Genomic DNA, 576,716 nt, shown 5'->3' on the forward strand with positions numbered 1-576,716 from the left:
CGCTGCCCTGTAACAATACCAAGTCTCCTCTAGCTGATCTGTTAATCCGATCACTCATCTGCCAGAGCGCTCACAGCCCCCACTGATGATAGCGTCTAATCCTATTAATTTAATCTGACACAAATAAACTGCAGCAAATGCATGGAAAGGTCCCGACAGCACAAGACTAAACCCAATGACCAGCAATGTCAGTGTGTGCCTAGGTATAGGGCCAACTCTGTGGAAGAATCCCCAACTGTTGACTTATTTTGCTCGTGGGATGATCACGGACCACACAGTTCCACATGACATACACATCTTTCATTACACTGGATGGAGTCCCTTTGAAAGGTGGTGGATCGTTACCCTCAAGGCAACATTAGTATTTGAGATGGTGTTTCCGGCTGCCTGGGTGCTCTCCAAGCCCGCAAGCTCACATCGGCCAGCACAAGCCCGGAAGACCCAACCATACGGTCTTGGTTTCTCCACTCCTTGCCTTTACAGACTGGGCAGCACTTGTCACAAAGGATGGCCAATGACTCACACTGTCATCCCTTCTGGGAAAAAGTATAGATGAACACATTTTACTGCATCTGTTAATGAACAATACACTTACCCTCAGAGTGTTATTTTAACATTACAATATTCCTATTGACATCAAAGGGACCATCCAGCATAGAGGAAAAAACACAGTTCTCTTTATCCAGACCTCCATCGCTAACAATCACTGGCGGCACCCATTCTAGCTATGACAATGGTTGCAGTGACTATAGATAGCTGCACTTCCCCATACAGTACACTGCAATATGAAGAAGCAATGGGGGTATTAGAAACACAAAATATACACATACTACTAGGTGTATTACATACACATAGTGTACACACACTATTGGGTGCCCTAGAAACATAGTACACACACAATACTAGGTGTATTAGAAACACATGGTATACACATTGTATACATATACTACTAGGTGTATTAGAAACTCATAGTATACACATACTACTAGGTGTATTCGAAAAACACAATATACACATACTACTATATGTAAGTAAACACAGTATTCACATACTACTTGTATTACAAACATATTGTATACACATACTACTAGGTATATTAGAAACACATAGTATACTATTAGGTGTATTAGAAACACATGGTATACACATTCTAGGTGTATTAGAAACACAGTATACACACACTACTGGATTTATTAGAAACACAGTATATACATACTACTAGGTGTATTAGAAATACACAGTATAAACATACTACTAGGTGTATTATAAATACACAGCATAAACATACTATTAGGTGTATTAGAAGCACATAGTATATTAGAAATACATAGTATACACATACTACCAGGTGGATTAGAAACACAGTAGTATGAGCAAGATTGTGGTGCTCTAACAATCCAAAACACGTTGCTACCTAAGGTGTTAGGTATGGGCTCCACCAGAGATGGGGACCCACTACAGTCAGATACACAGAAACAGATGGCGTACACACCGAAGTAAGTTACAATAGCTGTTATAGAAGTAGTAAAAAGTTTCTCTTGGGCATTAACTGCGTTCTTCAGAGGTTGTCACGGTTGGAGTACTTGCTATGATGTTAAATATGAGAAAGATGAACATCCTAGAAAAGAGGGCAGCCGACAGGTGTGTGGCCCTTACCGGACTTTGTCAAGGCTGAGGATACTAATTTGGTTATTGTTAAGAGGAAATACCGGTAACATCGTGTCCATATGTGGCAAAGTAAGTAATTTATTTAAAGAGTTTTATGGTTGATTCTGAAATTTGATTTGGCAGAGGTGCGTTGTCGGCACACTCAAATAATGTTGAGACAAAAATGACATGGACTACAAATCAAAGATCCAGTAAGTTAATGTGCTGTAGGTATAGAGCTCGATTACTTCTTACATGCGGTCGTAATAAGCCGCCCTGTATATAGGAATCGCAGCTATCTAGTTGTGCGCCGTCTTGTGTCAAAGGTTCCAACCTGTGGACACGACGTTAGAACATCACATCAACAACTGTAGAACCTTGACAACCCCTGAAGAACAATCAATGCTGTTAATGGACTTCGTTACATGCTACTGTGGTAGCTTACCTTGGTGTGTGCGCCAACCTTTTCTGGAGACCCATTCTAAAATATTCCTTTGTTTGACGAGGTCTGCTTGGGTTTTGAGACCTACTGTGACATCTTTAACATAACGGCCCATTAGCCAATGTATGCTGGCAGCTCTTACTGCTGTAAACATTATAGCCACATTGTCACCTTTGAGACCAAGCTTCTAAGATACCACTTGATGTTTCTTAGTTGCTTTGGCAGCGTTAGTTGCCTATTATTGTGCAAACTGTTAGACTTTGTATCTTTTTGGCGTGTTTCCCCGGAGTTTTTGCTTTCTGCCCTCCCGGTTTTTGCTCTGTTTTTGCTGGTGTAACGTTTCTGCGCGCTTTTCACACTGCTGATCAGTAGTAAAGCACTGGTGCTCCTGTGGTAAATTGTGTTATGATTGGATGGTTGACTTACTTGTCAGTCCCCAGTAAAGGGCACTGCGGGTGCCGGGGCTTGTGAGTCAACTGCTACTCGTGGGCCTGCAGCACGGATTGTGCCACCCACGTACGTAGCCCGGTGTAACAAGGGGGTCCCGACATGCGATACCTCTACGGGCTCGAATGACTGGTGGTCTGCATCTTCCCCTTTAGACCCTCTGTTTTCTCCCCATCAGGAAGATTGGAGAGAAAGCCTGGACGACTGGGAGACGGCGTCTCCACACGAGAGGAACCACGTCCCCTTTAACCCGATTCCGAGTCTGCATGAAGCCCCGCCTTCCAGCAACGTCATGGCACTCTCACTGGACAAATATGCGGAAACCCCAAAGGAGGTGTGGCGTGCAACCAGCGCGAGGAACACGGAGGAGAAGACTACGGAAGAGGTGGCATTTCGGAGGAACGGTCGGCATCGGAGAGGACGAAGACGGGAACCACCGCGGAAGAAGGAGCAACGGAAGGCGAGCCAGGAGGCCAACGACCCGGTGAATCCCCGAGCCACGTACCAAGGGGTGCGTGGCTTCTACAGGTACGGGAGCGGCTGTCAAGAGTGTTGGGAAGGCGGGAGAGCGCACCAGTAGAGTCGCGGCGTTTCGGACCAACATAGCCGTGCGAACCTAAAATTATCGCAACATCCCTTCTCTTCTTCCCCCCCCCCCCTTTTTTGCATTAGGCGCACCCACCACCAATTCTTCACTAAAGTGCATGTTCAGAAAGCACTATTTTGTTTTGGGTGTACTCCTTCACTCCCGGTCGCTTGGGAATCATCCATTATATTGACCAACGACAACTGACCCCTTCCCTGTCTGTCCTTTTCTCCCACTCGCGAGGGAAAGCCCAGAGGATGAGACCAGATCCGAAGACGGTAGAAAACCATATACAGAGACTCCTACCCCTACCTGAGAAGAGGAAAACATCAACTGCCCTTGATAAGAAAAGGACTGTTACACCCCGCGGGAAGTCAAGGAAGACGGACCCCTCTAAAGAACTGTACAAACAAAGGCCCTTGTATAGAAAAAGTAAATACAAGGGAATAAAGCCTTATAACAGCAGACCTGGTCTCCGGTTGTTTACTGCCCCGTCCCGACAACTGGTGTCGGAAGTGGGATCCTTCACATCATCCATCAGTACACCCGTGATGGCGGCCGTCGTCCAACAGCTCATAGTCGGACAAGAGAAACTAGAATGGGCAGTGAGTCAACAATTGACGTTGGCCCAAGCCGACCGAGAGGCATTTAGAGACACGGTTACAGCCCGGATAGACAGCCTACAGAGGGTCGTGCAACCGGCCTCAACACTACAGCCGACAGAAGGGAGGTCCACCCATCCGCATCATTCCGGGGTCTCCTTGCAGAAGTACAACACTGGAGAAGACCCCGACGCCCCCCTCTCTAATTTTGAACGAGTGGCCAGAGCCTGTGGGTGGCCTGAAGAAAAATTGCCTTTTTTTTTTAGCACCGCTCCTGAGCGGAGAAGCGCAGGCCGCATACCAAGTGGCCAATAACACAGGTAACACCACTTATGCCATTGTTAAAGACGTCATACTGGACCATCTGGGACTCGACAGCGAAGCGTATAGAGTACGCTTCAGAAAAGAGAAGGGGAACGTCGGAGAAAACCCTAAAACTTTTTTTTAGACTAAAGATGGCCGCCAAGTGGCTTCGGCCCTCCACTAGTACGAAGGAAAAGATAATGAACCAGATTTATATGGAACAATTTATAGAAGCTCTTCCGTATGGTACCCAAAGATGGCTCAGACAGCACTCTACTCTCTCAGTGGAACAAGCTGTCGACATGGCGACTAATTTCTCACGAGCACAACCAAGACTAACGTCTACGTGAGTGTCTGGGTTAACGATAAACAGTTAAAGGCCCTATTAGATTCGGGGTGTAGGCAGTCTGTGGTACAGAAAGATATAGTTCTACAAGAGCAAATCCTACCCACAGAAAAAGTACAAATTAAATGCGTTCATGGAGACGTTAAAACCTATCCAGTGGCACAGTTGACAGTAAACACCCAAGATCACTCGCCGTGCACAGTAAGGGTGGGGGTGGTAGAGTCGCTTCCTGAAGACCTGATATTAGGGAATTGATAATCCCCATTTTCTATCCCTTTTTCACTCAGAGATTCTAAATCAGCTAGTAGAGAAAAAAACGCCAGTGGCATTTACTATGTCAGAGCCATGGTTTTTGGATGGTAGCTTCAGGTTTTCACAAGCTAATGATCCCACCCTTTTTAATGCATGGGAAACGGCCCACCAGACCCAAGACACTCCAACCCCTGTGTACCCTCGTTTTGTAATCCGTAATGACCTCTTGTACAGAGAAGCAAAAAAAGGCGAACCCCTGCAGTTGTTGGTACCAAAAGACTTTAGGGAGCAGATCTTGTTCTATTCGCACGCCCACCTAGTCGCCGGACATTCAGGGGCAGAGAAAACGACAAAACACCTTCTACGTTTCTTTTATTGGCCAGGTATTTACAAAGAGACCCTACAATATTGCCAGACCTATGAGATCTGTCAGAGGGGGGGGAACACCCAACGACCTCCAAGAGTACCGCTCCAACCGTTACCCGTGATCGGAACCCCGTTCGAACGAGTGGGCATGGACCGGATAGGACCCCTCCCTAAGACCTCGAAGGGTAATACGCATGCCCTGGTCATAGTGGACTACGCCACCAGGTTACCGGAGGCCTTCCCTTTGAAAGCCCCTACCACCAAAAAGATCAGTGAAAAATTGGTCGAGCTATTCAAGGGTAGGGTTTCCAAAGGCCATCTTAACTGACCAAGGCACTCCGTTTACGTCCCGGCTCATGGGAGAGATATGTCAGACGTTAAACCTGGATCATCTTAGAACGTCAGTTTACCATCCACAAACCGACGGATTGGTTGAGCGGTACAACAAGACGCTAAAAGGAACCCTGAAGAAAATGTTGGAAGTGTTAAAAAAAGAATGGGATCAACTCTTGCCCTTAGCCTTGTATGTGATACGGGCATAGGACCAGAGCAGCCTCGGTTGCTCTGCCTTTGAACTCCTGTATGGGAGAATGCCCCGTTCATTACTAGAAATTACACAAGATGCATGGGAAAATGAATCAGACACGGACAGAAGATCCCTTCTAGACTATACATGGCGACTCAAAGCTAAGATGGGAAAACTACGTGACATGGCCCATTGTAATCTGAGGAAAAGCCAAGAACGTCAAAAGAGAAACTACGACAAAGGGAAAACATGGAGAAAATTGGAGATTGGTGACTGGGCCCTGGTCATGTTGCCGACCACTGCGCAGAAGTTTCGAAACAAGTGGTCTGGCCCCTATCCAGTCCGTAGCACCATTGGAAAAACAACCTACAGACTGCAAATGACCCCCAATCGGATCCAGTGCTTTCATATAAATATGTTAAAAAAATGGCTAGGACCCCCACCGAAAGATTCTCAGTTAATCTTGCCCTCCTCATCAGGAAATACGACGTTATCTCAGCTTCCCATTAACGAAGAACTGACAGATGGCATGAAAGAAGACCTTCAACATCTCCTCCGGAAATATGACCATATCTTCTCGGATCTACCAGGTCGAACGACTCTTGCGGAACACCATATAGACACTCAACCGGGAAAACACGTCAAACAGAAGCCCTACAGAATACCAGAAGCTCGACGGGCGGACGTAAAGAGAGAAGTGCAAGATATGCTTCGCCTGGGTGTGAGCAGACCATCCCACAGTAACTGGTCATCGCCGATTGTCATGGTACCCAAGCCCGATGGAAGCACCCGCTTTTGCATGGATTTCCGGGCCCTGAATGCCATCTCAAACTTTGATGCCTACCCGATACCGAGGGTAGATCTAGTTGAGAAGCCGGGAGACGCCAAATTTATCACGACCCTCGACCTTACTAAAGGTTATTGGCAAGTGCCCTTAAAAGAAGAAGACCGTAAGAAAACAGCATTTTCAACTGATGAGGGTCTCTTCGAGTTCAACGTCCTGCCATTCGGCTTACATGGCGCTCCCGCCACATTTCAAAGGCTAATGAACTCCATCTTATTGCCTTTTTCTTCTTTTTGTTCAGCCTATTTGGATGACATTGTCATTTTCAGCCCAACCTGGTCAAGACACCTACAGGAGCTGAATGTCATCCTACAAGCCCTCCAACGTGCGGGACTACATATCAACTAAAAAAAATTGCGGGCGGCCTTCCACACAGTGAAATATCTAGGCTATGTCTTGGGGGACGGGATAATAGCCCCTCAAACGGAGAAAATAAAAGCCATCACCAGCACCCCTTTTCCCACTTCAAAACGAGAGTTGAGATCCTTTCTAGGTTTGATAGGTTATTATCGCCGGTTTATACCCGGATTTTCCGACATTGCATCCCCTCTGACAGACATATTACGAAAAGAGGTCCAAGTCAAACAACTTGTGAACCCATCAAAAGAAATGCAGGAAGCCTTCAGGTCCCTGAAACACCTGATTACCACCAGCCCAATTCTCATTTCCCCTAATTTCCAAAAACAATTTATTCTCACCACAGATGCCTCAAACACAGGGCTGGGGGCGGTGTTGTCCCAGGAGGGAGACGATGGGATGGAACACCCTATTCTCTTCATATGTCGGAAGCTATTCCCCAGGGAGTGTAAATATTCCACAATCGAGAGGGAATGCTTAGCCGTCAAATGGGCGATAGATAAATTGAGGTTTTACTTAGAGGGCCGTCCCTTTCTCCTGTACACTGACCACGCTCCACTACAGTGGATGTATAGAAATAAGACACAAAACCCCAGGGTGCTACGCTGGTTTTTGTCCCTGCAGCCCTTTTCCTTTCAAGTGAGACACAAAAAAGGGAAGGATAATGGGAATGCAGATTATCTCTCTAGATCCCCTTCTCTCCCCGATCGGGAGAGTCCAAGGGGGGAGGAATGTAACAAGGGGGTCCCGACACGCGATACCTCTACGGGCTCGAATGACTGGTGGTCTGCATCTTCCCCTTTAGTCCCTCTGTTTTCTCCCCATCAGGAAGATTGGAGAGAAAGCCTGGACGACTGGGAGACGGCGTCTCCACACGAGAGGAACCACGGCCCCTTTAACCCGATTCAGAGTCTGCATGAAGCCCCGCCTTCCAGCAACGTCATGGCACTCTCACTGGACAAATATCCGGAAACCCCGAAGGAGGTGTGGCGTGCAACCAGCGCGAGGAACACGGAGGAGAAGACTACGGAAGAGGTGGCATTTCGGAGGTCGGAGGAACGGTTGGCATCGGAGAGGACGAAGACGGGAACCACCGCGGAAGAAGGAGCAACGGAAGGCGAGCCAGGAGGCCAATGACCCGGCGAATCCCCGAGCCATGTACCAAGGGGTGCGTGGCTTCTACAGGTACGGGAGCGGCTGTAAAGGGTGTTGGGAAGGCGGGAGAGCGCGCCAGTAGAGTCGCGGCGTTTCGGACCAACATAGCCGTGCGAACCTAAAATTATCGCAACATCGTTGTTCCTTCTCTTCCCCCCCCACCTTTTTTGCATTAGGCGCACACACCACCAATTCTTCACTAAAGTGCATGTTCAGAAAGCACTATTTTGTTTTGGGTGTACTCCTTCACTCCCGGTCCCTTGGGAATCATCCATTATATTGACCAACGACAACTGACCCCTTCCCTGTCTGTCCTTTTCTCCCACTTGCGAGGAAAAGCCCGGAGGACGAGACCAGATCCGAAGACGGTAGAAAACCACATACAGAGACTCCTACCCCTACCCGAGAAGAGGAAAACATCAACTGCCCTTGATAAGAAAAGGACTGTTACACCCCGCGGGAAGTCAAGGAAGACGGACCCCTCTAAAGAACTGTACAAACAAAGGCCCTTGTATGGAAAAAGTAAATACAGGGGAATAAAGCCTTATAACAGCAGACCTGGTCTCTGGTTGTTCACTGCCCCGTCCCGACACCCGGAAAAGATAGAAGTAAGTGAAGTCTGGTATGCCTGAACTCAGCATCTAAAGACGCAGCCTTTAGCGGGGGTGCCCTTTTCATTCTGAGTTCATAAAGGCCACTTTTAGAAAGTGGGTATTATTTTGCCCGGTCATCCCGTGTGCCTCTGCTGGAATGTGGATTGTCTGTCTGGGTTTTGAATGACAGATGGCTAGGAAGCAGGGTGGGTCCCGATAGTCTAGGTAGGTCAGGAAAGGGCTAAATAGACATGGGTTGCGCTGGGGGGGGAAGAGGGAGGAGTTTTCCTTGCACCTCAAAGAGCCTTGTCTGCCTTTGACAAAGCGGTCTCCACCTCCTGCCAGGAATTCACGCCAGAGAAGGCTCAACTGGTTCTGGCCAGACACAGACACCCTCTGCCTGAAAGATCAAAGGATTTTTGTGTACAAATACTGGGGCCCAGACCCCTGAACTTTAGAACTCATCTGGATCAAGAAGACTGCCAAGAAGAAGAGCCAGAGAAGCTGCTGGAAGGAACGACTGCTTGGCTACGTGCTTTGCTGGGCTGACCTGCAGTGGCTGCTTCTGTCTTGGGCAGTGAAAGGCCTGGACTGGACTTTCTGCAACCGTATTGGTGAGACTCTCCAAGGGCTTGAAGTAGAGCTTGCCCCCTGTTCACGAAGTCTTAGGAACATCAATGACTCCAGGTTCTTCGACCCGCAGCACTGGGGACTGTGTGTTACGTACTGCAACCCGAAGAACACCACCTCGATGATGCCTACGACGACCCTGCCGACCCATTTTCCTGAAGGCACCGCAGAGGGCACCGCCACAACGCGACCCTGGTCTCACCGACGATGCCTGCTGATGCCATCACCGAGTCGCTGCTCGCACCGTGACCTGTGGGCACCGCACTCTGCACCGCTGCACTACACGACAACGCCGTGGCCTTCCTGACGCCGTCACTTCCCGCCGAGATCAACGTCGCTGCTTGCATCGTGGTTCGGGCGCTCCGCTCGTAAATCACACAACGCACCGCCCTCATCACACACCACAGCCTTGGCCCGCCGGTGCCATCGACTCCCGCTCGTCAGCCGATGACAGCGATTCAGCAACGATGATGCCGCTGCTTGTACCGTGACCTGCTAGCACCGTGACGAACACCGCCTTCATCTCGCACCGCGACCCTGGTCTCACCGTCTAAGTCATCTGACGCCGCCACCAATCAGCTGCTCGCACCGCGACCTGGGGGCACTGCACGCCGCACCGCTGCCCTTCGCCCCACAGCACCCGACGCCTGTTGCCACCAGCGCTCCTGACCCCATCAGAAAGGAGCTCGGCCTGCAACACGAGTGACTTCAAGGGCCCCATCGCCCTGCATCTCTGAAAGGTACTGTTTGCGGGTCTTCCCGACATCGTAGCTGGCCTGCGACCCCGCGGTCAGCCATAACTGTTTTTGGTATTTGTGTGCTCACAAGGAACCCTTTTTAATCAACGTATTTTTGAACTGTGAACTTTTAAATAGAGTATTGTGGATTTTTATCGTTTTTGGTCTTGTTTTAATTATATCAAAATATTGGATATTTTTCTAAACTGGCGTGGTGTCCTTTTGTAGTGCGTACACTGTATTACTGTGGACTATGTGCAAATGCTTTACACACTGCCTCCAAGATAAGCCTGGCTGCTCGTGCCAAGCTACCAAGGGGGTGAGCAGGGGTTATTTTAGACGTGTAACTCCCTTATCCTGACTAGTGGTGATTTTTTGCCTGGCTTTGGCCCACGTCCTAGCCTACTAAAAATCCAATTTCTAACACAAACCAAACCCTGCCTTCTGATACCAATCTTCCAGCAAGCTCTGTAGATCATTAAATACAAACAGCTTCATCTTCACTGGTGAGTTGAGCTAACCATGGTGCATTCAGGTCCTCGCTAGAGAAGAGAGTACATCCTCTTAGCGGCTTGGCTGATGGTGAAGAATTTCTCCCACCATGGATATTGGTCTGATCTGGTAGTATTTTTTTGCAGCTGCACAGAGAAGGAGGCAATGTGCAATGAAGAATTGGGGTAGAAAATCTTACCAGAATAATGCTGTTTCGTGTACACAAAGCCAACTGGCATTCTTTCCAGCTGCAATTTACAGATGTTGGAAGATGGTGCATCTAAAAGAGGCTCACTTAATGCCACTTGGGAAGGAATTCTCTGACAAATATGGTTCATGGCCATGAAGTGGTCCATATGACCATGTACACGTAGAATAAAAGACATGGTTCTTAGATGAATACTAAGAGGTAAGTAGATCTGAAATATTAGATGTTAACCAAGAGGGCACAGGGCAGGACAATCGGCCTTTGACAAGTCTCCTGTGATTGTTATGGCGAAATGACATCCATTATTCAGCACATTGGTTTCCCGACTGATAAGGCAATGCTTTCTTGTGTCTTTCAAGTATCCCAGGCAGTTTTTTTTGGCAGAGTTATATTGTGCAAACTTGGCCCAAAGGCATCAGAGTGCTTTTTTTTAATGCTTTTAACTAATTGTGCAGTGTTATGGGCATTTTTTAAATTTACTCACTTTAAGTCGCTCTCCTGCCCGGTCCACCGCAACTTGTGTTGATTGTGTGGAGGGAGTTTGTGGCGATTCCATTCCCTGTTTCCCTCGCTTCCGGTGGCACGAACAGTGGGGGCCATTTTGGAAGGGGCGGACTAGTCACTCTGGGCAGTGCTCTCACAGCATAAAAATAGACATATGGCGCCACCGCACAGCGGACGTGCCAACGGCGCCCCAAAGACACGCCAAAGGCAAGACCGTCTGCGCCCATCCGCGCCAGTTCGACGCCAGATGCCAGACATGCTGCCGGTTTTGTGAGGGACAAGGTAATCTATACGCGGGAGGATCTGTGGAAATTTAGGAATTTGGGGGGCGATTGTGGGCCGGTTGAGGGCCCTTTTAGTTGTCGACAATGTGGTTTTCAAGCTACACTTAATCCTCCCTCCTGTCACCACCTTCTCAGATCCAGTAAGCTCACTAGCATATTGAGCCTCAACTGTCGCTCTTTAGCTAAACATCATGCTGACGTCTTTGACCTGCTTGAGGAGGCCTCCCCAGATGTTCTTTTTCTTACTGAGACATGGCTTTCTGATGCCATGACTGCTGAACCTGGCATTGCACTCCAGGTGGGCTATAGCATTCTTTCGCTCAATAGAGCAACTAGAGGTGGGGGTAAAGCGATTATTTTTAAATCATGCTACCCATGCTCTTTTGCTAAACAGACTGTTACCGGTTGTGAGAGCGCCCACTTTGAGCCCGAATTACACTATGTCTGGGCTCCTAGTATATCGGCGCCCAGTGCCTTCCCTAGGTTTCAGGGAAGCCCTTGTAGACATGGTCAGTATATTAGCAGTTAATACCGCCAACTTCACAATTCTGGGGGATTTGAACCTTCATTTAGACAATTTGGAGGACACTGATATGGCAAATTTCGTGGCCGACCTTGCAGCCTGCCAACTGGTGCAACTGGTCTCAGGCCCCACCCGTATTGCAGGGCAACTATTAGACCCAGTTTTTACTAACATACCTCAAATCACAATGCAGGCACTGATTAGGATGGGATGGACGGATCATTTTTTGGTCTCAATGTCCCTACACGGTGTCATTTCTGCTTTGACTCAGGGTCAGTCGACCTCTCTGAAACGGCCGTGGTATAAATTGAACTGGGATCACCTGGATGCTTGCCTCTTGGCTACTCGCCCTAATTTGCCAGAGGACTCTAACGAGGCACACAGGGTATTCTCTCAGTGGATAGAGCATCCACTGGACAGCTTAATGCCTATGAAATGGTCAGTCAATTGTAAAACTAAAACACGTCCACGGTTTAAAAATGAACTCGCCGATATGCGTAAGTGTTGTAAGACTAGAGCGGACATGGAGAAGAGGCTTCAGTCCGACTGCTAAAGTTATCTATGGGGCAGCTATTAAAAGGTATCATAAGGCCTTATATCAGGCACGTGCAGTTTTTATTTCCAACCAAATCTGCAAGAGCACTAATCCCTCTAAGAGCACATTTTCTATACTTGCCAGTTTGCAATCTCAGCAAGTCATGGCCGGGTCGACTATTAAGTCTAATGAACAGTGCGAGGACCTGGCCATCTTTTTTGTCAAAAAGGTGGATGACATCTACAGGTCCTTCCCGATCGCACATAGTAACGTGCCAGTGGCACGCTGCTGTCAACAGGCAAATGGTCTTCATACCTTTCCGCCGATCCCGGTTGATCAACTAGTAGCTCTTTGCAGCAGGATCAAGTCGGGATCCCCCGTTGACCCACTTAAACCTGACCAATTCAAGAAAGTGCTGTCGACAATTTTACCTTCCTTGAGTCAGGTGATAAATGTGTTCCTAAGTACAGCTACTGTGCCCAGGGCCTGGAAACAGGCTAAAGTAATTCCATTACTTAAGAAACCTGCGCTCGACCAAGCCAAACCAGAAAAATATCGCCCTATTTCTTTGCTTCCCTGGGTGGCAAAGATCACAGAGGCTTATGTGAACTCCCTTCTATCGGATTTTCTGACCGCGAATAACATACTGGACCCCTCCCAGAAAGGCTTCAGGCCGGGCCACAGCACGGAGTCAGCTGTTACATAACATCTCTGGTCAGCAATGGATGAGGGTCAAACGGCGCTGATCTTGTTAGATCTAAGCACCGTGTTTGATACTGTGTCTCATGATATACTGCTGAGATGCCTCGCAGAGGTTGGAATTACGGGCTTGGCTCTGGAGTGGCTTGCTTCATTTCTCCATGAGAGGTCATTTACGGTAACTGCCCCCCGTTTGCGTCTGGCAAATATCCAGTGAAACATGGGGTGCCACAGGGCTCCTCCCTCAGTCCCCTGTTATTTAATATCTATGTTCAACCTTTAGCGGCAGTAGCCAGCAGCAGGGGTCTGACCATGGTCTCCTACGCTGACGATACTCAGTTGATGGTGGCACTCTCTAATAACACCGAGCAGGACGCCCTTAAGTTTCAGGGCGACCTTGCGGCAGTGGCCGAGTGGATGAATAGCAACTGCCTCCAACTGAATTCCAACAAGTCAGAGGTACTGTTAGTAGGTAAGGACCATGGTCGGTGGAGTGAGCTCTGGTGGCCAGCCAGCCTAGGTACAACCCCTTCCCCAAAACAGGCAGTAAAAAAACTTAGGGGTTTTGTTGGACTCTTCTTTAAACTATTGAGTCCAAACAAATAAAAAGGGCAGGGACCTGTTTTGGCTCCTTACAGGGGTTTAAACCCTTGCTGGGTTTTTTTGACACATCTACGCGTCAGGTCATCATTCAGGCGACTGTTATGTCGAGACTCGATTATGCCTGTTCCCTCTATCTAGGGTCCAACAAAGCGGAGGTCTTGAGGTTGCAAAGGGCACAGAATGCAGCAGCAAGAACTCTCTTACGTCTGCGCAAATCTTGCTCTGTGTCAAACGCTATCCGTCGTCTTCACTGGCTACCTGTGGCCAGATGCATTGAATTCAAAACCCTATGTATCTCTTTCAAGATTCTGAAACTGGCCACTCCTCCCATCCTGGCCGATCTTCTGCTGCCATACGCCCCTACACTGCTTCTCTGCTCACAGGGTCAGCACCTGGTGGTGGTTCCCTGGACACGCAGAGTTAGGGCCGGTGGCCGCTCTTTTCGTTACAGAGACGCCACTCTCTGGAACTCACTCCCTGGGCAGATCCGTGGCCTTGATATTTGTTTAGCATTCAGAAAGGCCATTAAGTCTTATCTTTTCTCTGCATCTTAGTCCTTGCCTGCTTCTTTTGCTCTCTCAGTCTTTCCTGCAATAGCGCCGGGACGCACCTTCGCTGGGGCAGCCGTCGCGAATTATACGACACGATAACATAACATTACACAGGGTCAGATATTATTCCAGGCGCAGGGAGATTAAGTGTTTTTCCCTGAATTACAGTATATTGAGATGACGTCAGGACTCGAGCTTGATTTCTCCGGTCCAAAGTTGGCAGCTCTACCCATTACCCCACATCTTCTCTTTTGAACTACCTGTACTTGAATCGACTTATAAACCAGCAACAGGTGAAAATGACAAAGGTTCTCCTGGCATATAAAAATGTTAGAACCATGCATACTTACCCAAAAATCCTGTGCATAGAACTTTATTACCCAAATTTAATGTCCCTAAATGCTTAGCCGTTTCTGTACCTCAATTCTGGATACCAATGAGATGGCAGCACTCCTGCCCGCCTCAACTTGTGTGTAGAATGGTCATCTCTCATGTGCCCGACACACAGGTAGCATAGGCGAGTCCTGTGACTGTGGACATGGAATCTTTGTTTTAAGGTTTATATGTTTTATTGAGATTTACACGGTATCAAACATTACCACAGCATCTGCCCTCATTGCCATCTGGGATGACCTTAAGAACATAGTTGACCGAAACGAGGTTGCTGCACTACTTCTCTTGGACCCCCTCAGCTGCCTTTGACACAGTTGTCCGTAACACCCTAAGCCAAAGACTTTACGAAGCCGGCATGAAGGGGACTGGTCTCGACTGGATCACATCCTACCTTCAAAACAGAACTAATGTCATCCATAGCCCCCTCTTTGGTCCATACCGTACTTCAGAAAAGCAGGGGTCCCTCAAGGCTCTGTCATCTCACCCATGCTTTTTAACATCTACATGAAACCATTACTGGCACTGATCAATTAATTGCACCTCACATGCTATAACTATGCAGATGACACAAATACTACTTGAACTGGAATGCCTCAAAGACATGGGAAACTCATGAATTTTCAGTAGTCTTAGAGATCCATTACATATTGTATGCTTCAGAAATGGAAATACTCAGTGTGGCGATTAGAAAAATTATGACCCATAAGCCACCTGGCCTGACGATCTGGAAACACCGCCTAACGTATCAAAGGAAGTAAGAAACCTCAGAATTACCATGGACCCCAAGCTATCAATGAATGCCCAAGTGGACAAACAAGCAAGATCAAGCTTTGTTATGTGGTAAATAATTTAATTACCGGTACTTAATTTGATGCGGAAAATTAATAAGAATAGCTCAGTAAAATAAGAGGCAGAATCCGTGGTATTAGAGATTCGGAACAGGCTTTATTCCTATACAAAGGAACATAATTCGAATTATGGGCCTTCTATTCCATCACCACGAAAGTTCAGGAAGGAAGGAACATATATTATTGACAGATAGGCAGTTTTATAGAAAATACATTACAGTAAAGCAGATGCAAGAGGCGTAACAGCTGATAAAGGTGCATACGTAGCTAATAGAGGGCGTAATTTAATAAACGTCATCATACATGATGTCATGAGTGGGTGGATCCATAAGAGAATCCTGCAATGTCAGCAGAAATAGTTGGCAGAGATGCGCGCGCAGCCGCATGACGTGTGATTGACGTGCAACGAGAGGGTGAAGGGGCTTGACATTTAGCTCTACATGTGGAGACAAAAGTCTGGGGTTATGTCAACCTAATCCCAAATCATATCTAATATCCTATGTTTAAAGAACTGTGTTATCCAAAAAGAGAGGTCTCTTAGGATAGAATCTTATTCTATACTGACTATACTGACTGTTAGTGCGTGTACAAGCGTCTAAGTGTCTACACTAGATGCGAGGGGGTAGGAATATTCCATGGTAACAGGGCTATGAATTATTGGCATGAGGGCAGCAAGGCCTGGCCCTTTGCACGGGAGCTGGAAGAATGTTTACCTAAACTGCTAGACAGGAATGCATCGGATGAGGGGCGGAGCAGAGCAGATAATCTTGAAGGTGAAATACAGTTTTTGGCAGGCAGACAGGCCGAGTCAGTCACCGTTAGCCGCGCAGGGAGTAGGACAAAGTTCATGGATACAGATGCAGGCTCAGACTGGAGCTTTCAGAGGCAGAAGGCAGGAAAAGGCTTGGTGGCAGAATCAGGGCCTACTCGCCTGGACTGTAAAATGGGATAAATGAACCATATAAAGCCGGTGGCCTTTCATACTTAGGAATAGAATATCCGGCCCATTCATGGCGGATCTGAAAGAGGACATGTTGACGGTGGACGCACATGTATTTGCGTCTTCATAACTGGAACTGGAGGGAACATACATGTACTTGTGATTTATACATGAAGCCGTTGGGGTCCAAGATAGGGGACATAACCGACCATAAAAATTCATATTTCCACATTCCCTCCTTGTCCCCTACTGGCCCTTAGGAGATATCAATCTTCATCAATCCATCGATCTGTTCATATAACATCATTTGTTCTTCTTTCTTCTTCCGGGATCTCGAACGAAAACTTGGATGTGGGATACACGAGGTGGCACACAGACCACAAATCGCTGGTCCACATTGTAGACATAAGCAGCAACTGAATAGGATGAGAAAGCCAATACCTAGGAAGGAGAGCATTCTCCATCCCCAGGCTGACAACACGCCCCAGAACCAACCGGACCAAGTCCAGGTGCCTGGACTCTGGTATATCTGGCTTACAATCTTATGAAGGCGGGTTATGGCTTTATATACTGACGGCGAATTTTCTGGTATGAAAATGCAACAACTTGATCCGATGACCCTACAAGCTCCGCCCCTATCGGCCAGGATGACGTCAAGGACAAGACGATTTTGAAGCACAACAATCCGCATAGCAGACTGTTCTTCTGTTAAATTGCCTAAGGCGGAAATAGTTTCGTTCACTACTGCTTCAAGGGTTCTGGTTAATCTACGTATCAGCTTACTATTAGTGACTGTACCTATATAGGGGAAGAAACCTTTATTGAAATCTGTGTATTTTTCCCATGCTGTTTCAGTGTAATCGACTATTGGGAGATCTCTCTGCTGTCTATTGTGTACTAAATGAGTATTTCTATGATAATCAGGAGGAGCTAGGAAAACAGGTGGTAGGAGGAATGCTATGTAACAGGTACCATCCCAATCTGGAGGTAGGCGTATATATGCGGTCTGGCCACATATAAAGTAGGAATGACGAGAAGCTCTAAATGTAGACTTGCCTTGATCACTGAATTTTATCACAGTGGTGCATTTACTATGGCCCATGTGTATGGAGCCATTCTTTTTTATACATAGTTCCCCTTTTACTGGGAATACGGGCATGGCGGACAAGATTGGTGTAGCTTCAGATTCAACGTTCAGGATCATGAGGTTAAGTGTAAAATTACCTAATCCGTATACTTCATTTTCTAGATCAGTTCCTGTTCTTTTAGGAAGTCCCTCCTTGTTAGGGTAGCAGACTTTAAGCAAAACTAAGTTCAGGTTTCCCCATACCCAGTTGTCTTGATAAACTGCGGAATTTGAATCTAGGGAATTGATCAAACTAAACCATGCTCCACAGGAGCCATTGTGTGTGAACGGATAGGGAAAGAGGGGCAAAACTCCCTTATAGTTCTGATAGGGAGGGAGTCGGCCACATATCCAACAATTTGTAGCATTGCTAGTCTGATGGGAATGATGTAACATACTAATAAAAGTGTTATTGCGCAGCGCAAATCTATATGACAACTCATGCGGAGGAAATTCACTAAAAGAATGTTCTGCAGTTATATTATAAGCATGCTTAGGAATAGGGTAATACATGTGCAATAGGATGCTGACAATGATGATCAAAAGACTTAGAAAAAACAAAATTAATAATGTTACTGTACAATGACTACGAAATGATTTACAATACGCTTGCTTCTTGAGCAGCATTTGATTATTTCTTTCTCTATTCCGGTCCAGAGGATACATGTCAGAGACAAATTCAACCGATTCACCTTGGAGAGGACTTAAACAATCAAATTGTCTGACTGACTGGACCTCAATTTTAGTCTATATAGTTCTGAGTTCGATTGCTCAACCAAAGGGAGCTTTGAGTCTGTCTTTGAGGAAATACAGGGTTTAGTCTCTATATTGGATGGTAGTCCATAAAATTTCTTGATATGACTCGAGTGCAACCATCCTTTTCTTCCCTCGTTTTTCACGGCTGTCCTCGTGGTGAGTAGTACAAGTTGAGGCGATTTCCACCTAGGATCCAGCTGAGTCTTCCGGTCAAAATTCCGCACTAACACCAGGTCCCCGGGAACTACGTCATGGGGTTTCACCTCGGTGTTGTCGGGAAAGGCTGCAGCTACCTGTGAACGACAAGATTGTAGTGCAGACATCAAGGAAGCCAGGTAATCTGTCAGCATATTACAGTCAACGTCAGTTATTTTACGAGGTATAGGCGTCCCCCACATATTTGGTGGTCTACCGAAGATCACCTCATACGGGGATAGCCCTGTTCGAGAATGTGCTACCATTCTCATGTAAAAGAGCGCAACTGGTAAAGCTACTATCCAATCGACTCCTTTTTCTCTACATATTTTGGACAATCTAATTTTCAAAGTTTGATTATGGCGTTCTACGAGACCTGCTGCCTCGGGGTGTCGGACACAGTGAAATCTCCATTGATAGCCTAACAAAAGTGAAACGTGTTTCATTAATTCGGATGAGAACGGCTGGCCGTTATCTGAGTAGACAACACGTGGTAAACCGTACCGTGGGAAGAATTCTCAAACTAACTGTTTGGCAGTAGTCGGGGCAGTGTAATCTGAGACCAGGTAGGCTTCTGTCCAACGGGAAAGAGCACAAACAACTACAAGAACATATTTGAATCCTCGACATCGTTCCATCTGGATATAATCCATCTGGAGGACTTCAAAAGGGTGATCAGGAGGCTGAAATCCACCCTGCTCTACGGGGATGCTTTTACCTGGATTAAACTGACAACAGATCATACAGGTACGAACTTTTTGTTTAGCTGCTGCTCGTAAATGTTTGTTGAACCAAATGTGTTGAATGCTGTCTAGCATAGCTTTTTCTCCTAGGTGCGCCGGACTATGTATTGTATTTATGATAACTTGAACCATAGAGTCAGGAAGAAACCATACAGATTTTTCCTTCGTCATCCATCCTTGGTCCGTTTGGATCCCTCCTAATTCAGTCCATTTCTTTATTTCATCTGGTGTAGCATGTGTCTGTATGTCAATTACGTCAAGAGCGGGATCCTTAACCGTCATGCAATGTGTTGGTGTTAGAACTATTGTCTTTGTCATGTCAGACATGTGAGTTTGAGCAGTCTGTTTAGCTGTTCTGTCAGCTAGATCATTGCCTTGGGAAATGATATCAGTAACTTTCGTATGAGCTTTACATTTTATAATTGATATTGCAGTAGGTAGATGTATCGCATCTAATAAGGCATGAATGAGGGGTCCGTGCTGAATGTGGGCACCGTGAGAAGTTAAATAACCTCTCTCTCGCCACAGCACGCCGAAGTCATGTACAACTCCGAATGCATAACGTGAATCAGTGTATATGTTGACTTTCTTATTTGTGGCTTGAATACAGGCTTGTGTCAGAGCGATGAGCTCTGCTGCTTGAGCTGACAAGGTATTTATGCAATATGTTTCAATGACTTCAGTGTCTGTTGTAACTGCATACGCGGCCACTAGCTCTCCTGTACTTGTTCTCATACATGACCCATCTACATACAATGTCAAGTCCGGATCTGACAATGGGACGTCTGTTAAGTCTTGTCTGGGTTTCGTCGTGATAGTAATAACTTCAATACAATCATGTGCTAGTGGGTCTGTTCCGTTTACTGGCAAAAGTGTGGCAGGATTCAATGTACTACAACGTCTGATTTCTATGTGTGGCTGAAACAATGTCAATTCGTAACCGGTAAGTCTTGCTATAGTCAAGTGTTGTGTTTGCGTGCGGTTCAAGAGAACTTCTACTGCGTGTGGTACTTGTACTGTCAATTGATGTCCTAACACTATGGCATCGCTTTGTCTGATTGCTAAAGCTGTTGCTGCCACTGATTTCAGGCACGCAGGAAGAGCCTGAGCTACTGGATCTAATGTACTAGAGAAATAAGCACATGGTTTGTGTGATCCTGCTTGTTCCTGAGTGAGTACTGACAAGGCAGTACCTTCGCGTTCTGTAACGAAGAGTGTAAACTGTTTACTGTAACATGGTGTTGCTAGGACAGGTGCTTGGCATAAAGCTTTCTTTAAGCTTTCAAAGGCGTGTGTATGTTCTTGAGTCCAAGGGAGGACAGTCGATGTGGCTGCCTCCTGTGTTGTCAACTGAATGAGTGGTTTTGCTAGAAATGCATATTGAGGGATCCACTGCCTACAATATGAAGTGAGGCCTATAAAAGCCCGTACCTCCTTTTGTGTCTTGGGTATTGGCATGTTAGCAATTAACTGGATGCGATCTGACGTAAGCTGCCTTCCCTCCTTGGACAGCGAGTGCCCAAGGTAAACAACTCGCTGGACACAGAATTGCAGCTTAGAAGGAGACACCTTGTGCCCCTTGTCAGCCAAAAATTTTAAAACCGTCAGTGACGCTTTTTCACATTCAAGTTCGCTTCGGGCGGTGATCAGCAGATCATCGACATATTGAAGCAAGGCAGTGTTGACTGGCATGTGGATACTGTCAAGTTCTCGTTTCAGTGCTTGGCTATAGATGCTGGGGCTTTCTGTGAATCCTTGAGGTGCGCGTGTGAATTTAAAGCTTCGTCCATTTAAACTAAATCCGAACAAGTATTGGCTTTCCGGATCTATTGGGACGCTGAAAAAGGCATTCTTGAGATCAATTACAGTAAAGAATGTTGCTTCGGAATCAATGGCTGTCAGTAATGAAGAAATGTCTGGGACTACGGGGTATTGTGGTACAATACATTTATTTAATTCGCGCAGATCAATAACCAATCGATATACTGGCGGGGCTTTTGGATCAGTTCGTTTAAGAATCGGAATTATCGGGGAATTACATACATTGGAGTCGGTTTCCACAACCACTCCTTGGGTAATAAGCTCGTCAACGATTTGCAGTAAAGCCACTACAGCATCTGGGGGTAACTTGTATTGTCGCATTCGTGGTAGTACCACTCCTGTCTTTAGTGTGACTCGATATGGTGTAATGTTCATGCAACCAACATCTGTAGGGCCTTGCGCCCATAAATGTGTGGGTAAAGTCTGCAGTCGGTGATCCATGTCTCGGGACACATAGTGCCCTTTGAAATCACGTAAAAACAATCTTACTCCTTCCGGAGAACAACATATTATAGCTCCTAGAGCTTTCAGTGTTTTTATACCTAACAGGTTTTCTGGACATGATTTAGTAAGCAATAAATCTGTAGTTCGTGTCAAGGGACCAATCGTAAGTGGAAGAGGCTGTGATACTTCGTTAATGATAGGTTTTCCTGAAAAACCAAGGGAAATATTCTGTGAGCCTGAGAGGGGTGCCCCTGGTACTTCACTACGTTTTATTGTTGTTCGGCTTGCCCCTGTATCAAGTAAAAATTTTCTATCTTGGCCTAATAGTTCACTGTGTACATAAGGTCCTTCTTGATCAACAGGGACCTCGATAAGGGGTAAACCAACTTCCCTCTCTAGGCTGTTTCATGAGTATCGTTGATAATCAGGGTAGTCATACTGTGCGGTCTGGTACATCTGTCGTGTCGTTGTTGGTGTGGCAGCAATAGGCTGCGGTGGTGGAGCTGGCATAGACTGTTGTGGAGCTGGCATGGACTGTGCATGCTGCGGGGCTCCTTGTTGGTTCTGATCCTGTCTAAGTGGCCGTGGTCTTTCTTTTGTAATACCTATGGCGATATTATGTTTTAAGACTGGACAATCGTGTATATAATGACCTGACTGTTTACAATAGTTGCATGTCCCTTTTACAGACCCTGCTGAATCACTGGACTGTGTCATACCCTTTTTATGACCGTCAGCTGGAACTGTCTGGGAAACTAGCATTTTCATTTTCGTGTCTTTCATGCGTCTTTGTTCATGTTCTTGTTCCTCTCTAATTCTATTGTGATGGTACTGTAGCATTTGTAACATTTGTGACGGAGTGTTACCTTGCCAGGTACTCTCGAATTTCAATACTCTATTCTTAACTTGGGGCAGGGCATTTTCAACTAATTTTGTCACGAACAGATGTGGATACGATTCGCTACTTGCTTTTATTCCACTATTTATACCAAAACATTTTTCGAATCGGGCATAAAAATCACTAGTGTCTTCATCTTGCTTTTGTTTACAGGCTGAGATTGCACCCCAGTCTTCCTTTTTCGTAGTTAATAAACGTGGCAGTACCTGTACTAATAAACCTGGTAGTATTTTGGTCTTTTCCCCAAGCCCTAAACCTGGACCTCGAGCTGTTTCTTCGTTTTCTAATGCTGTCCAATCTATCTTTTGGTCTCCCACCTCCCAATCCTTTTCTTTGAGTTTTTCATAAATGCCCGCAGGCATTAATACCTTTAATATTTTCATAATGTCGGGATAGGTATACTCTCCCATGAGCAACATGTCTTTAATTTCACGGTGGAAACCCGCTGGGTCTTTGTCATGACTGGGTACCACTTTCTTCATTTCTAATAGTTCCAGTTTAGATATGGGTGTGTATACAAACACACGTTTAAACTGATTGTCATCACCTTTTATCGGGTGGACTTCGCGTAAGGGATTCTGTCTATCCATATAATACGTCGTTCTTTCCTTGATGGGCAGTGAGACATGTTCGGGGCATACAAAAAGAATGTACTGCTTTCTGGATTCTAGTATTTCTCTAATTAACTCAGTACCTGAACCTCTCCATTTATTCGTGAGTAATTCAGTCAATATATCAGGTAAGGGACCAGGATCTGAGTGTTGGCTTTTTTTTTTTTTTTTTTTTTTTTTTTTTTGAAAAACCTTTATTGACGTTTCAATCACTTACACGTATGGGCCTACAACCCCCCGGGGCCGGCCGCTAAGCAATCAGAACAATAAAAGCACATGTAAACACAGGCGGCACCTCGGAGAGCAAAGTCTACAATACAGTATAGTCCGGCCAATGAGCCGCTCAGGTAGGACACCAGGAGAGAAAGGGTTTTTCATTTTATAATAAAACAAAACAGTAGGATCAGGTGCCAAACAGTTTCCCAACAGCGATAAGGGGCAAGGATAAGAGACGCAAGCAGCAAGCAGCAATACATTGAATCAATGGCGCAGACACGGGAAAGTACGGATGGGGAGAAATATCAAAGATAGTTGCGCCTACAGGTCCCCGTACCTAAAGCCCAGCGAACCCCCCGGAAACTGTGGCACACATTAAGAGCAAGCGATTCACAATAAGAGAGGTGTACCGCGCTGATCCCAGAAAAACAAGCAAAAAGAAACAGAGAAGAAAAAGGAGGCCATGGAAAAAGAGATAAAGACTAAAGAGTCCCCTCCCCCATCCCCCCACCCTGCACCTCTGCGAATGAGTATGGCCCCACCCCCCAGCAGTGTGCCTGTCGCCCTGGAACTAGACCCGAAATATAGAAGAGACAGGGAAAAAAGGAGTAAGAAAGAGCCCCCCCAGACGGGGGGGCGGAGGGAATGTAATAAACTGGAGGAGGGCCTTCAAAACATACCCCCGGCTTCTCCCTCCCGCACGGTGAAGTCTCCCCACAGCAAACAATTAGCAGCACCAGGTTGATCATATCAAAAAAGGAGGGGGGGAGTGGGGAGCATTATGCACCAACTATGCGAATAACCATGAGAGCACGCAACCATGAGTCCGCCTGTCTACTAGGTGACCACTCCCGAAGGATCAGCCTCAGCCTTGACCGCTCTTTGCGATTCTGCCCATGCCTGCCCCTCGACCCAGCACCATGTCCGATGTCCCAAGGTACAGGAGTGTCCAAAAACAGTCGGGAAGCGACGCACACAGGTGGGGTGGAAGTCTCTGAGCATCAGCACGGACCGCTTCATGGGGGGGCGTCTTTTCCAGTGCCGCCCCAGGATCTGCACTGCACACAAGGTCCAGACAGGCTGAAGCAGTCAAATGAGACACACGTTGCTGGAATCGTCCCTGGGCCGCCGGAGATAGCGCACGGGACAAGGCCACCATCTTCCGCTCAGGTCCAATACCTCCGGAGCAGATCAAGCCCACAGTTAGCCGACCACACGGTAGCATACTGTCCGGAGTGTCCGGCTGTACACTAATCGCGGGGGGGGCCGCAACATCTTCCTCCTGTGTGCAGTGTGGAAAGCCACTGTGTACTTGTGGACCAGCATGCCGCCACTGTCCCAACGCTGATACCACACCATCTAGCTTCCTCCCCAGGACCCCGGCGCCATGAGCCAAGGAGTAATGAAGGGCACCAAGGGCCTCCAGGAGGTCGCCGTACCCCAGAGCAGCTCTCTCCGATCGCTCTGCCACACTCCCGACCGTCACACACCCCCAGTCCCGCTGCGTCCCAGCGGACAGGATGGTAGGCTGCATAGTGACAAAATGGCCGCTGGGAAGGCCCGACTCGTATTGGGGCCAGGACCCCGGGACCAACGCCTCAAGGTCCACGTCGCTGAAGACAGGGATCCTGGGGGAGGAACAGATTCAACCGTTGCGCGGTCACGGGCAATAGTCGTCTCCGCCACGGACCAGCTCCCGCAAAAAGCCGGGAGCAGCCCGCAAGGATCAGGCCGAACCAGGGACGGCGTCCGGGCAGCTCACCGTCAAAGGCAGGGGCAAACACCACAGAGTCCGAGAATTGCACACCCGGGCATGTCCTCGGTCCGCAGCGCTCAGCAGGGGGGGAGCGACCACAGCAAAATGCAGGCCGAAGGGAGCACCACTCCGGCGGACCGACTCCACCCAGTCACCACAGGCCGCTGTTGTTAAACTGCCGCCCGGCCAAGGCGTCCACTCGAGGTCCCGGCTTCGGGACCGCACGGGCCGCAAAGTTCAATCGCTGATTTCTCCGGCGGTACTGCAGTCAGAAACCGCAGGGTCACACGATCGGTTGCCACTTTCGTTTACGAACACGATCTCGTAGCGCAGAATAAGGATCTCATGCAGGATATCCGTGCGGGATGCGGAGGTTCACGGAGCCGGGAATCTACGCTGCCGTCCCGGCCGCCATCTTGGCTCCTCCCCCCTGAGTGTTGGCTTTTATATAATATAAGGAGTTGTTGAATCATGTAGATACCAGCTAAACGCTGTTCATCTGGGGTGAGGTTCAAAAACGTGTGCGCTAGTGTATCATCACTATATTTTCCGGGACTGTCAACCCAGTGAACGGCTGACCTGGCTAATTCTTGTTCGTCCATAGAATCGAGTATATGATAACCCCTTCGTTCTCGGAGTAATTTGTCAGCGGCATGGAACGAATGTTCGGGGGACCTTATATTTATTATAGGGGTTTGGGAATTTCTGTTATTTTCTGGACGTATCGGACGTATCGGATCAGTAAAGCATCTAGTATTATTACAAGATCTTCCTCTACCTACATAGGCCATGGTTTCTAACTGTCCTGTGGGCAGTTCTAATTCTTCCTCCTCCTCGTTTTGTTCAGGCTGGTCTACCGCCAATCTTTCTTCGTGTATTCGTTCTACTTCTTTGCGGATCTTTCGGCACATAGCTACTATACTTAATAGTCTATCATGTCTCCCCTCTGATACATTCCGACTCCATGTGGTAAGAATCCGCATTTCTTCCGGATTTACCCCTGGTCGGTCTTGATTTCTGATCACACAATTTATGAGGAAACGTAACAGTTCCCCCTGTATCTCCACTTTCTGGTACTCCATGGCTCTATTAATACTTTCAGAATCTCGCCCTGACTGGACAAAGTGATATATATTTTCTAAATGTGTAGTCATTCCAGGTAGCCTCCCTAAATATATTGCAGCTCGTCGGATACGTAATGATGCCAGCAGCATTTCATCCTCTTTGCCGGGCACAGGGTCATATCTACAATCTACTAGAAGTTCCTTAAGCATGTCGGGAGTTACTAGTTTGGGCGTACGTTGGTGGGCTAATTCTTGAAAGGAAAGTTTATTTACTCTGGGTGGCGTGGAAAAAATGTTTGTTGTACCTCCTGTAGCACCGCCTGGGGTGCTGGATGGGAAAGGATTCGTTGAACGTGATATAGCAACCATAGGTGTGGGTACAGCTGTAGAACCAGATGTGCTTGCCGGAACTTGTGTCGGAGTTTGTTGTTGCGGAGGTACAGACGGAGGGTCTTGGCGTTGAACCCCCTCGGCAGGCGGTCTATGTGGTGCAGTATTAGCATACTCGGGAGCTGCGTCGTCTAAATAAGAGGAAAGGAAAACATCTTCTGCGGTTCTGGGATGCCCTTTGGGATGTGCTTTTATCGGAAACAATGGAGGTGGCAAGTCTTTGGGTATCTCCAGAGTAGCCTTAGGTAACCCTTCGGCCAGAAGAGGATACATACCATTCATAAGGGCATTTCTTTGTCTGTCTACTTGTTCTGATTTTGCTCGGGTACCTTCTTCAATTAATAGATTTTCTCTGACTTTATTTGAATTCTCCTTACTTTTCTCTTCCTGTCTGAGTGCTTTTTCTGTACGTCTATATGATTCTTTACGCCATAATTCAATGGCATCTTTCTGTGATTGTCTAGCTTTCCTTTTCCATAATTCTTCCTCTACTTTCATGATGCAATCTGCATCCCAGGTCCCAGCTGCGGGCCACCTCTGACTTTCTGGTAATTCCTTGGTGTAGTCTACCCATAAATCAAGAAATAATATGGCGTCTAGGCCATGTTTATGATACATGAAGTACCCTGGAGTGTCCCTAGGAGGAATGGGAACAGCTTCTTCGAGTACCCCTTTTCTAGTTTTGATCTGTCTTAATTTCGAAAAGAGCGGCATATTGAGAACTGATCTGATACCTAATTTTGAACACGTTTAATACAACAAAACACAATAATGAACAGTCATTCACACCACAATATGCAGAACGTATTTAAAACATCTAATATTTAACATAATAATGAACAACAATGATGGCCATTTAGGGATCTAGTCACTAAGCATAATACTCGGCACTAACTAGGTAATTCTGAATTATATACTAGACATACTAGATATACTGCTAAACAGTACAGATACACTGCTGAAACAGTGCAGACCGGATTTGTGTACCCAAACCCGTCTTGACCGGCACAACCTATGTGCACGTCAGAACGCCTCCCCGGCAATGGTACTCACCGGGTAGCTCGGAACGGAAGGCCTCGGAACTGAACTGAACTGGACTTGGACCGGACTGGACTCGACTCGAAACTTCGGAACTTCGGAACCTGGTGGGCCTCTGTATACCTCGGATCTTGCTCTCTCAGCTAGGCTCTGGTCGGGATACTTCGCACTTCTCACCGCCTCGTCTGGGTGTTGATCTCAGCCTCAGTTACCCCCGCTCGGCAGGAGGGAGATACAGGAAATCCTGTGGGTACGCGTTGTTGTCCGTCCAGCTGTGGCAGGAGACCGGGTCTGCAACGCACCTCCGGCGCGTGAGATGAGAAAGTGTCCCTGTTCGGGCGCCATATATGTGGTAAATAATTTAATTACCGGTACTTAATTTGATGCGGAAAATTAATAAGAATAGCTCAGTAAAATAAGAGGCAGAATCCGTGGTATTAGAGATTCGGAACAGGCTTTATTCCTATACAAAGGAACATAATTCGAATTATGTTCCTTTGTATAGGAATAAAGCCTGTTCCGAATCTCTAATACCACGGATTCTGCCTCTTATTTTACTGAGCTATTCTTATTAATTTTCCGCATCAAATTAAGTACCGGTAATTAAATTATTTACCACAGTTACTATAAAAACTGACGCATCTTCCCCCACCTGGGATTTCCACACAAGGTCTAGGCTACTATATCTCTTATTCTATCTAAACTCAATATGCCAATAGCCTCTACCACTCATCATCTTTAACAACTATGAAAAGACTACAATGGATTCAGGACTCTGCTGCCAGACTACTCCTACATGTAAGGCCGCAAGCCCAGATCTCCCTTGCCTTGAAGGTCTCGCATTGGTTACCGGTTGCCAGAAGATCCTCGTTCAAGCTGCTTTGTATCACCCACAAAACGATAAATGAAATGGGACCACTCTTCATCAGGAATAAAATCACCAAATACATTCAACAAAGGAACCTCCGCACTAGACTGGCACCTTGCCTCAACATCCCAACGTACAAGAAAGAAAACACAGGTGGCAAATCCTTTCACTGTTCAAGCAGTCAAACTATGGAACTCCTTACCCCCAAACATAAGATCCACAGTTAACTACCTTATCTTCAGAAGACTACCCAAGAGTTGGCTCTTCCCCACAAAAGCACCATACTTAAATATATATATATAGCATATCCCTGTGAATATAAGCATTTATTTGGAATATATATGTGCACCTACATATGTGTATTGCTTTGTATAAACAAGTATAATAATTAGGTTTATAAATAAATAGATATTCGTTAGTTCTGCTTCACAAATGTACATATTACTCATGGTTATATTATTCTATGTATGTTAAACATGTATATAGGTCACTGCATAAATAAGTTGATCTTTATCATAACTATCTAAAATTGCTTCACTATTGAATACATTTGTTTATAAAAACAAATAAATTAACTTAAAGTACAGCAACACTTGAAAGTCTGAGCTTATTAATTGCAACCTAAATTTACATATATTACATTCCTTATACATATATACTTTCCACGCACTTATGTATGTTTATATTTATTACTTTACTTCTAATTCAGCATCTCCGATGCACTACCCTATACCTCTCTCAATACACCCTCTGCCTCCACTTTGACTCATCCCAAACACCATTCTACTACTCTCCCCGATGCACTACCCTATTTGTCACCCTATACCTCTCTCAATATATCTTCTACCTCCACTCTCCCATTCATCCGAAACTTCATTCTATCACTATGAGCCCTAAAATAACCCTTTCTGGACTCTTCTGTCCTCTACCCCTCCTTGCATTATATCATACCTATATTACTATTCAGATTTCCCAAACAAGCCTTGCTAAACCCTTCCCTCTGACTCTTGCCTCTACCTCCCCTTTATTCCTTCCAAACTTCCTCCTACTGCCATAAGCTCCAAAAAACACTTTCTAGACCCTTCCCTCTTCTATCGCTTCACTATCCTTTTCAATCCAATTAACAGTCTAACATGTCCACCTCTCAAATTAATTTCATATATCCCTATACTAATTTTCCACTAATCCTGTTTGGATTCTGGAGTAGTGTGCTACCTGCCGAAAAGTGCTTCAACACCTCATCTGTGGAAGCAAGCGCTATATAAATGCAAACCCTTCCCTCTTCTATCCCCCACCATCCTTTTTCAATCCAAATGACCTCACATGTCCACCCCTCAAATTAATTTCATATCTCCTCATACTAATTCACCACTAATCCTCTTTTGGTTCTGGAGTAGCATGCTACTCGCCGAAAAAGTGCTTCAATGCCTCGTCAAGGGTAGTAAGCACTATATAAATGCAATTACAACCCCACCACATAACGTTTAGAAAATAAGAATACTTACGGCCCATTATGTAGACTGGTATATAGTGCAGCAACGAAGGACCTTCACTGGTGTCTGTCTTGGGCAAGTTTCTGTACATTGCCAAAGCTGTGGTTAAGGGTCTTCATTTCTGTTTCCACAGATCACCTCCAGGTGTTCTTTGTCCAGCCTCTCTTCTGTTTGCCTTCTGGGGTCCAGTAGAGAGCTATTCTTGTGATGGGGCATTGTTCTCTTTTAATGGTGTGTCCTACCCATCTCCATATTTTTCTCATAATGATGGTGTCAATGCTCTCTCACTTGCATCTGAAGATCAGTTCTTGGTTGAAGAAAGTTCCCGGTCAGAAAATGCGCAAGATTCTTCTCAAGTTACTGGTGTGGAAGGACCACAGTTTGATGATGTTGCTTTTAGTCATTCGCTAACATTCTGATCCAATCAAGAGGATGAATAGAACACTACTCTGGTAAAGCCTCATTTTGGTATTGCTGCTGTACTGATGACCTCCACACATTGTTCAAAACCCTGAAGTCATTTCTGGACTCGTTCAGTCTTCTCGTTATGTCTCTGTCTGCCCATCCATAATGTCTGACAGTACTGTCAAGGTAGTTAAACTCTTCAGTCATGGCTAGGTTTGCTCCATCCACATTGACTGGTGAAGGGCTTGGGATGTTGAGCGTCATTAGATCAGATTTCTTTGTGTTGATCCTCAGGCCCACTTGCTGTGCACAGATGTTGAGGTGAGAAGTTTTTTTACTGCATATGCTGTTGTGTGTAAGAAAGCAAGGCTAGGTCATCCGCATAGTCAAGGTCCTCCAGTGTAGAGAATAAGGTCCATCTGATGCCTCTGGCTTGGTTTTCAATTGTGCGCTGCATTACCCAGCCGATAGGTAGGTTGAAGAGCAAAGATGATATTACACATCACTGCCTCACACAAATCTTGACTTTGAAGCTATACTCACCATCTCCCACCTTGCAGGTAAAATGATCATAGCGGCTCTTGATTAGAAGTGTCTTTTGCGGTATGCCATAGGCTCTCAGTGTACGCCAGAGGCTGTCACAGTGGATACTGTCAAAGGCTGTCTCAAAATCAATGAAGTTGATGTATGGTTGTCACTGCCATTCCGTACACTGCTCGATGATGTTGTGTGGAGTAAGGATCTGATCAACACACCCTCTGCCCTTGCGGAACCCAGACCCAGATGTTTTCCTAACTGCTTGTCCACGGCATCAGAAATGCGATGTATAGTGATTTTTGCAATCATTTTACTCAGGATTGACAGGAAGGTTATTCTACGCCAGTTGTTAAAGCTGGGTAATGCTCCCTTCTTTGGATTCTTGATGATGCATCGGTTCCAGACATCTGGTACAGTTTAGAAAAGAACACCAAGGACCCCTCTAGAACGCCACGTCTGCATTCCAAATCTTTGTGGGCACCCGTTGAGAGAACTACCTGCTTCTACACTAGTGTGTCACTTTGAAAATCCACTAGAAAGGACTCACGCTCTAGTCTATCATGTTTCCGTTTGTATTTGGGATACATGGTGTGTTTACAGTCCCATTTCCAAACTAAAAAATACTTTTTGGGAATTAAATCCCTTTTTTGGGGTGGGGGGGGCAACTATTAATAGCTTTATTATAAGATTTATGAAATTTGTCTACAGATGCATACAAACCATTGCTTTTTTCATTTTATAAATTGTGCTTTTGGCATTGCATGTAAAACATGACTAAGTGCAGGAAAGTCCTTTTAAATATACAGCCATATGTCTTGATGATACCTCGAAGTTACTCTATATGTAAACTGCTGTATTGAGGAAGAGAAAATTGAATGGCAACAACTGGTGGCCTGAACTGGCAAAACTATTCCCCTTAATAAATGGGGGAGAGTCCCTACAAGTGTAAAGCCAAGAATACCACGGGAAAACCTCATTTAGCATAACACCACACCTGAAATTGCTCTGTAGAGCAAACACCCAGGTTAGAGGGCGGGAGCTCAAATGCAAACCTTTTTTTATTTTTGCTATTTTATATAGCATGTGCCAGACCCAGTGGGTGTCAGAGGACTTTGCATAAGAACAAATAAAAAATATTGGTTAGTTTTGTTATAATACGTTAAACTACAACTTCATGCTACAAAACCAGAAGAACCAATTTTGTTGGAGGCCGTTCAGTCAATGGTACAAGAACCCAAGGCAAGCAGATTAATGGTGACAGGCAGGCAGCATGTCTAAATGTCCGCAAGGAGTCATTAAGGGTCCTGTTCAAGGGGTCTATGGGTCTCATGTCGCACATCTGTGTAGTTTTAGGCAGTCTCTTGGCCATACCCGATAGCTGCAAACACATACCACCAGGATACACAACTGAATATTCGGTATTGAAAAGCTACTTGAAAAAGATGGTAGTTTATCAATATTACAGAAATTCTTCTACTTAACTAAATTACTCTGCCCAAATGCTCTATGGGGAAATAATCAGGAAGTTCACAAGGAAGTGTAGGAACAATAACAGCATCTCGATAGAGATCATAATGCAATATAAATGGAAGCAAAATTATTTTAGGATAGTTTAGCATTGTTTAGAGGTTTAGAGGTTTTAGGCTAGAAGTTAGCCGTTTTAGGCTTGATCCAACTTTTGATATAAACTCCCTGGAAAAGGAAAAGATTCCTTCTGACAATACATCATGACAGACTCCACCTCGCACTTTTTTTCCACCATTGGGCTTAGACATGTTTCAATGGCCCCGTTGTTTCTCTGCAACAACTCACCACTCTCTACCGGCTTCTGTGACCACTCAAGGCATGCTGAGATGCTACAGAGAAACATATTTATAACAAGCATTGAAAATGCATTAGGCCTCGCCTTTGATTAAGTTAAAGCCATTTGCTTTGCTAATGGTATTGTGTAGCAAAGCAAATGGCTTTAACTTGATAAAAGGCCAGACCTATTGCATTTTTTTTATGCTTGTTCTTCCTATGAGTTCTGGTACTTGTACTGCTCAGTGTTGAGCACTGTGTGATATGCTGTTTTCAATGATTGCACAGTGCGGACAAGCATCCAGCACTGTGCAATCATCCCCGAACAGGCTACTACACAGTTCGCGTAGTGCTATGCGTAGCTCGTGTATTGCGAAGTGCACTTCGCGTTACTACGCGTAGCGCTACTTCTCAAACTATGCCCAGGGTTAGCAACACAGTCTCTTGATACGAGTCCAGCTCAAAGCACACATTGTTCTGAATCATTAAATGAATGGAGGACAAAGGGAACATCGAAGACGGAAGGGAGGTGAGGTTCCGTGCGAGACGGAACGACACTTTTTGGGTGTTGTCAAATATGAATGAGTTTGGAATCTACGAACCGCAAATGACGAGTTTAGTGGGTGTACGCGTTTTCGCTACGCAACCACGTATGGTTCGTCTCATTTTTGGGTTTGTCCGTCCGAACCCTCTGGTTCCATTTTAGATGCGGCATCCATCTTGTCTCTTGCCCTCAAGTAGCCAGCGAACGGACTTTGTCCGCTCTGTGACCCTGGGACTCCCAAGCTTACACGAAGGACACGTGTTTCTTTGAGGGTGACTTTTATGATAGGGGAAATGACACGGCAAAGGCAGATGGCCCCGCTCGAGGCTCATCTTACCGTGCTAGTCTATTGTTTCAGTCGTGCATGTATTGGGCACGAGGTCTTTGATCCTGTAATCAAGTTCCCGTTATTACTCCCAACACTCTTTTCCAATCTGTCGTGCATCCTTGTTCTTTCTTTGCATCTGTTTCTGTCCCTTCTCCTAATGTGTTTACAGTCAGAATGGAATGTGTTTAACTGTGGGGATGATATGCTTTTACAGTTGGGAACCGGCAATGCTGCTGTAATTATGTTCCGGCCTCCTGAAACATGAACGCGACTCTTTTGAAGTTTATTGTGGGAACTGAGTTGTAACCTTTGTTTGCCATGTTGTGCAATGGCAAAAACGTGTATAAAAGGAGCGATCCACTTTTGCAATTCGAAGCAGTCTCCGAGAACCTACACGTTGTGTACTTCTTGCGATTTCTGTATCCCTGCAGTAAATAAACGCTGATCTTTGACGTCGCTGGAAGTGTCCCGTGTCTCTGTGTTTTGTACGCCAGAACAGGTAACCCACGAAGGTTTCAGGTGTTGTCCCCTGGCACCGCTGGATCTTAGAATAACCCAGTCCTTCAGTTGGCGCCCAACGTGGGGCGACATCAGCGGTACCGGTCCAAAGCCCGACGATCGTGAGGAACTTTGTGTGAAATCTCCGAGGGAAGGTGCACCCCGCTTCATCGATCCAGTTGTCGAAATAAGTGGCCCGAAGTCTTTTCCCGCGAAGATTCCCGCTTCCAGACGGCTGCGACGGACTGATGCCCTGACTGTCGACCTGTTTTGGCGCCTGGCGTAGTCCTTTGTACGGCGAGACGATAGACGGGCCTTCCTGGTGACGCCATTGCTCTTTCAGTTAAGTATTTGTGGGTCGCTCCCAGAGTTACCTTGTTGTTTGCATGGTTCCATTGCATTTGTGGTTCTTAGTTGTTGGTTCTTAGTTGTTGGGTTTTATTTGACGATTGCAATTGCCAAAAACCGAGGGTCTTGCATTTTTTGTGCGAGGACATCATAATTCGATAGCCCTCGAAGTTTGTAAACTCGGTTAGTGTGCACGATGCCTGGCCGTAGTACTTTGTTTGGTTTCCTTAAATGTTGCAGCACGGATTCCCGGCTGGAGGATTCATGTCCGATACCTCCGGTTGGAACTCCAATTTATGAGCTCTATAGTCGCCATGGCGTAGGTCCTATCGTATATAATGAATATTGGGTTTGTTACACTAAAAATGATGGTGTTCTTAGTTGGCCATCACATGGTAGTTTCGAAACTGCCGTCTTAGATAATCTTGAAGCTAAACTGTTTAAAAGGAAGGCTAGGCCGGCCATGTTTGATTCCTTCCAGTTATGGCGCAAAGAGGCCAAGCAGAAAGAAATCAAACAGATTAAGAAAAATAAGAGAGAAGGTGTTATTACGGTGATGCGAAATGCAGAACAGTATCAGCGAGACAAAGATGAGAAGGAGCAGGAAGTCAGTGCTCGACTTCATCACATGGCGGTGGATAAGTGTTATCCGGCGTTACCGTCTAATTCTGACAAGACAGGGGAGGAAGTGATAGAAGATTCGTTATTGTCTTATCTATTGAAATCACCACCTCCCTATGCTCCAGATACCGTGGGTCCTATGATTCTTCCTATTCCTCAACCTGCTGTTCTGGCGGCTGCTGGTCAGCCCGTTGTTCCTCCTGCTCTCTCGAATCCTCTTGTGCCGCAGATTGTTCATCCTCCTTTACCAGTTCTTCCTCCTACTGCTCCTTTGCCAGTCCCTTATCAGCCTATTGTTACCACTACTCCTGTTACCCCGTCCACTACTTCTGTCTCTACTCCCACTGTTGTTGCTCCTGTACCTCCTTCTTCTCCTTCTGTTCGTAGCCGTCTCTTTAACGCTGTTGCTACTCTCTATTCTCCGCTTTTTGGGCCAATACTCGGATCGACTCTTTCTGATGTTGCTCAGAGGCGCAGTCAGATTCCTGATGGTAGGGAACGTGAGTCGTTGGTAAAAATGGCGCGTAAATGGATTCGCCATCCTGTGAAGTACACTTCGCGTATAGTGTTTGAGACATTTTCCCAGTTTAATGCGCCCACACAGCGATTCGTGTTCGAGGAAATGTGTAAATCTTTGAGAGAAGAGTGGGATCATGATGCGGTTGATGATGTACCGCCCGAGGTCTCTGAGCTCCAGAATCAATTTACGACTGGTGTGATTGTAGGTGATAATGTTCGATGTGCTCTAGAGCGTCTGTTATCTTTTCGATGTACAGTGCAACCTCGAGCATTGTTTAAGGACGAGACTGAAGAGTGGATGGCAAAACCTGGTCAGTATCCTATGCAGGAAGTTCCCCCAGTATGGATGCCAGGTGATCCTAATGCTAATCCTGCTATTCCAGCACGTTTTCAGAGAGTTTGGATACACCTTCCTTGGAAGCGATCGGAAGTTTTGCAGGTAAAGCAAACCTTGCCCGACCCCCGTAAAAATCCTGCAGGTTATTATAAGGAGTTGTCCCAACTAGTGGATGCTACCGTTATGAACCTTGCCGATATTGACATGTTTGGCAATATAGTGCCTCAGCCGATTTGGGCGAAAATCCGTCATGAGAATCACGCGGCCGAGTTAGGCGGTGACTGGGCTGCTCTTGCGGCGGCAGACGCCCAGCAAGTTGGTGGGGCTAAACCTGAACAGCTTATTGCGGATTTGCCCCAGAGGATAATTACCCTTATGAAGACACTTATGCCAGCAATACGCGTTAATTGGGACAAGTTGTCTGCGTGCAAACAAAAGAGGGATGAGAGTGTCTCCGATTTCTTTACGAGATTTGAGGAGGCATTTATTGATCATAGTGGTCAGGACATGAGCTCTGAGGGTGGTCAGCGGTTGTTCGTTGATAAATTCGTATCGAATTTGTTGTCTGAACTCAGCAACAAGCTGAACAATTCTGAAAGTTCGTGGGCTGTTTCTACCACTGCTCAGATATTAGCCACAACCCAGTACTACGAAAACAGAGAGAAGGAAGAAAGCGAACGCGCAGACAAGAAAACGAAGGATCTTAAAACTAAGGTCTTATTGCAGCAAGCGTATCCTCCGCGCTCGAATTACAATGACTCGCAACAGCCAAATCGATCGCAATCGCAGTTTTCTAGATCACAGTTGCGTAATGACTCCTCTGCACCTCGCTTTGTGTTAGGGTATAATCAATGCGCGTATTGTCGGGGTGAGGGCCATTTGAAGTTTAATTGTCCAGTTTTACGTGACAGGAACAATGGTGTGTCGGCTCGAGGAGGTCGTAGTGGTCCTCAACAAGCTTCACGTGGTAGAGGTCGCGGTGTTACTCAGAATCAGACCGAGCGTCCTGCCACTTCCTCAGACTCGCAAAATTGTTTCGATCGACGCGATCTCTCGTCTGGTAGATCTGCACAGTATCATGTGGATGACTATTATGTTGAGCATGATGTCGATGCGGATGGTATCTACTAGGACAGCCGTAGACAGAGGAAGGGAGAAGTATCAGTTCCGGTTGATCAGAGAGGGCCTTATGTCGCAGTTGCCACATTGGGCGTAGTCGAGCCTTTTCTGTTGGACACTGGTGCAGCGAAAAGTTCCATCATGCATTCGAAACTCCCTGGCACGCCTTTGTCTGGCTTAACAAATGTTTCCGTTGGATTCTCTGGCGCCCCCGTTAGCAATCCAGTTTCTAGCCCTTTGCCCCTTACAATTGGGTATTCTGAGTTAGAAGCTCCGTTGATTTTGACTACTGGTTGTGGTGAGAATCTTTTGGGCTTGGATTTGTTGAAACGGTTACATGCGACTTTGTATTGCTCTCCCGCGGGAGTGGAGCTTACATTGGGTCAGAGAGTGATCTCCCCTATGTATTTGTCGGTTGATAAGCTCCCACCGGAATTGAGTTCTCTTCCGGCTTCTTTGTGGGCGACAGGTCCCAATGATGTGGACCTGCTGGATATACCCCCTTATGTTGTTCAATTGAAATTCAACGCGCGACTGCCGCGCATACCCCAGTATCGTATCTCTCTTGATGGTGAACGAGCACTATTAGCGATCATTTACGATTTGATCGATAAAGATGTCATTGAGGAAACACGAGGTAACGTGTGGAATAGTCCTGTGTTGCCTATTTTGAAGCGAACTGATCCCTCCAAGCCTCCTGTGTACCGTCTAGTTATTGATTTAAGGGAGGTAAATAAAATTGTTGTTCCACAGTTTCCCGTGGTACCTGACATTACAGCTTTGCTGACTCTGATTCCAGCCTCTGCATCATGGTTCTCGGTAATCGATCTGAAGAATGCGTTCTTTAGCATTCCGATTGCTGAGGAAAGCAGAGATTTATTCGGTTTCTCATTGGGTGGTCATAGCTTCAGGTTTAAACGTGCACCTCAGGGCTACTGTGAAAGTCCATCGATCTACAGCCAAGCTCTTAAGAGTCAACTTGATGCGTTCGTGCTGCCAACTGGTGCGGCCTTGATTCAGTACGTTGACGATCTGTTGGTAGCTGCAGACACTGAACAGATTTGTAAGACTGCTACAGTGTCACTCTTACAGCATCTTTGTGACTTACATCACAAAGTGTCACCTTCTAAACTGCAATATTGTTGTCAAGAAGTAACCTATCTAGGTCACTTATTGTCAAAGGCGGGAAGAAGGTTGACCCCTGAAAGAATTGCAGCAATTGCTCGAATGACTGTGCCAACAACTCAGAGAGATGTGCGTGCCTTTCTAGGCATTACGTCATACTGCAGACAGTGGATTCCAAATTTTTCACTGTTAGCGAAGCCATTGATAGCTCTCACATGCAAGGATGTTTCGACTCCTTTGCCATGGACGGAAGAATGTCAGAAAAGTTTTTCTGAACTGCGTGATGCGTTGTGTTCGGCTCCTGTGTTAGGTACTCCTGATTACAGTAAGCCATTTACATTATATGTCCACGAGAGGGAAGGTTGTGCGTTGAGTGTTTTGACGCAACAATTTGGTGGCAAGCAGCGTCCGTGTGCATATTTTTCCTCGACCTTAGACCCGGTAGCTAGAGCGGTGCCGAGTTGCTTGAGCGGCAGCTGCGGCGTCTATTCGACAATCCGCAGGTCTGGTCATGGATAATATGCTCATTGTGATGGTTCCGCACGCAGTGGACACTCTTCTGAATCGGACAAAAACTCAACATCTGACGAGTGCAAGGTTGTCTGGCTATGAGTTGACCCTTTTGGCAAGTCATATACAGATCAAGCGTTGTAATGTACTGAATCCGGCGACATTGTTGCCGACTAATATGGAATCAGATGATGTACCACCACATGATTGTTATTTACGAACTGAGGAAGAAACAAAGGGTCGTGTGGACCTGAAAAACACTCCATTGACAGATCCCGATGGTACTTTGTATGTTGATGGTTCCTGTTTTAAATTGCCGAATGGCGATGTGACGACCGCGTATGCTGTAGTGACGTTGAGCACGGTTGTGGAAACTGCGAGATTGAGTCAGAATTCAGCGCAAGCGGCAGAGTTGATTGCATTGACAAGAGCATGTGTTTTGTCTAAGGGAAAGCGAGTGAATGTGTTTACCGACAGTCAGTATGCATTTGGCGTTTCGCACAGTTTTGGGCGATTGTGGAGAGAAAGAGGATTTATGACATCGCATGGCACGAAGATCCAACACGGGCAGCTCGTGAATGATCTTTTGGATGCACTTGCACTGCCTAAACAGGTGGCGATCGTTAAATGTAGTGCACATCGGAAAGTGACGGATGATGTTGGTCGTGGTAATGCATTTGCGGATGAGATTGCTAAGGAAACGGCTAAGAATCTTGCAACCCGAATGTATGTGACAGGTTCAGCGAGATGGTCGACGGAAACTGGTATGTGTGAAGACACTGTTGAGAGTGTAAAAGCGATTCAGAACGAGGCCACTGGCGCTGAAAAGACCAAGTGGAAAGAAAGTACGGGAAAGTTGGATATGCATGGATGTTGGGTTGACTTGTCGGAACGTCAGAGGTGGATGTTACCGGATGCGTATGTATTAGCTGTCGTGACGATGGCTCATGGGTTGTCACATATTAGTGCGAAAGGGATATGCAAGTTCTTGTCCCCTGTATGGAAGAATGATGGTATTGCTAAATGTGCTGAGAGAGTGGTTAAGAATTGCATGGTGTGTTTGATGCATAATCCTGGCAAGGGCACCCCCACTCCACCTGGTCATTTTGCTCCCCCTGCCTGTCCCTTTGAGGTTATCCAGCTGGATTTCATCCATATGGAGAGATGCAATAATCTGAAGTATGTTTTAGTTGTGGTTTGTGCGTTCTCCAGATGGATTAAGGCCTATCCTCTTAAGGATAACACTGCCCTGTCCACAGCGAAAGTCCTACTGAAGGAATACTTTCCTCGGTATGGAATGCCACGGATCGTGTGGTCAGATAATGGAAGTGAGTTCGTGGGGAGTGTGATGCAGAGTGTATGTAAGGGCCTTGGAATTCGGCAGAAATTCCATAGCGCTAATCATCCTCAAGCAGCGGGTTTAGTTGAAGGGTACAATGGTACCCTGAAGCTGAAACTTGCAAAGATACAAGCTACGACTGGTCTATCATGGCCTGATGCCTTGCCTCTGGCTCTCCTATCAACCAGAGCGACTGTACACTCTCGAGTAGGGCTTAGCCCATATGAGATTGTGTTCGGCCGCCCTGCGAACATTTGGGGAGTCCCGAGACCTAAGGCCTTTGATAGTCTTGAGTATCCAATGCTAATTGATTATCTTCATGATTTGACCACTAAACTGAGGTTAATTCACCAACAGGTCTTTGAAGCTCTACCGGCGTAGACAGAGGGTCCTGGACATCAGCTCCGGCCAGGCGATTGGGTCGTTACCCGAAATTTTGGTCGAAAACGTAACTTGGAGCCGAGATTCGTGGGACCCTTTCAAGTCTTATTAACAACGAGGACTGCAGTTCGGTTGGAAGGCAGAAAGAACTGGGTACACGCTGGCCACACGAAAAAAGTACCGATCCCCTCACCAACAGATGGTTGGGTGAGAACTGGGATTGCGGCAACGGAAACTGAGACCCCTTTATGTTTTGTGCTGTTTAGTGATGCTCAACTTGTAGGAGACAATTTGTCGCTGCCAGACACATTTGTGGAGTAATCAGTTGTAGAGAACTCAAGGTCTGAATCGTCGTCCACTCCACCGAACACTGTTTCACCAGCTGAACAATTGTTTGTAGAGCAGACTCGACCTGGAAGAAATCGATACTTTCTTCGTCCACGTAGCAAGGACTAATAAAATTTTGTTTTATATTTTCCTTTACTGGTGCTACAGACATTATGAACGATTACATCCTTTCTTTTTGAGTTTTTATGTGCTTTTCATTGCTAAGAGATTTGTATTAAAACTGAACGTTTTAAGAAAACCTATCATCCGGGTTACCGTAGGGCCGTGCGGGTACTCCTTTCTGTTTAGCAGGTTTCTGACACTAGGTCGGTTACTTTTGTCGACTCCTGGGAATTGATAATCGCTACTCAGAACGAAGTGCGTCAAGTACGTCACGGACGGTTTTAGAGGATGGCATTCTCTAAGCTGTTGGAAGTAGAAAGGATGTCGGCGCAAAGATCAAAATTGCATTAGATTGTACGAACAAAATGTTTTCTGTTTCAGGTATTCCTACTGTTTCTGACTGTGTCTATGCTATTTGTGGGCGGAGTGTATTTTGGAATACAGTCGTTATTACCTTCTGTTTCACCTACTCTTTCTCCTAAACTAAGCTCCATTACCACTGTTTCTCCACATTCTTTTCATCCCCTGCCTCAACACGAACAGGTTAGACGTGCGGAATTCATGAATAACTCCTTCGTTCAACTCCTACATCAGCATCAGTTGGTGATGAATACTACCAACTGTTGGGTGTGTGGGTTAATGCCACATACCATGGATAGGGGTATTCCGTATCTGGTTCTTCCTTATAGCTCCCAAGGGTCAGCTCGAGCATTCCAAATTATGTTCCGTAGTGCACTAGATTCCTACCCCAGTCGAGAGCCACGCTCTGCGAACTTTGGTCCTGGTCCGTACCACAAGCCTTTGGCGATAGCGATTGCTGATCTAGATAGAGATGTTTTTGATGCATCGCTTATTCCAGATGAAGAGGTGCAAGCCTATAAGGATCTGAGTGAGGCTGAGTATAGTACGTAAGTGGGTGATAGACAGCTCAAGAGTTCGTCCCCAATATGGATTGTACCCCACCTCGGTAATTTCTGCTTGAAGGGTTTGGGTCGAAATCCGAGAGCACAACTTGGGAACAGTGCTTGTACTGACACGTATGTCCTACCGATGCTCTCTTTCCCTGTTTTTCTGACTGCTAAGGGCACTTATTTCGTATGTTATGAACGTGCATATACATGTTTATCCCGTGATTTCTCGGGTACCTGTTATATTGCGAATCTTTTACCACCGACTTTTACAGTTGCCTCAGACTATCACAAGACTAGAATTGTGAGAGGCGTTATTAGCAAAGAGGACACTGCCGGTCAAGAAGCAGGAGACTTCTTTAAGGGTTTCTTGCCGTTTTGGGGACCTATGGTTAATAGTAGGAACCTAAGACAGTTGACCCGTGTAGTCGAGTCGACTGCTAATATAACTGCGAGTGCTCTTGGTAATTTAACAGCCGAACTTCAGGCGGATAGACTCATGACGTTGCAAAACCGTATGGTTCTAGACGTTGTTCTCGCAGATAGAGGTGGTGTGTGTAAAGTTATCCATTCGAGCTGTTGCATTTTCATTCCTGACAACGCTCCAACTGTTTACCAAGCCATCTCGAAGTTGCACAAGATTTCCGAGTCCATACACGTGGACGAAGGTAATTGGACACTTCTAGGATGGTTTTGGGGCTTGATATCCACTTGGGGTTGGAAAATTCTGATGATCGTAGGGGTTGTTGTAACGTTTCTATTCACGTGTTGTCTTTGTGTACAGTGTGGTCCTGCCTTATGTGGCCTATGTGCTACAACGTGTATAAGACGGCCATCTGTTACCAAGGAAACATTGATGGATAGAATGATGTTCCAGCAACAGCTGAACGATCTGATGAATATCGAAATCGATTCTGATATTGACTAGTGCTTGCCTACATGAGGGCAAAAGGAGCGTCTGAGGTTCCGTGCGAGACGGAACGACACTTTTTGGGTGTTGTCAAATATGGATGAGTTTGGTATCTACGAACCGCAAATGACGAGTTTAGTGGGTGTACGCGTTTTCGCTACGCAACCACGTATGGTTCGTCTCATTTTTGGGTTTGTCCGTCCGAACCCTCGGGTTCCATTTTAGATGCGGCATCCATCTTGTCTCTTGCCCTCAAGTAGCCAGCGAACGGACTTTGTCCGCTCTGTGACCCTGGGACTCCCAAGCTTACACGAAGGACACGTGTTTCTTTGAGGGTGACTTTTATGATAGGGGAAATGACACGGCGAAGGCAGATGGCCCCGCTCGAGGCTCATCTTACCGTGCTAGTCTATTGTTTCAGTCGTGCATGTATTGGGCACGAAGTCTTTGATCCTGTAATCAAGTTCCCGTTATTACTCCCAACACTCTTTTCCAATCTGTCGTGCATCCTTGTTCTTTCTTTGCATCTGTTTCTGTCCCTTCTCCTAATGTGTTTACAGTCAGAATGGAATGTGTTTAACTGTGGGGATGATATGCTTTTACAGTTGGGAACCGGCAATGCTGCTGTAATTATGTTCCGGCCTCCTGAAACATGAACGCGACTCTTTTGAAGTTTATTGTGGGAACTGAGTTGTAACCTTTGTTTGCCATGTTGTGCAATGGCAAAAACGTGTATAAAAGGAGCGATCCACTTTTGCAATTCGAAGCAGTCTCCGAGAACCTACACGTTGTGTACTTCTTGCGATTTCTGTATCCCTGCAGTAAATAAACGCTGATCTTTGACGTCGCTGGAAGTGTCCCGTGTCTCTGTGTTTTGTACGCCAGAACAGGTAACACACGAAGGTCTCAGGTGTTGTCCCCTGGCACCGCTGGGTCTTAGAATAACCCAGTCCTTCAGAGGGAGGGGGTAGAGAGGGTAGAACAGCGAGAGGAGGGGAAGGAAAAACTACAGAGGAGTGGGGAGACAGAGCAGGTGGAGGGAGTGGGGGGGCAACCACAAAGGGAGAGAAGGAAGAGAGAGGAGAAAGGAGGAGAGATGTAGGAATAACAGAGTTGAGGAGTACGTACGTACGTCCGTGCGATGGACGGGAGGGGGGGCACCTAAATTATAGAGGAGAGAGGGGGCGCCACATGAGAGGAGAGTTGTGGAGAGTGAGGACGAGTGTCAGAGAGTTAGACGGGAGTGTAAGAGAGATCCGCAAAGGGAGAGGGAGCTAAAGATGGAGAGGTGGGGGGAGAAGGGTGAGGGATGCACAAGAGGTCCGCCGAGTGAGTGGGAGTGGAAGAGACAGTGTGAAGAGGAGCCAGAGAGTGGCAGGGCGTGAGAGGGAAGACAGAAGAGTGAGACGGACTCGGAGGGATCGAGGGTGCGAGAAAGATGGACCGGGTGGAGTCACAACATGAGAGGGAGGGAGGGAAAGGGAGAAGTGATGAAAGAGAGGAGGTAAACGAGCGTGAGATAGAGAGAAGGGAGAGTAGCGTGTGTGTGGGGAGGGGTGATGGAGGGTCGAGCTTGGCCAGAGGTGGAGGAGGCAAGTACCCCAGTCTCAGGAGTGAGCCAGGCTTCGGCTTAGAGACTCTGCCGATAATGGACCGATGGAGCGAGTGTGGGATGGAGGACCCTGGAGCTTAGAGAAGGGGACACGGTGACAAGGCCATGCAGGGTAGACCCGGGGCCACAGAGGGCGGGAGGAGAAGCCGCTGGCACGTGGAGGTGTCAGTGGGTGTGAGCAGGTGCAGTAGGAAGCCGAGGGGCTGTGTGCCATGCGAGGTGAGCGCGGGGCCAGGCCAGGCCAGGGCCGGACTGGGAACCAAAACCGGCCCTGGCAAAGTGCTCGGCGCCCCCCCCCCACCCCCCATGCTGCAAAATCGGCCCCCACCCGTGCGGCGCACCGTGGCCAGTCCGGCCCTGGGCCAGGCCACGGGAGTAAACAGTCCTGCTGTAAACCAGCCCCGCCTGGCAGAGGCAGCAGGAGCTGCGCCAGAGGGCACACATCGCGTCCACACACCACGTCCACACACACACAGGCAGGCGGCGCACACACCTTACCGCTCGTGCACACCCTCACGTGCTCGCCCACACCCTCACGTGCTCGCCCGGACACTTGCACAAGACGGCGGATCACTCTCTCACACATCCACCTTCACACAGCCCCCTTTCCCAGGAGAAGGATAGTATTCGGGGAAACCTACTATAGAAGCGTCAACCTGTGGGCGCTACAGGGTTCTCTTGGGCACGAAGGAGCTATGCTTCTGCAGCCAATCAATTTCCCACATAAAGAACTGGACACATTAGCTGGCCCGTCATAAGGTCCCAGTCGTGAAGGGTAGCGCTGAACTCTGTAAAATGGCGAGAGCTGCTCGACTTCTTACACCGCACCTCGGCCGCGGACCTCAAAACCAGAGCGGTGTAAAATTCGAATTTAGACTCCGTATTTGTAAATCCGGTATTAGCAAAGCGCTAACTACTCACCCTTGCGGGTCTCAAGGTGCTGGGGGCCGGCGTAGAAATTAAGTAGGCTATTGCTGAGCTACCACCGGAGCCGGGGGTCGACCCGTGAACCCTGTGCTCCGAAGTTAGCTGCCCTGGCCGCTGCACCACTCCTCTCCAAGGGCGTAGAGCGCAAACATCGTGATTATAATAGGGTATGCAGATTTCGCCTTTGCAAAGCATTGCTTCTATGCACAATTTCTAGAGGGAAATGTCCCGTCTGATATTTTTCCTGCTATTTCTACACACACAAAAATTACTGTATGAATCCAATTGTGTGTGGGATTTTCCTTCAGCTACTTTTTTTCTTTTTGGTTTAGTGTTTAGAAAACGTTGCCACTTGTCAGTTCTGTGGGCGCTATATTGGTACATAAAGTGCTTAATTTGAAAGGTATTTAGGCGAACTATGAAGTTGGCGAAGGTGTCAAAATCTCATAAATGTGGTAAATAGCGCGCCCCACTTCTCCAAGTGCTGGTCCTCAGGCATGCATTGCTACTGCCCCTGACTCGCACAGCTGTAGTCTGACCTTGTAAGACAGGATGGTGAACCCACCCCCCATAGTCACTCTCTACCAAGAATCTTTGGGTTTCACTGAGTGAGTATCGTGTGCAAGGATGTAGCATCTACCATTGGTGTATCCTTTGTAGTGGCACCGGGGCCCAGACACCTGAGGGGGGTATTGAACTCTGAATATTGCTGTATTTTACCTGGTAAGTGCCATCAGCAAGAACGCAGGTACCACCGGCGCAGCAGGTGCAGTGGCACCGGGGCCCGGATCCCTGAGGGACCCATTGAACCCTGAATATTACTCTATTATATCTGGTACAGGCCAGCCATCAGGCAAGGGAGACGTGCATGCTTTTCACCTGCCCACTACCTACACATTTTTTTCAACCCAATAGATAGCTTCCTTTAAAATGATCCTACCGTGAATTCTGCTCGCTATCACAAGGAAGCAGGCGGTTCAGATTTTACTCTGAATATCTCAACAGAACGAGTCCATAAAAATGCGTCCATCGAACTGTGTGCTTCCTATTTTAAGGGGTAAATAATTCTAGTTTTCATATTTGTGCACCTCCCATAAAGCTCACATCCTCTACCCGCTGTAAAGCGCTTTGATGTACAACTGATGTGTCCGCGCTGAAATTTCCATTTGTTGTCCATATTTGGCAAGATCTCAAAAATCGTATTTTGTTTGGCAATTGTAACACACTCAAACATCCAATCGTTATGGTCCGCATAATATAAAACCGAAAATCAATTAATTCATCACTCTTTGGCAGTTAATTAAACGAGAGCTCTCAAGTTTCCCAGTTCGCTTCGTGAGTAGCTTATCATGGCCAGGTTTTTGTTTTGCTGGACCGGTAGTTCTGATTTTATAATGAAACACAAATAACTACTATTCCCAGAATGCAAAGAAAAGAAACCTGGACTGAAAGAGCTACTTGGGGATGAATGTGGGAAACCAGAGAGCTCTATTAAACGTCCTCCCCTCCCGCCACCAGGCCCCTCCACGGTTCAGTGAGTTAACTATAATAAGTGCACGCCCAGCTCAGCCCTACCCCAGCCTGCCAAAGCGGGGGAAAACACAACTTAATTAGCCTAAAGAGTTGACGTCCCTCCCCACTACTTTTCGGGCCTTAATGAAGCGCTAATTAGGGCTGTCTAGACATGAAGAGAAAGGCACACAAAGAACAAGTTAAAACAAGGAAAAAACGCACGCCAGTCAGCCACTGTTTATTTTTGCATCGCGCTGTCACTTTAAGCGCAATGCAAAAATAAACATGCAGCCTGCTTGCCTTCGGACATGAAAGGTTTTCTTGTCTTTATGGGGCCATGTGTTTGAAACACATGGCCCCATAAAGATAAGAAAGGCTTTTACCACAGACGTAAAGGAACCAAGCCAGTCCAACTGGGACGGCTCTAAAAGAGAAAAGTGTACGTCACTAGACGCTCTTTTCCAATAGCTGGCCACCGTTTAGCATAAACGGTGACGCCAGCCAATGGAAAAGAGGGGCGGGGCTTAAAGCCCACTAGAGAAATCTCCTCTAACTCATTAGATCTCGCCAGCGAGACTGCGCATGTCTGCGCAGTCTACGCCAGGCGAGACCTAAAGTAAGGAGCAGCACAGAATCTACTGTAGGTATTGGGTATAGATACAGACATTTTAACTCACGATGGATGGTTTAGGAAGAAGGTTTAACAAGGTGCTATTACATCTTTCAATTAACTAATGTGTTTGAAAACAATCAGGCTTCTGATTGGAAGGAAACGATTTAGATTTATTTTCAACACCGGAGTCAAATAATTATGTAAGTTCTCCCTTCTGAAGCGGTTTTCCTGCTCCTTTTTCTTCAATTCCTCCTGTACCTTCTTCACCCCTTATCTCATACGCGTCCAGATCACCCTCAAAGGTGTTGCTCAATCTCTTCAACGTATTTAGTGAATATTTGACGTTTACCATTCAGACACATTATTCTTTTGAATACAGTGGCGACCATGAAAGCATCTAGGTCAACCTCAATATCTTAAACCACTGTCAGTTTTCTGTAGTACCTCCTGGACTTTGGGATCTACAGATCCGTCCCCTACATACCGCTTGTGCAAAATGTTCTTCACTTTGCTCGCATTTTTAATATCTGGAGAATCAACCTTGGACTCTAACAAACTAATCAGCACAGTCTACACCTATGCTGTTTTAGAGTACAAGACAGTAGCAGAGGTCCCAAAACATGTTGCCTGCTCTCCCAGGGTGGCTAGCCTCTACTCCTTGTTAAATTGGTACTACTGAAGCGTCTCCTTTTACCACTGATGTAGCTTGTATGTGCTGTCTGGCATCCAGTGATTCACCTTCTGGCTCACCCTGCCAGAGGGGGGGTTTGAAGATGGCAACTGAGGTGAGGTCCAGGGATGGCCTAATGATATTACCCCAGGGCTGGTGATCGCACTGCTGATAAAGTCTCACAATGTCAACCTTCGCTCAACCACTGAAGAGGGAAATGAAAGGGTCAGACAAGATGTCAGACCCAGCCGGACTCCAAGTTAAGTTTCAGGGCCCACCACCTTCTGCTCTATACTGGTTAATGATGATGCCAGTATTACATATGCTAGCTGAACTAAGCACTCTTCTCCACGCCACCCTCCTAGAGTACGCTTTGGCTGTCCAACCTTGCTGCCCCTGAAAGTGAAAGCCTGAAGCGGAAGTACTTGGCAGTTCAGCTAGCCTGCAGTCGCACCTGGTTCCCATGTTTCCAAGGCCAAGGACAACGATACTGCCCTGAAACCCCAAATGCCCCAGAGAAATGGCCTGATGAGCTTTCAGTATGTGTTCTATTTACAAGTACTTTTATTTCATAAAATGCAAGGTGTGGTAAATGAGTACAATGTGTAAAATGGCGAGGCAGGGCTGCTTTGTCCGCGCAGCCTAAAACGAATACAGTCAAGGAACGGGCAGCTCTCAGAAATAAAAAGGTAACACAGAATGGTTGCATAGGTTATTTATTCACATGATAAATTGACATGGTACACAGTCATTGTACTGTATTCATTGTATATGATATATGATCAATGCTTCAGCCTACTTAGGAGGAGGCCGTCAGTCATCAGGAGTGGTAATGTTGGGATGCGAATCCTCTGCATGTCTTAGAAGACTGCGCTAGCCAGGCCACTGCATTGTTTCTGCCCTAGCCCGTGATTCATCTTAAGTGTGATGGCGGGAGCAAGACCATACCGTAGTAGCACAGGCCTTTATGCATGTATCGCTGAAGGGGAGGCTGTCTATTGGCTCTGCTTGTCTTGAGGTCTATCCAGTCCCCATAACTTAGCAATGGTGCACCTCGCAGGCTGCTGTTCTTTTTGCAGGTTAAATCTAGTGGTCTCCAGTTGATCACTGCCCCCTCTCCGAAGCACCATCACAGTCTCATGTGAACTGTGCCCTCTATTCTCCAACATTCCTGACCCGCACCCTACATCATACACGAGAATTGATGGGTTGGCCCCATAGAGCACTATTCTTTTGACTCTGATTGCTTGTGCCTCTTGACTTCCGGGTAGACCCCCAAATATTATTATTCTTGTGTTGTCCGTCATCTCCTCGGAATAGACCCATTTAACAACCTTCTGTGGAGTGAGCTGTCATCCATGGGTAAACTGTTTTTGATCCTGGATGAAGCTAGCCCTGTTGTCTTACTGACATACCGAGTTGCCATCTTGGTGGATCCTACAAAACCCCCAGGGTGTGGTCTTCTATTACAGACGTGCCTGCTCTACTTCTACGCACCCTCACAGAGTCACTGGCTGTACTTAATAAGAGCTTCGATTTAAATATTGTCTGAGAGCAAATATTGTTTACCAAATATTGTTTACCTAAATAACTTGGGGTCGATTTTCTATTATTTACTCCAATCGAGTGCTATTTTTGTAAAATATATCAAGGACACAATACTGATGTCAAACCCTATTCTAACTACCATATTCTGGTATGAATTCCACCTACGGCTTTGCGGTCTCCGATTGTTCTTGTGTTTAGCCTTATCTATGTCTGGGTAGACGCACAACAAAAGGTGTACTGGTGGTGATTCCGAATGAAACCAGTCGGTCCATCACAGAACCAGTAGCCAGAAATCATAATTTTGGTAAGGTAATTATACTGGGTATGTATAAATGTGACTGTCCGTCAAACATCCTTTTGCTACATGTTGTGCTTCAGCGCAGCTACAAATTCACTGCAGAAACTTGGGAGCACCCCTCTGAGTCTCACCCGCTACACTAAAACTCTTCCCACAAAGAGCACTATATAAACAAGTTCCTACCAACAATGCATAACAAAAGCAGAGTAGGTACTTACGTGCCTATCCGCAAAGTGCTTACGCCTCTCAAGGGGTATGGAAATCTTTCAATAAAGACCAATAGAATACTCACCTGTATCATGCACTCATTGACACAATATGGAGCATTAGCACGTGAGAGGGCACAACATTTATGTTCTACACTCAGCAGCTCTACAGTAGTATATGCAGCTGCATGTACTCAAATACATAAACACACACCACACTTCCAACATAACTTTACTCATAATGACCGAGAGGCAGTTTCTACATCAGCGGTTCTTAACCTTTTGAATCCGGGGAGCCCCACTGAGTAATTTTTCGAAGCCAGGGACCCCCGGCCAAAGCAATTTCTGTAATTTGAACCTCAAAATCACAAAAACAAGTATACACCAAACAAATGCTAAAGTATTTAAAGATTACGTTTCATTCAAAATCAAATATAGAAGAAGGTTTCAACTTTTCAGTTTTGCTTCTTTATTTGTACATACTTTATTGATTTTCTTTTAAAAGTTTAAGGTTTCATTTTGCAACAGTTGTGCACCCCCCCCCCCACCTTCAATCTAAATGGGACCGCTCCCAAGGTAAACGCAGTCTTCTAAAAGGCCCTTCTCTCTCTTGAAGAACCTAGAGCCTTCTCTGATTTACTCTCCTGATACTACTGTGGTCAGTAACGCAAAGGATGAAAAGACATGGGAGAATCGAGAGGTCACGAGGTAGAGAGGGGTGAGATCACAAGATTCTGCTGACATTTGAGTGAAATGTGATGTGAAATGTACCTCTATAACAAGGCAGATTTAAACGAACTTCGTTTCCCACATGTTTATTTCTATCATTTTTCCAAATCAGTTATATTTGCTCTCTTTATTGAAGTTGCAGGTTGTGGAAGACGAACAATATCAATAAAGAAAGATTCCTCCACACAATTATTAAAAGCCATTGTAAAAAATTATTTCAAACTGAGCCTTTGTTGAAGTAGGCACATGTGACCATCAAACTAAACTTCATAAATGAAACACTGCAAATGAGAACAGCTTTCCTCTTACAGCATCTCATCAGTTGATCCAAAGACCTACACTAGACAAAAGGAAACTTACCCATCAAATACTTCTGTGACTTTTCTCCATTGTTAGCACACCTAGACAATAAAAACATTATCTTTAAAATATGCCTGAAGTACATTTGAAGTCTGAGAAAAAGTTCATCTTTACCCAAGTGATTGGAGTTAGAATTATACAGCTGAACAAATCCTATTTTTCACTTTAGAAAGCAGCAAATGGATGAACCCAGTCACTTGCAAAGCTGAGCTATTAGATGAACTGAGCCATAATATGTAAAAGCAGTCAATTTACAATAAAAGTAACAGTAGGTGAGCCGAGCCAACACGTTTCGTGGTTTCTTGCTGCTTCATCAGAACTCCATCTACTCTTTAACTTGTTGATAGTTTCGTTCTATTCTGCAAACAAAGTCTGCTGATTTATAAAATCCCAATTTCTATAACTCCTCTCTATGTGAAATCACAAATTCTTAATCTTCCTCACATGCACATTACCTTCCACAATCTCATGTGAATCTAACCTTCACTTTGTATCACCGTCTTACGACCGCAGACATTGGTTTACAGAATGGAAGGAAACCTTCAACACATTAAGACGACAAGGCCCTGAAGAAGCAGCAAGACGCTTTGAAACTCATTGGCTCAGCTTACCTACTGATATTTTCTTTGTAAATTGACGGGGTCAATATGTTTTGGCTGCATTCACCAACTGATAGCTCAGTTGAGAAAGTGGGTTTATCCATTTGCATTCTAAAGTGAAAAATAGGATGTGTTCAACCGTATAATTCTAACTGAAATCACTTGGGTAATGATGACCTTTTTTCAGACTTTAAATGTACATCAGGCATATTTTAAATGTTTTTTATTGTACGTATAGTCTGAACAAAATACAAGGATTATGTATTTTTTTTATTTGAAGAGTAGTTCTTTTTTCTTTTCTTCTATTACCTTTTTTCTTGCCTTCTCTTTTTCTAGTGAGATCTAAAATATATATATATATCGTTCATCAAGAAAAATAAAGACGCGGCACTCCTCTTAGCTTAGAAGTTGGTATATTTTAAGTCGTGTTCTTTCCTACGCGTTTCGAACCGTAGTTCCTGATCACGGTAGACTGTTACATTGGTCCTACTTTGATTTCTGCTTTTAATACTAGTGCATATTAGTGCTGTTTTTGATGCACTCTGGGTATGGTAGTTTATCCACTTTGAATTTCACTAAACTTTATTAAATTAAATTCAATTGAACTTGCGTTAATTAATAGCATGCCCAGAAAAATATATAATACAATGATTAGGCAGTAAATACTTTTAAATGGCAGCTATCATTTTGTAATGGCAGATTGCACATTTGATTTGTTACCCAAATCTCACAAGTTTAAACAATGGATCGTTATAAAAGAAACAAAGGTGCGATACCAAAGATGGAAGAAAGAGCTGCAAAGCGCATGTCCAAGGCAGAAAATATGTTCCAAAGAGGTGCGACGACCTCTAAAAACGTTGGGGGAGGAGGTAAAGCCACACAACCCCAAGTCAGTACAATCAAACAGCTCTTCACACAATTAGAAAAATTATTGCGCAAGGAAACTTCTCGAAATTGGGAGATAATTACTCTTGAAAAATATGTGGAATGTGGCATGGTACCAAGAGGACTCCGCATATTTACTCTCCCAAATAATCCAGACACCAAACCAGAGATGTTGGAAGAGTGGGGTAAAAACAACATGGACTGCTCCAGAAATATGATGTTTATCATCATAAAATACGCGAAAAAAGATGTTGAAGAGCTACACCAAAAAATAACGGAGATCGAAACTCAAATTTCGGCAACCAATGAAAATGGTGAGATTGTAAAAAAACTACGAACAGACATGGAACATAATTTGGATAAACATGAGGAAGAGGTGTTGGAACGCAAACAACGCAAATTCCGCAGGGATGAGGATGACTATGAATTCGGGACTATTTTTACCTTTGCTAAAAAGTTTGAAATTTACAAACAACAATGGGAAACAAAGAAAACAATCACTGATCCGCTCACTGGCACAATAACAAGTGAATCTGAATCTGACCTGAGTGAAGGCGAACAAAGGTCCATGGAATTACGTAAATGTTCTTTTTTAGAAGAAATGAAGTTACTCTATGAGGAGCAACAAACACCCAAAAACAAGCCAAGAGGTCGGAGCTCAAGGAGAACAAGGGCAAGGGGAAGGGGGTCCTTTCTCTCAAGAGACCAAGAAGGAAAACAAGAAGAAGCAAGCGGAAAAAGCGGGAGATACAATTTGAGGAACCGCACAGTGATAAGAAAATGGAATTTACAAACTTGAAAATTCCGAATCTGGTCATCAACCCCTCTAGATATATCCTAACAACAACTGAAATCAATGTTTTGAATAAGGGTTTATCGTTTTGTCCCAAAATACATCAGGATTTGGTTGAGACAAAAATAGATCTTTATAAATATATAAGAAAGTTAAAACTGAATAAATTCTTTGCAAAACAACCTCACAAAACATCAAATGAATCGAACCAAATCAAAGACACTGAAGACTCTGGAACTTACAAAATTGGGGAAATCCCTCAACTGCGTGTTGCCTATGAACTGGCAAATGAAATAGAGGCATCTGAGAGTACAGATACCCAAATCCTGAATGAGATGGAAATTCGTACGGACAAACGTGTACCAACGAAATTCAAAAAGAAATCAAAATTTTGTCCAGCCCTGCATCCTGGGAACAAAACTGACACATTCTATGATCTAGTTCTGGGAGACTTGGAAACAATGCGTAATGTCCCTAATAAAAATAATCGGGAAAATTTGACCAAAAAAGAACGTTTAGCCATACAAACACTCAAGAATAACAATGCAATTGAAATAAAACCAGTCGATAAAGGCGGAAACATTGTAATATTAGACAAGCAACATTACATAGAAGAAGCAATGCGTCAACTACAAGATAGAAAAAACTACAAATGCTTGGACAAAAAAATCCAATCAACGAATTAAAATCGAACTTGAGCGACAAATTGGATAAATGGCAAGAAAAAGGACTAATAACAGAGGATGAAAAAGCATTCCTAATGGTAGACAATCCAATAATACCAACAGTCTACTTTCTTCCCAAAGTGCACAAGACATTGAACAAACCACCTGGGCGTCCCATTATTTCAAGTTGTGGCAGCCTATATGAGAATGTGTCGGTCTATGTGGATCACTTTCTGGCACCTATTGTTCCAACTTTAAGCTCCTACATAAAAGACACCGGAGATTTCTTGCGCACAATAATGGATACTCAGTGGCAACCTAATTACCTATTGATAACGATCGATGTGGTGTCCTTGTACACCTCAATCGACCATAATAAAGGACTAAACGCTATTCAGTACTTCCTGAAACAGAGACCAATCAGCGAACTAGAGCATTCTGAAATGCTAATAGACATGATAACCATGTGCCTATATAACAACATCTTCCTCTTCAATAAAAAGATGTATATGCAATGCTGTGGTACTGCGATGGGAGTTTCCTTCTCTCCAAACTATGCGAATCTCATGATGGGGTGGTGGGAGAGGAGCATAGCTTGGAGAGAAGAAAACAACCATCACATGATGAACGTAGCCCTTTGGCTACGGTTCATAGATGATTTATTCTTATTATGGAAAGGAACGGAATCAGAATTCCAGATGTTCTTTACAGAACTAAATGAAAATGATGTGGGTTTGAAGTTTACATATACCTTAAGCTCCAAAGAAATCGAATTCCTCGATACAAAGGTCTACATTAAGGACAATTGTATGCACACAACAGTGCATAGGAAAAAGACAGCGACCAACAGTTTATTACACGGTCTAAGCTTTCATCCCCAATCCCTGAAGAAGAGTATACCATATGGAGAACTATTGCGGATGAAGAGAAATTGTTCAGAGGAACAAGAAATGGAGAAGAAACTTCTAGAGACTAAAACACGCTTTCTACAACAGGGATATAGACATATGGATATCAAAAGAGGAGAAACTAGAATGAGACCGAAAACTAGAGCGGAAACATTAATATCAAAGAAACAAATGAATATAGTAAGAGAGCAAAAAATGGATGACAACCAACCTCGTCTCATACTTCCGTACAGTAAAGAAAGCTACAAGATTCAAAATGTACTAGCGAAATATTTGAACGTACTGAAAAAAGACCCAGATATAGGTACCACTATAGGAGATCGTCCACTAGTATCCTATAGAAGAGCACCTAACCTCTCAGATCATCTAGTGAGGAGTCATTTTGAGGCGACAAAAACAGAATCATGGTTACAGTCAAGATCCAAAGGCTTTACAAAATGTATGTCTTGCAAGGCCTGCAAAATTGGCAAAAACTTAAAGAATCTCAAAGATCCAACTGGAAAGACATTTGAAATAAAAGAAACCATAACATGTGACTCAACATTTGTAATCTATATACTTCAATGTTTTTGTGGGAAGCAATATATAGGGAGTACGATATGCCCTTTGAAAAAGTGTATATTGGAACACACACGTGAAATTCAAAATATGGATAACACATATGCAATTGCAAAACACATGTCAACTCACTTTGGAAAAACATGGTTGGATATCAAGTACTCAGGGCTGGCGACAATACCGCCGAATGAACGAGGAGGAAATCGCATACAAAAATTACGAAGATTGGAATCGCGATTGATAATGAAATTCAAAACGAAATATCCCCTGGGTCTAAATGGAGATGAGGAACTTTATGTTCGTCTGTAATAAGAAGAAAACAATGTAGGTGGACAATGAGCAAACTTAAGAACTACATGGATTGAAAAAGAAAGTGATCAACATAGTGAAATAGAAGATGCCTAAAGGACATTATGAAAATAAATCACTCTTTGAAAGCAATGTATCAACATGTACAAACGCACCAACCATAAAATGAGAAAGAACCCAAAATGCTGTGTAAATTATATATACATGTTCGGAAATGTCAGATTAGAGCAGTATACAAAGGGCACTCAGCCGAAATAATGTGATGAGAATTTATCAAACATACTTTTATAACGATCCATTGTTTAAACTTGTTAACATTGGTCATGCGATTTGGTAACAAATCAAATGTGCAATCTGCCATTACAAAATGACAGCTGCCATTTGAAAGTATTTAGTGCCTAATCATTGTATCATATATTTTTCTGAACATGCTATTAATTAACGCAAGTTCAATTGAATTTAATAAAGTTTAGTGAAATTCAAAGTGGATAAACTACCATACCCAGAGTGCATCAAAAACAGCACTAATATGCACTAGTATTAAAAGCAGAAATCAAAGTAGGACCAATGTAACAGTCTACCGTGATCAGGAACTACGGTTCGAAACGCGTAGGAAAGAACACGACTTGAAATAAACCAACTTCTAAGCTAAGAGGAGTGCAGCGTCTTTATTTTTCTTGAAGAACGATTAATTTACGAGACCTCGTCCTGGTCTCAACGCGAGCACCAACTGTAAAAGTGCTCCCACTGTGACAGAACTTTTGAGATAGGAGATATATATATATATATATATATATATATATATACATACACACACACACATGCTAGGCCTAGGGCCTAAGCATCAATTTAACCTTGTTCTAATGAATAGCTCACCTAGACAGACTTTATTCCTCTCACATGGTAACAAGACCATAAGAGCGAAGCAGAAATGTTTACGGATTTCATATCTATGGGCAGTGCATAAAATAGCTTTCTTTCTGGAAAATCAGTAAAAGTCTTTAAAAGGTCACGTGGTTATTCTGATCATCTTCGATTTGAACGCTTGACCCTCCTGCTGCTGCAGTCATTCTGAAACAAGACATTTGAAGAGCTTTTTGTTGGTGAAGAGAAACAGGCCATTCACAAAGTCTGAAAAACACTTGTCAACACACAGGCAGGCTGGTGTAGATGTCACAGATGGAGCTGGTCACCCCGGATTCACTGGAGCTGGCTTGTCCTTCGAAGGTTATTAAGAAGATGATACAACTTCTCACTGAGAGCAACCTGAATGCAAAAAAATAGAACTCATATAAAAACATGACAAACAAGATGGTCCCATCTTAATTATACATGTTTAAAGGACATGTAGGTTTAAGTCTATCATTAAGAGGGCTTTATCAAAATACCACCAATTTAACAAGTGGGGCGATTGTGGAGTGTCCACTTTTGTGGAACATGAGTTTGCAGCAGGGCTTCACGCAGTGCACAGTAAAAAAAATTATTTGAAATTACATGCGCCAGATGTGTTTGGTGTTTCTGTCCTGTTTATATCTTCTAATTGTATTCTAGGGACAACATCAAGGCTCACTACCGTAACTTTGAACATTCTGGTACGGGCCGTCCCTGACAACATGCACGCATGGGATGAATGAAGGAGGCCAAGTGCCCACCTTTTGTATGATAGTGTTTTTATCACAATATATGTGGTTCAGGGACTGACTACTTAAGACAAGGGGCTAGAAATTGGACTTGACGAAAACTGGTGACCATGTGCAGAAAGACTAAGATCAGAAGAATGCAGAACCATTGAAAACCCCTACAGCTCCGATAGTCACCTTCCAATTTCTTGTCTTTTTACAGCAACCACAAATTCAAGTGAATAGGCCAACGTGAAGACAATCCCATCTCATTTTTTTTTTTTTTTTTTTAAAGCTTTATTTAGTTTTGACAAACATAACAATGTGAAAATATCGGCTGTGCAGACAGTTAAGAGCAAGTGCGGAGATACAACATTACATTCCCCCCTCGTATACAAAAAGCAGTTCGGCATCAGGGCAGCGGTCCATAGAAAAACCCCCATCTAGAGCCCACCATTCTCATCAGCCCGTGCCCACTAAAGGGAAAGGACGCAGTCAGGACACACCAATCATGTTCAGCGGACATCACCATCTTCTGCCCAAATCCCCCAATGTAGCCCGCCCCGAGAGAGTGCAGCCCCCCCCAACATCCAACAGGGAGGAATACCAGAACTACCCTACTCCCGTGGGCACTAATCCGGAATTGGCTCGCGGTGGGGAAGAGCTCGGGAGGGTAGCGATATAGGTCTTGTAGGGGCCCCAGATATCTTTGGGACGCGCCACGGTAGGGAGGAGACTGGCGTAGATCTCGCTATTTGTGCTGCAATAAGCCATAGACGTGAGCCATGTCCCGGCCGTGGGGGCCGTTCTACCGCCCCAATGTTTTGCCACCTCCCGCTTGGCGAGTAGCAGGCCCAGGGAGGCAAGCCTGCGGACATTCTTTGGGAAATTTACTGTGTAGCCCAATAAAGCGACCTCCGGAGTGGGAACCAGCGTGAGCCCCAACATAACGCCAAGGATCTCATGTATCTGCGTCCAGTATGATTGCAGTCTGGGGCATGTCCAGGACAGGTGCGCAAAGTCAGCGTGTGGTGCAGCGCATTTCCAGCATGTGTGTGGGCGCGCGGGGTCAATGGCGTGGAGCCTATCAGGGGTCATGTAGCAGCGGCGAAGAAATTTATAATGGAGGAGTTTATGCAGACTATTGAGTGATATCGCGTTAGTGACTTTGCAACAAGCGGTCCATTGGTCATCTGTGATCGGCCTACCCAAATCTGCCTCCCAAGCTGCTCTCAATCGGCCATCCTCACATGGAACTAGCGCTGCACAAGCCTTATAAAGCTTAGAAACCAAATGGGCGCCAGAGTCTTTATCAATGAGGAGCGTTAGGGGCTCGAAGGATGCGGGCTCGAGAGGGAATCCCGCAATGTCTGAACGAGCAGCACAATAAAGCCGGCGCAGGACAAATTTGTCCATGAACGTGGCCTCACCGAAGCGCTCCTCCTCCGAGACAGAAAATATGTGGCCCCCAGGGTAGAGGTCTCCGATCTTAGTAAGATGAAACTTGGTCAAAGTGCGCTGCACCAGTGCCTCCCCCGTGCCAGGCAGCAACCCGGGGTTGGGAAGTGGAAGAGAGGAGGAGTAGAGGAGAGGCTGGGCTAGATAGCGAGTGAGGCGATGCCATGCCCAGATGGTGGTGGACACCGTTTGAATGTCTACTGGGTCCCGGGGAACCCCCTTTGGCAACACAGCCGCCAACCGGCCCGGAAGAACGAAATCCGCCTCGGGACGCAGGAACGGAATACGAGCGTCAGGGTGGTACCAGGCATAGGCGTGCGCACACTGAGCAACCAGATAGTACAAATACAGATCCGGCACTCCGAGGCCGCCCCTATCATGAGGGAGCGTGAGGGTCTTCCAACCGATCCGGGGATGCTTCCCGCCCCATACCAGCCTAATCAGCTGGGATCGCAGCGTGGAGAAGAAGGCCCGGGTGAGAGGGACAGGGATATTATTGAAGAGATATAAAAATCTAGGGAGAACTATCATTTTTATGATTGCAATTCTGGCCGACATGGACAGCGGGAGCCTCAACCATCCCTCCACCTGTGCCTCCAGCCTATCCAAAGCGCGGCCATAGTTGAGGCGGATGAGTTCGTCCGTGTTTAGGTGGATCTGTATGCCCAGGTACCGCACCGAGTCAGAGCACCACTCCAACGGGAACTCGCACTGCCATGGGGAGGTGCTGCTGGTTAAGGGGAAAATTACAGACTTATGCCAGTTAATGCCCAGCCCGGAGTGTGCGCCGTAACGAAGGATCTCCCGTATCAGGGGGGCTAGGTTGACCTGCGGTTCTCTTACATACAATATGGTGTCATCTGCGTAGAGGGAAGCAAGCAAGGGACCCGTCCGGAACTGGAGACCCCTGTGGAGATGGCGCTCCTGGAAATGCCGGATCAAGGGGTCCATGGCCAAAATGAACAGTAGCGGTGAGAGTGGACAGCCCTGCCGCGTACCACGCGTTAGAGCGAAGGGACAAGACAGCGTGCCATTGATACGCAATCGGGCCGTGGGGCGGCTATACAAAAGCCGCGTGGTAGCAAGGAAGCCCTCCGGCATGCCCATACGTTGCATGACGGAAAGGAAGAAAGGCCATTCTAGGGTGTCGAAGGCCTTCTCGGTATCCAGGAGGACCGCCGCTGCAGGCGTGGCCGGATTAATTCTATGCAGCACCGTGAAAAGCGTCCGCAAATTTAAAGACGTAGAGCGGCGCGGGACGAAGCCCGATTGGACGGGCGAAATGATGAATTTCATCAATTGAGAGAGCCTGTTGGCCACTATCTTCGCCAGGATCTTGTAGTCAAAGTTTAAAAGGGAGAGGGGCCGATATGAGCTACACAACGTCGGGTCCTTGTTTGGTTTCGGAAGCAGAACTATTACCGCTTCGCTGAGGGTAGCCGGAAGGGAGCCGCGCTCCAGCGCTTCCGCATACACCTCTATCAGTTGTGGCGCCAGCAGATCAGAAAAGGCCTTATAAAAATCCCCGGAGAAGCCATCGAGGCCGGGGGATGTGGACCCGCGAAGCACCTTAATCGCCCCGCGCACCTCCACCACAGTTATAGGCTCCGCCATGAACTCCTGCATGCCCTTATCCAGGAACACAAGCGCGATCTCCGACAAGTAGGCCGCACGAGAAGTTGGGGATTCCCCCAGCTTGGTCTTGTATAGTTCGGAGAAGTAGGTCAGGAATTCGTCTCTGATCTCGGTGGGTGTTGTGCGGAGTGAACCATCTACGCCCCGCACCTCAACTATTAAGGACTTACCATACGGAGGCCTCAAAGCCTGAGCCAGCGTGCGTCCCGGCCTGTCCCCCTCCCCATATCTACGCGCCGTCTGGTACTTCTCCAGATACAGAATCTCTCTGTCCGCTGCCTCCCGAAAGTCAGTCAGGAGGCAAAGCCGCCTAGCGGACACGTCACTAGCCGGCTCACGCTGCGCCTCAGCATCAATCGACTCTAGCTGTGTCTCCAGTTGCTTAATGGTCGCGCGCAGCGCCTTCAGGACCCCAGCGTGCTTAGCTATGCAAATCCCCCTGATGTAGGCCTTAAACCCCTCCCAGAGCACGGCCTGAGAGTCTACAGATCCCGCATTAAGCGTGAAGTAGTCCTCTATCGCCTCGGAAATCTCGTGGACAAATAAGTCGTCCAGCAGTGCTCTCCCAGGGAATCGCCACTGTCGCTCAAAACCCTCGGGGCGCGGAACATCCAAGCAGAGGGACACAGGGGAGTGGTCTGAGTACGTTCTAGGGAGTGTAAGTAGCCCACGAAACCATGGGGACAGGCCCGGGGACAGCAGCCAATAGTCAATTCTGGTCCAAGTGTTGTGTTGCCCCGAGAAATGTGTGTAGTCAGTGGTGTTCGGGTTGCGCCTGCGCCAAATATCGACAAGGGAGAACTGGTGACAAAGGTCCAAAAGTGCGCGCCGCGCCCTAGGCTTGGAAGGAGCAGCCCCAGACGTGCTATCCAAGCCAGCATCGAGCAATAAGTTAGTCGCCGCCAAGAATGAGGCCCGCTGGTTCAAGCGTCGCAAGTTGGGCAGCCAGCGCATGAAAAAATTCCGGGGAATCAGTGTTAGGGGCGTACACACATACCAGGATGACCGCCTGACCCATTAACACCCCTCGTACTATGCAGTAGCGTCCCTTCGGATCCCCCCGGAACAGCTGGCAGTGAAACGGGACTCTCTTGTGAATCAGCACAGCGGTGCCTCGGGCATAATTGCTAAAATTGGAGAAGTATCTATGGGCGCCCCAGGAAGCGGCAAAGCGCGCAGGAACAGAGGTGTGTAAATGCGTTTCTTGCAGAAAGGCAATGTCAACCCTGTGTCGATTCAGATAGTGCAGTACCTGCTTGCATTTTCGTTGATTGTTCAGGCCTCTGACGTTCCAAGACATGAGAGATAGGCCAAGGGGGGCTTCATGTAAGCCTATGTGTACCGTCGCTGCCATACCACTAACAATGAGAGCAGGAAATCAGAAGCTCCTCCGTGTATCCGCAAAGTTACAATCTGACCAGCCATGTCAAGAATATCAAAACTCCCCATCCCATCCCCCCCACCCGCCACCCAGCCACATCACGCAAACGTGAGGCAAACCCCAACCTGTGGAAAAAAACCAAAGTTCCAAATAACAATGCCAATGATATACAATTAGACAAGAAATAAGCATTTTAAGCCAAAAGTGCTCCCGGCGGTGTCAACCAAAGGGGAATGGCAACGACCCGCCGCCGACCCAGCACCACAGAAAAATCGAGGGCATAACAAAGTGTCTCTAACTTCCCCAGTGCAAACAGTCAGAAAACGCAGTCTAAAGCTGGGATGCGGGCACTGACTCAGCCAGGCCCAGAGCCGGAGAACAGGTCTTGGCTAATCGCAGAACAACTGCGCGGAGGAGAGTGTCCATCCTCATCGCCCCCCAAAGGGCCCCTGCGTGGTTTATATGTTCGGCAGAACTCCTGTACCGCAGTAGGATTGTCAAAAATCCGCGGTCGGCCATCGATGTCAACCCTCAGCCGGGCCGGATACAGCATACCATATTTGAGGCCTAGGTTGCGGAGCGCCGCTTTCGCCCCAACATATTTACGCCTGGCCTCCTGTACCAGGACGGTAAAGTCTGGGTAGAACGAGAGTCTCGAGCCCTGCCAGGTGATCTCGCCCTTCTCCCTGGCCAGCCGCAGGGCCGTGTCCCGGTCTCGGAAGTTCATGATCCGGGCGATCAGATGGCGAGGCGGGAGCCCCGGGTTAGGTCGTCGCCCCAGGGAGCGGTGCACCCTCTCGACCACAAAGCCTGGTTTGAAGGAGTCTCTCCCAAAAATGTCCGACAACAGTTGCTCAACAAAAACATCCAGCCTGCCGGTAGCCGTGGATTCCGGAACCCCAGTGATTCGGACGTTATTGCGCCGACTGCGCGCTTCCAAGTCCTCGTTCTTGATGGCCACGTCCTTTAGAATGCGCTCCAGCCGATCCAGGCGCTTGGTGTCCTGCACTGCGCCATCTTCCACCGCCGATATTCGAGCCTCAGCCTCCACCAAACGCTGATCGTGGGCCTGGATCTTCGCCCCCATCGTTTCTAGCGTTTTGTTCAGGGCATCAAAGCATCCATCTAGGGCCCTGAATCCCGCACGCATCTCTTGCAGCCAGTCAGGGGATGGAGCAACGGCCGCCGGGCCAGAGGACTGGCCCCCAGCAGGGTCCGGCATGTCTGGGCGACGGTCCGCTGGCTGATCGCGGAGCCTTTCAAAGGGCAGAGTCTTTTGCCTGAGGTCCTTCCGTCCCATGCCCCCACACGGCAAGACTGCGAGTCGCGGGCAGGGGGCCACAAGGTGGCTTCAAAGCGCTGCGACGAAGGCCCAGGGGGAGGAACGGCTCCGTCACTTCTTTGGCCCGCAGCGTGGGCGATGTAGCGGTCCCCCGCAGTCTCTGGCCACGCGGCACACCAGACCAAGGCACCAGCACCGGCCGCCCCGCTACAGGGCGATTTCTCCACGCCAAAGACCAGGGAGCGTTGCCTTTGGGGTCAGGGCCCCGGACCAAGCAGAGCGGGCGGCCGGTGGGGCGTCAGCAGATGCTGCCAGGGGACCCAGGGCCGGGGAGCGGGAGACCGGATGGCGCAGGCCGTAAACCCCAGGGGCCGCCGAGCAAGGTCCCAGGGAAGGAGGGCCGAGGCGGCCCGGGCGCTAGGGTCAGCGCGGATCCCCCCCAGCCCACCCCCACCGCCAGCCAGCCGTTCCGTCGCCCCCCCCCAGACCCCCAGACCGAAACAGCCCGGGGATCCCGAGTGGGGCCTGCGAGTGAGGCCGCGACCGCGGCGCCGAGCAACGGCCCAACGCCCGGACCGCACCTGGCCAGCGGCGGCGAAGGGGGCGAAGCAGACCCACACCAGACCGCGCCCCAGCGCTCAGAACCCCCCCCCCCCCGGTTCCCCCCCGGCCACCCGCATCACAACCGGCCGCCGCCGTCGCACCAACCTCCCCGGCCGTCGAGTCAGGCCGCCATCTTGAGCATCAGGTCCGCTCGGCCCTGGCGGTCGTCGGTCGCAGTCGGGGCCAGATCGCCACTCCGGGTCGCCGCAGGGGAGTCAGCGCCGGGTCCGGGCAGCCATCGCCCGCATCAGGAGGTCGGGAAAGACAGGTTTAGCGCTGAGTCGGCTACGGAGCTTCAACACCGCGCGGCCATCTCAGCCCGCGGCTTGGCCACGCCCCCATCCCATCTCATTTCTAATGAACCAATACCAAATCTGCACAGTGCTTTTGAAAGCATTCAAACCGTCATTCCTAGGGTGTCAATGAGGAGCTTGCCTAAGGATGGAGCGTGGCACTAAGGTTGATGTGAGATTGCTTGTGTCCTTTTTTAAGGAGACAAACGGTGACCCCCATTTAGAGGACAGTTACTATTTAAAAAATATTGAAATACTTTATGTTCGTGGTATGTTAGGGTTTTTAGATTATAAATTACTAATGCTGCTGGGGTGGTGGGGGGAGAACACTATGGTACCCTATTCTCTTATTCTCTCTTAATGATTTCCTATTTTTAGCCCTGAGTACTACTTAAGGGGGCCATGAGGGCCTGTGGGACTTTTTTGTGGAGGTAAGACACCAAGCTCGTAGAGGAGCAGACTTAAAAGTGCAGCCTCCTGCAAAACAAGAGAACACATGGACATGTCGGTTTTAACAACCAATTTGCTGCTGCATAGGAGATGAAGAATGACTGGTGATTGGATTGGTGGTATGAACTTCAATCGCACACCAATTCGCATTAGAATTTTTGGTTTTGTACCTTGTGTTTGATTTGTGCACAAAGCAACCTGAAGAACAGGTTACTTACATTTAGTAACAATCATTCAGGTGAATACTTTATATAACTGCAGATTCTCACCTCTTGAATATCCCCAGGCCTCAGAATGTATCTGCAAAACTTGCAATAGCTCTCCTACAACAGTAGGTGGCGCTGGCTCTCTTTTGGCACCAGATGCAATGCAGATGAAAGGACAGTAGAGCCATACAGTGGCACACAGACACCATGATGTCAGTTAATTTTTTCTAAACCTGTACCCTATTATATCCTGTTGATCTATGATAATCCTTCAGAAAAGGGAGAAAAGAGCAATTGGATCTGCAGATAGGCAATGTATGTACCAGAAAGATCATTACTGAAGGGAAGTATATTTTTCATCTGAGGGATACTTATACCTGCAGATTTGTCACCTTTCAAGCAGATACCATAAGAGTATCCACTCCAGGTGGTGGGTATGAAGAAGCAGTCAGACTAGGAAATCGTGCTGTATGGAATGAGTGAATAGACATCACTTCCGAGTCCAACCAATAGTGCTTTGCAAAAGATCAAGGAAAGCCCATTTCACTGCTTGACAATTCTCCGCCATTGTAACTCCCCTGGCCAGAACTGATGTAGAAGTCGTTGCTCTGATGGAATGAGCACAGATTCCCTCGGGTGATTCCTTCTTCGCAAGGTCATAGCAGATTGTAATGCAGAAGACGATCCAACGTGACAAAACCTCTTCTGGACCACCTTTACACTTAATCAGAATACCTATCCTAAGAATAGCTGGTTGCAGATCTAATCACTTTTGTCAGGTGGATGTAATAACAGATCACCCTTCGACTGATGTAACCTCTCCTTGTTGAGATATGGCAGACAGTTCGTTGGAACGAGTTTGTGTGGCTAGTAAGAAATAAAAGAAGGATTGAGACAGCACCTGCAGGTTGTTGATTTATTGCGCTGAAGTAATGGCCACCAGAAACAGTGGTTTCAGAGACGACAGTCACAACTTCCAACTATGCAAAGGTTCATACGGTACCACATCAAAAAGGCTAGGACCAAATTCAGATGCCACTTGGGCATGACAAACGGAATAGGGGAACATGTACGTAAGATCCTTCAAGCATCCTAGAACAATCAGAGATTTAAATCAGGAAGGGAAATGAATGCAGAAAAGACTTAAACATAGCCTTTACCTGTGCCCAATGCACAACACTTCTGGGCCAAATAGAGTGAAAAGTACAACATATCGGACAGGTGTGCCCTTAAAAGGGTCTACATTCTGCACACCAGACCACAAAACAGTCCCACAGTGCAGCATAGACATTTTGTGGATTCAAATAAGCCGACAAGATCACATCCACCACCCCGACAGCAAGTGAAAGATGTCCTTGTTCAAAATCCAGACAATAAAGGGAAGGTTCAGGAGCTTGAGGTGAAATACCGGTCACTCACTCGAACTGTGAAAGGAGGTCCACTCAGAGAGGTTGTGCTGGTAGTGAGTGTGTTGGGCACACAGGAAGAGCCTCGAGAGGTACGCATACCACACTCTCTTTGGCCAGTCCAGGCCGATCAGAATGGCTTGGCATCAGAGAGCCCACTATATGGTTGGCAACCAGCTAGATCCCATGAGCCTACATCTAGGCTTCTAGGCAGTCAAAATGAAACTCTATTCCTCCCTCCTTGTAGATATTTCATATTGCAGTTATGTTGTCTTTCAAGATTTGGATAATCGTTCACGAAGGCAGGCCAAAAAGGTCTTCAATGCCAGACTAATAATATATTAAACGATTAATCGTTCTTTGTTTTGTTTCTTATCAATGATTTTTGGCTGCTTAGGCTTAAAAAGGACATCGTCGTTCTTGATGGCATTGTCCCGATTTAGAGCAGTTTTGGGGGTTTATATCTCACTGTAAACATCTTTGTGTCACTGATCTAGTTTCGTAATTAATATTTTGGAGTGAACTACAGGTTCTTTATGCTCTTGAGAATTCATCAAATCGTACACTATCAATCAACTCCAGAGGAGGACATGAAAATGCATGCAAAATGAAATTTGACAGTTTCTTTCGCATGAATGTGCGCTTCAACTCTGCCATCGAATATTGGTGTCTTGTTCTTAATGAATAAGTTACTTACCTTCGGTAATGCCTTACTGGTAGAGACTATATGCTCACAGATTCCCCAAGCATCAGAGTGGATCCAGAAATGTAGAGCAGTACCCCTATGCGCCGATAGGTGGCACTGATCAGTTCTGCATGGTGTTGTTGGCATCATTCTTACCAAAAGTGATGTGTGCAGTGCCTAAACAGACGCCACCCCAGCACACAGACTTCACTTTCTTTGAACAACTTTCCACGTCAGGAGAGCAGACCCATGAAGAACACGGACTATTGGTGTGGAAAACTACAGCCCTGAAAGGGGAAAACACTGTCCCTAGAAATATGTCCGCAGAGCAGGGAGGATGGGTGGCTCAGTAAGAAATCTGCAGCTAGATAGAGTTTCTACCAGATAAAGCGTTTTTGAAGGTAAGTAGCTTGTTCAGCTGAGAGACTTCTAGCAGCAGACTCCTTACTTTAGAATAGATATCAAAGCAATGCCTCCCTGGATCTGGGTCTGCAAGACAATTTCATACCAAAAGGTCCTGCAGGACCAAACGGGCAGGGTGCCCATCCCGACGGACTTGACTGTCCAGGCAGTAGTAGTTTTTTGTGAATGTGTGCAGCAAAGCCCACGTTGCTGCCTGGCAGATGTTCAGGACCGGGACTCCACGTGCTAATGCGGTGGTCGCAGCCTTGATTCTGGTGGAATGAGCATGAAAGCCCTCAGGTTGTTGCTCCTCGGCCAATGCACAGCAGATCTTAGTACAGAGCAAGATCCATGGGGAGATGGCCCGCTGCTGCACGGCCTTTCCCTTCTTCACACAGACATACCCCATAAAGAGTTGGTTATTCATCCGGAACTCTTGTGTAGTCAAGGTAGAATGACAACTCTCTTTTTGGGTCCAATTGGTGAAGTCGCATCCCTTCCCTAGAGGGATGTGTTGGGAGTTAAAAAGTAGGCAGTGATGGACATGTTTACATGAAAGGGAGTGCTAACTTTCGGTAGAAAGGAAGTTCTAGCTTGTCGAACCACTTTGTCTGGGTAGTTGTTGAGGTATAGAGGCTTGGATGACAAAGCCTGAATCTCACTGACCCTCCGGGTAGATGTTAATATCATCCTGATCCTGATGTACACTCCCTTTGAGCCCTTTAACATCTGTCCTCTCAGTCTCCTTAAGGTCCCACTTAGGCATGATAAAGGGAGAAGGAGGATAAATCGAAAAAGTAATAAATCCACAACCCCACTGAAGATTTTAGAGCAGAACTCAAAAAATTGATCGACAACCCAGTAATCTCTGGCATCTTTACTGATAACGATCGAAAATACTTGATAAAGGAAGTTCCAAAAAGTCCATCCATACATATGCTACCTAAAATTCTTAAGGACTTGTACAGACCACCCATGAGAACTATTGTATCAACACGAGGCTCAATACATGAACCTGTGGGCAAGTATCTCGATAGACATTTACAAGAGCTTGTTCAAAGTATGTCAACATATATTATATAAGACACCACGGATTTCTTGAAAAAAGTTAAGGACGTTCAAATTGACTGGAACAAATAATTATTTTTATGTACCATCGATGCGACAGCCTTGTACACCTCTATTCCCCATGATATTGTATATATTGAAGCCATTGAGTATTTCCTATTACAATCCAACACCAAGCAGGACCTACAAATATTTCTCATGGAATTACTTCAGTTTACCCTATACCAAAGCTACTTCACACACATCAACACATTCTTCTTGCAGCTCACGGGGAATTGCGCAGCCCTCAGCTATGCAAATCTCTTCATGCACAAGTTCGAGTTGGACAATGTTCTAAACAACGAATCATGGAAGGAACATTTGGCCGCATTTTTACGTTACATCGACGACATTTCATCGCATGGCAGGGGTCAAGAATGGACCTCACTACAGCTATTGAGAATTTGAATCAAGTCAATGACTGCATAAAATTCACTTACAACATCAATGAATCTGAAATTAACTTCTTGGATGTCTTCATATACATTAAGGATCATCAGCTTGAGACAACCTTGTATAGAAAGGAAACGGACCGTAATAATCTACTGCATTATAGCAGTTTCCATCAAAACGCACTCAAAGTCCATTTACCTTACTCTCAACTCCTGAGGGTTAAGAGAATCGTGTGGGACTCAGGACAACTACACTCGAACATCACTAACATGATTGAACGTTTCAACCAAAGAGGATATCCTACCGATGTATTGAAGTCTGCCACTGACTGTATTACCGCCGTTTCTCACACACACAACTATTGACCACATCCAACAAGAAAAAAACACATCCAACAGAATGGTAATGATCTCTAGGTTCTCCACAGAAAGCAATAAACTCAAAAAGATCATCCTCAAACACTGGCCAATGTTGCAGATAGAGCCCGACTTCAAAAACGCATTTACAGATCGACCACTGTTTGCATATGAAAGGAGCAAGAATCTCAAAGAATTGCTTAGAACAAGTTGACCACACACCCGTGTGGTAATACACAAAGGCATAATTCCCTGCATGAACTGCAGCAACTGCAATAACGTCAAAGGTAATATTGTCAACCATCCTACAAAAGGTTACAACATCAGAATTTTTTTCAACTGCCACATGTGACTCCAAACACCTAGTTTATATGCTTAAATGCCTGTGCGGGATGGTCTACATAGGAAGAACTGAGAGAAAGATAAAAGCAAGAGTCAACAAACATAAAAATAACATCACAAACAAGAACACGAAATCTGTTGTAGCCACACACTTCACGGAACATCACCACAACATCCGTCAACTGCGTTTCATGGTCTTGGAAATGGTGGAGATCAAAGAAGAAAGATTCAACCGGATATTTCTGATCCAACGAGAAACTTTATGGATAAAGAAGATGAACACCATGATACCCCACAGTCTGAATGACCGTGTTGAATACAGCTGTTACATTTAATGAATGTTTTCTAGTTTTCTTTTCTTAAACTATGAAACTCTTGTCCTTTACTCTCAAGTTCCTACATCTATCATTTTTACCATTCTTGCCCTCCTTATTGTTCACATCCTTGATGGATCCAATCTATTGACACTTTGGTATCTATCTCCCATTATATTTTATACTACTCCTGGTGATTTCCGTTTTACGGTCTTTTTGGTAGCTGTGACACCATACCTGAATGTCTTACTTTATATTTTAGTGTCAATTTTAGTCATCTGAAAATTTGACATCATCTGGAATTTAAATGTTCTACTTTAGGTTTACTGCATTGACTAATTTTAGTCAATTGAACAACACATTGCAGTGGCGTCACTTTACATTTTTTTACATGTTTTTCTACTTATGGTCTTCTCAAGCATCTGGAATCATGTTACTCACTTTACAACTGTCATTCAGTGATCGTTAAATGTTCACTACAGGACACACTCCTGTGCGCCTAACTACACGAGTTCAACGCGGCGTTTCTATTGACATCACACCTGAACGTGTAACTCAATTTCCTTCTTGTATGTTGTTCATTTCATAACTTCCATTTAGTGAATGTTCACCACGGGACACACTTCTATGTGTCTAAACACACCAGTCCAACATAGCGTTTTAGTGATATCACACCTGAGGGCGTTATTGAATTTATTCCTTCTTTTTTCCAACTTTATTGACAACCTCTAGCCATGTGAACAACACATTGTATTATTTGGTGAGGAGAGCGAGAATGCTTGCTATCCTGGCTGGACTGGGATAGGCTAGCGCTTTTGAGGCGTCTATTGTGGCGCCGAGGTACTGTTGTGTGTGAGAGGGTTGCAGATGAGACTAGTGTGGTTTAATTGTGAACCCCATGTCGTGGAGTAATTGGATAGTCGCGTGAGTGTGATAAACGCACTGGTTGTACGAGCTGGCTTTTATGAGCCAGTCGTCAAGGTATGGGAAGACGTGAATGTGTTGTCTTCTTAGATGGGCTGCGGCGAATACCGCTAGGCACTTTGTGAATACCCGTGGTGCTGTTGTGACTCCGAAAGGGAGTACTTTGAATGGATAGTGCTGCCCGTCCACCACAAACCTGAGATATTTTCTTTGAGCTGCGTGAATGGGAATATGGAAATAGGCGTCCTTGAGATCCAAGGTATCCAGGAAGTCGCCCTGTGAAAGTAGAGGGAGGACCTGCTGAAGTGTGACCATGTGGAAATGGTCTGATTGTATGTATAGGTTTAGTGGCCTGAGGTCTAGAATAGGTCGCAGAGAGCCGTCTTCCTTTGGTATAAGAAAATACAGGGAGTAAACTCCCGTGTTTTGTTGATGCAGGGGAACTAGTTCTATTGCACTTTTGTGTAGTAAGGAAATTACCTCTTGTTTCAGGAGTGACAAATGTTCTGTTGACATTGGACGCTGTTTGAGTGGAATGTTGGGGGGGGGGGGGTAGAGGTAAGTTTGAGACAGTAACCTGATTGCACTATGTGTCACACCCACCTGTCTGTGGTGATGTTGGTCCAGACAGGAAGGAACTACTGTAGTCTTCCCCCAACTGGAGTGGAATGGTCCGGGGAAGCGGAGGGAAGTCATTGGGCAGGGGTGGAGGCAGAGCAGGTGTTAGTCTTGCCTCTGCATCCTCCTCTCTGATAACCTCTGGTGAAGGTGGATTGGGTGGGAGCCTTGTAAGAGGTAGATTGGTTATCAGACGAGTAGCCCCTGGAGTTGCCCTTGTAGGATGAGCGACGAAAATAACGTCTGGGAGCTTGCGATTGCAAGGCTCCCATTGATTTGGCTGTCTGTGTCCTTTTTCATCTTTTCAAGGGATGCATCAATATTAGGGCCAAAAAGGTGTTGTTGGTCGAATGGTTGGTTGAGGATAGAGCTTTGCACCTCAGGTTTAAAACCGGAAATGCGTAGCCACGCGTGCCTGCGGAGAAGGACACTAGTGTTTACTGCCCTGGATGCTGTATCTGCCACATTGAGAGCGCACCAGATGGAGGTGTTGGTGATCATTTTACCCTCCTGTATGAGGTCGTTGGCCTTATTTTTGTATTTGTCCGGGAGGTTTTGTAGTAGGGACTCCAACTCATCATAGTGAGCCCTATTATATCTGGCTAACAGGGACTGAGTGTTTGCGATGCGCCAAATGTTAGCTGCCTGTGACGCTGTTCTTTTGCCAGAGGTGTCCAGGAGTTTAGACTCTTTGTCGGGCGGAGCTGCATCACCTGATGCTTGCGAGTTAGCCCTCTTTCAAACATTTGAGACCACCATGGAGTCTAATGGAACAGGGCCCTTAATGTAAGCTGGGTCTGTAGGGGCAGCTTTGTATTTTTCTCAATTCTAGGATTGATGACTCTAGCCCCAACAGGGTCCTTAAATACCTCTGTAGTGTGTTTAATAACCCCTTTGAGCATGGGTAAAGTGGATGTGGAACTTTGGGTGGTGTTAAAAGTGTCCATTAAAAAATCCTCTTCGACCGGTTCTGTATGTAGGTCAACCCCGTGGTACTGGGCAGCTCGGTGTACCAGCTGATTAAAACCCATGGTGCCTTCTGGTGGGGAAGGCCTAGAGGGGTAGATGTCATCTTGTGGGACATTAGGGACATCGGGCGTATTATAGTCATCGCAGGGGTCAGGGGAAGCTGGTGGACTGGGGTCCCCTAGTGGCAGGTTGTCCGCACCGTCCCCTGTGTCATCATATGTGTCGTCATTGTCTACTGGTGTAGGGGAACGAGGTGGTGGGGGAGGTGGAGTAGGAGGTAGAGGAGGTGGAGAAGGGACTCTAAGAGGTGATGTGGCTATGTCCCTCTTTTTAGGTGGTGGAGCTTGTGCAGGCATGTCCAGTGGTCTTTTCCTGGAACTCAGAGTCAATTGACCAGTTTTAGGGTCTTTAGTTAGAGTTTTTTGTTGAGGGACTGGTCGAAAAAGCTCTTCTGAAGAAGGTTGGGTGTTCGGTGTCAACTGTGTCGGTATCAAGGGCTTTTTCGGCGCCGGCTCCGGAGCGGTTTTGGGCTTGGAGCCGTGTGGTTTACCAGTCTCTATGTGCTTCTTCGGTGTTGATGGTTTTTTCGGATCCGAAGAGTGTGAGTCCGAACTTTTGGGGAGTGGCTTCTTCGTAGTCTGAGTGTTTTTTCGGTGCCGGGGAGTCACTGCTTGGTGTCTTCGGTGCAGGGGGCTTTGGGGTGGAACAAGCGGTCGGAACAAAGGATGGGTGCGACTTCTTTTTTGGTGCCGATGATTGGGCTTCGGCGCCGGTGGCAGGCAGACTCGAGCCAGAGTCGCCGGAAGGCTTGGCAGGCTTCCTTGCTGGGCCAGAGGGCGGGGCATGGGAAGCAGTGTGTCGGTGTGCACCTGAGCCCGAAGGTGAAGGTGTTACCGAAGCCTTTGTTGTTGTAGTGAGAAGGTCGGGGTCGACGTCATGACTTACGACCCGTTGAGCCAGAGTCACTTCTTCGACGTCGGAGTCATTGGCTTCGGAGACGCTGATAGACCTTCTTCGACCTGCTCCTCTGGCACATCGACGACCTCTTGGAAGAGGTTGTCGGGGATCGAACTCGACGAGCGAGCCATGGCCCATCGAGCTAGTCGATCCCGGATGGTCTTCTTCGAGCGGAAAGAGGCACAAGCTAGGCAGTCTCTGGCCTCGTGCTCCCGAGAGAGGCAGAGGTTACACACCTCATGGAGATCGGTGTGAGGAAACTTCGACCCACATCGAGGACACTTTTTGAAAGGCGTTCTTTCCATGAGCCAGATGCCAAGGCTCAGGTTGGCCCGAAGGCCTTCTTCGACGACCGGAATCGAAGACTTGTAGAGATGCGGGCCGATTAGGGTTCGCGATCGAGACAATACCGTCGAAAGGGTGAAGGATTGCGTGTCGAAACAGGAATCGGTAAAGGTTCCAAACTGGAGCGCGAGAAACACATCAGAGCCCGATGGCGGAAAAAAACTATCTGAGGATGGAGCCGATGCCCATGCGCACTATGATCCTAAGGAGGAGTCAGCTACCTCGTGACTTCCAAAGACTTTCCAGGACAAAAACAAGTGCAAACATTCAGGCCCAACACCAGATGGCGATCTATGCATAGTGTGTAATCTGCAGCTCATATGCCTCGAACATAACTACCATATCCGTACTCCCTAATTTTTAATCCTATCACAGAGCTCCTGTATTAAAAGTTTCTCCTGTAGGAAAGGGATCCTGAAGATAGTTTTAATCCATCACCATCACCTTACACAGAAAAAAACCAGCTCCGCTGTAATCAGGCAGCGTAGCACACCCGGTATGCACTTGGCATCTTGGGTGGCAACTGGATGATGAAGCATGCCACCAACTAGGTTGGTGGGTGAGGGTTCTTCTAAAAAACCTTCTGGTTTTTTTTGCACAAAAAAACTATTTCTTTTATGCACAAATTATTCCGCATGAGCCCGTTCATCCCTCAAAATTAAACTTCAAAGAGTTGAACCGACCAGTGACTATTTAAGATTTATTTACTCCCACTTGGCCACATCCTAATGGATTGGGAATTCACAAATACAGTTCAAGGCAATTTATGAAAAGTTTCCTCCATTTGAGGTCAGGATTAATTGTAAAGCAAAAGACACAATTGATGGACGGAATGCAAAACAAATCAAAACATTCACACCCAGTCAATAGATCTGGGTTAAATCCATCATTATTTTGCTCACCATGCCACCCAAGTTTAGACCTGGCCGTATGCAAATCAGTCTTCGCCTAAGATGGCAGGGTATGCCCAGACGTGGGTCCCTTGCTCACTTTGCCACTGGATTCATGCTAGCCTGGCTGATGATGGCTGATTAGCCAGAAACCTGTCCCAGGATGCTTGTTTCCGGTCCAGGGAAGACATGGCTTGGCAGTTCGGGATGAACTGTTCCCATGAGGGACAGGATCAGAATGATTTGCATATGGCCAAGTCTGAACTGGGGTGGCGGAGTGACCTAAAGAATGATGATGGATTAAACCCAGATCAGTTGACTGGGGGTGAGTGCTTGCAATGTTCAACACTCCGTCCATCATCCACTTTGGTTTTGAAGGATTCATTGTAAAACACACAAAACACCCTATTCAAGTGCTGGGATAGGGCACTGGTAGACAATTGGTGCTACATAATAAATCTAAGAAAGAAGCATATTTGGACGGGGCAATTAATTAATGAAAAGTCTGGTGTACAATATCTATTTGTTGTCATCTTGGGTGGCCTTGCTGACACGTTTTACCTGTACTGCTTGCAGTAGCAGCAAGGTGGAAGCACTATTTGCAATACAGGAGAACACCACTACTTCTCCAAATTTCTCCAGGAGTGTTATACTACACACCTAATCCTTGCACTTCAACGGGAAACGCCACAATAACATAGATGCAACCTACAAAAGAACTTTGGTTGTTCATTCCCCATCGTAAGGCTGGCTGGTAATCCCTCTCCTGTACCATGATTAGCACCAACAATCTTTGAAGACACCACTTGAAGAGCATTGGGTACCAAAGCTCGCACATACACAGAAGACCATGGAGAGACATGGAGAGAGGGAGGAGCTGCACAATCTGAAGTAAAAAGTATCAAAAGGGATTTTATTTCCACTTTACCGAAGTCTCACCTACCCCTAACTCAAATATAAAGCAAAAGAAACGGGAAGATATGGGATTGCAAAGTACGTAAAGTTGAGTTAATGTATTCTGGGGATGAGCAAGATTTGTCTGTGTTTTCTTGAGGATGTATTTCAGGATCATGGCATGCAGTGTGGAAAGAGTGTTAGTGGACTTTGGTGTTAATTAACCAACAAATATAAAGTTAACATATACCTTATATGGCTTGGGGTTATGCAGCTTCCTGTGTTCAGAGGGAAGCATGTTTAAAGAATGTTGAGCATGAGCTTTAACATCAGAGATACTTGGGAGATGTTGGCATATCTGCAAGAAAGAATAAAAGTATAATTGGGCAGGCATAGAATGTGAGCAAGACAATAGAGGCAAATACCAATTAGTCAACTTACATTTATATACATTTAGGTTTGTTTCACACAATTCTCATTGAGTTTGATTCGCTGTGTATCTGAATATGCACACTGTTACCTTCTTCTGCACTGTACGTTGACTATTTCTGGGCTGCAAGATTCAGATTTCTCGTGCCGACACTTAGCAAGCATTAACAAGTGCAACAGGTTTAGCATTGTCAGGGTGTTATGTTTTTGTGTGATGCGCCTGTGTCTGGCTAAGGAACACCACTGGGCACTTTGGGCGTACCCAATGTGGGAATCAGGAAGTTCATGCTGTAGTGTTACAGTGGCCGTGCTGCAGTTATTGTGGTAGAGGTGTAATGCTAGTTTTGTAAGTTCAGCATTGTGGAGATGTGGTTCTGCAGGAGATGGAGTTCTATGGTGGTAGTTGCCGTGGGCATAGGAGAGCAAAGACTGTAGGGTCGGGAGGCCGGCACCATCAAAAGAGCAATGCTTTTCTTGCATTTTTCAATTTTACAGCAGATACAGACACAGAAATAGCATTGCAAAGGTACTTAGTTTTTCCTTGACAACAGACCTGAAATCTTTTCATGGTCAATATACACATTATAAAGTGGTGGCCAATCATAAAAATCAAATAACAGTGCAACTACTTTGTCTACCTTTCGAGAGTGTGAAAAGGCAGGGCATTCTGCTACCATTTTTTCTGTTCACAGACATTCAAAAATAAATTGTGAAGCTTCTATAAGCTTGATAATCACTGACAAGATAGAGCTTTCTGAAAAAAAATTGGGCTTTTTGTGGAGAAAGAAACTTTGACCTAAAACTGCCATCTCAGTACTGGCCCATGCAATGAAAACAAGCATTGGTATAGCCAATAGGTTTCGCTTTTGGGACCTTATAAGTATTTAAGTATGCAGCACAATATCCTTGGTGAAACAACAACTGTTGCTTGGCTAAACACTTATAAAGTCCCCAAGGCGAGACCTATTGGCAATGCCAATGCTTGTTTAAGTCTGTTTACGTGCACATTAAAAAGGAGTCTGATCTGAAAATCATACTTTTAGCGCGGTTGCACATCATACATTATACAATTCAGGCAAAATTCATAGCTAAGTTAGTTTACTTAGCAAAAGCGACATTGCGTTTTTGCCAGCGATATCTTAGGAAAAAGAAGTGGCAGAACATAATTTAGAAGACATAGGATACCACAAATCTGAAAGGTGGTTGAGGTTTTGAACAAAGATGTTTATGGAGAAGAGACAGTAAAGCACCAACAAAGAAACAAAAATCTAACTACACATGAAATATTTGGATACATGCTACATTTATCAGTAATGTTTGAAGCCCACTAATGTATTTTTTTTTTAAATTGTTTTGTGTAGAGCGGACGGACTGCCCCTTTGTAATGCTTGTGGTAATGTAACAGCAGATTTTGTTGATTATTTTTCCCTTTCTTGAACGATAGTAAAGCAAAGTAGTAGGCAATAAACCATCTTTGGCTGTAGTATTCTGCGAAGATGCGGACAGTGTAAAGCACCGAAGGACCGGAAGCAGAGTAAATAATACAAAGCTAATATGGGGAAGTAATCACCCGGTCGCAAAGAAAAGGAACTAAAAGATGAGTGACGAGCTGTGCCTACCAAAACAGGCGTGTGGCCGCCATATTAAATACTAAAGATAAAGCGTGGAATGCCGTGCAATTAAGAAATAAAGCGCCATTTGACTCCGCAACAAAAAGCAAACTAAAAAATATGTAATTTGACAAAAATAAAGAAAACAAGGACCCGTGCTTGGTGTGCTTTAGTGGCATGCACTTGGACTGCTTGGTTATCTTTTCATGGGCCGAGTAAAGCACCAAAGGACCGGAAGCAGAGTAAATAATACAAAGCTAATATAGGGATGTAATCACCCGGCCGCAAAAAAAAGGAACTAAAACATGAGTGACGAGCTGTGCCTACCAAACCAGACGTGCGGTCGCCATATTTAATACTAAAGAAACTGTGGAATGCCGCGCAATGAAGAAATAAAGCGCCATTTGACTCCGCAACAAAAAGCACACAAAAAAATATGTAATTTGACAAAAATAAAGAAAACAAGCAATGGCCGCGCGGCTGTGAAAGTGACACGGCCGCGCGAAAGTGAAAGAAAAATGAAGCTGACGGGGAGGGAGTGGGAGAAGGGAGGGGGTAGGGGATTCACGCGCGCGCTGTAAGGCTTAATGAGCCATTACAGAAAGCCAGATGGCAGATGTGCACGTCGCGCGTGCTTGTGCGCGTAACAGCAAGCTGGTGGCCGGCAAAAGCCTGTGGGTAGCACTTTTAAAACCCAGCTACTAAATGTCTCGCCAGAGCAGCGCATGCGCTGACTCAGGCGAGACCTAAAAACCTGCAAGGTTATTAGAAGGCCCAAAAAGGGGGAGGAAGGAACCACAAGCAGATATGGTTGCTCTATAAGGAGCTTTGCGGCCCAGATATGGTTTAATCGAGTCAACAGTATCACATGAGGGAGAGTACTATGCTATGGATAGCCCCAGTGTTGATCACCCGTCCTGTGCCATGGAGTCAGCATAGGTTTGTGGTTGCTTCTGGCTGCCATTCAGGCTGTCTCACTGATGAGAAGCAGAAGTCCGTAGACCAGTGGTGTTTCTGCAGCTGTGCTCTTCCCTGTATCGTCACGCTCTGTGTTCGAGTAATGTAAGCCTGGAAGATAAGGGACCTAAGCAGTGTGACCATTTGGCTATGGACAGACTAGTCCTCTAAGGTTATTTGTGTAGTTTCGCTGTTAGGCACAGGGTTGGGAATGAGGGTTGTACAACAACAAGCACGTAGCACAAAAGGGCTAGCTGAATGACACATTGTAATCACAAAACAGTCTGAGTAGTGCTGTCTTAACTCAGGATCTCCACTTGCACACCTGAAATATCAAAGGGCTGAAGAATTTTGCCAAAACAGGGAAGGTTGTAACAAACCTAGATAGGCACAAACTGACTATAAACATGCTTCAGGAAGAACAAGTTTTCTGGTGTGTACTGTAGCTGCAGGTACCTCGCCAGACAAGACTGGATCTGGAAAATGTTCTGCAATAGCTCCTGCGCGCTAGCAGATGGTGACATTACCCTTGGCTTGTAAATGACGACAGCGTGACATATAGGCGCCATGTCTGTGTGCGGACGTCAATTTAGTCAGACACCGAGGGTAACTGACAAATTATATATGCTGAGAGTGTGTGTGACATTTGCAAAAAGAACAATTGATGGACAGAATGCAGAACAATGTCATACATTCACCCCAGTACAGAGATATGGGCCTAAATCCATTGTTTTTTTGCTCACCATGCCATTCCAGTCTGGACCCAGCCATATGGAAATCAGTCTTGATCCTGCTCCCAATGGGAACATTCCAGCCCAAACTGCCAGGCCAGGTCCTCCCTGGACAGGAACTAAGCATCCTAGGACCGGTTTCGTGCTTTTAGCCCTCATCAGCCAGGATAGCTTGACTCCAGTGGGATGGAGAGAACAGGACCCATGTCTGGGCATACACAGCCCACTCGGGGTGACAAATGCAAAAAGAACAATCGATGGACAGAATGCAGAACAATGTCATACATTCACACCAGTACAGAGATCTGGGCCTAAATCCCTTGTTTTTTTGTTCACCATGCCATTCCAGTTTGGACCCAGCCCTATGCAAATCAGTCTTGACCCTGCTCCCAATGGGAACAGTTCAGCCCGAACTGCCAGGCCAGGTCCTCCCTGGACTGGAACCAATCATCCTAGGACCGGTTTCGGGCTTTCAGCCCTCATCAGCCAGGACTTCAGTGGCATGGAGAGCACGGAACGACTGTGTGTGACATAACCTGAAACCTTAATACTTACAAAATGTTCACTGCACAGAATGGTGGGTGGGTGATGAGGAATCTGGATTGTGGAATGTAAGTAAATTCTTGATCTGATGGGTAGGTCTAATCTGATTCTTTAACTTGTGAATCAATACAAAGGCAATGCCACATCAAGGAGGAGGGTCTCTGGAGTGGACTCTGCACCCCAAAGTCCTGTGGGACCAAGTTTACAAAATAAACCTACCTATGCACCAGAGAGTTGATACAGTAGTTGATATTATGGACAAGAGCTCACATGGAGGCTGGCCTGATTTCTAAGACAAGAACAATCTGAGCCAAGGCCGTTGAAAAGGCCTTCATCCTGATGGAATGCATCCAATGGCTTTCAGGATGATCCTTACTGACTAAAACTTAAAGCCTTATGAAGCGGGCAATCCACCACAACACCCTCAGTTTTCCCACCAGTAAACTCAACAAAGACCTGACCCCGCGACTCAGTACTCCTCAGTCCTATCTACGTAGAAACTAAGGGCTACTGTAGTAACTGGGCTATTTTCCATGGTTGGTATTAGTACTATAGAATGTAAGTATGCCACAGGAATGTGTATTTGTACTAGAGCTTGGAATGTACCTCTGTGATTCAGAGATAGACTTGCTTTGCTGCTGCATGCAACCTTTTGTGTATTCTACTTGCTATCTTTAAAGAACAGAACTACGCTCATCCTCCGTGTGGTTCCTAAATGAATTTTGGCGATGAGCTGGCGAGCTTAAGGAGCCCACGTTTCTGATCTTATTGAATTCCACCTTTTCATTGTTTCTTCGTGATCAGTTTCTGGGATACTACGCTACTGCAGCAAACTTCTACCGTTTGCCATTGGATACAGCCGGTGGCATAATTACGTGGATTTAGGCGCTTCAAGAAGTTTGGGACCTTTATTCAAGTAAGCGTGGCACTGCGCTGCTTACCAACGGTTTCTTCTAACGACCTGCACCGGGACATTAAAATCCCACATTCACAGCACGCTTCTTTATTCCACCGTCTCCATGGCGAAACACCACCGCGTGTGCAGCCTTCTCTGCGTGACGCTACACAGCGCTTGACAGCAACAGTAAGTAAGGTCCATGTTGCGTCTCGCTTAGTGAAAAGGTCACCCTATGTCACTGCGTCAAGAGGGCACGCACGGTGGGCATTTTTATTTCCTTTTCGTCAATTTCAGTGAGTTGTAACAGACCTCTGAACTTGTCTCCCCGGCGCTAGTTTTCCGATTCGATGCAGGTTTTCAGTTGTGATTCCCAAGTACATGCAAAGGAATTACAGTACTGCAGTATATTCAGTATAGAATTTTTAAGTTCTACAGTGTTTGCAGCGTTTGGAAGTACTTTCCTTTTCTCTATACTTCACTGGATATTTGGATTTCTTTACTGGCTTTCTGCTGCAAGTGACATTTCTCATAGCACTGTCCGATTTGTTCATCTTCAAGCTACTGTTTTTTTTGTTGAAACATTTTTTATTGTTTTCATAGCAACAACACAGTACAAACCCGCTTCCTCCACGGCCAAAGAATGTTTAGTACACATAAAGTTACCAGCCAACAACCGGGAGAATGAGCTTCCGGCCCATACCGGCCCCCCCCCTCCCTCCCCACCCCATGTCAGTGTGCCTCCTGTCTTTCACCTCGCTCCCGATGTGCCCCTTCCCTGCCATAAATCAGACATGGGTACTCGCCCTCCACTAGAAATCCATGTCTTTCCCGTACACTTAGCCACAGCTTCGTTGCCAGCGATCACTACTACTCCCCTTCTACTCCCCATTCACCACCTCCTCCTGCCCGCCAGATGTGTCCCCCTCTACCCCATTGTCAGCCATCAGCCCCTGAAGTTCCACCACCAGCGCCTCCCACGCCCGGGCCGTCGCCAACGCCTTTTCGTCATCACGCCGAAGAGCTAATTGCAACCGGAGCGCACCCTCAGCCCCCGCCCAACGCACAAAGGCCGCCCTCCATCGCAAGAAGCTAGGCCCCGTCCTGGACTTCCAGTGCATAGTCAGTTCCCTCTTGGCCATTATCAATCCTAAGTCGTAAAACTTGCTAGTGACCTTCGTCCGGCGGGTGTGCGGGAACCAAAGCAGCAAGCAGGCCCCCAGGTCCGGGTCAATAGCTCGGTCCGTCACCTGATTAAGGCAATCCATGACCTCTGCCCAATAATCACCCAGCTGGACGCAGGACCAAAACATGTGACGAAAATCAGCGCCCTCTCTTCCGCACCGCGGGCACTGCGAGTGCGCCCCCCCAAAAAATTGCAATATTTTCACCGGTGTCAAATACGCCCTGTGCAACGTGAAAAATTGCACCAACTGGAACCGGGCATTACGCGTTCCCTTCCAGGCCCGCCGCACCAGTGTGGACCAGGTAGTCTCGGGGATCGGTTTCTCAAGGTCCAACTCCCACTTGCCCCTCAAGGTGGCAAGAGGCGGCAAGCCTTCCATCGCCAGCCTGCGGTATAGGCAAGTAATGGCCTTGGACGTCCCCGCTGCCATCACTACATATTGGCAACCCGCAGCGACCGGCGGCTCCGAGAGCCCCGCATTCCAGTGCCGCTGAAGGCTCGCTACCAGGGCCGCGTGAAGCAAGAAGTCCCCACGTGGGAGCCCATAGGAGTCCTGCAACTCTTGGAACGGCAGCAGCACCCCCTCCCGGAATAAGTCACCCACCATCTGCACACCCAACTCCTCCCAAACAGCCAGCCCAGACCAATCGCCTCCATGCGGGAACGCCGTACACATCCCCAAAGGAATCTCCGGGGCATATGGGCGAGTTATCGCCGCCCTCCTCTGGCATCGGTTCCAACACAGCCGGAGTGTACGCTCTTCCAACGTGAGCAGGTCAAGGTCCAGCCTCTGCTGTAAGACTATGAAGGCTAGCACATGTCGCGGAATCAGCCTGCCCTGTGGGCCCTCCGGGCCCCGGTATTCTCTGGCAACCGCCTGCGTAAGCCACTGGAGTTGGGCCGCCAGATAGTACCACTCGAAGTCCGGGACTGCCAGGCCCCCTTCCGCCCTCGGCCGCCGCAGGGTGGTCAACGCCACCCGCCTTCTCCCGGAGCCCCAAATGAAGCCCGTGGACATCGCCCTAAGCCGTTGGAAGTACGACGCCGGCACCCATATGTAGGGTGCGAAAGTAATAGAGGAGTCGTGGCAACGCCACCATCTTCAACAGCGCCACCCTCCCGGCACACGAAAGCGGGAGTGATCTTCAAGCTACTGTTACCTGTCAGTCATGTGCTCTCCACAAACAAGCACAGCAGTGGGGGATTCCAATGGATCTTCAATGCACATTAATTCCCCAAAGGAATTTTTACCCACACCTGGAGAACCCCTCGTTTCTTGGAATAACTGGAAGGAGTATTTCCTTAATTACATAGCTAACCTTGAAGACCTTAATGGAAATTTTGCGCCAGAAAGAAAAAAAAGGATTCTTATGTATTCTAGAGGTTCTGAAGGTCTGCGTCTCTATAATGAATTACAAAAGCCTAAAAGGGTGGGAGGTGATCTTGATGTATTTGAAGCAGCGATTTTAGATCTTGATTACCATTTTTCTCTCTCTGTTTGTATTGCTGTTACTAGACACTTTCTTTCAGAGAAAACAAGAAAAGCACGAAAATATTGAGGAACATGTTTCGGCTTTAAAGAAGTTAGCTAGCAAATGCACGTTTGCGCAATTACATGATGAATTCATTAGTGACCAGGTGGTTCTGTATACTAAACACAAACCATGCAAGACAGATTATTGGTGGAAGGGGAGGGTGGTCTCAAAGATATTGTTGTCATGGTAAAAAAGGCAGAGTTGTCTGAGCATTGTGCGAAAGCCACTCTCTTCCACGGTAAGAAGGCTACTGACCTGGTGGCACAAATTTCTGTTAGCAAACCTGGGCACAAGCGTTACCGGGATTACAGGGCAGACAAGAAGGGAGAAAATTTCGAACCTGAAAGAAGTGGCAACCTAGTATGTTACAGATGTGGCATGTTCTCACACTCTGCTGACTTTGCAGGACATCTATCAAAATTAGCAAAGTGTCTTGAGTGTGGCATCATTGGGCACTTTGCCATAGTTTGCAAAAGGAAATCAAAAAAGAAATCTTAAGGTAAAGTTGCTTGTGTGCAAGAAGGGGAGGAGGACACATACTCGAGCTCTGGTGAGGAAGAGGTTCAAACCAAATTCATTCAGACGATAAAGGTGGTACTTAATATTTCTGACCACTGTTCTTCTAAACCCTTATGTCACGTTTCCTTAAGCGGCAGCACAATTCAACTTTCAGCAGAATCAGGGTCCCCGTACACGATCATTTCCCAGGGTATATAGGAAAAGCATTTCACAAGTAATATTGCCAATTGGCTAGAACCTAATGATTTTTCACCGGAGAGTTACACTGGTGAAAAAAATCGACCTCTTAGGCTATGGAATTTTGCTGTTCCGTTTCAAGGAAAGACATACCACAGGAAAATGTTACATTTCTAAAGAAAGACTATCAGTATTCGGGTGGAAGGGCCAGAAAGGTTTAAACATTATCCTTGATCCTAACAGTAAAGAACAGGTTCTTATTGAGTGTGATGGAAAGGACACCAAAAAGTGGGTACTACAAGAATTTCCTACAGTTTTTGCAGGCAAAATAGGAAAACTTAAGGGGTTTACTCACCAGATACAATTGAAGCAAGGAGCTGTTCAGAAAGTACATAAAGCACGAAACATTCCTTTCATAGTTAGAGAAGAAGTCAAAGCAGAGTTGGATAAATTATTGAAGGCCAATGTAACTAAACCTGTGGAAGCATCAGAATGGGTTTCTAAATTGGTTGTTGCCCGCAAATCCAATGGAATGGCTCGTTTGTGTGTTGACTTGAGGTATCTTAACCACAACATCTTGGTGGATCAGTTTCCCCTTCCCAGAATCGACGAAAGGCTATCCTTAACGCGGCACGCCAAGTGGTTTTCCACTTTAGATCTATCTGCGGCATACCACCAAGTTGTTCTAGATACAGAGAGTAGACATTTCACTACATTTTGTACACCTTCTGGCTGCTATAAATGAATGCCTTTTCGTTTGGCTTGTTGCTGCAGTGTTTCAAAGGTTGATATCAAAATTGTTTGGTCACATTCCAGAAGTGGTATGCTTTCAGGATGACATTTTAGTAATGGTTAAGGACAAAACCCACCATGATGATATTCTCAGGGAAGTACTTACGATTCTTATGACTAATGGGCTGTCAGCGGAGGGTAGCAAGTGTACATTTGCAGAAAAATCAGTTATTTACCTAGGGCATGACATTTTTGACTGTGGCATCAAACCCAAAAACAAGCTTTTGATGCCATTGTTAATGCCCCTGTACCCAAATCGAAGGATGATCTGAGATCTTTCCTTGGCTTAGAAGAATTTTATTCGAAATTTGTTAATCATTTTTCTCAGGAAACTTATGAGATGCGTCAATTAATGAAGAGTAAAGTTGCTTTTGTGTGGAGTGATGCCTGCCAGAACGCTTTAATGGAAATCAAAAGGACCATTTCTAATGTTCCCACGTTACAAGGCTTTGACCCTTGTGCCGATACCTTTGTCACCACGGATGACAGTGGTACAGGATTGGGTGGTGTGTTATCCCAGTTGTCAGAGAGTGGCAAAGAGGTGGTTGTGGCTTTTGCTTCACGCTCATTGTCTCCAACGGAGAAGTACTCTATTATAGAGCGGGAGACTTTAGGGTGCGTATGGGCCATGGAACATTTCCTGAAGTTCATTTGGGGGAAGAAGTTCGTTCTTCGCACTGACCAGAAACCTTTGACCAAGCTACTTACCACGGAGGGTTTATGTAGAGCTTCTGCCAGGATAGATAGGTTATCCATGAGGCTCCAAGATTTCATGTACGAAGTGCAATATGTTCCTGGCATTAAGAACATAATCGCTGATTTCCTCAGCAGATTGTCATTGCCTTTGACAGAAATTGATCTATATCCCTGGAGTGATTTTTGCGTAGCCAGCATATTTTCTGACATGTGTCGATTGCCAAGAGTTAAATGGAGGGATGAATATGAGAAGGACAAAACCTTACTTAGCAGTAAAGTATAGGATTTCTAATGGATGGTCGAATGAATGCAAGGTTAACCCGGAGCTGAGAGCATTCTGGGAAGTGAGGGACGAATTAAGCCTAGACGATGAATTTGTGTGTAGAGGATAAAAAATTATTCCTCCTACAGGTATGTGTCAAAGAATCATTTGCATTGGACATGAAGAGCACCCTGGTGTTTCCAGGACGAAAAAGAACATTGAGGCACTGTATTGGTGGCCCAGTGTGGATATGGAAATTGAAAGATTCGTACATTCTTGTGTAAGTTGTTAGTGTTCCGATAAGTCGCAAAAGGCACTCAATCCTCCATCTTCTTTAAGCTGTCTTAATTTACCTTGGGAAGAGGTTGCCTTAGATATTATGGGACCCATGCCATGGCAAGATAGCTGCATTAAGTACATTCTGGTTTTGGTAGATTTATTTTCTAGAAGGATTGAAGTGGAAGTTGTCAAGAAGGTTGACACCGATACTGTTGTCAGGTTCCTTGAAAAATGTTTCATTAGGGAAGGTTTCCCCGCATCCATCCTCACAGATAATGGTGTACAGATTAAATCTGATATCATGAAAAAATGTATGGAAATGACTGGCGCTGAAGAAAGATTCTCCGCTTTGTACCATCCTAGAGGTAATTCTGTAGTGGAGAGAGATAACAGAGTTAAGAGATAACAGAGTTAAGGGTGTGTTGCAGTTAGCAAGCAAAGGCAATAAAAATTGGGACAACGAACTGGATAAATGCATTTGGTCTTAGAGTAACAATCCATGATACGGTTGGAGAAAGTCCGTTTGGTCTGATGCAAGGAATATTTCCCTATTGTAAGATTAATCCTGGATGGATGGGTAGAAGCAGGAGGTACAAGTGGGACAGTGATCAGGTGAGGGAGTGTATTGCGAGCTCGCAGAGTAAGAATAAAGCATATTTGGTTGCCAAGCATGGCACCAAAGAAGTTTGTTTGGATGTTGGACAGCTAGTCAGGGTGAAGTGTGGTAAAAAAGTTGGAAAACTGCACTGTCGATTTTCTGAACCTAAAACTGTGACTAAAGTCATGCGGAACACAGTGGTTTTGCATTATGGTAGCGTCCACCACATGAGTCGCATCCACCTTGCACGACATCAGGGCTCTGAATTTGGAAAATAATGTTAAGGTGAAGGGAAGGGGCAGTTACTGGTAGATGGATTTGTTGCCCACTGTTAAGGAAATAGAGGAGTTTGGGAGAGAAAGAGGTCACTTTCTCCGAGACGGTGCCAGGAGACGACTTGGGCGTACCCGAGGTGGTAATGAGCGTGAAGGTGCTACGACGAGGTTTCAACACCTTTGGGTTTTTCTGGTGTACTTAGGGAGGTTGGACTCGCAGAAGGGTACAGCAGATGTGGTAGATGCATCAAGGCTCCTAAAATTCTTGAGGATTTTGTATGTGATTAATTCTGCACTGTTGATATTAGTTTTTGTTCTTTCCTGTATTATCTTTAATTGCATCTTTTGTTAATTTATTTTTCTTTTGGTCTTGTTTCCTTTTATTTTAAGGAAGGGGGATGTGTAGTAACTGGGCTATTTTCAATGATTGGAATTAGTACTATAGAATGTAGAATGTTTGTATGTCATACGAATGTGTATTTGTACTAGAGCTTGAAATGTACCTCTGTGATCCAGAGATAGACTTGCTTTGCTGCTGCATGCACCCTTTTGTGTATTGTACTTGCTATCTTAATAAAAGAACAGAACTACGCTCATCCTCCGTGTGGTTACTATAGTTACCCTTGGGATTTAAGCTGTCTATTTGGGGGCAGGACTGATTATGGTTGTAACGCAATAAAGCAAAGTACTGAAGGGCTATCAATGAGAAAAACACTCTTCACCTTCAAGAGCATAAGGGTACACCTGTTCAAAGGTGCGAAGGGAGCACACACCAGAACAGGAAGGACAAAATTCATACTGAACTGTGGCATAATGAAGAGTTTTGGTAGAAAAATATGTGAAAGACTTTTCACTAAAGGCATCACAATGGGTGACTTCAACAGGGCTCCCCAAGCAAGCAAAGAAAGGCTAAAAGAGCTAATAAGTAGCCTTTAACAGGACCTACAGCAACCCCTTGCTGGGAGAAAGACAAAATAGACAGCTTAGTCTTTACACTGTCATTCTGCCTTTCCTTGCCGCAATTGACAAATTGAGATCAATGGCCAGAATGAATGTATTTGTGAATGGATGGCGAGCAGCCAAAATTACATCCATCAATTCCAACAGAAGATCGAAACTCAGCAGATGATGCTCAATCTCCACACACAGAATTGTAGCTTGTGGAGGTTTGGATACAAGACTCGGATTTGGTGCTGGGACAACAGATTTTTAAGAAGAGGCAATCAAAGCGGAAGACATGCTGAAACTCTTGAGCTCTGTGTATCAGACCTCTATGAATATCAGAATGAGCTGAGCCTGATCCCACCTAACCTTCATCAGGACCCACAGGATCAGTATCAGAGTGATAAAAATGTAATTTGTGAGCCTCACTGATAAGGAGACATGTAGCCTAGGAATACTTGACAAAGAACACCAATGTAGAGGTAGCAAAAAGATTTAGCAGGGGCACACCCCACTGGGGCAAATTGCTTTGTGACAGAAGCGGATGCCAGTAGTGACTGACAAGATGAGGCCCACTGAATTAATTCACTGTACTGTTGAAGTAATCCGCTAGGTGACTGATAGCCATAGAGATCCTGTGAAGTTCAACCACTAACTCAACCTCCTGTGATCCCACTGTGTGCTGCTTGTTGGAGTACCACATGGTGGTTGTGTTGACTGTTACGACTTGGACTGATCGGCCCCATATAAAACCCAGAAGGCGCACAGCTCTGACAAACTCTATTGGTGACCAAAGAACCCTGAACCCTCATCACCCAGATGCCACCTCAAGCCCTGAGTTGACAATGCTAGTTCTAACAGGGGTTGGTAGAATAGTGTTCCGCATGCCGTGTGGACATTTGTCATCCATCACCCCGGATGCTCAGCTACTTGCACTGAAATATAGTAGTTCCAAAGGCACCCCCACACACTGCCACTGAAGGCAGAGATCACACTGAAAAAGACACCAGCATGAGCCCAAAATGTCCCAACACCATCAGCGACAGAACAAGTGCACACCATCAGTAACATAAAAACTGCACATGCCTGAAAACATCTAGGTCATAGCCTGAATGCCCTGGATTTGTTGCGAGGGCGGAAAGATCTTTGCAGCCACTGTGTCAAACAAAGCCCTATAAAGGTAAACCTCTGCACAGGCTGAAGGTGGAATTTTGTCTTGTTGACTGAGAACCCCTTGGTTTAAGGCAACACAACTGTTTGTTGCCCAAGACCAGCACCATTTCAGAAGCTAATTATCAAGCTTAACTGGGAAAATGGACTGCAACCACCAACATGATCTTTGTAAACACTAAAGGGGCTGAGGTTAAGCCCAAAAGGAAGGATAGAGAATCTAAAATTGATTGACACGACAACAGAGCAAAGGACCTGCAGGATGGGCACATGAAAGTACGTGGCTTGTAAGACCAAGGACACCATCCATCTATGAAGCTAGCGGTTGGCAGCGAAAATTCGATAGGGTCTGGGGTTTGTGGCGGAATTATCATGGCCTTACATCACACACCAGTCAAGGCTCCGTTCAGGGGGAATCCACAGGAGAGTTCTAGTCGCATTTAAGTTGCAGCCCCTGTGGGAATCTACTGGGACGCTGCAGGGAAGGTAGTCTTTGCTCTGGCTGTGCTGGGTGGTGTGGGTGCCCACCCCCTTCCCTTTTGGGATTGTTGGGAAGTCGTGGGTGGCAAGGCTGGCTACCCGAGCCTGTAGCCTACTGTTGTTCTCATGCTGTATAGTATCCTTTCATTGCTGTACCCATTCTGTTTATGACTCGTATCGTTACTTATGTGACTGAGAATGTTAATAAAAATACATTTTAAAAACAGAATTAAAAAAGGACACCATCCAGTCTTTAAGGTTCAAGGTCTCCAAAAAAACTTCCTGCATAGGGCCTATATCACGGGGGTGGTTCTTGCGCGTATGGGGGCTAGGGAGGACTCACTATGTATTCGAGGGTGTCACCAGGAGGCCACTTTCTATCACACAATATTGGAATGTCCCGCGATTCGATCGATATGGGAGGGGGCTACAACTAAGCTCCAAACCGCACTGGGGAAAACTCTGACCCTCACGCCTCAGGTGGGCCTACTGAACATATGGGAGGATACAGACCTCACGGAAATAGAGCAGCAGATGGTGATGCTGGGCTTCACCCTGGTCAAGCGGGAAATAGCGCGCCACTGGGGGGCTACAGGGGTGCCATCCATACGGACATGGGTACAGGAATTAGACAGATGTATGGTAGCTGAAAAGGAAGTCTTCATAATTCGGGGATGCCCTAGGAAGTGGGAAAAGAAATGGAAAGCGTGGAATAGGTACAGAGGGTCCCTATGTACATCCCCACTGGCGGATCTGGCAATGCGACGGAAAGAACTTAAGTAAGGGAGTGTTGAACCAAGGAATGTAATTTGTTATAAGTTATTCAGAAAAGTGCTTTATGTTGCTGCTGCTACAAATATAACCCTGTATGTGCAACTGACAAAATCAATAAAATGTTATCCCAAAAAAAAAAAAAGTTTAAGGTCAACAGGGCATGGGCCTGTGCAATCATTTTTTAACTTCTCCTTCCTGAGAACGCATTGGCGAGTCTGAGGTTAAAAATTAGCTTCAGCTCTAATCTTTCTTGGGGACCAGGAAGCATAAAGAACAGTACCCCACACCTCTCTCTTACCTCGGATGCCGCGACTGCACCCTTGACAAGCAATGTCTGAATGTCACCACAAAGAATATCAGCCTGGTCCACTGAGGTTAGGGCAAAATACTAAGGATAATCAAGAATCTCTCCATCTAAAGTACATGTAAGGTCCTCGGATGTTCTTCACCATTAATTCACATGAATGTACGTGACAACTATCTGGATAGAAGATGCATTCGGAGAGTGCTCCACATATATGTCAGGGAACGCATGTGTGAGCAAGCATATATGTACTCGCCTGCTGCATCTTCTTATCCAGATATTTGTCACGCTCATTAATGGTAAAAAACACATGAAGATCTTACATTTACTTCAAGCAGTAGTAGTATCATTACGTTAAAGATGTGATACTGGAATCCATAGCAATAGGAATAGCACAGAGGAAGTAAGTGGGAAATTGATCCAAAGACGAAACATGTTTGTCACTAGAAGTGTGAAGAAGTTGTGAAATGTGTATACAATATTAAGAATGTTGTGAGTAAAGTACACAAAGACTAAAACAAGACGTTAACATTTTTGACTCGCCTGAAGTGCTTGGGGGGAAACTGGTCATGTTTGGAATTTTTCCCGTTAGAGATGTATGGTGGCATTCTTCCCCTTTTGAGGACCCACCTGTTTGAATACTACTGCTGAATACTCTTTTGGTACTAGCTTGTGTGCGCCATACATTACCTATGCAAAAACAACAGTTGATGGACAGCCTGGCTGATTAGCCAGAAACCAGTCCTAGGATGCTTGTTTCCGGTCCAGGGAAGACATGGCTTGGCAGTTCGGGCTGGACTGTTCCCATGAGGCACAGGGTCAGACTGATTTGCATATGGCCATGTCTGAACTGAGGTGGTGGAGTAAGCTAAAGAATGATGATGGATTAAACCCAGATCAGTTGACTGGGGGTGAGTGCTTGCAATGTCCAACACTCCGTCCATCATCCCCTTTGGTTATACATTACCTAGCCACCTCTGTACTTTGCTAATGTTGGGGTAAAAACTGGGAAAACGGTGGGAGGAGCAGTCAAGAATGGGAGCGCGTAATCACACTGAACAATCTCAAGGACCCTCTGGTCCCAACTAATAACATAGCAGCTAGAGAGACATTAGTCAATCCTGCCCCACTATCAGCTCCAGCAGGACCCTCAAGTATTCCCAACATTTTCATAATTGCTGGTGGAACTAGCAAACATTGCAAAGTAGTTCCAGAGAATGAGCTATGGCTCTGCTATCCTTGAAGCGCTGCAATGCCTAAATATGCCTTTTCACCATACTGCTTGGCCCCATCAAATGGTATGTACATTAGAGAAGCTTATGTCCCTGGATAACCAGGTGGCACAAATCCAAGTGTGGTGTCGGATTGCAACTCTGGTGCCAATAGCACGGACCACACTATTCGTAGTGTCAAGGCCAGACCTCAAAATATGCTTCGATGCATCCTTGTGATGCTCTACAGTCTGGTTGAAGGAGTTCCAGAAATCCTGTGGCAAGTAGAGGATCCCACTTGTCACATCCCAGAGACCATGGGTATACAACCAGGAGGCAAACAGCAGTTAATGAATGGAGTGCAAAGCTAGCCTAAAAAGAAAATCCTCTTGCCCATGATGTTGATCTTCTGGGACTCCTTGTTTGGTGGTGCACAGGCAAATGAGTTGAGATTAACAGCTGTAAGGCCTTGAACTATAAGGCTCCTGGGAGATGGATACCCCATCAAAAAGGCCTGACTCCATGATGGAGGTCTGTGTCGCTGAGCAATGTGGCAAATAACTGGTTGGGCTGAGCAAGGTGTGGATCAGACAGACATGAACGAACCAGTCAAGGAATTGTTTAATGGAAGCTAGGTCTTCAGATCTGAAGGCCTAGGCTGCAAGATCTATGTCAAAAGGCTAACTTCAGTCTCCACAGTACACAACTGCAGGTAAAATGGCTCCAAGTACTACCACTGCCAAAGAGTGAATCCTTCTAAGGGTAAATTCACATATTTCTGGTGAGGTGCTTAACAAACTGGCATTCAAAAGGTCAAGATAGAATGCAGAATCAGTATGAGATGGAAGCATGTTCTCCACCTCCCCGCTGTCATCTTCATTATGGAGCACTAACTCCAGTCTGTGGAAATCATCTGAGCCCTCCTGAAATATTGTATTTGAGACAGTGAAACATGGGAGAGAGCCATCCACAACCTGTGGTTGTGCTAAGGTAATCTCACAGCAGGACATGAGGAGCGCTCTAGCTTTAGACCAAAATGGCATGTGTTAAGGTTCATCTGTCCATATGTAACTTGACTCTGGAATATATATATATATTTAGCACACAAGCTAAACTATAAGAGCTGCTATGTTAACAACAGTTTGCAACACTCTACAAAAATGTATTTCTTCTAGGTCTATGAGGAAGTGCTGGTTTGATTGAGCATTGTAGAGAGTGTACCTGGTAACGTGTCATGTGATCAAGGTCCCACGAGGATCGAAACGGGTAATGGCGGCGGTGCTGGGCTCACAATAAAGAAAAGAAGCACTGCAATTTTGGGTTCGCTTCGTCTTTTTCATGATCGGAAGTTAGAGACGAGTCTTCAGAATATATATATATATATATATATATATATATATATGTTTGGTTTTACGTCCAAAATGTCCTCTTTCACATCCAAAATGACGATCATAGACCCAGATTTGGTGCAATTTCGAAGTTTATTGTGTTCCAACGCCCTGCACCACCGCCATGACGCGTTTCGGGCAACTCCGTGCCCTTGATCACATGACGCGCTGGTGGAGTGCTTACCAGAATTTAAAGTGACAGTGCAAAGTTTTTTTCTTTCTTTTTTTGTTACAAGCATAGATATAGAAAACATCCGCAAGTTTATACACAATAGGTGAACATGTTTACAGTTTAAATAAATAATGCTGAATAAAACCAGACGGTAATAGATTAAATGTCATCAACCATCTTATAGTAATAAAAGCAGTATTTACGGTAATAAATATTTAAAACAAAATTACTATGTTTTAAAACTTTTAAAACCACCAATTGTATGATACCTACCACATAATATTAGGGTCTAGTTCATAAATATGTGAAAAAATAGCAAACTGGTAGTGTAAACATTATGTTCATTCCTAATAATATAGACCAAGTGGCCATACTTGCTGATGAATTCCGTATTAAGTTATGCCTGAGAGATAGTGCAACCTAAACAGTGTTAAGTAGACCCCTGTTAATAGTCACAGCCGTGACTTATTAAAGTGCAAAGTGTGTAAAAGATCAGAAAAGAATAAAAAATATATAAACAATGTTTCTCATTGGTGAGGCAGCAGCTAGGTGGATAAATAGATGATATTTAAAATTTCATCTAAAAAAGTATATATCCAAAAGTTTGTTACTTATAAACATGTATAAAAGTCCTCACTAGAGTTCAAGCCTTGGGGTATCTTACTGTCCAGTTCTAAAATATACCGTGTCTCTAATTTCCGGAGCATAGCCTCCCGGTTGCCTCCTCGCTTTTGCGGAGGAATAGTATCTATGACAAAATATTTCAAATTATCCAATTTGCTGTCATGGCGTTCTTTAAAATGTCTGGCAACCGGGTAGGTAACATCAACATTGGTGATTGCTCTTAAGTGCTGGAGTACTCGTTTATGCACCTGCAATTTCGTACTCCCTACATATTGCAAGTTGCATGAGCACTCCAGTACATAGACTGCATATTCTGTTCTGCAGTTGAGACTTTTTGTAATCGGTACTGGATTAGGTTTAAAAGGTGTGATGTAATTTGTTTTGTTGACCCCATATCGACACGCTTTGCATGTATTACAGCGTGTGAAGCCATCCTTTGGGCCTAACCAAGTTTTGGAAACCAGAACTTCCGGACTACTTTTTACCAAGGAGTTGCTCATTGACTGAGCTTTCCTGAAGGTTATACAGGGTGATCGGATAGTCTGGTTGCTCAAAATCGGGTCACTTTTTACTAATGGCCAATTCTTGTTAACAATTTTTCGGATAGCTTTATGTTGTAGGCTATATGTTAAAATCAATCTAGTAGAGGTTTCCTCAGGCGCAATCAGAGGTTTGTTGTGTACTAGGAGAGCAGTAGGTTGATCTAGGTTAGCAGTTTTATTTATTGCAGTATCTAGAGTTTTTTCTGAGTAGCCCCTGTCCAGGAACCTATTTTTACTTTGCAACTGGGCTCTCCTACACTCAACGTCATTGCTACATACCCGGCGAATGCGAAGCATCTCCCCATAGGGGATGCTATTGATCAGATGTACAGGGTGATGGCTGGTAGCATGTAAAATTGTATTTCCCGCGGTTGCTTTCCTATGCAATCTTGTTTCCACCTTATTTTCTACTATGTATACTTCCACATCAAGAAAGCAAATTGTGTTTTTACTCATTTGTGCTGTAAAACCAAGGTTAAAATTGTTACAATTGATGTTCTCCACAAATTTCTGAGCATTGATTTCAGTTCCCTTCCAGATTAAAAAAATGTCATCTATATATCTATACCAACATAAAACCTGGTCTGTTACAATCTCCAAATATTCATTTCTCAGGACCTGTTCCTCCCAGTATCCCATATGAAGGCAAGCATAACTGGGAGAAAAACAGGCCCCCATTGCAACGCCTCTGATTTGATTAAAAATCTGATTGTTGAATAAAAAGAAATTGTTCTCAAGACAGGTTAAAATCATGGTGGATAACATTTTGTTGTGCAAGTGCATGACATCAGATCTTGTGTTCAAATAATATTCGACTGCTCTAATACCATCACGGTGGTTGATGCTAGTATATAGCGTTGTCACATCCATAGTTATTAGTAAATACTCTTCTTTCCATTGAATATCTCTAAGCTTTCTTAAAAAGTCTCCAGTGTCCTGTATGTACGATGGGAGACTCTTTACATGATTCTGCAGAAAGAAATCCACATAACGTGAGGTATTTTCCAATAAGCCGCCACAGGCCGATATAATAAGCCTGCCCGGAGGTTTGGAAATGCACTTGTGAACTTTAGGGATAAAGTAGATAGTTGGAAGCTTCGGGTGGTCATTTTTTAAAAATTTAAATTCATCATTGGAAAGCAAACCAGCAGATTTCCATGCCAACAGTTTTCTGTAAAATTCATTACGTGCTGTGGTTACCATTTGCATGTTGCTTCGTTTGTAGCAGTCCACATTGTTGAGTTGGTTGTATGCTTCTTCCATATACATTTCATGTGGCCACAACACAATGTTGCCCCCCTTGTCAGACTGGCGAATGATGATCTTTTTTTGCTCTTGAAGTTTTTTAATCAGTCTGTAATAATCACTATTTTGTTTGTTATATTTGTTCACTGAATGAGAGATTTTGTAATAGAGAGACTTCAATTCCATTGTTACTTTTTCATTGAACAAATCCAGATTATCTCTCAACATAATGGGGCAAAAAGTCGATTTGGGCTTAAATGGAGTGCATGTGCTTCTACTCATAGTCGAATCATCCAACTGTGGTACTTGTGTGCAAACGTTGCTTTCTGCATGTAGATCCTCCAAATTCCTGAGCAGCATGCTTTCTTGTGTTGATAATTCCTTCGGATCATCTAATGTTGGTATCAGCATTGTAGTTGGAATATCTGTGCTTCTTCCTCGCATTGCATGGTATTTTCGCAATTTCAGTTTGCGTATAAACTTGTACACATCAATTCTTGTGGTAGCATAGTCAAAATTTGTCTGTGGGCTGTAGGATAATCCTAGTGACAGTGTTTTTATCTCCTCTTTATTAAGTTCGATATATATATATATGAAAAATCTTATCATGAAGGCACACCGGAAGCCAAGTACTTTCGAATAACGCAGGGGATGGTGGTAGTAACCGACTTTGAAAGGGCTGCAGCAACGGGCCTCTGAGGAGAAGCTTTGAAACGCGTCAGGCCAGGGACGATATACAAGGATGGAAAGCTGCATGCTTTTGAAATAAAAGAAAGTGGATACTTTACCTGATGTGGAGTGCGGTCTCAAGTCAAGGGAAACCTTTTGGAGAGAATATATATATATATATATATATATATATATATATATATATATCAGCTCATAGAAAAGTTTGGGGACTATATGTCTAGGCGATTTCAATAATAAAATATGAGAGATGCTTCGACAAGCAGAGTGAGGGGAGGGGGGGTGGCATCATGGAGTCAGCCAGGGAATTACTTTGGTTTCAAGGAATACTTAATAGTACAGATATTTGGCGACAATTAATCATGATTCAAGACAGTTTAGATTTCATTTAATAATACCTGCTGCATCTTCATGAACTGAGATTTGTAGACTGGGTGATGCTCATGGGGAAAAATAAAGATGTATTCCCAAAACACTGTTGGACCACTCCCTAGGTTCTCTTGTGGAGGAATGCTTCTCAGACAATTGTAGATCTAGGTCTTATAGACTCATGTTGGAAACTCTGCCCTTGACCAAGGCAAAGTTTTGGAAGCCTTAAAGGGGAATTGTGTTGTGAAAAAGTGGCGTAATTAGTCAATGCATAAGGAAGAATCAGAGCCCAGTACAAACCAATGTGTAAGCGTCCAGTGCTCAGACCACTTTGATAGGAGCTGGAGGAACTTAGGAAGAACCCTCAGTGTGTATGGATCGTCAACAAACCCTATGACGACATGGGAGAAAAACAAAGACCAGGGCAGACCCTTGCATGTCTAGTGAACAATGAACACTGCCCTGGGGAGATCCTTACTTTTCAAGGATTCAATGAGAGGTACTGACATGGGAAGCTGTTATCACTTCAGTCTTAGTCAAACATTATGACGCACTACACACGGCACAACGTATACCATCCTTTGGCCTCACAAGACAATACTTAAATCAAATTGCACAGTCTTGAATAGAAGATGAATGGCACCTCAGACAGTTGGAGAGGCAGGACCTTGTGCCCAGGCGGCTTGACTAGTTATTTTTACAAGGCCTTCAAGAACTTCCTAGCCTCGTAATATGTAGGAGGAGGAACTTGTCAAAGGAAAGAGGACTCCCAGAACGTGAGGCAGAAATAATGCCAAGCAGGCCTGCTACACAGTGCAGGATGTATTGTCCACACTAACTTTGACCCAAACGGCCATGATAAGATACTTCCTAAAACATTAGCACCACTTATGCCTCTTTGGTCCTGAGAGGCCGTGCTGAAGACACTGCACAGCAAGCAGCCTGAAGTAGGGACTTTAGAGTGGCTAATGGAAACCTGCTGTTTTAATAGTACGTAGTTGTATCCATTCTCATGGAGCCCAATGCTGCAGGCAACATCTGTCCCAATGTGCTCCACAAGCAAATACAATTATTCATTTATCACAACAAGTTTCTCTCAACTTTCTTTCACCCATTAATACCACTCTTACAATGAGGTGAAATGGATGGGGAAGGGTGCAGTTGTGTGCTGGAGGTTCTGTCTCTAGAAATGTTTATTCCCCACTGGGCATAAGTGAAGATAGCTGGCAATTTATTCATCAAAATTATTACATTGGGCTCCTGTGAGTCTGATTAGCAACGATAGAGGAAACATGGAAGAAATGCACGAGAAAGGCACGCATTAAATACATTTAAAGAGGAACTACTGGCAAATAGCAAAACACTTGCATATCCTTTCTGGGTACCTTATTCACTGCCTTCCCTTGCGCAATTCATTTACTCCATTAACACAAGAAAAACAAATCACTTAGAAAAAATGTGAAACAGAAAAGGCGCTATTCGAGCACCAAAAAGCAAAAGACATTTGGATTTTCCAGACATGAGCCTTTTGTTTATTGAATACTACTGTATATCAGTGCATATATGCATATGCAAAGTGGTCAACTGCTACAGTAACCATGCCTTTCAGCCATCATTGTTAGTTTGTTCCCTTTAAAAAATGGGAAGGCAAAATATGTGGTTAGCTGACCTGTCCGTCTTTGAAGTACACACGATGCAGAACCTCAGTAGCTCCTGGGGTGACTTTCCTGGTCTCCTTCCACCGTCCCAGAACATGCAATTCCATCTCTTGTCCTACACTTGGAGGAGGCTCGTCTTCCAAAGCCAATAGGTCCAGGAATGGATGCCCTAGAATTACAGTTTTTAACATAACAATGAGATGCAGAACACACACAAGAGAAAGGCAGAGCGTGTAAGCCCATCATCTGCATTTCATAATTGTTCTCATTGTCAGGAGTCAAAATAGATGTCAGAAAAAACAAGTTACTTACCCCTAACAATACGTTTTCAGCCCCATTTACAACAATTGTATTTCTCAAAAAATGACCTTGCAAGATTCCAAAGGCAGGGCCTTTTATTCAGTTGCATATTGCTTAAAATGTCCAAGCTGCACCATTTAGCACTAACTTCTCAAACATTTCTCAGATTGGGAACATCCCTCGACCCTTCCTTCATTTCTCCCCCCACAACCCAAACTCCCCAGACCATATCAAGGAAGGCTAGTTCAATTGCTGCATTGTGAGCCAGACACTTACACCACACTTTTGAAGCTGGCATGCCCATGTAGGGGCTACTAGTACGAGTGTGAGAGATGTTTGCCTGAGTTTCCGAACCAGAAAGGTAAGGAGAGGGAGGGGGGGGGGGAAAGTGTAGGCAAATAAACCAGACCAATTCATCCATAGAGCATTGCCCTTGGATAGTGGGTGTGGGAACTTGGAGGCAAAGTCTGAGGATTTTGCGTTGTCTGTAGTTGTGAACAGATCCATTTGTGGAAACCGCCACTTACGGAAGTAATGGAGGAGGACTTGGGGGTCGAGTTCCCATTCATGGACTTATTGCTGCATCCTGCTGAGGAGGTCAGCAAAGTTGTTGTCTGTCCCCAGAAGGTGTTCTGCTAACAGGTGAATGTAGTGATGCAGAGCCAGACGCCAAAGGGCCTGAGGTCGGTGTGAAAGCTGTAGAGAGTGTGTCCCTCCCTGTATTTGTAAATAGAACATGGTTGTTGTAATGTCCGTCCGGACTAGAACTACCTTGCCAGTGAGGTAGGAAGGATTTCAATGCTAGGTGAACAGCTTGAAGCGCTAGGTAATTGATGTGGAGAGTCTGGTGCTTGGAATCCCAGTGGTCCTGGACTGTGAGATTTTGTAAGTGTGCACCCCATCCTGGGAGTAATGCATCTATTGTCAGAGTGATGTGGGGAACAGGGTCTAGAAAATGCTGCTCTTTTAAGAAGTTGTTGGTGTTCCACCACTGCAGAGATGATGTTTGCGGCTGTTTATCAACACTAGATCCTCTAAGTGACCCTGTGTCTGAGACCACTTATGCAGGACATTACTGAAAAAGACGCAGGTAAAGGATAGCTTTGGGAACTATGGCAAAAGAGGATGCCATCATGCCGATGAACCTCATAGTAGTTCTTACTGTGAGTTGCTGATTGATTTGTAACTTGTACATCAAAGTTTGGATATTTTGAATTCTTGATGGATTGGGATATGCTAATCTTAGGTATGCGTTTAGGATTGCCCCCAGATATGGTTATATCGGATAAGATTGAAGGTGAGATTTTGTGGGAATGATAGTGAATCCCAGTTGGTGAAAAAGGTCTATGGTAGCTTGTGTGTATTGCTGGCATAGACGTTCCAGTCGTCCAGATAAGGAAATACATTGATGTTTTGTCTGCGCAGATGTGCTGCTACTACTGCTAAACACTTGGTGAGTACCTGTGGTGCAGTAGTGATCCCGAAGGGGAGGACTTTGAATTGGTAATGTTTTGCTGCTATTACAACCCTGAGGTATTTGCGATGAGCTGGGTGTACTGGAATATGTAAATAGGTGGTTTGGGGACCTTAGATCTAGAATAGGCCATAGAGATTCGTCCTTCTTGTGGATTAGGCAGTATAGGGAGCATACTCATGATCCTTGATGGTGTTGAGGGACAGGTTTTATAGCTCCTTTGTGCAGAAGAGCTAGAACTTCCTGTATGAGTAGTGTTTGATGTTCGGGTGATAACCTGTAGGTGCAAGGTGGTGTGTTCGATGGTGTGGTAATGAGCTCCAGACAATAGCCATGTTGGATAATGTCCAACAACCACTTTTCGGATGGTATTGATTGCCATGTGGGGAGACATTGTTGTAGACGTCCCCGACAGGTGTTATGTAGTCAAGGAGAAGGTGTGGAAAGTCACTGTTTGTATGTAGGTGTTCCTCTTCTAGAGGTTGTGTAATTCCACCCCATGGAATGAGACAGACCTGTCTAATAACTGCTGTTACGTGGTAGAATCAGGAGGTGAGGGGAGTGCTGGGTATAAATCAGAGTGGGTGTTCTCTGGAAGGTCTACGTCATGTGTCCAAGGGGTCAGCGTGTGGTGGTGTACCAAATGGGTCATCCCCCATATTTTGCCCACTTGTGCCATCACCAGGGGATCCCAGAGCAGCTATGTCATGTGGATCCTCAATAGACTGGTGGAGGTGGTAAATCAGGAGGTGGACATGGTGGTGAGGAGGCGGGGGGGTGAGGGTGTTGGAAGTGGTAGAGGCCTGGTAGCCTTGTCCATCTTCTTTTGTGGGGTAGGCAGGTCCATGGCCTCTTCAAAAGACAATTGTCGTTTAGATGGAGGTGTTGGAGCTGGAAGCCTTGTTAGGATGCATCCAGTTTGTAGTTTTATCAGGATTTGCCGCTGTTTGGCGTCCAATTTCTGCTGACGTTTGTGGAGAACAGGTTTGACTGGACACTCGACGGTCTTTTTGGATGCAGGCTTGGAAGCTTTAGGTTTAGTGTCACTTTTGTGTTGCCGAAGTTCCGCTTGGAGCTGAAGTGGAAGGTCGGCTCGGTACCGAAGGTCGGGTAGGTGCCGAGGGTGTTGATGCCGTAAGCATCAGCTAGTGTTTTGAAGCCGAGCTGGAGGGCGAGGCTTCTGAGCCAGTTTTTCAGTGCCGACAACAGCCATGAGGCACTGGCGGTCCGAATACCTCCTTTTGTAGAGGTGGTGAATGTTTTTATGGTATTCCACCCGAAGCCAAGGGGCATGGGTTACAGTACTCACGGCTCAACCTCAGTGTGGAATCCGTGATTTCGAAGTCCTGTTCATGGTTGGATTACGAACTGTCTACGATGTAGAATGCTTCCTCCTCGGCTACGGAAGCCAGTGGGAATTCTTCTCTGAGGTCTTCATGGCTGGTTACAGACCTGATGGGAGTAGGTCCATGGGTATTCTGCGTGGCAGCGGGGGCAGAAATGGAAAGGCGTACATTTCTATCACCAGGAGGGCCGTTTGTGGAGGACCCGATGAAGAGTAATGTCGAAGGCCCCAAAGGGTGAGGCCCTGGAGGGGCCGCAACAGAAGGTTGCTGAAACAAACGGGCGATTGTTCTTCGATACACAGAATGGAAATGCGATCGAAAAAATACCGGCTCAGGTTAGAGTGGTTTGGGAATTGAAAACCGATCCGTACAATCTCGACCCAGAGTGCAAGCACACATGTCCGAAACCAATGGCGGAAGGAAAACAATCTAACAATGGAGTCGATGCCCATGCACATTATCACAAAAAGGAGAAGTCACTCAGTCTAGTGACTCAAAAGACTTCTTCGAAGAAAAACAACTTGCACACATCCAGATCCAACACTAGATGACAGGAGTATGCAAAGCATGTGTATCTACAGCTACACATACCTCAAATATGAAGTTCCCAAACACTCAGAGGCGAGGATGTTTTTGGGCATGGTTGGCTACTGCTGAGAACGGATTCCATACTTTTCCATGGTGGCAAACCGTTTGATAAGGCTGATGCACACTGATATCAATGATCTGGTGCCAAAGGATGATGAAAGCAAGGAAGCCTTCCAGGAGCACAAAAATGTGTTTCGCAGTGCACTGCTCCATGAATGCCAGACTAGAGGAAAGTGGTCATGCTCAGTTGTCATGAAAGAAATGGGTGTGAGTTGTCTGTACTAACACAAGCCCATGGAGATACCAAGCGTTCCACTGGCTATTTTTCACCTACTCTGGATCTGGTGGCTGCAACACTGGCAGGTTGTCTCAAAGCAGTTGGAGAGTTTAGCCTTAGCATACAGCAAACTGAGGGGATAGTGATGGGCAATCCTTTGATTGTAATGGTGCCGCACTATCAAAATCCTCATGACTTGTACCACAACTCAGCATTTGACAAATAGATGCTTAACCCGCTATGAGAGAATCATCTTTGCCGATGAGAAGTCTTCCATCTGGAGATGTAACACACTAAACCTAGATTCTCTATTACCGACCCCAGAGTGAGATGATGCGGGTGACTTCAACCATGACGGCATAAGTGTAACCGAGTTGTGCACAAAACCAAGGCCATGCATACTGGATGTCCCCCTTTCTAAATCTCACCACACACCTTTTGTTGAAGAGTCGTGTCTGAGGGACTGACACTGTATCTTAAGAGCTGCTTATGACATATTGAATTTGAGGGAGTAGTGGAAGCTTCTTATTTGTGCCATGTAACTTCTGCAGAAGTAGCCAAATTGATAGCCCTTACCAGAGCTTGCTGTACTTCAGAAGGCTCACAAGTTACCATCTATACTGACGTCCAGTAGTGATGTGTGGTTGTGCATGACTTTGGAAGGTTGTGGACGCAGCAGGGATTCCAAACTTCTGATGGCACCCCAATCCAGAATGGGTTGTATGTTTCATATCTGTTACATGCCCTCGAATTGCCCTCGAATTGCCAAAGGAGATAACTGTGGTGAAGTATGCTCACATAAGAGCAACAATGATTTTGTCACCAGAAGAAATCCTTACGCAGATGAAGTCGCTCAATACTGCATTCTTCAGTCCAGCACCTTTAACCTAGATGAGGGAGAAACGGTGACTAATACGTTACTGAATACTGTATGCACATTCAAGGAGTTGAGGGAATTACAACATGCTGCCCCAGATATAGAAACGGCTAAGAGGGGAAAAAACGAGATGTGCAAAGGATGCCAGTGATATTTGGGTGTCAAATGAAGGAAAATCAGTTCTCCTAGATTGCCACCAACCTGAAATTGTGAGACACATGCATGGTCCAACTCAAGTAGGAAGAGACGTTATGGTATCTACTTTCCCTTCTCTTTGATTTAATCCTAGGTTCCGAATGATGGCAGAAGATTAGTGCCTAAGATGTATGGACTGTCAGAAGCAAAATGTGGGCAAGAGAGTTGCAGTGTCCATTAGTCACATCGGAAAATCTGATGGTCTATTCAACCGCCTTCAGATTGACTTCATGGATATGCCACAATGTGATAAGCTGAGGTACATCCTAGTCATCGTGTGCCCATTTTCACGATGGGTCCAGGCTTATGCCACCCAGTAATGAGACAGCTTAACAGTTGCCAAACTATTGTTGCAGGAGTTAATAACGTGATGCGGAATGCCAGTTAATCCTGAATCGGATCAAGGAACCCACTTTAAAAGCAAAGTCATGTTGTTGATATGTACAGCTTTAGGGTTTGCCCAAACGTTTCACTGTAGTTACAGATCAGAGGTATCAGGAACTGTTGAAAGAGAGAAGTACAGACTTGCAGGCTCGACCCTTTCCCTCCTTACCGACGATGCCTAATATAATTTTCGCTGGTAGATTATTGAAAAACTTTAGGACACTCTTTAGGGGTTGAGGCAACTCCTCCTCATAGATAAACCGGTATTATGTTGTGTGCTGTTTTCCTGTTGATTATATTATACGTCCTAAAATACTTGTTCCAGCATCCAAGTGAAAAGGAAACCAACTCCCAATAGTTGCATGTGTTTTTTTTTTATTTTGTACATAGTATTTTCAGACTGTCCTGCATATTTTTCAAACTAAGTTTGTTACATCCGCTTAGCGGCCAGCACATGTTTCAAACCTTACAATGCCTGTATGGCGGAGGTTTCTCAAGGCTGTAAATTCAATACAAAACATTACTTCACCGAATGGCTTTCGTTATGCTTCACATCTCATGTGAGTTAAGTGAGAAATAAGTGCTTATAAGCCTGATTTAGGTAATCTTGGTCAACAGTGGGGGTTAAGGAGGAGTGTGCCCTTAACAAGAAAAATGTAATTAAAATAACATTAAAAAGAATATAATTAGGAAGGAACTGGGTCAAGGTGGTGATAAGGTGGTTGTCCATGCAGTTAGTTAAATGAGAAGGTTACAAAACATACACTGGCATTCAAGAGAAGGTGCTTTTACCTTCGCAGATCAAATTCCCAGACCGTAGTCCTGAAAATATTCTGGTTTTGGTCAAGTCTATATCCTAGGTGAGTCCTGGATAGAATGTTCAATCTGTAAGAAACAATTCGTACAGATGGGGATGCACAGTTAAGCCATCACATTGGTATCCTATACAATTCGTACGTGGCTCCTTGGCGCAGTTAGGGCGTGATTGGAGCTACTTGTAAGGTTCTATATAAGAGAAAAACAATATTAAAAAACAGAAAAGACTGACAAAGCAGGGAGCCTGTAAATGGACAGGATGTGGCTCGATAGAGAGGCGATTCATAGCTAATGACATAATATGGTGTGTAACATTTGGTCGTACTTGGAGGGTTATTAAGGGCCAGTCAGAAACATGTTGATAAGGCGCAGGAGTTCCCCTATGCATTGTATATCTTTTTAAAGTCAACAGAGGCTGTACTTTGCTGTGCAAGTGTCCCCTAATGTTCCAGGTGGGAGATGGCCTTTAAAAGCCATTCACGTCATGGCTTGAAAGCAGTAATAGTGGATTGCACTGTAGAGCGAAATTCGGCCAGACGATAACTCCCTGTTGTATACATACTCTTTGGGTCCATGCAGTGTCAAGAATGTCTAGAGTATAAAGCGACCCATACTATGTCTATTTGTCAAAAGCGCAATAGCACGAGTGCCGGCCAGGCAAATCACCCTGTGGTGCTCATGCCATATAGACCTACACTATGTCAGTCTGTCAAAAACACGTAGGAGGTATACCGAACTACCTCTGTGCATTGTCTCTCTAGTGTGGCATAGGATGGGACAGTACAGTAGCGTACAAGTGCACACATACATTACATTCCACGTACTGAACGGGTTTGCGACATGGGTAAAGGCTAATCATTAACACTGGAGGTTTAGGAGTCAGAGTACTGAGGGAAGTCCTTGGGCTCCACATATGCATTGTAATACAATTTAAACACCCATTAGGGCATCATGTGTAGTGGCAAACAGTTTAGGAATCAAAATACTTAGCAAAGTACTGGGGCCCCAGTCCTACCTTCCTGGTAGGGAGTCGAAGTAACAGCCTGAGCGGTCCATAAAGCAGAACACACCGTTCCTTTTGGCGTGGGTGTCGGTGTTCTGAAAGATCGCCATTTTTTAAAGGGGAATCCAATCTGGGGCAAGCCCTTCCTCACTTTTTAGGTTAGAGGTTTCCAAAGACTTGTTCAGTCAGGCCTGGTGCTCTGCACCATCTTGGAACATGTATTTTGAGATAGAGACTGGATACAAAACTTAGAGTATGCTAGGCTTACAACGAATATGGAGGTTTTGGGAGATTTGGGGATTAAGTTAAGTCTCATTTGTGTACTTCTGATTTTATGTTTGTGTACTAATGTTTATTGCCCTCAATCGGTCTGTACCCGGTCAGTCAAAGGGAATAGGTGGGGAAAGAAAGCAAAAGCAAAATTAGAAAAAGTGTTAAATATGAGCAGGGTTCCCGGTTTCATGACCTTATTGATATTTATCCATATTTATATTGTGTTTTCATGCTAACTTCCAGATTAGAGAGGACTTCTAGGGGTGCCTAAGTCAATCAAGTATGTGACTTCCCCTGTCTTTTCCACAATTGGATAGGTCCCATTCCACTTGTCCTGGAGGGCCCCGGGAGCCACAGGCTCCAATACCCACACCAACAGTCCTGGTTGATACTCAACCAAGGCTGCCATCTGGTCACACCAGTGATTCGCAAGCTCCTGGCTTGCTTTAAGATTCTTGCTGACTTTCTTCAAGTACTCAGCCATGTGTGAGCGTGAACCAAGCACATAGTCCACTATGTCCTATTTGGGTTGCTTGAGAGGCTTCGCCCAATCTTCCCTCACCAGACTCAGAGGTGCCCTTACAGGGTGACCAAACAGAAGTTTAAACGGGCTGAATCCAAACAACTTCTGAGGAACCGCCCTGCATGCAAACAGGAGACATGGCAGTCAGACATCCCATCTTCCTTTGAGTTTGTCTGGGAGTCCCATGATCATGCTCTTAATGTTCTTGTTGAATCTCTCCACCAAGCCATTAGTCTAGGGGTGATGGGGGGGGGGGGGGGGTAGTGAATGTGTACCTCACACCACATTCACCCCACTTAGCTTTGAGGTATCCAGACATGAAATTGGTTCTCCTATCGGAGACCACTTCTTTAGGAAACCCAACCCTGTTGAAGATGCCAAGGAGGGCCTTTGCCACTGCAGGAGCAGTTGCAGTCCTAAGAGGATGGATACACCTAGTAGCATGGTCAACTAATACTAGAATAAACCGGTTTTCAGATGCAGTAGGAGGGTCAAGGGGGCCAACCATGTCGATTCCTACCCTATAAAAGGGAGTCCCCCACAGGTACTGACATTAAAGGATCCTTTAGCGGTGTACCAGTCTTGCCACTGGCCTGACAGGTTGAAGAGGAGTGACAAAACCCCTTCTCAGACATTTTGGGCTAACAGAAATGGGCCACTGAACAGTCCCAAGTCCTTGGCTGACCAAGATGTTCAGCCGGGGGGTGGGAGGGGGGGGGTACGATCTCATGGACTAGATTGAGAATGTATTCTCTGTATGCTTGGGGTACAATCACTCTCCTGGCTTTCCCTTCGCTTGAGGTCCCAGGCCTCCGCATACAGCAATCCATCCTCCTAATAAATCCTGTGAGTGCCATTGGCATCTCCCTCTTCTTGCCTGGCAGCTTGCTGCCTGAGGCTCTCAAGCATTGGGCATGTCCTTTGCTCCTGGCAAAGTTCCTCTCTTGAGGGTCCCCTGCACTGAGAAGCTCTGCCAGGTCAGGCCAGGCTTCCTCATCTGCAGTTCCCTCTTCAGGCATCAGGGTCGCCTCCTGGGAAGAGTTCTCCCCCTGATCCTGTGTGTCTTCAGAAGCTGGGTCTGCAGTCTTCTTGCCTTTCTTCTTGTTCTTAAAGTGCTTGGATGAAGTCTCAGGCTCTAGCTCTTTACCCTGACCCTGATGTGAAGCCTGTGCCCTAGTTGTCACACACCCCCATTCAGGGAGAAAATGCATTTCTGCGCGGGCCCTCCATTCCACCTCTGCACATGCCGAAGTCTCCAAATCATTGCCTAACAGACACTGTACTGGTATGGCAGGTGACACAACCACCACCTTCTGGCCAGTAACTCCTCCCCACTCTAAATTCACCAAAGCACCTAGTCTCATTATCAGCATTGGTAATTTGGTGACTGACACCAGGGATCATTTGCCTGTGGAAACCAGTTTGGTTGCTACCATGGTAATACTGGCACCCGCATTCCTCAGAGCCACTACTTCAGTCCCATTGATTCTTGGCCACTGCCTGTACTTCTCCAAGCTTGGAGGTGAGACTGCCAAGGTTACAATTTCCACCCCTCCCAGGGAAACCAAAGTTGACTCAGTGCATTCTCTGGACCCTCCAGAGCACACATCTACTCCCATCCAAACACTAACAATACCCTTGGATTGTCCCACAGTGGGGGACTTTTTGGTGCATATTGCATCACCCATCTTGTGCCCTGCCTGCTGACAAAGCACATCCCAGCCTTCTTGGATCCCAGTTATTACCCCGATACCCATTTCCTTTGGACCAGGAAGAGTCTCTGGGCCCACCGTCCTTGAAAGTGTTTTGGGGGCCTGAAGAGGACCATCTTTTTACCCTCGTCAGTGCTCACCTCCTTCCCTGTTGGCAAGTTTGAGCAACCTTCTTGGAGTCACCTCCACCTTGGGCCTTCGTCTTGGAAACCCTGGATCTGACCCATTTATATACAATCTTTCCCAGCTTTCTGGGAGAAGATAACTCAAAATCTACCAGATGCTCTTGTAAATTGCCTGTGGAACAATTTGTTAGAATGTGCTTTTTCATCAATAGATTATACAGCCCTTCATATGTTTCCACATCATTGCCTTTAATCCAGCCTTCCAGTGCCTTTACTGAGGAGTCAACAAAATCTACCCAAGTTTTATATTGTCCTTTATGGGTTTCTCTAAATTCGATTATGTAATCCTCTGTAATGAGTCCAAACCCTTCCATGAGGGTGCCTTTCACGTGATGATAGGGCTCAGCTGTCAGGACGTCTATCTCTGCCCTTAACTGGTAGTAATTCCCACAGAAGTGAGCCACAATGGCGACCTACTCTTCTCATGGGGCAGGCCCTCTCAAAATCTGCAAACCATTTTTAAATGACATCTCCATTATTGCAACTGGGGATTATATCCTTTGGAATCTTATGGTCACAAGACTCCTCCCTGAAACTATTATCTTTGTTGCCCCCATCCTTGGGCTCTAGGCCTGGATTAGCCCTTCTTTCTTCTAGGGCTAGTCTCTTCTCAAGTTCGAGCTTTCTCACCTCCAGGGAGATGTGGACAAGCTTGTCCTCAAGGTCTCCTACTACCCTACTTACAGTTCTACTACTAGAATGGCCTCCATCACTAACTGCAGGTGAGGGTGATATTGGGAAGGGCAGGAGATCACGGTTCTCATCCTCTTTCACTACTTGTTGAGCTAAGATCTCATCCTCTGTGTCAGGCTCACCTGATGAAGGTTCTCTGCTTTATCCTGCTCAGCCTCATACTCTTGGAGAGCCTGTACTACATCCTCCTTTCTGGAAGTGACTTTGTAGCCAAAGCCCCTACGTTTGTGCTAAGCTCCAAGAAAAATGTGAAACTTACCTTTTAACCTTCATACTCTTTAAATTGCTATTGCAATAGAAATGTAACAGGGCCCTGGCAATCGAAATTAAAAATTGTTTAAAAAAAAATATGTGGAAAAAACTTTTTGTATCAAAAGTCCATTGAGGATTTCTCACGCACAATAAATATACCTATGTCTAAGTGGTAAAGCGAAAAAACAAGTTCAGGAATCCCACCGCAGAAACACCAATGTTGCAAGGTGACAGTATTAATGTGGCATGGCAGGGGTACCTTACCATGTAGTACTAGCACAATACACAAAGATGGACCACAGGTACTCTCTCAGTACACCTTATCTCAGTACTGATAGAGTGGCAAAGAGTAGACAGGCTACTTAGAGGAACATGTGTTAAGTATTTCACATCACCAGCATGGACGAGAAGTATTTTAAACGACTCAAGAGAAATCTGACACCAATTTATAGAAATAGCACTGATTTTTATATATTTTTAGACACCAAAACGTATAACCGGAGGTATCAATTTTAAAGCATTAAATAAATCATCACTTTGCAATGTGAAAACATTAATGTTGAGGTCACTAGGAAAAACACATATGCAATAGGGTACTTTGAGAGTGAGTTTAAAGGAACCTACTTAGACTTAAAGTCTTGCTAATCCCTAGACCAGTTCACAACAGCTAGGACAATTTTACCTCGCTCCGGTGAGTGGGGTGCAGATAGGTACTTTAGCTGTCAAATGGAGCAGTCAATCAGGCTTGTGGTGTCGGAAATGGTTTCCATAGCAAAAAAGGTACTTGCGGGTGAGTTGAGCAAAACCCGTTGGAACTTCACCAAGGAGCTGGCCCTAGACCAGGACTCTCCAGGCAGATCCGACCTACCTGGCTCAGGTTACTCGGGTGTAGAGGTGCTCTTGGCGATCAGTGGTGCTGAACTGGATCTGCGGCTAGAAGAGCAGGCAGGCATGCCAAGAGAGGGTGAAACAAATGCAAGATCTTTATGATGGAGCCACAGGGGTGGTTGGTTATTTGTGCAGTTGAATCTTCTCTTCAAGTGTCGAATAAAGCAGGTTGTAGTCAAACTGACCACCAATAAGCCTTGGTACCTGCAATCACTCTAGTTGAAGAAATCTTCTTCCAGAGGAACGTTGTCAAAAACTGAGCCTCGCTGAGGATCGGGACTACAGTTCCTAGAACTCGCCTGCCCAAGGACTTTAAGCGGCCATGTCGGATGGCTCGAGGGAACAGGACTTCAAGGTCGTGGACTTAGCAGTTTGTGCCCGTCGAATGTAGGGGTCTAGTTCCTCTAGCCCAAGGGAGTTCCTGTGAAGTCTGGAGTTTGCAGAGGGGTTCACCTTCCTTCTGGAACAGGCCTCTTGGCCTTAGTCGAGCCGAACACCAGCAGATGCAGGGTGGCTGCAACAGGTGCAGAGTTTAGCGTCTCTCTTCGTGGAGTCCTGTCTTGTTGTGGGGACGATTCTCTTGTTATCACATTGAAACTAAGAGTCTGGTGTCTGGGGTGCCCCTTAAATCCTGGATTTAGGGGGTGTTCGTGGGTGTGAGGACTAGTAGCCAATGGGCATCTAGTCCGGCGGCTAATCCGCCCCAGTTGTGAAGACATCCTGTGGGTGTAGGTTACTACAACTAGTCACAATCGGATTTCTAGCCTAAATTCAAGATGGCCAAAACCATCCTCAACTGTATATCTCAGCTGCAACACCCTAGAGGTGTGCTCAGTCTTGTGGAGATAGACACCTCCTGCATAAATAATTTCCCACCTGCCCGGCAAAAACAGTGCCTGGAGCAGGGGGAGGATTTGTCCTTGAGTGGGGGACAAGTTCCTTTGACAAGTGGCGCCAGTGAAGCCTTTGAGGGTCACTGCCACACCGGTCTAATCTCTAGCCATCCCGTGTGGGCGGATGTATCGCCTTCTGCTCACACAGGTCTTTTTCTCTAGCTTCTGGGAGAGGCACACACTCCCCAGCATGAGGTCAGCCTTCTGTCTTGGCAGCAAACCTTTGAAAAAGCCCACCAAGGCACGAGAACACTAGGTTAACTTGGTGGACACGGTCTAAAGTGCCAAAATGAAAAAAATACCACGTTTCCTACCTATATATATTTTTGGTTGGTGGAAATTCTCACCATCTTATCAACGCTCGCTGGGAGTCCTAAAGGAGCCAAGGAACATGCACAACTGTCTACACAGCTGGGGCGAATAAGCATCTATTAAGCAAATAAGCAAAAATTGGAAAAATGTATTACTTTTATGATTTTTATTGTTGATATTTATTTACAAAAATGGTTTATATAATTTATTGTCAAACCAATATCTGTGTGTATGTAACAAAATAACGAAAACAAAAATCAGACACCAAGAGAACCTATGTAACGCCCTCTGATCATACAATCACACATACTCATTCATACAACATTCATTAACACACAATAAAAAAAGCACAAAAAGTCTGACGATCAAGACATACAAAGTATTCGAGAGGGCCTTAAATTGCAATCAATTCTTTTGTTGGCGTAGTAATAATGTAATTTATCTGAATATCAGTTGAAACTTTCACCAATAAATTAGTACATTTCAAACAATTACTGTGTTCAATGGTCCTCTCGTTTTGTCTCCAGAATTTGTGGCGACTTGCGTTTCGGTGATGACCCCAGTATCCTGGTCGCACCTTCCTCAGGGCGCTAAAAGCGTAAAATGGGTCAGAGGGTCTTAGTGGCAACAATCAATGTGTACTGTAATAATCAACATTTTTGACATGTCTGTAAGTCTGTTTCTTGGCTTAGGAGGATAACAAAATAAAAAAAAGCTCAAAGAGCTTACATGAGGGAAGTGAAGGAAAAATTGTGTCATTCATTTGACCTGAAGAAACTGAACATGCAAAATAGCAGATAAACAGTAGACCCTTGTGTGAATATATCCCGGTGAGAAAGCAGTACCTCGATGGACAAACTCAAGAATGAAGATCAAAACAAGCACACCACGCTTGTTATATCGAGAAAATATGTGCCGTGTAGTCAACATGCAGAGAAGTAGATCTATCCAGGAAGAGTAGGAAGAGAGTCACCCCGCAGAACCAAGATAAGATAAAGCGGGGAGCTAATGGTTACCATTATAGGAGTAAATACTTACACCTCTAATAGAAAGAACTTGATCGATCAAGGAGACTGAGACCATAGGATGGGATAAAGATCCCATGGGTGGAAAATGTTCCTGTATATAGGTAATAAAAGATATAAACTCTAGTTATTCTCAAGCGCATATCCATATTGAGTCCTATAAATCTCAAAAAGGGCCAGATTAAAGTACCTTAGCAGCACTGGAAAGGCTGCTCTCAGAAGGTATCTCAGGTGGAGAGAACGGGTGTCACGTCTCTTCGAATTTGAAAGATAGCTGGAGTCTGTCTGTCCTTATGCTTAACGTTACTCAAGATCCTGAGTATCAACTTGACATCATCATAATCAAAAGTGCATTTGAGGAGTCAAACAGAAGCAGCGAGAAGCCATAAACGTTAAAAAAGTTAAAAGTCAGACTGGAGAGCCTCATAATGATAAAGAGGGAACGTTCACATTATATCTGTCCGAACCAGAGTGTAGAGAGGGGTCTGGTCCTGGCCAGTAAAAGACAAAAAATCTGAATATTTTAATTAGTAAACTAAATGTAACAGGAAAATCCTGAAACTATAACAAAGCTAAATATCCTCAGAATGCCGCTGCATTAGCGACAATATATGGACAAAGGTAAGCGTGAACCACGCTTCATAGTACGGTACACACATACCAAGAGGAATATTTAAGGTTGTGTGAGGAGAAAAAACAGTCAGGCACACCGGGATAGTCAGTGATGGATGGCCCTGCATGCCCTCAAGGGGGCAGCGATACAGAGCCCGTACATATGGCTAAAAACACGTGCCCTACATGAAACAAAGCACATGAACGCAGGGGAGGAAGGAGAAAGTAGAAGCTCCTGTTAGGCTAGTAGAGTGGTTAAACCCCGCGAATGGACGTACAGAGAAATCTGTATTTTTCCCCTGATTTCCCTGCCTTTCACGAGTTATCTACAGGGGCCCTCGTTTTTGTTACAGTCTAAAGCGCCACCTAGGTACATGCATGTTACACCTCGACACCATCATGTTGGGGGTTAAAAAGCATATGTTTGACACTAAACTCAAATGAAATCGACCGGACCATCACAGAGCTGAACATATCGGCAATGCCCATATGGCAGCCCATGTTATCTGATGGATCGGATGGACCGTCGGTCACTTGCGGCACATATTCCAACACATATCCTATAATGCACCCTGCCTCCTCTGCTGTAGGAAGCCTGCATTAAGGGGGACTGACATATTATATGCAGTGAGGTGACGCTGTCACACATGGTGTGTGCAGGGTCAAACTCAAACAGGCAAGCTGCCCGTGCAAGGCTGACATGGCAAACATGCCGACTTCAGTTTTCCTTGGGTCACACAGGGTGGCACAATAAGTGCTACGGTCCTTGCGCTCCTTTTACAGTGCTGCCCTGGGTACCACTGGTACCAAATTCTTGGACCTTACAGGGGTGTGGCAATATTTGCCAATTGGATGTACCAATTCCACTTACAGTTTAAGGGCAAGAGCACTGGTGCTGGGCCTGATCAGCAGGACCCAGCACACTTTACAATCAATTACCACAGCATCTAGCAGCAAAAGTGGGGGATGACCATCCAAAAAGGGCACTACAACATTAAGCTACCGCACAATTGGGTAGGTAGTGGCTATGCCGCATTAGACTTCCCCAGGATCTATCATACTAATGAATCAGACTTTCCTCTTGAGAAATATATTAGGCGAAGTAAGCAAAGCTTCAAGTAGATTGTCAGTGATATTTTAGGAGCACTTATACCATCTATAGGAATAGCATTGAATGATGTAAAGATTAGGAAACTGCTTACTTTAGTTGATCGACTTGCGACTAATACGGCTGGCACACTAACAGTGATCAATAAAGATCTATGAGCACTGATTATGCAAAAAATGCCTTGCGTTGGATTTGCTTCTCAGGAGTGAAGGTGGAGTTTGCAAAGTCATTCATGCTCGGGAATGTTGTGCATACATTCCTCGCAAAGATAAGCATCTTGGCAGCTATATTACTAATACCACAAACTAGGTGAACAGGAGGAATCTGTTCCCTGGGAAGGATTAGGATCATTCTATGGATCCACTGGAAAGGGATTTGCCAAGATAGTAGAGTGGCTTTGTAGTGTAGGAGGAGAAAATTTGAATTTGCTACAACCCTTCTCTTGATCACACCGATTGGAAATGCATGTGGGCTCATTTTCCTAATGTTTTGCACAGACATTTCATCACAGAAGGGGATGAATTGTGGGTATAAGAAGCTGTCAGGAAAGACAGAAAGAAAGTGTAATACTGCTTGTTGTCACAGTTGAAGAGATGCAGAGCGAACTTTATGACACCCTGAAGGGTCTAGGAGCGACGAAGCAGAAGAAATTGATTAATGATGTGTTGTAATAAATGTTTTGTGTGATAATTAAATTCATCTGAGGGGGTACTGTGAGTGTCGATTTTCTGTCAATAAAGAGCATTACGAACTGAGCTTATTCTAACATTAGACTGTGTTTACACTGTCCTCCATCTTCCCTCAGCGTCACAATATATCACTTGATGATACCATATGATATATGGTATGATAATCCACCGATTAAACAATGTATCCACACAACTATACAGCCAAGACTGTGAAAATGGTTGCATTGCAATGTAATACTACCCTGAGAGAATCCTCAAATGCATTTTGTAGTAAAATATTCCTTCAGCTTGTTTCCTATTGGTGCAATGTAAAAAAGTGGCTCTGTATATACTGCGCCAAAGTAAGGTTCAGTGTGCACAGAGTCCACAGTCCCCATAGGTTTGGCAGAGGCTAAAGTTAGATATAACCTTACTCTCTAAAGTGATAGCTTGATCGAGCAGTAAGGCAGTATCAGAGGACAGTGTAAAGCATTTGTTGTACACACTCAGTCAGCAAATGGTCTCACACACTCAAGAACTGAACTCTATGCCAATTGTTTTGTATATAAAAAATATATAGTTGTTTTATTTTAGAACCACAAGTAGGTATCAAAATACTTTCTCAGAATGAAATGCTGTAGTTGTATACTTTCAATAAGTAAGGAATATTTGTATGTTTCAAAAATCCACAAAAGGATTTCTGGCAAAAACCAGACAATGTTATCTAATGGAGGAAAATCAAGTTATCGATAAGTACAGTTGTAATTACTTTTCAGGGTCAGTGCTGGGCACCAAGATCCAGCACTGGGATCTCTCCTGATAACAGGTGAGTAATTTCGTTTGTTGATCGGGCGATTTTAAGTGACTACTTTAAAGTTTCAAAACTCGACACTTAGAAGAATTTCCAAGTGAAACCAGTCAATGTTACCCTATGGAGAAAATGTAGGTTATCGGCTTTCAGGTAAGTACTCGACTGGCAGAGTTCAGGTTCTGGGCATAGACTCAGGGGTCTCCCAGGGTCAAGTAGGTACAGTTGGTACACCCTCAGCGGCACAGGGGCAGCCGGGAGCAGAAAGAGTTAGGCCCAATGTTAGCCTATGTCAGGCAGGGGGCCCTTGGTTGGTGGCTGCTAGCAGGCAGGCCACGCGGCTGTGGGAGCTGGGCTCCTGGTCACTTACACAGGGCAAGTGGGGAAGTAAGATAGGATAGATGTTGCACTTCCAGGGGCACTCCGGTGGCTGGGTGCAGGGTGCTTTTGAGCAGTCGGGCACTCAATGTATTTCAATGGAGAAGCTGCAAGATGAACAAAGGCTGCAAGCTCGGGGACGGAGATTCTTCAGGCGTGACCACCACTTCGAGAGGTAATTTGGGAAGCTGTAGATAAGGTAGGCACCCAGGAATTGGGCACAGGGGGCCGCAGGGCGCCAGGTGCAGGGGTGCCTTTTGGCGTTGGGAAATCTTACCCTCTGCTGGTCGCGGTTGGAGGGGTCCCTGGTTCTGAGGCTGCTGGCGTCGTCAGGAGCGTCGAGGAGGGTCCTTGGGTGCTGGATTCTTGGTCACAGTCGCCGGGGGGACGTCCTCGTGGTCTTGGTCCACTCAGGCACAGGCCTGGCTCGGCGGGTGCAGAGTGTGCTGGATTTGCGGTTCCTGGCTGGCACCAGGAGTTGTTGCTTGTTTTTTAGCAGGACCACTGCTCGTGGGAGTCCCAGTCTTGGTAGCTGAGCAAGGCAGTCAGGTCCTCTGGGGTTTTCTAGGTTGCTGACCACTGGAGACGCCGGGGTTTAGCAGGAGCAGGTTTGAGGGTCGACAGGCCTGTAGGGCTGGGGCAAAGTCAGTTGGTGTTGTCCTCTTGTTAGCTTATTTATAGTAATGGGGTAACCCAGTATCCCTCAGAACCTGGGCGGTCATATGCAAAACAAACAATTGGTTCTGTCGGGTGTGTACTATTTCTTAAAACATTAGAGCAATCATAGGTTAATTCACATAAAAGGCAAATTGTCATAAACACACAAAAGAAGGGGGTATTTGAAAAGTTTTATAAATTACGTCATTTATAAATCCCCACATTCAATTAGCAAGGCTGTCACGACAAAAGGTAAACTGTAATTTGTGACAAAGTGACAAGTAGTGCTCAGTGCTGTGGTGAAAGTGCATAATATATACAAGGTGACTTTCGTGGTGTTGATGTTTCTTTAAAAAGGCCAGAACACAAAAGCTATTTGAATAGTTCTGTAGACTGAATAAGTGGGTCTTTATACAGAGTCTTTCAGCTGGTCCAGGGGATATGTCGACGTTTCAACCCAAGGGGGCATTACTGTCTTAGTCAATGCGGGTCTTCATCAGGACAGGGACAATGGGGACATCCTGGGGAATAGTAATGTATATGGTCAGGTGTGTTGAGGTGAAAAAATTGAATTTAATCAAGGCTAGTAAGGTGAAAGACTCACCTAACGGGGCCCAGGGCGATTCAGGGGGCGAGTATGCACGCAGTAGCAAGGATGTAATGCGCTGCAAGAATTCTTCCCGGTGGAGTTTCCTAATTGGGAAAGCAAGCGTTGTTTAAAGCTTAAAATCTTAAAAGGGCTGTGATTTAAATACGCGTTTATTCAGAACCGGGGCATAAGCCGACTCACCCAGTGAAGGGAATCGACTCCCGTCTTCCAAATAGTCTGGGATGGCAAATCGGTGTGGTGAAGGATCACAGGCGATCGTCCTGTCTCCTGTGATCATGAAGATCACTGTGCGATTCTGTGTAAAAGGTTAGGAGGTGGTTAATCACCTTTTGTGAAGATCGCATCCAAAGTCAGCGCCACATTATTATTGTTCCCAGCGCTTACCTGGATGAAACCAGGAAAAATGAATTATTCCGGTCAGCGGGCGCAGGCAAACGTCCCATCTACTCCAGCTCTATCCACGAGTGTGCCGATGGACGTCTGTTTGAAAGTTTGACGGAGCGCGTGTATGTGGCGTGTGTGATAGCGTGCAGGGCTCGTTGCTAGGCAACCTGCTACGTATGTGACGTCCCACCGTCATGCGAGTCAGGGGAGGTAACGCAGTAGCGTCCAAGTCTCGTTGCTAAGAGACCAGCTACGTGTGTGACGCGGCTCCGTGTGAGCTTACGGCTTAACAAAGATATCGAAACAAATTCGAAAACAATTGGTATTGATACTTAGACCAGGTGGTCGAGGCTCATTCAAGTGGGTGTGGCAGAATAAAACTGCGCAAGGTTACAAGCGGCTCTAAGACATATCGGGGAGACCATGTGAGGTATGAAGGATTGATTAGGGGAGGAGGTTCTCTCTCTTGACATGACTAATGCAACCCCAAGTGGGATCAAGATCGAATGAACAGTTACAGCGATCATACTGGAATTGAACAAATCATACATTAATCAAAACCATTTAAAATGAATGTTACAGTTAGAGCGGCCATACTTGAATTGAACCGTTTGGAATAAATGCAAAAAACACAATATCAAAATGAATGTTACACAGATCTTTTAGCATAGTAAGTGTGCTGTATAATATGTTTATTGCAATTGTATTCATAAATGGGATCAGGACATGAATAGCTAGGTGACTCGAGTGGACTTGAGTAACCTGCGGACTCATTCAACATATGTGTAGAGCATTCAGATTGAAGTGAGATTTTAGCTGGGAACGGGACATAAGTGACCCCAAGTTTAGAGTTGTCCCATTTGCCTTGCGGTCTCCTCAATCTCGTTCAACCCGTTATGAACAGAGTTGAGTGAATGAATCCATCTGCATTCTTTGTAGTTTAGGACCCCAGATATTGTTAGCAGCTGCACGGCAGGTCTTCTATCTTCTTGTTCTTCTTTCGGATTCGGGATCTGAGGAAGGAAGGTTCAGGGTACCTCTAAATACTAAATTTCGGGGCGGTTCAGGTCGGTAGAGGTCAGGGACCAATGGGTCCCTTCCCTGGGGTGGGTACACCCCCTATCCTGCCACTCTCCAGTGGGAGGGCGGCAGGAGCCTAATGCTGATTGGGCAGGGCTCCCCATCCTCAAGATGGCGAGAGCCCGGAGTTGTGCTTCACCTCGCCTCCCCTACCTGAGGGGTGGGGTTGGCAGAGGCTGGCACACCTCCTTTGCTCACTTGGGCTTTCCCGCCAGTCTTCCAGCCAGAGTGGGGGTTAGAACCGGTGGGGGCCAGTTGATGAGTACAGCAAGTGGCCTGGAGAAGCTCACAAAGGCGACATGCCTTTGAAGCTTCCCCTGCCCATCCTGGGGGAGGAGACCTAGCACCTCACACAGGATTTGCATTGTTGCAGGCCCAGGAGAGCAGATGGCTCTCTACCCAGGGGTCCAGCAACATGTCTGCTGGGTGGCAGCCTCTCAGGCAGGACGTGGATTGGGGGTTAGGTTCAGGGGGCAACTCTGCAAAGGCAGTGCGTGTGTGTCAGGGTACAGGGCCTCAAAGGGTGGCACAATAAGTGCTGCAGCCCTCAGGACCTTCTCTGGCCACAATGCCCTGGGTACCATTTACCAGGGTCTGACAAGTGGCCAGAGATGCCAATTGGGTTTAGGCTTCATTGCAGTTTTAGGGAAGGAACACAGGCCCTGGGCACCTGATTGGCAGGAGCCCAGGGCACACTCAGTCAAAGTACATCAGCAATTCAGCAAAAAGTGGGGGCATACCATGCAAGAAAGATGGCACGTTCTCGCATGCATTCCCAGGTATGAATGTCTTGGTTTAAAGCTCTATTAAAAAGCAAGAATTTCTGTAACTAGAGAGACCCCCCCTTTTCCCCATCTTAGGGCCCGATTACGATGTGGGGTGGACAGTCAGTCAGAGCCCTCCAGCATGCATTGTAATCGGCTGGTCAGATTCCTATTCGACCTACCCATTTTGATGGGGTCGGTCAGAAGGGAATCCAAATCAGATTTCCAAATTTCTTCTGAGGGGCTTGGAGAGCAAGTCTGCCATTCGGAAAGCCTTCAGTAATTCTACGGCCGGCTCTTTCCAGCCGAGGGATTACGATGGCACATTCCCACTGCCTTTCTGTGCCGGCCTTTCCGACACAGAAAGGCATTGGGAATCTGTCTTTCGGGGCCCCCAGCAGGGCCCTGATGGGTGTAAGGCCACCGAATGGCGGCCTAGGGGGCACCTATGGTAACCCCCCCCTGTTGATCCCTGCACCCCGTGGCAGGCGCCTTGATGCAGGGATGAACTGAACTTCTGCTTTTTGCAATGAAAGCATGCACACCGTTCGGAATACATGCTCCCATTGTAAAGTATATGACTGCGACCGAACAGGGTCCGGTCGCATCTTACTTGCTGGGCTGGAACGGACGACAGGAGGTAGTTCGGTTCCAGTTCCAAAATGGTGTCAGACGGACTCCGGTCGGTCCGACATCATAAGCAGGCCCTTAGAAGGAAAATCTATGCCAGATTTCATTCACAACTGTACGGAGTTCTTTGAATCTATGATTTCTACTCTTGGCTGCTAAATTTACTCATGTACAAATCAAAAAGGAAACCCAAGGGTGTATATGGACCATGGGTATAAGCTATTGTATAGAACACTGGCCCCTTAAAAAAGCAAAATTAATTTTGAATATAATTAATGTTACAAATGTCAGAATCTCAGATTCTTTTTTGTGAAAAATATTTGTTTCGTAATCAAAAAATAGTGGGAAGTACCAAAGGAAAAGGTTTTTATTTTTTTGAAACTCAGGTAATTACTAACATGTGACATAAAAACACAACTATCATTATAAGTCACAATACACAAAATCACGAATCAGCCCCATCGTATTAATATGCAATACAGGGCTTTAAACTAGCTACATTTTGCTTATGGCATCTTTTCTGTAATTAGTCTATTAATTCTTTAGATAAAGCATTGAAACAAGAATCTTGGTCATTCTTATTAGAAGTTTTTAGCTGTATTATATGAGTCCCATCCACTAAACAAAGACTGCTCCAGTCGGGGAGCACCAAAGTCCGTATCAGGACTACACAGCACCCGGTCCAATTTGTTGGTGGACCCAATGAGACAAAATTAAAGATGGGCTAGTTCTTCGACATACGCATCTTCCTTTTCAGTCTCGATTCGAACTGCAAAAGTCTCTGCTGCTCTTTTTACTACCCTGCAATACATAGAGAAGTCCTATGAAAGTGAAAGCCTAAAGGGATCTGTGTCAACCTTTTCTTGAGAGGATACTAATTATAGGTCTTCTCACCTTTTTGTGTCTCATATCCAACTCCTCCGCTGTTCCGGTGTGTATAAATCATTTCTTATTCGTCCAAGTGCATATCTGCCTTAACATGCTGCGGTGTCAACGGGTCTAAAGTGTGCTATCACTGGTCGGCTTCTTTATACCTAGTGGTTTTGGAAACCTGTGTATCCATATGGATTACTCAAAGACCCTTTTCTTTCTGAGTAGTAGTTCAATTTCTGCCTCTATTGTCCTCTTCCTCTCAACAATGATGATGCTGCTGGCCTTTTGTGTCCTTGTAGGATTTTTCATTCAAGGGTGCCATTGTCTTATGGCCCCTTTCGAGCTTGATTGCCTTCTGAAGCACAGCAGATGCCTTTTGGCATAACCTTACTGGTATCTTTCTTTGGGGTGGGAATATGAAACTACTTTGACTGGGTACTTCTTTGGTGTCACGGGCTTAATTTTATGCTGTTCTGTTTTTTCGCTTGACTATTTTGGTTTCGGCATCTTAAGCGGCAACTTGGTAGGTGGCTCAAGATGTTTTATTCCTTTGGAGAACTGCAGGTGTATGGTCTTTTTTATACAAAAAAACTCCAACCGCTGAAATATTTTCTTCATGAAATCCCTCGAGTGTCCACCTGGTGTTATCCCCCGAGTCTCCTCTGCCTCATTGTTGCCATCTTCAGAGAAACCCTCTAGATTGACAAAGATTTCTCTACTCACCACCCGTGAGCAAGTAAAACCTTGTCTCCGTCTATTAAATCTTGGGTTCGAAAAGTGAGTAGGACTTATGGTCCCTTGGCAGACAAAACATATAGAGGAAGTTTGTTTTTAAGGGCGAACTTGCTATGGCAATTGGTGCAGAATTTGAACAGTGTGTTCACACTCTATAATGGTCTTGTGAAACCTTACCTTTATCAACAGTCACTCTGTAACCACACTGAAATTCCCCCCGAAACCTAGATCCAGCATCAAAATCAATGTTCCACAAACTTTCTGGTGTTCCCTTGACTCCTTTCAATGAACCTTAAGTAATTTCCTCATGAGCTCTCAGGGCACCTAAATGGTGGTCATATAATGGGGCATTGTGGGAAATGTTTTGTATCCTAACACTTCCAGACCCAACCTCTAGATGGCCGAATTATTCACATCATGTGAATCAACTTCACACGGTCCTGCAGCTGCTGAAAAAAAACCACACATGCCGAAAGAAACTCCGGAAGGAAAAGCTTCAACTCAGCATTCTCTATAATTTAGGAAGGAGGTCCATTTCAGCAGTTTCCCACCAGCAAATGCAAGATCACACAAGGGTGAGACTTGCAAAGGGCATACAGTGGGGCATGTCAAAGACTTGTGGTGTGGAATTAAGCACATATTTCTCACATTTTATTATTCTATGAATGGAAGAAGATCCAGTTTACATTATTATTGTGCTTTCTGGATTTATTATGCACAGCCCAGAGCATATAATCATTAACAAGTGAGATAGCCCAAATCATTTTCCTTGAATTATGCCACATTTGAAACTATGCTTCAGGTTCCAGCAGGAGAAACAAAGCAACAGAACAAAGCAGGAGAAGTACAATGCCTACATTTGTGTGCAATAGCTATGCATGCGTCTTGCAAATCCAGACCTGGCAAGCAGTTTTCGGTGGAACTAGTTTGACTTGAGAACGAATGGAAATTTGCAGGAGCTACATACTGCATGAAGAGGCATGCAGCGAGCGACTATCTCGAGTCAGAAAAGGTGGGGGCAGAATGCCCCTATAAACTCACCATGGCAGTCATGCAGTCTGTAGACAGTCTTTCTTCCTGGGATTGTCATTTTGTCTTCATCTTCACTCAGTTTCATCCTAGGGCATCCGTTCACCTGCACAAGCTGAAGAAAAGAAGACCAAAATAAATCTTCAACATGAGATATCACACAGCCAAACCCTTATTAGGCCGGGGTGAAAATGTTATTATACTGAAGTAATTTTGATTTACACCTATGAGGCAAAATTACATAATTACGTCAGTTTGCGTAACTATGAGTAATTTGGCACAAAAATCCGACCACACGAGCAGAGAAACAACAAACGTAGTGAGCGTAAGTGGCTGCTGCTGTTGAATTTAGCGCTATTTTTGTAGTACAAAATGTTGAGTTACACTCCTCGCGTAAACTTGCCTTAATTTTGTGAAATTACGCTACAGCAAATTATGCAAATTACGTCCACCCCTAACGCTTATCTGAAAGTTCCTGAATGCTAATCACTCCAACACTCAATTGAACTTATTGTCTGGTGTTGCTAAAACCACCACTCTTCCTTCGCCCCCAACCGTCAAGAACATTTTTAACATAGGTGACATTAATAACATTTTTTGCACCACAGCAGGATAATCTGTTGCTACATAGCACCAAATTTGATGGAGCTGTAAACCCCCTACTCACCTGCAAAGTACAAGCAACAGTTTTAGTGTATGGCTTTGAAGAAACCTGCTTTTCTACAACCACTGCTTCTAAAGAAGCCTATAAAACAGCCTTAGTAACAATGCCTCCTTGCATTGGCTACTGCTGAAACCTGTGTGGAATAAACACATTTTACACAACACAACACACTTTTCACAAGCGCATTATAGAATACGCACCGGTAATAAGGTGGGAAAGATATCCATCATGTTTGGGATGGAGTACCGTTCCACCAAGTCCAAATCAGGCCCTTAGTTTTACTCTGGAAACGCTTCAGGTCGAACTGAGGGGCCCTGAGAGGTTAGAAAGCAGGCATGCTCTAATGGGAATGCTGTGGGCCAGTGAAGTTCAGACAGAATGGCCCGATGAGTCACTATGGATGATGCTGCATTGGGTATTAGTCAAATATAATTATGCATTTCTGTTTTCAGTTTCCATTTGTTGAAAATGCCAGTGGGTTGTTTTTTTCAGTGTTTTCCAATGTTATCAAAAACCGTAAAGACAAGCATAGTCATTAGCTCTCACCTGTTGGCTTTGCCAATGCTTTCTATTCACAATAATGTACAGCATGGCTAAAGTTTAAAGTTCAAAAAGCACAAAGTACAAACAAAAAGTGACCCTAAAGTCTTTGAAGCGGCTGTCTGCATTATTTTGTAGCCAAAATGACAGGTGTGTTTATTTTTTTACAAATCTGAGTGGATCCGTAACTAAAAAGAAAAGAAGACACTAAAAAGTGTTCTTTTCTTTAAAGCGGGTAGAGGGTGAGCCGAGCAACACAAGGAAAGGTGGGGCGAATGGAGAAGCAATAGAGGGGAACAGGGGGGCGCCTAAGCACAGGAGGAGACACGAACGGTGGGAAGTTTGGAGGGGAAACAAAAGACACGGAGAGAAGGCTGAGAGGGACGCATAAGCAATGAGGAAGGGCTGGAGCAAAATAACAGGATTAGGGGGGAAAGCAACACAGAGGGCGTGGGCAGCAATGGGGAGCAGTCTGGCAATAGAGAGCAACACAGAGTGCAGGAGAAGAGACGTAGAGGGCTTGAAAACACATTCGCTCTAATGGAGTGCTGCACACAAAAGAAAAAGTAGCACTTAGAAAACAAGCACTTGGAAGCAGCGATGCCAGCCAATCAAAGAGATTGTAAAGGGACAAGCTAGGACAGGAATAGGAAGCAGGCTATTTTGACGGACTTTGAAACCCAACCAATGGTAAACAATGGGTGGGCTCCAAGCTTGGTGCTTGTGCTTGGTGAGGCTTAATATACCTTGTAACAGACCGCACATGCACGGTTTATGATGCTCAGCCTAATCCGTGGTTGGCAGTGTTTACTATTTTCCGTAAGTGGCGGCCAGTACTATTAGCAGGGAGGGGATGGTCAGGACACAAACTCACACAAACTCGCACTCTGACCAAAGTTATGATTTAATGTGAATGTTGTGGGCCGGTGAAGTTCAGCGACGATGACCTCATGAGTCAGTCTATGGATGATGCTGCATTAGGTATTATTCAAATATATAATTATGCATTCCTGGTTTCAGTTTCTATTTGTTGTTAATGCCAGTGTAGTTTCAGTGTTTTCCAATGTTATGAAAAACTGTAAAAACAAGCATTGGCAACGCATTAGGTCTCACCAAAGGCCAGCTAATGAGGGGAAGGCAGCAGACCCAAGCCTCGGAGGTCCTAGGAGGGTTGGGGCTGCTGACTTCCCTCGTTGGCTATCATCAGATCAGCCAATGACGGAACGCAGCAGTCCCTCACTCGTCACAGAGTGAGATGGTGCCTGTGGGACTGCTGACACCACCCCACTCTGTGATGAGGTGTCATTGATTGACACTCAGCCCCAGGCAATTCAGACCATAGAACCAAAGTGCCCAGGTCCAAGGCAATCAGTGACCCTTGAGGTGCTTTGCCAGGTGTAAGATGTCACACCCACAGGAGCTGTGACTTCTTCAACCCAACAAAGTTCAGCTAAGGCAGCCATGAGCCTGAACATTTAGTGCATGTCTAGCTTCTGGGTGCCTGACCTTAAAATATAGTGTCAGTCAGGCTGGCCTTTGCTGAGCCTGACATACATTCTTTATGGAGGCCAAAAGGTGAGGGGGTTGTGGCCCCTCCGCCCATTAGAATGTGCCAATGCTGTTTTCTGTTCCTACAAAATCACAGGACAGTGTTTTTTCAGGTGCTTATTGAGAAATTTGCTTTTTATTTCCTTCCATCGTTCATTCCTTTTATCAATTATTCCTACATTCTTTAAAGCTACTAACTCCATTCTTTGTACCCATTCCTTGCGTTTGCTCTTTCAAGTACTTTTAATTTTTTTTCTCTCACCTCCCTGCTTGTCTAATCTCCCAGCATTCAAATATCTCTTTTCAGCAGTTCAATCACACAATTCACGTTAAGTATGTGCGGAGATATGTTTGCAACTCGTGAAGATTTGCAGTGGCGGCTCCTCCGCTAAGGGGGAGGAGCATCACCCCACTGCTTTTAAGCAGTGTGACTAAAGGAAAAATAAAATGATAAAAACTGAATGCCATTATCATTTTATTTGTTCAAGCGGATTTGAGACGCGGGTGGGCGGGGCTGCTCTACTCTCCGAGCAGGGGAGAAGTGGTGGGCATACAAGTGCGCATGACGCTTTGGCCGGCCCTCTGGGGCTGGCCAAACAGTCATGTGCACTTTCCATGTTTGCCATCCAAGCTGCATTACAGCCTGGGTGGAGAACATGCCTAGGCCCCCCAGTCCACATCTGAGAGTCGAACCACGGCGCTCAGACCAATCACAATACTGCATTGCACTGCAGCATTGCAATTTGTCAGGGAAGCCTGGGTGTGCTTCCTGGCTCCTCTCCGACGCGGAGGAGGCAGAGCAGAGATGTGGGACGTTGCAATATGATAAGTAGTTTTTATTTTATTTTTACATTCGCCTTACTTACCCCCCCTCCACCCCTCCTGACAGATCCCTGTCGGCCGCGCCGCCGATTTGTTTGTAATAAATAAAATGTGCATTTAACACACCTTCTTGCTCCTCTGCTCTGACATCATACATATTTTGGTGTGCCTATTCCTGCTCCAAATAGTCATTGGGGAGGAATCTGCTAAGGACCTAATATGCATACTGTTAGTGTCTCCGTTGATAGCAAGTTGTGCTGCTGCCTGAAGAAGCATCTCAGATAGTAAAGAAACTTAATGACCTACAGGAAGCCTTAAGTGACCTGCTTGTGCAGTTAACATTGTGAATGAAGTTTATTTTACATTGTTAGGCAGGGACTATAGGAATTAGTGTTTTTATTTTAAAGCCAGCACAAGTATCTCTAGGTATCCATTTTTATCTAGCATGTGGGTTGACTTTTATTCATTTGCGAGCAGTGTGGGGACTGTGGAAAAGGTGTGACAACTTCAGAATGCACTTTATCTTTGTGCATTATGCACGGTTGTAGCACATTTCCCATTTTGGGGTAAAAATTATCACATCTCAATAGGTTTCTTTTAAATGTGGTCACAGTGGTTTGCTTAGGGGATGTTGCAAACTGTGAAGTCTTACTTCTTCACCATAAGTTCCATACGTCATTCTGACATGAAGACTGTAGGAATGAATGCTGAACTAGGTGATCCTTGTGTGGTATCATTAACACACCCTATGCCAGTGCGCAGCCTCAGAAAGGATCTTAGAACCTGTTTTTGCTGAATATATGAAGAAACAGAGCAGTGTTTTCCTAGTCAGGCTTCTAAGCTGCACTGTGTACAGCCCATACACTAACACACGGATTTTCCAAGTTAATTATTGTGCTAAAAATAGTACATTTTCACCAAAACCAAAGCATAGTCTCTTCTGGGCCTGCACAAGCGCACTGAAGGCGTTTGTGATATTCCCCTGATTCTTTTGTTTAAGGGGATGTGGCTCCTACGAGAGGACATATATTCTGGTGGTATCCATTTGAACATTGAACTTTGTTACCACAATCCTGATACATGAGCTTTCAGAAAGCAAAGTCCTCTCTGTTGTCAATGAAAGAGGAAGACATTAAGCAGGTGTCGCTTGCCCTGAATTGAGACAATGCCCAGAGTTAAGCTGCAAACCTGCTGCCCACTACACATAGTTTACAATTAAACTTGGATAAGATGGAGGTGCTTCTTTATGGATCGAATCCGTCTTTCTGGAATTCCTCCTGGTGGCCCTCTAGTTTCGGCCATCTTCTATCGCCGTTCCCCATGGTCAAAAATCTTGTAGTGATCTTTGATTTTAAACTTCGTTTCAAAGATCAAATAAATCCCTTGACCTCATCCTGTTTCCATCCTTTGAAAACAAAACAAAAAAAATTGCCATTTATCCCCATCAATTTTCAAGTTACAGTGCTCTTGAACCAGGATTACTGTAACGCCATCTATTTAGCCGCCCAACAAGGTTCGTTGAAAAAGCTTCAGAGGCTGCAATATGCAGCTGTCCCGCTGTTGAAAAATCTAAAAAAACATGAGTCTGCCAGTCGTGGACTTAAAGAGCTCCACTGGCTGCCAATTAGGAGTAGAATTGGCTTCAAATCGCTATGTGTCGCACATAAAGCCCTTCACTGAACTGGCCCGGAATACTTGAACAGAATAAAATGAGATGCTACTCTTCTAATAGAGGTTTGCGTTCAGCTTCACCTAGGGCTTTGGTACTGCCTAGGATTCATAAAGCTCCTTGGAGCAGTAGAAGCTTTATACATGCCACAGCTATCCTGTGGGATCAACCGCCAGTGAATCTCAGGTCTCAGCCAAACCGGATTAGTTTTAGAAAACAGCCAAAAACCTGGCTCTTCTCCTCCCCTTGCTAATATTTTCCTTCCTGTTCTATCTTTTGCTTTGGTGACTCTTGCAGTTCTGCTGCTAGCGCCAAGGCGCGCTTTGGGCAATCATTGCGCTTTATAAGTTTAATACAATAACATGCAGCTTATATGGTAAGCCGTGCTCCCAAATAGCAGTGAAAATGTGTCTTTGGAGGTCTTGAGACTTTGTGGATGGTCACAAGGCCACATTAGGCGGCTTTCCATAGTCCGAGTGGGTGTGAGCATGAGCATACATCAAAGCAAAGTACTTAGAGGCATGGCAGCTCTTGTACTGCTGGACTCCAGAGGGCGTCAAAGCAGTAAAAGTGAGACTAAATACAGCGTTTTCTGGTTTCTACTGAAAAACAACTATTCTCTTTAAATGTCTTTTCTCTGTTCTATTTATTAGGTAGACAATTTTGTTGTTTAGACCATGTGGAAAAAGAATGCAGGCAGTCTGAAAAAAGACAGTAGGACAGGACTGCCTCCCAACAATGTTCACTTCCGCATCTGTGCATTGTTGATGTGTCTTCCAGGTAAAGTTCTGGCTTCACTGCAAGGGTTTGCCAGACTCCTCGTCCTTCAAGAGAAATATAATCTTTTACTCCCTTCTTAGGACTACTTCACGGACTACTCTTTTAGGCTTGCATCAGTTAGAGATTAGTTTACTGTGGATAATTCACTGTGGAAAAGACCCAGCCACTGAATTTCCTATCCATCAAGTTGTTCTCTCTCATGTATGCAGGGAGGTCACTAGGCCATGGCCTTTAAAGGCTGGTCGGAATTATTCCCTCTCCTCGTATTCTCTTTTTCCAATGCATACCAGTCTTCTCCTCCGGTGACGTGATGCAGGTATCGGCAACATGCCATTGGGTTCACTTCCAGGTTACAGCTGCCTGTAGTGCTTCATCCAGTCATCCGCCCATCTCCCGTTTCTGAATAGCCCTCTGTGCAGGTCCCAGTTGACTGTTCTACATGCCAGCAGCCTCTAGGATTCTCTGCTGCAATTGATAAAGCTGGTAGGGAAGTTGCCTGTATGAAATGGCTCCCACTGGACTGATGCCATAAATCGGACATAAAACTCAAATCCTGTTGTGTGATGTATGAAGCTATGAATTGCATAAAAAAAGTTTCACAACTGAGGTGATCTTTTCACAACAAACTGCACTCACAAGGTTGGAGACTCCTAAAACTTAAGGTACAGCCAGCATTCTCGGTTTACAAACAGGGACTCTTTACCAAAGTTTCCCCAACTTCTCAGACTTTTGCCTATTGAAAACATTGTCAAAGCCAGATCCAGGCATCGAAATGAGTGCAGGTCAGCATGTAAAGTCCAACCACATACTTTAGCTGGTCTGTTCTTTGCCCCTAAGAAGCATGAACCCAACTAGTGCAATGAATTGTCAAAATACGCCCTAGAGGTGTGCAAAATGTCTGGCAATTACTGTGAATACTACCGTCAGTATACTTATCTAGTGAATTTTACTGTTGTGGGCTTTTACCTTAAAATCTGGACTTTCACAGCTCTTTCATGTTTATGCTGAATCAAGAAACAAAAAGATTGTAAACATCCATCCAGTTTCAAAGTTGTAAGGGATATTATTTTAAAGATGACAAGCGAGATAATGGCAGATCTATTTTCAGCGCCAACTAGCACTTGTATTTTTTTAAACATCTTTTTGCGATGAAAAAACGTATGCTTGTGCTCAAACGTAAAAAAGCTGGAGGCTACAAATTTCTGGTAGGCATGAGACCTATGCAAGATTCGCTGGTGTAATCAATACTATGCATACCCCTAATATGTCTCCATTGTAATACACAAAAATCCTATCCTACATGCTCTGTGTATCCATACACCGCAGCCCACAAAAATACTCCGCTGCCTACCTGGCAGGCGTTACACAAATATTTTCCAGAAATTCAATCAATAAAGCAAACATAATCTGTTTGAAAAGGGGAGGTAATAGTTCTTATGCCTGCTGGGGGGAGAGAGCTGAACACAAATTGGTTACAGTAAACAGCTAATAACTTTCTGGATTGCCACTTGTACAAGTGACAAGATAATGGTGGGTGTGTATTTCCAAGACTGCTGTATGTGCATGCCTGCATATTTAAGTGAGTATGTATGTGTATGTGCATGCCTGCATATTTAGTGAGTATGTATGTGCATGCCTGCATATTTAGTGAGTATGTGTGTGTGTGCATGTGGAGGATGGGAAATGTACCCTTGTGCCATGTGCAGTTTCTCAGTAGCCAGTTTAGGAGAGGATTACCTTGTACACACATCCCAGTGAAGGCTGGAGCGGACACGTAACAAGGTTTGTTCCCACGCCAATCACGTCAATTTCATTATCCTGCCAAGGAAGGAAGAAAAATGTTTGGAAACACTATTGCTGAATTTAAGCGAAAAAAACGCACCAAAATGCGACTTGCTGCTTAGAAAGTAAAGTCAACACATGATTACCGGGTTTGCTGAATTCAAAATATCATTCATATCCGTCAATGACTGCCGACACATTGCTAGAAGGAAAGATGGTTTGATATGACACAGATGTCACATGAGTGGGATATCGAACGAGTTATGGGGTTTCACAGCTACAAGGGAGCTGCCTTTCCACCCCTTCAGGTGAAGACGCTGCAGCGCCTAGCTCTGCAAATGAGGGTGCATTTGTAGACTGTGGAGACTGTAGGAGAGCGCATTATTATGTGGTGTGGTTGTGAGACCTCGCCATGTATTATTGTCACAATCCTTCCCGGGCCCGGTTGCGTTTCTTTAATAACGCCCTTAGCTCAGTCCTGGATAGCAGTCAGGTTTAATCAAAGGAACAAGTGTAAAGCATTTAGAAGTACAAGTTGTACCAATACAACAGGGAAGTAAGAAATACAACACAATAAAAATCCAAAAGCAATATATAAAAACTGAGTGGATTTTTACCTTAAACTATACACCAAAATAACAAAAGCATACAGTGGGAAAAGGGAGATATGACTTTTCAAAGGTAAATAAATTATTTTTAAAAGACGCAAGACTCAATAAATCGTAATAGGGCAGTTTTTATCCTCTAGCGAGTGGGCAACTCCTTTTAGCTTGGACGTGCCACAATAGGTTGGATGCCAGTCACAGGGACCACTTAGTAAATTTGGACGGAATGGCCTATAGTCAAGATATATTCAAATGAAATGTGCATCATGCGACAGAACACTGATTATTAAAACTAAGTTAGCCAAAACAAGTGTGACAAACTCATTTCGAGACGTCGAAGCAGTTATCTGTTGCTTTTCAGCAGTATTAGGGTCCTCATTGGCTTTTCCTCTTAACGTGATACCGCCAACAGTGGTCCGGATGCTGGAGATGCTGCAGGGATGCAGTCAGTAGTTTTGGATTCCTGACCCTCCCCGTCCACCGGTATCCAGTGGAGTAAGAGAACATCTCTAGCCTCAGGCCTCTGTCTCCGACGGTGCGAGTCCTGTGCAGGTCCGGACGCCACTAGTCAACTGGGGTACCAGGCCCAGCTGTCTTCAGCGGCTGCTTGCAGGTTAGTGTTTCTTTCTGTTCTGGCACAAGCAGAGCTCTCCTACGGGTGGGCATGGCAGTCACAGTACTCTTTGCAGGTCCCTCAAGTGCAGTAGTGTCTTTGGTGCAGTCTCTCTGTGCTGGGTCCAGGGAGCAGCAGGGAAGTCCTTCAGTCTTCTTTCCAGTCCTGTAGTGATCTGACCACTGTGGGTCTAGAGTGTCACTTTTATGCCATCCTCTCGTTTATGGAAGGGGAAGGCTCACTAGTCAATAGGGCAATCGTTCCCAAGAGGCTACCCTACCCACTTTACATCATTTCCTGGGGGTATGGCCACCACAAAATCCCAGGATACCTCTCCATACCCAACGTGAAGGAGGTGCACGCCTTCTTTCCTTGTGAGGAGCTCTGGACACACCGCTAGTGTGTACCCAGCCTAATGAGCCAGTCCTCATTTGAAACCGTTTTTTGCAACTGATTTCTCTCCTCTGGAGGATATTCCAGCTAGTCTGCCTACACAAAGGAGCAGGCAGGCGAAGGTATGATTGCCATTATAATCACTGGGGCGGTAGCCTCTTTGAAGCTGGGCCATCTGTGGCTACCTCCTGGTAGTCCTCCTGCTGGAGATCGCATCTTTTCTCTTCAGCAATTCTCTTTGTTCCTTGTTCCTGACAGTGCATCACACTTCCAGCAGGGGAGTAGCATGTTGTGTCAGGTGACAACTGTTGCAGATAGGCAGGAAAGGCTACTGAAGGTTTGGGCAACAAAGTGTTGACTTTTTAAAGTCACCTTTTGTTGGAAAATGGCCCTCTCCGAGGGGTCACCCCAAACTTCTTGCCTTCCTTAATGCTACTAGTGGGCCTGCAGCACTAATTGTGCCACCCACACAAGTAGCCTTTCAAACCTGTTTCAGCCTTGCCATTGCAAGGCCTCTGTGTGCAGTTTATTGCCAATTCAACTTCGCTTTTAAAAACCTTTGGCCAAGCCTTAAACTACCCTTTTATTACACATATGTCACCCCTAAGGTAGGGCCTAAGTAGCCCATAAGGCAGGGTGCTCTGTAAGTAAAAGGTCGGACCTGTAATGGTAAGTTTTGCATGTCCTAGTGGTAACAAACACCCAAATTCTTTTTTTTACTACTGTGAGGCCTACTCCTTCCAAAGGCTAGCATTGGCAATTCCTTAATACATTTTTAAGCTGTAAGACCTGATCAGAAAGGATTAGCTGCCTCATGTTTTATATCTTTGGAATGGTAATAATAAATCCCCTTTAATGGTAAAGTTTAATTTAACATTACTATTTTAGAAATGCCACTTTTAGAAAGTGGATCGACACAACAAAAAAGCTGTCAATACTGAAGAATATTCGCCTGTTTCATACCTGACAATCACACGTGACACTCCTAGTGACCGGGAACACTACTCGAGTCGAGGGGTGAACATACGAAAGAGGTCCTTTCCAACACAAACCTTAAAGGATATTTACTTGCGCTGTCTTCAAATGTTACCCTATCTGCTGACTCCGAATAAGTACACATGGTACATGCAAGGAAGCTACATGTAGATATCCCGCACCAAGTCTAGCTTCACTCTGGGCATAGCCTAAATGAAAGGAAAAATCATTCTACATCAAAGTCACAGTGCTGCAGAATCATAAATAGGAAAACCTTAACAGAAAGGTAAATCTGTCCAGAAAGACCATCTCACCACACAAATATTCCAGAGGATTTTAAAACACGCCTGGTTCCCTCGACTCCTAGTACAAAGCAACACCTCACCATTGTCCTCTTAGGGGTTAACAAACACATGTTTCCCTATCCAAAATAAGAGGTGGAGAACAGAGGCTCCTCATCCAAGGGCCACTTTTGAAGCTTCTGCATAGCGTCCTGATATCACACCACAAGAAGCTTTATTAAAAAGGTTTGAATAATGCACATGTATGCTATATAAGAATCAGTCACTGACTTTAAAGAGCACAATTGCCGAAGATGTCCGAGAACTAAATAATTGAAGTTTTGGCGTTTTCAAGGTCTATGGTGGATCCTCCGAAGCGGGGAACACATTTTGAGTTGTTAATCAACACCTCTAGGTTTCTACGCTCAATAAAAGCCTCTCATTTATAGTCCTATAAATGTAAAATGAAAATGCACATCCAAACCTCTTTTGAATCAGGGTCCCACCAAAGGCATTACTGTTCACGGACTGTTAGATAAGCGCCCTTAATGTCACTAACACTCGAGAAGCACAGACCAAAACATAACTTATCGTCTGAACAAGATGCGTGTACAACTTAAAAAGCCAAAGCTTTGTGTCACCAATGGGGACAATGCATGTCTAACTTACCAAAAGGCAACACAGGGGACTTGGGATTTTTGTCTTCTGAGCAACAAAAAATAAAACACCCATATGTGAGCTCATTGTAACTTCTGCAACTATTCTGATTACCAACTAAGCTATTTGTTGTAAGAAATCAGTTTTGAAAATACATCATACTATACACATGCTATAGACAGGATAACCTGTATAAACAAGAAACAGAATATGAGGGGAAATTTATTTTACCCACAAATGTTTGGACATGGGTGAGGAGAGGCGGTGTCACAACCTCACTTTTCAGTTATGTGAATTTAAGGACCAGGATATTCTTTCACAATTCAATACACTGATCATCCATAGAGGCAACTGTCCAATCTTAAAAACATAACCTTTTGAGTTTAGAAAGTACTGAAAATACGGATTAAAAACAAATAATTTTCATATTTTCCAGCAGTGACACTACACACTTGCTATTGAAATTCTGTGGATTTTTCCAGTGCTTTCTGTTTAGGGCAGGGGGTGAGAACATAGAAGATCTAAAATGATGGACAGAAAAGTGGTCACTGAGAAGAACCAAAGATGTTAACAATGTGGGTATGCAGAAACATTCCAAATGTCTTTCCACGTCATATTTGTTTCACCATGAAACCTCCTACCCCTCAGGTATTACCTAGAATAATTTGTGCAGGGAAAACTAGCTAAGTCAAAGGTGAGGCTATACCATAAGGTAAAATTAAATTCTAATTGTATCCCTCTTTCTAACCAGCATAACAAAGAATCAGGAGGTAAAACCAGCTGGGTAAGGAAACCGAAGATATTTCCCTGGTGATTTAACCGCTCATTAATTAACAGTAACTTAGAGTGAACATTTGCTTAGGGAATACTGAAAGCAAATGCTTTTCACATACGTCTCTTAAAATGCAGAGGGAATTGAAGTCTTGTGCGCATTTACCTGCATCAGAGACCTGCGCAGAGCTCTAAATGACATCACGAAAGCAAAGGCGCCTCTGGGATCCCCAGCAGAGGGACACAGGTGGCAGATGATGTTTAATGAGTAGACTACACAAAAGTTGTGCACTTCTTACCTCTTGACTCAGCTGCAACAGGCTTTTTTCACTGACATTGTTGCTGATGGCGATTGACAATTTTTCAAACGCAGGAACGCTAAAGCTGAAAAAAAATACATCTGCGGTTACATACAAGCTAAATGTGTACAGGACAGTCTAGCGTCAAGACACCTTAAAATATGTGTCACGCGACAGAGCACCGAATATTAAAAGTAGTTAGCCGTATTAAGTGCGACAAACTCATTTCGAGGCCTTCAAGAACCTACGCCTAATGCATCAGAATGTATGGGCAGAAGTACAAACACATGATGCTTTCTACCTCACATGCCTCCACTAGAAAGCAATGTGAGTGTCTCGCCTGATCTAGAGGAAGATGTATACTTAAAAAGAATGGGAATGTTGGAGGCATCTTCCCACTTGCTGAACCAGAGTGCACCAATTTTATACAGAGGCAAAGTTGTAACAAGACTTGCATGTAATAAATGAGCAGAGGCACTTTTACTGACAAATCGTTACTGGTGTACATGCGTGAACCAGGACTAGAGCTTTAATGAGGAGTAAGAACCAGACCATTAATGGAATGTCTACCTCCATACGCTCCCCGCGCACCTCATCTTCGAAGCCCAATATCTCGAGTTGGTCCCAAGGGTATGAGCTCCACCAGGGACGAACTAAAAGTACCAAGTACTTGGTTAACTAGTGAATTCAAATTCACAATTATTTGGATCGAATTACACAGTGGAGAATGGGTTTGTGGTGGCAGTTTCAACTTGCATTGACCCTTAAGCTAACAGATTCCAAAAACTGCTTAATCAGATTGGACAGTGGCATTTAAAATAATGCTAGGAACAGGCAGGGTGAATACTAATGAGTGCTCAACAGATGCAAGTTTTTAATGAGACAAATGCACTGCTGTGAAATGGTTTGACCTTATTGGTTAAAGGACAGATTTATTGTAATCAGCCTATTACAAAATATACCGAAAGGAACAAAGCAAGACTCCATGTTTCTTAAAAAAAGTAACCAGGGTGAATACCTCCATATATTAAATAAAACGGTCGGCGAACTTCAAGTTAGGGTGAACATTTGCCTCCGATCACACATCTGCTAAAGAAAACAAGCATTGGCATAGCCAATAGGTCTTGCTTCTGGGACCTTATAAGTATTTAGTTATGCAGCACAATATCCTTGGTGCAACAACATTAACTACTGCATGGCTAAAGACTTATAAGGTCCCAAAGGCGAGACCTATCGGCTATGCCTATGCTTGTTGCTCAAGCTGGCGGTATACCAAATGCATGCACACATGAATGGTTCTAGGCTAGAGTGACCGGATTTTAAAAGCAAAAACCAGCGACATTTCGCAAAAATAGAAGGACTCGATTCAACAGTATCTGAGGGACACAGAATGATAGCGCTCATCAATATAGAAACACAGGCCAAGCACTAAGGAAATACCTAACAGGTCTGTTTTTAAACCCAGTATCATAAATTATTTAACTTGGTTTTTAATAAGAGCTGCTACTGAGTACTACTCCCGATTTCTGACGGTCTAGATTCTTAAATGCTATAACGTAAACATAGCTGTGCGCTTTTGTATGCTTGGTATAATTGCACTTAGCACTTTCTTGGTTGTACTCTTGCTTGAAGTGTTACCTCCAGCATATCTTAGGATTGTATTGACTGATATGTTTGCACTTTATTCCGTATGCGTCTTTTGCACCATGCATTAAGCACTTTATGTATCATGTGATGGGTAAAGTGTATACTTCTTTTTAGAGCTTATTTGTACTTTGTACTTTTATATATGCCCAGAAACGTACTGTTTTTATATTTGTAATCTTGTTTTAACTTGTTTAGTAATTCACCTTGAGTTGGTAGATGATTCCCTGTATTTTTAATTTGTAATTGTAACATATGACTGATCGAATTGTTCACTTTTATGACATTAATTTGTCGAATAAAGTATTTGAAAGAAAAGAGTACTACTCTGCAACACATGAAAACATGCCTCCAATGTTTTCAGTCGACCCTCACTGAAAACCGGGATCTGAGCCAAAATTGCCTAAATCTGCCGGGTCAGCTGGTGGAAAACCGGGACTGTGTCGTCATATCTGGGACGTCTGGTCACCCTATTCTAGGTGCTTCGTACGAAGTAGGTGTGTGTAAGTAGTAATTAATGGCAGACAAAGTTCAATATGAAAAAAAGTTTACGGTGCTGCCACTAGATGGCGAGATTGCTCACTCGTCGGGAATGGAAAAGAGCAAAGACACAGACGTAAAAGAGCGTTTGCTATATATATGTACTTCCTCATCCTCTGCTCCCCTCACCCGTTGGAGGAGTCATCTAACTTTATTTAATGCTGTTCGGCGCATCGTGTGATCCTACAGTGCTGTATTTACCACGTCTTCAAAGTGAAACTTCCTGTCCTAACATCAACAATTCTTGAATACAATATCAAATGCATCTTATGTTCTTAAATACCAATGACCGTGACCGTCAGAAGGCTGGCATCCCGTGGAAAGTGTACTGTAATTAAGATGTCATTAAAAATCAGAACAAGGATTGGCCGCGCGGCCGTGAAGGTGAGGCGGCCGCAAACGTGAAAGTGATCGCGATGCACTTAATGACCCGTGAGGGAGGAAAGAGATGGCGGCTGCGGAATTGCAAGCCTGAGGCTAGCAAAAGCCTGTGGTAGCACTTTCAAAACCCACTTACTAAATGTCTCGCAGCGCATGCGCTGGCTCAGGCGACACCTAAAAATGGATAAGTGGTGGAGGGCACAGCAGCTGTAATTCGCTGCTGGTCCGCTACCGTGTTTAGTTATTATTATTTTTTTTAATTAGCTTGTATATTTTTAAATTTAACATGGGCATCTGTCATCTTCAAATGGGAAAATAAAAACAAAACAGCCACCACGTCATGACGTAGATGCGTGTATAAGTTATGAGCTGGAACTTCTGTAACATTCTGACAGACATATGGGTTGCCTGATGATGCATGCGTGCATATTAATCATTCCAATTTGTTTTGTTGCTGATGCTGCTCTGAATCAGCAAACACGCTTTGCTGATGAGGAACAGTATGGGCAAAAAGCAAAGGCAAAGACAAAAGAGGGAAACAGGAGAGTTTGACATTCGCAATGCTGGTTTTGATAATGTCCACTATGGCATCATCTGTGCCTGGTCCAGTATGTAGGTCATATTTCTATAGCATAAAACTAGCTAAAAGAAAGCTGAGCACTGTCCAAATGGCAATACAGCTGGATATCATTGGCTCCATCGGGTACAGTCTAAATTTTATGCATGCGACACTCCTCAGAGGAGATCATAGTGTGTGTACTCAGCAGGCTCTGAAAGGCAGATCACACACAGCAAATCCTTCAGCAGCCACCTGCCAGGACATGCATGTCTCTTGAGTGACTCCGTGTATCAGGGCCTTAGTCCACTGCTCTCTGCTGACACAGGTACACACGACTGGAGCAGGGCAAGCTTTGTCCACACAACCACATGGCAAAGCAGTTCCTGTCTTATGTGGGCTAGGGAGGTCCACACTCCAAATGGCTCTTCAGTGTATGTTAAAAATCTACACTGCTGCTCCTAGCTGCACTTTTTCTACACCCGATGGCCAACTGCAACCTGAGCCGTTTCCTATTCTGGGCGGGATGGAATCTTTCCCTACTGTCACCCCATGTTGTAAGTGTTCTGCACATGAAGGTGCTGCTGGAAGAAACAAACTACGAACAAACGAAAATACCATTGGCTTTGCAAGTGCTTGCTTATATTGTTCTATCAGTCTACACCTCACACAGTTAATTAATCCTATAATGGCATCATAAGTTCCAGAGTAACTTACTGTTTGGCACAAGCTCGGAAGGTGCTGCGGATCTCCACAGATTGTCTGGCCAGGTTTCCACTATCCAAGCGCACCCCCACTGCCTGGTATCCAAGCTGGTGCAGTGCCAGGGCCACTGCACAGAAGTTGGGGACCCCACTTCTGGAAAGCAAAGTAGTGGGTGTGAGAAAACTCCAAGCAGAATGAGCTCATGCGAGGAATCGGACTTCGCCTTGACACAATGTCTAGACATGCAGGTTTACACAAACACATCTTCAAACAAAACACTGTCATTTGCTAGGACGCGAGACGCAGGCAAGGAGTGGAGAAGCTTAGTTGGTAGGAGTAACATTAAAAAACCGAGAAAACCTGTAAAAGCGATGGGTGAAATACTAATCTAAAATACTAGCACTCACTCTGGACTGCATTCCATTTCATTGCTCACTGCATCACTACACACAGGGGCCCCCTATAAAACAGTCTCAGCGAGCCCCAACAGGGAGTGTTAAGGCAGAACTACTAGGCCCACTGGTCAGGTTTAGGAGCATGTCCAGACATGTCAAGGCCTTATTTATTTATTTATGCATTTTTATATAGTGCGAACTTTACCCAGAGGTGTCAGAGCGCTTTACAGCAGAGCGAAGTAAATTACATAAGGAACGAGTGTAGCTACTCGTGGTGAGAGTTACAGATTAACAAGTTACAGATTCACTCAAGATAACACAAGAAAAAGGGGAGCGATTAGGGTTATACAAGTACAGAATACATATTTATAAAATGGAGACAAAGGGTCGCAGTAGCTCTTGTGAGTGTCATGTAGCAATCAGGGTCAAGACATGGGGTGAGGGGGCATGTGCCTGGTGGGAAGCTGGGCGAGGTGATTAGTGAAGTGTTTGTCCTTTTATTTATTTTAATTGGGATTTAGCAAAGGTGAGTAAATGACAAAAATACAAATATGTTACTACGATTAATACAAATCATACTTAAGTAAAAGGCAGTAAAAAAAAAAAAAAACAGTAATCATGAAGCAAACATTGGCAAAACCAATAGGTCTCACCTATGCTAGAGCTATTGGATTGGCCAGTGTATCCGACATGTATTACACGGGTATGGCTGCTGTTCAGGATGGCTAAAGGTGGCTAAAGGTTAGTGGTGTATAATGGCAAAGAATAGAGGAATAAAGTAGCGTTCTCTATCCCTCTCCTCCTTCTTCGCTCCCCCTCCCTCCTGTCCCCTCCCTCCCTCCCTCCCTGTTTATGATTACCTGCCCCACAACCTCAATTACTGCATCGATCAATCAGACAGGGCTGTAACACTGGGGGTTGTCCTTCTCCCCCTTAACAACTGGCCCGATGATCACTGTAGGCCAAGAGGTAAACGCCCCCACCCGAGCATTCAAGACCAGAGTCAAAACTGGATCCCAGAGATCAATATTATCCACTAAAAAATCCGGGGGGTCCAATCATGTCCAGGGGCCTCGTTACACAATAGCGCACAAATTCCCTGGGAGACTCAGTCTGGTGTGAAAACCACACTAATCCTACTCTTCAAAGCTTCTGCCAGGTCCGCTCCAACTTCATCGGACCCAAGCTTATAGATCTCTTCAAAGTGGTCAATCCATTGCTGCTCTAAAATATGTTGGCAAATTACTGGACCAGTTAACCTCTGCAAAACAAGGCCTGTTTATCACCCTCCAAAAAAGAGACGATCGCTAAGCTCAGAAGCATGGCCTAGTTCCTCCGAAGCGTTTTCCTGCAAAATAGATTTACAATCGGCCAAGGTCTTTTTGTATACCAAAAGGCAACAAGATCCTATCTCTGGGAGCCTGCTTAGAGCCACCTTCAGACAACGGAGTCTCCTTGAACAAACAGGAGCAAACCATTTGGGATCCTGCAGGCCAGCATTTGTCAAAGGAAACAACAATAATGCTAGAGCTTTCTGAGCATTATTCGCATATGCTGACAATACAGCTCTATCTGGGGCATATGGGTCCAAATAGGTGGATATCTCCTGCTCACAACTTGAAAAAAGGGATGCTTTCAATTGCATTGTCTTCACCTGGGACAATCGGAGTCTCCTGCCTTGATCAACAAGACAGCCCCCTTTGACCTCGCCCCTTCGCCACACGGCAAATACTCCATCAATGACTAAGGGGGTTATGATCACTGAAAGGGCCATGGATGATATCAAAGTTAGGAATAAGCAAGAACAAAGGAGCTGACACAAATATGAAATCTATAATAGACATGTAACCTCTGTCTTTAAATGTTGGAAACATGAGTGGATTGGTGAGTTAACTAGCTTCTCCAAAGCAAAAACAAGGTTGCAGCTACCTACAATAGTGTTAAGCTCCAAATCCTCCATAGTGTGAACCATATGAATGCCCCTCGTCCAAGATACAGTTGGGCTAAAACGTGGCTGGCGCTAACAGGCATCAGACAGCTGACTATTAAAATCCCCCACCAGTATCATCATCTCCCTCCTGGTGCCATGCTCCGAAAAGAAATCAACAGCAGCGCATAAACAGAAGAAGCTAGGAAGCCCACCTGACCCAGCCTTTGCATTGTAATTATTAACCAATACCATCGGGGTCAGCCCCTGTAATATGTGCACGTCCCATTCCAGATCCTTTACATGCCCACATAATTCCACCGGAACAAAAGTAGTTAAACACCCACTAGCCCTCGCCGCTACCGAAGGCGTTGCAGGAGAAAAAGAAGTCTTATAGCCTTTTAAAAAGAAGACGTTTTTCTCCTCCCAGGATAACTGGGGGCAGATCTGATAAGACTTGACAAACTGCACCCAGTTAAGGTCACTAAACGAAAGCTTCAGGTCGTTCAAAAATTAGACCAAAATGACCTCCGGGAGAGATGTAGGCTTGGAGGGTAATGGAGGTGAGACAGATAGTCAGTCGCATGACTCAAGGTTACTTAGAAGGGCGAATATATTTGATAAATTCAGGCCTGGGGACATAAATGAGGCTGATGAAAAACGAACCCTGAGAATTTCGCCACTGTCACCCCCGATTGCCCAAAGGACGACAGACCTTCTCACACGGATAGAAAAAACCCAGAGGGAGTGCTTGAATGCTAGTTGGTCTAGAAGCCCTATGTGAACTCAGGGTGCCAGGAACCGTGCAGCAATGGCAGGTTTGTTAAAATCTACCACCACACAATCCCCTGCCCATCCCTTTCTATTTGGGCCCAACCAGCTAACCCTCCGGACTATGTTGATAGTACCAAAAATCTCTATCCCAATGTTAGAATGCAGATTAAGCCAATGTGCCACTTAATTTTTTTAACTCAAAGGAATTAGGTGCAGGTTTGATTCGTGGGAAACATTCCCCAGAACAACCACATATGGAGTAGCTTCTGGGGCAGATTAATTACCACGCCTGCTTTGGAAGGAGGAGGACGGGCTACAATATGGGGGCTGAATACTTTCCTAGATGCTGGTTGACCCTGAAGAACCATAGGAACACCTGTTAAGCTCCTAGTTGGCTTAGGGGCGTGCTATGGAAAAACTGAGTCTTTAGGAGCACACTGGTTCTACGTGATGGAGCTAAATCAGAACGGTTGGTCATAACAGGCAAGGTGTACTGGTCTAGCTGAGGAACCTCAACATTAATCAGGTGGTCCAGGATTTATGAGACTCTAGATTTCATCTGGATACTCTAGATTTCATCTGGGTTGGACTGGACAGGCTAGGGTCTGGTTTAGCTTTGAGGACGGCCTTAAACTCAGACAGGAAGTCATCATTAGAGGGGTTTAGCCACGGGAGACTACATGACAGTGGTTCAGTTTGAGTCCCCACCTAAACTAAAATGCTATTCTGATGAGGATTTGCCACAGGTCTCCTCCGGTTACACCTGGGGCTAACAATAGAGCTTGTGAGCGTATGTTTCTGGTTTTGACCCCCAATGAATGCTGTAAAATACACTATTAGTGTTACAGCAAACAAATGATGGACGGAATGCTGACAATGCAAACATTCTCCCTCAGTCAAAAGATCTGGGTTAAATCAATCGTTCTTTTGCCCACTATGCCACCCCAGTTTTGACCCAGCCATATGCAAATCAGTCTTGACCCTGTGCCCCATGGGAACACTCCAGACCGAACTGCCAGGCCAGGTCCTCCCTAGACCGGAAACAAGCATCCTGGGACTGGTTTCAGGGTAGGTCACCCTTCTTCAGCCAATCTAGCTTGAATCCAGTGGCACAGTGAGCAAGGGCATACCCATCCAACTTAGGGCGAAAAGTGTTACAGCAAACAAATGATGGACAGAATGCCAACAATGCAAACATTCTCCCCCAGTCAAAAGATCTGGGTTAAATCCATCGTTCTGTTGCCCACTACACCACTGGAACGATGGATTTAGGCCCAGATCTCTGTACTGGGGTGAATGTATGACAATCAATCAATCACAGAATTTGTAGAGCGCATTGTAAGATTTCGATTAATATGCCATCTTTAACCTGAACACCAACACACATTGGGATTTATCAGAAGCTTACACTTCTGCCCAGTAATTCATGTGTGTCTCCTTTCATTCCTGCCCCCTATACTTGATCACAGACTGTATTTCAATCCTTCACTATAATTTATCCCATCTTTCGCAGCCTTCAGAACGCCATGGGCTAATGAGCCACCAGGGGCGATACATGTGTTGTGTCAGCTGCTTTTGCATATGTTACCTTGTGGAATACTTCAATAATGATGGATTATTGAAAATTCTCCCTGTAAATAAAAAGCAAAACTGAAAGAACAAGGAAAGGAACTAATTCAGTCTTGTTTGAATGGGAGGACACGCTAAACTCTTTTTTTCATCATAAACTAGTTCAATAGAGCTGGCACTCTCTCGTACATCGTTGGGCCAGTAATTAAAATCTCCAATAAGAATTCTAGCATGGTTAATAACTAGATGGGAGATCATTTCGCCAAGTAACTGGGGGAATGCAGGCATGTGATACGGGGGTCTATAAAATAAGGCGCAAATAAAAGAGGACTGAAGATTCAAATGTCAAAACAAGGCTGTCAACTGAGGGTAAGCCTGTGATCCCTAGTGAGCTAAACTGAACAGCAACTCCTAGCTGCCAAGCGGTTGCATATCAGGTATGATAGCAGCAGAACGTGCATACTGAAATTCTGGAGCTCAGTTGTACAATGTTGAACTACACTTCCCACAAATCACTGTGATGTAATGAAGAGCCAGATGTGCTACTGAGGCAATAGCTGCGACCCCCCAATCACCCGTTAAAAAGGTCTTTAAATCCCACATGTGTGATTTTATAGTGCACTATTTGGAAATCCTAATTTTGGTTGGTGTTACAAGTCCAGTAATGCCACATCAAAAATCAAGAGGCCTCAAGTGTGCACCCATTCACCTGACAGTCACACAAGTAGGTATGGCCAGTGGCAACCGCCGCCTATTTAAGGTGGTGGGGAGGGCGGGCAGGAGGGGTGGGGTTGGGTAATAAAAATAAAAAGATTAACCTGCCACTCCGCTCCCAGCCGCTTCGTTGCTTCTCTTGTTTGGCCCGAATGTGGATGGGCCTCAGGGTACTGGCTCCACACCCAATCCAGATGAATGAGAGCAGCGCCAGGATTGGTCTGAGCAGCCTCGTATGTCACTCCGACAGTGCCTTGGAGTCTGTGGCTTTTCTCCAAACCAGCTGTGTATCACAGCTGGGTTGGAGAAACCCAAGTGCGCATGTCTGTTTGGCCGGCCTGGGGCAGCCGACCAAACAGACATACGCACTTATTAGTGCCATGCCCAGCCCGCTGTATACCTAATGCACAGCTCAGACAGCAATACATAAAATGATAACAACATTGTGCTACTATCATTTTATTTATCATCTGCTGGCTCTGGGCAGTGAGGCAATGTTCCTCCGCCATTACTGAAGAGCCGCCCGTGGCTATGGCTGCAGTCCCACCTTACCTCTTCACACAGTAGGTATCCACCAGCACCAGGAAGTTCAGAGGGAAAGCAACCCCGTAGGACACAAAGGCAGCCAGCTCCCCGCGGTGCACTTGCTCTGGTGAGACTTTGAGCAGCTGGCACACTCGGGCCAGCCAGGTCTCAACCAGGCACATGAAGTCCACAGCAGGCTCCTTGCCACTCGCAGGCTCTAACATCTAGAAGACAGAAAACAGCGAATGTGCGGATTAATTCCAGATGCAGCCCCTCCTCTTTGCTCTGGATGCTCTATGTGAGCTTCTGCAAATATGAGATAAACACCTGTAATTCTGACAGCCAGACAAGAAGACAATTAATATCAAAGCATGGCGAAATGACAACTAAATATGTAATCAGTTAATTTCATCATTAATCTCGCAATGGCCTCAAAATCAAGGTCTTGGTAACAAAGTGCAAGTAGAACTGCAAGTCAGACATTTCAAATAAAAAAACTGAAGATAAGCTTCTCATTGCTGGAACAGTGGCTGACATTTTTCTTCTATACCAGAACACTGGCTAAGACATGAAAATCTGAGTAGGGGCTATAGAAAGTGACCTCACTTCTAGGGAAAGTAAAATGTATTGTACTGGGCATCTTACATCAGGTATCATAACCACTTATCATAACCACATAACTTTACCACCACCTGACAGTCACGTGCACTGTGCCATATGAGAGGGAGATGCAGCGGCACCTTGCTCCACACCTTCCAACGTACGCTTTTATTACTACCATGCTGGAGGAGCTATAGGGGCACAGGGTTGGGGAGATAGTAAGTGCGGGAGTAGTCGTATACTGTACAGATAGGTTGGGTTCACTGCACACCCAATCTTCAGTACATTGCCAGGTAGATGGTGTAGCATCCTCCCCAGCCCAGGAGCATACAAACTAAATAAGCCACACATGGAGCTCTGAAACATGCATCTTTCTTCTTCAACATACTGGACAGGTAGGTGGCGTCGCCTCACTCGTTATATGAGGAGCTGACTAACATCGAGGTAGGTTGGTAGAGTGTGATGAGTGCTGTGTAATGGACTTTCCAGGACGATGCGCTGTCCCCATGTATCCTTCGCATGTCACAACCCTCAAAGGGTCAACAACAAACTGAGTTTCCTTTTTCAGCTTCATTTTTTGCTTGACCAGTACCCAGTCTCCTTTATCAAAGACAGTTTCGCTGTCAGCGCTGATCAGCATATGTTTTCATCTTGGACTTTCGAGGAGCGTTTGTGGCACGAACCTCATCGATATTCATCAATCGGTCCGAGGTTCACTTTGGTGGTTTTGTTGCGATGGCTCTCCCAAATAGCAACGTGGCAGAATTCAACAGCAGTCGAAGTGCATTAACAGATAGTATGGGAACTGTGATACTGCATGCAATGGGGCAGGGGCAGTGACCATGGAGGCGGGCTCAAAGGTGCGGCTAAAAAAACTAAATATTCTGTAAGTTCTTTTGGTCTTTCACCTTCAGGTATCTACATTTAAAATAACTTGCAGCTTAAATGAGAAATATAACAAAAATGTTAAGTTAATTAGTGGGAAATGCACTATCGTACATTATGAAACCTCTATTAATTGTTGCACTGTAGAGGTCTGAGTGTAACCAGAGAGTCACAGAATTAAATCTTGGTTAGTGTAGTGAAGAATAGAGACTAGTGTATGTTTAGTGCTACAAGGTTCCAGCCTGCGACAGAAAGCACTGTGAATATGCAAGTCATTATTTTAAACTTGCATTACACACAATATAAGACAGACTGCAACAAAATGCACGAAACGTTTTAAGATAAAATGGAGATTCCAAAATATAGATATTAGTAATACCCACCCTGAATGTAATGCAATTTTTTTTATATAACTGTCCCTTAAAAGTGTGCACTTCACAGCTCATCAGGTAACTCTTGCAATGCCATTCAAAAAGAAAAAATGTTTAACATCAGCAAGCTTCAAGTGACTCCATCAATTAAAGAAAATACCGGCTCCCAAGCTCCTTTTACATTTGTTGACTGACCAGTTGCACACATTTTCATTTCTTTCAGGCAAGCAGGCACCCTGGCAACAAGGCTGCAGGGGTGTGAAATTTAATAAAATATCTACTTGTCCATGGAGCAAGTTGCTTCATAAATCTACCTGTCCTGTAACAAAATCCACTTGTCCCTTTGGTGCCATGTAGTGCGGCGACATATTATGGCAGCAATCTCATTATATAGGAGCTCTGATATAGGCTCTTTGATTATGCCAGGGCTTATACCATAGTAGTGGTTGAATACTTGCAATCCCCTTTATGTTGCCACGTTTCTGCAGATCATACTGGGGCTGAAGGTAGTGGTAAGCAATAGTTCCAAGGTTAGAATGCCATTTTGATTCTATGCAAACCTATTAACTTCCATGTTTTAAGGGTTTTCAACAACTAACCGTTTCACAAACTGAGAAATGTTGGAAATTTACTCCTGACAATGGCAGACGTGAACCTTCTTCCACAGTTGGGGGAAAAAGTGGTTGGAGGGAAAGTGAACTTGCAAACAGTCTCGAGTACTATTTCTTATTCTTCTTCTGTAAATTCTTGTGACTTCACAAAAGCCGTATGGCTGCACTCAATGCAAGGACATATACCATGGGCGCACTATTGAGACTTTCTTTAATAATTGGGCCCTTAATTTGGTCCAGCGTGAACCATGACCTTTTGAGTTTATTAAAATTCTGTCTCTCTCTCTGTATCCGCTGGCTTCACTGTCAGCGACAGCCTTCTGCTTTTTCACAAGGAGCATATCGGCACCCAAAGTAGTTTTGTTCAGTGCCAGTAACTACTGTGACAGTGTGTGCTTTTTGAGACCAAAAACAATTTTTGTTTTTACCAATGTTTGTTATAATGGTGATGGCCCGGCAGCTTCTACACCAATAAGGTTTTACAAAAACCATGCCAAAACAATTCACACGTTGAGAAACTAAAAATCTGACTACCAATTTCAGGCGTACTGGCTTTGCCAATGCTTGTTAATTTTTGTTTCCCATAATCTTATTGAAACTTGTTACACTGATTTTCCATTATGAATATTTTTGGGCAATACTAGCATGCATCAACACGTTACTAAATGATGCTTCAAAGAAATGGTACCCGACATTTTACAGTAGTTTAGCTGAATGCTTTTTTTCTTGCTTTCCTTTTTTTATAAACATTTTATTTCGGAAGCAAAGGATCATCAATCTTGCTTTCAAGCTTCTGCAAATATTTGCATCAAATCAGAGCATTCTGGGAGCATTATACACAGCCTCATATTGGTAAACTTTGAAAACGTGTATACATTTTTATACTGGAACCACTCTCAGTAGTGCAGTCAGATCTTACAAAATTTCCTTAGAGCGCTCACCCTAATAATAAAGGCTTTCAAGAAATGAACCCTAAATACAAGTTTGAACAGCATTAACATACGGACCAAAATATTACCTTAACTGCAGACCAAGCCCTTCCCTGATCCATAATGTGGTACTGCAAACTGGCAGTCAAAGTGTGTGTGCTGCAGGGGGCTAGGCCTACTTGTCCCAAAGACAAAATACACATGAAAATGTGTTACCCTTGACCCCAAACAATATGTCCTGGGGATCCAGCTATAGGAATTCGCCATCCTATAGGCTGGTTTCTTGTCTAGCTGTCTGCCTGTTATCAGTTTCACAGCACGGGAGACCCTCTAAATGACACTTAAACATTTGAACCGGAATTAACCGTCACGGGGTGGTTGATTTGTCACAAAAAGTACGGGAGCGTTTTTTCATTCATTAAAGAAGTATGGGCACGTTGTGCCCCTCAGATCCTGCCCACTTAGACCTCTGCTCTCAGCAGTTGTGGAGTGAGGAGTTGATCAATAGGCACGAAGGGCTTGACACATGGCTTGGTTGAGATTCCCTCTATCAATGTTTGCTGAATTACCTTCTTGAGGGTTCCCATGAATCGTTAAATACCACCATTGTCTTGGGGCCAGAGAGGTCCACTCTCCTGATGCTTGAAACTGAGGCGAACAAGAAACCTCTTGCATTCTTTGGTAGTGAAAGGTAGGACGTTGTCAGATTTGAGAATAGCAGGGATGCCCCACGCTGCAAATATGTTATCAAGCCGCTCGTTGACTGTCTTGAAATGTCGACCAAAAGAAAACATGAATAGTCATCAATGACTACCATGAGATGTCCATTTCTTAGGGGCCCAAAAAACGTCAACTACAACTCTCCCAGCATGAGCAGGAAGGTCAGACATTGTAACTGTCTATCCCCCAGGATGACGTAGCATCCATTGACAAAGGTGGCACACTTTAAGCTCTTTCTCAACTCATTCATTTAGACAAGGGAATCACACTTGATCTCTTGGAGCTCTTTTGGTGGCTACAGTTCCACAATGTCCTTCATGGGCCAGCTCAATGATTTGCTGACTCAGTCTCACAGGTATGACTATTCTTGAGCCTCTCTGTATGATACCTTCTCAGGTGACTGATAGCTCATCTTGTACATTTTGAAATTTTTGAAATGCATCATCATCTGCAAGGGGTCAAAAACCTTTCTTCCCAGATTGTGTTTTAATGAGGTCTTTGAGGATGAGCATGTCCTTATTTGCACCTGTAGCAGCAATAATCTGTTCAATGGCTAGAGCTGCTGGTGTGCTGGTCCTCACAATGAAATTAATATACTCTTCAGCCGCTTTGGACGTTAAACTGTGGTGATGTAGTTTGTAGGGTTTTTCTCGTTCCCTGGCTAGTGTATATATCACATAGTCCAAAGATAATGAGTAATGCCTGGTAGTCTGTATTGATAGTGAATAGTTTCCCATATAAAATACATGAAAATGTTCTCAGGCTTACACTACAGTCATACTCTCCTTCTCCGGCTGAGTGTAGGTACATTCTATTTCAGACCGGCTTCTATTGGTATAGGCTACAATATTTCTCTGGGCATTCGGATAGACATTGTGTTTAGCAAGGATTGCCCCCTGCCTCACCGGGCTCGCATCTACTTGATCTCAGTATGTAACTTGGAGTCAAAATATGCCATTTCAGTTGCATTTTCAACCCAGCCCCACTACACAGAGCGCAGAGTCAATCCTGCTTTGGCCGGGACAGTCCACACAACATCACAAACATCAAAGGCGCTGCTCGGGGGTACATGTGGGGATTGCTCCATGCCTATCAATGTATCTTCCCCAGCCTCCAGGAGGGGCACCATCCACCCCCACCTTTCTTTCCTGACTCCCCTCCCCCCCCAGCCCCCAATACCGCCCTCCCCCTAATTCCTTAACAACCCCTGATTCCAGGCAAAGGGCTTGTTCCTTCCTGAGCATACCTATGAGGTCGGAACGTTCTCTCCGGCGCACAGTGTTCGTTACAGCAGCCCTCACACACACACATTATCATGATTTTTTGCAATCCACGGGAAGTCAGAGTCAGACTCTGAAGGCTGCTCGGGCGTATAGTTTAATTGTTACATCTCTCTGGGGTTACACGGATTTACCGATCACTGCTTAGCATCTGTTTTTCACACTCCTTTGTGTGTTTATGACACCCTCCTCCTCTTTGTGGCGCTACTGGGTGTAGTCAAGGCGCTCAAGGCTGCAGAGATATTTCTGTCATTCAACTTTTAATTCAGGTTTGCCGAATCTAACTATAATCTGTGTGATTTCATAATTGAGATGGGTGTGGGATTCCAAGGTTAAGCTCCAACATAAAATGCAGCTCTCAAAATCCGCTGCCGGGCGCAGCAGGGGCCCATAATCCATTTAGGACTAAAAACAAACACGTTTCTTTGAAGGAACTTATTCACAGCTGGATTGTGGTCGTGCATACGAAGCAAGAATCTGCCAGTGTCTCCCCACAAACCCCCATTCCTAGAGTTAGACGCGGGTTAGTCAGCACGCACACAGTGTATGAAAACTCCCACCCAACCCATAAGCAGTGCAGTGCAACATCAAACATGAAGCAGTGCCTGGCAGAGGGAACACTTGCTTTCCCAGTGACGTCAGTGCACCATAATGCGACCGCGGCCCTCCTATATTGTAATATGCTTTCTGGTGGTGGTTGCTTCTTTGGAGTTTTATGGTACAGGGAGAGTACTTTGTGATGGAGGGAGGGGTTAGTAGAAACACAAGCATTTGCAATGCAATAGGTCCCGCATTTACACGAGTATGAGCTATTGACATTGGAAATAATGCCTTTTATTTTAAAAATATTCATAAAAGGCATTGTCATTTACAATGCCAACAGCTTAAACTCGTGTTAGCGTAGCTCCAACAAATACAAGACCTATTGCACAAGTACAAAACATTGCCATCTACAATGCCAATAACTCCAACTCCAACAAATACGAGACCTATTGCATTTCCAATGCTTGTTCTATATATGCACCTAATGAAAACGAAGAGAAATCATTTTCAAACTTTTTTTGCATTTGCGTCAGAATTTGTGAAAGGAGACACTTTTAGGAGGTGATAACACTAAACCTGGCCATAGACATTACCACAAACCAGTATGGAGCCGAATCCTCCTCCAAAACCCTCAGACAGGCACATGCAAATAAGAGACGGATTGCACAGATCTTGTACCACTGAAGGAAGCTATACTTTCTTCTCAGCAGTACTCAGGTCCTATTCTAGAATCAATATGTTCTTTATTGATGCAGCCTTGACCCTCTCAATATCAGAGACCCAAATAAGCATAAATATACTCTCAGACCACGCTCCAATAGTAATGAAAATGGATGTTCTCACACCCTCTTCACCCTCAGCAGCAATTGAGCAATTCGGCCTTGGGGGATTAGGTAAACGGACCAGCTTTCCAGGAAATATTAGACAACTATTTACTAAAAAAACTAACAGATGATTTAATATGGGATGCTGCGAATGCAGTTATGCGGGGTGACCTGATTTTGAGATCGGCCAGGCTCATTTGACTTACTGATTTTGAGATCGGCCAGGCTAATTTGACTTACTAAAGAAAGAAGTGTAAATTTCAAACAGGAAATAAAAACAGAGTTCAATCACAAACAGGTTTTCATGTTTTCAAGGCTCTAAATAAGCAAAAGACGTATTTGAAAAAGTCTTAATTACTGTAGCTGCTTGTAAAATGCAGTTTCTAATCCAGAAAATGGTAATAAGGCAGATAGACCGTTGGCATATAAAATTAGGGAAAACCAACTAAAAATAACATACATTCGATCAACATCGGAAACAAACAGCTGGACACAACAGATAAAGTCATACAATTCCTTTTGTGTTCTGAGCTAAATACCTCACAACAAATCTCTGACATGGATACCACATAATATTTAGAGGTATATGTACATTCCCAGATCAGCAGGGGAGATACACAGTTCGTAGCAGAATCCATCTCATAGCAGGGGGTAAAGGCAGCCATATCCTCTATTCCAAAAAATAAAGCCCGGGTCTGGATAGCTTCATAACATCATTTTATGAATTATATCAAGAGCTTCTAGTGATCTCATTAGCAAAAGTGTTTAATTAGTTATTACAAATGGGCAAAATAACAGAGTTAATGTTAGCATAAGTATTGATTCTGTTAAAATTGCAGAGACAAACATCTCCACAGATCCTATTACTAATAGCTTTCGTAAACCTTGATACTTACGAGAATCTTGGTAGCAAGCCTAAATACCAAATACCAATAATGAATCTCCTTCTATCAATTGGTTTTGTGATACACAGACAACTTGGGACAATATAAGATTGGCAGTAGATGAAAAACATTTATCAGAACAATCGCACGCCCAAACCACTCTGTTCACTCTTGATGCCGAAAATAAGTTTGGCAGAGTTGAATGGAATTACATACTAAGCGTGCTTGGTAAGGTAAGACTTGGGCCCAACATGAGAGCATGGATCTTGGCTTCCTACCGGTATCAAAAGGAAAAACTCAAATCAAAGGCAGGTTCTCCACTGCTATAATACTGTCAAGGGGTACTAGACAAGGTTGCTTATTGCCCCACTTATATTTGCATCGATAAGGGAACCACTCATTCAAAAAGAAAATCAAGAATAAATACTTTTGTTTAGGGCAGAAAAGCTACATCTGTTAATCACAAATCAGCTCTTTTTGCAGATGAAGTGCTCTGCTTCATCATTGAATTGCAACAATCACTCTTCCATTTAATTAACAAATTCAACAGGTTATCATCCATTTCCAGTTCTAATATTAACTATAATAAATCAACAGGGTAACTGTGGCAGACCAGTGCAGTCAGGATGGTGAAGATCTTCTAGAGAAAGGTTTTAAATATTCTAAGAAAGCAATAAAAAACTTTGGGTTTTTCTTCCAGCATCTGTGAAACAACTGGGTGTGCATTATATTTCAAGTTCTCACTGTATTGTTCAAGGATCTCTACAGATGGGGGTGTTTAGAAATCTCCTGGATGGGATACATAGCCGGTGTTAAAATGAACTTTATACCACGGCTACTCTAAATGTTCAGACCCTTCCCCTAACACTTCTAGCGCCAGTCATAACCATAATCCAGAACAACTGCTGTCTTTTTTTAATGCCTCGTGCTGCAACTGCTTCGTCTGCTGGTATTGTACTGGAATAACCTTTCCTATAGCGGCACCTATACCTAGTGCCCTCGTTGGACCACATCCTTGCCATACCAGGGATATAGTGACTCACAGTGCCATGCCTCCTCTATAAACGACCTCCTGCGCATCTTAGTGATTCTAGAAGTCTATGTCTCCTGGTGGCCGCTTTCACTGTTCTCTATTGGCCATTCATGACAGGTTCTATTGCCATGACCATGCTCCCTTGCGCCACACCCCACATCTAATGCAGTCAAAGGCAATCGCCTCAGGCATCTATTCTGTTGTCCTGAAGATGACCCCAACATTTGTGTAGAGTGATCGAAACGTCGTCCACTTCTCGCACACGGACATAACTGTATAATTCATATCAGTATATGCTAGGGTGCGCTAATGTATGAACTGGTGGCCTGATTGTTGTAAATTGTTCGGCCACAGTTCTTTGTTTTCCTGAATTTTTGACACAATTATGTTCCCACTTGTACGATTTCTTTTACCGTAAATGATCATGTCCATTAGGACAGAAGAAATAGATCTCATTGTATCTCTATCCTCATATGCTTTGTGTTAAAAGCTCTCTCGTTGGGGACCATTGTTCCTTAAAACAGCCTTTTTTTGATGAGCAAACATCTCGCAAAACAGCTATTTTAACACTAATGAAGCCAACATCAGAAGGGTTCTTGGGGCTACCAAACAGCAAAAAATATATTAAAGAGATACAAATAAAACCAGGTAGAGAATAGACAAAAGGTCCCTACATGAAACCATGGATCCTAATTGAACAAGAAAATATACCTATGTATGCCACATCACTCTCTCTTAGGTTTAGCACCACGCCACCATTCACTAAGTGTCAGAAGTCTTTACTACACCTACACCCTCCTTGGCCATTAAGACAAAATTTCAAGCAAGGGTTCGTCTAATTCGTTCCCTTCCTCCATAAGAAGTTATAGTTTTGAAACCCGATTTTTGACCCTGCCTGACAAATCCCGGATTCAGGTCATGGAATGACAATTTGCTGCCTAGATTGAAAGATCTCTTTAATAAAGGTGTAATCCTAACAGTGAGGTTTGTGTTCAGGAATTCAACTTGGAACCATTGAAAACATTTAGATTAATTTAGCTTCTGAAATAGGCCCAATCAGGGACTCACATAGAAGGGGGGGTATAGACCTAACACTCCAAGATCTTGTTCTCTTAAAGGTCAGTACATAAAATTATCACTAGATGAAAAAATCCCCCTGAGCACACAATCAATCTAATATATTGACCAAATACCCAAAAAAACTCTTGGTCCAAGTCCAGATTCAGTTATTTATTCATTTGCATTTCGTCTCCAACGCAGCCAGGTGGTGTTATCAGAACAAAGCTTGATCACAATCAGCCAACACGTGTTTCGTCGTGCAATATCGTGCACAGTAGACCTCTTCAGGGCCTTAATCCAAGTTGCGTCTGCTTGTATTTTTCGTGAGCATACATACGATTGTATGCCCAGGTCGAGGAACAAATGACGCTTCTAGATCCTCTTGACTTGAACATCTTTACACAATTGTAGGCTTCGAGAAATTCAATTTTCACACATGTAGAAATTTCAATTATATCCTGTATCTATTTTGCTAAAAATTCATGGGTCAGTTCTGCAAATCATGTGGTGAACGTCTGTAGCTAACGAAGTCTAAGCGTGTACAAATGATGAGATAATCACAAGTACGTTACCTCTTCGGAAAACCGTATCTCTCTAATCCCGTGTTCCAGACGGCGTGCACTTCCCAAGCCTACAATTGTGTAAAGATATTCAAGTTGGTTTAAGGGAGCTTGAAATGCTGCTCAATGTTTATCAGGTTAAGTATCACTCCAATGCACAAGTGCATCGCATAGGCTCGTCAGCCCAATTATTTAAACTGCATCTACCATAATTCATCTGGGGTGCGGATACACCCAGCTGTGTGCTCCCCTCCCCCTTTTATTGTTTGGCTCCTACTGGCACAATTGGGCTGAAAAGCCTGTGGGATGCACTTCAGCTCTGTAATGATACTCCCCCAGAGAGTTTCTTTGTGTTTGTGAGGAGGGCACAATTGTTTCTATTTCTATACTTAGCAACCACTTACCAAGAAACCTAGCAAGTCTCTGGGATGGGCCGATACCAGAGATCAATTCCAGATGACATTAAAGCAATGCAGGTGAGTAAGGGTACCTCAGCATTGGGCGGAGTGCTAAACTTGTGGATGCCGTATTGAAAAGCAGTTGTTGCACCTTTTGACCACAGTTGAGGTTGAGAGGAAATGTGGTTCATAAGCGGGTGCCAGAGAGGCGGCGCACAAGATGGCCACACCACTGAGAGGCTTGTGCAACCATAGGCAGCAATCCTGCAAATATCCACCCTCATTCACTTCCCATCAGCCACATTCACAGACCCAAGTGCCGCGGAATGTTTGGGGAGCCTGGCCGGACCTTTCACTCATGGTGGGGAGCTACTCAGGGAGACTTTGTCCTTGGGCCTAAAGGGTCCCTTGATCTTTGCAGCTGAGTCTCTGCCACAAGACTGGTGGTGCGGGAGTGGTCCTGCTGTGAAGAGCAGCAACTGAGGCGGTGGAAATGCAGTGAGGACCGCCTGACACTACTGCGAAGATCCTTGGCTGCTCTGGGCCCGAGTATAGGTGTAAGCTGACATTTTGAGACTTGCCTCCCTGGCCGCCACATTGCTGGAGCAGCGAGTCGGGAAAGCTGGATAGCGCTGGGGGACCGAGAGGAGCATTATGCAGGAGGAGGACCCACGGAGCGGATAGGCAGCCTTCCCATGGGCCCTTAGTCACGACTGGAATGCCCCAGACACTGGTGAGTAATGCGGGCCCTCCTGACCCCCATATGAAATAGTGTGGAGGGAGTGACTGCTTGTAGCCCGCAGATGAATTGGCCCCCTGAGGACTAGGCAGTGGGCCCTTGGCGGTGGAGGCAGACCTTGGCCTCTCTGTACAGTGCGTTGCCCCAGCTGCACAGGTCAACCGGTCTACTAGTGCCCCTTCACAGGACCATTTGGTGAAGGCAAGGAGCAACCCCTGTGGCGCACAGGACGTCTGCTGCCTATTGTTCCTCAGTTTGAGTTTGTTAGCTCTCTGACCTAAGTATACCCCTCTTAGGGCTGCCCAATGGAGCCATTTGCAGAGGTTAAAGAGGGAGTGGAAAGCCCAGGATAACAGCCTTTCTGCGTCTTCATTGAACGCTGTTGATATTAGGCACCCATGGGCAAGTCAGATGGCAGACAGTCTAAAATTCATTTGGACCCCAAAAGGAATTCCCTAGAGGCTGCCGTAGAGAGTGCATGGAGAGCCAGCCATGACCCAGCTACGCAGGAGTCCCACAGAGCCTGATGATATGAAGTCTTTACTACTCAACATGCAGAGCACTTTAGCCTCCATTGAATCTAAGATGGACTCCCTTCGCACTAAAATGGACATCAACCATAAATTGGAAAGCATAACGGAAACTACAGGAGCATATTTCTAAGGTGGAGAATGCCAAAACATCCCACAGTGAAGCTCTCGTAAATATGGAAAATGCGTTGAAAGTAATTGCGACAATGAATGAGGACTTGTAGGCGCCCTCCACACATATTTGATCGATCGTTGAGGTTCCCCGAGTCCACAAACACAGGCAGACTAGAGGAATAGGTGGAGCCAATGCTGAGCTCACTCGTAGGCTCCGATTCATTCAACCCGTATGCTGGTAATAGAGCAGGACATCGCTTGGCTGGACATCTGCCGACAGAGCTATTAATAGCGAGGTATTTAAACTTTTGAGATCAGGATACCGCACTCTGCCTGGCTAGAAAATGTTAGGATCTCACATTTGAAAGTTATGCAATCGCTGTAGTCTCAGATATCACAGCGACAGTGCAGGAAGCCAGAAGTAAGTTTTCTACTAATTAAACCAAAACTCCAACAGGATAATATCTTCAACATCATGCACTATTTGGCGCAACTCCGGATCACTGTCAACGGCAAGCAGAGCATCTTCACCCCAGCTCAGCTGAGACTTCCTATGCCAGTACCGGAAGGATGGGGGGAGGGGATCCCATGAATCATCTAGAACCTCCTTTCCACTAGCTGGCCTGGACTGGCCATGTCAATTGGACCTCGATATTGGCACACACAATACATGACATTCAAATGCAGTATTACTCCTGGCCTGACTCCTCTGACTATCTGCATTTGATGCCTGTTTGAGACTAACTTGTTTCTCGAGGGGGTAGCTGGCGAGGCTGTAGGGCTTTGAGGGATTTCATGATCTATTTGCCTCTCGCAACCTTGACTAATTGAGGAGGACCTCTCCATCTCCATGGACACGCCCCCAAGGTTAACCCTTTGGGTTTGAAATGTCATTCACCAGTTATTGAAATGTTGTATTGGAGGGTAGTTCTCAGACTTTTTCTGTACGGGGGGAGGGGGAGTTTATATCCCTGCCGGGATTGGCCCACCACTGTGTGGGAGGGGTAAATTGAAGGATGTGGGAAACTTAACACTGCATGTTAATGACGTTGCGTGGCTCAGTGAACACGCAGGAACAAGACAGACCAGTATCTCCTACCTGTTCAACAAACCCACTATGCCCTTGCAATTTAATGACCATGGGTGAGATGTCTCCCTGCAGTACAAGTCGACTACCTGCCTCTTACTCCTGCATGACAAGGCATGTGTGTGGCTGAACAACCCCTGCAAGTGCCTGAACAGGCACAAAGTTAGTATTGCACTGCTGCAGCCAACACACTTGGGCCCTAACACCTCTCCCATCCTTTCTGGCAAAATGGGTCACCTTTCGGATTTTCTCATATGCCAGGGGGTGGCCTTGCACATTACACGCAAAGTACCATTTCCATTTGACTCACATGTTGATAATCAGGGTAGATATGAAATTGTCTGTGGCAAGCTTTGCACCACATCCAATTACCATTGTCAGTTGTTATAGGCCTAATACGGACAGCCCTGACTATTTCGAAAAGCTATGTGGTCAGATCATGTCCACAGACCCTGCCTTGCTACTGTGAAGGGGGGGAGCGAAGGTGATTCAATTGTACTTTATGTGAGCGACTGGACAGATCCCATACAGCAGTTAGCTACAGAGAGGGGTCTTCACAGTACCCACAAGGCATCATCAGAGAACATGACCTTACTGACATCTGGTGAATGTGCCACCACAGACCAGGGAAGGAACGTTCTTACGAGTACATGGCGAGTGGTCAATGCTAGATTTTTGGCTGATGCCTGGGGGGGTGAGAGCTAGGGTGAGTCGGGTCCTCATCTGACATGTACTTTTTCAGACCATTCTGCTTTGGTAACCATCAACTGGGGCAAGTCCTACCTTTTTCCACTCACATCAAACATCCCCTCAGTATACCACGGACTTTCCTCTACAATGGGTTGCTGAAGACCTCAAATACTTAGACATACGGATACATCGTAATAGGGATGAGGTCATCCACGCCAATTATGGTGTTACACTACCCAACCTTACAGATCGGATCTCGCTTGTCGTTGGCAGCACGCATATCCATGATGAAGTTGATCTTGTTGCGGTAACTGTTGTATTTATTTCTGAACATCCCACTCACCGAGACGTTTTTCTCTGCCTTGCAATCACAATTGGTCAGACTAGCGTGGGCGGGCAAGCAACCTTACCATCACATGGGACACTATCACATTGCCGTTCGATCGGGGAGGTTTTGAGGTTCCAGATATGCTACTTCATTACCACTACACTCAAGCGCATTATGCAATATACTAGTCCCATCCAATTTCCTTTCTTCCACACTTAGCCATAGAAGAGAATTATATGGCTCTTATACCTCCCAACCTGTTTTACAGGCATCGTCCTGTTGAAAGACACAAAGGGGCAATCTACTGTGGCCTGCAAGAATAAAGCATGGGAGTAAATATGTCGGAAAGTAGGAAAAATGGTCATGTATTCCTTGTGGCTCCCACTTGACTATCATCCCTTATCGCCGGTCAAGCATAAAGCTTTGGTACAGAACCAGTTTAAATCAAAGGGCCTAACACACTAGGGAGATCTGTACAGAGATGGCAGATTTCTCATGCTAACTGAGTACATGGGAGGGGCCACAGGGACGCCCCTTGAGGTATTTACATACAACTGATTGAAAAGCAACTGCAGGGCGTCTCCCCCTGATTTTCAGACAGACCCCCCCCCCACATTCAACACACTATAGATCACAGAGTACAGTACACTTCCAAACATAAATGTTGAGAGTTTATTGAGTAGCGCAGGTGGAGTGACCTGTCACTCAATTGCATGCCAAGCAGTAATGGAAGGCGGAGCTGAGAATAGAGATTGCTAATGAACAGCGGAAGTTTTTTTTACACACAGACGGGTCAGGTGTCCCCCATCAGTAGTCTCCGTATGATACACTACAAGTTTTTACAGAGGGCATGCTATACCCCCCTAGCATGTACAGGTTTGCCCTGAGCCCAGATGAAAGACGTGGGGAGGCAGGTGTGGATTTTCTATACCTGGCATGGTCGTGCAGCGCGATACAGTAAAATTGGATTGAAATATAGGCCATGCTAATTAGTATGATTTAGGAGAATATCCAGCTCTTCCCTATGGTGGCCCTCCTGTGATATGGGAGGGATGTACCGATCTCGTACAGGCGATATGTGGCGCCAGCACGGTTACTGGCTAAGCGGCGGCTGACTTGCTGCTGGGGAAGAGGCAGAGTGTCTAAATTCAAGATATGGCTAAATTACAATATAGTGCAATTAACTATTGACACTATGCTGAATTACTTCCACCCACACCCAGGCCTCGAGATATTTGGCAACCATTGCATACTTAGCTACTTGCCCTTCCATCCGTCACCCACCAGTGAACTAAATGGAACTTTTGGCAGATGACTAAGTGCAATGTGGTGGTGGGTGCGTCCAGCACCTGTGCTGATCTGATGGCCCATCTGGATATCACATGAATCTGCTACCAAGTGAAATATACAATATGTTTATTTGAGGTATCCTGGTAAATATTGCTGGAGCGGAGGAGAAAACAGGACCGCGTTAGCATTGCTGGTTCTCTGTGGTCATGAGCTGATGTACACAGTCTTGTAAAAGATATAAAGATTTTTTTTTAATGTGGTTCATAAAGTATAATGCAGTTCATACTCTCCATTTTAAGCATCATACAACATAATATCTATAATCTACCACAACACTAGAAACACAAATATACTTACCCTTGGATGTACCTCTTCTATGGAGGAAAAGGAAGAGACAAAAGAATGGCCCACGGTCCCAGTCACTGGAATGTCATAAAGCTTTCCAGCGAGTACATTGCTTGTACAATCAAAACCTAAAAAAATGTGGAGCAAAAATCAGAAGAACAAAATGGATTGCCACAATATTCCCTCATTCTTAATCATGCTTTTCTCATTTGTTATACCTTTTCGAAGCAAAACTCAATTTCTGACGAACAGAATGATCAGCAAAATGCAAATATAGTAGCCAATACAAAAATATGCTTCTAAGATTGGAACTTGTCACTTTATGAATACTGCTTTCAGGCTTCAGACCCGTCAAGAAACCCGCCCACCAGCAATGACACTATCACCACCAGGTGGGTGGCATGCAGCTTGAGCTGTGGCCCTGTCTCCAGATGTGACATCACTAGTGTATATTATGTACCAACTGGAACGCTGGTGTGAGTTCTTGATATTCAATCCGAGGCTTATTGAGGCATGTGGAGATGAACCAAGATAGCCATAAATATAGCACATTGTGGAAATCTGAAATAATTTCCGTTAGCATAAACTGAAGCCCTTTTGGTTGTGGCATCCATTTTGTTAGCTATGTAATTCTTCCATCTTCACTGTTGCTTGCCCTTCTATTCTGGTGGAGTCATCAGCTTTAGTTAACTTTGTTTGTACTGAGCCAAAGCAATGTACGTGCTGAGAAAAGGCCTCTAGCGGCTAAAATGCACCTGATTAAAGATATAACTGTCAACTATTTTCTGAGCGCTCTTGCTTTTATGTCTATATCAATCGCATTACCAGATGTGTTGTTGGATGTACTATTATATAAATGCCAATAAAAAAGGTTTGAAGAAAACCAAAAAAAGCTGTCAACTATTTTCTGCTGTTGTAAACAGTTCTGTTCCCCCTCCCACTTGGCTGACTAAGTGATCACCTATCTGCCCATGTTTGTCGGTAACTATTTCTATGTAGGCCTGTACCTTCTATTTGTATCTACATGCTTACTCTGCAACAAAGTGTGTATAAAAGCACCGTGGTCTGTGTATTCAATGTACTACCTCCTGCAACACTTGAGGGTGTTGTATGGACGTGGTCCAACTCATGAGTGATTAATAAACTTATTTGAATTCCAGCTTCAGTGCCAATCTCCATTTTGTTGGTCTACAGACCCGTGGACAAGAGAAGGGTGACCCCTGCATCGGTGTGCTCATTAAAAGGCACATTTCCACAACATGACATATTTAGAGACTTTTTTTGTGGAAAGATTATGGTTTATTTTCCATTCAAAGTAGATGTGGGTTCAAACAGGTGATGCATTTCGGTCAATAAGCCTGTTTTTGAAAATAATGCACCCAGTTATCCCAGCGGGAGTCCCCACCAATGGCTAAGTAACTGCAGTATTTCAATGGGTTTCAGGTGTTTTAACATTAGCTTGCGTCTCATTCCAAAACCGAACTATAACATCACTTTTTGGGGGGATTTTATTGAAAATACAAAATCAGAGACATACAGCCAAGTACAGGAAAGCATCGAGGTCACAGAATAGAATACAGCAAATAAAGCAGACCATTAAACGTTATTCATCAGTTATCAGCAGCTGATGCACCCCTCCACTCCATCGAAGGATCCCAATTCCAAAGGATCAACAAGAAAATATGGTGGGTGCCCCAAATGTGCCCGGGCCGAGAATGTTTCCACACCTTCTAAACTAAGGCACTAGCTTTGTGGGAAGGAGAGAGGGGAGTGAGCGATTTGCAGGAAGATTATGTATCCTCCAAAAATATTGCTACTGAAGCGAAGTAATTTTTTTTCGCATGGTTACATCTTCCCACAGATTCCTCACCTTATGAATAGGTCGCAAAGGAATACCCACCTAAGAATGGACTGACTAGTGCTGGTTTACCTTGGAAATCATGTAACAGTTTGGGTTGCGAGGTACCTGCCACTGCATGCCTGAGATGTGAGGCAGTAGTACTTGTCAAGAAAGATGGAAGTTTGATCAACTGGGCCAGAGACTACCTTGGGTAAAAAAAAAAAAAAAGATGGGCATGTGCGTAGGACCAGCTCATCCAGGTACAAGCATGTGAAAGACATGAACAAGAGAGGCCTACATTGAGCCTGCAAGCAGAAGTAATTAAGTAAGGAACACATCGGGCAACTGTGTATCTGCTGGACTGGACAAACCATCAAGAAAGCTAAAAAAGGCTCAAGTTCCACTGAGAAATAATAAATGGAGTGGGAGGGAATAAAGAAAACTTTCTGGAAACATGCCATGAATTGGACTTAAACAGACAGTTGATTAGGCAGACATGAAAGCAGGCAGTGCGGCTCAACAGCCCTTGATTGCAGCCACCGAGCAAGAGACAAAACAAATCGCAAGATGTAGGAAAGGCAAGATTTAAATGGGGTTAAAAGCCTTTCGACTTGCACTACTGGACAAACTTAGTCCAGCAAACTGTGTACATTAATTAATTTAGTAGCATCCTTCCTGGCCGCCAAAATGACACCATAAGAAACCCCAAGAGAAATACAAAAGGACTCGGTCACAGCTGAATCTCAGTGTGTGCAGTCTCAGGTTGGGGTGGGGAATTAGAGAATTACACCCTCCAGTTGTGTGAGGAGGTTTACTCTCCACAGGATTGGAAGGGGTGGCCAAATGTAGAGTGCAAACAGATCGTGATATAGAAACTCCTCGCTAAGTCTGCAGTGTTCAGAATCAGGAGTGATAGATCATCGCACCTTCAGTAGTAGTCTTGATAGAACCAAAATTGGTAGAAATGCGTATAGCAGTACCTAAGACCAACTGAAACTGAAGGCACCTTCCTAGAACCATTTAGATAGATGTGATTGGCACAAAACTAAGGACGCTTACTGTTCTGGGTCATGGCAAAGAGATCCACAAAGGGTAACTCCAATATGGACAATAAGACTATTTGTCACCTCAGGGTGTTGGTCCCACTCCTGGCCCTCCAGTAAGAGTTATGGAGTGCATCCACCCTCACACTGAGGGAGTCATATAGGTAAGCCACTACTGTGAAGAATCCCAGTCACTGCACCCATTTTCAACAGCGAACAGCTTCCCAACAGGGGTTTTGCAATCTCAAACCTACCTATCTTGCGATATAATGGGCAGTGGGATTTGGGTATTGTCCACCGGGCTGGAAGAGAGAAAGGCTATTTAGAGCAAGATGGACCACCGATAGCGGGAGCATATATCCATGTGTAGGCCCTAGTTGGATATGGACCAAAGGCCTCAAATTGTCAGGTCTCCCCGGTGAGCACCCACCCAGAAAGGAGGCATTGATAACCAAGGTAGCTATGATCCTACGGGAGAATGAATGAGACAACTCTCAGAAGGTTGGAGTGCCGTTAGTGCGGATATCGTGATGCACCAAATGGAAAGTCTGCACCTGGGTAAAGAGACTTCCTTGGTGTTGCAGCACTACTCTGCAAACATCAACAGAGAGCTGTCATCTCCCATCTGGTGTGGCACCAACAGGATGTATGACAGCACTGGAGGGCTCTCATCCATCACCTGGTTCAGCACCAATAGGATGTAAGAGGTCATGAAGCATAAGAGGTTCAATACTACAGGGCATGGGCTCTGAGCTCGAGTCAGACACATCAGAATTATCACCCAAATATCTATAATCCTCTGATGAAAAGTTAAGCCTCGACTGGGATGGTGCCCCGCGTCCACCATTTATTGTTTGGGAACAAGGACACATTTTGGTGTCTATTTTCTTAAGTGGACAAGTAGGGAAAATTCACAGCAGCGCAAGCTCCTCCCGTGCAGCACAAACCCTTTTTGTATAGTTTACAGTATCACAGTATGGATCTGTATGGATCTGTAAAAGAAGTCTGTCTGTTACACAAGGCAATATTCGTATCCATACACTTGAGTTGTTCAAACCTGTATATATGATACATTAATGCAAAGCCTTTATTATTAAGATGAGCACTCTAAGCAAATGCAGTGAGCTATGAGCTCAGATTGCATTACTGACCCAGTGTAAATATATATACACTTTTACTAAATTGGATAATGTGAGAAGCTTATGCTCATGGACATCCTTCTTGCTGCCTGCTGCCAGCAGTGGGGGCCAAAACCCCCAGAACACACTGGTAAGCCCAGGAGGAGGGGCATGGAGACTGACAGCGCTCTTTAGCACATGAAGATCCGCGGGTGCGGGACGCCATATCTTGCTGACTGCTGTGGGGGGCCACAACGCCCAGAACACACCTGTGAATCCAGGAGGAGGGGCTCAGACACTACCACGCCACTCTTTAGCACTTGGAGACCTGTGGGCGTAGGGTGCCTTTCTTGCTGCCTGCTGGTGAGGGAGCCCAACTTCCAGAACACACGTGAGCCCAGGAGGAGGGGTTCCAACGCTACCAACGTGCTTTTTATTAGTGCTTGGAGACCCACAGGACGTGCCCGGGCGAAGAGTGGGCCAGTCTGCTGACCAAGGCTGGGCCTACCCTCTTGATTTTCCAACTGGGGGTCTACAAGGAAACTTTTCTATTTCTGTTAGCAAGTAAACAAGTTCTCTTTTTAGGTCTCGTCTGGTGAAAGCAGCGCATGCGCTGCTCTCGTCCGAGACCTTTTGGAATCGATTCTCCCGTGGGCTCATGCACGCGTCTGCATGGGCAAAGATGGCTGCTCTCGCCATCTGTCCAATGCAGACAGCATGCGCGTGTCCGTGGGACAGTGGACAGTCCCACGCCATTTTGTTGTAGCTCGGGTCTACCCGTCGCACACGCGGCCTTTATACACGGCGTGCTTTCACTTTGAACTGAAGTGAAAGCACGCCGCCATGCGTGCGCCTGCTGCAACCCTGTCATTCACAACAAACAATTAAAAATCTGTGATGCATATAAATAATTTTACATTTACTCCGATTGCTTCTTTCAACGCTAATGTAGCCCTCTGTTTAGCCACGCCTCTTTGTACAGAACATATGACAACACTTTTCCCTCTACCGTGATGTGATGCTGGACATTCTGGATTATTTTTGTGGAGTAGTTGTTCAAATAAAACCCTTTAGTTGATACTCTAATGCGGTTTCTGGTTGTAGAGGTACTACGATGGTAGTTCTCTCCGTGATCTCATCTTAACATACACTTCCACACCGCCATTGAAGTGCGGGCCCGAGCGTCCATCTTGGCTGTATTGATCTGGAGTGGCTATGGCCATGCTAGCAGTGGGATTTCTTTCATTGTTTAGGTCAGTTCTACCGGGAGAGGTTACGCTTCGAGTGTTAGTCTATTTAAATAACATTTCAATTTACAGGGCATACATAATTTATGTATGACATATATTACCCACGTAGGTGCCTTGCATTGAAAAAGGTGGAGTTAATCCTATTTTGTTATGGCTGCACATTAGCATACAACACATGTATGTTAGCAAATTAGTGGAATTTCATGTTTTAGCTTTTGATTGACACATTTGGTATACTTTTTTTTGTCTCCCCTTCCTAAAGACACCTTGCGATTTGCACACAATTTTGTGCACTTTACTAAACATTTTTATTTTTACTGTCTTTTTCACATTGGTGCAGTAAAATTGCAAAGAGAAAATCTTATAACAGAACAATTTTCGGTCCAACTTTCATTTTTCAGAGTTTTGACACTGACGCTGTTTCCATGTATACTGCAATGTCGCCTTTAAAGTGGTAGCATACAAGACGGATACAAAAGATCTCTCCAGTTGGTGCAGTCCGGTCGCTCTACAGAGGAGGTCGGGCGGCCAGCAGCGTGAGCTTCTCTTCACTTACCACTATGAACTAGGGGCGCTTAGAAGCAGGTAAAACTGCCAGCACGTGACAGACCACTGCATTGGGCTGGTACTATACTAAGGTCATTCTAGACAGCTGCCTAGGGAGCCTTTTTCAAGGGTGGCAGATTGTATCTAAAACCATCACATGCACCCGTTTGTTAAAGGATGGGTGTTTGAAATGTCACTTCACCGATAGCGCTAAAATTCCTGCGCCGCTCCACACCTCATTTACTCCTCCTAAGCGCTCTGAGCAGACTTTGTCCCAAACAACTGTGCACCTCACGCCAGCAAGCTGATGTGGGGTGCTAGCACAGGGACAGTGAAGCCCCCCATTCTCTTCCTAGCGCTTGGACGCTTATCAGATGGGCATTGTGCATCCTGCGTGGACTCAATGTAAAGCCAGGGTCCTCCTGGCTGTTTTAGAACACCACTGGAGAGACGTGGCACTGTGGGAGCTCTTTTCTTTTACAGCTGCTGCCCTGGAGCAGTGACACAGATGTCCCTCTGAGACAGAGGCGTGGTTTCATCTTCAGAGCCTGTCTCTCTACTACTCACACTCTACTACTGCAATGCAATAGGTCTCGCATTACTAAACGTTTGAGCTATTGGCGTTGCCAATGATAATTCAATGCCAATAGCTCAAGCTTTTAGTAATGGGACACCTATTGCATTGCAAATGAATCACGGCACACACGCTTGAGAAGCAAAGAGCCTTGAGTGAAAGGAGTGACAGAATGACGAAAAGGCAGCCAACGTGTGATGAGCAGTTTGGAGACTGTAAGATGGGGAGAATGTAAACATAAGATACAAGCATTAAAAATGCAATGGGGCTCACATTTCATTACGTTAAAGCCATTTTGCTTTGCTATACAAAACCATTGCAAAGCAAATGGCTTTAACTTAATCAAAGGCGAGACCTATTGCATTTTCAATGCTTGTTGTATCTATGTTACAACACTCACGCGTCTAACTTAGTTTTGCAATTTACCCTTTGTTTGGATAGCAATCTTTTTGGAGCTGTGTTTTACACCTCAAGCCATGGGGAAAAGAAAGGCCCTGAACCGTAAAACCACAGTGGGCCCCAACAATACAACCATAAACACTTTTCTGGCCTATTTGGTCGGACTCAATTAGGCCTTCAGAGGCAGGATGTAATGCCTTAGCCCAGTTCGAAAAAGTGAATAAATTATATGACACTTTCCAAACGAAAGCCAGAGACACCGTTTTGTTACAACATAGTACTATAATATACCGAGGGACAGACAATCTCTTTCTACAAGACTTGGACAACTTCTATACAAAGTTACTTGGTTGCCTATGCAAATACCGATTAAAGCCTTGAAAAAGTTTAAAGAAACGAAACACGTGTCGGCTGACAGTTCAACGTATGGATTGTCACATCAAGCTGTTTAATCCGGATTATGTTGCTACTGCTTTTTAACTTTGTGAGTTTAGATTTTGTTATATACTTATATTAAATGGATTCAGCAAGAATTATACTCATGTCGTGCTGATATTTGGAGTAATCATTCTAAATAACTTTGTGAATCAATAGAAAACAGAATAAGAGTGCCGAGGTTTATACTTTTGTTTCCACGTCTTCACTGGGTCCAATTGGGCTCCGGTGTTTTGGCACCATAGGCAGTGGGGTGCAGTTATCTTAATCTCGAGGGGCACCAATACTTCTATGTTTATATCTAATGCACAAAGAGAATAGATGTGCTACCAATTGAACCACCATTGTCATTTGTAAATATTAACATAATTCCCCTATTAGGCTAAATGTCTTCAAATACTCTCCTGGTGATAATGAAGCTGTTATTGCAGACTGCATGGAACTCATGCCAAACCACTCAACTCGCTGTGATGAGGTACTTTTTCGTAGACATTTTAATCTTCACTTGGGCAACAGGAATGACACTGGAGTCAATCTCCTTTCTTCATTCCATTCCATTCCAATAATGAGCTAATCCAACACAGAAAATCAGCAACACAGCCTTAGACCTGCCCACTTCAAATGCTCCACTCTACACCCGATTATATCTAAGAGAGACCTGTTCTCAGTAGAAGATGGTCGGACCATCGACTTATTCTTTCTCTCTGCTCCTCTTGTGTTCCATAACCAAGGGCCAACCCAAAAAGGAGATATCATGGTTTTGTGGCAATAGCAATATAGACCTCAATCATTTTAGCAAAACTGCACAGAATTTACTTCCTTCGATCAGTCCCGACACCAACATAAACCACTCAACCTCCCTCTATTTTGACTGTCTCTTGGACCGCCTCAGTGATCTAGTATTAGTAAAGAGAAAAAGAAAAGACCAGAACCACTGGCTACTAGATTCAATAAGAATCTTTACGAGGAAGGAAGTTCAAGAGATTGCTGGTAAATAAATGGAAAGAATCCCACAACACTACCATTCCTGCTTACCTCTGGACATGAAGACCCCTTTACTAGAGAAAAATCTTCAATGTGAGCGATCAATTTTAGATCTCTAATCAACTCAGCCAAAAACCACCCCAATCAACTTTTCAAACTGGTCAGAGCTGCTAACCACCTGCTTTCCCCCAATTCAGGTAACTATGAAGACCCAACCATGAAATTGGAAGAAACTGCACGCTTCTTTGAAACTAAAGTGAAATCTATTGATCGACTGCTGGTGATCTGTCTCAACTACCATCTTAACCTGATCCCGGTCGGCAAGTCTAAGAAAATATGGCAACATTTTGTAAAAAGGAGGATGCGTTACTGAAAATCAGCATGAATTCCAAACCATCCAACCATTTTATGGCCCTTGTAACAGGCAATATTGTCACAAAACGTGCTTCACCCATACTTACGTCTTGCACAAGACTAGTGAATCACTCCCTCTGCCAGGGAGTAATTCTTGGCAGCCTCAAATGTGGTCAAGTCACTAAGCTTCTCAAAAGTCTCCTGTAAACACGAGCGAACTCAGCAACTTTCACCCTCTACCCAACCTCCCATTTTAAAAAAAATAAAAAGTTATCAAAAGCTGTGTAGCAATCCTATATCAATAGCTGTGTGGCAATGCATATCCAAGACAATGAACTTTTAGATGAGTTCCAGTCACGGTTAAAGCAAGGCTGCAGCACAGAAACAGCACTCGACCACATTGACAATGATGTGCTTCACACCTGGGGTAACTCCTGCCTCCTGGCCCTTTTTGACCTACAAGTGGCTTTTGATACAGGAGATCACTGTGTGCTTCTTAACACACTCCACAATTAGACAGGAATTGCTTGTGAACCCTCAAATGGTTCACGTCACACCTCCGGGCAGATCACAGAGGCTAGAAATGGATTCCTGGTTCTCTCCACTGGTTGTCTTAATATATTGGGTTCCTCAGGGATGTATCCTAGTCCTTAGTATTTAACTTATATACCGAACCCCTTGGAGTCACACTAAATAACTCAGGGATCCTCTATCGTTACTATGCTAATGATACTCTATTGTATTGAGAGGTCACCTCTTCAAATCACATTTCCCTCCTGGACAATACTGTAAACACTGTTGAAGGTTAGACTCCTTCCCCCCCACCACCCCCCGGCATTTAAACCACCTTATTGGTGTTTCAAAAAGGATCAAGATATAATCAGCAAATAAGTATCATCATAGAAAAAGTACTAGCGGTACATACAAAGATAATTAAAATAATAACATTGAAAACTTCAATGCATCTAAGACATAATTTCTCCTCATTACCTCTTCCCAATCTCTACATCCAGCTCTGTCCTCGATGGACTCAATCAACATCCTCACCTCCATCCCTGCCGTTGTTGACTTTTCCAAATCCCTACGAGTCACCCTTAGCAAAAGACTCACTCTTCTGTCAGAGGTCAACACCATGGTCAAGTGTGTCTACTCTGGGGAATGTGTCACTTTAACCCAGAACGAGATCTCAAATTTCTGGAACGATCATTAGTGTTGTCAGGAATTTTCTACTACAATCTTCTCCTGACGGTCTTACCGTAATTCATCTCACTCCACGGGAAGTAGTTGTACATGTATCAGCAGCTTTCTTCTCTAGGGCCGAAAGGAATTATCATATGTTACCTGTACTGTTAACACTCTGTTGGCTTCCCACTGAAGCCAGACCTGAAGCCAGAGCTATTTACAAAACGAAGTGCATCACTCGCAATGCCCCTTTAAACGTCCACTCCAACTTACCTAGCTGCCCTGCTGAAGACATCTGTTGGAAGTCGACCGAAACGGAATGCTGTGGTACTGATTCTAGAACCCCTGACCTTTAAAAAGGTATGATTTTGGCTCAATCCTTTTCAAGTGCTGCAACCAGAGTCTGGAACTCCTTACTTGAGGGCTAGCACACCACTACTTCAACGACAACCATTAAATCTGAACTGGAAAGCCCATCTATTAGATATATCAGTGAATTTCTCATCTTCCCACAATCCTCTTGGACCCAGTCTTTGCACTGAGCCCACACCTCATTACAGTTCCATGCTTTCCCTCTCCTCCTGGCCGTTTGCATCCTGTGCTCTATATTTATGTTCAGTGTGATATTGATTCTTATGTAATGTTCTATTTCTTTTGTAAAGCGCTCTAACACCTCTGGGTAATCTCTGAGGAAAGAAAGAAGGAACCCCCTGGCACACCAGCACCCACATTGCCGCATTGTCATATTGTTTTATGATTTACATTGTCAGACTGGCATATGCCCTATCGCTGTTCCCTCGCTAGGGCTCCCAGATCCCCAATTCTGTTCTCTCTCTTCCATAAATTCATCATCCAAGTCCTTTGGCTCTTTTCTTTCAAAGGAAGCGAGGAACTAAAGAAACAACACTCACCCGGCCCGAGCACTCTGGGGTGACGGTCGGGAATAGAGCAGGGGCCAGGATAGTGCGATAGCTCACCACAGTACGGCATGAGGGGAAGTAAAGGGTGGAGGCATATAGTTGTACAGACATATCCATTCCTCCCCCTCCCCCTCCCCCCCCGACCCGCCCTTCCATTTCTGCCCCATATATATATAAATTTGCAGTGTACGATTGTTATTTGTAGAAACTATTTGTCAACCCTGTGGGATTGCACCCCATTTTGTACCTGGGTGGAGGTGAACATGTGAAAGTAACACATCTTAGTGCATGTAAATGCTTACAGTGTTCGAATATTCAAGAAAGAAAGAAAGAAAGAAAGAAAGAAAGAAAGAAAGAAAGAAAGAAAGAAAGAAAGAAAGAAAGAAAGAAAGAAAGAAAGAAAGAAAGAAAGAAAGAAAGAAAGAAAGAAAGAGAGAAAAAAAGAAAGAGAAAAAAAGAAAGAAAGAAAGAGAAAAAAAGAAAGAAAGAAAGAGAAAAAAAGAAAGAAAGAAAGAAAAAGAAAGAAAGAAAGAAAGGAAGAAAGAGAGGCTACATTAAAAAAAAAAACATTTGCACGGTTCTCCATTTTGGCACCAGAATGCAACAAACAGGCTCAAAAATATCCTTGCAGCTAGGGGGAACTGAATGCCTACACTTCAAAACAACAGAGCTGTGGCGGAGTTACAGGGCGATCTGGAGGCAGACGGGTACAGTAAGGGTACCTCTGCGACAGGCGGTACAGTAAGGGTACCCCTGTCCGGCACAGTAAGGGTGCCCGAGCCAAGGTCCAGGAGCCGAAGGGGGTTCTGGGAAGACCGCGACGGCGCCCCGTTAGTCCTTCGGGCGGTTGGGGGGCCTGACCAACCGGGGGTGTGCCACAACACGCTCCGCCCCTGTCAAAAGGGGCGGGAGTAGGAGACAGATCACGTGACCCAGTGGATGATCTGAAAATAAATATGTGCCGCACTGTCGGGCATCGACCCACCGTGCGTGCTGGCTCACCAGGCGGGCGGAGCAGCGAGGGGCTGCTTGCCCTGGATCGCCCGTAAGATAACCCATTTATCGTCATACTTATGTTGTATGAAATAAACCTGCAGCAGTTCTTCACCCACAATGAAAGTGTCAGTGTAATCCTTGGGTGACGTCTGTGCATGCGTGTTGAGTGGAGCGGATGACGGTGTGGTCACTATGCCGCTGCCCGCGTCCCACGCAGTGGGACACAGCAGGGCAGCTTTCTAGTGGCTGCCCGTCGCAGCCTTCCCCCTCCCCCTGTTCCGCCTCGCGAGCGAGGCCGCGCCCAGGGAGGGGATCTCCCAATGAGTGTGCCGGTAGGAGGCGGGCCGATAGGGGGGGCGAGGCTAGCCCCCCCCCCCTATTTAGGCGTCCCTCTCGCCCAGTTCCTCCTCTGCTTCCTGCGCGCCGCTCCTGCCTGGACACGCGTATTCCCACCCTTTCCGCTTACCCTGCGTGGCGGAGACAGCGCGTTATTGGAATGTTTTAATGTTTCTCTTTTGCGTTGCAGGCGGAGTTACAGGGCGATCTGGAGGCAGACGGGTACAGTAAGAGTACCTCTGCGACAGGCGGTACAGTAAGGGTACCCCTGTCCGGCACAGTAAGGGTGCCCGAGCCAAGGTCCAGGAGCCGAAGGGGGTTCTGGAAAGACCGCGACGGCGCCCCGTTAGTCCTTTGGGCGGTTGGGGGGCCTGACCAACCGGGGGTGTGCCACAACACGCTCCACCCCTGTCAAAAGGGGCGGGAGTAGGAGACAGATCACGTGACCCAGTGGATGATCTGAAAATAAATATGTGCCGCACTGTCGGGCATCGACCCACCGTGCGTGCTGGCTCACCAGGCGGGCGGAGCAGCGAGGGGCTGCTTGCCCTGGATCGCCCGTAAGATAACCCATTTATCGTCATACTTATGTTGTATGAAATAAACCTGCAGCAGTTCTTCACCCACAATGAAAGTGTCAGTGTAATCCTTGGGTGACGTCTGTGCATGCGTGTTGAGTGGAGCGGATGACGGCGTGGTCACTAGATGAGCCGGTGGGCAGAGAGCATCCGGAATGCAGTTAGACGAAACTCGAGGAGACGCTGGGGCACAAATCGATTTTTATACAAATAAACGGTAAATGATTTAGCTGCGACAGTCCGGGCTGTGTACCTGGTGGCCGGTCCTTGTATTTAGAAAAACACGACATTTTCGCACCAGTTACAAAGTGAGTGGCAGACTTCTGAAAGTTCCATTCTATAAAAGTTTATAAACTTTCTGATATTTGACAAACTTCCCTGCGTCAGGATGTTTAACCGACTTTCAAATAAGAAGGCAGCTCTTCCGGACGGGCTGCGGATTTAAAGATTTTAATGGCGTGCTTAAAATGCGAATAACACACACCACAGCTAATAATCAAACGCACGTGTGCAAACAGCATCTGACCCCCTCTGCCTGTACGGGATACCCCATTACCGCCTTTGCTATCTTCTAAGGGCACCACCACGCATGCGCAGGGAACCAGCGCCTGTTCCATCCGCTGCCTGAATACTCTTTCTTTTTTATTTTATTTAAAAAAACAAAAACGAACTAGGCGCGTTATTTATGTAACACAATGATTGTATAAATCTGTACCAAGGTACTTGCAGAAAGTATTTTGTACAGTTATATCAGGATTAAGGGATGTATATTTCTGATCTCAAGATGGCAACTATGTCCCCTTTTATGGTATCAGTTGTCTTTGTTTGAATTTTGTGCATTTTAAAAGCTGACAATGATCAGATGTCTTCGTGAGCACTTCCGCTTTCCTATGGTGTACAAAAATAAAAATATTGCACTTTTGAGATACAATTATAAAGCTCAGATTAACCTTAAGAAGCCTGAAGTTGAAAACGCATGTAATTTGCAAGTTTCCGAAGCTCGGGTAACAGCAGCCTTTGTGAATATGCCATATTTAAAAGATATGCGCTGTGACTGACAGAAACATTTCCAGAACCAGATTCCAAGCAGGAAACGAGTGGTGCGCGCGCGCCACTGCGAGCCTTGGCCTATTGGTGTCTATTACGCCCACCAAGCGCGTAATAGACACCAATAGGCCATGGGCGGAGCAATGCGCCCGCCTTTGGCCAATTGCGTGCAGTCTCTTCTAAAAAGACGCGCGCAAAGGCCAATCGCGTAGCACAAAAGCACGCACGAGCGTGTGCGATTCCTAGGTCAGCTTAGATTCCCCGTTTTTCACCTACTAAATGTCTCACACTGCGCGAGCACTGCTATGCAGTGAACCGCTAGGCGCGTGCACCGCTAGGCGCGGGACCTAAAAACAATGTCAGACCCCACCAGACCTGAAATACTACAGTTGGTTTTGCAATTGCTGGCATTATCCAAGATAACGGAGACATTTGTCAACAAACAGCTCTAGAGTTTCTTAGCAAGCCATAACCTGCTGCGTAGGACTCAATCTGGCTTTCAGCCCATATACACCACAGAATCTGCCTGGATATTGGTGACAGGCTGTCCGTCAAGCAATTCTGTGGGGCTGCTGTTACTGGATCTTAGCGCCGTGTTTAATACTGTGTCCCATAACATCCTAATTGAGAGGCGCTGGAACTGTGGTGTGGGCCACAAAGCATTGAGGTGGATCACTTTGTTTCTGCAGGGGCGGACCTTGCAATGGTCACAAAAACCCCATCAATCAGAAGTGTTCCCTGTGAAACAAGGTGTGCAGCAGGGCTCTTCTTTGAGCCAAACTCTACTTAATGCATACATGCGACCCCTGGTGGATATCATCGAGCGCTATGGATTGACCATCATTTCAAATGCAGATGATACGCAGCTCATCATGCTGTCACAGTATTCGGCACACATGGCCTCCACCTTGTGCCTATACCTGGCAGAGGTTGCTAGGTGGATGGACCTATATCTGGTCAACGTCATTGTGGCCTCAGGAGTTGGGATCAGCACCTGTTCTTAAACCGGAGGTTAAAAACCTTGACATTTGGCTTGATAAGCTTTGGATAGTCAAATGAAGCTGAATAAAAAGCAGAGTAAAGTCTTGTGTCTGTCAGTCTCAGCAAAAAAAATAATAATTCCAGGCCTTGAATGTATCAAGATTAGATCACTGCAATGTTCTGTATCTTGGAGTTACTCAGGGAACGGATCAAAAGATTCCAGAGACTGCAAAAATCTGCAGTACGCCTTCTACCGAATCTGCCGAGGCATGCGTCTATTGGGGCCACACTTAGGAAATAACACTGGCTACCAGTTAACCAGAGATCTTCTTTTAAAACGTGTTATTGTCACAAAGCTTTTGCTAAAAAGCGCAGGGATATCTTCAGTCACTCATAAAAACATATATACCTTCCAAGAATCTAAGATTAGCAGGGGAGTATCTGGCGACTGTTTCAAAGGTTACGAAAGTGCACCCGGGCGGGAGCGCTTTCAGCTACTTGGCACCACAGCTGTGGAACGAGTTGCCCTTATCAGTTCGTCAGCTGCAATCGGGAGATCGTTTCAGGAAGAAACTCAAAACTTGTTTTTTTATGGTTCAAATCTTTTATTGCATTTTTATGGAAATAAACAAACTGTGCCTATGTAGACCATGCAGTCTCATGGGTGAACAAACCCTACATATTCTGTCAGTATACATGGGCCATTAGGCAAACTAAACCCCAGCCCCCACCTCCCACCACCCTCCCTCCCTCCCTCTCTCCATTCACCTCTGTTATCGCGTGAGAGTCCGTGTTGCTGGTGTTGTCAGTTACTTTTGCTCCGGGGTTGGAGGAGCAGCTGCCTCTTGTAAATGTAATAGGTGTTAGTATTGGGGTAGGAGAGCTCTCGAAATTCTTGTGATAGCACAGATGAGAATGGTTGGCGCACGGGTTTATACAAGGAAAAGGGACTGTAGATCACGTTACGAGGTTAATTACCCTCTTTGATGCTACTGAAATTGCCTCTAAACCTATGGGGGTAGCCTATTTAGACGCAGAGAAGGCCTTCGACAGGGTGTCATGGAGATTTTTATGGCAGACCCTCAAGGCTTATGGCCTAGGGGATTCAATTGTTAAAGCAATACAGGTCTTGTATGTCAATCCTATAGCAAGATTACGAATTATGGGGGAAGAGATTGCTCCATTTTCAATTGGCAGGGGAACGAGACATGGTTGCCCTGCCTCTCCCCTACTGTTTGCTTTGTACTTAGACCCCTTTCTTAGGCAACTGGAGGCCTCCAGATTAATCATTCCGGTCCGTTTACTAGGCGGGCCACCAAGCTATTAGCCTACGCCGATGATGTGGCTATTATTTCATCTGACCTTGACCGTGCAATGTCCACGGTTGAAAGTATTGCTGAAAACTTCGGGACTCAATCGGGTTTCTTATTGAATAAAGCTAAAACGCAGATTGTGACAAACAGATTTGCTACAGGTATGGATAATAGAACCATAGAAAAAGCGGTTTATTTTGGTATTCTCATTACGACTAAGGTGGATGATATAGTGGATTTAAACATTACCCCTATAATGGGGAAAATTAAGAACGATCTCCAGCGATGGGATAATCTGAAATTGTCAATAGTAGGGAGATGTAATCTCATTAAAATGATGATCCTGCCAAAACTTTTGTATATTTTTCGTGCGATCCCTTTGGAAATTCATAATGTTTCATAATTTTTGATTTAAACAAATAGGGAAGGAGGTAGCTAGGTTTATTTGGTGTTAACAGAGGACCAGGAGAGCGAATGTATTCCTTTCCCTTCCAAGGGATAGAGGAGGATGGGGGCTGCCGCATTTTAAGATATATTATTTAGCGGCTTCACTTCAATATTATTGCCTTCTCTTTGGAGTTATGGAAAAGGATAGGGAGGATCTCTGTCAAGTACCGACAATTTATGAGTTAATAGGCGCTCGGGCTAATGGCTGCCTTTTGAAATTCTATGAAGCAGCTATTTTTAGAAAATGCATTTCAAGGTATTAATTGCAGCCTTTTGCAATTGGGCAGGCATTAGGAAGAAAATAGGGGTAGGTAGATTTAACCGTTATTCTCCCATAATCGGGAACGACCAACTGTCAAGGGCCTTACAACACATGTCTGGAAAGGTGGGGAAAGGGTGGTTTATACAGGATAGGAGATCTCCTAGCAGGGGACCATATAACATCATTTGAAGTAGTTAGGGAAAGGTTTGGTGCTCACCCCCAGAATTTTTTTTAATACTTACAGTTGAGAGATCTTTTGCTTAACACGACCGGTGGTGCGGCAGGGTTTGGACAAGTACCTCTAATGGAATTGCTAACCAGTAATACGAGATCCTCAATTACACAAATATATAGATCCTTGCAGGAAGGAGCGCCAGATGATTTAGAGAAACATAGGCTGAAATGGCAGGAGAGGTTGGGAGTTGAGGATTTCGGTTTTATGAGATCATTAGAGTTATGGAACACAGTACTGTGCTCTGCCAATCTGTGGGCTCAACATTTAAAGACTATACTCAATCTATATATTATACCCGCGAAAATAGATAAATGGGGTGGTACAGAGGGGACTTCTTGTTTCAGATGTGCAACTTTTGGTGTGGATTTAGTACATATTTTTGCCACTTGTCCTTGTATAGAATCTGTAAGTCGTGAAATCTCAAGCTTCTTAAAACAAATCCTTAACAAACAGATTTCTCTGACACCTCAGTTGATGTTATTAGGGGTAAATTATACAGTTGGCATTGAAGAGAAAGAACTCACCTTCATAGCAATGGCAGTCCTCAGGCTCTGTGTCGCCTCAGCCTGGCTTGATTCACAACCTCCAACCTTCCAGCAGTGGAAGGGACGATCCTTACATGTATATAACCTAGAAAAGGCACTATATAAAAGGAGAGGCAGGAAAGGCAGAATCAAAGGGAATAAGAGCTGGGGCCCCCTTTCTTCCTGGATCGCAACTTTTGTATAAACTGAAATCTCTTCCTCGAGTCCATTCTGAGGAAATATTTTGTTGTTATATTAGGTTACTCTCCAGCTTAAGATTTATTGGTTACTGTGCGCAATGTATTATTTGATTGTCTCTTTTTATCAAATGAATTTCCGGCTTTATGTTTGGATTGTATGTATATGTAATCAACTCTGCAAATACACAGCTTTTAGCACAAAATGAAAAATAAAAAATTAAAAAACCCAAAAAGAATGGTTGGCGCATGTCTCTGAAGGCCGGGCCTCTCCCGGCCATCACCAGGGTTATCTTTTCCATACCCTAGATGTGCCATAACCGTTGGAACCAGCCCATGTGTTTAGGAATCTTTGCAGTCCTCCATTAGGCGAGGATGTTTTGCAAAGCCGCTCCTATAGCAAGGCCGATCTGCCGCCCTCTCCTAGATTTCAGGGGGCACATAAGGGGATTAGGCACCCCTAAAAGTGCATATGCTGGGAACCTAGGTATTGGGTACATAGGTGTGTGTACATTTTGTTTACCACTTGAGTCCAGCAGGGCTGCAGTAGCTGGCATCCCCTTAGTAAGTGCACCAGAGTTCCCTGTTCTCTGCATCGCCGCCAACAATCCGCGCAGCGTTGACCTTATGTATCCTCACTGGGGTGTAGTACCAGTATGTGGTTACTTTTGTTAGCGTTTCCATCAGGGCAGTGTTTGTGGCTGTGTGCTTGGCTCTGTGATAGATCCCTTCCCACTCTTTGTCGCTCAACGTCCTCCCCAAGTCCTTCTTCCACCTAACCCGACCCACGTTAGACACGTTTATTTCGCGTGTTCAGTAGGGAGTATAGGTTAGAGATAATTTTTTTATCTCATGACTTTGATAAGAGCCATCTCTCATATTGAGTCAGTAATCTGTGTGCATTGGGTCTGTTTTGTGTTTGTGATGGAGCAGGTAGTGCAAAATGTTGTATACCTCCTATTTTTGCATGAAAATACTAATTATATAATCTATTAACTATAATATTATTAAACGAGTGTTGCATGTATAATAAATCAACATTATTACTACTAAAATATACATGGGATTTGCTAATTGCATGGCTAAATAACTCTTATAACTAAAATCTGTACGCATATTAACAATAGTATATGTGGTAATAGAATACTGCATGATATATGTTGCTTTGTGATGTTGCAACCTTGAGGAGGATCGATAAAGGTGAATATACTGGCTTTAAATGTCGCTATATGCTAGATAAATACAAGCACATAGAGGGATTAGCAAGGGGTTAAAATTAGGATCACCATCTCCATGAATTAATTATTCTTCTGTGTTTGTTTCGCTTAAGTTGGCGTTTGGGCCTAAATCCAACATGGCTGCTGTCGCCACACGCAGATGTGGCCACTGTCTCATGAGGCGCGAAGTGAGCTGCGCATGTGCAAGAGATCTAAAACTCAAAGCGACCTTTACACAAACTGTCCCCGGTCAAGGAGACGAAACGGGACACTCGCCAAGACACGGGAACAATCAATCTTACAGTAAACCGGAACAAGCCGATACTTCGCTAACCAAGGACCTAACCCTTTGAACTGTACTGAAAATCTTGGGATATTGGTCGTATGATCTCAACCAGCCAATCACGACTGCTCTAAAGTTTAAATTTGTATCTTCTATGACTTGTTTTATTATAAAAAGGCTAGTAGAATAGGGAGGGTACAGCGGATGATCTCTTTTTTTCATTCATCATTTTTCCACGTTCGTTGTGACTCCTTTTCTGAAGATCCAGATGCTGTCCGACCGCTTGATGACTGCAAACTTTTACTAAAAATCCACGGGCTATGATATATGCTTGCACGATTTCTGGTCCTTTGATAAATTGGGACTGTAGCGTGCTGAGCAGAGGACTTTGAGCTTTGGCCGGCTTTTCAGACAATTTACGACAAATTTTGATTATGCAGAGCCAATGAATTAGAGGACTTCAAATAGCCAAATTAGGTAAATCTGATGTTCTGCGATTTATTTGAATTGATCTAAAAGCCTAAACTTTGAAGAGACAAATGCAAATAATAATTATTATGAAAATGTAGATAAACAAATATTGATTAAAAAAATATGAGTTTGTGGTTTCATTGAGGGAAATAAGGATTCTGAGTCTTAAATTGTGTTTTAGCTGGTTCTAAATCACCATCAACCAATCCAACTAAAATGGTCCATTGACCAGGTGGGTGGAGTGCCTTGATGTTTGAGACTAGGGATATATAAGCGAAGGATGGTAATGTATATTTTGTAAAATAACTTTTCTCTCCCTATAGGTTATATAAGGTATTTCCCCCCACATGTCCAGCGCTTGAATTACTCATCCCTCCTGTGTGTGCAGACTCGTGAGAGAGACGTATGAGTGTTGGTGTTATGGGCCCCACCAATGATTGTGTGTGAATGAGCTAGTGCGACGTCGGGTCTGCGACGCAGGGAGGGCATCGGTAAATGTTGTTCCCCATTTCTCAGTCTTGCGCTGGATCAGTTTTTCTGGTAGCAGTATGATGGTTTTTATTGTTTTGGTTTGGTGATTATTGCTTGTAAATTGCTTATTGATTATTGATTGTGGATAAGAATTGGTTTATGTATTAACACGATGTTGGGTCGCGTCGAGTTCTGTGTTCTTTGACGGCTTCTGGGATGTAGGAAGTCGGAAGTTTGTAACGGTTCCGTAGTAGAGCAGAGGTAAGCGCTGCTCTCGGGAAAGACGGAATTGTTGTTGCCCTGTAGGTACACGGGGAAAACGTGTAACAACTGGAGTTGCACGACGCATTGTCTGGGTTCGATTCGGTAACATCGTCGTGTGTTGACATTAGGGACATTTTCTGTGTGAGAGAAATGTATGGTAGCGAAGGTCACCTTGACAAATTTTGGTCTTAGGTACCAGGAGTCCAAAAGGCACTCTGATTACGTTTATCACTAGAAAGGTAATAGGTGTTCCCTAAGCTTGCTAGAAGGATAAAGTAGAGGGAAGTGCTACTTTATTAACAAATGTAATAATTCTGTAGTAGGACAGACTGTTCGCTGCTCTCGGGAAAGACAGAATTCTGTGTGAATGTACTACATTTTCCGTATGAAAGTGCATGAATGACATAGCATTCAGGTTAATTGTGAAACTCTGGTTTTATTTCTCAGGAGCAGAGTGTCTCCAACTAGGTGTCTTAATTCTGGAGAAACGGTTAGCTAATGCTTGTTAGAAGGGTAAGGTAGAGGGATGTGCTACTTTATCAACGGAAGTAACGATTCCGTAGTAGGGCAGAGATAAGCGCTGCTCTTGTGAAAGACGGAATTCTTGTAAGAAAGGTCATTAACTATTCTTTTGTTAGCGAAACAGATAATGGTGGCGTTTTTATGTCGTTATTAACAGATTTGTGAGTCAGAAAGAACGTAAGAAAAGTTTGCCGATAAAATTGTAAAGGAGGGTTCAGCAGAAGCAGGACTAGTGAGAAAAGCTGACGTCAGAAAGACCGCGCTGGGATTGGCCAGTCAGTAAGAAACAGACGCTCCTGATTGGTGTGTTAGTGTGAGTAGCGCTGGGATTGGAGAATGACAGACATGACATAGACACTATGGATTGGTGCATTAGTGTGAATCGCGCTACGATTGGTTTAAACAGACTAGTCGTAGGGAAATCTAGCGATACACGGAAGAGAAAATGATGTATTACGATCCACCAGAAAAAGAGAGAAAGTCTTGGTTTGGAAGGATAAAGAGCTTATTTAAAAAAGACAAACCAATTGGGACTAGAGAGGGACAGTTGCTTCTCCCACCAAAATCGCCTGCATCCTATATGGTTGCGAAATACAGATACCATACTTGTATCTGGTTGGATAATTGGGCAAAGTATACAAAAGATGGAGTTTTAGCATTTCCAGAACATGGTTCATTTAATTTAGCGGTTTTGAGAAATTTGAAAGAAAAAATTATGAATCTAGAACCGAGACCTAGACCAACACAGTTTGAGGCATTGACAGAATGGGCAGACGAGATGCATGACAGAACGACAGAGGAGTGGCGGAAGGTACAAATATATGTTTGGTAGGTCATATGAACAGGAGAATCATGATGATAGAATGAGGAGATGGCGAAGCGCAAATATGACTGAGGGTTTGTTTCCTGTAAGAAATGCTGAAGAAATTTGCAATAGAAAATGTATGGAAAAGAGAAATAATATTGAGTCCAGAGGGTATGGTGTGCATGAATCGGAGGATGATGTTCTTGACGACATGTTTTATAAAAATCCACCCCCTTAGCAATCAGATTACACATTATAGACACCAAGTGCCCAAATGAGGGAGAGTCCAGGAAATATAAAATTTGAATTAGTATCACAAGAAACAGAAAGAAATAATCCCTTTAAAGAAATAGAGCAAACACAACATGGTAAAATAGGTAATGAAAATTCAGCTGAACTAGCGAAGACCACTTTAGAATTAACTGAGAAAATTAGGGAATTAACAAAAAACTTGGAAGCCGTAAGCGTTCCAGTAACTATAGGACCTGTAATGCCTATTTTTGATAAACAGAAGGATAGTAAGCATTGTCTGACGATTGCTTATAACAGTAATAAACAAAATGAGAGACTGGAGAAAATTGCCAACGAGAACCCATGGAGACAAACAACAGGTATTCCAGAACAAAGTACGCCTAAAAATTTGACAGTAAATCAAAGTCTAGTGGATAGAATAATAATGACGACAGAATCAGTCCTAGGATCACCAAAGAGATTAGCACAACAAACTATTGAGAAAGATAGTGTAGGGCCTACTTCAGATGAATTAAGTGAATGGCTAAGGAGTTTGCAGCAGAAAGATAAAGAATCCCAATTTATAGATGTGGTCAAGCTGAAGATTGTTTTGGAAGAATTAATAGTAGGGACTATCCCCATGGAAAAGATAAAAGTCTATCAGGATGAAGAATTACTATTTTTAAGTAAAAGTATAACCTGGAGAGCAAGAAATCTACATGAGAGACTAGAAGAAGTGGCAAATGAAATGGATATAGACTTCGAAAAAGTAAAAGCTTTACAAAAACCATACAGAGTAGATTTTTCTGAAAAAGATATTGAAAATCTGAATACCGCAGGGAGAACAACTCAGATCAAAGACAATCATTTTGTTAAGAAAATGGGGAGATATAGATAAATGGAAGAGTAGGTGGTTCCGAAAACGAGATGATGCCTCAGACAAAACGTTTGCAGCTTTCCCCGTAAGAGAAAAAGAAAATGTAGTAACAGAATGTCCCATGAGAAAAATTCCAGGAGGAGGATATGTACATGTCCCTTGGACTAGACAAGATATTTTGTCATTTACCAATGATTTCCCTCGACTACGCGAAAAGCCAGTCGAGTGGTATAGGCAAGTGGATAGGTTTTTAAAGTTATCAAAAGTTTTATGGATTGATTTAAATAGTCTTTTTGACATAATAGTACCAGCAGATTTATGGACAGAGTGTACAATAATGATAGATTGGCCTACACAAGAATACCCTAGAGACCCAAAAACAGGTGCCCCTGATCCAGAAGTGATGAAAAAATATGAATAAGTAATTACCTTTCTGAAAAACAAAGTACCTCCCAAGGAGACTGATTGGGTAAAAATTGACACGACTCATCAGGAAGCTAAGGAATCAGTACGCGCTTATTATGAGAGGTTGATCCTCGCCTTTAAGCGGTTCAGTGGTGATGAAAATTTGAGTGAAAAGGATTTAAGTCACTTTGTATACCGATTTGTGTATGGGTTGCGTCCAGAAATAAGTGAAATGATTAAGCAGCATACAGTAGACTGGCAAAATAAGAAAATAGATGAAGTACTGAGACATGCCAAATATTTTAGTGATGAAATTGAATCCAAACAGCGCAAGTTAAAAGAAAAAGCTATGTGGGCACAGGTAAAGGTGGCAGAAAGACAGGAAGCTCAATTAATTGAACAGGCAAATGGTGCAAGTATGAAATCTAAATTTAATGATGGAAAGGGACAATTTAATATAGAAGAAGCCAAAAAGAAGTGGCCATGTCATAATTGCGGAAGAAGGCGGCCCTGGAAATCAGAGTGTAAATTTCCCCCGAGTGCTAATGGTGATAATGCATCATTGAATTCGCAGGTGCAGAAAGAGGTGAGTTGTCAACCACAGCGACAGCAGCAGGTTGTTGCCCAACAGAATCAGGCGCCAAAACCACCTTTTCCACAGAGCGTAAATCTTCAGAAATACAGTAATGAGACCGGATTCTACAACGAAGAACAGGTAACTAAGCTGCCGCGCGCTAGTGCTGTTTCGCAGTTTTGGCTACAACGCGATGAGTGAGTCAGAAGAAAGCTATTGACGGTGCCGAGGGGAGGAAGAAGAGTGCGTACTTGGCGCAACTCTAGAAGTAGACCAGACAGGCCCTTTTGTTGATGGAAAGGTAAATGATGAAAATATTACTTTCTTAGTAGATACTGGCGCTACTCGTTCAACTGTCAGGTCAGCTGATGTTAAAAACCTTCCTCTCTCGGATGAAACAATCCAAGTAGTTGGGGTATCCAACAGACGGATTAAAACATCTCTCACTGAACCAGTAAAAGTTAACATAGGGAAATTTTCTGAAATGCACCACTTTGTCGTGTGTGATTCAAGCCCTGTAAATTTGTTAGGAAGAGATTTATTGTGCAAAATGAATTGCACCATATTTTGCAGTCCCGATGGTATAGCATTTGAGACCCCTGATGAAGATGTACTATATAAAATGACTATGGCTAATATGGAACCTAAGATTACTGAGGCGTTTGCGGTATTTAATCCTGAAGAACTACCAAAGGAACTGAAAAAGACAGTAAAGGCAGAGATTTGGGATTTCACAGGAGAAGATGTAGGATTACTGAAAAATGTGGATCCTATAAAAGTGACTATAAAAGAAGGAATAAGTTACCCAAATATTCCTCAGTATAAATTGACACCCGAAAAAGTTGAAGGAGTTACTCCTACAATAAAGAAAATGATTAAACATGGTATTTCGAGAGAAATAATGAGTAGTCCATGTAATTCACCAATTATGGGCCTGAAAAAGCCTAATGGAACGTTCAGAATGGTGCAAGATTTGAGAAAAATAAACAAAATAGTTGTGTCATGTTGTCCTATTGTACCAAATCCATCAGTGATTTTGTATCAGATTCAACATGATGCAGAATGGTACACAGGGATTGACCTGTGTCGTGCTTTCTTTTCCATCCCATTGCATCAAGACAGTCAGCAGATTTTTGCGTTCCGGTTTGGCGAATGTATTTTGGCATGGTGCCGAATCCCACAGGGGTATACAGAGAGCCCCTCAATATTTAACCAGATATTGAAAAAGTCCTTAGAGGATCTAGAGATGTCCGAGAGCTCAGTACTAGTCCAATACATTGACGACCTGCTTGTGGTGTCAAAAACACGAGAAGCTTGTGTAGAGGATACCATAGCATTGCTAAATCATCTAGCAGATGAAGGACTTAAAGTATCCCCATCAAAATTACAATTCTGCCAGAAAGAAGTACAATATTTAGGAAATAAAATTGAAAAAGAACTGAGGAAAATAACAGCAGAATGAAGCAAGATAATAAAAGGAATGAGAGCACCAATGACGCAAAGAGAAGTGATAATGTTTCTTGGAATGGTAGGATATTGTCGTCAATGGATAAGTAACTTTTCTCTGATTGCAAAACCTTTGGTACGCCTGACAAGAAGTGATGTAAAAGATCCCATTGAATTGAATAAAGAAGAGTTAACAACCTTTAAACAATGGAGAGATAGTTTGTGTGAGGCACCAGCACTTGGTATGCCCGATTATGAAAAGGAGTTTGAACTATACTGCAGCGAGAGGAATGGATGTGCACTCTCTGTATTAATACAGAAACATGGAAAACTGAGAAGACCAATTGCATATTTTTCAGTTATACTTGACCAAGTAGTTGTAGCGTTACCTGTTTGTCTGAAAGCAGTGGCTGCCACTTGTAAGAGTCTGGAACAGAGTGAAGGAATTGTGATGGGATATCCCTCCTGTGTGTGCAGACTCGTGAGAGAGACATATGAGTGTTGGTGTTATGGGCCCCACCAATGCTTGTGTGTGTGAATAAGCTAGTGTGACGTCGGGTCTGCGACGCAGGGAGGGCATCGGTAAATGTTGTTCCCCATTTCTCAGTCTTGCGCTGGATCAGTTGCAACACCCATAGTCGGAGCTGCAAGTAGCACAGTCTCTCCGTTGTTGGGATCCCATAGTCCGCTTTGACCTGCTCGAATGGTAGCACTCCTTCACCATCAAAGAGATGGCCCAGAGTGCGGCATTCTGAACTACGCCACTGAGTTAATCTGGCCTCCCCACCCCCGGCTCAAACTCTGGGTGAGGCTGTGCCTTGTGTTAGTTTGGTCCCACGCCAACATTGTAGTCCAACATTGTAGTTTGTGTGATCGGAGACAGGTAGCTACTTCGGGGCCTATGTGCTTTCTTGAGAAGGGGACCTTTTGAAGTGAAGTTCCAGCCACTGCCCTGTCCTGGAACAGCCAGTGTTTCTCCGATTCGGTCCGGGTCCATTCCACCAATTATCTTATCTGTGCTGCATAGAAATACAACTTGAGGTCTGGGATCCCCAGACCTCCCTCGCAAGGTGGAAGAAAGCCAATGCTTTTCCTCATCCAGGGTCTCCAGCCCTGCCAGATAAAATGCTGGACCTCTGCCAGCATCTTGTGGATCAAGCCCGGGGGCGGCTGCAGGGAAAGAGTTTGGAATAAGTATAGGATCTTGGGAAGAATCATCATCTTAATCGCTGCCACCCTGCCTAGCCACGAGATCGAGTGAACCCTATCAAAGGCCTTTTCGGCATCTATAGTCACCAGCATGTACTTGCCTTAAGCTCTGGATGCCTTTTCTATTATATGGAGTAGCCTTTTGGTGTTGTTGCTGGTCTGCCTTCGAGGGATGAACCCCGCTTGGTCGGGGTCAACTAGGGCGGGCGGGTGTGTGCTCAACCTGTGCGCAAGTACTCATGTGAATAATTTCAGGTCCACATTTAAAAGTGAGATAGGTCGGAACGAGCTGCAGTGTGTTTTGTCCTTCCTTGGCTTAGGGATAACAATAATTGCGGCCTCTAACATAGAAGGTGGGATCATACCAGGCTCTGCAAATGTGTTAAAAAGCTGCATCAGGAGCAGAGCCACCACCAGACAAAATGTTTTATGAAAAGCGGAGGTAAGCTGTCTGCGCCAGGGGATTTGGCTAAGTTTAATCAGGAAATCGCCGCTAATAGCGCCTCGACTCGCCCCGGTGGGCCAGTCATTGTGTTTGCACTGTTTGAACTTTTTACCTACTAGCGGCCGGCCCAGGTGGTTGTAGGCCCGTGCTTGTACCCTTCTTTCTGCACAATAAAAATTTTCAAAAAAAAATAGCGCCTCGACTCGAATTTTACCATGGATATTCTCGGCTTGCTCTGGAGACAACGTGGCCGACTGCGCATTTAGCAAGTACTGATCGCTTTCTGCGCCATCTAGAGTTTGACCCGGCTATAGGTGTGCATAATAGTCCTTCAACACTGTACTCTCGTCCTGGTCGTGTATCTCTTGTACTCCCTGTCTCTGCCTGGACTCTCGCAGTTTATGTGCAAGCAGTCAGCCACATCTATCCCCCCCACATAAAAAGAGTGCTGGAGCGGAGGGCAGCATAGTCCGCTTGATCCAGATCGATCGCTGTTAGCTGTGATCTCAGCGCCAAAAGTTGGCGCCATACCCTGGGCGCTCCCGTCCTTTGATGGACATGTTGCAGTTATTGTATCTGCTGAGAGAGACTCTCTTTTCTCCTTATGGAGAGCATTATCGGCCGCAGATATCACGATGAATTCACCTCGGATAACCGATTTAAGCGTCTCCCACAGTGTGGCCATGTAGGTTTCTGAGATGTCGTTATGTAGGAGGTAATTCCCCAAGGCCTTATGGATTTCTGTCACCACCTCAGGGCACTGTAGGAGTGTGTCCCTTAGGCGCCACTACCTGGTGAGGCGTTGCATCGGGGGCAACAACAGCGTGACCACTATTGGGGAGTGGTCCGAGAGCATGGCTGTGAGTATTTGTGTCTGTGGCTAGTGTGTGGAGGTCGTTAGTGCCTATGAGATACTCTAGCCTGGCGTATGTTTTGTGCGCAGAAGAGAAAAAGGAGTATTCCCTGGCCTGGGGATGGGCAGTCCTCCAGAAATCGATCAGTCCTATTTCCCTCAGTCTATCCTGACCTTGCACGGACAGAGCACCAAATAGTCCGAATCTTTGCGCTGACCTATCAAGGGTGTTGTCAAAAGCCAAGTTGAGATCCTCCTCCCAACAAAATTTCACGCTCATCTGTGGCCATTATCTCTGATCGCCGAGTGGAGGAATTTCTCTTGGCCTTCGTTTGGTCCATACATTAACCCTATAATCAGCGTGTGACTCCCCAGTGTGAATCTATGTGCAAGGAGCCTTCCTTTGATTTCAGCTTCTTTCTGTACCATTTTACCGCTGAAGGTTCGGGACACCAAGATGGCCACCCCTGCTGACTTGATAGGGCAGGAGGAAAACAGTTGAATGGGGAACACACGAGCCCCAAGTCTATGACAATCTTTGGCTAGTAGGTGGGTTTCCTGCAGAAGGCATTTATCTGCCTCCGTGCTTTCCAGGTATGATAGTATTGCCCTGCGTTTCAATGGGTTATTCAGTCCCCTCATGTTGAGGATGAGAATTTTAAGAGTAGTAGGGAGAGTTACTTAGAATGGACAGTAACGCTGTTGAATTGGTCCCAGGATATGGTTGCGTGTGCAAGACTCTAGCACTGTGTGGGTTAGCGCCCTGGAGTCCCAGATCTAACCCTGAGATCGGAATGGAAGGAGGACCCCCAAAATAATCTTTAAAAACCCCATAACAAAAACAACTGGTTGTATAACAAAAAGGATATACAAAGTCAGTTCTTCGGCCAGTCTTGACTGCCAGGAAGGCAAGATAGGGTCCATATTGTGGCCAATCTGTAGGTGCCTCGCCCCCCCGCCCTCTGCCCGCTCTCAGGTTATCCGAGAGAAATTAGCCAACTCGGCCGGTATTGATTACAGTGCCTCTCGTTGGCCCTATGCGATCTCTGCCCGGTCAGGTCCTCTTGATGACCGTCTGGAGCCCTGCCGTCACCATCTAGGTTGCTGCTCCCTCAGGTTTGGGGGCGCTGTCCCCAGTCTCCGCAGCTCGCTGGCAGCTCCAGGCCCAACAACCAACAAACCTCGGATAGGGAGTGGATCTGTTGGAGCTTGCAATTCCAAAGGAAATGAGCCTGAAATGGTCGCCCCAGGAAAATGCCACGTTTTGGTTGCGGAGATGCATGGTAACCGGTCTGAACTCTCGTCTTTTTTGTAGAGTGAGCGAAGCAAGGTCCTACTACAACGTCGGGGTTTGGTCTCTGAATGTGAGAGGGAGCAATACCCGTGCTTTGCACAGTATCTCCTCTTTAGTTTGGAAACCGTGCACACAGACTAAAATGTCTGCCGGGGGGCCTTGTCGGTACAAGGAGGGCCCACTCTGTGTGCTCTGTCTAGGTTAAGTTCTGTGCCAGGAGGGCTACCGAGCACATGGTTGAAGAGATCCCTCACAAAGCCGAAGAGGTCTTTTTCCCTCTGCCTTGGACGCAATTCCCGGTATCCAGGTGGGACTGCAGGTCTATGTGCTGGTCTTGAAGTCGGAGGATCCCTTGCTGCAGGGACTCTACTTCCATGTCCTGGCCGTCTCCTTTATTCTCCAGGGCTGCAACTCTTTCCTCAAGGGCGTCCATGTCTCTCCTAGTTTCCTTTATCTCTTGCGTGAGGTCTTTTTTTTTTTAAACAGATTTTATTAAATTTTCTATTTTTCAACCCGTCAATCACAACATGTTACAGTCATACACAATGTCGTGATACATTGAGGTCATCGTACGGTGTACATGCATTATCATCAACAATAAGTGTATGGCACAGGAATACAACTATCCCATCCCTCCCTTCCTCCCTCCCCTTACTCGATCTGGCACCGACCATTCCTAGTCTATATGTCAGGGTGTTCCCGCGTCTACTCCCAACTGCATGCAAGCATTCAAAGGGGTATGTATGCGCCCCATAGTGCAGGAGTCACAAACAATGGAATTCTCTAAACGTGGAAACTGGAAAACAGGGGCTAGGTAATACAACAGTTGTTATGTCCGAGCTATCAGCACAGGTGGCGGGGCCAAGGCCCTGAAGGCTTCCAGGATACTGTCCCAGTCTAAAGAGATAACCCTTTTGCGGAATCCCCGAGCCTCCTCCCAACGGATGGTCGCACTCTCCGCTCCACCCCATCTCACTACTTCCCCATGCCAGCCGGAAAGTTGTGGGGGTGTGGTCGATTTCCACCGCATCGTAATGGAGCGTTTAGCCAGAACAAAGACAGGTCTGCAAAGCGAAGATGCACTTTGTGCCTTAGGGCGTCTTATCAGTCCTAAAAGGCATACTGCAGGCGTGTCTGGGACTGGGATCCCAGCCGCAGTTGTGAGCAAGGACAGTACCTCGGACCAATAAGGGGTAAGCACAGGGAACCGCCATAGCATGTGTAGTAAATCAGCACCCTCTAATTTGCATCTCAGACAGCGGTGTTGTGTGGCCGGAAAAATACGTTGTAAGCGGTGCGGGGTAAGATACGCCCTGTGCAAAACCATGTATTGGATGAATTTGACGTTCCGTGGAATTTTCCTGGGGTATGCTAAGTTGCGTGAGGTCTTTCTTGATTGTCTGGAGGTCCTCTCGAAGCGTCATGAAAAGCGACTCAAGAAATGCCCATGACACTGGCTCCTCCGTGGGGCACCAGACTGCATAGGGGGTGTCTCCCCAGGTGCGGGCCTTCCACCGATCCGCCACCAACAGGGCACGTGAGCATTTCTTTGAGAGACCGTTCCTTCTTAACTCGGCCGGTGGACATGTCTATCTCCTGGAGGTGCTATATGGACTGGTCCTGGGTTCTAGGCACCAAATCTCTGGGTTCATCCCTTGGAGCCAGGTCGTTTTTGTCCGTTACCTCAAGTCTTTAAAATCCCTTAGTCTCTGTGCAGGGGTGCTAGGCCTCTCAGGGTCCTTGGTTCTCTTCTTCGGGCATGCCCGCGGCCAGGCTGCCGAGTTGTAGTATGGGCCCCGCCCTAGGGGGCACCACCCTTGGACTCCAGCCAGGTCTGTCTCCCCTCGACTGCGTGGGGTCTCTAGCTGGATGGTGAATGCTGGGGAAGGGTCAGACAGCGAATCCAGACCCCCCCGTCCAATGTCCCTGCTGATTCGAGAGCCCCCCATGACAGGGTTCCCTGAGAACTCCGATGGCCTTGGCCCTTCTCTGGCCTTCAGGGTATCGCTGTTGCTGCGGTCTAGTGATCGCCACTCGAGGTAGGGCCTGTTTTCTTGACCCCTCAGCCAGGGGAGCCCGAGCGGGCCTTCTGAACTATCTGCTGTGGCAGTGTCGTTCACCACGTAAGCCTCACCAGGCCGGGATGCGAAATGGCCCCGTCACTGTTAACTCCCTTCTTTAAAGCTGCACTTGCCTCCTAGCCCCGGTGTGGGGCCCGGTGCGTCTCGCCTGGCTGTCTTCTGCGACTAGAGGAGGACCTACATTTCGAGCCATATGCGTTCCTTCTTGCCGCGCCACCTTGAGCACACCTCCAGGCAACTCTGGCCGTTGGCACCATGGGTCACACTGTGCAACCGTTGGCAGGACGCCCTGCCGTCTCTCTAGCCCCTCAATGCTCCTGACATCAGGGGGGCGCCGGGCAGGGCCTCGCCACTTGATGGCAACAGGGCATGGCCATGGAATGGCTCCAATGCGTAGGGCCGTGGGCAGCCACCAGCATCCGGCCCGAGACCTGCAATCCCTCCACTCGCCAACACCCCAGCCTTGGGCGGGGCCGATCTCCGTCAGCGCTTCTCAGGCCACCATCTTCTCCCGGCCCGGCCATGGTCACTCTGGGTCACTGAATCCAACCTCCGTCGTGGGATCGGGCCGCTCCGTTTGTTCCCAGGGTTGCCTAGATTATTGCTCCCTGACAATCCACGCTCAGAGCGGTACTCAGGATCGTATGGGAAGGTCCTTCGGGCCGGCGGCAGGAAGGAGTGACGGAGCAAAGCGTCCTACCTAGTCGCCATCTTGGCTACGCCCCAAAACTTGTTTTTTTAGATAAGGATGTCTGAGAGTTTGAAAGCATTAGGCAGGGTGCAGAGATCAGCTTACAAGACTGGGACACCTCATTTGCTATGCGCTTTATAAATTGTTCTATTATTATCACCAAGAAAATAGACGTGGCAGAAAGACACCTATCCTTTTGCTGTTCCAACTAATTTTTCTATACCTGCTGACCCTTGTCCTGCTGCACAGGGAGATCATGTGGCTCTATTGGATATTGAGGTCATATTGCCCTCTGATCCCACCCAAGAATCACTAGCCCAGCTATCGCTATATAATTGCACCCTGGCTGTTAAGCTTTGGAGGAAGTCTAAGCACGGTACTTCTGGCCAAGAGCAAATGCAACAATACTTCTGGGCCTTCTATTGCCACGGCAAGGAATTTTCCCTGTGCAGACTCTGCATGGGCCCCTTTTTTCACTAATTTTGCACCTGTCCTTAATAACTGCCTTGCAGCCCTAATTGATAAGCTTGTTAAAATGTTGAAGTCATCAAAATCGCCAGAATCTGCCAACTATATACTAAGCTTCCCTCTTCCGAGGTAACCTCTTTCACCATTCCAGTTTTAGTGCCCACGTCGGTAACCAAGTTCACCACGCCCAGGGACTTACCCGTTCCAGTTAACAATACCACTCAAACATCCTGCAGTAGGCCTTCTGAGAGGCACATACCTCCAGCTCCCTTCGACTGTGACGCCAACGCTCCAGATCGCAACCCTCCACATTCTAGCCCCAACCTTGACTCTTGCTACAAATCTCTTTTACCCGAAATAAGTCTACCTCCTGAAAGTTGTCCTTTTTTTCTTATCTTGGAGAATGTTCCGCAGCTAGTTGATCCTAGTGTGCAGTCGACTGTTCAACTAAAAAAAATAAAGTACGTCATTGGCTTGTAGGCTATTCAAATTTTAATGTCTAGGACTACCACAACATTTTGATGGCTCGTCGAGTGGACCCACTGTAAAGCCATTATTTACTGCGCAATTATAAACTTTAGACATTTGATTCTTGCATGGCATGTCCTCTCTCCGCATATTGACGGTTCACGGCTATGGAGGGAAATGTGTTTGTGTGTGTTACTCCTAGCTTATTTTACAGACACCTGCAGAAGGGTCAGGCTTCCATCCATGTAATGGAGGCACAAATTCTATCTCAGGCAGAAGATCCCAATATCCCATGTAGAAACTGCTTTGTGCCCTTGATGGATCTTAACGACAGACTGACGTCATCAGTATCTAGGGAGCCTGAGCAGTACCTAGAGGCAGCCAGAACCTTCGAGAAATGCTTAATTCGACTGTCTATTCCTCCCTAAGTAGCTAGGGTATTGAGAATCCTGTGTCTGCCAACTTAGCTCTCATCACCACCCTGCCCAGTTCTACCGGGTGAGGCCGCTTAGGTCCTCTGCTGAAACCAACTTGCTGGAATGGGTCCAATCTGATGTTCAAGCTGCATAACGAGGACTGGCTCACTTACGGCTAAAACTTTGACTTTATCTTGCTTCAAGAAACCTGGTGTTAGGACCACATCACCTGGGATGGCTATCAGAGTTTGTATGTCAGCCCGTAGACCCCACAGGGGTAGAGCAAGCGGGCGCCTAATGCTTTGTGTATGCACTACGTGCAATTATACAATCATGCTGGTGTCCATTAAACACATGGGGATACAAATTCTTTGGGTGGTACACCCTAATTAATTCAACTTTTGTAATACTTTTTCACCGTTTAACTACTTTAATGGGGGGGGGGGGGGGATTTCAATGCAAAATTGGGCTTGAATCCAAAGGTGTTTCAGCCATTTCAGATTTAAAAGGAACGTCACACATCTAAGACTTCCAATTGTACAGGAGACAAACTATACAGGTATATAATTTACCTTGGGCTGCATAATGCTATAGAACTACAAGGGGACAATGATTTTCCCACCCCCTCCTTTACTCAGAGAGAGGGGTTCAACCATCGATTACATCCTTGTCTGTCCCCTTATGGGTAGGTTAGCTCACTCAGTTGCTTCTCGGCAAGTGTCTTTATCGATCATAATCCCATTGAGTTTTCCCTTAACCTACCGGGGATTGTCCACCCTCGTATTCTGACTTGAGCAACGGGTGATATCTTGCATGATTGAGGGTTAAGGATCAGGTGGCAGGATCCTGAATTTTCCAAACTCTTCTTTTCAGTGAATGAATCCAACCCATCCCAATTCTTAAATATCTTTTGTCAACAACACAAACTAGAGATGCCATTATTTCAGACTTCCACTCCTAACATCAAAACCAGCCTACTGTGCCCGGTGCCGGTAAGTAATAATTCTGATCCTACCTGATTTAAGAAGGAATGAAGGGTGGCAAATAAGCAGCTACGTGAAGCCATCATATTTGTCCCTAAGGGTAAGAGCCAACCTGGTAGTCAAAGAGGAAATGTGGGACAGATTGGTTGCAGCCACTACAGTTAAGGAAACCAGTGGCATCTGGAAAATCACTAATAGACCCGTAAACACAGAAGCTCTGATGGATGGATTCGGGTCTAACATCACTGTTAAGCCTTGGCTCAACCACTTTAAAGCTACCTATCCTTATTCGGATCGCATGGATCGTAATTATGAAGATCTACCCCGCCTTTCCCACTGGCAATTAGATTTGATGTAACATAGGTGTGTGTTAAGCGACAAGAGCCAGTCCTTAATAAGGATCAAGAGCTGGCTAGCCTCAATCAAGTAATCTCTCCTGTGCAATTTGGGTTTAGAGAAGGGCTTGGCACTGTAGAACAATGCACTAATCTTTCATTTAATTATTAAGTATACAATTGCCAAAGGGGGGTGCGGGGGGGGGAGCAGTTTCTTTCTTTTATGTATTTAAGTAGCACCTTCAACAGAGTCAATCAAAGCAAACTTTGGAAAGTTTTATGAGACTAGAGGCTCGATGAAGAGTTGGTTGTTTTGTTACATGCCTTGCATTGTGCCGTGTGTGCTACTATAAGGTATGGGTCGGAAGGGGACTGCACTAATTGTTTTTTTTTTGTTGTTTTTTTTTTTAACTTACATTAAGATGTGTGCCAGGGTTGTGGTCTGGCACCCATCCTGTTTCTCCTTTACATCAGAGGGTTTAATGAATTTTTGCAAACTTTAGGAAAGGATCTGTCCATGACTAAGTCCACTTCAGTACCAGCTCTGCTTTACACAGACAATGCGGTCTTGATGTCCAGTACCCAAATAGACTGAGGTCTTTCATCAACAGCTTTGTAGCATTTATGGATAATCTTGACCTGGAAACCAATATTTCGAAGACTAAATACACGATATGTGGCTCAAGAGTGGGTAAAAAGGCCACCTTTTGGATTAAGGGCAGGCGCATCTTTCCATATGTAGGCATAAGGTTTGATTCTAAATGCTCTTGGATGCCCTGTGCATCGAATCAATGCCTGTGCTTTAAACAATCTGTTGGGGCCTCGTTTTAGTTCACCAAAAGGGTAGGTAAAAAACTGATACAGCCTCTTTTGGAGGTCTGCTAGCGAAAATATTTGCCTGTGTTAATGTATTGTGCTGGTGTCTGGGATTACCAGAATGTCACCAAAGTGCAAGCTGAGGAAAATCGCTTTAGCTAGCATCTGCTAGGCCTACTCATTGCTTTCTACATGAGGCACTGGGTAGGTCTTATGAATCCGATCTAATTAAAGCTGCACCATTAGTGCGCCGGGTTTCAGTTTACTACCTTCAACAGGGAGATCATTGCAAATCGTTTGAATTGTGAGCAGGGTATTGTCATTCCTCGGCTGAATAATGTGCAGTCTACTTCTAAAGCCATATGATGAAATGGCTTGTTTACATCTCCCCACTTCCTCACTAAAGCAGACATCTTCCAAGTCAAAAAAGCGTTTTCAAGTCATTGTGTATCAATTAGGGAGCAAGAGGAGATGAGGAAACCTCTACTACAAGATTATGCTATTGTCCCAACACCATTAAACCTTGAGCCATATCTAACTTGGGTGTTGAGCCACTGGGAAAGATCACTCTTGGCTAAATTTCTGCTGGGCACTATCAGATCCCTGCTTTGCTTTCCCGTGTCAATACGATAAAGGATCTGTTTTAGTATGCCCCTGCGACGAGACCTCTTCAAACTATAAAACAATTTGTCCTTTTTTGTAATTATTATGAATTTCAAACCAAAATGTTTTTAAAACCAGTACTTACATGATATGGTTTGCACCAAAGTAAGCCTGCCCTGTACTTTTTACATTTGTTACCGAACACTCTGGTCTGTTTTAATCTTGGGAACGTTCTGAAATCAGCACTTTCCAAAAATTATGGATTGCTTGAGCTGTTATTTTAAGTGTATTTTTTTGGGTAATTTATATTTATGCTTGTAATGCTTTATGATTGTTTTTCAATAATCGAATAAAGCTTCTTGGGAGATTGATTCTTGTAGAGTGCTCCTTAATTATAGGCAAATGCATGCAGAAGTCTGAAACCAAGATTGCTGGTTATTTACTTTCAAAATAAAATGTACACAAAAAAATGCAACTTGACAAAATAACTTTTTCCTAAGCTGTTGTGCAACTTTAAATGCCATTTTTCTGAGGTTTCATTTAGTAGAACAAGTATGATAAGTGTCAATACATCAACAAAAGAGTAGTAATGGAGAATCCGTGTAAACCCATTACGGTGAACATTATGGGCAATGTGAAACCAAATTAAGTCACAAAAGTGCACCCAAAAGTTAAAGTCATTGCAATAGTATAGCTCTACAACTTTAAGGATTCACAAGAGTTTTGGAAGTAGGCTGGAAACTACTTAGAAAACTTCTGTGTATTCCATTTTTGCACGACCCCAATATACATGTATGTATCTGCTCATGCGATAATCTGGTGAGCGATTGCAAATTACCCTTGCTTACATCCCTTTTTTGCCATCCTGGAAAAGATTGACCCATGACACTTGTCAAGAGTACATTTCGAACCTTTTCCAGCATGAGAAGAGATTTGATAGAAGCTAGGGAATACTCTAATATAAATGTTGGTAGACTTGCGAATGCTCACAGGCAGAGCTACCACTTACTGCCTTCTTCCAGTCCCTTTATGTAAATTTGCAGAAAGGAGGCAAAATTAGATTACTGTTAGAATCTAAACCCCAATATAATTTTAGACCCGGCATAATCAGAGAGATTATGATGAGAGCTCTGATAAAATAAGAATGGTGCCATAATTTGTTGCATGTCACCAAAAGGGACAAGTGGTGTTTTTTCAACAGAACAAAAACCTGTGTTTGGGTGTGAAGTGAGATGTTTGAACATAGCTGGTAAAGCTCAGTTTGGGGAGAAAAGTTATTGCCCACTCGCGATGTTCCTGGACCCAAGTTAGTGATTCCACTTTCACCAGCCACTCATCCCAGCCAGTCATCCAAGTATCGAAATACTAGGACTCCCAACATCTGCAGTGAAAGGGCCATGCCCACTTGGATGTTGGTAGAAATGTGTGGGCTGAGATCAGTCCAAAACAACCACAAACAAAGTCAACTTTGTGTAGTGCCTGTTAGCGGAAACAATTGGAAAAATAAAGCAGACATCCTGGAGGTCCATGGACACCAACCGATCTTCTGAGTTCAAGTCAACAGGACCTAGCGTAGGGACAACATTCTGAACTTGTTTTGTTAGATGAACTAGTTCAAAAGGAGGATATCCAGGATAGACCCATGGTATACATCTTTCTTAGGGACCAAGAAACAAAGGGACAATAGAAGTGGAGGCACCATTTCTATTGTCTTTTTCCAGCAAGGCTAGGACTTCTGCCTCCATGACTGAATCGTGAGCTGAAGAGAAAGCTAGAAGAAAGGGGAATGGTCTAGTGGGAGTGGAGTACGCAACAGGATGAAGATGGCCATTTCCATCTAGCTCCTTTGATTTCGACCCATTCCCTCTTCCTCCTCCTTTTGCCACTTCTTTGTTGTAGCCCCATAGACATACAAAATCCCTCAAAGAACAGTACAAGGTCAAGAATAATATCTGTCTCTCAGAAGCCATCTTAGGAACCAATCTAGATGGAAATACTGAACAAACTCCTCATTTGAGGGGCTGCAAGACCCTGAGCACAACATGTGCTTCAGGTCCTAGAGCTCCCTGCTGTTTCTGCAGAATCTATGAGAGCAAAGGGGTCATCTGCCTTCTGGGCAACTAGTAGCATGTATAACAAGCATTTGCAATGCAATAGGTATCGCATTTCAGTTTGTGCTATTGGCATTGTAAATGACAATGCCTTTTATTCATTTGTTTTAAAAACCTGCAAGCGGTGCATAAACACGCACTTTGTACGTATATTCCTTGCTTACGAGAAGCAAGGCTGGCAGTAAAAGAGACTGCCAACCTTGCTTCTCATAAGGAAAGACTATAAGTACAAAGTGCTTGTTTACGCACAGCTTGCAGGTTTTCTAACGCATAAATAAAAAGCATAGTCATTTATAATGCCAATAGCTCAAACTCTCGCCAATGCGAGACCTATTGCATTGTAAATGCTTGTTTGCCACTGGGGCTGGTTCTAGAAAAACGTAATATTTCAATTCAGTGGATTTCTTTGGTTCTGCCTGTGATCTCGGATTGGCAGCGAGATATGGCCGAGTGGGCCGTAGCGGAAGAGAAGCATATGCGCAAAACTCGCAGAGTTGATAAAGTAATGGGCAATACGAGTGCCTGGGAGGCGATGCTCAATGACTTATTGGAGCCCTGGGTGCTAGGCCCCCATGAGGAGGAAGGGTTGTGTTGGGGGAGGGGACCCTGGGGTGGAAGCACACAAGAGAGCAATTTACAATGCGGCTACTAGTCTGGTGCTACAATTGACCTTGTCATGTTCTATGTACAAGTTCTGGTCAAGTGGTTCGAGATGCCAGAAAATTGTCATTGTGGTGCTTATGTAATGGCAGTAGAGCGGGGGGGATGATCATTGATGTCATTTTGTATTATTATTGGGTGGACTGATTTTGAAAACATGTTTGCGAATATTATTTAATTAGTAATATATATACCAGAAACAAAACTTCACAGTCCCACTTTTGTGTTACACTTCAACTTATGTTAGGTCTTCAATTTGCAAGCCTTTAGTATATAGCGAATACTCGGACCCTTTAACCATGATGTTCCATGATGTTCACTTTTTTTGGCGCGACGGGTTAGTATTTTCTAAATTCTACTTTATTGTTGTATTTTTGTGTATTTGAAGCATGTCCCAGCTCTCTAAAAGAGGAAAAAAATGCAACGTGGTTACTTTGTGAAACAAAATAAATACAAAGGTTGCAGTTAAGATGGGGTGATCTTCAGAAACATAGCAAGGCTTGGGGGGAAAGGGAGCTTCCCTATTCCACACGACTGTACAAGCAGGCGCCTAGCAGGCTGGATTCTCTCGGAGACACAACGTGCCCGTCACATTTTGCAGGGAAGTGGAGTGGTCCGTTCAGCCAGGCCGCCCTCAGCTGCCTTACACCCAGTAATCCCTCGTGAGCCTGCCTTGCCGCTCCCTCTGCCTTCTCTAGGGCAAACCAGCCGCACTGCACATCTGTTTCTAGAATGACCCATGACTTATTGCCTTCGAACTTTCAACTGTAACATTCATAGTCATTCACGGGTCTTCCTGCGTAAGATTTAGACGTGAACAGGGCAACAGCACTGGCACCAGCCCCGGGGACCACTTTCTTCTGTGCTGGAATACTGCGAGGCACTACTTCATCTAAAAGTAGAAGGGTGGCCGGCAGCACGCGCACCCCAACAGGGAAGAAGGGAACCTGGCTCGGCAGTGTCTGCATGATGTGGGCATGATGACGCCACAGAGCTGCAGTCACTCCCCCGTATATCGTGACATTGCACACACTTGATATTGTGGTATCGACATCGATAAACCAACTTACTACAGACAAGGTAGCGCCTAGTGCGTTTACACCGGTCATAGTACTGTTCGTGAGCGGTGCAAAGGGAGCCGTGGTCCCAAGAAAAGTGCAATAAATCTGCCCAAAGAAAGCGCCTTGTCAGGCGTTAGAGATGGCGACAGCTGGTGGTCCGATACTGCTGCCCGCAGGTTGTCTTGTGACTAAAGATGTCCCGTGTGACATTTTGCATTGCTCTCAGCCCTTACTTCTTCTGCGTTCCCTGAAGTGCTAGTTAGTGCACTTTTTTTCCACCACAATAATTCAGGAACTCTAAATCCGGTCACAAGTTTGTGAAGAGTCATCGTTCCCGCATGACGCAGTTAGGGGCAAGGGCTGAGTCAGTGACAAGATGCCGACCTCATGAGAATCGAATTGTAGAAGTATATCCCAAACAAGCTGCAGCTGAAATCTAGCTGTACACGTGCATGCGCCCGGACAGGCGATGTGCACATCCCCTGTCCGCCTTCGGAAGCTAAATCGACAACAATAGATCTCGCCAAAGCGAGCAGCGCATGCGCTGCGTCGCTAGGCGAGACATAAAAAGGTGACCAGGAAATGTTGAAGTCTGCCAAAATCAATGAACTTGGTTGCTGCAAGTGACTGAGGCTCGCAAACTAGGAGCCTGCTGCACAGAGAGTGGTGGATTGCAATGGGTCTTGGTTCTCGTTAACTAGCAAGTGCAAGTCGCTTACTAAAGCAGACTCTTCTATCTTCCTGATCAGTCTTCTAGGCGGGTCTGGACATAGCTTGCAACACCATGCAGAAGAACCTAAAAGGCAATCACCAACCTCTAATCTATTCTTTCTAGGGCTACAACCACTGGCAACTTGCATATGCTCCCTCAACAGATCCCTTACACCACTGTAGCCCACAACTACACAATCAAAGGAAGGAAAACAATACCCTTACACAGGCCTGCCAACCCAAATGATCTGACTTCATCTGGAATTGGTTGGGTTTTATCTGAAATCTTTTGCAGCTGAGGAGATCTACAAACGAGCTAATTAGGGAGCAATAACCCATTCCCCTCATTCCAATTGCTGCTAGAATATACCTACATGGGACATGATAGGAGATACATATTCTCCCCTAAAACTGCTCATAATAAGAAAGTGAACCTGGACAACCGCATAAAAATAAAATGCTTGCAAGAGTTCTACAACAAGGACTTGGGAAGCCCACACATTGTGGGAATGCTTCACAACGTTAGGTCACAAGACGTTTTTTGGATACCTAAATCCTGGCTGAATGACTTCTCGCAAAATATCACAGACTCCCTGTACCCCTCCAGTACAAAATACTTAATTCCAACAGACAGTCCAAAACAGGTGGTGAGGTCGCCATAATCATGAAAAGAATCCTTCACTGGAGACTTTAACCACATTTGGTGGGACTGCCCAACCATGTGCCCCTTTTGGGAGGAAATCGTAGCTCAGATGAAGAAAATTCTAGGCTGTGCCATCTCTTCTACACCAGAATTCTCTCTCTTAGGCTTGGGCTCTGAATCCCTCAAATACCAATCGTATGCAGATCGCACAATTATGTGGAACTATCTGGGAGCTGCTAAAATCATGCGGGCAGCATTCTGGAAAAAGTAGAGCCACCCCCCTCCCTTACTAGAATTGTGGCACATTAGACTCTTGAACGTACTTTCGATGGAATGGCTAGCAGATGTCACACAGACGCTTACAAGATTTTCTAAAGGATGCAGGGAACATTAATGAATGTTTTTGGCTATGAAGCATCTCTGCAGCGCGTTCGCTGCTTCAAGGGCGGCTGGCAGGTACATACATTCATGGGACCGTTAAATGGGTGGTGGGTGGGTTCGTGCCTGCAGGCAAGGTGAGTGGCTGCGAAGAAAAAAAACTTACTTTGCTTGCTGCATGTCCGAAGTCCCCCTCACTCTGATCCCTCGGCTCCGCTCCTGCTCTAGATAATTCCCTTAGCCAATCCTGGCATCACTCTCATGCTTGTAACCAGCATGAGAGAAGCGCTAGGACTGGATGGAGCGGGCTGGCTGGACGCTCCTTCAGGCCCTAGAAGCCTATGCTTGGTCTCGACCCAGCAGTCTAAAACAGCTGGGTGGGGAGCTGCAAAGTGCACAGTCACTGTGGTCGGCGCAAGAGCCGGCCAAACTGACATGCGTACTTTGGAGCATCCAGCTAGCTCTTCCAGTCCTCTATGCCACCAAACGGCAGCAGAGGAGGACATGTTCCCATTTCTCCAGGCTGGGGGTGGGCTGGCAGAGGGCGATGCCCTCATGCAGGAACAGTCACTACCTTCCTCCCATTTCCTCAACTCTGTTGCTGCTGTGGCACCTCTGGGGAGCCAGGGAATGGTGGAGTGCTCAACAAAGCACTTCTTGGACGACCACCAGGACCGTGGGAGCCCTGCAAGCTTTGTAGGCTGCCAGGAGTGTGGGGAGCTGGGTGCCAGGCCAGATCTCCCAGATTTTGGCTTTTGCTGGTTTTCAGTTGGACTTTGTCTTTGTAGAATCACCCTGTCAAGCCTCGCTGCATTAGGCCCTTGACCTTTAACCAGTATTTTACCACTAGTTCTCTGTCAACCTGGCATATCACATCAGGCACCACGCTCGTTTACAAGAGGAGGCCACAAATGGCATAATAAAAACATGAAGGTTATTCATACATCTGTGGGAGTATAACAGAGGTTCAGACTCCCTTCTAGAGTTATCATTCAGTCTACAACTACAGTCTACTACTTGGATGGTGATAGCGGTAGTAGCGGCAAGATCTCTGGGAAGGAGGCAAGTCTTGCAAAATCTCTACTTTTCTCATTTAAGGAGTCTCGTGCAATTATTGACATAAGGCCTGGGCGGTAAATTTCGTTCCGCTCGCGGAATTTGCGTTATTTTGACATTTTTGCGTTCCGCATGGGCAAGTTGGAGATATATTTCCCCGCGAGCATGCAAAAAAACAAAACTCTTCAGAACCACCTTAAACTATCAGCTACTTCTTCTGCTAACAGTATAGATAAATATCTTGCCTCATCTTCGATAGCTGACTTTATCTCTAATCACTAAAACTCAAGAGCAAAATTATCTGAACCTCTTGCTTCCGTTATAAGAGAGCCTTTTTCTCAAACTGGCCCACCACAGGGAAAAAACCTTGAAGTTAGAGCACAAGTGCATCATGGAGGGTCACAGAATGAACATCACTGAGTTAATTTCTTCATCCCCACTACAACCAACCTTGAAGGATGAAAACCAACGGCAGTTAGCCATCTCAACCACTTGGACAGCTTTGTAGTGGATAAATCCGACATTGATCACTTAGACGCTTTAACTCCGCTTTCCTCAGCTGAACAATTGGAATATATTCCCTTGAATATTCATGCCATGCTCAAACAAAGAACCTCATCGATTCTCTGTCTCGTACAAAAGCCAGCTCTCTCAGCTCTATTAATTTAACGCTCACCACGGCTATACTGGCTTTAAATAGGCAGTCGCATAAACTAGAACTTTAAGTTGATTTATTTGCCACCTGCACCACTCATTTGGACAACAAAATTGATGTTTTGCAATATGACATGAACTACATACAATCTTCTCCCTTTGCCAATTCCTCCCTTTGTACTTGCACCCCAATAATTGATAAATTATGTACCCTGCTGGAAATGTTAAAACAACTCAGACATCCTTAAGTCAAACAATGCTTTAGGAACATCCCTCACAGCAGAACATTCCAACAGGATAGCAGAGGAACAACGCCATCCTCAGATCTAGGCTCTACCCACTTTTCAACCTGCGCGGTGATGTAAAGACAAAAAGGAAAACTGACTCCAGCAATCAGACCTCGATTCAGCAGAGCGGTCTACATAATTTATTGGATAATAACTTAGCTTTGGTATCACGCCCATTAAGAAAAAAAGAAAGTGTAAAAGCCAAGCAAAAAAACTCAAAGGGAGAAAATAATCTTACTTCAGTCAACTTATAGTGAGTCAACAATTTTTGGGTAGCAGGTATACCCACGTTTTGAAATAAAATCTGCTAGAGAAATCACATCGCTTAATATTTCAAATAGATCTCCTTCCTCAGATTCTAACCAGCCAGCCAATACAATTACTGGGGAATCTCAATCATCCGAAAGGCACCATTCACCTCCAAAATCAGAGAATATCATGGAAAATTCATCCATGCAATTAAAGAGTGATACACTGCACTCAGCCATAGCTAGTGAGAAAACAATGTATACAGTAATAATTCCTTAGAGGCTATCTGTAACAAATTTCACAAGCTGCTGAGAAGACCCCTGCAACTAGCTTTGTAATCAATTTTTCTTCAGATCAGATCCCGTAAGGTGGCCTGTATCATCTGATGTTAGCTGGCCTTACTGACAGCTGCTGCCTAACAAAATCAAGGAACAAATAATTTTAAGGTGACAGGAGAAACTTGCAGCTTTCCTTGCACAGACCCCCCTCTACTGAGGCGTCCGCAGCGGGATAGCAACCTAAATAATAGATTAGCCCCGGCCATATGATCTACCATTGTTAACCACTCGGAGAAAGACTCAGCTACCACTCCATTAATCTTCTCATCAGAATATATATCTAGGGGACAAGACAACATCGTTAACCGCAGTGATATGCTCTGCCTCCATCACATCCCAGCATTGAAGGCTTTCACCACTTATGCTATCTTAAGCATTTTATTTGTTCAATGTCCCATGGAACCACAAAAGGAGGCAACACAGTTTGGTTGGGCAAGGGAGAGGGATCTGCCTTGACCCAATCCTGGTTCGATAGCCACCACTGCAATTGTTGTGCAGTGTCCTCCGAGATCTGAACGCAATCGGACAGATTCCCCTGATGCTGTGCCCACTGGAACTTCAGGTCCCACTGCAGAGCCCGCATATGCCATCTGGCATGATAAACTAGCAGGATGCAGGAGGCCATGAGGCCTAGCAACCTCAGGGTCATTCTGACCGAAACACGGGATAGAGGCTGAAAGATCTGAATCATAGCCTGAATATCCCGGACTCCCTGCTCGGGAGGATAGGCCCGAAACTGAGTTGTGTCCAGAACTGCTCCAGTGAAGAGGAGCTTATGAGAGGGAGTCAGGTGTGACTTCGGCACGTTGATGGAGAACCCCAGCGAATGCAGGAGGTCTGCCGTAGTCTGAGGTGGGAGACGACAGCCTGGGACGAGCTCACCTTCAACAGCCAGTCGTCGAGATAAGGGAAGGCTGGAACCCCTGATCTTCGCAGATGAGCTGCGACCACTGCCATCACTTTCGTGAAACACCTGAGGGGCGCTGGTAAGGCCAAAGGGGAGCACGGTAAACTGAAAGCACTCATGGCCTACCGTGAACCACAGGTAACGCCGGAGGGCCGGCAGGACGGCGATGTGAAAGTAAGCATCCTGCAAGTCCAACGCTACCATCCAGTCTCCAGGGTCGAGGGCAGACAGGACCTGAGCGAGCATCAACATTTTGAACTTCTCCTTCCGGAGGAAGCAGCTGACGTTCCTGAGATCCAAGATAGGACACAGGCCTTTGTTCTTCTTGGGCACCAGAATGTAGTGGGATTAGCAATCACGACCTACTTCTGGGACAGTAACACGTTTGATGGCTCTCTTGGCCAGGAGAGCCGAAATTTCCTGTTGAAGAAGGGCCAGATGATCCTCTGACATGCAATGGTACTGAGGTGGCATGGATGAAGGGGTAATCTTGAAGGGGAGGGACTATTTACCAAACCCACCTGTCCGACATGATTGTGCGCAAGTGGGGGAGGTGATGGTGAATCCTGCTGCCCACTGGTGTTTGGTGGCCCTGAAAGGTCGGCCTAGGAGGGTTCAGAGGCTGCTGCAGAAGAGGCTGAGGTGGACTCGCCCGCCCGCTGGCCCCCAGAAGCACGGTGCTGGTTACCACGCCCCTGACTGCGCAGAGGATGAACAGCTTGCGCCGGCCTGTGGCTCTGGGCGGGACATGGTGGGGCACCCCTTCCGTAGCCACGAAAGGTGCAAAAGGCAGACTGTGCAGGGCAGGTGGTGGAGAGGCCCAAAGACCTGGCCTTAGCCCGAGAGTCCTTAAAGCGCTCCAGCACGTTGTCTGCCTTGTCAAATAGGCGACAGCCATCAAAGGGCATATCCATAAGGGTGGATTGGAAATCCCCTGAAAAACTAGTCAACCTCAACCAGGCGTAGCGTCGAAGGGCTACCGGCGTGGCAATCGTCCTGTCTAGTGAGTCGCGGTATCCAGCCCACAGTGGATGATAAACTTTGCTGCATCTCTCCCTTCAGCAACTGCCCGAGAGAGGACGGCCCGGGCCTCCTCGGGGGCATTGAGGCAGGACTTGCGCAACCCTGTCCCACACAGAGTGGGTGTAACGGCCCAACAGACATGTGGTGTTAACCGACCGCAGTCCCAAGCTGCAGGAAGAAAACATCTTTCCAAGATGGTCCAGCTTTTTGGATTCCTCATCAGGTGGAGCCGTAGGGAATGCGCCCTTGGAGGTGGAGGCGTAGACCACCAAGCTCTCAGGGGTGGGTGTTGGGAGAGGAAAGTGGGGTCGCCCAGGGCCGGGCAGTGGCGTCGGGCAATCATCCTATCCACAGGAGCTCCTGTGTTGGGCCTGGACCACGTGCCCAAAAAGATGTCCGTTAGGGCTTCATTAAAACGGCAGCAGGGGCTCCGAAGAGCTCACTGCCGGTTGAATAACCTCTGTCAGGAGTTTAGTCCTGACTGCCACCGTAACACCACTGCGTACGACGCTCCCTCCTCCATAGCCACGGAGGAGACAACATGCCGTGGTCTGGTGAGTTATCCAGACCACTGGCTTCCCCCAGTTCCCCTCTCCAGTCCGGTTCCTAACCTAACTGGTCTGTTAGAGGGTCTCCAGACCCCTCCCAGTCCTCCTCACCCTCCTCTGGCTGACAATCTGGTCTCAAAGAGCCAGGGTAGAACAGGGTCACAAAAGTATCCATCGGCACCGGATCCGGCGTCGCGCCGGTTCCGTGTCTACCTCAAGGTGGAGGCTGGGGTTGACGTCGGCTGCTGACGTGGTGCCGGTGGAATCGGCACCGGGGGAGGCATAACAAGGTCGACCGGCGCAGATCCAGGGGGACCCTGCAGTGCAAAAGGCAGCAGGACCACAGAGATAAATGAAGCTGAAAGGGCTATGTTGCTCATATTGCAATAGAACATTTGAGGAGTGCAGTTGTTACTCTAAGGATGCAATCACCATTGAGGAGGATTTCCATACTGATGTTCCAGTTCGAGGAAACTGAAGCCTTAAATAAATGACAGGTATTCTATTGTCAAATGCATAACTGACAAAGGAAGATGGTCAGCAAAATAGTATACTTAGTTTACAATCCACGCTCAACATCACAGTTTTCCATTAGAATGGAACAATAATTCAAGGTGTTCCTAAGCAGTTGCACTGGTTTTTCTCTCATTTGTTTATGTATTACTTTTCCATAGAAACAAATACTTAAAAAGCAGAGATTCCACCATACAACATTACACTGCAATGTTTTATAATCCTAAGTGCTTCCCTATTTTCAGCAGAAAGGAGGCCGCTCGGCCCTTCCGGTCCCTTAGACAGTCTTTACTGGAGTGTTTCTTTGGCTCTCTAAATCTGCAACTTATATACTCCTATCATTCAACTGAGCTTCTCTCCACTGCTCAAATGCAGGGTCTTTGCAGTCTCCAGTCTGTGTGTTAGAGTGATGTGCCGGGCCAGTTACCTGCAGTTAAAATATCAAAGATTCATAAACACCATAGATATTTTCATGCCCTTTAGACACACTGCTTTAGTTGAAGGGTGTGCATCCTGGTATTTCAAAGCTACATCAATCCGAAACAGCATTCTAACCGTTACAATAGGTATGAGTAACACATTCTATTTTCAACTTCACTCTGACGATGGTCCCTTACTCCTACTACAAGGTATCGACAATCGGTCCTAAAAGGTTTGGAGAAATAGTACCAAAACTTTTTATTACAGCAAAAAACTGATTAAATCCATCTGAATCGTTGCTGTTGCGTATGTAACAGGGAAGGGGCAAATTGCCTTTGCACTATGGCAAAACACAGGAAACTCAGCTCAACAAATTTTTGCTTTTTTATGTAGGAAGAAATGGAGACTATGGGCCCGATTTAAAGTTTGCAAAGGATTACTACTTCACAAATATGATGGATATCCCTTCTGCCTTATTGCAAGTGCCGTGCTCTATAATGCGCTTGCAACAAGTCAGACGGCATATTACCCACGTTTGTGCTGGAGTAACCCATCTGCCATACTGTAAATGAGGCTCAACGTACTTGTGGAAAATAAGACTGAGTTTAAAGCAAAAGCATGCTATTCTGAAATGAAAACCAGAGTCGAAAAATCAGTATGCTCAATTTAGCAAAAAAAAATGTATTCGAAATTTTTTTATTGCAACTTTCCTCAAGTCCTGACTATAATTTGTAAGCAATAACCATTCACCTTGTTGTTCCAAGTATACATCGCATATCGACCGCAAAACTTTCCATATGCAAATTATTTGGAATGAAAAATATATTTTAGGAGACAGCGACAGCCAAACAGTCCTGGAGGCATAGATGACACCAATAGATTGTATTTCAGCTAGACTATTTTCCCACAGATTAAGATTAAACAGCATTTTATTTACTTTGTATATGCAACAGGGTTGCTGCACTACTTCTCTTGGACCTCTCGGCTGCCTTTGACACGGTTGACCACGACACTCTACGAAGCCAGCATAGAGGGGGCTGCTCTAGACTGGATCACATCTTATCTATGCAACAGAACTAATATCATCCATACCCCCCCTTTCTTCGCCAAACTGTACTTCACGAAGGCAGGGGTCCCTCAAGGCTCTATCATCTCACAGATGCTTTTCAACATATACATTAAGTCATTACTGGCACTGATCAATCAATATCATCTCATGTGCTAGAACCAAGCAGATTGCACGCAAATACTCCTTCAACTGGAATGCCCCAAAGACATTAGAAACTCAACAGTTTTCAGTACTCTCAGAGCCGTGGATCAATGGATGACTTGGAACCATCTCAAATTAACTGCTTTCAAAACTGAAATACTCATGTGTGGCGATTGGAAACATTATGACCCACTTGCCGCGTGGCCTGATGATCTGGGAACACTGCCTAAAGTATGGAAGGGGGTAAGAAACCTCAGAATGACCATGGACTACAAGCTATCAATGAATGCCCAAGTGGACAAACTAGCAAGATCAAGCTTTGTTACTATAAAAACTCTGCGACGAATCTTCCCCCATTTGGAATTTCCACACAAGGTCCAGGCTCCCATCTACCTCGTTCTGTCCAAACTCAATTACATCAATAGCCTCTACCACGGATCACCTTTAACGGCCATGAAAAGACTACAATGGATTCAGAATCCGGCTGCCAGCCTTCTCTTACATATAAAACTGCAAGACCACATCTACCCTGCCTTGAAAGCCCTGCATTGGTTACCGGCTGACCGAAGATCCACGTTCAAGCTGCTTTGTATTCCCTACAAATGCAAAAAGAACTATTGATTGACAGAAGGCAGAACAATGTCATACATTCAACCCAGTACAGAGATATGGGCCTAAATCCATAGTTTTTTTGCTCACCATGCCATTCCACTTTAGACCCAGCCATATGCAAATCAGTCTTGACCCTGTGCCCAATGGAAACAGTCCAGCCCAAACTGCCAGGCCAGGTCCTCCCTGGATTGGAAACAAGCAACCTAGGACCGGTTTCGGGGTTTCACGCCTCTTCAGCCAGGAAAGCTTGATTCCAGTGGCATGGAGAGCACGGGACTCATGTCTGAGCATACCCGTTCCACTCGGGGTGACAAATGCAAAAAGAACTACTAATGGACAGAATGCAGAACAATGTCATACATTCAACTCAGTACAGAGATCTGGGCCTAAATCCATCGTTTATTTTGCTCACCATGCCATTCCAGTTTAGACCCAGCCATATGCAAATCAGTCTTGTTTTTGCATTTGTATTCCCTACAAAGGAATACATGAAACAGGACTGCTCTTCATCAGGAATAAAATCACTAAACTCATTCAACAAAAATCTCCGCTCTAGAGTGGCACCTCGCCTCAAAATCCCAACGTACAATAGGTACCATGGGTGGCACATCCCCCCCCCCCCCAACATAAGATCCACGGATAACCACCTTATCTTCAAAAAACTACTCAAGAATTGGCTCTTTCCCCACATAACCACCATACGTAAACAGAAATATACAGCATATCCCTATGTAGATAAGCATTTATTTGTACTATAGATTCGTGTATTGCTTTGTATAAACGTGTAGAATAATTATATTTAATAAAAAATACATATTTATTAATTAGTTCTGCATAAAAAGTATACATATTGATAGTTACATTCTATGTTTTTAACATGTATACTAGGGACTGCATAAATAAGTAAATCTTTTACCATAACCATCTACAATTGATTCACTATTGAATTACAAAATATATATATATATATTTTGTTGTATTTAAAGTACAACAACACTTGAAATCCGGAGTTTATTTAATGCATCTTTAATGTAAATATACTACCTTCCTTTATGCATCTATATATCCTTCCATGTACTTATGGATCTATATATTTATTACTTTTCTTATCATTCAGCATATCCAGTGCACTACCCTATTTCTCACCCTATATCGCTCTCAATATAGCCTTCCCCTCAGACTCATCTCAAACCACTTTCTATGCTTTCCAATGCACTGACCTACTTCTCACCCTATAGCTCTATCAATATTTTCTCTACCTCCACTCTCTCATTCATCCCAAACCCCATACCACTACTATAATCCCCAAAATAACCCTCTACCCCTCCTTGCATCACCTCATACCTTTTACTATTCCGACCCTCCAAAACAAGCCTTTCTAAACCCTTCCCTCTGACTCTCCCCCTCCCATTTACTCATACCAATCGTCCTCCTACTGTTATGCACTCCAAAACAAAACAAAAAACGATTTGTGTATCCTTCGCTTTTCTATCCCTCCACTATCCTTCTCAATGCAAATAACAGACTAACATGTCCATCTCTCAAATTAATTTCATATTTCACTATACTAATTCACCACTAATCCTTTATGGGTTCCGAAGTAGCGTGCTACTCGCCGGAAGAAGCACTAACACATCATCAGGGGTAGCAAGCGCTATATAAATGCAAAGCTTTTTCCCTCTTCTACCCCTCTGCTATCCTTCTCAATCCAAATAACTGACCAACATATCCGCCACTCCAATTACTTTCATATTTCACTATACTAATTTACCACTAATCCTTTATGGGTTCCGGAGCAGCGAGCGAAAAAGTGCTTCGACACCTCATCAGGGGTAGTAAGCACTATATAAATGCAATTACAATACAATACCTGAAGCAGAATCAAGTGCCCATTCTGCTCTTTTTATACAGCCCTTTAATTTTCAGTATCCTGCAACATTATTTCAAAAAGGAAATTATGGGCTAGATGTATCAAGCTAAATTGCGATCGCAAACACTGCAATTCTCAGAATTTCAACGGTTGCGATCGCAAAATCCTAGTGTGCAATGTAGGAAAGAAAAAGCACATTCACAAAATAAGAAAAATCGCAAAAATAGAGTCCAATTATTTTACGATTTATTTTGCGAATATGAACTTACCGAGTCACAAATTGCGACTCGCAATTTGCGATTTCGCAAATAAGGATTTGCAAAGAAAAGTATGAAAAATCGCAATTAGCGAATACCTAGAATTACCACCAACTCAAAGCAAGTGGTAACCAGGTGCACAGCATTTAAACAGTTCCAGAATGCCTCACTATCTTTCACAATGGCAGCCTTGTATGTCATAGCGCGGAGGATGCGGATACAAGTAGCAGCACAGAGAAGGAGGAGGCGACAGGAACGCATATACAGAGTGCGCATTACCCTGTTCCAGCAGACAGATGAAGAAATACATGATAAGTACAGGCTACTCAGCAACTATCCTAGACCTGATAGATGACCTACAACCGATCCTGGAGCATCAGACCCGCAGGACCCAAGCCATTCCAACACATGGGCAGGTCCTGTGTTCACTGCACCTACTTGCATCAGGGAGTTACCAGGGGGTGAAAGCTGTAGCTGGAGGGGTCTCCCAAAGTTGCCTGTCAAGCTTTTTAAATTCTTTCCTGGATGCCATGCTTCAAAGAATGCACCATTACATCAGGTTCCCCATTATGAAACAGGAACTGCAGAAGACTAAAATGGATTTCTATCAGATGGCACAATTCCCACATGGCATTGATGGGACACATGTCGCAATCTGTCCCCCATCAGCTACTGAGTATGTGTATCGAAACAGGAAATCATTTCATTCCATCAACGTCCAGGTCATTTGTAATGCCTCACACATCATTACTGAGATCGTAGCCAAATTTCCAGGAAGTACGAATGACTTACATTTTCAGGCATAGTGGAATCTATACACGTCTCACTGGTGGAGAATTTGGAGAAGGATACCTTCTAGGTAAAAGCATGGCACCCACTCTGATAGACATCTTAGATGTGTTGAAATTGGCCTGTGATTAATGTATGTTTCCTTTCTCATGTAGGTGACAGCGCATATGCAGTGCGTTCATTTATACTCGCCCCATATCTCACCCCAACTACCCCAAATGAGCGGAGATACAATGCTGCCCATAAGTCGACGCGCAATGTGGTGGAGCGGACATTTGGACTGCTGAAGAGTAGGTTCCGCTGCCTCCACAAAAGTGGAGGTGCACTGCAGTACCAAATCAAACATGCTGTAACATCATTGCTACATGTGCCATGCTACACAACCTAACTACCAAAAACTGAATCATATTGGACATCACAGATACTGACTCATAGGATGATGAAGACCCACGGCCACCTCGCAGAGCAGCAGGTGGTGTAGGTGCCGCAGATGGGAGACACAGACGTGATGAGATCATACGCAACTATTTCTAAGTGAGTAATGAGACAAAGCTAATAATGACTTTAGCAGAACTGTGTTTTATTGACCTTAACATCAGGCAATATGTGTGCACACAGCCTCACAATCCTGACCACTGTGCGCCTTGAGTTGCACATCATGGCATATTCACACTCCATGCACATTTACAACCCTTTTACTGGTCTCTCGTGGGTTACCTCACCCATTTGCAAGTCTCTGCCACAGTATTAACTATTTCTTGTGCCCACGTGCAGCACTGCTACGGTCAGTGTTCACACTGCCCTCCCTTGATGAGGGTTCTGCTGCTGTCCCTTGCCTTGCACTCCGCCATCTGGGCTCGGTGGCAGGTGGAGTGATGCTGCTGCAGCTTAAGACCTCCTCACTGTTCCCAGCACCTAGTGCACCTGTAACAGCTATGTTTGCTGTCTGGAGCTGGTCGACAGCATTGGTGACCTGCACCAACCCCCTTGCAACATCCTGGCTGCAGTGAGCCATTTCCACCTGCATGGAGATGGTGCATCTGCTTAGGACAGCTGTGGCATTGCAGAGGCTGTTGACCGCCTTTGTGTACCCATCCATGCGGCTGCATAGGCGTTGCTTTTCACAGCGCCTTGAGCCATGTTCCCTCTATATGGTGGTGCATAGCTGTTGTATTGCCACAAACATGTCCTTCATGCTTTCTGTATTTGCCCTCCGACACTCTGCAACCGTGTTGTCAAGGTCACGTATGCCCTCCTTGATATCCCTCATGTAGTGATTCAGGGACACCAGCTACCGTTGAATTGATTTCATGCTTCTAAATTGCAGCCGCTGCACCTTGACCATGGTCCCCTCAAGGCCAGAGAAGACAGTGGATTCCTCCCCTGCTCAGCAACACGTTGTGGCCTTGCTCTGCGTCTGAGGCTACTGGTGCTACTACACTGCACAGGAGACTGACAAATAGGACGCAGTGCTGGGTCTTTGGGCATGGACACGGGATCTACTGGTGTCTCTTCCACTCCTCCCTCCATCTCCTGTAGTGGTGCCACAGTGTACCTGCTTGGTCTTGGTGCAGGTGTTGTTTCTGTGCCTGTGTGAGACTCTTCCTCCCCTGCATGTTGTTTTTGCTCAGGTGCCTCATCTATCTGGCTGTCTTCTGCCTGTGGCGCAGGTTCGCCTGTGAATACAAGAGAACCATTTACTGTGTGTCCTGATTTCATTTTTCTTCATTAAATGTACATGATTTGGTATTCCCACTAGATGTGCTTAGCTTGTTTATTGACTGGTGTGAGTACACTGCGGATAGGTTTCCCTGTGTCACTGCTTTGCCATCTAATGTTTGGGACTGCATCTCCGATGATGCATTGCTGGGTGTTAAAATGTGGACTGGAGTGGCTATCTAACTGGCTCATTGGGTAATTTTAGATTGTGGAGTTAGGAGGGTGATGGCTCAGGACAAAATTTGCATGCATCTTACCTTGTCTGGTGTGTTCTGTGGCTGAGCTGTCCACATTTCCTGTTACAATTATGCTCTTAGGCTGGAGGGTGGACTCCACCATGTCCTCCAGGGGTGTTGTTGCTGGCTCTGTGGATGGTCCTCCACCTGTTTTTTTGGCGTCCTGAAGCCTTTTTGCAATCTTCTCTTTGGCCCTGGAGCGCAAGTCGTACCAGCGCTTCCTTAGGTCCTCAATAGAGCGCTGTGTGACCCCAATTGCCTTCACTTTGGCTTGTATTTCCAGCCAGATCTTCCTCTTCTCAGATTCTGGGACGCGCAGAGACTTTTTCCCCGAAGAGTTGCTCATGGCTCTTCACCATTTCCTCTAGGAGGACCTCCAACTCCTTTTTGCTAAATTTGTGTTTTCTTTGCTTGCTGCAGGCTCCTTTCCTTTCTCTTGTGTGTCCATTCTGTCAGTTTGTGCCGGTCTAAGCACCCCTGTTCTGCTCCGGATATGATATATGATAAAATTATTTATGCAGCGCACGTACACCAGCGGTTTCTTGGCGCTTAGCAGAGGAGCGTTGACATAAGTAGTGAGAGTTAGTTATAGGCCTGGGAGAATAGCCAAGTCTTAAGAGATTTCCTAAACTGGGGGTAGGAGGGAACCTGGCGCAGTTCGGGGGGGAGAGAGTTCCAGAATTGGGGTGCTAGGGTCGAGAATCTAAGACCGCCGTGGTTTTTTCGTTTGAATGGACAAGGGGTAAATAGGTTCAGGCTAGAAGAGCGTAGTTCGCGAGAGGGGACATAGCGTTGGATTTTGGTGGCAATGAAAGCGGTGCCGTGGAATGATAAGGCTCTGTGGATCAGGCAGCCGAGTTTGAAGTGACAGCGCTGGTTCACTGGGAGCCAATGGAGGTTTTTAAGCAGGGGAGTCACATGGTGGGATTAAGGCTGGCCATAGACCAGCCTAGCGGCTTGATTCTGTATCATTTGTAGACGGTACGATTGGTATGCGGGGATACCTGCATAAAGAGCATTGGCGTAGTCGATGCGCGAGATTACTAACGCCAGCATGACTTGGGTAAGGGCTTCAAAGGATAGGAATCTGCTAATTTTCCGGATTCTTCGCAGGTGGAAGAAGCAGGGGGAGACCACTGAGTTAATCTGGATCTTCATGGTGAGGTCGCTGCTGATAGTTACACTTAGGCTTTTGACAGAGCTGACTGGGGAGGGAGGGCAGCCCAATGACTGGGGCCAGAAGTTCGAGTTCTAAGGATTGGCAGGGGTCCCTGTAAGAACAAGCCCCGGCTTATCGGGGTTGAGCTTTAGCTGGTTTAGGTTCATCCAGTTCCTGATAAAATTCATGGTCGACTGAAAGAGGAGGGAGACGAGTCAATGGTGAAAACAAGTTGGAGATCATCCGCGTAGTTAAAGGTGAGTACTTCTCTGTTCCGAAGATCTAAGATCAGGGGGAAAATATATAGATTAAAAAGAAGAGGGGAGAGGGAGGAGCCCTTGGGAACCCCGCAGGTCAGTCTTTATCTTCGAGGAGAAATTGGCGAGACAACTGCCTGGTAGCGATCTTGGAGGAAGGACGTGATCCATTTTAGCGGTAGCCCCCGGATGCCAGCGCTCTCGACCCGGTCAACCAATAAATTGTGGTCTACGGTGTCGAAAGTTGCCGACAAATCTAGGAGCACTAGTGCCTGTGTAGTATTTTGATCAGCCCTCTTCCTGAGTTCATCGTGGACCGCCAGAATAATGGACTCCATGGAGTGTTCAGGCCTGAAGCCCGCTTGATGTGGATCTAAGTAGTGGAAGAATTCCACAAATGTGCTCAGGCAGTTGGCTACATGAGCCTCCAAAATATTTCCCAGGAAAGGTAGCAGCGATATTGGGCGGAAGTTACTGAGTACAAGAGGGTCAGAGCCTAATTGTTTTAGGATAGGTACGACTTCCGCGGTCTTGAAGAGGTTGGGGACTATGCCCGCGGAGAGGGAGTTGTTGAGGAGAGATAGGGGAGGTTCGGGGAGATGGAAAAAAAACCTCACGTGCGATATGGGGGGGGGGGGGCAACTGTCCGTCGGGGAACCTGAGTGAACCCTTTTGAGGAGGGAGAAAAAGATTTCATGGGTGATAGGTGGAAAAAGATCAAGATGGAGAGGGTTGTGATGAGGGCAACCGGGATCAGGGGGTAGGATAGCTCTGGAAATGCTAGCTTTGATTTTCGTGATTTTGTCAATCAAGTACGTGTTGAGAGAGTCGCAGAGGGATTGAGAGGGGGTGGGTTTGACAGTGACGCAGTCAGGTTTGACGAGTTCGTCCACAATGGAGAAAATGTCTTTAGATTTGGCTCTAAGGATCGTGTTTTTATAGTCTTTGAGGGCTGATGTGAAGAGAGATTTCTTGATAGGGCAGTAGCCTGGTCTCCACTTGCGTTCGGTTTGACGCAGGGTGAGTTTAATTTCCTTGAGGTTGTTAGTAAACCATCGATGGGCGTCATGGGGTCTCTTGTTTTTGAGGTTTCTCAGGGGAGCCAGGCTATCTCTCGCCGAGGCCAGCGAGGCATTAATGTTTGTTGCCAGGGTGTGCGGAGAAATCGAGTGGCCAGAGGGCAGAGAGGTAGAGGGCATGGAGGTGGCTAAAAGGGAGCAGAGTGTGGTGGTGTCTACCCGCCTCCAGTTCCTGGCCATCGACTAATCTTGAGAAGGGGTTTTGGTGACAAGGGAGTTGGGGATCGAAAAAGAAGTAAAGTGGTGGTCGGACCAGGTGCAGGGGGTGATCTGAAGGTCAGAGATCTCAAGATTGGATGACCAGACCTGGTCCAGGATATGACCTTGTGTGGGTGGCTACCTTGATATGCTGGGTGACGTTCATTCCAGTTAACAAGTCAATGAAATCTACCGAGCAGGGGCTCTCACGCTCGTCAAGTGGCCAGTAATTAAAGTCGCAGATGATCTTTACTCTGGCATGGTTTATTGCCAACTCCGCAATGGCATTGCCAAATATTTGTGGAAAATTGGGCATATGAAGGGGAGGGGGGTCTATAGATTAGCGCACAGGTAAGGGAGGTGCCGTTCGAGTCGAGTTTAAAAAGGAGGCTGTCAACAGAAGGGATTTTAGAAATGGATAAGGAGGTAAAGACTGATATAATGGCCGCGACCCCTCCCCCTGCCTTGTTCTCAAGCCTGTTGGCCTGGAGAGCGTAGTAGTTGTTAGGGATTGCGGCGAGGATATCAGGGGTTGATTCAGCTGTTAGCAAGGTTTCCGATAGAAGAAGTATGTCAGGCTTAATGGTGTCTAGTAGATAAAAAACTTCTATATGGTGCTTGACCAGCGAGCGGGTGTTGAGGTACCAGATAGACAGCTTATTCAGGTTTGTGCTGCCGCGGACGGTTAAAGTGTTGGGGGAATGTCTCGTGTAGTAGTGGGAGGCCTGTGGTTAGGGAGTGTGCCAATAGATTTGCAGGTAATGTGCTTATGGCTCAAGATCCCATGTGTGCTCCTGCTCTCAGCCTCTCCCACAGTCTCAGGCACTCTGAAACAGCATGGGCGGGGTCCCTTTCTGCTGTTAATGTCAGACTGCACCTGAATCGCAGATTCGCTAAATTGCGAGTTTTCTTAAATTTGCGAACTCACAAATACCGATTCTGTAATTGCGATCCGGTATTTAGATTTACGTATTTGAAGGAATCACACCAAAAAATAGTGATTATTTTTATTACATTGCGATTTGCGATTCTCAAATGGCGATTTGGTAAAAATCGCTATTTGGAAATCACAAATTTGGTTTTTCAGACATCTGACACTATATCTTCCCATTAATGGCTACTCACTGTCTGGGCATAACAAATAGCCCATGAAGCAGTGCATTACAAATTCAACATATCAAAACCACTGACCATCACTTTGTGTCGAGTCCAAGTAAGTCTTGTAAAGTATCGGAGGCATTCCCCATTTACATTGATTCCCATGCCCCCTCTCCCAGTTTCCATTAACATTAGGTAACCCTTTTTCCATTCCCACCAATGCCATAGAAGTCGTCAGTCTATGTGAGGCAGAGTTGTCTCTCAATTCAGTTCCATCTTTAATTTCTTCCATTCTTCTACAACCACTCCCTTTTGTTTTGCACCATGTTCTGTTTTAAATAACTAGATGTTGCACTTTTCTAGCCATTGGGAATAGGAACGTTTCACATCTATCTAATTCATCTGACGATTACACACCAATTTGTTCAATTTTCTAAATAAGATTTATTCTAACCTTGGATCGAGTTTGGCTGTATTTTAAGCAATGTTAATAAACCAAATTAAAACATTTGATGTTTTTTTTTTTTTTTTTTAAAGAAAACTCTGGCAAGAACTTCAGATACAATGCTAATGTTTCAAGAAATGGATTCTACTTTAACACCCACTGAATTGTTTAATATTAGGTGCTAAGCCCTTTGGGGTAAGACAAGAGCTTACACTATTCATGAAGGAATACACAGGCTAAGGTACACATTGGAATGGAAAAGCGGACACTAACATTAATGCAGGACGGTCTAAGGTTTGATATGCTGTGAGCCCCATTTCTGGGCTATCTAGGTAAGGCGGTCAGGATGTGCACCTGCCCTAGATACTTTCGAGGGCTGAGAACTGTCCAATCGCAACTTGATCGGGCACAACAACAGAGAGGCATAGACAGTTCCTGAACAAGCGATTTGCCACGAAATGGGAGCATGGAACTGAAATGCAATGCAGCAGAGGGAACACTCTTCTCCCGAGGAAAGATTGGGGGCTCAGGGGAACTAAGGAAGTTATTCTTATTGGACATATCGGGGGAAGGGATCTATATATTTTGATACATTTTGTTTTTATTTATACCTATTTCACACTAGCCTCTGTGTTGTAGGATTGGAAAAATGTAATAAAAAATTTCAATTTAGTGCAAGCCGTTTGTTAGAAGTAATGACCTGGCTCTTACTGTTCGGTCGATACAATCTCCTAGGAGCACTCATGAATGATTTTCAATGAATTTGCAGTCGCATGAATGCACGGACCTGTTGGTCGCTGGACTCTGTGTGCGGCAGGCAATAGCACAGTATCCCATCCTCTTTCACTTACAATCAACCTGCGCCAAGTTTCTAAGTCCACTGGGGTTCTGTAATGACCATGCCTATGATGCTCTTGTCTGGACTTGTGGGAGGGGTAGGATTGGGACTGGAACAGGGTGGAGCACAAGAGTGAAGACTTACCCCCTATGTAGGAATATCTTGATGCAGAGATGCCACCGTTGGGCCCTTGTGCACGTCTCAGCCCCAATTCCAGCAGTTTTTTATCAGGGCCAGCCGCAGTGCGCATCCTAGCAGCATTCGTAGCAACAAGACTGGACAGAAAGAAAACAGAAAATAGTGTCTCTAAATTGCAGACTCAGCCATATTTGGAAGAAACCATGAATCAATAGAATGTACGTGCTTATAAGTATATCACATTTTCTGCATGTTGGGGAGGCAGTTTCACACACCTGCTAGTGCTAAGTTTTATTTCAGATGTTTACATATATGCATGATCAAACCTGGATTACTACTTTTTATGCAAAAAAACTCCAGATACAATTTATTTTGATCTTACAGAGGGGAGCTCTGGCTACTGTCACCATCAGAAATGCAGACCTGCAAGTCATAAAATGTACCACAAATTTGAAATTAATAATCCAAGGCAGGAAGAACATTTTATACCAGGAGACTATGTACAGTATGTGGCAAAAAAACAGAAACAAGTAGAAAAAACTCCTCTATTTGCATCAGTTCCTATATTGGCATTATCTATACTCCATTCACCTAAGCTGCAAACAATTTTGTAATTATACTCTGTGAAATGATTGTGCCTAGTTGCTACCTTCAGGCCAAATCTAAGTCATTTTAGGTTGCTTTCACTCTAAAAGGGGGAGGAAGAACGATAGCAATTTAATTTTTCGAAACCAGTATTATTTTTTTAATGATATTAAGAACAAATAGTCTCCCCCCCCTGCAGCTCGCCATACGGCGATACCCTTCATTTGTCCAGCTTGAGTTAAAGTTCACAGATCAGTCATACTTTGTTTTAAAAAATATCTATGCTTCATTATTGTCAGCCCCTCTGTGGTGCACGGTCATTCTCCTACCCGTCAGGTGGGATAATCGGCATCTCGGCTCTTCTGCCCGTCGCTATTCTGACCTTTCTGTCCCCATCATTTGCTATGACTCACCACCACCACACTAGGGGACTCTGGACATTTCCTATACCCACTACAATCCTGATCAACTCATCTATCTTCCTATATCCCCCTCACTTTATTACATGTCCTATTATCCGGTTTGACAAATTTGATGATAAATGCTTTCATTATCCTATGGCCTTTTCTTTTTTCTCCAATGTACTGTTTTGTTCTATGTAAAACTCAAAAATATATGTAAAAAAAAAAAAACCTCACATTAACCAAATTGCCTTACAAACCTGACAAGCTACATAGTGCTGAAAATGGAATGCATTTGCACAAAGGGATAAGAAGCCATTTATAAATAATATTCAAAGTGGCTACTTAATCGATACCTGTGGTGTCCTTGTAGGCATAAATGAGTAGAAGCCAGGCCGAAAGAGTAGACAAGTGGATTTATTGGCACCTCATCCACCAACAGCTCTCCATCAACTCCCACTTACAGAACCCCACGATAGCCCTTCTGATTCCACATTGGAACCCATGTCACATTCTGACCTTCTTAGAACACTGGGCAAATAGCTCCACTGTACATTGCCACACATCTTCCCCCTCAACAACAAAAATAACAAAATTGCAAAAAAAACTACAAAGTAAGAAAACTATCATACAGAATAAGGACAGAGAAACATAAGCTGCCCAGCAACATATTACGAAAATGAACAGTAAAGCATCACAGTAGAAGTAAACATGTGACATATACTATGACCTAACATAGTCCTTCATGTAAACAGGAAGTCTGCGCACCCTTTGACTTCTTTCCCGGATGCCCCTCGAGACCCCATGCAGATTAGAAGCAGAGGACAAGAGATCAGAGGACCCAGAACCAGAGATTAACCTGTTGCTATCCGCCTGACCAACTGAAGCAACAGGATTCACCACTACAACGCGACTCTTGTTCCAAATCCTCCCATCACTTGTTTTTACAGCATTGTTGAATACCTTAATCACAGGTCTTACATTGGTATATTTTGACCAAGGTTGACACCCCACAGGAGCTCTTAACTTGACCATATCCCCAACCTTCACCACCTGAAATTGGGCACCTTTCTTACCATCAACATAACATTTCCTCAAAGACTGCTTCTCTATCTCTCTATCCCTCCACCTCCCTACCTGATTATCAACAAAACCCTTGTTTAACTTCATCCAACCAGGACACAACAAAGTATTGGGTATCCTCCCTTTAAATAGTTCAAAAGGAGATCTCCCGGTAGTAGAATGAGGAGACACTCGGTAAGCCAAAATTCTGTCTTGAAGTGATTCTTTCCAATTCAACCCACTAGCCCTTGCCAACTGAATGCTCTCCTTAAGAGTCTTGTTGACCCTTTCAATTGCACCATTAGCTTCAGGATGATATATGGCACACCTTTTATGTTGAATACCACACCTCACCACAAAATCCTTAAATTCTCTAGAGGTAAATTGTGGTCCGTTGTCTGAAAGAATACTGTTAGGAAAACTCTCTCTCTTAAAAATTTCTTGCAAGAATCTAATGACACACACTGTAGACACATCCCTAACAGCACCTACTTCTATCCACCTGGAGTATAAGTCCAGAACCACAATCAAATATGGAGTATCACATACCCCATGCAAAGGACCAACAATGTCAATCGAAACTTCATCCCAAGGATGATCAGGTAACCTCCTGCACACCATTGGGGTTTGTTTAGTCTTCAAAATCTTGTCACTAGCACAGCATTCAGGACACTCTCGAACCAACCTCTCTATCTCCATATCCATATCCATGCCAGGCCACCAAAACAGTTCCTTGGTCTTGACAATCCCAAGATGACCAATATGGGCAAAATTGAGCAACTTATCCCTAATACCCACCGGCGGAACCAACCTTGTGCCCCTCGAAAGCATGCCGTTCACCACAGAAAGCTCATCAGAAACCAAACTCCACGGTTTCTCCAACCGTTTACCTTCCCCCAACATCACCATAACTCTTGTAATTTCATCATCCTTATTAATCTCTGTATTCCAATCATCCTGGGTAACCGTTCCCTCCGTGATTTCACACACATTGACTACCTCATTATCATCCTCACCATCCTCCTCATTGCTCCTTCTGAGATCAACCAACCTAGAAAGACAGTCCGCAGATCTATTGACCACACCTGGAATGTAGTCAACCTCAAAATTAAATTCTTGTAAAGAAATGATCCATTTCCTTATTCTAGAAGAAATGGAGTCAAGACCTTTCTTAGAAAACACCTCCTTCAAGGGCTTATGGTCCGACAAAACACTGACCTTCACTCCCCACACCAGATTCTTAAACTTCCTTAAGGCCCAAAATATGGCTAGAGACTCCTTCTCTATAACTGAATAACCCCTTTCGGACCCTCTTAGGCACCTCGAAGCACAAGCAATAAAACAATCCACACCATTTTTCTTCTGAAGCAGCAGCGCCCCCAACCCTTTTTCACTCGCATCCGTCATGATGACCGTCGGATCACTAGGCACAAACGCATGAAGGGCTGGCGCTTTACTCAACTCCTTCTTGATCAAGATGAACTCCTCCTCACTCACTTGACCACAAAAACCCCGCATTTTTTACAGTCAATTTCCTCAAACTATGAGTTTTACTTGCATAGTCAGGGATAAATTTACTGTAAAACTCTACCATACCAAGAAAAGAAAGCAATTCTTCCTTGTTGACCGGTACAGAAACATTCAAGATGGATTCCACCAATTCCTTCTTGGGAAAAACCCCATGTCCAGTAATACAATGTCCTAGATAATTTACTTCCTGCAACCCAAATTTACACTTATCGTTTCTAAGAGTAAGCCCCGCTTCCCTTAGTCGTTGCAGGACAACAAAAACCAGACTATCATGCTCTTGTAAGGTGTTCCCAAAAATCAAAAGGTCATCCTGATAGCATTTAACCCCAACTAGACCCCTGAGAATATGCGACATTATTCGTTGAAACACTGAAGCCGCCGACACAAGCCCGAACGGCATTCTACAAAATTTAAAAGTACCCATGGGGGTAACAAAAGCAGTCAGATCCTGAGAGGGGTCATCTAACACAACCTGATGGTATGCTGAGGCCAAATCAAGAGTGGAAAAGTACTTCGCACCAGCCAACGTACCAACCAGCTCATCGATGTTCGGTAAGGGAAACTTATCTACTATGACCTCTTTGTTCAATGCCCTCAAGTCAATGCAAAGACGAATTTCGCCAGTGGCCTTCTTGGCCACAACTATCGGAGCCAACCATTCTGTGGCTTCAACTGGTACAATTATGCCTGCTTTCACCAATTTATCTATCTGTTTCTGAACGCCAGCTTGTTCATTCAACGGAATTCTCCTTACTTTAGCCACAACAGGTACCGCCCCTACTCTTACTTTTATGTGATGTTTATACCCCTTAAGACACCCCAAGGTATCCTTAAATATGTCAGCAAACTGTTCTATAAACCTGAGAGACGTGTCTCCAACTGCTTGTACTTGAACCTGAGGAGAGGCATTGGGGTTTAACCACACCCCCAATAATCGTTGATGAGGCCACCCCATAAGGGAATCACTCTGCTTTGCAACATATATCTTCCCCGCAATCATCTTCCCACAGAGTTCAATGGTGGCCACAAAATATCCAGACATTTTTATAGGTAAACCACCATAGCCCATGGGAGAAAGATCGTTCCTAAAATATTTCACCTTGTTGACAAAATGTTGCATAAAAACATCCTCTCCAATTATTGTCAGGTGAGAACAGGAATCAAACTTAAAAATAAGAGGTACCCCCTCTATATCCACCACATGAGATGGATGATCACTTTTGCTTGCATCAACCTGGAATGTGACCACTTTTACCTCAGGCTGGAGCTTGGCAGTCATACTGTTATCCTTGTTACCTTTACCCTTGCAACGTTTAGCGAAATGTCCTTTCCGACCACACATGTTGCAAATGGCTCTCAGTCCAGGACAATAAGGTGAATTAGCAAAATGCCCAAAACGTCCACATCTAAAACACACAGGTTTTCCCCCAACAGGAGAACTGGTTACGTTACTAGGCATAAATATACTAGTCTCTTTTCCCTTAACCTCCCTCTTTTGTACCTGGCATACCACCTCTTCTACTTTATTTTCAACCACAGCACTTTTATTCTTTTCTTCACTTTTACTCTTTTCACCATTCAACTCATCAACACACTTCCTCATATGCTCAACTTGCTTGGCAATAGTAATCACTTCCTCGAGCGGAGGCTCATCCTTCAACCAGAGTTCTTTCCTGATATCATCATGCGCACATCTCAACACAAACTGGTCCCTAATCCTCTCCTCCACAGCAGGACCAAATTTGCATGAAGATGCAAGCTTCCTCAGAGCCGAAACATACTCTTCCACTGACTCCTCTTTTTTCTGTCCCCTCAGACCAAAATGATACCTTTCCATTATCGTGCTCAGCCTTGGTAGATGACGATCCAATTGTTCAATACATACTTCATATTTATTAAGGTTCCTTTGTTCAGAAGCACTTAAATCAGGTAAATGTTCTAACACCTCTTGACCTTCACCCCCAAGGCAATGCAGCAATAACGAATGTTTGCGTTCGGCACTGAGATTCGTGCCACAAACCCTCGCATAATTCGTAAAAATCTTCTTCCATTTTTGCCATTTAACATTCGGCTCACCTGGACTAGTTAGAAAAAACGGAGGTTGCGTTACATTCTGCATGACGATAGACTCTTTTTAAGTCCTAAACATTACCAAGCTATCAATAATAATCCTAAAATCACAAAAATAAAAAAAAATGAACAAAAATTCGTTTTTTTTCTTTTTCTAAAAAACAAACAAACAAATAACCAGTTCCACCTTTGGTAGCACTAACACCTCCAAAAAAAAGAATGTTAAGGTACTTATGACCAGCTGGCTCGCATGTAAAAACCAAGAGTTGTTAACATTCTTCCCTTATGGAGTACGATCATTGTGCACGTTCCCTCAGATACCAAGAAGAATAGCCACAAAGTTCAGGCCTTTTCCGAACACCGTATTTCCTTCAAAGTGAATGGAGATCTCCCCAACCACTCAAAATGGCCCCCAACGAGGTTCTCATTGGCTGGCTCCAAGCCTCCGTTTGGTGATTCAAGCCTCCATCTGGGAATTTCTGTCACACGCTTCTCATTGGCTGTCTCCAAGCCTCCATTTGATGATTCAAGCCTCCAACTGGGAATTACCGGTACACGCGCCGAAGCCTCGCACTTTCCTTTATGACTTCACTGCACACGCACAGAAGCCTCGCGCCTCCCTTCGTAACTCCTCTGCAAGCACACAGAAGTCACGTGCTCACGGCCTGCGCTCAGAAGTCACACGCTCACGGCCTCGCGCAGCAATCCGTTTCACGGAGCCGTCTCGCGCTCCCGATGCCACCAGCTGTTTTCCTCAAAAAGAAACCTTCCACCACCTGGAAATCCGCAGCGCCTCACTCGGAGCAGTACAACTCACGAAGGCCTCCAGCGCCGCCTCCTCGATACCACAGGGCATGAACATCGGCTCCAAGATCCACGCAGAAACCCTCCAGAGGTTAGTGCCAAGTCGATGTTGAGGTGCCTTTACTCCCGATCGTCGCCAAATAAATGTGGTGTCCTTGTAGGCATAAATGAGTAGAAGCCAGGCCGAAAGAGTAGACAGGTGGATTTATTGGCACCTCATCCACCAACAGCTCTCCATCAACTCCCACTTACAGAACCCCACGATAGCCCTTCTGATTCCACATTGGAACCCATGTCACATTCTGACCTTCTTAGAACACTGGGCAAATAGCTCCACTGTACATTGCCACAATACCCTAGAAAGGGCTTTCGGCCAAGCATGGGTTAGCAAAGCACTATAAATGGAAGTGGCATAATTCTCTCTTAAATGAGGACATCATTATGTGAAACTTGCCTCGTGGATCAACTGCTTTTCTCAGTGCAACACAAGGCATTTCTCGGTCTCCATCTTCACCCTAGAACCTGCCCCACAATCACACAATGCCACGTTTCCAGTCTGTTAGTGTCACAGCCTCCACTAACGCACCTGTGGTCCTGGAACAAGGGTTGATGGGATGAAGGCTTATGAGAGAAGTCACTTCTTTATGACAGGTTACTAAAAGCATGGCATGGCCACACAAAGCAGCCACAAGGACAAAACAAGGAGCGCAATTTCCTCAACATACATAGGGCCAAATGTAGAGCATGATGGATGGACGTTACAAACGTGATGGATATGCTGCCTGTTGCATTACAGGTGCCACTGAATATAATGCACTTGTAATGTGGCAGACGGGACATCCGCTACATTTGTGACAAAGTAAATCATCCACCAGACTCTAAATCAGGTTCACAGTTACAACAGGATGAGAAATAAAATGGTTTATGAAGGGCTGGCAGTCAACATCAGGGTTAAGGTTCAGCGCACAGTTGATGATTAACCATAAAAATAAGTAGCAGTTTGGCATTTGGAACTTGATAACCTAAAATGCATTGCGCTGAATGTTTTTCTAACTACTTGACAGCGGACAATCAACTAAAATGTTGGACTACACTAATGCCTATCTGTATAGGAATTTGGCCATCGTCCATGTTGCACAAGTCCTGGATCTCTGGACTGGTTTCCTTTTCCACAAGAGAATGATTACTCACAAGAGCTGGAATTAATGCAAAATCCTAAGCTTACCCCACACTAGACAGAAGGAGCTGCATTCTTGGAGGATTGTGAGATGAGGAGACCAATACTGTGCACTCCTAAAATCAGAGTCCAGGCTAAACCCTGGACACAGCCCTCATCTCAGGCAAGCTACCCTATCTGCTACATTCTCTCTAGTCTTTCTTTGTTTTGCTGTATTTTTCAGCTTGGTCTCAACAGTTGTGTGCTCTGTAAAGGATGGTCTTTGTTTGCAGCACTGGAACAGCAATGTGTTTCGAAGGCAGCACACACAGGCCGGTGATCATGTTCAAGTTTAGATTTTTAGTGTGCTTGCTAGAGCTTCTAAATCCAGTTGGCATCACTTAAGTAGAAAGCTTCATCTTTGAATTATGTATATTATATATGCCACTGCGAAAAATGTAGGGCAAAACAAATTGTTTTAAACAAAAAACCTGCAGGCAGATCTACAATATCATCACAAGAGCTTTCCAGTAATATCTATCACTGAGTATTTATTTGCTACTAAAGTCAGTTGAATCTGTAATGCTGGAAGCTAGGTCATTCATGTTTCTTAATAAAGGCTGAGCTTTTTTTTACCGTGGCGTACTTTACTCACAAACCCTGTGAGTATTTTTATAGTGGAAATGTAGCGGCACAGAAATGAAGCGCAGTGCAAAGTAGATGATGGGATTATAAAATGAACCAGCTGATACAGATAGCTAAGAGGGAAAAACCAACTGAATACTATGCGCTTACTGTACTCTATAGTTCACGCATTCTGTTAAGGTTTTTAACGGTATTTATTAATCGTTTTGTATGGTGGATTGCAAGAATACTCGAGACACCACACTGAAAAAGGGTTGATTTGTATTTATTTATTAAAAAGTCATGCAAGTGTTAGACATCACTAACAAAAAGGCCTCAAAGAGTGATAGTGAGGAACAAAAAACATAAGGATTAAAACTGGTTCAGACCAGCAAGTCCATATGCCAAGTTCCACCACCGACCAACTGACATCAACCCCATGTGCGTGGAACTACATGCCCATTCAAAGGAGAACATAAGGTTGGTTGGTTGCTGCACAGAGGAGCCACAACAAGGTGTAACAAAATTCCATAGTAAAGTCTGAATGAAAGAAGTGGGTCTTAACTCAACAATGTTGGTCTGTCTCTCCAGCCTGAAGAGTTCAGGAAGGAGGAGCACGGAGCATGAAGAAATCTCACACCAAACATTTTGGAGCTTACTCATAAAGGTGTTTTGGAGTAAGTAAAGCAGTATTCGGGTCGTACTTTTTTTTTTACATACTCTTGGATTCATTTTTTCATTGGGCCCAAAACACCTAAAAAGAGAATAAAATGGGAGTATATAAAAAATACTCTTGTACAATTGGTACAGTTAGAAAGGACGGTGCACTTTTACTAACCAGGATTTGGACATTTAAGGGTGGTTCACAAAGATATAGGAGTATGTACTCTACTACTTATCCTCCTCATTAATGCTTTTGTGAATCGGCCCTATGCATCTGGTTGAGAACATGAACACAAAGTTCAAGGTGGTCTACCTCGATGGATGGTACGGCAGTCAATTACAGCCTTCTACGCAAATGTAAAATGAGCAAACTGCCTCAGCTGAAATATGAGCTAAGTAGGTTCTTGAACTTTTCACCGCAAAGGTGCACAAAACCACACAACAGGTGTCCCTTGTACCGGGAAACTGTTCTCTTACAAGGAAGGATCACCCCTACTGCACCCCCACCTACTTTGTTTCTGGTGACAGAGGTCCCCCAGACAGTCTTGCAACCAGAAACAATAGCTTTCTGTGAGGGTTGAATAAATAAACCAGTGATCAATTTATGCAACCCACCTTCTTGTTATGGCTAGCCTCTCGTTTCTTGTTGTACATGATGGTTCCTGTATTTCTTCTCTGTTTTTCTTTAATTTTCCTGCCCAATGCAGTATGTAATCACAGAGCACTTTGCAGAAGGGGAAAAGTCTGTAGCAGTGTCGCGGCACCAGGAACACCGCTTACCCGCTTGACAGCAGCAGCTGACGCGTTTCGGGCTCCGCCCTTTTTCAAAGGTATGCTCATCACAATTGGCCAGCATAACGAATTCCAGTACATCCCCTTACTTATTTTGCAGGATTACACTCAGGTGAGTTTTATTCCTTCGGCATTCTGGGACTGGAAGTCCTGCATTACACCCATGTGGGCTGCTGGTCACCTAAGTGTAATCCTGCAAAATAAGTGAGGGGATGTACTGGAATTCATTATGCTGGCCATTTGTGATGAGCATACCTTTGAAAAAGGGCGGAGCCCGAAACGCGTCAGGTGAGACAGCAACCACAGATCTTCCCTGACTTTTTAAAAACCCTCCCGTGAGTGCGCCTCAATCGAGGGTACCCTTTTCTTTCACATAATACGGCCAAACCCAGGTCGGGAGGTGCACTGCCGTGAGGTAACGGATCCGCTGCAGTGCGAACTGTGGCACATGGAGCAGGAGGGCAAGCGGAGGAGATTATATGATCGGATGCTGTGTTTTTAAAAACTGTGCTTTAACAACTGACCAGCAGCCCACATGGGTGTAATGCAGGACTTCCAGTCCCAGAATGCCGAAGGAATAAAACTCACCTGAGTGTAATCCTGCAAAATAAGTGAAGGGATGTACTGGAATTCGTTATGCTGGCCAATTGTGATGAGCATACCTTTGAAAAAGGGCGGAGCCCGAAACGCGTCAGGTGACGCAGCAACCACAGATCTTCCCTGACTTTTTAAAAACCCTCCCACGAGTGCGCCTCAATCAAGGGTACCCTTTTCTTTCATATATTATCTACTGGCGGTCGCCAGTAGATAGTTAGGACCGTGTTTCCATAGGAAATCTCAAAATTCTATTTTGAATAACTTTGGCGCCGGTTGACGAATCTTCGCGAAATTTTCAAAACTAATGGGGCGCTCCGCTCAGCTCCTACCCTGAAAGTCTCGGGGGGATTTGTCAAGCGGGGGCCGAGAAAAAAGGGGGGGTCCCAAAACGCGTTTTCCCCATGCATTTTCCCATAGGACCTTTAGTCGAAGGTACAGCCCGAACGGCTGAACAGAATTACTTGAAATTTGGCAGAGAGGTAGTCCTCAGGTCAGGGATGTGCCTTTTGCATATATGGAGTCAAGCTGTTCAGTAGTTCCTGAGAAAATTGCAGTTAAAGCACATAAATATCTATAGCCGCGCACCGTGCGTGCACCGTGCGCACACAGTGCGCGCACCCTAACGTGCGCGAGCGTAATTCTGATTGGTTGTTACATGTCAGTCAACGTTCGAATCGGTCGAAATCAGGAAGTGTCGGCCGCCATTTTGTTTGTTTTCAGTGAGAGAGTGGAAAAGGAAGGTGGCGAACGTGAAAAGGGGGCCGGGTAGAGAGTTCCTGACCCCCTAGCCTTTGTCAGGGGGTCCCTGAAGGACCCCGAAGGCAGAAAAACACATGTAAAAAAAATTTTGGGAAAAATCGCGGGGGTGCGCGCTCCGTGTGCGCACGGTGAAAACCATAAAAAAATATATATATTTTTAATACGTAGTTTATTGAAAAATAAATATATAAAAAAAATAATAATACATACATAACTTAGCATTTAAAAAAAACGTACAAATTCACTGAAAAAACCATAGGTTTCACACACGTTATAGTTAGGAATTAGCATTTAAAATCCTTGCAAATTCACTTAAAAAACCATAGGTTTCACACATGTTATAGTTAGGTGGATATTTCACTCGTAAAAAACCAATGAAATTCCACCGTTATAGTTAGTTCAGATAACTATAACTCGCGCGACCGCCACTCTATCACAAGGATGATGTCATCAGTGATGTCAAGAGTGATGCCACTGACCATGTCATGAGTGGTGTAATATGTGACGTCATGAGCAGGATTGCGGGCGCGCGAGTTATAGTTATCTGAACTAACTATAACGGTGGAATTTGATTGGTTTTTTACGAGTGAAATATCCACCTAACTATAACATGTGTGAAACCTATGTTTTTTTAAGTGAATATATATATATATATATATATATATATATATATATATATATATATATATATATATATTACCTACTGGCGGTCGCCAGTAGGTAGTTATAGTTAGGACCCCTTTTCCATAGGAAAACCTCAACATTCTATTTTGAATAACTTTGGCGCCGGTCGATGAATCCTCGCGAATTTCTCAAAATAGGTGGGGCGCTACGCTCCGCTCCTACCCTGAAAGTCTCGGGGGGATTCGTCAAGCGGGGGCTGAGATAAAAGGGGGGTCCCAAAACGCGTTTTTCCCATGCATTTTTCCATAGGACCTTTAGAACGAGCTACAGCCCGAACAGCTGAACAGAATTACTAGAAATTTGGCAGAGAGGTAGTCCCTAGGTCAAGGAAGTGCCTTTTGTAGGTTTGGTGTAAATCTGTTCAGTAGATTCTGAGAAAATAGCCTTTAAATCAATATATATATCTGAGCCCGCTTACGGTACGCTTACCGTACGCTTACCGTAAGCGTACGGTGGCGTGCGCGAGCGCGATTCTGATTGGCTCTTAGATCTTAGTAAACATTCGAATCGGCCGAAACCAGGAAGCGGCGGCCGCCATTTTGTCTCTCGCACTGAGTGTTGTTTATCAAACAAGATAGCCAAAAACATGTTACGGGGCTGTTTTGACAACTCCCTCCCACATAGTCATGTTGAGGGAGTCCCCAAACATCCCCCAAGAGCAAAAACGGTTTTATTTTTTTTTCGGCAATTTCGCCGAGTACGCTTACCGTACGCTTACCGTAAGCGTACGGTAAAAAAAAAAACACTATCCACACTTACCCCACCCCCTGTGCTTTTGGTGGCCGTAGGCCACCAAATGTACAGGGCTTATTAATAGGTAAAAAAAACTAAATTTTGGCAACATGAAATTATAAAATCGAAATTAAAAAAACACTATCCACATTGACCCCACCCCCTGTGCTTTTGGTGGCCGAAGGCCACCAAATGTACAGGGCTTATTAAAGTTGATAAAAACCGTGCACGGAACGAACTGCGTTAAGTGGGCGCGCACGCCTCGAATGGCGTAAAGTAACTTAAATTCACTGAAAAAACCATAGGTTTCACACACGTTATAGTTAGGAATTAGCATTTAAAAAACCTTGCAAATTCACTGAAAAAACCATAGGTTTCACACATGTTATAGTTAGCGGAAATTTTACTGATAAAAAACCAGTGAAATTGCCCCGTTATAGTTAGTGCTGGCAACTATAACTCACGCGACCGCAATCTTCTGCTGATGACATATGTGTCTTTATGAAAAAAAAATATTTGTAATATATGTATAGCTAAAAATGTATGGAAGAAGACATGGGCAAATAAGTGTCTAAATACAGTATTAGCATCAGCAGAGGATTGCGGTCGCGTGAGTTATAGTTGCCAGCACTAACTATAACGGGGCAATTTCACTGGTTTTTTATCAGTAAAATTTCCGCTAACTATAACATGTGTGAAACCTATGGTTTTTTCAGTGAATATATATATATATATATATATACACACACACACACATATATTGCACAGCGGCGCTCAAAGTGTAGCTATAGTTCAGTCAGAAGAACATTTTTTGTTTCACCAATCACTTTGGAGCACGTATCAGCGCCCACACCCCTAGACCTCTACTATATGTAGTCAAAATACGCAAATCAGACGGCCGCCAGACCAAGCTACAATTCGACGCTTGACGCTCAACGATCCACGCGCACGTCGAACAGCGGCACTGACCAGTCCATTGCCAAGGCCTCTCACTTAGATGAACCCAAAAACACAGTATATATATGAAAACACTACTGATGGCCATGCAGCAAAGCTCAATATTTAGTGAAACAAAAATGGACACTATGTGTAATGCAATGGATTCGCAAAAATTGGAGAAACTAGAAGAAGAATGCCTTAAGGAAGCGGAACATTGACTCTCCAGAGTAGAGGACACTATGTTGACCCGTAGCGACCAACTGCTCAACATGAAGAAAGTTTGAAAACTCATCGTGACAAAAGATTCGGGAGCGAGATCTCACCTAAACATTCTGCGCAAATTGGGAGTGCCAGAATCTATAAACACTGGCAGAATGGAGGACTACATTGAGCAGCACCTTGCCAACCTTTTTGGCGCAGACTCCTTCTCTAAATTACTCATAGTTGAGCACGCTCAACGTGCACCGCTGGCCCGTCTCACACCTGGGGTCCCTGCGAGATCTATAATTTCCAGGCTGCTTGATTATAGAGATCGCGACACCGCCCTGTGCCTGGCAAGAGAAAAGAGAAATCTGCAATTTGATGAAAACGAGGTGACCATCGATCCTGACTTGACCATCGCAGTCCAAGAAGCAAGAAGAAAATTCATACCTGTCAAACAGATATTGAGACAAACCGACATCTCTTACGCGACGCTCTATCCAGCTCGCCTCCGCGTTGCCTTCCAGGGCAAAGAATCTTCACGAGCCCACAACTGCTTGCCAAATTCATGCGCCAATACTATCCGCACCCCCCCCCCCCCACGACAAAACCACCTCTCACATCCTCCAGGCCTGTTTCTCCGACATCAGACTTGGGCTGAACCTGAAATCTCTACAAAGCTACCCTCTTGCAACTGGTCCTTCTTCACAAGCATCAGTCATAGACTGAGGCAGACACTTTTACAGCACTGCCAGTCTCTTTGGCGATGGAACGTAGGCAATGTCTGCCATAGTTCAACCACATCTCTTTATGTACACTTATGACCCAGCTTTAGCTTCTGCTTTTTCCCCCCCTAAATATACCTACTCATAGTGAGCCAGCTGAGATGACACTGGACCCAACTGTCACTCTGGATGGCCTCTGCAGGTTACACCTAGTTGGGACAGTTGCTACTAATTTTCTATAACTTTCTCGGTTTCTTATCTTGCCGACTAGAGCATCTCTATGCACTGTTGACAATTTATCTGCTGTTGCTCTCTCTCTTTTCTCCTAATTCTCTACTCATGCTCTTTTCCCTTAATTCTCTACTCTGCACTGAGTACTGGTGGTATTCCCACTAAAGCGCTGATATGATTTCTGTCATACTTGCAGCTTTTTGTAAGTTTGAAGGGGAGGGAGTAAGTGTGGGTGAAGGGGGGAAAGGGAATCGTTTGAAATGTCTGTTGTCCTCACCAATGCATCATACGGATACCACATTGTTCTTGCCCTGTGCCTCCCTGTACCTCACATCGACACAATGATCAAGTTATTATTATTATTATTATTAATATTTATTAAGCGCACAGCTACTTCCAACGGAAGTGTCCCGGCGCTGGCATCCATCCAGAAAGAAGAGAGAAGGGAAAGGTAGAGCGGCATATACCAGAGTCTTTAGGGTAGTCCAAACAGCCAGGTTTTCAGAGCCTTTCTAAAAGGAAGTTCCGTCTCTAGCTGGCGAAGGTCATTTGGCAAAGAATTCCATAGCAAGGCGGTTTTGGTGGAGAAGGCACGACCACCCATCCTTGCCTTCTTAAAGCGCGGGGTGACCAAAAGATTGCAGCTGTTTGATCTCAAAGTTCTTGCTTGATAATATTTTTGAAGTCTTCGTTTTAAATAAAGAGGGCCTACTCCTCTTGTAGCTTTATGAGCCAGCACAAGTGCTTTGAACTGGACTCTTTTCCTTACAGGGAGCCAGTGCAGGCTGCGCAAATGAGGAGTAATATGATAACGTAGAGGCACATTTCTAATGAGCCTAGCCGCAGAATTTTGGATGCGTTGCAGTCTCCTCATCAAATAGTCAGGGATGCCTAAATACAGACTGTTCGCATAATCAAGTTGAGACGTAATTAGAGCATAGACCACTGACTTCCTACATTCCATAGGAAGGAAGTGAAGAAATCTGCGAAGTGCTTTTAGTCTCCAGAAACATTGAGAGGAAACATGCATAATTTGTGCCTTACTTGTGAGCTGAGCATCGAACCTAAAACCCAAATTCCTTGCTGAGGTTACTGGTATTGGCGGCGGGTTTAGCTCAGCTGGCCACCATAACTCAGAACTAGGAGGAATACATTGATTGAAAAATAGAACCTCCATTTTATCAGTATTTAATTTTAAGCAACTGTCTGTCATCCAAGACGAGATGTTTAGGAGACATTGCCTGAAGTTAGCAAAAGCTGACTCGCTTTGTTCTTTAAACGAAAAGACAAGTTGCGTGTCATCTGCGTATGAGACAACGCGCACACCCCATTTTTCCGCAATTGCCGCCAGCGGAGCAAGATAAACATTGAAGAGTGAGGGGCTGAGTGCCGAACCCTGTGGCACCCCCTGTGACAAAGACTTTGAGCTAGAAACATGAGGGTGTAAAAACACCTGTTGTGACCTATCCTCCAGAAAAGACTGAAACCAGCGCAGCACGTCCCCGTCACTCCTAAATTATGTAGCCTATTCAGGAGGATGTTATGGGAGACCATGTCAAACACGGCAGATAGATCCAGCAGCACCAGCATAGCACAGTTGTCAAGGGTTTCACGAATCGACTCTGCGACCTCTAGGAGAGCTATTTCGGTGCTGTATCCTGCCCTGAAGCCTGACTGGGAGTCATGCAGATGATTGTTAGATTCAAGGAAGTTTGAGAGTTGCCTCTGGACTTCCTTTTCTAAACTTTTTGCAGGGGCAGACAGTAGTGATATAGGTCTGAAATTTTTAAGCTCCGCTGGGTCGGCATCCTCTTTCTTTAGGATAGGCTGAACAAAGGCTTTTTTCCAGTCAGAAGGAAAGATTCCGGTTTCCAGAGACGTATTCCAGAGGAGGTTCAAGGAGCCATTGAGAATAGGCGCTAGGAGTTTAAAAATTCTGACTGGACAGGGGTCAAGAGGAGACCCTGATTTCACTTTCAGCAATTCCTTCAGAGAGGCTTCCTTCTCAAATCGGTGAAAGTTCTTAATAACTCTCCTTAAGATGATCAATAGACCTGATGCTTGGATATCTTCCCCACATGCAACGTATAAATGCCTTACAGGGGATGTCAGAACTCTTGGCAACCAGCTAAAGCATGTATTAGCATATTCGGACCAACAGGACTTCCACATAGCCCTACTACAACAAACTCACTTGACAGAATCTACCGGTGCATCATTTGCTGCCAGATGGGCCTCCCACAGGCAAATTTCCACATACTCTGGTACACTCATTCGCAAAGGTGTGCCCTGTATCCCACAGGGCTCACTGATGATACTAAAGGCCACTATTCACTTATGTGGGGCAGACTGGCTTTGTCTGCTATTATACTAGTAAATTGTTATGGACCCAGTACCTATGACTCCACATTCAAAATTGTCTCTGGGGGGTAATTTCAGATTTAAGCACATCTCTCATTCCATGAGTGGAAGGGGGAGGTGGGAATGTACAAGATATCATGGAAGTTCACGATCTCCAACATGGTTGGAGAACATTTGACCCATCTGATAGAGAGGGCACTTTCTATCCAGGAATACATAACAGTTGCTCGCACTTAGGCTACTGGACTGTCTCCAGGGGGGGTGAGATTATGGATTCACAAAGTCGCTCACCCTGCGCAAACAAATCACTCCCCTATTCTCTCACTATCAGTGTTCTCCTATATGCTCCTTTTCGTGAGGAGTTACGAAAGGAGATTGTTGATTTTTCCTCGAGGAATACGATTAAGTGCCAGTGGTGGGCACTGTCTAGGAGGCATTCAAATTCACAATTTGTGGAATCTGTATTGCTAAAAGTGGGGGGAATGTTGCGCCCACTGCAAGACCAATTGCGTAAAGTGGAGAGCAAACTAAACCGACTTGAGGCTCGACTAGGTGATAGACAATCCAGATTTATCCAAACAAATTAGAAAACCCTTTCGCAGTCTCAGGAGACGGCCGAGATGGAATACCTCTATCAAGGTAAGTAGGCCAAGGCTCGGGCATATGAGGAAGGCGGATGTCCAGGTCACACCCTAGGTCCTAAGACCTGGAAACCACCTTCCACCAATGACATCCTAGAAGTGCCGGGGTGGGGGGGGGGGACGGGCTTCTATATAGGGATACGCCAGAGATGCTAAATACATTCTCCTTATTTCATGGTTCCCTCTATACATCCCGCAGGTCAGAGCCCACTGATGCAGACTACTATCTGGATGACGTAGCTCTGAGTTGGCTGAGTGATGCTTAGCGGAACATCCTTGCGGAGGATCACTGATGGGATTATGGAGGTGATCATGCAATTGCAAGCAGGCAAGGCACCTGGGACCGATGGCCTACTGGAAGATTTTTACAAGACATATGTTGGCTTATTACTACGGATACTAAAATCAGTATATCAGGAGGCAAAGCCTATTGTCTCAAATAGTTTCCTCTACAGAGGAAAAGGGGGGGGGACTGGCAGCTGGACTGGAAGGTCCAGAGCATGTGCTCCTAGGTATAAATCACAATATCACAAAAATAGGGCTTCTGTTCCCACAGAGGAAGAGAAAGAATCTAGATAGGTTGTGTGTGACTAGAGCAAGGGCACGTGGCAGTCAACAAGACTGTCATGCTGCCCCCACACATTCCCAAGGGGATGTCATGCTTCATCATAGGGAGGTGCTCCTTGTCGGGCCGGCACTGTAATGCCTACGGGTCCCCTGAAGGGTCACTTTAGCGGAGATCTTTTGTTGAAAGATGCTGTATGATGAGTGTAAGAAAGGTAGTAAGTGGGGTGGTGTAGTGAGTATGAAAGTGTGAATCAAAACTGATTGAGGAGGTCAAAAATGATTAATTAATAACTGGACCACCCTGTCAGGAATAAAAGCCGTTTCACAGGTGAATGCTACCAATGCAGTTTTGAGGAACCCTGGTGTCGGTGTCCTACAGTTGGGTCAAGAAAAGTACCCTGTAGTTGTAAGTGAGAAGCCTCCTTCAAAAACGAATGGCCTACTCCCCCCATCTATGCCTGAGATTATTATTATTGCTCTGCTTAAGACTGGTAAATCACCTGATAGGTGCGAATCTTATGGGTTGCTTTCTCATTAATTGTGATATTAAAACTTTAGGTAAAATACTTGCTAACCAATTCACTCTTCTCATGCCATTGTTAGTTAAACCGGACCAATCAGGCTTTATACCGGACAGTCCACGTCCCATAATCTGAAATTATTTGCTCTGATGCAAGATATCGATGCAGCCCTATCTATGGTGGTGGCCTTTCTGGATGCCATCAAAGCCTTTGACTCCCATGAGAGGGATTTCTTAATGACCGTACTTTGCCAGATGGGACTCCACCATTCATTTTTGGCATGGGCTGCTCTACTATACTCACAACCAGTAACAGGAGTTAAGATTAATGGCTCGATCTCCTCTTCCCTGTGTATTACCAGGGGCACACAGCGGGGTGCTCGCCGCTGCGTTGTGCTCTTGCAATACAGCCCATGGCAGCCACACCACACCAATGCCATCGGAATTATGCACTCCGCTACCAGTCCAGGCATATTTTAGTCTCACTGTACGCAGACGACATTATCCTATATTTGAGAGATCCGCAGGTCAGCCTTAATGGGAGCCTCCACAAATTTGTCCATTTTGGGGGGCTATCCGGTGTGCAGATCAACTGGCAAAAGTTGCACCTCTTTCCTCTCACATCAGCTACACAATCGTTTACCACAGACTTCCCCTTGTAGTGGTGTCACTCTGAACTTCGATACCTGGGAGTGGTAATATCGTGAGACAAAGCGGAATTATCAAAGGGAATTATGGCACGGTGCTATCTACAATCACTGATCGTTTTACTCTCTGGATTTCACTAGCCCCGTCACTAGCAGGTTGCATTGCAATAATGAAAATGGTTATACCACCCACTTTTTTATATCTATTCCTAAACATACCTCTACCACTAGGGTGCCACTAATTCCAATCACTTAGAACTCAGATGATATGACTAAAGTAGGCAGGCAAGCAACCCCGTATTCAATGGGACACCCTCACGCTGCCATTCCCTGAGGAGGATTCGAGGCACCAGACAGGAGATGCTCAAGCACACTAAACTGTTCACTGGGACAGACCTACTACATTCATTCCACATTTGGCAAAAGAGCAGGGACACAGGATCCACGTTCCCCCATCCTCGTATCTGGGTTGCTTATTGACTTCAACCACATTATCTGACTACACAGTTGCATGCAACTCTAATGCATAGCGTAGACTGGCTCGAAAGCTTGGCAAACCATGTACTTCCTGCTTTTTCCGCTTCCTTATCATCCACTGCTACCTGTCACACATAGCCTACAGATAATTTCTCCAAATATATAGATTTACACATTGGAATGATCTCTATCAAGGGGGCTTTTTTATGTCCTGAGCGGAGTTCTACGATGGAGGATCGCTATCCCCACTAAACATCTTGTACAACATAATGTAAAAGCTGCCACCCAAGACTTCCTCATGAACTTCCTAGTCTAGATACCCTTCATGCCTTACTTAAAGCTGAAAATGTGAGACCCAGTTTCCCTCTTGTATCGTACAGCGAAACTGGAGACCCCTTCACTTGGGGACAGATGCATGCTCAGTGGGAAGCGGATATAGGGACTACACCTACAGACAACCAATGGCACGTTTGCAGTGTTCAGATAGGGAGATTGCCTCTAGTAGAAGACTCCGCATTATACACTATAAATTTCTTCACAGAGTAGATTACACTCCTGCCAGACTTCACCTCCACAGATAGCTCGGGCAGATTTTCTTCGCCTTACATGGACATGTAGTCCCATACAGGCTTACTGGGGGAGGATCTCCACAGTGCTAACTGCCATAATAGGTCAAGATCCGACACACTCCTCTCATGGCCCTTTTGGTACATACAGGGGAGGTGGAAGTAGGATTCAGGAAATAGGTGGCACTGGCCCTCCTCCTGGCGAAGCATAGAATCGCCGGTAGATGGGGACAGGGGACCGCGCCAAAATTCAAGGAATGGTCATCTGACCTAATTTATTGTAATGACCACCTCTTCTTATATGCTGAACTGTTACATCCTCAATCTCGACCTAGAGCCATTTGCGACCTGTTGCATAACTATCTGATGACCCATTCGCAAGATGCTGGCGATTAGGAGAAACTGACAATTTGAGACCTGAATTGATATCCTCGAACAACTTCAATTTCTTTTACCTCAATGTCTGTATATTCATGTATGTACTATTGGTTTGTGTAATGCCAACCTCAGTGGAAATGTCGATGTAGGATGTGCCCACCAATATCTGAAATATGATCTACTCCGTACTTCTCCTATGATGCCAAAAAGTGTGGAAGGTATGTATTACAGATATGTGATGTGATGGTTTTAAACTTATTGCTGTGTACCTACAAAAGGCAGGTCGGTAAAGCTGGGTAAGATGAGAAGTATTCACTTTGCTTACAATGAACTATCCGCACACCGGGTGATGCACTTTGACTTTCATTGTTACTGTTGATTAAAGAAAAATCAATAAAGAAATGTTTTAATAATAAAACAATTCCAGAGCACCAGGCTTCTAGTCTCCTGCCTGTGGGTTGGAAGAGTAGGTTGTTGTTGCTCCCACCTGCAGTCAGTACTGGCAGGAGCAAGGATGCCTGCTCCCACGCAGCATGTGGAGAGCTGGCAGGGGCCGTAGGGGTGTTAGAGCTCCACCAGATCCCCAAACTAAAACTTCATGCCCTGGATGATACAGGTGGGAACAGGGCACCCATTACAAATACAAAGTGGAGAAAAAAACAGTTATTCCCGGTGGCCACCGCATCAAACGGCTGCTGCAGGGCATCCATCAGCTGGGGCCTGGATCACCCCATAAGCAGTTGTGAGGGCTACTTCTAATTTGAATATTCCACTTGTGGTGCTCCAGAGATGGGACCACAAGCACATTCCCTGTTGAAGGGTCCTAAGGGGTCTCTTTCAGCAAGTTGAAAGTAAAAGAAAGATAGATATATATTCACTTAAAAAACCATAGGTTTCACACATGTTATAGTTAGCTGGACATTTCACTCGTAAACAACCAATGAAATTCCCCCGTTATAGTTAGTGCAGGCAACTATAACTCACGCGACCGCAATCCTCTGCTGATGACGTCAGATATTACATCACTGTATTTAGACACTTATTTACCCATGTCTTCTTCCATTAATCTTTAGCTATACATATATTACAAATATTTATTTTTCAGAAAGACACATATGTCATCAGTGATGTAATATCTGACGTCATCAGCAGAGGATTGCGGTCGCGTGAGTTATAGTTGCCTGCACTAACTATAACGGGGGAATTTCATTGGTTTTTTACGAGTGAAATGTCCAGCTAACTATAACATGTGTGAAACCTATGGTTTTTTAAGTGAATTTGCAAGGTTTTTTAAATGCTAATTCGTAACTATAACGTGTGTGAAACCTATGGTTTTTTTAGTGAATTTGTACGTTTTTTTAAATGCTAAGTTATGTATTTATTACATTTTTTTTTTCCAGGTTTTTCAAAAACAATTTATTTATTTATTTTAAATCGCGAGGTGCGCGCACCGTGCGTGCGCTGTGGGCACTCGGTGCGCTTCGCGCACCTAGCACCCACGGTTCGCAGTGCATGCCGTGCTCGCACCTCGCGATTTAAAAAAAAAAAAAAGAAAATTGTTTTTCCTCCATTGGGGGTCCTTCTGTGACCCCCTGACCAAGGCTAGGGGGTCAGGAACTGTCCACTCTGCCCCCTTTTCACGTTCTCCACCTTTGTTTTTCACCCCCTCAGACTGCGAGAGACAAAATGGCGGCCGACACTTCCTGGTTTCGACCGATTCGAATGTTTACCGACATCTAACAACCAATCAGAATTGCGCACGGCAGATATTGATATGCTTTTAAATGCTATTTTCTCAGGAAATACTTAACAGATTTACACCAGACCTGCAAAAGGCACTTCCTTGACCTTATGGCTACCTCTCTGCCAAATTTCACGTAATTCTGTTCAGCCGTTCGGGCTGTAGCTGCGACTAAAGGTCCTATGGAAAAATGCATGGGGAAAACACGTTTTGGGACCCCCCCTTTTTCTCGGCCCCCGCTTGACGAATCACCCCGAGACTTTCAGGGTAGGAGCTGAACGGAGCGCCCCATTTGTTTTGAAAATTTCGCGAGGATTCGTCAACCGGCGCCAAAGTTGTTCAAAATAGAATTTTGAGATTTCCTATGGAAACTAGGTTGTAACTATAACTATCTACTGGCGACCGCCAGTAGATATATATATATATATATATTCATTCACTTAAAAAACCATAGGTTTCACACACATTATAGTTAGGAATTAGCATTTAAAAAACCTTGCAAATTCACTGAAAAAACCATAGGTTTCACACATGTTATAGTTAGCTGGACATTTCACTCGTAAAAAACCATTGAAATTCCCCCGTTATAGTTAGTTCAGCTAAATATAACTCGCGCAACCGCAATCCACTGCTGATGACGTCACATATTACATCACTCATGACATGTCAGTGACATCACTCATGACATCACTCATGACATCTCAAATGACATCACTGATGACATCACTGATGACATCACTGATGACATCACTGATGACATCATCCAGTGAATATGTGTCTTTCTGAAAAATAAATATTTTTTATATATCTATATCTAAAGGTTAATGGAAGAATAAATGGGTAAATTAGTGTCTAAATGGATGTTTTTTTGTAAAATTAATTGTATAACTGACTTATTAACAGTATCTTAGTGAATACAGTGATGTAATATGTGACGTCATCAGCAGTGGATTGCGGTCGCGCGAGTTATATTTAGCTGAACTAACTATAACGGGGGAATTTCAATTTGTTTTTTACGAGTGAAATGTCCAGCTAACTATAACATGTGTGAAACCTATGGTTTTTTCAGTGAATTTGCAAGGTTTTTTAAATGCTAATTCCTAACTATAACGTGTCTGAAACCTATGGTTTTTTAAGTGAATTTTCAAGGTTTTTTAAATGCTAATTTCTAACTATAACGTGTGTGAAACCTATGGTTTTTTTAGTGAATTTGTAAGGTTTTTAAATGCTAATTTATGTATGTATTATTATATTTTTTATACATTTATTTTACAATAAACTACCTATGTATATAGTTATAGACTGACTGTATCCTGTAATATGGAATGGTGCAGCTCTTTTTTTTTTAATTTGGATAAAATTGAACAGCATAGTTAATATCTTCTATAAACTTATAAACAGTTTAAAAAAAATTTTTTTTAAGAGTTTTTCGCGATTTTTTGATAAAAAATAAAAAGTTTTTCACCCTTCGGGGTCCTTCAGGGACCCCCTGACAAAGGCTAGGGGGTCAGGAACGCTCTACCCTGCCCCCTTTTCACGTTCTCCACCTTTCTGTTTCACTGTCACACACAAAATGGCGTCCGACACTTCCTGATTTCGACAGATTGGAATGTTGACTGACATCTAACCACCAATCAGAATTACGCTTGCGGACATTTGGTGCGCGCACCGTGCGCGCATATAGATATTTATGTACTTTTAACTGCAATTTTCTCAGGAACTACTGAACAGATTGACACCATATATACAAAAGGCACATGCCTGACCTGAGGACTACCTCTGCCAAATTTCAAGTAATTCTGTTCAGCCGTTCGGGCTGTACCTTCGACTAAAGGTCCTATGGGAAAATGCATGGGGAAAAACGCGTTTTGGGACCACCCTTTTTTCTCAGCCCCTGCTTGACGAATCACCCCGAGACTTTCAGGGTAGGAGCTGAGCGGAGCGCCCCATTAGTTTTGAAAATTTCACGAAGATAAGTCAACCGGCGCCAAAGTTTTTCAAAATAGAATTTTCAGATTTCCTATGGGAAGAGATAGATAGATAGATAGATAGATAGATAGATAGATAGATAGATAGATTTATAATGTTGTTTTTGTGCCTTAACAAAGGTCATAGGATTGTTAATCAAATATCATCAGGTTAAGACAGAGCCACTGTACAATGGTATCATCCCCTAGCACTTTTAATGTTGTTGCATTGGTCGAATATGGTAAATGTTTGCTTTTATGAATGTGGGGACACCCTTACAAAGCCAGTAGGCTTGCCTCTTGGTAACTACACCCCCTTATAATAGTCTAGTATATGTGGTTGGTCTTAGGGTCAGGGCCAGCTAGGGGTGCGGACTGTTAGGATGCGTCAGAGGTATTTTCAACTGCCTACTTGTACATATTTATAAAGTCATATGTATGATTAAGTAGTATTCCTAATATTCCATTGGGAGGGCGTTTTAAAATCTGCTTATTCCACTTGTGGTTCCTCACAGAAAGTAGGAGTAGCACAAACCTAATGTTTCTGGGGTCTGCCAGGAGTGCAGAAGTCCCCACAGGAATCCCACTAAAGGATTATTATTTTTTTTTAAAGTTTCCTAAAGTGTTCAATTAGTGACCATAAGAGAGTTGCACACAATTTCAAGCACGCCTAAAGTTTGGACATTTGCTCAGAGGCTCGGGAGCATGGGACTGTCTGCTGACAGGTCATTTATCTGTGCTTGCAGCCTCCTGAACGTAAAAGAAAGACCCATACTCATATTTTATTGAAATTGTAACGCTCAATATGTCTTAATGAAGACCAAAGGATTTTTTTTATTTATTATTACCAAGTTAACAATGAGTTCTAATGAAGGTGTTACCATTTGGAACCGTTTTAATGGTATTGAATTGGTCTGTTATGTTTCTGCATTTATGAATGTGGTGACACCCTGCCAAAGCCAGTATACCTGCTGCATGATAGCTACACCCACTATATAATGTCTAGTATATGTGGGGGTATATTATGTCGGAGCTTAGTAAGGGTGTGGACTGTCAGGAGAGTGTCACCATAAGATTTCAACCTGCATACTTTTAAGTATTTGTAAATTAATGTGTAGTCTTTAGTAGGGTGTGCACAGTTAAGGACAGCTTATTTTTATATATTCAGTCTGTAATTTAGAGTGGGTGTATCAAAGGTTATATTAGGGTGTGAGAAGATGCATCAAATTATCACATGGATGATGTCATCAGTGATGTCATTTGAGATGTCATCAGTAACGTCATCAGTGAGGTCACTGACCAGGTCATGAGTGATGCAATATGTGACATCATCAGCAGTGCATTGCGGGGGCGCGAGTTATAGTTAGCTGAACTAACTATAACGGGGGAATTTCTCTGGTTTTGTACGAGTGAAATGTCTAAGTATAACTTTCCCTAAAACCTATGGTTTTTCAGTGAATTTCTAAGGTTTTTTAAATGCTAATTTCTAACTATAATGTGCCTGAAACCTATGGTTTTTCAGTGAATTTCAAAGGTTTTGTAAATGCTAGTTTCTAACTATACCTACAGAGGTAATGCCTACAGAGGTAGGACATGTGAAGAAAGAAGTAACAATGCACAGAAAGAAGCAAAAGAAATGTAGAACGAAGCAACAGAAGTCCATAAAGACGAAGAAAAGTGCATGAAGAATCAAGACATGTGCAGAAAGAACCAGAGGAGTAGAAAGAGGCCTTGTAGCAAAATCATCCTGTGCCCACAACTTTTTCAGACGGGTACTGGTGGTAACTGACTAACTAACCAGGCCTAGAGTCCGTGCCATGCTAAAAGACACTTAGAATACGGTGAAAACACCTACATACACTAGGGAACACTATGCGTTGGGGTACCCCTGTGATTACCATTACCTTCTCTGTAAGGTCCTAGTGCATAATAGGGCAGGGGGATTAAAACTACCTCTAAGTCAGAGGTGCAGAAAAATGCTACTTTAACTAGTAGTCGCGTTTGCAGGGTGGTGGATAAAAGGTGCTGGGCGTCCAACCAACGCTCAGGAATTCCACTGCGTCAGACTTACAGGAGGTACCAGCAGGGATTCTTGTCCCCAAATTCCATAAGGACTAAATTGGACTTAATCCCCCATCCCATAGTCTGCCACGAGGCACGTTTGCAGAGTGGTAGAGAAAGGGGGCCATGACCTCCGAAGACATCTTAGCAGTCCCACTGTGTGAGACTTACTGGAGGTAACAAGAGGGGTAGTTGGCCCCCCCAAGGACATCCTTGGGGGCCAACTTCCCAAACTATTACCTCCAGTCAGTCCCACACAGCAGCATTGGTATGGACTCATACCATGCCACGCCCACTTTGCCCATCACTCTACAAACGTGCTCCCTGGCACGCTCTAGGATGGGGAATGAAGTCCCCTTCACTGCTGGGGGGTCCTTTAGGGGCCAACTAGCCCACCTTTTACCTCCAGTAAGCCCCACGCAGTGGGATTGGTGAGAGGTAGACAAAGGCCATGCCCCCTTTCTCCACCAATCTGCAAACACGCCCCCTGGCGCGTTGTAAATTGGGGGATTACGTCCCCTTGAATCCTGAGGGTCCCTGGGGTCCAACTAGCCCACTAGGTACCACCAGTAAGCGCCACAGAGCTGCATTGCATAGAGGTGTAAAAAGGGGCGTGGCCTGAACAACCTCTCTGCAAATGTATGTGTCTTGTAAAGCGCACTGCTGCCCTGAGGCGTCGTGGCGCTGTAGACCGCTGGGGAACCCGTCCTGGCTATCCCTGTGAGATGGTCCCTCCTGGGTATCTCCAAGGTGAAACCAGGCATCCCCGGCGAATGTGGGGGGCCGTTGTGGAGATGAGGCAAGCTAATGCCCAGAGTTGCCGAGTGTGTTCCTGGTTAGAGTAGGTACCGAGGCGAGAATTATCAAGTCCGTTTTGACCCTGGTCCACGACCCTGCCGCGTCGGGAATTGAACCCTGGTCCCTGGCCGATTCTCTGCTTGCGGATCTGCCGCCTCTAACCAGTGAGCCACACCTCAACGCAGTCCTGTGGCGCTTACTGGAGGTACCTAGTGGGCTAGTTGGCCCTCAGGGGCTCTCAGGATTGAAGGGGAATTAATTCCCCAACTTAAAATGTGCCACAGGGCGTTTTTGCACATATGTCACCTCAGGCCCCGCCCCGCACTTCACCACTGTGCAAACACACCCCGTAGCGCGTTTTAAGTTGGGGGATCAAGTCCCCTTGAATCCTGAGGGTCCCTGGGGTCCAACTAGCCCACCAGATACCTCCAGTAAGCGCCACAGAGCTGCGTTGCAAAGAGGTGTAAAAAGGGGCGTGGCCTGGACCACCTGTGTTGTTGGGAGGAGGCGGGACCTTGGCACGATCGCGTCTTTATTTTATTTTTTATTTTATTTTTTAGAAGGGGGGCTGTGTGGCCCCCCTTTTCCTTTTTTTGGGCCCTAGGGACCCCATCCCCCAGGGCCTGACCCCCTTCTTGGGACATCGTAGGTGTCATTGCTACTCGTCCCGCATCCGTTTTGAACAAAAGGGGGGGAAAGCCTTGACTTTACGTTTCACCAGCTTTTTCTTTTTGTGGGAAAAAGAAACTAAGTGGGTACTGTTGGTGAAAGAGGGAGCTCATTATTTGTAACTTACTGGGTTTATTTGGGTGCACTTCTGTGAAGCTTTGTGCTGGCAAAGTGTAGCATTTTAAAAGAAGAGCTCTGTGCGCTGAAAGCTAATAAGGTCAGGGAGTGAGGAAAAAGGAGAAGAGCCAGTAAGAGAGAATCTGCTCTACCAAAGAACTTTTCTGATCACCAGTTGCAATAAGTACATTGTTATTTGAAAGTTTTCACCACTTCCATTTTTTGATTTTGTTATGTCTTATGTACTAAGGTGAGGTGTAATATACATGCTTATTAGATGGTCTGCTTTGTTACATTAAAACACTATGCGATTGTGCATAATCTTACTGAGTGGACAGTTCAGTAGTGGCTGGACCTTGCCAGAAGAGCAAGGTGGTTGATTAACAAGATTTACCTTTAATGGTTCTTCTTCACCTAGAATTAGAACCCATGTCTTCAGGCTCTAAAGTCAGTAAATTGGTTATTGAACGACAACCTGTCTGGAGGTGTGGCCCTAGAATTTACAGAAATAATACCCAAGATGAGGCCTTACCAATGTTTTACACAGAGTATAGCATTCTCAACCGCAGCAGCTTCCACTCTGCTTTGAAGCATTCCCCTTTCCATCCTACAAGCTGATCAGGCCAGAGAGCCTTAGGTGAGTTACAGGAGTAACTTATTATGCTTTATGAAACTGCTAGTGTGGTGGCGTGGCTAAGATGGTAGAGGAGTGAGGGCTTTTTCCTGTTGCTTTGCTCCCGATAACAATCCTGCTGTCTCATACCCACCTATGCATAGAAAGGAAATAGCCTGCCCAGTAGTCAATGTGCAGAGATCCGGGTGAACAATATAAAAGAAGTCTAGTGCCTCTGAGGAAACCAGAAAAAGCCCACAGAAGGATCAGTCAAAGCAGAGCATCATAGACAAAATGGCAGCCCCATGCTATTAAGTGTGGCCGGCTAATACCCAGGGAGATGGTGGTTAGAACCAAAGCAAGAATAGTCCCTTGCAAGTCAACAAGCGTCGCAGCAGGTAACCACCTGGGTCTGAATCCCTTCTCAGCAGATGCTTTAACTGCATAAAGGTTCAGCCAGGTGGGAGGTTCAAGGCGGCCTTCGTCGCTGCTTCTCTCCCACAACAACCCTGCCACAAAAATTGCCCTCAGAGAGGTAACAAGCATAGCAATTCACCCCACTGGGACTCGCCCCAAATCTGGGCAATTAAGCTAAATCATCCATAATTGAGACACTACAAGCAGCCGCTTGAGGGTGGACATGGCACGGGCCTGAAGCACTCTGGATCCCTAGACAAGACAAGTAAATTCATCCCCTGAGGTAACGAGCATCATTGTGGGTGAAATGCCAGTACCTGCCCAATGTCCAGCCCCTCCCTTCATCCCTGAAGTAGGAATCACTACTATGGAATAAACGACCATTGCAGCATAAAGCATGGTCCTTTCTTGGCTTGTTTCACATCGGATGCCGCCAGTGAGGTGGACTGAGCAGTAGGAAAGGTGTGACCACAACTTAAACCTACGAAGGACTAAAAAAACACAACCATGGATACCCCAATCACAAAACCCTTGTTGGACAGCCCCCAAACATATCCCCAAACTTTTACCTAACAACAACAGGATGGTCTGTGTTTTTGAATTCTTATGTCCACATACAGTTGTCCCAGGGGTGTCCCTTCAACAAACAGAGCCACACACAATAACAAAAGTAGCACCATCCTAAAAGGTATGCTCTACAAATCTATATAGGGAGGTATCACTGTAAATCAAGAAGACCTATTGGCCTTATCAGGGTAATCGCACTTAAAGACCAGAATCACATTATGATGCCTCATTCGATCACTGACTTCAGTAACCATAATCCACTCGCAATCATTATAATACAGCATTGCAACCTTTCATGAAAAGCATAACTGTCAGCAATAACCACACATTTAAGAAAAACATTGCAAAATCATAAAACGTGTCTTTCTTTAACCAAATTTGGTCACAAACATGAAGCCATAGAACCAACCAATAGAGGTCGCTGCACTCGCAGGCTGTAAACAACAAAGGTTTCATCCTAAGGAGTGCTTAAATATGAGGCAGAAAAAAGGGGGGTGCAATGTCTTTGACCCTGTGAACTTGGGGTAAGGATTCAAAGTTCCTCCGGGAAGGGATGGGGGAGCTGCTGCACTCCTGCAGCCCCTCAACCACACTCTTTGCATCGTTAGTGGTACCACACAAAAGCATAAATACTGCTAAGGTAGCCCAAGCTGCTTTGCTGGGCCACTGGGTGTCTTCTTTTTGTTTTGTCATCTTTTTTTCCTTTTTTGTAAGGGGTGCCTAGTCCCACCCAGACACCCTGCCCATCACCTACGTTGGGGCAGCTCGGAGAGCACACCCACAGCTGCCCCTACTGGCTCCCCGCCCAGCCGATATCCTGTACTGCCAATGTGTGAGCCAGCAACATGCTTCTCACCTGCCCACTGCCTGCAACCAGGGTGTCTTCTGGTGGTGGCTGCCCCACTATCCCAGACACAAGCTCATGAAGTGGGCAGAGCGCGACAGACCTCCCCTACTTCCTTCATTGTCGGGGGCCAGAGATTGGGTACTGGGCCCCTTCTCTCGGCAGCACAAAGGCGCTCCAACTCCTCTGCCTGTGTCAGAGGCCTAGAGATGGGATCCCAGGTCTCTTGCTTCTGGGTGTATGTGTGTGGGGGGTGGGGGGTGACAGCATTCCTCTGTTTTTCTCACTTGGTTGGGGCCTGAAGTTGCGGGTCCCGGGCCCCCCCAATGTGTATAAACCAGCCCAGTGGTAGGGATTCCCAGGCCTCGAGAGCTCTGGGAAGGGGACCCCAAACACGCCCACTCTCTAGCTTATACATTTTTACTGAACCTGCTTCGCCTCTAGAGCCCTGGGCCACCCGGCTGGGGGTTGTCAAATGTCAAATTTTGTTTGTGTGATATCTCGGGCCCTGTTGAGGTGTTTTACGCAAATATGGGTTCCTTTTGCTCCTGGTGGTGAGCCATAGCCACCTGAAGCCTTTTCCACAGGCCACCTGGCCTTTAAGGTGGCACACTTTGCAGGGAGCTGGTTCTTCCATGCTCCTTTCACATCAGACCTGAGTGAAGCACTGTTCATTGCTCTCTTTGTGTAGGGAGGCCTTTGTTCCTTCTGTTGGGGAGGAATGTAATTAACTTGGCCCAGCAGAGTGACAAAAGGCCTGGGCTCTGATCCCGAGCAGAGCCAGAGAAATATAAAAATTCTGGATGACCCATAAGGTATACTTATTTCTGCTGGGGATTTGCATATTTGAACTGGGTGCACAATCCTCACCCCAGTTGGATATCTTCTGGACTTTGTAGGCCAAAGGGAAGTAAAACTGCACTTTAAGGCAAATTTCCCCTATGTATATAGTAAAGTGTCACTGCAGACAAAACAGTAACCATACTAACTTTAGCTATGAGTACCCATTAAAAGTAGAAGGCCTATTCCAGGCCAGTATCTAACCCTGCAGAGTCCCCTCTGCGCCATGCAACCTGTGTGCATTTACCAAACAATGTCAGTCTCCCACACGCAGCCCTCAAATGTGAGCACACACAGGTGCACACGTGTAAACAGTCATGTGCCCCTTACCCATGCTACATCATAGCAGTCTTATCTTAAAGGGCTGACACGAGTGGCAAAAACGTGCATTCCATTTACTGTTTGATTACCGTGGGTGAGACCAGTTGTGAGGGGGGAGGGAGGGGAGGGGGGAGGAGAGAGAGAGAGAGAGAGAGAGAAGGATATTTAGGGTGAGGGTCAGCCTGTTTGAACAGACTGATGAGGAGATTTAGGAGAAGTATAGACTGAAGTAGTTTTGGATTAAAATTAAGAGTTTGCATTATCAGCTACAAAATAGTCCAGTTAGGAGCAATGCAGTCCCACCACATGTGCAGATATTGTGCTGTCTACACCTTTTAGTTCTAGCAGGTACCAAGAAGTTGTAGCAGGAGGAGGGGGCACAAAGTACATTTTCTATTTTTTTTCGTAGTTTTGGGAAGGTTGGCAAATTGTACCAATTTGTTTATTTCTCCCAAACACTTCGCAAGATATACAAAGCACAATGCTACTGTTTTATAGGGTAGCACAGTTTCCAAACGTTATTAGTTGCGTCGATGACACATATTGTCATACGTCCGCCCTCTGAAAATGAATTCATTTATAGAAACAAGAAGAGCACCCATTCACTCAATGTTCAAGTAGTGTGTGATGCCTCATGCTTCATAACTGACTTTGCAGCCAGATTCCCAGGCAGCATACATGACCGCTTTACGGTCCGCCACAGTAGAATAAATGTCTGTCTCAGGGTGAATTTGGCGCTGGGCTTTTACTTGGTAAGAGGATTGCAAACTCAATTCATACAATGTTCAATTACATGTTTGTAAAATAATTGAAATGCTTCTCCTTCTCATACTTTAAGAGGACAGTGCATAATCTTTGCACCCTTGGGTACTGGCACCATACTTGAATCCAAGAACCAGAAGTGAAAAGCAGTCCAACAGGGCACATAAAAGAATAAAACATTTAACAGACATTTGAAATACAGAAATCACGTTTTAGATGCCTACATAAGTCTGGTGGAGCACTAGTCTACAGACCAGACACCCGTTGCAAAATCATTGCTACATGTGCTATCCTTCACAACATAGCCATGAGGAAGGGTCTTCACAACATCAACATAGAACCAGGATCGGACTCAGATGACTAACTACCACCATTACAGATTCATCAGGATGGGACACATGCAGCAGAGGTTCGAGCACGACGCACAACGATCAGAAAACTATTTTTGAGATAAGAAGAATGAGCACATCTAAATAATAGCCAACACACATGGTGGTAATGTTTTCCATCACTGAAAACTAACCTTTTATTCAGATTGTAACTAAGTTTTGTAATTGTGTATCATGAACTGTATCCTTATAGGATGTCATTGTTTAAACAAAGCAACAAAGTTTGAGAACACAAACAGAACAATCTCATAAAATACTTCTGAGTGCATACAAAAGTTACTTCTCTCTGGTGTTGGTTGCTATCTCAGGACAAATTGGCAGTGGAGTTGGGCATAGATCTGTGACAGTCGTTGCTTTCGGGTGGTGGTAATTTGTTGGGAACGGGCAGGTTATGTATCTGAAAGTTTTTCCAGAGCTATGGTCATTTGGACCAGATCACGTGCTACATCTTGGCAGCAGTGCCTCATGTCATTTTGGATGTTCGCAGTTCTCTTGGCAAGAGTGGTGGTGGCTACTGCCAATTGATTTTGTAAATGCGTCATAGTGTACCTTGTACAGTTAGTGTATCATCTTGGATTAGTGGGGCTGAGATAATGCGTCATAGTGTACCATGTGCTGCTTTTGCTTGCAGATTTGCACACATTGCTCCTTTTCTATGGCAGAAATCCAATGCTCTTGACCTTTCTGCTATTTCGGCACTGAACGTGACATGCTTTGTAGATACGTATTCACTGTTTTTATCCGTTTGGCTTGCAGGCGCTGTGACAACTGATTTCTCAAGCCCACTGAACAATTGTGACCTGTCCGACATGTCATTAGAGACATCACTGTGAACTGAACGTTGTTGGACTTTGTTGACTTGGTGTCCTGCGCACAGATGAAATTGTGTTCCTGGCTTGTGTTGCTCTTCATCAACTACCTCAAAGTCTGGTTGTGGTGCTACATTTGCTCTCCTAGTAGTTATAGTTTGAATTATGGGAGTAGGAGTCATTAATTTCCACTTGTGTGTCAATAGCTTTATCAGGCTCAATGTTTTTACACCTCCTGGGTATGATCAATGGAAATGTATGTATACAGGTATTGTAAATAAATGGTTGCTAAGTTGCGTAATATAGTTTACAATGCGATTAATGTGTTTTGGACATGAAGATAATCTATTGTTATAAGTAGTTTATACACGGACACATTAAACCTTATTACTTGGTTGTACTACAACCCTCATAATGCATTTCAAATTACAGCAACCATTTAAATTGAGTTTTTGTAGCAATATGTTGTACTCGAAAACCAAAACAATACGTTATGGAAATTTTCTACAAGCAAAAAAAAAAATGTACCTTGGCTGCAGCCCGCAGTATTGTAGGTGTCAATTGCTGACACTCCCACTACACTTTCAGGTTCAGGTTCAATGGAATCAATCTGATTATACTGGAGTGGGAGGAGGATATTTCGAGGGACCACCTTCTGTGTCACGAGTCTCAGCCATCCTGCAGGCCACATTTTCTTTTGGCGCTCACGATCATACACACCTGGACAAATTCAAAGAGATGTTCCGCAGCCATATCAAGGGAGTGGAATGGGGTAAGGTGATGGTGGTGTACCCGTATATCCCACTGGGTTCCCTGGAGAGGATGGGGAAATGGATTATGCAGGCTCTGGAGGGGTGGTTGATAATCAGTGGTGACCTAAACTTGACTATGTAGCCCAAAATAGATACAATCACAACATCCAAATATCAAGGTAGGACAGATAGTAGACTAAGGGACCTTGTGGCTGCCTTGGGATTAAGGAATGTGTGGAGAGACAAATATCCCAATGTTAAATAATATTCCTTTGTGTCCAACAATATTTGGGGCATAACCGATTACATCCTGGTTCCTATCACACAGGGGGGGCAGATACTTCAATAAACATTTTCTAAAGACGGGAATCTCAGATTACTCTCCGTTGTGTATGAGATTGGGCACTGAGACTATGTTGCAGAGATAAGACTGGAGGTTGGACCCCCTGGGACATCAGAGACCGGGACACTAAAATGTACCGGCAAGAGGTGACAGACTTATCTGACTGAAAATGTATGGTCAGTATCCCCAGGTATAACTATCTGGCAAACATATGAAGCAGTCCTATGGGACCAATTAATTTCCAGAATAGTGTGAAACTGCTGGGAAAGCTTAGAGGTAGCTAGAAACTCACCTTGCCAATGGTAGGGGGAGTGCTTGGATAAACACGAAGCACAGCTGGCTCCTCAGATATCGATAGCTAGAGAACGATATCAACAAATACTTAAAGATGTAGCCAGGAGGCTTCACTTGCCTCAGCAACATAATCTGGCCCACAGAGAGGAAGGACAAGATGAGTTAGAACCTCCCCTGGGGACATTGCAGACTCAGCATATGATACCACACAGGTCTTTGTGGCAGACCTGGAGCAAATATACCAACCCAAAAGAAGAAGCGAGGGAGTGGACATTCAGGAGTTTGTAGGTTATAGCCCCAACACCAGTCTGACGTCAGAGGATAGCAATGAGTTGGAACAAAAGTTGGAGGTCAAGAAGTGGAAGAGGCCATAAAAAAACTGAAAGTGGGAAGGACGTCAGGGCCCAACTGATTTCCCTCTGAATTTTTCAAATGCTTGAGTGGGAAATGTAGTAAACCTCTTATGCAACTGTTCATGGACGCCGGAAAGGAGGGATTTCTACTATGAGACTTCAACACAGCCAACATACATAAAATGGGGAAACCGGCAGATGATGGCGCCTCCTACAGGACGATTTCCTTATTCAATGGAGGCCAAAATACTAGCAAATCTATAGGCTACTCGGTTACTCCAGGTCATGGAAAAACGTGTGGCTGAAGACAAGTCAGAATCCATGCCACCCAGGCCCATGCATCAAACTCTGACCTCTCTATAGGGTGCTGAACACGAAGAAGTTGATGCAAGAATCTAAAGTCCTATTATCTCTCTATGCCGAGAAGATATTCGATTCACTCGAGTGGCCCTACCTGATGGAGAGGTTACAGAAAATGGGCTTTGTCCCTGAATCTAGAGGATAGATCTACCTGCTCTGCACCAAAACCCTGGCTAGGCTGAGGGTAAAGGCAGGGTGTCCCGAGAATTTAGGCTGGGAAGGGGCGCCTGTCAGGATGGCCACTGACGCCCCCCATGCTCTCTGCACTCACAGTTGAGCCCCCATTGGATGAGGACAGACACCCATACAAGGTATATGATGGGGTCCTGAGTGGGAGGATGTCATCACCCTATTTGCAGATGGTATACACCTATATTTAGCAGATCGCCTGCACTCTATATCTAGGGCCTTGGAAATTTTGCAGATCTTCAAAAAATATTCAGGTGTAAATATCAACTGGGGACGGTCCGTACCCAGTGCAATGGATCCATGAGGGATTCAAATATATGGGGATGTTTATAACAGGGGATCTGACAGAGTTTATGCACCAAAATCTCAACTGGATTCTTGGCGAATACAAGGCTGATGTAAAATGCTGGTGGGGGCTTCCATTGTCTAGGATAGGTAGGGCCGCATTATACAAAATTATAACGCTGCTAAAGTTTTTATACACATTGCAGAACACACCATATGCAGTTCCTGACAGCTTTTTTCTATCAGTGAATGGTCGAACCACATTGTTACTATGGGATGCTGGGCCCTCACGGACTGCTTTGTCAGTCCAATGAGATGTCTCTACAAAGGAAGGGTAATCCTGCCAGTCTTGAAATTGTACCATTGGGCAGCAGAGTTATTGATGGTGAAACCCAAGAGAGGTGGCAGTGAAAATAGGTTTTTGATTAAGTCAGCTCAAGATACTGCGCTGAGCCTATTACACCCATACAGGTCTCTTTAATGTGGGGAAGATTGAATCAGACAGATGTCTAAGAGGATGTAAACAACAAGGCACACTACTATTTACTCCCTATGGGAATGCCTGAAGTTGCAACATGACTGATCGGAGGTAAAGCAACGCTAAATAATGTCATTGTCCAGAATGGGAACTGACCAAACTTGTGGCTTAAGATTTGAAGGAATGTGGACTGGTGTATGCAGGCTGAGGAAATGGTGTATAGGATGAGAGGGTGACTGATTTGAAACATAGGTGGGGCAACGGTTCCATTCAGGCTGCTTTTGGAACAATGAAACACTATACGTGTACTGTATCGGAGTCGCACACTATTCTTGGAATCGCTGATTCTCCAGAGACTACCAAACCACCCACATCCACTTGGGATGAAAGAGAACCCATAATCCAAAAGCAAGAGAGATGGTCTAAGATACCTTCAAAAGGAACTCACAGACCCTCCTCAGAAGAAATGCTCCATAAAAAGGGAGCTGTAACCAACAGTCCCAAAGGGAAGATGAAACTGTAGGTGCAGAATAATTCCTTTAACTGGAGTGGACCGAGATCCTCCTTAAGAACTGTATTCTTAGTAGACTAAAAACTATGCTCTTCAGCATACCTGGGGGAGATGGTAAACAACGTGAGGGACAGGAGGTTTGTCTTTGCTGACTCCCCAGGAGACTCACCTCATCAAAAGCAAGAGGCCACTTACGATCCGGATGGATCCCTAGGCAGTATTTCTTCTTTGGTCCCAATAAGAAGGGAGTGTGGCTATCCTGTGGCCAACATGTTCAAGGGAGTAGCTGAAAATACATTTGCGGAAATTGCCAGGATGTTCCCAACTCTGCAGCTTTCCCCAAGGATCACAAATTGACCATAGCAATGGCATATGCTCCAATGTAAACCAGGATAAGTTCTCATTAGAGAGGCCCCATCAAAGGCCTAACCTCACCAGATAATAAGTCCTGATCAGGGAGATCTTAACATTATTCTGGACATAACACCGGACAGATTGGTGAAGCACACAGGCCAGACAGGAGTGCTATCTTGCAGCGAGTTGGAATGGTTAAACAACCTAGGATTGATACATATCTGATTTTCCTTAAGTCCCACTTCTAGGGACTACTCTTTTTACTTAGAGTCCGTACTAGCGGCAGTTCCTCTGTTTGGGCGGAGGAACATCGCCACCCCCCTCCCCCACGCTGCAAAAGCAGCAGAGGTGAATAATAAAATGGAAATCAAATGAATTTATTACCATTTTATTTTCTACTGCTGCTCTCAACCCGAGCCAAACGTCCGGGTAAGGCCATCGCTGCTAAGTTGCAGCAGGGAAAGAGTGGTGTCCACTCCTGTTTGAAGTGAGGCTGTCACTTTGGCCAGATGTCTTGTGACAGCCAGCCTGACATGCACACTTTAAACCTCTCAAACTCGAGCTGTCTCAGACAGCTGGGTGGAGAGAAGGCAAGGGTCCCGAGGGCCTAAAGGAGCTTTGAGCCAGCCCACCCCCAAAAACCCTGGCACTTCTCTCATGCGGTTTAACATTATCAGCAGCATAAGATCAGCATCTGGAGTGGTAGAGGGGAGCTGCTGAGGTTCCGACATTCCTCAAGCTGGTACTGCCAAAGAAAACACCAAGGATGCATGGGTACATCATTATTTATATTTTTTTACTTTTTTGACCCACTGACAGGCACTGTGAGAAATTTGCACTGCCTTCAGCCTCAACTTCAGAGCTCTCAATCATGGCCAGTTATAAATAAAACACTGTTAATGCCATGTTTGAGAACTTTGGCATCGAGACTAAAGGCATTTATCACAGTGCCAGTCACTGTGTTAAAACATCCACTTCGCTCCGGTGCCCCTCACTTCCAAATATTACTGCCCGCCACTGGTCCCGACAGCCATATGCCAGGTTAGAAGATTTCTTAAAGACTCCACACATTCTAGCATGAACAGAGCAAGCTAAGATCAGAGTGACAGTCTTGTTTGACCACTCCCCAATCTTTGCAACTCCTAGGAATCCCCAGGGGCACAGCACTACAGCAAGAGCTGAGGATTAAATGACAACCTAACCAGGAATGACCACATCCAAACCGAAATGCAAGGGGGTGATCCGGCGCTTTCTACAAGTAAATGATAAACCGAGGCACATAGCTACTTTATGGGACATTCTTAAGGGAGTGAAATTGGGCACAATTATCGCCAATACCACAAAACGTAGAAAAAAGGGTAAAAAAATAGTAGACTTGAAAGAAAGGTAAGGGACTTGGAAGCGAACCACAAATGAACTGAGGCATACGAGATCAGGCAGCAGCTGTGGCTGGCCTTTTTACTCAAAGCAACAGACATGAAATAGAATACACTTCTCTGTACACGTCTGTATTACTACAAAGGGGGAAACAAGGCGGGTAAATTGCTCGCCTGCAAATTAAGGAATAAAAAGCCTAAGGATAGGGTTACAGAAATTACCAACCCCAGAGACGAGGCACTTAGAACAAACAACGATATTGCCCAGGCTTAAAGATACGTATGAGAAACTCTACACCGTAGAGAACATCCCAGAGATGGAAATAAAGCCGCCCCTATCCACGGCCACATCAGTATGCCGACTCATTAGAAACAGACATCTCACTAGGAGTAGTGATCTCTGGACTACAGCTACAAGTTACTAAAGGCCCTGGCCCAGACAGCTAAACACCAACATTCTGTAAGACCTTTTGCCCTGAACTAGTCCTTATAATAATGCACCTCTACAACACTTCTGCGAAGTGAGGCACCCTTTCAGACACAAGGAAAGAGGCTGTTCTAACTGTAATCTCTTAACGTGGCAATGACCCCTCCATTTGCAGTTCGTACAGACCCACATATCGCTTAAATATCGACACAGTTTCGCTGGCATTCCGGTGAAACGATGTAATAATCCATTCATGCCGGGGTTGAGGGACCCTGACCACAGAAAAAGTGAAGCAATAAAACTAAATGAATCCTTCAGATACTCGACTTATGACACTTACGGGGGAAACAGCCCTACAGTCATCAAGTGACAATGTAAAAGTGGTTGATCACATGCAATCGCCCTTCCTGAAGAGAATCCCTGGTAAGTTGGGCCCACAGTTCAGATCAGGAGTACTGAGCTGGTATTCACACTTCTAAGGCAAGGGGAGTGGGAGGAGAAGGGGTTACCGTTGTTTTAAGCAGGTTACTTTGCTATTTACCCATTTCACTCCTCTTTCGCCTTTACCCATCATACCCCCACTAGGCATTGGTTGCAGGTGGGTGTATGTGTTTAAAATACCAATAAAGAGAGTTAAGCTAGAAGCTGATATTGTCAAATTTAAGTAAGGGGGACAGAAGGACAGCAAGAATATAAAACAAGCATTTGCAATGCAATAGGTCTCGCGTTAGGGAAGTGTGAGCCGTTTGCATTGCTATTAATAATGTAATAGTATCTATTGGCATTCTAAATGATAATGGCCCGACTTCATGTGTTTGTTTTATAAACTATATTAAAAAGCCATTGTCATGAGCAATGGCAATATCTTTAAACAAGCATTGGCATAGCCAATAGGTCTTGCCTTTGGGACCTTATAAGTGTTTAGCAAGGCAACAGTTTATGTTGTTGCACCACGGATATTGTGCTGCATAACTAAATACTTATAAGGTCCCAAAAGCGAGACCTATTGGCTATGCCAATGCTTGTTAGTTCATGCTTCTGCACGGCAGAGTGCAATCCCCTTTCCAGTTGGTACCTCAGTCTGTAGGTCCTGGGTTCAGGTAATCCGCTGGACTTTCCCTTATAAGTGCCTCCTTTCCCGGTGTCTCTCTCACATAGCGCCTGCAGCGGGCAACTCCATCTCTCACTCCCTCCTCCCTCTTTCCAGCCTCGTTTCCTCTGCACGCATATCTGAAAAGAATGAGTGGCTCTGTGTGAAGCAATCCCAGATAGCAAACAAACCCAGTTTCATGGTGAGGGGGGGATCTTCATGAGACGGATGGTAAAAAGAATCTGTTATTAAGGGGGGCAGAAAACCTATTGTCCACTCAGCTGCTCTCTTATTGGGCAGAAGTGTCACAGCTGGGCTCCAAGGCTGCTGGGGGGGTGGGGGGGGGGGGGGGGCAATATAACCTGTGCACTCTTAGGGGGTGTGGTCGCTCTCCCAGCGGCAGAGGGCTGGAGGGCTCGCTTCAAAGGGCTCTCGTTACTTTTATGGTTCGCTCTCCGCATCCTCTGCACTGGCTCCGAGAGGGAGGGGGCCTCTTTGCAACTGATTTATTGTCTGCAATGATGTGCTATTGTTCCAGCTTCAAACAGCCGCCGTGATCTTAACACCTCTTTCCCTTTGAAGACAGATGCATTGCCCCATCCGCTTCTTCCGGTTAACGGTCGCCATGATGCTGAATGTGAAAAGCTCCAAGGGGCGCCAAACTCCTCGCAAGGACGTAGCTTCTGTTGAGGCCGTGGATGACGCCCGGAGAAGGTTCACTGGTGGCCTTATACCTCATGTTATACGTCATTTCCGTGCTTCGTTTATGGTCCAACAAATAATGTCAGAGCACGGTACCAGGTGCAGAAATGCAAACACTTATTGGTAAAGTAACAGATATATATATATATATATATATATATTACCTACTGGCGGTCGCCAGTAGGTAGTTATAGTTGGGACCACGTTTCCATAGGAAATCCGCAACATTCTATTTTGAATAACTTTGGCGCCGGTTGACGAATCCTCGCGAATTTTTCAAAATAGGTGGGGCGCTACGCTCCGCTCCTACCCTGAAAGTCTCGGGGGGATTCGTCAAGCGGGGGCTGAGATAAAAGGGGGGTCCCAAAACGCGTTTTTCCCATGCATTTTTCCATAGGACCTTTAGACACAGCTACAGCCCGAACGGCTGAACAGAATTACTTGAAATTTGGCAGAGAGGTAGTCCTCAGGTCAAGGAAGTGCCTTTTGTAGGATTGGTGTAAATCTGTTCAGTAGATTCTGAGAAAATAGCCTTTAAATCAATATATATATCTGTGGCAGCTTACGGTGCGCTTACCGTACGCGTACGGTGGCGTGCGCGAGCGCGATTCTGATTGGCCCTTAGATCTTAGTAAACATTCGAATCGGTCGAAACCAGGAAGCAGTGGCCGCCATTTTCTCTCTCGCACTCTGACAGGGGGTTGAAAAACAAAGTGCAAATCATGTAAAGGGGCTGTTTACACAGCTCCCAAGCACCTAGCCATGTCGAGGGAGTCCCCAACGATCCCCCAAGTGAAAAAAGGCAATTTTAATTTTTTCGAAAATTTCGCCGATTACGCTTACCGTACGGTAAGAAATAATAAAAAAAAAAAAAAATATCCACATTCTCCCTACCCCGTGTGCAAAAGGTGCCCGAAGGGCACCTTTTGTGCATGGCTCATCAGACATAAACAAAACATATATTTTACCTGTCACAACGATGCTCATCATATGACCTCCATGTGCGCACGGTGCGCGAAGCGCATCGTGCGTTCATGGCCCATCTAGCGTAACGTGGGCACGCGGTGCGCGAAGCGCACCGCGTGCTCACTGTGCGCGCAGCGCACCGTGCGCGCACGGAACGAACTGCGTTAAGTGGGAGCGCACGCCACAAATGGCGTAAAGTAACTTAGCATTTAAAAAACCGTACAAATTCACTGAAAAAAACCATAGGTTTCACACACGTTATAGTTAGGAATTAGCATTTAAAAAACCTTGCAAATTCACTGAAAAAACCATAGGTTTCACACATGTTATAGTTAGCTGGACATTTTACTGATAAAAAACCAATGAAATTCCCCCGTTATAGTTACTGTAGGCAACTATAACTCACGCGACCGTAATCCTCTGCTGATGACATATGTGTCTTTATGAAAAAAAAAATATTTGTAATATATGTATAGCTAAAATTTAATGGAAGAAGACATGGGCAAATAAGTGTCTAAATACAGTATTAGCATCAGCAGAGGATTGCGGTCGCGTGAGTTATAGTTGCCTACAGTAACTATAACGGGGGAATTTCATTGGTTTTTTATCAGTAAAATGTCCAGCTAACTATAACATGTGTGAAACCTATGGTTTTTTCAGTGAATATATATATATATATATATATATATATATATATATATATATACTGCTCCTTCAAGTTCACTGTATCCGATTCGAAAGGTTTTACAGAATATACGAAAGTGAAACTTCTCAATTACCCTGAAATGCACTGTAGAAAGTACATTTAAAAATACATCTAAGCTTTTGAATAAAACAACGTGCATTTATATATAAGGACAGAACACTCAATGTAATACAGAACAATCTACAGCTGACAATATCTTTTCCGATTTTCTAGCTTCTGCCTCTAACCCAATGGCTGGCTGCCATACTAAATCTCTATCGTTGCTGGTTTCCATAGAGAAAAAATACACTGCATTTATTAAAAATATTAATGTACCCCATGAAAGCCCATGGGCTGACTTAAAGCGAGGTTCCATTTGAAGCTGCTTCTTCGGAGAAAGATGCATATTTTCTTTACACTTCGAGTGTTCAGAGACATTGGTATAAGGTGATGTAAACTCATTCTTATAATGGTAAAAAGAAAACTACAAATACCAGCATTCACAGTACTGATGACTAAATAAACAGAACTGACTGAATGTATCACACGTGGCATACATTCATGTGGCAGCTAGGGGCAGGGCTTAAAGCGGGCTAGGTTCGCCTGGGTCTTAGACCCAGCAGCAATTAAAAATCGACATTGATACGCCCCCCCCCACCCATTTTCACGTAGTTAGCTGTAATGATAAAAACACTGTTATATTTCAGATTATTTAGTTAATCTTGCATTCCCTAACAGTCTAATATCTGTGTCCATGGTGTTGTGTTTCTGTATTTTTTTTCGTGTAACATATTACTCTTGTGTAGGGCATACTTTCAGCCTTCAGGTATCCATAACGGGCCACGATTTATAGCCCAGGAGTGGAGGCTGAAGGCAGTGTTGAGTTTCTAACTATGCCTGTCAGTGGGTCAGAAAGGTGTTCAGAATACATGATCATCCAATCCTTGGCCTCTCTGCAGACAGAGCAATGGTCACATATTCCAGTTCAAATTGTGATTCTGTGTAAATATGTGCGAAGGAGGTAAATAGATGTCAAGGGGAAAGTAAAAAGAAAAAACAGTGTTTACAGGTGAATGGGGGTGCATTGTGTTTATTTAAACGTTTTATATAGTGCTAGCTAGACCCGAAGGTATCAGAGCGCTTTACATAAAATGAAAAATATTATAACGTAGCTTTACATAGGATGCATAAAATGAGAAATAGCATAACCTAGCTTACATAGGATGCATAAAATGAGAAATAGAAGAATGGTGAGGGGAAGGAGACGTGAGTAACTGCATTCAGGAAGGAGTTAAAAGAGGGTGCTGTAGAGAAATGATGAGGCGGAAGATATGCAGATGGACGAGATGTGGACCGAAAAGGGCATACATGTCTAAGAGAGTGAACATAACGGGAGAGATTGAGACACTCGTAAGCCCATTAGTTACACCAAACATTCATTTCTTGCAACCTCAACACTTGTAACTAATGTCTATACCTTTCCTGTTCTACAATCAATTCTCGAAGATAGCGCTGCCACCACCTGCAGAACGGAAATAAATGCGTGCTTGAGGAAGTTATATGATTAATTCAACACATTAAAATATTTCCCCTTAAATGACACATTTTTTTCTGGAACAACTGACTGCACGTTCAAAACGACACATCCAAAGGGGGCAGTCACGAAGAAACGCATTCGCTCTCGCCAATAAAACCTGCATCATTTAAAGGAGGTCCCCCGAGAGGTCTTTGCTTCCTGATTGATGTAATCTTAACCACAGCCTGTGGTTCCAAACAGTGAATCAATCATGCACACATTACAGGAACAATCGGGTTCACATGCCTGCATATTGGCGCTTAAAAAAATGCCTGTTCCGACCCTGGCACGGGACGCTGAGGAAATGAACACAAGTTTTCTGTACGCTCTCCAGCTTCTACATCAGCTGTTCCTAAGCTCAGACCCCAGACTTTCAAAACAGAAGACCGAGACGCCCATTGCGGTAGTTATGAAAACAAGCGCGCACTGAAGTTGACGAGGAGGGAGTGGGAGGGGGGTGGCAAATGGTGTGCACTTTGATGTCCTCAGTGGCCGGGCGGCTCACTGAGGACATCAAAGCGGCAATGAAAGTGATCAGGCAGTGCTTTTCAGGCTGCCAAATGGTGCGCGCGCCCGGCGCACATGCACTGTATTTGGAGGCCTGAAAAGCACTGTTTGCACTTCCAGATCCCCCTTTTACAAAAGCTCTCGCGAGAGCAGCGCTAAAGCGCTGTCTCAGGCGAGACCTAATAATCAATTACAAATCCTTGCAAAATTCATTGGTACAGGAGGACCACTTTTTTGTATATTAACCACATCTGCCCATTTCACTTTCAACATAGGACTCCACATATCCTGTGTTACATTACAAAGCCACACCTGGCAAGTGTCTAAGGGCTTTATGAATGTAATTTCTGTGTTTGTTGGTCTGCTTCAATTCTCATGCCGATTAAGATTTGCTAATGTTTCTCTGGGGTCACATTTTACCCTAGGCACCAATGGCTAAGAAGAGTGCACACTTAGGACACAGTTTACCCGTGTGTTCCACCATGTGAGATATTCTTGGCACTCACCTAGCAAAGTTCACCAGACACAGCAGAGTAGTCTCCAGCAGCTGAACCACCAGCAGAGGTCCCCGCACTTGCATTAACGGCTCCTGAAAGAGATGCTTACACTGTGAAGTTAAGACCCTATTTACTATACAGCCATTATGCAAATCACACTCAAGTCTCCATCTATGCATCTTTTTTTTTTGTAAGTTAAAAAAAAAAAAATGTATTGAAGGAATATAAGTTGTCTGCATACAGTACAAAATATTATGGTCATATCAATGCATTATAAATCTGTTACAATGAAAGCGCATAATTCGGACTTAACAATAAAAGAGGAAAAATCAAACAAACTAAGTAGGATGTACATGTCATTAGAGTATAAAACATATTTGGAACATGTTAGAGGAATCAAGGGGGTTTCGGAACTCCCTGTTGGAAAGGCAGAGGTTTAAAAGATTTTTTGGCACATGCATCAATATACATTGTAACTGATGACCAAAGGTCCAAGCGTTTCATCGCCATACGCAAGGGGTAAACAAAGGTGGTATCCAATCTATGATTATGGCAAACAGAATACCACCAGGCCTTGTATGAAATTTTTGGGGAATCTTTCCAATTTATAGTGATTTGCTGGAAAGCAATTTCTAACAATAAATCAATAACTAACATTAAATGCAACATTTTCCCAAATGGAAGAAAGACTACCCAAGAAAACATGTCTACAGGAAAATGAAAACTTAGTATCAAAAATCAAATTAATTTGAGACCATAATTGTTGCTAAAAAGTATAAACAGAAGGACAAGAAAATAGCATGTGGAATAAATCAGCCTTTGATGTCGTACATGTCCAACATTCGGAAATCTTTTGTTCAAAGAAGCCGGTGTTAGTAAGAGTCTATTATAGACGAAGAACAATGTTTGCGTTGTATTGGCCGCCCTGGATGATCTGCGTAGTTTATTCCATATCTTCTCCCAAAGAGATATTGGCCATTCAGTTGAAAAATCCCGTTCCCATGCCTCTTCTGTTTTGGACTTTTGTATATCAACAACGAAATCTTGCAAAAATCTACAACAAGTAGATGCTTTGGGTATAGTCTTTAATAAAGTATGACGTCGTGGTTTATGTGCCTATGGACTGGTCTCAGTGGACTTTGCTCAACTCGGGGGGGGGGGGGGAGAGAGTGTGGGAGGGGGGGTAAGTTGAGGAGGGTGGGCTTCACATCCTAACAGATATGACATGTCAAGTATTTTTGTTGCCTTGTTTGATCAAAAAGAAAGGTCAGTTGCTGTTGTGCAAATGTATAAATTGATACTGCAGGGGTCTGTGGGGTACAGAGCCTTGCGACCTCTGTGCAAACTGACAATAAAACATGTTAAAAAAAAAAAAGTATAAAGTCGTGGAGAAGGATCTAAGCTGGTGGGAGTGTCGTGTGCAGTGGGAAGTTGAGTATACACATCCATAACAGTCTTCTTGAGCAAGTCGTATTTGTGGATGAAGGAGGAAGGCAAACTGAAAGAGTGGCTATGTGTATTAAAGGGTTCAAAATTTGAGTTTAAAAATAGCTGACGAACCCATATTAGTCCCTTATGTCTCCATGTTTTCCAATAAAATGGTTTACCTTGTGTAGTTTCTTGTTATGCCAAATCGTTGAATCAAGGAAAGAATCAATAGTGGAATGAGTTAAAGGGGGAACTAAGTCGAGGAGTTTGGAGGTATGTTTTATTATAGGTGTAGAGAGAGATTGTGGCTTACGTGAGAAGAAAAGGTATTCATAAAAAAAAAAGGGAAATAGAAAGAGGTGTTCAATAGAGGTCCAAAGAGGGCAATCGTCTGTGGAATCGAGCAGCCAAAAAGAAGCTCGTCGCAGAAGGAAAGCTTTCTGGTAAGCCTGGAAGTCAGGGCAGTTAACTCCTCCCTCTGTCTTAGGGCGTGACAATTTTAAAATAGACATTCAAGGTTACTTATTACTCCATAGAAAGGAGCAAAGGATGGTGTTAACTTTCTTTAAAAGTTTGGCGGTGACAGGGATTGGGATGTTGGAAATCGTATACAAGACTATGGGTGTTAGCATCATTTTTATGGTGTCTAAACGGCCCACCAAGATAGATATAGGGGGTGCCATTTAGCAGTTAACTCTGAAATTTTTTGAATACATTTATTCATGCATAATGTTATTGTATCCGAAAATGAGGAGGTGAAGTATGGACCTAAATACTTGATATGAGTAGACCTCCAAGCGAATTTAGAAGCATTAAATTCCGATTTAAAAGTATATTTGGTTAGGGGCAGAATTTCACATCTGTCATTATTCAATTTATAACCAGATACGAGGGAATATGACTGCACTTCTTCTAAAAAAAGCAGTAATTGAGTCGTCCGGCTTTGACATGAAGAGCAAAATATCATCAGCATAGGCTGCAAATTTAATATGGGCATTCGAGGTTTGAAAGCCGTGTATGTTTGGATTCTGACGTAATTTAGACAAAAAAGGTTCTGAAGCCAAATTGAATAGAAAGGGAGAAAGAGGGCATCCTTGTCATACACCTCTGCCCAAGTTGAAAAAGGGGGAGATCAAGCCATTAGCACAAACTGCAGCACGAGTGTTAGAATAAAGGAGAGATACTAAAGTTATAAAATTCGGGCCAAAACCAAACCATCTGAGTGTACGGAATAAATATTTCCACTCAACTCTATCAAAAGCTTTTTCTGCATCCAAAGCGATTGCTGCTAGAGAGTGTTTGAGATGGGAAGACTTGGATAAAACATTGAAAAATAGTTGTATATTATCTGTTATAACCCGACCCTTAACAAAGCCGGACTGTTCTTTCCCCAAGAGAGTTGTTGGCAAATGGGAGTCCAAGCGTATGGTTAGTGCTTTGGAGAAGATTTTATAGTCAATATTAACCAGGGAAATGGGCCTGTAATTTTTACAAAATTTAGAGTCTTTACCCTCCTTGGGAATAAGACAAATGTGTGCTTCTCAGAAGGAACCTGTGGAGCCATTCGCAGAATGAAAAAAGTGTAACAAGGTATGCAGTTTGGGTAATAGAAGCTTAGAGAGATGAAGATAGAACTCAACAGTAAAACTGTCTGGGCCAGGTGCTTTTTCTTTTTTAAGGTGGTAGAGAGCCTTTAGGAGTGCTTGTTATGTTAATTCTGTTTCTAAGAAAGATAAATCCGATGGGTCATAATGGGGCTTTAACATCTATGCATCTTAATTCAAAGATAAAGGGTATAGCAAGCAGAGTGGGTAGTATGTGAACAACCATAGGAAATGTTTTATTTATGCAATATAAAGCTATTTGCAATAACTTGACTAATTGAAGAAGTACAAAGATTCTATAGTACATTAGCTCGAGACCAGCGTCTTCAGATGCAATAATTTGCAGTAAAGGAGAAAAGTAGAGATAATTTTGCAACTAAGACTTGAAATCCATGCACTGAAATGCTAGATGTTCTCACCTGACATTGCAGTAATGTCAGCATGGTTCACCCCTTGGAGTCGATATAGACATCAAAATGCGGATATCGAACTTCGGTACCTGTACAACAACCTTTTCTTATAACAACTTGAGAATTATTTGCAAGCCTCGTCATACACTTACTCAAAATATTCTTATCTATAACATAGATCACTTAATTGGCCTCATCTCGTGCTTCGCCTATAGCATTTCAATTTCTTTTGATAAAGTGCTGAACCTGGCCATCTGTGTAATATTTCAAATAGCAAGTACCTACTCTTCCGACTGTGCATGTGCACAGTTTGCATAGCACAGGTTTCAATACAAGTCCAAAACCCAGGTCAATAAAGAATCGATCCATGGTCTAGCACCCAAAGGCCCTAGCTACACTACCAACATCCCCACCCAGACCTTGAGCTTTCCACCAACTCCCCATAAATAAATGACCCTACACCATCTTACGATGCAGGTCATTAATCTTGATACCTTTATGTCACCATTCTGATATCCAAGAAGGCATCCTGAAATCCTTCAAACGCAAAATTAGAAAGCAACCCCACCTCCCTTGACTTGAAAGATGCTGTGAACCCCATCTGGCGCTCATCACCTTCCGGCCTTCATCTCCAAAACACCCCCGTCCACAGAGCCCAGTTACAGCTACGGTCACTCCATATCTACTACCAAAACATTGAAGCAACTAGGCCATCTTAATCACATACAAGCTTTGTCCCTCAACTCTCGTATGCTTGTGGCCAATGTTACCAAAGAATAATTATTGCCTCTGGTATGCTCTGGTGTTACGCTGCATCAAAAGGAAAGTAAATTCAATGTGAAAGATCAAGCCTTCAGCAACTATTTGCAAACTTGGATCATGCCTGATCTTAGGCAGGAGAGGGGTCTGGTCAATTTTACTCTACCGACTACGAAAGTTCAGCTAGGTATGATAGGTAGACAGATAGGCAAACAGCCTACACCCAATGTGGCCCTTTAATTCATGCCTCTGGATCACACTCACCATTATGAACATGTCACTCAGACGACACCAGCAATCCACATTAATGTTTTCTGTCTGCTTCATAAGTAAAGGTCTTACCATGCATAGTAACATCCCCAGCTCTAGATAACTTCCGGTAAGCATTTTTACTTATTTTACTTTGCCTCATCTGGCATACATCACATATATTTAAAGAGGTCCTCTCCCCAAAAGTTATTTTGTAAACATATTCTACTGGTACATCCCAGAGTTCACACTACAGCCACTGATATATAGCTATTTCAATGAATGGCACAACAAACAGAACCAAAGCAATCCCACCCTCCAGCAAATAGGCCCCGGTAGAGACTAGCATCTGAGGAAGTAAGGGTTCTCGCATAGCATGCACAGCACTTGAACAAATGGAGGCACAAGTGCTTAGATGGGGGCGTTTTTGATTTTCACAACTATACAGTGCTCATTTTTGATTTATAAAACATACCTACTCTCGCAAATACGACAGACCCCTCCGCGATGGACTTCACAGTCACTTCAGAGGCATCCACTGTCTTCAGGTACTCAAAGAAGTCCTTGTCCACAGTGCTCGGGAGGGCAGACTCCAAGTATGCAATTTCTTAAACAAAACAAAAAACAAACAACAGAGGAGTGAGCCCAAGGTTGCACAAAACAAAAACCACACAGTGAAGTTAGTACATTACGTTCAAACAGCCCCTCCTTTTCTACTCCTGTAACCTCCCATAAGGACTGGCCCTTTTACATGAGCTCTTACTCTGTATGTTTCATTTACAATTGCAGAGCACTACTTTCTTAATAGGCTGGTGTTGCACGCATGAAGCTACCGCTTCCCCGACCCTAAGGTTATTTTTAATGTATTTTATTTGTTTTGGTGCAGCGCGGCAAAGTAGGACGCTTTGTGTTTGATCTTTCCTCATGAATGCCGCACTCTCTTGTTGTTTAAACTAATGAATTACAGTTTGAGCCCAGGTGGTTCGGCCCTGTGCTTCATGCTTCACATTTTCGTTTTGTTTCTGTTAAGTGCTCCTGTTTTTGAAAGGTCAACTTTTTGCCTGTAAGAGTTTATACATTCCTACTGCCAATACACTTACCGCATTCTACAGTGGTCTTCAGATTTGTCATTTTGTAACATTTTGTTAACACATAATCATGTATTTATTTATTTTTGTACTAGGCATGGATGCGGAGTCTCGAACCCGGTTCCCTAACTCCAAAGTCGGCAGCTTTGGATGTTACGTCACGTCCTCACTCCAAATATTCCTGGGTATAGGTCAGTGTATTTGGGTTGGCCGAGTTGTTTTTTTGGTTTCGCATTAAACAACCGACAGTGGCATGGCCATCTTTCTTTGGGCTGGGCAGATACGTGTGTGGCACAGGACTAGTTAAATATATGTAACTAGGAGGTTTCAAGGCAGTCGCTGCACTTTTTAAATTTATGATCGCAATTTTTTGTAAAAAAGTTGTTTTCATAAATGTAGACTTGTTCAAATATGAGCACTTTTATTTTGAATACAGAACACTTGCGGGGGTATGCTGCGCTTTATTTTTAAGCATGGCAACACTATTTTATTTATTTTTTGTTTCACACGGAGCACTTCCAGCGCCGCATGCCGCATTTTATCTTTAAGTATGGTGGCCGCACCGGTCTTTGTTTTGCAGGGAGCAGCTGACCTCCCTAAGTTTATTATTTGCATTGTGTTTTGCCATTGTTTTGCTGACTCATAAAATGGCTGCCTTCCGCCACACTTCTGCTCCCATCACTGCTACAGTGACTGCGGCGTGGCAGGTGCTTGCTGCTCTTTCATCCTCTCCCGCATACCCACAACGCGGTATACATTGGCCACCATGTCTGCCAATCCTCGATAACTCTCACTGTAGACGTGGCGAAACATTTAAATTGTTATTATAAGTCCTTGTGTAATGTACAGTGCTCAAGTAAAGCGCAACAATATCTTCGGGCTAGTTAACGCTATATACATCGGCAAAAAAACGTCAATTTAAGATTTTGCCTCTTTTGGAGTATTTCGTGAACTTCTGGAGATGTGAGCAGCGAAGGGAAGGAGAAAGCGGTCATCTTATATCGTATAATACCATCACTTAAGTGGCTAAACATTCAAAGCCTTTTGCCACACAGCATCATTACTCAATGCCTCCTGCCTTCAAATATTCTGCCTATACAAGTAGAATTTGCACACAACATTTGTTGCTACAACAAAAGCGCTTCAGTGCCTGTATGAGCATCCTCTTTCTATTTACGATACCAATTGCATTTCCAATGCTTGTTCTTTCTTGGAGGTGTCTCACCCTGATTATGCACAGCAGTACAATGATGATGTATTGTAGAACGACATAAGGCACAACAGAGTCGTGGGCTTTCATGTAGCCACTTCAGGAGACACCCGTTAGTGATGCAGACCACTCTAGCAAGGCCTCCTCCCTGTGTTCGGTTGGCTATTTCCTGCAGCAGGTGGAGTCTACGTATGCTCAGAGGAAGAGAAGGCATAAATAGGGACTTTGGGAAGTTGTTAGATCGCCCCAAAGCCTACAACAGTTCTGTGTACTTCACAATGGCCTCTTCAGCCTCTGTTAACAATTGTGACTTCATCAAACAGTTGTAGAGGCAGAGTACAGACATGAACCCACTAAACGGGAGGACGATCTGAAACATGTATCAGACACTTTGTGGAAAGCATGACAGCAGACTGCAGTCCACCAAAAACACCCTGAACTACCAATGTCCTTGGCCCATTCTGAATGCAAGGAATCTCCAATTATTTAATTGGAGAGAGGCATGAAAGCATGTGCCTTCTAGGTCCAATGCAAAGATGCAGGAAGAGGATCACCATTAAGATTGCCTTCTTGAACAACTGCTTTCTAATCAACCCATTCACAAAGCAGAAGTGTATGAAGATTTATGGTACTTTGTCTTTCTTCTGTACCAGCAAGTAGATAAGTGTGTCGGGAGGTGGGTTTCTTGGTGGGAAAAGGAACATGGGAGGAGTCAACTATTGGAACTCAAGTGTGTGACTAGACTTCACGATTTTCACCACCACCAGTCCAAGCTGATTGTGTCACATATTGAGGCCTTGTGATAAGTGCCCCTGCAGACCTGGGAAATGCTGCTGTCCTCAGGTCAATCATGCCTTCTACAATGCCTTGTCACTCTGATGCCGAGTCACCTCCCCTTAGGTGTTGATAGCTGAAAGTGGACCAATGTGGTCCACTGACCTTGTGCCTATGCCCTGTGTTGGGGTCTGCCTTGATGAAATGGAGCACCTCAATGACCTACTCAATGAAGAGTTCCTCATCCGCACCCCGGCTTGCATCTTCAGTCGTAATTAAGTATATTTTAGCCATGCCTGGCATCTGAGTACCTGTCCATGATACATGTGACCAAACCCTATGTCCATCATTTCCACAAACACATTTATAGTATGTTTCGAGGCTAGGATATTTGTGGCTTCATCCGGTTTGTCATCTGGTAGAGCTGGGCACATCCTCTTCATCATCTGACACTGCTCTCTCTGTTATAAAAACTGATGCATTGGCTGCCTGTACCGAATAGCAGCGCCGCATTCGCCACTCGTACATGTAATCCAACTGCTCATGTCCACAATTGTCCTGCTGTGAGGTGCTCAACAAAAGGACTCACTCTCTCCGGCACTTTTCAGCCTCTTCCTAGGCACTTGGCGAAACTCTTTACCCTTCTAATAAAGCGGTCTTCGAGGACTGCCATGCTCTAGTACCTGGGGCTAGAATATTGGCAAGAGACTTGCTGGAGGGAGGGGTCATCTGCACGGTAAGGCGCTATGGGCAAAAATTGGCTAAATTGACTGTTGAACAAAGACCCTATGCAGAACATTTATGTAAAGAAAATAAAAAGGTATTTTTTTAACTAGAGGATTCTCAGCTTGACCTAGAGGAATATCCAAATATAGTGTGAATTTCTACAAGATTGCATGCTGGAGAACAAGAAGCTATATATTAAAGCATTCATGATACAAAACATCTGACTCTTGCTCATAATTCACATACAAGTCAAAATACATTCCCTGTCCTCTAACCAACCCTTCCCTGCCTCCCACCTCCTGTCCATTCTAAGTACACCACCTTTCCACCACTTCAGACCCCGTGTTAGACAGTACTATAACCGAATATTGCATTGATTTTTAAGTGCATCCCAGTTAGAAGTTCGGGTCACAAGCTTCAAGAGAGTTTCAAGGTTATAAACTGAAGCAAATCCGTGCAGTTTGTTTTATAACAATTTTCAGATTACGGCATTACAAATCACACTCTCAGATTTAGTTGCATTTCTTTGTCCAGAATGCAGTACAGTGTCAATAGGTTGATTTGAGAGGGCAGCGTTATGTATTACACCTTGCACTCTGTACTAAGGGCATTAAATTATAGTTCTATGTTTGACCGGCGAGCAGCAGCATGTCAACAGGTTGATGTGGGGGGAGGAGGAGGGTGGTAGTTTTATGTATTACATGTGTAATACATAAAACTGCCCTCCCAAATCAACCTCTTGGAATTCTACTGCTCTCTGGTCAAAAATAGAACTATAAAATAATGCCCTTAGCACAGAGTACAAGGTGGTCCCTGGCTTCTATACCGGTAAAGCTACAACTGCTGGTCTCTCTGGTGGGCGGCAGAGGAACGGCAGCACCTCTGTTAACTTCCACTGTGGGAAATAGGCTCATTACCATTGACAGTGCTTCCCCCTGCCCCACAGCCATGGGTTTTACACTGCTTCAAAGAAAGAACATCAACACTTATCACAGAGGTGGCTTTCATACATCAGTAGTTAAGGTTAGCAACAATGCATAGGAAAACCGGTTTTGAATAGGTAACACATTTGCCTCTTCCCCTTCCGCAAACTGCACTAAAGGTTAGCAAACAAAGCCAGGAGGCTCACTTTCATGCAGATTGGTCAAGAAAGTGTACAGGTATAAATGGGGGAGGGGCGCAAAATAGTATTTTCAGCATTTATTTATTTTTATTTTAAAAGTTTTATATAGTGCTGGCTAGACCCGGAGGTATCAGAGCGCTTTACATAAGGTTCCACAGAAATTATAAAATTACTTCAGTTACATCGGTTACTAGAAAAACATTTCAAGAGTGTAGAAGGCTAAATAAATTGAGTTTAGAAGGGTAAGGGGTGGGATAAAGGGGTCAGAGTTAGATAGAATGGAGAGACGAAGGAGGGCCTGCCCAAAGTCCGGCTGGGTAGGTGACGACAGAGGGGGGGGAAGTCCACAGTCCATCTCCTCTTTAGCCATCAGGTAGCTCCACCAGAGATCAGCCAAACAGCAAGGTCTCAGCGGGAAAATAATTAAGGAGCAAAAGCAGCGGCAGGGAAGAAACGAGACAAATGTCAGAAGTCCGGCTGGGTAGGTGACGGCCATGGCGATGTGCCGGAGCCAATCTCCCCTATAGCTGTCGGTGCAGCTCCACCGGGAATCAGCCATGTATGCATTTCGGGTACCACCAGAATAGAGAGAGGAACAGGATGTGATCCAAAGTCAAGACTCGAGAGGGGTAGGGAGTAGGGAGAAAGGGGAGGAGGGAAGTAAGGTCAGGAGAGAAATCAGTCTTGGTGTTACTGGGGAGAGCCTTCAGCTACGTTCTCCAGCTAGCCACTGGGACAAAGATGGTGAGAGGAGATGAAGGGACAGACTCCATCAGCATTACCATCGAAGTTCTCAAAGGCAACCAACCAAAAACTGAAAAATGGTTTCATAAATTCACAAGATTGAAACAAGCTTGTCATAGGTAACATTTTATGCTTTTGTTGGTTTACTGTATTTTTTTTCTGCCAATTGTAAAATAAATGAACCCACCTTACCTGAATGATCGACTTTTGTAAACTATATAGCTATTAGGTTCTCTCGCTCAAGCCAATTCTGTTCACTGAAAGTGTCAGCTTCTGAGTGGAGATGTGAAGAGTCGGGGGAACACAAGGCTAGGATTTTAAAATCAGTGCTTGCTCAGCTGAAACTATGCCAGTACTTTCTGAAAGCCGTCTGCACCTGCTCCCATAGGCTCACCCCTACGCTTGTTTGGATCTCTGTGACAATCCAAGAGCATGTGATCAAGTCTTGAAAATTCTGTATTAAGATTCTACTATGCCTTGCAAAGCTAGATTCCACCACTTATGCTAAGGGAGCCCTGGCCATTCTGCTCTGCGACTCAGACTCTTGCATCTCCCCCTTCAGCAAACTGCACTATAGTTTGGCAAAATTAAAACCAGGAGACTCCCTTTCACACTCAAAATCTGTAGTTTTACTTTTCTATATACAGAATCATCCACTGAGATCGACAAATGCCAGGAATATTCTGCACTAGAGCATCAGATAGTCACAATCACAAATCACCACTATACAGTTTACATTGGCAATCAATAGTAGGCACACCAACTACCCCATTTTTCTCATGTTTCCGGGGACATCTCCAGAGCCTCAAAGATCGGCTGCTCCTAGCACTGACAGCAGTCAACTCCACTTTGCCATGCCACCAGGGTTGGGGGTCTAGGATGTTTCCAGGTACCCGCGATATTGGCGTTTGGAAATGAGGAGACCGTTTTTAGCGATTTGAACTTTGACAGTCTGTTTTGTACTTATTGGATTAGCAAAAGGTTCTTTTTTCATGGTCATAAATTTAAGAATAAGAGGTATGGCCAGGAAACTGTGAAATTAAAAGGTTGGATGGAAATGGGCATGGAGTAGCAAGGACATTAGGAGATGAAAGGTTTGGATGTAAATCCACAAAAGAACAAGCAACGCAGGCAGGCAGACATGGCTGCCTAGGTCCCACAGTATAGACTCTATTCAGTGAATGCTGTTGATGGCAGCACGCCCACTAAGTTGCCACAGACTCTCTGTGAACCCCAATAGGCTAGTACTGGAAGTGAGCCAATTGCAAAGGCTTAGTGGACAGGATAGTTCAGCAAGTGGTGGTATATGCTTCCAGTCATCGCTCCTCAGTTCAAAAGGTGGTTTAGCTGCCAGACCTACTCCTTTTATTGTGGGTTCTGCCTTCCTGTTTGTTCCCCCTTCACTGAGATGAGCAGCTATGTTAGACAACAGGCAACTAAACACTCTCTCCTTGGAAAGAAAAAGTGTGGTTAAGATGGGCAAAAATGGGAACCAGTAAACCTAATACTACTAATGATCCACCTAGAGGGACTCCTGCCCACTTTATGCATATCTGGTATGGTAAAAGCACATGTAAATGAATACAGAATTAGGTTATATGTTCTGAGGATTACAGAAAGCATTTTACAGAACAGACTAAAAATAAATCTTCGTCAGAGAAAAGCATGCTTTCCTAAATTGGCACGAAGAAGCCTTAAAAAGTAGAAAGTATCACAATAAAAGGGTCATAGAGACAAAAGAAGTTGAAACACCAAATCAGTGATATACAGAATTGGATTGGTGTTGATGCTCCACTGCACCGTCTCCTCCTTTCCTATTTGCTCAAATCACTGATGTTCTACAGATAAGAGGAGGGTCTCCTAGATAATAATTGTTCCCCCGTAACAGCAAACAGGAGCAGCATAGACAGTAAGGGCGTCAGCAAGGGCAGCAAATGCGGCATAGTAGGCACAGCAAGAGCAAGACCCAGACAGGAGGCCGATACTAGGACACCACAAATCTGACTTCCTGTAACAATGCGCGGACTAACTCCACTCAAGAGAGCTATGCCCAAAGTGGACGTATGGGTACAAAGTTTGAATATCACCCAGGAAAGTCTCAAAAGAAGAGCACCCTCTCCTAGGGACAGTGACAAATCCAATGATCATCCAAATACTCTTCTGCCCTTCGGACAATATCCAGGCACAGGATGGGGTATAGTTACCATTCCTGTACTTTCGTCCCCATGTCAGCTCCTCATCCTTGCCAGTCAGGTACCAAAGGTACATGAAAACCAACAGACATTTAGGGGGAAACAAGCAAATAATGTTTTTATGTCAGTGCACTGATGTAAATCAGTTGCTGAAAGTTATTTTGCAGTGGAAGACTTGGACAGGCTGACAAGAAACAGCTAACTGGCTGCAGCAATCCCTCAGACAGAATACCACGTTGGCCACTGCTAAAGATGCACTGTTGAATGCCTTAATTGTGTTTTCCCCATCGAAACTGACAACATTAAATACATGAAAACAGAACAAAGGTGAACCACATACAGAATATTTAGAGACACCTAAAGATTTACCAGGAAATAAACAAAAAGAATAAAGAGAAACAAAAGTAATGTCTGTTTAAATGCAGTCTTTCCAACAATCGATAAAGGTAGATGGCAGACAAGGCTTTGGAAAATCCAGGATGGCCTAAAGGAGAGAAGGAAGAGAGGTTGATCAACCTGGAAATACCTAACATTTCAACTGGAGCACTGGAAGAGAAGCTGCCAAAATGAACTCACGACCTGAATGAACAGCCAAACTTCCCTTCTACTCCCCATCCCCAGCACAGAAGCTTATCAAAGTAGGGCATTCCAAGAGAAGCAAACTCCTTGTATATATTTTAATCCTGGTAGAATAAAAAGTGTCATATGGTCAATGTGCCATCAACGGAAAGTCAGCCCATGCATTATTGATGCAAGTGCAAATCACTCCTCACTGAAGATGTCAAATACACCTCACTTCCTCTCAGGCAAAGCCACTGATGTAGCTATTGAGTTATGAATAAGTGTGCATGTCTCCTTATTACCAGTTTTGTAACAGTTGCCCTAGGTCCAACTAGGAATCAGCACACCTTCCGCCTGAGCCCCCCCCTCTCCTGCCAACTTGCTGGGAAAGGATCTGTGGTGTAAACTTAACTGTACTGTATATTGAACTTCTGATATGTTTGAGGAGTTGGCCTAACGGCTAGGGCGGTCCACCTCGAATCTGTGGAACCGGGTTCTAGTCTCAGCAATGACGCTGAACATCCTGTGATTCTGGGCAAATCACTTAATCTCCCAGTGCCTAACAAAAATGAATGTGTCTAATGTAATGCAACTGGTGCTATGAAAGGCGCTCCGATACCTTTGGGTCAAGATCGCGCTATATAAAACTCCGTAAAATAATAAAATAAAATGGTATTAGTTTCATTAAACAGACCTTAGTTCAATAGTGAAAATCATAATATACATAATAAATGATGTGCACTACGTATACAGTAATTTGCTTGAAAAAGGTACACAGAATTATAAAATAGATTTAAATATAGATTAAAAAGGAAAAATACCCAGATAACTATAATTTACAGATTAAAAGTGATTATCAATATATGACATGCATCCACAAGCATTCAAGCATATTTCAACAATTGTAAATGTCATACATATGTTAGGTCTACTGAAATTAGTACAATAAAACTATAATATCAATCCCCCCTCAACCCCCACCCACAGTTAACCATAATTAAGTAAGTCAGTCATAAATAAATTGTCAAAATATTCCACATGGAGAATTAGATCACAGTAGTACCCATTATCACCCAATATATCCGTATTAAACTAGATTTTCCTCATTTCACCCGCAAGGACTCGGGGAACTATTTGGCGAATCGGTCTCTCCTTCTGGGGCCAACAAACTATCCACCAGGTGTTCCCATGCTTTCACCCTTTCCATTTTCCCTCATCCTCTTTTCATCTTGCGAAACACAGCACTCTCCAAACGTGCCCATTTAACCAATCATCATTTTGCCAAAATCAAACCCGAGTGAGTAGTTTTAGGGCAAGGGTATACCCCAAGGGCGTACAAGGGATATCCCACAAGGTTATTCCATTAATATATTTTATTACTTTCTTCCAAGACCCTGCTAACGAAGGGCAGGGCCATACCATGTGGAACATTTCTACCCCCAACTCCCCACATCTATGGCATTTTGCAGCAGCAGTCATGCAGAACTTGTTAATTCTGCCAGGTGTAAAATAAGCTCTATGCAGGATATAGACTTAATTTGAACCTAGCATTTCTAGAAACAGGTGGTATATGAGCTACTATCATATCCCAGTCCAAATCATTAATTTGGCGCTCTCCGCCTCTCTCCCATTTTATTTAAAAATCTGCAAGAGGGAGGAGGAGCCTAGCGCGCAACCAAGATGGCCGCGTAGGTGCGAGGCTCCCGAGGACCTCCTGCATAAATCCTGACAGAATCCTGTCCCAGATGAGGGGACTGTATTTGTGAGCCCGAGCAGAGGTGACGCCCGTTTTCCGTTTTTAAATCGGACCTCGGACACCGGCAGGAGCATCGATTGAGGTTGGCGGCCTTCTCCACACCGGCCCCCCGTACTGGAGTTGTGGGGCGATCCGGACACAAAGTGAACAACAGCGGCGGGCAAGGCTGGGTGACTCGCGTACCCCGCACTTTCACTTTCGCTTTTGCGCCCTCCTTGCTGCCAGGCGAGGTTGGGTTGCGGGGCGGTGTGCGGTGGTGTGGTCTCGCTGGGGTGCCCTGCCGGTCCGCCAGCTGCGGTCCGTCCTGCGGAGCGGTGGTCGCTCCCCCCTGGACCCCTTGAACTGGATTGTCGGCCCCCCCTTTCTTGAGGAGATTGACTCGTTTTGGGGATTGAAACCATGTCCACAAAACAAGATGGCGATCGGGCTAAGATAAAATCGACCCGCCGTGGCGCGGCCCAGCAATCCAACAGTATGGACCGCTACACCCTCCAGAAGGGATCCCCAGAGGCGCCGCGTAGGTCCCCTACGGGCCCGACTGATGCTTCCGCTCTGCCCACGGACCTGACCCTCCGAGACGTCATGGGTGCCATCGCCGAGATGAGGGCCTCGGTGGACCAGCGCTTCGACACTCTGGGGCAGAAGATTGACTCGGTCCTCGTGGACGTGGGCCTCGTGAGGGCTGATTTGTCTAAAACCAACGACCGGGTCGACTCTTTGGCCCACTCTACCACGGGCCTCACAACGGACGTGGCGGCCCTCCAACAGGAGGTGCGCAGGCTTGGCCAGGCGAGCGCCCTGATGAATCGTCGGCTGGAGGATTCCGAGGGTCGGGCCCGGAGGAACAACGTCCGCATTATCGGGGTGCCGGAGGGACGCGAGGCGGAGGCGGCGGATCTATTTGTTGAGGACCTGGTTCTCACCCATCTCCAGCCTCGGGGGCTGAGTAAATTCTTTGCGGTGGAGCGTGCCCACAGGGTCCCCGGGGGTAGGCCTAAGGTTGGAGCCCCTCCGAGGCCTCTCATCGCCCGGATCTTCAATTTTCGGGACAGAGACGCTATCCTACAGACTTCCAGGCTACAAGGGCCGGTCAAACTTGACAATATGGACATCAATTTCTATCCTGACTTCACTCCGGCAGTCCAAAAGCAGAGACTGAGCTTTCTCGGTGTTAAACTTCGCCTAAGGGACCTGAATCTCAAATATGCGATGCTTTTTCCAGCTAAGCTGAGAGTGGAGGTGGATGGCCACACGCACTTTTTTGATCGACCCGAGGTGGCCGGGGACTGGCTAGACACTTTGCCCGGAGATCGGGGCCGGGGGGGTGGGGGGGGTGCGGTTGGTGGGGAGGGCCCGCCGGATCAGGACTGAGGGACTAATGGTAGGCCTTGCTCTGGACTGCGTTGTTGTCACTATTGACTGTTAGGGTAAGTTCCCCTCCTGTGGAGGTCGTGTGGGGTCTCTTGGGGGATCTCCCTCCTCCTCTGGGGGACTAGTTAGTTTTCTTATCTATGGGGCGACAGGCACACTGCACTTTGGGGGGGCTGTTTGGGCTCATGCAGGGGTGCAGGGTGGGGGGAGTTCTGTTGGGTTGGGTGGGTTGGGGTGGGGTGTGGTTCGTTTCTACCGCAAGGCAAACCCGTTATTGTATTGTTGTTTTTGAGATGCTCTGGGGGGGACAAATGATGGCTTCGTTATGTGATGGGGGGTAGGGATTTGACTTTGTTGTCCTGGAATGTTAACGGACTGGGTGATAGGATCAAGCGGGGTGTGGTCCTGCAGTATTTGAAACGGATTTCGCCTGATGTGGTCTTTCTGCAGGAGACACACCTTATTGGTAACTCCTTTTGTGCCATGAATCGCCGTGGCTTTCGCTTGGTGGCCCACTCGGGCTTCACATCAGGCTCGCGGGGGGTGGGCATCATGATCAAGACCTCGCTCCCGCTAGAAATAGACGAGGTGCGCCATGATGAGAGGGGACGTTACACTGTCCTGGTGGGGAGGATGGAGGGCAAGGTAGTTGTCTTTGTCTCTGTGTACGTCCCACCGGGGCTACAGTCCACCACCTTTGCAGATCTGGGACGCCTCCTCCTTGACCTCCCGGGGGGGCTTCTGGTGGTTGGGGGGATTTCAATGCGGTGGCTTCTGGGACTATGGATCGTCATCCCCCTAGGGACCTCCCCCGGGCACAGGCGTGGTTAGCGGGCCTTTTGGACACACTGGGATTGGTGGACTGCTGGCGTTTAAAGCATCCCACCCAGCTGCAGTACACCTTCCATTCGGGTGCCCATGGTAGCCACTCGCGGCTTGATTATGTCCTTGTCCCTGCGGCCTATGCTGGGAGGGTGGGAGAGGTGCGCCATCTGGCGCGGGGTATTTCAGATCATTCCCCGCTCCTGTTGCACTTGGGTGTCTTCCCGAGGGGAGAGGGCAGGGTAGCCCCAATCAATGCTTGGTACCTGCGTGACCCCACTATTCGTGCTGACCTGATTAAATCATTGCAACGGTATTTTGAGGAGAATGTGGGGTCCGTTCCGTCGGCTATCTCCCTGTGGGAAGCCTTTAAAACAGTTCTCAGAGGGGAGGCCCTCTCCTTTATCTCCCATGCCCGCAGACGCGCACAGGAGGAGGTGACCCGGGTGGAGGCCGAAATTACTGAATTGGAGGGTGGTCTGGGGAGTGGGGTGACTGACGCGGCGCTGCATGTTCTACACCTTAAACAGGCGGCCTATAGGGCCCTCGTCACGGAGGCGGCCAGGGGCCTTAGCAGAGAGCAACAGGGGCGACTGTATGATGTGGGTGATAAGGCTGGCAAACTGATTGCGTGGTTGGATAAGAAGGAGAGAGCTAGTCGTGTGGTCCCGCTGATTGAGAGGATGGATGGTGTACGAATTACTGAGCCGGAAGGCATTGTTTCTTGCTTCGCGGATTATTTCCGCGAGGTATATTCTCCGGTCTCTCCCTGCTCGGAGGAGGACTCCCATGCCCTGCTGCGGGACATCGCGCTGCCCTTGCTTTCAGTGGAGGACAGGGATTCGTTGGATGCCGCTCCCACCTCGGATGAAATCGCCCTTGCCATACGCTCGGTCGCCTCGGGCAAGGCCATGGGCCCGAATGGCCTTCCTATCGAATTGTATAAGCTGCGACCGGATGTACTGGCACCTCACCTCCGTGCGATGTTCCTTGCGGCCCACTCGCGGGGCTCCCTCCCGCCGGACCAGCGTCTAGCTACCATCGTGGTTATCCACAAGGAGGGGAGACCGCGAGACCGGGTTACATCCTATCGGCCGATCTCGCTCTTGAATGCGGAGCCTAAAATCCTCGCCAAGGTGCTTGCCAACCGGCTGGTCGGCGTGGTGGGCGATCTGGTCCACCAAGACCAGTCCGGCTTCATTCCCCATCGCAACACGGCCCTTAACCTGCGGCGCTTGCACGGGGTGCTCGCGCGTGTTCCATTCGTGCGGGAGCCGGCCATCTTGGCGTCCTTGGACGCCACCATGGCGTTTGACACGCTCGAGTGGCCGTACATCTGGGCGATGTTGGCGAAATTTGGATTTGGCCCGGGTTTCATCAGCTAGGTCAAATTGTTGTACTCTGACCCATTGGCGCAGGTGGTGGTGAATGGTCGGGTCTCGGCCCCATTCGTGCTGGGACGGGGCACGCGACAGGGTTGCCCCCTGTCGCCGCTCCTGTTTGCACTGGCCTTGGAACCCCTGGCGGAGTGGCTGCGGTGGCACCCTTCTATCCGTGGTCTCCGTTGGACCCCTGAGTATGAGGACCGCGTGTCCCTCTACGCCGACGACATCCTGTTGTACTTAGCCTCCCCGCGTAAATCACTGATTGTCCTGGTCGATGTTCTGCGCTCCTTCGGCCGTAACTCAGGTCTTGTCATCAACTGGGCTAAATCCTGTATCTATGTGCTTTCCGGGGAGGCTCCTGTTCTCCCGCGGGGCTGCTCGATCCAGATTGCCTCGCAGGGGTTTCGTTACCTGGGCGTCTATATTACGCTGGACCCGGTGGCCCGCTACGAGCGGAATTTGCTTCCCCCCCTCCAGCGCTTGAAGGAGGACGTCGCGCGCTGGCGGCGCTTGCCGCTTTCGCCGCTCGGCCGGGCGGCATTGTTCAAGATGATGTCATTGCCGCGCTTTTTGTACGCTCTCCAGAACTCGATGGACCTGGTCCCGGCGCGTTACTTCCGTGAGGTGGAGAGTTTGCAGCGCCGCCTGTTCTGGGACGGGAGACCGCGTATAGCCCTGGCAAAGTTGACGCTCCCGTGGTATGACGGAGGGATTGCCCTCCCGGATATTAAGCGGTATTACTGGGCCTCCCAATTAGCTGCAATTAATCACGGCCTTTACGGGCCCGCCTTAAACCCGGCATTTGAAATGGACAAGATGCTCCTGCCCGGTGGCGATTATAATCGAGCGCTCTACACTAGCGTGCCCGATTCCCGCCTGACGGGACCCACGCGTGTCATGGTGCGAGTATGGCACGCGGCCAATGCAGCTATGGGATGGAAGGACCGTTTGACCCGGGCGTCACCGTTGTATGCGTCTGAGAGGTTGGGCTCCCTATGGACCTCGAAGGGCTTCGATAGGTGGGACACGATAGGCATTAGTACAGTGGGGGACCTCTGGACGAGGGGAGGATTCAAAACATTTGAGACACTGCAGGCGGAGTTTCAGCTGCAGGGCAGTGAATACTTTCGATACCTGCAGGTCCGTCACGCTCTGGGTTCAGTCTTCCCAGACGTGGCCGCCATCCCGGAGTCCTCCCCATTGGAGGATAGAGTGCTAGATGGCCACGTTCCGGACAGCACGATCTCCCTCATCTACAAGAAGTTCATTAATGACCGCTCGGGCTTACTGACTGGGCTCCGCGAGGCTTGGGTTGCCGATGGGTTGGAGCTGGACGACGAGGACTGGATTTCCGCGGTGGCCTCCCCGAAGGAGGTGGCCATCCCGGCTCGCCTTCGCTTCGTCCAGCTTAAGATACTTCACCGGGTGTACATGACGGGGCCAGGGCTTCTGCGTATGGGCTATGCCGAGGATGGACTGTGTAAGTGTGGGTGCGGTGCATTGGCGACTTTTTTACATATTCTGTGGGAATGTCCGAGGGTGGAGCGATTCTGGCGTGGTGTGCATGGGGTCCTGCGAGCGGTTACGCATGTCGTGCTGGTGCCTGAAGCAAGGAGATGCCTGCTGAATGTGTGGGAACCAACCGACTACTCGGTTCCGCAGACGCGATGGGTGACGCTGGGTTATATGATCGCTAAACGTGACATCGCTCAACTGTGGGGATCCCAGAGGCCCCCGGCAGTGTCGGCCTGGAAAGAACACATGGATTGGTGCATGTTCCGAGAGAAGGTGGTGTATGTGGCGCGGGGTAAGCCTGGGGCGTGGCTGAAGGTGTGGGGCCCCTGGAACGCCTACCGCGGGGGTATTTGCGAGCCGCCATTGTTGCCTCCCGCTTCACCAGCTCCGTCCCCCTAGATGGCCCCCTCCCTCAATCCCGGGCACAGTGTTTTCCCAGTCCCGGACCTATTTCCCTTCCCCTCCTTCGATTTTAGTGTATGGTTGGGGTCCCCCCATTTGAGGAGCATATGTTGTCACTCTTGCTCTCGGGTTGCCTTGCGGGTGTGGTTTTATGTTGTTAGTGTTGTATAAAACGAAACCGTATTGTGGGCTCAGAGTCATGTGGCCCACGTTGTTGATACCTCCTGCTTTAGCGTCTCTGTAACGCCAAGTGCCTTATTGTATATATGTCATTTATTGCTGTCACTTTAGCGGCCGGCCGGAAGGTTGTAGGCCCATACCTGTATATATTTGAGATTGTAATAAACGGTTTCAAAAAAAAAATAAAAAAAAAAAAAAAAAAATCTGCAAGAGGAGAAAGAATGTTGTTGGACATAGCTGTGAACCACTGACGTGTGGCCGGTTTAGCATCTCCATTAATAACGGGGTCATTTTTTACGTTCCTGGTAAAAATGAAAATATGATTACAACTGTATTAAGCAGATGTTTTCAGCTGACAAAGCGAATGTTCCCTTCTAAAATATATCCACTGTTTTATAGCAGAGCCCCTGGGGTTCCAGCAACCTCAATCTGTTTATTCAAGGCAGCATTAATCCTCTTTCTGCTCCACTGTCCTTTGCTGGTCTCTCCTCACTGCAAGGACGCTCTTTATAGGTATAGCCATGCTCTACCAACTCATCAATAACTAACGCCCAGGGGAATAGAGCAGGAGCTAGGATGGTCAGCCGGGAGACCTGGGTGTAGGGATATAGAACAAAAGGTACAGCGAGATGCTACAACGGTCAATGAAGAAATGAGCAAAACTACAACTGCCCCAAAGAAAATTCTGCCTGTAAAGCTGTAGACCATCAGAGCACTACAGTGCGATTCAGGGGCATCGTGAACCCCCAGCTTTACCAGCTACAGCGGGGGTCTTTATGGGCCTCTTCTGTTTGCTAAAGTGCAGACAAAATCTCATATCTAACGCTATATGGCAATATCCGCTTCAGTGAAGGAGCGGGAAATGTATATTTAAGAAAAGGGGGAAAAGGGATACAGATGGTAAAATAGTAGAGTAAGAAGACGAGAGGGAGAAAAAATGGATAGCTAGGAAAGTCAAAGAAGGAACGAAGTATTAGGAAGAAAGGTAGGAACTGTGATAAGGAAGGAAGGATGAATTGATGGCTGGAAGGTGAAAGCATGGATAGGTGGATGGATAGAAGAATGATGCAGATTAAATGTAAAGGTGAGACTATAAATATGTAATGGGCAAAAGGTTCAACTGATAGATAGATGGCTAAATTAAAAGATGGAAGAGCGGAAGGATGTTTGATAGATTCACGCATAGATGATGAATGTGTGAACAAATGGATAGATGGAATGGCCCCTGGACTGATGGAATGGTAAACAACTGTATAATGGATGAAAGAAGGAATGGGTATCAGAATAGAAAGGTGACATTGTGGATAAAAGGGTGAGTTCTGCAAAAAGCTGAAGTCTTGGCTCTTCATGAAAGCACCTTGGGACCACACACCTTGTCCAAGTGCCTGGCTACCGTCTTGGGTGATTAGTGCGCTATACAAATCAACATAACCAGTCTATTATTATTATTTATTAAATTTGTAAGGCGCGGCAGCTACCCAAAAAGGGAATCCCGGCGCCGGAGCAGATCAAAAGAATACACGGCGAGATTAATTGATTTCAGTTGTATATCAATGATGAATATCCATATGATAAGCGATTTCGAGGTATCTACCATGAATTGTCAAAGGTTTACATAAACAGGAAAGTTGGGTATCAAGGTTAATATCGCAATACCATTATTAAATGGCGCTTGTATTTCACGAGCATTATCCTCCTTTTATATGTCTATATATATCAATATGACAAGTGATTTTGTTACATATACCATAAATTGTTAAAAGTTTATATAAACATGAAATTTCGGCATTGATGTTACCATCGAAACACCATTATAAAATGGCGCTTGTATTTTACGAGCATTACCCCTCCTTTGTGTTCATGCCTATAACCATGGTGCTTTAAAACATGTGGCTGATGATTGAGAATTGCAAACACTGATGAAGGACAAGGTCCGAAACGCGTTTGTTTGTTGCGCGTTCCGAATAAAGGATACTTGCTGCAATTTGACCCCGTGAGTGCTGGTTTCCTTGTTTAAAGCAGGAATCGGTAGCGAAAATTTGTATCGCGGAGCATCGCCGCGACGGAGCACCCGCCTGAGGAGTGACGCGCTGTTTAACGGTGCACCGAAGCAAGACAGAGATATATTATATATATATAAAAATTCTATTTAAAAAAAGAAAAGCGTTCAGCCATTTGTTCACGTCTGGCAGTCATGCATCCTGTCACATTTTTTCTCTTTTTAAATTTTATCTATGCAGATGTACTTAGAGGAGGCGTGACTGTAGCATTTTTTATAGCCCTACTGTGGCTGGGCCTGGTCCATGTTGCATCACTCCTGGTGGTGCTGTGATTACTGGGGCAGTCCTGCAGTCTCGTCTGGCCTACAGCTAGGTCTAAGTGGCCATTTTGCATTGACCTTCTTTATTTGCACCGCATCAACAACACGCTTTGTGACAGTCTTACTTTGTTTGCTTTAACAATCACATATTAAGAGTGTGGCAAGCTCTCAACTACTTTTGAAGTTATTTCTTCTCATATTATCTAAAAAAAAGTGAAAGACTGTTGAAACGCCACTGAAAAGAAGCATAACTAAAGTAATATCTCCAAGCGCTCAAGTTCTTTTACACTGGACAGTCAAAATTTGGAAAGACACTGCACAACATTAATCAAACCAGACCCACAGACCACTGGTATTTTAAGAAATACAATTTCCACATCGGACTTGGATTTCGTTCTGAAATAATGCATATATTCTCCAGTCATACGCCCTGAAGAGAATAAAAAAAAAAACATCAACTGACGAAGGGGGTCGAAACGCGTCAACGTTCTCTTTCCTCCTGGGATAGAATCTAAATAATACTTCTCTATGCAGAGCTAATTGTGTAAAACTTGTCTGCCCTCAGTTACACATGAAAATCCGCACCCAGCAGGCCACAGCCTTAATAAATACACAAAGTAATAGTTTTTTGTTTTTTTAAAGAAGACCAGTAATAAGGTTGTAATGTACATAACAATGACTGGTTGATGGATAATATGTTTATTTGTTTTTGTTAACAATATTTGTTTTAGGTCAATGTTGAGCATTATTTAAGTGTATGTAATGTCACAGGTAGTTTGTCTTTCTCATGGACATGCTCTAATAATGTTGAATTATGTTTAAGAAATCATAAGCAGAAGTAAATGAATACTTCAGATTCATAAAATAATAAAATGGTCTAAGTCTGTTTAATAAATAAACAGCCAACAAAAATACCGGCCAGGATCACTTTCTAAAAGTGGCATTTTCAAACACGCAATTTAAAAACCAAATGCATCAAAAAATTGGTACTGAATTGGAAGTTTTTTTTTCCTTGAGTACCTACTCGAGATATGCTAGTGGCATCTTGATATGGGTTGCCCAAGGGGTTCTCTTAAAATAGACCCAGAGGGTAGATATGTGGTGCTTGGGGGGGAATATTGCTGGTGGCCAATATGTCTTTTCAGGACATGTTCACTCCCTCACTTTTTTGACAAATCCATTTGTGCCGGTGGGCAACTCACACTTACATCTCCAACATATGGTGGCTCATGTACTCAAACGAGGGAATACTCGTACTGTTCTGGACTGCACTACCAGCACACAAGAATAATACATGTTTTTCTATTGTAGCACAGAGGCTGGTGCAAAGGGGATAAACGCCGAATATCTGGGCCAAATACTGTCTGACCGTAACACCCTCAAATTGACTCTTAACTGGGGGGTGAGAGCCTGGCCAGACACTTGTGGCATCATCCTACAGAGGCGCTTTGTGATGTGGCATTCTGTGCCACATTGACTGACAGTGCGGATCACTACTTTCAAGAGAATACAGGAACGACCTTGGATGTGCTACTCAAGGGGGATACCTTCAAGGTGTTCCTGGGGAGGTCTTCGTTTTAAAAAAGAATTTGGGGGTCAAATGAGTGTTCCGAGGGGAATCGCTGATGCTGGAGGACAACATATCCACCCTAGAGATACGCTCAATCCTGGATCCTACTGCCATTGCCCCGTTATCCCAAGCGAAACTAGACCGCAGTTTGGCTCCTGCTAGGCTGTGCTCCATAGACTAAAAGGTATATACGGCTCATTAACATATGGAGAAGGATAAACAGGCAGCTGCTCGCTTGGCTTCTTCACCCCCGAAGTCCCGAGTATCCCAATAGCAGCTTTATGGACCCCCAAAGGGAGAAAAAGTGAAAAGCCAAACGGGAATTAAACATTTCGATTGTACTAAAGTAAGCAATATGCTGCTCCACAGATAATGGGGAGGACCTCTACATTGTTGAGTATTTGAACAGATTATACCTGCCAGTCGTTAACGTGCTTCAACGTGCCGAGCTAGATGCTCCGTTTGTTTTGACGGTGATACATTTAGCTATCCAACAAAGTGCACGGGGGAACCCTGGGCATGCATGTACTTTCAATGCCATGTTTGGCCAGCATTTTGGCACCTAGACTGCTGCATGTGTAGGAAATGGCACAAGCTAATGGGATACTTCCAGAATCTGTGGGGGAGGCATTACTGGCGGTTCTCGCTCAATCTGACAGGGATCCTTTACTTCTGGGTTTATATCATCCATTATCTTTATTAAACATGCTCTACAAAATCTTAAGGAAAATAATAGTGAATAGATTAGTAACTATAGTACAAACATTGATTGACCCTGACCAAATTGGATTTATAAAAGGGGAGAAATACCTTCTTAAATGTACGCAGCTTATTCAAGATCATACAGAGGACGCGCACATTAGGAACATGCCCATGGGGTGCATCATTGGACATAGACCAGGCTTTCAGTATCCTGGGGTGGCCCTACCTTCCCATAGTCCTCTGTAGGCTGAGGTAAGGATCGTGGGTTTCTAACTTTAACAAATATCCTTTACTCTCCCTCAACAGGTAGAGTAAAAACAGGTAAACCAGTATCAGATCCCATACAGCTAGAACATGGACTATGACAGGGATGTCCCTTAGCCTCTATTATTTTCATGCTCATATGGAAACGATGCCATGCGCATTATGTGCTAGGGGCCCACACTGGGAAGTATAGGTTGATGGGAGGTGGCACATTGTCCAAATATGCAGACTACGCCTACATTTACCTCCGCAAGGACACAGACAATAGGTCACTTAATTGCCTTATTAGACTGGCAAGTTAAGTGGTGATCCCAGTGTGTACAATGGGATAATAAACCACATCTGGCTGAGAAGAGTGCCAAATCTGTTTTTCTGTTTTTGGAGGTGCCCTTCAACATTTCCAGTACATTGCTCTGTGAACACTTAGTGCAGAAATAAAGCTTCGGCGTTATTTGCGGACGTGCTCGTAATGGGCCCTTCTCTCTCACCAGCAGGGCCTTCATGAGAAGTACTCCTGGCAGAGCAACGCTGGACAAGAGAGCTTTAGGCCTATCAGACAGACTTAGCGGAGGCAAAGTGAAGAGTAGGGGCAGCAATGCAGCTCCCAAGGACGTAGTAAGTGTGTTTTAGCACACCACCAATCAGCCTAATCCTGGCTGTTGAAATAAACCTACGTTCTTGAAGTATAATGGAAAAAATACGACCTACTCTTTGAAAGGATTTTAGATTAACTTTTGAGTACCAAAGAACCCATCAATAGTCAAATGACTAACTGTACTGAAAGAGAATATTACATTGCAGATTTTTTTTTTTTTAATGAACTTGTCAATTGGGACAAAATTCTGTAAACTGCTAAAGCTAATGGGGGAAAAGTTCTGGTCTTGGTTTCCAAACGCCAAAAAGTGTCTCTAGGGGGCTGGACGGAGGCACTGGCTGCTCCGCGGGGGCTGCCATAGTGGTGCGGTTGCGCCTCGTCCAGTTTATGTATTTACTTAGGGCTTACTATACACAGGTACGCTTGTGGAGAGCAGGGCTGATTGCCTCTACTGTATGCCTTCGATGTAATCGGGAGGAGGGTACACTAATACATACGGTTTGGCATGGTCTCTCCTTAGAGAAAAATGGTAAATATTTCACTACCGGTACTATTTTTATGCGGTAAAGTCTATTAAGAATAACTCAGTAAATATAAGAGGCAGAATCCGTGGTATTAGAGGTTTTTAAAAGGCTTTATTCCTATACAAAGGAATACAATTCGAATTGTAGGCTTTCTATTCCATCACCACGAAAGTTCAGGAAGGAAGGGCATACATTATTGACAGATAGGCAGTTTTATAGAAAAATACATTACAGTGAAACAGATGCAAGAGGCGTAACAGCTGATAGTACAGATAAAAGGTGCATACGTAACTAATAGAGGCGGATGTATGGGCGTAATTTAATAAACGTCATCATACATGATGTCACAAGTGGGTGGATCCATAAGAGAATCCTGCAATGTCAGCAGAAATATTTGGCAGAGATGCGCGCGCAGCCGCATGACGTGTGATTGACGTGCAACTAGAGGGTGAAGGGGACTTGACATTTAGCTCTACATGTGGAGACAGAAGTCTGGGGGTCATGTCAACCTAATCCCAAATCATATCTAATATCCTATGTTTAAAGAACTGTGTTATCCAAAAGGAGAGGTCTCTAGGATAGAATCTATTCTATACTGACTGTTAGTGCGTGTACAAGCGTCTAAGTGTCTACACTAGATGCGAGGGGGTAGGAATATTCCATGGTAACGAGGCTATGAATTACTTGCATGAGGACAGCGAGGCCTGGCCCTTTGCACGGTAGCTGGAGGAATGTTTACCTAAACTACTAGACAGGAATGCATCGGATGAGGAGCGGAGTAGATAATCTTGAAGGTGAAATACAGTTTTTGGCAGGCGACAGGCTGGATCAGGCACCGTTAGCCGCGCAGGGAGTAGGACAAAGTTCATGGATACAGATGCAGGCTCAGACTGGAGCTTTTCAGAAGCAGAAGGCAGGAAAAGGCTTGATGACAGAATTCGGGGCCTACTCGCCTGAATCTGTAAAATGTGGAAAGTGAACCACATAAAGTCGGTGGCCTTTCATACTTAGGAATGGAATATCTGACCCATTCATGGCGAATCTGAAAGAGGACATGTTGACGGTGGACGCACATATATTTGCGTCTTCAAAACTGGAGCAGGAGGGAACATACATGTACTTATAGCATGCACATGGAGCCGTTGGGGTCTACGATAGGGGACATAACTGATCACAAAATTCATATTTCCTCATTCCCTCCTTGTCCCCTACGGACCCTCAGGAGATATCGATCTTCATCAATCCATCGATCTGTTCATATAGCATCATTTGTTCTTCTTTCTTCTTCCGGGATCTTGAACGAAAACTTGGATGTGGGATACACGAGGTGGCACACAGACCACAAATCGCTGGCCCACATTGTAGACATAAGCAGCAACTGAATAGTATGAGAAAGCCAATACCTAGGAAGGATAGGATTCTCCATCCCCAGGCTGACAACACGCCCCAGAACCAACCGGACCAAGTCCAGGTGCCTGGACTCTGGTGTATCTGGCTTACAATCTTATGAAGGCGAGTTATGGCTTTATATACTGACGGCGAATTTTCTGGTATGAAAATGCAGCAACTTGATCCGATGACCCTACAAGCTCCGCCCCTATCGGCCAGGATGACGTCAAGGACAAGACTATTTTGAAGCACAACAATCCGCATAGCAGACTGCTCTTCTGTTAAATTGCCTAAGGCGGAAATAGTTTCGTTCACTACTGCTTCAAGGGTTCTGGTTAATCTACGTATCAGCTTACTATTAGTGACTGTACCTATATAGGGAAAGAAACCTTTATTGAAATCGGTGTATTTTTCCCATGCTGTTTCAGTGTAATCGACAATTGGGAGATCTCTCTGCTGTCTATTGTGTACTAAATGGGTATTTCTATGATAATCAGGAGGAGCTAGGAAAACAGGTGGCAGAAGGAATGCTATGTAACAGGTACCATCCCAATCTAGAGGTAGACGTATATATGCGGTCTGGCCACATATAAAGTAGGAATGGCGAGAAGCTCTAAATGTAGACTTGCCTTGATCACTGAATTTTATTACAGTGGTGCATTTACTATGGCCCATGTGTATGGAACCATTCTTTCTTACACATAATTCCCCTTTTACTGGGAATACTGACATGGCGGGCAAGATTGGTGTAGCTTCAGATTCAACGTTCAGGATCATAAGGTTAAGTGTAAAATTACCTAATCCATATACTTCATTTTCTAGATCAGTTCCTGTTCTTCTGGGAAGTCCCTCCTTGTTAGGGTAGCAGACTTTAAGCAAAACTAAGTTCAGGTTTCCCCATACCCAGTTGTCTTGATAAACTGCGGAATTTGAATCTAGGGAATTAATCAAACTAAACCATGCTCCACAGGAGCCATTGTGTGTGAACGGATAAGGAAAGAGGGGCAAAACTCCCTTATAGTTCTGATAGGGAGGGAGTCGGCCACATATCCAACAATTTGTGGCATTGCTGGTTTGATGGGAATGATGTAACATACTAATGAATGTGTTGTTGCGCAGCGCAAATCTATAGGACAACTCATGCGGAGGTAATTCGCTAAAAGAATGTTCTGCAGTTACATTGTAAGCACGCTTAAGAATAGGGTAATACATGTGCAATAGTATGCTGACAATGATGATCAGAAGACTTAGAAAAAACACAATTAATAATGTTACTGTGCAGTGACTACGAAATGATTTACAATACGCATGCTTCTTAAGCTGCATCTGATGATTTCTTTCTCTATTCCGGTCTAGAGGATACATGTCAGAGACAAATTCAACCGATTCACCTTGGAGAGGACTTAAACAATCAAATTGTCTGACTTGCTAGACCTCAATTTTAGTTTGTAAAGTTCTGGTTTTGACTGCTCAACCAAGGGGAGCTTTGAGTCTGTCTGTGAGGGAATACAGGGTTGAGTATTCACACTGGATGGTAGTCCATAAAATTTCTTGATATGACTCGAGTGCAACCACCCTTTCCGTCCCTCGATCTTCACGGCTGTCCTTGTAGTCAGTAGAACCAACTTTGGCGACTTCCACCTAGGCTCCAGTTGGGTCTTCCGGTCAAAATTCCTGACCAGAACCAGGTCACCAGGAACCACGTCATGGGGCTTCACCTCAGTATTATCGGGAAAAGCTGCGGTTACCTGTGAACGACAAGATTGTAGTGCAGACATCAAGGAAGCCAGGTAATCTGTCAGCATATTACAGTCAACATCAGTGATTTTGCGAGGTATAGGCGTCCCCCACATATTTGGTGGTCTACCGAAGATCACCTCGTACGGGGATAGCCCTGTTCGAGAATGTGCTACCATTCTCATGTAAAAGAGCGCAACTGGTAAGGCTACTATCCAATCGACTTTTTCTCTACATATTTTGGACAATCTAATTTTCAGAGTTTGATTATGGCGTTCCACGAGACCTGCTGCCTCGGGATGTCGGACACAGTGGAATTTCCATTGGTAGCCTAACAAAAGGGAAACGTGTTTCATTAGTTCGGATGAGAACGGCTGGCCGTTATCTGAGTAGACAACACGTGGTAAACCGTACCGTGGGAAGAATTCTCGAACTAACTGTTTGGCAGTAGTCGGGGCAGTGTAATCTGAAACCGGGTAGGCTTCTGTCCAACGGGAAAGAGCACAGACAACTACGAGAACATATTTGAATCCTCGACAACGTTCCATCTGGATATAATCCATCTGGAGGACTTCAAAAGCATGATCGGGAGGTTGAAATCCACCCTGCTCTACGGGGATGCTTTTACCTGGATTAAACTGACAACATATCATACAGGTACGAACTTTTTGTTTAGCTGCTGCTCGCAAGTGTTTGTTGAACCAAATGTGTTGAATACTGTCTAGCATAGCTTTTTCTCCTAGGTGCGCTGGACTATGTATTGTGTTAATGATGACTTGAACCATTGAGTCGGGAAGAAACCATATAGATTTTTCCTTCGTCATCCATCCTTGATCTGTTTGGATCCCTCCTAATTCAGTCCATTTCTTTATTTCTTCTGGTGTAGCATGTGTCTGTATGTCAATTACATCAAGGGCGGGATCCTTAACTGTCATGCAATGTGTTGGTGTCGGAACTATTGTCTTTGTCATGTCAGTTGTGTGAGTCTGATTCTGAGCAGTCTGTTTAGCTGTTCTGTCAGCTAGGTCATTTCCCTGAGAAATGATATCGGTAACCTTTGTATGGGCTTTGCATTTCATAATCGATATTGCAGTAGGTAGATGAATCGCGTCTAATAGGGCTTGAATGAGGGGTCCGTGTTGGATGTGGGCACCGTGAGAAGTTAAATAACCTCTCTCTCGCCACAGTACGCCGAAGTCATGGACGACTCCGAATGCATAACGTGAATCTGTGTATATGTTGACTTTTGTATTTGTGGCTTGAATACAGGCTTGTGTTAGAGCGATGAGCTCTGCTGCTTGAGCTGACAAAGTGTTAATACAATTTGTTTCAATGACTTCAGTGTCTGTTGTGACTGCGTAAGCGGCCACTAACTCTCCTGTACTTGTTCTCATACATGACCCATCTACATACAACGTCAAGTCTGGATCTGACAAAGGGATATCTGTCAAGTCTTGTCTGGGTTTCGTCGTGATAGTAATGACTTCGACACAATCATGTGCCAATGGATCTGTTCCGCCTACTGGTAACAGTGTGGCAGGATTTAACGTATTACAACGTCTGATTTCTATATGTGGCTGAAACAATGTTAATTCGTAACCGGTGAGTCTCGCTATAGTCAAGTGTTGTGTTTGTGTGCGGTTCAAGAGAACCTCTACTGCGTGTGGTACTTGTACTGTCAATTGATGTCCTAACACTATGGCATCGCTTTGTCTGATTGCTAAAGCTGTTGCTGCCACCGATTTCAGGCACGCAGGAAGTGCCTGAGCTACTGGATCTAATGTACTAGAGAAATAAGCACATGGTTTGTGTGATCCTGCTTGTTCCTGAGTGAGCACTGACAAGGCAGTACCTTCGCGTTCTGTAACAAAGAGTGTAAACTGTTTACTGTAACATGGTGTTGCTAGGACAGGTGCTTGGCATAAAGCTTTCTTTAAGCTTTCAAAGGCATGTGTATGTTCTGGAGTCCAAGGGAGGACAGTCGATGTGGCTGCCTCCTGTGTTGTCAACTGGATGAGTGGTTTTGCTAGAAATGCATATTGAGGGATCCACTGCCTACAGTATGAAGTGAGGCCTATAAAAGCCCGCACCTCCTTTTGTGTCTTGGGTGGTGGCATGTTAGCAATTAACTGGATGCGGTCGGGTGTAAGCTGCCTTCCCTCCTTGGACAGCGAGTGCCCAAGGTAAACAACTCGCTGGACACAGAATTGCAGCTTAGAAGGGGACACCTTGTGCCCCTTGTCGGCCAAAAATTTCAAAACCGTCAGTGACGCTGTCTCACATTCAGGTTCGCTTCGGGCGGTGATCAGCAGATCATCGACATATTGAAGCAAGGCAGTGTTAACTGGCATGTGGATACTGTCAAGTTCTCGTTTCAGTGCTTGGCTATAGATGCTGGGGCTTTCTGTAAACCCTTGAGGTGCGCGTGTGAATTTAAAACTTCGTCCATTTAAACTGAATCCGAACAGATATTGACTTTCCGGATCTATTGGGACACTAAAGAAAGCATTCTTGAGATCAATTACAGTGAAGAACGTTGCTTCTGAATCAATAGCTGTTAGTAATGAAGAGATATCTGGGACCACAGGGTATTGTGGTACAATACATTTGTTTAATTCGCGCAGATCAATAACTAATCGATATACTGGTGGTGCTTTTGGATCCGTTCTTTTAAGAATCGGAATTATCGGGGAATTACATACATTGGAGTCGGTTTCGACAACCACTCCTTGTGCAATGAGCTCGTCAATGATTTGCAGTAAAGCCACAACAGCATCTGGTGGTAACTTGTATTGTCGCATTCGTGGTAGTACTATTCCTGTTTTCAGTGTAACTCGATATGGTGTAATGTTCATGCAACCAACATCAGTGGGGCCTTGTGCCCATAAATGCGTAGGTAAATTCTGCAGTCGGTGATCCATGTCTCTGGACACGTAGTGACCTTTAAAGTCACGTAAAAATAGTCGTACTCCTTCCGGAGAACAACATATGATGGCTCCTAGAGCTTTCAATGTTTTTATGCCTAACAAGTTTTCTGGACATGATTTAGTAAGCAATAAATCTGTAGTACATGTTAATGGACCGACCGTAAGTGGAAGAGGTTGTGTTACGTCATTTATTATAGGTTTTCCTGAGAATCCAAGGGAAATATTCTGTGAGCCTGAGAGGGGTGCCCCTGGAACTTCACTGCGTCTTATAGTTGTTCTGCTTGCCCCTGTATCAAGTAAAAACTTTCTGTCTTCCCCTAATAGTTCACTATGTACATAAGTTCCCTCTTGGTCTACAGGAACCTCTATAAGGGGTAAGCCAACTTCCCTCTCTAGGTTATTTCATGAGTATCGCTAATAATCGGGATAATCTGTTTGTGCGTACTGATACATCTGTTGTGTCGTTGCTTGTGTTGCAGCAATAGGCTGCGCTTGTGGTGGTGCTACGATCTGTTGTGGAGCTGCCTGTTGTGGAGCTAGTTGTTGCGGAGCTAACCTAGGTTGTGCATGCTGAGGTATTTGTTGTTGATTCTGATCCTGTCTAGGTGGACGTGGTCTTTCCTGCGTTCTACCTGTGGCAATATTATGTTTCAGGACTGGACAATCGTGTATATAATGACCTTGTTGTTTACAATAGTTGCATGTCCCTTTCGCAGGACCTGCGGAATCACCCCTTTGATGACCCTCGGCTGGAACTGACTGTGCAACAAGCATTTTCATTTTTGTATCTTTCATACGTCTTTGTTCGTGTTCTTCTCTAATTCTATTGTGGTGATATTGTAACATCTGTAACATCTGTGATGGGGTATTACCTTGCCAGGTACTTTCGAACTTCAATACTCTATTCTTGACTTGCAGCAGAGAATTCTCAACTAATTTTGTCACAAACAGATGTGGATATGACTCACTACTGGCTTTTATGCCACTATTTATACTAAAACATTTTTCAAATCGGGAATAGAAATCACTAGTGTCTTCATCTGGCTTTTGTTTACAGGCTGAGATTGCACCCCAGTCTTCCTTTTTCGTAGTTAATAAACGTGGCAGTACCTGTATTAGTAATCCTGCTAGTGCTGTAGTCTTTTCCCCAAGCCCTGCTCCTGCAGCTCGGGCCCTTTCTTCGTTTTCTAATGCTGTCCAATCTATCTTTTGGTCTCCCACCTCCCATTCCTTTTCTTTGAGTTTCTCGTAAACACCGGCGGGTAATAGGACTTTTAATATTTTCATAATGTCGGGGTAGGTATACTCTCCCATGAGTAACATGTCCTTTATTTCACGGTGGAAACCTGCTGGGTCCTTGTCATGGCTTGGTACTACTTTCTTCATTTCTAATAATTCCAGTTTAGTTATAGGCGTGTACACAAACACGCGGGTAAAATTATCACTGTCACCTCTGATTGGGTGTACTTCGCGTAACGGGTTCTGTCTATCTATGTGATACATTTTTCTTCCCATGGTGGGAACTGGAACGTGTTCTGGACATACGAAATTTAAATATTGGTTTCGAAATTCTAGAATTTCTTTAATCAAATCAGTACCTGACCCTCTCCATATATTCGTGAGTAGTTCTGTCAATATGTCAGGTAAGGGTCCTGGATCGGAGTGTTGGCTTTTATATAATATAAGGAGGTGTTGAATCATATATATACTAGCTAAACGCTGTTCGTATGGGTCAAGATTCAGAAACGTGTGTGCAAGTACATCATCATTGTATTCGCCGGGACTGTCAGCCCATTGTACTGCTGACCTGGCTAATTCTTGTTCGTCCATTGAATCGAGCATGTGGTACCCCCTTCGATCTCGGAGTAATTTATCAGTGGCTTGGAATAGGTGTTCAGGGGATTTTGTATTTAACATAGGGTTTGGAAAATGTCTATTATATTCTGGACGTATTGGACGTATCGGGTTGTTAAAACCTCTGGTATTATTATGGGGTCTTCCTCTACCTACATAAGCTATCGTTTCTAATTGCTCTGATTCTTGCTCCTCCTCTTCTTCTGATTCTACTCTGTCTGTTTCTCGTCTTTCTTTATGTATTCGTTCTACTTCCTTGCGGATCTTTCGACACATGGCGATTATACACGCCTGTCTATCATGTTTCTCTTCTGATATGTTCTGACCCCATTTGGCAAGTCTTTGCATGGTATCGTGATCTGCCCCAGGCCTGTCTTGATTCCTAATTACACAATTTATGAAAAAACGTAGTAGTTGTCTTTGGACATCCACTTTCTGGTATTCCATAGCTTCGTTAATACTTTCTGGACCTCGCCCTGTTTGGACGAAGCGATATATTTCGTCTAGGTGTTCACCCATTCCTGGTATCGTCATTAAATATAATGTAGCTCGTCTTATACGTAGTGATGATATGAGCAATTTATCCTGTCTACCTGGTACTGGGTCGTATCTACAATCCACAAGCTGTTCTTTAAACATGTCGGATGTCGCTAGTTGGGGTGTACGTTGGAGTGCTAAATCTCTAAGGGTCTGTTTATTTCGCGGCGGTGTGGCAAACATGTCTGTCGTACCTCCTGTAGCACCATCTGAGGTGCTAGGCACGAAAGGATTCGTTGGGCGTAGGATAGAGATTGTAGATGCGGGAAAAACTGTAGAAACGGACGGGCCTGTTGGAACTTGTGTAGGAGTTTGTAGTTGCGGGGATACAGACGAATGCTCTTGGTGCTGAACACCATCGGCAAGCGGTGTGGGTGGTATGGCATTAGCATACTCGGGAGCTGCGTCATCTAAATAGGAGGAAAGGAAAACGTCCTTTGCTGTTTTGGGATGTGTTTTGGGATGTGCTTTTATCGGGAGCAATGGAGGAGTTAAGTCTTTTGGTATTTCCGGGGTAGCCTTAGGTAACCCTTCGGCCAGAAGAGGATACATACCATTCATAAGAGTGTTTCTTTGTCTATCTACTTGTTCTGATTTTACTCGGGTACCTTCCTCAAGTAATAGATTTTCTCTGGTTTTATTTGAATTCTCTCTACCTTTCTCTTCCTGTCGGAGTGCTTTTTCTGTACGTCTATATGATTCTTTACGCCATAATTCAATGGCATCTTTCTGTGACTGTCTGGCTTTCTTTTTCCATAATTCTTCTTCTACTCTCATGATGCAATCTGCATCCCAGGTCCCCGCTGCGGGCCATCTCTGACTCTCTGGTAATTCTTTGGTGTAGTCCACCCATAAATCAAGGAATAATACGGCATCTAGGCCATGCTTATGATACATAAAGTACCCTGGAGTGTCCCTAGGTGGGATGGGAACAGCTTCTTCGAGTACACCTTTTCTAGTTTTGATCTGTCTTAGTTTCGAAAAGAGCGGCATTTTTTAGACCTTATTACTAGAACACACTTTATACAAGAAAACACAATAATGAACAGTCATTCACACCACAATATATAGAACGTATTTAAAACATTTAACACTTAACAGTTTTACGAACAATGATAACCAATAGAAAACTAGTTACTGACATAATACTGACACTAGATAGTACTTATTTATATGCAAGACTTACTATATATACTGCTAAACAGTACAGATACACTGCTAAAACAGTGCAGACCGGATTTGTGTACCCAAACCCGTCTTGACCGGCACAGACTATGTGCACGTTAAATGCCTCCCCGGTAATGGTACTCACCGGGTAGCTCGGAACGGAAGGCCTCGGAACAGAACTGAAACTGGACCGGACTGGACTCGACTCGACTGGACTCGGAACTTCGGAACCTGGTGGGCCTCTGTATACCTCGGATCTTGCTCTCTCAGCTAGGCTCTGGTCGGGATACTTCGCACTTCTCACCGCCTCGTCTGGGTGTTGATCGCAGCCTCAGTCGTCCCCGCTTGGCCGGAGGGAGATACAGGAAATCCTGCAGGTACGCGTTTTTGTCCGTTCAGCTGTGGCAGGAGACCGGGCCTGCAACGCACCGCCGGCGTGTGAGATGAGAAAGTGTCCCTATTCGGGCGCCAATTTATGTGGTAAATATTTCACTACCGGTACTATTTTTATGCGGTAAAGTCTATTAAGAATAACTCAGTAAATATAAGAGGCAGAATCCGTGGTATTGGAGGTTTTTAAAAGGCTTTATTCCTATACAAAGGAATACAATTCGAATTGTAGGCTTTCTATTCCATCACCACGAAAGTTCAGGAAGGAAGGGCATACATTATTGACAGATAGGCAGTTTTATAGAAAAATACATTACAGTGAAACAGATGCAAGAGGCGTAACAGCTGATAGTACAGATAAAAGGTGCATACGTAACTAATAGAGGCGGATGTATGGGCGTAATTTAATAAACGTCATCATACATGATGTCACAAGTGGGTGGATCCATAAGAGAATCCTGCAATGTCAGCAGAAATATTTGGCAGAGATGCGCGCGCAGCCGCATGACGTGTGATTGACGTGCAACTAGAGGGTGAAGGGGACTTGACATTTAGCTCTACATGTGGAGACAGAAGTCTGGGGGTCATGTCAACCTAATCCCAAATCAAATCTAATATCCTATGTTTAAAGAACTGTGTTATCCAAAAGGAGAGGTCTCTAGGATAGAATCTATTCTATACTGACTGTTAGTGCGTGTACAAGCGTCTAAGTGTCTACACTAGATGCGAGGGGGTAGGAATATTCCATGGTAACGAGGCTATGAATTACTTGCATGAGGACAGCGAGGCCTGGCCCTTTGCACGGTAGCTGGAGGAATGTTTACCTAAACTACTAGACAGGAATGCATCGGATGAGGAGCGGAGTAGATAATCTTGAAGGTGAAATACAGTTTTTGGCAGGCGACAGGCTGGATCAGGCACCGTTAGCCGCGCAGGGAGTAGGACAAAGTTCATGGATACAGATGCAGGCTCAGACTGGAGCTTTTCAGAAGCAGAAGGCAGGAAAAGGCTTGATGACAGAATTCGGGGCCTACTCGCCTGAATCTGTAAAATGTGGAAAGTGAACCACATAAAGTCGGTGGCCTTTCATACTTAGGAATGGAATATCTGACCCATTCATGGCGAATCTGAAAGAGGACATGTTGACGGTGGACGCACATATATTTGCGTCTTCAAACCTGGAGCAGGAGGGAACATACATGTACTTATAGCATGCACATGGAGCCGTTGGGGTCTACGATAGGGGACATAACTGATCACAAAATTCATATTTCCTCAAGGGGGGTTCACACATGTTTATCAGAAGTACTGTGTTGGGATCTCCCCTGTTCGCCGTAACTTGCCCCATTACATATCATGGAGGGGATAGGAGGCAACATCTACAGACGACACTTATTGCAGTTGGGCCTTACTTTGGCAAAAAGGGACATAGCAAGGGCGTGGAAGGCACAGAGGGCCTCCTCAGTAGCTGCGTGGAAGAATGGATTAGACTTCTGTATGGGCCTGGAGAAACCCATCTTCACTGCCAGGGGGTGCCCGCATAAACACTTTATAATATGAAAAAGGCGGGCGGACTATCAGGGACTGCTGTTAGAGCCGGTCACAGTGGCAAGGGACCCCCCATCTACCGTGATTCTTCTTCCATTGGGGGGATCCAGGGGGTACTGTGTGGTTGGGAATCCCAGTGGGTAGACCCACCGCACTATCAAAATGGTTCTGTCTAAACATGGGTGTTCAGTGCGATCGGGGCGGAGGGGAGTTGGATTTTATTTGTATTGCTCTTCATTTTCCTGTGTTTTAAGATGAAAATGTCAGTCAGTATAATATGCTTTGGTTGTGCAGATGCCTCTGAGGTACAGAACCCTGCTATACATGTGTCATTTGACAAATAAAATCGGTTTAAAAAAAAAATAAAAAAATAAAAGTGTTTCTAGGGTGTCGTAACCCATGAGCATTGGAAGTATAAAATAACCTAACTGTACGGTCAAATCACTCATTTGAAGCATGTGGGATGAAATGCTGTTTCTAAATCTTGATGGCTGGGGTTAGCCGGACTGCTTTTCAACGTTCATTTCCTGAATTATGGAATTATGATATGCATTAAACTTAAAATAATATAAAATTAAAATAATAACCATACTCCTAGGACAAAAAGTACCAGTGCTGCTGCAATGTGCGGTACAGATCATTTTCTGTTTTCCAACATCCAAACTGACTAGCAGAGTAGTGTGCATTACTTAACTCTATAATAGTTAGATAATTTCACTGAAACAAAATAGATGGTGTTTGGGGGCTGCAACATGATTGGAAGTGGTGATATGGGACAAGTAGCTTACGTTATATGTAACTGAGCAGGAACCAAACTGCATTGTTGGGTTTATAAATAAAGGGTAGCTTCCACGGGTGCTCCAGGCACTCCTTAGACAAGTAAAATCTAAAACTTACTCCTAAATCGAATGTACAGCCTAATGAAAGAAACAGATTAAACTTCCAGCAGGCTGCACTGTAGACAAGATGGAAAATAACCATGTTTTCAGACTTTTCCTCAACTTGAGCAAGGTCCGCTCAGAGTGAATGTTTAACCGATTCTAGATATTGAGGTCATGGACAGGGTTCGGGTGGTATTTGGAGGGATGAAGAGTGAAAAGGATGGTCAGCTGTCCCATACATGATTGATTGGAAGTGGAGACCAAACACAAGCAGCAACAGAAGTAGAAATAGAACTACAGTAATGTCACAGACAGGATTCAAATGGTCTGTAAAGGCATATTTAGACTCAATTGATATGACAAGGGGCCGACACTTATAACACTGAATATGGTATAAAGGTATTAAAGGGATCCTTTAATGTCATTTGAAGCCATGGAGCGGATCTAAATAAAAATATGATTTACAACTTCTTGAAGGATTGGCTTGGAAAGACTATTTGAATTAGTCAATTTCTATTCTGATCCAGTCAATTCAACTAAAACATGGTACAATTTAAAAAAAAAAAAAAACATCTATTTCAACAACTTTATCAATTCTAGACCAGAAGATTTTAAAATCTTCAAGGAGATTGGCAGTCGGCGTCTTAGTATAGATTTTACCTTTGCATCTCAGAGAAATTAACTAAATCTTATTTCAAGACTTAAACGAAGCAGTCTTTGGGCTTAAGAGGCAGGATGATCGATATTGAACATCTAACTAGTCTGCCTAAATATCACACTGAGTGACAGCATTCTAAAAAATGGTTGAACATTAACTACCTTATATGATAGAGTTCCTATGAAAAATGTAAGTATTTTTATTGTTCCAAAAAGATGAATTACTTATTTGTGAGATAACAAGTAGATGGGTGACATTTTTCACTAGTAGATCTTGGCTTTACTTACTTTTATATTTCTTTGTAAATAGGAAAATTAAGACTTCGATGGTTGGAGTATCACCAAAAATGCAGTTTATGCCACAATTATGCTAGCCGAAGTGAAAGTCAGAATATTACCAACAAAGCCCATGCAGTATGTAAATTATCAGCAACATAATATAATCCACTGCAAACCTCTGCCCCTCCCCCTTTAAGGAGACACCATACAATTACCATTCCTTCTAACTAGCTGGCATACACCACCCGTGGGCTTCTACAGGGCTCCTCACCACTCTGGATAGCGGACTTTATGAAACTGTCAATCTCCAGCTCCGGAGTCTGCTGACTGCATTATAAGAAGTTAGGACAGGGCAAGAGTCTGTTGCCTTTCGTCTTACAGATCCTACACATGGTTTACCTTGACTTCTCATAAGGTGGGGGGTGAATATGCAAGACTATTCCATAGTTGAAGCTGCATCCTAAAGTCGACATGCTGGACTTCCTGTGGCTCGTGCAGCATGTTCCCTATGGATTGTGGATATGTGAGGAGAACAAAATTGAAACACATCCTCCACATATATGGAAAGCATCACTCAATGGAGCTCTCTGGATTGGACTCATCACTGTGCACACTTCAGCACGCAGTCTGGTGACACAGAAACAAGGGCAGCAAGCTCTTAAAACGCAAATCCCATTCACTGTACACAATAAGAGGTCCAGTAGTATAAACTCCATATATTTTCAAAAAACCAAAAGCTCACCTTTACCCCATACATATCCCACCTAACAAATTCCTGAACTTAACCCTATCGAGGCTAAGGTTTTAATGGTGATTTGGGGGACCATAAGGTAACTAAAATATACCGCACACTTATCAATAATACCCCTACCACATTACACAAAACTAGAGAGGCATGGCAGCAGACTTCGATCCCTTAACAGAGGATGACTGGGTAGAGGCTCTGGAATCCCCGGGCAGGTCAGCAATTGCTGCCCATCTGCAACATATTCAGTTTAAGTACCTACACAGAGTCTATTATACCAGGCTCAGGCTATGGCATGCATCCCTACATGGCTTATACTGTAGGTCTATGGAGGATACCTTCCTGCACACTGTGTGGTCCTGCCCAACACTGTCGAAGTTCTGGAGGGGGGTATTCACATGCCTGTCTGTGGTATTGGGGTGGGACATTGCATCCTCACAGAGGCTGGCCATGCTGCATGTTACGGAAGACATGGGTGGAAATCGGTATAAGCGCCACCTCCTCTTTCTGGGTCTCACGCTGGTAAAAAGAGAGATTGCCCGGGTCTGGAAAGATGAATCCCCGCCGTCGCTTAGGGTATGGAAGAGGGTTCTGGACTTTTGTATGGGCCTGGAACTCCCTGTCTTCGAAGCGAGGGGATGCCCTCGTAAACATGTAATCATTACAAAATATGGAAAAGGTGGGCTGATTGCAGGGGAGCCTCCTCCACCCCCCCCCCCGTCTGAAGCTGAAGAACCATTGCTATGAAACTAGTAGATTGGCATTTGCGTAGTGCTTTTACTCGATGTGACTATGGGTGGCAGGAACTTTCCTTATATTCAGGACTGTTTTCTTTGTTAAACGGAGGTAATGTGGCGCAGTTGTTTCTTCTTTTTATCTTTCATTGCAATGTATTCCATGTATAATCAATCCTCTAACATTGTTGAAAATGTTGACTTTCGTATATTTCATCCTGCTTACATATCTTGGGTGCCGTGCAAGGCCCGCGTGTTATATTGGCTGTCAACAATAAAATTATGTTGTGGAAAAAACCCAAAAGCTGTAAGAACATACAACGTATGTATTTTTAAAAAAACAGCCCACAGCCCCATAAGATAAGTTCACGTAAAAGAGTTGTTTAGAAAACAGTACATTTGGCTTTATTTGCCTTAAAAGTGGACATCCTTAATTAACCTCTAGTCACACCAAGAAAAGCATTTTTTATCGCTAGGTTTGGGAAAAACATTGCATATGTTAGTGTCTGGTAAGGCCAAGTAATCATGCGCCATCTAATTTTCACTTATGTGGGACTCCTTCTAAGAGACTTGCCACATTATGCTTGCACTCACAAGACGGCCACCTGATCGGATCCACAACCCTCACCAGAAACAGCACAGCAGCAATCATGCAGATCATCCACTCTGGGGCCCAACAGACCAATTACTACCCCTCTCCCTGCACCCTCCATCTTCAATCTGGGAACATCACCAATCAGCACCAGTCTGACCAACATCATCAACACCCCCATCACATCTGCAGATGAAGGAAAACTTGCAGAAATCAACGCCCTCCTCAAGAAGTCCACAGGCAACCTGAATCAACTTAGCATTTTCAGACCCATCTCCTGCTCCGCTAGCCAGCCAAAGTGAGAGAGCCATTAAACTCGCAACTCACCTCGAACTTCAATGGTCTTCTAAAAAACACACAATAAGTATTATGGAAGAACCACACCACCGAAACAGCACTCATAGCGGCCAACGATGACATTCAAAACACATTGTACCGAAGAGAAACAGCAGTCCTCATCCTGCTCTACCTCTCCACAGCCTTTGACACTGTATCCAACAACACGTTCATTAGAAGACTCCAGGAGATTGGCATACAAGGATCTGCTCCTAAATGGAGCTGTTTCTTTCTCACGGGAAGCACCCAAAGTAACAGGCTGCCACCCTACACATCAGAAAGTTATATGCGTTGTCCCACAGGGATGGTCCCTAAGCCTCATTCTTCAACATGTATATGGCACAGCTCGCCAATATCATTCGATCATAAGACATCGCCGTTATCGCCTACGCTGATGACACCCAACTCATCCTCTCCCTGATGGACAATACAAACACCACTGGAACCAACTTCTCCAACTGCATGATCATGGAAGAGGACATGATGAGAACCAACTGCCTGTATCTCAAATCAGACACGCCAGTAGTACTGGTCTTTGGTAACAAGACCTCCCCATGGGATTTCGCCTGATGGCTGTCTGAGCTAGGGCCAACACCCACACAGCACGCAAGAAACCTAGGCATAATCATAGATGACAAGCTCACATGACGGCTCAAGTCAACGCTGTGTGCACCTCCTGCATCCACAACCTATCCATGCGGTGATCAATCTTTAAATGGTTGCCTCAGAACACCAGTTGGACAGTCACGTAAGTACTCATCACCAGCAGGCTGGACTAGGGCAACACTGTCTATGCGGGAATCTCCAAACAACTCGTACACAGATTCCAGACCATCCAGAACCCAACCGCAAGACTCGTACTGTACCTCCCAAGCTGCATCCACATCACACCACACCTCACCTCAGGAAGTTTAACTTGCTCCCCAATTACAAATGCAGGTAATCCAAACTTCTCACGCACATACAAAATTCTACAGAACACAGGACCAGAGTACCTGAACAGCTGCATACACTTTAACTAACCCATCAGACACCTACACTCTGCCTCACTCTCAATTGTACACACTCCATGCAGCCACAAAAGCAAAACTGGCAGTCGCCCACCCTCCTACATCATGCTCAAGAAATGGAATGACCTCCCTTAACACATCAAAGCCTCTTCCTCACTACTTGAGTGCCGCAATAGGCGGAAGTCTTGGCTTTACATATAAGCACCTTGGGACTACATACCTACACACCGTGCCCTGAGTGCCTGGATACCCACTCGGGTGATTAGTGCGCTGTACAAATCAACATAGCAGGTCTAAATTTGAAAGAACGATTGTAAGTGCATCTTTAATCAAACCTGCAGATGGGGCATATTAAATTAAGAGTTTAGAAATCTTCATTTAAAAAATTTTTTAATCATACTTCAATTAAAATTAGCCAAATTGGTAAGATGGTTATTAAGTTTGATCTGAAAGGTGTTCTTTTATATATTATGATTTGTACTCCATTTAGGATTAACTGGTTTGTTTTTAACCAATTCAAACTTAAAAATAAGTACTTGAAAATGAATACACTAATTGAATATTGGAAGTGACTTTTTTTTTTCAAGAAATGAAAACAGAAATATTTAACATTTCTAGTTATACTTCTCAGAAATTCCTAAAGATCCACAACTGGTACCCTGAATAGCTAAGGCCCTGGGTTGACAATAATACTTCTATGATTCTTCAGAAGGTTCAGTTGAGGGAATTTGAGAGATGTTGTTTGATGGCAACGTTTCACAAGCTTTAGAATTAGAAGTCATGCAATTCTAAGCTTACTTCAGCAAATTGTGAGATCCTGTCAAATATTAATGTACCCCTTATTGTTAACATTTATAACGTCACGAGATGAGATTTATTTTTAAATCTAGGCAATACAAAAAATGTATTTTTTTATATTGACAGAACAGAAGATCGAGACACTCGAGCAAAATGATCGGCTGTACCATGTGGCCACATTAACCACTAGCTTACATTGACATAATTACTTTGGATCGGTGTTAAATATACATATTCCTTTTTAGGTCGAGCCTACTCAGCGCATGCGCTGCTCTGCGAGGCATGCTGTATTTGAGTATGGACTTGAAGCCCCGCCCACTCTTCACCCAGATTTGTCCTTGGCTTGTGTCATTGTCCTTCGTAAATGCTGGCTTCTGATTCCTTAATTGGCTTGTTAGTCCCTCCTTAGTACCGCCTTATCTACATTTGTAACCTCCCATGAGGACTGGCCATTTTACTTCGGTTGTTACACGGTACGTCTTATTTATTCTGTATGCACCAATTTAATGAGTTTCTCCTACTGCAGGCATGACATGATTTCCTGCAACATTCAGCACGTCGTGCGCGCTTTCACTTTCTAAGCAGCCCGGAACAATTGCGGCCGCTTCTTTGAAATGCAAAAAGGTCTTGCATTTACAAGAGCTTGAGCTATTGGAATTGTAAATGACAATCTTTTATTTGTGTTAATTATCAAAACAGATAAATAAAAGGCATTGCCATTTACAATGCCAATAGCTTAAACCCTCGCAAATGGGAGACCTATTGCATTGCAAATGCTAGTTGCAATTCTGGTGCAATTTCATGATATATCTAGTAATTTTTTTTTTTTTTTAATACTTTAAGCCATTTGTTCAGGTCTGGAGGCTGACGGCGCGAGGTAGAACAAAAAGGACGCAAGCGCAAACAGGACGTTGGGAGAACAAACAGGACAGGACGGGGCTTGAAAACAAACAGGACTTGCGAAGAATAAATAGGACGTGGGGAGAACAAACAGGATGAGGAGGGTGGGTGGGGAGAACACACAGGACATGGTTGAGAACAAACAGGACGGGGTATGTGGGTAGGGAGAACAAACAGGACATGGGGAGAACAAATAGGACTGGGGAGGACAAAAAGGACAGAGGACATACAGGATGGAGCAAGTGGGTGGGGAGGACAAACAGGACATGAGAACAAACAGGACGAGGCGGGTGAGTATATGGGGAGAACAAACAGGACGGGGCGGAGAACACGCAGGACTTGCGGAGAACACGCAGGACTTGGGGAGAACACGCAGGACTTGGGGAGAACAAACAGGACTTGGGGAGAACAAACAGGACTTGGGGAGAACAAACAGGACTTGGGGAGAACAAACAGGACTTGGGGAGAACAAACAGGACTTGGGGAGAACAAACAGGACTTGGGGAGAACAAACAGGACTTGGGGAGAACAAACAGGATAATGCAGCCTATAATGGTTAGTCTCCTGATCCATAAGACGTGCCCACTGACTTACTATGACATGACAGGAAGGGACATCATCGGAAGAGACTTTATTAGAAGCTTCACGTAGGTGGCGCTCTGAAAGCCACTGAACTGACAGAAGAGGAGGGGTTAAAGCTTTGGCCACAACTTCCAAAGTCTGCTAGTATCTACTTTAGAAAGTATGAAGTACTGAGGCATGTAAGATACAAGCACAATACAATAGATATATGATAAAAAAAAAATGCAACATTCAGAGAAAGACAATTGACCCACATCGAGGTAGAAGTTTGCAAAGGGTTGCATATTTGGCAAAATGAGAGAAAGGTGATTTACTTTTTTGCTAGTCGGTCTGCAACGTAGCAAGAATGCTTTTTCTGCTTCTAGTTTCACAAAAAAAAGTAAAACTGTGTTGTAGAACCAGTAGAACGTGATCCACAGGATACAAGTCCTAAAACAAATGTGTGAGGGACTATTTAGAATGTGCAGTGAAATCATCAAAAGTGATGTTTTAAGAAGAAGCGCCTTTATCACCCATGCAGCTTTAATTTAAGTGGGCCTTCTTTTTAGGTCTCCCCTGAGACAGCTCATGTGCTGTGGCTTGCAAAGACAATATGTTAACTAAAGGGGACTCGGAGCCTGCCCATTGCTCATTTCCCTTCTTCTCATTTCTCAGTCCTTGCCGGTTTTACTTCCTCTTTGTGCATTTGTCCAGTCCTTTGAGCACTGACCAAGCACGGCTTCCTTTCAGTGTCCTGTGCTTTCAGAGCTACTTTTTTTTGGGGGGGCTGCAGCACTTCATAAGAGTGCATGTGTTTGTAGCCTGCCCTCCCCCACCCACATCCCTATCCAGTGTTGTTGCTATCACCTGTCCCTGTTCCTATCAACTTTCCCGTATTCCATTGTTGCTTGCCCCGTCCATTCCACATTTCATCAGTGATACTTGCCCCTTGCCTTCCCTCTCACATTGTTATTTTGCCTGTAGCATGGTATGTATGGGATTTTAATATTGCTGTGAATTTGAATGCTTAATCATGATTGTGCGAGGATTGCAGAAGCAGTTGGGGTATGTTGGTGTTGCTGTTTTAAGTTGTTGTTTCCTTTCCAACCAGATCTGGAAGGGACTGATGGTCCCACTCACTGACACAGCCCACATGGATGTATGCTTGGTTATTGACGCGGCCGGCCCTCGTGGGTTGTTGGCGACATGCTGTGTACATCCGTGCTTTTCCTACATTGCTGCACGCTGCCGGCCTGAGACGGTTGTAGGCATCACTGCTGTGTATCACCCTTATATGCTCAATAAAGGTTTTTTGAAAAAAAAGAAGAAAAAAAAAAAAGCTTTGCAGAAGCAGGGAGTTCCAGGTCTTCGCAGCGAGGTAGGCAAAAGATCTTCCTCCAGCAGTGGTGTTGCAGATCTGTGGGACATAGACCAGGGCCGATTGGGCGGGGGGGGAGATGTCTGGTGGGAGTGTAGAAGGAGAGGCAGTGGTTGAGTTATGAAGGCTCAGCGATGCAGAGGGCTTTGCAAGCGTGTGTGACAAGCTTGAAGGTGTTTCTCTTGTTGACAGGTAGCCAGTGAAGGTCTCGGCTTGGGATGTTCAGGATGTGTGAGGATCGGTGCTCAAGGCGCCTGCATTGCCTACAACCCCCAGAATGCAACAGGAGAGAAGGCGGAGTCGAAGCTATTTAGCGAGGCGACGCGTGCAAACTCACGCGCGTAATCCTGAATTCAAACCTGTCGAACCAGTTTCCCGGCGAGTGCGGACGGAGGCTCACAACCATGGAGGCGGCAAGTTTTCAAGGACTTCGTGTGGTTACAGGATAGCGTTGCCGAGCTTTTCGTGTGTTCCTTCGCCGAGTAGGAGAGAGAAGGCTTATTCCAAACCGCTCTCGTTGATGGAAACGGACCTCTCCTGATGGGGCATTCCTAGCGGCAGTTACAGTCCGTGAGTAAAGGGGAACGTTTAAATCCGGAACCTTGTCCATCCCAGCGCTTCTAAATAGGAGCGGAATTCTAGCGACTTCTCAGTGCGAGCCACCTCCGCATTTGTTCGTATTCCTTTCATGACAATTATTTTCTGTTCGTTAACCCATAAACTTCCACGTTAACACGGAGTGAACCTTGGTTCAATCGAAATCCTCCCCGAGACTTAAAGGCTAGCATAGTTCGATAACCAAACGGGAGGAATAACATTTAGACATTGGTTTTGTACACATTTCTAGACACAAGCCTTGGTGAAACCATGGAGATACCAGTTCTTTGTATACTGAACTGCTCGCATTGAGAGGGAGAATTGTTCGAACCTGGTGCATTGATACTTAGGAATCATTTGTTTTCCCTTACGGATTAGTAGGGTTTCAAACAGGTGTGTAGGGAACCTGGTGTGCTTCCTTGCTTTAGTGTGTAAAGATCTTCATAAGATTAACACTGGTGTGTCTCTTATCTTTCCTGATATCAGGTCTGAGGTAATACCAAGTTATTTTGAGGAAGACCGAAGTGGCGTGTTGTTTTAACGTTACAGGTACTGGAGAACACCTAGTGAGAATTAACAGAGTCAAGTGTTGCATGTTTCCGTTTTTTAACGGGGTGTGTTTGTATTGCAGGTTCAACTCCCCGCTGTTCCCTTCCTACCCTTCCCTCACTTGACCGTTCTAATACTCCGTACAATTATTGTTGGAGTTTGGGGAGATCAAGGGATGGAACTCTTGTTGCTTCGCTCGAACCCTGAGGAGCACCCGTTTTGGGACAGGAACGTCACAGGATGAGTCAGCGTTTTACCAACGCAAAGATGCTCCTTTTATTTGTCTTCGAAATATGAAAGACTGAGCAGAGATTCAGAGGCCATTCTACAAAGTTCAATTCACTAAGCTACCACTTATGTATCGATCAGTATTGATGTCCATTAGATCTAGGTTGTCCCATTTTCAGTGTTAATTTTTTGTGGATTTCAATTGTGTTTTCCAAACCTTTTGAAATCAGTGTTTATTCAATTGTCTAACCTCCAATCTTAACAAAAACAATTTTTTGCAGCGACAGTTATAAAAGCACATTTAATTTAAAGGAGAAGTAATGCAGGGTATGTAGTCAACCCTTCCAACAACATGGTAGCATGTGAAACCATTAAAATTGTGAGTTTCGCCAGATTAATTTGCAGCCCTGCATTCTAAGGAATCTGAAACTTGGTACTTCAAGCATGCTTGCCACTGCTTTTCTACATTCTTTGCCTGACTACATTAAGGTGGTGCTGCTGTTGTGTGGACGTTCATAGCTGCGAAGTGTCCCCATGGCAAAGGTCTCCCTTTGAGTGAGTCCTGACCTTTTTACAGACATAACATTGTAGTCTGGGACTTGAATTTGAGCTGTTAACTTCTCTGGGCTAATAAACCCCAGCAGTAAAATGCAGTTAGATAAAAAGCCAGGATTAGCTGAACACATACCAATGGGGCACCGCAGCTATTTATTTTGTTGGTGTCTGGAAAATCTTGGTGTGTTTTCACCACTATCCCATGTACATGGTGGGAGCATTACTCTTTTCACAGATACCTGTCACTACACCTTACATCATCATCAAGATAGCTTTATTCGACTGAGCAAGTCATAAAAGCACATACAGATAAAACAAAGGGATTAAAATAGCTCTGTAATACAAAATTTAAGATCACAGTTAAAATCTAAAATCTGTACATTTGTGCAAAAAAGCAGACAGTGCCATATTTTCAAAAATTAAATACTAGAACAAGAAAGAACACATTGAATGGATTTGATCTCATGCACCAGGATTGGTCTTGAATAAACCCACTTTACCTAATTTGCCCCCATATTCGTGTTGGATAGTAGATGGTTTTACTGGGGACAACTGCTAGCCCTAGCTAATTTAGAGCGGATCTGCCACATCCACCTTAAAAACTTGGCCACTGGAATTGCATACCTGGGAGATGAATTCTTACAGAGCTGGGCCAGCCAAACTTTCCGCGGGCTAGAGTAAGTAGGGCAGGCAAAGAGCACATGGGAATAAGATTCTACTTGTTTAATGCAGACATGGCATTTATTGTCCCCGGTACAGGACCATTTGGATGAGAAAAACTTCAGCGGAAATGTGCTGGATCTAAATTAGAAGTAAAGTTTCCGATCCAAAGGCTTTGTGATTATGTCCCCGTATAGCTCTTGACTCGAGCATGGTTTGATTTGTAAAAAGAGCCCCGGAAGTGAAGATGGGTCATACGATCTAAGTTCTTCGTGTGCAACCATTTCCCAGTAAATCTCTTTAAGGATGTTTTTGAGGGGAATGTCAAAGTGGAGGGGAGATCCCACAAGTGTGATAGATCCATTTTATAAAACGTGTCTCTCAAATCTCGCAGCCAGCTTATCTTATGAAATTGATCTAAATTAATAACATCCCTGAAGCGCTCAGTATAAACTGACAATTCCTGCGTTACCCAGAGTCATCGCCAGTATAGAATCGGGCAAAGCATAGTATGGTCCTTTAGAGCTTTCCTACCCAGATCATTCCTTAAAGGGAGGGTGGGTGTGCTCTGTGAGAGGCTAGTGACTGCACGTAAAAACACGATCTCTGCTAGTGTGAGCTGGGTCAGGTTTTTTTAAGCCCCACAGCTCCGCCCCGTAGAGGACTGAGCTCACCTATTTTCTATCATAAATTTGAAGAGCCAGGCGAATGAGCTTCGTCAGTGAGGTTTTGACTTCCTTTCTAAGGGTGCCAGCTAGCTATTGATGCTTAAATGCCATAACTTCAATATGAGGTTTCCACCTCATGAAGTTTGATGCCCAGATAGACAAAAGCGTCCATCTACTTCAGAGCCTTGCTCAAAACAAGCCTAGCCACCACTTTCTGCATGCAATCTATAAGACTGATTGGTCTATAATTACTAGGCAAGGATTTGTCTCCCTTTTTGTAAATTATTATTATCTCTGCCCCCGCCAGGTATGCGGAATAGGTGCTCCTTGGGCTACGGCGTTAGCAAATAAAAGTGAGTAAATAGACCATTTGGGCTTGTCATGCAAAAACATGTCTGCAGGAATGCAATATAGGCCCGCTGCCCTGCCACCAGTTAGTGCACGACTAACATCTTCCTCGTTAACAAGCATTTGCAATGCAATAGGTCTCGCAATTGCGCTATTTTGAGCTATTGGTATTGTGAATGAAAATGCCTTTTATTTTCGGGTTTAAAAAAAACCTGCAATAATAAAAGCCATTGTCATTTACGATACCAATAGGCCAAAGTTTCTAAATTGCGAGACCTGCTGCATTGCAAATGCTTGTTGTGATGTTCTGTTTCTGTGTGACATGAGGAATCTAGTTTAGGTGTTGTGATGTTGTGTTATGCACTTTATAAAGGACAGGTAAGAGCCTGATGGGGGTTTTGTCACTAAGAAGCAATAAGAGTTACAAACCAAAAACTACCACACTCCAGGCACTTTTTTCTATTTTAACGGGTTTGACATAGGTTGATCAAACTCCCTAAATAAGTCCCCAAAAACCTGTGATTCACTCTCCTGCTCCACTCCACCCCCTATTACATGAAGTTGTAGTTTTGTTGACATGAAAGTCCCGATATTTTGAGGATGTATTGATGCCCTACGTGAGCACGCTAGACTTTGCACTGTCACAATCAGCCAGGAGATTTTAATCCGGTTTACACTTGTGCCGATGAAATGTGATCCTGCGGTCACTTAGAACATAATGCACAGCTGTGAAGCATTAGAGATGTTCTCACTTCACTGCAGTGAGAAATTAGAATGATGTTACTGAATTTCAGAGCACCAGGAAGGCCAGTCCTGATCTCACATACGATATTTGGGAATTCCTCAGCATCTGCTAATTCTCAAGAGTGGGGCAGTGGGACCGGATAGGAGTTGAGAATGTAATAACATTCCTTGAGACTTTGTGCAGCCCCAGTCAATAATCCCGAGTTGAAATACAGCTTCGAAAACCAGTAGGTGTTTTGACATCTGCCAAAATATCATTCAATGTGCCATTCCCTCATGACGGTCTAAGTGGGCATTCACCTGTAAAATGTGAGAATGGGTGGAGCCCACTGCTCACACCTAGCCTCTAAGGGCCAAACTCTCCCACCTAGACTCGGCCAGCCTGCTGTGTCCCTAGCTTTTGCAAGTTTGTTAAGCTCTAGTGACCCGTCCTGGGCCACAGCAGTGAACCCCTGAGGCAGACAATATTAAAATGCCTAAAACGAGTTAGTGAACCAGGCATAACGTAACCACCATAGCTTGTGCCTGAAGGGCAGTAGCGACTGTTACCTGGTACATGCGTAATTACCCCAAACCCAAAAGAAAACTATTTCAAGCCTATTTTTATATCAGCAGCGAGCGGGGAGAGTGGCTGCACAGCAGAATAATGTTTCCTACTGGAGTTATAAAAATAATCCTGTGTCCAGCAGCGTGGAGTTTGTACTACAAACGCTACTTCCTCACGCCTCCTTCCAAAAACTATAGTCAAAATAAACACAAAAAATGCAGATAGCACAGCACCGGACTAAGGGGAAGCGCTCGTGAAAAGCGCTCCTACCGGAATAATAGAAACATAAAAGAAATAGCTATGGGTAACAACCGATGGCAGAAAGCGACATTTAACTACTAGTTAAAGCAGCATGAGGGGTGCCAAGTGTCCTTACCGATAAGGCCAACGGTCCGCATCAGCTGTGTATCAGCGACCGCAGCCATGGCCCGGCACAGCCCCAAGCCTCCTGCTGCTCCAGAAGCCTCGGTGTTTCCTGCTCCCGCCTACCCCTCTGCCACCTCCCATACGCACTCAGCTCCGCCCCTTCCCTACCGCTCACAGCAGAGCTCGCAAGACCTGGATCCGAGCTGAATGGATCGGCAGAGGCTGCCGCTCTGCCCTGCGAGCTGCTGCTGGACCCGAAAATGGCACATTACCGGGTTGCATAGTGCCAAATTCGGTACAAGTTGCAATCACAAGTTGCATATGTTTTAATAATTGAATGTCTGCATACATGCAAAAAATCTCCCCCCACCCGGACTGGAGCCCCAAGATGAGAAAGGCACCAGCGTCTGTCCGCGGCCGGTGAGTGCGGGGCGCGAGGAGGGGAAACTTGACAAGTTTTCGCCATTGTAAAACACAGAGCCAAAACTCAACCAGTTAAAACAAGCGCTCGCCATGACATTTTCGTTCGGCTTTTTCGCCTCGCCTGCTAAAAGGTTTTTTATCTTTATGGGGCCATGTGTTTGGCCCCATAAAGATAAGAAACCTTTTACTTCAGAAGGAAAGCAGGCGAGGCCGTCCAAGTGGGACGGCTCAAAATGCCGAGCGAAAATGTCACAACAAGCTCTTTTCCAATGGCTGGCCGCAGTTTAGCATAAACGGTGACGCCAGCCAATGGAAAAGAGGGGCAGAGCTTAAAACCCCTTACAGAAAATACCTATAAAAATTAAATCTCGCCAGCGAGACTGCGCATGTGCGCAGCTTACACGAGCGAGACCTAATAAAAACTGTAGTGGAGGAGAAATGGTGGATCAAGGATGGTACCCCATCATCAACTTCTTCCTCGGCGTATAGAGTGGTGAAAAAATGGACCCGCGTGTCGGGGTCAACATGGTTATCCGGTGGCTGAGCTACTCCTCCCCAGCCCCATTTAACCACATCCCAGAACCATTTGGAATTTTTGCTATCACTGGCGGACTTTAATTCCTGCCATCTATCCTCATCCCAGGATTTTTGGGCGCTAGGAATCGCTTTCTTGTATGTTAACCTAGCAGTTCTCATCCTAACCCCACTCCCCGACGTAATCGCCTCACCAAGAATTTTGCGTATTTAGACCTGGTCTATCCGAGATGGACCAGTCGTTGGCTGCTCTAAGGCCGTTTTCCAGATACAATGCTTTTAATTGTATTGCGGCCTCGGTCCATCATTTAATCGGGTTTAATTCCAATGCCGGGACTCCCCAGTATTCATCCTCTTCCCTCTCAAGGTCATTATCGAGCGGTTCAAAAGTGGTGTTTAAATCAAAAACAACTACGACACCAGAATCCCCAGGGAGGGTGTCTAACAATTCACCCAGAGCGTTGATGGTTCCAGATCTTCGTCCCCCACTCTGGCCTCTAGCATATACATTCACTATTGCACAAGTACCATGAGGCCTAAGGGACACCAATAGCACAAGAATGTTGTTGGAATCAAAGAGTAAGACCCGGATCTTTAGACCTATTTCTTGTTTACCAAGATTGTAACACCCCCTGATGGGCGGCCCCTAGCACCCCCGGATGAAAAAGCGGATCCTGGTTTCCTGAAAGGCACATATATCGTAATTCCCTATAAATTCATTCCAGTCAGGGGCATCACTCCTGGTTCTCAACAGATGGTACGCGACGTTGGGTGTATGTTATTTATCAGCGGGATATTGGAGGGTATAAGGCCAGAGTCGTGATTAGACCGATTTATAACCCTATCAGGTTGGTCTAGCCTAATTGTGGGGTTCCCTATCAAAAGTGTGGAAAATAAGTTGCTAGTACAATCTGTCGAAACTGCAAATGTACAGTACCCTTTGTCCGGGGGTAGACGTCAACCTCGCTAAGCATAGACACAGATTTATAGGGGGCTGCAAGACTTTTGGGGAAGGTTTGGTCTTTCCTTCGGGCGGGCTAAGTTTAAGGCGAATGGCTATTACGAAAAGATGTTGTGTCCGTAGATCAGAAGCTACTAGATTCTCAGCCAATTCTTTTTGTGGTAGGGTTAGGGCAATGACATCTGTTTCAACCCCCGGGGTGGAATATCGTTTAGCACTAACAATATCATCCCTTATGGCGCGGCATCCCCACACTTGCCGAAACCAATGAATGGTTTTGTTAATAAGGGAAGATGTAGATGATCTAGGTGCAGGCTTTGGTAGTTAATCATATATATTGTCCTTTTCTGCTCTGGATTAGTGCCTCTGCTATACCGGAAGGGGTACCCATTGGCATGCAGAAGTGAGGCGCTTGTTGGTGTGACAGTTTCTGGTTTTGAGGCTGGGAGACTTAAGTGGACCATCCTATTTATTTTGTACCCGCCGTCCCCGTTCAAAATGCTGTGGGCTTCTGTAGCCCTTCCAGTATTTATCTTGCTGGCACTGTCCCCCCCAGCAACATTGATAACGGCCGAGTGACCCACTCTCGATGGTTGTGTATGGTGCTGCCCTCCCATGTCATGTACCCTGGGTAGGGATTGACAACCTGGTTTGTCTTTTAGTGTTAGAACTACATTATGCACTCTAAAAATGGATTCAGAGAGCTGGGCCACGGTACCTTAGGTATTTTTATCTCTTTGGTCAGATTCAGTAACGGGCTGATAGTGAGTTCGGCACAGGGGGGAGGTCACAGCTTACAGATTTTAGATGATTGTCTTTAATTTCTCTACGGGTGATCGAATTCCCCCTGCTGCGGGGGGCAGGGCTGGTCATTGGGTGTGTCTTCCTTTTTAATTGTCTTTTTACCATGGGCCTCTCTTTAATTAGGTCACTACTAATTTCATTAGACCCGTCCGCAGAAGCAGCCATATCTGAGAGGGGGGCATAGCTGTTACTACATTTGAAGATGGCAAGTTCGTCTACCAACACTGCCCCTTCTATGGCGGAGTTTCCAACTACGTTTGGGGTGGAGCTATGAGCAGCTATCTGACTAGTCCCCTCATTCTCACTAATAGATGGTATCTTGTTGCAGCCTTCGAAATTACTTATATGGGTTGTGTGCTATGTTTTGGGACACATGGGCTGTTAAATTAGAGGATACCTTCACATGCCGATAAACGACTGTCAATGCGGTCAAGAACCCCCCCCCACTCCCATCTTTGTGTCCTTCATAGTTATTTGTGGCCTTTTTACTCTTCTTTGCAACCTTTAACTTTGAAGCTTGCGCTCCCTTCTTCTCCTTGGCCTTTCGCTTTCCCATTCTTGAACTTTTGAGGCCACACTATATTAGTTCAAAATCTATGGCACAAAAAGACGTAATGACAAAAACAGGATGCCACTGTGGGGCAGTAGTTAACAGTACCTTGTTCCCTTGGTGGAGATATGAGTTAGCGGGTTTGTGCAGTGGTGAAAGGTCAGGGGGGGTGGCCCAGCCCAACCTCCTCCAGGCTTTGACGGGCCCTAGGCCCAGGCCTTGACCAGGCACGTCCACGCACGGCCTGCATTGCGGGAGGCCCCTCGATGTTTTCTAGCACTGTCTGGAGCGGCTCGCCGTCTGCTTGAAATATTTTGGGTCCCCCACTGCTGGATATAGTTGCTGGGCGTCCCACTACACCTTACAATGAAAGTTTAAAGAAATGGGTATTTAGAAGGTGACCTGCTACCGATAGTGACTTGTTAGAAAAGGGGGCTGATGTATCAAAGGGGTTTACCCATTCTGGGTCTGTGGGTAAATGTGATAGTAAATATTGTCCAAGATTCTTTTGAGACTGCCAGCTCACCAATCAGCGAAAGAATTTAAACACTGCTAACAGATCAAATAGGATTTTAATATTCCCAGAATCTCTACAGTATGTAAAATAATTATCTCAGACCTAAAACAGGCTTCTAAACAATCCACCTTTATCCCAGGCACACAAAATTGGAGGAAACAAAAGAAAGAAGAAAATATTTTAGTGACACCCCTAATCAACACAACTCAAGCAGAATAATATTAGACCAGTCAGTTCAGTATGTCGTTATTCAATTTCCAATAGCAAACATAAAAGTACAAAACTGTATAAAACATCAGTAACTTCATAAACAGCATAAAATTCAGCGTTATAGATGCTCCATAAAATACAGTATCATAGATACACCCCTGCTAAAAACCTAGATAAATAGCAACATACATTAATATTCATCTAAAAATTGCAAAAACAATAAGGCTGGTCTTAATTGTGAATGAGGCTGGTCTTACTTGCTGGAAATTCAGAGGCAAGTGTAAAGGACAAATATACTTATGTCACAGATCGGCCCATTTAGAACAAATTGGAACAATATGTAACATGTCTAGTGCAGGGGTCATGTCACATGTACAAATAGGAGGGTAGGACCATCCTACTAATAGCTGATGGAACACATTCAGACGAAGGTATGTTAAGAACTTTCTATACAAAACCGGCAAATTCAATGTGAAGTATGGTTTTATTTTATTTATGGATTTCACCATCACATAATGTGTCTAGCGGTGCTTATGCTGGGAACTTAAAGTTCTTACTTCTTGGGTATATCCCTTAAATGCTCCCTTAACCCATGCAATATATTATTTGGAGATTAACTCTGGTGAATTATACAGAAGGGGTTTAACCAAATCTATGGAGTCGTTTTTATATAACTCAACCAAGGTATATGCAAACTATATTCCATAGTCAAACAATCTCTCAAAATCACCCTATTGAATTCTAACTCACTTTTAACCCATCTCGAGAACCATTAGAGTACGGGGCACAAATGTATATAATCTGCTACCAACTCATGCACTTTTTCTGCTGGTACACACTGCAGAATCCTTAATCTTCTAAAGAAGTTGTTTCGGCCACTTGTATGGAAAGGCAAGATTTATATCCCCAGATCTCCACCCCAAAGGGTACAGTTGGGACACACTTCGCAATATAGAGGTGTAATAAAGACTTTATGTGGCTATAGCCTAATCGCCTAGAGAAGGCATCAATACTGTGGGCGACTCTTTTAGAAGATAGAACGTGTGATCTCAGTAAGGAATCCCAGGACAATTTGTCATCCAGCAAGATGCCCAAGTAACAAAACTCATTCACCTTTTATATACAGTGATCCTTCATAGTATGGGTTTTAGTTTTGGTATTTTTGGGTCCCAATATCATAGTGTACGATTTGGTATAATTCATTTTCAGGCCCAAATTTTCCACAAAATCAACATAATAATAAGACATTGTCTGTACGTGCAAATAGAACAGAATCGTCTGCGTACAGCAAAGCAGGGACCATTCTATCCCCTACCTTCGGTACATCTTTACAATATTGCCTTAAAACTGATCTAATTGATTGATATACAGGATAAAAAGCATGGGGGCTTATATACAGCCCAGTCAGACCCCCTTCCCCAACTGAAAGTGCACGGTGCATTGCCCTGATGGGCCGTATCTTAAGGAGGCTTCAAGCCCAGTGTGCAAATCAGGCAAAAAGGTCACAAGGGCTTCATTCTCCCTCCCCCCGCCAACCCCGCCCCAGGTCCCTCAGCACAGTCCATAGTTTAGATCTCACTACTGTTTCAAATGCTGTGTTGAGGTCCATGAAGCCTAAATGTAAGCTTTCCCTTTTAGCCACAGTGTATTTATTAACTAAGAGATATTCAAATTTTGTTCTATTAGTACCCCGTCCCGGTCTGAAGCCAAATTGAATTTCTGACAAGATTTCCTTGTTTTTGCCCAATCGGTTAATCGCTTCAGCAAAACCCTACATAGCACTTTTACTTCCGCGTCTATCCGGAAGATTTGACCGTAGCATGCCGAGTTGGCTCAGTTCCCTTTTTTTAAGAATAGCAAATATAACTGATGGCTACCATGAAGAAGGAATATGGCCTTGTGCTACTGCATTCAAGTGTTGTATGATTAATGGGTCGCAAAGGTCTACACATTATTTAAAAGGGTCTTCAGGTATCCCATCCGGGCCTGGCGCCTTCCTAGGTGTGCGTTCCATTATACCTTCCACCCCCTCCTCCAACCCAAAATGAACATTTGTTTCTCTGGCAGGAGGTGCAATAGGATTAGAATCACTATTACCCGCATATATAGGACTAACAGTTAGCAACCCACTTTTGCACAGGTATGGATAAGCTCAAATCCGGTACTGTTGTCTCGTTAAATAATGGCTGGTTCACGACTTTCCAGAAGGCTGCATTGTCTCTAGAGCTACAGCCTCCATGAGCTTTTCCCAAGCTTCTCTCTTTAAGGCGCTCATTTGATTACTGTGCGCCAACCCACACATCCTTCTAGCGGCTTTAACAGCTACTGTCAACCTTGTCTTTTGTTTGAGGGCTGCCTTTAATTATTTGTAAGCCCTTGTACAGCTCTTATCGAATCATTTAAGTCCAGAACTATATGTCCCGATATTATGTCTAGTCAAGGCTAACTGTACCTTTGTACTGATGCTAGAGAGGGAGTCCACAATGGCTTGGTCATGGGAGTCAGTATTCAAACACACCTCGAAATCCGGCTACACACATGTACCAAACTCCTCAAAAAATCCTCTGACTAACCTTACCCCAGGTAATACGTCTATCTTGCGCCTTAAGTGTAAGAGGGTCTTCATAAACGGTGGAGCCCTTGGCCGTAAAAGCATACCAACCAAACTCTGCCATGATTGGGTTGTGTGCACTAAAAATACTCCATAATATTCTAAATCCCACCAGTCTATCTTGCTGCTACCTCTTAGACATTGTGTTGCCCCTTTAGAAAAAATATATATTACTTATTCTCTTCCACTTTCCTTTCTTTGAACTGCATTTTAATTTGTGATTATGCAGATGTTTATCAGCGTTTATGTTTAGACTGATGAGGGTTGTTTCCATTTTGGTGGGCTTTTATTAGTTACTATAGGTTTCAACCTAAAACAGGATAGCCTAGGTATATCCTGCTTTCAGTGCACACACCTTTTGTCCTACAAAATTAGTGAACCACTAGGCAGCCTCTACGCCCTCATGAGCAGTTAATTTCAACCAGGTCAAATACTGAACGGTGAACGGTGGAATAGGTGAAGCGGCAACTGCAACACTGTACGGAAACCTTGGGGTGCATAGTCAAGCCCTGTCCGCATACTGTCCACCCCATACCCAAGGCACACCAGTTGGGGCAAAACTACCAGAAAGGATGCAACTGCACTCCCAATGAAGGAACAACTGCTTGTTGGATAGATAGCTCACTGGGTTAATGGAAAGGCCACTGCAATCATGCAATTCTTTGCCTGAAGCTTTTTAGGTCTCGCCTAGGAGCGCGCATGCGATCTGCGAGACTTATTATAAGGGGGCTTTAAAAAGCTCACCACACGCTCTTGCGTGTGTGGCCTATTGCTAACGGTTACCCGCACGAGCGCCATAGGTTTTGAATTATCGTGCCCAGACACAGGCACGATAATTCAAAACATATGGCCTGGTGCTCACTCTCGCGCGCACCACTCGCGGGACACTGCATTCCTTGAATTCCTTGTTTTTAAGAGAAACAATCTGGTTGCTTTCATTGCCCTTGGTAAAAAACAAACGAGCAGCGCTGACGGCATTATTTTGTTCAAACACACACAAGCAGCATTGCTTGAGCTAAAAATAAATGCTCAAGAAAGCCGATGCCGAAGCCCCACCCACGCCCCACCCTGCCCCATTACCACTGCCCAGGCATAGCAACCAGTGCAGCCCGAGCCGTAGGAGCAGCAGCGCCAGCCTTACCATGCCATCTTCATCACAATTATCAAGTTTAGAAACGGTGCTCATTTCTCTGCAACTTTAGAAATGTGTTAATATTTTTATTTTGACTGCAAAATATAGAAGTTAACTGTTTCTTGTAGGTCTGACTATACAGTATTTAGATTATTGCACGAGCTCCTATCCAAGATGGTGACTCGTTACAAGTCTCTTCTTTATGTTGGTTGCTCGCTAATGCTGTCCGTCCGTAGTAGCAATTATACACGTCACACGCCCTTAATGGGATAAAGCACCACAGACTGGAGGTTGGAAGGCAAACCCATGCTGCCTTACACCTATGTGCCTAGGAGCTTTTCCCCACCATCTCCAGTGCTGTACCCCGCCGATCAAAAGTGCTGCACTAGTTGTAATGTTAGAGCGCCGAGTCACCTGCCACGCTGACAATCATTGCAAAATGGCATAATTTTGGAAATGAGGAAGATAAACTTAGTAGTGATTGCAGCCTAATCTTGATACCAAAGACAGTGGGGATCTCTTACAAAAACACAGAACTTTCATGCTTCCTGCAGGCCAATGCATGAGTAGTTTATCTGGTCCAGTTTTATAATACTTTTTTTAAATCTGCGTTCTGGCATCGGTTGCTCTGTTTGTGCTTTTTTGGGGAACTACAAGTGTTAGCATGCGAAACAAGCATTGGCATAGCCAATAGGTCTCGCCTTTGGCACCTTATAAGTGTTTAGTTATCCAGCACAATATCCTTGGTGCAACAACATCAACTGTTGCATGGCTAAACACTTATAAGGTCTCAAAGGCGAGACCAATTGGCTATGCAAATGCTCGTTTTAAATGCTACTGCTGATCTAAACAGTGCACACATACCTGCACAGCTTGCGTGTTAGAAAGAAGACAATGCAATAGGTCACGCATTCACGCGAGTTTGAGCTATTGGCATTGTATATAGCAATGCCTTTTATGTTTTGGGTTTTAAAACAAATAAAATGCATTGTTGTTTACAATACTAATAGCTTAACCCCTTCCATGCTGGGCGGATTCCCCTGCTGTGCTGATCTTTTCCTGCGCGGGCGTGGTCATGACGGAACGGTTCCGTCATGAGCACAGCTCAACCGACGCTCATGACGGAACCGTTCCGTCATGAGCGTCGAAGGGGTTAAACTCTCGCAAATGCTAGACCTATTGCATTGCAATAAAGGGCCTTCTCGACCGCTTGTTAGATTGTAAATATCAGAGGAAGAGATCGGCCTGCGACGTCTTCAAAGTAGTGATAAATTGTGCAGTGAAGAAGATGTGTAAGTGTTGTGAATTACACAGACACAAAGTGTGAAGTGAGAGTTACATATGATCCAAGCTAGAAACACTAACAATGCGCACAAACACCTTTGGCTCTGTAATTACACTGCCACAGCTCAGGAGGAAGAGCTGGAGGGGGTGTGGGCTAGTTCCCGCCTTCTCCGTGATTTGAGTGTGCAGTGTGACATTGCGTAATGTCATTGCTATCTTTGGCCTAATAAAAAACACTTCAGCTGTAGTTGGGACCTAGCTTCAACTCCTGGTGCAGGGCGGGCTGTGCTTTATGGTAGGCATGGAGGGAGGTATGATCTCGGCTGCAGCTCCGGCCTCGTACAGTGCCCCTGCTATTACTAGCGAGTGAGAGGCGCCATGGTGGTGGTATTGGAGGCGGTATTGGTGGTGGCGGTATTGGTGGTGGCGGTATTGATACTGGTGGTTTTGGTGGTGTTATTGATGATGATGGTATTGCTGGTGGTATTATTGGTGGTATTGGTAGTGATGGTGGTAGTGGTTGTGGTGATACTGGTATTGGTGGTGATGGTATTGATACTGGCGGTGGTGGTATTGTTGGTAATGGTGGTGGTATTGGTGGTGGTATTGGTGGTGGCGGTGGCAGTGGTGGTATTGGTGGTGGTGGTATTATTGGCGGTGGTATTGTGGCGGTGGTGGTAGTATTGATAGTAGTGGTGGTACTGGTGGTGGTATTGAGGGTGATATTGGTGGTGAATAGGTGGTATTGGTGGTGGTATTGGGTATTATTGGTAGTGATGGTGGTGGTATTATTGGCTGTGGTATTGGCGGTGGTGATATTAATGGCGGCGGTGATATTGGTAGTGGAGATATTACAGATGACATGTAACACAGATGTGCCGTTGTCAGCTTCAGCCCATTAGCACAGGATTATATGCTACCTGGAATTCACATGACTTTCGCTACTCATTTCTAAATCCATTTTACTTGGGAGGGGGGGGAAGGCGGGGGGGGGTGGAGGGGGGAGGTTGAAACTGACATGAGATAATGCTGGGTTAAAGTGATTGAAAGCAAGCGCCCATGTTACGGGGCGGCCGTGCTGCTTAAACAAGTGGTTTCAACTGAAGCAGCGCATGTCTGGCCTGCAGTAGGAGAAACTCAATGTAAATAGTGCTTACAGGCTAAATAACAGGTCCCCTGTAACAACCGAAGTAAAAGGGCCAGTTGCCTTCGGAGGGTATAAATGAAGACAAGGCCGTACTAAGGAGGGACTAACAAGCCTATTAACAAATCCCAAGAAGGGAGCATTTACGAAAGACAATGACACAAGCCAATACAAATATGGGAAGAGAGAGGGCGTGGCTTCTCTCCATTCACAACTACAGCAGTCTCACAGAGAGAGTAGTGAATGCGCGCTGCCGCTAGGCTCGACCTAAAAAGCAAAGAGTACCAAACTGTGTTTTTAGACAGGAACAGGCGGCTGATAGAGCTTCTTAGGAAATTAGAGATGCTGTGTTTCTCCGAGACTCCAGGGGCAACTCGTGCAGCAGCACATCTATTTATTTTTGAGTTTCATAGAGGACTTGGGGGTGGGCTGTCCGGAATTTACAAGAGAGGCAAGGTGTATACATATTAAGTATATGTAAAGAAATACAAGTGTCATGCACAGACGTACCTCCTACGCGCTGAACGTGACTACTGTCTCTAAGCTCCTCTAAGTTTATGTTAGAAGATCTCGCAAAAGGTCTTAGGCAAGACCTAAAATTAAAAGTGTACAAGTATGTGTGTGGGCCGAACATGGTAGAATGGTCAATCGATTAATGCACCCAATGCAAAAATCTACTGTAGCTCCCACACCACATAATCGAATCCCAGATGAAACACAGCCTTTTTCATCCTTTCCGATGATACTAAAATTAGTACAATCAATGTCAAGAATTGGAAGACCTCATCTTAAAGTGCCAGTGACCTGCAACAGTGCAGTAGCAAGGACTCTAAAAGTTCAAGTTCTTGCTTTTGAAATAGCGGATGTTAGATGTGCATGTGAGTTTTAACCAGGACAATGGATATTTCAGGGCGGAAACTTTGCTGGATCCAGATGAGTCCTTCCCTTCTCTGCAGTCTTCAAACGCACAACACATATTGTTCATTGATGCCAAGTACACATAGTATTGTGGAAGTCGAGGCGCTGTCCTTTATGATTATACTTACAACTGGCTTCCTGACCCCTGATTCGTTTGGCGCTCAGGCACACGCCGTCGGATAAAGGGCTGCTTCAGTAGGATTGATAAGACTTGCATTGTACAAAGGTTAGTTTGTACCCGAAAATATGGTAAATTTCTGATTGTAGCAGTTGGTTAATTCTACAAGCACATTTTAACATGCACCATTTTCCAGTGTTAAACACTGTAGAACCTATAATTCTGCTCTGCATAGTATGCACAGATAAATCATCCATTGTAGAAAGAACCAAGATAGCAAAGCTCTAATCCCAGCTTTCATTCTTAACCACCTTGTTTGATCAAGGGAAACTCGCTTTTCACCTCCTTTTCTGACAAATCTGAAAGCGCTAAAAACGGGAAGTTTGGTGTTAGAACCTAAATGGGCATCATTAACAGTACCACCTACCCATAACTTCTCTTAGTTTTTTTCAGTCTCATCATGACCGAGTTGATGAGGTAGGATGGGGCCGGCCGGGCTGGGGTTTACGGCGAGCTTGCATATCATTGGACCTTTCATGCCAGGCATGGAGAGTTAAGGGTGCACATCATGAGAGCACAAGAGAGCGCCTCGGAAGACAATGGAGTATCCAGGAGTGCAGTCGACCAAGCACGCTTAAACCTAGTAACAGTCAAGGGTTTAGCAGGGGGTATGGCATAATTTCACTTACCTCTGCATTTGCAGAGTAATGTGGCAAGTCCCGAGACTACATTCTTTTGAATAGGTTTGACTCATTTATTTTGTCTGCATGTTAATCAGACGCGCTGGGATGAAATCGTAATCTGAGAAAATATAAACCCATGCGCTATATAAATGTGTATTTTTCTGTGCATGTGCTTTGTTTTACTTCTTGGTCCGTCTGGCTTCTCTGTTTATTCAATAAAGCAAGCGGAGACAGGTAGGTATATTTTTGTTCATGGTTCGTGATTATGGACAAGCATATAAAGAAAACTATCAATGCTGAGGTTTCTAGACTGGATTGCTCTGAATCTTAATCTAGATCCCTTTCTCCTCCCAGTAAAGGATTCAGGCGATCTAGCGGAAGCCATCCTGATATGACTTTTGAGTACAAGGCGAGTCACAGATTCGGTGGGGGACCTTGTGTGGCATGGAGGCCAAGGACATTAACAAAGATGAGGTAGATTTGTAGGATTGATCCAAAGAGGAGGAGTTTGTTCCTCCAGTGGAACACAAAGGCAAATACATTGATAAGGAGATTTTGAATAAACTTCCAAGAATGTACTCCAATATGGGGTTTCCTTCTGAAGAAATTCCATATGCTTCTTCAAAGCCTGTTCTATGCCAGTTTGCAAGTATTCATGCTCCTGGTTTTCCGCTTCCTTTATGTGGCTCTTCCAGAATGGTAAGAGCAAGACAAGACTGTAGTCTTCAACCCTTCTGTTTGTGGACTTCGTTTTTGCTGGCTTTAGGACTCTGCACACTTTACCAGTGCTAATGTGCTTGTGCTCTCGCCTTAAACCATGTTAGAATTAGCTCACTCCCAACTGGAATACTTAATTTACTTGCAAGTCCCCCTTGAAGTGGCACGACCTGTGACCAGGACTTGTAAATTAAATGCCATCAGTGGGCCTACAGCACCCAGTGTGACAACCACTTATGCAGCCCTTTAAACATGTATGTGGCCTGCCTTGCAGCCTGTGTGTGCAGATTTAAACTGCCATTTCGACCTGAGAAAATAAACATTTTTGCCAGGCCCAAACATTCATTGTAATACACATCAGTAACCCATAGGGTAGGCCCTGGACAGCCCGGAGGACAGGGTCCAATGTATTTAAAAAGTAGGTCATGTACTTTTAAGCTTTATAGGTCCTTGTCGCGAAAAACTCTTACAATTGTTTTTCTTTAATAGAAGGCCTACCTCTCCCATAGGATTACATTGAATTTAAACTTATTATATATAATAAGCTGTGACTTCAAAATGGGAACATGTTACTCATTCATGTTTAGTGTCTTTGAACCTGTATTGAAAAATCCTAAACTATGGTGAAGTCGGATTTCAAATTACAATTTTGAAAATCCACTTTTAGAAAGTTGTCATTTTCCTGCCTTAGCTATTTGGTGCCCGCAGCCTATCTCTGGTTCACAATGCGGGGTCTAGTTGACAGTTGGGCTTTTTGTATGCCTCCTAGACAGCCACACGCAATAGGGAGCTTAGAAGGGCCTGGATAGGCCATCACTGGTAGGATGGGAGGAAGGAGCTGGGCACGGCCCCACTTACATTAGAATAGGCTGTGTCCTGACTCCACACAAAAGGCTGCATTCCCCTGTAGTTAGTCTGGAACCAGAGCACGAGATGGAAGGGCATTTTGCATTTCAAAGGCATGCCTCTAGTAGCTTCTCCCACTTAAAAGGCAGAACTGGGTATAAATATTGAACCCCAGACACCAACTCTACAGTACATTTCTGGACCTGTGGCTACTCTGCGGTTTATCTGTGGAAGAAGGACTACTGTGCTGCTTAAAGGACTGCCACTCTGCTAGACTGCTGCTCTGAAGGACTGCTGCCTTCTTGTCTGGGTGAGAAGAACTGTACCTGCATCTGTTGAACACAGGACCCCAGAGTGACCCCAAGTGATAGATGGCTATCCTCCTGATTTGAGCCTCGGGCAGAAGGCTGCAAGAACCTCGGCCCCAGCACCTGGACTCTGCCATCCGTACGTCTATCCAGCCAAGTGGTGCCATCACAGTCCTGGAACCTTGGAAGTGGGCCTAAGTTGCTCTGCCAGCCTCTGAGGTTTCAGTAGAACCAACTGGTCTTCTCTGCTGCGCTCTGCAACCATGAGCATAACCGATACATCGTCACCGCTGCGTGGGTCTTCCCTGTCGCAAAGATCTGCATCGGAGCCTAATCTGAATCACCACTGCACTACGCATCTTCGGTGCAGGCACTCACATCCCTTGTCGACTGCAGCCTTGACGACCACACCAGACTCTGCATCCCAGTCTTGCAGCTCCTTGGAACCGACACATCACCCAACTGCACAACACATAGTTGACACTGGATTTCACATCTCAAGCCCTCAATGACAGAATCCTTGACGACGATGCAGAACCTTACATCGTAGTCTCGCCGCATCTCGGAACATACACATTATTTTGGCTGTGTGACGTATCTTCAACATGGCCCAGCGCAACGCTCAGAAAACTAGGATTTAAGGTGCTTTGGTCAGCAAGCAGGACTGGGTCCCTGTAGCCAGCCCACACTCCATAACAGTCTGCCTAAACTTGTGACTTTATTCCGGTCCAGCGCAGCCAGATATTGACAGTTAGTGCTTTGTGGCTGTTTTTCACAGAAATCTTTAAACCTGCACATATCCAGTTCTACTGATTGGATTTTTGTTGTTTTGGTCTTATTTTCTTAATTAAAAATTACATGTTTGTTCTAATCTGGTGTGGGATTATTTTTGTGTGGTGTTTCAACTTTATTACTGTTTGAAGCATTGCACAAATATTTTACACATTGCCTCTAAATTAAATCTGACTGCTATGTGCGAAGCTACCAGAGGGTTGAGCACAGATTCATTTAGGGTTGGCTTGTTCCTCACCTAGATGAGGATTGTGGTTGCTGCTTGACTAGGGCTCACACCACAGTCAACCAACAACCCAATTGCTTACACTTGGCATACTGATTCTGATAACAAATAAAATGTGTATGCTTTTGAAGGAAACAAACTGATTAGTACAGAACTTGAAGAGACACTTCACAGAATATTTGAACAAAAAATAATACTTCTCTTTAAGACAATCTCACTCCTTTCTTCTTGTTCTACAGGGAATCCTGGTACATCTAAATCATCTTTCAAACAACCATCAACACATCAGTCTAATTTAGACTACAGGAAACAAAGAGGAAGGCTCTTCTAGAACAAATCGGAGCAGAAAAGCCAGATGTCCTCTCCAAGACATTTTCTGCGTTCCTGGCTTTGCCTATTATGGCCAAGAGTGGCAAGTGGAAGGAAGGAAGAAGAGAGCATTTTTTTTAGGGGTGGAAAAAGTCTACTTGAGAGTTCAGGTTGCGAAATAAAGTTACCTATTCAAATTTCTCTCCTTCTTCCACCACTGGCACCATTCATGATAATACTACAATCTATGAAGACAGCTATTCATTAATTACTTCTGGGAAAAAAGCAATAAGGCCGGTGTCCAAGAAACAATAGTGCACTTGAACATACTCCCAGTATTTTTCTAGTTCCAAAGATAACAGGATTATGTCTAATCATAGACCTCAGGAAGATCAACAAGTGCATAAAGAGGATTCACTTCAAGATGCACACCTTACAAAGGATCATATCTTTAATTCCTCTAGGTTCATATATCAAGAAAGTGGTTTAATGGGCGCTTACTTTCACATAGCAACAGCAAAATTGCACCAGAAACTCCTGAGGTATTACATTTTTTGAATGCATCATCAAATCCTGGCTTTGTCTTTTGGAATCATGTCTGTCCCAAAATTTTATACAAAGATGGCTGCTTCAGTGGAGACATCTGGAATGCCTGAATACCTTTCTTTATCTAGACATCTGGCTCCCTGCTGCATTATCAAAGGATCATTCTCTAAGGGGTTTGACAACAATGGTGGGCTGTCTAGTAAAACATGGTCTCATTCTGAATTATGAAGTGTCATCAAATTCCTTCTCAGAACAAAGTCTTCATATGTGCCATTTTCAGGACCAATGTGGGAATGGCATATCTTCCAGAGGAAAGGCTGAAGAGGCTGAGGAGAATTCCGACATCTCTTTGGTCTAAAAGTGAAGCATCCACATGGTAATCGTTAAGAGTAAAGGGACGCATGGCCTCTTGTGTGTTCATTTAATCTTGGGCCAGACTGCACCCAAGACCTCTCTTGGTTCAGTAGCTGAAATGCTGGAAACCATCATTGTCGGAGTTCGAAAAGCGAATTCCAGTGACTGATCACATTTCTCAACAACTCTAGTGGTGGCTAAAGAAGGATTCTTTAACCAAAGGTTTCCCCATGACTTACTGTAAGAACAGATGGCAGATGCTTAGGGGGGGGGGGAGGGGGCAGCACTATTGGAACATGAAGTTTAGGGAAAATAGTCCATAACAGAACAATCTTGAAATTGCAATAACTGCAATCTGGAAGGCACCGACTAACTTCCAGGATATTCTTCAAAAGCACGTCCTAGTGAGAACGGACAACCAAGTAGCAATGTTGTATGTGAAAAAGCAAGGAGGTTCAATATATATGAAGTTTAGGGAAAATAGTCCATAACAGAACAATCTTGAAATTGCAATAACTGCAATCTGGAAGGCACCGACTCATTTCCAGGATATTCTTCAAAAGCACGTCCTAGTGAGAACGGACAACCAAGTAGCAATGTTGTATGTGAAAAAGCAAGGAGGTTCAATATATATGAATATCTGAGCTAGGTAAATAAGGAGGTGGCCAGAACGGAACCTTCTATCTCTGCCATATACATAAAGGGGAAGGAAAAGTCTCCAAGGAATCATTAAGCAGGAAATTCTCAACATCTCAGGACATGTGTCTGGCCTCTCCGGTTTTCAAGGAGATTTGTCACCGATTTAGGGACTCCGTTATAGATCTGCTTGCCCTTCAAAAGAAGTAGGTGAAAAAATTATGTTCTCAGTTTTCAACAACAGATGCGTGGGGAGTGGATGCTCTAGCCATATCATGGCCTCCTCTTCTCTATGCCTTCCCTCCCTTTGCTCTAATCTTCGAAAACTTTTGAAAATTCAAAGAGGCAGAAGATGTGACAGTACTGGTACCATTGTGGCTCAGAAGATCAAAGTTTCCTCTGCTACTTTCCATGGCTCGATTTCCTCATAGAAGATACCTCTCAGTTCTGGAAGCCACCAGGCCAGCCAGGGACCCAAGCCCTATCTCAGCCTATGAGAAATGTAACTACTGGATTCAGATGACGTACTTCCCAAGAGACCTACCCACCAAAAATGTAGGTCAAAGATTTCCCCGTGGTATTCCCAGAAGTTACGGGAACTCAAACAACACTGTAAAGGGTTAGAGAGGAAGTAGAGACAGAACTATGCAAAGTCCAGCAAATCAGAGTATAGGGAGGCATTAAGAACCTATAAAGGTGAAATCAAAGCCGCCCAAGCATCCTTCTATGAGGAAAAAATTAACTCAGCCTAACTCCCCTAAGGAAATCTTCCAGATTGCCAAAACCCTTTCAAAACTGCCCCAGAAACAACCAATCATGGATGATGCTCAAACCTGCTGTAACAACCTGGCTGAGTTTTCACCAGGAAATCCAAAATATATACTCTACTTTTCCTTCCACTCAGATCCAACAAACCCTGGTTCCCACTACTGTATCAGGATATGGATCAAGTTATACCGGAGTTCCTCCCTCCTTTGGACCTTGTAACTCTTGATTCTATCATGGCCCAGGTAAAATTGGGCTCCCCCTCAGACCCTGCGCCTCCCCGTGCTTTGACCCCAGTCCTAGGGAATATCCTCCCAGTAGTCCTTGACCTGCTCAATGCCTCCATTTCCTCCGGAGTGGTCCCCCCTGCATGGAAACGCACAATGGTAAAGGCTCTCTTAGAGAAACCCAACCTTGACCAGGGCAACTTGGGCAACTACCTTCCTATCTCCCTCCTTCCAAGGTTGAGCAAGATTTTGGAAAAGCAATTCCACTCGGTTCTGGTAGAGTTTCTAGAATCCAACAATCTACTTCATCCTTCTCAGACCGGCTTCCGTCCACAACATGGGACCGAAACCACCCTTCTTAATAATAATAATAATCTGGCATTTGTAAAGCGCGCAGCTACCTACCAACGGAGGTGTCCCGGCGCTGTACTTGTACCGCAGAGGAACCCATCCTGGCTTTCCCTGTGAAGTGTCCACTCCTGGACACCCCCAAGGTGCAGCCAGGCATCCCCTTCGCTGTTGGGGCCATTGTGGAGATTAAGCAAGCTATTGCCCAGAGTTGCAGAGTGGGACCCATGATTAGAATAGGCACCGAGGCGAGAAATATCAGGTCCGAGGAAATTAAACCCAAGACCCGCCGAAGCGGGAATTGAACCCTGGTCTCGGGCCGGACCTCTGCATCAGGGTCTGCCGCTCTAACCATTGAGCCACACTTCTCCACTTCTTGCAGTAACTGAGGAGGCTAGGAGGATCTTGAATCAAGGGGGCACTGCAGCGATCATTCTTCTTGACCTCAGTGCTGCATTTGATACTGTCAACCGCAACATACTGATCCTTAGACTCAGGAGTCTTGGAGTGACTGGTAGTGCCATCCCCTGGATACAGTCCTTCCTAAGAGAACAATCTTTCCAGGTCTTTGAAGGAGAGGATGTATCCATACGTATGCCCCTCAGCTGTGGTGTGCCTCAGGGCTCCTCCCTGAGCCCCACGCTGTTCAATGTTTATATGAGTCCTTTGGCAGAGATTGTCCGTCCATTTGGCATCAAAATCATTACCTACGCCAATGACAATCAGCTCATGATGGCAATAAACCACCCAGAGAAGTCACCAAGTGGCCTAGGAAGTTGCCTAGAGGAGGTAGCCAATTGGATGGAACTCTCTTGCCTAAAACTCAACGGGGACAAGACTGAGCTTATGCTCCTCGGTAACTCTCCTTTTATCCAGAGCTACTTTGGCCGAAATGCCTTGGCCCCGCTCCAGTCCCCAAAGAACAGATTAAAAGCCTCGGCATCTGGTTGGACCACTCCCTTAGCTTCAACTACCAAGCAGCAAAACTATCGGCCACTTGCTATGGCCTGCTTGAGGATGCTACGAAAAATACTTCCTCTTCTCCCATTTCCGGCAAAAAGAATCCTGGTCCAGGCTCTCATTCTATACCGCTTGGACTATGGGAATGCCCTTTATTTAGGAGCCCCTCAATCCACTACACACAAGCTCCAGATCATTCAAAAGTGCGCAGCTCACCTGCTCCTCCAGACCCCTCATTGGCAATCCACAAAACCAGCACTGAGGAGCCTTCAATGGCTGCCTGTTAGGGAGAGAATTGAATTCAAAGCCATGTGTACTGCTCATAAAACCTACTGGAGGTCAGAGGATGAACTACTAGGATGTAAATTACTTACAAGTTTACCCTTTTCCAGACCCGTTGTTCGCTATTCCTTTGGACTTACCTTTAGTTCCGAAGGATCTTCAAGGGTTTCACTTTGAACCCTTTAAATCTATTAATTCGAAGTTTCTAACTTTAAAAGGTTGTTCCTCTAGTTGCTAGCTCTGCAATTTGTCATGGCTTGGGAGTCCATCGTGGAATCGCCTGCAGGGCTAAAGTACGTGCACATTGTCAGCCAGTTTTGGAAGCCCGGTTTCCTTTTGGCTTATTTCGGGGGCATTGGATGGGGGTTCAATACGTTCATCATTTGTTATACAGTGCTTTTGCCAAAGTGCTGTAATAGGGTAGCTTTACATACAGGTTATTTTTTACCCCATCATAAAATGGAGTCTCTTTATCATGCCTCTGAAGGATGAAGGGCTCAGTCCATCTTGCAAGGATTCGAACCTTGTACTATCTTTCCAACATTTACTAACACTGTCGAAAAGTGCAATCGGACAGGATACCTTTACTCCCGTTACAGATTAAGATCACTCGTTCTACATTAATTATTTTATAAAGCGCTTCTACGCTTAGACAAGGCATCATAGCACAGCGTTGCTCAGTGTGCTGGGATTAAATGTGCTAGGATGCGGAACACTCAAGACTGGTCTTAACAAGCATTGGAAAAGCCAATAGCTCTCACATATGTATCTATGTGTTTTAACGATGTTGTACAGCTGCGCGGCTGCTGTGCAGCATGGCCGAAAGCAAAGAAAAAAAAAAGAAAAGAAGAACGACGACACGGTCATAGCACTTTTTTCCTCTTTACATTTAGTCAAGCTGCACAGCAGTCGCTTTGCTGTGCAGCATGTCTAAACAAAACACTGACAAAATGAATAGTTCATCTGCTGGCTAAACCTATTGGTTTTGTCAAAGTTTGTTTTTCTAATCCCTCCAAGGACCAGTCATTGCTACATGTTTTAGAAGGCAGAAGAGCTGCAATGTTAAATTTAGAGCGTACATGTTATGTTAGGAAGTTGGACCATTTGTTTGTTACATTTGATAGTTCTAGCCAGGGTAAAAGCTTTCAACATCAGGGTAGATGGATCAGAGTCAATTGCAACTGGTTATGAGGTGGTTACGGTTACCCTGCCAGGTAAAATTACAGGAAGACATACCAGAAGTGTTGCTGCTTCCCGGGCTAAATTGAATGGTTTATCTTTAAAAGGGATTTGCAGAAGGTACCTTGGCTGCTCCTCACACTTTTCTGACTTACTACAGAATTCAGAGTTTGGGTCTAGTTGATGATAATGTTGGACAAAATGTTCTAAAGTAACTCATGTCTGGAAACTGACTACATTTGTTACCTTTTCTTGGTTCTTGTTTTTTCACTCTATTAAAAATGTGGTCTGCTTTTAATGGTAAAATGTGTTACAGCATTAATTAATTATCAGCCAGTAGTGACGGGGACAAGGATGTAGGACATAGGGATAATGCCTAGTGATCTTCATTATCCTTAGTTATGAACATCCCTGTCACAGCAATTACAGTCCGCCGACCATCCCTATTTTGGCCTTATCTTGAGGCCTGGTAAGATCAGGAGGAGTTATGGGTAGTCAGTACTATTACTGACTACCATTAGGGTGTGCAGGTCCTCTACCCAATTACTACTCCTTCCTTCTGTTCCCATCATGAGGTGAGAGCCACCTCAATGGTAATGACTGACAAAGGCGTTAAGAACTAAGGTTCCAGCAGATTACTGGCATGTATCTGTGGCATTTACTTAAATCTGCCCATGAGGTTTTAAACCACTCATTTTGACTAACAGCAGATGAGAGTAGTCTGGCATGAAGGGGCTGTCCTTGTTGTGGCATGTAAGGCTTGTTTACCCTCAGCTATGTATAAACAGATACCTGGTTCAGGTCACTATTTAGTCATACTGTCCATTGTAAATGAGAGACAAATTAACAATTTTCCTTGCTAAAAAAAAGCTAAAAGTGTTTACTGTAAACATTGTGCATAAATATGGCATGCAATCATAATAGACACAAGGACAAAAAAATAAATCCGTCAGTGAAATTAAAAACGAAGCTTGATATTAATCTTGGGTTAGGGGCTTATGGTAGGTTTTCATTGTAAGGTCGTGGTTCGGGATAAAGTTTTAGAGTTAGGCTGAGGGCGGGTTTTGACACTAGATTTTGGCTTAGAACTAGGGTTAAGTTTAGGCTCAGGGTATAAAGCGAGTGTTACTCTTGAGCTTAGTTACAACTTGCATCGGTGTTCAATTTGAGTGGAGGTGTGTTGGCTGAGTGGCCTAATGGATCCACTGAAAGAGCCTCTGTTCAACCGTCTTATTACATGGTCCCACCCTGACACGTCCACTGTGCACTGGGTAACAATAAGTCTCTGTTATCTGGACCAGGAAACAGAGTTGGTATGACTATGCACTTTTCTGCTACGCGAGAGAGCCTGGAAAGGCGTGTCACATACATCAGCCAGCGAACAACCTCACCAACACCAGTACCACCCCAGGCAAGTCAACATTTGTTACTTAACAGGAGTGGCTATAATGCAATGATGATTTAGTATGTAAGAAAAGACCACAAATTGTATAATGAGTACATAATAATGTATAAGATGTACGAGTTCTGAGAATAGGCACAAAGTAAAAGAAAAGAAGAGACAAAGGCCGGAATATGATGAGCAGGACATTAATTATCACATCCTTTAAAACAGTACACCAAGATATTTGGAATTTGGAATTGCATTTAGTGACTTTTTGAGGAGTAATATGCGGATTTTAGTCCTTAGTGAAACAAAATCTACATGTCACGGTAAATACAGTGCCTTTTCACCTTGTTAAATATTGACAGGTTTTGGGTTCCGGTTCCGGCGCTGGCCAAGATGGCCGCAACGGAGTGAGGCTCCCGGCTGCCGGACCCCTCAGCGCCGATCCTCCTCCACTGATGCCGTCCCGGGTCCTGGCTGCAGACCGGCGCGGGTGGAGGAACTGACGCACTACCCCCGGCCCGAGTTTTGAGACATCCGACGCCCCCGCGGTGGAGCTGGCCGGCCCGCGAGCCGTGCCGGCACCTGGCTGCCTCCTCCTGGTTCTGTGTGCGGCGCTGCCCGCTACGCGAGGCCCCGGCGCGCCACGAGGGGCACAGGCCCCACGCTTGCCACTGACTGACCTGCCCCTGCCGCTGATCACCGGCGCTCACCTGGCGGGAAAGGGGCCCTAGTCGGCGGGGGGATCGACCCGCATTCGCCTTGGCGGCGCTGGGCCGCCTGGAGGTCTGGACTGCCGCTGCTGCCTCTTGGGAGGTGGACCTCCTTGCCCGCCCCGCTGTGCCCCCCCTGGTGGGTCCCTGGCTGCTGGAATCCGGGAGAGCCCTACAGGAGCGCAGGCTCGTTGTTGGCAGCCTCACGCCCGGAGGAGCTGTGATCTGGGCCCCGGTTGGCGGTGACTTTGAGGTGAGCCGGGACGGGAGAAGCTGGAGGGGCGCTTCTTGGGGGTGGTGTAGCCCTCATCGGCGGGCAGGTCGGCCCGCGCACAGAGAGAGAGACCCAGGTCGGGGGGATCGGAACTGTCGCGTTGTGGCGGCTTGAGGGGGCCCCTTCCTGCCGCTTTTCCCTGGCGTAATCCCGGTAGGGTGCAGCACTTGGACTAATTGTTTCTTGTTGGCGCCAACCTGTGCTGGATGGGGTGGTGACCCCCTGCGCCCCCGAATCGCTGCCCCGGGACCACTGCTGGCGGGGGGGGCCCCCCCCTTCGAGCCCCTTCCTGCCCCCGGATCTAGGGGGGGCTGGGCTCTCGGCCCTGGTGTCTCCTGTTGCCCTGACCAGACGACGCCTCGGAGGCCCCCAGCAACCCACCGTTGGATAGCGGGTGACCGCTTTGGCTCGTGGCGCGCGCCGCGGTGACGGCGGCCTGGTCGGACCCTGACGAGGCGGTCGGGGGGTGCCTGTGCCCTTCCTCCTTGCCCCCGACCTCCTCCCTCGCTGGCCTGTGTGGAGCGGTGCCGCGTTCGTGGAGCGGGAGTCGCCTGCTGTCCTCCGGGCCCCCTCACGGATCGGACCCCTACTTCTTCGGTCCGCCATGGGCAAGGAGAGGGGATCCAAGTTGCCGGGTACGTCCCACCAGACGAGGATCGACCAGTTTGCCAGCTCGGACCCTCCGGGTGGGGGGGGGGGGCTTCGGCCCCGAATAAAGACTTGGCCGTCATCCTTCAGGCCATCGACGCCTCCCGCACCTCCCTGGAGGGGATGGTTGGCGAGGTGAAGGTCGACGTTGCGCTCCTACGGCAGGACCTCCGCAACGCCACGGCCCGCATTACGGAGGCGGAATCCCGGATTTCCACAGCGGAAGACGACATTCACTTGCTGCAAGACCAGGTCAGAGAACTCACCACCCACTCTAAAGAACTACACAGGCGGGCAGAGGACGCCGAAAATCGTGCCCGTCGTAACAACCTTCGCCTGGTGGGCTTTCCGGAAGGAGTGGAATCTGGCCGCGCCGATGATTTCCTCGAGCAATGGTTCAAGTCCTGGATGCCGGAGACCGGGCTGTCGACCTGGTTTGTGGTGGAGAGGGCGCACCGGTCTTTGGCGGCCAAACCTCCTGTGGGAGCTCCCCCGCGCCCGTTTATCCTCCGAATCCTCAACTTCAGAGACAGGGACGCTATCTTGCGGGAAGCGCGAGTGCGTGGCCCCTTGACCTTTGACAATCACACAATCATGATTTTTCCGGACTACACCCGGGAGGTCCAGGAGCAGCGCCGATCCTACACAGAGGTGAAGCAAAAGCTGCGCTCCCTGGGTCTTCAGTACCAGCTCCAATTCCCGGCCCGCCTCCGTGTTGTTTTCCAGGACAAGACTCTCTTCTTTGATACCCCTCGGGCAGCCTGGACCTGGCTCACGGAGGAGAAGCCTCTGCGCCATGCCGCGGCGACATCGCCCGCTACGGGGGCCCGGGGCAAGGAGGTGCTTGGAGCCCGACGGCCTCGGCGCAGGAAACGCACGCAGTCCCGGCTGCGCCGCGGAGGGGCGGTGGCCCGAACCAGGTCTGCCAATGCTTCTGAGAGGCGTGTGAGGGACTCTTCGGCCTCCTCTGGTGCATCATCTCACGTGGCTGGGGGTCCCCGGCGCCGCCTGTCGCCCGGACCGGGGGGATCTCCCGCCCCCCTCACCATACAATCTGACTTGTCTGACCTCTCCCGTAGTCCCGCCATGTAACTTGCTGACTGAGCCAAATCTCTACGGGGAGGGGTGATTGCCTTATTTGATGGTGGGGTGGAGGGGGTTTCCACTCCTACGCTTTCTTACAACTACCTGGGACGTATCATTGAAATCCGTTCTTCTGGAGGGGTCCACTACGTTCTCCACAACCGAGCATCTAGGCTTGGGGTCTCGTACCTGTTGGGTTGTTCGGGCGACAGATGCTTCCGTTTTTGAAGTGTAGGGTGGGGGGTGGGGGTCTGGGGTTGGGGGTTTGTTGGCCGTTTCTTCTTAAGGGACTGTTTTGTTTGGGTTGGTTTTGGTTTTCTTTGGGCGTCTGTTACTACACCACACTCGACACACTGCTGCGCCTCACCTTGCATTCATTCATGCGCGCCTTGCTGCCGCCTGCCTTCACGCGTGGTCCATCGCCCCTCCCTGGTGGAGGACCCGTGGTCCTGGCTTCTTCTGGCCGCTTCCTTTCTGGCATACTCTGTTCCCCTCGCTCCCATGGATGACCTCCCCTCCAAAGCGCTTATGCGCATCCTGTCATGGAACGTGAATGGCCTATTAGACAGACTCAAACGCACTGCAGTCCTTAAATATGCTCACCGTAACGAGATCGACGTGCTCCTTCTTCAGGAGACCCATTTGCTAGGCGAGAGGTGTCCCTTCTTGGCCAGATACGGGTACGATCGGGTGTGGCACTCTGGGTTCTCCCGCGGGTCTCGGGGGGTCGCCGTCCTGCTGCGCCGTTCTGTTCCCTTTGTCTTTACCCGGGTGGCCCGTGACCCCCAGGGGATGGGGATCGCAGTCTGTGGCACACTGGAAGGTCGGCCGCTTACCTTTCTTTCGCTCTACGCGCCACCCACCGGGTTGACCCAAGCTTTATCCCATGCCGCGTCCCTGCTGGCCGCTCTGCCGCCGGGTGCTGTGGTTCTGGGTGGGGACTTCAACGCTGTCTCTGCCCCGTTGCTTGACTCTTCTGGACCGGTCTCGACGCCCCGCGCCGCGCGGGCTAAACAGCTGGTGGGGTGGGCGGAGGCTCAGGGCTTGTGCGACGCCTGGCGTATCTGGCATCCGCGCGCGCGGCAATACACCCACACCTCGGCCGCTCACCACACTCATGCGCGGATCGACGCAATCTTTGTCCCGTCCACCGAGTGTGCGGGCATCCAAGATGTCCGCATTCTTCCTAGAGGGATATCTGATCATTCCCCTGTCCTCCTGGGTCTGGGGCCCCCGCCCCACGGGGCCCGTCAAATGTGGCGCTTCAACGCCTGGTTTCTCCGTGATAAGAAACTCTGCAAAGAGGTAGGGTCCGCGCTGGCGCAGTACTTTAATGACAACGATGGATCTGTCTCCTTCGCGGGCACCCTCTGGGAGGCGGGTAAAGCCACCATCAGGGGGGCGGCCAAGGCGTTGGTGGTGCGGCACCGCCAGACGCAGCTTCAGCAACTTACTGCTTGCGAGGCTCGGGCGTTACGTTTGGAGCAGTCTCTGTCCGCGGATGGGGATCCGACCGTAGATCGTCAACTGCGGCTTCTGCGGGACGAGATTCACCAACGGTCAATGGATGCGGCCAAGCTCCTCTGGCGGTCCTCGGTGGCGAGGGTCTACGGGTGGGGGGACAAGAATGGGGCTCTGCTGCACCGGCTGGTTACCTACCCCGGGGCGTCGCGCATCATACCGGCGGTCACTGATTCAGAAGGCCAGCTTCAGTCCACTTCCGTGGCCATGGCCAACGCCTTCGCTCAATACTATGCTCAACTATACCGGGCCCGGGCGTCGGATTTGTCTCTAGCCTCGCTGCTGGCAACTCACAATTTCAAACTGCCTTGTCTTCGGCCCAGTGACCGGGAGAGTCTGGAGGTGCCCATCTCTCTGGAGGAGATTGGGGAGGCAATTGGGCGCACGTCGGCGGGGAAGACCCCGGGACCGGATGGATTCCCGCAAGAACTTTACGCCGCCTACAAGGACCTCCTGATCCCCCGGTTGAGCGCCCTTTACGCCGATGCGATTGAACGCGGTTCCTTCCGCCCAGAGGCCGATATGGCCACGATTGTGGTCCTGCCCAAGTCCGCGCCGCCCTCCTGCGATAGGTCAGCGTACCGACCGATCTCTCTCATCAACACGGACATCAAACTCTACGCGGCGGTCCTGGCACAGAGGCTTCGGCCCTTTCTGCCCCACCTGGTGCACCCGGACCAATGTGGCTTCATGCCGGACCGCGGTACTCGCCATTGCCTCCGTCGACTTCACGTGGCCCTGGCTCATCGCCACCGCATATCCCCATATCTTACCCTTCTACTTGCCGACTTTGAGAAGGCGTTTGATTCGGTTGGGTGGTCCTACCTATTTGAGGTCCTGACTCATATGGGTTTCGGCCCCAAATTTGTCGGAATGGTGCGGGTCCTCTACGCGCGCCCTCGTGCTCGAGTGCTAGTTAACGGGGCGTTGTCGACGCCGTTTCGGATCGGTCGGGGGACGCGGCAGGGATGCCCACTGTCGCCTCTCCTCTTTGCCCTCGCTATGGAACCCCTTGCTGCCCTGGTCCGCACAGACCCTGTTCTTCGGGGCTGGGAGTGGCCGGGTCTTGCGCCCGACAGAATAGCCCTTTATGCGGACGACGTGTTATTATATCTCAGCGACCCGGCGCGATCTGGTCCCCGTGCCCTCCATCTCTTGGGCCTTTTTGGCCGCGTGTCTGGCCTCTTCTTAAACTCGCACAAATCGGTCCTTGTGCCTCTGCACCCCTCTCGGGAATGCTTTGACTGGCAGGACAGGATTCCCCTTCGCCGGCTGTCCTTTAAATACCTGGGCATTTGGGTCTCTCTGCTCCCGGAACTGAGCTGGGCCCTCAATGTGGCTCCCCTGGTCAAGAAGGCCAAGGCTGACCTGACGCGCTGGCAACCGCTCCCGCTCAATCCGCTGGGGAGGGTGGCACTCTACAAAATGATGATCCTTCCCCGGTTCCTGTACATCTTACAAAACACCCCCGTGTCCTTTCCGCGGCCTTGGTTCCGCGAGCTGGACGGACTGGCGACTCGATTCCTCTGGGGCGGTGGACGGCCGCGGCTGGCCTTGTCGACGTGTCGCCTACCCACCTTTGATGGAGGGTTGGGTATGACCAATCTATACCTCTACTATTTGGCCACTCGCCTTCTCGTCATTCACGATTGGTTCGGAGGGGGATGGTCCGACCCGGCCTATAGGTTGGAACTAGCCGATTTGGGGTTTCCCTGCATTTTAGATCGCCTGTACGGAGCTCCCATCCCCTCTTCTTGCCCCGGAATCACTAGGGCGGTTTTCCTGGCCTGGCGAGCGGCGCTTCGCCATACCCGGTGGACTGGGCGGCTGACTCGCGCCACTCCCCTTTGGCACGGGATGCTGTTGCGGGACGTTACTGCCCTGGAAGGCTTTAGGTCATGGGACCTGCTCGGCATCTCCCAATTGGGGGACGTCTGGCGGGGGGGGCGCATGTGCTCATACGCAGAGCTACAGGAACGCTTCTCCCTTCACACGTCACAGTTTTATAGGTACCTCCAGCTGCGCCATGCCATACGCACTTATACTCCTTTAGATGTTCGACTGCCAGACCACAGTCCCCCTGAAGCTCAGGTCTTGCTGGGTAACCTGGGGAGGGGGGGTATCTCCCGTATACACCGCTCACTTATTAACAATACCCCCGCGGTTCGGGATGGCTTGAGAGAGAGATGGGAGGGCTGGGTGGGGCCCTTGGACGAGGTGGACTGGAGGGACGCCCTAATGGCCCCCCGGCTGGTGACGGCCTCGGCCAAGTTGCGGCTGATTCAGATATACTACCTCCATACTGCATATCTCACACCGGCACGTCTACACCGAGCGGGCCTCTCTGTCACCGCATCTTGCCCCCGCTGTGGCTTTGACCCGGCCGACTTTATCCATATGGTGTGGTCCTGTCCGGACCTGAGAGATTATTGGAGGGGCATAGAGGCCGACCTCACGGAGGTGTTGGGTTGGGAGGTACCACATAACCCTAGGCACACCCTGCTGGGCATCACGGACGGTCTACAAGGCACTCGTGCAGAGAAACTGTTCCTTATGACGGCCTTCATGGTGGCAAAGAGAGACATTGCAGCGGCATGGAAACACCCACGGCCGCCCACTTTGGCTAAATGGAGTGCTGGTGTGGACTGGTGCGCGGCCCAGGAACGTACTCTTTATCAGGCGAGGGGCTGTCCTAAGAAATACCGTAGGGTATGGGGGAAGTGGTTGGGCAATATACTGTGATTGGGTGCTTTGGGGGTAGGGGTGGGGGGCAGGGCTCGGGTGGGGACGAGGGGGGGCATGCTTTCAACCTGTGTGAATGTATAGTGGTGGTTGTCAGGCGCAAGGTTTTAATACTGTGTTTTTCAAAATCTCCAATAAAAATTGTTTATCAAAAAAAAAATATTGACAGGTTTGATCTGCCGAAATTTAACAAAGGTTGTGAACTTTCAATTTCAAGTTATGTTTTTTTTGCCATACTTCATACTTTTCCCTATGCACAAGTCCACACGTCCTCCCCTCCCACCAGCCGCAGGCTTCTTTCATATGGGTCTGAGACCCCAGACATGGAGCTCAAGGAAAGGACTAACAGCAAATGATCCAACACTCAACTACTTAAAGGAAAAGACCAAGGCCTGCTGCTACTACTATCACAGGGTAGCGTTTCACAGAGTATCATATCACACAACACCTATAAAGCACTACTTCTGGCAAACAATTTTGTGGAGGATTTACTTACGAATGGTAGGAAAACGGTCTAAAATGTTTGTAGACTTTACCGATGTTTCAGAAGTCAAACGTAGCGCACATTTCGGTGCCCATTGTGAGATATGATGCCCACAGGATGACCAGTGCCACAATACTTTTAAGTTACTGCACAGTTTTCTTTAATCGGAAATTAGACTGAGTATGTTAAAAAAAATTGTTTGCCTTTACATCACAAGCATGCCCTTGCATTTCCTTTTCCAATCTGTCATGAGTTTAATGCATCTCACTTGCCTCCTCAGCCCTAAAAGTGGTTGATTTTCCTACATCTTTGTGTGTCACTGATGTCTAATACAGGCCTCAAAAAATCATAAATGTTACTAGACCCGTAGATCTAGTAACTTGAATAATCTACTTGACATAACTGGAATTTACTTGACCCATAAACTGGTCTCATATCAGCCAAGGCAAATATTTTATTTTGCAAAGCCACCTTTTTTTCATTATCAAATATGAGAGCATCTTCCAAAATGTGAGTTCAGCATTCCTGCTGTACAAAACAACCTATTTGGTTTGATTTAATAGACTACACATTTTCTCCATGCATAATAAGAATTTAGCCTACATGTAGGGTACACATGACCCCCGACTTGCCTCTTAGTTCAATAATGGCATTGCCGGGGGGCGTGGCCAAGCATGGATTGAAGATGGCCGCATAGTCCGTGAGCTCCGTCGCCTGTTCTAGCCCTCGACTATCCTGTAAGCTAATCCGAAACACCTGAATGCAGTCCCGGACACCAGAACGACAGCGGAGCCCATCCCGCCCGCTCCGGTGAACGGATCGTTTGAAATCAGGGAGCAAACACCCTCTCGAGCTCGTGGCCCACTCGCCGCCCTGCAGCCGGGGCCTAAGGTAGCTGGGCCTGCCGGAAAGGAGACCCAGCCAATCCTCCCCCACCCAACGGGGACGCCACGGCTCAAGGCGCCCCGCGACCTTTTCCACCTCCGCCAATTCTCAAGGAGCCTCGGCGACCAGGAGCTGCGGAAATAACAGCAGGTACATGGCGAGAGGCTAAGAAAATCGCAAAAGCTTGAGCGCGCGGGCCGTGGGACCGACAATGGCAGCGGCGCAGCTGCAGTGGTGAAGCCTCTCGCTTTGCTTCCTCGCTGCGGCCGGACTCAAGCGCATATAATTAACGGCGGCCCGAGGGATGAGCCGGCCTACAACATCTGGCCTACCTTTCGCCATGCGGCGACACCGCAATTGAAAGTGCTACAGCGGGGGTGCGACCAAGCAGGGACCATAATGGCCGCGTAGCGTTCGAGCTCCGGCGCCCAACATGGCCCTTCAACACCCTGATCCGGCACCCACAGCACAGGGGATCCTAACTGTCGTATCATCGGCGGAGCCCACACGCGGTGGCCCGGTGTCTCTGCGACCGGGGGAGAGGCGGCTGGAGCTGCAGCGAGATCACAAACTGCTCTCCCCTCGGGCATTGGTCCGTGTGGTGGCGGCTGGGGCTGCCGCGGGCCCCTTTCTGCTTCTCCCTTCCCGCTGAGGTCGTGGCCTGTGTGATGGCGTGGGACCCCCACCCCGGCGGCTGGGGACGTCACCTTGGAGTCCTGGGCCGCCCTGGAGGGCCAGAGATCCCTCCTTGTCCCGATACGAGTCTGCGTGGGTGATGACTGGCCCGTGGGCCCCCGAAATGGCGATCTTGTGATTGAGTGTCGTGGCGGACCGCGGCGCAAACCGCCTATTTGCGACACGGCGTGCCCGCCCAGACCCAGACGGCGGACGGAATGTTCGCGACCCTGCCATATGTTAACTTGCACCATATTGATAGAGGGAGCAGCCTAGTCCTACAGCCAGAGTGCTACCAAGAAAGGGCCTTGCCCGCCTGAGACGAACTGATAGGTGACATACTCTTGCTGCTGGTGGCCTGGTCTGGAGACCTTCTCATATCTGTGGTGTGGGTCGTGGAGGCTTCCGAATACAGAGGGCGTGCTGAGCCGAACGACGAGTGATCGACGCCGGGTGCCCCCGGCTGCCGCGGTGGATTTTGGTTCTACGTGGGGCGACTGCGGGCCCCTGTGTGACATTGCTGGTGACTGCCCACCTGGAGGAGACGGCAGATCGGATAGGGAGCCCTCCGAGGTACGGATCCAGACCTTGGCCCGAGTTGCCGTCTGACGCCTGGGGGGTGGCGCCTGGATCGTGTGGGCCACGGCTGTGGGGGGGTCCGGACTGAACCCTTATACACCGGCTGAGGAACGGTGTTTGCCGCATTCCCTATCCGCCTTTCCCTTCACCCCCCCCCCCTCCTGTTCCCAACCTGGAACTGATTTGACATTCGGCAACATGACAGACCGCGCCAAGGGAGCTGGCACTAGGACAGCAAAGTCTGTCCAGACGAACAAGCTAGACAGATATACGGTCTCTAAGGACCCGCAGCGAGGGCACCAGCAGGAGGATTGCGAACGGGGTGGCCCCGGACCTGAAGAGCTGGAACTTTCTCTTAAGGACGTCATGGAGGCAATAACGGGGTTGAAGACCTCTCTGAACTCGGTGGCTGTTGACGTCAAACTTATCAGGGCCGACCTGGGGAAGCTTAATGAGAAGGTGAGGCAGGTGGAAACCACGACTGCTGGCCTGGTGGGTGACGTGGCGCAGCTGCAGAGGGAAGTCCATGACCTGCAGGACTCTCGGAACATAACAGCCCTTAAACTGGATGACTATGAAGGCCGTCTCTGTCGCAACAACCTTCGCATCATAGGAATCCCGGAGAAAGCGGAGGGACAGGCCCCTGATCTATTCATTGAGGACCTTATCCTCAAGCACCTGCGCCCCAAGGTACTCAGTAAATTCTTCGTGATCGAGCGGGACCACAGGGTCCCGGGCGGCCGGCCCAAACCGGGCGCTCCCCCGCGGCCAATGTTGGCCCGTGTCCGTAACTATCGAGACCGAGATGTGATTCTGCAAAACTCCAGGACTGGGGCCCCCCTCCGCGATGAAAACGCGGAGGTCTCATTCTTCCCGGACTTCACGCAAAGAGTGCAGAAACAACAAAGACAATTTCTATCTATCAAACGTGTCCTGAGAGAGAAGGGCCTAAAGTACTCGATGCTGTTCCTGGCCCGCCTACAGGGAGAGCTTGGTTTTTTGATTGTCCTGAGGATGTGGCTGACTGGATTGAGTATCGAGACGCTAAAAACCCTGGTACAGGGAGAACAGGCGGTCCTGATGAAAATGAGCCGACCTGAAGGAGAGCCTCGGCAAGGACAGGTCATGGTGCATCGTGGGGATGCTGGGCTGGGGGATGGGGATGGGTGGTGGGATCCACGGTCTTCAACCAAAAACGGGACTAAGGATCTATTGTTGGAGATACGATAAAGGGACGATCAGGGTGTGACATGGATGTAAATTAAGGGTAGGGGCACGGAGCTCATAGCTTCACCCCCCTGGATTGGTTTATTTTTTTCTTCCCTTCTTTCTTTGAACTTTCTAGGGCGACAGGCACTCTGCTAATTGTTAATGGGTAGTTTTGAACCCGAAGGGCAGGGGAGCAGGGAGGGGGGTTGTTGGGTAGGGCGTCTCTTGGTTGTTCGTTCTTTGTTAGTTGAACTTGTTGCTATGACGAAGGTACAGTTCCTTTTCCTACTGGGTATCAATGCCACTCTCCACAAATGCACTGATGGGTGTGCGGCGTAGCAAGGAAATTAGAATCCTAAGCTGGAATGTAAATGGGTTGGGGGACAAAATTAAACGCAGCATAGTATTACAACAGATTCGCAGGCTTTCACCGGACATAGTCCTACTCCAGGAAACCCACCTCATTGGCCACACATGTAAAGCCATGCACAGATGGGGCTATTCCATGCACACTCATTCGGGGTTCGCGTCTAACTCTAGAGGGGTGGGCATCATGCAAAAGAAATCATTCCCTTTTTTGCCCGTTTCCACACATGTTGATGACAGAGGTAGATACGTGGGTGTCACGGGCACATGGGAGGGAATAACCATCACCTTCATGTCTGTCTATGCCCCCCCGGGGCTACAGGCCACACCATTCTCAGATCTCAGTGCTCTGCTCCTGGCACTGCCAGAGGGACACCTAGTGATTGGGGGAGACTTCAACTCAGTGGTGTCATTAGACAGATACCCCCCGTACACTGCCACCCGCCGCTCACTCTTTCTCTAGCTTTTTAGAAGCAATGGGACTTGAGGATTGCTGGAGGGCACCCTGACAAGATCCAACACACCTTCCACTCGTGTGCTCATAATAGCCTCTCGCGGCTAGATTAGATCATCGTCCCAGCCCCGCAGGTGACGAACATACACGAGATACGACACTTGGCTAGGGGCATCTGACCATTCTCCCCTTTGGGTTCACATTGTCCTTGATGACACCCCGGTGGGACGCATCGCCCCAATCAATCCTTGGCATCTCAAGTGCTCTAAGACGCGGGCCAGTCTCATTAAATCCATTGACAATTATTTTCTTGATAATGAACGCTCGGTAGACTCGCCGCAGACACTGTGGGAAGCCTTCAAAACAGTGATACGGGGCGAAGCCCTCTCCTTAATAGCAGGATCCAAAAAAGATAAGTTAGCGGAGGTCTCTGATATAGAACAGGACATTTACCGTCTGGAAAATGATCTTGATCCCGACCCCACGCCGGAAGCCCACCATGCCCTTCACCTCAAACAGGAGGAATATCGAGCCCTTGTCACCGACCGAGCCAAGATACTAGGACAGTGCAGACTGGAACAGATTTACGACTGGGGTGACAAAGCCGGGAAATTAATCGCCTGGCTTGACAAAAAGGAGCGTGCTAGCCGACTAGTTCCCGAACTAAGGGATTCTGGAGGATCAGTTATAGTGGATTCCCCAAGAAATAGTTGACCACTTTGCAGTCCATTTCCGTGCAGTCTACCGCTTCAAAGTGCCATACACCGAAGCAGACTCCTCTGAACTCTTACGGGACATCTCTTTATCGGTACTATCTGACAGTGACCGTGCTTTCATGGACAGCGCTCTTATAGCTGATGAGATCGCGACTGCAATCAGAACACTCCGCCCAGGCAAAGCCCTGGACCCTAATGGCCTCCCGATCGAGCTCTACAAACTCCGCCCTGACAGATTAGCAACACATCTGAAATCAATGTTCGAGGCCAGCCTTGAGCAGGGATCACTTCCCCTAGATCAGCGAAACGCGACTGTCATAAGGAAGGGAAACCCAAAACTGACTGTGCCTCCTACAGGCCCATTTCATTGTTAAATGCTGAGCCCAAAATATTCGCTAAGGTGCTCGCCAATAGATTGATCAAGGTTATAAGCGGCTTGGTGCACCCTGATCAATCGGGATTTATGCCCCGGCGAAATACCGCACTTAATCTTCGCAGACTGCACGGGGTATTGGGCAGGGCACCGACCTTGCGCGAGGACGCCGTCGTGGTCTCCTTAGATGCCACGATGGCTTTCGATACACTTGAATGGCCCTATCTAACCACAGTGCTCAATAAATTAGGATTTGGGCCTGGCTTTATTCAATGGATACGATTGCTGTACAGCTCCCCAATGGCTCAGGTGGTTGTGAATAACAGGAAATCTGATTCCTTTATACTCAGTCGAGGAACACGCCAAGGATGCCCCCTTTCCCCTCTGTTGTTTGCCTTAGCCCTTGAACCCCTTGCGGCTTGGATCCGCAGGGATGTAATGATCCGCGGGTTGCGGTGGTCGGCTGACCAGGAAGACCGAATATCCCTGTACGTGGACGATATTCTGCTATACCTCGCTTCTCCCAAAATATCCCTTATTGCACTATTCGATATCCTTTCCGTCTTTGGTAGATACTCCGGGTTTGGCATCAACTGGCAGAAGTCTCTCCTCTACGTCTTGAGTGGAGAGGTCCCTCCGATACCTCGGAATTGTCCCATACCAGTAGTTTCAGATGGTTTTAAATATCTAGGTATCTTTATTTCACTAGATAAAACCCTCCGATTCACCCGAAATCTGGCTCCCCAGATACAACGACTGAAGCAAGATATCGCAAATTGGAAATCACTCCCCTTCAAAATGATGTCCCTACCCCGCTTTCTCTATGTCCTCCAGAAATCAGCAGACCCAGTACCAAACTCTTATTTTCAACATATAGAGGGATTACAACGAGACCTTCTATGGAATGGGAGGCCTCGTATTGCTCTTAAAAAGCTCACCCTCAACTGGTTCGACGGGGGATAGGATTGCCTGACATTTGGAAATACTATTGGGCCTCACATCTAACAGCAATAAACCACTGCACCTATGGGCGGCCTGACGATCCCGGGTTCAGTATGGACAGACACCTCCTCCCCAACGGTTCTTTTACTAGGGCCCTTTATTCCAAACCGAATAGATACCCCCTCACTGGTCCCACTAAGCATTCCGTCCACATTTGGCACACGGCGACCGCCACAATGGGCTGGACCAATAAACTGACCCTTTCCACACCCCTGTGGGACTCCCAGAAGCTTGGGGACTTGGGCAACTCACAGACTTTCGATAAATGGAACCTAATCGGTATTTCACATATCAGGGATATGTGGGATAAAAACGGGGTCAAATCTTTTGACTCCCTCCAGCTTGAATATACTATGGCAGACTCAGAGCGTTTCCGCTACTTGCAAATACGTCACGCACTGCTAGCAGCACTGCCCCACGACACCCCCGCACCCGATTATACACTGCTGGAGGACAGGCTGCTGGATGGCTACTTGCCCGAGAGGGCCATCTCCTTAACATACAGGAAACTCATCAACAATATGGACGATCCGCTGGTGCCTTTGCGAGAGAAATGGGTAAAGTACGGTATAGAATTAGACGAGGAGAGTTGGCAGACCGCAGTTTCCTCCCCTAAAACTGTCGCCATCTCGGCGCGCCTCCGCCTTGTACAACTGAAAATCCTACATCGAGTTTACATCACGGGGCCCCAATTGATACACATGGGTAGTTCAGCGGATGGTTATTGCAGAAGGGGATGCACCCAGCTAGGCACGTTCACTCATATAATCTGACACTGCGACCCCATACAGGCTTACTGGCGGGACATCCATAGCATTATGAGCCAAGTACTCGAGCTTACTATACACCCGGAAGCCCCTAGATGCCTCCTTAATATCTGGGAACCTACTGACCTAAACTCACACGCTATACAATGGGTCACACTAGGCTGCATGATCGCCAAAAGAAACATCGCTCAACTCTGGGGGGCTGCGCAAGCCCCAAGGGTCATAGATTGGGAAACTGACCTTGACTGGTGCATGCTGAGAGAAAAGACAGTTTATGCAGCTAGGGGCTGTCCCCGAAAGTGGTCTAGGATTTGGTCTCCCTGGAACACATATCATGGCTACGTATGTGCCCCACCAGATGATCCTGAATGTGATAGTCCCCCCTCACCATAACATCCACCCTTCATCCTTTTAATTTTGTATGCCTTTGTGTCGCTGTGTTCTCTGTCATTGATCTGGTGGAACTGTACCCATGCTGAATACATTGAATAAGTTTAATAAAAATAATTATAAAAAAAAATAATGGCATTGCCATCAAGGCAAGAGCAAGAATGATTTTCAATTAATCTTTAAAAACTCACTTTTAATAAATAGATTACTAAAGCAGGAGGTGGGAGTGAATAGACAGCACATTTTCCATTGAAATGGCCAAAAGCGTTCCCACCAACACACAGTCTTACTTATAAAACTGCATAAACAATCTGTGGAAATTGGGCTTCACCAAACATACTTATTTGCATATCACCAAGTAAAAGTGTTCGGATTCGAAAGAAAAAAAAAAAAAGTGTTCAGATTTGTTTTAATCCTATTAAATATTTTTTTCATCACACAGAATTACAAAACAAGGTCTTTCATAACTACTGAAATGTTTGTACATTTCACTTTTTAGCTATTTATCCCCTTCGCTGCTAGGCCTCCCCCCCCCCTCCTCCCTCCCCCTGTGCTAAGCCTTTTTTTTGGCTATTTGGGGTAGTTCGTGCTTAGGCCTCTGTAACTTTTTGACCACATAAGGTTTCCACGCCAAATTTGCTTCCTTTTTTTCCAACATCATGGGGATTCTAAAGGTACCCAGGGTTTGTAGATACTCCTGGAGGGGGCCAAGTAATTAGCCAAAATACTGCAAAATGTTTGGGTTTTTTGGACAAATGGGAATAAAGGGCTACAGTTGAAAGCGTCTGTTCCCTGGAAATGGTATCAACAAAGGGGTTGTGATGCTGAAATCACCATCTTCCCAGCTTTCAGGGAAAAGCAGACTTTTGTCAGAAAACCAAAACAATTTACAAAATGTTGGCATTTTTCTGGGACATAGCCTATTTTTGCTATCTTTTGTGCTTTCAACCTCCTTCCAGCTAATGGTAGAAATGGGTATGAAGGCAATAATGGATCATGGAAAGCTATAAATTTTAGAAAAGTAGACAAAATTCTGAATTTAGCAAGGGGTCATTTGTGTAGATGCTTCAAGGTTTATTTACAGAAACTAACAGTTAAATATAGGAAAAATTGAAAATTAGTTGAAAAAAAACATCCATTTGTGTCAACGTTTTCACCTGTAACTTTTTCTAATTATGACAGCTGTTTGAAAGCAATATACCGTTACATCCGCTGGACCTTTCTGGTTGTGGGGATATATAGGATTTGTAGGTTCACCAAGAACAAAACGAACCCAGAGCCAATAACTGAGCAGCGTCTTGCAGTGGTTTTTTATTATGTACCGGGTATATAGCAATTATTTTGGGATAATGTTTACATGGAAAAATCGGTATGAAAGACATTATGTATTTCTGAAATGGGAACAACACAGAGTTTAGAAACAGTAGATATTTGCACATTTCTAAAAATTGGGAGTACCCATACTAGCATGAGTATTATAGGTCATTTTTCAAAAGGATTTCTTTTTTACACATTGTTTTTCATTTGGAAGGCAGAAATGCATCGAAAGTCAATCGGGTAATAACAGTTGCTCTACAATTCTGTGTTACCCTAAGTCTCCCGATAAAAATGGCACCTCACTTGTGTGGGTAGGCCTAGTGCCCGCGACAGGAAACAGCCCAAAACGCAACGTGGGCACACCACATTTTAACAGTGCAAACTGAAACTATTTTCCAAAGTACCTAGCTGTAGATTTTGAACCCTACCTCTGCCGGCACCTAGGGAAACCTAGCAAACCTATACATTTTTGAAAACTAGACACCCTGGGGAATCCAGGATGGGGTGACTTGTCTGGCTCTCACCAGGTTCTGTTACCCAGAATCCCTTGCAAACCTCAATTTGTCCAAAAAAAAACATTTTCCTCACATTTCTGTGGTGGAAAGTTCTGGAATCTGTGGATCCACAAAATTCCACTCAGCCCGCATTCTCCAAAGTCTTCCGAGAAAATTGGTACCTCACTTGTGTGGGTCAAGTACCCGCAAAAGGCAAGGGCCCAAAACCTATTGAGGTGAATAGCTTGCTGGGTGTGTGAGAGCCCTAGTTCTGTCAAGGGGAACTCCCCCTTCTTTCCCACTGGCCCCCTTCTCCACAAACACAAGGGTGGTCATTAGTGAGTCACTCTATTCTACATTATCCTCCTTTCCTTTTCGTGCATCCTAGAGGAACTTCGTACCCTTTTTGTGCATTGCCTTGGTGGGTCATGTACGTTGGACCTCGGTAAACTTGCCCCTGTGTCCCTCTCTTTGATTTAAATAAATTTGCAAGAGGGGTCCCATGAAATTTTGTGTGGGAAAGTTGTGGAATCTGCGTGGATCCACAAATTTCCTTCTACACAGCATTCCGCCTCGTCTCCCAATAAAAATGGTACCTCACTCACATGGCTGGGTCAAGAACCCGCGACATTTGAGGCGACATCAAAATTACCTATTACTAAACCATGTGGTTTTGCAAGGGAGTGCCATGAATTTTTGGCCCCAGGCTCGGCTGCCATCTAGGGAAACCTACCAAACCCACACATTTCTGAAAACTAGACACCCAGGGTGTCCAGCAAGGTATGGCTTGCGTGGGTCCCCCAACATTTCCCTATCCAGAATCCACTGGAAACCTCAAATTTGGTTGAAAAAAATCTATTTTTTCTAACATTTCGGTGTGGGAAAGTTGTAGGATCACTGGGCTGACACAAATTTCCTACCACCCAGCGTTCCCCCAGGTTTCCCGATAAAAATGGTACCTCACTTGTGTGGGTAGGCATAGTGGCTGCCACAGGAAATGGCCCAAATAGTACCGTGGAGACTTCAAAATTACCTATTACAAAACTACCTGGTTGGGGGGAGGGAGGGGGGGCACCTGGGGTTTTGGCCCCGGGCTCACCGCCATCTAGGGACACCTTAAAAAAAAAAAAAAAAAAACACAAATTTCTGAAAACTAGACACCTTGGGGAGTCCAATGAGGCATGGCTTGCGTGGATCCCCTAACGTTTCCCTACCCAGACTGCCCTGCAAACCTCACATTTAGCTGGAAAAAAACAATTTTCCACAAATTTTGGTTTCTAGAGGGCTTTCTGTTGGGGGCTACTGCCCCGTCTGCCCCCTGGGGGGCAGAAGGCCTGACATTTGTCTGGAGGGGGGGTGGCATTGTCATGGCCTTTTTGGGCAGCCCCCACCCCAGAAAGAATTTTAAAAAAATCCCTGGTTTCTAGAGGGCTTTCCGCCCCCTCCCAGGGGACAGACTGGGGGCTACTGCCCCCATCTGTCCCCCCCCAGGGGGCAGAAGGACTGACATTTCAGTGGGGGGCTTTGCCATACCCTTTTTGGGCAGCCCCCCCAACGTCAATAAAAATAAATCCCAGGTGTCTAGTGGGCTTTCTGCCCCCCCAGGGGGCAGAAAGACATTTCTGTAGTGGGGTGGGGGCACTGCCATGCCCTTTTTGGGCAGCCCCCACCCAAACGTCAATAAAAGAAAAAAAATCCCTGTTTTTTAGTGGGCTTTCTGCCGCCCCGGGGAGGGGGGGGGGGCAGAAAGACTGACATTTATGTGGGGAGGGTGGGGGCATTGCCAAGCCCTTTTTGGGCAGCCCTCACCCCAACGTCAATAAAAAAAATCCCTGGTGTCTAGTGGGCTTTCTGCCCCCCAGGGGGGCAGATTGGGGGCTACTGCCCCCCGGGGGGGCAGAAAGACTGCAGTGCCCAAAAGAAAATGGGGGGGGGGCAAAGGCCCTTGCCCAAGGGGCCGCTCCCCCATTCCTTGGTGCTAGTGGGTGGATCCCTGCTTGGGGATCGCCCTCCTGGGGCGATCCCCAAGCAGGGATCCACTAGGGAAGGGTACCATTGGAAAGGGGAGATTCTCCCCTTCCCAACGATACCTCTCCCATCTTTTTCGGTGCTCGGGGGGCTGAGATAATCCCACATGCACCGAAAGTGAGAAACAAACTAAGTTTCAGTTTCGATTTTGTTGTAATAAGGATACCGCGCCATGCGCACAATCATCATTACAATGAAATACAAAAATAGGCCTGGGGAGGTTGGGGAAGCTCTTCCCCCACCTCCACAGACAAAAAAAACAACAAAAAAATGGGAAATCCCTCTGCTGTCTGCAGCAGAGGGATTTCCTGAGCATGTGCTCATGACGGAACCGTTCCGTCATGAGCATGGAAGGGGTTAAATGTGAGTTAGAATAAAACATGACATACTACAGCCCTTCATTTCACACTATTTGTAGAGCACACATGTCAGACAAAATCCGGGAACTTTACAATCAGAGAAGGAAAAGTAATTGTAGATGTAAACGGACTTTTGACCTCTGTCTCTGAACAGAGACTAAATGTGATAAGATAAAAGACACTGTTAATGCTCCTTTACTTTGTGAGTGAACAGAAAACCTGTTAGCTGTCCTGAAGGGTCGAGTAGGCCCTAAATATAGCTTGCCCTGATAAAATCTGCTCGGCCACATTGAGTAGGAGAGTAGATTTGTTGAGCCCTTTAACAGGAGGCTTCAGTGGACTCCTTAGAGCAGTGGTTCTTAACCTGTGGTCCGAGGACCCCCTAGGGGTCCAAGACCGTTTTACAAAATTAAATATTAAAAATTAAAATTCACTAAGAAGAAAGAAGAAAAATTGAAAAGGTGAAAACGTTTTTTCTATATTTGATTGTAAATTATGCACACAAAAAATTATGTTTGGGCATTTGTCTGGTGAATACTTGTTTTTATATTTTTGTGTATTGCTCTGGAGGTTCAAATCATAGAAACTGCTTAGGCTGGCCATCCCCATCTTCAAATAATGTCTCAGTGGGTGTCTACAGAAGTCAAAAGTTAAGAACCATTGGCTTAGAGCAGCCATGTGGCTCTGCCATTTCATTATCCAGGAACAACTTTATCTCATGATTCAGCCCCAAACTAAGAGCACTAATATTCAGAAAGAAGTTAAATAAATAGGCAAGCGTTATTTTCACGCTAACTGAAGTAAAAGAAACTAAACAAATAAGGTTTCCAGCATCACTTAACATTTGAAACAGAGTTTTGAAAAAAATCTTATAACAAATGTGTAAAAACGTAATAAAACCTCTACAAAAATTCCAAATAGCATAAAATGCAGAAGTGTTGAAGTGTTGAATTTACGAGTATTTAAAAGTATTTTTTAAGAGTGATAGTTTTATAAAAATGAACGTAAAAACGTTCATGCTTCACAACAATGCCAATAGTGAACTAAGAGGCAAGTCAGTTGATATGTAGACCTCTCAAAGTCACCTGGGTTGTTTTTATACACAGTAAATATAATTTATTAAATCAAACACAAGAGAAGGTTTTATACAGCTCACACCATCTACTAATGTATTTCAAGGTGCTCTTATATGCGATAATGAAAAAAGAGGAGGCAAAATAAAATAAAACAATTGCCTAGGATCACAGAATTTGGTCAAGTGGGAAAGCTGGAACTGATCACAGGTTTTCTAGTTTCCCATTGTGCAATTCAATAAATTCCAATTCAATAACCCAGTAACTTCATTTTTACATTTGAATTTCCCAAGGGAGCATAGCAAGCAGAGAAGGGTAACCCCAAGGTGCGGTGGAGGGATGCCGATTCAGCATAATAAAGTACTGTCAAATCTATGACTGTTCTAGAGATTAGAGCAGTGGTTCCCCATATGTGTGCTGCAGTACCCCAGTGCGCAGTCAGGGGCGCTGTGCACCAAGCACACAGTTTTGGAACCACTATGTCACGTCCACCACCTGTTTCGTTTTCTTCAGGCACTCAAGCCAAGATAAATATACAAATGTCCTTAGGTTAGCACAGTGCGGTAATAAAGTGGGCTAGGAGACTCCATTCTCCATAAGTCATTTACATCTGAGAGCAGACTTTCCTTAGCAAAACCTTAATTCTGAACTTTATCAAACTGCACCAATGGTTTCTTATGAAAATGTAGGTCATGTCTCTATAACCCGGGAGTCGGGCACTCGCTTCACTGCATGCTCGCTTCCTCGCAGGTGCCTTGCAGTGATATTTGCACCTCTGTGGAAAGAAGGGCAGTTGCTGTGACTCTGCCGCTAGCCACTGGCTCTGCTGGCACCTTGAACAGCGGTGTGTCTGCAGACCTGTCTCTGGGCAGAACCACCTGCACATGTCTAGTATTTTTTCCTTCAGACGGCCATGTTTTCTAAATAAACAGAAGTTTGCCCGGAAAGGTAATTGTAAGTCTTAAATGCTGAGGCCCGAATTGGTAGCTTTGAGGGCCGTCTGCCCACCAAGTTTAGGAGATGCACTTTGGGATCCTGGACAGCTGTATATCTGATTCCAACCTAGAATCTATGGATTTTATCTGGTTACTGGACCAAACTGTGCCCTGCTTAGCCATGCATACTAGTTTCGTTTAAATGTAAGTTTCAACCAGCTCAGCATTTTGTGCGCTGGCAAACAGGATGAGCACCGCATTCAAACACACCGTCACTTTTCAGGTTCCATTAAACCTCGGAAGCAAAGCCCAGCTCACAGTGGGTGTCCTGTAGGTGTGCGAAACGAACACAAATGCAAACTTGGCACAGAAAAGCCATGAGTTGTGTGCCAATAGCCTCTCCCTTCAGATCTTGGGCCCAGCCTTCACCCCCTTCTCTTTTACCAAGAAGATCCCTTCAGGGGCAGCCCTCATTCCCTCACCTTGCCTCCTCATCTTGCCTCTATATGTAATCCGGTTTATACTTTGAAAGGGCTGGGTCAAGTATATGTTTGTTTTGGCATGGCTTAAAAATGCTCAGTTTTACGGAAGAAAACCTGGTTAAAACGGTTTCTTTTGTTTTGCATGGAGGAAACCGTTTATTTTACCAATGTCCTGAGGCGGCTGGGCACTTGGCATTGTCTAGTCTGCATTCCTTTCATGGTGTGGCTGCTCAGTTCAAATGTTTAACTTCACACACAGTCACTAACACAAGTCTTTCAATGTGAACCCTGCAATCTTTTGAATTTTAGGCGCACGCAATAGACTCTTTTTACAATTAGAGGTTTGCCAAACGTGCTAAAAACGAGAGGATGTGAGGCAGTGAAGTCCGATGCTGTTACCTTGAAAGAAATCAGATATTTCCATAACGCACTCATCGTTATATATAACACGGCTCAAGGCATGTTGGTTTAACCTATTATCCAAGTGTTTCTGACTGATCCTCAATCTCTTTTACTCTGTGCAGTTGTTGGGGCTTGGTAGAAAACCTGATATGCAGAGTAAGCTTTTGGCTGTTACCTGCTGTATCCGGGTTTTAAAGAGTGGTAAAACAAGACGCAAGTGTGTGTTCAACATAATGGTCTAACCTCACCGAGGCAGTGTGACCGGTGGAATGTGCACCTTTTCTCTTTTTAGTCCAAGAACCCGAATGCATATCTCATCTTATCGCAAGTACATTTGTACACCACGGTATATAGTTCACCACATGCACATCTATGCACTGATGTGTATATAGCTTATTTATGTGTGTGCAATAAGAGGCACAGTTTGTATGAATACGAGTTTATCTTCAGCCCTCAATGAAGACGATACTTGCATTTACTCCAGCTTCTTCTTTGGGGACTAATAGGAGTTAGGTGTGATTATTAGTGGCGGGAGGGAGTGTGTGTTCATGTATGTTCTGAGGTACACCACAGAGAGAGGTCAATGCTACAGTCTTAGTACTCACAGGGCACTGCTGGGGTAAAGGTCATATTACTTGAAAGTGTCCTCTGCTATGCGATTTAAAGCCCAGCCCTGCAAAGGGCTGTTATTTGCCAAGAAAAACAACTAATAACTAGTCTAAACATTAGTCAGCTGCATGAACTGGGACCATTTCAGACTCCAACTTTTACACAAAATCAAGTTACTTGGATTCACCCTGGACACCACCCTCAGTCTCAAGGACCACACTGCTAAGGAAACAAGGACAACCTGGTACCATCAGACAGTAGGCAATAATGTGCAAAAAAGAAAAAAAACTAGACAGTAGGAACAGACCTTCTCTATCAATGCGCCCAGGATCTGAAACAACATTCCTGTATCTAGTAGGGACTCACAAACCCTGCTAAGGAATGCGCTAAAGACACACCTCTTTTAAGAGCACTACATCACAGTGCAGTAACGGTTCACTTCTCCGACAACCCTGTGTCCCTTCAATTAGTTGTTGACACTGCATGGGGCTCCGCAGTGGATAGGACAGAATTACATCCATGATTATAATACCTCATAGGCTTCATCCGAATTATGTTCAGGGGGTAAAATGGAAGTTCTCCCGAGGCTTGCTTACATCCTCCCACCTGCCAAAGAAAGAAACATAATAGGGAGCCACGGCCAATAGGTTAAGGGAGCCGCAGGCTGAACAACTTTGGGGACCACTGGACTAGAGGCTTCGTTTGGAGGGCACTATGGAATAAAACCCTCAAAAAACTATAGCAAAACGCCCACCTTCCCTTATTGCCCCAATAGCCCCAATCACGTCCATGCTGGCATCAATGCAGCACTCTGGCAGACCACAGGAAAATATTTGCAAGTACACAAGTCTTGGAGAATTAGAGTGCTGCAAAAAATAGAACCAGGGAACTCAGGGTAGTTCCTGCGTTTAGGCAGACAGCAGTTGCTTTATATAATGAACAGACTCTGAGCCTAAACTTGGGAACTACCCGGTGCTCCGTTCTTTGATATATATATATATATATATATATATATTTATTTTGCTAGGGGTGAAGATATAGTCTTCACCCCTAGCAATGGGTCCGAGCACAACATTGTTTTCTTTACAGTCATTCACTTATCTTCACACCCTGCTGCCTTATACTATTAACTTTCCCGTTTACCCACCTGTTTTATGCATTATCGCTCACAAATTTTACACATTCATCACAACTCTTATTAACCAAACCAACCATAACACATCACACAAATACAGAAGCAATCTTAGCCATCGATTAACAAATACCGTTACTAAAATAAAGCCAGTTCTACTAGCTTTGCTAGTGCTGGTTTTTCTTGGCATCCAAGAACGTGCAGCCGATCTTAATAATGAAATGAACAAAACTACAAATCCCACAACGCAACAATCCGGTGCAGCAAGAGCTCCGAGCACCGTCTCTCCTACGGCTATAGGGTCAGCAGATTACAAGCTGTCATTACCCTCGTCGCTCAGCCGAAAATCCCGCAAATAGAGAAGCACCTCCTGCAGCCCGCAGTACAGGCTGAAGCCGCCCTCGAATGGTGTGTCGCGGAAGAAGAGCTCGAACTCAGCAGGTTCGCGCTGTCGGCCGCTCCGCCAGTACCCGTAAGCCATGGTGAACTGGTAAAGGTCAGTGAGCAACGCCAGCGAGATGTCACCACAGCCCAACGCCATCCTTGCTCTCTAATCGGGCGATGGAGCCACTGCGCATCTCATGTTGCGCATAGGCGTGGCCACCATGTTAGCGGACATGTTAAAGTCAGGCAAACAATCTTGCGCTTATGAGGTTTTAGTGAGAGTTCGCATTGAGTGTTATGCCTGATCTCAAGACTACAACTGATGGGACGTAAACACGCCCAATAACCTAAGTATTTCAATAACGGAGAGCTCCTGTCAGTTTGCAAAGGTGTATGTATCTGAACAGGATCGTCAACGTGTTCGAGTCAGTGCGTTACTTTTCGCAAAGATATCCAGAAGTTGTAGTTTCCCAGTATTTATTTTCACACAAAACCAAGAGTAACCCCTGTACGGTTAGGTTAGTGAATGAAGAGTCTGCTTTTTGTTGCTGTTTGACATAGCGCGAACTCGAACCGTAGGTACTGGAGCGCTTTACATGAGAACAAGTTACATGACAAGATGCAAGAAGAGTTTATGTCTGGTACTAAAACTTTAAGGAATGTCTTGAAAATATGCATATTTCACCACAAGATAAATGTGCACAGTAGATCATGTAAATATTGGCGCTTCTGTGCACATATGGGTACTTACATAGAGCGGCTTTCTCCAGTCAAGTGTCATTTGCATATGTGTATGCATAAATTAAGTTCAGTTATTTATACAAAAAAGAAGAAAAAAACAATTCCTTTCAACCCTTGCCACATTCCTCCTCTCTCTGACTCATCCCTAACATTTCAGACAGTGCTTTAAATGGGCCGGTACTCACCGTTACTAAGTACCAGCACGTCTAAGTTTTCTGCTCTTGGGTACCGGAATTTCTCTTTGTCTCAAGAGAGTACCGGTACTCATGGGAAAGCAAGCCAAGCTCAGGAAAATTGGCATGCACAAAAAGAAGCACAACTCCCTGACAACGGACCGTTTTCCTGACAATGAGTCGGTCCGTTTTCCTGAAACACTCTGATCGAGTGCTAATCTACCCCCCACAATGTGCTAATTGAGCGGAAGCCCGGAGGCATTCATTCATTCAGAGCTGGCAGGAAGTTTGGGAGGGGCTGATTCACACTGATTACTGACACAGTGTGATTACTGACACAGTGTCCACTCAGATTCTGTGGAGTCACCAGCGCTCTAGCTAGGACATTTTAAAGATTTTGGAGGCCCTGGGCCAAACGTGTTTTTTGGGGCTCCTGCTGGGAACCGTTTTGAATTCCTGGTTTAATTCCAGCTCGTTCATGCAGTCTTTGGCCAGATCACCAACAGGCACATTCGTCCAAATTTTAAATGTCTTTACTTCAAATATTCAGGGATAGTGCTGTATGTTTTCAACATTGTAACACAGCTGTAGCTCACTAATTATGCTGCAAATAATCTCTGTGACGCCCTCCCATTTCTCATATGTGAGGTCCTGTTTTGACCTAAAAGAAAGTTTTTTGTATGGATGTAGCATGAAACAAACACAACATTTCTCTGCAAAATATCTGTAATGGTCTCTCACATATCGCCCACAATAAAAATAAATTAAAGGAAACATGGTATTTAAAATAAATTGTTAAAGAATTAGTACATGTCATAAGGGCAAGACTCTGTAGAGCATAGCTCTGGGGGCCCCCTGAAAGACTGGGGCCCTGGGCCAGAGCCCACGCCTTAAAACGTCTCTGCACTCTAGGTGTGTGATCAGGGCATGCTAACTGGCATATCTCCTGACTCAAGGGAATTCGGAGAAAGCTTCCTGCTGGTATAGCAGAGTAGGGCAGCACTTGTTTGGAGCCAGACTGAGGAGGAAGTTAGTAATAGTGATGCTGTGCAGAGCCGGTGGGAATCAAGGTTTAGTAATGTGGGCAGAGGCAAATGTAAGCTTTTCTAAAGCACATGTAGTCCTGCCCAGTACCACACATAAGGCATTAGACTAGTGCATTTCAGTGCGGTGATCCTCATCACCAAACTGAAATGCAAAGTCACGAATTATAGTGCCTCCTCAGCTATCAAACTGGAGCGCTGCTATAAAGCACTATGCTGACTGAAAGCTGAAGTGGCAGCACGCTGCTCCTGTTAGGCTTGGGGGGATGGCTGAGCTGCTCACAGCTCCAGCTTGTACATATAAGGGAAACGGAATACTCAAAATATATCAGAAATGCTTTAGTATCATTATGCACATCTGCACACCAATTCACTCTCAATCACATTAAATGTGTGCCTCTGGCTGGGTCCCTTAGCACTGCAAATAGCTCCGCCCCATAGCCCTCCCCAAGCCCCACCCCCTAGTCCACATCTCAATTTGTTGAATACCTACACTTATTTTATTCCATTTACAGCACTGATTTCAGACTACTATGAACCCCCAAAGTCCTTCTCAAACTTTCCCCTCCTTTTTAGGTCTCGCTTGAGCCAGCGCATGCGCTAGACTGGCGAGACAATTAGTGAGTGGGGCTTTAGAAATCCGACCACAAGCTTTTGCTTGTGGCCTAAAGCTTGCGGTTACGTGCACGTGCACATGCACAGCCGCCATCTGCCTTTCCTATCTCTTCCTCATTTCCTCGTCATGGCTCATTAACTCTCTCGTCATGACTTATATAGCTCTGCCTGGCATCTCTCACGACTCTGATGTTTCTGTCCCCCCTAAGTAGCCGCCTGCAGCAAAGCCCTTATCAGCTCCTAGCAGACTGCAGGCCAGGCACCCTTTCCGTAGCAGAAATCACTGACACACACGAGGAGCTCCTATTGCCACAAAGGACTGTTGCCTCCAGTACCCTAAATAACTTTTAACTGGCACTAAAGCATACAATTAGGGAAGAGCCAGCTCACTGTCCGCGCTCTGTCTGTAATACACAGTGTTTTATAGCATGTGTACAATTTATGCTGAGCCACACAGTACCACCATAAAATGCAGAAATAAAATAATGTGCCCTCATCATTTTAGTAACCTGCTTCCATTTACAGTCCAGGATTTTGATAGTACTTTTAATATAGTACTTTTAATACAGCTTTAAAGCATCCTAAAGGTGCCTTCAGAACAGCTTCTTTACAGAGTAGAACATTCTGTATGTGAACATGCACCACCACAGCATCACTCAGGGCCAGCATAGCATCACTCAACGCCACCGCTGCATAACTCAGGGCCAGCACAGCATCACTCAACCACCGCAGCATCACTTAGTGCTTCTTACACTTTTTAATTACAACTTCTCAACATGCTGCACAGCAGCCACACTTCTCTACAGCACAGCTTAGAAACATTGGCAAAGTCAATAGCTCTACCTAAACACTTATAAGGCTCCCCAATGCATAGTCAATAGGTCTTGCCTTTGGAACATTATAAGTGTTTAGTTATCCAGCATAATATCCTTCATTAAACAACATCAAGTGTGGCATGGCTAATCACTTATAAGGTCCCAAAAGCGAGACCTATTGGCTATGCCAATGCTTGTTAGGTTTTGCCTGCAGAGCACTTGCACAGTGCTTGGGAAATCTCTTGTAAATAATTTTAAAAAGCTAAAAACGGGCTGAGAGCCAGCCCCTTACCTTTCGTTACTTACCATTGGTTGGGATCTCCTTCCCTCTTATTTCCAGACTTCTCATTCATCAGCACCTGTTGCTGCCTCCTGTTTCCACGTTCGCCTCATGTCTTCCGATCTTTTGTGGAGTACTGACCAAGTACAGTTTCCTATCTGCAGCCAGTGTCCTTCCGCAGGCCACAGGCTGGCAGTGGTACTTTTTTTTAATGTTAATCCACCACTCCATAAGAGTGCACATGCTTGGAGCCCTCTGTACTCCTCCCGTACCTCCCGCCCATTTGCTAGCTCCCGTTCTACCCCCACCCCGCCTGCGACCTGGTTACTTGTTGTGTATTCAAAAATTAGTGGTAGAAAAGAGCTTGCAATTTTCGGTGCGCTCTTTGTACATATCGACTGCTCGTGATATCTCAAATGAAGGTCCCCTCGGAGATCGCTTTATCCCAGGGGCGTCTACCTATGCCAGATCACTATTATTACTAAGTGTGGGATCCAGATCTGTGCTGGCACTGTTTCAGACACTCAATACCCTGTTTTAAAAACAGATGGCACGCAAAAAAGCCATGCACTACAATCTACTGGTGGAGAACTTTCTACAGACAGAGTGAGCAGGAGAGTGAGTATTGAAAGTCTAGACAATTGTAGCTATTCGCTTTGTAAATACGATCACCTCTCTACAACGTGCAGTCTCTGCATTCACTCCCAATTGTGCTTGTTAAATCTGTTAAGCTCTCTGTGTGCCCCCTGTGGCATAGCTGCAATGTTTTCATTGTGCTTATGTGCCGACCTGCCAACTGAAAGAAAAAGCATTGGCAAAGCCAATAGGTTTTTATATATTTAAGATCTATTGGCTTTGTCAATGTTTTTTAGACATGTTGCACAGCAGCGCATGCTTCTGTGCAATATGGCTTAAAATAAAGAAAAAAGCACTGAAAAGCACTGTCCGGGTCATAGAGCTTTTTTTCTTTACTTTGATCCATGTTGCACATCCTGCTGTGCAACATGTCTAAAAATCATTAACAAAGCCAATAGATCTCACATAGTTGAAACCTATTTTCTTTGCCAGTGCTCGTTTAGCCATGTTACCCAACTAACAGACACACACTGCCATTACTCACAAAAACAACTTATTGCTTCCCCTTTCAAATTCATTCCCATCATTTTATCCCTACTCTAAACTCTACCAAACACACAAGAAATCAAGAGCAAAAAACCTAACATAACTAATGCACAAAAAAAAGAAAAACATATAATCTACTAACATTTAACATCTAATCTTGAGTTCCTGAGTAGCTTGCTCTTTGCCCCAAAGCACTTCAATGCTTCGTGAGGGATAGTAAGTGCTCTATAAATACTATTTACAATTACAATTAGCAACGAAAAAGGCAGCTGTCATGGGTTATCTGTGCATGAAAATATTGAAGTTGCCTGTTATGTTGTTCTCTCTATCTGTCAATACCGAAAAGGGAGGATCTATGGCTTGTTTAAGGTCTAGCACGCGTGCCCTTTAAATCGACTATGAAAACAAGGATTGTGCAGTTCCCATATGGCGATCTAGGTCTCCTAGTGTGATGAATCCAGGGGAGTGCTCCTATTATGAGCAAGGGCCCTCACACATCCCGAGAGGTGTCATGCTTCATTATCATCGGGCAGCTACTCGTTGGGCCGGTGCTGCACTGCCCAACGGGCTCCTCATGGTGACTCTTTGCCGGAGTCTTTAAATTTTTTTAGCCGACTTGAGGGGTGAGGTTTGGATGTGATGTGCAGGTGCGAGTAGAATAAGGAGAGGGTGTGCGTGTTAAAAATGTCTAATAGGATCCAAAAACTATTTTAATTGCCGAGTCCTATTGTCATGATTAAAAACATGAGTTTGAGCTAGTGATAAATATAAAGCTCTATCTAGGCTCTGATTAATATAAGTTAAGGGTGGACATGTTTCATGCCTCTTACTGTACACAAGGATCGCAGCATTCATTCAACTTCATCTACTCAAACAGGGATTGATTTGTGAGATACGTGCAAAGCATGCCCTGTATACATTACGTAAATATGTAGTGTGTCTCCGAGGGACAGACCTAGATTAGGAGTACAAAGAAATTATATTAAAAACAGATTTGTTCAGGTTAGCAAATCTGTAAAGGATGAGAAAAACCAAAAGCGACCTAGTGACAATATTTGCAAACCGTGCAGATGCATGCTCATGCTATCCATCCCACTGCTATAATAGGCAGAAGGTGAATGCATGCAGTTACATTTGTCGCAAATGGTATATTTCCTTACTGTGACTAGGTGTGTTCACCTTTTAGCATAACCAGCACAGTCATTGTGACGAGGTCCCCTTCGAGAGCGGCGCCGACCAGTCCAAGATGGCCGCCGCCGACGCGCAAACCGGAAGCGGAGTTGACGCTCTAGCATCTGGGCGAGACCGCACGAACGAGACGGTTGAAAGTCTCGAGACGCGGGTGAAATGGTGTCCAGGAGGATCGGAGAGGGAGGAGGACGCGACCGGAGCAGGACAAGAGGAACGAAGGAACTCGACCACGAGGAGAACGGAGGGAGAAACAGAGGAGCTGGGCGCTGGAGGAGCCAACCAAGAGCCAAGCACCAGGGAGACAACGACGGAAAACAGCTAAAGGTCACCCATTGTTCCTCCCCCACACATTAGGCACAAACACTAGGGACTGGTGACGGTACACTTGCCCCCCCCCTTTTTTTTTGCTTCAGAATTATAGAAGCCTAAACCCGGTATTGTTCTCTTTGTTTTATTTTGGGTCCACGCCCGCCTACCGCGAAACGGAGCTGGGAGCAGTGAGAGAGAGAGACGAGGAGTCTGACGTGGAGGACCCCACACCTGTGTTGTTATCACGCACTATTGATTACCTATTGACTATTTTCCAGAACCAGTAAATAAACAAGAACGCAAAACTTACACAGTATGGGACTACTTTAAACATAAAGAAGGGAGGGAGTGACTAACGGCCGAGGGTACCCGACCACAGTCATCTTCATACATTAAGACCTTTTTATAGTCTTTATACTGCTGTATCCATCAAGACCTTTCTGCAGTGCGGCTAACACCGCAGAACAGGAAGGGGCAAGCAGCCCCACCGAGATACTGGACCACTTACAGATTCAGCCTTCCAAGACACTGGAAGATTCACCCAACGTTAGTACAGTGTATGGCCCCAGTTAGACCAGTCAGGGCAAAATGCTATTACGCATGCAGACGTTCCTAAAATATATTAGGATTCTAATTTATTAAACTACAAGTAACAAAAGGTTCTCTCTGACAAAAGCAGTAACCCACTGACCTAATTACTTTATATGCACTTTGTGATCTGCATAGTACACATCTTGGCAGCTGGCATATTTACTCTCTGCGCTACCTTCTTTTTTGTGGAAATCTTTTGATTGAATTTAACCAAATACAACTTATTTGTGTTATCAAGAGGCACTCGGCATATTCCAGCATACAAGATTGTGCATTGTATAGAGCTTGGGGCACATTCAGGGGACGTCTTGTGAATTTCGTTTTGATCTTTGCAACTCTAATTCCACTGTAGGGTACACACATAGCTCACCTCGGTACGTATTCCATTTGCCCCACTTTCTGTTCCATTTTTTAGGGCACCCTCTCCCCCTAAACACCTCTTTCTCTGCAATCATGCACTTATCATATTCCCTAAACCACATCCGAAGCGAGGGTCTGTCTGCCACTCCCCATTTCCTTGCTATCTCTCTCTTGACCAGTGTGTAACCCAATGTCATGAATTGTCGTTCAGCCTCTGTAAGGTCAGTCTGCTCCCAGATGTTTAGGAGACCTAGCCTAGGCGTGAGAGCTTGTTCTTTCCCCAGGGCTTCTAGGATATTTTTTGTGGCCCCCTCCCACAGGGGTCTCACCGCTGGGCAATCCCATATCATGTAAAAAAAGCATGCGTCTTGCTGACACCCTCTAAGGCATACCACATTAGGCCTAGAGCCTATTTTTGCTAGGGTCACTCCCGTGAGGTAGGATCTATGTAATATTTTTAGCTGGATAAGTCTATACCGCTGTGTTATGGCCGCCTCTCTGGGTGACATCAAGGCCGCCTGACAGTCCTCATCGACTATTGCCCCCAAGTCACTTTGCCATTTTTCTCGACGTTTATTAAAAGTGTCTGGCAGATTATTACACAGTTTTTTATATGTAAGTGATATGGCCTTTTTCAGCAGAGGACCATCCAATAGCCTGTCTTCCAGAGGGGACGTGTCAGGGATATCTGCCAAGTCTGGGATCGCTGTCGTAAGGGCGTGTCTCACCTGTAGGTAGCGAAACACCTCCCCCTCAGCCATAGCATACGTCCTTTGTAAGTCGTCGAACTTGAGTACCGCCCCCCGTTTTACCATGTCTCCTATTGTGGATATTCCAATGGTGTCCCATTTATCGAACCCCGGATGATTGCCCAGGAGTCCCAATGTCTGTGTGCACCACAGGGGTGAAGCCTTGGTAAGGATCGTGGTCCAGCCCAGGCGAGAGTTCGCCAAATGCCATATCTCTACCGTGTGTGCCTTAGGGGCCAATATATCGTCCTTTCCTGCCCTTGGAGTATAGTGCCTCCAAATAGCCCAATCTGCCCATCTGATACCCATCTAGCATGTAAGCTTGGTCTGCCGGGGATCCATATATGCAGTGGTTGACCACCACTAGCTGTGTCGCCCAATAGTAAAGGCGGAGGTCGGGGAGGGCAATTCCTCCATCGTACCACCCTTTAGTCAGCTTATGCAGGGCTATTCGGGGGGATCCTCCATCCCATAGCAGTGTGCGAATTTCACTCTCTACTCCGGTGAAATAGGTGTCCGGGATCCTGTGGGGGCAGTTCTGAATAATGTACAAGAACCGAGGAAGAGCCAACATTTTAAAGAGGGCTGCCCGCCCCACCAAAAACAGAGGCAGAGAACGCCAGTGTTTGACGTCCTCTCTAAGCCGGGCCAGGGGTCCGCCAGGTTACGTTCGTAAAACAGCTGAGGGTCTGGAGTCACAAAGATCCCAAGGTATCTGAAGCCTAACGATGTGATTTCCACATTACATCCCGACGGTAGAGTGGGGGCTTCCCCTTTCAAGATAAAAAGTACTGATTTACTCCAGTTGATGGCATACCCCGAGTACTTCCCAAAGTTTGTGAATATGTCCAAAACCCCACATAAGTACCTGTAAGGGGACGCCAGGTATAGCAAAATATCATCTGCATAAAGTGATATCCTGTCATCGTGACCCTCCGCCCATCGCAAACCTCTCACCATAGTGTCTCGCCTTACCCAAGCCGCCAGCGGCTCCAGCATCAAAGCAAACAACAGGGGGGAGAGAGGGCAGCCCTGTCTTGTACCCCTCCCCAGGGAAAAGGACCTGGATGTACGGTTGTTCACCCGTACTTGACAAAAGTTATTAACTCTACTGTCACTGGGGAATGATCTGAGATACCCCGTGGGTGGGCCCTAGGGTTTCGAAACTGACCGAGAGCTCCGGACTGTGTTAGAAAGTAGTCTATCCGCGAGGAGCTTCTGTGTGCGTTCGAGCAGTATGTAAATTGAACCCCGTCTGGCTGGAGCGCACGCCAAATATCAACGAGGCCTAAGGCCCCTGCAGACTCTTTCATCTGTGTGTGCGACGAGTGTCTGGGTGGAAGCCTGTCCCTGCTGTCATTCATTGTCATGTTGAAGTCTCCTCCCAGTAGTAACGTACCCAAGGGAAGATCTGCCACCACCTTCCCCAAATCTGCCAACGCTTCTCTGCCCATCGCTGGAGGGAGGTACACCGAGACCACGTTTAAGGGCCTGCCCTCCCACTGCACCTCCGCCACCGCAAACCTGCCCCTCTGGTCAGCCCAAGTCCGCCGTACCGTGAGTGCTACATTTTTCCTAACTAGGATACCCGTTCCCCGGGACCCAGAACTGAATTCGGAGTGGACTAACAGTTTGTAACCCCATCTTGTAAGAGCTTTGCATTTGTTGCCCACCAAGTGCGTCTCCTGGAGAAGCACCACGTAAGGGGCTTGTCTTCTAATGTATTGCTGCACTATTCCCCTCTTAATTTTATCCCCCATGCCATGAACATTCCACGTCATCATCACAAGTGATATATCCCTCTTAATCCCTGCCATCTGGTGTCTTAGGTGCAAATCCACTCACCCAACCGTTTCCCACACCCGAGCTGTAAGCCATCTGGGGGGAATACCCTCAACGTCTCCCTGCGTCAACCCCCATGTCTGCATGAAATACTGTCGCAGTGCCCCCTTCTTGCCCTGAATTACGTTCAGCTTGGTCCAAACAGAAATATGCTCCCATTGTGCTGTTGCCACGTGAACTCAAACAATGCAAATAACCCTGTGTCCCTCCCCTGAACTGCCCTTCCTCCCCCCTCCCTGCTACCCTGCCCGTGGATTTAAAACTACCCACCCCCAAACTCGACAGAGTGCCTTGCGACCCTCCCATGAAGTTCTAGGGTGTTGGCTAACCGCCGTATCCCCCTCGCCATGCCATAGTGGTTGTCCCGACTTGTAGGATACTGTATATGCACTTCCCCCGTTTGTTAGATCCACCCACAGGACCCTCAGTGTCAGCGCAGCGGTTCACCAGTAGTTCGCACCTGAACCCAGTCTACCTTACCCCTCGGGTCAGTCTTTGCCACCACGCCTTCTCTCCTCCTTCTCGGCCAGGGAGTCAACATCCTCTTTGTCTTGCCATTCAGTGCCAGTGGGCATCCGGGCACCTGCCCCACGACCCCGTCGCGGGCCCCCGGCTTTCCTCCACCCCTCCAACCAGTCCCAAGCTTCTTCAGGTGTGGAGAAGAAATTAGTCCTCCCATCCGCTTCCACTCGCAGTTTTGCAGGAAACAACATAGCATATTTCACCTCACGTTTACGCAGTTCTCGTTTTACTTCCAGAAAACTACGTCTTTGTGCCTGAACCTTTGCGGTGTAGTCGGGGAAGAAGTTGACCGTGCTGTTGTCTATCTTCAGTGGAGGAGTGGTCCTGGCTGTTTGCAGGATAGTATCTCTGTCCCTAAAATTAAAGACCCACGCGATAATGGGGCGCGGAGGAGCCCCCGGCTTAGGACGGCCCCCCGGCACCCTATGCACCCTTTCAATGGAGAAGTAGTCAGACAGTCTCTTGGGTTGAAGTTGTTTAGTGATCAACTCTTCCACATACAGGTCAGTCACGGGTCCTTCGGATCGTAACGGAACCCCCAAAATACGAATGTTATTTCTTCGTGCCCTCCCTTCATATACGTCCAGGTGTTTCGCCATCGAGGCTTGCTGTAGTTGCAGTATGTTGACTTGGCGTTGAAGCTGAGATGTGTCCGCCTGCAACTCAGCTGTAGTATCCCCCAGCTGTCTGACTTTGTCATCCATTTTACGGAAGTCTGCGCGGAATAGGGACACCTCCACTGTCACTGAGTCCATGGACGCGCGGACCCCAGCGATGGCCTCCATGATGTCGTGGAGTGTTAGGTCTGCTTTTGGAGAGGATACACTGGGTTCGCCTGATGATACCATTTGTTCTGTGTCCTTCTCCCCCACTGCCTTGTTCCAGGCATATTTGGCCAATCTGGCCTGGGCAGAGGCCTTGGTACCTTTACCACTCGCCATTGCCGCTGGTGGGCTGATTTTGCTCCTGCGGCCTGTCCCGGTACACACCGCCGCCTGCCCGGTGGAAGCTAATCCCACCGGCGGCCTGTGGGGTTTCCCAGGGGGGCTGCCACTGGTTCTCTTGGCCGTGGACTACAGGTGAATGCCCAGTCCTGAACTGCACCCACTACCTGCAGCTATTTATCCAATTGCCCCTGTCTCTGGCCGGGGTTCTCCTTCCATTCACCCCGTTGGTCCGAACTCTGCCGCGTCCCGAAGGTTCCCAAAGACAGAAACAAATCCACGGAGGGAGGGCTGCATTCACCAAGTCAGCCCCCCTGTTTGGGCCTTCAATTGTGCCGCGCGTCGCCAGCCCTGGTGCCAGCCGCAGGAGAGGGGGGTGGGGGTAGGGGTGCGGCCCAACCACCGGCCTCAGCCGGGACCTCGATTTCTGTCACTCCGGGGCTGCAAGCGCCGTACTCCCGCCCGCACTCACCTCCGCCTCCGCAGCCGAGTCTGCGCTCCACTGGGTCCGGTCCGCACTCCCTTCACCGTGTTCCGCTGTACTCCTTCCGCGTCATGGTGTTCCCAGGCCCGGCAGTCCGCTCCTGGGCTCCGGGGATCACACGGCGCTCCGCCGCGCGGCCGCCATTTAGCGCTCCGCTACCGCTGCTCCTACGGGACTGAAGCTCGGGCAGAGCCCCTCCGGGACGCGGAAACACCCAAATTGAGCCGGGGGGAAGCAGGCACCTTCTCACTCTAGCTTGCAGGCTCAGCACTAACTTTGACCAGGATTATTAAGGATTTTGTGCGGCGATGGCAAAGGATGGCAAAGGAGCCTCACTAGGGCGCCGCCATTCTCTTCGGCCGTTAGCCACGCCCCCCTCTGGCTACCTTTTAATGAGTCATCTCTCCAGGAAGTACATTAATCACGGAAGTTATCTTTTTTTTGATAATCAATTGTATTGATTGTAGAAGGCAAGGCAGAGACACATACATATCACATTGGCATATAAAGGCTGACGTACATAGGGCCGATATCGGCATACCCACTCCCATTCTAGACAGCTCGTCAGTCCACTTTAGTCCTCTAGCACTCTGATCCGTTTGCCCCACATTCGACGAAATTTCTTGGGACAGCCTCTGGCCACATAATGAGGTCGTTCCTGCGCGGTACACCAGTCCACTCCCCTGCGCCAGCGCCAACGTAGGTGCAGAAGTGTTCAGCCAGTGAGCTGCAGTGTCCCTCTTGGCCATTGTTAGTGCTGTGTTTAGAAAGAGCTTCTCAGCCCTGGCGCCATCCAGCCCATCAGTGATGCCCAGGATAATGTGTATAGGGTCAAGGGGGACCTACCAGCCCAGGACCTCAGTGAGCTCTCCGGTTACGGACTCCCAATACCTCTGAATCGCAGAACATAGGAGATTTGTATTGATATCTGAAAATTGTTGGAGGCAAGGAACGCTGCAGCAGGTGCTTAAAAAAGATAAATTGCAAACATAGCGCCCTATCAGTGCCCTGTGCAGTGGCACTGATCACACCGCCCTAGGGCTGACCCTGCAACTCACAGAAGGATCATGACCGTCAGGCCCCAAGCCAATGGAACGGCTGAGTGGTTTATGTCAACTGTTAAGTAACTAGTAGTATTAAAATCTACCTACTATGTCATCAGGGTCATTGAGGGACTGTCAATTGTAAAAGAAGAGTGAGACTTAGCAGATTTACCCCAGTTATACTCAAGAGAGGCAGGAAAGCCTACATTAAAGACAATCTAGGTTGGATGAGTATACCTAAACATGCTGATTGGTCTGCAGAATCTGTTATTCAAAACTTACAGACAGCACAGGATGCTCACAACAACATTATAATAACAATCACAACACATTCATTGTTGATCAAAAGGAACAGGAATGGATGAGAGTGAAAAAAGTAGGCAAAGTTCTTAAATCAATGTGTTACTGCAAGTTGTTATTTGGTAATATTGATTAGAAGAGGGATCCCCAGCCTTTTCTTTAATGAGAGCTACTCATGTTCAATAAAAATCCTCCCAAGATATGTTATAACTTGATTGATGGGCTTGATGATTTGATGGAACTAAGTCAAGGGGCCATTGGGAAATAAAGGTGGTTTGATAGCATGGATGAAGATGGGATGCTACAACAGGTTGTAGACATGATTTTGAAGGGTGTCAGTAGAGAAGTGCCGTGCCTGTAGGCGTAAGACCATATATCAAAGTTTTGGATGAGTTTTCTGTTTGTGAAGGTACACTGGTGTCGAGAGATGACAAGTTTGTTTCTCCACAGAGTTGGAGATTTGAACTGTTTAAACTAGTGCACGAGAGCCACTTGAGACAGAGTTTAACGAAAAAAGACTACTGGGACATTTTTGGTGGCCAAGAATGGATCAGGAGATAGTGGAATGGGTGGTGAGGTGAGTGAACTGTAAAGAAGGAGAACAAAAGTTAAAGGTTGGTGAACAATCAGTTATGGGAGAGATTGCGGATCCAGCTGTGCCATGGCACACAGTATGTTTGGATTCCATTGGACCGTTGGGTGGTTTGATTTCAGATTTGCTCTTGTGATGGTAGATGTGCACTCCAAATGGCTCACAGTGAAATTCATGCGAGAAGTCACGACAAGAAACACCATCAGAATGTTGGAGGATATTTTTAGAGAGGAAGAAAATCCAGTACAATTAATCACCATTAATGGTACTCAATTGACGTCAGGAGAAATGACAAATTGTTGAATGTTTTGTGGTATTTCACACTCATGCACCTCATTTTACAACCCACAAGCCAACAGTGGTGGCTGGCATGGCTCGTCGGTGAGGTGGCAGACGTGCGGGTCACAGGGGGTCGCCCAAGGGGGGGTTCGCGATTGCAGGAAGGAGCAAAAAAGAAAATATTACTTTTCCACTGGGTCCCGCGTCTCCCCTAAGCCAATCACAACGCTGCAATGAAGCATTGTGATTGGTCCGAGCGCTGTGACATGGCGCTCAGCAAGGGGCTGGAGGGGTGGGCATTTCCTCCATGCAGGCTGTAATGTAGCCTACATGGAGAAGGGAAAAGTGCGCATGACTGGTTTGGGCGGCCCGAGAGGGCCGACCAGTCACTGTGCACTTAGGAGTGGGCAAACCACTCCTTCCATGCCCTGCTCCGAGAGCAGAGCAGCCTCGCCCACCTGCCCTCCCGCAAAGCAGCACAAACATAACATGATTTGAAATAATGTTATGCTTTTGTTTCTCACACTGCTTGAAAGCAGTGGGGCGACGCTCCTCCGCCACTGCAAGCCAATGGCATAGTTGAGAGAGCCAACCACATTGTAAAGGGAGTGATTCAGAGGGCAGTGGGAACAGGGTGCGATGCCAAAAGAATGGTTGGTGATTTGGTGTGGGAATATTGCACCACTGAGAATGGAGTTACGAAAAGAATTCCGTTCAGTGTGATAAGGGGACTGTCATCTGCATGGATGAAAGAGATTACAGGTCTCAAGGAGGCATGTGGAGAAGAGGTAAAGTGTGAAGAGGAGAAGGATGGAAGCACTGGCGGCTGGCACGGATCAGGGATAGGGGGGAGTAAAAAAAAACCTTACCTCCTTGCCGCCACGTCTCTTCATTCATCCCTCCTCATCGTCGCTCTACTCCGGCCAGAAGCAGGAAGCATCCAGGCTCTCCTGAGCCAATCACAACACTGCAGTACAGTGTTGTGATTGTTCTGAGCACCGTGGTTCGGTGCTCAGCCAGGGACTGTGAGCCTGGGCATGTTCTCCACCCAAGCTGTAATGCAGCCTGCATGGAGAACATGCAAGGTGCGCATGACGGTTTGGCCGGCCTGAGACGGCCGGCCAAACTCTCATGGGCAGGGCGGGCGGTGGGGTTGCGCTAATCACCAGGTCAGATCTGCACTTTCAGACACTCCCCTCTTCCCCTATGGCCCCTGCTGACTTCCTGGTGGTCCGCTCCCTCCAGACCTCCCCTCCCATCACCTGTCTCCTCATGTACCGCCCCCCTCAGTCCTCGCCTTCTTTTCTACCTGCCTTCCAAGATCTACTGGCAAATCTGGCGGTTAACTTTGCCTCGGTGTTGGTGACGGGGGATTTCAACTACTGGCCCTCTGACCCACACGAGTGCCCCGCCTCAAAAGAATTTACTGATTCTCTGTTTTCCTTCAACTTCGTCCCGTACATCTCTGTCCCTACTCATTCCCACGGGCACACACTTGATCAGGTCTGGGCTCTCAATCTCCCACTGGCCTCGGTGGTTGTCTCTCCTTGCCCCTGGTCCGACCACTCCCTCATTTCTTTCTCCATTCCTCACAACCCATCCCCCAAAACCCCGCTCGCCAAAAACACCTGGGCGCGGAACTGGAACAGGCTGGATCTCCCCGCCCTGACCTCCCTGCTTCACAATTCCATCCCCTCCCTCTCCGGCTTATCTTCTGCCTCACAGGCCAAGGCCATTAATACCTGGCTGGCCGGAGCCTGCGACTCAGAGGCCCCCCTGCGACGCATCTCCATTCGCCGGCTTAAAGACTCTAACAGATGGTTCAACGACCACCTAAAAGAACTCAAACTGAGTGTCCGGAGGGCGGAGAGGCAGTGGAGGAAGGAGTATAGCCCCTCACTAAAAACCCATTTTTTGACACTGTTGGCCGAATACAAATCAGCAATCTTATCTGCAAAGACCGACTATTTCTCCACGAAAATAACGTCGGCCGCCAATAAACCCAGGGCTATCTTCGACATCGTGAACGACCTGGCGTTTTCAGATCGAGCCTCACCCCAAATCCCTCCCTCCCAGTCCCTCTGCGACCAATTAAACAACTACTTCGTGGACAAGATCACCAATATCAAGGCAAATATCCCTTTACCCTCGTCGGCCTTCGTCGATCCTTCCCCCCCCCCTGTACAAAATCATCTCACCGTCATCCCTCCCCTCACTCAGGAATCCTTTCTGGCGATACTCCCCAAAGTTAAATCGGGGTCCCCGGCGGATGTCTGCCCTGCACGCATCCTACAGCAAATTTATTCTAGCTGCCCGGATCCCCCGATTGCCTTTCTCAATAGTGCCTTGGCTCAGGGTATGGTGACTCCAGTACTAAAAGCGGCCACAATAGTACCCCTGCTGAAGAAACCCGGCTCGGACACTTCGATCTCGTCCAATTTCCGGCCCATCTCCCTGTTGCCCTTTCTGGGCAAAGTGATGGAACGTCATGTCACCGCAGCTCTGAGCGCTCACATCGAGGCCAATGGGGGGCTGGCCTCTCGTCAGGCAGGATTCCGCCCCAGGCACTCAACAGAATCGGTTGTAGTCTCTGTCCTAGACAACCTCAGAAAGGGCATGGACGATAACAACTACCAGGCACTGGTCCTCCTCGATCTCTCCGCCGCCTTTGACACGGTGGACCACACCATCCTACTTAACCGTGTCAGGGCGGCTGGTATCGGAGGATCAGCCCTGGTCTGGCTCTCCTCCTTTCTGAGGGACCGCACCCAGGCGGTCCGTCTAGGCAACTTCACCTCCACTCCCCTTCCTGTCACCTGCGGGGTTCCCCAGGGTTCCTCTCTCTCCCCTCTTCTCTTTAACCTCTACATCTTTCCTCTTATCTTTGCTCTTCAGCAGCTGGAGGTCACCGTTTTCAACTATGCGGATGACCTCCAGCTCATCTTTGATCTGTCCTCCTCTTCTCTCTCGGTCACTAACTTCCAGTCTACTATGACATTCATCAGGGACTGGATGAACCACAACCATCTTAAACTGAACCCTGACAAAACCGAGTTGGTTCTTACTGGTGGTTCATCCAGCCCCTGGAACTCTTCCTTCTGGCCCTCTTCCCTCGGTCCCGCACCATCCCCCTCCCCCACTGTCAAAACACTGGGTGTCAAAATGAACAATCAGCTCACCCTTCACTCACACATCAGCTCCGTGGTTTCTTCCTGTTCCCTCACTCTTCGAACCATTCGCTCTGTATCCCGTTTTTTCTCCCCCCAGGCTCTGAAGACCATTATGGCCGCCCTGGTGATTTCGCGTCTGGACTACGCCAACGCCCTTTTCCATGGAATCCCAGCCTACAGCCTGCGTAGACTCCAAGTCATTCAGAACCAGGCGGCCAGACTGATATTTGGCCTTCCACGTTATCACCACACCACTCCCCTCCTGAAAAAACTCCATTGGCTCCCTGTGAAACAACGTTCCCTTTTCAAAATCGGGTGCATGGTCTTTCAGGCCCGTCAGGGCACTGCCCCTGCTTTCATCACCTCACTCATCAAACCCTACGTCCCCGCTAGAAATCTCCGGTCCTCCTCCAAGTCCCTTCTCCAGATCCCCCGCTTTTCGCGCAAAAAGTGGGGCGGGTCCAACTTTTCCACTCTGGCCCCTTCCTTCTGGAACTCCCTCCCTGACAATCTCCGCTCCGCAACCCAATACCTTCCTTTCCGCAGAGACTTAAAAACCTTCCTATTCAGCCAGGCTTTCCCCGCTTAAAAACTATCGCCCCGGTCTTCCTTTCCCTCAGCCAATGAACCCTCAGCGCCAAGAAACCGCTAGGTGTATGCTGCGCTCTACAAGTGTTTTAAATTAATTAATTAATGGTGCATACCACTCCCCGTGGGAGCCTGTTATTCCCCTGGCCCCCAAGACTCCGGGACACAAAATAAAATGATGATAAACCACGGTTTATTGTAATTTTCTTTTTCTTTTCTTTAGGCTGCTGGAAGGGGGGAACGAAGCTCCACCGCCATATCGGAGGAGCAGCCGCTGGATGGAAGGATAAGAATGGGTGATTTAATAAAGGTAAAAACTGGACGCAATGGAGGTGGCCTCACAAAGTTTTGAGATCCATTTAAAGTGAGAAGGGTGCAAGGATTGTGTCTTACTTTGGAGAATGGGGAGTGATGAAACATGAGGTGAGTAGCGTAGCATGAGAGGATTGCAAGGGCTGCTACTGAAGCTAAGGAAGGTGACTTCATGGAAGGGTCCAATAGTGGTTTCATGATGATGTGATGATGTGTTGGGGAAAAAGGACAGGAGAATGATGAGGTGAAAGGTTTGATGAAGGAAGTAGTGTTGGGGCACAGGAAGGTGGTGGTTGTAAGGTACCTATACACAGAAATCCCCCAAGGTACCTATTATGATTATGTGTGTGGTAAAGGCAGGGCCGGACTGGCCGTAGCGGGCACTGGGCTTTTCCCTAGTGGGTCGCCAGGGTGGGGGCCGGTTTTGGACCCCTGGGGGGCTGTTCTTGTTACCAGGGGACGGTTTTACAGCATAGTTGCAATATTGCCCCCCCTGTAACAAAAGCGGCATCGGAGAGACAGGAGTATTGCTTTCCAAAAGCACCCCCTTTTCCACCTGCCTCCGGGGGGCCGGCAGAGCTGTTTGCCAGGGCCCGTTTCGTTTCCCAGTCCGGCCGTGAGGAAAGGTGACAACCTATAGTCATTAAGAAGAGGAGGAAGATGTGGGCGTACCTTTAGGAGCCATTGTTTTATTACATTATCTTTTTTTGTTCTTTTCTGGTTGTTTAGTTTACCTCTGTTAAATGACCTGCTCCTGCTCGCTCGAGATATTAAGAGAGGGAGATGGGTTATATCTTGATTGATGGGCTTGGGGCATGTGTTCCTTTAAACATAGAATGTGTATGTGTTGTTCTAGTGTCTTGATGTTCTGTAACATAGTTGGGTTCTTTCTTGAAGTCAGTTGTCTGCTGGCTAGAGAGGGAGCTCCTTCAGCAGTTATCTAGGTCCAGAATAAAGAAGATATAAAAACCTATAGGGAGATCATCATATATTGAATTACAAGAAGCTACTATTATTCTGATAGATGTAATAGGTACACAAAAGTCAAGGTTACGTTAATGGCCACCATATGCAAGATTACCAGCAGTGATCACCTCAGTGTATCAGGCATGGTTGCCAGCAGTAATGTAAAAATGTTTTGTCAATGTGGAATGTCTCCACATGGGTAATACATAACAGCCATTGCTGCAATGCTGCTAGCACCCAGTCACTAATATTAGTAATAAGTGCTCCCCAATACTCTTTGAGTTTTATTTTTCAAATATCAACATTAAAATTATATTGGAAATTAAAAAAGGAATTCCCCAAACATCAACTTCTAAGTTCCGAAAATACACACATTTTCATCTCAAATACTTACTTTTTAGTTTTAGTATACATATATGAAGTCCGGCGCCCGTTGCACCCACGACATTCAACATGACCACAATTGTCAGTCGAGCCAGTGAATGCTCCTATGCTGCAGCTTCTTGCGAGTAGGTCACGTGGTCTGGAGATTGTGTCGGCGTCATCAAGGAAGGACCAGAGCTACAGAGGGAGGTGTGCGGCTTGTCCTGTGCAGCTCTTTGGGTTGGAGAAGCAGGAGAGGCAGAAGAAACGGAAGGAGATTGCCAGGAGGCGCGTCAGGAGGAAGACAACCGAGTCTGAGTGTGTGAAGTACCCAGTAGACGAGAAGACCAAGGACCAAGGAGGAGACCTACCAGTGTGGAGACCAGGAAGATTGCTCCAGCAGCAGTGAGCTCAAGTCCAGCCATCAAAGAGAGCAGGCAGACGCTGTGTCTTCATACATCTCAACCCTGGAATGGCTGTGGGGGAAAGTACCAGTTTTTAGGGTATTCTCCATACAGAGCTGGTGGGCTGACCTCTGAGGTCCTAGGGGTGGCGAGTACTTGTAAAAAAGGGGAGAAAGCACTAGCACATAGGCAAGCACATGTGGTTGTATTATGGCACTTTAGAGTCACAATGTGACTAGTGTTATTGATATCTACCCTGTGATTTGTCTCGAAGGCCACTATACGCCTCATCTCTGCATCGGGAAAAGTCTGAGAGATTTCGATGGGAGAACAGACCCTCACTAAGATAACCACCCCATAAAGTAGAAGAGAAAGAGAGCAGGAACACAGTGGGCCTTGAAGACTTATCAAGGAAATGGTTGTACAAACTGCCTCTCTCAATTACAACAAAAATAAGCACACCCTAATACCGACTGGATAGGTCTTTCAAGAGCGGAACTGGGACTACAACAATGGTGTTAGAAGTGGGATCCAGTGTCAGACAAAACGACGCAACCCATAATGATGGAAGAGATGGTTACACAGCTTGCAGAAGGGTAGCACCATCTAAAACTGGCACTTCAATAACAGTCCCAAATTGCCCGGAAAGAATGGGAGGCCTTTCAGTCCTCATTAAAAGGCAATAATGTTAACCTCCAACCAATAGGTCAAAGACACTGCCATTTTGCGTCTCACTGATGCTATCTGTAGTGCACGAATGCATCCCAATGTACTTGTACGTTGGCATCTCCATCCAGCTCCTCAGAAGACTCCAGACCATATAGAAAGCTGTGGCTTTGTCTGAGAGGGTGTGCATCCTGGAACACTGAGTGAATAACTAGTAGGGGAGAAACCGACGCAATAATATCAGTGTTGTGGGACTCCCTGAAGTTACGAAGGGGAGCGGCATGGTCACCTTCCTGCAAAGTTGGCTTCGGATGGAGGTCGCACCGAATCACCTTACTCCTTTATTTATTTATTTATTTATTTTTGAGATTTGTAAAGCGCAGCGTATGCCCGTAGGCGTCTTGGCGCTATGACTCAACTAAAGTCTCCTTGATAAACGGTACCAGCATAGGCTAAGGGGGACAAAGAAAAAACTACTGGTCAAAGAGCCAGGTCTTCAGCAATTTCCTAAATTGGAACAGTGTGGGTGTGGATCTAATCACCAGTGGAAGGGTATTCCATAGTTTGGCTGCGGTGATGATGAAACGTCTGTCTCCCCAGGAAACAGTCTTAGTCCGTGGCACCACTAGTTGGTATAAATTTCTGGATCTCATTTGATGAATCGGACAGTGGAAAGAGAAATTTTGTTTAAGAAACTCTGGCCCTAGCTGATGAAGGGCTTTGAATGTGTGACAGAGTGTTTTAAATTTAATCCGATTATTTATCGTCAACCAATGATAGTTCCTTATTACTTGCCTAATCGGTTTGAATGTGGGGGTCCCCGATAGTAGTCTAGCGGCCGCATTCTGGACCAATTGTAACTTGGCTATCACGCGACATTGAGCATTTGCAAATAAACCGTTACAATAGTCCAGAGATGACAGTATCAGTGAGCTCACTACAGTTTTCCTGGCACTTTCTGGGAGAAATGGAATTATTTTTTTTTAGAAGTTTGAGTTTATAAAATGCTGAGGAGGCTGTTTGGTTGGCGTGATTAACAAAATTTAGTTTCTCATCAAAGATGACACCTAAGTTCCTGACCTTCTGGGCTGGAGTTGGTATAGCTCCGAGTAAAGGGGGCCACCAGATAGACGACCACATGGGAAATAGTTTACCAAAGATGATCACCTCAGTCTTCTCGGAGTTCAGCCGTAGGCAATTACAGGCCATCCACTCCTTTATTGCCAGCATACCATCCTGAAACTGGGCCGCTACCCTTTCTCCATCATTGTTGATGGATAACACAAGCTGGGTATCATCGGCGTAGGTAGTAAGGCTCATCCGGTGGGTCTTGATGACCCTAGCTAAGTCCGACACATAGATGTTAAAAAGTGTCGGACTTAGGGATGAGCCCTGAGGAACCCCACAAGGTAGAGCCAAATCAGCCGATTTAAATGGCCCTAGCGTTATGGACTTTTAAATTTTTAATCCCATCCTCGTCGCCAATTGAAGTGACCTGGTTCCATAGGTTGATGTGACACAGCAGACGTAGCCAGGATAGATCTTTAGGTTATTTATTAAGATGTAAAGTCCATAGTATAGCCCCACCAGGAGCAGCCTGCTAGCTGCTCAGCCCATCCTCTCAACTGTCTCTCACCACACCAACATTCCAGTCACGTCATCATTCCACATGGAACACTCACACTGGCTGAGCAGCTACTTACAAGATACAGGAGAACAGTTGACCTTATAATCCAATCTCCGTTTGGTAGTTTAACGCTCTTTTTGTGTCTTATTAAAAGAGGAGGTTGGTGATAATGTGTGAGTTTAATGTTTTCTTTGCTGTCTTATTATAAGAGGAGGATGGTGATAGTTCATTCTTATTTTTCCATCCTTTTCTTATCCTTTTTCTTCCGTTTTATAGTCTGCTTCCCTTTCATGGTATATTTTATTCATCTTACCCTTGGGATTTAGACTATTTATCTCTTGTTTATATTTTGTGTCTAGTTGCTATGTACTTTTAGTATTCCTTGTTTTATTGTCAATTGGAAAGAAGGGAGATATTGTAGTATCTTCATATAAGGTTAACTGTTCTCCTGCATCTTGTAAGTAGCTGCTCAGCCAGTGTGAGTGTTCCATGTGGAATGATGACGTGACTGGAATGTTGGTGTGGTGAGAGACAGTTGAGAGGATGGGCTGAGCAGCTAGCAGGCTGCTCCTGGTGGGGCTATACTATGGACTTTACATCTTAATAAATAACCTAAAGATCTATCCTGGCTACGTCTGCTGTGTCACATCAACCTATGGAACCAGGTCACTTCACCTGGGTTCTGCCAGACAAAAAGGAGGCAAGCAATGCTCCAGCCCTAGTGTGGATGCCCAACTCTCCGACACGGTCAATCAAGATGGAATGATTGACCGTGTCGAACGCAGCAGACAAATCCAGCAAGACTAGTACCGCCGTGCCCCCCTGATCTCTGATAGTTCTAATATCATCCGCAGCTTTGATTAACGCTGTCTCAGTGCTATGCAGTTTCCGGAAACCGAACGGAGAGTCATCCAGCAATACATTGTATTCAATGTACTCCGAGAGTTGATCGTTCATTACTTTCTCGGCTACCTTAGCTAGAAACGGCAGGCTAGCTATGGGCCTATAGTTTTTCAATAGATCTTTGTCTAGACCGGGTTTTTTAAGAAGTGGTCTTAGTAATGTGTTCTTTAGCCTGTCTGGGAAAATCCCGGATTTAAACATTGCATTGCATATTTGCATAATGGTTTCGCTAATCAGATCAATTATTGGAGAGAGAAACTTTGGGGGACAGGGATCCAAAGCCGAGCCAGTTTTGATGGATTTAATAATATCAGCTATTTGGTCTTGATTTATCTCTTTGAATTGGTCCAGTGAGCATTCAAGGTGTTTACTTTGAAGACTGGGCACCGGGGTCGTGGGAGGTTCAGTCACTGAAAATTCAGAGTTGATATCATTTACTTTGGAGAAAAAGAAATTTGCCAATGCGTCGCAAAGCTCTTGAGAAGGCAGGGGAATCAAGTCGGGAAGTTTCCCTGCCAGGGATTTCACCACCTCATACAGTTGTCTACTTGAGTTTTTGGCATTTTCAATTTGTTCCCCATAGAATTTTTTTTTAGCTTCATTGATCATTCTTTTATAGATAAGCAGTGTGTTTTTATAAAGAATTTTACTTTCGTTGTCATAGGACCTAACCCACAGAGTTCCGGCTTGCCTGTTGGCGCCAGGCCTCCTGCCCCACCCCGTTGAGGCTAGGCTGCTCCACTATAGGGGCAGAGACATACTTCAGAGGGTACACACAGTGGGCCCATTTACAGTGGGCAATGGGAAAGTGTTTATTGGTGCCAGACTTTACGGCTGCTATCCTGGCTCAGTGGGTTTCCTTCTTAGAACTGAGGAAGGCTCTCCGAGATGAGGGCTTGCAGTACTCTCTGATGTTTTCCACCCAACTCAGGATCATATTGGATGGTGCAACCCACTTCTGTGATGAACCAGGTGTAGTATGAGACTGGTTGGAGACTTATAGAGCTGGGTCAACACTTCCAAAAGCCCATCCTAAAACGGGAGCACCTAGGTGCAGGCCCAGGAAACATCACAGGGGGCCTCACGTGCCAGGTCTCTGAAGAAACCATCCAGCTCTCAAACTGAACAGGAACGGGCAGCCATGCTCCAGGCTGTGGCCGAGATAGCTCTGACACAGAAAACTGATGCGGAGAATGGTACCCTTTCAGAATACAGGTCGGTGGTCTCAGAGTCAGAGACTTCCCTCCCAGATGGGGAAGGCCTGCCTAATGTGACCCCACAGTCTGTGGAGGACCTGATACGATGAGATGTCACTAGAACTATGTTACACTGGTGGCAGTAGTTTGGAGGTGGAGTCCCGGCACTGGGGTTGGTGGTTATTTCTGTTTCTGCCTAAAAATGGCTACATATCTATGATTCTGTTGGTTCTTTTGGGGCTCCAGGTAGGGGTTCCTCTGGAGGTAGGGTATAAGCTGGATCATGTACCTGGACAATCATTTAGAACAGGGCCGGTGCATACCTGGCATGGCCTGTACCACTTAGCCCACCCCGTCCAGATTAGCCTTTGCCAGGAGTCTGGAGGAGGCGTTCTGTTAACAATGTTTTTACTTTTTCTAGTTTGGGTTCCTGGTTGTTGCTGGGCTGCACTTTGGTCGGGCAATTCGAAGTTGGAGTTATTTTTGGTTATCTCAGGGGTTGCACTGCATGCTGGTTTGGGAGGTTTGGACATGGGGGGTTGGTGGGGGTGGGTGCCCGGTTGGGATGCGTGGGCCACAAACACTGCTTGATTGGATGCCGGACTCAAGACATACCATAGCCTGGCTGTCATGGAATATCCTGGGGATGGGTTCTGCCTCTAAACGCCATATTACACACAGGTATTTGAGGAGGCGAGGGTACAAGTCGCTATATTGCAGGAGATCCATCTCACTGGGGGGGGGGCAGGGGGTTGATCGCTTGAGACATCAGTGGTGGGCCCAACTGTATGCTACGTCCTATTCGGCCTATGCCAGGGGGGCATTTATTTGGATTAGCGCTGGGACAACTTTCGGGCTAACCCACTCCACCATCGACAAGGAAGGGCATTATGTTCTGATTAGGGGTATATTGTTAGGCAGTGATATCACTTTAGGGAGTGTTTATGCCCCGAATCAGAACCAGGTGGCTTTCTCCCAGGCTTTATCAGCTCCTCTGGCACCCTTGGTGACGGACGACCTTTTATTGGGGGGTGATTTTAATTGTGTGGCTGATGTTACGCTTGACTGTTCTAACCCCCCCTCACCTCCTCACACCCACCCCCCCTTTGCCCTGGGCATTGGCACATAGAACTGCGGTGAGCCTTCGGGAATGGCTGGATCAGTGGGAGTTGGAAGATGTCTGGATAATTCAGGCAGGCACAGGAATGTGTTGTAACTGTGTGGCATTTGCCTGGGAGGAATGTGGAATCCAGTGTTGGGTTCTAGATTCCTTGTGCCTGGCGGCGTTCCTGTGAAGTCAGTTGAGACTGGGCTGGCAGAGGAACAACTACCAGATGTCGCAGGGGAGACCTTGTTTGTGAATAAATACGTTCTTCAGCATAACTAATGTGCTGCCTCTTCTTACCGTCTTATCACAAGAATTTGGTGATGATTTTGCTAGCAAGCCTGGCTACCGGCTTGTCGCAGGGCTGGCTGGCAAAATCGTCTTGCCATCACCAAACAAGAATAGATTAACGAAATGGAATCTGATCTCATTTTGAAGGAAGTTAAATGTTTAGTGATGCGAGGTAAAAGGAGAGAGAGAGAGCACTGTGTCTCTTGGATTTAGGCCCTATATAAAACTCTTGGATGAGTTGTCTGTGGTTGATGATACCAAGATACTCAGAGACGAACAGTTTCTCCCCATGGTGTTAGGTGTAAGCTTATCGATATAGCACATGAGGAGCATTTGGGGCAAACAAGAACAAAAAAAAGATTACGTATGGATTGGAGGTGGCCTGGCATGGATACAGATGTGGATAAGTGGGTTGAGAAGTGCTGTGTATGCAGAGAAGAAGAGAAATGTTTGAAAGTAGGACTGCAGGCAGATACAGGGTGCATTTTGGACCCTGGGCAACCTTGGCATACCATCTGCATGGACTTCATTGGATCCATGAATGAGTTAGGAGCAGACCGCAGATTTGCCATGGTGATTGTTGATGTATACACCAAGTGGCTTATAGTGAAATTCATGAAGGAGGTTACCACCAGAGCAACGGTGAGCGTGTTGAAGGAAATTTGGTGTGAAGAAGGTTTGCCTTCTGTGATCATTACAGATAACGGAACACAACTTACATCTCAGGAGATGAGGGAGTTTCTTGAGGCTTCAGGTGTCAAGCACAACCGCACCTCTCTTTACAATCCCCATGGAAATGGTATGGTTGAGAGGGCTAACCGCATGGTCAAAGGGGCTATTCAGATGGCATTGGTCAGTGGAGGAGATGTTGGTGCCTTTGTCTCTGAGATGGTGTGGGCTTATCGCACGAGTGTGCCCAGGGTGACTGGCAAGGTACCCTTTATGCTCGTTTGTGGGAGATTGCCTGGTACGAAGTTTGTTCCCACATGGGTGAAAGAAATGGTTTGTGGGATAAGTCGTCAGGTCACTGTTCGGGAGGTTAGGCCTGCTCAATGCATTCGCCGAGGTGATTGGGTAAAACTGAGGACTGGCAGGTGTGGGGGTGGTCTGTCCAGGTTTCGAGGTCCGTTCACGGTTGCTCAAGCTTTATGTCATGTAGTGGTGCTGGAGAATGGTGAGAGATGGAACTACAGACAGACGTGTGGCACTGTATCAAAGAATTGGAACCTGCGATGTGATTGTGAGAAATGATACTCAGTCTTCTAACAGTGCTCATATGACAATGTCTGATGAGGATCTAATTCTCCCCACCCACCCTTGTGGATTCAGGTGCCATTATGTTCTTCTTGAACAGGGGGAATGGTGATGGTAATTGTGATCGCAATGACACCACTGTGGAGAGAACCACCGTGGAGAGAACACGAGGTGCGAGAGAGCGCCGTCTTCCAACGTATTTTGGTGACTACGTTCTTACTTGAAATCCTGTTCATACTCACACTACTGTACTAATGTGATTTATTGTTGAGAGTTTTCCATGCCTTTTAATTTTCTTTAGTTGTTTTTTTTTAGTTACCTTCTTTTAAATGTTGTTTAGTTTATTGTAGTAAGGGAAGGAGATGTGTTATAACTGTGGCATTTGCCTGGGAGGAATGTGGAATCCAGTGTTGGGCTCTAGCTTCCTCGTGCCTGGCGGCGTTCCTCTGAAGTCAGTTGAGACTGGGCTGGCAGAGGAACAGCTACCGGATGTCGCAGGGGAGACCTTGTTTGTGAATAAATACGTTCTTCAGCATACCTGCTGTGCCGCCTCTTCTTACCGTCTCATCACAAGAGAACCTTCACACTAGATTAGATATGTTTGTTTGCTTCAACAGACATAGCCAATGTATGATTCATACCGAGTATTTGGGGCGTACCCTCTCTGACCACAGCCCGCTGCTGCCGGCGTTTCAGCCGGTTAGGGAATGCCCGGAGATCCCTACTGGCACCTAAGACCAATGTCCCTGGAGAATGCTTGTTTCGGGGAGTCTTTAGGTGAGACTATTACTGAGTATTTTGCTCATAATCGGGGTTCTGCGACTTCTGGCCTGGTCGAATGGGAGGCATTTAAGGTGGTGGTGCATGTGCGCTGTTTGGGACAGTCAGTTGGAGTGCGGAGGGAGCTGGAAGGGGAACTTCGGTCCTGGGTGGGAGGCTGCATGAGCTGGCCAATGCTCTTGGGACGGAGGCTGCACTAACACAGCTTCAAGAGGCTTAGAAACAATAGAATGCTACCCTAGTATGCCTGCGCTGTCACGATTATAAAGGTGATATTACTAGGGCGCATGATGAGGAGGGTAAGCGGGGGTAGGCTCTTTTCCTGGCCTATCAGACCTGAATCCCATGGGCCGCCCATTACTCAGATCCTAACGGGGAAGGGTATGCCACTTTACTCCCCTGGAGCAATTAACAACCCATTTTGGAAATAATACGAATCCATTTACAGATGTCGGAAACCTCTCCCGCCTGGGATCCAGGCTGCCTTCCTGGGACGTCAGCTGTTACGAGAGCTTAACCGCGGAGCTAGGGAGGCGCTGGGAGGTCCAATGTTGTTCCAGGAGAACCAGCTCGGCATCAAAACAATACCCTCTGGCAAAACACTGGGCTCCAATGGCCTGCCCGCTGAGTTTAACACTGCTTTTGTGGGGACCTGCACCCTAAGGCTGGAGGCTCTATATGCGGAGTCACTGCGGCTGGGGGCACTGCCTGCGTCCACGAGGGACGCAGTTGTGATTCCACTTCCAAAGTCTAAGGCGCAGGAAGCCCATACTGCTCAGTTCCGTCTTTTATCCATGCTGAATATGGATTTTGAAATCTTTAGTAAGGTCCTGGCCCTTCGCTTGCTCCCCCATATGCCTGCACAGATACATAGAGATCACAATGGTTTTACCCTTTGCACGGAGTACTTCCCTCACGTTCTTTATCAGCCGATGTGCAGCTTCAGCCAAAGGCTACACTTATGCCAGAGAACCTTGAAAAGGCCTTCAACTTTTGTTTGCGGTCATGTGCTGGATGGGTCTAGGAAAATGTTGGATGAACTGGGTTAGACTGTTGTACTCTACTCCTACTGCACGGGCCAGGACAGGCACTTCCATTCCCCTGCAGTACGATGTCTTAAGGAGCAATAGACTCCTTCTATTTGCCATGGCTATTGAGCCTTTGGCAGAGCTCTTCCGTCAGGAGGGCGTAGGCACCGGTGTGATGCTAGATGGTTGGGAGCATATTTTTTCCCTTTATGTGGATGACCTTCTACTTTACTTGGATGATAGCCATTCTGGTGCTGCGACCACGATGCATCTGTTGGAGAAATTTGCAACGCTTTCTATTCCCCATGATGCCGGGCGCCCAGTGGTCTCCTAAGACCTTTTGATATTTGGGCATTTGGGTGTTCCACTGGCTGGAGTACCTGCGGGAGGGCAACCTGGGGTCTTAGAACTTGTGTCCTCTTTTGGCGCTCTCTTAACTTGCCTATTATGGCTAGGATTTCGGTGTCCACAATGGTTTTGCTACCAAGATTGTTTTTTTTTTATTAAACTCTCGGTCGGGCTACCAGATTCTTGATTTCAGCAGTTAGACACACGACTTAGGGAACGGATATGGGACGGGGACACCATAGGGTGTCCATGGAGGTCATCCGGTACCCCCCCCCAAACGAGGGAGGTCTGGGTGCCCAATACTTCGAGCTGTATTTTTTGGCGGCACAGCTCCAGTGAGTCACTCAGTGACTTGATGGGGCTCACCAGGAGAGCTGGGTTCAGTGGACACTACCATTGGTGGGTCTCCCACACGGGGACCTGCTTTCCTTTTTTAGTGTTCTACAATTGTCGACCTTGATAGGAGCATCGCCTAACATAAAATGATGATTCTTCCAAGGTCTCTATACCAAAAATTTACAAATTCACTTATTCAGGGCATGGTTTATACCGTTATACGGGATGGCCAGGACATTCCAGTGGCACTGGTCTCGCCCCGTCTCACTCTTGCACACTGTCTACGAGGCCCCTAAAATGGAGGTCTTGAGATGACTTACTTGTATATTTATTACTTGGCCTCCCATCTCCCACGACTGGCTCAACAGGGGATGGTCTGACCCGGTCAGTCGGGTGGAGCTAACCCTGCTGGGTTTCCTGTATTTACTGGACCTACTGTACGGCTCGCCGCTTTCCTCCACCATGCCAGAGGTGACCAGGGTGGTGTTTCTAGCATGGAGGGCGGCACTTGGGCACATGCAGTGCAATGGCACACTAACCCAAGAGACTCCCCTCTGGAATGGTACTCGGTTGCGGGAGGTGGCAAAGCGATGGGGTTTTAGTACCTGGGATCTTATTGTTATTTCTCAGCTAGGGAACGTGTGGTCTGAGACGCATATGTGCTCTTTTCAGGAGCTTCAGACTGTATATGCCCTGGCTAATACCCGATTCTATAAATTTCTCCAACTCCGACATGCCCTTCATATTCATACTGCGGGCTCTGAATCCCTGCCCGAATGTAATCCCCTCGAAGCCAAGCTCCTTATGCGTAATCTGGGTCGGGCGGAATTTCACAGATCTATCGCACACTGAAAGCTAACTCCCCTGGGACGCTGCAACACCTTAGACTCCAGTAGGAGGGATGTCTGGGACCTGTCGAAGACGAGGACTGGCGTGATGCCCTGATGGCCCCCAGAGAACTTACTATTTCCACCCGCTTACGACTAGTACAAACATATCACCTCTATCAAGCCTGCCTCTTCCTGAACCGATTGTATTGGGCAGGCTTCTGCTCATCCCCATCCTGCCCTCGCTGTGAATGGATTCCGCAGATTTCTACCATATGGTGTGGTCTGGCCAGGTAATTCACACCTACTGGAGGAGGGTGACCCGGGACCTGTCAGAGGTCTTAGGGTGGGAGGTTCCTCTGATGATTTTGTTGGGTGTGCTTGAGGGCTCTAGTGGCACGAGGGCAGAGTGATCCTTTCTGCCCACAGCTCTCCTGGTTGCCAAACGCGATGTGGCTGCCAGATGGAAGTCTCCTGCTCCCCCCACTTTGAAGGGATGGTGGCGTGGAGTTGATTGGTGCGCTCAACAAGAGTTTTTGGTCTTTGAAGCAAGGGGGGGCCCTCAAAAACATGGGCAAGTATGGGGGAAATTGCTATGTCCATCTATTTAATTCTAAGGGCATGAGGTATCCTACCATGACATTAGCATTGAACATGTTGCATTCTCAATTCATTTCCTACACCGTAATGATGTGAGCCAACTTACTTGATCATTGTCATTTCAATGGCGTAAAACTAATAAAAATGGGTTTATCAAAAAAAAAACATGCATCTATTCTGCTAATGTACAATCGTCATTGCTGAGATTTGTGTTTGTGCTAGTAGTTAATTAAAGCTAAATTGTATTTGCTACCAGTGTGTTGCTCCTTTCTGAGTGTCCTTATTGATTTGTACTTGATTGACAGTGCTTGGGTTGGTTGCCATCAGCCCGTTCAACACAGCAGTACAGAAGAAATTAAAGCAAAAGGAGGGAAAGTGTCGTGAAATGGAAGAGACCAATGAATTGAAAGGCATCCCCTCCCAAGCTCCCAGAGTTGGAAACTGAGCACAGGCGTTTGACAGCAGTTTTCTCCTGGTATGCTTACAAATCTATAGAAGGGTCTCTGATTCTTCAACATATTTCTCAGAAGATTACTGGAGACAGCCACAGATCTTGAGATGAAGCAAACATCTGGCTTAGAGTAGCTGCTTGTGCATAGTTCATCCATGTGATGTGACTTACTGAAAGTTAAAGAAGATACTGTTAAATGAATGAATGAATGAATGAGAGATGCTTATATAGAGCATGGCTACTCCAAGAGTGTCTCGGCGCTTAGGCAATCAGAAATAGAAGCAAGGAACAGCGGGAGTTCTACAATCCCTATATTTTGAATAAATGAGTTTTTAATTCCTTTTTGATTCTTGTTTCCTCCGTGATGAATTTCAGATGCCCAGGCATCTGATTCCACATGAGGCCAGCCTGACTGTAAAACAGGAGCCCCCTCTTTGCTGTTTTTAAAACAGGGGTCTGAAAGTAGACCAGCATTACTGGAGCGCAGGGACCTCCCTGGTCTGTATTCCTTGATCCTCTCACTCAAGTACATGGACCCATTGTTGTGGAGGGCTTGATGTGTCAGCATCAAAACCCTGTACATAATGCATTGTCGAACCGGGAACCAATGCAGCTTTTCCCGTAGCCGAGATACCTATGCATGCTTAGGTCATTTATAGAGCAGGCGGACTGCCATGTCCTGAACTACTTGTAAATGCTGCACCAGATGTTCAGGAAGACCAAAGTACAGAACATTGACATTGCCGAGCCTTGAGGGAATCAGTGCCCTGACCACTGTGATTTGTGCGTCGTGAGGCAGGAGGTTGAGAAATTTCCTCAGCATGCGGCAAATCCAAAAGCCTGATTTAACTACTGCTGACACCTTGGCACTGAAGCATAGATGAGAGTCAAATATAACACCAGATTTCTGGCCTCCGTTGTTGGAGGGGGCGGGGGACCGCTATTGGGCCATGCTCCTGCCCACCCTGTGAGGGGATTCAGCCCAAACAGAAAGATCTTGGTTTTTCTAGGTTGCACTGCAGTTTGTTGGCTCTGAGCCAACAAAGCAACACCTTCATGCAAAGTGCAAATGCTTCTTTAGCCCTTGCAGTGTCCCCATCTTAAGTGAGCAGGCTCTGTGTATCATCCGCAAGTATGACAAAGGGGTCATATAAACGTTGAAGAGAGTAGGATACAGGGAGGAGCCCTGTGGCACCCCCCTCTTCAACAATTTAGCTCTAGTGGCATAAGCCTTCATCCAGAGTATCTGCTCTCTTCTCTCAAGAAAAAAACTCAGCCAGCCTAAGGCTGAACCTGACACCATCAGATGTTCTCTAGCCTGTGCAGCAAGATGTTATGATCCACCGTATGAAATGCTGCTGACAGGTCCAATAACACCAGAGCCAAATTAAGTCAAGAGTCCAAGCTGGTCTTAATAGATTCTAAGACGTCCAATAATGTCGCCTAAGTGCTGTGGCAAGCTCTAAAGCCGGATTGGGACGCATGTAACAATTTGTTTTCAGCCAGGAAGGTTGTAAGCTGTTGGTTCACCACTTTTTCCTAGATTATTGTGACTGCTGGGAGTACAGAGACTGGTCTAAAGTTTACCAGTGTTTCAGGGTCAGCATTAGCCACCCGTTGTTAATATATACGGAGGATATTTATTGGGAGGAAATTCTTTGGTCAATGAATCTGGTCTAAACCATCACCTTAGCTGAAGGAAGAGTTGATTGCACAACTGGCTCAGAAAACATCAGGCTGTACTATAAATCATGATTTAATATTACAATTGATGCATGGAAGTCATCTTCTTATAGCCAACCTTGTACAATCCCATTTCCAGGTATGAACGGGTAACATTCTTCTCCAGAGATCTCTGCCTATCCCTCCAGGCGACGCATGACGATTACTCATGACGATTACTCAATTTGCTGCCGAGGCCCTCTACTAGCCTACACAGGAAGGATTAGGGACACATTAATGGAGGTCTGAGTCTATCAAGGGTCTCATAAGTCCTACTTCTTTGTCTCAGTCATAAGACATGAAAAAACACGCAAGATTATGGGTAAGCTATGCTGTATGCCGAGAGGATGTGAAGGGCAACAGCCTATTTACTCCAACTTCCTCATGTTAATTTTCCTTGTCACGGAGCAGAATCCACCTCCCAAGTAATGACAGGGACGAGAACAGTGGGCCAGCGAAAACTGCAGCACAATTAAATGCAGGCTTTGACCTACTTCAGAAGCTTGCGTAGCATACTTCCAAAAATCAAAGCCATGGTTCTCTCCCCGATCTTCCAAAAAATCACCAATATTACATTATACACAAACTTGGGGCTCCTACAGAGGCTTGGGGCCCAGCCTCTAGCAGGTTATTATTGCTGAATTATATTCTATACTTGCTGCAGAATGCACAGGATCCTTCTGGTCACGTGCTATATCACATGATTGCAATGAGGCAACCTCTATACCTTATGTAATATACATGACACTTCAGCATGAGAGAAGCTAGACTCAAATGTACTTATTTGGTCTCGCCTGAGCCAGCGAGCATGCGCTGCTCTGCGAGGCTTCTAGTAAGCACTTCCAACTCGGACCACACGGTCGTGCGTGCGCTTTTTGTTTTTGCTCCCACGCTATTGGCCTTTGCGTGCATCTTTCTAAGAAAGACAGCACGCAGTTGGCCAAAGGTGGTGCATGTCCCGCCTTCTCTCTCCCCTGGGCAAGGGAGCTCGTGAGCGAGCAGCAGCGCGGCCAGGTCCCAACTGCATACCAGACATTCCTTGCAGTGCGAGCGCACCATGCTTGTTTCTGTGTGCAATAAAGAGGCCTGAGTTCTAAATCCGGATCTCCCCTTGACTTCTTAGTGTGTGATCCTGGACAAATCGCTTTCCTTTAGGGCCTCCTTTATAATATTAGCTAAAATTGGAAGCCTTTGATAACTCGTCGATCCGTTGTAGTAAAAAGCTCTTTTAACCCCTTGAGTGTCCATGACGAGATGGTCTTGTCATGGGCCGCGGTTGCGCTGTGTCCATGACGAGACTATCTCGTCATGAACCCCGCCCGCTAATTCAACGCCCGGCACAGGGCGGGGAAAGGGCGGGGCACACAAGGGGTTAATAAACATAAATGTACTGTTCGCAACACAAATAATTTTCTGCTAACGCAGGTTTGATTTCAAGTGTTCTGAGGCATTTTATCAGCACTAACAATGGTTCTGCCATGCCTGCGTGCGCGCACACCGCGGCTCCCCGGTGAGGGGTTCTGAGGCAGACGAGCAAGCCGGGGTCTCCGAGGGAGAGCGGGCTGTCTTCTTCCACGAGCGGGAGTGGGCAGACGCTGCTCTCACCGCCGGTGGCAGCTGCATTCTTCATGGGTCAGGTTTCTCTTTCCCGCCGTGCTTTCGCTTTCTTTACCTGGATTCCTCCTGCTCACCCTGGGGGCTGAAGCGAGACTCTCTGCTGCCGTAGCCGTTGCTCGTCTTTATAGCACAGCACATATGGCAGCCTTTTAACCAGTACCCGTCTAGCAAGCAACTGTGCACATCAGTGTACCGGGGCTGTTGCTTTGCTTGTGAGCCTGAAAGTTTAAACTGGGGACGGGGTTCTTAATGTGACCCTTCGGTGCACCTGCAGCTAAAACGTTTTTAAGTCGAGTCCATCGGTCTGTCCCCCTTCGAGCGGCCTGTGCGCATCTGACAACTTGTTTGTACGATTAAACCGACTTCAAAATGGGAGCATGTGTGTACTTTAAAGGATTGTGCACTAATTACTAAAAGAGACGCGCAAGCAGGTGGGTTGGTTACCTAAACAGTATATGTGCGGGTAAGACAGCCTGATATTTGACTTTTGTCTTTGAACGTGCAGCAAATGAGACAAGATAAACACACTTTTTAAAGGCATCTTTATTGCTTATAACGTTCTGAACTCTAGCATCATTATTTCTGGGGGTGCTGCAGCACCCCTTCTTCCAGCGCTTATGCCGTGCCTACCCCACGGGATTGAAGCGTCAGCTGCTCACATGGACTGCATCGGTTAGGTTGTGGGCGGTCGAGAGAGCGCGTGCTCGCTCTACTACCTGTATGTGAAGCTTTATATATTCTTTGCCAATGTCAGTCCTTAATGCCGAGTTCTTCTTTCGTTTGTCTTTTTGTTCATCGATCCTAGGAAGCACAACACACAGTAAACATTCTATAATCCGGAGGGAGCGGTTGATCTGAAAAGCATTTGTAGAAGGTGGAAATCAAGTCGGGCTTCTGCAGTTAAATACATGTCAGGAAAACTATTTGATGTTTTTTATTTCGAGCTTGGAGCACCCTTGCTCGTTTTAGACCTAGAAATATTTGCAGTTACTTAGTGAATGTTAAGCATTATTTTGGGTTGTCATCTGAGCGGCAAATGCCTCGGACCTTAAGTTAACTGGTATGGAAACCTGGTAGCTGCATTTCATCCGCTGATGTAGTCAGCAATCGTGATCATCTGGTTCCAGGCAGGGGGTGGAGGAAAGTGAGTTTTATCTGCCAAGGGTTCTCCGTTTGAGTAATCCAACCGTGGAACAAAACAGGAATTTCCCGGAATGGGAGATGGCTGTATCTGCTGTGGAGAGAGCTTCTTCAACCATCTCGTGGCACCGTGTCTAAGACGTAGACAACACTGTCAGGTGAAATATCCACTATTGCCCCTCTTCTCTTTTTATTCCCTCTCTCCCATTTTATTTCCTTGATAGCGCTGCTCATCCCAGTCTAGGCTGTCAAAGAGCTTTACATCACACACTTATACGGAGACAGTGAATCATACATGTGTAAATTAGTGTATTGGGAATGTTATATATGACAACGAGACTGCACATTGTAGGAGTCACATATCATCCACACTAGTAGGCACATGTTAAGTGCTTGGAGTTGTCTGCACTATTACGAATTCATTACTACACTTAGGGATTTTTTTAACAAGCTAGCTCACATATTTGTGTTCATTTAGCTCACATATTTTTTCAAATCTTGTATTTTCAGTGATAATGACCACTGAAGGACCTGATTTTACATTAAAAACAGAGCTTGGGACTATACCATTTCCAGCTGAAAGGCAATATTTCTCTCCATGTGTTCCCATACCTGGCGTGTCACACAGTTTGGTGCTTACTTTCCCTCCATGTTAAAGAACAGTAGATGTTTCAGTACCCAGGCTAATGTGCTGCATAGCTAAAGACATATGAGGTCCCAAAGGTGAGACCGATTGCATTGAAAATGCTTGTTTTTAAATTTGACATAAATTGGTATTGGATGCGGCTCAGACTTCCAGGTGCCGGAGATGCAGGGATACACACTGCGATGTAGGAAGTGTCCTCTGGCCCTCTGCCCATTCTGGCACCTGCTGGTCTGGCCCATGGAGTACAGTGACTGGATCTAGCAACCACCAGCTATCGCTATTAGCCTAGCTCGCATTGCCTCACCATGTAGATGACGTCCCAGATATGAATCCGCACTGTAGACCATGGCTGGTGACTACCTTAACAACTATGAGTCTCACATAATTGAAAACCTTGACACAATAGTAAGGGTGATGCTAAAGGTAGTGAAGCTGTGAATTCATGTATGCATATATGTGTATACGCATAAGTGTAAAATTCCCATCATCCACCCGAAGTGGTTTGCTTCATCATCTGGGAACCGGGGACTAATTAGAGAACCATCTTCTACTTGGCAAATCGTAGATCTTGGTCTCTTTTATGTCCCAAACTGTTAACTGGTATGGTATTTTTGTTAGATGATGGTTGGGTGTGATGGTCGCAGTGCTAGTGAAAAGTGATAGTGTGTAAGTGCTGTATAAAATTTGTCTAGCAAGGCACTGAGAACACTTTATTAGATCGCTACCTTGTTGACAAAGTCTAAAAACAGTGCTCTAACAGTTTCAAAATATAATAACTGTGTTGGAAAACGGTCTACATGTTTCTGCTATCGGATGAAAATCATCCAAGCTTTCGTCAGGACCCAAAAAGCTACTGCGAAGATAAATAGTGCTCAAGTTACTAGTGAAGTGATGAATACAACCTGGACCCTAATGGAGGGCCAAGAAGCTCCGTAGGAGGTAGTTTTACTTCACTAACCTGCACAAGTGAAAAGAGAGAAAAGACACAACATAGCAAAATAACCCTTCACATAGTGTTGTTTTCAAGGTTAACATTTAGCATCCAGAAAAAATGTCCGGTATACAAATACTCATAGGTGTATTAAGACTGTAGTAAGTCTGTAAACTTAAATAAGGTAAAACAACTTTATGGCACTTACCCAATCAGTGATGGGTGTGCACCTCACCTCACCTGGCAACTGCTCAGGTTTAAGGAGGCCCCGCTCTGTAAAGCAATCAGAGGGTTCAACAGTTTCAAAACTTAGTTGTTAGTTAAATTTAAAATCGCTATCGCCCAACCGCATTGTGTCAAGACACGCCAGAACTCACAGAATGCCGCTTGAATGCTACATCATCGGTAAGATCTCAAGACGGTAATAATTATCGGTAATATATATGGGAACTGCATGATCGGCCTGAAAGGGCCCTACTTGTAAAAACATGCGTGTCGATTAAAGCGAGTCCGTGCCTTTGCTCGATCGCATCGAGAGCGCGGACAAAAATGAGGCTACGCTTACTTATTTCTGACAGTGAGAAAGGGGTGTCAACTCACCTATCCGTCGGTACCTCTTGTCGGAGCTGAGCTCGTAGGGGAGGCAACCTGCGAAGTGTGAGAGCTCAGTTGAAATAGATAATGCCGGTCTTGGTTGTCAGGGCAACCGGAAACACGGCCGTCATTAGAACGCTATTGAATGCGTCATCCCGTTCCGTTGGTGAACCTGGGAAATGAAGTATTTCAATCGGTAGTTCTGACGGAAACGGGTACATGGGCCGACAAGTACATACAGAACCCGTTTCCCATACTAAGTCAAAACAACCATTCAGGACTGAAACTGACAAAGTAAGATGACAGTCTTAGTGTTATAACCTAGACCCTTATTCTGCAATAGAGACAAATTTCGCCACAAGTCCTAGTGTGATCACAACAAGCAAGGACAAGCGAAATAGTCACTATGAGAGCATGTGGTGTATTAAACATGCCAGACCAGTAACGCAGTATGTGTATAAGGTACCGATTGGTATCTACTCTCAGAGTGAGGCCCATGGGATATCGTCATTCAGCCCATTACGATCACTTTGGAGTCTAAAGACCCATTTCTGTTCCTTGTGGAAGAGGAAATTAGTGACGTCTGTTATATGTGGTGGGATGAATGGTTGTTCCAGGACTAACCACCTTATGTCTTCTGGTTTGTGATTCAGTGTGAGGAAATGGTTAGTCATTCTGGTCGCTTGTTTTTTACGCCTGATAGTACTCTTGTGTTCACTGATTCTCACTTTAATTTTGCGGGTGATCATCCCTACATATTTAAGTGAGCAAGGACATGTAATCAGATAGATGACTTTCTCTGAATTACAGTTGGTGTGTTTGTTGAGAACCCAAGGTTTGGGGGTACCAATATCAACCGATTTTATAGGTTCTGTCTGTGGGCACACTGAACAGGAGCCACAGGGATAATGGCCCTGAACAGGTGGCAGGTTCCAAAGTGTAGATGTGGTAGAATTCCTCTTGACTTTTGGTCGTGTGTGTACAAGGTTGTCCCTGAGATTCGTTCCTCTCTTGAATGAGAAAAGTGGAGGAGGGATTTTATCATTATTCAGATTCAAGATACGCCAATGCTTACGTACCACTTTTTGCACGTCGTTAGATAGTGTACTAAAGGTATTGACAAATGTCAATCTCGTGAGTGGTGGTTTTGGTGTAGCAGGCGCAATGAGAGCATCTCTGTTATTGTTTGCCGCTCTTTTTCTGGCTTGTCTTACCAGGGGCATAGGGTATTTCTTTACTTTCAGTTGTTGTGATAAATCGGCTGCATGTTTATCATAAGTCTCTTTGGTGGAACAGTTTCTGCGTATGCGCAGAAACTGTCCGATAGGTAAGTTTTGTCTTAAAGACTTGGGATGGTGGCTCTGGAAGTTCAACAGAGAGTTCTTCGCTTGGGGTTTCTTGTATAGTTCACTCCCCAGAGTCCCTTGTGTGGGGTAAATGACAATGTCTAAGAAAGGCAATCTGCATTTATCGTGTGTCACTGTGAATCTCAGAAAGTTGTTTTGGGTGTTTAACCACGCATGAAAATCGAGCAAGGTAGTAACGTTACCACGCCAGATTACCAAGATGTCGTCGATATACCTCTTCCAAATGACAATTTTGTCACGGAAGGGATTGGTATTGGTCAACACATTATTCTGTTCAAATAAATGAACATAGAGATTCGCCAGGCTGGGAGCAAAAATGCTGCCCATCGAAGTGCCTGAGGTTTGGAGGTAGATAGTTTCTTCATACCTGAAGAAATTCTCCTTCATTGCCAGCCTTGCACATTCCATGATGAAATTAATCGGGGTGATCGTGACCAGATCTTTCGTATCAAGTAAGCCCCTGATGGCTTCTAATGTTTCATCTTGGGGAATGCAGGTATAAAGTGATTCGACATCGAAGATGACCTACCCGTAGAAACCAACACAGGTTTAAGACCACCCTCCAATTTTAATCCGCCAGCACATCTGGTGCCAGACAACGTCAAAGTCTTTGAACAAGCTGTAACTAATGATGTTACCTCTCTCTGCTCTAGAAGTGAAAGCGGCTACTGTAACTTTCCTCTCTTGGAGAAACAAGCCATGACGACACTATCTAATGACGATACTATCACCATCAAGCCCGCTGACAAGGGTGGTGCCATTGTCATTATGGACTCAGCAACCTATCGGAACGAATGTCTAAGACAACTAAACGACGGAAAATCCTATCGGGTTTTGCCCGAAGATCCAACCACAAGATTGTCCAAAGAGATAAATGACATGGTTTATGAAGCTAAAGAATCAGGCTGGATCACACAGCAAGAGTCTGAATTCCTAATCACCAAGTACCCGGTCATGCCCTACTTCTACGTCCTCCCAAAAATACATAAAGCCACTAGACCACCACCAGGACGTCCCATTATTTCAGGGATAGGGTCATTATTGGAACCCTTGTCCACTTTTGTGGACTTTTTTCTACGGCCCTTGGTCAAAGAAATGCCAACATTTCTCCAGGACACTAAAGACGTCCTAAGATTGTTACCTGAGACCCCATTTGACATCGAAACAGACCTGTTGGTAAGTTTCGATGTCGAATCACTTTATACCTGCATTCCCCAAGATGAAACATTAGAAGCCATCAGGGGCTTACTTGATACGAAAGATCTGGTCACGATCACCCCGATTAATTTCATCATGGAATGTGCAAGGCTGGCAATGAAGGAGAATTTCTTCAGGTATGAAGAAACTATCTACCTCCAAACCTCAGGCACTTCGATGGGCAGCATTTTTGCTCCCAGCCTGGCGAATCTCTATGTTCATTTATTTGAACAGAATAATGTGTTGACCAATACCAATCCCTTCCGTGACAAAATTGTCATTTGGAAGAGGTATATCGACGACATCTTGGTAATCTGGCGTGGTAACGTTACTACCTTGCTCGATTTTCATGCGTGGTTAAACACCCAAAACAACTTTCTGAGATTCACAGTGACACACGATAAATGCAGATTGCCTTTCTTAGACATTGTCATTTACCCCACACAAGGGACTCTGGGGAGTGAACTATACAAGAAACCCCAAGCGAAGAACTCTCTGTTGAACTTCCAGAGCCACCATCCCAAGTCTTTAAGACAAAACTTATCTATCGGACAGTTTCTGCGCATACGCAGAAACTGTTCTACCAAAGAGACTTATGATAAACATGCAGCCGATTTATCACAACAACTGAAAGTAAAGAAATACCCTATGCCCCTGGTAAGACAAGCCAGAAAAAGAGCGGCAAACAATAACAGAGATGCTCTCATTGCGCCTGCTACACCAAAACCACCACTCACGAGATTGACATTTGTCAATACCTTTAGTACACTATCTAACGACGTGCAAAAAGTGGTACGTAAGCATTGGCGTATCTTGAATCTGAATAATGATAAAATCCCTCCTCCACTTTTCTCATTCAAGAGAGGAACGAATCTCAGGGACAACCTTGTACACACACGACCAAAAGTCAAGAGGAATTCTACCACATCTACACTTTGGAACCTGCCACCTGTTCAGGGCCATTATCCCTGTGGCTCCTGTTCAGTGTGCCCACAGACAGAACCTATAAAATCGGTTGATATTGGTACCCCCAAACCTTGGGTTCTCAACAAACACACCAACTGTAATTCAGAGAAAGTCATCTATCTGATTACATGTCCTTGCTCACTTAAATATGTAGGGATGATCACCCGCAAAATTAAAGTGAGAATCAGTGAACACAAGAGTACTATCAGGCGTAAAAAACAAGCGACCAGAATGACTAACCATTTCCTCACACTGAATCACAAACCAGAAGACATAAGGTGGTTAGTCCTGGAACAACCATTCATCCCACCACATATAACAGACGTCACTAATTTCCTCTTCCACAAGGAACAGAAATGGGTCTTTAGACTCCAAAGTGATCGTAATGGGCTGAATGACGATATCCCATGGGCCTCACTCTGAGAGTAGATACCAATCGGTACCTTATACACATACTGCGTTACTGGTCTGGCATGTTTAATACACCACATGCTCTCATAGTGACTATTTCGCTTGTCCTTGCTTGTTGTGATCACACTAGGACTTGTGGCGAAATTTGTCTCTATTGCAGAATAAGGGTCTAGGTTATAACACTAAGACTGTCATCTTACTTTGTCAGTTTCAGTCCTGAATGGTTGTTTTGACTTAGTATGGGAAACGGGTTCTGTATGTACTTGTCGGCCCATGTACCCGTTTCCGTCAGAACTACCGGTTGAAATACTTCATTTCCCAGGTTCACCAACGGAACGGGATGACGCATTCAATAGCGTTCTAATGACGGCCGTGTTTCCGGTTGCCCTGACAACCAAGACCGGCATTCTCTATTTCAACTGAGCTCTCACACTTCGCAGGTTGCCTCCCCTACGAGCTCAGCTCCGACAAGAGGTACCGACGGATAGGTGAGTTGGCACCCCTTTCTCACTGTCAGAAATAAGTAAGCGTAGCCTCATTTTTGTCCGCGCTCTCGATGCGATCGAGCAAAGGCACGGACTCGCTTTAATCGACACGCATGTTTTTACAAGTAGGGCCCTTTCAGGCCGATCATGCAGTTCCCATATATATTACCGATAATTATTACCGTCTTGAGATCTTACCGATGATGTAGCATTCAAGCGGCATTCTGTGAGTTCTGGCGTGTCTTGACACAATGCGGTTGGGCGATAGCGATTTTAAATTTAACTAACAACTAAGTTTTGAAACTGTTGAACCCTCTGATTGCTTTACAGAGCGGGGCCTCCTTAAACCTGAGCAGTTGCCAGGCGAGGTGAGGTGCACACCCATCACTGATTGGGTAAGTGCCATAAAGTTGTTTTACCTTATTTAAGTTTACAGACTTACTACAGTCTTAATACACCTATGAGTATTTGTATACCGGACATTTTTTCTGGATGCTAAATGTTAACCTTGAAAACAACACTATGTGAAGGGTTATTTTGCTATGTTGTGTCTTTTCTCTCTTTTCACTTGTGCAGGTTAGTGAAGTAAAACTACCTCCTACGGAGCTTCTTGGCCCTCCATTAGGGTCCAGGTTGTATTCATCACTTCACTAGTAACTTGAGCACTATTTATCTTCGCAGTAGCTTTTTGGGTCCTGACGAAAGCTTGGATGATTTTCATCCGATAGCAGAAACATGTAGACCGTTTTCCAACACAGTTATTATATTTTGAAACTGTTAGAGCACTGTTTTTAGACTTTGTCAACAAGGTAGCGATCTAATAAAGTGTTCTCAGTGCCTTGCTAGACAAATTTTATACAGCACTTACACACTATCACTTTTCACTAGCACTGCGACCATCACACCCAACCATCATCTAACAAAAATACCATACCAGTTAACAGTTTGGGACATAAAAGAGACCAAGATCTACGATTTGCCAAGTAGAAGATGGTTCTCTAATTAGTCCCCGGTTCCCAGATGATGAAGCAAACCACTTCGGGTGGATGATGGGAATTTTACACTTATGCGTATACACATATATGCATACATGAATTCACAGCTTCACTACCTTTAGCATCACCCTTACTATTGTGTCAAGGTTTTCAATTATGTGAGACTCATAGTTGTTTATGTTTATTAATCTGTGGATTTGGGGATTACAACTATTTGAGTCTTTAAACTTTATCCCTTAGACCCCCACTCGTTTTCGAGATATCATAAATATAATGGTGACTACCTTGTCATGAGCCCAAGTATGCGTTCTCCTGGACTGATGGTCAACGGCAGTAGCCAATCATGCTTAAAATAGCCCCTTTAGAAAGGTATTCGACAGAGTTCCAGACCAAATGGATACATTCAAGGCAAAATGTTGGCTCCTGAAGACAGTAAGTGTCCGTCAGCATCAAACTTTTAGCTCCCAGACTTTACCTCCCACACCCAATTTCCCCACCCTCCCATCCACGTTGTTCCCCTTCAGAGGCATAGCTTCCTTTGAAGCAGGAGGTGCAGTGGCACCACGCCCCAAAGGCCTGATGGGCCCACTGAACCCTGATTATTGATGCATTTCACAGTTCAAACAAGGGACATGAGGTCCATTCCTTCCTTTCACCTGGGCTCCTGACACACGGACTACGCCACTGGTGCCCTTGAGGGAAGGACAGAGTCAAACAAAGACATGACACTTGGAAGACCCCCCTCTGCGCCCTGAGAAGCAAACCTAGAAGTAACTTTTCCTCCCATCCCTTAGGGAGACACACCAGTGATGGTCCAGGCCATACTGTCCTATAGGAGCCGGCATGCAGAAGGTCAACAGACTTTATTATGGTCGAAGTAGGGCTGAATATGAATGTGATTTTTATTTTTCCCTAGATCTACAATGCGGCAACTTATGTAACATGTTACTAATCCTTTTCATAAAAATACAAATAAACTATATGTAAAAAAAAATGAATGGATGATTGGAGTTTCAGGATTTAACAGCTGCGGAGTTCACTTGCTGTGTGTGTGTACACTAGGCACGTCAGAGGAATGCTGACCGTTTTAGCAGTCGCCTTGGCCACATGGCTACTCATTTCAGCTCACACGCCGCCTGTAAAGTGCAAAGGTCACGCTGCAAAGGCGACGAAGGTCAAGATTTCAAAGGACGGAAAATGGCAAGGACAATCGGGGGGGGGGGAGGGGCACATATCTGGCGGCAGTGGAGGGGGCAAGTTAATGAAAACTCGGCCGTTCGGCAGCTGCTGGCCGGCTTTGGAATGTGATGAAAGCAAGAAAGCTATCCGCCATAAAGGGGCGTTTCTGCCGAGTAATGCTTGCACGGTGCCCTTTGTTACACTCGGTTCTTCTCGAGTATTTCACGCAGGCAAGCTGGTACTTCAGGACCGCGTCTCAAAGTTCAAGCCGCAACTAATAATCACTGCAATACCTGCTAAAAGCAAATTAACATTTTCAGAAACCTTTTATTAGCAATTACTAATTTCGTTTTATTTGGAACCCCTGTGAATGATCATTTGTTTCTTATTTAGTGCTTCAAACCACTCTGCTTTTCCCATCGCTGAGTGAGTTGAATGCCCTCCACTAATGAAATGCAGCCATCGGAAGGTCCCCGGTTCAAATCCCGGCAAAACAGATGTAGCATGTCATCCTGCCAAGGTCAATGTAGAGTGTCATAAATTGCGTCATAGTAACATCTGTTATTTTCATCACTTAGAAATGGCAGGAGCGCAATCTAAAGTGCCATATGAAAAGACATTCTTGTGTGGTTATGGCGTTATGTCACCGACTTGAACGGTTACGCAGTAAGAGAGCTCCGCCTCCTCCCCGAGCCTCGAGCCCCAAGGCCTAGCAATATCACGCATGGCGGCCTCCCCACCCGGTGTAGCGGAAGTGATGTAACGTCATGGATGGATGGCAACCGTAAGCTACAGGGAGTGGACCCGGCTTTGCATCAGCAACCTGAGAAGAATACGGCACCAGGCACGGTGGGACAGGCACGGAATACCCTCACTCGCCTGGGCAAAATTGCTGTAGGGTTGTCACCTTTGCCCCCCCCCAAAAATACTTTTCACCTGAGGAACAGGGTCAAGGCTGATTTGCATATAGCTGGTGATCCAGCGCAAAACCAGGGGGGGCGAAATTTACAAATCCTCCCTGCGTCACAGACCCGTCGTCACACTAACTCATTCACACACGCATTCATTGGTGGGGCCCGTAACACCAACACTCATATGTCTCTCTCACAGGTCTGCACACAGGAGGAAGGATGCGCTGGACATATGGAGGGGGTACCTTATTACCTATAGGAAAGAAAATGTATTTTACAGAATATAAATTTGCATCACCACCTATAGGATCTTAACCTTAAACATCAAGGCACTCCACCACTTGGTCGACGGACCAATTAGTTAGACTGGTTGATGGTGATTTAGAACCAGCTAAAACACAATTAAGCTTCAACCACAGACTCATAAGATCTTGTTAATCAAATTATTTTAGCTAAATCCTATTTGCAATTAGCATTTTAGTCAATCAAAGTTGAAATTTAGTCAATAACACAAAACGCATGACATTTTATATTTACCTATTCTTTCTAATGGGGTATTTTCTAATTCAATCGGCTCTGCATAAACCAAGTCCTCTGCTCAATTTGTCCCAATAAAGCAAGCCAAACTCAAAGTTCGGAAAACTTCTTTGCTCAGTATGTTACAGTCCCAAAGATCTCCAAAGGACCATAAAACGTGCAAGCATCTGTCATCGCCTGTGGAGTCGGTAGGGGTGTGCGATCATGGATCGAACTCCATTCTCTCTCTCCCTCTCTGAACTCCTCCCTATTCCACTGCCCTTTTTATAATAATTTCTGCGTAACATGAAACATTCTTTTACCAATACTTCTGATTGGTCAATTTGAAGGGAATTTTAACATCGTCGAATTTTCACATACATTTGGTTCCCAAGGAATATGTTAAGTCACTTCCTCGGTCCTGGACGTGTCCATGATACAATGTATTCCCTTCTGGTTGTGGATGATCATTGTTCTTGAATTTGGTTTTTACTGACTGAAGTTTGGCAGTCCTCTATGCTCTTATCCTTGACCAGGAACACTGTGCTCAGGCCTGAGGTTGCCTGGACGTCTACAGAGCCATCCGAGTCTGCGGAGTAGACATCACGCTCACAAGACGGTGGCTACATCTGAACTCCATTTTGGATGTCATGGTTTGGTAGGCCCAAATGCCAACTTAAGAAAAAACAAACACAAAAGAGTAATTAATACACAGAAATGAAAATTCTAATGTTAAACCCTCACTAATCCCTTTATGTATTAGTAATTTCCTAGCCTTTTAGCGACATTTAAAGCAATAAAACTCACCATTCGGTCCAAAGGGAAACGCAAACGTCACAAAAGCAACATATATCATGCAATATTCTATCACCACACGAACTATTGTTAATAGGCGTACCACAGTTAGTTATTAGGGTTATTCTGCCATGCAAATAGCAATGAATCCCACGTGTAATTGGTGTTCACTAAAAGTGCAAATGGTTGATTAATATAACACTGCAAACAGTTAATTCAAATTATAATATAAGTAGGTTATGTAATTAGTATTTTCATGCAAAATAGAGGAGGTATACAAAATGTTGCTTTACCTGCTCCATCACTGGGTCTGAACTGGGGTGGTTAAGTGAGTTAAATAATGATGTTGGATTCAACCCAGATCTGTGACTGGGGGTGAGTGCCTGAAAAGTTTCTGCGCTCCGTCCATCATCTCCTTGTGTTTGCTTTGTTCGCCCTAAGTATTCCCAGACATGGGGTCCCTTGCTCACTTTGCCACTGGGTTCAAGCTAGCCTGGCTGATGAGGGGTGTTACCCCAAGACTGGTCCTAAGGTGCTTGTTTCCAGTCCAGGGAAGCTAGCCTGGCTGATGAGGCATGTTACCCCCAAACTGGTCCTAAGATGCTTGTTTCCGGTCAAGGGAAGACCTGGCTTGGTAGATGGGGCTGGACTGTTCCCATGAATAATGGTCAAGACTTATTTACATATGGCTGGGTCTTAACTGGGATGGTGAAGTGAGCTAAAGATGGATTCAACCCAGATTTGTGACTGGGGGGGGGGAGGGGGGTAGTCTGAAAAGTTTCAGTGCGCCGTCTGGGAGAGGTGGGGGGGCTGGCTTCGTCCGGGGTTTGGGGGGAGGGTAGTGTCTGAAAAGTTTCAGCGCTCCGTCCATAATATCATTCTTAAGTAAAACTTTACAAGAAATCGGTATGTATCATTTAATAAGGGGAAAAAATGCGGGCTTTGTTATGCTAGGTTATGTTTTAATTTTTGTCCCAGTAAGGATCTTAAGATGCCATCATGCCAGTATAAAACCAGCCAGTAGCCAACCCTAAGAAAGGCGCACACCTAGCGCTAGGAGTGTGCACAGCATCTGGCAATATTTGCCAGGGTGGCAATGCGGTCCTGCTCCAAATACTCATAAGCAGACTGAGTGGAGGAGCCCAAAGGTAATGTTAAGGTTCTATAGAGTCCGAGTCACTATGTGCAACCCAGAAGTGGGCGGTTGAGGTGGAGGTGATTTCCAGCTGCCTTTTTTCTCAAAAATATTGGAACAGCATGTACTAAAGTCCCTGTCTTTGTACCTGGAGTCTCATCAACTACTCCATGAGCGACAGGCAGGGTTCCGAGCTCATCACAGCACCGAGTTGGTGATGCTCTCGGTGCTGGATGAATTAAGAGGCATGGCTGACTGTAAGACACCGAGCGCCCTGATCTTGCTAGATCTATCAGCGGCGTTCGATACGGTCAGTCATGCCCTACTCCTGCACAGGCTGAGCGATTTTGGGATCAAAGGCTTAGCCTTTAAATGGCTGCAATCCTTCCTTTCGGATAGGACACAAAAGATACAACTAGGGGACGAAACATCTGAGGTGGGGTTTTTAGAATGTGGGGTGCCACAGGGCTCTGCCCTGTCCCCACTCCTTTTCAACCTCTACCTACAACCTCTGATTGCATCATTGGCCTGCATGGGCTGTAGAGTTTTTAATTATGCGGACGACACGCAGCTGTTGCTGAGTGTCGACAACACAAGGACTGCACAACTTAATGCCCAGAACATCTTGAGGTACACTGTTCAATGGATGACTGAAAATCTGTTGAAGATTAACCCAGACAAGACTGAGGTACTGGTGATTCCATCTACCGCCTCACCTTGGAATGACCTCTACTGGCCAGCAGAGTTAGGTCTTGCTCCAAAACCAAGTTTGAATGTAAAAAGTCTGGGGATTAAACTGGACTGTGATCTCTCAATGTCCAGTCAAATCTCCTCTGTGGTGGGAAGCTGCACTAATGTGATCCGTCAACTGCGGAAGTTAGCTCCTGTCCTTTCTCAATCAATGATGCGCTCAATCGTAGCAGCAACTGTTATTTCAAGACTAGATTATGGGAATGCCCTCTATCTGGGACTCCCCAAAACCCTGACAAATAGACTACAGGTCGTGTTGAATGACGCCGCACGACTTATTTTTAGACTCCCACGGAGAACTAAGGCCTCCCCTCTGCTTCATAGCCTGCACTGGCTCCCCATTAAAGAGCGAGTGGAATTTAAGAGCCTATGCACGGCCCATAAGGCAATTTACAGCCAGGCTCCAGCTTACATTGCAGATCGTTTGGTTGTGTACAGCCCAGTGAGAACACTCAGATCTTCAGATTCTCAGCTATTGGTCTGCCCCCGTTACAAATTAGTCACTAAGGGAGGCAGAGCCTTCTCTGTGTTAGTCCCTCAGCTATGGAACACGCTGCCTGAGATGCTGCGCAGGGAAGGGAACCTCCTGCGGTTTAGGAAGATGCTAAAAACACTGTTATTTAGAAGGATTCTGAGTGTCAGCTAGACCAGGGAGTGTCTTTCTTGCAATGTCTGCCAAGCTTATTGTTGTATCTAGAGATTTCAAGTGCCTAGAGACCTGCAGGTGATTGGGCGCGATATAAATCCAAAATAACAATAACAATAACAATAACTTCTCCGTGAATGCCCGCCAGGTAAGCTGCCACACATCTTTTTCTCTAAGAGGGGAAATGGTGGGCAAGTGGGGATTTCCCAGAGTTATGGCACTCTCAAATGAGGACTTGATTGCCAGTCAGTCTGGGAGCCTTTTAATTACAACTATGGGGAGAATTAAGGGCTGACCTGCCAGAGGCCTTCAGGAGCTGAAGGCAAAGTTGGAGACGAATATTTAACCTCTTTTGATGACGGTTGGCTCGTAGACAGAGGAGAAGATAGAACTGGAGTCTTGTACTTAGTATGATGCCGTCCTGAGGGACCTCCAACGCCAACTGCATAGGCCATTTTCGAATACAAAAACCTGGTAAACTGGTCTCAAAGAGAAAATCTGAGAGTAAAAGTCTTCAGGAAAGGGCAGAGGGCCCAGCATAGAATCCTGCATAGTGAATCTTTTCACTTCTGTGGTAGGAGAGCACCCACCAGGAGGCTTGGTGGGCAAACTTCACAGCTTCAAACAGAAAAGTAAGGTTCTCAGTGCTGTGAAGGCAAAGAGCAACACTACTCTTCAGGGCTTCAAATGTGCAATGTTTTAGGATATTGCCCCTGGAAGGCAACAGGGAAAACAGTGATTCCTACCAATCAACGAGAAACTGAGGAAATACAATCTTAAATACAAATGAAATAGTTTTGGCATAATGTTCGATTGCGTTCTCTGAACATGCCCAGGAGACCCTTCCCCTTGTCCTAACTAAGAGGGAGATAGTGAAGGGAAACAGGATACTGCAGATGGATATTTTGCCTTCAAGTCAGAACTTGAAATCCACATTTTGGAAGATTTTGCCATTAATGACTACACTGAGGTGGGGATCAAAAACATGTGGGATGCTTTGCAAGCAGTCATGGGAGGAAAGTGCATTGTGGTTCTTCCAAGCCATACACAGAAATTATTTTTGGTCACTGAGTCACGATAATTCCAGGGTAGGGTAACAAAGTATGTATGCCACCCCATGTGTTTTGGGGCATTAATAACCTGTTACTAATAGCTACTCTAATTGTGTTTTATAGGACAAGTGTTATCTGGTTTTGCCCACATCTTTTTTTCTGATCGACACATATTCATGAATCATTCTGAAGACGATTGGCTAATCCTGAAAAGTTTTGCACAGACTAGAAAAGGAACAGGTAAGCTGTAGTTAAGACCAAACAAGATAGTTTTCCCATGTGATATGAAACATTTGCTAACTTATAGAGCAGAAAACACCGAGCATATTTTCACCAAGCTCGGGATCAAAAAGTAGTGGTTCCAACTTGCAATTCACCTAGCGGTTTTTGAGACACTCCCCAAAATTGAAAACAAAGATGAAAAATATATTTGATCCTCGGATCCTTATGTTTATGTAAACCTAAATATTAAACTTAATACTTTGAGTCTCATTGATTAGGATGATGATTTTGATTTCTCTTCCATTGTTGAATTTCAAACTTTAATCTTTCGACAGTTTCCAGCACTTGGGAAAAAATTAAGATCATGTAAGGAGGGGGAGTATGGGGCCGCACTCCAACTTCTGCAAGACAATACTAAAGGTAACATGCCTGCAGTACACATCCACATAAAGGTCTTCAGGTGCTCTAGCATCTAGTGTTTGCAACCGCAATAAGGATCGAGGAGAATATAAATAGGTTAAGACTGTCTTACAGCACAAGAACAACAATATTGCCATAAATGCTCAGGTAGAGAGTTCCAACTGTGAATTGCAGGTTTCTAAAAGCTGTGTTTCAGCACAAGGCAATAGGACATGAAATGTGAATATAAGATCTAAGCACTCTATTTCTAAGTGGATAAAAATGTTGTCAAGTAGGATGGAGCTATTTTACAGGCACTTGAAGATAATCGGATCGTGATCTTCAAGCCAATATTGGGTAATGAGACATGTTCTATCTTTTTAGAGGTTCCCAACGGACAGCAGATAATACCAATATTTACAAGGCTTTGGACCAGCCAATTTCTTGTCATTGGTTGGATTTCTTGTCAGTCTTGTTGGCTTTCTTCCTAATCAACAACTTTCCTTCCTCTTCTTTTGTTTGCCCTTCCCCAGGAGCATAGCTTCTTTACAATAGTTTTGGTTGGCTGTCTTGTATCCATCTACTGTTCACGTTTCTCTTTTTCTTTCAGCATGCCACAGGAATGCATGCATTCCTTCTCCTTCATGTGATGTTTCCGCCCTCAAACTGTCACGTGGGTCAGGAGGACATTGTCGTTTTCCCTAAGTCAGCAGGAGTCCGAGACAGACTGTCCTCTGCTTTGCGCACCTTACTATACAAACATATTTTTCTTTGTGCCAACTGCAATTTTCACACAGAAACCTGCTGTTGTTTTTACATTCCGTTCTTTCTTGGGATTTAGTCTGAACACTGCAGAGAAGGTCAAACAACAGCGCTTCTTGTTATTCTGTTCTGGTCCGGACCTAGCACCTAGACAAAACACGCAGATTCAGCTCTTTGGGTACATGTACTTTGGTCATATGGGTGTACACGGGTGGGCAACACACAGTTGGAGAGGGATCTTTCCAGAGAAAGGAGCATGACGGCACCTGTGATGTAGATCTCCCATCTATAGACTGAGGTACAGGGCCTGCTGCTAAACACCCAGAGATCTTCTAATATATATCAGGGGAGGGGGGTTAGGTCTCACTGTCCTATATAATGACAGCACCTTTTATGATTTACAGACTACTTGCTATGCTGACCGTATTTGTGTTAAACATTTTTCTACTTGTTGTGGCACGTATAATGATGCACGTTAATTAAAATAAACATTTTAAACTTTTCTTGTGTCTCTGTCTAGTCTTATTGTGGACCGGTACAAGAGAGAGTGAAAGGGCGTGTCCTGTAGCTGTAATTACTGAGAGGGTCAGGAGTGTTGTGTTCTGGGGTGTCTAACCACTTGTTCCTTTGTGAATAGGTCTGCATTGACAGCCAAAAAGCGAGACCCACTCACTTTGCCAGTACTTGTGCAACCCAGCTATAAATCACACCACTACATTTGTTGTAAGGATCATGTCTTCCAGCGTAGAGACTACGTTTTCATTTCAGTTTGAAGAAACGTGTTATTGCAGATGTAACATGTGATTAATTGCTCTTTCATCAAATACACGTTTCTGGCATGTGGCTATATTCTGTAAATGTATAATGAATATGTCTGATAAGCAAGAACAATCAAAAACACATTCAGTGGTAATTTATTGACTAGTTGGCATATAAATTATTCCAGGAATTTAATAAATCTTATCACAGTTTCTCTCCAATATTTTATCTATTTTAATCACTTGCTTTTAGGTTTCTGTCTTTTAGTTTTAGGTTCTTAAACACACACAGGATAGGTTCCATTTTAGCTATAGTCTTTATTTTAGATAGCCTGTCCAACCTGTTTACCTTTGACCCAGATACTGCATGTCAATATAACGTAAAGTCCTAAGATGTGACTCCTTTTATAAGTAGGCCCCGAGTCCATCCTAGGAAATGGAAGTCGCCATCTTCTCAATTTTAGGTAATGGGAGTCGCTGTTTTCCTCAGATTCTGCAGAATCATTAACATGTCTGCATTTGAAGCAGATGTCGTCGGTGCCTATCTTTCCAAGAACTGTGAAAGTGTCAATTCATTCGGATACAGACATCATCAAAACCTGCAGTGCAACATCAGGCTGGGACAGATGCCTTTTTCAAAGTCAAATAATAACCATAAATTAGAGTCTATATTGATGTATTTTTACCTTATTAGTACATCCACTAATGTATATGATTATGTCAAAATATTCCTACGGTGACATTGCAAATTCCATTGTAGATAGGATACAATATATAATACTACCACTTAACCACTTAGTTAGGAGACAAACTTCACTCAGTTCACAGATGCAGATCGCAGATCCAGATGAGCACAGCACCAGAATTCATCTTGAAACATCATTTTATTGGTTTCTTAAAGTTTACATGTACCATACAGTAGCGCAGCAGTGCATAGTAAACTCTACAGATATCTTGCAGTATTTACATGCATCATTCTACAGCAATTTCTGTTCGCTGATCTTCAATGACATACTTGATATTCCACAATGTAATACACATTTTGATTCTTCTATAACTCGACTATTGACAACTCAAATCATCAATAAAGTAGCATCATGTTACCTTTCCGCACTCCTGTAACTGGTTAGAACACCGTCTTATTTCAACAAATGATGTACAAACCCACAACTGTACTTTTCTCTCCCCCCTCCCCCCACCCTCTAGTCCTGGGTGCTTACAGAACCTCCAATATCGGTCTTCGGCACTAACATAATTGCACCCTACATCAGACACATTGCACTCTGCTTATGTCCAGGGTCGTGTCGGTCCGAATCCCAGTTTCAGTCACCTCCTTGCGTGTTACTAGCAGTTGTATCGAAGGCTATATCCAAGGACCTACACGCTTCCAGCATGACATCCCATTCCAACCAGAATTCATCTTGACATGGGAAAACCCCCCTGAGGCTTTGCGAAGCTTTCCATTCTGCCATCACAAACTGGCGCCAGGATTGTATTTTCGCACTGACACAATCTACTAGCTCTTGGCTTTGTGCTCGAAATAGCAGACAAGCTAATCCAAACAGACAACAAACCCGGATATGCACACATTTCTGAAATTCAGGCTTATTATTTATTCATCTGCTAGAATTAGCATAGCGCTTAGAGATAGCACAGTGATGGTGTAAGGGCTATGAACTGTGATGTCATGGGTTTCCCTGTTTTCACTGTTAAGAAAAGTTTAGCTAGTTATTATGATCTTCTGTGGTGTTACCAATATTACAGGCACTAGATCTTGGCATTGTAAAATAACTATTTCAAAATAAATATGTTGGAATACATATTCTGTTTCTAGTGATCTTGATTGTGTAAATCATCAATGAAAGATCATTTGGATTACCACTGCACCCTGTAAGTAACCCAAAAACATTGACACCACATCATTTATCAGACCCCCACACCCCTAACCAGGATATTGCAATTTTGTGGTCCGCGAAAATAAACCACAAAAATTGCCCTTTTATAAAAATCCTGCAATTTTTAGGTCTCGCCTTGCTATCGCGTAAGCGATTGCAAGGCGAGACTATAGCATACGGGTTTCAAAAGTGCTCCCAAAAAGCGGATTGCCTTGCTAGCACGCGCACAATCACGCGCATCGTGCCGCCATGCAATCCGCCTTTTGGGAGCACTTCAAAGGGTCTGCTCCCCCGCCCCCAAGAGCGCGCGCGCCACGCTCCGCCGGGCTTGTCTTTTTTTTTTAATAAACTTTAAGCGCGAGTCGCGCGTGCGGCCAATGCTTGTCCTCTGAGACTGCAGTGCTACAGCTGCACGTTGCTTCGTTATTTAAATCCAATCGGTTGAATATCTTCTTCATCCGAAGGCTGTCTGCGGTAAGGGGGGGGCGATGGAATCTACCGAGCATGCAGGGGAGCTTTGGGGCAGGTCAGGTCATGACCGACCGTGCTCGTCGGCTGCCGCAAGCACCTTGTTATAATATTGCTGCCCCTTCTGCATTCTTATATCTCCATACACATGCCTTTTTACACTTGTTTGATTGTTGCCCGCATCATTTCACCGGCATTACCACAAAATACCGCTTTACCATAACGCACCTTCTGCTTGCTTCCTCCCTCCTTCTCTCTAAAGCCCATTCTACTTTCAATCCCTACCTTCTCCCTGCTCTCAGTTCCTAGCACAGCCATTATCAAGCTGTCCCATGCCGCAAGTGTTAAAAAAATAAAGCAAACTCACCGTTCCTTCTCATTTTTAGCTCACATTTGCGATCTACTGCCAAAGCTAGCGACTATGTTCAAAGTAGCGACGTTCACAAGTAAAAACTGTAACCTCTCTTACACACTCCAAGCCGCCGCCCTAACCGACGCCACTTCCCTATAAACACTCAGCAACACCGCTTATCCAACCGCCAAAACTAAACACTCCACTGCGCATTAACGCAAGCCCCAAACCTCTGCAGGCCACGTGCCACAAACTTACTCATAATGCCTTACCAAGGACTTACCGTTTAATCTGCTACTCCAATGCTGCTCAGCTTCTCGCCACCCGCCCCAAATATCTGCACACATACAAACAACAGCAGCTGTGCACGCATATAACTCCGTTAGCAAAACTCAGAGGACAGGACATGTGCACGCGTACGGCACGGGGAACATTAACACGCCCCCTCCTTCTTCCTCGCAAACGTACAGCAGCGTTAACCACTAAAAACACGAAAAAAATATGCACCCATCCTGGGATACCTTTTAGATATATATACACGTGTCCTACGCACGGCATCATCACACTTTCTGCTCGCTCGTTCCCTAGCTCTGTGCCATCCCTTATTTATATGTTATGGTTCAGCTACATAGCTACCAAGGTATCGGATTGCTATGTGTGACATCTTCTTAATTGCAGTGTAATTATCGGTGACATTTCAAGGACTATCAGTCACACTTTTTCGTAAGCAAACTCAAGCAGTGAAAATTGGGGAAACATAAATATCAGAAATTAAACCTATGTTAACAACAAGGAACTCTAATACGAGTCACATCATAAGCCACAACCTGTATTACTTTGTTGTGCGCCCCGGTTCTGCATGCTGCCCACAACCTGCAAAGTGCCACCACCCCACAACCTATATTACTTTGTTGTGCGCCCCGGTCCTGCATGCTGCCCACTACCTGAAAAGTGCCACCAACATACCTCGCAGCCGGTCACACAAAGCTACACAACAGGCTCTTCTGACTCAGAAATGCTTCGCGCGCTGAAAAGTTTTGTTAGCAAACACCACAATGGCTCTCACGGTCACCTGACAAAAAACAAGTTAGTGCAAGCAACTACTAACACAGCTCACTGTCAGTAAGAACACACACTGCTGTGTGATGTACAGTTAACAGCTGTAACAGGACAGACGGGGCAGCTCAGAAGAGGATGACTGTGACTGTATCTTTCCAACTAAATTACCAGCTTTTTGCATGCTGTACAAAATGTTTCCCTATTATTTCTGCTTACAGAAAATTACTTATTATACTATTTTTTTTATATGCACTGCTTAAAGCCTAAACAGGCAACTAAACAAGCAGTTACAAATAAAGTCACCTTGCACAACAAACCACATTATAAATAAATTGGTACAGAAAATGTAGTACCACCAACCTATATTTCTCATACGTTCATTCCTACACAATATTGCTATATTTTATCATAATACAAGCACACACAATCCCACTCTATAAACTTTCCTCCACTTTACTTAACACCACTCCACGCTAAACTACTCAACTCCACTACACTCTATAATAATTTCCTCTACTCTATACTACACCACTTCACTGTGTCACACTACACTCTATAGGTCTACATTAACAAAATTTGAGGTACTAATGTTGCATTAATATTTGCTACGCCAAAAACTCAAACTTTTACTAATGCGTGACCTATTGCATTGCAAATGCTTGTTACAAAAGTGTCTGCAAAAATAGTCATTAAAAAAAATTGAGGCTGATCCTTTTATTGGTTCTCTGCTGCACTGAGCCAATGACAGGAAGGTGAACAAGAGGCTGCGAGGCAGGTAGAGGTCTTAAAGTCCTTTGTAGCCTACGTGTTAACCTGCTAATTACTTGAAAATGGACAGGGCCCTCATCTTGCCTATCTACATGTCTTGCAAGGCTTCCTCCCTCCCCCCACCCTTATCTTGTGGCACCCAGCAACCCTTATTTCTTTTTGTTGGTGCACGTTCTTTCATAGCATATTGTATTGTAGCACTTTACATGAGCCACAGTTGCATTACACAAGGTCACATATTGTTTTTGTAAGCACAGTGATTTGCCCAGAATCACAGGCTGCTGAGCTAGGGCTCAAGTCTGGTTTCCTAGTTTCATGCTCTGGCCATAGCACTACGTCCTTTTCTCCACACCCTCACCCCGCCTCTCCCCTGTGGCCTAAATAACTCCAGGACACTCCTCCTGTGCCCCCGCCTCTCCATTAACCCTTTGATGCCCTGCACAGCTTTGGAATAGTGGAAGTCGGATGCCAGAGAGAGCTGTTTTTCAAATTTGAAAATGCACTCTCTGGCATAAGACACCTAGCTGTTCCGAGGCACAGAGCTGGTAGACACTCTGCCAGGTCACAGACTGACTAGTCAGTGTTCAGTAGTATCAGACAAGGAGCGGGATTTTTGTGACAGATATAAGTTGTGCCTGCCGCAAAAAGACCACAATTTTTGGGGTTTGGGATCGTAAATGTTGCCTTTTTTTTTTTGCACAAAAGTTTGCCAGCCCAGGCCGCAGAATTCTGGGAGGTCTGATTTATATATTGGGTGGGGTTCTGCAGAGCTACAATAACCAGTTTTTCACATTCAACACTGGTGGATTGAACTAAGTTAACTCGCGGCACCCGTGGGTGTGAAGAATTAACCTTGTAGAGTTGAGTCAAAGGCTCATTTTAATGCAACATTAGCGCTTCAACATTCAGATTTTTAGGTCTCACCGGACCCAGCGCATGCGCTGGTCTGGCGAGACTAATTGAGAGGGCTCCAAAAAGTGCTACCAGGCCAGCCTAGAGCTACAGTGCATGTTCGCGGGCGCGCGCGCCGCGCTTTACCGCGATTACTTTCACTTTTGCGGCCGCACAATGATGTTTGATCGTGATCGCGTTTGCGTCCGCACTGCATAGCCAATAGGTCTCGGTTTTGGGACCTTATAAGTATTTAGTTATGCAACTGTTGCCTGGCTAAACACTTATAAGGTCCCAAAGGCGAGACCTATTGGCTATGCCAATGCTTGTTTTGACTGTTAGCAGTTTCTCAATGCATACTCAAAAGGCCAATTTTACGATTAAAAATGAATGTCCAGAGCATTTGGCGTAATACTGGTGCATTACTTCCCGCTGTGAAATAGGGAGCACCATTTACTCTAGGTTTGTTAAGCGCTTGACAGGTAACAGGTTATAGTTTGGTGGTCAATTGTCCCGCACATCACAGAATGTTCGTAAGGGTTCCCAAAGAGTGACAGAGTGGCTGGGTAGGGATCATGTGTTTACATACACATTTTTTACACTTCCACAAGTAACACACTCACTGATCTAGGTAATGTTAGTCTACAGGTGGCTTATAGGAATAGTTTCTAATGGACCTGCACAACATGTGCACACATGCAATACATTCAATACATGTCATCAGTCCATAAATAGCACTCCAGGCTAGCGCTGCAGAAGTGGCAACTGTTCACTAGAATCTTGAAAGAACATCTAATTAAAGCATAGAAATGTTGATGTGGCGTACCACACAAAAGCAACATTCGAGCTACATTTATCTGATGTTTATGACATTTTTGGATGTGATGTTTTGCAGAAGTTTACTGGCCTCCAGTCTCTAGAAAGAGATGCACCTCAAAGTGAGGCGTGGATAATATTGCCAGGTTTGCCTCCTTAGTATCTGGAGAATTCAGGAAAAACTATTCAAGCAAGTGGGCTTTTAAAAAGATTTTAAAATACACAGAAATGAAGAGTGGGCTCAAATTCAGTTCCACATGTCCTTTCCTTAAGGAGTGAGCCCCAAGGGCAGGTTTATTATCCTCTCACGACAGAAGCTAAACTTGACATGAAAGCTATTTTAAACGAGCTACATTATCAAGGTCTTATAGTGCCTTGAAGTTCAATAATGAATACTCCTCTTTTTATGGTTTTAATAAACCTGACAGACATTATCAAATAGTATTGGACTATATAGATGTAGGCCTGCCTATACATGCCTGTACACAACACAGGCTTAGAATTCAACCTAATCAAAATATACAGTTCAGCCGACCCTGAACACTTCGAATAGGTTTTTCAGCTAAGACATAGAACACCAGAAAACAGTATCCAACCGCTTTTCTTGTTCAAATAGATTTCAGTATTTTAGATGCCTCTATAAAATCCTTTATAGGCTATTAATAGTCCTGATTTTTTTTCTTCTCGTGTTTTCTGAAAATACATTGGACAAAAACGCATACAATTATCTCACATAGCCTGGAAATGGACATGTTCAAGACAAAACAAACCAAGCAATGATTTTTCTCTCAGCACTTTTCGGCTAAGTTAATACACTTGAAAGTCGTACAGGAATGTTTTTTCTGTACTAATCACTTCTTCACAGCAGAAAGCAAGCTTCACTCCCCCCACAAAGAATTCTGCGGTGCAGAAAGTTTCTTCTTTTAAACGCTGTTCAATACAAAGTTTGTATCTCATCTCATTTAGTGCAAGCAGCAGTTTTTTTTGCAATGCTTTACAATGCTAATATTAAGAAATCATTCCACATGATAAGCAACTCCTAAATGTTTTAACCCATACGAGTACAACAGAGCTGTTCCCTGTGCATGGCGCTCCAGCCGGCGACTGGCTTGTGTTGCAGTGCAGGAAACGTTTGGCGCTGGCAGCTTCAAGGTGCTAGACACACACTAACATCTTTTGGGTGTCTTCCCAGCGCACAATCCCAGTTATTTTCATATTGTAAAGCGGATACTTCAGATCCCACACTAGAGCAGTGTAGGATTCAGATTTAACGCCCTTTATAGCTTATAATGTACATTGCATACATTAGCGCCTAAGCAGATTCAGAAGTGAAGTCAATAGAGGAACGCAAATTCTGGGGAAGGCGGCTGTCTTTTGAGACAAGCTTCCATCGGACTGTCAAGCACCATGGACCATAGTCATTGGATTCCATTGACAAAAAGCTTATGCTGCGTCTGCTCCAGCAACAGTGGAAATGATGCGCTTTCTCTGCTCCGTTCAAACCGACAGTTGTGTCATCTAATCCTGCAGCTGCGGTTTTCTTCTGTTCCGCTGTGTTGTTGTTTTCACAAGCCATCGCAGGCTCGTTTTGTCACTAACGACTAAACAATGTTCAACCTTCAAATTCAGTGAAAAACTCATGTCCACATCATCAGCGGAAAGAAAAAAAGGTGACAGAATTGCATCCCTATGCACTCAAGTAACTGAAACCGTTGGCTCTTTTTTGTTTTGTTTTTTACAGAAAGTCCTTTAATGGGACTGTTTACACTTTTTTGTAGTTTTCTGTCTCTTTTTGCACCCAGCTACAATAATCAGAAAATTAAGAAATGTGTCTAGTTCCCTTTTACTTTTCACTGTGCTTAAAACCCTCGTTTATATTCCTCGCATATGAAGTTGCAGATTATAATGAATGTTTTTTTAATGTATCTTTCTTATCAAGAGGGGGGCATGTTTTAAGGATCATGTTTTCCGGCGCCAAGACCCCTTTTCATTTCAGTTTGAAGACGTGCGTTATTGAACATGTAACAAGTGATGGATCGGTATTTCATCAAATGCATGTTTCCGGCATGTGCTTTTATTCTGTAAATGTATAATGAAGAGCAATCAAAAAACACATTCACTGTTAATTCAGTGACTATTTACCTTAGAAATTATTCTAGGAATTTCATAAAACTTATGACTGTTTCCCTCTATAATTGTATCATTTTAATCACTCACTTTTAGGCTTCTTTCGTTTAGTTTTAGACTCTGAAACACACATAGGGCAGGTTCCATTTCAGCTATAGTTGCCATTTTAGTTAGTTAGCCTGTACAGCTTGCTTACCTTGGGTCCAGATACTGCACGGCATTAGGACGTAAAGCCCTAAGGTCTGACTTCGATTTTTAGGTAGGCCCCAAATCCATCTTAAGAAGTAGAAGTCACCATCTACTCTGTTTTAGGTAATTGGAGTTACCATCTACCCCTTAATTTTTGCAGAATCATCACGCAGATGTCATCTGTGACCATCCTTCCAAGAACTGCGACAAGTCATTCAGATATAGACATAAAAACCCACCAGTGCGCTATCAGACTGAGACAGGCTGTGGCGGCTGGCGAACTTTCAAAGTGGTGGGCGTGAATATTAGAGGCAAGTTTGACTTCGTGAAGGAGCATAGGGAGTATAGCTGATGGACATGAGGGAGATTTGGGGGGGTTCTCCCCCACAAAACCTTTGAAAAGAATAGGAGGAAATAATGCACTTCTAAACCAGATTAGCCACCTTTTCATCTTCACACTGGTCTACACAGGACCCCTATCCCAGCACTCACACACAGCAAGTACATTATCTTCTCGGTCGGGTTTTCACAGTCAGGATCACAGAGTTAAAGAGCAGCTGAATTGCTCTGCAGGACCTGGCATTCCCAGAGTTGCTGTGCTGCACTCCTGCTCTCTGTGGCCTGCTGAACATTTGATACCGAGGAAAGTTCCTGGTCAGGTTTTGCCCCCACATTGGGCGGCAGAGCACTTTACACTGTTTAACTCATCAGATCTCCAAGCACAGTATGCTCAACATCAAGAATGTTGTGTAATAAAACAGAGCTAAATAAGCATTTCAAAGGGAAACATTATTTTAACACTAATCAGATATGATCTGGGGTTTAAGTGGCACATAAAAGTGGGGGGGGGGGGTCTCTCAAAGGGGCGTGAGCAGGAATCTGTAAAAAGGGGCATGGTTTATGTAATTAAAGGAATGGTCTAAACCACAAATCCTGCGTCTCACAAATTCAGAGAGCTTTACTCCACAAATAACAGAAATTAGCACACAACAAGGTATTTTCTTTATCAGAAGCAGCAAAACGTTTCACATGGTGCACTCAAAATTCTGTGGGGCAGTGACAGTCATTTATATTTATTGTAAGCCGCAAAAAAACATTAGAAATCTATGTCAGAACTTCTGAAATCCAACTAGATATATAGTTTTTCATAACCAATTATATTGATTTTCTTGACATTAAATAAAAGACGGTACAGCTCACTCCTCTTTCAAGGCATAATACAATGACATTGCCATCTCACTTAGTTACTGACACTACCTAGTTTAATGCATTCTTTGTAGTCTCTCCCACAGTACGGTTTGCTCTTTTAACCACAGCCGACCCAGGCATTTCCCCCACACCCGACCGTGTTTAGCATTGCACCCTCTGACCTCATATACTGGTTTTTCTTGTGCAGCACACCAGTCCACACCCTTGCAGCATTTGTTTATGCTGGGGGGAGACCGAATATTTCCAAGCGGCTGCAATGTCTCGTTTGGCCACCATTATGGCTGTACCCAGGAAGAGCCTGTCTGTACAGGATCCGTCTAGTCCGTCCAACAAGATATTAATTAGATCTTTTATGCTAGGGCTTCTCACAACAACATTCTGCACCTTTGCTAGGCAATCCTTTGCCTATAGCTTTGCTCCAGTAGTTTTAAGTGAAGGACCACTAGGCCCTACCAGTTCCCACCCATAACTGCACCCATAAGCTGCTGCTAATAACCCGCATCAAATCTTAATTCCAAGCGCTGTAATCAACATTACGTAATCGTTGGCCCAGGCTGCCTGCCACATCTGATCACACAACAATACGAAATCCTTCGTCCTGTGTTCTATCCATCATCCAAACCAAAGCACTATTGCACTTATCTTCTATTACCAGATACAAATATCTTTGACTAGCTGTCTGAGGGGTAGGGGTCAGTGCCGTGCCTCCTGGAGCTGCAAACAAAGGAACAAATAAAACAAACCAGTTGGTGACAGGTCCCATGGCGCCAGGACTTTGCTTTCTTTTCCTTGTTCTTCTTCCAGTGCAACCTAGAGGTCATGTTCACTCAGGGAAAGATTTTGGTTGTCCAGCCTGCTCTCCTCTGCGTTTGTTTGCTCAGATCCAATAGGGGCTGAAAGGGACCCGTTTAACCACTCTTTTCAATTATTAATAACTGCCGGTGCCCCGACCCACATAAAGCGTTGGATATGATTACTGTGAACTTTTTTAATGTTTGATGAATTATGTCTTCTAGGAAAGCGGCATTGCGAGCAATACTAGTTCAGGGTATTCTTATGCAGTACCTGGACATTCCAAGATTCGGTGTGCTGGTCTCCTGCTCCGTTTGGCCTTGTGGAGGACACCACTACCACCATCTGCTCCCCACGTGCACAACACTGTCGCGAGCGCAGTTCATGAGGGAAAAAAAAGATCATTAAAGAAACATGGCCAATCACAGTGTGGCTTAAAAATAGGGCGTCACAGGGATTATGTTCTTTAATCATCATGCCCCCGTTGGGACAGGCCAACCAATCAAGACTTTGCTCTCGTGCATTTTATTCTTCAAACTGCATGAGAGAAACTCAGGGATTGGTTTGGGCAGGTTAACTCAGCGCTCTCATGGACTCTAGGGGGCTTTAATGTGTTTCCTGTGCTTTCTGAATAGACCATGGGTTTGACTGCCCAAAGTGCGCATTTCCAGTTGGACATAGCCAGTAACCTGTCCAACCATACATGCGGAGTGAACTTCAACCAGCTGCCATCACTGCCAAGCAACAATATAGGCCACACCCTGCCCCCAAGGCATACATACTCCTCAGGGAGGTAAACCCCAGTTTTTTGAAGAGTCAAAGTGGGACTCCGGGACTATTATTAAATTACAGTGACTGGAGGAAGGGGGGCAACGCTCCTACGCCGTAAAGGCGGCACTGCCGCTGGGGACAGGTGCCTTTTTCAAGGTCAAGCAACAACCATAACCCAAATATTGGAGTTTATATTGACATACATTTACCTTATTAGTACATCCACAGATGTTTATGAATATTTCAGAACATTCCTAAGGTGAAATTCCATCTCAAATAAGATACTATATATATGGAGTACCACTTAGCCCTTAGTTAGGAGAGAAACTTCACCCAGTTCAGATGCAGATCCTGATGAGCATTCAAAACATTCCATTCTTCCTTCACAAACTGGTGCCATGATTGCTTTTTTGCACCCATGTCTTGTTCTCAAAATAGCCGACAAGCTATTCCAAACAGACAAATCCAGTTATCCAGGTATGCGCACCACCTCCAAAACTCAGGCTTATTATTTATTCATCTTGATGTAAAGTCCCTAATGTCAGACTCCATTTTATGGGCCAGCTAACAGAGACAGCCATCTCCCTTAACAGAAGCCGCCATATTCCATGATTTATGCAGAATCATTGTCATGTCTGCCTTTAAACATAGATGTCCCTAGATCTTATCTTTGTAGGAAATGTGGTATCATCAAGTTCTTTGATTAATGACAGATACAATATTTAATGCAACATTCGTCTAGGTCAAATGTCTACTCATGTCAATGTTAAATAAGAACACATGTAGACATAAAACCAAAAAGATTTAGTCTGAATTGACGTCCTTTTGCATTATATGTATATGAGGGAGCATACCTTGATGCACATAATTTGTCCAACATTCCTAAACTTGTGTCAAAAATTCACATTTCTGATAAGATGTAGAATATACAGACTGCCACTAGACCACTTCCCAGGAGAGGTCCTTCGCCCAGATTGTCCCCCGTAGTAATCACTGTTTATTCATCTTAGTACTGTGTGTGATACTGTGAATAACAAAATAAGGTTATTGTTTCCACTGTGCCTCTGATCCCTTAACGGGATTGTTAGTAATACTTCCATATCAATTACACATTGAATAGCGTCCTACAGGGCTACAATAACATGTCTTTCACATTCATCGCTGGTGCATTAACCCCTGGCCATCCGACATCACGGTGGGCGTGTGCGGAGGACGGCCGGGGAACGTCCAAATCCCATCCACTATTTAAATCGCCCGCACAGCGCAAAAATGTGCGCAGCATGCAAGGGGTTAAACCACGTTCACGTGTGACACATGTGGCTGGGAAAGTACAACTTGTAGAGGTACACCAAAGTCCTAACTTATGCAACAATCTGCTAGAAGTAGCATAGTGCTTAAGAGATGGCCCAGTGAGTGTGTTAGGACTATAAATTGTGATGTAACTATTTTCCCTGTTTTCATGGTTCTTGAAAAGCTTAGCTGTGTTTTATTATCTTCTGTGATGTTACCAATATTTTGTGCACTAGATCTCAACATTTTAAAATAAATGTTGACATACGTATTCAGTTCCAATGATCTGGAGTGTATAAATCATTAATGAACAATTGTTTGGATTACCACTGCTCCCGGTTAGTAACCCAAAAGCATTGACACCCCCACATTTATGTATTTGGCTGGGTTCTGCTGTATTACAATATTCTGCTTTTCACATGTAGCACTGGTGCATTGAAATAAGTTCACCCGTAGGTGTGAAAACAAACCTTAAGCCAAGGACTCGCTTTACGCAGCTGTTAGAAATTGGGTCTCCAGGTGGCAGAGGTATGCACCTTGTCTAAGTGAGGATTACAATTCTTATCCGGATAAATCACAACATAATTGCAAATTATCCTGTGCTTACTCTCTGGTAGCTTGGCACAGAGCAGGCAGGCTTATTTTAGAAGACAATGTGTAAAGTATTTGTACAATATTTCATACAACACAGTAAGTACACCACAACGTTTTAGAAAAAGAAAGAATATTTATCCGAGTCAAACAAGACAAATAGCGATCCAAATCCACCAAGTAGATGTTGAAGACATAAATGCAATACAGCACTTAGAAGCAGTTTGTTTTAGGTCATGAGGGACCAGTGCAGATCCAAAGTTCAGGCCGACCGAGATGGAGCACGGGCCAGCTAATGGGACCCAATGAACATAGTACTTTGGGTCCTAGGGTACAGTTTTCACCGTGAGGCCTTGCACCATCTGACATCAGTTCAGAGAGGCTATGCGGGGAGGATTGGCATCACTTCATTTCGGAGTTGGCAGAAACTCAGCTGAAGAACCCACTTTTGAGACCCAGAACTTGGAGGGGGCACCTCAGGCAAGGGTAGGACTCTCAGAAGGCAGAGTTCAGCAGAACTGCAGGAAGTCTTTTGTGTCCCTGAGGCTTCAGAAACAAGAGGCAAGCTAACATGCCGTTGGAGATCACTTTGGAGGGAAGGCTGAGTCCAGCTCCCCTTCCAAGAGTCAGGGAGCAGGGTAACAAGCAGGAAAGCAGTCCAGTTGAATCCATTGAGCAGCACTGCAGTCCAATGCCAGATGTTGGGTTCAAGATCCAGAAGTCTCTAATTTCAAGTGGTCGGAGACCCAATACTTATACCCAAATGTGCCTTTATGTGAGGGGAAACTTCAGAGGGCTTTCGAAGTGCACCAGTATCCCTTTCAATCCCAGCCCTCAATCCAGACTAGCAGCCGGGGATTATCAGTCCTTTGTAGGGGTTAGGCCACTGCCCTTTTAAGTGCCAGAGTGAGCCCCTTCCACCCATCCGCCCAGGATGACTCATCTGAATGCAGATGGGTGTTCAATCACACCCAGCCCTTCCTGTATCTGTCTAGAAGGAATGCACGAGGGGAACTGTCACCTACCCCAGATGTGTATTACAGACAGGCTGTAAGGCACACAGAGCAGAGAAATGTCCTCCTTCTAAAAGTGGCATTTCTAAAATAGTAATGTTAAATCCGACCTTACCAGTAAGAGAATTTATCATGACCATTCCAAAGATATGCAACATGAAAAAGCTACTTCTTTCAGATCAGGAATTACACCATTGAGGAATTTTAAGGCATTAGTAGGCCTTACAGCAGTGAAAAACAAATTTAGATGTTTGTCAGTACTAGGACAGGTAAAACATAAAAGTACATGTCCTACTTTTTACTTACATAGCACCCTGCCCTTTAGGTTACCTTGGGGTGTATTTTATGCAATGAAAGGGGAGTTGTAGGCTTGGCAAGCAATTTTAAATGGCAAGTCGAAGTGGCAGTAAACGGCACACAGGCCCTGCAATAGTGGCCTGAGTAATTGTTAAGGGGCTACTTATGTGGGTGGCACAATCAGCACTGCAGGCCCACTAGTAGCATTCAATTCAGGGCACAGGTAGTGCGCTTTACTAGGGACTTAAGTAAATTAAATAGTCCAATTGGGTACGAGCCAATATTACCATGTTTATGGGAGAGAGCACAACTACTTTAGCACTGATAAAGGACGCAGAATCCAAACAAGAATACAGAAAAATGGAGCTAGGCAGGAAAAAAGTTGGGGGAAGACCAACGTAAGACCATCGGGTCTAACAGCAATACATTCCAAGTTGTCTTCAGCTTATCGGTAAGCAATTTATGGATTTCCAAATAAAGCAAGATGGCATAATTCAAGCTACAGTTGATCAATGCACTAAAGACTAGAAGATAATTTATTGTTAAAAATATCTTCGTTCAAATCAGTTGGCCAGGTCATAGATTGCAAGTACCATCCAAAGTGACCAAGATCTGGGTATCATCAGGCTGAGTGAGAATTCATTTCACAATCAATCAGGGGTTTGTAAAACGCACTACTCACCCAAAAAGGTCTCAAAGCACTGGGCAGGGGTGCACAGCTCTAGGATGTTATAGTACTTCAGCAAAGAGCCAGGTCTTGAGTCCCTTCGGGTACTTGGCGAGCGAAGGGGTCTGTCGGAGTTGGAGGGGGAGGGTGTTCCATGCCTTGGCCACGGCCTATATTGAAAAGGCAGGTTGATAAGCAAGGGCCCTCTAGTAATCCACGTCAGCAGAGTAGTGGCAGGTTACTAGAGAGTTCCCAATTTAGATCCGCTGGTACAATCAGTCAGGAATGTTCAAAACCATGAATGATCCAAGGGGGGCCCCGTTCGTCCTACTTGGAATTTTTCCAACAGGACCAGATAGGGGACCAAAGCGAATCTTATAGGGTATAAAAATGAAACACAATCCGCCCCCTGAAAACATTCCCTATGTTACCACTGTTTGCACAGCCGGGCTTTATGTTTAGTGCTGCTCTGCCCAGCAAGGTACCGGAGGCAAGGGTACTGTCACAGGATATGGTTCAGTGTACCATACCATATGTCCAGAAATGCATGGTAACAACCATGGGCTTTACAGAGTATGGTCTATGCTGAGCCCTTTCAGGCGCTACAATAAGGGGTTTGGTAGCCTATCAGGCAGTGAGGGCACCAGTGCTGGCCATTTCTATGCCCAGAGCCAGCTAGCACTATGGGCAATCGTAACAGACACATGGTATAGCTGCTCTCAGACTGTGATCAGCAGCCACTGAGAGCACGAATGACTGTTGGCCTTTTGCCTTTTAGTCGGTCTTCAGTGCCTGCTGTTTGTACCTAGCAGGCACAGCATGCATGGGCACAGTAAGAAAGTGACCCATTCTGTCATGTCACCCCAAATCTTTGCTCAATTCATTGAAACAGCACTGGTGGGACACCAGCTTTAGCAATGGCGGACGCTTTTTAGGTGTCGCCTGAGCCAGCACATGCGCTGCTCTGGCGAGCCTTTTAGTAAGTGGGCTTCGGAAAATGCTCCCACACGCTTTTGCTGGCCTCAAGCTTGCGATTATGCACGCGCTTACGAGCAGAGGCGCCATCTGGCTTTCCTCGTAATGCTCATTAAGCGCATCGCGCGATCGTGGTCACTTTCATGGCTGTGCAGCCAATGCTGGTTTCTTTAGGCCGGCCCATCCTCCTCAGTTGTGCCCTACCACGGCTCCCATCAGGATCCTCTTTGGGTGGCTGCTCTCGGCACAGCACCACGGATCTTCCTCATTATCAGACCCACCATAAGCAGACCACCGTTCCCTAGTTTTTGGAAGATAGTTTTACCAACACCGAGACTCAAATTCAGCTTCCTAGGTCCGAAGTAGTCTTCTTGAGACGTTACGCTACAGCCTCTCTCCTGCCAAATATATATGAATGCAAATGAATCATATCTAATCATTACTAAATCATGTTACTTTAACTGTTTACTCATGACGCCGACAACAGCTTTCAGAAACTAAGTAAGGAAGTCGTCCATCCTTTATGCTCATGCCACTTAACTTCCTATATAATTGCTAGCACAATGGCTGCAGCCATGAACACCAACGCAGATGCTGAAAATAAATGACAGTCAATATCATAGCACTTTTAGGCATCTGAAGCACGGTTCTTTTAACACCCACAGTCTTTGAAGCAGGGAAGCACAGACATATCTGAGTGGGTGCCGTCGCTCACTGCCCTTCAGTCTGTGTTCCGGAGGCCTCTCTCAGGCGCCTGCTTTTTGCGTTTTGATGTGGAGGGAGCCTGGCCTGTCTTTTGGCTGCGGGGGCCTGACCACTCTCAATGGGTTTAAAGCTGCCGCAGCCTGGGATTGTGCACAGGCAGTTGTCGGCACAGCCTGAATCAGCCTGCACTCTAGAGTGAGCTGGTGCTGTACCTGCAACAACGCACCCAACCCCCTCCGTGTGCAAAAATGATCCCCTTTACACACCATCCACTAAGGGAGAAAAAACACAATGCACAAGTTGTGGATCCAGAGCGCAGGGTGGAGGGACATGGCTCTCAGCACACTGCCTCCTTAGACTGAGGACCAGTCTAACCTTTCTGCGATGTATTGCTTGAGAAGAGTGTGCACTATTTAGCACCTGTACCGAAGAGTCGTGCACCATACTCTACTTTGGGATGTACAACAATACGTTTGCATACAAAGACGCATACTACATGGTCATATGTATATACAATTCTGCCCACACATACCAGTCGCACAAATCTACAAAATAGTACTTACAGAAAGTAAACATACACAAAATCATAACCAATCTAGTACAATTATGCATGCAATTGCACATACGCATTTACCACACTGTCACACAACAACTGTCACACACACCCACCTCTGCCATTAGTTCTACACAGCACATAAAATGACAGGTAGCAATCTCCGACCTAACACAAATCGAACAATATGCATCCCCTAGCTACTGACTAAATACGCACCAACACAGTCACCACCTGGATAACATCGGTTTTTGAGCAAAATGCACAATAATATGATTATTGTTATGGAACTGCTCTAATTTGTTGCGCTGTGCAGCACCTATGGCACTCCCAACCTCTCCTCACCCTAGGTGCTTTCACATGCAGTACAGCTCCCCTTGGTGTACAGGAAGTGGAGAAGATCGAGAAAGCTATAAATGTACCACTTTCAGAAAACTCTGAGCTAGTTAAAACCTGTGACGCGATTATTCTTTTGGTTGAGTATGCATCTTGATGGGAGTTACATTGCCATGTACCATATGTTAACGTACGGGCACACGCATGCATGCAGTCATATATTCAAGGCAGGATTCACAAAGATACCTCTAGGTCTTACTCTTAAAATATTCCAGGCTTACTCCAGAATTTCAAAAGTTAGCCAGTACTTAGCGTGTGTCGGCTAAACTCTTATAAGGTCCCAAAGGCGAGACCTATTGGCTATGTCAATGCTTGTTTTTGTATCTGCTGCACGCTTTCACTTTTGCAATGGGACCACACGTACCACCCGCAGGACGGGCTGCACAGCTCACCCAAATCGTTTTTTAAAGTGCTCCACCCCACGCTTTCACTTGATTAGCGACTGCACACCTTTCTTTAGACACGGGTCATCTAAAGGACGGGCGTGGCCTCCATTAAAGTGAAAGCGCGGCACGGGGTGCTTTTACAAACAAGCATTTGTAATGCAATAGGTCTCGCATTTGAGAGAGTATAAGCTAATGGCATTGTAACGGACAATGATTTTTATTTAGGTTTTAAAAACCAACACATAAATAAAAGCCATTGTCATTTACAATCCATATAGCTCAAACGCTCAGAAATACGAGACCTATTTGCATTTCAAATGCTCGCTATCTTTGTGAATGAGAATCTCAGACCTGCCAACCTGTAAATAAATTCCACTGTGCAAGGAGGGTGGCAACTTGTGCAGAGAGCTACCTAAGAGGCACTCTCCACCAAGACCACCCCCGCTACCCCTCTTAAAGAAAGGGTCGGTGTACCCCTCGCTGATGTCCTGAGCTGTTTTCAAACCCTTAATGGACATCAGCTGCTTACTGCCTCCAGAGACATGCTACGAAGCCACGTATGATTTTGACTCCTCACCGGGTTACCCTGGAAAGGGAGACAAATGTGTGTGGCACACAGTGGCACCGTGCGAGTTGGCAGGCCTGGATTCTCCTTAAAAACCTTTGCTGCTTTGGTACACTTTTAATCTATTCTTGGCTTTATTTTTGGTTTAATTCTAGAAATTTGACTTTTTCATGTAGGGACTTGTACTAATATTGAGATGTCAACATCGTCTCGTGTGGATCCTCATAAAGGTGACAGCAAGACACACACCATATGTAGAAACTGTATAGTAAATACAAATTCCTGACCCCTTTCTTTTTGTGCTGTTATTAGCTTTGTTTTTACAGGCCTGGTCCAGAAAGACACAGTCTGGCTCCCTTTAACTCACCACTGAAATGAATGGTTCCTTTAAAAATAAAAAAAACTGGACTGCTTTATGTCACAGACGCAGTCCCCTACGGGGCAGCAGCTGGTGTCTTGTAATCGTTCCACATACACTGCACCCAGATTTTCATATGGAAAGTAAATTCTGTGCAATTAATGTTGGTGATTTCAACAATACATGCTCCTTTATAATCACAGGTCTTAGCACCTCCTATTATTCTCATTAACCTATTATCCCGATGATGACCCTTTAAACCAACATGGGTTGAAACAGTCAATTCAATGCATATAATCATCAGATTGACTAATTTGTTTTACATTTATTAACTCTAAACCAATATTCCGAGTTTGGGCACACATTTTGTTCCTTTTGAAATTCATATTATCACTTAAGCACGTTTTTCTCCTTTATGTGTGCAAAAAAACCATATCATATTATTGCCTTTAATCGTTGTTTATCTCAATATATAGCCTTGCTTGGTAACGTTTGACTGCTGGCTACATTGGTTTTTTAAATATATCGAATACACACCGCAAGAAACCACTATATACTTATTAATTTCACTGCCCACATTCCAGGAAGTTAATGGGATGCCCTATATGCTATTACACCTCTTCGCACAACAGCTTGGTATGCTGTGGTGTTGTACAGTGGCCACTCCTTCACTGGGTATGGCTCAACGTTGGAATCTCCTTTGAGGATGTATGTTATAGCCCTGCCAGGGATCCTCCCCCTTCATTTGGTGAGACAGGCTCGAAGAGTTGCCTTGAGGGTCAAAGTGACTATCCTTAAATCCAAAAGGTCGCACACTGCTGACCTACCTGCGTGTTACCCCAAAGAACTGTGGTCCCTGTAGTCAGCGTCGGCGGATACACCTATGCTCGTGTCGTGAGTGCAAGTGTGAATAGCGTTAGCCATCCCTGGACACGTGTTTCGAGGTAGTTGCCTCTCATCAGCAGGGAGTAGGAAAGAGTGCAGGGTTGCTGTGTAGGCTGCTAAAATCATTATCAGGTATGTACCTCTCGTAGCAACGCAGGTGCGTAACCTGAGCCCGTCGACTCCCCGGCTCAAAGAGCCACTAAATAATTAAATCCAAAAGGTCGCACACTGCTGACCTACCTGCGTGTTACCCCAAAGAACTGTGGTCCCTGTAGTCAGCGCCGGCGGATACACCTATGCTCGTGTCGTGAGTGCAAGTGTGAATAGCGTTAGCCATCCCTGGACACGTGTTTCGAGGTAGTTGCCTCTCGTCAGCAGGGAGTAGGAAAGAGTGTAGGGTTGCTGTGTAGGCTGCTAAAATCATTATCAGGTATGTACCTCTCGTAGCAACGCAGGTGCGTAACCTGAGCCCATCGACTCCCCGGCTCAAAGAGCCACTAAATAATTAAATCCAAAAGGTCGCACACTGCCACATTTCTTTGGGGCAACACGCTGATAGGACTAGCAGAGTGCGGCCAATCGGATTTTTGTTTATATTCAGGCTCCCTTGAGCCGGTGGGGCTGACGAGCCCATGGCTACGCACCTGCGCGCCTTGAGTGGTATTTTACCTGAGAATATTTTTGGCAGCCTACGCAGCAACCCCACACACATACCTACTCCCTGCTGACGAGAGGCAACTACCTCGAAACACGTGTCCAGGGATGGCTAACGAGACACTCATTTTCATTTTAAACTTTTGGCATAGGCGTACCCGCCGACGCTACTTCATGGACCACAATTCTTTGGGGCAACACGCTGATAGGACTAGCAGAGTGCGGCCAATCGGATTTTTGTTTATATTCAGGCTCCCTTGAGCCGGTGGGGCTGACGAGCCCATGGCTACACACCTGCGCGCCTTGAGTGGTATTTTACCTGAGAATATTTTTGGCAGCCTACGCAGCAACCCCACACACATACCTACTCCCTGCTGACGAGAGGCAACTACCTCGAAACACGTGTCCAGGGATGGCTAACGCGACACTCATTTTCATTTTAAACTTTTGGCATAGGCGTACCCGCCGACGATACTTCATGGACCACAATTCTTTGGGGCAACACGCTGATAGGACTAGCAGAGTGCGGCCAATCGGATTTTTGTTTATATTCAGGCTCCCTTGAGCCGGTGGGACTGACGAGCCCATGGCTACGCACCTGCACGCCTTGAGTGGTATTTTACCTGAGAATATTTTTGGCAGCCTACGCAGCAACCCCACACACATACCTACTCCCTGCTGACGAGAGGCAACTACCTCGAAACACGTGTCCAGGGATGGCTAACGCGACACTCATTTTCATTTTAAACTTTTGGCATAGGCGTACCCGCCGACGCTACTTCATGGACCACAATTCTTTGGGGCAACACGCTGATAGGACTAGCAGAGTGCGGCCAATCAGATTTTTGTTTATATTCAGGCTCCCTTGAGCCGGTGGGGCTGACGAGCCCATGGCTACGCACCTGCGTGCCTGGAGTGGTATTTTAGCTGAGAATATTTTTGTCAGCCTACGCAGCAACCCCACACAATACCTACTCCCTGCTGACGAGAGGCAACTACCTCGAAACACGTGTCGAGGGATGGCTAACGCGACACTCATTTTCATTTTAAACTTTTGGCATAGGCGTACCCGCCGACGCTACTTCATGGACCACAATTCTTTGGGGCAACACGCTGATAGGCCTAGCAGAGTGCGGCCAATTGGATTTTTTTTTTTTTTTTAAAGTGACTATCCTGATCAGATTCAAGATTAAAATTAAGTGAGCCCTGAGACAAAAGGGATTGCTGTGGTGATGGCGTGCGAGTGGGGTTGGGTGGAGGCTGAGGAACTGGGTGGGCGTGTTTCTGTTGAAGTCTCTGTGGTATGAGGATCATTTGGAATTCTTCAGAAAATAACATCTTTAAATGTTACTTCCTCTTATTCGAGCTGTGGGGTCAGTCTCTTGAAGTGTAAGGCCCATTTCAGGGTTGACTGTGGCACAGGTTTTGATTTACTGTCTTCGGCAGGGGAAGGGGTTGTTCAGCCTTGAGGCACGTAGGCTATGGTGGTGCTTCAAGGCCTAAGTGGGGTCCTGGAGCCAATCACGCTCAGGGACAGCGTCAGCATTAGACCGTCAATCCCTCTTCATAACATTTTTGGATTAAAGCTTGGCTCCATCAAGAGAATGCCTGCTCTATATGCAAGGCAAGGCTGGTATTAAGAGCAAAAACCTGAGTCAATCATCGTATGGCATGCAAGACGCCTGTGTCTTAGGTGTAAGTATATCTGGGTCCTTGAAGACTGTTCCACCTCAGAGCAGAGCATTTTAGTACTTTGATCCAGGTTGTCTGGCCTTCACCCTCCGACTAGGCACCCTCGCTGTACTCGGGTCTGTAAACCAACAGCAGCCCTGCAGGGTCCTCCCAATATAGCCTGTAGTGCACCTACTAAAGCTACTTCTGTATTTAACGTTTAGGTCTGTGAAAGCCTGGCAGGTCGAACAGCTTGATTCCTTTTGGTTTCTGAGCAAGCAGAGTTTGTGTACCTAGGAACGATCCAACCACAGGATCTTAGTGATACACGTAGGACAGAACTGCGCAATCTATTGTGTGGGGGGGAGGAGGGAGGATTTACAGCACAGAGGGGGGGGGGAGGGGGAGGGGTGGAGGGAGGTTTCATCCAACAGCATATGGGACGGTGGGAGTAAGTGGAGAGATTGAGGAGGGCAAGGGTGAAGAAGAGGGGCTGCAAAGGCATGAACTTTCTAAGAGCGCATACAGAAAAACGAAAACAGAGTAACTGTAGGATCCCGCAGCCAGTGGAAGGCCACTGGTCATAGGAAGCTGCACTTGGTCCATGTTTCACAGCAGGGATGAAGACCAAAGCCCAAGAGTAAGCTGGAGGGGCTGAGCAATAGGAAGCAAGAAAATGAGAGCAACATGGGAGACAACCAATGGTAAGTAATGGGTTGGTTGACTCTAAGCTTCTTTCATGATGTTTTTGTCTTTACATGAGATTTCGCAGCAGTTGTGCAGGCGAAATCTAAAAAGACTATGTGGAATACTGACATTTTTAGGTTTCGCTTTCACAGTGCTAGAGAAATAGATTGCTTTTAATATAAAACTTTAAAGGGACTACCATCCCGCCTCCTCTCTTTCCTGGCTACTTATTGGTTCCTGTGCATGCTACTTACCTTTACTCCATTTCTATTGGCTGTAGCATAATTTCCTGCATTTACCAATGCTTGTTCCACATCTGCTTTTCTTACCAGTTTCCTGCTGCCGAAATACTGTTAACACCCGCTTTGGTGGAACTATATTTTCATAAAGTTTTGCCTTTTGCTATTGCAGCATATTTACATGACAATTTATTAACCTCAGAGATTTGCATAGAATCAAAGTATGTTGCATGGCACTGTCGAGACTAACTGAGATCCCCAGTGCTCAAGTCAGCAGCTCTGGCAGCTGCACCACATCTGCTCCACTCCCGCGTTATCTGCCAGGGCGCTCTTTCCTTCCCCTGTATAATTGATGAAAACAGCTCTATATTCATTACATAAGCGAAACTGATGCATTACAAATGCTGGTTTACTACAGCCATCTCACCCGAAAATATTTGATACCTGCTAATACTCCGTTATAACATTATCAGACAGACTGCATCTATATAGCAATTATGTAACAAACATACATAATTTTGGCGACTCTCACGTGAGATGTCCCATATGTAACACACCAAGGGTTAATATGACCCATGTACTCACACAAAGTTCAAAACTTGTAAACAAGGTCTATCAATTGTCAGATGAGGGCGCAGCCAATGACCTGAGCAAGTTGGTGGCTCTTCTTTCCAACTACCAATCTCAACAGATTAACACTGGACAAATCAGGTCCCATACAGGGTACAGCAGTACTAATGCAAGGTACAAGCTGCAGAACTTCCCAGACTGGAATTGTCGCGCCCCTACACATTATTCAATTTGGAATCGTTAACAAAATAGGGCCCGGTTACAAACATTTGTCGATTGTTAACATAATGTTAGCAAGAGTATGACCAGACCAATATGCTCCACTGGCTGGTCAATGGATTAGAAATATTTATTGATTCCATACTGCTGAAATGGGTGTTAAATTGAGCAGGGTAGTAGCTAGCGGACAAAGAAATGGAGTCCATAAACAAATTTTAATCTCGACACATCTGATAGGTGAGCTGCAAAAATCCACATGGAAATGCTGGGCTCCTGTACATGCCACAGAGGCCAATGTATGCTCATATTCTTTTAATCTACATGGAAAGTTTAAAGAGCAAGTCCCCTTAATTGTTTACTTTCATATTCAGGCTTCGATGCTTTCACTTACACCATTATATTTTCTTTTTTTAGAGTATAAAAATAGATGTACTTAGTTCCGTAATTCTTACCATATAAGCAAATTGATGGTATATTTAATAAAGGGAGCGAAAAGTCATTTCAAGAACGGCGTTTGTGTATATTTTTGGGAGCACTGAACATCTCGACTGGCCTCTTGATTTATCCCCCTCCTTTACCCACCCAAACATGTGCGTTATGGCTCTCTTCTAGCACTGTCGGGCACAAATTATAAAGATTCCTCTCTTTCGACTAAGTTTCACTCGTAATGAATATTTGCAGACCACTGCTCGATAGTTTCTCTGATAAATTACTAATAAAACTGAATGGACAATAGATGCAATAAATGATAATTATTCTATTTTCCTTAAGTTGCATTGCTTTCGTGGTTGAGGGTACATACACAATTCAAAATATTTGACTTCCCCAGGGCCTCAAGGGCACAAGTCCAGCAGTACACTCAGAGGCAGTACTTTGCAGCTAGCTCCATGTTCATCATCACTGAGTACAAATTGCTGTCGCGAATCTCTTCTGCAAGGGGTTAATCCTGCTGACGCAATATAAACAGAAACTGAAAACAAACAGCAATATAGATTTTTATTCTGCATGGTTGTCCTTTATTATTTATAGTAAAGCCTACGTCAAGTCTCAGATCTTGTTGAAAGCAGCAATGTCGACACTCTGCACCTAAAGAGAGAATAAACAAGCTGTTAAAATCACACGCTGGATAGGAAAACGGTATAAGACATTTAAACAAAACCTTTAACACGACTGCATAATTTGGCAAAAACATGAAAGTGACGTTCTAAGGGGAAAATATTTTTTTAAAAGCAGGAGTTAAAATGTCTTCTTCAAATTGACCCAAAAATATGGACTTCAGTCCAAATACACTGGGGAGTACAACGCAGATGACGGACAGGGATATTTAGCCCAGGGGGTTCACTCTGGATGGCAGAGTTTTAGTATGCAGAAACCATATTTACTAAGAAGGATGATTAAACTCACATGCTTGAATTACAGGATATCCCACAATAAATGTATTAGTACCAAAGGTTTTTAAAGCATAAGGCACCTTGATGACCTACAATACGGGTGGGGAGGGAACAATTTGTGAAATTCCACATCTCCATTTAATTTCACAAAATTACTCTTTTACTTGGAAATGGGATTTGCGGGACATCTCACATCACAAAAAATCCCCACAAGATACCAGATGGTGACTTGTTTGAGCAGAAGTAGTCACTTGACAAGAAATGTTCTGTCCTAACCGGTCTTCCATTTTTATCCGACAAGACTTAACATCAAAGCTGCAGATTCCCGCAAAAACGTTTGAGAAATATTTTTCCATTAAAACTATATGGGACAGTTTATTAAAAGTCTTTGCAGGGTTTTGTTTTTTTAGCTGACAAAACCTACTTATACCCTCAATTTTTATATTTACTTGGAAAAGTTCTTGAAGTTGCCAACACTTACAAAAAAGTTCTCACCAAGTAATTAAGGTCTGTTCTTGCAAAGTCTGCACACTGTACAATGCAACATAGAGGTTACAAATTAAACTTCACCTCTCAGTGTTCGGTGTATTAGATTGCTCTTTGGCACACTAAAGAAAGTTTTGAGATCTGAATCTCGTGCTTGGGGCTAGCCTCTTTGGCACACTAAAGAAAGTTTTGAGATCTGAATCTCGTGCTTGGGGCTAGCATATTGACCCCGGGCACAGTGAAGTGCTGAAAAACGAAGACCACTCAATGGCCGAAACAACTTGTTTATCTAGCTCCTCTTGTGGGGTGGGAGTAGGAAAGCAGCAACGCAGGAGGGGAAAAGCAAAAAAGACTCTGACCTTATGTAATGCAATCTGGTGCTCATGTAGTGTACCAATGCCCTTAGCTCAATTGCACGCTATTTATATTTTAAAAACCTGCAACACAGAACTTGTGGGGAGAGGAGGGGGGGAGGGAGGGGTTGTGTCCGTTAAACACATACACTCTTTTAGAGTGCGGCAACAATGGGGGGGAAAAAAGTAGCCCCAATAGTGCAAGTAGTGAAAGAACAGTGGCTAGTGAAGCAGTACTTGGGCCATGCCCCAGGGAAGGAATAAAACAAACAGGAAGTGAAGTCACCAAAAGATGACCCAAGAGAAACAAGGAAGATAATCAGTGGAAAGCAATGGATGGATGCGAAGGCCCCCCTGTAAGAAAACATGTCTTACAAGCGACCGTGGGTGCATTCAGTCTCGGACAAGACCAAAAAATTATGCAAAAATCAGGTAATGCATAATTTTAACAAATTTCAGCCATGTAATTAAAATTTCTTCCAGGCCAGCTCAGAATACAATTTACCATTGGAAAGCCTAAACTTTTTTTTATTTTAGCTGCGGGTATTGATCACTCTTTGTGGTTGATGTACCAAGTAAAAGCAACATCATGTGATTGTAAAAGGAAATGGTAAACAAGTTACTGCACGTTTCCTCTTCTGTGCCTCTCCCCCATTCCATTTAAAGTAACATTTATGTAGGTGTCCATCCAGGACAGCTTAGTATCACAGAAACAAGATGTGAGCTATACAAAGCAAAACATGCAAAATGATCCATCAAGCAGACTAGAACCTGTGTGCCATATTTATGACAGGAGGTGATTAAAGTAACACTTCCTTAAGGCTGACTAGGTCTACACTGGTCTGATAGCGCCCTAAAGTCTCTCGGCTCACACTACCGCACAGAAGACTCCTATGTTGAGAATAGGAAAGGAATATGCTACTTACCAGTATGCATCTGTTCTTGGCATGTAGAGCTGCAGAGTCACACACTGAGGATAAGATCGCCATCTGGTGTTGGGCTCGGATGATTGCAGGTTGTTGTTGTCTTCGGAAGAAGCCTTTGGTCACGAGGTTGGTGACTCCTCCCCTGGACAACAGTGCGCATGGGCATCCACTCCATCGGCAGATTGTTTTTCGCCATGATGGGAAAAGATGGAGTATATAGAAAAGAAAGAAAGGATGTCCATGTGTAATGTCTAAGTAAGACGGATGCTGGAACAGATACAGGTCCCGGGGAGGCGGGCGGGCGTGTGTGACTCTGCAGCTCTACATGCCAAGAACAGATGCATACTGGTAAGTAGCATATTCCGTTCGAGGCATATGAGCTGCAGATCACACACTGAGGATAGATTATACAGCAGTGCTCCCCTTAGCGGTGGTCGCCTGTATCCGTTGCAGCAGCTTGAAATAAAGTTTTTAGGACAGCCTGGCCCACGGAGGCCTGTTGTTTGGCCTGCACGTCAACACAATAGTGTTTAGTGAAGGTATGCGTGGTAGACCATGTGGCTGCCTTGCAAATGTCTTCTAAGGGAATATTGCCTAAGAAGGCCATAGAAGCCCCTATTTTACGCGTGGAGTGCGCCCTAGGGGGAACTGTAAGTGTACGTTTAGCCTTGAGGTAGCATATTTGGATGCATTTAACTATCCACCGGGCTATTCCTGATTTGGAGATCGGGTTGCCTTTGTGTGGTGGCGCGAAAGCAACAAAGAGTTGTTTTGTCTTTCGAAAAGGTTTTGTCCTGTCGATGTAATAAAGCAAGGCTCTTTTAACGTCTAAGGTATGTAGGGCCCTTTCAGCTACCGAGTCTGGATTTGGGAAGAAGACCGGTAGTTCTACTGATTGGTTAAGGTGGAAAGGGGAAATCACTTTTGGAAGAAATTTAGGGTTTGTCCTAAGAACCACTTTGTTACGGTGTAGTTGTAAGAAAGGTTCCTCGAGTGTAAGGGCTTGTATTTCACTTACTCTGCGGAGGGAAGTGATTGCGATAAGGAAGGCTACCTTCCATGTTAGGAATTGCAATTCACATTTGTGCATAGGTTCAAATGGGGGACCCATGAGTCTTGTTAGAACCACATTGAGATTCCACACTGGTGCAGGTGGCAATCTTGGGGGAAGAATTCTTTTGAGACCTTCCATAAACGCTTTGATGGCTGGTACCTTAAAAAGGGACAGGTGTTGCCTATTTTGCAAGTAGGCTGCCAAGGCTTCTAGGTGTAAACGTATAGAGGAATACGCTAGATTGCATCTTTGCAAGTGTAGTAGATAGCAAATGATGTTTTGGATGGAAGCATCCAATGGATGTATGTCATTATTAGCGCAGTAGATGGCAAATCGTTTCCATTTAGCGGCATAACACGCTCTAGTAGTAGGTCGTCTGGCTTCCTTTATGATATTCATACAGTCTGGAGGGAGATTGAGGTAACCGAACTCTAGGACCTCAGGAGCCAGATCGCTAGGTTCAGTGTTTGAGGATCTGGGTGTCTGATTTCTCCATGGTTCTGGGTTAATAGATCCGGGGAGAGGCGTAGCTTTTGATGTGGAACTAAAGATAGTTCCAGAAGTGTGGTGAACCACGGTTGACGTGCCCAAGTGGGAGCCACTAGTATTAGTGTTAGTGACTGTTGTTTCAGTTTGCGTACCACAAATGGAACTAGTGGGAGAGGCGGAAAGGCGTACGCAAATCTGCCTGACCAGTTCATCCATAGGGCATTGCCCTTCGACTGTGGGTGTGGAAACCTGGCGGCGAAGGTTGGGCATTTTGTGTTTTCGGGAGTGGCGAACAGGTCTATGTCTGGTTGTCCCCACTTTTGGAAGAAGGGGAGTAGAACCTTGGGGTGTAGTTCCCATTCGTGGATCTGTTGTGTGTGGCGACTTAGGAGGTCGGCCACTTGATTGTGGATCCCTGGGAGATGTTCTGCTAACAGGTAGATGTTCTGGGGAATTGCCCATCTCCAGATTTGCTGTGCCAGTTGGGACAGTTGGAGAGAGTGTGTCCCTCCCTGTTTCTGTATATAATACATTGTCGTCATGTTGTCTGTGCGTATGAGGACAGTTTTGTTCTTTAGGTGAATTTGAAAGGATTTTAGTGCTAGGAACACTGCTAAGAGTTCCAGGTGGTTGATGTGGAGCAGTTTTTGTTGGCTGGTCCATCTGCCCTGAGTGGTATGGTGAAGGAGGTGGGCTCCCCACCCCGTGAGAGATGCGTCTGTAGTTAGCACAACTTGTGGAAGAGGCTCTAAGAACGGTCTCCCTTTGGACAGGTTGATGGTGTTCCACCATTTCAGTGATCGAAGTGAGCGACTGTCCACCAACACCAGATCGGTAAGTTGTCCGTGAGCTTGGTTCCACTGTTGTGCTAAGCATTCCTGTAAGGGACGCATTTGAAGTCGTGCGTGTGGGACTATGGAGATGCATGACGCCATCATGCCTAGGAGCTGCATGAACACTCTTGCTGGAAGAGATGGATGAGTTTGAAATTGAGAGATGAGATTTTGTATACTGGCTATCCTGGCTGTGCTGGGATAGGCAATGGCTTTGGATGTATCTATGGTTGCTCCTAGATACTGATGTAAGTGGGAAGGTTGTAGGTGGGATTTGGGGTAGTTGATAGTGAATCCCAAATCGTGGAGAGTTTGAATCGTGCGATGAGTGTGGAGAACGCATTTTTGGTATGTATTGGCTTTTATGAGCCAATCGTCCAGATAGGGGAAGACATGGATCTGTTGTCTTCTGAGATGCGCTGCCACGACTGCTAGGCACTTGGTGAACACTCTGGGTGCTGTTGTTACTCCGAATGGGAGAACTGTAAATTGATAGTGTTGCCCATCTACCACAAATCGTAGATATTTTCTGTGAGCGGGATGCATAGGGATGTGAAAGTATGCGTCCTTGAGGTCCAATGTGGCGAGGAAGTCTCCCTGTTGTAAAAGTGGGAGGACTTGTTGGAGAGTGGTCATGTGAAAATGATCCGAATGTATATACTGGTTTAGTAGTCTGAGATCCAGTATGGGCCTTAGTGTTTTGTCCTTTTTGGGAATGAGGAAGTATAGAGAATATACCCCTTTTCCCTGATGTTGAAGGGGGACTGGTTCTATCGCATGTTTTTGTAACAGGGATTGAACTTCTTGTTTGAGGAGAGAGAGATGATGCGAGGACATTGGACGTTGTTTGGGCGGTATGTTTGGGCGGGATTGTATGAGTTCGAGGCAGTAGCCAGACTGGATAATTTGTCTTACCCACCTGTCTGTGGTGATGGAAGTCCAGACAGGCAGGAATTGTTGGAGTCGCCCCCCGACCGGAGTGGAATGGTCTGGGGGGAGTGGTGGCAAGTCACTGTTTGGTGGCTGGTGAGGTGCGGGTGTTGTTGTTGTTGCCCCGCCCTCGACCTTTGTTATTGTTTCCCCTATAACCTCCCCGGAAATAACCTCTGTTAGGGGATGTTTGTCCAGAATTTTTAAAGGTGGACGTGGTCTCAGTTGATGTGTTTTTGGAGCCTCCTCTATAAAAGGAGCGACGAAAGGAACCCCGGTTTTGATGAGACTGCAGTGCTCCCATAGACTTGGCAGTTTCATTATCCTTTTTCATTTTTTCTAATGCAGTATCCACTGCAGGGCCAAATAGCTGCTCTTGGTTGAAAGGTTGAGCTAGAATTGCGGTTTGAACCTCCGGTTTAAAACCGGAAATACGGAGCCAGGCATGTCGTCTGAGTAAGACGCTAGTATTGACCGCTCTAGAAGCAGTGTCTGCTGCATCTAAGGCGCATTTAATGGAGGCATTAGATATTAATTTGCCTTCTTGGATGAGGTCAGAGGCCTGGGACTTAAAAGGTTCAGGCAGATGTTGCATAAGGTCCTCAAGTTGGTCATAATGCGCTCTATCATACCTGGCTAACAGGGCCTGGGTATTCGCAATACGCCAATGGTTAGCCGCCTGCGCGGCGACCCGTTTGCCCGAGGCTTCTAAAAGCTTAGACTCTTTGTCTGGGGGAGGCGTTTCTCCAGTTGTCTGTGAGTTAGCGCGCTTCCTGGCATTTGATACGACTAGGGAGTCTAAAGGGAGCTGGGCCTTAATGTATGCAGGGTCTTGCGGGGCTGGTCGGTACTTTTTTTCGATGCGTGGGTTGAGAACCCTAGCTCGAACAGGGTCCTTAAAGACTTCAGTAGCATGCTTTATAACCCCTTTGATCATGGGCAGTATGTGAACAGTCTTTTGTGACTGCTCAAAGGTATCAAGGAGAAAGTCCTCTTCAAGGGCGTCTGTGTGCATTGTAACGCCGTGGAATGTTGCTGCCCTATTTATAAGTTGGCCGAACCCTAGGTGGTCATCAGGAGGGGAGGGCTTGGAGGGGTAGGTAGTGGGGTCAGGCATGTCAGGTATAGGATAAGATTGAAAAGCACCCCCACTGATATGGGGTGTGTCCCCCAGGCACTGGCTGATTGCCGCTAAATGCGGTTTTTTAATTTCTCCCAGTTAGGTGAAGATAGTTCATCACGAGTTGAGATATTTTCAAGGTAAAGTTTTTATTGTTTTCTATTCATTCATAGAAAAACGGACATCATTGTTATTCCTTGACTGACGAAAGTTCCATTGTGATTCACAATAATCTGATCATTCCCATAATCGATCCCAATGCATTTCGGCAGAGTTTGCCTTCATCAGGGGAGATCTACAAACAATTATATATATAATGAATATACAATATACAACGCTTTTTGTTAAACGAGGATATAATACAATATATGTGATTGGATAAATGAAAAAAATGGACAGACGTGAGTTGTTAGACAAGAGTCTAGTGACGAAAAAAACATGACATGAAAAAATAGTAACGGTAAAGTTGAGTGGCTACTGTGATAGTTGTAAAAAGGTATAACCGAGTGCCCGTAAGTAAACGGTAGAAGGTAACAAAGATGGGGTGTGACTAGCGCGTTTATGATGTTAACAGATGGCAGAAAATAGTTGAGTGTCTTGGGTTGTTATTTCAAAAAGATCGCGTCGTAGCAGGTTATGCCGGTGCTGCGAGCGAGGTGTCGTTCGGTTAATGCGAAGCTGTTAGAGTTACCGTATGGATACAATGTTGCTGAACGTACGAGAAATTAAATTGCATTACGCGCCGATGGTTAAGTGTGTATTCCCCTACTGGGTGTGCCGGTAGAGTTAACGTGTGAAAACTATGTTACTAAACGTGCTAGAAAGTTAGTTACATTATGCATCAAGGTTTAAATGCGTATTATCTTACCGTGTATACGGAATTCAGGGGCGTGGATTCAATGGTGAAGTGGTGTTCTGGATTGGTGCGTGGACTTTTAAAAAACGCAGATGTGATCACATGATTCGGGTTAATGGGTCAAAGAGTGAAAACAGACTATATGTTGGTGGTAAATGGTGGTGTGACCTAGAAGAAGGACTGAAAATGTAATGTAGAGGTTAAGATATGTGAGGAAATTACCGTAATTGGAAAAATTAAGAAATAATAATTGAAACGAGGTGACATGCAATGAAAAAAACGTAAAGTAAGCTTATGTCCAGAATTGAGTTTAGGAAAAATATGGGGGGTTGAGAGTGAAAAGGTGAAAACGGAGAAAGAGATTAAATGAAGAAAAAATGTGACATGTTTAAGGGCAGTGACAACATTTCAGAACAGAGCATGGTTTAGGTGAAACAATGTAAATGGATGAATGTTACTCTGGATGCTGACATGTTAAAGGTAACAAGAAAATTCTGTGCGATCATTCATTCCTTTAGGCTTCATGGAGTTCAATAGGTAAATCCAATGGTTTTCTCGTTGTAGGAGGAAGTTGTGGTTGTCTCTCCCTTCTTTTTTCTCGATAGTTTCCAAGATGCAGAATTTTAATTGGCTTACTGAGTGTTTAGCTTCGGTGAAATGTTGGGCAACTGTAGACTTCATTTGTCTGTTTCTTATGTTGGATTTATGTTCGTTTAATCTAACTTTGATTTTTCGTTCGGTTTGACCAACATAAACCATGCCGCATGGGCATTTGAGCATGTATATGACGTTGCTGGTGTCACACGTGGCTGTTGTTCTGATTTTGATTTTGTGTCCTTTCAGGGGATGTGTTATGTGTGTACCTTTGATGATGTTATGACAGTTATTGCAGTTTAGGCATGGAATTGTGCCTTTTGCTATTTGTTGAATGGTTGGTTGCGTTTGTTGTAGAAGTTCCCCCAAGTTCTTATTTCTTGTAAAAGCGAATATGGGAGTTTCGTCAAAAATGTGATTGAAGTCTTGTTCCAATGTGAGGAGTTGCCAATGTTTGCGAATAATTCGTTTGTATGAATTACTCAGAGTTGAATATTTGGAAACTATGGTGATTTGGTTTTTAGGATCTTTGATTTGGGGCTTCAAAAGTTCACTGCGGGTCTTCGTGGATGATCGTTTCCGTGCTTCATGTAATACCTGATCAGGGTATCCTCGAGATTTGAATCTGTTGATTAGGATATCCATTTGTGTGTTAGATTTGGTTGGGTTGGAAACAATTCTTTTGATCCTGAGCATTTGTGAGTATGGAAGATGTAGTTTGAGGGGTAGAGGGTGGAAGCTGTAAAAGTGAAGAGTATTGTTCCTGTCTGTGGGTTTACGGAAAAGATCTGTTTCGAAGTTAGTGGAAGTTCTGGTGATGTTAACATCCAAAAAGGTGATGGAGTGGGTGCTGGTATGATAGGTGAACTGTATGCGCTGGTCGATGTAGTTAAGTTGTTTCAGTTGCTTTTCAAGGATATCATTAGGGCCGTTCCATATTATGAATATATCGTCTATGAATCTTAGATAGAGTTTCAGGTGATCCGTCCAGGTTTTTGTGCTCAGGATGTGATCTTCTTCGAACCGATTCATAAAGATATTGGCGTACGCCGGGGCTGCGCAATTACCCATAGAAGTGCCCGTTAGTTGCTGAAACCACTCATTATTGTATTGGAAATAGCTGTGTAGAAGAGTGAATTGCATCAATTCCATTAGAAAAACTTTTAGATCCTGTGGATAGTTAGTTTGTAATAATGCGTGTTCTATTGCTTCCAAACCGGATGAATGGGGAATGGATGTGTACAGAGAATTCACGTCTACTGTGCATAAGATGATGTTTTCATCATTGTTGATGGTGGTTTGATGTAATTTGGTTAGAAAATCGGTTGTATCCTTGATGAAGGATCTCATGGTGTAGACGCTGGGTTGTAGGTGGCGATCAAGGTATTTGCCCACTGGTTCATGAATGCTTCCTCGTGTAGTTACGATGGGTCGGCAAGGTGGTTGAGTTGGATGTTTGTGAATTTTAGGTACTAAAAATATAGTTGGACTTTTAGGGTTAGGTTGTATGAGGTATTTTTTGACTTTCTCGTTGATAGTGCCCATTTCAAAGGCTTTTTGGATCAGAGATTGTAGAATTCCCATGAAAGATGTTGTGGGGTTGAATGCCAGTTTCATGTAAGTGTTTTCGTCGTGTAGATGCAGAGTTATCTGGGAGTTGTAGTACTGGGTGTTGAGGATGACGAGCGCTCCTCCTTTGTCGGCCTTTGTACAAGTGATGTCTTTGTTTTGTGCAATGGCTTTAATGGTGCCTAGTTCCTTCTTAGTGAGATTTTGGAATTTGGATGTCTTCTTGGGATTGAGTTTCGCTATATCTTTCTTCACTATGGATTCAAACAGGTCAAGACTTTTGTGGCTTATGGGAGCCATAAAGGTGCTTTTGGTTTGTAAACCCATGAGGGGATCCTGTTCCTGTTCTTTGGTGGTTTTTATGATGTTATCAAAGAAGTGACGCAATCTGAGTTTCCTCATCAATTTGAAAAAACTGATGTCAAGTTCAAGTGTGTTGCTGGATGCTGTTGGTACGAAGGACGTGCCTTTCTGTAGGATCCTGAGTTGAATATCACTAAAGTGGTAATCAGAGATGTTGATGACTAAATTCTCTGTTGGTTCGCTCGCTTCTGTCGATCCTTCTTGGTTGAGGTTGTTCGTGTTTGAGGTTGATCCTTCTCTTTCTCTTTCTCTTTGTCTCCGGTTTTTTCTGTTGCTCCTCCTGGGTCGTCTTGGTCTGAATGGCCTACCCCTAAAAAAGGAGCAGGTAAAGAAACCATTTCGTCAGAAGTGGCGGAAGTTAGAGATGTGGTAGATGTTGAAGGTACGTTGGTTGGTGCCATGGTGTCTGGTATGTTGTCTCTAGGAGTGAATTTTCTGGGTTGTTGAGTACGATCGCTATCCGATGATGACGTGTCGGTGTTAGCTGAGTATGGTTTGTTTTGTCGCCGTTTGGCGTATATTTCTGCCCACGAATATACTTCTCCCATCTTGTAATCCGTTGCATCTCTGCGAAATTTGCGGACTTTTCGTTCGTTTACTTCCGCGGTATGTTTGGCTAGTTGAGAGTTGATGTTCTCTAGAATGTCGGTCAGTTCCTCGGATGTTAATGAGTTCTGTAATTCGTTTTTGATGTCGTTGATATCCTTCGTAAGATCTTCCAGTATAAATGATAGTTCTTCGATGATCAAAAGGATAAGATCAAGCGAACATTTGTTCAAAATTGCAAACCATTTATCCTTGAATTTTTGCTGATTCTTACAAAGCGATGGTTTTAGTGGTATTCTGAGACCCCTGGGAATTCTTTGCGCTTTGTGGTATCTGATCAAGGTACTTGCATGAAGACGTTGATTGATTTCTTTTTTGGAGAGGTAAAGAAGTTGACGGATGTTCTGTTCCTTAGTGTTGTGACTGGAATGTGTTGTAGAATCCTCGTGTATAAGAGCGTAGATTCTGGCAGCTTCATCCTGTCCGAAAGCGAAGGTGTCCGCTCTGGTATTCGTGAGGTTTGATATTTCGTCGAATTGCATGTTGTTGATGGTGTGCTGCGTACTGAGAGTCGGACTGAATTGTATGAAAAAAAGGGGGTAGTACGCGCACTTCCTAAAATTTCATAAAGATTTCGAGGTTGTGCCGTGCTCACGGGGTATCACTCTCCGAGATGGAGTGAAAATGAGAACATTGAAAAGCACCCCCACTGATATGGGGTGTGTCCCCCAGGCACTGGCTGATTGCCGCTAAATGCGGTTTTTTAATTTCTCCCAGTTAGGTGAAGATAGTTCATCACGAGTTGAGATATTTTCAAGGTAAAGTTTTTATTGTTTTCTATTCATTCATAGAAAAACGGACATCATTGTTATTCCTTGACTGACGAAAGTTCCATTGTGATTCACAATAATCTGATCATTCCCATAATCGATCCCAATGCATTTCGGCAGAGTTTGCCTTCATCAGGGGAGATCTACAAACAATTATATATATAATGAATATACAATATACAACGCTTTTTGTTAAACGAGGATATAATACAATATATGTGATTGGATAAATGAAAAAAATGGACAGACGTGAGTTGTTAGACAAGAGTCTAGTGACGAAAAAAACATGACATGAAAAAATAGTAACGGTAAAGTTGAGTGGCTACTGTGATAGTTGTAAAAAGGTATAACCGAGTGCCCGTAAGTAAACGGTAGAAGGTAACAAAGATGGGGTGTGACTAGCGCGTTTATGATGTTAACAGATAGCAGAAAATAGTTGAGTGTCTTGGGTTGTTATTTCAAAAAGATCGCGTCGTAGCAGGTTATGCCGGTGCTGCGAGCGAGGTGTCGTTCGGTTAATGCGAAGCTGTTAGAGTTACCGTATGGATACAATGTTGCTGAACGTACGAGAAATTAAATTGCATTACGCGCCGATGGTTAAGTGTGTATTCCCCTACTGGGTGTGCCGGTAGAGTTAACGTGTGAAAACTATGTTACTAAACGTGCTAGAAAGTTAGTTACATTATGCATCAAGGTTTAAATGCGTATTATCTTACCGTGTATACGGAATTCAGGGGCGTGGATTCAATGGTGAAGTGGTGTTCTGGATTGGTGCGTGGACTTTTAAAAAACGCAGATGTGATCACATGATTCGGGTTAATGGGTCAAAGAGTGAAAACAGACTATATGTTGGTGGTAAATGGTGGTGTGACCTAGAAGAAGGACTGAAAATGTAATGTAGAGGTTAAGATATGTGAGGAAATTACCGTAATTGGAAAAATTAAGAAATAATAATTGAAACGAGGTGACATGCAATGAAAAAAACGTAAAGTAAGCTTATGTCCAGAATTGAGTTTAGGAAAAATATGGGGGGTTGAGAGTGAAAAGGTGAAAACGGAGAAAGAGATTAAATGAAGAAAAAATGTGACATGTTTAAGGGCAGTGACAACATTTCAGAACAGAGCATGGTTTAGGTGAAACAATGTAAATGGATGAATGTTACTCTGGATGCTGACATGTTAAAGGTAACAAGAAAATTCTGTGCGATCATTCATTCCTTTAGGCTTCATGGAGTTCAATAGGTAAATCCAATGGTTTTCTCGTTGTAGGAGGAAGTTGTGGTTGTCTCTCCCTTCTTTTTTCTCGATAGTTTCCAAGATGCAGAATTTTAATTGGCTTACTGAGTGTTTAGCTTCGGTGAAATGTTGGGCAACTGTAGACTTCATTTGTCTGTTTCTTATGTTGGATTTATGTTCGTTTAATCTAACTTTGATTTTTCGTTCGGTTTGACCAACATAAACCATGCCGCATGGGAATTCCGTATACACGGTAAGATAATACGCATTTAAACCTTGATGCATAATGTAACTAACTTTCTAGCACGTTTAGTAACATAGTTTTCACACGTTAACTCTACCGGCACACCCAGTAGGGGAATACACACTTAACCATCGGCGCGTAATGCAATTTAATTTCTCGTACGTTCAGCAACATTGTATCCATACGGTAACTCTAACAGCTTCGCATTAACCGAACGACACCTCGCTCGCAGCACCGGCATAACCTGCTACGACGCGATCTTTTTGAAATAACAACCCAAGACACTCAACTATTTTCTGCTATCTGTTAACATCATAAACGCGCTAGTCACACCCCATCTTTGTTACCTTCTACCGTTTACTTACGGGCACTCGGTTATACCTTTTTACAACTATCACAGTAGCCACTCAACTTTACCGTTACTATTTTTTCATGTCATGTTTTTTTCGTCACTAGACTCTTGTCTAACAACTCACGTCTGTCCATTTTTTTCATTTATCCAATCACATATATTGTATTATATCCTCGTTTAACAAAAAGCGTTGTATATTGTATATTCATTATATATATAATTGTTTGTAGATCTCCCCTGATGAAGGCAAACTCTGCCGAAATGCATTGGGATCGATTATGGGAATGATCAGATTATTGTGAATCACAATGGAACTTTCGTCAGTCAAGGAATAACAATGATGTCCGTTTTTCTATGAATGAATAGAAAACAATAAAAACTTTACCTTGAAAATATCTCAACTCGTGATGAACTATCTTCACCTAACTGGGAGAAATTAAAAAACCGCATTTAGCGGCAATCAGCCAGTGCCTGGGGGACACACCCCATATCAGTGGGGGTGCTTTTCAATGTTCTCATTTTCACTCCATCTCGGAGAGTGATACCCCGTGAGCACGGCACAACCTCGAAATCTTTATGAAATTTTAGGAAGTGCGCGTACTACCCCCTTTTTTTCATACAATTCAGTCCGACTCTCAGTACGCAGCACACCATCAACAACATGCAATTCGACGAAATATCAAACCTCACGAATACCAGAGCGGACACCTTCGCTTTCGGACAGGATGAAGCTGCCAGAATCTACGCTCTTATACACGAGGATTCTACAACACATTCCAGTCACAACACTAAGGAACAGAACATCCGTCAACTTCTTTACCTCTCCAAAAAAGAAATCAATCAACGTCTTCATGCAAGTACCTTGATCAGATACCACAAAGCGCAAAGAATTCCCAGGGGTCTCAGAATACCACTAAAACCATCGCTTTGTAAGAATCAGCAAAAATTCAAGGATAAATGGTTTGCAATTTTGAACAAATGTTCGCTTGATCTTATCCTTTTGATCATCGAAGAACTATCATTTATACTGGAAGATCTTACGAAGGATATCAACGACATCAAAAACGAATTACAGAACTCATTAACATCCGAGGAACTGACCGACATTCTAGAGAACATCAACTCTCAACTAGCCAAACATACCGCGGAAGTAAACGAACGAAAAGTCCGCAAATTTCGCAGAGATACAACGGATTACAAGATGGGAGAAGTATATTCGTGGGCAGAAATATACGCCAAACGGCGACAAAACAAACCATACTCAGCTAACACCGACACGTCATCATCGGATAGCGATCGTACTCAACAACCCAGAAAATTCACTCCTAGAGACAACATACCAGACACCATGGCACCAACCAACGTACCTTCAACATCTACCACATCTCTAACTTCCGCCACTTCTGACGAAATGGTTTCTTTACCTGCTCCTTTTTTAGGGGTAGGCCATTCAGACCAAGACGACCCAGGAGGAGCAACAGAAAAAACCGGAGACAAAGAGAAAGAGAAAGAGAAGGATCAACCTCAAACACGAACAACCTCAACCAAGAAGGATCGACAGAAGCGAGCGAACCAACAGAGAATTTAGTCATCAACATCTCTGATTACCACTTTAGTGATATTCAACTCAGGATCCTACAGAAAGGCACGTCCTTCGTACCAACAGCATCCAGCAACACACTTGAACTTGACATCAGTTTTTTCAAATTGATGAGGAAACTCAGATTGCGTCACTTCTTTGATAACATCATAAAAACCACCAAAGAACAGGAACAGGATCCCCTCATGGGTTTACAAACCAAAAGCACCTTTATGGCTCCCATAAGCCACAAAAGTCTTGACCTGTTTGAATCCATAGTGAAGAAAGATATAGCGAAACTCAATCCCAAGAAGACATCCAAATTCCAAAATCTCACTAAGAAGGAACTAGGCACCATTAAAGCCATTGCACAAAACAAAGACATCACTTGTACAAAGGCCGACAAAGGAGGAGCGCTCGTCATCCTCAACACCCAGTACTACAACTCCCAGATAACTCTGCATCTACACGACGAAAACACTTACATGAAACTGGCATTCAACCCCACAACATCTTTCATGGGAATTCTACAATCTCTGATCCAAAAAGCCTTTGAAATGGGCACTATCAACGAGAAAGTCAAAAAATACCTCATACAACCTAACCCTAAAAGTCCAACTATATTTTTAGTACCTAAAATTCACAAACATCCAACTCAACCACCTTGCCGACCCATCGTAACTACACGAGGAAGCATTCATGAACCAGTGGGCAAATACCTTGATCGCCACCTACAACCCAGCGTCTACACCATGAGATCCTTCATCAAGGATACAACCGATTTTCTAACCAAATTACATCAAACCACCATCAACAATGATGAAAACATCATCTTATGCACAGTAGACGTGAATTCTCTGTACACATCCATTCCCCATTCATCCGGTTTGGAAGCAATAGAACACGCATTATTACAAACTAACTATCCACAGGATCTAAAAGTTTTTCTAATGGAATTGATGCAATTCACTCTTCTACACAGCTATTTCCAATACAATAATGAGTGGTTTCAGCAACTAACGGGCACTTCTATGGGTAATTGCGCAGCCCCGGCGTACGCCAATATCTTTATGAATCGGTTCGAAGAAGATCACATCCTGAGCACAAAAACCTGGACGGATCACCTGAAACTCTAAGATTCATAGACGATATATTCATAATATGGAACGGCCCTAATGATATCCTTGAAAAGCAACTGAAACAACTTAACTACATCGACCAGCGCATACAGTTCACCTATCATACCAGCACCCACTCCATCACCTTTTTGGATGTTAACATCACCAGAACTTCCACTAACTTCGAAACAGATCTTTTCCGTAAACCCACAGACAGGAACAATACTCTTCACTTTTACAGCTTCCACCCTCTACCCCTCAAACTACATCTTCCATACTCACAAATGCTCAGGATCAAAAGAATTGTTTCCAACCCAACCAAATCTAACACACAAATGGATATCCTAATCAACAGATTCAAATCTCGAGGATACCCTGATCAGGTATTACATGAAGCACGGAAACGATCATCCACGAAGACCCGCAGTGAACTTTTGAAGCCCCAAATCAAAGATCCTAAAAACCAAATCACCATAGTTTCCAAATATTCAACTCTGAGTAATTCATACAAACGAATTATTCGCAAACATTGGCAACTCCTCACATTGGAACAAGACTTCAATCACATTTTTGACGAAACTCCCATATTCGCTTTTACAAGAAATAAGAACTTGGGGGAACTTCTACAACAAACGCAACCAACCATTCAACAAATAGCAAAAGGCACAATTCCATGCCTAAACTGCAATAACTGTCATAACATCATCAAAGGTACACACATAACACATCCCCTGAAAGGACACAAAATCAAAATCAGAACAACAGCCACGTGTGACACCAGCAACGTCATATACATGCTCAAATGCCCATGCGGCATGGTTTATGTTGGTCAAACCGAACGAAAAATCAAAGTTAGATTAAACGAACATAAATCCAACATAAGAAACAGACAAATGAAGTCTACAGTTGCCCAACATTTCACCGAAGCTAAACACTCAGTAAGCCAATTAAAATTCTGCATCTTGGAAACTATCGAGAAAAAAGAAGGGAGAGACAACCACAACTTCCTCCTACAACGAGAAAACCATTGGATTTACCTATTGAACTCCATGAAGCCTAAAGGAATGAATGATCGCACAGAATTTTCTTGTTACCTTTAACATGTCAGCATCCAGAGTAACATTCATCCATTTACATTGTTTCACCTAAACCATGCTCTGTTCTGAAATGTTGTCACTGCCCTTAAACAAGTCACATTTTTTCTTCATTTAATCTCTTTCTCCGTTTTCACCTTTTCACTCTCAACCCCCCATATTTTTCCTAAACTCAATTCTGGACATAAGCTTACTTTACGTTTTTTTCATTGCATGTCACCTCGTTTCAATTATTATTTCTTAATTTTTCCAATTACGGTAATTTCCTCACATATCTTAACCTCTACATTACATTTTCAGTCCTTCTTCTAGGTCACACCACCATTTACCACCAACATATAGTCTGTTTTCACTCTTTGACCCATTAACCCGAATCATGTGATCACATCTGCGTTTTTTAAAAGTCCACGCACCAATCCAGAACACCACTTCACCATTGAATCCACGCCCCCGAATTCCGTATACACGGTAAGATAATACGCATTTAAACCTTGATGCATAATGTAACTAACTTTCTAGCACGTTTAGTAACATAGTTTTCACACGTTAACTCTACCGGCACACCCAGTAGGGGAATACACACTTAACCATCGGCGCGTAATGCAATTTAATTTCTCGTACGTTCAGCAACATTGTATCCATACGGTAACTCTAACAGCTTCGCATTAACCGAACGACACCTCGCTCGCAGCACCGGCATAACCTGCTACGACGCGATCTTTTTGAAATAACAACCCAAGACACTCAACTATTTTCTGCTATCTGTTAACATCATAAACGCGCTAGTCACACCCCATCTTTGTTACCTTCTACCGTTTACTTACGGGCACTCGGTTATACCTTTTTACAACTATCACAGTAGCCACTCAACTTTACTGTTACTATTTTTTCATGTCATGTTTTTTTCGTCACTAGACTCTTGTCTAACAACTCACGTCTGTCCATTTTTTTCATTTATCCAATCACATATATTGTATTATATCCTCGTTTAACAAAAAGCGTTGTATATTGTATATTCATTATATATATAATTGTTTGTAGATCTCCCCTGATGAAGGCAAACTCTGCCGAAATGCATTGGGATCGATTATGGGAATGATCAGATTATTGTGAATCACAATGGAACTTTCGTCAGTCAAGGAATAACAATGATGTCCGTTTTTCTATGAATGAATAGAAAACAATAAAAACTTTACCTTGAAAATATCTCAACTCGTGATGAACTATCTTCACCTAACTGGGAGAAATTAAAAAACCGCATTTAGCGGCAATCAGCCAGTGCCTGGGGGACACACCCCATATCAGTGGGGGTGCTTTTCAATGTTCTCATTTTCACTCCATCTCGGAGAGTGATACCCCGTGAGCACGGCACAACCTCGAAATCTTTATGAAATTTTAGGAAGTGCGCGTACTACCCCCTTTTTTTCAGGTATAGGATAAGACCAGTCATCCAAGGGTGCTGGGTCTGGGAACGTAAAAGGGTCGTTTGGATCAACAGGATCATTAAATAAATCAGGGTCCGCCCCTCCCCCTAAGTCATCATTATCATCCTGTGGAGGAGGTGAATGATAGGGAGATGGTAAAGGTAAAGGTAAAGGAGAATCAGGAGGAGGAGGGGGGGACGGGTTAGGAGGTAAAACAGGAGAGGAAGGACGAAGTGGTGAAGTAGCACAGTCCTTTTTCCGTATGGGAGCTGGGGGAGGTGTAGTGTCCAGCTTCCGCTTTTTATATGGGATGGCAGTCACATGTCCCGTGTTAGGATTGATGTAGATCCGCTTCTGAGTAGGATCTGGTCGAAAAAGTTCATCTGGCTCCGAAGGTGGGGTCTGTGACGTCCGCTTCGGGTCTTTATGAGCTTTTTTCGGCGGGGACGCAGTTTTTGGCGTCGACGATTTTTTCGGGTCCGATGGATTTTTCGGAGCCGACTGAGTTTTCGGTGCCGACTGAGTTTTCGGTGCCGACTGAGTTTTCGGTGCCGACTGAGTTTTCGGTGCCGACTGAGTTTTCGGTGCCGACTGAGTTTTCGGTGCCGACTGAGTTTTCGGTGCCGACTGAGTTTTCGGTGCCGACTGAGTTTTCGGTGCCAACTGAGGTTTCGGTGCCGACTGAGGTTTCGGTGCCGATGGACTTTCAGGCATCGATGTTGAAGAACGTCTCGGTGCCGGTGGAGACTTCGGTGCCGAGGAACGTTTCTGTGCCGAAGGAGATTTCGGTCTTGGAGCCTGTTTCGGTGCCGACAGTGGGTGTTTGGGTGCCGAGGGTGTTAAAGGCACAATCAGGTGAGGTTTGCTCGAGCCCGAGCCACCCACAGGCTTAGATGTCTTCGGAGCCGGGCCCGAGGGCGGGGCTTCTGAAGAGGATTTCCGGTCGCGACTGGGCCCAGCGGGCGGAGTCTTGACCAATGCTTTTTTGGATGGGGCAGGGGCAGGGGGGGTGGTACTCACACGCTGCCCTGGAGTGATGAGGTCATCGGAATCGTCGGCCTCGGACACGATCGAGATCTTCGGTGTCGTCTTCGGGAACATCTTGAGCAAAGATGTCCTCCGGTTCTGGAGCTGGTTTGGCCATAATATGGCGTCGAGCTCTTCGGTCCCGGAGGGTCTTCTTCGAACGGAAAGCGGAACAAGCTGGACAGGTGGACTCGTTGTGTTCCGGCGACAGGCAGAGGTTGCAAACCTCGTGGTGGTCACTGTGGGGGAACTTCGCTCCACACTGGGGGCATTTTTTGAAGGGTGTCCTGTCCATCAGCCGCTTCCGGAACCGGTCCGAGTTGATGTCGACGTCGATGGAATGAACATTAAAGAGTTAAATCGATTGCTGGAAGTTTTCTGCTGGAGCGGAAAAAAGTTCATCCGAACCCAATGGCGGAAAAAAACAATCTGCCGATGGAGTGGATGCCCATGCGCACTGTTGTCCAGGGGAGGAGTCACCAACCTCGTGACCAAAGGCTTCTTCCGAAGACAACAACAACCTGCAATCATCCGAGCCCAACACCAGATGGCGATCTTATCCTCAGTGTGTGATCTGCAGCTCATATGCCTCGAACATTACCTTCGAGTGCTAACCCTTAAGGCCGAATTACGATGTCAGAGTTGCCTCCGACAGACACGGTTTCAGGGAAGGAACCACCAGACCTTAGGTCGGCTGTTCTGACAACCCCATTGGGATGCAACCGCACATGACGCATTCGCAAACTTACTTTTCAAATGGGAGCTTGTGCGGTGGGCTGAAACCGCCTGCATCACAAGCTCCCATTGAAAAATGGAAGTTTGTACACATCCCTGTACTGTGTTGCAGGCACCTCATGGTGCCTGCCACACGGTGCAGAGATGTTGAAGGGTGCCCACCAGCCTAAATGCGAAGGGCTGGGGGGAGAAAGGCCCCCCCCCCAAAGTCTATTTCCGACATGGATTGGCTGTCGGAAACAAACATCATAATCCTGATGGCAAAAATGCCATCTATAAGGGATTCTGGTGCAGTTCGGACTGACCGGCGGGCTCCTCGAGTCAGTTGGAACAGGGTCTGAATCCCCAGTCAGTTTTTCTCCGACCGCAGTCATCGCTCTGAAAGCCTCCGACCAGCGGTCAGAAGCTTTCCGACCGACATCGTAATTAGGCCCTTAGATTTATATCCGGTATTAAAACTCAATCTAGTGAAATATAGAAAAACATTGACAAACTTCTAACATATGTATGATTCTCTTTTAAAGGTTCTTCAGCTGGGCTAGGGAAACATGCTTAGATTCTGATAATTAAATAGTTAGTTACCTGTAGGAGTCATTAACCCCTTCCCCGCTCATGACGGAACCGTTCCGTCATGAGCCACGGTTGCCGTGTGCTCATGACGGAACGGTTCCGTCATGACAATCCTGTTGGCGGCCGCTCCGCCTGCGCGGCGCTGTTTCCCCGCCTGTGCGGGGCGACAACGCAAATGGGCGGAGTCATGACGGAACCGTTCCGTCATGAGCACAGCTCAACTGTGGCTCATGACGGAGCGGCTCCGTCATGAGCACAGGCCCACCGCGCTGCCCCCCTGCCCCCCCCAGCGCTGCAGCGAAATGTCCGCGGCAGCGAAGGGGTTAAGCAACGTGATGTATTTTCTCTTTATTAACATGCTTTGCATTATTTTAGCATCTAGTGGTTAGTCTGGAAGACATTGGCTAGGAAGGCCAGGGTTGTTCTCTTCGTTTTTGTGGAATAGGCCCTTGGTTTCTCCTCTAGAGTCAATCCTGCCCTCTTGTAGCATGTCTGAATCATCTGCACTATCTATCGAGCAACAGTCAATTGTACACTGGCGATGCAGATGTAACAGACAACTGTTTTTCCTTTCTTATCTTTTTTTCCTGGCTTTAGGACACGACTGCCCTCCAGATGGCCAGCGTGTCTATGGTTGTTGGAAAAATGCTGGCAGCTGGACAGTTGGATTACATGAAATTGAAACATCAACTTAGGAAGGAATTGAGGGTTTATTTTCATGACCACCCTGTCCTTATCCATTTGCAAGTGTAGTCCCTGGGCGGAGTGCGCTTACAGCTCGTTGAAAGCATGGCTACTATGAAGGTTATGTAGGGAGTAGCAAATTTTAGCACTGGATTGTGTATTAGTCCAAATGGTTCTTCATTAACTGGGTGAGCATTAGGTTTATGCTCCGTGTGGGTGATTACCTTTGGGGTACCCGTTGCTCATTCTAGGAATCGACTAATGACCAGGGTGTGTTAGAGAAGCTTTTACCTGCGAGTCCCATAGTATACGCTACAATGGCGAACAGGTGAACCACCGAGTGACGCACAGGCTGGGCTTTCATCCAGTAAGTGGGTTGGGTATGTGATAACTGAACATTCATAGTTCTACTGTCCACAAGTCCTGTTTTTCACAACAGTGGACATACCTTTTGCATTGTGCGATAAGGCACCTTTGCCTACTTATTCTCCCAAGTACTCAGGAGCCAGGCTGAGACACAGCAGTTGCAGGTGACAAACTGGTCTATCTTGTTCCTAAAGTCCTGAAACACTGGGCGCTTCATCATAGCCCTTCACAAGAGATCTCCAGCAGGCCTCACTCATTGCGAAGTTACTAAGAAGAGCATCATGGACAACAGTTTCTATTTTTTTTATTTATTTCAAACAGGATCAGAAGTACTGGGGAAAAAGAGTATGCAAATTACCCTGACCACTATCGATCAATCATTTCCAATGGTTTGATGTTGTGGGTTCCTGGACAAAAAGTCTTGGCATTTTGCGTTATCTGGGGTTGTGCACATGCATGTCTGCTGTGCCCCTCATGCAAACAAAAAAAAATTATCTAGCCCCTGCTGCTTAAGCTTACACGCATGGGATGCGTTTGCTTGCCTGCTTAGCTTGTAGGTGTATTGCCACAAAGGGCTGAGCCTCTCTGAATGCTCATTTCAAGATGTTCAGAGGTAGCTTGGATTGTGGGTGAGATCTTGTGACCCCCGAATTCCCTATTGCTAAGACAGACCGCCACAGTAGTGTTGTTCATCTGGATCTGCACTGTTTTCACCTAAAAGGTTTCCAGTGGTTGGAAAACAGTCTTGAGTTTCAACACATTTATGTGCTTTACCACCTCTCACTTGAATTATATTATAGCAGAAGCATTTCTAGATGGGAGATACCTAAAATAAAGCAATTTTTGGCTTTAAAAAGAAAACAGAATTAGGAGTCTCTCATCTCAATCGGGTCTGTTGCCATGTATGCATTACTTGAAGGGGACCTGTGGTGATGGTTAATGTTAGAGTTGGTAATGTGAAATGTTTTGCCACAGAAATGTGACTTGTTCCACCACCATCTCTCTCGGCACACTCTGCGACAACTACTAGATGCTTCCAACTTCCTTTGGTGAACGACCATTTGATGGCAACCATTACTAATTGGGCACATGTGTAGTCTGGCCCAGGATGAATGAGTGGTCTTCAGAAGGCTATTGTAACCATACTCTGGTATGGGAGAGTTTGCTACTTCAATGCCAACATTCAGCTGGGAACTGGTAAGGTAATTTAGTGATGTCACAAAGAACACTTGCTCCTGTTCTGGGATAAGGAGAACTGGTCTAGGTTTATGGTGAAATCCTGCACGTGAAGAGTTAAGATCACCATGCAAATGTTCTCTTGTCATTGATGCCACAAGCTTGCCAACCAGTCATCAAAGCAAGGCTAAACCTGTATGCCCCTGCATCCACCGGCATGCGGCCACTACTCTCAAGCACTTCGTAAAAAGCCTTGATGCAGACTTTATGCTGAAAGACCGGATAATGTACCTTGCCCATGACACATCTGAGGTACCTCCTGTATTCGTGATTCACTGGTATGTGCAGGTAAGCATCTGAGGTCTATCGTGGCCATACAGTCCTCTTGTCAGCAGCAGTATGATCTCCTGTAGTGTGGCCTTCTTCAAACACTGAGTTCTTTTGCACCAGTTTAGTTGCCTGAGATCTAATACTGGCCTCAAGGACTGATCTGGCTTTGGTACTAGCAAGAAACAGGAGTAGCCCTTCATTTGAATTAATTTTGGGGCCCCTTTCTATCACTCCTTTTGGCACAAGTTTTCACTTGCCACAAAAAGGAATTGCTACAAGTCTGTGTGTGTTTAATAATATTATTTGCTCAACGGATGGGAAATGTTCAAGTTTATGTAATAATTTCAAGAAAATGATTATGTATAAATCAATGCAATAATTTGTTGGAACATCATATATGGAGAAGAGGAAAAGAATTTGAGAAAGAGAAAAAATAAGAAAGAAATAATGAATTGAAAGATACTTTTTGGGCTGCATCTTTTGGATTACAATATTTAATTGTTTAATCACGTATTATTATTCCGCTCCTTCCTTTGTTTGTATAATGTGCTACAAGTCTTTTTCCTTGGTGGTAGCATGTGTGGATTCTTGAGCAGCTTGATCCTTCATCTGCAAGGTTTAGTATCCATGTCTGAGGTAATTGACCTCCATCCATGGAAGAATCCCTCGATTCTGTACTGGGACTGAAGGTGGTAAACATCTGATGCGGACCCCGTAACGTTCAGGACTCTACTGCAAAATGGCTGGTGTAGTGTTGCAGGGTATAGCCATGGTAGTGGTGTACCTTGTGACCTAGAGTATTGTCTAAAGGACAACAGTAGAGGGAAGGTTGTAAAGCCACGTGTCTGCTGGCCTCCTGCCTGTTGTGGCAGCCCTCTTGAAAAATCCCCCAAACTGATGGGCACCCACTGCCTTTGCCATTTTGTGGTGCCATTTTATTTGTCGTAAAGCCTCGCCACCACGGTTCCAAAAAGAGCAGCACCTGTGAATGAATATGCTACTTACCAGTATGCATCTGTTCTTGGCATGTAGGGCTGCTGACATTCATATCTGTGCATAGATCGCCGCCTAGTGTTGGGTCCGGATGTTTGCACGTTGTTGTCCTGGAAGAGTCTTCGAAGTATCCTTGGATAGGTGACTCCTCCCCTGGACTACAGTGCGCATGGGCATCCTCTCCATCCTCAGATTGTTTTTCGCCATTGTGGCAGTGATGGAGTAGATACAGAAAGTGATGACCATGCTTGCAATAATTCTGAGAGCTGCAGCTGCGACAGGCGCCGGGGAGGAGGGAGGGCGATATGAATGTCAGCAGCCCTACATGCCAAGAACAGATGCATACTGGTAAGTAGCATATTCAGTTCGAGGCATGTGGGCTGCTGAATTCATATCTGTGCATAGAATACATAGCAGTGCCCTCTATTGGCGGCGGCTACCCGTGCCAGCTGCAGCGGTCTGAAAAAGTGTTTTGAGAACAGCCTGTCCTACAGCTGCCTGCTGTTTTGACTGCACATCTACGCAATAGTGTTTTGTAAATGTGTGTGTAGTGGACCATGTGGCTGCTCTGCATATATCATGCAGGGGAATGTTTCCTAGGAAGGCCATGGAAGCCCCCAACTTGCGTGTTGAGTGGGCTCGTGGTGGAATAGTTAATGTGCGTTTTGCCTTTTGATAACAGATTTGAATACACTTAACTATCCATCTGGCTATCCCTGCTTTGGAGATGGCGTTACCTTTGTGGTGTGGGGCAAAGGCAACGAACAGTTGTTTTGTCTTCCTGAAGGGTTTAGTCCTGTCGATGTAGTACATGAGGGCCCTCCGTACATCTAGTGTATGTAATGCCCTCTCTGCAACAGTTTGTGGGTTTTGGAAGAAAACGGGCAGTTCAATAGTCTGGTTCATGTGGAACTGCGATATTACCTTGGGCATGAATTTGGGGTTGGTACGTAGTACGACCCTGTTGGCGTGAACCTGAATAAATGGCTCTTGAACGGTTAGTGCCTGGAGTTCACTAACTCTTCTTAGGGAAGTGATCGCTACCAGGAAGGCTACTTTCCAGGTAAGGAATTGAATCTCGCATGAGTGTAGAGGTTCAAAGGGTGGACCCATCAGGCGTGTGAGGACCAAGTTGAGGTTCCACATTGGAGCCGGTGGGTGACTAGGTGGAATGACTCGTTTGAGTCCTTCCAAGAATGCTTTGATGGCAGGCACTCTGAAGAGAGAGAGGTGCTGCCTGGTTTGCAGATAGGCTGATATTGCGGTCAAATGGACCCGTATAGAGGTGTACGCCAGATTGCATCGGTATAGGTGTAAGAGGTAACATATGATGTTGTGGATGGATGCGTCCAGCGGGTTAATGTCATTATTACCGCAATAAATGACGAACCGTTTCCATTTGGCTGCATAGCAAGCTCTTGTAGTGGGTCTCCTGGCCTCCTTGATGATGTCCATACAGTCAGGTGGCAGATTGAGATAGCCAAACTCTAGGACTTCAGGAGCCAGATCGCCAGGTTCAGCTGTTGCGGATCTGGGTGCTGAACCTCTCCATGGTTCTGCGTCAAATGCGCGGGTTTGATCCGCAGCCTTTGATGCGGTACCACGGAAAGTTCGAGGAAGGTGGTGTACCACGGCTGGCGTGCCCACGTGGGAGCAACTAGGACGAGTGTCAGGGAGTGTTGTCGGAGTTTGCGAGCCACCAGCGGTATCAACGGTGCTGGAGGAAAAGCGTACGCAAATTTGCCGGACCAGTTCATCCATATCGCATTGCCCTGCGACTGCGGGTGTGGGAATCTGGCGGCGAAGCTTTGGCATTTTGCGTTTTCGCTTGTCGCGAATAGGTCTATTTCTGGGTGACCCCACTGCTGGAAGTACGGTTGGAGTACCGATGGGTGTAACTCCCACTCGTGCATCTGGTGGCTGTGTCTGCTGAGCAGATCCGCCATCTGGTTGTCCTTGCCGGGGAGGTGTTCCGCCATGAGGAACATGTTCCTCTGAATGGCCCACTTCCACATGCTCTGAGCCAGATGAGACAACTGTGGAGAGTGTGTCCCTCCCTGCTTCTGTATGTAGTACATTGCGGTCATGTTGTCCGTCCGGATCAACACGACCTTGTTGCACAGATGTACTTTGAAAGCCTTCATGGCCAGGAAGATTGCCATCAGTTCCAGAAGGTTGATGTGCATCTTCTTCTGTTGTGTCGTCCATAGTCCCTGCACTGTGTAGTGGAGTACATGAGCTCCCCATCCCTGGAGAGACGCGTCCGCTGTCAGTACTATTTGTGGAACAGGCTCTTGGAACGGTCGGCCCTTGCAAAGGTTTTGTGGATTCCACCAATGCAGAGAGTTGTATGCCCGACCGCTCACCAACACTAGGTCTTTCAACTGTCCTTGAGCCTGATTCCACTGACGTGCTAGGCACTCCTGAAGTGGGCGCATATGTAATCTCGCGTGCGGGACTATGAAGATGCAGGAGGCCATCATGCCTATCAACTGCATAAACACTCGCGCTGGAAGCGAGTGGTTGGGTCTGAACTTGGAGATCAGCGCTTGTATGCCGTTGATCCTCACTAAATTTGGCTGAGCTGTGGCCGCCAGAGTGTCTATAGTCGCACCTAGGTACTGTTGTACGTGTGCGGGCTGGAGATGAGACTTTGGGTAATTTAGTGAGAATCCCAGACTGTGAAGAAGGTGAATGGTACGGGACACGTGGCTTGCACATTGCTGGGCCGATCTCGCTTGAACGAGCCAGTCGTCTAGGTAGGGGTAGACGTGTATGTGCTGTCTCCGTAAATGTGCCGCCACCGTAGCTAGGCACTTTGTGAAAACCCTGGGCGCTGTTGTCACGCCGAAGGGAAGGACTTTGAACTGATAGTGCTGCCCCTGAACAGTGAACCTGAGGTATTTTTTGTGTGAGGGGTGGATGGGTATGTGAAAATACGCATCCTTGAGGTCCAGTGATGCTAGGAAGTCTCCCTGCTGGAGAAGCGGAAGGACTTGCTGTAGAGTGAGCATGTGAAAGTGCTCCGAAAGAATGTACTGGTTCAGGGGTCTCAGGTCTAATATAGGCCTGAGCGACCCGTCCTTTTTTGGAATTAAGAAGTAGAGGGAGTAAACCCCCGTGCCCCGCTCGTGGACGGGTACGACCTCGATAGCGCCTTTTAGAAGCATACTTTCTACCTCTTGCTGTAAGAGCGTCAAGTGCTCTGAAGACATAGGACGGTTTCTTGGTGGTATTGTGGGTGGAGTGGAAGTTAACTCCAGACAGTAACCGTATTTTATAATATCTTTGACCCACCTGTCCGTGGTGATGGAGTTCCACGTGGACAGGAACCGTTGTAGCCTTCCCCCGACAGGTGTTATGTGGTCGGGAGGAAGGGAGAGGGCGTCACTGCTTGTTCTTGGGGGAGGACCTGGTGTTGCCGTAGCCACGTCCTCTGCCCTTGGTACTGGAGCCACGATAGCCACCTCGGGTGTTCTTATCGTAGGTGGTCTGCGTATTACCCTTGTTATATGTTTGTTGTGACCCCTGTCCTCTGCCTGCTCCCTTGTTTCCGGGGCGACGAAAGGAGCCGCTCCGAAAGGACTGAGTTTGTAGGGCGCCCATGGACTTTGCAGTGTCCGTGTCCTTTTTTATCTTCTCGAGGGTGGCGTCAACCTCAGGCCCGAACAAAAAGTCGGGGTTGACAGGCTGATTAAGGATATTGTTTTGTACCTCAGGCTTGAATCCTGAGATACGTAGCCAGGCGTGACGTCGTAGGATGACGCTAGTGTTGATGGCCCTGGCAGCCGTGTCAGCAGCGTCTAGTGCACATTTGATGGCAGCATTTGTGAGTAGCTGTCCCTCTCTGATAAGGATTTCTGCACCTTCTTTGTAGGGGTCAGGGAGGTGTTGAAGGAGTTGCTCCATTGTGTCATAGTGCGCCCTATCGTAGCGAGCGAGGAGCGCTTGAGTGTTAGCTATGCGCCATATGCTTGCAGCTTGTGCGGCAACTCGCTTGCCGGAGGTCTCCAGCACCTTGGACTCCTTGTCCGGGGGAGGAGCGTCACCCGTTGTCTGCGAGTGTGCCCTCTTGCGGGCATTCGCCACAACGATGGAGTCGAGTGGTAATTGTCCTCTGATGTAAGTAGGATCCCCAGGTGCTGATCTGTATTTCTTATCGATCCTGGGGTTTATCACTCGTGCCCTGGTGGGTTCCCTGAAAATGTCAGTGGCTGGCTTAAGGACCCCCTTCAACATTGGCAGAGTCTTTACATGTCTTTCTGAGGATGCAAAGGTGTCCATTAGAAAGTCATCTTCGATGATATCAGAGTGAAGCTGTACATCATGGTTGTTCGCCGCCCGTTCAATCAGAGCGTTGAACGCCGCAGTATCCTCTGTGGGTGACGTTTTTGCCCCATATAGTTGTGGGTCCTGTGCATCAAGAGGTGCACTGGGGTCTGCAGGGTCGCCCCAAGTTTGGTCAGGGTCCTGCTGGTCATCAGGGTCCGTGTCCACATGGTAGGGGACTTGTTCACCCATGTAGTCCTCCAATGCATCCGTGTCGGAGCGTGTGGGGGAGGCCCGGTGTGGATCCTGGTAGGGTGAATGAAAGGGTTCATACAGGAGAGGTTCTGTGTCCACAGGCAGCTTCCTCTTTAGCGGGATCCTGAAAGGTTCCAATGGCGGTTCCGAAGTTATCCTTCGGTCGTGGAGAATCATCCTGCCAGTGTCGGCGTCGATGACGCGTGACGGTGACGGCTCGACAGGCGTAACCGCAGTTTTGGTGGCCTGTGTCCTGAGTTGAAACGCCTTCGGGATTGTGGATGGAGGCAAGCCGAAGGTAATGCTGGTCGGCACCGACGAAACCGCTGGATCGATCGAACCCGACTGGTCCTGGAGGGCAGCCTTGGTTTTGCAGCCTGGCATTGCGCCAGGCCGTACTCGGGGCGCCTTAGAGGTCGTGGCCCCCGCCAGGGTCGTCGAGGCGGCTGCAGATATCTTCTGCGCCCGTGGTGCATCGAGCCGAGGTGCGGAGATCACCGTCGACGTCTTCGACACGTGAGGTTTCGGTGTCGTCGAGGGGGTGCTGCGAGGCGTAGCAGGCGGGACGGCCCTCGGTGTCGGTGGCGTCGACGCCGGTAACCGAGCAGGTTTTTCGGCGCCGATGGCCTTCTTCCGTTTGTCGACTCCCATGTCGCCCGTCTCGAGTTCGGCACCGAAGTCCCCCTTGGTGCGGTCGGTGCCGACACGGTGCGCCGGCGTCGAAGGTGTTGAAGGCCTCGATCCGACTAGCGCCACTTTCAGTTTCGGTTTCGTAGGAACCTGAGCAGCTTTCGGTTTCGGTTTCGTGGAAGGGAAACCAGCTGGCTTAAGCGGTAATGGCTGCCGCTGAACGTCCGAGGCCGGGCCCGAGGGCGGGGCCGAAGGACTGCGTGATAGGTCTCGGGTAAGGCCCGAAGGCGATCCCTCGACCGGAGCCATAGTCTGTGGCACTGGTGAATTCTCGGTTTGAACAGGTAGGCCTTGTTCATCATCGGAGCTACTCTCTTCGGCCCCTAAGGCCTCCTCGTCGTCTCCTACCTCGGTGTCGTCTTCACCTCTGTGGAAGAGTGACTCGTCGGCCTCGTCCGATCCGGGTTCTTGGTCGGAAACGGGACTGGAGGGTAAGACTTCTACTTCTTCGACGTCGTCCGCGTCGTCGAAGATGTCAGCTGGGGCCGGTGCCGCGTGCTGCGCTTCGAGCCTCGCCGCTCGACGATTCCGCAGAGTCTTCTTTGAACGGAACCGGGCACAGGCCATACAGGTCGACTCGTCGTGGTCCGGCGAAAGGCATTTGTTGCACACCGGATGGACGTCGATGTGTGGGTACTTCGCATTACATACCGGACACCTTTTGAATGGCGTCCTCGATTCCATCGTCGAAGTAGTTGATGGACAGGTAAATGCGAACAAAGTCGGTGCTGGAAGTTAGTAAACTAACAGAGAGTATCGAAAACCGATCGATAAACAGTACCGACGCGAACTAAAGGCCTCGACAAAATTTTTTCCTAACTTGAGCTAAGATAGCACATCCGAACCCAATGGCGGAAAAAAACAATCTGAGGATGGAGAGGATGCCCATGCGCACTGTAGTCCAGGGGAGGAGTCACCTATCCAAGGATACTTCGAAGACTCTTCCAGGACAACAACGTGCAAACATCCGGACCCAACACTAGGCGGCGATCTATGCACAGATATGAATTCAGCAGCCCACATGCCTCGAACAGGTATACACCTCAGACTTGACTCGTAGCCTGGCGTGCCTTCTCAGGGCAGTCTCCATGCACATTTGCCAAGTCACCCCATCGGCTGCATTGAGGGCTGACTTGTGGCAGGTGTTGGCAATGAGTTTTCCCCACGCATACAATTGTTTTGCCACCTTTTTATATTGGTCAGGAAGGTTCTGCATGAGTTCTTTGACCTTCTGCCACTGATGTTGGTCATAGAAGTTGAGGAGTGCAATGGAATGCAACGGACTATTCTCAATTGGGCGACTGCCGCTAAATGTATCTTTCTGCCCTCCATCTCCACACACTTGCACTCCTTGTTGGGGGTGGTCCAATCGATATTGGGGCATTACCTCTCTATCTTGTTTTGGTGACTATGATTGAGTCCACTGCGACTTACCCTTAATGTAAGATGGAGATTATGCAGGGAATGTCTATACTTGTGACTTATGGATTAACCATCTTCGAGTAGAGGTTGTTCTTCTATATTGGCACGAGTGTTTAGAGTAGAAAACAATTCAACTCTTAAAAGGTGCATCCCATAGGTATCGGCAACACTCATCACAGGTGAATTGTACAAAGCCAGGTCATCCAGCAGCAAGGGCATCTAAGTGAAGGGGTCTATGCCTTCCTCTGGGGAGTTGGCATTGTGGTCTTTTGCAAGTCCTGCTGTGGTTCCCGATCCGGAGGGTTGCGGTTTTACCCTCGGTGTCTTAGTCGAAGAACTCATTCTTCTTCATGGGGAGGGGGGGGTGGGGAGGAAGGGGGGTCAGGCGTGGTGAGGCTCGATGTCGGTCTGCTCTTATTCTAGCATTTACAGCTCTGGAAGGCTTTGTTAGAATCTGACACCCCTTTAGCACCTCACTGAAATCCTCCTTCTGAAGGAGTGCCACCATTTAAACTTTGAATCCGTTTCTTGCTTTTCGATTTAGAGTGCTCACTGTCGGTGGGGTTTCTCGTCAGTTGACAGCTATCGGTTTTTAAGCTCTCCCTCAGTCCTGATCACCTTCCCGCATCGATGAAGGTTTGTAGAGCTTGCCTCTAGCAGGGTCTCTAGGCTTTGAACAGTGTGGCTCTATGCCTCTACTGTCCTTCGAACGCTTATCACATTTTTTGTCAAGGTGAGTTTAGTGGACTTCGAATCAGCACAGCAAGGGAGTAACCTTTTGCCACTTCTTTAGGTAGGCGTCCCTCATCTCCTACCTTGAGGCCTCCAGTCTTTCGATGTTAAAGACCCTTTTTTTCGAGGACTGATCCCAGTCCTTGAGACAGCTGGGTCTCTTTGATGTTTCACTCTTAGTCAATGGCCAGGTAGAGTTCTGCTTTAGTTTTTGGCTGTAACTCCGCACAGGCATCATACCCCTTGATACTGTGTTCCTTTAGAAGGCAGAGGTTGCAGAACCCAAGGGATCCTTTTGAGCGAACATGTTGTATGGTACTTTGCCCGACAACTACACATTCTCAGACCTTATGGTCTTTCTCTTGGCAGCACTTTGAGTGCAAGACAGTTAACGCTCGCCTATTTTTCAGTTTCTTGATATCCCTCCATGATCCAGTGTCGCTCGATTCGCTCTCCTCCCTTTTTCCTCAGCTTTCCCTTGATTGGTTGATCCAACTCTCGATTCTTTTGGAGCTCCTCTGCACTGCATCAAAAAGTCATCTGAAGATGGTAAGTAACCATGCACAGAAACCGCTGGGGCATACGTGTGATATCACAGGGGTATGGACATGCCATCAAATTGTGGTTGACGAGAACACCCACACCAAAAAGATTAAAAAATAATATTTTTCCCTCTAAAGGTTTGCTTCGAAATGTAAGGCACAGCGTGTCCTTCTAGAAAAGATTCACAGTGCAAACATTAATGTTCTCCAGATTACGTAGGAGAAAAAACGAATAAAAAGGAAGCAGGACACTTCAGTTTTTAATGTCAACAGGCTTTGCAAGGTCAGAAGTCAATAGCGTAGGATCCCTGCTCCTGAATTCATAATTGCTGACCAACTCAGTATGTTTTCTGGTATGGGAGCCATCAGTGACATACCCACCTGCTAGGTCGCTCGACAGAGAACCCTGTATGTTGCTACCCAACTCCATGCTTAGCTCTGCTGGGGAAGAGTTCACACAAGGTGTACCTCTTTATAGCATAGGTGACTAATGGTACCATGTCCAGAACCAGGATACCACAATGTCTGGTGCATGTTTTCCCGCAAAGTGTACATGGCTGACTCCTTACTCCCCTTTTTGAGTGCAAGATAGAAACAGAAGTGTTTGAGTACAAGGAGTTAAGGGACAAAGGTAGGTGGGGAAGAGTGGCAGTCGTAAGATGGTTGGTTGCCACTGAAGACAGATGTACATCCCCATCAGTAGCTTAACCGCTTCATGTCCCTGCACTGCGGAGTCCTTCCCCGCCCCCCTTTTTGATGTATAGATACAATGGATCAACACATGAAACAATGGAGCAGAAAGAACACCTTACATTTGAACACACCTATCTGAGCAGCATCCAACAAGTCAGCCAAATGCCTACAAATAGCAAACACACATGGACACAAAGAGGCCAAGAGCTCAGCAGCCTAAACAACCTCCAAACGTTTGAGGACTGTCTAGAATGAATTCACCTTCAAGGCCAGTATTACAGGAAGTTTACATCATCATGGACCTCGATAATAAAAGCGATACAGGGCAGATTTAGCAATGAGCTGGACAGTAGACAAGGGGATGCACTAAAGTTAGGTTGCTTCATTTGCGCCACATCATCTGTATTAATCGCATCAGTCAGCCTAAATCTCACAAGTCAACCAAACGACTCCTTAATCTTAGCTAGAGCATGTGCACTCCGAATTGTGACTGGCAAGAGTCAGATTGTTCCTGGTTTTGTCAGGTTTTATTTTTAAAGTGACTGTCTGGATCTCAATTTATTACACATGGTTTGTGTTAACTGTACCAGAGACTAAAATTCACATCCTCCTTTAAGTTTCAAATTAATAACTTCTCAACCCTGCTACCTTGAGAATCCAAGCTACCAAAAAAAAAAAAGTTGCTGGTGTTTCACTGACCTGCCCCCAGGTAGAAGTACTTAGACCTTTGTTTTACAGGAATAAGAGGCAACACTTATTGTCACAAGGAATGCTGTGTAACCTAGAGGCCTGCAAGTCCTGACAAACTGGTTTGACTGCCTGCGAGGCAGGAGGGACCCAATATTGATTTGCAATCTAAGATTTGGATAAATCTAAATTGTTGATTCACGTAGTAGTGCTCATTACTAGTACTGACACTAATCTGGAGCAGCGTAGAGGTGGGAGCGGTCAAATAGATTACATAGCTTTTATATTTCTACAGTTAATTTTCATTACTTTAGTTTGTTTTTCTGTTTTGACAGCCATACAGATCAGAGAAGATCTAGTCTACGATTGCAAAAAATGAGCTCTACCAAATCTATGCCACGCTGGTGGCCTAACCTAAACAATGGAAGGAAGCAAGGCAAGTCTCCTTTCAATTCATGGTTTGCTTCACCCAGATTTCTCATTCCCTACAAACAAAAGCGGAAACTGCATGAGGAGGCATCCTCCAAATTTTGTAATGTTTAATCTTACGAAACGGAATGAGCAAGTGTCTGTGGGCGTAAAATGAAATTACTGGGTTCACAAGAATAGGTGAGGCCAGAGAATAATTCAGGGGGAAGTTAAATCGGTCCTGTTCTGACACGGCAGCAGCCTAGCAAGCATTCCTTCTTCAAAGAGAGCTACCTATATTGTTAATAACAGTGCCTCCTAAACAGGAGGTTACTCTCATCTGGGCATGCCACCCCCAGGTGTATGTTGGTGTTAACAGCTTCCCCAGGGAAGGATTTTCCCTTCTGGGTGTCTTCAGCATAATATTACTTCCTAGTGGATTCCACTTATCCACATTACGGTCAAGGGCGTTCTCAACCATAGGGAACTAAGCACCCTGCATCATGCTTGGGCCATTTTTTTTTATCCTCATGCACCTCACCCAACACCTCCTGTATAGTGGGAAAGGACATTGAACACTACCAACCATGCACTCGAAAGAGCACCAAATCCATGCAAACTGGAGTGCTTAAGAGCACTATGTAAATGCTAAAATACATGGTATGGACAACTGTATGTAAAGTTAAAAAGTAGTGTGTATTGGTGGGTGGGGTGGGGGGTGTCCTAAGAAATTTGACAAAGCAGGATGTCCTCAACAAAGGAATTCAGGGTTGGAGAAAGCCATAAGGATGAAGGGGAATTAATTGGTCATGGGCAGGGTCGCCAAGTCGTGGCGTGTAAGACGTGCCCACAGGAGAAATTGTGGGTTTTAAGTCTTCACAAAATTCTGCTGGCACACAGCCCTACCAACGAACTGGTTCTAGAACCTGGAATGAGAATGGTTTTACCTCTGTCCAAGGGGCTTTTTGTCAACAGCGTACTGACATTCTTTGGAGATTTGGCCCCAAGAGCCAGAGTACCCCAAGATGCTCCACTCGTGTATAGTGTGGTTCCGAGGCAGGAACATCGCTTTTACCTTGGTACCATAGCCAGCTTGATAGGATGGGCCACAAGACAAGCAGTCCTGTAGTTTGGTATTCTCCCCACCAAGAGAACAGCTTGCAGCATCCAATGCACTGCTTAAAGCTCAAGAAAAGCATGCGTGGAAAAATAGCCATTTAAAAAAAAAAAAAAAATACATTTTATTCGTCAATTTGCATATATTGCTCAGCGCTCTGCACTCCAGAGTCATCTGCCAAAGCATACCAAGGACAAGCAGTACAGCAAACGACTTTTTCTCTCTTCCCCCCCCCCCCCCATTGTACAACAGACTTAAACTGATATCAAAGGTTCCTCCATTGCCGGAGGTTCCAGCCAGAGGCCCCGATACTCCGCCCATCTCTTCTATATTTTATAGTGTTTGCGCGGACACCCCCTGGCCACAAAGATGGGCTGCTCCAGGCCCATGCAAAAGTCCAGGCCGCCACGGAGGGAGCCCTCGTCGCCTTCCAGGCCCTGGCAATATTTCGTTGCGCCAGAGTCAGGAGTAGGAGGTGTCTTATATATATTTCCCCCCACTCCCTCCATAACATGCAGCAGCGCCAACTTTGGTGTGCGGATAAGCTCCCATCTCAGAAACTGAGACACAAGCGGAGACCCTCCCCTCCCCCCCCCCCCCCCCCCCCCCCCAACGGTCTAATGATGTGCATTGTCAGACTGTGTATAAATGTACCCTCTGCCCGTCCACAGCGAAGACAATCCGGGGAGGCGATCATCCCCGCCCACCACAATCGTGTCCTGGTGAAATAAACTCTATGTAGGTATTTGAATTGGACTAGACGTAAGCGTAATGGCTATGGCTGCCCCCCGTGGAGCTGCCAGGGCCTCCGTCCAATCCTCCTCCTCCTCCTCCAGCCCATCCACATCTGCCTCCCAGTCCCCCCCCGGAGTTTCTGTAGTGTAGGGGAGCAGTGTATGACCAGAGATCGATAAATAAGCGAAATCTTTTTGTCTAGCTAGTCCCCCATAAAAACTTTCGCTTCCACAGGGCTAAATTCAGATATGGACTCCAGACCCTGCAGACTAGGGGACAACGCATGGCACAGCAGTAGATAACGGTAAAATTGAGCCTGAGGCATATGGCACTCCTCCTGGAGATCACAAAATGATTTCAGTGTCGTGCCCCTCAGGACATCACCCAGGGTGATTATACAGATGGCATCCCATCCCCGAAACCCCAGAAGGGCTGCCAGTTGGGGCAATTGCCCATTATCCCACAAAGGAGTCTCGCGGGTTAGGACGTTCCACCAGCCCATGCGCCGCAGCACCTGCTTCCAAACCATTAACACCACCCGAGTGGCTGGGGGCAGCGCATTCCGCAACCGCGCAGAGTATAAAATTGTATGCAGTGTGTGATTTCCCATGAGATAACATTCCAGGGCGTATGCCGGGTCTCCCCTCTCCCCATACCACCACTCGTTAAGGATCAGCAGGTGCAAGGTCTGATCATACGAGAGGCTATCCGGGGACGCCAGTCCCCCGATATATGTAGATAAGAAGCATGTACGTATGGCCACTCGCACCATTCCCCCTCCCCACAGAAACTGTCCCAATAGGGAGTTCACCAACCAGAACCATCTGGGCGGGTACGGGTGATTCGGCAGCTGCTCGAGAGGTCGGGGGAGAGCCACCATCTTGAAGACTGACGATCGACCAAACGGTGTCAGGGGCATGCGGGACCAGGACTTAAGGTCCGCTCGAAAGCGATCTCACACCGGTGTCAAATTACGCTCCCAGGCCACAGCCGGTACATCCGACAGTACCGCACCCAGATATTTCAAGCCGCCTGCCGCCGCCTGGACCTCGGTCGCCCACGATCCCAGCCCCGTCTGGCCTCCCAACACCCACAATGTGGATTTACGGGGATTCATAAAGAAACCAGACGTTTCCCCAAAGATCCGCATTATCTGCAGCAGCTGTGGCCCCGTCCTGTCAAGTGCCATCAGGAAAAAGAGGACGTCGTCAGCATATAACGCTATTCTATCAGACAGACCCGTGGCCCATTCAAATCCGCGTATCTGGGAGTCTACTCGCACACAGGCCACCAAGGACTCCATGGCGAGAGCAAACTGACACGGAGAAAGGGGGCATCCCTGCCGTGTTCCCCTCTGAATAGCAAAAGGTGGAGGAGCTGGCACCCGCTACCCGCACCGACGCCGTCAACCCCGTAAAGAGGAGTTTCACGTAGGAAAGATAGCGTGGACCCAGGTTGAGTCTAGGAAGCAGAGCAAACAGGTAAACCCAACTCAATGAATCAAACACCCTGGCCAAAAGGATTGCCGCCGGTTACCCCAACCGCTGATTCACCGCAATCGCCACCTGTGCCCTTCTAATATTGTGCAGGGTGGACCGCTGAGGCATGAACCACGCCTGATCAGGGTGCACGAGTGACGTGATATGAGGCAACAGACAATTGGCCAGCGCCTTTGCCAGCACCTTGGCCTCCATATTTAAAAGAGATATGGGGCGATAAGAGGCATGTTGTTCTGGGGGGCGCCCGGGCTTATGAAACACCAGCACTTCTGCGTGTCTCCAGTCCGGAAGAAGCAAGCCCCTGTCCCGGGCCGCCTCCACTACTGCACGGTAATGTGGGGCCAGTTGCATGTGGTACCGACGGAAGAACTCACTCGGAAACCAGTTAGGTCTGGGAGCTTTCCCCGGGTTAAGTTCCCCCAGGGCCACTCCCAATTCTTCATCTGACAAGGGGGCCTCCAGCCTATCCCGCAGCTCGTCCGATAGCACCCTGGGAGACAGATCTGTAATAAATTTCTCAACCCTATCGGCCGACGGACACTCCCGGGGGGCATAAAGGTCCGCAAAATAAGTAGCAAAACTCTCTGCAATGGATGGAGGATCAGTAATCGGGTTCCCCGCGGTGTCCAAGATTCCCGGCAGGGCTTGAGCGTGAAAAGTGCCCTGGCAAAGGTGGTGCAGCATCTTGCTCGATTTATCCCCCCCCATTGATACACTCTGCTGCGTGCTGCCAGCCAAACCTGCCGTGCCTCATCTGTTTTGCCCACAGCAACCGTCGCACTCCCAGAGCACTCCCCGACTCTCGTTTTTGTTGCTCGAGTATCTCTATATTCGCCTCAGCGTGGGTCAGCTTCTCCCTATGCTTCCGGCGGGCCGCTGCGCACCCAGAGATGCCCACCCCACGCAGTGTGAGCTTCAACACCTCCCACAACGTGGCCACACTAGAGACGGATCCCACATTAGTCGTCAGGTACTGAGCTATGGCTTCGCACATATGTGCAGCATATTCCACCTGCTGGACATTCCATACCGTCAGGCGTCATCGAAACTGCCGCCTTCCTCTGCCTGTCTCTAGTTTTATGAGCACTGGGGAGTGATCTGTGAGCCCCCGTGGCAGAATCGTCGCCAACACCCTCCCAGCCATCGTCCGGGTAACAAAAATGTAGTCCAATCTAGAGAATGAGTGATGAACTGCAGATAAGTACGTATATTCCCGAGCCGCGCCATGGGCCCGCCGCCAGGTGTCCACCTAGTCCAGCCCCGTCACCAGAGAATGCAGTTTGGTTGGGAGATCTCCCCTACGACCCTCTACACCCCCTGTACTTGTGTTCATAACATCATTCTAGTCCCCACCCACCACAGACATTACACCCGGCATGTCGACCCACAAAGATTGTAGCCGCTCAACTAAATTCCACTGCAACGGGGGAGGGGCATACACACTACCTAAAATCAATGGATCCTCCCCGACCCTACCCCAGATAAACAGGTAGCGACCCGGTCCATCAATCCACTGCTGCTCGTGCGTATAGGGGACCCTACAATGTATCAGGATAGGCACGCCACGGGACCCTCGCAGAAAGCCAGCATTAAAACCCTGTTGGAACCCATAACGCTGCAGGCACAGGGCCTTTGTGCCCATGAGGGGGGTCTCTTGTAATAGAAGAATATCTGCCTTCTTAGAGTGTGGCGCGCGCCCCCCCCCACTTAATTTTGTCCAGAACCCCTCGCACGTTCCAACTCAGGATACAGAGACTACCCTGTGCCCCCTGCCCACCATCAGACATTTCAACCATGAGGGGTTTCATCGCTATTCCAGACTATCATGGAGCTTCAGAGGCATGTGTACAACCTGCATTGGACCTGTAATGGACGTGCGACCTGTAACCAGCAACAACCCTTCCAACAAACCCCCCACCCCATACCTCAAACAAAAACCTTGAAGTATCAGTTGCGGCGAGGCTGAGGGGAGGGAATGTGAACCACCGCAGCCAATGGATCCCCAAGTCACAGCCCATAGCTTCCGGGCAAGGTTCCCACCAGCACACATCCGACGGTAGGTCAAGCCCAGTACAGGACATCCCGGTTATCAGTAGTTGACGTTTCTCAGCGCAGCACCTGCGTCCTCTGCTAAGGATCCAATGTCTGTCCCCCAGGGGTCGGCTCCCCTCGTCAGACGGCACCACCAGACCGCGAGCGCCTCCGGGACCTCGATCGTCTGTCCCCTTTCTGCCTCCGGCCCTCGCATCCCGGTGGCGTGTGAGGTCTCACCCGCACCATTTCATCCGTCCATCTAAATACCTCCTCCGGAGTATCAAAGAAGTGTGTACGGGATCGAAAGACCACTCGGAGACGGGCTGGAAAGAGCAGGGAAGTTTAAGCTCTCTCAGCCGGGCCTTGGCGGCCATAAATGACTGACGTTGCTGCTGGACCTGTCACGTATAATCAGGGATTATCAGGATTCGGGAATTATTGAACAGCAGTGGTTCTTTGGCCCTGGCCTGCTTCAGCATGGCATCTCTGTCCAAATAATTCAAGAATTTGGCGATGACAGGCCGCGGGCGAGCCCCCACTGGAGGCTTCTGCAAGAGAGCCCGATGAGCCCACTCCACCACAAAACATCTGGAAATCGCATCAGGGGGGGGGGGGGGAGCCAACCCTCCAGCCAGGTTGTGAGAAAGCGTTCCATGTTTCCTTCTTCACAGCCCTCCGGAAATCAAACGAATCGGAGAATATTGCGCCGGGCCAGTCCTTCTGCATCTTCTGCTCGGAGCATGAGGCCCTTTTGGACTGTCTCCATCGCTGCCACCTTTCGCTTCAGTTCCGCCACATCATCCTCCACACCAGAGATACGCGTCTCAGCCTCTGTAATTCGGGACACTGCATTGCGTAGATCCTGCCACAGCAGCGTAACATCCGCTCCAACTGCCCTTATTTTCGCATCCAGCATGTCTTTGGATTGGGTAATGGCGGCCATCAGGGCTGCATTCTCCGGCACTGCTCCTAGTTGGCCCCCAGAGGCTCCCGCCACCGCCCCCGGGCCAGTAAATTTATCGATAGGCCTCTGCCTGGCCACCGCCACCCTTGTCTCTGGTCATGTTGATGCCGTGCGCTGCGACGACTGGACCGCCCCCACCCGAGCGAAGTGCAAACCCAGGGAATAGTAGATCCCGCGTCCCGATCTAGCCACCAAGCGCGCCCTGATCGACCCCCGATTCCACCCCCCGGCCCTTCGAGCTCCCCAGGTGCCGGGGTGGGGGGGCGGACCCACCCTCTACAGCTCCTGAAGCGATCGGTCAGCGGACTGAGCTCGCCCCCTCGTGTCGCCTATTATTCTTTGCACTGGCGGAAACTGGCTCCCGCAGCAGCCAGACCCTCACTCCTGCAGCTCGATCCAGACAGCGCCAATAGCCCCAGCCAGCCACCCAAAGTAAAGCCTGACGCGGGCGGCGAGTGCCAGCAGGGGACCCGATCCTCCGTCCCAGTCTCGCGACTCGATATTGCCGCTGAGTCCCGCTACTTATTCCCCTCCAGGAGGTAACTGCGTAGGGCACAGGATTCCCCCTCTGGCGCCCACCCCAAAGACCCAGCGGGCCCAGACGATCGCAACCTGGGCGGGGGCAGCCCTACCGTGAGACCCCTGATCCCGGAAGCAAACCGCTCTCCCGCTGCGACCGTCAATGTGGAAGAACACGGGGTGCGCCACCGCACAGATACAAACACGTCCAAGGGAAGGGCCCAAGAGTACCAGTCACAATTGCAGCAGATTCCCCCACGTGGCCCGATCCGGCCGCTGATCCCAGTCTATGCCGCTGGGGGGTGGGTGTAAGGGGGAGAAGAAACCGGGGTCCACAACTCCTTCACAGCTCCAATCGGAAGGGAACCGGGTACCACGGCGCTGCCACGTCTAGGACTGCCTCACGTATGCTGGGATACCAGAAGTGTCGTCGGTCCCCCCCACCTGGCCCGACTGCGCCGCCGATCCCCCTGCTTCACCAGTTATAGGGCACTGCAACCAGTAGGCCCACCGCCTCTGTCACCTGCCGCCTCCAGCGCCGCAGGTATCACAAAGGCCCAGGAGTGGCCGCCTCTCCCTCAGCAGACACGCCTCCTTACCGCCGCGGCCCGACTCAGCCGCCGGAACACCCCGACCCTCTCTCTCTCTCTCTCAGGGTTCCACGACTCAACCGGAGGGCAAGCCTCCAACCGCAGGACCAATCTGCATGCCCGGCAGCCAGACCGAGCTCCCCCATAGCCTTCAGCAGGGACGCAGCTCGCCACTCCCAGGGCCTTCTTCTGACCACTAGGCCTCTCCCTGGTTGCGGCGTAATTGCAGCTCCACCGCGGCTCCCTGCCCCCAAACTTCACCAAACAGGGGGGAGGTGGGTACCGTGCCTCAGCCACGTCAATGACAACTTCAAAAGTACCGGGATGCCAGGATTGTCAACGGATGTATGGCGGGCTGGACGGAGCCGGCCTAGAACTCGTCCGCCATGTTGGCTGCCCAAGCCACGCCCAAAATAGCCACGTTTTAGCCAACTGGAAATTTAACAAACTGAAAAACATATCCCTTAAAGAAGGGGGGAGGTGGCAAAAACAAAGTAAAACACAATCTTGAAAAACAGCCACCTCTGTCCACAGGGGAGTGGCCTCTTGTCTACGTTGTCGCATCCAGGTACTCTTTGACCACCTCAGTTGGTAAGAACGCAAAGGTTTCACCCCAATCCTGACCCACAACCTGGTAAGAAACAACCAAGATGCCTCGATACCCAGACAGATTATCCACTTAATAGTCTAAGTTTACTGAAAACATGCACCTTGTAACCACACGGCTCTTTTCTGGCGCCCGGGCTCCGATTCGGTCGGTCTGAAGTAATCCAGTTCTAGCAAAATTATACCCAGGTTCACTATGGAGTACAAGGCACCAATAGTTGGAAAAAAGTGGTACTGAAACCAGCATTATTGTAGCTTCCATTCAATACCACCGAATGCATAAAGTGTTGGACCTTCAATTTAATTAGTACCAAGGGAACTCTGGAGCCATCAGTATCATTTTCTTCTCAAGATTCATAAGAATCATTGTGCATTGCTCAAACCTCGGGCACCCCCTCTCTGTATCCACAACTCTTTGTACTTTCTGTACATACGAGAACTTCTTATTCAAGTTCTCATTTACATTCTCCATTTCAGTCAGAAGCCCTCTAATTGATTCAAAAATATTCTCCATCCCCTTGATCCGGTTTTCGAATTGGTGTGCCTCCTTGCAAATCCGATATGGCCACCTGCCATCCGAGCCCCCGGCGAGAGGGAGATTCCGATGAAGAGGATAGTATTACCTGGTCTGTCTCTACTTACAAAAGTCAATCATACCCTCTTCCTGTATGTGCAGTGGGGGATCCACCCAACAGGTGTTTCTTGACTGGGAGGTGGTCACGCTGGCAACCCTATAGCGAAAGGCTCACCATCACTCTAGCAGACAAGTCTCCATGTCCTTCTGAGTCACCACCCCTACCTTTAAGGGGCATCACCTGGAATTTGGCTAAAGTCAGGAGCTGAGCTGCACTCCCTAAAGAGCTCTTCTGCTTGTTTAGGATGTTAGCCGCACAGCGGCCACCAAGATTGTGATTTAAGTCAGCTCATGGCCATTTTGTACACCTCGCGAGTGCCTTGCTCGCACCACACTCATGATGAGTGTCCCTGGGAGCATAAAGTCATCCCTTTGGTGCACAGTAACCTTAGAAGAACAGTAGCCACCGATTTGTACACCACCTCCTCCTGGTAGGTATATGTATATCCATCCGAGTGGGAACGAGCCAAGTGAGAACGCAGACAGTGGTCATCTTGCACAACGTACCCCTCCTCCCCCAATCACATTTGTGCAGTCCTAGAGACCCGGAGGCAACCAAGCACTGGCAAGGTTAATAATGACATCCATTCAGCGTGTTGGGGTGCAAGCTCGATTAGGAATCCCAAGTCGAAAAGATATCGCGATTAGCACCTCAGTACCTTTAAACCCATCAGCTTGCAAGGTTTCCACAAACAAGGCATTGCATGACCAGTTTGGAAGGCATTACAGATCAGGCAACAATATATCCGGTTACTATACGAGGAGGTTAATTTTACTCAGACATTTCAACAAATGGAGGACCGAGTGACTTCATCCAGCTGCATTAGCAAGAAAGAGCCAAGTCAAACACCAAAAAATGTACACGCAAGGATTGGGAAAATGCTTAATATTAATACAGTGATTAATTACTCTAGTGTACAGCATCTTGCCAGAAAGTAACTTTTAAAGCAGACTTTCACAACTCCGCAAATTTTTATTTTTTAAAATGTTTTTTTGCTCCAAACCATTTATTACGATTGGCAATAGTGGACCTGCTAAAAAGGGCGCAAGTGCAAAGTGGTAGTAAACAGAAAGGAGTTATTGCGTTAAATATGCAAAAACGGTTGGGCTTTAAGTACATTTCATTTCTTAGATTTATGAAACACGAGAACCGGATGGCAATGGCGCCTGAAAAAATTGTTCTCGCTGCTCGTACCAAGGAGCGAGGGAATGGGTATTCGGGGACTGGCAATTTGCTTTACTGACTCGTACTAGGCTTGTCGCCCTATTTTTAGGAATTTGGCTTGAGCGAGATTTATTCCAACTTTAAAGTTGGTCACGTCAGAGTATAGAATGGTAAACTAGCACGTGCTACAGACATCCGGGTGGCAGAGGGTGTCGGTTCCCACACCAGTGAATGTGAAGCCTAGAATACTTCAGACCCAAGTGACGCTAGATGGAGCACAGACAAAACGTTAGGGCTGGGGAATGAGTGCAGAGAGAAGCTAAGAGGTGATGTCAGGTGACGGCGATGTTAACGCAGTCTATAAGGAATTTGAGGACTGGGAAGAATCATTTAAGGAGAATCAGATTCCTCTAAAAATGTTAAAGTCTAATAACACTAGGTCAAGTGTTCCCTGGTTTACATCTGAAATTAGAGACTTAAAGAAACCATGTAAGAAGGTAGAAAGGAACTGGAGACAAAACTTTGATGTTGACAAAAAGGAAATGCTATCAGGAAAGCCAGGTTAACAGACATTGCTGAGAGAATTACTCAGTACCCACAGTCCTCTAGGGAAATCTACAGCATAGTGAATTCTTTTCGGAAACCTACAATGACCGGGGCTGCCCTCCCCAGCCCCCCCCCCCCTTCCAAAGAACTATGTGAAACGCTTGCCTGCTGTTTGGTCAGTAAAGTCAGTCTTTATGACTCTCTGGGGGAGTGGCTCGGATCTGAAGACGGTCCTAATTACCAAAGGCGGCTATAATATAGTCAGCTCAGACTACCACCTGGTTTAGGTTTCCTCAACTAAAAAAAAAAAAAAAAAAAAAAAAAAAAAATGTGATTGAGGAAATGACAAAGAGTCAAGTCGGGTTCCCAATTAGACCTCGCCCCTATTGACATCCTATTGAAAGGAGGTGGTAATATTATTCTATCAGCCTTGAGTTCTCTACATAATCTCTCCTTGGAAAAGGGCAAGGTTCCAGACTGTTGGAAACACGCAGCCATTAGTTCTTTACAGAAGCAGCCTTTCTTAGATCCCGACAAGACAGAGAATTATAGACCCATTTCTCTGCTTCCTGGTGCAAATAAGATTCTAGAGAAGATGGTCAACAGCCAGTTGACCAACTTCCTGGAATGTCATGATGTGCTACATCTATCCCAAACAGGATTTAGAACAGGATACAGGACAGAGAGAGCTCCCCTAGCAGCCACCGAAGATCTCAGGAGAATTTGGAGCAGGGGGTTCAGCCGCGCTCATCCTTTTGGATCGGAGCGCAACCTTTGACACGGTTTAATTCGATTCTGCAAAGTAGGCTGGAGATGCTGGGAATCACGGACAAAGCACTGAACTTGCTGGCCTGGAAAACAGAAGTTTCTAGATCAGGCAGGGACATTGTTTTTCGGAAGTACATCAGCTTAAATGCGGAGTCCCCAGGGCTTGTCTTTGAGCCCCACTCTCCAATGTATATATGCGCCCCTTAGTCGACATCTGTTCAGCAGGATTTGGAATGGTCTCATATGCAGACGACACTCAGATTGTCTTCTCCCTTGCTTCCAACGTTAGACAAACTGATGCCAAGTTGGTGTAATGTATGAAGATGGTACATACGTGGATGTACAATAGTCGCCTTAAATTGAACGGCGACAAGACAGAGGTTATGTTGGTCGGAAATAATTCCTCTCTTTGGGATAATTTTTCATGGTCTTTATGCCAGGGCGACCGTCCTACTCCAAAAGAGGAGGTCAAAAGTCTGGGAGTATTTTTTTTATAAGAACCTCACCATGGCAGCAAAGGCCAAGAAACTGGCAGGATCATGCTTTCGTCTCTTAAGAGCCCAAGGAAGATAATCAAATAGCTTCCCACTGATATCCGTAGAATAGTGATTCAAGGACTCATCCTGTCATGTCTAGACTACGGTAATTCTGTTTATCTTGGGGGCACTACGCATGTCACCAGAAAGCTACAGGTCATACGAAATGCCGCAGCCAAAATCCTGCTTAATATTCCTAAGTCACATTCTGCACGACCAGTGCTGGCGAGCCTTCATGGTTTGCCTGTGAGGAAGAGACTGGGGTGGAAGTCTCACATTTTGAAGCAATTGAGCAACACATGATACGGAGGGGAGGAAGAGAAGCACACTAGGTCGACAGCTGGAAAACAGATGTAGCCTCGTGGAGTGCTTAAGACAAAAAAAAAACGTCGTTCCTTAGAGGAGAGTAGAAGGACAGAAGTAAATTGGAAATGCTCTATGGGAGGAACAGGCACAAGATGGACAAAGTGAGCCATCGAATAAGACAGTAACGCCAACCAACCAATGAGGAGTACTCAAGGCTGGAAGCTCATCCATGTTTTTGGTAAGCCAACGGTGTGTCTTTCAGAACCTGACCTATGCTGTCTGGTCGACTTAACAAAAAAAAAAAGGGTAAGAAAGTACTTCTAGATGCGTTGGTTTAAACAGCAGTATGAAAGATCCGAGTCAAAGCTGATTCAGTGGAAAAAAATCGATTTAATGTTCAGACTACAAAAATATCAGAATATCCCACAATAGACATGGGCAACCAGCAAAATGACAAAGGTGGTAACAACTCTGATTGGCCCAAATCTTCAATTGTTACAAACTCCCACGATGTTTCTTGGATTAACTGTCTTCTTCCACTATGGCACGTTCGAGACACACCTATTGAACATACTTAATTTAGTATTCGTTCTTGCATCTTCTTGTTCTCTTACACCCTGGGACAAAGAGCACTAAATTGTACGATTTTACTAAGTCATACAAAGAGAATGATGTTCCAGGTCCCCTTGCGGCAGGATGGTGGTCTTTATTCCATCAATCGCTGCTCAACTGCAATTAATGCGTTTTGAGCCGATCACTCAAGTTTCCAGGTTCCATCAGCCGGTAGCTCATCCTGTCCATGTGTTCCCCTGCACATTCTTGTACTTCTAAAATTATTATGGAGTAAACAGGGCCATAAGGAGCAAAATGTAAAGCTCAGCATTTGGAAACTTGAGCGGTCACCCAAGATCATGCTTTTAAGGCTTTGGTAAGTTTTGAGAAAAGAATATAAAGAAAAGTAAAGTTGTAGGTACCCACACTCGCTCACCAATCGTTACAGTGACCATGTCATCATGTTCATAAAGGACAGAAGGGTGCTTCATGACAGAGTGGAATAGAGCAACACCATCTTGTGTAATGCCAAATTCAAATACATTCAACAACCTACACAGAGCATACTTAACTTCTGACAAAGTAACACTATATTCCCAGGTGCCGACGCATCATGACACCGTATCTTGAACTGATCTCCAACACATACTGTAGGGTTGCTGTACCGACTGATTACTGGTCTGAAGTCACTCAAAGTCCAGCTAATGTCATAAGTCAATGTGACTTGAAATGCCTGGAGGATTACACTTTGGGCATTTTCAAACACACTAAAAGGAACAGAACTGATGCAAGTTTACGTGGCTGGGCCCTTTTTCTCATTAGGAAGGCCAGAACAAGGAAATGGAAAACTATCATCGTCCACTTTAAAGAAGGATGAAGCAGAGAGCAGAGCCCTGCATACAGAGGAAGTTAGAACCCAGGGAAAACAACAGATATCCAACAAGTGGGATGAAATGCTACAAGGCCACCGTAAACATCGGGCGCCTCTGAACGTGGCTCTCCTGCCCTTGCAAGATGTGGGCGATACAAGTCCAGCCTAGCACCTGAGGGCAGCGCGGATATGTACTGCAAGAGCTCATGGGTCTCAAGCTCGATCTGTCGCACCCGGCAAGCCCCATACACAGAACTGGCAATGCCTCGAATTTATTATCATGCTTCCTCGCGTGCTGAAAATAGTTTATTTTAGTTAACCCGGTGATCGCCTTGTACTGGCACACACTTAATTGTGTGATGCATGCCACGTCACACGCGAGTTTAAAATGTTTTAAAGTTACAAAATATATCCGCTTAAACCTCATAACTGAATGGCATATTTTCCTGAACAGGGTGTCAATGTCTTTTGTTACGACTTTGAATCCGTAAAATATATCAAAAAGCTTATAAAGATTATAGAAAATGATGTACACCCAAGACCACTGTGGGGCATAATAAACACCTTGTATTGTATTGTATTGAAGCTTGTATAGCGCGCTGTCACCCTACGGGTATCCTGGCGCTCTGACAAAACAGTTATCGCTTATGCTGGGAGAATGGCCAAGACGGAGATAATCAGGCTGCAGGGAAAAGCCAGGTCTTAAGGCTCTTTCTGAATTCCATTAAGGAGTCCAACTGTCTGATCCTCAGTGGGAGCTCGTTCCACATCCGAGCACCTACCACACTAAAAGCCCTCCCACCCATCCTGGCATGTTTGAATCTGGGTTGTGCCAGCAAGTTAGCGCTGGAGGAACGCAACTGTCTCGGGGGGGGGGGGGGGGGGGGGGGGGGGGGAGGGGGGGAGATACCATGTCAATCTTTCCTGAAGAGGGACCGGGCCCGTCCCATGTGTTGCTTTATGGATCAGACAAAGGGATTTAAAAAGGACCCTTTCTCTGTCTGGCAGCCAGTGGAGCTCTCGCAGCGCCTGAGCGGAAGAGGAGTCGCGCCTGCGATTTAGCGCCAACTTCGCTGCCGCCGACTGAACTCTCTGTAGTCCCTGCAGAATATACTGGGGGGCCCCTAAATACAGGGAGTTACAGTAATCCATTCTACTGAGTACCGTACTCCTTACGATCAAGGCTCGCATGTCTTCTGGCAAGAGCGGAAGAATCCGGCTTAGTAGTCGTAGTAGCCCGAAACACACGCTGGCTGTCTTACTTGCCTGCGAGTCCAATTGGAGATTACTGTCAAACAGGAATCAGAGGTTACGTATTGTGTTTGCTGTAGCCAGTGGAGCCTCACCCGGGCAAGCCTGAACTCCACCGGCAGATGTTGAATCTGCCTTAACGGCGAGTAGTGCAATACCTCAGTTTTTTTCTCCATTAAACTGCAGGGAGTTTCTCCGCAGCCAATCTGTGGTCACTCGTACAATTTTGAAATTGTTCTAGGGAGACCGCCTGTTTTCCTTCCAATGAAAATGCCAATTGCGTATCATCTGCATAGTTTACTAGCTCAACCCCAGACGCCTTGATAATAGAGAATAGTGGTTGTAAGTATATGTTAAAAAGAATGGGGCTGATACTGGAGCCCTGTGGTACCCCATACGCTACTGGGGATTTTCCAGAGGAAAACGGCCCCAGAGTTACCACCTGTTGTCTCCCCGCCAGGTAAGAGCGGAGCCACTGTAGTGCTCGACCCTTTACCCCTATTTCCTCCAATCGCTCTAACAGAATTGGATGACTGTGTCGAACGCGACTGACATATCCAGGAGCACCAGAACAGCGGTGCTCCCGGTGTCAGCCCGCATTCGCATATTGTCCATCATAGTGACCAGGGCCGACTCCGTCCTGTGGCTGGGACGGAAGCCGAACTGGTCCGTATCTAGCAATTGATGCTCTTCCAGATATTCTGAGAGAGATCTGCTCACAGCCTTTTCCAGGATTTTAATAGGAAAAGGAAGGAGGGATATAGGCCGAAAGTTAGCCGGGTTAGTTGGATCGAGGGAAGGCTTTTTAATAAGAGGGGACACCACCGCCTGCTTCCATCCCTCCGGAACTGATCCTACTTCCAGAGATTGGTTGCAGATCTGACGCAGCCAAGGGAAAGTCAAGTGGCCATATGACTTCCACACTTTCTGGGGCAGGGGGTCAAGGGGTGAGCCGGAGGAGATACTATAGGCCATAGTATCAAAGGTAAGATCAGTAAAGGTAGGGAAGGTGACCAGAGAATATTGCTGGTCCGGGGACCCCTTGGTTACCTCTATACCAAAGTCCTGAGCAGCTGCTTCGTTGTCCTTAAGAAGGTCAACAATCTTAGCCACTTTATCTTTAAAATGAGTGGCGATCTCGTCACACAACTTTTGTGTGGCTTCTACTTTGTTCTCCAGACATGATGGGGCGGATATGGTTCTTGCAATTCTAAAAAGCTCCTTAATCCCGTTTGGGGCTTGCACAATGGACTGAGCATAAAAGTTAGCCTTACTTTCCAAAATAAGCAGCTTGTACCTGCTCAGTACTATCTTTAAAGTAGCCTTATCCTTATCCAGATACTCCTTCCTCCATATCCTTTCGGCCTTCTTACATTGTGATCTTAATTGTCTCAGGTCTTCATTATACCAGGGCGCTGAAATTTTATTCCTGGTTTTTATTTTTTTCATCGACAAGAATATTCACCTTTGAGCACGGCTTTCTGCATATCGAAACCAAAACAATCTGGCTGAGACTAGAAACCTCCTCCCTTGCTGCATTTCTTGAAAAGCTTGTATTCTAGAACCAATTGGGAGGCTGCCTGGGCACTTACGTAATCTTCAAACTTGGTGATTTCCTCCTCCAGGATGTCTGTTCCAACCTTGTCGTCTTCCACGACACACTGGATCTGGAGCTTCTTGATGCCGTAACCCACTGGAACCAGTTTGGAGGAGCCCCAGAGCAGGCCGTCCATCTGCACTGTCCGCACGCACTCCTCCAGTTTCGCCATGTCCGTCTCATCATCCCACTTAGGACAAAAAAAAAAAAAAAACACTTAGTAAGACAGCATGGCGTCTGCAAGACAATACGTACAAACTCATGTTGCACTGGAAGGGCAGCCCTCATTATAGAGTTTATATAAAGTCATCAACAGAGCCAATTAGTACTAAATGACAGAAAACTGCCGCCTTGCCTTACCACAAACCAGACACAGAGGTAAGAGGGGTCAGATCTGTCCACCTAAGCAGCATTACATCAATATCCTGAGATCATGCCTGGTGGCTGAGGAGAAATGCAGAAACTCCCAAGTGGACCAGAGGACACCTGTGAGGCTCGCCAGTATATTATCAGCCAAAGGTTTTAGGACCCAAGGGAGCTTCAGACTCTTTGCAGGGTCTGTCCTGCCTGCCACAGCTGCATAGGAGGATTTCAAAGCGACAGCAGAATCAGCCTACTAACCCAGGAGTCTCAACTACACAAAGGGAAACGACGATGCTACAACACTGGCAGCAAACAGCAAAGAACAGGGGCTGCAATCTCACCGGCTTGACGTCGAGGAGGATGGAGGACTTTGCAATAATGCCTGGTTTCTTGGACTTTTTCTCCGCGTACTGGCGCAGCCGCTCTTCTCGGATTCGCTCAGCCTCTTCATCTTCTTCATCATCACTGCCAAAGAGGTCAATGTCGTTATCATCGTCTTCCTCAGGAGTAGCAGAGACTTCAACTTTCTTCACTGGAGCAGAAGGCTGAAATATTTTTTTTAAAATTGATCAGTAGACTTCAGAAAGCGTCAATGTGTCCTATCAACTGGAAATTGTGGACTTCACATAACCCCATTGTATACGGCAGAAAATGTGATCTTATCTGCCCATGCTGGAACGCTCTACCAATAGAAAGGCAAAGCTGATGGGATAGCTCATAAAGGTTAGGATCATTAAATCATAAGGAAATGGGTACGACCTGTACCAGGTAAAGTGGAAACAACGTGAAAACAAAAGGAATTGGGCGTCTTAATCAAAATGTTACAATGCTACAAACCAAAAGGTAAATATACTGGACTGACACTATAACAAATTAAGATGATGTCACAGTATTATCAATGTGGGCAAGAATACTTTTATTAGTCGAACATAATTTATACCATTAGCATACTCAAAGTAGTCCTTCAAGGGAGGAGCCAGGCTGAAGAGCAAACAGACTGGGTGCAGCCCATTAAGATTTCAGGAACTCACCAGGGCATTAGTAGTGGGTGCCACAGACGGAAGGGCTGCGGCGGGCTGGCGAGAGACCGGGGATTTCTCAAGTGCTGTGAGACGAACCTCAAGCTTAGAGATTGCCAACTGCAGATCTTCAACAACTGCAACAAACAGGGAGAACATTACTACACTACCAGCAAGGACATGCCCTCAATGCAGACTGTTGCATGGCCTAGACCCGTTCCAACAGTGGGGGGAAAACAAAAATCAAAACCTACAGAGGGAACGGCCTACTCCCGGAGCGCAGAAGGAGGCCCTCTACCATGTAGCACTTTTCTACGTTTTCAATGCCAAATTTAGACCAAGAGAACAAAGAAGGAAACACTAAGTACACACATCTGGGACGGCAGTAGAAAGCGATCCAAAGATGATTTAATACGCAATCCAGAATACTGATGCGGTTAATTCTACTAATAAAAGCCCTTAAAATGGACCATCATATGCAGCACCGCAGAAACAAAATTGTATGAATGCTGCAATGAGCAGTTATGCACAGTGACCTGCAGAATGTCAGCGGCCATGCCAACTTTGTGTACAGCTAACATTTGAAGGCAGAAACTACAATAGTGTTTTTTCTCTGGAAGTTCTAAGGGCCTCAGTCCAGCTTCTTCTGGTCAGGCACTGGTGCACTGCCTGTAATACACACCAATCTAACCAATGCGTTTTACAATAAACAACATGAGGAGGTTCAAAAATGGCTGCTGAAGGAGCTCTTGAAGAATCTTGGCAGCAACAGACAATGCAGGAATCAAACATTTCAGAGCAAAAGATTTTTTATAAAGTTCATAATGGTTAGCACAGCCATCTGCAAACCTACAAAGGCAGGTGTCAGAAGCCCAACATCACTTCAAAGCTCTTTCCAATGAAGGGGCATACCTTTGTGGAGTGACTGGTTCTCTAGCTCCAAATGGGCAACTCTGGTGATAAGGTCACTGGGCTCTCCACCTGGTCCCGCAGGAGGAGCCGCGCTCTGCAACAAATAAAGCCGGTGAGCATAAATATACACAACTCGTTCACTTTACAAGGTCACAGAAACAATCATCAGCAACATGGAATTGGACCCTGAAAACAAGTACTGATGGAGAAAGGGAAATGAAAGATGATTATGAGCCAAGCCTTGGTTGGTCTACTAGAAGGGTTAAAATAAAATTATGAACATGCAATATGGAGTAGAAAGATCTAAAAGAAGGTTCAGGTTGCACACTGCACTCAAGCGTACTCTTCACCCACTCTTGCATAATGCTTGTACTGAAAACAGCCGAATCATACTAGAGAAGTTAGACGCTACCAAGAACCTCATTTTGACTGAGCCTCTGTCTGATAACTTAATAGCGCCAAGAGGCTAGCAACAGCATTAGATTCTCGGAGCGCTACTTAAAACAGTAGCAATGCATCTGAAGTTTTTTTATGGCTATCCTAATCAATGTAATTTTAGCCATTTGGGGAGGTAAATGTAGCACAGCATAACATTTACAAGATCTCACAGCTGACTACTATGAACACAGTTTTAAGCTAGGCTAATTTTCACTGTGTCATTTGGCTAGGAAAGTGTTGGAAATGTGGGCAATAGATAGACTTCTTAGGTTCATGAATACAAAGTTTGCTTAGTAAAAGCGTTTGTTACAACACTGTAAACTGTACAAGAGTATTCCATAACTTTTTTTTACTAGATAATCGAGATTTATTAAGACAAGTTTTGCCTCTGTGTGCCACTTTTTAGTGTCAGTTCTTAAAGTGTTGTCCCAAATGTTAGTGTTGTCGGCCATCTTAAGCTAAAATATATGGATTCGAAGTTTAATGATTGGTTTGCAGTTAAGCTAGGAGAGGAACCGTGTTGATGAGGGCTGTTAGCCCGAAACCGGTCCCAGGATGCTTGTTTCCGGTCCAGGAAAGTCATGGCTTGGCAGTTCGGGCTGGACTGCTCCCATCACGCACAGGGACAAGACTGATTTGCATATAGGTGTGTCTGAACTGGGGTGGCGAAGTGAGCTAAAGAACAATGATGGATTCAACCCAGATCTGTGACTGAGGGGTGAGTGTCTGAAAAGTTTCAGCGCTCCGTCCATCATCTCCTTGTGTTTCCACAGTCAGGAGACCACTCCGATTTCATGCTATAGATAAGGTAAGTGGATGTTCTTGCCTTGTGTCCATGTTAGATGCATTTCTTCAAGAGTATGCAGCAGTGCTTGTTTTCTGCTGCCTCTTCCCCAAGCAGAGTGCTGGATGTGGCTCTGCGCTGCTGGTGCTGCAGGCCCTCACCTCAGTGGTGATATGCCTTCCATGATCCCTCTTGAAAACCGATCAGTCAGGTTTTGTGGGGGGGGAGAAGAGGGTGACAGGCAACAGAGGAGCAGGGGGTGGGGGGGGGGGGGGGGTGAAGCATTCACCAGCAGCCTCAGAGAGTGTGGAGGAGCGGAGGATCTAATGTGAGTGGGCAGTGCCTGGTGCGAACTGCAGCCCTATAACCATTAGTTCAAGCACAGGAGGGTAGATCATGCCGGGGGTAAAGATGCTGGCGGACATTAGGTTGCTTAAATGCCAGCCAGAAAAGTAGTCTTGAAATAACCTTTTCTGCGCTCTTGCTGTGCTATGTATGTCCCGATTATCTCCACCCACTACACTATAGCCAGGACTTCACCCTGAGCTTTGGAAAAGCACCTACATCCTGTCCTGGAAACCTGGATTTAAAATTGCAGGAATCTGGCTTTATTCTACCCTTTGGGCATCTATCTCTCCAAAAAGGCCTGAATAATATGTGAGGTGTTCTCTTAAGCTACCATATTGCACTTAGATTAATAGCAAAGGAGGGAGTTCACTTAAGTAACTGCTGTTTAGGACAGTGCACCTCGATCAACAGATAAAAGGGGAACGCCAGACCGTTAGTACCACTGAAAGAGGGAGCGCAAGACCATTTGTACCACTGAAAGAGGGAGCGCAAGACCGTTTGTACCACTGAAAGAGGGAGCGCGAGACCGGTTTGTACCACTGAAAGAGGGAGCGCAAGACCGGTTTGTACCACTGAAAGAGGGAGCGCAAGACCGGTTTGTACCACTGAAAGAGGGAGCGCAAGACGGTTTGTACCACTGAAAGAGGGAGCGCGAGACCGGTTTGTACCACTGAAAGAGGGAGCGCAAGACCGGTTTGTACCACTGAAAGAGGGAGCGCAACACCGGTTTGTACCACTGACCGCTGCAGTGTCCAAGGAGGTAATTTATTCCTGGCCCCTGCTTGCTGATCGTTAGAATGAACCTCTTGTCGTAAAGCAGTATCTTCAGCAATACTACTATGGATGGATTGAATAAGGAACAATCACTACAAGAAAATTGTGCTTGAAAACAACATCCGCAAGAAGTCTCTTTGTGGATTCCACTAAAACAGATCTCGTTTTACCCGAGAAAACCAAATATTAGGTCCAAGGCCTCAAAGAAAAATCATGTACTAAAAATCGAACTGATGATGGATCTTTCATTTCTCTTGTAAAAGAGTCCCAAGATCAAGAATCTGAGAGCAACATCTGAAGAGTTAACAGAAAAACAATGCCAAAAAATCTTGATATGCCATGATTATTTTTCCCTTAATCTTGGTGTTGGAATTAGATAACAGATCATGTGCCGAAAACTCAGAGCCGTAACTTCCTGGTCATCCCCAGGGCAGTCAGTCTTCCATTAGAATGCATAGGTCTTCACCCTGTGCTTGCAGAGGATTTCAACTTCCAACCTTCGTACAGCTGCTCAACAGTGAAGGAGCACAAGTAACCGGTTGGAATTCTTTAAGCCGGCAATAGTGAACTTGTTACTGATTAACTGTAATTTCTTTCATGCGAGAGCGATCAAATCATCTAGGATTCCTCTTAAAACGTCATAAATGGGAGTGGTCTGCTGCCATTCACCCGTTTGGGGTTCCCACTTCCAATTGGATTTGGAGCAAAAGCACGCTCTGCAAGATTGAGAGGGCCTGGGAAGAATATTCCAACCCCTAGGTTTACTGCACCAGAAAAGGTCAGTCAGTTAGTAGGGAATGCCTGGCTCGAGCTCCCTGGGACTTTATGTAGTAGATTGAAGCAGATGAAAAGCCAAGAGGATTTCTGCCCTCAATTCCGGACGCACTGGGCCTAGAAAATCTGCAGGAGTTAGAATCTCAGAGGACTGGACTATCAAATGCCAAAAAGAAACCGGCATTGGAGGATTAGTATTTACCTGGATTTTATGTACTCCCACCTCCGATAAAATAAAAAAAATCCATTTCAGGTCAGAAAGAAGAGGGGCCTGGCGATACTGCTCAATGCAGGTGTACACTTCCCATAAGGAGATAAACTCAAGATATCTCCGATGTACAGTAAGTCTTAATCATAGTGCCTGTGTTGCTGTTTAAATGTGTATGTGCCACACGGGAGGTTAAATAATCCTTCTATTAAAAGATTAGTGAATGTGAAGCTAATCCAGATTGTATTGGTTATTTCAACAAAAGTTGTGCATTGCTTTGTGAAATATTCTTTAAAGAGGAATTGCATAGATCATAGAGTATGCCAGAGCTTCGACTGAAGCCTGGCTAAGCAGATGGGAGGCAGGTTCCTTCTGCAGGGCCTTTGAGCCAGCATGCTGGGATTCCCTGGGATACTGAAAGGGATAGTCGAGGAGGATGTTCCAGCTGCTCGGACACGGAGAGGAAAGAAGACCTGCTTTACGAGTGTTAGAAATGGGGGCCCCAGAGGGTATTATCTTTTTTCTTGCACGCCTATATTCTAAATTAAGAGCCTGTGTCCGTTTTGGGTCACAAGGCGAATGTACACCTATGTTTAAGATTGGGCGTGGAATTCGCCAGGGTTGTGTGCTAGCCCCATTGCTTTTCATTATTTTTATCAATGAAATTGAATCCTTCCTTAAATCTCTGGCAGTGGATGCCCCCAAAATTAATAACGAATATGTTCCCGTGTTACTCTACGCGGATGACGCGGTTTTAATTTCACGTACACCATACGGTCTTCAATTGTTGTTGGATGGTTTCATGCAATTTATCAAAAGCAGAAAGCTAGTTTTAAACAAATCCAAAACCTATGTTATGGAATGCGGCCATAGGATTGGAAAGAAACAACCCTCTTTTTTCATAGAGGGTCAAAAGGTCCAGGTTGTTGATAATTTTTCATATTTGGGGGGTTACTTTTTCAAATAAAAACACCTGGGCAATTGAACTTAAGAATGTACGGTCTAAAATGGCCAGGAGTGCCTTTGGTATTTTTACTATGGCTACCAAATTAGGAGATAGGCGGATAAGCGACATGCTGAAAATATATCAGTCACGGTGTGTCTCAATTGCATTGTACGGAGCAGGCATATGGGGCTATGCCCCGGCAGGTTCTCTTCAGGTTGGAGAACGTATTTTTGAAAAAACTTTTGTGTCTGCCAAGCTCTGTCTCGAACACCTTAGTGCATAACGAATTGGGTATTTGCCATCTCTCCGATTTGGCCCCCCTTAGACCTTTGCTCCTATGGCGCTCCATTTGGATTAAAGAAGAGACTTCCTTGTGTAGAGCTATCATCTCTGACTGTCTTACTTTGGACCATTTTACAAGGATTCCGTGGTTGAAGTATGCTATCGATAGCTTTCGGGTGGTCTTTAACATCGACATCCTAGAGGATCATCACGGGGCAGATATGTTGTCTAAAACTGATCTCAAGCAGTGTTTTTTACAACAGGCTGCAATTAAGAGACATCAGAACAGCTCCAATCTTTCATCTTATACTTTTTATCATGATTTAAATGAAGTTGTGGGCTTTCAACCTTATCGGTCTCAAATAACTTGGAAGGCACATCGGTTTGTGTTGACCAGATTTAGAATGGGAGTTGTCCACAACATTGTTGCCTTCCCGATTATGAATTTACATCCTGTTGGTCCATGTGATAACTCCACTTCCCAAAGCACTGTGCACTTTCTTCTGCTTTGTCAATTGTATAAACACTTCCGGATAGCTTATCTGAAACCCCTGTTTTTAAAATTTGAAGTCAGAACTATACGTGACTGTATGTGTCTACTTTTTAATTTACATCATCCGGTAGTATGTTTTTATACGGCTACTTTTCTTCTTAAATCCATTAATGCTAGGAAAAGTATGCTTTTTTAAATGTTTATTTTGATGAATTTTTCTGCCTCTGTATTTATAACAAATTTCTGTTGTATTGTGTGCTTTTATGAACTTACTTATTGTTCGAATAAAGCCTTATGAAATGAAATGCTTTACGAGTGATGATGCAATCTGGTTTTGCAGCCTATTTATTAATGTTTGTAAAAGGGGATTGTACATCTCCAACTGAGTGACCATAATATAGATGGGTGAACTGCTTAGTTCATTAAACAAGATGGGGACTCTTGGAACCTGGAAGGAGGGAAAGTGCTGGCACGTGGAAATAGGAAGAGGACATACTGGCCAACGTTAAATACAATGGTACGGACTGATCTCTTGGAAGATGTACTGTCGGGTAATTTCCAATCATGGAGAGTTCATACTACAGCTACTCAACATTTTGAATTTATTTTGAAGAGGTGGCTGAAATAGGACACTTTACCCCGCATTTTTCACTCAGCAAAAACGTTTACAACACAGGGCTTTACAACGCAATCTGTTACAACGCATTCCTCATTCCAACGCAATTACTATTCTAACTCCAGGGGGCTTTACTTTGGGGAATGCATTGTAACAGTTTGTGGTGTAAAGCCCTACGTTGTAAAAGTTTTTGCGGAGTAAAAAAAATGCGGGGTAATGGCATGCGGAGTAAAGCATGTGGGGTAAAGGATGTTACCCGTTGCTGGAGCTTGTCAATTCCTCTAGATCGCCAGGCATTCAAAATGCCAGTATATTTACTGTGATAATAGAACCAGAAGAAAGAATTCAAGGCGGACACATTCATTCATATTTTTATTCCCAAACTCGAGTGCAGTGCACCATCTCCTGAGAAACGGTGTCCTTCCTACAGAACGCTAGGAGTGCAAATGCCAAGTTCCAGGTGGATTACCAATTCATGTGCTTAAACAGAGTCCCCAGTAAGTGGAAAATATTGGGGTCCTCTCGTGCTTATTCAAATACAGTAGGTGCCCCGCCCTCTTGGACTGGTATCTCTTTTCCTCTGTATAAGGGTTCCTGCAAGGACCCCGAGTACTGTAGGTAAATAGCTCTCCTAGACGCTGGTGGACAGATGTTTGGTAATGCAGCATTGGAGCATCTGCAAGAGTGTGGAGCAAAACAACTTGTTGCCCATCGAACAGTCTGCTTACCGAGCAAAGTAGACTTCCGGACTTATTACAGTACTTTAGGTGGCACTGGAAATCAAGTTTTTTTGAAAAGGCAGCCAATTAGCAACGCCTCAATTGTCTATGCATCAGAACTGGCATATCTGATGGCCAACTTTGTGGCATAAACCAGCAGCCCTCCAACTGGTCGTCAACTCCTTGCTGGACCATACTCTGGACCCTGGATCAAGATGCTGATGGGAGCAGATGAGCATCTAACTAGCCAAGTTAACAATGCAAATGGTGGAAAACAGGTGCCCGTTGGCATTACTGCTTTCTTACCCTTTATCTTCACGACTTTCCACACATTTTGTAAAGTGATGAAAAATGTTCCCCCGTTATGAGGTCCAACTGCGCCATTATATGCAGATGTCATCTTGGATCTTATCCAAACAGGCCAACAATGGGAGTTAAAACACTTGGAAGATTCTGCAGGCCTACACTTCTTTAAGGTAATCAACTCCAAGACTAGGGAGGGTATATGTCCAAAAGCGGGCTAATTTCCCTTGGATTTGGGAGTGCAACGACTAGAAAAAGCCTATTTTTTCATTTTTCTATGTGTAGTAATGTCCCAAAACATGGATTTCACCTCCACGAAGATCAATTATTCAAAAAAGGAATAAATCATTGTGGAGGATAAATAATGCTTTTATAATTTGAGGCAAAAGAACAAAATTAAATACCTTCTACAGATGTACACTACAAAGCCTCACCCTGCTATCTTATAAGGTATTAAATGTGTCTTTTTACAGCGGTCATTTTAAAAAGTCGAGTGCAGGGGAAATGTTAACGTCATTGTGTTTGATTTGCAAAAGACATAGTGGGATGTTATTTTTTAAATAAAGCATCAATTGCTACCCTTCCATGTTGTAGGAGTACAATTTCTTAGGCGGTTGAAATACCTTGCATATAAAAAGATTAGTGGTCTGCACATGTACATCGGGGGGGGGGGGGGGGGGGGCACGTCGGTCTCATTTGCAGTCTCATGTAAAGTAAACATTAATAAGTTGTATATTACCGAGTGAGCTCAGACTCCCTTTTGCATCAAAAGGCCCACATTGTATGCAAATATGTTGTAAGACGATCCTTTGGAAACTCCAAAGGGCAGAATTGCGAACACAGATGGGAGAAAAAAAAAAAATGGCATGGACAATCAACTCACCAGTTGTGTGATCCGTTTGGTAACCTTCCCCCCCCCCCCCCCCTTCACACGTGGAATGATACAAAATTACAGGGTGAAAGATATGTGCAGTGCCACCCAATGAACCACTACCCTTTCTCGTACGACCCGCGGTTGCCTTATACTCTGTTCTGAAAGAATTCCCAACCATGGCATGAAATCTACACTGGGTGCACCTGTGCGGCAAGAAGCGCGAGCGGTTGCGAACGAGGGGACTGAAGGATCAGCTCTTGAAATAAGACACGTGCCCTCCATTACCAATGCATGAAGATTACATGGCAAGAAATGAGCGGGAAGCGAGTAGTACTGATGGGCAGAGATGACAAACACCTGGAGAACTGCCCTGGTAAACATGCCATGAAGGCGTTTGTGCGCAGCACATCAAGTTTGCAGAAACCCTGAGGGGCGTACCAGGTGGCTCCCATTCAAATTAAGTCTACAGAGAAATTGGAGCGTTTTATCCCTAAAGGGTTCAAAGTGCGCTGGTCTCACAGGCAGCGGCAGATGTTGGGGATTTCGGTCCCTCATTTAGAGCCCCATCCTAAAGCAGTGTGGCGGGGAGATTAGAAGGTCGCTAGTAGATCTCAGAATACTAGATTTGATCGTGTGGGGATCCCTGCGGACTGCACTTTGAGATCACTGCTGGAATCGAACTGATGGTGGTGCTCAGTACCAACAGCTGCTGCTGATTATGTACAGATAGGTTTTCAGGATAATGACTGCCGTAAGCTCAGCCATGTAACACAGTTTGCATCATGACTTTTTGTGGCCTTGTACGACTGCCGGTCTCTGGGGACACGTTCTGTACATCTGCTTGTGTTCTCTTAATATTCCCTTCGGTCACATGAAGTGAAAATACGGAGTTGGGTATACCAGAATATATTCGCCCTAAAGGGTATGATGAACATTCACTGGGCTTGTTCGCTGCACGGAAAGCGCACGCGCAGAATCGGCGAGTTTCTTTGTTAAAGGAGTCCAACGCAGCGCCACGTTTTTAGTCCTATTGGTTCGATTCCAAGTGGCTGACTCCTCGACAAGAGTGCATTAGCACCAGCCAGTTACAAGACCTAGAATGAACACGTGCCTAGGCGTGGGTTCTACCAAGGTGCAAAAGTGAACGGGCCGACTGCAACGAACAGACAGACCTCGCACCTGCCTTTGCACGACATGCCCGGCCTTTAATAAGAGACTCAAACTACAGCGCGAGCCTGCCGACGGAAGGCAGCCAGAGGCGCGTCTCAGGAGACCGCTCTGAACACCTGGTCCAGTTCTACCAGCTGAGCTGAAGTCCGGCTACCACAGGTCTGTCGGCAGGCACGTGACGGATGGGAGGGCAGTGACTTCGGAGTTGTCTCACACTTTCCAAGTACTAGCTGAAGTTTAAAGTACAGCCTCAAGGTGGTGCTGTTGCCACACTTTACACATGTAGGACTAACGCACAAGAATAATTAGGAGATACTTGACAGATTCATGCAGGACACACAAACAGGATGTACATACAGGGCTCATCCAGTTCCTGGGAGCCGATTAGCAAGCTAGGGAACACTATGGGTTAATCTCATCTGGCGTCGCTTTCTTGTCAAGAGCCCAGCATTGCTCCTCACTTACAGAGGGGGGCACAGACTGTCTCGGAGAACGGACTGGCTTGGCTTCGGGGGTGTCACGAAGGACAGTCTTGAGCTGCAAAGGTGGGGAAAAGGTTACATTATTTTTTTCAGAATGAAATGAAAAAGCATTGGCAGAGGCAGAGGCTGGGCAATCATGCGCCTGGAACACCGCAAGTCGGCATGCAGGAAGAGCAGCAGCAAAGCATGAAGCTCTTTGGAGAAGGACGACAATGGGCAAACCTTGGCAAAGCCAATAGGTCTGGTGGTGCTTGCCAGCCTCCTGGCTTTGTCAATGCTGGCTTAATTTTGCCATGGTTTTCATAAAACTTCGGGGGGAGCCGCCAGCCCCTCGTCTATGTATATATAGATCAGAATCATGCAAACGGTCATGCTTCAAGGTGCTATTTTTCAGATTCTTCAACGAAAAAGGCGAGATTTGAGCGTCTTAAAGCCAACACTGTCATGTCATGTAGATTTGTATAGTGCACCATCACCTGGGAGGGTATCCTGGTGCAGAGAAGGAGAGTCTAGTCAAACCCAGGGCCTTGTGGGACTACTCACAAAGCAGGCTTCAGCTTCTTGCGGAATTCAAGAAGTGAGGAGGAGGAGGAGGATCATATGTGCAGTGGCATGTCCTTCCACTCTTTAGCAGTGCTGTAGGAGAAGGCTCGACCGCTGGATCTGGGTTTCTGGTTGAATGGGATGTGTCCAAGTAGGAGACCCGACGAGCAGAGGCGTCTGGTAGGTTTTTGAAAGCAGATGTGTTTGTTGAGGTATGCTGGGGCAGTCTTAGTGCCTTGAAACTGGGGGTGAGGAGTCTGAATTGTGCTCTTTTTTAGGGGGAGCCAGTGAGCTCCTGCTTGAGTGGAGTGGTGAAAGTACAGCATGGGAGGCTGAGAGGGATTCTAGCTGCAGAGTTGTGAATGGTTTGTAGGCTTCTAGTGAGTTTTTGGTTGATTCTAGCAGAGAGGGTGTTCCCGTAGTTCAGCTTGCTTGTGATAAGGGTGCGTGTGACCATTTTCCGGGTGCTCATTGGGACCCATTTGAATATTGTACTCCGCATCTTCAGGATATGGAAACATGAGGTGGTGACAGCACTGACTTGGGCGGTCATGCTTTTAATGCTGTTAATCCAGAGGTTCTTGGCGTGGGTGTCAGTCCTAGCTCTGTTGACCACAAGGAGTCCCACACTGAAGTGCTCTTCCTGAACATTACGATTTCCGTCTTCCGCTTTGGTCTTAAGGTGGAGGGCCTCACTGGTCAATAGACCTCTACAAAAGGGGGGGAAGACTCCCACTTGCCAAGAAAGTAAAGTCCTGGGGACCATGAAACGATACGGTATGAGTTTGGAAAAGGACAGGCAGTTTTTAGTAAAAAGGCTTCATTATTTAACACCTCAAATTAAAGAGAAGTGGTGCTGCCAACTCAAAAATCCAATATTGGTGTCTACATGCAGGTGTTCTATCCAAGCTTCCTCAAAATTCTCACAATGTTTATATAGTCCAAACCTGATGGGGAACCGTACATCAATTGGGGGTTTACACATTTGTATTTCATAATTACATTTGACATACTTTCAAGTCTAACATTTCAGGCAGTTTCAATTTTAAGAGATGCACGAGTTACATAACTGTCCCAAGGGCTTCAAGAAACTGGCAGCCATGTGATGTGCAACAGAAGTACCCACCTCATCAATCAGTGAAGAAAAAAAATCGGCCTACTATTTTTATATTTGTAAAGCCTCTTCTCTTTTCTCTGCACACTTCAGTCATATCTTACTTCTGGTAAGGAAAGGGACTTCACAAACCCTTTGTAGTGGCTCACACCTAGTAAGTGCAGAGTTGAAGTGTTTGATATGCCACTTGTCCAATTAAATTTCTTACAGATATTTTTTAAGCTGGTGCTGAACGTTTCAGCACAGGCCATTTGGTCAGCCCCTAACCTCTTGCGGTCTGGGCCAACGTGAAAACGCAATTTTTCACAGGAGGTAGAAAGTCCAGAGAATCAAGGTGCAGAATGAAGCACTTGTACTGGGAGCCTCCGTAAAGTGATTCACTTGCAAAGAGCTTTGAAAACATTTCTGTTCATGGGGCGGCAACTGCTTTGACGGTCTCGGACTGAGTATGGTAAAGTGCAGCAAGGACTCGGTCTACATCCAAGCCAGAAAGAATCACCATTTAAGCAAAGGAGTCACTTCCCTGCATCCGCGGGCACCTCTACATCGACGCCCAGTTTGCTGATCCGGTTGTCCCACAGACATCGCCCGGCTCTACAACACAGGTAGAGATTTGTTGGTTCTCCAGAGGCCTGACCAGTCTTCCCTGTAACTTGGGTGAATGTAATCCCTCTCCAACTGACCTGAACTGACTCCCTCTGCACCGCGTCTGTTGCCAAGGCTTGTTGTCTCTCTCCACAATGTTAAAGCTCCAAGAATCTACAGCCGTTAGCATTGCACAGCTCCAAGAACGACGTCCTGCCTGCATCCTCTGCATTGTGGGTCTTCATCTCCTATGTGCTGGTGATGCTTCCCTACGACTCCCTGTGCCTGCTGCCAGAGGGTCTTTGAGGGGGCTACATTGCTTCCTGATGGTTCTCCTGCATACGGAGGGCCTGCTCTGACTTTCCCTTGATGGGTTAGTCCCACAGACTTCTTTCGCAAACCATTGTTTGCGTTTGCCAAGGATGGTTGGTGGTTCTGCCAGCCACGGGCCTTATTGCACTTGTCGACCATGGGACAGCTCGTGGACCGCTCCTTTATCGTCGCTTCGTCTCCACAGCTGTCACATCAACCTCATTGTGCAACAGCAAGAACCTTCAACAAGGGCTAGTATTGTGCGCATGGTCACCTCTGGGTAGTTTGGACTCTGCCACCTCTACTTTCAGGTTCTTCTTGTCTGGATTCCATGCCCTGGTTCCACTGGCCTGGTCCACGAGACTCTGTGGCTGCTGATCTTCCACGATCCTCCATCGGTGTCTACAGGTGGTTCTGAAACCATTTCATCCCTATGCACCTCGGTCCGTGTTATAGGTTCCCAGGGTATCCACAGTTGTGGTGGCTCTTCAACGTTTCTTGATCCATGTGGTTCCTTTGAGAAGAGTCCTAGAATAGTAAAAATCCAACTGCAACTTACCCTTTGCTATCTTACGGACGCTTGATCCAGTGTAACCACTCTGCACCTGGGCGTCTTGGGGTAACTGGCTACTCACCTTGGGTGGTGCCTCTCTTCCCCTGGGGTCCTCCATCCCTGGGAATTAGTCACGTTTTGGTACTTACCTCACATTCCACTATTTTGGTATATGCCCCCCCACCCACTGGTTGGGCCCTATGTGCAATCCAATGCTCCTTACCCATTTCTGACTTAAGCATTTGTGTGTATTCGATATCTCCAGGTAAAAGATATACCAATGTCTAGTGTGTGATAATAAATACAAAGTATTCTTATACTAACCTGGTGTGGTTCATTCTTGTGTGAAAAGCTTACTGATGGACTATAGTGGCACATGCATCTGCTTAACACCTTCCTGAATAAGCCTTAACTGCTCCCCATAGCTACCCTTTGAGAGCTGTACTTTTTAGTGACCTAAACACCATCACTAAGGGCTGCCTGGACACAGTGCCTCACCATAGGTGGACACTATATACCGAGCCAGCCTCCTACACTTGCATTAGTCACTTCTCCCATCATAGGCAATCGTAAGCAGACTACAACACAAAAATGTACAACTGGTATTTCCCACTGAAAGGGAAAAGAAATAAGCGCTTCAGGAACAAGGATCCTATCCAAACGGCAATGCTGCTATGTCCACGTCAGTCACGCCTTCTGCACTATGTAGATTCTGCATGGTGGCCGGTAAAATCAATGAAGGGGCTGCCAGTCTAACACATCTACCAGCACTATCTACACTTGAGCTAAATCCTGCACATGGTCATTTTTACTGTTTAATCTACTCGATGAGAAAAAAAACTCAGCACTGAAAGAGCTGCTCTGTAATAGAGGCAGGTGTATAAGCACTCACAATGAGAGTGATACCAAGATACCCGGCGGCTACTTTGAATGGTTCATACAAAGCCATGGTGGGTGATTTTTAGGGGACACTATGCCACCTATAGTCAGGTTCCATAAAGAGACTGTGGGATGCTGTTTGCAGGGGTAGGTTTGCAGTGGGATGAAGCTCAGGTGTGGAGACCTTACAACAAACCAATCTTTGTATTTAATCTGTCTGATCAGTTGGCCTTTGTTTATTACGTTTGTGTTCATCAGCACATTGCCTGTTCCAGTTATGGTGTTATTGGGTTCTACTGGTGTGGTAAGGCTGACCGTATCTGCACCAGTGATGGGGTCTCCTCAACCATGGTTATTTATCTATTATGAGATTTCAGTTCAAAAGTGCTACAGCCAGCAAGATAGGCTTGATCTAAATAATCAGTTACATCAAACCAGAGTTTGAACAAGAACATAGCAAAATAACTTAAATTTATAATGTTTAGTAAAGGGGCACACACAAATACTTCACTTTAACGTCATACTAAAACACCAGGCATACAATCTGTCACCCCCAATCAGGTAAGAAACAACGAGTGCAGGTCTATCATGACAAAAATGAATACAGGTAATTATGTCAGAAGACAGACAAAAAAGGGGATTAAAATTAGGTTAAAAAAGGCAAAGCTTAAAATGGGTTATGGAAATATGGAGAAAGCAGATGCATGCAAGGCAGAGATGTGCAAACAAATGTTTTTGGCTCACAAGAGACCAACTCTTATGAGTACCCGGGGTTGCGAAAGGGAAATGCCTAAACTCAAAATAGTCAGTGGCCATGGCCATCACTGCAGGGATGTTTTCCAGAGCCCTACCATCGCTCCATCCGTTCACTTGGCTCAGCATCACCTACCAACCAGGATAGCTGTACAGCAAAGCACAAACAAATGAAACTCTGGGCTAACAGCGAAAGCCAATATCAATTGTACTGTGCACCAGCTAGCATGTACCAACTCAAAACCATTTCACTTTAATGCACGTAGCAGTATTGTGATTTGAATCCAACCTACTCAAGCGTCATCGCCTGGTATGGTTAGGCTTCAAACAACCATACAGTTACAGTGCAGCTCTGAGATAAGGCTTGAACTACCGTAATCTGCCATGGCCATTTCAGATGAGTAAAAGTGGATTCGTGATCTGCATGCTCCTACAGGTAGGATACATGCTTCAGGGGGCTGGCACGGATTAAGAAGGCCAAGAATAATTAACCAAAACCACAACCAGAAGAAGAGCTTAAAACAAGCACCTTCAGTGAAATGAATGGACTTGGGGCCTTGAGGCAGCAGCCTCTTACAAGAACGAGTATTGTAAAAGCAACCTTAGTGCCACGTAGCCAAAACAATGCTTCCTGCTTTTACTTCCACCTACCCTATCCTTGCATTGGATCACACAAATCATCTTACCAGCTCCTGCATCACTGCGCAGGTTTCTGAGCAAGCTTAAGGTAAAATTCAATTCATCCCGCTAACCCGCAAGTCCTTGCTCTGTCTGTGTCCTACTTGTGGTTAGTAGCTCTGGAAACAGTAAGTAAAAACTCCGAGAAATAACTGAGGTTTTATTTTGATGGGCAGAATAACTTGGGACACAACGTTGAAGTACTGCAACAGCATCACCAAAAAGGCAAGAGTCCTCCAATCTTTTCAATGGGCTGCACTTTGCTTCAACACTAAACACGTTTTTTTGCATTAACTGGTCATGGTACCTGAACACCATATAAAAGCCTTAGGACCCAACAATGAACCATGTCTAAAGCCAAAGAGCATCTTCAGCCTGCAATTGTCACACTTCCTTCAAACGGACGACAAAACACACTGACAAACAAGGAGCGTCTTGTATGTTACCAGTGCCACAGGAAGATATTAGCACAGCAACCTATGAAGGCAGACGTTTCTTTAATAGGTTCCTCTGGGAGAGTGTACAGAGACTGTATGCTACTCTGTCCTTTGTATCCTAAAAGAGCCACAAGAGGAGTAAACCTTTTAAAAACAAATGTTTCATCGACTTTTCCATGTACAGAACAAACCACCTAAGGTAATGTAACAAAAGCGTGAACTTAGTACTGCAGAGGTTTCAGCTTTTTACCAAGGAGGTGGGCGCCTCATGCCACTTGTAAAGAACATTGGTCTGCACTAGTGGGCCTGCATTTATGGGTAGCATATACCTACTTCCCATTCCATGCATGCATCACGGTACCATCATTTGTTTGAGGACTTCAGGCTACATAGTAAGCAGAACATAGCAAAACCTAGCTGGATGACCAATATGAAGACAAGGAGCATTTAAACACGAAACATCCTAAATAAGAGCAGGGAGGGCAGGACAGCCTTTTTCACATACCAATGTGTACTAAAATGAAGTACTGACATGGAGGTGTTGGGAGGGGTGAGGTCGGGGGTTATACGACACTTTTTATAAAGGTGTAAAACTAACTACAATTCATGTGCACAAGAACAATCAACCCTAAAAATACATTCAGTTTTTGCTTACACAAATGCTATTTCTTTGCACAAATCCAGAAAGACAAGAAATAAGACACAGGGCCACTAGCAGTGCAGTGCTCCGTAGACTAGAAAAATGTGCCAACTGTTGTAACAAGTCGGTTGGTTTCTCTGCATTATGATCAGGGTTATCCAAGTATTAGCCGCATGCATGGAGTGGATGCACAGCACTGGAGCGGGCCTGTCGACATACACATACGATGTTAAATCAATGAGGATCAATTAAGATGGGTGCAGCAGAGCACAGTTATGATTGGTGGCAGTGTCAGCTGGTGAGAGCGGAGGTACTCACTCCGGCCAGCGATTTCTGGATATTCTCCCTGGCTCTGGCAATGTCTCGGAGGATTGTGCTCGCTCCATCCTCCTGCGGGCAGTGCAGAAAGAACCACACAAAAACTTATGTTAGAACGTCAAACACATCAAATTAGATTAGCCAAGGGCAATTAGGAGAAATTAAACTTATTAATTATAAATATGGCTTTGTATGTTAGGCTCATATGATGCTGTATATTATAGACTGTTTTTAAGAGATGGACATAGTCAACATAAACAGTTTGATGGATTGGAATTGAAGCTTCTATTGGTCATGAATGGGAGTTGGCCAGTCTACCTGAAAAGAGCCCTGGCAAGAATCCCCCCTAAGGAGAGCTGGCTGTTGAAAGAAGCCCAGGGCTTGAATAAAGACTGCCAAAGGAAGTACCCAGTAACCACCGCCTTAGTATCAAAGAAAAGGTAAGCTAGGGATTGGGATCAATTCAACTGCACACAGTGATTAGGTTCCAGCTAGCATTCCACAGGCAAGAATTATTTTCCAAAAGCCTTCCCAACAAGCCATGTTACAAGCCGGAGCACATGCAACACGTTATGTATGTATCAAAGAACAAGGAGTCCAATGTTCCATGTCCAACGCGGTCCAGCAGAGCCATGCTAGCACACATTACATAAGCCTGGCTTCAGACAAACCAACACCATTGGCTGCCTCTATTCTCCCAGGGCAGGCTTTAAAACTAGTATTTCATACGAAGCACAAACATACATCTCTAAAAGATTAACAAAAATAGGTATTTCATTTAATTGGCTGATGTGCCAGAGAATTGAAATTAGGATACTCCTCTTTCAGTCCCTCCTCAAAAGCTCTACGATAAAGGCGGAATAAAAGAATACAATTCTAAATGGCATGACGAGTTTAAGAGGTACTGGCAACATAAGCTTCAATACAATGAGAACCAAACACATTAGGTCAAATAGGATTAACTCTAAGAAACGCACCACCTGCCAAAGAACCTACAACGAGAAGCAGTAACATTCTGGCTAAAAATTACTACATAGCTTATTTCTTAAATCGTTTAAAAACGGGTACCAACTGGCAAAGGATACTAGCCGGGCAGTTGGAGGTAGACAAGTGTTTGCAATCTAGAGGAGAATGAAAAGTTTGGAACTAGCAGTACTTGCGGCACTGATTTACTGAAAAAGGGAGGGATTTGCTACAAAAAATAAATAAATAAATATCTGGCCTTCCTCGATTCTAATGCAAAATAACTACTTCATCCTCTCTTTTATATCAGTAAGACCCACAGTGTTTCTATTTCACAGAAATATGTGAACTAGTGCACAGGCGGCACTCAAATGTACCAGGTATGAGCAAACCGGATTTCCCATCAAAAAGCTGAGCAGAGTCCTAGGCCACTGCATCACCTCAGTTTCCCTTACCAAAAAAAGTCAAAGCAAAACTAAATGTGACTCCGAGGTCAGTGCTAGCGTCCGTGATCCTGTCCATTTGATCCACCAATGAAATGAGAATGCCTTAGTCTTCCAAATCTTCAGAAATCACTCTAGAAGCTATATACCTTTCAAGGAGCTTCGGTGGGATCTGGCAATTGGACCTCAAACCGGGATGCTGCTGCACTAAACATTACATTCGTTATTTGAAAAACTGTAATGGTTTCTTTGGGCTTTACAATTTTTCTTTGAAAGGGAAAGAAAGGCATGATCTGGGTTTGCACTCTTTCCAAGGCATATCAATTTGATTTAGAATGCAGCCAACAATTGTTCTACATGAGACAAAGGACGCAAGTGCTTACAGAAACAGAAGGCATCGTGGAATAAACAGCGCAGCATAGATAACCTCATGGTAACAAAAGTCACACACAGCTGGAACCCACAAGAACCATAACAGAGAAACTTTCAAAGTCAAAAAACAAAAATCAAGCCTGCAAATCACAGGTCTTACATGTCAAGTCCGATACGATTCTTTTCAGCTTACAAACTGCTTCCCTGTGGGTGAACGTTTACCAGCACAGCCCATAAACTCAGAGTTCAACAGTGGCCCACACTACTGCGGCTATGGGTGTGCTTGAGAAAGTAGTTGATTCACATCATGTGCGAGTGGCCCAGGTTTACAAAACCACATAAAGACCCACGTGACAAACATTCCACACCAACACTGCAAAAGGTTTGTTGCTCAAACAAAAAGAATTAGCACTAATAAAAGACCAAGTTTTCTCGCACTGTAAGCTACAAAACACATTTTGTACTGTGAGAAACATTTTCAAATGGCAACAACTATGGTCAGAGCTTGTACTAGTATAACGGTGGCATCACTGATTTGATGGCGATGTTTGAGGTTTCATGTTTTGCAAAGCTGCTTAGTGTTTCAGGAGTACAGGGCCTTCATTTTTAGGTCGAAGTCTACCAGACACTACAGCGATCTGGTTTTCTGAAGACATCTTGGGGACATTAAGAAAGCTTCCCTGGGAATTAATTCTGCCCGTTGCTTACCATTGGCCTTGTGGTTTGCAACTCAGATTACCTTGCTTTCTATTTGTTGCCTCTATTTGATTTAGACTGTCCAGCTAGAGTTTGTCCCTAACCTTGCCCAAACCTTGTTTACGGTGTCCTTCTGAGATCTCATTTTTTGTAAACAGGCCTTTAAATCTTGTTCTCATCTTGTCGCATTTTCTGTGCATTTAAAGAAAAAGGTCAAATGTCAGGCTCAGTCTTCCTACAGAGCTTGGTGTTTACTTTTCTTTCTGTCACTTGAAAGTTCGAGGATTTATAGGAAAGAGCCCAGGCCGGCTCACCTTGTGTTCCCTCATTTTCATGGCTTTCTCCTTGCATCCCCCCCGCCAATTTGTATGTAAGAACTAGATTAGTTGCTTTTTGGAACCTCCATACAGATAGTGGTACAATTACATCCTGGTCCCCCTTCTCAGGCAAGCATGCATTGAAAGGGTCTGCTGCTTTGGTGGCTAAATCCAAAGACCTATTGTACCTGAGAAAGAAACCATCTATTAGCTTCTCAGTTTTTACTCTGTGCCAGGTCACCGTCTTTCCCTATTTGTTACAGCTACCAGAGCCAGGGTTGCAAAACGATATATTAAGGGTCAGGATGGGATGTAATCCAATCTACTCATCTACACTAATCCACTCATCCTGCCCATACCAGGCCAGGATAATAGTGGCCACTGCCCTTGCCCCTAAAAGCAAAGTGTTCCTTGCTGCATATACTAATGGACTGCGTCTTTTATTTCACAAATTGAATAACGTTTTTAAGACCTCTGTTTTTCAAATATGATACTCTCCATAGGAGGAAAGCTGTGGAGTTATCAGAAATTGATTATTTAGATGCGGCAGTTGGAACTGCTAATTTTTTTTACGGTCTGGTAAACAGAATTTTACTGATGAATTCTAGTAGGAATGGGTTGTCAGGTAGCAAGATGGGGCTCTTTTATTGATTTTAATTGTTAAATGTGTTTTGGAATGTTTTATGGACAATTTACCAAACTTATTTTCTAACTATCTACCCATTTTGAGTGCCTTCTCTTTTCTTTTCCTTAGTTTCACTGCTTTCTTTGCTTTTCCCTATTTATTCCAGTACCCTTGGCTTGCTTTTCTCTTGTTTTCACTGCTTTAGTCTGGTTCCCCCCCCCCCCCCCCCATTTTTTGAGTGCGTTCCCTTGCTTTTCACTAATGCGTTCCCTTGCTTTTCACTAATTTCCACTACTTTCTCCTTGTTTTTCCAGCATTGCACCTTCTGCTGTTTTTTTTTTTTTTCACCTCCCACCTAGCCCCGCCAACCGCCTCCCTCTTCCCAGGACCTACTTAATGGAGACCATAGCACGACCCCCATTGAGCAGGCTAGTGGCCCAGCACTCTCCAAGCAGCTGCATCGCTCGTTTTTTCCTTGCTTTTGCCTCGTTTTCACTGCATTTGCCACAGTTTGAGTGCCTGCTCCTGGTTGTCCTCGTTTTTACTGCTTTTTCCAGGGTTTTCTCTTTCCGAAAGGCCCTCAAGACCTCCAGGACCTACAAGTGCCTGGATACCCAGTCAGGCGATTAGCCGCTCTTTACAATTCCAGATTGATAAAAGCAAAAGGAGTGCAGATTACTCTCCTCATGTAGCCCCTTCGTGCCCCTCCTATGAGCTAGTTTATGAGGCTGTAACAACCCATAAAACAGGCCAGCAGGGAGGAGGTGCATGCACAGATGGTGGTGGTGGTGGTGCTGCTAAACAAATATCCAAGTACCAAACTCTTAACACATATTGGCAAGCCAAATGGTATAGCCTATACAACTACAATTAATTAGCAATAGCCTTATTATGAGCATTGTGTCATAAAAACTTAGAACACACAGATTACTGCTTTCCTGAAAACTGCAAAGAGCAGCACGGAATTCAACTACGTTATTTACAGTTCAGCCTTATAAATCATGCCTATGTCAAAACAGTTTTTAACATTATTTGATGGATGCGCGGGTTGTCAATGAAATAGGCAAACATGTTGCACAACCGCCTACCACCAGGCCCGGCTTTAGCTCTGCTGGCGTCTGCTGCAACACTTTATAGTATGCCTCTCTACTCTATGCCAGTGCACTCTACTCCACTCTTTGCACCACTCCTCTGCACTATGCAACTGCACTCTACCCTGCACCTCTCCACAAAAAACTACTCTAGGCCACTGCACCTTTTGCTGCTCTAGTCTATGCCACTTTACTCCGCACCACTCATTGCCACTCCATGCTGAAACCATCTAATCTACGCCACTTTACTCAAAACCAATGCACTCTAAGCCAATCTACTCTGCACCACTGTACTTTAAGCCACTCTACGACACTCCACTCAAGATGTTATACTCCACAAACCCCTACTCCACTCTATTTCATTCTAAAACACCACTTCACGGCGCTCTACGCAACTCCCTCTATACCACTTTAGTCCACTTTATTTTACGACCCATTACTCCACTGTTAATCTACTCTGCTCTACAACACACTACTCCATGCAATACCCTCTACACCACTCCACAACACAGTATGCCTCAACTCTACTCCACTTTATGCCCTTTCACTCTGACACTACTCCTTCCACATCACTCCATGACACTCCACTCAACTCTACTCTGCACCACTCCACTCCTTTAACCCACTAACGTTGAGCCATGCTGAACAGCAGCCATGCTAATGTGCAACATTGCTAAAACATATTGGCAAAGCCAATAGCTCTTGCATAGGCAAGGCCTGTTGCCTTTGCCAATGCTTCTTTATAAAACACCAAGCTATAGAACTACAACTGAATGATGGGAATGACACCAAAAATAAATCAGCATATCAATACAGTCTTTGTAGGTCATCTTGTTAGCATACAGGACTGGCACTGTACGAACTACAGACCTCTCATATTTCAATGAAATAATTCTTATCTCTAGATCTTTATCTGCTTTGCTTACACTATGCTTTGCAGGATTTTAGGTTTCCCCACTAAGATCTTTACAGCCACTCCCCTACATATGTCCCCCACCACCCTCTCCACGGGTTTCCCATTTCAGTTCCGCATGCTGAAGCGCCAGATTCACAAAGATTGTTCTGTGACTTACTATTGTCGTAATCCTAGCTTAATCCTAAACTCTACAAGCAATTCTTTGCAAGTCTGCCTAGCCCAAAACTCCAAGCCTCTGTCATAATCTTTTGTTTCTGTTAAACTAGACCCTTTCCAAAGAATGGCTATATTTCACAAAGCTTTAATGGGTTGAAATTAAAGCACTATCATCTATATTATTGATACAATTTCACGCAATGATGTGTATTATATTTGAGGTGCTGATCTAGACTAAACAAACGGAGTGATACTGTTATATGCATACAGAATCCACATGATGGATGCTCCCTGTTTAACAGATGAATAATGTTGGAGAGTTTCGAAAATAAAAAACCCCCAATAAAGTTTGTTATAAAAAAAATATATATTTTACAAAGCTATGGAGAAATGCCAGTAAAACCAAAAAAAACGTTGTTGTACTTAAAACCAAATACACTTTGATGTCCTTATTCCAATGGCTATTCAGATCCACCAACATGTAGCCACGGAGCACATATCCTGTATTTAACAATATTGCTAGGTTATCACTATTTGTGTAGAACGTATGTTCAGCACTGTTGCCTTTTATGGCTTGAGGGGGTAACCTACTAACCAGCCATCCTGCGGTTGCAAATTAAGTTGACTTCCTGGATGTGCGGACAGTGTATGCAATCAACTTTGCTTAGAAGTTGGCAGTGTACAAATTGGCATGCAATGGAAGATTCAAACGGATGCTTTGCATATATGCTGCTCACAAAGATGTGTCCGCTCGTGCAGTTCTATTATCTGATGCACATATCACTTGTATGAGCATACACCAACATGCTGGGTAGGCGCAACAGTGGTAGGAGGAAAGATTCCTTCAATAGATTGCTGTTCCACAAAACATGCACAAGCCCTTCCGGCACAGGCATGTACTCCTAGTCAAGGACCGTTCCCAAATAAATTCATACGTTAAAGGACCTTCAGTGATCACAGACAAAAATAGAGCGAGTCGCAACCAGCTGAGCCTGTATGTCCTACAAAGACCTACGAGCCAATGTGAACAAGCAGGAAATGTGTGAAGACCTGTACATGCATTACCACCAACCTCAAGAACCCCCTTGCCCCATGTCTAAGGAAATAACTTCCACAGCCAACAGCGTTGAGACGTGTCTTAAAACATCAAATCCGAAGGCTCTGCTTAAAATTAGATGGAGTTATGTATAAGGTCAAATATTCATTGTAGACAGCTATGAAATGGACAACAGCGACACTCTTGGGTCATCCTTTTAAGGCTTCTTGTAAGTGTGCAGGACTTTAGTTTGATCCAGTGGTCTAATGGCATCAGCTACACTGGATTTAGTTGTCATGATCAAAATGTTCAGAATAGTCTTTACTTCCACCACTGTACAGACATGAAGCAAAACTCTGCAGTAACATACATTACCTCTTTGTGTGGTGATTTTGTGGCCTTTTTGCAGGGAGATACAGTAGCCTTCTTGCACGGAGACAGATTTGCATTAGCAGGTCTACTCAGCTGCTCGTAATACTGCCTCTCTGCATCATCATACCTTGGCTTATCAAACCAGACCTTGTCATACAATAAAGATTCTGCATCCATTTTTCTGCAAACAGGAGAAAAGAGTTATAAATCTCACAAGTAAATAATTCTGGACAACAGCAAGTGAGGGTAAAATTCTAGAGCAGTACACTCAAGAGACTTCAGGACCCCCGCTACCTAAAATGGACCATTTTGTAGGCAAATTTAGGGAACATGGCTTCTGCGGCAGAGGTGGACAGTTCGACATCGGATGGAAAGGCTACTAAAGTGTTGTAAAATTTGTAAAGAAAATACCCAAGACAGGTCTGAATCCCAATACAGCTGGACTTTATCAGCACATGTTTAGAAATTAAACCTACTGGCCTGGTTATTCTTTCATGCAAGCGGCATACCTACAAACCAAACATGGTCTTAGGAATCGTATGGGAAGGACAATGCCCAAGTGTGTCTTATAAAGCATCAAGACCACATCATACGATTGATTCAAGTCAATTACTCCTGTCAAAGTAGTTTTGGAACCCTTCGAAGCAAGGTCATTAACAGGCTTTAGGACAGAAAGACACCAACTGCATTTGCCCCACACCCTAGCTTGACTATCGCCCCAAAAAAGAGAAATATAGTGCATTTGAAGCAACGAAAATGAAGGTAAGGTAAACAACATGCAGAAAAGAACTGATCTTTCTAGATAAACCCTGATGAGCTTGTCTTTCGTTGAGAAACCAACATAACGTAGTCGGTCTGGTGCAGATACAATTTGTTTTGGGGGCAAGATCAGCAGAGCTCCATGACCAATACACGTCACCACAGTTGTCTTGACAAAGGTTACTTTATGTGAAAAGCTTCTCTTAACTTAGAATTACACTGTGCCCTAGGATATGCAAAACCTCAATGTTTTAATCTCTTCTTCTGAGCATGTATTCCATAACATTATCCTAAGTCTGAACTCAAAATAAACAACTAAATAATGTAACTTAGTTAATAAGTAAGAAAAATTCCCAGAGCCTCACATCAACACCTCCCACCAACTTCTGAGGAAATAAAAGGTCAGAAATATAAAATAATGCTAAAGTAATAACGTGCCCAAAAGGGCCAGGCAACCCTTAGCAGAGGAGCTAAACAGCACCGAAGGTATTCAAGCGGGTGGCTAAGCAGGTCTTTGTTACAGACCACAGGTATGTCTTTGATGTATGGTCTTTTTTCCAGCGACACTCAGAACATTCCAAGACTACACTGAATGTGAACTGGTAGGGTACTTACCAATGGCTTTACCCCAACAACTGACTTATTCTCCAATCAAGGCTTCATACTCTCCCTGGCTGCAGTTACCACATCCAATGGTTTCACAAAGACATGGTTAGCATATTCTAGCTCTCAAGCAACCAGGCACAAGACCGGATGAGCTTCTCTCAAGAGAAGGTGATGCGGGATATTGATCTACCGGAATTGATCAGCATTTTAGAAGCTATCTTGCTGTGCTCACATATGCTACCTGCAGTGCCCCCAAGAAAAGAGAATACTGCTAAAAGCCAATGTTGAATACAGAAGTAGGCTGCCTACACAGTTGTATTTTGGAGTTTCTTTTATCGTGATTTCCCCCCTCCAAATGAAAATGCGAATATTTCAAAATAAAATGAATTTGACAAAATACAATTTCTTCCGAATGCTTTTTTCTTTCAGTGAGCCTTCCGCACAATGATAAAAAAGCTACCTGGAGACATGGGAAAGTACTGTGAGAATCTCATGAGAGAAAGGAATTATTTAATCAATGACAGCTGTGATAGGATCAAGTGGGGTACATTTGAAAATGGAACTAATCTAACATTAAGTGGTGTATCACCCATTCCTAAACCTTTAGACAACATTGCACCGTTAACTTTCCAGATAAGATGACGGTTACAATGAATTAACCAATTGATCTAAAAGTAAATAGGACGCTGCCCAGGAATCACAAAAATAAAATAAGTCCACGCTAATGCAACCTTCCATAGGCTTTGATGTAGATAAATCAGACTGGCCTGTAGATGGATGCATCATCAAATACCCACTGTGGCCATTGTTTACAAAACACACAGGGGGAAGCCTATAGCCAGGATACAGGACATTTGTAATGACGACAGATTTAGTATTCAAATTTATTTCTTTGGACAGACCATACCTGGAACTAACAGTGCCACTATGTTGCATAGAAATGTTAAGATCTTTAAATCGGAATATTGCTGCAGGAGTTCGTTCTGATGAGAACTTGTGACAAGTGAGAAAGGGAAGACAGAACAGGGAGACCAGGAGTGTTAATAGTAGCTTTTGTGCAAGGTACTGAAATAAAAGAAGCACACGTTGTACAGGGACACATTCACTCCTTAAGATGTTTGTAGAGCAAAGCAGTGGTCCAGAGCTTACTATTTCCACACTCCCACCCAATGTGGCCTAATTATCTGGTTTCTCTTAGCACCATGAACCTCACAGACCGTATAACTGATTAACACATAGTAATTCCAAATGTGTCTAGGAGAAATACAGATTACTGCGCATCAAAACTGTACATGGAGGTACACATGTCAAGAGCAGGCACTCAATGGATCATCCAACTAGGAGAACTTCAGCTAGGAGACGTGAAGTAAATAACACTTGTTAATTAGCGAGTGTTCTTCCTATGTTAAATGGGGGAGTTGTCGCCTTGTCCAAATCTTGAAGGGGACATGACAATTTAAATACAATTTTTTGTTTGGAACCGGAAACAGATACAATTTACAAAATAATGTGAGACTTATTTGGGTGCAAGAAAAGAATCAACTTTTTACAATGTTTTTGAAAACGCTTAGAGAATGCCTGGTAGTGAATCACTCAGCATGCAATGCACAATTTTATGATGAAGCAGTAACTTTCTTAAGAAAGACATTTATTCCTCATGGCCATCCAGTGAACACTGGAACAGTACTCACCAGTGAAATTTAGAATCAGACCCCATACTCACTATTACCGATAACACCTGCATAAGTAAGAACACCTGATAATTGCACTGAAGCGTTGCCTACTTTGGATTGAAGTTGAGAACTGTGGGTGGGATTCCAGTAGACCGACCAGGATGCCACGGAGTGATATGTCGATCGTTGATACAGCAGCTCGACAGGTCATTAGCCCGAGCCATGTGGTACTGATATTCTGCTTCGTCGTACTCAGATTTATTAGGCCAGACTCGTTCACTGTCTGGATGCACAAAATAGTTAAATGGCAGGGAGGATATCTCACTTGACCTAACCTCCCCATGACTCTTCTTCGAGTTCTTGGAAGCATTAAGTCTCCTGCCACTCTTCTTGTTCTTATTTACAGTCTCTGGTTTATGGGTATTGCACGAATCTTCTGCCTTCACTGGAGGAAGGCTGCTGCCAGACAGGTTTTCATAAAAGCTTCTTTCTGCATAATCATACAGTGGCTTCTCTAGCCACACCTCGTAAATCAGTTCTTGCAATCCTGGCCACTGAGGCTTGCCGTTGACGGTCTCATCTAAAGTATTGCCAGCATACAGCTGAGGATCGATTACACGAGGGATAGTTTGTCCAGGGGTTGCAGGGGTGGCCATAGCAGTGACATAGTCTTCATCGGGAGTCCGATGCAGAGGAAGATCAGGGCCGAATACATCCATGGAAAGCGGGAGATCAAGCGGTCTTGGTGCCAATAAAGTACCAAATCGTTGCACAAACAAAATTTCTGCTGTATCAAAACTGGCTTTGTTCAACCAAAAGCCACAGACAATATGGTGGCACGCAACTAAACTGCTATGTGAGCAAGTTATAGCTGCCTGGCCAGTCAACTTATTAATTTCCCAGAGGTCCACTGCCAGCGATGGCACAGTTGCAGAGGTTTGGACAGACTGCCTGGAATCTCCCAGTGTTTTGGCCATGTCTGCAGCAAGCTTAGCTTGATAAACGCTCTCAGCTTCTTCATACAAGCATTTATCAAACCATACATGCTCTAGAAAAGGTCCGCTAAGCACACCATCAAGTTTGGGCAATGACCCCTTGTTTTTTGGAGAACGTCGCTGTCGTTTTTGTTTCCTGCTGTTCTTTGGGTGCTTTTGGTCATCTTGGAGAATATTTTCACTGAGAACTTCTGGCATACAACCACCAACAAGCTCCCTTTCCTGAAACTGCTCTGCTACTAACTGCTCGGTCGCTCTTTCGTAATGCAGTCGCTCTGCTTCATCATAGACGTGCTTGTCTACCCAGACGGTTTCCATGGGAGAAGAATGCTTCCTGGTCCTCATCTTCACAAGTAGGCAGCATTAAAAAGACAACAAACACAGTCAAAGGAGGACCATCACAACAATCAGCAAACGCCTTTGAGTTTTATCCAGTTACAAACTGAAAGGGCTGTGTAAAAAAATATATAGAAATTCTGAGAAAATACAAAATCTAATCTGAATCCATAGCTATTTTTGTACAATACTTGAAAGTATACTAATCCCTGTCAACGCAAGAAATCAACATGCAAAGCTAGTCATAATCGAAGGAAGTAGTCGGTGGTAGCCCTCATGCTCCAAAAGGCTCCAAAATGTAATAATTTAAAAGTGTAAGGAATTCAAAAACCCAAAACCTTACTGTTATTCTGCAATACCATCAGCCCTTCAGTGTTTCCTGGTTAAGACTCAAGACTCCTACAAGTTATGCTAATGTGGCTAGCGGGAGGTCAGTACAAATCGGGAATATGAGCTTCTTAATTGAAGTAGTAAACAGAGTAATACATGCAGTTAACAGGAAATGTACGGTCACCCCTGAGAACAGGAGCTTCTACACATGCATATTTAAGAGTTAAACGAAAAAATAGATACAAATGGAATTCATGGGATTGGATGTGTATGCGACATGTAATGTATTACATGCAAAATTAAATGAGATGGGGGGGGGGGAGGGGGGAGTAGAAGGTAAATCTCAAATGCATTAAACATTCCTCTTGCGAAGGCAACGGCCTCCCAATTGTTTACTTTGGATATAAAAAGCCTCTGTTCAAAGAAACATTCTAGCCTGACCAAGGTGGTTATAGTAGACACCAACTTATTTTTTTTTCATTGCTCTCATTTGCTTAGCTCTGGGGCACTGTCCATAGGCTGGTTAAAAAATATGGGAACCCCCAAAGAATGCTGCTGTAGTGGACCCTACCTACCTTATAAAACAAAACTCAAACTCAAGACTCTTAGGAGCCATGACGAGAGCCACCACGGAATCCAGGGCAGCAAAAAAAGAAGAAAAAAAAAAAAACCTCATCCTCTACGTGTTCTCTAATAAGCAGGAACCCGAATAAACGTATTAAAGAACCTGACTTCTGTATACCGCTATAACCTACTGCATGCCCAATGTCCCCTTTTCCTCCCCAACTGACTAACCTTCCGAAATGGGACACAAAGAAAAAAAAAAACCTTGTAAGAAAAAAGGTCCCTTCATACGGATGCTCCTTTCGCCTTCAAATGTTACTTTCCCATCATCAGCACAGACTGCTCAAGGTCTGACAAAGCCAAACATTCTTCTTACAGAAGACCAAGTTCTTTGGTTCTGGAATAGATGTCAGAACCAAAATCTGCATTGTGAGGTCCACACACTCTCCTTCCAACAGTTCTGCCACTGGCATGGGGATACAAGGCGTATCCACAGGGCATGCATTTGCATAAAGATATTTGGTGAGGTGTACTCAGAGGGATTACAGAGTGCATACATGCAAATAATTCCCATTCGGGAACTTATCTGTCAACCACATGCAGCCACCACAAGTAAAAACAGAAGATTGTTGAAGATTAATAAAAACAAGACAGCTTTTAATCTGCTTCTGATATAGAGAAATAATGAGCAGAGGCACAGCATAGGGGCACATTGGCCGACAAATAGCCTACCATGTTTGATCAAAGAAGCACATTGGAATATGTAAGAACAGTATTGGCAAAATACACGGTTCAAAGGTGGGAGGCTACTTCATACAAAGCTTTAATGTGGCATTCTACCCAGCAAGCGTTTTCACACCGTAAAAAGGCAGGAGGATAGCTCAGCTAAAAGGAGGCAGAGACCAATGAATCCTTGGCTCCATCTGAAAGCAGAATTCAACCTCCAGTCTTAACCAAATCAAAATGTTGTTAGAGACCAATAATATAATTACAATGGCATAGGATGTTAAACTTTCCTACCAAAAGTGTATCATAAAAGAATGACTATATAAGAAAGCAAGAAGACAACCCAAAAAGCGAACATGTAAAGTGGCAATAGGGTTGCAGGTGACGTATAAACCGGCAGACAGATACAAAGAGATCCCTTCAGTCCATGATCTGGAGTAAAAAAATAATTTTTAAAAAAAAGACATGAAACACAGTATAATGAACCGCACGGCAGTTCCCGAGCAGGGGCAACATCCCCTCACTTGAACTACAGAAAGGTAAACGTCAAATCTTAACATTTTCCTCTAGACGATGTGTGTAACTAACTAGCTTGCAGACTATCTCCAGTCCCAGATGTAATGATGTTACACTGCTGGGCGTCTGGCAGCTGGATTGCTGGTTACAATCTGGTCAGTCATTCAAATAGGAATATCTGGGCAAGATTAGTTTCATGTGTTCTTTCTGGGTAAAAATTCCAATCACGCACTGGTTTTTAGGTCTCGCCTGATCCAGCGCATGTGCTGGTCTAGCCGAGACATTTAGTGTATGGGTTTTCAGAGTGCTGCCACACGGCCTAGCGCTTGCGTTCACGCGAGCGTACACGCACGCAGCCGGCAGCTTTCAGCACCCGAGGCACCATCTGGAGCTTTCACTTTATCTGCCTGCGTCGTGCGGCCAGTGCTTGTTTTCCAAGCTTTGGCAGCGCGCGCACACACATCCCCCCACCCCACTCCCCACCACCACCACCACCAATGGCATCTCGCGCACGCAGCCAATGCTTTTTTTTTGGGCTCTGCTCGCCTCTCCCTTCTCCCCCTCTGTTGTCAGGTTTTGCCTTTTATGCTTGCTTGTTTCAATTTTTACTTTCACTGAGGAACTTTTTTTTTTCTGAACAGCTGCTCTTCACATATGCGAATGGTTGCTCGCTCGCTCTCCTCAGGCTGCCTCCTCCATCCTGCTTGGTTCATGTTCAGCTTTTGCCTGCATTTTATTTAATTCAGGGCTGCCACTAGCGCAAAAAATATTTTGTTACTTTATAGGCAGTGTGTCTTTAATTTAATCGGCACAGCACCTGCAACGTTTCAATGTTTCAGCATGGGGGCCACGCAACTATATTCTTATTTACATGACACGCTTATTTTGGTTGCTTCCCATGCACACCTAACATTGCTGTCACTGTGGGGGCAGAGGGTCACTAAGGGGCCTCTCTAGAAGACGGGCGCGGCCGGTGACCGAAGATGGAGGATTACTGCTGCAAAGAGTAGATAATAAGCATGGTGGAATCCATCAGAGGCTCGGCCAGTGCACATATTACCTCGCTTCATGGCCAACGCGCTTGTCTAAAGTTAGCCAGCTTTATTTAAATTATTATTATCGGAGAACGCTTAGCTATTGAACTATTGAGATTTGCCCAATCCATCATGGCTACCGGCCTAAGAACGTAGCCTGCTATAGATCCCTTTCCCATCATGGTTACTAATGTCGCCCTGGAAGTACATGCCTTCATACATCATAGCCGGCCGGCAGTCTCTGGTGCTGAGAGTGGCGGCCAGGGCAGGGCAGATACTGCTGGGCGGCATGTGAAGCGATCCTGAAGGTGTGTGTGAATTGTGCACGGAAGAGAAGAAGTCGGGGCGTTCTCCAGCAGGAGTCAGGGCTGGGTGCACAAAAGCAATTTTAACAACCGGTGTGAAGTAAACGGCAGTTCACAACTATACGTCTGTCTCCATAGGTGTGCACGTTACACAATCCAAAAAGTCACTGTGCCCATCAGCTCAATAATTTTACTAGCATTTGTTTTGTATCAGGGGAAGCACATATAGTAAATGGTTATCTTTCATGGCAAGTGAAATAGCATAAATCCTGACCACGGAGAAGGTGTGTGCTAATATTGTACAAGCATGCATTCAAGAACAGCAATGCTATTGACGCCTCACATGTTTAATATTTCCGTAGCGCATATTCTTACATCAGAACTGGCAGTCATTTTTTGGTGGCCTGGCATATAACCGGGCTGCTGTTTTTGCAACAACTGAGTCTTACGATGAGATTTGGGTGGTGTAAACGAAGGAAGCTGGTTGAATATCACATCTACATCCTTAGATGTGCAGATAATGAAAATTAAGTTCCAGGCCAAAAGTCACTAATTGGTTAAAAAGCAAAATGTTTGAGGGCCTGCGGTTTCCTGCATGATTGTTTTACCTGCATGAGGGCCGCATGGCTAACTTTTCCTTTATTTACCTGGCGCATGCATTTTTGGTTGCTTCCCCTACTGTCACTGAGGGGACGGGGGGCACTTAGGGGGCTCTCTAGTACTTAAGTGCAGCTCAGGGAGGCTAAACTAGCTTAACTCTTGCCTACCCGTAGCTGGGAGGAACAAAGGGGTACCCGAGCCCCAGTCATTTATATTTCTCAACAAGCCATGACCCAAACCCCCCCCCCCTTCCCCCAAGCTGGCCATCTGCTCCTCGCCAAATGGCATTTCTTTTCATTTCAATGCACAGATAGGTTCTTTCTGTGTCACTTTACTATGGTATTTGTATTAATTTACTTCATTTAGACTTTGCACGCCAAATTAATCAAGAAATTAAGGCATTATAAAGTGACTTAGTGGTGCTGTTAGCGTTATACGTAGGATTAACCTGCAAAGCCTTGTTGGAACTTAAGCATACACCATGTGGAACTCTAATGTTGGCTGCTTCCACACACACATGTACCTCCCTATCTTCAGCGCCCACATGGGTGTAGTACGTGCTATACAAATGCTTTTACAGTTTAGTTCGGGGGATGTCCAGTCTAACACCTTGAAACTTAACCATGCCAGCAGGCGGCTGAAGGCGATCCTACACAACAACTTATGCTTATCTTCATCTACAGGCACTCACAGTATTAAGTTTGTGATGCATTGGGTAGTCCGATAATATGCTGCATGGCTAAACACTTACAAGGTCTCAAAGGCGAGACCTGTTGGCTATGCCAATGCTTGTTTGTATGGTGTTTATGATTATACTGTCACTCTATCCGTAAGAGTGAGTGAAGGAACAGCCAGCACATGTTTCACCCCTTTACACGGCCATCCGTCCTGGGACAAAAGATCCTGCAGCTCAGTCTTGCACGTGCTTTCAGCTGCCAATGCACTTGGAAGGTACACACCTGTATCAGTGTCTGTGTGCGATTGATCAACAGGATTTTCAAAACACTTGTTTTCTAGTTTTCGGACACAGCAAACAGGAAAATAAGGCTTGGTTTTAAAGATAGTCTATAGCCAGGTTATTCTATTTACTCAATCTACATATAAACATTACTTGCTAGCGCAAATTAAGGCATTTATTACTACAGCGAAACATTCTAATCCCATGTTCACATAGCAGAGCTGCACCAGACTATTCTCTGTCAGCTAAAAGACTTGGGTTTTTACCCATCGCACTTGAGGGATTACATTTTATTTTTTTAAATAAAATCTGCCCCTCCCCACACTCAATAAAACAAACATTGTCAAATCCAATTGGTCTCGCCAATGTGAGCGCTATTGGCTTTGCTAATATGTTTTAGCCATGTTGCATAACAGAGTGGAAGCTGTTCAGCATGGCTAAACGTTACAGGGGGTAAAGGAGACTTATCGAGTGGCCTGTTGTGGAGTGGCAAGGAGCATCATGTAATGGCTTGGAGTGTCAGAGGGAAAGGGTGTTAAGTGGAGTGGAGGAAATTAACATTTTGACTTCCCTAGACCCACACTGAATCACTAGGGGAAACCAGAGATCCCTGCCTAAACAATTTCTGGGAGGTGAACCTAAACAAACAACCCAAAAAACTACAAAAACAAGTATATGGCAAACAAATACAGAATTTAATATTTTCTGGGGTGTTCTGCAACCCCAATTGACACAGGCTCTAGTGACATTTTATGTGAATCGCTACAGTTCCCGGCAAAGCCCCCTGTTCTCTTGATAAATGTATATTCACGACCCTCCCCAAAAGGCAATGAATCAAATACTGTGGAAGAATTAACCACCTTCCTAGGCACCATTGATACAAATCAGTTGATTATATTAGGTGGAGATTTCAACTGTCAGTTTGAACCATTAGAAGGACTACCACTTGATGGTTTGTATGACGAGGACCTTTTTTTTAAAATCCCAGAGTCAGGTTGCCCTAAAGTCAAACTATGGTCCCCATTGGCCATCCAGATGAGTTGTCTCACCATGAGGCATTCTCTTCGTGCTTGAAATGGGAGATCTCCATCTGAGACATCGAATAGCTACACATTTTTTAGCAAAAATAGGGGATCCATACTTGACTACATTTTTATTAATTCTCATTTTTGGGATAGGATGTTGGATTTCAAGATAAGTCCTCGTTTAGATAGTGATCACTATGCTCTTGTGGTGGAACTCAAAGCATTGAACAATGGGAGTATGTTGGATATAGATAATCCCACTGACTCTAGGCTCGTGGTCACGCATTGTAGAAAGAGAGTGAAATGGTCTAATTTTACCCAATCAGAAGAAAGACTGGCCAGCTTATATGATGCCTTGCTTCCGGTTTTTATAGATGCATCTAAATTGTCTAGCCCGATCGGAGAGGGTATAGACCTCCAGCAGGCCCAATTAAACTATGATAATCTAGGCAAAATTACCTAGGATTTCTTTTTCCCAACAAAAAAAACTGAAAAAAGACAAGTGGCCCATCCATCCATGGTATAATATCTCTTGCCGTCAGGCCAAAAAGGTACTGGTCTCAACTATTAAAACTAAAGACCGCCCCTCAATACGGTCGGCTAGAGCCAACTATAAAGCAGTTATACAGGAGGCAAAACAAAGTTGGGAAATTGAAAATTGGGCTATTATGAAAACCGCTTTGGGCGATAGAGACATGAGGACTTTCTGGGGAATCGCTAACTCTGGCACAACCACTCTGCATAGTGCGGTTGAGCCAAACTTGGACGAACAGATGTGGCGGGTACACTTTGAAACTTTGTATGCCAAGGAATCGGGTAATGACCTTGTCCTCGGTTGTGATCTACCAGCTCCTGGCTCTTTGGCTACTGAGGATTCAAACCCTCTATTTGCAGGAGACCCGGGGTTGAGTATCTCTATAAAAGAAATACAGACCGCATTGGCTAGAATAGCTCCTGGCAAAGCTCCAGGACTGGACAAGCTACCCGGTGACCTATTCAAAAGCGAACCCGCTATCTGGGCTCCATATCTCTGGATGCTTTTTAATTCAATTATGCAAGGCATGAAGATTCCCCCAAGCTGGCTTGGTGCGGAAATAATTCCGATTTTTAAAAAGGGCTCCCCACTCCTTCCGACCAACTATAGACCCATAAGTCTAATAGATATCTCCCAAAAAAAATTGCGAGAGTGCTCCTCCTCAGACTCCAATCATGGATGGAAGAGAGGGACATTTTGTCTGTTCTGCAGGCCGGGTTCAGGGAAAAATTGTCGACCCTGAACCAAGTCCTAAGATCACAATTATTGTATCGGAAAACTGTATGTCTGCAGGGGGGGTGGGGGGCGGGGAGCCTTTTTTTTTTAGTCTCTGTAGACTTAAGATCAGCATTTGATCTATTACCCAGGGAGAAACTATGGGCAGTTTTAGGTGAGATGGGGGTCCCTGTTTATTTAATCTATCTTTTTAAACGCTTGCATGAATGTAATTATGCCCAAATAAGGTATGGGAAGGATGGCAATCTCACAGCCCCTATACCAATCAATCGTGGTGTTCGACAGGGTTGTGTGCTCGCGCCAACCTTATTCAGCCTTTACATTAACGGCCTGATTGGTGCCCTGCTATCAGCAAAAGACCTGGATGCCCCCAAGCTTGCCTCTCGTAAAATTTCGGCTATTATGTTCGCCGACGACACCCTTTTGGTTGCCAAATCACCCATGGGGATATAAAGGGTTCTGGATAATTTTGAGGAGTTTTGCAGGGATAGAGGTTTAGAAATAAACCTCCAAAAAACAAAATTTATGGCATTTAATTGCCCAAAAACCTCACGACCTAACCCACTTTTAAATGGTAAACCCCTCGAAAGTGTGTCATCTTTTGTGTATTTGGGTTTCACAATTACCGAGTCTATGGATTGGGGGGCTCATATCACAAAATCTACACTAAGACTAGCACAATCTTCAGGAGGCATCATGAAGGTTTTTAACAGGTCCAGTAAAAGAACTGTTAGCCCAGCAATTGAAATCTATAGGGCTCAAGCAAGAGGAGGGGCCTTATATGGTGCTGAGTTATGGGGCCACCAAAACCTGACAAAACTATCACAGGTGGAGAACCAATATTTAAGACAGTTATTTAGACTACCACGTAGTACCCCTCTGGTCCCGCACAGGCAAAGTAGCGGGCCTCAAGCCCATAATGTATTGGCGTCACCTCTGGACCTCCCCCGAGCTCATACCATATAGGGAGGAGTTATCAGAGGTATTGAGGTCACGGGGCGCTGTAAAAATCCCATGGTTTGACTATATAAACTTCTTTTATCTAGCATGGGCCTAGGAGATTGCTGGCTTGATCCAGAGTCAGCTTGTCCGCTAATATCTAAGGGTCATATGAAGGCATGCTATAGAGACTACAGTCTAACCCAACTTAATACTTCTCCTGGGATTGGGAAATGTACTAGTGCTTTTTTAGAAATAAAAGACTTCCCTCGTTTTGAACCGGCAATAGATCTCATTACTCCACCAGCGGCAAGGAAGCTCTATTTACAATTTAGATATGGGGGTACTTCCACTTCGCTGTTTTACATCTAAGTGGAGAAATCAAAATACGACTCAATGCCCGGTTTGTGACCACTCTGAGGAAACAGAGCTTCATGTCTTCTTCTGTTGCTCTGGCTACCAGAAGGCAAGGAGTCGCTGGTTGGTTCAGATCTGCAGGAATCTTGGCAGCAGGTCCTGCCTCGAAGCCTTTAGGATACTGAAATCCGACTCTGGAATACCAATTGTATACTCGGTGGCTGGCTTTCTGTTTTCTATGTGGTGCACCAGAAGGGCCCATTTGAGATCTCATAATGATGAACTGATTGCCTAGGTAGCAAATGTGTAAATATATTTCCCGTTATTTGTTCATGTATAGTTTTAATATAGGAACTTATGTTTCCTTTTTTTTTTTTTTTTTTTTTTAAATCGAGGCCCTGTTTTTTAGTTCATTTATGTATGTATTGTACCATGCACTTTCTATTCCTACTGTGCTATCTATTGTCCAATTCATACATCCCAAAATTCAATGTATTTTATATCTGAAACTGTATGTACAATCACTATTGATTTTTATGCATCCGTTTGCTCCAGGATGTACTTTTTAGGACATTCTGTCCGAAATAAAGTTTTTTTTGATGATGAATATTTTCTATAATTCACAACAAAAATCGAAATTATGATCTCTATAACAAAATCATTTAGCCACCTGGCTATCTACATTAAATACAAATCTGTGATCTGCATCTTAAGCATTGGGCTTTGCAGCAGGGGCATTTACATTATGTTTGTGATGATTCCCAACTTCCACTAGACCAAACTCAGACCTCTTCAAGTATAATATCAATTACCACTGTTAACTTGACATTTTGATTATAGTTTGAAAATTGCAGGTCGCACAAAGAACTCTGCAGCATGTGCCTTCAACCCTGTATAATATTTTAAAGTGACGTACCCCTAAGCTTTGGGCCCAGTCACACAGCACTTCGTTTTCTAATCCAGACTTTTACAGAACCCCCTGAATAGAAGTCATGACACAATACCCCCAGGGGGCAGCAAATCACAAGGTAATAACCACTGGCATGGAGGGTGTTGAGTAGAGTTTTGCAGAGCCGAGTGGCATAGAGGGTGTGGCATAGAGTAGAAGTATTGTAGAGTCGAGTGACAGAGTGAAGTAGAGTGCCATAAAAAAAAGTGGAGTAAAGTGGCATGGAGTTCATAGAGGGAGTGGTGTAGAGCATCATAGAGTGGGGTAGTGCTGTAGAGTGTCGTAGAGTTTAATGGAGCAGTGCATCGGAGTGAAGTATCATGGTGTAGTGGTGCAACACAGTGAAGAGAGAGTGGAGTGGTTCAGAGTGGAGTGGTTCAGAGTGGAGTGGTGCGGGTTATAGTGGAGCTGTGTGGCAGAGTGGCGTGGCGGAGAGTGGCGTCTTGCAGAGCTTCAGAGGACAGTAGCGTAGAGAGCAGTAGAGCAGAGTAGCATAGAGTGCAGTGACAGTGTAGAATAGTGTAGAGTGGCATAGCTTGCAATGGCATCGGGTGCAGTGGCGCACAGTAGAGTTGCGTTGAGTTCAGTGGTCCAGAGTGTAGTCTTACAGAGAGAGTGGCATAGAGTGCAGTGATGTGGGGAGCAGCGGCGCAGAGTAAAGTGGCACAATATGAGTGCAGTGGCATAGATTGCAGTGGCATAAAGTGTTTCATAGTAGAGTGAAGTGATGCAGGGTGGAGTGGTGCAGGGTAGAGTGCAGTAACAGAGTAGTGGTGTAAAGTGCACTGGCATAGGGTAGAGTAGAGTGGGGGTAAAGTGGTGCAGTGAAGTTAAGTAGTGTAGGCTAAAGTGCAGTGAGAGATTACAGTGGCTCAGAGAGGAGTACAGTACAATGGCAAGGAGTGTAGTGGTGCATAGTAGAGTGGGGTACAGTGCACTGACATACAGTACACTGCTACAGACTAGACAGGCATAGAGTGAAGTGACCGAGGTGCACCAGACGACAGCAGTGCTAAAGCCAGCCATGGTGGTAGGCCGTTGTTTTAGTGGAACATGTTCACCGGTTACATTGTTGACAAACACATCCACCAAATAGTATAAAAACTATGTTTGGACACAGGCAGAATGTTTAACCCCTTCGATGCTCATGACGGAACGGTTCCGTCATGAGCATCGGTTGGGCTGTGCTCATGACGGAACCGTTCCGTCATGAGGACAGCCCCCGGGGGAAGCGCTGGCGCTCCCCCCCTTGTGCCTCGATCTTGCCCCCCTTTACGGGGGTGGCAGCGGAAGAGCTTCCGCTGCCACCCCCGACCCCCCCCGAGCCCCCCCACGCTTTCTGATGACGTCAGCGCGCACCGGCGTCATCAGGAAGCGTTGGACGCGCTGGAATCCATTTCTTCCAGCGCGTCCAAGGGGAGCAGAGGTAGGTGTTTGGCGTCTGGTGGGGGCCGCGGCGGTGAAATCTCTAGTATTGAGGCATCGGGGGAGAGGAAAGAGTATTTCCTCTCCCCCGATGTCTCAATACAGGGCATTCCTGCTCCACGATCGCGCACAGCGTCGCGATCGTGGAGTAGGGATGCCCCACTAGACACCAGGGATTTTGTATTTTGAGTTTGGGAAGCGACCCCTTAGGCAAGGGTCGCTTCCTTGGGGACGAAAATTTGGCAAAGTCTTTTCTGCCCCCCCCTGGGGGCAGATCGGCCCGCTTTCTGCGCGTTTCTGCCCCCAGGGGGGGCAGAAAAGCCCACTAGACACCAGGGATGTTGTTTTTACTATGTAGGAAGCGACCCCTTGGGCAAGGGTCGCTTCCTTGGGGGCAACATTTGTGGAAGTCTTTTCTGCCCCCCCTGGGGGCAGATCGGTCCGCTTTCTGCGCGTTTCTGCCCCCAGGGGGGGGCAGAAAAGCCCACTAGACACCAGGGATATCGTTTATGCTATGTAGGAAGCGACCCCTTAGGCAAGGGTCGCTTCCTTGGGGGGCCAAATAATTTGAAGACTTTTCTGCCCCCCCTGGGGGCAGATCGGTCTTCTTTCTGCCCGTTTCTGCCCCTAGGGGGGGCAGAAAAGCCCACTAGACACCAGGGATGTCTATTTCGTTATGTAGGAAGCGACCCCTTGGGCAAGGGTCGCTTCCTAGGGTGGTAAAGTGATTAGGAGACTTTTCTGCCCCCCCTGGGGGCAGATCGGTCGTCTTTCTGCCCGTTTCTGCCCCCAGCGACCCTTGGGCAAGGGTCGCTTCCTTGGGCCCCTAAATGTTTTGAAGACTTTTCTGCCCCCTCTGTGGGCAGATCGGTTTTATTTTTTTGCCGTTTCTGCTCCCATTGGAGGCAGAAAAGCCCACTAGACACCAGGGAATTAGTTCAATTAGAAATAGAAGTGACCCCTCGCTTCCAGGGTGCAATTTGTTATATGTATTTGGCTCACCTGCCCCGGGACTGAATAGCCTTTTTTTTCCTGCTGTTTTCTGCCTGACCTGGCACACAAACCGATTGACCATTTGGGTAGTGACATGGCATGTTATAATGTTTGTTATATTTTTTGTGATTTCCAATTGTAATGTTTTTTTTGTTTACTTTTTTGTTCTAGGTGAAGGCTTTTCTTCTGTTCACGGTGACGTTTTGGTTCTGGTGGTTTTGCTGTTTGTGTAGTTTGGTAAGAGACTGTTTTTTTGTACAATGCAAATGTGTTTGATTTCTCTGCCTGTTTTTTTTTGCAAATGGTGTAATAATAGCAGTATGTTTGGTTTTTGAGTTTCAAAAACTTTTTGCATTGGTGCACGATGTGTATTTTGTTGTCTTGTGAGTAATTTGTTTTTTTTTCTTCTTTCTAGTTTGATATCGTTGGTCTTTGCTGTGTCACTGCAGAGTTTGTTTCTGGTGAGTGTAGCTGTCTCTTTTGATTTTGGATTGTATAGTTTTTGAGTACATTGATCTTATTGATATAAGGTACACATTTCTTTACTTACTTGGTTTGCACATTGTTGGTTGTTGTTGACTTGTTTGTGCAGTCTTCCATCTTAGTAGGTATAATGGCTAGCCGCAGGATGACTGCTCAGCAGGTTGTTGGTTTGCTGTTTGAGTCTTCCTCTGATATTGGGTCAGAGACTGACTCTGCTTCCGAGGGAGAGGGGGCAGGGGACGATTCTGGCAGTGAGTTTTCTCTCCGTATGGGGTCATCGGATGATGAAGATACTCTTAGTGCGGATGAAGTGCCTGTGTTAGAGGAGGAGACTGATGTGCCGATAGTGCGGCAAGAGGCATCTGGGCTGCAGCCTGCGGCTGCAAGGCTTCCCTTTGGTGTAGTGCGGCAAGAGACATCTGGGCTGCAGGCTGGGACTGCAAGGCTTCCCGTTGGTGTAGTGCGGCAAGAGGCATCTGGGCTGCAGGCTGGGGCTGCAAGCCTTTCCGTTGGTGTAGTGCGGCAAGAGACATCTGGGCTGCAGGCTGGGGCTGCAAGTCTTCCCGTTGAAAGTGATGACCTCTGGGTTGCCCCTGGCATGGTGCAGCCGGAATTTCCTGAGTTTACTGGTGTTCCAGGGTCTAGAGTGAATACCGAGAACTTTTTGCCTGTAAATTTTTTTCAGTTGTTTATGGACGATGTGTTTTTGGCAGAGATTGTTGAGCAGACTAATTTGTATGCCGAACAGTTTTTGAGGGACAACAGTGCCAGTCTTAAGCCACACTCTAGAGCTACCCGGTGGACTCCCACAAATGTTGAAGAGATGAAGAAGTTCTTGGGTTTAACTTTTTTGATGGGCTTGCTAAGGAAGCCATCATTGGCTTCATATTGGTCTAGCAGTCCCTTGATGGCAACGTCTATTTTTCCGGCAGTCATGAGTCGTGACAGGTATTTGCTTCTGCTTCGGATGATGCACTTTGTAGATAATGGTTTAGCGTTGCCACGAGATCACCCTGATTGTGATCGTCTTTTTAAGATTAGGCCTGTCCTTGATCACTTTGTTGATCGATTTTCTGAGATTTAAGCCCCTGGTAGAGAAATTGCAGTGGATGAGTCTTTGGTGTTGTTCAAGGGCCGCTTGGTTTTTAGGCAATACATTCCTAGTAAGAGGGCACGCTATGGAATAAAGCTGTATATGCTGTGTGACAGTAGGACTGGATATGTCTCTAATTTCAGGGTGTACACCGGTAAGGAATCTAGGTTTAACCTCCCTGGTTGTCCGTCCACTTTTGGAGTGACTGAGAAAATTGTTTGGGAACTTGGAAGAGGATTTTTTAACAAAGGCCACCATTTATATGTAGATAACTTCTACACTGGTGTACGGTTGTTCAGGGAATTGGCCAAAGTGGACACTTTTGCTTGTGGCACAGTCCGCTGTAACCGTAAAGGTTTTCCGAAAGAACTTGTTTGTCAAAAGCTTGTGCGGGGACAGTGCAGTGCGTTGCGTTGCCAGGAGCTTCTTGCTGTGAAGTTTACAGACAGGAGAGATGTCTACATGCTGACTTCCATCCATGATGAAAGCACTGCACCTGTGACTGTTTGGGGTCAGGTCGCTGAAGCGCGCAAACCTGTATGTGTTTTAGACTATAATAGGTACATGGGTGGTGTTGACAGAGTAGATCAGAGGTTGGAACCTTACACTGCTCTTCGTAAGGCTTACATTTGGTACAAGAAGTTGGCTATCCATCTTTTCCACTTGGCAATGTTTAATGCTTTTGTTGTGTTCCAGGATTCTTGCCCTGAGTCAAAGATGACTTTTGTTAAGTTTCAGGAGTCTGTAATAGGCAGCCTTGTTGTAGTGGAACAGGCAAGTGTTCCTAGAGTTGGACTGGTGGAGGATGTTGCTAGATTGAAAGAACGCCACTTTCCAGATCACATTCCTCCCACACCCGCAAAAGATTTTCCCAGTAGGAGATGTAGAGTCTGTTGGCGAAGAGGTTTGCGGAAGGAGAGTCGTATGTACTGCCCCGATTGTCCCTCTCATCCTGCACTGTGTCTCTCTGCTTGTTTTAGAGCGTACCACACGCGAAATAATTTTTGGGAGGATTCTTGAGTGGTAAAGTGAACTGCCTGGTCTGTATTCTTTGGATAATTTGATTCTGTTTCAATGTTGGTGTTAGTGCAATGTATTTAGTTGCTGATTTTCTGTTAGAAGATTTGTATCTATTTGCAATTTGTTTGTGTTTTTATTTTTTTCTAAAAAAATCCAAAATGTGATGGCGGTGTGTGTAGGCTTGCGCTTGGCTGTTGGTGTGTGTGGACTGGCACTTGGTTGGTGGTGTGCGTGGAATGGTGCTTGGCTGACGGTGTGCGTGGACTGGCGGTGTGCATGGACTGGCGGTGTGCGTGGACTGGTGCGTGGCTGGTGGTGTGCGTGGAATGGTGCTTGGCTGGCGGTGTGCGTGGACTGGTGCGTGGCTGGTGGTGTGCGTGGAATGGTGCTTGGCTGGCGGTGTGCGTGGAATGGTGCTTGGCTGGTGGTGTGCGTGGAATGGTGCTTGGCTGGCGCTGTGCGTGGACTGGTACTTGGCTGGCAGTGTGTGTGGACTGGTGGTGTGTGCGGACTGGTGTTTGGCTGGTGGTGTCCGTGGACTGGAGCTTGGCTGGTGGTGTCCGTGGACTGGAGCTTGTCTGGTGGTGTGTGTGGACTGGAGCTTGGCTGGCGGTGTGCGTGGAATGGTGCTTGTCTGGTGGTGTCCGTGGACTGGAGCTTGGCTGGCGGTGTAGGTGGATTGGCTGCCGGTGTGCCTGGACTGGCGATTGGATGGCGGTGTGCCTGGACTGGCGCTTGGCTAGCGGTGTGCGTGGACTGGCGTTTGGCTAGCGGTGTGTGTCGACCGGTGCTTGGCTGGCTGTGTGTGAGTAGTGACTTTATGCTGGTCACTACACACACTGCTAGCTGAGTGCCACTCCACGCAATCCTTCAGCCTGTGTAGTTGCTGTGTCTGGATTGTGGGCGTGTGAAAGTGATGGGCCCTTGAATGGCGCGGTGTGCCGGTGTGAGTTTTGTTATGTGATGGGCCCGCGGCTGGCGGTGTGAATGGTTTTGTATGTCTCACACGTATGAAAGGTGTATGAATGGCCTGTAAAGAGGTTGGTGCCTTGTCGTGGCTTTACAGCTCACGAGCTGTGAGTCAATGGTTCAGTTTCTTGCCCTTTCAATTATTACCAGTGCATTTCATGTTTTGTGAAATCACTTGGTAATACAATTTTATCTACTGAACCATCACTCACCCTCGTGCCAAATCCAACCAGTATGTGTGTGTGCTTGCGGGTTAGATGACTGTGCAGTAATATTTGTCTTTCTGAAGCAGGGTGTACCTTGTCCCTTTTTGGTGATTTTTGTACTGTGTTGCTTTTGTACCTGGTGGTGCGAATGGTCTTGTTTGTATCACGTATGAAAGGTGTGTGAATGGCCTGTAAAGCGGTTGGTGCCTTGACGTGGCTTTACAGCTCACGAGCTGCAAGTCATTGGTTTGGTTTTTTGTGAATTTAATTATTGACAGTGTATTTCATTTTTGTGAAATCTCTTGTTAATAAAATTTAATACACTGAACCATGACTTGCCCTCGTGCCAAATCCAACCAGTATGTGTGTGTGTTTGAGGAATAGATGGTTGTGCAGGAATCTTTGTTTTTTGTTTCTCTGCCAAGGTACACTTTCCATGTAAGAATAACCCACCAACTGTAGATATTGTCGAAAACCTTTGGGAGTTCATGGTGATGTCTCTCTAGTGATTTGAAAAATATTTTTTATCCCCATTGTCCTGTAAACCTCAAATTGTCTGCCACATTTTCTTTGCAGTATTATTCCTAAATTCTCACGCTGTAGTAACAATAGGTAATCTGGTTTTGCAAGGGGGGTTACTTTGGTTTTTTGCCCAGGGCTCGGCGGCCATCTAGGGAAACCTTTCCAACCCACGCATTTCTGAAAAGTAGACACCCGGCGGCTTCCAGGGAGGTATGGCTTGCGTGGATCCCCCAACGTTTCCTTACCTAGAATCCCCTGCAAACCTCAATTTTTGCCCAAAAAATCACTTTTTTCACACATTTTGGGGTGGGAAAGTAGTGGCATCACCGGGCTCACACAAATTTACCACCACCCAGCGTTCCCCCAGGTCTCCCGGTAAAAATGGTGCCTCACTTGTGTGGGAGGCCCAAGTACCCGCGGCAGGCAAGGGCCCCAAACGTAGTGAGGCGACCTCAAGATGGCCTATCGCCAAACCACCTGGTTTTGCAAGGGGGGTCACTTTGGTTTTTGGCCCGGTGCGCGGCGGCCATCTAGGGAAACCTACCAAACCCAGGCATTTTTGAAAACTAGACACCCGGCGGCTTCCAGGGAGGTATGGCTTGCGTGGATCCCCCAACGTTTCCTTACCCAGAATCCCCTGCAAACCTCAATTTTTGTCCAAAAAATCACTTTTTTCACACATTTTGGGGTGGGAAAGTAGTGGCATCACCGGGCTCACACAAATTTACCACCACCCAGCGTTCCCCCAGGTCTCCCGGTAAAAATGGTGCCTCACTTGTGTGGGAGGCCCAAGTACCCGCGGCAGGCAAGGGCCCAAAACGTAGTGAGGCGACCTCAAGATGGCCTATCGCCCAACCACCTGGTTTTGCAAGGGGGGTCACTTTGGTTTTTGGCCCGGTGCGCGGCGGCCATCTAGGGAAACCTACCAAACCCAGGCATTTTTGAAAACTAGACACCCGGCGGCTTCCAGGGAGGTATGGCTTGCGTGGATCCCCCAACGTTTCCTTACCCAGAATCCCCTGCAAACCTCAATTTTTGCTCCAAAAATCACTTTTTTCACACATTTTGGGGTGGGAAAGTAGTGGCATCACCGGGCTCACACAAATTTACCACCACCCAGCGTTCCCCCAGGTCTCCCGGTAAAAATGGTGCCTCACTTGTGTGGGAGGCCCAAGTACCCGCGGCAGGCAAGGGCCCCAAACGTAGTGAGGCGACCTCAAGATGGCCTATCGCCAAACCACCTGGTTTTGCAAGGGGGGTCACTTTGGTTTTTGGCCCGGTGCGCGGCGGCCATCTAGGGAAACCTACCAAACCCAGGCATTTTTGAAAACTAGACACCCGGCGGCTTCCAGGGAGGTATGGCTTGCGTGGATCCCCCAACGTTTCCTTACCCAGAATCCCCTGCAAACGTCAATTTTTGCTCAAAAAAATCACTTTTTTCACACATTTTGGGGTGGGAAAGTAGTGGCATCACTGGGCTCACACAAATTTACCACCACCCAGCGTTCCCCCAGGTCTCCCGGTAAAAATGGTGCCTCACTTGTGTGGGAGGCCCAAGTACCCGCGGCAGGCAAGGGCCCCAAACGTAGTGAGGCGACCTCAAGATGGCCTATCGCCCAACCACCTGGTTTTGCAAGGGGGGTCACTTTGGTTTTTGGCCCGGTGCGCGGCGGCCATCTAGGGAAACCTACCAAACCCAGGCATTTTTGAAAACTAGACACCCGGCGGCTTCCAGGGAGGTATGGCTTGCGTGGATCCCCCAACGTTTCCTTACCCAGAATCCCCTGCAAACCTCAATTTTTGCTCCAAAAATCACTTTTTTCACACATTTTGGGGTGGGACAGTAGTGGCATCACCGGGCTCACACAAATTTACCACCACCCAGCGTTCCCCCAGGTCTCCCGTTAAAAATGGTGCCTCACTTGTGTGGGAGGCCCAAGTACCCGCGGCAGGCAAGGACAACAAACGTAGTGAGGCAACATCAACATTGCCTATCCCAAATGTCGCCTCACTACGTTTGTTGTCCTTGCCTGCCGCGGGTACTTGGGCCTCCCACACAAGTGAGGCACCATTTTTACCGGGAGACCTGGGGGAACGCTGGGTGGTGGTAAATTTGTGTGAGCCCGGTGATGCCACTACTTTCCCACCCCAAAATGTGTGAAAAAAGTGATTTTTGGAGCAAAAATTGAGGTTTGCAGGGGATTCTGGGTAAGGAAACGTTGGGGGATCCACGCAAGCCATACCTCCCTGGAAGCCGCCGGGTGTCTAGTTTTCAAAAATGCCTGGGTTTGGTAGGTTTCCCTAGATGGCCGCCGCGCACCGGGCCAAAAACCAAAGTGACACCCCTTGCAAAACCAGGTGGTTTGGCGATAGGCCATCTTGAGGTCGCCTCACTACGTTTGGGGCCCTTGCCTGCCGCGGGTACTTGGGCCTCCCACACAAGTGAGGCACCATTTTTACCGGGAGACCTGGGGGAACGCTGGGTGGTGGTAAATTTGTGTGAGCCCGGTGATGCCACTACTTTCCCACCCCAAAATGTGTGAAAAAAGTGATTTTTTGAGCAAAAATTGAGGTTTGCAGGGGATTCTGGGTAAGGAAACGTTGGGGGATCCACGCAAGCCATACCTCCCTGGAAGCCGCCGGGTGTCTAGTTTTCAAAAATGCCTGGGTTTGGTAGGTTTCCCTAGATGGCCGCCGCGCACCGGGCCAAAAACCAAAGTGACCCCCCTTGCAAAACCAGGTGGTTTGGCGATAGGCCATCTTGAGGTCGCCTCACTACGTTTGGGGCCCTTGCCTGCCGCGGGTACTTGGGCCTCCCACACAAGTGAGGCACCATTTTTACCGGGAGACCTGGGGGAACGCTGGGTGGTGGTAAATTTGTGTGAGCCCGGTGATGCCACTACTTTCCCACCCCAAAATGTGTGAAAAAAGTGATTTTTTGAGCAAAAATTGAGGTTTGCAGGGGATTCTGGGTAAGGAAACGTTGGGGGATCCACGCAAGCCATACCTCCCTGGAAGCCGCCGGGTGTCTAGTTTTCAAAAATGCCTGGGTTTGGTAGGTTTCCCTAGATGGCCGCCGCGCACCGGGCCAAAAACCAAAGTGACCCCCCTTGCAAAACCAGGTGGTTTGGCGATAGGCCATCTTGAGGTCGCCTCACTACGTTTGGGGCCCTTGCCTGCCGCGGGTACTTGGGCCTCCCACACAAGTGAGGCACCATTTTTACCGGGAGACCTGGGGGAACGCTGGGTGGTGGTAAATTTGTGTAAGCCCGGTGATGCCACTACTTTCCCACCCCAAAATGTGTGAAAAAAGTGATTTTTTGAGCAAAAATTGAGGTTTGCAGGGGATTCTGGGTAAGGAAACGTTGGGGGATCCACGCAAGCCATACCTCCCTGGAAGCCGCCGGGTGTCTAGTTTTCAAAAATGCCTGGGTTTGGTAGGTTTCCCTAGATGGCCGCCGCGCACCGGGCCAAAAACCAAAGTGACCCCCCTTGCAAAACCAGGTGGTTTGGCGATAGGCCATCTTGAAGTCGCCTCACTACGTTTGGGGCCCTTGCCTGCCGCGGGTACTTGGGCCTCCCACACAAGTGAGGCACCATTTTTACCGGGAGACCTGGGGGAACGCTGAGTGGTGGTAAATTTGTGTGAGCCCGGTGATGCCACTACTGTCCCACCCCAAAATGTGTGAAAAACGTGATTTTTGGAGCAAAAATTGAGGTTTGCAGGGGATTCTGGGTAAGGAAACGTTGGGGGATCCACGCAAGCCATACCTCCCTGGAAGCCGCCGGGTGTCTAGTTTTCAAAAATGCCTGGGTTTGGTAGGTTTCCCTACATGGCCGCCGCGCACCGGGCCAAAAACCAAAGTGACCCCCCTTGCAAAACCAGGTGGTTTGGCGATAGGCCATCTTGAGGTCGCCTCACTACGTTTGGGGCCCTTGCCTGCCGCGGGTACTTGGGCCTCCCACACAAGTGAGGCACCATTTTTACCGGGAGACCTGGGGGAACGCTGGGTGGTGGTAAATTTGTGTGAGCCCGGTGATGCCACTACTTTCCCACCCCAAAATGTGTGAAAAAAGTGATTTTTGGAGCAAAAATTGAGGTTTGCAGGGGATTCTGGGTAAGGAAACGTTGGGGGATCCACGAAAGCCATACCTCCCTGGAAGCCGCCGGGTGTCTAGTTTTCAAAAATGTATAGGTTTGCTAGGTTTCCCTAGGTGCCGGCAGGGCTAGGGTACAAAATCTACAGCTAGTCACTTTGCCAAAAAAAGGGTCATTTTTCACTCCAAAACCACGTTGCGTTTTGCGCCGTTTCCTGTCGCGGGCACTAGGCCGACCCGCACAAGTGAGGTACCATTTTTCTCGTAGGACTTTGGGGAACGCGGGGTGGGTGGAAATTTGTGGATCCACGCAGATTCCAGAACTTTCCATCACAGAAATGTGGGGAAAATGTGTTTTTTTTGTCAATTTTTTACGTTTGCAAGGGATTCTGGGTAACAGACCATGGTGGGAGGCAGTCAAGTCACCCCATCCTGGATTCCCCTGGGTGTCTAGTTTTCAGAAATGTATAGGTTTGCTAGGTTTCCCTAGGTGCCGGCAGGGCTAGGGTACAAAATCTACAGCTAGTCACTTTGCCAAAAAAAGGGTCATTTTTCACTCCAAAACCACGTTGCGTTTTGCGCCGTTTCCTGTCGCGGGCACTAGGCCGACCCGCACAAGTGAGGTACCATTTTTCTCGTAGGACTTTGGGGAACGCGGGGTGGGTGGAAATTTGTGGATCCACGCAGATTCCAGAACTTTCCATCACAGAAATGTGGGGAAAATGTGTTTTTTTTGTCAATTTTTTACGTTTGCAAGGGATTCTGGGTAACAGACCATGGTGGGAGGCAGTCAAGTCACCCCATCCTGGATTCCCCTGGGTGTCTAGTTTTCAGAAATGTATAGGTTTGCTAGGTTTCCCTAGGTGCCGGCAGGGCTAGGGTACAAAATCTACAGCTAGTCACTTTGCCAAAAAAAGGGTCATTTTTCACTCCAAAACCACGTTGCGTTTTGCGCCGTTTCCTGTCGCGGGCACTAGGCCGACCCGCACAAGTGAGGTACCATTTTTCTCGTAGGACTTTGGGGAACGCGGGGTGGGTGGAAATTTGTGGATCCACGCAGATTCCAGAACTTTCCATCACAGAAATGTGGGGAAAATGTGTTTTTTTTTTCAATTTTTTACGTTTGCAAGGGATTCTGGGTAACAGACCATGGTGGGAGGCAGTCAAGTCACCCCATCCTGGATTCCCCTGGGTGTCTAGTTTTCAGAAATGTATAGGTTTGCTAGGTTTCCGTAGGTGCCGGCAGGGCTAGGGTACAAAATCTACAGCTAGTCACTTTGCCAAAAAAAGGGGCATTTTTCACTCCAAAACCACGTTGCGTTTTGCGCCGTTTCCTGTCGCGGGCACTAGGCCGACCCGCACAAGTGAGGTACCATTTTTCTCGTAGGACTTTGGGGAACGCGGGGTGGGTGGAAATTTGTGGATCCACGCAGATTCCAGAACTTTCCATCACAGAAATGTGGGGAAAATGTGTTTTTTTTGTCAATTTTTTACGTTTGCGAGGGATTCTGGGTAACAGACCATGGTGGGAGGCAGTCAAGTCACCCCATCCTGGATTCCCCTGGGTGTCTAGTTTTCAAAAATGTATAGGTTTGCTAGGTTTCCCTAGGTGCCGGCAGAGCTAGGGTACAAAATCTACAGCTAGTCACTTTGCCAAAAAAAGGGTCATTTTTCACTCCAAAACCACGTTGCGTTTTGCGCCATTTCCTGTCGCGGGCACTAGGCCAACCCGCACAAGTGAGGTACCATTTTTCTCGTAGGACTTTGGGGAACGCGGGGTGGGTAGAAATTTGTGGATCCACGCAGATTCCAGAACTTTCCATCACAGAAATGTGGGGAAAATGTGTTTTTTTTGTCAATTTTTTACGTTTGCAAGGGATTCTGGGTAACAGACCATGGTGGGAGGCAGTCAAGTCACCCCATCCTGGATTCCCCTGGGTGTCTAGTTTTCAAAAATGTATAGGTTTGCTAGGTTTCCCTAGGTGCCGGCAGGGCTAGGGTACAAAATCTACAGCTAGTCACTTTGCCAAAAAAAGGGTCATTTTTCACTCCAAAACCACGTTGCGTTTTGCGCCGTTTCCTGTCGCGGGCACTAGGCCGACCCGCACAAGTGAGGTACCATTTTTCTCGTAGGACTTTGGGGATCGCGGGGTGGGTGGAAATTTGTGGATCCACGCAGGTTCCAGAACTTTCCATCACAGAAATGTGGGGAAAATGTGTTTTTTTTGTCAATTTTTTACGTTTACAAAGGATTCTGGGTAACAGACCATGGTGGGAGGCAGTCAAGTCACCCCATCCTGGATTCCCCTGGGTGTCTAGTTTTCAGAAATGTATAGGTTTGCTAGGTTTCCCTAGGTGCCGGCAGGGCTAGGGTACAAAATCTACAGCTAGTCACTTTGCCAAAAAAAGGGTCATTTTTCACTCCAAAACCACGTTGCGTTTTGCGCCGTTTCCTGTCGCGGGCACTAGGCCGACCCGCACAAGTGAGGTACCATTTTTCTCGTAGGACTTTGGGGAACGCGGGGTGGGTGGAAATTTGTGGATCCACGCAGATTCCAGAACTTTCCATCACAGAAATGTGGGGAAAATGTGTTTTTTTTTTCAATTTTTTACGTTTGCAAGGGATTCTGGGTAACAGACCATGGTGGGAGGCAGTCAAGTCACCCCATCCTGGATTCCCCTGGGTGTCTAGTTTTCAGAAATGTATAGGTTTGCTAGGTTTCCCTAGGTGCCGGCAGGGCTAGGGTACAAAATCTACAGCTAGTCACTTTGCCAAAAAAAGGGTCATTTTTCACTCCAAAACCACGTTGCGTTTTGCGCCGTTTCCTGTCGCGGGCACTAGGCCGACCCGCACAAATGAGGTACCATTTTTCTCGTAGGACTTTGGGGAACGCGGGGTGGGTGGAAATTTGTGGATCCACGCAGATTCCAGAACTTTCCATCACAGAAATGTGGGGAAAATTTGTTTTTTTTGGTCAATTTTTTACGTTTGCAAGGGATTCTGGGTAACAGACCATGGTGGGAGGCAGTCAAGTCACCCCATCCTGGATTCCCCTGGGTGTCTAGTTTTCAAAAATGTATAGGTTTGCTAGGTTTCCCTAGGTGCCGGCAGGGCTAGGGTTCAAAAACTACAGCTAGACTCTTTGCAAAAAAAGTGTAAATTTTCAGTGTGAAAATGTGGTGTGTTCACCTTAGGTTTTGAGCCACTTCCTGTCGTGGGCACTATGCCTACCCACACAAGTGAGGTACCATTTTTCTCGGGAGACTTAGGGTAGTTCAAATTTGTAAAGCAACTGTTATTACCTGTTGATTTTTGATGCATTTCTCCCTTCCAAATGAAAGACATTGTGTAAAAAAAAAGTCATTTTGAAAAATGACCAATAATTGTCATGCAAATATGAGTATTCCCAATTTCGAAAATGTGCAAATATGCACTGTTTCTGAACTCTGTAATTTGTTCCCATTTCAGAAATACATAGGTGACTTTCATACCGATTTTTCCAAGTATACATTTTCCCACAATAATTGCTATATACCCGGACCAAAAAAAAAAAAACATTACAAAATGCTGCTCATTTTTCTACTCTGGGTTCGTTGGGCTCTTGATGAACCTACAAGTCCTATATGTCCCCACAACCAGGAAGGTCTACCGGATGTAACGGTACATTGCTTTCAAAGAGATGTCATAATTCGAAGAAGTTACAGGTAAAAACGTTGACTCAAGAGGCTGCTTTTTTCAACAAATTTTTAATTTCTCCTATATTTGCCTGTAAATTTCTATAAAGAAACCTTGATGGATCTACGCAAATGACCCCTTGCTGAATTCAGAATTTTGTCTACTTTTCAAAAATGTACAGCTTTCCAGGATCCATTATTGTTTTGTTACCCATTTCTACCGTTAACTGGAAGGAGGTTGAAAGCACAAAAAATAGCAAAAATAGGGTATGTCCCAGAAAAATGCCAAAACTGTGTAAAAAATGTTGGTTTTCTAACAAAAGTCTGTCATTCCCTAAAAGCTGGAGAAATTGTGATTTCAGCCCCACAAACCCTTTTTTGATACCATTTGCAGAGAAAAACCCAGAAGCTTTCATTTGCAGCCCGTTTTTCACATTTTTCACAAAAAAAAAAAAAAAATGCTGTATTTTGACTAATTTCTGTGACCCCTCTAGGAGAATCCACAAACCCTGGGTACCTTTAGAATCCCCAAGATGTTGGAAGAAAAGGACGCAAATTTGGCGTGGATACCTAATGTGGTCAAAAAGTTACAGGGGCCTAAGCGCGCACTACCTCAAATAGCCCAAAAAGGGCTTAGCACAGGAGGGGAAAAGGCCTAGCAGCGAAGGGGTTAAGGCTAAAGTGTAAATGTAGCTGGTTTTTGAGCGCCTGCTCGTAGTTTTCTGGAAAGCAGAAATCTGTGTTGCCTAGGTTTTAATGGCACGCTGCTACTGCACGCGTTGCACATACTGAGGCTATTGCCCATTAAGTGAAGTGGAGTAAGCTACACCTTTTGGCTTGCCAATGCAGGTTATAAAAAGGGTTTGGGACTCAATGACTGTAAAAATAAAGATCACTAAGACATGCATTAGAGGGTCGCATTTAACAAAAGCCAACAGTGCTTTGATAGAAACTGGACATGAATATTTGCTACGTGCACCTCCTCCCTGCACCTCGTTTTATCGTTCCAGCTTCATAAACTGGAGCATAGGAGGGGCACGAGCGTCCTTCATGGGGAGAGTTATCTGCATTCCTCTTGCTTTCCTAAAACGCTCTCACTTTTAAGTCACAGAAAGAAAAGTAAACACCATGCGTCCGTGGAAGAGCCAGACATTTGACCTTTTTGTTTAAATGCACAGCAAATGTGACAAAATAAGAGAATTTAAAGGTCTGTTTACAGAAAGTGAGGTCTCAGAAGGATACAATAAATAAGGTTTGGGCAAGGGAAGGAACTAACTCAAGCTAGTCAGCCTAAAACAAACAGACAGCAAATAGAAAGCAAGGAAATGTGTACTACAGACTACAAAGCCAATGGTAAGCAATGGGCAGAATGCATTCCCAGGGAAGATTTCTGAATGTCCCCAAGATGTCTTCAGCAAACCAGACAGCTCCGCCGTCTGGTAGGCTTCAACCTAAAAAAAATACCTCACTACACATACACTATGGGTGTAGACTTGCATGTCTGTACAACATGAAATCACCCCCTAATACAACAGGATTTACGAGTGTGAAGTTACTACTAGTAACTTTGTTTTTCAGGTGATTTCCACCACCGTGACAGGATTCTCCCAATGGGAACATATGGGGTAATTTGTAATATGTAGTAAATTGTGTTGAAAGTTGTGTTGATTTAAATTATTCATCATTTAGTATACGTTCAGCGTTTTTTTTTAGCTCTGTTTAACTATGAAATATATTAATTAAATGTTATTTTATGTCCCAGCCTCCACGGTTTTCTATGGGAGTGGGCCTAAGTACCTGCGAGCAGGCGTACACCACCAGGGCTGTAGTAACTTTATAAGTGCAGTTTGTGACTAGCAATGATTTTGTAGGCGTGCTTGTATTGGTAAGCATCTTCCAAAACCCCTCCTCAATACCACAGCCATTTATTAGTAATTATTCCCCTATTTTCCAGTGACTCTTCCTTTCACCGCCCACATTTACTACTAAAACCTGAGTGTGCACAGATCTCTGCTGCCGTGGTGGAGACGGGAGCGGTGGAGGCCTTCACCCATAGGTTTGTGAATAGACTCCAATAGATTTATGGCATGCCAGTGAAAATAAGTGTATTCCAAAAAGTTTTACTGGGAGGAAGTATATAAATAAATGCAGATTCAGATATTTGTATAGTGTAAAACGGAAATGCCATATAATTACAGTAGAGCACCATATTCTGAACCATACTGCTCTTGGATCTTCACTACACTCACAATGGGCCCAAGCAGTGACAGTGGACTTCGATGTATTAATTGCTTGTTTTAATAAGATACTTGAAAAAAACTGCATAGCTTAAGCCAATATGCAGGTGTGCACGTTATGGGGAATTAGCCATGTCAGACCCACGTATTCAATACTCCTTTTCAGTTCTAAAATGTTTCAGTGTCGGGGAAATTGGCGAGCAGTCTCCTAAAGGTTGCAAAACATGGTCATTTTAATGAACAGGTTCTTCTAAAAATCTTACTGGAAGGTAGCGAGACTTTTGCAGATTACTGCCCAACGTTCCTCTCAATCTTCCTTGCTACACATCCTTTTAGGACATCAAAAAGGTATAGGCCTATCGTTTGAGGGGCTCAAAAGTTTGTTTTCTATCTACAGGATAAACCACAATCTACACTCGCACAGTGGCGCTGACAATGCCTTGGAGGAGGTTCAAGTATCCATGAGTACGAGATAAAGCAGTCTTCTTTTTTACAGTCTATACCACCAGTTAATTTCCTTTATTCTTAGTGTGACACCACGAAGGTTTCAGTTCCAGATGAATAATATAGGCTCGTTAACATACATTATCTGATGAAACCCAGTAAGATGCAACAACCACGAACTGAAATGCACAAATCTGCAAAACAATGATTGCCACAAGATGAAGAATTGCATTAAACAACAATTTTGCAGAGCAGGAACACCACGGTTGGAGAACGAAAAGGCAGTCAACCAAAACTGCTCTTCATTCAGCAGAAGCGTATTGCTTTGATTGTCTCACTTCGGCTGATAACCTACATTATAAACATACAGCAGAACTCTCTCTGATCAGGATAGACTGGCAGGTGAACAAAGTCCCTGCTCTTTAATTTGAGAAAATCCCAAATTTCTTTCTAGTGAATTTAATGCCCACAGATTTATTCTAGAACAAACGACTACTCTCTCACTGTAAATCAGTTTGCTCAATGTTGGCGATTTAATGGCACTCATCAGCCGAGTCTGTTTATTGGCAGGGCCTTTTCTGGGTCGTCCTCTCTTCAAGGGCACTACAAGAGTGGAATGAAAAATAAAAACTAGCATCTTTTCGATTATCTAGGCAATGTCTCCTTGAGATAAACCAATTATCAATTTGCGTGGAAGCCAGGTGTCAAAAATAACTACCAGTTGGCTTGACGTCTTGGGCCCAAACTAAGAATTCACAACTGGTGAGGATGTAGAAAATAAATTGCCGAAATAAAATGAAAAATAAATTAGAAAACACTAGCACTGTGCAATTATATATGTGTCAAAGCTCTTTAGAAACCCAGCTGAGACTTCCATAACTATTTAATGCAATTGCATGACATATGGCTGCTTTATCTACCCCTAGTACCAACTCATCAATAGACATTTCCAGCCAATGTTGCTAAAAAAAAAAAAAAATAGTGTAAGGTCTGAGTTGGCTGAGAGCTTTTTCCTGCCCTCGAGCAGACTGGTTAAAAGACAGTATAGTTAAAAAGAGTTAGAAGCCGTGCATTGTCCCAATATTTAGAGACGAAAAAGTGGTCTGATTTTACAATGTGCACTGTAAAAGTCCGATCTAGATAATGTTTTGTTGTACAATAATGCCAGGCCCTATAGATAAATTGGTGGCTCTTGACTTTACCTATTCTGTCACTTTGCTATGTATTTGCTCTTACAACATAGCTTCCCCCCACTACGCCCCAAATGCTGGTTTTTATTTTCTTGAAATAAATTATAAGCATACTGTTGTATGTCTAATCGGTCACAGGGCCATCTGAAGAAAAAAATGAAAATAAAGGCAAATAGAAAAATACGACTCGAGGACGATCTGTAATGCGATGTGAGGTTTTTCCTGCTGCATGCAGAAGACCAACTGAACAACAGGGAAATGAAGAAAGTTGGTCAAGAGGACCGCATGCACACGTCTGGGATGCAAGTCTATCGAAGTTTTCCATGGAAGTTAAGGTCCCTACACTTTCAGCATACATCTTGTATAGACCATAACTGGGGCAAGCCCAATGTCAGACCAGCATCTGGAACTTCTTTCATTGTACAGCTTATCATAATAGATTACTGGATAACAACCAGCAATTAACATTTTATGCCAGTGAATAAGTATTTTGTTGTGGTTTCAGGTCATTCACTGACCGAAAAGCATATTCAATGTCTTTTTTTTATTTTATTTTTTAAATGTTGTATGCTGTTGCATGGTCATTTCTGAGCAATGCACATCTTATTTGCCACGCGCTCCAACTACAGAATTGGCAACACCAATATAGGCAGAGTTCATATCAATACAGTTGGACAGTCCTCATTTTTAGCGAATCTTCCAAATATTTGACCTTGGGGCTGGGAGAAAAAGCAAGGGCTGAAAGGGAATGCTGTTACTGGCTCCAGTGGCAGCACAACGATTCAACAGGAACATTTCAAGGGCCGTCAAACAGTATTAAAAATTAAGTAACTTGCCACTTTCGTAACCAACTCCTAAAAGAAAACTTGTTTCAGGCCCTAGAGGAAATGCTGTATTAAACTCCCAAAAAGAACACACCGATGTACTCGGCATTCAAGGAACAATGTACTAGCATGCACTGTGACCGTCACCATGAAAGGCATGCATTAAAACCATGCAATGGGAAATAGAAAAGAAACCTGTGCCCGATACTTACTGAGTTACTATTTTATCATTCCCAAGACAGCATGAAGAAGGGACAAAGCACCCAGTTAGGAGAGATGCATAGCAAACGGAAACTGAACAGATGAAAACAAGCGCCAAAGAGAACCATGGAACAAGCACAGACCAATATGCACACAACAAACATTACAGTAACACATTCCATTTAGAAAAGCAAGAGGACTTGGTCATTCAAAATAACCCAGGCACCCATAGCTATTTGAACCTTCTTCCCTTGGCTATTTATTCAGCATTCACGGAAAATAATCCAATTGTTTCAACAGGATGACTTTTTTGAAGTTTTATATTCTTATTTGCGCGATTAATTTAAATCATTGCAAACCGTACATTCATTAGACAATGAAAGCATAACAAATATAGGTCAGTAGAAAACATGCCAAAAGGTTAAAAGGTATATAAAAATACACACGATCAATTAGCAATAAAAGCAGTCTGTATAGACACGTGATGTTCCCGAAGTCAATTCAAATGTCACAGTAGCAAGATTGATTGAGAAATGCATTCCGAATTGAAGGTTCACTTCAAACAAGTAGCACCCTAAAAAAAATATGTCAGCAACGCCAATCTCAGGAAGTTATGGTCCCGGCGTTTAGCAATGTGTGTCCTGGTAACCTATGCAGAGCTACAAGGCCTGAAGTTATAGATATGCAAATTTGCTGTGTGCCACAAGAGATCTAAAGTGGAAGAGTGGTTCGGTACAGTACACTACAGGCTGATGCAGAGACCTAGGGTCAAGGTTGCTGTGCAGACTAAGCTCCATAAGGGGGAATCCTCCTGAAACCTAACATGCGAGTGCGATATGGTGCATATCCCCATGCAAAAATGTGCACTTGTTGAGAAGGTGCTAGTTCAGTAAAGTGCCAGCGCCAACAAAAACTTGCTGGTTATTCAGAAGTTATTGTGCTGATTAGCTGTGTACACAGAACGGATCCAGAGTTACAAAATCCAAAGTGACGATGTGATTCAGTGCCATGATGGGATTCTGATGCGGCGATCTGACGGCTATGCAAGATTAACTGAGGATACAGTCCTGTCAAGTTATCACGCATCCAGGTGTGACACTAACGCATTTCAGTGTGGTGCTCCGCATCACCGCACTGAAATGCATTGTCACGAATTTGATGCCACACAAAGCGCTAAAAATACACTACTGGCCACTCGAGGCTGCTAGCTTGAGTGCGCGCCTGCTTCCGCAGACGTCACTTGCCGGCCCGGGCGCGCGTTGCCAATAGGACAGAGCACAGCAGTGAGGCTGCTACAAGGTATCTTTTTTTAAAAACCCTAGTGCATTCCCGCCCGGAGCAGCGCCACTGTCACAGCCTGACGTCAGGGGCCGGGCAGTACGTACGCTACGTTCTACTGCTACCTTTGGCGCAAGCGGTGGTCGTGGCTGCGTAGGCAGACGAGCGGAACTGCGGCAAATGGCAGTACTGCTTGCACTGCAGCGCCGAAATTTTTAAACTGGACATGATTGTCTCGTGCAAATGGGAGCCAACACACGGACCACGACGGATGCTGGAGCAGCAGTCACAGCACAGACAGTGTGCAGCTGCTGAGTAGCCAACTGGAAAAGTCGATGAAATGGGTCTTCCGGCACGCGACCGATACCCGGCAGAAAGTTTTTTAATTTTACTAAATACCAAATGTGTGGCGGGTTCCCAACTATCGCAACTGCTGCCAACCAGAGCGGGACACTCCTTAAGAGAGGAGGCCTGCCTGTGACCCTCCATCTCAAAGGCTGAAGAAACGTGGCAGCTCAAGATGTGTAAACAAAGCTGCTGGCCGAAGCGCTCAGCTTTGAGCTTGTTTGTTGTCCATGGATGTCACGTGCCTTGCTGCTATACCCATGCTAGATTATAAGCAGCCGCTTCGCTCACTGACGGTTTCTGCTGCTTTTGGCCTCCCATTCAACTCAAGGAAGTGTCCATATGTGGATAATGAACACCCTACTCTCATCATGCTTACCCTTAGCTGTCTCCACGGTTGTATCCTTCAGACAAGCACAATTGCTATTACATTTCTGATTGCTACAATGTGATATTGGTGCCCTGAACAGTTGTCTCATTGGTATCAGCATCTTTGCCTTTTATTTCAGGGGTTTTGAGCAGTTCCCAGATATTGTAGTGCTTCCCATTGACAAAAGGCTGTAATTTCTAATATTTAGCTCTTTCCATGCACTTAATTTTGCTCGTGAGCAAGTGTCACTCATAATTGTTGAATGTCCCTCATAATTACACTGAAATTATGAAAATGTCACACATAGCAATCTTAAACCTTGGCAGCTATGAGGATAGAGGATCTCTACTAGGATCTAAAACACAAGGACAAAACAGTGCAGATCTACCCTGCAAATGGATCAACTTCCAGAGTAGATGAAGGCGAAATGGAGTGTCATCCCATCATAACCAAGTGTGATCCCAGCGGCTCTCCTGCGACAACTTCAACACAATGATGTATCCCAGGCTCTGTAGCACAAATCGTTACTGCATAGAAGGGAGCATTCCTTTTTTAAGCAAAAAATATATTTTCAGTTCGGTGCCAAGTCAGTCATAGTGTAGAGTGCAGTCATTGGCCTCTGCTGCACAAAGTAGAGGAAAAGGTGTGGCAAACCACATATTTAGAAGAGCAGAAGGGGGGGGCTTGCTAATGTCCCAATGTCAACTTGCTCAGCAGAAATGATGCCGCCGTTATAAATTCTACAACTATTGCTGTGAATTGGTTTGGTTTCCTTTTTACACATTAGACTGCAACCTTGCAGGCCCTTATGCTCAGTTGTCTGAAGATGGGCAAAAGCCAGTAGCATTAAAAAGGACAGGGAGAGACAAAGGCCAAGGACGTGTGACAGTTTCCTTCGTGATACGACAGCCTCTGCATAAGGCATCCTGACTATCAGTTTAAGGTCCATGCTTATAATCCTTGAGCAATATCAGACCAAGCCGCAGGTGTAAGAGTTGGACCTCGTTATGTAGGATGAGAAATATGGCAGAAAGTTTTTCTGTTCACATAAACCCGCTGTTAAATGTGCGTTACTTTTCGAGTGGATGGTTTGTAGGTCCTCATGGGCTGAAAGTGGCCTAGCTTCTTTCATCAGAATTTGAGAGTTTTTTTGCAGGAAGAGCACCTTGCAAGAGTTTGATGGCGGAGAGTTGGTCAGTCACCTTCTGGTAAAAACACATAAATCTGATGATTTTTCTTGGACGATGTACCACAAGAGCTGCTTGAGACCCCCCTGGGCTCAGCTGCTGACAACTTGGCACAGTTAGGAAGGAAACTTGCGTTCCTCCATTCTTACAGAGGTCTAATTCAGACAAGACCTTACCGTGGGGTAGAGCAGTCACCATCTGAATTACAGACAGATGGTAAACAGGCCCTCTTGTTTGTAGAGCGTTTCCAGTTTACTCTAGAAAGCACTTTCATCTCTAGATGCCAAAAAAGTGAGTGGTGTGATGCAGACAACCAGGGTCTTAGGACCTAAAGAGTATTACAAATGTGATATCAACTCAGCTAGTTACACTGTAATTTCCACGGCAAACTAAAGTTTGTTCAGCCCTCTTCCAAGAAAAATAAAATATGCACACAGTTCTGCCATCAATATTAGTGTCATCTGAGTGGGGATTTGACCGTAACACTTACATGTTAAGTTTTTCTTTCGCTTTTCACATAATGCCAAAAAGTTTATTATCATTCAGAAGTCACAGCTAATGTGACTTCTGTCCCGGGTCCCGTGTGTCCTACCACTACTAAATCTGGGAGGAGAAAGGCACATAAATCCACTTCTGTGCCCCACGATTCTTACACTTAATTCTGATAGATCCCTCTAGACAATCATGGAGATTCCTCGAAATCAGAAAATTGAATGTAGTCTAAAATTTTGAGAGAAAAAAATAAATATTTAATAGAGAGATTTAAAATAAATCTTTAGCCCATCTTCTGCCCCCTCCAGGATTAAGGCTGGCTACAACACCAGTTACTCGATATGAGCAGCTGGCAGGTGAAAGATGACAGGAGAGGACATCAAGACATTTGCACGGGCTCCTCTCCGTCCAACGCATGTTTCTTTCCAGAAGAGACTATGACCTCGATTACCAGTTTAGGTGCTATTTAACGCGCCTGATAAATAATACCACAGGGTATGTTATTTATTGGAGGTGATAACATTACAAGTTTGTGGGTAATAACATGCAGACTTTGGTATTTAGCACACCAAAATCTGCACAATACAGTAAATACTGTATGCTTTTTCCCCCGTTAAATTTCAGCAGGTATGACCTGCAGAAATGAATGAATGCTGAGTTTATTACTGTAACTGATAATTACTGGAGGCCGTAAATTCCTTCAAACTCTTAATTCCTAAATACCTCCAAACTCATAATTCCGACCCAAAGTACACAAGGGTTTACTAATGGGTCAAATTAGCCGACCCACTCGTAATGAGGCCAAAAATAGTACGGACACATTCATTGTTCTTTAGTGGCCAGCTTTTCTGTCCTTACACATTTTGAAAACCACATTTTTAATGACCACTACCTTACTAAATGTTTGTACAACCAGTCAACTATGCACAGTACAAGTTAAACCCCAGCATTGTGTTAACAATTCATTAACAGATTACCATAGAGCTGAATGTTACGTTTCTAAGGCATCAAACTAAGGCACTAGAACACACACACACACAAAAATCACTACACCAAAGCCAAATCTATTCTTTTATATAGTTACTGTTTGGGCATTCCAGTACTCATCTGAAAAGGAAACACCTACCATGATGTACAAGAAAATACATGTCAAGGTTAAGCCTTGGCAGAACAAGTCCAGACCGCCAACAAAGAACAAAAATCTGAACCTATGCTTGCAGCAACAGATTGGCCCATAGACAGAGCCACTGGAGTTAGGAGATTGTGCAGCGTTTTTCGCACAATTATGGATCTGGCGCATATGCCACATAATCCATCATCTGCTGCATAATCTGCAGATTTTAACAAAATATACATTTGTTTCTGGTTTAAATGGTTCAAAAGTTAACTAAAATCTCAGCGACACATGCTGCCTCACAGTCAAAAGGTCCTTTGCAAAGGTTGACTTCCCACCTTTCTAGTACGGAGTACCGACACTTTTTTATTTTAAGAGGGAGAGTATCGGCACTTCTCAAGACAGTCGTAATACTTTTAATTAGAGAGAACCGGCACTTCTCAGAAATAAGCAGGTACTCTGATACGGAGTACCTGCACTTTATTTTATCCCATGTCAAGCACTGCTTTTCATTATCCTGATACTACCACAAACGTTGCCTGCAGCAAGCACAAATTAATACCATCTCTCATACCTTGCAAAATACATGAATGTAAAAAATAACAGCCGCTTTTTTGCCACTAAGTTTACTAATGGGGCTCGGGGAACACTTTCATTCTGGTGCCGCGGCCTATTTTGTGTCCCAGTCCAACCTTGTATGCATTCCTTTTACAAAGTTAAGATTTGGGACATAATTTTGGGAGCAGAGGCACTAAACAGACACGTGTCAGACGAACTGCGTGGTTTCTAGCTTTCAGGTTCAACGACTAGGGAGAAGTTAAATAAACGAGGCTTCGCTCCTATCTCTGGATATCACTGTTCTCTCTGCCCTCCACTACTCACGCAATCGGCGGTGCAGGGGAGCGCGGCTTCTCCACAGCGGTTAGTACGGCTGGCACTGCAAAAGGGAAGGGTAATCACCGGCGTCGCACAGAAATGCCAGACTGCGCGGGCGCTACCAACGCGCAAGGGTGAGCGGGTATGCTTTTTAAGAATCTCCACATGACCTACCCGTGAGCGGAGCCATTTCGAAAAGAAACCACATTGCATCTAAAGTTAATACACCTTTTCAATCACTACGATGTATTCGCTTTGCCTCCCTTCACTCCTTTGTTTATTAGTAATTTGTGTCCACTGCTGACAGTAGTTGAACTTTCCGGCTCCTACGGAAAAAGGCAAGCTAAGAAGGGAAATAGAAGAAGGCTATACTATCGTAGAGTGGAACGCATATTTGGTCGTTCTAGTCCTACCTCTGTTTCCAATCTTCTTTGACGCGTCAGTGCTATGGAACGTCACGCAAATGAAAGACGAGCTTCAGCCAAGTTCGAAACGATTTCCTGTTAAAGGAAAAAGGTGTTCCTCGTGGGGATGAGTGTTTACTTTGACCCACATTATGAAGAAACTAAACTTATATTGTGTGGGTTTTACATCCAGTACCAACAATGCGCGCACTACAGAAAGTGAAATGGCAGTTAGCCTTAATGTGAATAACGTAAATGATGCATAGTTATGACAACTTTTTTTTCTAAAATATTGATTGGAATAAACATAAGGCTGGCAGGGCAACGTGTGAATTGAATACCGCCTTCTTTTGGGTTATTTCACTCACTTAGAAATGAACCTAGCATCAGGGATCGATGGGTAGAACCAACCTGGTTTCAGGCTCTCTTGTATTCCTTCTATGTCAATGATTGACAAACCCGGCAGAGGAAGGAAAGGTCACTGTAAACAAGTTATTAAACCACAACAGGTCCAGTTTCTCGCCTCGCATTGCGAAGTTCTTGAGAGGTGTCGTGCCACAGAACGTCATAGCTCACTCACCCTTAGGCGCTCACAAATCAAAACACAGTCGCCCACTTGGCTTCAGTGGGCATTCGTGTTGGGAATAAAATAAAGCTTTGTGACACCCATACTTGGGAAATCGATGGCGGCGCTGAATTAAAAATTTGCGAACATTCGTGACAAGAATTTTCAATTCTATTAAGGACAACGGAGGCGAGGATTAAGCTTCTCAATCTTTACTAGGAAGCTCACAGCAGCCAATAAAAACAGAGATAAAAACCACGTGACAACCATAGATTCTCGTCCATATAAGGTCCCTGTCTGCACATAGAGTCCTCTTTCTTTGTAACAGTAGATAAGTCCATGCACGACCTGTTCCTGAGGATCACCGATAGTTAGGGCCTTCTCCAACCAATAAACTGTGCGCCCAACGGGGCCAAACTTCTTAATGGATCCCGGTCCAAACAACTCGCTTGAGAGCGGAACAATGAACTGCGAAGCGTCCAATCACCGATAAACCATAGTCAGGATTACTTGCTGTCATTACCTGAAAGAAAGGAAACACCCCGTAAAAGCCGCTCGAGGTTGCTTGAAACAACAGCAGTACATCACGAGAAATTAGGGTGGGAAAAAAATACACAGAGCAATGCAAATACCTAGCATGATCAATTAAATAAAGCATCATGACATCAAATGTGAATATGAAATCCATAGCATTACACTAAACAATGTGTATGTCTGGGTGGGATAATCCTCGCCTCCGTTGTCCTTAATAGAATTGAAAATTCTTGTCACGAATGTTCGCAAATTTTTAATTCTATGTCAGGACCGGAGGCTCCGATTATGCTTGTTCAAAGCTGAGCCACCACCATTGAAGCAACATTGACAATAGGCTTATAGTAAAACGTTTTAAAAGTATTTTCATTAGACCAGTCAGCTGCACTCATGATATCTGTCAGGCTGACACCTGTCACAAATGCCTTCGAAGCCATGGCTCCGCGTGCAGAGTGGGCTCCAAACTTGGAGATATCAATCCCTGCTTCGCCCATGAGCCAACGCATCCACCGCGATAAGGTAGCTGGAGTCACTGGGCGAAACGGCTTCTGCAAGGCAATAAGCAATTGTTCCTGCATATTAGCACGAAATTCCTCAGTACTCACCTCGTAATCCTTAATACATTGCACAACACACAGTTTAGGATTATTAGGAAAATTCGGGTACGTGACTGAAGTAGTGTTACACTTCGTTCTCTTGGACAGAGTGAAGGTGACCCCCTCCGGGGTAAATCTACGCCCCGCCAAATCAAGCGCTCGGACGTCAGAAACCCGTTTGCAAGAAACGAGACATAAGAGCATAGTCAGCTTGGCCGAGAGTTGCTTACGGGACAAGAACCTATTGGATGGCCAGGATTCCAGGAATCTGAGGACAAGAGAGACATCCCACAGGTGAGAGTATTTTGGGCAAGGGGGTTTCACCATCCTGACTCCTCTCAGCAATTTACATACCAAAGGATGTTCCCCAACGGGTTTACCTTCTACAGGTAAATGTCCCGCCGATATGGCGGACCGAAAGTTGTTGACCGTCCTATACGCTAACCCGGAGGAAGCCATAGAGGCTAAAAAGTTGACCACTAAAGACACATGTGCTTTAGCGGGATCCACGTCCCGTTGAGCGCACCAATCACACCATCTTTTCCAAGATGAGGAATATCGCTTGTGGGTATTGGCCGACCAAGCTTCTTTGATGAAGTTACTAGCTTCTCGTGAAAGGCCCGGGACACTCCACCTGTCCCTGAAACCCGCCAAGCAACGAGTGGAAGCTGACCCGATGTCACCAAAGGGTGAGGATTCTGAAGAGGGTCCAGCAATAGGTTCTGCAACTGGGGAAGAAGAATCGGGATCGCACAACTCATCTCTAGCAACACCGGAAACCATGCTTGAGCCCTCCATAAAGGAGTGATCAAAATGAGTTCTGTTTGAAAGGTCCTTGCTCGCGCTAGAACTCGTGGAATCATGAGAAACGGGGGAAATGCGAAGCATAGGGACCTCGGCCATTCCTGCAGGAATGCATCCGTGGCTAGCACCTCCGGATCCGGCCTCCAACTGAAAAACTGGGGAACTTGTCTGTTCAGTCGGGACGCAAATAGGTCTATCTGGCAAGGGCCCCAAAGATGGGTCAGGTGCCGAAACACCGTGGGCAACAGCATCCAATCGCTGGAGTCTTGCAGATGGCGGGAATTCCAATCTGCCACTTGGTTGCTGGAACCGGGCAGGTATTCCGCAACGACCGAAATTCTGTTCTGCAGACAGAAGTGCCAGAAGACGTTGGCGATCTCCGCCAACATTCGCGACTTGGTACCACCCAGCTTGTTGACGTAACGTACCGCCGATATATTGTCCATCCGGAGAAGGATACAACAATCTGCTTTCTGAGGCGAAAGACATCTGACCGCAAAGGAACCAGCCAACAGTTCCAGGCAGTTGATATGTAAGTGAAGTTCTTCCGGCGACCAGCGACCACCCGTGGACAACGTGCCGCACCGGGCTCCCCAACCCCAACGGCTGGCATCCGATTCGATTACCACATCCGGGGTCGATCCGAAGAGCGCTCGGCCGTTCCAGGCCTCCATGTGGTTTAACCACCAATCCATCTCCAGCCTCGCCTCCTCTGAGAGAGGTATCTGTTCTGAGTAACTGAGACCTTTCCGGAGATGGCGGATCTTGAGCCTCTAAAGGGCCCGGTAATGAAGGGGGCCCGGGAAGATCGCTTGGATGGAAGAAGCCAGGAGCCCCACTATGCGGGCTAACGATCTCAAGGACGTCGTCTGCTTGCGCAGGGTCGATCGCAACTCCTTCTTGATTGCCCTGACCTTTGGCATCGGCAGCAAGAGTTGACACGTTACGGAATTGATCATAAACCCCAGAAATTCGATGGACTGAGAGGGAGTTAACACTGATGTCTGCGGGTTGACAATGAACCCCAAACCCTGAAGCAGGTTTATCGCCCAATTGAGGTGTGTTTGGACCGTCTGAGGGGAGGACGCCAAAATAATTATGTCGTCCAAGTATATTATGAGGCGGACTCCTCGGGCCCTGAGAGACTCCACCACCGGTCTCAGAAGCTTCGTGAAGCACCACGGCGCCGACGACAGACCGAACGGAAGGACCTTGTACTCGTAGCATACCTTTCCCCAGACAAACTGCAGGAACCTCCTGTGGGGGGGGGGAAATGGGAATGGATAGGTACGCGTCCTTCAGGTCCAAACGGACCATCCAGTCCCCTTCCTGGAGAAGGACGCGTAGCAGATGGATCCCTTCCATCTTGAAATGCCTGTAAACAATCCACGAGTTGAACTCTTTGAGGTTTAACACCAACCGGGAGCCGCCCCCTTTCTTTTCTACGAGAAAGACAGTGCTCAGGAAACCATGAGGGTGGATCACGGAGGGCGCAATCGCGCCCTTCTGCAACAAGGAATTGATTTCTGCAGTGATAAAGTTCTGATCTTGTTGGGAAAAATACAGAGGGGGAGGGCGAGAGTCTTGCAAAGGGGAGGCGTACATCTCCAGCCTGTACCCCTGTACAGTCTGCAACACCCATGCATCTTGCAAAATCTCGCGCCATTTGCTTAGAAAATATGCCACTCTGCCCCCCAATGTCACTTCTGAAAAAGGAATTAGGCTCACCTGAGTTTCCGGCATCATGTTGATTGTTGGAGTTTCCTCCAAATCTGCCACCTTTGCGGAACCTGTTTCTGGAACGTCGCTATGGGTAGAAGTTGGAGGTATTGGCGGTGGTGTCCTGGTAACCTCCTCTTTGTTGCCACGTTGGGCGCCTTGATTATACCCCCGGCCGAACGAGCGCCCTCGAAATCGTCCGGCCCTGCCGAAAACCGGGCGGAAAGCCTGCTTTAAAGAACCCTGGGCCTTGTCAAGCCCACTAAATGTGGCGACAAACTTTGTAAGTTCTTTTAGAAAAGGCTGACCAAACAGGAGACCTTGGGCTAGCGGACCCGATTCAGACGTGGATAACTCGGCCAGCCTGGGATCCAACTTTAAGAGGATGGATCTGCGCCTCTCCGTTGATAATGCGCAATTAGCGTTGCCCAGTTGGCACACCGCCCGTTGGGCCCAGCCAATCAATTCATCAGGATTAATTGCAATGGCAATTCTTTGGCCCTAAAGCCGAGCTCAAGAATCTTTGTCAGAGGGCCTATGACGTCCAGCCGTTTATCTTGGCAGGATCGCCAGGACCTGTCCAAGCCTTTCTTAGGATCCTTCGAATACTTTTTCAAGTAAGTCAACATGGACGGGTCCACCTCCGGGGTAGCCGCCACCTTATCCGCCAGCTCAGGCCGAGGGCACTCCGACCGCAGTCGTGCCCGCACGTCCGTGTCAAACGCCTGACGTAGATGGGTCTGGACATATTCCGCCACCTCTTGGGGCGGGAGCCAGGACGTGGAATTAGGATGGATAATGTCTGCTGGCTCGAACGTGAGAACCTTGGGAGACGTGGACGGACCAGAATGCTTTTCCTTCCTTGCCTTCTTGGAAGGGCGAGGGGATTCCTCCTCGTCCGTGGTAGGGTCAGGGGTGGTGTCCTGACCATCATCCTCCTGGGAGATTTCTGTAATTGTAGCCTCTCTACTAGGAGTAGAACGCTCTTGCTCCGCCATTGATCTCGCGAGCTTAGCGAAATCGGCAGCGTGGGGATTCGCTCTTCCTTTACCCCCAGATTTAGATCGGGGAGCTGACGATGGAAGCCAGCCTTGTTGTTTTGCGTAAGAGCAAAGATGGCGTTTCAAGGGCGCAATCGCTCTCACCAAAGCCGTATTGACTGATTGCTGAACACCCGCGTCTAATGCCTCCACGAGGTCATATTCCATAGACCCTGAGGGGTCTTCATCATAATAGTAATAATCCTCTTCATAGTACTCAGACATTTTTGCCACACAGTGAGCAATTAACGACCCTGGAGGATTGTTTGTGATTTCTGTCAAGCTCACAATTAATATTCCCACAAAGGAGATCAGGGGGAGTGGTAACCCCAGGCAAGCCCTGACACAGTCACCAACGATGACTCAAAATGCTTATTTTAGGATGTGGAGGGAGGGAGGGCTTGCATAAAAACCCCACTCTAAGCAAAGCCTATGCTGAATTATACAGCCCCACTGAATGCACAAACAGAAGGGCGTCTGAGGAGCCAAAAGCGAGCCTTTCGCCGAAAAAACGGCACAAATGCGGGTCAAAAGCAGCCAAACACGCTGCTCCGGTGTTCAATTCAAGCCCTACGACTTTCGCGGGCAAAATATGGCTGCCGCGCATGCGCGCTGGCCCAGGCTCGCACAACAGTAAAAGAGGACTGCGCGTCAGGCAGACGCGCGTCCCCACTCCTCTGAACCTCCCGCTCCACTGACAACCGAGCGACGAGAGGGAACGAACCCAACTAGGCAAAAAGGCTTACACAGATAAGCGCTCGCAGCGCGTCAATACCCCATTAAATCGGAAGAAAACAGTGAAAATAACAACAGCGAGGTGAAACCTCAAACAACATAAATCGCGTTAACAGCGATCGCGCACCTATGTCCGCGCGCACCTTACATCAGAAACATTAGCCTTGGGAATTCAAATGCAACAACAATACCACACTTAAGAGAGAGTAATATAAGGTACTTAACTGGCTGCGGAGCAGCAAAGAAAGAGGACTCTATGTGCAGACAGGGACCTTATATGGACGGGACTCTATGGTTGTCACGTGGTTTTTATCTCTGTTTTTATTGGCTGCTGTCAGCTTCCTAGTAAAGATTGAGAAGCATAATCGGAGCCTCCAGTCCTGACATAGAATCATACATCCACGCGCCTCCCTCCAGCAAAGGATGGTATTATCTCACTTGAATAGGATGTCAGGATGGCAACTGGAAACTCAGCCTTTCTCCACGTGCTGCCAACTCTTGGGCGTCCCTTTCAGCTTGGGATGCTGTATGACTGCTGCGGCGATGAGCTAGTTCCAGGTGTTGCACATTGGGACAGAGAGATGATACAGAAAGACCTGAGTGTAGCTCAGAACTGTAATACGGAGTTCAAAGTCATATCCGACTCCAACGACGAGAAATATTCTGCCCTTGGTGCATCGACTTCTTTAAAAGCAAGCCTTTTGGTGGGTTTAGTGGAAGTGAGTGGACCAGCAGTGTACTTGAACCAGACAAATACCTCCAAGCACCAAGCCAGAGTTTCTTTATATTACTCCGCAACAACAAGGATTGAACAACTGGCAATTGAGCATTTAAACCCTGATAGCCTCTTCTCTCTGGGTATTCTTGACCAGAACATGGGCACCCATGTGGTCTCTGCTGTACTGTATGGAACACAGGCTTTTTTTGTGTTTGATCGCCAAGTGTCCTCTGCTGAGTGCATGCATGATGTTTATGAGGAATTAAAGTCAGTGGTAGGAAACATTCCAATAATTGCCACTAAAGGTCAAGAGGTCATTGCAAACAACGCAAAAGATGAAACTGAAAAGTTGAAGTGTGAATTCTATGGGGATTTTGCTCTGGAACATAACCCTTGTACTTACAATGAAGCCGTTAACATTTATAAACCACTCCTTGGCCTTAAAGAAGAGAATGCTGTACCTGTGAAAGTGTGGCTGTATCTGCTAAGTCAACTAGAATGCAGAGCCCCTCGGTTGGTGCACAGCATAAGTAAAAGGCTGATCGATGATATTCAGTTGGCTTTAGAAGAGCTGAATGATGTAAACATGCAGTGTAATGACATGTTATGTTATGTTATATTGCATTTGTAAAGCGCGCAGATACTCAAGAGTGTCCCGGCGCTGAGCGCAACTGGGGAACCCATCCTGGCTTTCCCTGTGAGATGATCCCTACTGGGAATCTCCAAGGTGAAGACAAGCATCCCCGGCGCTAGTGGGGCCGTAAGTGGAGATTAAGCAAGCTATTGCCCAGAGTTGCTGAGTGGGATCCATGATTAGAGAAGGCACCGAGAGAATTATCGTGTCCGCTGACCTTGGCCCAAGACCCTGTTGAACCAGCTGGCTGCTGTACATTTCCCTGACATTAAGAGTAAAGTCCAGCAATTCCAAACTCTCTTAAAGCAGTTCCAAGAGACCTTCCAGAAGGATATGGCCAGTGTCTTACCGTCCATCCGTTGAGGAAAAGAAGATGAACGAATGCTTTTTGGCATGTTAATGCGAAAAGAGCAATCTCCATTCAGTACCTCTCAGGTTACTAACAGAATGTCCCATGAGGAAGATCCCAGAAGGGGGTTATGTGCATGTTCCCTGGACTAGACAGGACATTTTATCATTTACAAATGATTTTCCCAGGCTCAGGGAAAAGCCTGTGGAGTGGTATCGACAAGTGGAAAGGTTTGTTAAATTATCTAAAGTATTGTGGATTGATTTGAATGGTTTGTTCGATATAATTGTGCCGGCAGAACTATGGGCGGAATGTAAAATCACAGTAGATTGGCCCACTCAAGAGTATCCTAGGGATCCTAAAACAGGTGCCCCTGATCCAGAAGTAATGAGGAAGTATGAACAGGTAATTACCTTGTTGAAAAATAAAGTGCCTCCAAAAGAAACTGATTGGATAAAAATTGATAGAACTCACCAGGAAGTTAAAGAATCTGTCCATGCCTATTATGAAAGATTGCTGTTAGCCTTTAAGCAATATAGTGGTCATGAGAAATTGAGTGAAAAGGATTTGAGTCATTTTGTATATCGATTTGTTTATGGGTTGAGACCTGAAGTAAGCGAAATGATTAAACAGCATACGGTAGATTGGCAAAATAAAAAGACAGAAGAAGTACTGAGACATGCAAAATATTTTAGCGACGAAATTGAAGCAAAACAACGCAAACTGAAAGAGAAGGCCATGTGGGCACAGGTTAAAGTAGCGGAAAGGCAAGAAGCCCAGCTGATTGAACAAGCAAATGGCATGGGCCATGTGAGACCAAAACCTAATATTGGAAAAGGAAAGGGACAGATTAGTTTAGACAAAGCAAAAAAGAAGTGGCCATGTCATAATTGTGGAAAATTAGGGCATTGGAAATCCGAGTCTAAATTGCCCCCGAGTGCTAATGGCGATAATGCATCATTGAATCCACAGGTGCAGAATGAGGTGAGTTGTCAACTGCCGCGACAGCAGCAGGTTGTTGCCCAATATGGTCAGGTGCCAAAGCCACCTTTTCCACAGAGCGTAAACCCTCAGAGATACAGTAATGAGACAGGATTCTACACCGAGGAACAGGTAACAAAGCTACCGCGCGCTAGTGCTGTTTCGCAGTATTGGCTGCAGCGCGATGAGAGTGAGTCAGAAGAGAGTTATTGACGGTGCCGAGGAGAGGAAGAGGAGTGCGTACTTGGCGCAACTCTAGAGGTAGACCAGACAGGACCTTTTGTGGATGGAAAGGTAAAAGATGAAAATATTACTTTCCTAGTAGATACTGGTGCTACTCGTTCAACTGTTAGATCAGCTGACGTCAAAAATCTTCCTCTCTCGGATGACACAATCCAAGTAGTTGGAGTCTCCAATAGACAGATAAAAATGTACCTTACCGAACCTGTTAAAGTTAAAATAGGGAAATTTACGGACATGCACCGATTTGTCGTGTGTGATACTAGCCCTGTAAATTTGTTAGGGAGGGATTTGTTGTGTAAAATGAACTGTAGGATTTTTTGTACTTCGGATGGCATAGCATTTGAGACACCTGATGAGGATGTACTGTATAGAATGACCATGGCCAATCTGGAACCCGAAGTTACTGAGGCATTTGTTGTATTTGACCCAGAGGAATTGCCTCAGGAATTGAAGAAAACAGTGAAACCTGAGGTATGGGATTTCATGGGAGAAGATATGGGATTGATGAAAAAAGTAGACCCTGTGAAGATAACTGTAAAGGAAGGAATGAGTTACCCGAATTTCCACAATATAAATTGACATCAGAAATAATTGCAGGAGTGACTCCGGTGATAGACAAAATGATTGAACAGGGAATTTTGAGAGAAATAATGAGCAGTCCATGTAATTCACCAATTATGGGTTTGAAGAAGCCTAACGGAACTTTCAGGATAGTGCAAGATTTGAGAAAAGTGAATAAAATTGTTGTACCCTGTTATCCCATTGTACCAAACCCTTCAGTGATCCTATATCAGATTCCCATGATGCATTGACCTGTGTCATGCTTTCTTTTCTATTTCATTGCACCCTGACAGCCAACAGATTTTTGCGTTCCGGTTCGGCGAACGTACTTTGGCATGGTGCTGAATCCCACAGGGGTATACAGAAAGTCCATTGATATTTAATCAGATTCTAAAGAAATCTCTGGAAGATTTAAAAATGCCTGAAAGCTCAGTACTAGTGCAACACATCGATGACCTACTGGTGGCATCGAGAACACGAGAAGCCTGTGTGGTAGATACAGTTGCATTACTGAATCATTTGGCGGATGGAGCACTTAAAGTATCCCCATCGAAATTACAATTTTGCAAAAAGGAAGTACAATATTTAGGTCATAAAATTGAAAAAGATCTGAGAAAGGTGACTGCAGACAGGATCAGAATAATAAAGGGAATGAGAGCACCAATGACTCAAAGTGAGGTGAGAATGTTTCTTGGAATGGTTGGATACTGTCGTCAGTGGATCAGCAACTTTTCGCTGATTACAAAACCTCTGGTACGCTTGACAAAGAGTGATGTGAGAGACCCCCTTGAATTGAACAAAGAGGAAATTAAGGCTTTTAAACAATTGAGAGACAGCTTGTGTGAAGCCCCGGCTCTTGGAATGCCTGACTATGAAAAAGAGTTTGAGCTCTATTGCAGTGAGAGAGATGGGTGTGCACTTTCTGTGTTAGTACAGAAGCATGGGAAATTAAGGCGACCAATTGCATATTTCTCAGCTGTACTAGATCCTGTAGCTGTAGCTTTGCCTGGTTGTCTGAAAGCAGTGGCTGCTACCGGTAAGAGTTTGGAACAGAGTGAAGGAATTGTGATGGGATATCCTGTGAGAGTGTTTGTACCCCATGATGTTGCAATTCTTTTGACAAGAAGCCGTACACAATTTATGACGCATAGTCATCTAACTAAATATGAGAAGGTCATTCTGGGTGCTACAAATGTGAGCCTTGTGAGGTGCCTTAATGTAAATCCATCAACATTGCTACCTGATGCTGTGAATGTGGAAGTGAAGGATGACGTGGATCATGATTGTTTGGAAGTGCTTGATTTTTGCACTAAGCCGCGTCCGGACATAAAAGATGTGCCTCTTAAAGAAAGTGACTATGTGATATTTGTGGATGGGTCATGTCTGAGAACTGAAGAAGGAATTCTGAGTGCTGCGTATGCAGTATGTACTGTAGCGGCTGTGTTGGAAGCGTCTTGCCTGAAAGGAGTAAAATCAGCTCAGGTTGCTGAATTGTTTGCATTGACCAGAGCATGTAAGTTGGGAAAGAATCTGCGAGTCACTGTGGTTACCGATAGTCAGTATGGATTTGGAGTGGTGCATGATTTTGAACAGATTTGGTCTCAAAGAGGGTTCTTGACGTCGAGTTGAACTCCGATCAGGAATGCTGAAGTGGTTGGTAAGTTGCTTGAGGCGATACAGCTGCCTAAGCAAATCGCAGTTGTAAAATGTGCACCCACTCAAAGGGTACAGACTATGTGTCTGCGGGCAATGAATTTCAAATGACATAGCGCAGTATTGTGCGCAGAACCAAAACTCCTTGAATCGGAATCGGGAAAAGGAAATGAACTAATGTCCCTTGCTTTTTACTAACACTGTGAATACCTGGGATGAGGTGAGGTAGTTAGAGGAAGAGGCAGGAGAGGAGGAAAAGAAACAGTGGATAAAATCAGGATGTGCACCACGCGAGGTAGACAAGGTCTGGGTTTATCGTGATGGAAGACCAGTAATGCCTGATAGCATGATCTCTACCATGGCACGGATGTACCATGGGCAGGCACATATAGGTAGGGATGCCATGATTAGACTTTTCAAACAGACCTGGTATAACGCCAAGTTCCGGCTTGTAGCTGAGAGCCTGTGTCAAAGATGCCTTATATGTCAGCAATATAATCCGGGAAGAAAAACAGTTGTGAGTTTGGAAACCATAGGACGGGAGGGAGGTCCTTTCACCAGAATGCAGATTGATTTCATTGAAATGCCCCCGTGTAATCGGCTAAGATATGTCCTAGTAGTTGTTTGCCTGTTTTCACGTTGGGTGGAAGCTTACCCGACTAGAAGGAGTGATGGAGTTACTGTAGCGAAACTCCCATTGAGAGAGTTAATTCCTAGATTTGGTTTCCCAGTAACGATTGAATCAGATAGAGGAAAGCATTTTCAGAACGAAATTATAAAATTGATTTGTGAAGCATTGAATATGCAACAGAAACTGCATTGTGCCTATCGCCCAGAGGCTTCTGGTGTAGTGGAACAAATGAATGGCACCATTAAAAACAGATTGGGAAAAATGTGTTTGGCCACAGGTCTAAAATGGCCAGATGTCTTGCCTCTGGTGCTCATGACTATTAGGTCGATTCCGGATAGGAACACTGGCCTGAGCCCCCATAAAATTGTTATGGGTAGAGCAATGAGACATGTTTTCATTCCTGTCAACAAACTACTGCCTATATCTGATGACTTTGTTTTGGATTATTGCAAGGGGTTGGCTGATTCCATTCATTCTGTGTTTCATCAGGTTGGACCGGATGCAATCACCCTTGAAAAGAAGCCAGCTCACGATTTGAGTCCTGGAGACTGGGTGCGCATCAAAGTGCATAGAAGGAGAAAATGTCTGGTCCCACGCTGGGGGAAGCCACGTCAAGTGATTCTGACCACGACAACTGCTGTGAAGTGTGCCAAGGTAAAGAATTGGATTCATGGTAGTCATACTCTTCGAATCCCCAGTCCTATAAACCTCCCTGAGGAAGAGTATGTGGAAGAGTCTGATACCAGTTCTGAGTCAGAATCAGAGGAAACAAGAACAAGACAAACCCAGTGAACAGGAGAAGCGGAGTTGAGCCAAGTTGCGGAGCCGGAGAACATACCACTGAGGAGATGACTAGAAATTTCCGACACTAGCTCTGAATCAGAGTCTGAACAGGTGGGAATACAAGAAAGGATAAAAGAGAATATTGAAGATACTGAGCAAGAAATTCTTGATAAAGAAGCACCAAGTGCAAGCACGAGAGAAATTCCGCCTGAAATCGTAGAAATAGAAGGTGAGGAACTAGATACAGAGAGTGAGGGTAAGATTATTGCGTACGACCCCCGAGGAGGTGTAGGGACAACACACATCCAGGTAGAAGAGGGAACAGTTAGTCAGCAGGAAGATTGCGTGGAAGAAACCTGAGGTCTTGAGAGTAAAATCCAAAGAAAGTAAAAGTCAAACTTATACAGAATCTGAAGAGAGTGAAGGAGAAGGCCAAGGAGGACAAATCTTGAGGAAAAGAGCTTGAAAAACACAGCAAGGTGAGAAGGGGAACAGGTTGAAAAGACCGTAGAAAGAGGAAATTTGGCCTAATAAACTTAAAAGATTGAGATACCGACTGACGAGAGTAAGATCTCCTAACGCTGAACAAGTGAATGAAGTGTCTAGTCAAGAGAAATCAGAAGACACTGATCAGGCACACTTGAAAAGAGAGAAAAGAATAAAGAAACCCAACCAGAAGTGAAAGTCACCGGAGTCGATGTATGTGGCACTTCCTGATATACAAGAGGAAACAGACAGCCAAAGAAGTCTAGGAGTGACTGTACCGGAAGTGGTTGAAGAAGAAGAAGATTCGGAAATCCTGAGAGTTATCTTATCTGATATCAGAGAAGAGACGGATGATCAGGAAGTTCTGAACCGAGATTGTGAAAACCGAGACAAAGACGATCAATGCCCGGATTGAAGTGACAAAGAAAGATGCTGAGAATTTAAAACACTGGACAAGTCACGTAACCGAAAGAACCAAGTAGGCAATTAAAGCCTTGGGTTAGACAAAATTAAGTCGTGAATAAAAAAGGCTAAGTCAAAAGACACTGATCATTTCCAAAATGGCAAACACAGAAGGTAGAAAACCTACATGTGGGTTTCTCCGAAGATGGTGCAAAGTGTGTTGTTGTTGTACAGGATTACTAATGCTTTTATGGATCATGTTAGCAATAACAATTTCGTTTAAAGTGACATTCAAAAGGGTAGAAAACCACACTGGGAACAAGACTAATAGAGAAGAGGTTTATGATACTCATGCGACTAAACTGGTAGATAGAACAGATTTCCATAAGGATAGGTCTATAACTGATTTTTCTAATAATGTTTTTTCAAAGTTACTGTATGAATATATAAAGACTATGGAAGTTAGAGATTGCTATGTTTGTATGCAGTTACCTGCATCGGTGTCAGAGGGTGTCACCTATCATCACCTTCCTTTGACATATGGAATAACCTGTAGTGTATTAGCAAGCTTGTTCTATAGAACAGGGAAATTAGAATATTATTATACCGATGTAGATAATGTTTTCTCGCAGATACCTGTAGTCCCTGCACCAAATAAGGTGATTCCTAGTAGAATTTTAGGTGAATTTTTCTTAGAAACTAGAGAATTAACTTTAGAAGAAGTGTTTAAGAACAATCTTACTTGTAGTCTGAGAAAAGAAGAGAAAACTTTCTTGAACATGGTAGAAGAGAGGAGAATTAAGATGCAAAGAAAGGTGTCTGGGGAGAAGATGGAAACAACATTTTGGGATGCTGAGAAGGAAAACCATATAAAGGGAGAAACAAATCCTGCAATGGCTTTGGATTGGCCTCAGAGAGGGAAATTGTTTATCAGAGAGATAACACTGTTTATGATAATTATTTTGTAGGTGCAAGTGAATGCCATGATGAACATAAAATCATGGGAGGATGGGGATTTAAAGGAGGAAATGATCCGGTATTCCCTGAAATATATTACATCTGTGGAAACAGGGCTTATTATAGGTTACCGGACCACTGGTATGGTACATGCTACCTAGGCCTGGTCTTCCCAAAAATATTTAATTTGGGAAGGGGAGAGGACGGTTTGCACAAAATAGATAGACAACTAACACGTAGAAGGAGGGAAAGTTGGTCAGAAATTGTAGGTGATATTTTTGGAGCACTGATACCAGCCGTTGGAATCTCTCTGAATGCACATAAAATTAGAAAATTGTCTACAGTTGTGGATCGCTTATCGACAAGCACAGCTGGAGGGTTCTTATTGGTAAATACCGAAATGGTTGCCATGAGAGCCATGATTATGCAAAATCGACTTGCCCTTTCATATTATATTATCCGAAGAGGGAGGAGTCTGTGGAATGCTGAAGATACAACATTGCTGTACCTATATTCCTGACGAGAGCCAAAATGTAAACAAATACATTAAGAATATAACCGATTTGCATGAGGAAATTGTTCCATTGGAGGTTGAAAGTGTTTGGGAGAAGCTTGGTCAAGGTTTTTCTACTATAAATGGTTTATTAACAAAATTAGGTAGTTCATTTGTAGGTAAAATACAAATGCCAGTGACTTGTGTGGTAATACTGATACTGATTTTAAGATTAAGGTGTGGTGTATAAAAAGATGAAAATTACAAAATAGAATAAAAAGAGAAGTTGCGAAAAGAAAGGAGAAAGAAATAAGAGAAAGAGAAGTAGGAGATATAGAACTAGAAGAATGGAAAGAGAACATGTACAAGAAAACAAGAGAAGATGAGATGGGAGATACTATGATGTAACAAAATGTAAGGGAACTGAGTAATCATTTCCACAAATATTTTGACATTTATTGGGATTTGTGGTGATGTTAAAAATCACCAAAGGGGGGATTGATGGAGCAGGTGAAGCAAAAGTTTTTATACGTCCTCTATTTTTGCATGTAATATTGATTACGTAATCATTCTAAATATTAACTTGTACTAATTGTGTGAAGTGGTATAATTAATCAACCATTGCATCTTAATGAACACGAGATACACGTGGGACTAAAATGATAATTGCATGGCTAATAATTAAATGATTAACTATGGTACGCAAACTAACTGTAGGATGTGGTGAAATAGAGAATTGTATGATTTATGTTGCTTACGTGATGGTTTGTGCTTCCAGTGCTGCAAAATGATGAGTATTATTGCTTTAAATGTTACTACAAGCTGGGAAAATACTAATATATATATAGGGATTAGTGTGGGTTTAACATTAGAATCTTCATTTCCACATATTAATTACTGTTATGTTTGTTTTTGCTTAGGTTGGCATTCGGGCCTACTAGGCCTCAGTACTTAAAATGGAGTTCGGAAGTGGCCACCGTCATGTGAGTGTGATGTCTACTGCGCAGACTCGGATGGCTCTGAAGATCTCCATGCGACCTCCGATGAGAAACGAAATGCTCCTTGCCAAGGATAGGAACGTGGAGGACTGCCAAGACCCAGACTAGTGTGAATGACTGAGGGGATAATGAACGACCTGTACAAGAAGGTTTACATGTTGTTACTTCGGAGCTTTCGCCTGTGATACTACGAAAAGAATACAATTGAGAAGATGTCATGCCCGGTCTCATGGGAAACAGGCAAACCTGGGAATATTGAAAAGACTTACAAAATTCAGAGGATTTAGCCAATCAGAACACTTTCTACTCCTAAATTGTTGCACATTGTCCTAAAAGTAAGGAGAAAAAGAGAATATAAGGGGGGAATTTAGAAGAGAGTATTATTCCGTATCATTATCGCTGTTGGTGGCTGTTGGTGTGGAGAGTTGATTTGCTGGATTGTTGGTTTGTTGGCGCGATCGCCCGGTCCCTTGGCGAAATCAGGGGGACTACGTCGTGCTGAGGGACATTTCCTGGACGTACCTGGGTTTCTCTTTGATTATAAAAGGACGATTCCATCTGAAGGGATTTTGATTTTTGCTGTGGGTTGACGGGTTCTTCTGGAAATGGTCGCCAATATTCAAATTTAGGTAAATATAAATGTTATGTCAATTTATGTTCTAGATCAAATGTCGGAAATTGCTCAATAGATATCTGATTTGAACTGTAATCCTGAATATGCCAACACAGAGTGAATTAATTAGATAAACTAAACATTGATTAATAAGAAATAAGTTTGCGATTCTTTAATAAGGTATTGAAAGTTAACCGAAAGGTTCCGAAGCTTTAAGTGTGTTTTAGCTGTTTCTAAATCACCATCAACCAGTCCAACTAATTGGTCCATCGACCAAATGGTGGAGTGCCTTGATGTTAAAGTTAGGATTCTATTGGTGCAGATGTATATAATGTATATAATGTAAGGAATTACTCCCGATAGGTAACAAGGTACCCCCCAAATGTCCAGTGCTTCTTTTCCTCCTGTGCGCAGATTCGAGTCAGACGCATGAGTGTTGGTGTTATGGGCCCCACCAATGAATGAACGTATGAATGAGTAGTGTGGTGACGAGTCTGTCACATAGGGAGGATATGTAAATTTGCCCTTTTCCACTGGAGCAACCCAAAGAGGATAGAGGTTCCAGTTCAGATCACGGAGTCCAAGAACCCAGCAGGGAAAAGGAGGGCAAATTAAGGCTATTAAAAATCCAACATACTAAAAAGGGAGAAGGGGCCGAAAAAACATAGCATGTTCACTTAAGGATCACACCCGAAGACGAAAGAGGTACCAGTCCAGATAACGGACGGCCAACAGTCAGGAGGAGAAAGGGGGATATAAAATGAGAAAAGCAAGGAAGAAGGGAAAGAACACCAGGTAATAAGGCGTATGAGAAAACAGACAACAATGAACATAGTAGCCAAAATTCAATAAAAGTCACAATAAATAGAATAGGCAGAGTATGTCAGATGCCCTCTATCGACCAGCAAAGTGAGCCAAAGGAGCCAGTAATACATATAGAAGCAGGAAAATTGGAGCAAGAGTCAAAGGACGCAAAACAACCGGATACTCTACAGGAAAAGTTCTGCAATGAACAAAGGAGTCAAGACAGACACATTGATAATGAAATCACGCACACCATAAATACTCAGGTAGAAAAAGAGGAAATTGCGGGAACTGCAATTTGCTCTGAAAATAACTTGTTGGAGAATACATCGAAATTGATGTTCGTGCCAGAATATTGCACAAAAGGAAGGCAAGATATATTAAATAGAGGGAACCTTTTAAGGTTGTTCAAAGAAATACCAGAACTAAAAAGAATACCGTTGCATGATCTTTTAGCCGTGGAATTTAAGCACTCTGCGGAAACCCCGGACATTGAAGAGACTTTGACTACCTGGTCCTCAAAGGAACTAGTGGACAGGATATATGCTTCCAGAGTAATTTTCGAATTCTGGGGAATCGTACTGAGGCCTTACAAACACCCACGATACCCTTACCCCTTCCTAACAAATCAGAAGTACGCACCTGCAAAAAAGCAAATAACATGCTTACACGGCGCCTGATCCATCACGCCACCGGGGCCAACAAATTCAAAAGAGGGCAAGGAAATAGCGAGGCAATCAAACCTTGAACAGTCTACAGATGAGAGTACAGACTGGTCCTGGGTGCCAAAAGTTCTTAGTAACACGCGTACATAACAAACAGTCAAACTCACTTACGATGAATAAAAGATGGGGGCAGATAGTTCAAGCTAATGAGCAGGATACAATAGAATCCCCGAGGCAGGGCCACATGTTGAGGGATAGAAGGCAGAACAGGATAAAGATCTGTTCATGGAACGCCCACGGATTTAAAAATATGGGGCAGGACCATGAAACTCTGTCCTTCCTCGAACAACAAGACATAATATTATTTCAAGAAACGTGGAACATGAACCCAACAGCAATACCAGGTTACATAGAACATCACATTCTAGCAGAAAAATTAGCAAGATTTGGTCACCCAAGGGAAGGCTTATCAACATATATATTACAAAAACATGGTTGGCAAACAGAAGAGTTAGATGCCGGGGTAAACTTGCTGCAAGTTACAAAATTTACCGGAAAGCGAAATTCAAACAAACTAGACTGGCAATTAATACTAGTCAACGTATATGTTCACCCTGCAAAAAACAAATCAGAAGGAAAAATTCACAACATTAATTAATCTGATCAGTGCACTGCAAAAATCACACGAATTCTGCCCGTTGATTATTTCAGGAGATTTCAACAGTAAGCTAATAAAACAGAATAACAGAAAGAGGCAGGAGGACTGGAGATACCAAATAATAACGCGAAAGTTAGAAAAGTACGGCCTGTCAATCCGGAATGGTAACATTATAGGGGATAGGCCAGCCGTAACAACGTACTCAAATGGAAAAAGTCGATCTACAATAGATTTGACCATCATTAGCAGCAATCTTGTCCCTAGATTAGACTCATTCCAAGTCTGCCCACGCATAGAAAGCGACCACTACCCACCCATCACAAACCTAAATATAAACTTGGCCCAGGCGCAAAAAAAAAAACACGCCGGGACAATACGCAGAAAGGTTTAACCTGAGGAAATTGAGATGGCGAGGACTAAATATGACGACCATAATGGACTCTCTTAAAGAATACAAGAGTCAAACAGGCCCCTCGATAGAAGGAAATCAAATAAAAACCTGGGAAGACCTGTGTCTCTTCCTTACCCGGAACTTTCAGGCTACCAATAGAAACAGAAAAAGGATAGACATCAGAAAGGATCCATGGTTTAACCTTGTGCTACGAGACAAAAAGAGAAGGATGGCAAAAGAGGCGCGAACCCATGCCATAGTGGACAAAATGGGTAAGAATACAGATAAGGATAATCTAAAGGATCTACAGAAGAATTATAAGAAGATGCTGAGGGAAGCAAAGACAGAATATAAATAAAAAATCTGGACAAAACTATTGTGGGCAAGCACATTACCAAACAGTAGGGAATTCTGGGGCATCATAAATAACCTGACAAAGGAAAATAATTACAACAACAAGCGGGAATTGGCGAGAAAATCTGCATACATCATATACATAATATGTACAGCAATGCGAGGAATGATAAGCGCGCAACGGCAACAGACCCCTCAAAATCCCCAAAAGTTCTAAGACCTGAAGGAGAAGAATATACCGGTCAAGCAGTAAGCTGCAACGATTCAAATGATCTGATCGACATAAAGCAATTGAGAGGAATAATAAAAAGATTAAAAACGGAGGGGGCGGCAGGCCCGAATGGACTGCCCAATGCACCATTTAAACACGCTCCGGTGTTTTGGGCTGACTACCTCGCGCCTTTTTTTAATCAGATGTGCAGACAGAACACCGTCCCCAAATCTTGGGAAGGGGGCATTATTCATCCCATATTTAAGCAGGGAGACCACAACAATCCAGAAAACTAGGGATTGATATCTTTGATGGATGTGGAGGCCAAACTATACGGATCATTCCTACTTCTCCACCTGCAAGATTGGATGGATGAGACACGCATAATCCCCATGTTCCAAACCGGCTTCAGACCAGGCATGGGCACTTTAACAAACCTGGCCACGTTGGCACTCTTTTTTTTTTTTGTAGTAATTATTTTTATTTAACCAATTCGACAATCATACTACAAATGTTTAGCAACAGGCGAGAGCAAGGTACAAATGGCCACGTAATACACATTGCAAGACATTTTATCAGCAAATTTCCCTAGCGATCAGGGGATGCCTGAGCCTCATCTGCCATATGCCTGCTCGGTGGGGGACATAAATCACCTCTATAGTGGTTCCAGGCTCCCCATACCTTGATCCACTTTCCGGGGCAGCCCCTGGCAACAAACACCGACTTCTCCCTCCACATGCACCAATCTAGATCTTCTCTCCACTTCCTAAGCCCAGGTGACTGCGCCGCGCCCCACAACTGCGCGATGTTTCTCTTCGCTACCATAAACGCTAGCGTGGCCCACTGTTGAGTGTACGTGTTGAGGTCATTAGGCTCCCAGACATTTAGCAGGCACCTTCGCGCCTCTGGGTGGATGTCTACGCCCAGCACGGGCCGCATAACCCGGTGCACATCCCTCCAATATGCTTCTATCCGCCGGCATCCCCAAAGGATATGGAAGAAAGTCCCAGTGTCACCACACCCCCTCCTACACAACTCGCTATCCGCCCACCCCATGCGAACCAGCACGGGACCCGTTACATATGTCATGTGGAGAATATTAAGCTGTACCAGCCTAAGTCTGGCCTGAGTCGCCACCACCCTAGGGGAAGAAACCGCTTCCTGCCAATCTTCATCATCAACTCAAGACCTTCACTATTCCAATTGCCCCTAAGGCGCACCAACGGATCATCCATATTATTATTTTTTTTTTTTTTTTTTTTGAAACCGTTTATTGCAGTTTATAGAAGTTACAGGTATGGGCCTACAACCACCCGGCCGGCCGCTAGAGCATCAAAAGCATATTACATACATACAGCAAAAAATTTTCTCAGCGGTGCACAGTAGGAAAACAGGAGTGATCAATGGTGCAGGCCTCAAAGCTCCATGCCCACAGTACGGTTCCATTTTCTTAAAGCAAAACAACGTAAACAAACCACAACCGCAAGGCAACCCTCGATCCAAAGTGACAACACGTGCTCCATAAGTGGGGGATCCACACCAGCAGCAAAATTCTGAAGAGGGGGACGGGAGTAGATCAGGGACTGGGGGACCGCGCGCCCGCGGCCAAGGGAGGGGCGCCATCTAGGGAGACGGAGCCGGCGAGGCCGCCGGTAGCAGCGGCGGCTCACAAATACCCCCGCGGTAGGCGTTCCAGGGGC

General features: G+C 45.5%; 3 protein-coding genes across 7 annotated transcripts; 1 reads left to right on the plus strand and 2 right to left on the minus strand.

The window, feature by feature from the left end:
- Window positions 1-56,571: 56,571 nt before the first annotated feature.
- NAPRT (nicotinate phosphoribosyltransferase) lies at window positions 56,572-363,218 on the minus strand. Its single transcript, XM_085604693.1, has 13 exons — window positions 362,975-363,218; window positions 270,138-270,265; window positions 265,218-265,300; window positions 219,843-219,973; window positions 160,596-160,711; window positions 144,791-144,987; window positions 138,872-139,012; window positions 135,034-135,118; window positions 130,395-130,475; window positions 122,647-122,749; window positions 98,294-98,451; window positions 75,483-75,590; window positions 56,572-56,969 (listed from the first exon to the last, which is right to left on the minus strand). Exons 1-13 carry the CDS (start codon window positions 363,186-363,188, stop codon window positions 56,904-56,906), a joined length of 1,611 nt encoding a protein of 536 aa, XP_085460819.1. The 5' UTR covers window positions 363,189-363,218; the 3' UTR covers window positions 56,572-56,903.
- A 76,473-nt stretch (window positions 363,219-439,691) lies between these two features.
- Window positions 439,692-555,109, minus strand: LOC146830506 (uncharacterized). Of its 5 annotated transcripts, XM_085604696.1 has the most exons (11): window positions 555,044-555,109; window positions 549,387-549,468; window positions 519,203-520,431; window positions 516,057-516,234; window positions 509,067-509,138; window positions 502,238-502,309; window positions 493,044-493,137; window positions 492,144-492,268; window positions 491,454-491,657; window positions 490,745-490,939; window positions 439,692-440,581 (listed from the first exon to the last, which is right to left on the minus strand). In XM_085604696.1, the coding sequence occupies exons 3-11, from the start codon at window positions 520,429-520,431 to the stop codon at window positions 440,543-440,545; spliced, it is 2,208 nt and encodes a 735-aa protein (XP_085460822.1). In that variant the 5' UTR covers window positions 549,387-549,468; window positions 555,044-555,109; the 3' UTR covers window positions 439,692-440,542. The 5 variants fall into 5 exon arrangements, with proteins under 5 accessions (XP_085460822.1, XP_085460821.1, XP_085460824.1 ...); XM_085604695.1 differs by lacking the exon at window positions 549,387-549,468; XM_085604698.1 differs by lacking the exons at window positions 509,067-509,138; window positions 549,387-549,468.
- Window positions 555,110-561,886: 6,777 nt separating this feature from the next.
- Window positions 561,887-562,780, plus strand: LOC146830507 (stonustoxin subunit beta-like). The gene has a single exon (XM_085603751.1). The coding sequence runs from the start codon at window positions 561,887-561,889 to the stop codon at window positions 562,778-562,780; it is 894 nt and encodes a 297-aa protein (XP_085459877.1).
- Window positions 562,781-576,716: the final 13,936 nt, after the last annotated feature.

This window comes from Triturus cristatus, chromosome 5_1, assembly GCF_964204655.1.
Source record: "Triturus cristatus chromosome 5_1, aTriCri1.1, whole genome shotgun sequence".
NCBI classification, from domain to species: Eukaryota; Metazoa; Chordata; class Amphibia; order Caudata; family Salamandridae; genus Triturus; species Triturus cristatus.

Excerpts from the sequence above, each read along its gene's own strand:
- LOC146830506 (XM_085604695.1), bottom strand. The coding sequence starts at position 520,431 with ATGAGGACCAGGAAGCATTCTTCTCCCATGGAAACCGTCTGGGTAGAC. Across the intron at positions 516,235-519,202 it reads GTTCTCAACTTCAATCCAAA|AAAAATGGATGCAGAATCTT; the intron begins GTAGGCAACGCT and ends TCCTGTTTGCAG. Across the intron at positions 440,582-490,744 it reads TCACCAAGTTTGAAGATTAC|GTGCAGAGTGTCGACATTGC; the intron begins GTAAGTGCCCAG and ends TTCTCTCTTTAG.
- LOC146830507 (XM_085603751.1), top strand. The coding sequence starts at position 561,887 with ATGGCAACTGGAAACTCAGCCTTTCTCCACGTGCTGCCAACTCTTGGG.
- NAPRT (XM_085604693.1), bottom strand. The coding sequence starts at position 363,188 with ATGGCGTTGGGCTGTGGTGACATCTCGCTGGCGTTGCTCACTGACCTT. Across the intron at positions 270,266-362,974 it reads TTTTCGGCTGAGCGACGAGG|AAATTGCATACTTGGAGTCT; the intron begins GTAATGACAGCT and ends GTTTTGTTTAAG. Across the intron at positions 98,452-122,646 it reads CAGACTGCATGACTGCCATG|GGCATCCATTCCTGGACCTA; the intron begins GTGAGTTTATAG and ends CTGTAATTCTAG.